Source organism: Gopherus flavomarginatus, chromosome 3 (genome assembly GCF_025201925.1).
Source record: "Gopherus flavomarginatus isolate rGopFla2 chromosome 3, rGopFla2.mat.asm, whole genome shotgun sequence".
NCBI lineage: Eukaryota > Metazoa > Chordata > Testudines > Testudinidae > Gopherus > Gopherus flavomarginatus.
In genome coordinates this window covers 72,193,225-72,769,940 of record NC_066619.1, presented here as the reverse complement: position 1 = coordinate 72,769,940, position 576,716 = coordinate 72,193,225, and the positions used below count along the sequence as shown (strand labels likewise).

Sequence of the window (576,716 nt, the reverse complement as noted above, 5' to 3'; positions counted from 1 at the left end):
CCTAGGCAGAGCAGGAGTACAGCCAGCGCTGCAGCCAGGGAGATGCAGCGCTGTATGTGCCTTGCAAGTGTGGACGGTGAGTAAGTTGCAGCACTGTAAACCCACCACCAGTGCTGCAACTCTCCAGTGTAGCCAAGCCCTCAGTTCATTAGCCCATGATGCCTCTCATTCTGTTGTGCTGCCCCTCCTACAGGCAGTGGTCACGCTCCCTGCTCAGCAGAGAAGCTGTCTCAGCCACACGTGAGAGAGAGCTTCTTGCAGCAACCCTAGTGCTGGCCTATGTGGACTGCCTCCTTCAACTTTGAACTTGAGCTGGCATCTCCCCAAAATTCCAATGACCCACATTATGTTTTTTCTGGACTTTAAAGCCCAATTCTTGGTGGCTGTGAGAGAATTCAGAAAACCTGTGTGATCTTTAGGAAAGAGATCAGTGACAAGCTTTCAGTCCCAGTAAACTGTTTGCATTTGATACATTTCCAAGGCTCTTTGCAAAATAAATAAAAGTGACTAGGAATTCCCTTTTTCTTTAAATGAAGCCCCATCAGATTAGGCCTGAATAAAGATTTGGAATGGTTGGGTCATTACAAAACCTAAACTTCATTTCCCCAATACTAATTTCTCCCTTCTGTTACTCACACCTTCTTGTCAACTGTCTGTAATGGGCCACTCTCATTACCACTTCAGAAGTTACTTTTCCTCTCTTGGTATCCTGCTGTTAATTGATTTATCTTGTTAGACTGACCTCACACTTGCTAAAGCAACCCCCATCCTTTCATGTATTTATACCTGCTCCTGTATTTTTCACTTCATGCATCTGATGAAGTGGGCTCTAGCCCACGAAAGCTTATGCCCATATAAATTTGTTAGTCTCTAAGGTGCCACAAGGACTCCTTGTTGTTTTTGCTGATACAGACTAACATGGTTACCACTCTGAAACCTTTAACTTCGTTGTTTTCCAAGTCAAGGAGGGAGCAATTGCTGGGTTTGTGGCATCACAGAGGTCAGCTCTGAGTTGAGCTGGGAATATCTTCTCCACACCACAGAGCAAAAGAGAAGCAATGGTGGCTTTCCTTATTCCCTCCGCCACCACCTAGCAAACATGCCACAGGTGGCAGCACCTCTCTGAAGAGCTGTCACCAAGATGATTAATTGCGGGGGAGGAGAGAAAGGGGGGAGAGAAAATTCTTGGCATTTATATGATTGTCAGATAAAGCTGAGAGTCTCCTAGTTGATCTGAGTAGGAAATTATACAGACGTTAGACTGTACCTTTCTAGTGCACTGGATGAGAGATAATTGACAGGGTTACCATCTCTTCAAGTATGCCTCTCCTCCTTCATTCTTAAAGGAGAGACCCAGACGTGAAGCAAAGCCATTTCTGTCAGCCTAAGGGCATGCAATGAAATGTTCTGAAAAGTCAGCTAAGGAAGCATTGCCACCTATAAGTTATATGCCATTTACAGATTTCAGATTAACAGAGGTTTTTTTAAAACAATCTAGTCATTTTTCAGTTATATGCTGCTCAGTTTAAAATGCTAGTGGCTGTGCTACTTCAGTACATTTTTATTTTAAATACAATTTGAGATATAGAAGAAAATAAAGCCAGAGTCCATGCATTTAATAGATGATCTCTTTCCCTAGTTGTTATTCACTAGGGCTCCTGACTGAAAGGAGGAGCTGATACAATTGTTCCTTCCCAGCCAACAATGCTACTTTTTAAAGTTACTTGGGACCAGGCTATTCCCCACCCCAGTAAGGATCTCTGCAAGGATCACCTCACTGTAATCCCTCTACATTCTGCCTGCTCCCAAACCTTGTGGATTCCCAATCATTTCAGACTAAGCTCTGTAGGGTTGGAGGGGAAATGATGTCAAATCCCCAGCACCACACACACTGGCCCTGACCTCACTCAGTTTCCATCCCTTTGCCTAGTGCCAACCCACCTTTTAAGCACAAAGGGGGAAAATCCATGTACACAAGAACCCCTCTGTGCAAATCCCAGGGTGGGAGAATCCAGGCCTGTGCCTACGTACTATAGTGAATGGCATGAACAGGAGAAAGTCAGTTTTCCCAGCAGTAGGATGATAGGATTCCCCCTCATATTAGACCATCCTCTGCTGCAGCTCTTCACATCAGTGAAAAGTCCCCCATGGGCTTACACTTTCATGGCATACTTGGAGTGAAGTTAAAAGGGATTAAAAGCTTAAAGTATCACATTTTCCCTATGTGCGTGTTGCATAACATGTCTAACATTTACAAAAACAAATTGGCCAGCACCTATGTGCTAAAGCACTCTTAAAAAAAAATAAGCTTCAATGCTGCATTTTTAATATGCAACTTGAAAAGAAGAAAAAAAAACACTCCTGTGCGCAAGAGATAGGGAGGATGTAGGCCCCCTACTTATGCTTTGAGATCTTCCATAGTCTTAAATGCAAATGCTTTTGTGCTCCCAATGATTGTAGTTGATCTAATTTATCTTCCTGAGTAAGATTTATAGCATTGTCACTCCACCCACATACAGAAATCATAGGGATCTATGGTAAGGTGGAAGGAGGAGATGAGTGGAACCTGGCAGCCGGGTGGCCTGGCAGCCATTGATGAGATTTCAGTGCAGAATATCAGTAAGAGTTCTTGTCAATCTGAAATCCAGCACCAAGCTTAACTTGATTGTAACCTTCTAGAATTCCTGCTGTCAACAAGCCTAACAAGTAGCACACAGCTGAAGCCCAACAAAGCAAGAAACGTAAGCCAGCAACAGGGAAGAAGTAATAGGAAGAGAATCAAAAGCCTTGAAAAAGCCTTGAGTTTGATACCTATCTGTCTGAATGCAAGGCTTCTATTAAGAACCCCCAGCTACAAAGAACTTCACCATTTGTCTTGAGACCATACAGGGCTGAGAAAGGATACATTGTTATTGTAGACTGAAGGAAGCTGGACTTTACTATTTGGAAATCTGATGTTATGGCATGTCTGAAAACCTCTTAGTATTAATTCAGTTCCTAGTAAACCTGCTTCTGCACCAAACAAGCTGCTGCAGGATTTCAGTCTGCAGCTTCCCATGTGCACAAATAGAAATATAATGGGGATTTGTTGACTACTATATGCTCACAAGGAAATTCCCATTTGCAATATATTGCATGTCTCCCATTTAGAATATTTATGATTGAGATAAGACACCAATTTGTTTTTAGAAAAATACTGAGCCTTCACCTATGGAAGCTGGGTTTGATCCTAGCCAGAAATATCTACCACATGCTGAACAGTTCTGGGCCCATACAGTATATGTATTAAATTACAGAGAGATTTTTAAAAATTATCAGAAACATAGGCCATCTTGTTAAAATGAAAGATCCACACCCCAACAATAAATTCATTAATTATTAAACATTTGAAAACATCTGACAGAGGCTAATGGAAGAGAGATGTGCATGCCAATTTTTGCATGTCGTCTGAACACTCAACACATAGCAGGCAACCTGATACAGATATATGCTGAAGCTGTGGCCTAACTGTTAGTACATTAGATTGTAAGATATTTGAAACAGAGACTATCTTGTGTTTGTAAAGCACCTTACACAATGGGGTCCTGATCTCTGACTGGAGCTCCTAAGCCAATGGTGGGCAACCTGTGGCCTACGGGCCGCATGCAGCCAGTCAGGGTAATCCACTGGTGGGCCACCAGACAGTTTGTTTACATTTTCACAGTTACCCGCAGCTCCCACTGGCCGCAGTTCGCCGTTCCCAGCCAATGGGAGCTGTGGGAAGTGGCATGGGCCGCAGGGACGTACTGGCCACCACTTCCTGCAGCTCCTATTGGCCGGGAACAGTGAACTTCAGCCACTAGCAGCTGCGGGCAGCCATGCAAATGTAAACAAACTGTCTAGTGGCCCACCAGCAGGTTACCCTGACAGGCCGTGTGCAGCCCCTGGGCTGCAGGTTGCCCACCACTGTCCTAGGCACAAATATTAATTTGGGTATATGTAATAGGACTGTCCTTTTAGGAACAGGATTAAGCAACAAAGTAGTATGTTAAATCATTCTGTTAAGTCTTGTTACGTGCAACACATCTATTTCATTGTTGGCTTAAAGTCATGAAAATTCTACAGAAAACATCAAATCTTGCCTTTGATTTCTAATGACTCGAGTGAGACTCCTCTATAATGGGTGCTAAGTAGAACTGATAAGTGTAATTTCCAATTCTGATAGGACATTTGTTTTTGACCTAAATTGGGATTTTAAAAAAAAATATTGAGACTTCATATAACAGAAATTTCAGTTCAGGGTCCGAGATGCACTGTGATTCAACAACATAAAGGCAGTTGTACATTATGGAAGTTATAATCCAGCCAAGGAGCTGGAGGAGAGCAAGCGACTGGGCGGGGGAAGAGATGAGTTAGGGTTAGGGGCAGGGGTGTTTGGGTTTGTGTGATTAGACAGTTGGCAAACCTAGATTAAACCCATTCTTGGCTGGGAAAATGTTTCACTTTTTCAGCAAACCCATATGCCAAATAAAGTTTTAAAAAAATATGTGAATATGTTAGCTAATATGTTTGCTAAAACACATTTAATATTCCTAATCCTAGACAGGGCCTCCAGAGAGATGACTATATCAATGTAAATTTTCCATAGAATTTCATTCAGATTGCAGAGGGGGATTGTTTCTCAGTCTGGCTTCTAGCTGTTTGTAATTTTAGTGGGCATTGGATGAGACCTAAAATCAATGGAAAATTTTCCACTGACATCAGTGGATACTGGATCAGGCACATATACAGCCCTAATCTCCTAGCAGAAGGGGCAGACAATCTCTTCCAAAATTGCAATGAAACTTCAGGATTAGCTACCAGGAGCGTTTCCCAGTAACCTGCCTTTCCCCTCCCCACCTTACAAACTGTTACTGGCCTGAGGAGTAAATATCCTGAAGTTTGTCTCAATGAGGTTTGATGCAATTCATAACACCACTTCTGTAACTAATTTGGGAAAAGCTAAATGACACGCTGCTTTTCTCAGGCAGCCCTCAACATCACTTCAAGGAAATTTTGCATTGTTTGTATTCCAAAACTTTGCATAAAGCTCACCCTTCCTCCCTCCCCCCTCATTTTCAAAAGTGTCATTGTAATTATAAAAAAAATCAATGATTTTTAAAAAGAGTTAAATTTTTTACCATTTATTCTTCCAGCTCTAACTTCACAGAATTCGATTTCCATTGAGGAACAACAAGATTTTAGTTGTAGAACAGAAAATATGATTTTCTAGGTATTCCATTGTTGGGGGAATAATTCCAGCCCTTTACAGCTATAAACTCTGATGCTTACTCAGGGCTGCATCACAAGAGTTGAGTACTAATCTGTGGCCAATATTTAAGCCAGAGGTTACATCCCCATGGAAAAAAAGAGGTAGTGATTCTCAGAGCCTGAATCAACAGACTCTGGCTTGTGGTACTCATGCTACCAGGCTAAAAATAGCAGTGTCAGTGTTCCCATCCAGGCTCTGAAGTCTGGAGAAAGGGTCACTCTCAGAGCCATGGCCCAAGCAGGAACATCTACACTGCCATCTTTTGCCCCATAGCTCAAGCCCAAGTCAGATGGCCTGGCTCTGAGTCTCACTGCTGCAAGGTCTCTAAAGTTACTGGCTATGACTGAAGACACATAGGAACAGATTTCTGGAGTAAAAAGATGCCGTATTCACATGGCCACTATTCAAAGCAGAACACCACTTTAAAGACTACAAACGTCTTTACTTTTAAAAATCAAATATTTTAGAAGCATATCAATCTCTCATCTGCCAAGTCCTGAATTCAAGTTTCAATACTTCTGCAACAGGTGAGATTGTATTTCTACACCCCACTTCACACACAATCTCCTATTTTTTTGGACCTTTAAAAGTGCACACTCTCATTCAGAGCTTGCAGGTGACAAAGGGATATTTGGAAGTTAAAAAACCAAACTTGAACCTGTAATCGGGTTTAAAGGTTACCTTATTTTTAAAGAAAATAAAGCTGACCCCTGCCATCAGGAATTTAATTAGGCTATTTCAAAGGTAATGACTATTTTCTGAAGCAGTCATCCATAAAATGGAGTCCTCTGTGAGCTTACCAAAGCATTTTTAATTGAGCCTTCAAAAGGAAACTGAAGGCCAACACAATGAGGAGTTAAACTCATCATATTATCCAATTTTTAGGGAAAAAAAATATTGGCATGTGAGAAGCATGGAGTTCTCTTGCTCGCCATAGCTGAATGTTTGATCCCAAGAGTTTTGGAATCAGTGAAGAAGAAATAAGGTTCTTCACACATTGTTTCTAGCAAAACTTGCTCTTCCCAGGCTATAATAAATAGCAGGGCTATTGCTACATAGTTTATTTACCAATCCTGTTTGAAGAGTCAGAGGATGAAATTCAAGTCCCACTGAAGTCACTGGTAAAACTCCCATTGAGTTTGGAGGTCATTCAGAATCTCTAGTGGGAGGACTGACTAATTTTAAGGACTTACGCGATCTGGAAAGCAATTAAGCACGTACTCTAGTTCCATTGACATAAATGGGCTTAAATACATGTTTAAAAGTTAAGTGCTGTCCTGAGTAGGGATAGTTTCCCAAATTGAGGCCTTTGGCATCAAATCAAACCCACATATGCCGACCTCTGCAACCCAACACTCTACAAAAGCCATAAAGATCATAGAAGTGTAGGACTGGAAAGGAGCTCAGTAGGTCATCTAGTCCAGTCCCCTGCACTCATTACATAGTCCTGCCTTAACTAGATCATTCCTGACAGGTGTGTGTCTAATCGATTCTTAAAAACCTCCTATGATAGAGATTCTATAACTTCCTTAGGCAATTTATTCCAGTGCTTCACCCCCTGATAGTTAGGAATTTTTCATTAATGTCCAACCTAAGCCTCCTTTGCTGCAATTTAAGCCCATTGCATCTTGTTCTATCCTGAGAAGTTAAGGAGAACAATTTATCACCATCTTCATTTTATGCACTTGAAAACGTAATGTCCCCTCTCAGTCTTCTGTTCTCCAGACTAAACAAACCCATTTTTTCCCCCAATCTTCCCTCATAGATCATGATTTTTAGACCTTTAATCATTTTTGTTGCTCTCCTCTGGACTTTCTCCAATTTGATCACATCTTTCCTGAAATGTGGCCCCCAGAACTGGACACAATACACCAGCTGAGGCCTTATCAGTACGGAGTAGAGCTCAAAAATTACTTCACATGTCTTGCTTACAAAATACATCCTAGAGTGATGTTCACTTTTTTTTCTTAACATTGTTACACTATTGATTCATAGTTAGCTTGTGATCCAATGTAACCCCCAGACTCCTTTCACAGAACACATTCCTAGGCAGTCATTTTCCATTCTGTATGTGTACATTGTTTGTTCCTTCTTAAGTAGAGTACTTTGCATTTGTCCTTATTGAATTTCATCTTATTTACTTCAGATCGTTTCCACAGATCATTTTGAATTTTAATCCTATCCTCCAAAGCACTTGCCAGCGCTCCCAGCTTGGTGGTATCTGCAAACTTCATAAGTTTACTCTCCAGGCTATTATCCTCTCATGTAGATCTGACTGTAGAGGCAGACAGTAGGTTAAGGTCTCTGATTACTAAAATACATTACAATTAGCATGGATTTGGTCATAATTATTTGAGAGATTTGGGAAAAAATTAAGTGTAAATGAACCCAGGGAAAATTGGTTCAAAATAAGTTTTACAGAGCTAGAGGACACTGGGATTTGCCTTTTGGCTCAGTGAAGTCACCAAGCCTGGTGTCAGAGCAGGGGGAAGTCAAATCTAAAGTTAAACCTACTGGATTTAGTTTTGCCTGTACTTATAGGACCAAACCATGCAGCACCCATGTTACTGAATTATAGTTTGGTGCTATTTACTTGGCCAAGTACAAACCAGGCTATAAAACTGTTGAGGAAACCATGTTATAAACTGTTATAAAATATCTCCTGACACAGTAGTTTAGCTAACATACTGTTGAGGGATGAAAAGAAAAAAGCCCCAGAGAGTGGAGAGTGACAAACGTTCCTGACAGCTGTTGACCTTTCTGCATAATTAATTAGTGACCTCATAACTGATAAAGACATACTCAGCAAATGCGTGCCTCTCCCAGGCAGGCAATCTTCTCCATTACTAACATTGCTGAAATTTTATTAGACTACTCATGGATAATTAATCATAACCATTTATGGATGCTAATAAGATAATGAGTTCTGCAGAAAACAAATTAGAAGAGGCTGTTACCCTAGCTATTGACAGGCTAAACTTAACAAAATGAGATAGTGAACACTGTATTTGAGATGCTTTCTATGTTGAAATCAGAAAAATACAAGGGGCAACTGTAGGGCAGCATAGCAGTCAGTATTTCCCTTTCAACTAATACTAAGGGAGCCTTAAGGAGAACTTAAAATGGGGAAATTCTGCCATATCTGATACTTCTCTATCTTGTCACAGTTCTAGCAACACACACACACACGAGACTGGGCAGGATGAAGTTTTTGGCTTAGAATGCCGCTGCATAAAGCCTCACATCAAAGGAATAGCTTCTGCCCTGTTGAACTGCAGAACAAGTAGTGAAGAAAGTCAGTTCTGAACACTCTAGCCATTGAGGAGTGTTTTCACTTTACATCTTGGAGTGCTTATTCTGAGCATGCCTGATTAAAGAGCCCACAGAACTCCTTAATACAAGTACAGAGGCACTTCTGACTTTAGTTGACTGGCCCATTGGAGGCTATAGGCCAACACTCAAGTTCTCAGAGGATGAGTTGCATTAACATGATCACTCTGCAGTGTGAATGCAGCATAGCACCACTCAAGTGCCACCAGTTCTCCAATGCCTTCCCACAATTTTCTCCATGTGGCCAGAAAGGGCAGACAAGTTCTCCTACAATTCATAGAACAGCTCATCTTAGTGCAGTGCAAACCACCTTGGTATATGTCCTCCCCAAAGCCTTAGTGCCATGCAAGTGAGTGCAGCACTCCTGTGGATACAACAGCTCAGATGTGATTTGTGTGTGGCCACTCTCACTCAATCTTCACTAACCCAAGAGGAGTAAAACCTGAGTTATCTACACTCAGGTAAACTTTGCAGTGAAGACATGGCCTCAGTCCTGTTGTCATTTTGGGTCTCATGAGTTACCTTACTTGTTACAAAACATTAGGTTAGATTCAAACCAGGCTAACATTGGCTTCAGCCCAAAGCAGTCCTTGAGGCAGAAAGTTCACCAGGGGGGAGGACTATGACACATTGCATCATTGGAAAGCAGCCACAACCTTCACTTCCCCCCTCAAGGAGTCCATTTGAGATAAGTGCAGCCCACAAGTTAGATGTACTGGCTGGGAGGGGAACATGGGTAGGGACTCTAAGGAGATGAATGGATTCATGTAATCACCTCAGCAGTCAGAGTGAGCTCCTATTCAGCCCCCAGTGAGGATTAAAGCTGGCCTCCCGCACTGGAGACTTGGGCAGGGAATAGTGGTGGCAATTATGTCCATCTTCCAGTATAAATGAATCTTCCTCCAGCCTTGGGCACAGGGAATTACCTGGGCCAGGAAGGTGTAAGCTATACACCCAAGATGGTACAGGGAGATTTCTGGCCTATTAACTGTAAGTCATGGAGAGAAGTTGGAGTAGTTAGAAGGGCTGTTATCTATTCAGTGAATTTCAAAGAGGTTTAAACATTTGGTAAGGGGTGGGGGAGAAAAAGGATCAAATATTTGTTCAGGCTTTGTAGCAAATCTGGGTCTGTCATATGCCTGTTCACTGGTTACATCTCAGCCAAAGAGCAGCCAGTTTTAACAGCCAAGAGTTATGATCTACTAGCTAATTTAATCAAAGCGTTTAAGAATTTTATTTTTCACTCTGCTTCTAGGGGCTTGCCTTCACTAGAGTGTTAGTTCGAGATAGAAATCAAGTGTTGCCCTTCACCCAACCCCCATCCTCACACAAGAGTTTCTAGCTCAAGATGAGTGGTGCTTAAACATAAATTAGCTGGCTGACAAGGTAGGGTTGCCAACCCTCCAATATTCTCCTGGAGTCGTCAGGAATTAAAGATTATTAATCTTTAATTAAAGATTGTTACATGATGAAACCTCAAGGAAAATGTCCAGCTAAAATTGGCCACCCTATGACCAGAGAATACGGGTTGAAGTTTGAGGGCTGCTTTAGCTAGTAATGCACTAGCGAGGCAGTTACTTTGAGCTGCTAATTCAAATATGGTGGAGGCTGTGTGTTTTGCTATCTGAGCATTCCCACTTGAGCACAGTTAACTTGACTGTAGGTAGCTCAAGCTAACATTGCACTGAAGACAGCCTTTGTATCTAGCAGTCACCTTGCTTTGTCATGCAGCTATGAGCCCTGCCTGGAACATGCTTCTGGTTTTGCTAACTCTAGCAGATAACTGCAAGACCAGTTTAAAAAAAGACAGCAGCAAGATGAAGCCAGGTAACTCTATATGGATATTTTCACCTTTAAGTCATCATTGTGAATCCAGTTCAAGTTCGTAGTTACTGTACTAACCATTAAAAGATGGGTATTATGCAGCAATAGTGTGATACCAGACTAATTTACTACCCTACGAAAGATGACATCACAATATTTTGGCAATCTGTCTGGTAACTGCTGGTACATGTTGACTTTGTAATAGCCTCCTCACTAAACAAAGTTGTTACCATCTTCTGAGTGCAACCAAGGAGTTTTGGGGCTCATCTTCCACCATTCATTGTACTGGACGAGAGAAGAACTGCTGTTTTCTGGATGAGCTACCTGCCATTTTCAAGACGCTGTAGGACATGACCTCAGTGCAGAGACTGGAGCTCTTCTTTAGTCACATGCAGAGTGAAGTGATCCTTGTCTCCTTGATGCAGAAGAATGCCATGCTAATAATAGTGTCCCAAAGCACCATTTGAATGTAACAGTAAAACAGGGAAGAGGTCAGAGTACAAACAAGGATTATGCACAATAAACTGCTGAAGTAACTTCCATTTCACTCATAACTTAATGTCTAACCCTGATGGTTTCTTTCAAGGGTTGGTTATCACTGATTTTGTCTCGCGTCCTTTTGAGCCCAACTCAATACAGCAGCACAAATGATCCAAACTCCTGGCCAAGCTAACTCCAAAATCCTCTACATAACAGGCAGTTCACAGACTATGCCCATGAGAGTCTGTGAATGAGGTAGGAAGGTGCTTCCATTCACCAAAGCAGCTGGCTGCTACTACAGCTCTGTGGCCAGTGGCGGCTCCAGACACGAGCGCACCAAGCGTGTGCCTGGGGCAGCAAGCCGCAGGGGATGGCCTGCCGGTCACCGTGAGGGTGGCAGTCAGGCTGCCTTAGCGGCATGCCTGCGGGAGGTCCGCTGGTCCACCAGTTTCAGTGGCAATTCAGCAGCGGCTACGCTGAAGGCACGGGACCGGCAGACCTTCCACAGGCATGCTGCCGAATCCGCGTTACCAGCAGCATCCCACAGGTAAGCCACCGAAAGCCGCCTGACTGCCATGCTTGGGGTGGCAAAATACATAGATCCACCCTGTGTGTCGCTGCTGCAGTAGTAGCACCCCCTACACAGAACCATGCTGTGTGTGCTCCCAGTTCTACAAGGGTAACAGCTAGTGCATGCAGAAGCAATCTACCGACCAATTCTGTCCGTCCCTTGCAGCACTCTGTGACCCTCCTGTGCAAGGTGAGGCAGAGCACCCCATGCAGATGGACTCCACAAAGTGTAGGCGATGCATGTCCACAGTATAGCCCTCCAAATGCCACACTGCCATCCACATGTGGTAGAACCACGGCATAGGAGGCTGAGTGCAGCCTGGGGCAAGAGTTGCCTAGAAGTGCTGCCTGGAGAGAATTGAAGTTTGGATGTGCAGTTTTATCCATCATTTCCTAGTTCTCCAACTCCACAAGCTTTGAGGAAGGAGACTTTTGACCACTTAGTTACCTCCCCTCTAGCAAATTATATAGTTTTGATGAGCTGGGTACAACCCTCTTCACTGCAGGGTTCTGGACAGTGTACAGTGGGAGAAGAGGGAGAGTAAATTGGACACTTGTGTGTTATTTTGTGAGTGTAACCCAAAGGAAATTCTGATTTTAACATTTTGTCCCAAATCAGGACAAAGCTGAAATATTAAGATTTCACAGAACTAAAAGTTCCCAAAATATTCTGCAATGTTGAAATAATGTTTCAACAAGCTGAAACAAAGATTGTTTGCTTGTCTATCTTGCTTCCTCCACCACCACTACCACTCACATTCAGTGGAACATTAACTGCATCCCCTGAAGCTGCTAGCATGCACCATGCCCCCATTCTTCTTTGGGACATAGGCGCCCAATCTGGAGTGCATCCCCCATGAAACATCATGGTCATGGACTCTCATAATGAAGTTCTGTAATTCCCTCTGGCTGAACTGTTGTATAACATGGGAGATGTAGTCCAACCAAGAAGCCTAGCCCATAGAGAATGGGGCATGAGGCATCAAAGCTATAAATCCCATGAGGTACTGCAGCAGTTCAGGTGGACATCGATTAATGTCAAACTGGCCTTAAATGAAACACTTCAAACTTAACATTTTAGTGTGAGTGGACTTCACCCACGCTGAAATACTTTGGCTTGTTGATTTTCCCACTGAAACCAAACTAAAAGTAGCCAAATTTCAGCCACTCACCCTCGAAGACACACCAATTAATATTTGCACTTCTAAGAAAAAGGTTCAGTCATTTAGAGATCTATTTCTGTCACAGAAAGGAAAAGAAGCAGTCTCCGACTGTCCAAAGTGAACCTTCCTCAGATCAGTATTGCACAGCAAGCAGAGACATTAACTCTACAGACAAGAATGATTGCATCATTCATCATGGATCACAAAGGCTTGAAATTTGCAAGGTTTCCATACTAAAAATACAATTTAATTAGGATTATATACTGTGCAATCTTCCACTGCCATCTTGCTATAAAAGTGTCTTGATTTTGGTTTGATAAATATCCATTCCACACCGAAATACCCTTGATGATCTGTCTCTGTGAAAGACTATAACACTAATCATCATTATACTTCCCATATAGTGACCATTAGATACAATGGGCTGAACTCTGCTCTTTAACAATGATGTAAGTTCAGAGTAATGCTACTGACAGAGTTTTACTCCAGATTTATACTGGGATACATACTGCTGTCAGTCTGAGACTTTTTCCTGCTCCCATCCTAAAAAGAGCACAAGTTTTTAAATGCTATTTGACATTTACTACCTACATGAGAACCACAGTGTTAGAAATAGTCATTGGCTGCTGCCATGACATTCCTGTAAGTGCTGCCTTCCACAGCTGGCACTTCCAGTGCATCTGTTCAACATACCCATAATAATGCAAATATTTTTAATCAAACATTTCTATAGAAACCTATAGAACTTTATGGGGAAAAAAGCAATAGGATTCTATGACAATTACTCTGAAAACCTGTGCAACTTAATAGAGAATGAGATCCTCTGGAAATATAGAAAAAAAATAAGAAGAATATCCCTGCCATCAAATATTATAAAATTCTATTGGACTTTTCCATCAGGATGAAATTTCCAGATGAAAATCCTCCTCCTAATCATTTGAGTCCATCCCCTGCAGAGTCAAGACAATCTCAGCGAACGTTTTGGAAATTCTATGGTTAAATGATATAGACTTGATCTTGGGGGATAAGCTACAGAAGGAATGTGGTGGAAAATCCCAGATCTGGGTATCCATAATTATAGACATTAATAAATTCAAACATTCAGGCTGAGTAAAGTAAGCAGTTGAGTTTAGAATGTATCTCCTGTCACATGGACAGATCTTTTTAGCAAATAACCAACATGGTAAGACAGCTATACTATAATATCTGCAGGAATTTTACCAAATCTGAATGGGAAAAGTTAGCAGTCAATAGTTTCAAAAAGCTTTGTTCAAAGAGGAAAAACATCTAAAAACTAGATTTTTTCCATTCGTAAACTCACAGTAAGTATTCTCTTTCAGCCACAAAATTAAGAATGCATGTTGTTCCTATGCTGGATCACTTATCTGCATAAACCAGGCTTCAAATCCATGCTACTTTACATTCTAATCTTTAATAGATTTCTTCTATGGGGCTGCTGTGTGTGAAGAGATAAAAATGTTATTAATGGTGTGAGCTGTTTCAGGACAAAGTATCACTATTTATACAAGCAAGTAGGGTGAAGAAATCTAACCTTCAGGCTTTTCAGGAAAGCACAGAATATAGCATGAATGAATAACTGATATAAATTTGTCTCACTCTGCTATCAACAAAAGACAATTAAACCTACTGCACAGACTACTATAAAGTAAACATGTTCAGAGCAAAAACATTTGCTTACTTGTTTATCAATACAATTACAATTACAGAGAAGTGGTTTGAAAACCCTGAAAGGTTGATGTTGTCTCTTTTGCAACAGAGAAGAAACAGGACTAAGAGCAGTAAACACAATAGAGATTATTTAGGCTGCAGAACACAGAGACCCTGCAACTCCCTGGATCTCTGGGAAGACTGCTTGTACGACAGCATTACCACAATACATCTGTCTAAATCAGGACTCAGATTAAGCAAGTACTAGTATAGATTCTCATCTACACTGCAGCATTCAACCAATACAGTACACTTTAAATAAACAGTCTCACTAACAGAATGAAGACTGCTTATTGTATAAATAGAATGCTATACCTAACAACACTAAGAGAATGATAGCTAGAAAACAATAAGGCGTGGCTGCTTTTCTAATACTGTTTGGAACAAAATCAAAACAGAAATTAGGATCTACCTGGTGAGCTTCAAGTTTAGGAGGGGAAGGCTGCTTCTTACACTTACTGTTGCAACAGGGAAGGTTTCACAACATGACTTTGGCACCTAGCACTGGATCAGTGCCTGGAATAGGAGGACTCCACAGGAGCAGGTGTGCAGGAGCAAGTAATGGGTTAGAGTCTGAAATGGTCAGTGACGCAAGCCAATATCTTTGCAGGTTTTTTAGGGGGGAAGGAAGGAGAGAAGATGAAGAGGACTGAATGTAAGATGGTAAACATTAGTACAACAGTTTACCAGATACTACTATACCAACACATCATCCCTCCAGGGTTTTGAAGACCTCCATTAACACTGTTGTTCTCTTTGACACATCCTCACTCACATCAACAGAACAGTTGCCAACTTTCATGCAGTAAATAAGCACCCCGATTTTCACAATAAGACAAAAAGCAAGCTAATCCCATTTCAAAACAAGGCCAAAACAAGCCAATCCCTAAGAACCCCAACACTCTATGTGACTAGATCCCCTCCCCATCTCCTTTCCCCCTTCCCCCGCTCTGGTTGTGCACCCAAATCTATCCTGCCTTTGCCCCTGCTTGCCAGGAGCCGATCAAAAAAAAAAAAGGCAACAAGCCACAAGCCAAAACTAGCCAATAAGCAATTCACAAGCCAATTAAGCCAAAACCAACCCCAATTTCTGTGGGTTTTTTTTTTTTTACAGGTTTGGCATGTCTGATCAACAGGGCAACCAGGACAACATTGGAGAGATTATGTATAAGGACAGAACTGAAAAATCTGATATCAGGAACTAGGTGGAATTTAAAAAAACACTGTCTTGACTAATGCAGTTCTGCCCATCAGTTAGCCATTAAAAGAAACACCACTACAGTAGTTTTAGGAAGCTGAGAACAGATTAGCTTTGCTTATTTATTTTCCAGCTCCATGAACAGCAGGTCATCTGGTCCAAAGGTGGACATTTTCCATGGACTATTCTATCCATCATGTAGTGATAACCTAGAGCCTGACTACCTCCTTTTTACTGTTTGCAGCTTTTTTGGCTCAGTATCATTAAGGAAGTTAGTACGTACAAGGATACTCAAAGGAGACACATTCAGCACGTATAATACATTATATGCATATTAATGCCTCTCTCAAGGGAATTTCTCTCTCTACTCAATTCCCTAAATAGCCTTGCAAAATTGGCATGAAAGTATTGTATACTAATCAAGGTAAGACATCTACTTGCTATATTCCTGGACCTCTCTCATTCCTTACAAGCCAGATGTAGCCAACAACACCCATCAATTGGCCAGGTCCTCAGGTACAGCTAAGTCACACAAGTCAAGGAGGAACGTGCAAAGGAAGCTCAAAGCTCTCCTTTGAGCTACAGTTCTCCCAGAACTGCTTTGTGCCTGCTATCCTCCCTGCACTTTTTTTAGAGCACCCATGGGGCTGCTGTATCTGTAGCCATTATAGACAACAAAGCAACCTAGTACTGGTATGGTATAGGGATTTAAATACGACCTTCAGTAAAGTGACTGTGGTCTTGATTCAACTTCTTCCTTAAAACAGACTTCTTCTAGCAAGCCTAGCAACATTACATTTTAACCCATCTAAACTGGAAACACATGCCCATTAAAGAATCTACAGTGCCCTGTGATAACTTCTCAAAGGCCTTCCAAGGCTATTTGTACCTCTAAATGTGTATATGTTCCATTTTGACTGATTATTTGCATCACAAGGCCACCAAGGACCCCTCCCTTAATCAAGTTAGGGATTCCATTGTGACAGGCACTCTACAAACAGAAAAAGGTAGGGCCCTTTCCAGAAGAGCTTGTGCTGTAATAGGGCAAGGTGAAATCCTGCCCCTTTTGGAGTCAATGGGACTTTTCCCATTAACTTCACTGTGGCCAGTATACCACTCCAGCGTTTTATTCACCCATGAGCATGTTACTTAAACATTAAGCACCAACAATCATAATAGTTACATTATTCATGTCTTCTATATAGCTCCCATTAAAATCAAAAGAAAGGCTCCCATTGACTTCCATAAGCATTACATACCAAGATAGTAGGTACCTTAAAATAACATGAATTAGTTTAGATTAAGACAGATAAAAATATCCACTCAGAGTACCAATTATCTAGATATTAACAGAATTATTTAATTCAGGATCATAGTTATAAGTGTTAGAGGATATGTACCATTCCACAAAGAGACAAAATTTGAGGTGACCTTTGACTGTAAGTTCATCAAGGCAAAAAAAAAATCCTTATGTCTGGACATCAGGCACTACAGAAATAAGTTCCAATAATATAGTATTGAATATATGATTTAAGTTTTATTAACCTATAGATAAAAATAAGCATAGTGAAGGTCTGAGGTCCACATAGCCAGCACTGTAAATTAATACTTAAGTCCTTTCTAAGAATTCATTTAGCAACATAATACTCATGAAATAGGATAAAAATCACACTACGCTTGTCTGAGTACATTTTGCTATCTGTATTATAATACTTGATAACAAAATGAGTAGACTATATATACACTGTAAACAGCAGTATACTTTCAAGTGGAACAAATGTATTGTTCAGAATACATTAATAAATATCTGAAATTTCTTGAAACGCACATAGATGCAACACATTTTTATAGGAATTCCTTTAGAATTTTGTATTTATTAAGGTCTAGCCCAACAACTAAATTACAGATACATCATGGAGTTCCAGTGCTATAATCAAAGGGTTTTGGTTATGACATGACCCAAACCTGTGTTTATAATTTTGCTCATGGTCTCTTGTTTTTTTACTTTACTGTTACCACTGACACTACATTTACAGATGAGCGGTTACTTTAAATTTTGAGCCTCAGTTGCCTGTCTTATAAAGTTCACCCCAAAATACTTGGAGACATGTTGGATTTAAGCTCTGATCCAGCAAACATGTTCTCACATATGTTAAGTTTTATGCATGTTAGTAGTACCATTGGCTTCGAGGCGTTCTATATATGCTTAATTTTACACAGGTGCATGTTTGCAGGAGCAAGGCCTTATACTGCAGTACTGAAAGAAAGATAGTGACAGGGTACCAGATGTGTGGCACAGAATTACATTTGGGTTCTTTGATTGGAGGGACAGGATGAGAGGAGGAGGAAGGGCAGCTGACAGGTACAGCAGAAGGAGGATGCTAAATAAAATTGTTAAAAATGCAATTTCTATTAATCTGTGAAGCTACTTTCTTCAGGGAGAGGGAACAGGAAGGTAAGCGTCCCAAACCCAGGCTGGTATTTATGTTTACATTATGATTTTGTAATTCTACTGGCCAGTGCACCAATTTTACTCCCAAATGGAGAAATTATTCTATTTATGCCTGTATTATCATACTGCAGTAAGCACCATCAGGCTCAGTCCCATTAGGATAAATAGAGTTAGATGAGCTGTATCGTTGTTTCTCAGATACCTATCTTCCAAGAAACATTAAGGACGTAGCATATGTTGCATCTAGCTACTTTTTCTTAAAAGACAGCACATTAGATAAGGAATGCATGGTTAGATGGGTTTCTAGCAGCATGGCATTTGATGAAATCGCATCCTTTTTCAGTATTGTTCTGGCAATTGCTGTGTGTCGTTTTGATCAGTGTATTGCCCAAAGCCAGCAGCTGAAAGAGGCTACTAACTATTTCAATTTTTGGCAATACTTTAAGTGTATCATTATTTGGGATTCTTATCTCTTTCTAGCCTAATAGCATAGGTCATAAGAATGAGTTCATTTTGCTTCCATCTGGACTGTGCTCTTCGCACTTCCACAGAAAATTCTAGTGGTGCCTTCTCCTGCTCCTATTGAGTGGAAGGCTTGCCATTGACTTGAACAGGAGCAAGAGCAAGCCTTTATAGTTCAACGTGTTGAGAGCCCATACGGACTATGCACTTTAAAAGGGACATTGTCAAGAGTGCAGTTAGAATTATTGTTAGGGTAAAGGTTGAGAGAGGCCCAAAACCATGGAGGTACTAGAGCTTAACAAGAACTTTTTTAAGCCCTCCTCCAGAACCTAAAGAAATACCAGAGCTCCCTAAATAAGAGTAATAGGATCACGGAAATCCCAGCTCCTCTACTGGGCAATGCAATGTCACAGCTATACAGGTGATCTGTGCCCTTTACGATGCCACCTGCAGAATTTATTAGTGCCAGCGGCTGAAATGCTCAGTTCAATGCATTTTCAAATCCTATCAGCACATCCTATGGTGTTTGTAAGCTGTATGAGCAGAGCCAATTCAGTGAGGCTACAAACCCCAAGAGGAGTGTTATTCAGGTCTATGCAGTAAAAGAGCATGTTTCATTCACTAAACTACATCATACAATTATATAAGGTTAGACTACTAAAAAGATATATTAAAAGTTACAATAAGTTCACATTTAAAAAAAGACCACAACATTTTCCAGATCACAAGATCTCATTAAGATACCGTTGTGATTATAGGTATACCAGCAAAATTGGTGACTTTGTCATCTGTAAAAGACTGACAGAAAATGCTTTGCCAATTTCCTTCAAATGATTTTTACTACACTGAAGTGTTGATTTTTCACAAAGATTTCAAGCAACTGGAAATAACTCACCAGAAAGCATTAGAAAGTTTGAAGAACCACTTCCACACAAATATTTGTACCAGGCAAAGGGATACCAAAAAAATAATCCCAATAAAAAGAACGAGGAGTACTTGTAGCACCTTAGAAACTAACAAATCTATTTGAGCATAAGTTTTCGTGGGCTAAAACCCACTTCATCAGATGCACGCAGTGGAAAATACAGTAGGAAGATTTTATATATATATATATATATATATATATATATATATATATATATATAGACACACACAGGAGATGAAAAAATGGGTGTTGCCATACTAACTATAACAAGAGTAATCAGTTAAGGTGGGCTATTATCAGCAGGAGAAAAAAAACTTTTGTAATGATAATCAGGATGGCCCATTCCCAACAGTTGACAAGAAGGTGTGAGTAACAGTAGGGGGGAAAATTATCATGGGAAATAGGTTTTATTTGTGTAATAACCCATCCACTTTCAGTATTTATTCAAGCCTAATTTAAGCCAGTTTGCAAATTAATTCCAATTCTGCAGTTTCTTGTTGGAGTCTGTTTTTGAAGTTTTTTTGTTGAAGTATAGTGACTTTGTCTGTAATCAAGTGACCAGAAGTGTTCTCCGACTGGTTTTTGAATGTTATCATTCTTGACATCTGATTTGTGTCCATTTATTCTTTTGCGTAGAGACTGTCCAGTTTGGCCAATGTACATGGCAAAGGGGCATTGCTGGCACATGATGACATGTATCACATTAGTAGATTTTTTTTTCCTCCTGCTGATAGTAGCCCACCTTAACCGATTACTCTCGTTAGTTAATATGGCAACACCCATTTTTTCATGTCCTCTGTGTATATATATCTTCCTACTGTATTTTATACTGCACGCATCCGATGAAGTGGAGTTTAGCCCATGACAGCTTAAGCTCAAATAAATGTTAGCCTCCAAGATGCCACATGTACTCCTCGTTCTTTTTGCTGATACAGACTAACACAGCTACCACTCTGAAACCAATCCAATAAAAACATTTAAGACACTAAACGTGTGTCATTCACAGAATACACAAGCATTTGGCTTCTGATAGCAGCACTTTATGTGTGTAAGCAGAGTCAGGATAAGCTCTACCCTGACATCTGGTGGAAAGAATGTCAGAGAGTGTATTTGCATAGGCACGTCTACCCTATCCCAGACTGCTGAGCGGTGGGACTGCTTGGTGACAAATGACTCACCCTCAGTTGGGTGGTACTTGCTAGACAAGGGACATGGGTTCCAAAACCCAGTGAACTGAGAGAGGCTGGGGACAGGTATCTGTGCCTGGTGGTGCAGTCGCCTTGTGGAGCCAGAAGCACCAGTTGCACCCCCTCCTCTCTCCACTGTGGAATGTCAGAGTTGAATTTTTTATTCCTTCAAGAATCTAAATACAGGTTACTGAGCTGAACGCACTTTGGGCTAATGGTGCACTAGCACTGGGGCTCCCCCACGAAGACCTGAAATCACTAAGAGTTGAAATCACTAAAGAGCTAAAATTACTGAGTTGAGAGCACTGAGTACTGTGCTAACTAGTGGGGGAGCCTGAGCTGGCAGAGTGGAGCAGTTGCGGGGATGGCTGGAGCGGATCACGGGACAGCTGGTGGCAGCAGAGCAGCTGGCAGAGCGGAGTAGCTGTGGGACGAGTGGAGCGGCCCACAGAGTGAGCGGAGCCAAGCAGTTTGCAGAAAGAACTGGAGCAGCTCATGGAGCAGAGCAGCTGGTGGAGCGGAGCACTTTCTGAGGACGGCTGGAGGAGCAGAGTGGAGCAGCTGGTAAAGCGGAGCAGTTCATGGAGAAGGCGGAAGCAGAACCCATGGAGAGGCAGGGCAGTTGGCCCCGGACCACGTAAGGTGCCCCTTTCTACCCAGGCTGGGGGGAGGGACATCTACAGATAAACTCTCGAACTCTGGGGTGGCATTGACCAGAGACTTTTGGGTTGTTGGACTTTGGGGTGATTGGACTTAAAACCCTAAGGGGAAAAAGGACAGTGCCAAACATACTTGGAGGTGGGTTTTTGTTTATGGTTTGTGTTATAACCCTGTTTGTGGTGTTTCTCCAATGGGATGCCGCATTGATTCCTTCCTTTATTAAAAAGATTTTGCTACACTCAGACTCCGTGCTTGCGAGAGGGGAAGTATTGCCTCCTAGAGGCGCCCAGGGGGGTGTGGTATGTGAGTGTCCCAGGTCACTGGGTGGGGGCTCGAGCCGGTTATGCATTGTGTTACTGAAACGGAACCCCTGGATACTGAGCCCGGCCCTTGTTGCTGCCAACTCAGAGGGGCAGAAGGGTTACATGTGAGATCTTAACACAGTGGAATATAAAGATTTATTTGGCACTCAGCTGGAGTCACCTGCATATCTCATTCAGCACTTCACTACTTGCGAGTAATGCAGCAATCCCAAACTTATGCTGATAAAAACTTTCATTCTACACCATACCACTCCCTATTAAAAGAGGCCCCAAACCTGCAAAAAGGAGCTCATGGGCAGACCTCTGTGGGGTCAAAAGCAATGGTGCTCTATACAGGCCCAGAAGCCCAACCCAGGCACAACCAGGGCTTAATATACCCACATTGTAGGACCCAATTCTGCTACCCTTATTTCCACTGATGAGACTACTTGTGAATTAGAGTGCTACATAACAGGAGTAAGGGTGACAGAGTTGGGCCCTATCAGGATGTAGATTTTATTGGGGGGAGGGGGTGGGAGGGAGAAGACAAGAAAAATATTTTGACTGACACACAGTAAAACCAACAACTCCTAGTAACTTAGGAGGAGATCCCATCCATCCATCCGGAGTACCCAAGATACCTTTACAATCCCCAAAGGGTTTAACCTTAAATATGAAAAAAAGAATGTGATTTTAAGTAGTAAAATGTAATTCAGGAAGATTAACAAAGCAGGGTACTTATACTACATGAACACACATCCTCACCTCTAGGGCATCCCCCTATGCCTGGGCACATCATTGCAGAGGAATTCACCTCTCACATCACCTCTGGCAGCCACTTTCTCAGCATCAGTAACCAGTCCAAGCTAGTCTCTTCCCCAGACTCCATCACCACATCATCTGTGGCTCAGCCTTCCTAGACAAGCCACACAATGATTCAATCCCCTTCCAGGGTTCAGCTCTAAACAGAAGGTCCTTTTCCCTTCTTGTGCTTGATTTCAGTTCCCTTGCCCTTGTAGGGCCATAACTCTGGGCTCTCCCACAGGAGCCCTCTGTAGTGCTGAGAATCTCAAAAAAAAAAAAAACATTAAGGCCAAAAGGGACCATTACAATCATCTACTGAAATCTGATCTGCTGCATATAACAGAACCTCACTCATCTATTCCTGCAGTAGGCCCACAACATTTGAGGAAGCTACTACAGCTCTCAAATCTTGATTGAAAGACTTCAAGTTACAGAGATCCCACCACTTGTTCTACTTCAAACCAACAAGTATCCCATGCCCTATGCTGTAGAGAGTAGAATCTCTTTACAACACACTTTTTTTTGGGGGGGGGTTGTGGGGGGGGGGAATGACACTTTCACCTATGATACTTTGCTGACATCCCAGTTCTATTTAAATAGTACCCTGATTCTTCCAACACATCTGGGGTCAGTCTTTCTAATTAAGCTCAATTATTCTCAACTGGGGCTCACTAATTAGCCCTTATGCTGTCAGTGAGGCTGAGGGATAGCTGCTAAGTCATAGTCAAGACTGAGTCCAGCTTGCCTCAGATGGCCAGCCAGCCCATGACACTACAGTAGAACTTTGCTCTATGTGAGGCCATTTATATGTCATGCACTTCATTTTAAACCTATTAGATGTGCAGGTTTCATTCAGCCTCTTTTTTAATTGCAAGGAAATTAAAAGAGGATTTGCTAACTTGCAATTAAAGCCCCTGGCAAGAATAAATTGAAATGAAAATAAATTAACATTTTATTTCTCTGCTAAATTTAATGTAAATTTTTAGGCTATATTAGTTCTACACTGTTCATTTGTTCCACAAATTTAAAGTAAGATCAGATTGGAGCAGTTATTACCAATTTGTTCTTCACTAGTCATTGTTTTCTCCTGATTCCATAAATCAGAAACCCAGGGAGCTTCATTCCAACTTGGGGCAGATGTTTCCAGCTTTATTTATTGACTTAGGGTCATATCAGCTACCCTATGATGCATGCTGTGCATTATGGAATTGCTTGAAGAAACATCTTCCAGTGCTGTAAGTTGTTATAATTGTGTATAAAATGCTTTGAGATCCTCAGATGGAAGGTACTAAGTATTATAGAAGTGGGTAGTAGAAATCAATATGGATAGGATAGGTGGTAATTTGATTTCCCCCACAACAAATCTTTATGTTTCTATTGGTGTACATACCCTAACGTATCTGAATATTCAAAAGAGAAGAATTCCTTCTTTCAACTACACAACTGTCTGAAGACATTTGTTTATTAGCAAGCACTCCTTAAATGTGAGCATTCAAGACTTTGAAGAAAAAATGCCTACAGCTAGAAAGCATATTTTGAAAAGCAGTGGTAAGGGATCCAGTGGTTTTTTAACACAAAGGAACACAGAGGGGAGAAATGAGCTTGGGAGGGATTTGTGCATCAAGCCTGATGATTCATCTTTCTAATTATTTAACAGCAGGGGCGGCTCTATGTTTTTTGCCGCCCCAAGCACAGCAGCCAGGTGGCCTTCGGCTGGTCAGGTGGATTCGGCAGTGCTTCTGCGGGTGATCTGCGAGTCCCGTACCTTCAGCACCCACCGCTGAGTTGCGGCCAAAGTCACGGGACCAGTGGGCCTCCCACAGGCAAGCCACCGAAGGCTGTCTGACTGCCAGCCTCACAGCAACTGTGGCTTGCCGCCCCAGGCATGTGCTTGCTGCGCTGGTGCCTGGAGCCACCCCTGGTTAATAGGACTAATGTGCTTCAGTCTGTCAACTGCATTGTTTCTCACTAGCTTTTCAATGCAAGACTTTAAGATCTCTCTCACTCTCTTTTTTAATTCTAGCATGTTACAGTTCACAAAACAGCAATCATGGCAACAGCCCCAGACAGTGCAGGGGAAATGAAGCATCTCATTAAGACACTATTGTAAATATTAGCATAGCCAAGCTATTGTGCCTATAAGCTCAGTTAAGCTCAATAACTTTCATATTATGAACAGAAGCCTGGTCTGTTTTCGGTTGATGGATGAACAGAAAAATTGCAAGCACCCTGAGCAGCAAGTGGCTCTGCAGGTATGTGGTTCTCTCACATATAACCAATGTCACCATCACAACCACAACAAAGGAGGAGATGTGGAGAGAGAAGAAATATGTAAATAAGGGTATGTCTACACTGCAATAAAACACCTGTGGCTGGCTCAGGCTGCCAGGCTATAAAATTGCAGTGTAGACATTCAGGCTGGGACTGGACAGCAGGCTCTGGGACACTCATGAGATGTGGAGGGTCCCAAAGGCTAGGCTCCAGCCTGAGCATCTGTACACAATTTTACAACCCCATAGCCTGAGTCAGATGACACAGGCCAGCCGGAGGTGTTTTACTGTAGTGTAGACATAGCCTAAGGGTCTGATACTGAACAGTGCTGAGCATTTTCAGGACCCGTTGACTTCAAGGGAGTTAGACACCCATTGACTCTTCAGGATTAGAGAACAGGAATTCAAGAGTGAAGATGATTAGAAGAAAAGAAGTGAGGGGAAAAGGTAACAAGTAGCAGATTCAGGAGAGAGAGATGATGGGAGAAGAAATGGGGGCAGAAAAGGAGTAAGGTGGGTAATATATGGGCTCCAGTATCTTGCTCCTAATCCCAGCTCTACTCGCAACAATTTCTGTAATGCTTGTGCCAATGCCAAAAAGTATTACCATTTCCCAGATGCAGCCGTTTGTCCCTTAATTCATTTCAGTAATTGCATGCAATTCTGTAATCAAGCTTACAGAAAGGTACATTGTATTTAAGAGTATACAGGCCTTAACTCCCTGTCTGATTCTGATTTTTTAAGGTGGATGGCAAGAGGTAGAGGAAAGTAGAAGAAAGAATTTCTCAGTTCTAAGGCACCAGCCCCCACATATATACACCATTCAGGGGCCAGATAATGGCTGTTGGCAAATATGCCAAAGAAAAGTTAGAGCACTCCATCCAAGGTGTGCCAGGGGGAATATAAAAATGGTCAGTGAGTGTTCCGGATTCAGCTATAGCATACAGTATATCTCAACTCACTGGACCATGAAGATAAAGATTCTGCAATATACACCTCTACCCCGATATAACGCCACCCGATATAACACGAATTTGGATATAGTGTGGTAAAGCAGTGTTCCAGGGGCACAGGGCTGCGCACTCCAGTGGATCAAAGCAAGTTCGATATAATGCGGTTTCACTTATAATGCAGTAAGATTTTTTGGCTCCCAAGGACAGCGTTATATCGACGTAGAGGTGTAGTTGTTTGCCCATTTGCCACCTGCAATTAGTGGTGTAACAAAGGCTGTGCTGATACGCCTTGATAACAAAATACTTCATTAATCAGACAACACTAATTAATTCCAACCATCAGATTTGGAAAGTAGTGGCAGCTGGTGAAGAGGGCTACACTTAAGAGAACAGTCCATTAGAAATTAAATGTGTCTACAATGTATACGTTAGACATAAATGAACTTGCCCTTCAAACTGTTAGGTTTTAAGGAGTCACATCATTCATTGTGAAGGAATCATCTGACAAATGTGATTCTTTTTGTGAATCATTTGTGAACTGCTCCCCAATTTCTAGAAATATCTTAACTATTTTGAAGAATCTGATTCACAATCTATGCCAACCAATTTCATCCTATGAGCTGTTTGTGAACTATACATTTTACAATTATTCATGGCAGAGGTTCCATGCTTTCTGCTTTTGATGGAGGTTATATAAATGGGACTAATGAGCAACAAATAGTGAATACTCTTCAGTGAGTTTCAACCAGGAGTACGCATACCCCTAGGGGCATGCAGAGGTGTTCCAGGGGGTACATCAACTCATCTAGCTGTATGCCTCGTTTTACAACAGGCTACATAAAAAGCACTAGCAAAGTCAGTACATACTACATTTTCACACAGATAATGACATGTTCCTACTGCTCTATATACTATACACTGAAATGTAAGTACAATATTTATATTCCAATTGGTTTATTTTATAATTATATGGCAAGAATGAGAACATAAGCAATTTTTCAGTAATACTGTAGTGTGCTGTGACATTTCCATATTTTTATGTCTGATTTTGTAAGCAAGTAATTTTTAAGTGAGGTGAAACGTGAAGTACGCAAGAAAAAGCAGACTCCTGAAAGGGGTACAATTGTCTAGAAAGGTTGCGAGTCACTGCTCTAAATTACACAATAATACACTTGCATAGGGGGAACTAAGGGTGAGGGGGTGCTGCAGCACCCCCAAGCTTTACAAGGGACTCCTGGCCCCAGACCCAGGGTCAATCATTTCTACTCCTTGAAGCTCAATAGTTGTCTGATCATCTGGCCAGTTTTATTATTCTCAGATAGTGCTTTCTGGAGTGACCTTTTCAGACCTAAGGTGGATCCACTACCTGCAGCCTGTGTTTGCTGGCTCCTGGTGCTTTTCATTGTGTTACTTCTGTTAGCACAGGAACATTTCAGTTTCCCGGAGGAAAGAGTGAGCTGTGTGTGTTTAGCTGTCTTTTATTCCTCATGCACAAATAAACTTTGACTTTGATGTAGATGACTGGCTAACTTTTACAATCAGCATGAACAAAAAGCCACTCAGGTAAATGTCCATTAACAGCAAAGAGAAAGAGGTGCAAACATTGTCAAACTGAGCAGCCATACTGAATCCAGAAACATTTGCAAATACTGTTTTGCAGTCTTCAGCCAGCTTCAGCATTCAGCAAGATGCTGCAATATTTGCACAGCAAGATATGACTGGTTAATGCTATACACAATCTGTATATTAGAAGCAGGCGAAGTCTTTTCCTATAGACTAAAGAATGTGTTAAAAAGAACACCATGTGAGAAACAATGTGATGGGAAAAGGGTTGTTTTTCTTTTATCTGTCATTATAATGGGACAGGAGACACTTGGACTGATGAAAGAAATCTATGTCAGTTGACCTACTTAAGGAGAGAAACACATGAAACAGAATTTCAACCAGTCAACCCTCTCCAATTCCACTGGTTTGTCACATCAAATGAAAAACTCCTTTCAGCAGGAAAGTCACTTTAAAAAGTACACATTTAAACTGAAGCTTTTTATAAAGCCATGGAGTGATTGCTCTTTCACACTCTGAAACAAAGTATTGAGCAATAGCAGACTACTCAAACATTTTAATGTCAAAAATTTGCAAGAAGCTGGCAGAAAATAGTTTTTCATAGTGGATGTACAAAATAATGCAACATAAAAAAGCACATACTTCACATATAAAGTATAGCATCCATGACTTTTGTTTACTGAATGCCCAAAAAAACGTCATTAACACAGAGTTCAGGTTGCCCAGGGATGCCTCATGCTCTTCCAGAATGTGGAGAGTAATGAAATTAAACCTCTGAAAACGAAGAAATGAAGGTGAAAGTACACCCATTCACTATGTATCAACTCTGCTATGCTTGAGCAATGTCCCAGCATGCCAAACACACACAGATGAGTTGTCAATCACTGACTATAACAAATACATTACTATAGCAATAATTGGGTGTTCTGGCATGGATCATGACAGTAGAAAGCAAAGTACAATAAATTAAAAGCAGTACACATGAAACAACACAAACTGCTATACCCCAGTTATGCTTAGTTTGTACAGCAATATACTATACAGAGAATGTGTGTTTTGCAACCTCCCTCTCTCTCTTTCTCCAATACTATTTTAAAGAGGAACCTGATTCCAAGTTACAGTGTTTTTCTAAGAAGCATGTCTCTGGAATCAAGAGGCAAAGTGATTGAGAAATTGCTCTTGAGAGTTATTCAATATGCCTGTCACAGTTCCACTCCAAGGATTTCAGAAGGGTTTTGACAAAGTTCCATTTTTCCTGACTCTTCAAGTGCCTCGGGAAGAAAATAATACTTCGGTTTTAATGCTGACTTTCGGTTATTCCTGTAAATTGCATTATACCATTGGTGACTCTAAATGTGACTCTACAATTTGCATCGGCTCTCAAGTGAATGTGAGGGGATTATGAGTGAATTAAATTAGTTTAAAAAGAATGATATGTATTTTTGGAATGGGGGAGTGCGGCGAGATGGAGAAGAAACGGGAATGGAAGAATCACAGGGGGAAGCAGGACCCCAGCATGCTGCATCCCCTCGGCACAGCTGGGGCTCCCCCATTAAGCAGGCCCATTGAACCCTTACCCTGACAAGCCCTACCCCCTACACCTGGATGCCTCTGATGAGCCCCCCACACCCAGACCCCCACCCCACTGATCCCTAACTAGCTGCACCTGGACCCCCACCCTATCAAAGCCCTACTCCCGCAGCACCCAGACTCCCACTACTGATCCCCAACTACCTTCACCTAGATCCCCTGCAGAGTTCCATTGCCCTGCACTCAGAACCCCCAATGGTCCCCTGTGCATCCAGATCTCCGATTGAGCCGCCTGCACCTAGATTGCCCCACACAGAAACCTCTCACCCCACACCTGGATCCCCCCACACTATGCCCCTCCACACTTGGATCCTGCTGGGCTGAGCCTGCTCACCCACACCTGGTGCAGAGGGGCAGGGCCCCAGGGTGTTTCTGGGGCAGGCCCAGCCCTTGCACTGTGTCAGGGTCAGATGCAGCCTCACTGCCGAGTCCCTGTACTAGGGGAGGTGGGGGCTTCAGGGTTATCTCCCCCCTCAATTTAGTCAGTGGCCTGTGCTCCCCACTGCCATGCTGGATCCACATTTATTTGACAATTAAAATTTGCAGAATTTTAAAATATTGTGAGCATAATTTTTTGGCACAGAATTCCCTCAGGAGTAGTATTCATTGAATACACCTATGGCTAAAAGTGACCACGCAACACTTCCCAATAGAAATGAGATTTGTCAGACCATTGTCATGGCGCTTGCATCTATAAATCAGGACACCAGATTATGGAATGCCAGCTTCAAAGAGATGTATGGAGAGCTTGTTAGGTAATGGGATTTTATAAACCAATGTCTTGACCACTTCCAGAGACCTGCTGCAATGATCCTTTCTGATTATTTTTAATAGTCAATAGCCAATTTTATCCTACTTTTATTTGTGGTTATTTTTTCCCTTCTTGTCTTTCCAGGTGGCTGTTTCAGCATGAAGAAAGAGACAGAAAGAGAGAGAAGAGCTGCCAACAGACATTTTTTTAAGGCAAAGGCCGGAAGCAAAGCCCTCTAAAGTAATTGAATAAGCAATGTCTCGGTATGTCCACACTTGAATTTCTTGAACATCTGTTTCTAGTTGTGCTTAACCCTAGGGAATAGTAATGTTAGATAGTTTAACCCTCGTGTTAAATGTGACTAGGAACAGATGTGTGTCCTGGAACAAATGTTTGTTTCCTGTCTATATTAGCATTTATAGTTGTGATTATTAAACAACATACGTTAAAAGATTACTAGAACTTCAAATGAAATGTATCCTCAGACTCTTACAAAAGAGCAGTACAGTTCATCAGCATATTATTTTGACTGTAATGTATTTAAATAAATAATGAATGAACACAAAAAATACAAAAATTAAAGAGGGATAACTGATATTTGTGTACATTGAAAACAAGAAAAAATTGTACTGAGATTTAAAGTTCAGAGTTAAACTTTCTAAGGCTTACCCTTTATCACAGCCTACTAAAGCTCTTAGGTGACCATTTCCTTTACCTGTAATACGGTTACCATAGATTCATAGATTCTAGGACTGGAAGGGACCTCGAGAGGTCATCGAGTCCAGTCCCCTGCCCTCATGGCAGGACCAAATACTGTCTGGACCATCCCTGATAGACATTTATCTAACCTACTCTTAAATATCTCCAGAGATGGAGATTCCACAGCCTCCCTAGGCAATTTATTCCAGTGTTTGACCACTCTGACAGTTGGGAATTTTTTCCTAATGTCCAACCTAAACCTTCCTTGCTGCAGCTTAAACCCATTTCTTCTTGTTCTATCCTTAGAGGCTAAGGTGAACAAGTTTTCTCCCTCCTCCTTATGACACCGTTTTAGATACCTGAAAACTGCTATCATGTCTCCTCTCAGTCTTCTCTTTTCCAAACTAAACAAACCCAATTCTTTCAGCTTTCCTTCATAGGTCACGTTTGCTTTTTTTGCAACAGCATCACACTGTTGACTCATATTTAGCATGTGGTCCACTATAACCCCTAGATCCCTTTCTGCCGTATTCCTTCCTAGACAGTCTCTTCCCATTCTGTATGTGTGAAACTGATTGTTCCTTCCTAAGTGGAGCACTTTGCATTTGTCTTGATTAAACTTCATCCTGTTTACCTCAGACCATTTCTCCAATTTGTCCAGATCATTTTGAATTATGACCCTATCCTCCAAAGCAGTTGCAATCCCTCCTACTTTGGTATCATCTGCAAACTTAATAAGCGTACTTTCTATGCCAATATCTAAGTCTTTGATGAAGATATTGAACAGAGCCGGTCCCAAAAGAGACTGCTGCAGAACCCCACTTGTTATACCAGCAGGATTGGGAACCATGAATAACTACTCTCTGAGTATGGTTATCCAGCCAGTTATGCACCCACCTTATAGTAGCCCCATCTAAGTTGTATTTGCCTAGTTTATTGATAAGAATATCATGCGAGACCGTATCAAATGCCTTACTAAAGTATAGGTATACCACATCCACCACTTCTCCCTTATCCACAAGTCTCTTTATCCTATCAAAGAAAGCTCTCAGATTCCATGGTTCTTTCTGTCCCCAGTCTGCCATTACAATAGTAATCACAGTGCAAAGGAAGTTGATTATGCCCTATGACTTGATACAGGTTTCTCTTAAAAACTTTCCATCTGTTTATCATACATCAGGGGTGCATTCAAACAGCAATAGTCTCCAATGTGCCTATTAAGGAGAAGGCAAGTTGGGGGTGTCATTTTTCTCCCTCCAAGTGACTGATAATTCTCCAATCCAGCCCCAAGAACCATCCCACCCTGGTGCCACCCATCCTGATCGTGCATGGAGAACTGTGCATCCCAACTGTGTTGTTGCCCCTTTTGTTGGTTTTGTTTTGAATACTTGCTAAATTGATTGAGGATAGTTCTGACAGGGAATGATGTCTGCAAGCTCTGCAAGGAGCTGGCCAGCCACAGGACAGAGCAGGAGGAGGAGGATGGAGTTGCTAGTGTATGTTTTCTACATACATATTAAGTTTCAGGGGTTCATGTGCCCCCAGAGAACCTTTCAATTGTGCCTCCCTTCCCCCACATCCACAGTTACATGTTGCCTGTGCACTTCCCTATGCCAGAGGATATGGGTATAGTGATGTAATAGTTCCTGCCAAAACTTTTCAGTCTCTTTCATGGAGAGTACTATAAAAAGACAGCCAGATATGGAACTAGACATAGCAAGAGAACTTCACCATCTGTGTAGGGTATAGGAGTGGGGATTGAGAGATGAGTCTCTTTCTTGTTCTGCTACAGAATTGCTTTCGGACCTTGGACACCACATTTAATCTGATCGTGCCCAGTTTACGTATCTGTAAAATAGGGATAGTTATAAGCACTTCACGGGTGTGTAGTCAGGCTAAATCATTTACTATTTGTAAAAGACTTTGAGCTGGTTAGCTGGAAGATGCTAGAGAAGTGCAAAGTCTGTATTATGTGAACAAGTGCAATAGTGCTCCAGTAATTCTCTCTTGCTAAAAGCAATTTCTGGGCTGGAGCAATGCTGCTAGCAATTTATGATTCTCCACACCATGATTTTTCTCTTTTTTGATACTGAGCTCTGCACTACATCATGGCCAAAGCCTGCTACAAAAACAAATTAACTGAACGTTATTACAACAAGTACATGTTAAAATCTTAGCAACCGGAATAATGGATATGTACAAAAAATAAGTTTTTAATAATTGCAGTATAAATTTCCTTTTACTGGAGAAGACAGAGTCACAAACTTGAATCTATATTAGTGCACAGCAACATAACTGGATTTGATAATCAGATGTAAGCATTTGTGTTCTGTGCAACTACACATTTCAAAATACATTGCACATGTGCTTCAGTTTTATCTGGTAGAATGCTCACCTGGGAAAGACAGAAATTTGGGTTCTGTTCCCAATATCCTCGGACAACTGGAAGGGAGTGACTTGGAGGAGAAATAGGGTCTTGAGGACAGAGATTACAGAGTTAGACACAGAAAGAGGGCAATATTTGATCACACAAATGTGAGAAAGTTACATTTTTCACAGTATTTCACACAGGTCCAGTCCTTTTCTAATGCAGAAACGTCGTTATTCACCATGTGTGGCCATTTTCCCCAATCAAAACATGTGAAAACTCAAAATTTCCCACATTGTCAACAAGATTTAATTTTCATCTTAAATTGAGAAATTCAATATTTTTTGGGTAGTGCATCAAATTAACATGGGTTTTGAGTCAAATGAATAATGTTTAAAATAATCTTATTTTTGAGCAAATACACAAGGCATTTGTTTCCATAAAATCATTTTCCAGAACTTTGAGTGTAATATGGCCACTTTGGATTTTCAAGTTGTTCTGATTTTGTTGCAAATTTTCACGTTTAATTCAGTTCTTTCAACAATCTAATAGTGTTTCTTCTTTTCCTGTGCTGCCTCAACTCTTTTTCTCCTCCAAGCCCAACCTGTCTCCCACCTAACCTTCATTTACAAATGAGATTTTCCCATGATGGCTACTAAACCCTCTTTTTTCTAATCAAAAGTTAAACAAACCCATCAGTTCCAATTCTCTGCTGTGCCTGAGGTGCATAAGGAAAGGCAGGGAGACACCTTTGAAGCCTCCAGTTCTGCATCTTCTGGGCACTGGACTACTCTGCCAGTCAACACCTCTGCAAACCAAACCTGGCAAACTGTGCACAGCTCCAATAAAAAAGTGATATCTAGCACATCGGCTTCTTTAACACTGAAACCTATAGGAAAGAAGTAGTCATGGCACTCAGACCCTGTTTCTCTTATTCTGAGCAGGGAAGGGGGCAGGACAGCCAAATCTGCTCTCTTTGCATAACCTGAGGGAAGGACCTCAAACAAACCTTTTTTATCCCAGCTGGATTCCATGTTAAAAAGAAAAGATCAAAATATTGATTTCTTTTTTCTAAGGAGATAGTGTCAAGAATGAACCTTTTGTTAAAAATACGAGCAGGAGGCCAGGGATCTCCCCAGCCAGCAGCACATGTCTTCCAGGCAAGAGGAAAACTCCCAGCAAGGCAGACAGGGAGTCTGACTTATTAAAGCTGAAGGAATAATCTACTCAGACTGATCAGAATGGAACTCTCCTGAGGATTGGTGGGGTTTTTCCACTGGCAGGCAGACTAAGTAATACGTGAGCTGCATTTAAAGCAGCTAGAGTCATATTTCCATACTGCTTTTTCAAGCAGAATTTTTAACACCTCAAGTATTTTTTTTTAACCTGCTCTTTGAAATTAGTAAAAATTAAATGAGAAAATACTATTAGCTCTTGCGAGAAATAAAGTATAATTTCCCCACCACCACCACCTCACTGTTACTAGGGGACACATTTTGAATTAAAAATAATTGCACCTAGAAATACACGATGCAGCAAAATGAAAATCTATGAGCATGGGTGTTTCCCAGGCAACCCCATTTCAATTGCTTGTTTCTAGGTGATGGAGGCTTTCTACCCTTTAATGTCTTGAGTGTACTTATCTGACAGCAAGCAAAAAAGAAAAAAGAGGAAGGGAAGAGGGATTCCCTTGTTATGAGCGTCATTCATTTGAATATATTATCTATAATTATTTTGATTCCTACATTTGATTTCTGAAAGGGCTGCTTAGAAAAACCTATTGTAAAGCAAGGAATTTACTTATAAAAAGGAATTCATTAGCATCATCTTAAATGAATCTATATTTTGCACCTCTCAGAAGATTTACCTTCAAGGAAAAATTTTCAAAAGGAGCAGCAGTTTCCAGGCATCCCCCAGACTATTTCTAACTGATTTTGTAATTCTGTAGTGTCATTCATATTTAGTCTGACTTTCACCTCCTGAGGCTTTGCTTGAGCAAATACCAATCATGCTGAGGACTCATATATAAATAATCACTTGAATTGAAAATCGCCATGAAAAGCTGTGCATTACAAAAACTATTGCTGACATACTGCAAACTCTCTCCCTGTATTAGTTGCTTTGTTTTTAACTTCTGCAGGAAATATAGGACAGAAAAATGCCCAGGGCAGGGCCCTCACATACCAGCATTTTGTACTGCTGTTAGATTGGACTGGAAACCCTCCAGGAATAGGAATTGCATGTTTTAGAAAAGTATTTATAGCTCATTGAATATTTCAATGCAACTTATTATATTAAAAGCCCAAATTTACTGAAAAACAAGGATTTTCAATATAAAAGAAATTGCATGTGACATGCTCTCTCTCACATCACGATCAAATTATCTACATTTTATAAGAAGAATTCTCCTGCCAATCTCTTGGGGCTCCGTTTCTTCCTCATGTTCCCTTCCCGTTTGATTCCCTTTTTCTTATATTTTCTCACTCCTTTCCTGTTCTCCATAGTCTGCTGATCTCTGTGCAGACTCCCCCATTGACTTCAGTGAGAGTTGGATCAGGCTCTAACAGAATCATTTGCAGAGTCCTTTTTGGGGGAGGGGAGATGGGCTATAATCAGATAGCAAGCAAAAATAAATTCAACAGTACATTTACAGAAAGAACATAGAGGATATTTCAGGAGCCATCCTGGAACTTCCTTCTCATTGTGTTACCCACTGTGTAGTGCAAAACGAGCATCCAATCAGAAGTGGCGTTACTGAAAACTGTAAATAAATCATGGGATACCCGACAGGGCAACTCCACTTAACGAGTTCAGCACAGCATCACCTCACTAGTAGGGGACTATTGGCACTCCTGCAGCTACAACAGTGAGGGGTTCAGAGATGGTGACAGGTTCACTTTTAATGAGAAACAAAATCAACGTTCTCCTACAAAAAGAATTAATTGTGTTGCTTTCTGTCTCTTCCTTTGAGTTCTGGTCCCTAGCTACTAACAGCAAGAAATCACACAAAGGTTCTGGGCACACTCTCCCAAAGAAACAGCTCTTTGATCTGGGTCTTTGTCTAGCACAGCAATCCCACATATAGTCTTCCATTTCAGACATACTAGCTCTTAGGCTCCTTCTAATGTAATTTAAGTGGTTGTTATATGAAAATGTACAGGCAAGAGCCTAGAAATAATCCGTAAATGGCAAAAAGGTGGAGAATGAAATGGATCCCAAAAAGAAACACAAACACTAGTCTCCTAGTGCATATGTTACATGGCTAAAAACATGCCAGAAGCTCCTTTCTGGACACATTCAAACCATTATTTTCCACATTTTCACCACAGCTGAAATGAATGTAATGCAGCAAGTTCAGAAAGCCAAAGTAGACAAAGGGAGCAAATCATCATCAGAGTTAGCAGGTCACTGAGACCCACAGTGACAGGTCAGCAACATACTGTAAACTGTTTCCAATTGATTTATTGAGACTTAATTTTCTAAAAGTATACACAAATAGTTACACAAAAGGATAGATTTTAATTTCACACTGATTAAACTTGGCTGTTTTATGTCAACCACACAATGTATCTTGGCCCAAATGTTTATTCTTTGCCAGATGTAATTCCAAATCAAAACACATCTGGATAATGGGAAGTCTCAAATTTTCAGGTTGAGTTGAAGCACAAGACAAAAAACTGCTAGGCCTTGTCTACCTGGGGGGAAATTAATGGGTATACTATTTCAGAATAACTATTCTGGTACAAGTTAGCTATGCCAGAGTGTCTCACTCACCTGGACACTGTATTCCAAAATAAAACTGAATAAAATTTAGAATAATTACTCTAATTTGGCAGCAGAGAAATTATTCCAGAATAAAGTCACTTTTGTTCCAAAATACAGTGTTCACATGGGAAGTTACTCCAAAACAGCTACTGCAGAATAATTTATTCCAGAATAGCTATTCCAGTTAATTTCCCTGCATAGACAAGGCCCTAAGATGTACAGTGAGCATTGTTTAATCACTAATTATCACAGTTTAATGCTAATTTATTATTGCATCAAAACTTTCTATCAAACATTACATTACTAGAGGCACCACTGACCAGAACTATTTTCAACAGCAAAAAATAGTCTGCTCTGGAGTAATTAACTGGCAAAAAAAAGTTCACCAAAATCAATGTGGTTATCAGAGAGTGGCACTGGCCCTTTAAGATGGAAGAGGCTAGTGTACCTGTGGCTCATCAGCTGCCTCCTAATTGGGTTTGAAAGAAAACACTTGGGCACTGAAGGGGAGCAAGAACTGGTGGTGAGTCGGAGCTGCTTGAAAGCACTTACTGAGGGCAGGTCTACACTTGAAGTGCTGCCTGGGTGCAGCCACAGTGCTGTAGTGCTTTAATGAAGATGCTCTAAGCCGACAGGAGAAATCTCACCTATCAGCACAGTTAATCCACCTCCCCAAGAGAGGGTCGCTAAGTTGACCGGAGAAGCTCTTCCACAGACATAGCTCTGTCTACACAGTAGGTTAGGTCAGTATAACTACATCACTCAGGGATGTGGATTTTTTCATACCCCTGAGCAATGTCGTTATACGGCTACATGTCTGTAGTGTAAACCAGACCTGAGAGAGATAGAAAAGGGCAAATAAGAGCTGCCTGATGTGGAAAGGAGAGGAGGGACCCAAGGAGACAGCAGCAGAAGAGCGCTGGTACAGAGTCTTTGGGAAGAATAAAAGGTTAATGATGAGGATTGGCTAGAGCTGGGGAATCTCTGCCAAATTAAAGAAGAGCTCAAGGAGAAGACCCTTATGAAGAAGGGGAGGAACCAGCCTCACTAGCAGAAGCTAAGCCCAAAATAAAGGGTTGAGGCTGAAAAGGGTGGGTCCCAGGAGCAGAGATAGGACTTGCAGACAGAGAGATCTGCGTGAATGAAACACTGTGTGGGAATCCTCCTTGAAGCAGGCCTGAGTAGAGAACTGCAGGAAGCTGAGTCCTGAACAACAAAGGGTTGGTGCTGGACAGACATTCCCTGAGCAGGGGTAGGACTGAGCAGGGAGACCTGGCTGAATGGAACACTGCAGGGATTTCTATTGCTGGACACCTGCTTTGGGGCTATGGAAGAAGACTCATGGGAGAGAAGCGCGTCTTGGAACTCTCAGGGAGAAGTTTTGAAGAGTGGAGCCCTGGAACAGGGGCTAACGAAACTAGGACAGAGTGGGTTATGAGTCTTGGATGGGTAACATAGGGATGGTGACCTTTGAATTGGATTGAAGAGCTGCTGAGTGATAATCTTGTTTTACTCTGGGGTTTTGAGAAGAACGGTTTTTATTATGAAGGGAGCATGGCACTTTATGTAAATAAAAGTCTGAATTTGAAGATGTGTGGTGATCCCTGGAGGCTGCCATCTTGTGTTCCAAAATTTAAGCTATATTAAACTGAAGTCTCTAGCCCTGCTAGTTGTGACACACTGTATCAAAGATTCAGGTGCAGAGGTTCCTCACACAATTTTTCAGAGACAGTTCCATCAGGATTTTAATGGTTTTTATTTAATCTCTCTGTCATTCTTATTGCTTACATTAAAGGGACTCCAAAGACAAACCCTAGAAGTACAGGAATGTTAGGAGTCTTAGAGAAATTAATCACACCAAAGAAGGACCAGGTTTCAATTAGAGGAGACAAGAACAGCTTGCCTTAGTCTCTGTATTCTTGGGTTCCGATAGAGGCTCTACTGGGTAAGCTATTAAAAATGGTATGTCAGGGAAAGAGAATGGATTTTTTTGTTTCTTTATGATATATAAACAAAGCCTGCTTATTTTCTGCATTAGAAATTCAAATCTTGCCCATCCCAAAGACTCTATACGTGGACAAATGGAAATTATGTGAAATTATGGCATAAAACAAAAGGGATTCTTAATTTCATTTCATTAACTGTTTAATTTCAACTTCCATGCCCAGTGAACGCCTTAGAGAAATTAGGCTTTTGTTAAGGAGTCAAGTCCTATGCTCTGTTAGTTAAGAAGTGAGAACACATATGAAATATCCTTAGACTCCAAGAAGTCACCAGAAAACTTGACATTCTTGATGTTTCCAAAGTTTAAAAACAGCAGAATGTTTTTAAACTTTCAAATCCTCTTTCAGTTAAAATAAGCCAAATAGAGCACAAACACACATTTAAAAATAATACTTTGTATGGTCACCTTATGTCAGAGACTCAGTCTTTTCTTTACCCACTACTGTAAATTGGCTCTGAGCACATTATTAAACATTAACTTTTCTTACCCAGTTTCTGATGTCATTGCTTCTACTGGTTCTACACACAATGACATTAAGCCTAAATTATGTTGGTGGGTATATTTATTCAAACACTCCAAAGTAAAACAATGCATGAAAGATAAGAATTACTCAGATCCAAATGAAATCCAAGAATAGAAAATTAACTTTTTCAAAATAATATACTCAGGATTGTCCGTCTGAAAAATTTCACATTTGTCTCATCAAACATTAAGGGGAAAGCTGCAGTACTTTAAAAACCATTTGTGCTTATATAATATAGGGCCCTACTTAAAATGTACTCATGATTCTATATTTCAGATGTTTTTCCTTGGCAGAATACCACCACCTACTGACAATGAGTGTTCATGGGAGTTTCCAGAAAAAGATTAGTAGACATGGAAAAGAAAGTGCTGACATGATTTTTGTTTTTGAATACCCTAAATGCTGTAATTTATTAAGTGCATGTGGGGAGGAGTATACTAAGACTAAGTTGCATTTTTAACAACTATGACTGAGAGGCAATATTAATTTTGTTAAGATAAGAAGCTCTCTCTATCTAAGATCAATTTAGGATAGTAACAATGGGAAATAATTAGAAACAATCCTAGATTTTTTTTTAAAGGAAATGTTCAATATGAGGAGAACCTTCCTGACAGTGACATCTGTTTGGCAGTGGAATAGTCACCAAGGGAAAGGGTTGGAACTACATTGCTTGTGAATATTTTAAAACTAGACCAGAAAATGCACCAGTCCTGTATCAACAAGAGGATAGACTTCTGTATATGATCCAATAGGTATTTTTCTTCTCTAATATCTATGATTCATTAAGATATTTAAGAATCAAGATAGAACTCAGGCTTAAAGGTAAGGATCTCCCAGAGAAAGTATTTATCATTATCAACATGGTCCACATCTGCTGGACCATATTGCTTCTCTAATTTCACTCTGTTGGCATCTAGTGCATCTCTGCAGAGCAAAATATGCATATATCTTTCCAAAGGCTGCCTTTAGGAAATCCTTTCAGAAAAAAGACATACATCACTGTGGTTGAATCTGATGGTAAAATGTCAGGTTATCTAGAGCAGTGGCTCTCAACATTTCCAAACTACTGTACCCCTTTCAGGAATCTGACTGGTCTTGTGTACCTCCAAGTTTCACCTCACTTAAACTACTTGCTTACAAAATCAGACAAATACAAAAGTGTCACAGAACACTGTTACTGAAAAATTGCTTACTTTCTCATTTTTACCATATAATTATAAAATAAATCAACTGGAATATACTTATTGTGCTTACATTTCAGTGTACAGTATGTAGAGCAGTCTTAACAAGTCATTGTCTGTTTGAAATTTTAGTTTGTACTGACTTTGCTAGTGTTTTTATGTAGCCTGTTGTAAAACTAGGCACATATCTAGATGAGCTGATGTACCCCCTGTAAGACCTGATGTATTCCCTGGTTGAGAATCACTAATCTAGAGACATGGCAAGATCAGAGATAAAGGTGACATGAGGCCCTTCTTTGAGAGTCAAATTCTAAGGCCCAAATACAATCCCACTGAAGTCATTAGAAGTTTTGCCATTAACCTCAATGAGAGCAAGGTAGAGTTCAGATTAGGATGCCTAGTTTTTCTTAGTTTAACACAGAGCAAATTAATTCAGTCAGGTGGTTTTTCTAATAGTCTTGTGACAAGGATACCAACTCATTGTGACCTTCACTGAGATCTCCAATCTATCTTGTATGCAAAACAGTGATCAAATTATAACTTTAAGACACTCACTGCCAACACTGGCTAGTTATGAACCTAGGTAAACAGAAGTGAAGGACTTTGTACCCAACATTTAATTTTTAAAAACATCCAATCCCCCAAATTAGCACTTTTTCATGATGGCTATTAACAATATTCTCAGAACTAATGGGGACCAAATCTTTAAATCATCATCTATATGAAGATTTTCCCCAGTGTTTATTATCTACATATCTGCCAAATTATAGTACTCAGGAAAGTAAATTGGAGTCAAAGGCTCTGTGCTAGTTTCTCCATAAAACCTAACGAACGCATTTCAATCTTGAACTGAAACATTACTGTTGTTCCAGTATTTGAGCGGACATTTGTGAGGACTGTCCATTTTGACTGAATTGTCAGGCAAGGGTCAGTCTGTTATTACTAAATTAGATTAGCATAATATTTAATATGTACCCTAATGCTACTATTAAAGCCAGGTTCCCAGAAGCTAAATAACCAGCAAATTTATCTAAGAGCAGTCTGAACTGTGTTTCTAAAAGCTATCCCTATTGACCAACAACTCACTTTAAATTAGCCTGTATCATTTCTCTGCCGTTGTTTTGTTCACCATCAGAATTTTCCTCCTATTTATGTCTAGTCTACAATAGGAAGTGAATCAATATAACCTGACTCCACTTTATGCTTTTAAAGTTAGTGGTGTTATTCTTTTGTTCTCTCTAGAAAAGTGATTCAGGTTTGACAAATGGAGCATGTTTCCTTAGCAGCAACTTTATTTTTATGCTTTGTGTGTTATTTTTAGAAACTCATTCAAGTAATGGAAGTCAGTTGAAAGACAGACGTGTCTTCTGACAAACTGGACCAAAGTAACAAATATTGACATAACCTGCTGTAGGAGTGCATGACACCATCACTCTCACTGAATTATGTCTCACTCCAAGTCAGTGGGACTAGGTGCTACCAAACTAGAAGTTTCAGAATCTGGTTCTCTGGTCATCTTGTGGTTTATAGCATTTTGTGCCTTGCGTTATAGATTTGGAGAATTTACATACCAGATATGTAAATTCCATTACATGTGTATGACCTTCTAAATGCTATGAATCATAAAAACTTCTTTACATTTGTAACCCTTCTACCCGTCTGAGTTGGCAGCAACAACGGCCGGGTTCTGTTTCAATAACATGATGCAAAACCAGCTCAAGCCCCCACCCAGTGACCTGGGACAATTACATATCATCCCCTGGGCACGTTTAAGAGGCAATACTTCCCCTCTCGCAAGCACGGAGTCTGAGTGTAGCAAAATCCTTCTAATAAAGGAGGGAAACAATGCAGCATGATGTTGGGGAAATACCACAAACAGGATTCATAACACAAACCATAAGCAAAAGGCCCACCTCCAAGTAAGTTTGGCAGTATCCTTTTTCTCTTAGGGTCTTAAGTCCAGGAACCCAAAAAAAATCACTGAAAGTCCCAAAAGTCCAACACCCCAAAAGTCTCTTGAGTCCAGCAACCCAAAAATCACCCAAAAGTCCAACAACCCAAAAATCTCTGTCCCTGGTCAGTGCAGCCCCAGAGTTCAAAAGTTATTTGCAGAATTTTACCTCCCAGTTTGGGGGTGGAGGTGCAGTGGTATTAAGGGGCACCTTACGTGGTCTGAGGCCAACTACCCCGCCTCTCCATGGGGTTCTGCTGCAGCCTTCACAACGAGCCACTCCACCAGCCGCTCCGCTCCACCAGCCATCCCGTGAGCCGCTCCAGCCATTCCACGAAGTGCTCTGCTCCGCCAGCCACTCCACTCCACCAGCTGTCCCACAAGCCACTCCAGTCATCCCGCAAACTGCTCTGCTCCACCAGCTGCTCAGCAACATATCTTCAGGGCCCCCCACAGCACTCAGTGATTTCAGCTTTTAGTAATTTTAGCTCTTTAATGATTTCAGCTTGTAGTAGGGGAGCTCAGTGCTGGTGCTTCATTGGCCCAAAGTGAATTCAGCTCATCAGCCTGTAACTAGACTTCTAATGGTATTAAAACGAGCTCTGAAATTCCACATTAGAGAGAGATGAGGAGGATTAATTGGTATTTTAGGCCTGCTAAATAAACCCATAACATCACGTACATATATCTGTCCCCGGCCACTCTCAGTTTGCTGGGTTTTGGAACCCATGTCCCCTGTCTAGCAAGTGCCACTTAGTTGATAGTGAGTCCCTCTGTCATAAAACAGTTCCACTGGCCTTGATTCACATAATCAGGGTAACAACACTTTATTCTTCCTGCCCCAATAATAGAGAAACTGGGGATCCCACAGCAGCCAAAGTGACCATTTGAGCTGCTGTGGGCTCATGCTAGGTGGGATGGGTGTGTCTATGCAAACAAGATCAGCCCCTGAAGTTCTTTTCCACAACTCGCCACAATTCACCACCAGACGTCAGGGTAGAGCTCATCCTGACTCTGCTTATACATTGTTAGAGGTCATCCTGTTTAACATGTCTATTTGCATGTGGAAACATCAAAGCACAAAGGCCTTCAGTCTATTCCATTCCATTATAGTCTAACAGATGGACCTCCAGGGACATTAGGCAGGGGGCTTTGCTAACATTTCTTCTTATACTTTACAAATGACAACAAAGTCCAAGAGTGAAATAAACATAACAAAGCTCAAAGAAGAAACTGAATTAACTATTAACTTTGGGATTGTCGGTCACATATAGACAGAGAGAACAGGGAAACAACTGTGCCACATTCTGTCCCTGCAAGGAGGCACAATGCATGGCTCCCACTGAGGGCCCTTAAAAATTAAAAATCCCCTAACATGTAATATCAATTATCCATGAATATCATAATGATGTAGGAAGGCCCCATTCTAAATATCATCTTGAAACACCTCACAGAAAATAGAAAAAAATCAGGAAAAACCTGCCAACATCAGAGAAGAAGAATTATAGCAGAGACTGAGATTTAAAGTGTGCACAGTTCCATGTTCAAATATCAGGATATTTGTCAATATAATTACAGAGCTTTCTCCTTATCTAAAGGTATACACAGATGGCAGACAATTTCCAAGTTAGCTCACAAAGAGATGTGCAGAAAGATATAACATATTATGATTTGTGTAGGCATCAGTCAGGATCCGGGCCCCACTATGCTAGATACTGTACAAACAAAAGACAATCAAGAGTTTACAATATAAATTAAGACAAGATGCAACAACTGAGTGAACAGATAGCTGGAGGAGATGGGAGAGGAAGAATGAGGGTAACAGTGACAGAAATAGTCACCTATACTAGCAATGTGACAATTAGCAGGTTCCAAGGCAAAATATATTTTTAATATAAATTAGTCATGGATAGTAATTATGGCTATCTGTCTATAATTTCATCAGCAGTATCAGATATTATGAGACACATCGTCTCATATATCCTAAGACAACTGAAATGTTAGTTCATACAGTACACCACTTCATAGTACAGAATGAATTCTGCTTCAATGTTAATGGCTAATATGGATTATAAAATGATTACTCACCTTTCATTGCATCTATACCTGTAAATGCCCTAAAATGCAGTTATCTAAACTACTAAATTAAAGGTGTTGTTTTTGATAATGCAGGCTAGCTAATGCATGTACTTAGAAAGAGCAACAAATGAATCTTTAATAATACATTCCTAAAGAGCGATAACTTAAGTCAGGAGAGTAATGTAAAGTGACAGAAGCAAGTGATGCATCATTTGCCATGGAGGACATCCTGCAATCTTAAACCACATCCACCTTTTCTTCCCCTTTTATCCACAAGGTCTCAAGTTGCAGCCTGTTTCAGAGCTGTCTGAATGATTATCCTATCAGTGGAGTATATCTTGCAGAAACATGCATGTGTCTTCCATGGTGTTCATGTTCATTAGATTGCATGTCACATTTTCTTTTTTCCACTGTGGTGATTGCTGTTCTGCATTACCTCCTGTCCAGTGCTAGTCAAATCTGAAAATTCACTGTGACTTTCATTATAGGAATATCACCGAAAAAGAGCAGATTGCATTTGCTGTACATCAACTGTACCCTGGAGAGTGAAACCACTAGTACTAAGTGTGCCTAGCTTTCCTTAGGGTATTTGTGGTAAAATGATAAGCAGCCATGTGTCAGCCTGTTCTACACACTGTTCTTGTACTAATATAGCTATCAGTTAGCGACATTACTTTTTAACAAAGAAGAGGTATACTAGTACAACCCCAGGAAACCTAACTGGAGATCACGCAAAAAATCCAAAACTACTAAAAGAACCTGATGACAACCATCCAGCACAATAACGAAAAGCAAAACCAACTACAACAATTCCACAACCCAGAACACAATCTCTGGGAGAAACCATGACATCAGGACCCACTACATGAAACCCCAACATCATCAATTTATAAGTACTATCCTTAACCAGAGCTGAATTCTCTGTACTACCCCAAGGGACTAAACTTCTGCCCCACCACAGACCGTGATACCATACTAACTAACCTGTGGAGAACTAAAAAGTTCTTCCACTGACTCCCCCTCAGAGAATTCCACACCAACAGTCATAAGAAAAAAGAATAATCACACTGGACACCCCACAGCATACAAAACCATACACTTGATCATTACATTGATTGCTTCAGGACAAAAACTCACTGTGAAATCTTTAATAAACATCACATCCACCACTCTCTCTCTTTCTTCACTGGTGAGAGGACATTTATACAGTCCCTGAAATCCAGCCACCAGATAGTGATCAAACCAGCAGGCAAAGGAGGAGCCATCGTAGTCCTCAACCATGACTACATTAATGAGGCCAATTCACAACTCTCCAACAGCACGTACTATAAAGAATTAAAAGACGACCCAAAGATCCTGCACCCAGGAATTTAAGGATATAATCAAAACATTCCCCAAACAGCTCCAAGAGAAACACGCTCTCTCTCTCTCACAAACCCACCCCAGGGACCTTCTACATGCTGCCCAAGATACACAGACAAGGGAACCAAGGCAGAACAATCTCATCTGACCAGGACAAAAACTGACTTCCTCCACAAACTCCCGCAACATTAACAGCCTCCTTCAGAACACCATCTTTGCTACCATAGATGTCATTTTCCTATATATTAACATCCTTCACAATGACAGCATAGCTGCCTGCCTCAAATATTTAGAAGATAATGGACAACTCTCAGATAGCCCCCCAAACACATCACCAAACTCATCCATTTAATCCTCACCCATAACAATTTTACATTCAACAAGCACACACTTTGTCCAAATTATGGGAACAGCCAGAGGTACTAGGATGGCTCCTCAGTATGTCAACTTCTTCAGGGCCACACTGAGGAAGAATTTCTGGATAAATGCATCATGAAGTCCAAGGTATACCTGAGATACTACGCTGGAATTAGGTCAATATTACTACTTCGTTCAGGGGTGTGGATTTTCTACACCGCTGAGCGACATAGTTATACCAACATAATTTTGTACTGTAGACCAAGCCTCAGTACTTTTCACAGACACAGAGCTCTTCTTCAAGTAAGCTCAAAAGCTTGTGTCTTTCACCAACAGAAGTTGGCCCAATAAAAAGATGTTACTTCACGCACCTTCTCTCTCTTCTACTGAGAGAAAGAGTCTCTGCTTAAAAATTATAGGACAATACCAGAAGCTAGTCACTTTGATGGCCTATATCAGAACTCCTAGGACACTAGTTTAGGTGAGGGAAAACACATGGTATATCAGTGGATATGCTAAAAAGGTTTGCACTTGACTGGGGTGGGATCAGAATGGGTCCCTCTTCTTAAGGACATAGTAAAATATGAACAGAGAGAGATGAGAAAGACAGACATGCACTCTAGACAGTCTGAGAAGCTGAAGGCAGAATAAATAGTCTGTCTGGGTAACAACTGGGCATTGCTAACCTCAGCTAGAATAAGACATCTGTTCGCTTGTTTTCTCTATGTTTTGTTTAAACTTCTAAATAAATAGCTTGTCTTAGAGCAAATTGTTGTGTGTCTGGAAATTCACACCAGTCAGTCTTCACAGGGACAGAGAGCATGCCTCAAAGGTACCCACAGCACACGGGGCCAGCAAGATAAGGAAGTCTGTGTACCTGTGCATTTATGCTTGTTTCAGACTAGAAAACCCAGGATCCGTGGAATTGACCACCAGGGAAGGGCAAAACGCAACATGGATCAGTTCAGATACCAAAGTGAAAATGGGTGCAAAAGAGCTTTAAACTTCCACAAGAACTATAGGTATATCTCTGCAAATAAACTACACCAAGAATATTTCCTACCTTTGGGAAACCAGCTTCTTGTCCAAATGCAAACCACCCTGCAAAGCCCCAAATGTTGGCAACATTTTCATTCAACATTTATATTGCAGTGGCACCTGCAGACCACAAGCAGCACCGGGGCCAGAGAGGAGGAGATAAAAGTCGCCAAGACATAGCCAAGGCATCAACAAGAGTTTTGGCAGTATTGGCAGATAGGAATGGTGAGATCTGTGCAGGAAGAAGGAGCACGACGTGGTATGGATGTCAGGGTCAAAGGAGGAGGAGTCAGGAGCAATCCAATCCGGAGATGACAAACACGAGATCACTGTAGCCAAAAGTTAAGTTGAGAAGAAGCATCAAAATCTCCTAGCTAGATGAAGAACGGTATTGTCACTACATGGTCATCCAAAATAAGTTAGGAGTGTCACAAGACCTCCAAGCTTCATACCACTTTGACCAATGGGGAAACGATGCTTTCAGCAAAAGGAGAGTCAACAGCCCTGGCTAGCTCTTCAAAGATATTTTCCATTTCTGAGCATTATAATTTCAATCTTATGCAGGCTGAGTTTGAGCCAGCTGTTCTTCATCCAGGTCCTGACCATCTGAAGGCATTGCAACATCTCATGATGGCATAGCCATCATCTGTAGAAAATGAAATGAACAGCTGAAGGATATCAATATATTGTTGGCAACAGAGCCCAGGGCACCTCAACACCTTTTTAAGATGATGGCTTGAATATTTCTTCTCAGCTTCATCACATGGGTGCATTGAGAGGATTTTGTTTCTGGGGTGAGGAGTGTTCTGCACTGGAGGACTATGACTCTACAGACAACCAGAGTTCTTAAATGTAAAGATGCAGTACACAGCAAACAATGGCATAACAGTTTCATGCCAGGAAGTGAAAATGCAGGAGAGTACTATGGAAGAATGGAATTTTATTGCTTTAGTAGCAAGCTGCCACTACAGTTGGATAGATCTATGGACAAGGAATTAGGGAATCATCTCAATAAAATGTATCCCATGGACTTAAGGGTAAGTCCTTTTCTGTTTACCTCAAACCCATCACAAAATTGCCACATAATTAGATATAACTGCCAGCCACTGCCTAGAGCTAGCCCAAGTAGAGCGCTGCAAGCCAGAACTCAAACACATCAAGAGAGCTGACAGAGGGAAGCCCCACCATCTGCGCCCCATGATTTCTTGTTTCCAGAGAGTAACAACAGGCTCTACCAGATAAATTCAGCATCAGCACTTTACAATCTTAGTCATAACTGGGATCGTTATTTTAATGATAATTTTCAAAGCTTAGTTTAAAAAAACCAACTAATTCCTACCTGCAAAATACTGAGATCCATACTGGAGATCTAAAAGGAAACAAAGCTCAGAGGAGAAGATTATTTGAACTATATTAAAAAAAGAAAGTTTGCAGCCCTCCTATTCTAGTGTAAAGTATTAAAGATAATTTTCTATTTCTGACATTTAAGCATGGGACAACCCATAGCACAGAAATTGTTTTCTGGCTGGTTTAATTAATAGAAACATCAGATAGAACGTTCAACGGGGCTCATTCTATATATTCTATTATTATTACAGACAGTCTTGTTTGCAAAATTGCTTCCTCTTTTATCCTTTCCATTTTTCTTCTCTCTCTTTGACTTTAGCAGGTCTCATCGCTCATGTACCTTACTCTGCTAGAGATGTATATCTTGGTGAGCTGTAAGCAGAAAGGTAGGTCCTTGCAACTGGGACCAAAACCACAAGAAATAATTGCTTCTAAAAGGCAATGAGGTTTTCTTCTCTCTTAAAAACTTTTTTTTTTTGGCTTACCTGCTCTGTTCATTATCTGAATTAGTTAGATAGTTTTATTTGCTGAAAGGTATTTTTAAGAGGGTCCTGAACTGTTAAGGTTATATTCTATGCAGTTTCTTAGCCTCTGATAAGAAAGTTGCATATATGATGCTCTTCAAAATAAACACAAAGTACTGTACATGGTTGTCAAAGGCACTGGATTGTCTGTCTCAAAACATTGACACAAATGGGACCATGCTTAATCAAAGGAAAGATAGAGACATCAGTTATGCTTAACACAGTAAAGCAGAAAGTGAACAGAGAAACCTTCTAGCTGTTTATGGCTTACATTTCATGCTGTGTGTGTTTTCTGCTGGCAGCAAGATACATTTAGGTGGATGGATGGGTGACTAGGAGCAATTTTCATGACAACTGTGACTTTGGGCCTGTAATATTCTTAGGCTCTCCAGTATTTGGAAGAAACCTACATCATGCCACTTAAAACGTACCAAAGCTTTACCAAGATTCGTAGATCTCTATAAAAACAGTGCTACAATATGTTAGAGCTCCTTCACTCCCTGCAGCAGAATCATGTGGCCAGCTTCCATCCTCTGCTTCCACTGCAGTTTCTGATGTACACAGGACCTCAGTTTAGATTGTATGTGGTGGGATCTAAGTAGGCCCCTGAGACTTCATCAGCAGATATATTGTGTTTCACCAGTTTTCCAATATACCAGGAACACAAAAATGGACAAAAACAGCTCTTCTCCCTCTTCCCCCAGGAAGGAGCTTCTCCACTTCACTGCAGCCAGACCCAGATAAAAAATTATATAGGAAAAATATTTAAAAACCAATTCTTAGATACTAACACCAAAAGGCCCTCATTCTCAGAAATAAATGAGGCAAACCTCAATACAAAATGCTTCTGTCTCCCCTCCTATTCCAGCCTAGGGAACAGGAGGGCTTCTGGGATGCCAGCTTGAAACAGCACTGCTGCTTTCCTTCAGTTATAGTATGTCTCATGGTTTCTCTTAATTACTATTCTGCAAATATCACTTTGTGGTATTCCCCAGTGGAAGCAATCACTATTCACTTTCTTTTAAAAGGACGCTGAACTTTTAGGACAGTCAGGAGGCTTCTGCCCTCTGAGAAGACAGGGAGACAGATGGTGGCATTTTGAATATTCATCAAAAGCCAAAAATGAGTTCATTTCTAGTGAAGCGGTATGGGAACAAGGAAAGACTGATAAAGGTCAAGACCTCTGAGCCTTCAGAAACAGCTGGGAAAGAGAGAGGTCAAAAGTCCCCAAATGAGACAATCAGTTATCATTTCCTTTATCATCATCATACAGTATCTTTTTGCTTCACCTGCATCACACAGAAAGCCTTTAATCCCAACAACTGTCCATTTTCTCTGAGCACAAAACAACCCAAAGCCGTTGTAGTTTCAGCAATAAGACAACAGGCAGTGCCTTTCTGAATGACTCTAGTACATCCAGGGGTGAAAGTAACTTAAAGAACTTACCGGTACGCCGGAGTCCTGAGCAGGGGCGTGGCCTCAACCAGAAGAGGCATGGCCTCAACTGGAAGAGGTGGGGCATTTCAAGATTTAAAGGCTCTGGGGCTCTGGCTGTGGCTGGGAGCCCCAGGGCCTTTAAATCACTCAGGAGCTATCAGCTGCAGAGGTGACTGGGAACCCCAGGGCTCAGTGGCAAATTAAAGAGCCCGGTGCTCTGGCCGCCATGGTGCTCTGGGACCTTTAAATCACTGTGGGAGCCCTGCCACTACTACCTCGCAGGGATTTAAAAGGTTACTATAAGATGGGCACGCAACTGGATGAAAGACCATACTCAAGGACTAGTTATTGACAGGTCACTGCCAAACTGGGAGGATGTATCTAAAGGGGTTCACAGGAGTCAGTCCTGGTCCAGTACTGTTCAATTATTTTAATTCATGACTTGGATGAAAGCACGGAGCTTTTATTAGGAAAAGCTTTCTAACTCATAGGGTAGTTATGCTGTGGAATAGGCTTCCAAGGAAGGCTGGAGAATACCCATCACTGGATGTTTTTAGGAACAGGTTAACCAAACACCTATCAGGGATGGTCTAGGAATACTTAGTCCTGCCTCAGCACAGGGGCTGGACTAGATGACTTCTCCTGTCCCTTCCAGCCCTACATTTCCATAAGAATAAGGCAGGAGATCAAGATGTGAAATAATCCCCTAGAGGTGCACACTGCCTGGAGTACCTTAGTACTACCATTAAACAGAATGTATATACAAAGCAGTAAAATTGGTTAGAGGCACACAGTTCCTGGGCATTTCTGCCACATGCATGACATCACTGAGAGTCAATAACAAAGGCTTACTTATGTGTAAAGTTTCAAAGCCATTTTATACAAAAGCTTGGGCACGGGGTTCAATTTATTTCCTTTCATAAAACCTACCTCACATTCCTTTTTTGCCTTCTCTTTCAATAAAAACTAACGACATTTCTGTATAATGAGCATTTAATGCTATTTTTTGCAGACAGTGTAATAGATCAAATATCCAACATAATCTGTTCTTTATGTTCTAGTTAGAAATGTACAAAGTGTTCATAGAACCAGGGCTGGCTATAGGCCCCATTGCTCGATGCGTGTGTTTGGGGCGGCACTTTCCAAGGGGCAGCACTCCGGCTCCTGTTTTTTTTTGCTTGGGGCGCAAAAATCTTGGAGCTGGCCCTGCATAGAACACATTTTCAACATCCTATTAAATGAACACACTATGTTGTTGTGTTCTGCTAGTTTTATTGATTATTGGCTCCTTCCCCTATTTCTACTTTCAATTTCTTAAATAAATAAATAAATCTTTCTCCAAGTAATTGACAGAAGATTGCCCCATTGAAATAGTCAGTTTTCCCACTGCTGATTTCAAGAGATAACTGTTGTTGTGAAGCCAAGGAGTCGCCTTTGACTTTCAGTCTATCTGCTGCCTCAGCTGAACTGTAAATCAGAGGTGAATTTGCAAAGCAGAGCTGCTTTACTGATAAGAGCCTATTTTTGTAAGAATTAAATCTTGATCGGTAGAGAAAAGCAGTAACATGCCAAGAGTTTTAATGCTTTCCAAATATTACCTGGTTTATTGGGAGCTATCTTTATCATGTGTGCCAAACAATTAAATAGGTTGCTAAACAGTCGCACACATGCTTTCCACTCCTAAAACTCCTCTCTTTTTTAAATGTGGTTTAGCAATTTTACTTTAAAAACCAATTTTTCCTCACTTGTGGCCTGATCCAACAAGCCTTCAAGACTTTGGGGGTCTTTCCACTGACTGCAACATGTATTGGATTGGACCCTTACTCTTTCACTGAATCATAAATTAACAAACTGCTTGGGATTTTATTTCATTTTTAAATTCTGCTGTACCAGATTAGACTGCTATTTAATAGACCTTGTTTATTTGTAAAGCCCCCAAATGAGACATCCAGTGACATTTATCTGTACCCTTTAGTCTTGGGTTTTAATTTTTAGCTATAACAAATAGTACTGAGTGCATTATTGTGTGCTCCAGAACAATTAAGAGGAGAGGGAGTCCCTTACTTTTAAGAACAGGACTTCTGAACTTCCTCTTTCTAATAGTAATAGAAAACTGATCAGTGAAAGAAATAGGAGGTATTTACTGAAAAATCTAGTCACCCAGCTCTGAAATCCAGTAAAACACACACTCTCTTTCTCTCTCACACATACACAGACATAACCCATTTTCCAAGGTTACAGACATGAGTGGAATCAGCAAAGACACTGTGAAACTTCTGTTGCTAGCTATTTAGGGCAACAGAAACAGTAAGTAAATGGAGAGCACATGTTTATTTGTATAAAGGAACCTACTGACCCTTCCTCTGACTGGCATAGGGCATATTCAGTGTGCTGACAGACTTGGAGCTGTATACGTATACAACTGTATACAGTAAATAAAATAAAATAACATGAACAGCACTTACACAGCATAGTTCATCTTCAAATCACTTTACAAACATTAACTATTCCTTACAAAAGGCCTGCTAGGCATTTAATTAGTACCCCCTTATTGCAGGGAGGGAAAGAGAGACAAATTATCCATGGTCATGGAGAGAGGCTGTGTCAGAGTTGAGATGAGAACTGATGATTTCCTGATTTCTAGCCTTGTGCTTTGACCTGGCTTCCCTCTCTCAGCCAGTATCATCTGGAATGATTAACACCAGCTTCTCAGAGCTTGCTGTTTCCTGCTGCTTCCCTGAACCCACTTGAGGAGAATAGGCAGTCAGCTGAAGTAGTAAGAGCCAGTTAGGCCCTTAAGATACTGATATCTACCATCACTCAGGCCCTGCTACCAGCCTGCTTATTTGTCCCTTCAATTGAGTGTTGAGAGCCACTATAACTGGCACAGAACAACAGTCTTGAGTGAAAGAAGAAAACACCCCTCTGGGGCAGCATTCAGAAAAAGAAAGCAAGCAAGGAAGCTTTTCTATCTAAGCAGTCTAATGTTCCAGTCACAATGGGTTTTACAGGAACAAAGGACTGGAAAAATCTGGCTAGAAATCTGGCATGCTATGAGAAGGCAGCAAATCACCAGAGAGCATTCCATAGGTGGAAAGAACTTGAGATGAGACCAAGATTAAAGGCCACCATAGATGATCAGCATCAAGAGAAGATTGTATTAGAGTCTCTTTACTGGCAAAATGTTCTGAAAAGGCTCAATGCCATTGTGAGAATGCTTGCTACCCAAAACCTAGCTCTGTGTGGCACTTCAGATCAGCTGTATGTGCCAAACAATGGAAACTTCCTTAAAATTGTGGAGCTGATGGCTGCATTTGATGCTGTACTCCAGGAGCTTCTAAGAAGAGCCACCACCCAAGAAATGTACACAAACCACTACCTTGGAAAAACAATTCAAAATGTGATCATACAGTTACTGGCAACAAAAATCAAAAACGGAAGATTGTTGGAGATCTGAAGTCAGCAAAATATTACTCTGTTATTCTGGACTGCACACCTGACATCAGCCATATGGAACAAATTACTTTAATAGTGCATTTTGTAACAACAGAACCTCCTGAAAATGTCCCTGCAATGGTGACTGTCAGAGAGCATTTTCTAGAATGTATTGATATTGATGATACTACAGGAGCTGGTATGACAAATGTGCTTCTTAAAAAGCTGGAAGATACGGGAATTGCGGTAGCTGACATGAGAGGTCAGGGCTACGATAATGACAACATGAGAGGAAAGAACAGAGGAGCACAGACACAGATCCGAGAGTTAAACCGTTGAGCTTTTTTTGTCCCATGCAATTCTGATTCATTGAACTTGGTGGTCAGTGATGCTACATCAGCTCCCAGTGAGGCTGCTGAATTTTTTAATGTAATTCAAAGCATCTATGTATTTTTCTCTACATCAATTCATCGATGGCAAATTTTGAAGTAACATCTGGGAACATCCTCTCTGACACTGAAACCACTGAGTGCCACACGATAGGGGAGGCGATAAAGCCTCAAACACCAAATTGGGAAGATAGATGATGCCATCATTGCCATTATGGAGGATAACACTATGACATCAACAGTTCGTGAGAGAACAGTGGCAGAGGGAAATGGAATCAGAAACATATATAACTTCAAATTTCTGTGTGGCTTAGTGTTGTGGCATGACATACTGTTTGAAATAAATGTTGCAAGCAAGAGACTCCAAGGTGTTGACTTTGATATATCTGGAGCAATGGAACAATTGGACAAAGCAAAGTCATACCTACAGTCTTACTGGTCAGATGAGGGATTTCAAAACGTTCTGAAGAGTGCACAGACGTTGACAGAGGAACTTCACACTGAAGCTATTTTCCCACCTATTCAAGAATACAAGAGTTCTGAAGACGACGACATTTTGATCACGAGGCACAGGATAATCCCATAAGAGACCCCAAACAATTCAAAGTTGAATTCTTTAACAAGGTGCTAGATTGTGCAATACAGTCAGCTGAAGAACATTTCATGTAGCTCAAGGAACACAGCAGTATATTTGGGATGTTATGTGATATTCCAAAACTCCTCACTATACCTGAAGAAGGCCTACACCAACAATGCAGGGCACTAGAGACAGTGTTGACGCATGAAGACATGTGCGATATTGATGCAAGTGATTTAGGTGATGAACTGAAAGCCCTTTCAAGATACATTTCAGCAGGATCAACTTGTCATAAACAGATAGTTAAGGGTTAATGTCTCTTTTACCTGTAAAGGGTTAACAAACAGGGAACCAAACACATGACCAGGGGACCAATCAGGAGACAAGATACTTTCAAATCTCGGTTGAGGGAAGCCTTTGTTTGTTTTTTTGGGGGGGTTTGCTTTGTTCTCTCTGGGTCCTGGAAGGAACTGGACGTGCAACCAGATTTCTTGCCAATCTCCCTGCTACAGTCTTTTACAGTGAGTAATTTAGTAAGAAAGGTGGTTATAGTCTTTTGATTGTTTCTGTATTTGCATATGTATAGTTTGCTGGAAGTATTTTAAATTGTATCTTGCTGGGGGGGAGGCGTCTTTCTAGTTTCTATAAGCTGACAGGCCCTGTAATATTCCATCTTGAATTTACAGTGATTTTCTTTATTCTTTTTCTTTTATTAAAAGTTTTGCTTTTAAGACCTGTCTGATTTTTCCCCTTGTTGAGGCTCAAAGGAATTGAGTCTGTACTTAACAGGGAAGGAGAGGGGAGGGGGAGAGAAAGGGGGGGGAACCCACCTGATTTCTCTGTGTTGTGATTCAAAAAGTTTGAATCACGGTGATCTCCTAGTGTACCCAGGGCGGGAAAGATCTGGGAGGAAGAAAGGAGAAGGGGGAATCCCTTTATTTATATTCATGGAGCTTGAATCTGTATATCTCTCCAGTAGCCCAGGGAGGGAACACCTGGAGGGGAGGAGGGGGAAGGGAAATGGTTTATTCCCCTTTGTTGTGAGACTCTAGGAATTTGGGTCTTGGGAGTCCTCAGGGGGTTTTGGGGGAGACCAGAGTTTATTAGGCACTCTACCCTAAGTCCTAATTGGTGGCAGCACTACAGGATCTAAGCTGGTACTTAAGCTTAGGGGAATTCATGCTAGCACCCATATTTTGGACGCTAAGGTTCAGAATTGGGAATTATACTATGACACAACGCCAAAGGCTGCTGTTGAATATATGTGCATAAATAACATGACTACCCTCTTTCCAAATGCTTTTGTTGCTCTGTGCATACTTCTAACACTTCCTGTAACAGTTACCAGTGGAGAACACAGCCACAGGCAGCAAGTTATATACTCACGTGGTGCCTAGGCACCAGCAATATTCAGAGCCCATGGGCCCAGCTCCACCAATGTTTGGGGCTGGGTCTCCCCCACGGCCCCACCTGCTGCCCCCCTGCGCCTCCTTTGAGTGTCCCCCGCCCCCACCCTTGCTGGCCCCATGCACCGAAAGGAGCAGGGCGTCCCTGCCTCTTCTGTGCAGCTCCATGCTGCCTCCCTGCAACAATTGCTGCTGCAGGGTCCTAGTGCCCCCCCCCCGCCCTTCGACTGCCAGGGCAGACTGACTCTGAGCCTGCCCTTCCTCCTCAGACCTCCTCAGTCCTTCCCTTTTCTGGTGGGACACTCCACCAGCACAGACCCCCCACCCCCAGTCACCGCTTCTGCCCCATGCTGGGCAAGGAAGCAGCCCCATCCTCCACCCCCAGTGAGGCTACAGTCAGGGGCAACAGCAGTGGAGGAGGCGCATGCAACACCCCCCGGCACCCACCACGGGGGAGGCAAGGGAGATTCCTGGACCTGAGAGGGGCCCTAGGAGCACACACAGGGATACGGGTGGGTATGCTGCTGGGGGGGGTGGGAAAGGGGGGCTTCTCCCCCAGAGCTTGCTGCTGCTGGCAGGGAAAGGGCTGGGGCGAGCCCTCCTCTCTGGGGCTGGGGCGAGCCCTCCTCTCTGGCCCCTATCCTAGAGCAGCCTGCCTGCACCCCAAACTCATCCCCAGCCTTGCCCCACCCCAGAGTCCCCAGCCAGAGCTTTCACACACACCCCCACACCCTAACCCTCTGTCCTAGCCCTGAGACCCTCCAACTCCCTAAACATCTTATCCCCAGTCCCGGCCAGAGCCCTCATCCCCCTGCATTCCAACCCTCCTGGAGCACCCCCAGAGTTAGTGCCTATGGCCAACATCCCTAGCCCGCCAGGCTAAGGAACCCAATGTTTTCGGAATCAAAGAGTGCTGTTCCCTTTCTTCCCTAAGTGATGGATAACTAAAATGACTCTTTGACCCCCTTACTATTACCCAAAGTCTATTGTCTCTATTGCAAGAACCAGAAAAGCTTCCTGGGGTGCAGATTCTGTCCCTCCATGTGATTGCTGAACAGTCCTCTCCCCCTCATCCTTTAGCTGGATGGCTTTGTTTAGCTTTAGCATATATGTAAATATACTTCTGTTGCCTCTGCCTGTTACCAAGCCAGTTAGACAGGTCTAGGGCAGGGTGGGTGCATGTTCTGTCCCCAAAAACCATATTTTCAGAATGTATTTCCAGTACACATTTGTAACACATTGTGCACAATCCACACAGTGATTTTTGGGACCAATGTATCACCAGTTTACAAATGATACTGCCCCAACACACTGTTGTCATAATATATAAAGGTGTCATGTAAGGTGAGTGTGTCAGGCTTAATCTGAGTTACAGTATGAGGGGGACCTTTGCCACTTGACATTGATGGGCACCTGGGGTCACAGTTTAGCTCTTTCTTTATTCAGAATGCTATTTATAGGGGGAACCAAACATGATAAACATATAAACCAAATATTTTGCATTTTAAAATTTATACAACTTTATATCTCTACTAGACACTGGAACTGTGCAAAGACTATAGTAAGATTTTTTGCAATACATCACTAAGCCTAATTTAATTAGAAGAGCACAATGAATGGAGCACCCTAATAGCACCATTTTAATTAAATGAAGATGGTGATGCACGTGGAAAGCAGTATTATGCATACAGTCACCTTCCCCTACCTCACACATCTACTGTACATCATCATCAACTTATATGTATGTGGAAGTTTCCATGAGCAAGCTGGTTCATGATATACACCTACTCAGTTTAACAATAAAGTTGACAAAAATGTCTTAGTTGACCACACATAAATATAAATTAAAAAAATAAATTAACCTCTTAAAGCAAGGATGTTTACAGCTAATGCATGTAATTTTATATATGAGGTTTTGAAGTTTAACCATGTGACTAAAATTCAGATAGATAGTCAATTTTAGCTCTGAAAAGTCAAAACGAAAAGATAGCGTGGTCAATCCAAACAAACAACTTACAGGCCTCAGTCCAGGTCCTACTTTATATAAGAACCATATTTCACTGTTACTGCTTTGTGATGCAATTCTGCTAGCTCTCAAACTGAGCTGGGTCAATCCCTGCATAGGAGGTCTGTAAGAGCCCTCGATATGCTGCAGAAAGTGGTGTTAGTGATTCAGCAGGTGTCAGTCTGCTTGTTAGTAAGTACCTTTATTTACCACTCAGATCAAAACCTCCTTTAGATTTGTCACAGTGTCCATAGTTTGTAGGGGTATTCAGTCCAGGGGTTTGGCTACACTGAAATTAAATTCTGCTTCTATGGATTTCCCTTTCAGTTTCAACATACCACCGTATTTTTCACGATCAGCTTAAGCTATTATGCAGTGCTACCATGCACTGTTAAAAGTCAGAACATTTCTGCCCAGAAGTGACCTTTATTTCAGGCTTTGAAAGAAGAGCGAACTGTTTGCAGTGCAACATACAGATTTTGTCTCCTCATTTGTAATTTTAGTTTTCTATACCAACCTCAAAATCCCAGCACAGGAGAACCATTTTTCTCTCACTGCAATTGGTTAAGGATTACCTGAAACAGCTTACTTTAACAAAAAACTGAAAGGAAAACACTAGCAGAGATTTTCACTCTCTACTTGAGACCTAACAATTTCACTTCCAAGATGACAATTTCAAGAATTAATCTCCAAAATTTGGAATTCAATAACCTTATCTTACAGCAAAATTGTATCTCAGGGCTATTTTCCAGGTCAAATTGTCAAGTTAATGAGCAAGTGCAATGGAAGGGAATTTTTACTTCCTTCTACTGTCAGCCTTCAACTGCATATCTTTTTGGGATTAACATCAGGCCCAAGGAGTAGAAGAAATTGTGCCAGGTCACATTCTTCCCTGGCCTCAGTGAGCACTGCCTTTTAATAGAGCTCTTCCCAAATAAATATATGAGCTTGCATTTTAATTGGCATGGATCTTATATCAGTCACAGGTATTTCTTATGAAAAGAATATTTCCTTTATAATATGTAAACTCTTCTCAGTTCCCATAGTTCAATTTCCCCAAACTGGACCATGAAGATTAGCTCACTAAGATTGTCTGGATTCAGCTAAATTCTCAGTGCAGGTCTTTCAAACACATAGTTTTTCTGGTAGTGTTCAAAAGACCCCCTATTAGATGGATGTCCCTTTGTGCAACCATAGTACAAGCTCATAGGCAGAAACTATGTCCTAAAGATTTCGCAATTTAAGATAACACAAGTGGAAAGAAGAAGGTAAAATAGGGGTGAAATAAGATTAACACAGGCTAATGTGTATATTTTATTGATTGACACTTTACAATTGTCTTAAAACATGAATTTCAAATTGAGATGACATTGACCTCCTTCGTGGCTACAAGATTTCAGTCTATTTCTTGTACAGTAGGTCTTACAGCCACTTCAAGCTGGTCAGCTATGCTGGAAAGAACCTCTACAGATTTTCAAGCCCATATATTCAGATAGAGTCCCTAAGGCTGTCAAGTATATGAAGGTCACAAGACACTAAGGACCAGCACACACTATACCAGTGTTATATTATACAGACTTCCAACTTGTATCATGCACTGGCCAGACAGACCAACCCTATCCCAAAGAACTGCTATTTGATAGTATTTGCATTATACTACTCCAGTGTCCATCAAAATTCAATGAGACCACGTGGTGCACAGAAGGGAGGGAAGGACAGTGATTTGAGATGGAAGGGGAGGAGTCAATGAAGCCAAAACAGTAGTCAGCAGGTAATGTGACCAGACAATAAGTGTGAAAAATCAGGACAGGGAGTGGGGGGTAGTGGGCATCTATATAAGCAGCCCCGAATATTAAGACTGTCCCTTTAAAATCAGGACATCTGGTCATCCTAGAAGCTGGTCCATTTGCCACTAATGAGGAGGGGAAACAGTGGAGGTGGTAGAGAGAACCAGGGATGGACACTTAAACATAAAGGCAGAACTGTATTTGCCTTTTTACAATCTGTAATGGTGGTAGCCATGCAAATCCAGAAGCAAGATCCCCACAGACCTCCTAGCTGGATCAAATCCCCCTAGCTGGCTCAAAAGGGCTACAATAAAAATAACTTGCTCACTGGATGAGGACCTCTGGTCTCAAACTCCACTGTCTCTGGCAAGGCCACCATATGCCCCTGGGTCTAAGTCTGCACCAGAACAGATCCTGGTCGACAGCCTCCAAACCAGGGTTCTGGCTACCACATGGGAAGAGGTTGGAGATAACTTCATCCTCAAGAAGAATTTCTCCTTCTCCCACCTCCAGTGGGCTAGACCCAAAGGGGACATAGACTTAATGTTGCAACACTTAATTTTTAGGTACTCTTCCACCAAGTGGAATCCTCAGCCCCAAGTTAGGCATGCAGGGTCCCTATATAATGCATGGGAAGAGTTAAGCACCCTAGATGCGATTCAAAGAAGCCAGCAAGCTGAGCAGGGGGCTGCCTAAGTTAGCCAATAAAGACTGCTGAGGAGAGGAGCAGGGCATAAACGCCATCACCAAAGGGAGTTAGATGCCTAACAGGAAGCACCCAGCTCTACTTCAGATTTACCATGAACCCTTCTGGAGTTGGGCACTAAGCCAGATCAGTCCTTTCTTGCAAAACACTGAGGTGGTGGTGCCCCTTTATATCCAATAGTTCAGTGGTTAATGCACTCACCCAGCATGAAGGGGACACAGGCTCAAATCCCCACACTGTCCATTGCAGAGAATGTTCTTGAACCCAGGTTTCCCTTCTCCCAGGCAAGTGTCCTAACCAGTCAGCTATAGGGTATTCTGGGGTGGGTCTCAATCTTTCTTGTTGAGGCTGTTTTACTCTGCATAAAATACTTAAATAAGCATTAGGCCAGAGAAAGAATGACTACAGACCAGCAGTTAGGACAATCTCCTAGGAGATCAAGGTTCCAGTCTCTACTTCAATTAATATTTAAATATTTTATACAAATTAGAACACCTGGGAGTAGGGAGACCTGGACTTAAGCCCCTGCTTCACATCAGTATCTGGAACAAGATGTGGTTCTTGCCCCACAAAGCAATTAAGATTACTTTGCATACCTTTCTGGATCTATTAAAAGGTTTAGTGATCAAAAACATCAGTACACAGGCTCTGAAAAGTAGAATGCTCCCCCAAAAAATGCCTCCAGTGCTCATGTTGGAGCCAGTAGGACCTGAGGTGGTGGTTGATATACAGCTGACATGACCCCAAAGTAGTGGAATATACAAAGACGACCAGACAGACCACTTCCTGCTACTGTCCCATGTTGCAGAAGATTGTTCGTAGCAATTCAGTTACCTTAGATGTGGGGATAAGTGAGGCAGGAATGTCCAGGCTGGCACTACATCAATGAACTCCCTAGGGTAACTTAAAATGGACAAATGTGCAGAGAACCATCAATAAGAGAATTTGGGTATAGGGTCATCGCACTTCCCACTAATAGGACAGTTCCACCAGTGGAACATTCTAATGTAGACAAGCCTTGAGATCCCAAAGTAAGTCTTATGGAGGAGTCCAAGCAAAGGCCGGGCTAAAATTCAGGCCCCTGGTCTAAACATCAAGAATTATTTGTGTGAATGTATTGGAAACTAATTTCCATTATGCAATTTAAGATCCTATATTTAGTGTGCTATCAAACTAGATTACTTTGACTTGAAAGAGTAGTTATCTAATTTAGGTGAGAAAATGATTGACAGTCAGGATTAATAAACCTTCCTCCTGTATTTTTATTCAGAAATACACAAATGCCTGCAAGTGACTTTGAACAGCAAAAGGAGAACACCACAAATCACAATGTTCAGTCTTCCAAACTTCCCTCTCTCAATAACTTAGCTTCTTCAGTGGTAAAGATTGAAGACACTTGGATCTAGTAGAGGACTCTGCTGGAAGTTTTTGCCTGTATCAACTTGTATTGTTATTTATTGAAGAGGTATTTACCATCCCCTCCACAGACCATACCACAATTACTTTTGCTGCATGTCAGGTTGAGCATTAACAAATCTCTAACTAATCACTATTACTTGATTTTCTATATCTCATGTTAAAGTGACCTTATAAACCACTGAGAAGCATTTTTATTATTATTACTGATATACTGTAACACTGACCTTACAGATGTATGAATAAGAAGTTTTAACTCCTTTGCATCCTCATGTCACAACAGCTATTGTAGAACCCATCAGGTTGCTTAAAACCCTCCCATACCTATTGTCATAAACAGATAGTTAAGGGTTAATGTCTCTTTTACCTGTAACGGGTTAAGAAGCTCAGTAAACCTGGCTGACACCTGACCAGAGGACCAATGGGGGGACAAGATACTTTCAAATCTTGGTGGAGGGAAGTCTTTTGTTTGTGCTCTTTGTTTTGGGGGTTGTTCGCTCTTGGGACTAAGAGGGACCAGATGTCAATCCAGGCTCTCCAAATCTTTCTGAATCAGTCTCTCATGTTTCAAACTTGTAAATAATAGCCAGGCAAGGCTTGTTAGTCTTATTTTTGTTTTCTCAACTTGTAAATGTTCCTTTTTTGCTGAGAGGATTTTACCTGTTTGCTGTAACTTTGAACCTAAGGCTAGAGGGGGTTCCTCTGGGCTATATGAATCTGATTACCCTGTAAAGTATTTTCCATCCTGATTTTACAGAGATGATTTTTACTTTTCTTTCTTTAATTAAAAGCTTTATTTTTAAGAACCTGATTGATTTTTCCTTGTTTTAAGATACAAGGGGATTGGATCTGGACTCACCAGGGATTGGTGGGGGGAAAGAAGGGGGGATGATTAATTTCTCCTTGTTTTAAGATCCAAGGGATTTGGATCTGTGTTCACCAGGGAATTGGTGAAGTCCCTCAAGGCAACCCAGGGAGGCGAAAGTTTTGGGGGGACAGAAAGTGCTCCAGACACTGGAATTCTAGATGGTGGCAGTGTACCAGATCTAAGCTAGTAATTAAGCTTAAAAAGTGTTCATGCAGGTCCTCACATCTGTACCCTAAAGTTCAGAGTGGGGAAGGAACCTTGACACCTATACTCATAGCTTCTTTATGGCACAACCCCTATTTACCTATGATCTTGGTACTCAAGCAATTACTCATTTTTTATTTTGTCCTGCCTGAGGCTGGAGTTCAGTTTTCCTTCTGAGACACAAACAGTGAATGCCCGGAACTAATATCCGTAAAGAGACAACAAGAAAGGAAGTGGTTTTGCTACTTCCATGGAAAAATGAAATTAAATAAATAAAATAAAATAAAATAAAATAAAATAAAATAAATCCAGAAAATAATAAAAGCAAGACCACTGGACCAGTAAATTGTCTTCTCATTAGAGGCAGAATTTCTAGAATTTCTTCTTCTCACAAGATAAATAGGATTTAGTTTCCAGTGTCCTCTCTCTATCAGCACTGAATTACTCTGGTTTTGTAGGGATTAGCAGAGATGGCATGCTAAAAACACAATGGAAAAACTCATCCTGATGTCCAGAGCTGGCTCTAAACTCCATTTGCAGCATTGTCCCATAAATTGAGATGAAAGATGTAGACAACTGCAGGAACTGTGGTCATTCTGGAAATTACTACTCATTCCTGATTCAAAATATTTTACACTGTGCTTTAAAACATCATAGTTCATAATTCACTTAACTTCTCCCACACCTAACTAAGAAAGATTCAATACATTTATTTAAATTAGTTTTACTTTCTATATAGTACACTGCATTATTAAAATGTGTTTTTCTACTCACTGTAGTATTTACATTTAATTTTGGTCATATATTATTTTTGCTAAGATCATCTACTCCATATACACAAGGGCTAATGATTTGAAGACATCACAAAGCTAAAACTGAAACAACTTTATTTCAGAAATTCCTTATTTCTAATTTCAAAACACTAAACAGTTAAATGCATAATATGAAACTAAAGTCATCATTAGGAAAATTTAACAAGGAAAAATGTAATTACAATGATGTACAGTAGAATCTAATTGCAGGTGATCTCAAACCAAGTGTGTCAAATGTACACACAAAAAATTTAAGTTAAAGAATAAAAATTCATGTAGAAGTCAGTAGGCCTCCAGAATATCTTAGTTGATGTAACGTATCAATGTTCCCACAGATAAAACACAAGGATTTTCTTATATTCTCTTTTCCCTGCTGTTAAAGCCACTCATGATTTTTTTCTCTCTTGTGAGTGTTTTAAAGTATAGAACTCCAGTCCTTTCCAAAGTTTTAAGATTACATATCTTCCCTAAACAATAATGAGTGTTAAAAGGAAAAGTATGCTATCTATTCTACTTAAAGTTCAGTGAAAGATATTGCTGAACTGCTAGCCTTCCATCTTCCCCATCAAAGCAGTGCAGAAACTTCATGTATATACTTAAAAGTCAAGTAACACAGTATGGGTCCCTATGTACATGTACAACAATACAAAAGCATATGTGCAGGTTGGAAAAGAGAGCAGTTGTAAGATTAGGTCTTCAGCAAAAGATGCTACTAGCTGGAACCCAAGGTTTTTGCCTTTGGCTTCAGCCTTTGAAAAAGTTTATTGACTTTTGCTTATTGCTGTACAGATGAGAAATAAGTAGCAATGAGGGAAGAATTCATTTTATGAAGAGGGAATTATGGGGTACACAGATTAAAAAGATAGTGGGGACTGGAAACTTACTCTGGAACAACCTTCAGGCAAGGGAGAACTTCCTTCTCTTTCCATTCATGCTGCAAATTTAAATGCAATTTGTATTTAGCTAGGAGGTGCACCGTCTGCCTTATCAGTTGTCAGCATATATCCTGCTCTACCCCAATAATAAAAGTAGCCTTGAGCACCTAAGTTGAGAAATCTTCAATAACTACATCTGGAAAATACTGTTCTCAAGAACTAAACAATAAAATGTGAAATTCTAAGACTAATTAATATTACACTAGTCGCTCCCAAACCTTCTGCTGCATTGGGCTGTTCTGAAAGGAAAGGGTCTATTTAATGCCTACTGTACTATTTAAAACCCACCAGCAACTTCAGCCTGCTCCATTGTTGTAAACTTAATATTTAAAGTTTCAAAATTGTTCAGACAGACATAAACTGCACACTGAACGCCACACAAATAAGACATACATCATTTTTCATTCAGTCAAAACCACAATAGCAAAATGCTGTTATCACACTCACTACTATTAGCTTACTGAAAACCTGCTCCGTTCTATTTTTATGATGCTAACTTTAGAGAAATGGTATCAATTCCAACAGCCCATTTCACTACATGGCTTTTCCCCTCTTCTATTTGTATAGGTGCTGAGCAGTGCTGGTTCTAGTGGTTATAAAACAGATGTGTCTCGGCGTGCAGAACTCTAAAATTAAAGGAGGAAAAAGATTATTTTAATTTTTTTAATCTATCCTTTCTCCAACAAAACTAAGCAGTAGCTTTTTTCCTCTGATAGTTACCATTAACTATGGTGAAAACACATAGTATAAAGACCAGGAAAAGTTTACTGATGATCTACCACAAGAAAAATATGACTTTGCATGTCAGTATAATACCTCTAGTGTGTTACTGTATATTGTCAATCAGTTGCGTTTTTCTCTCCTAAAGGAATACGATCCCAAAGCTGTAGCAACTGTTCTCCAACCTGTGGTTCCAATTCCTGCAGACCAGAAGAAAGCAAGCATTAAATGTGTCGCTTAAGTTAAGAGGCATGTTACAGGATGACCACAATACAAAAAAGCCAATTCCAGCAATGGAAGTAAAGACAAAATTAGCAGTGTTTGTTTTTTGTTTTGTTTGAAAGAGCGAATCCCATTTGCTATTAAGACATATTAAATATAATCAGGTACAGGTGTTCAACAAATATATTACAGAAATCATCACATTAGATACTCAAATACTATGGTGATAAGTGTGATATAAGAACCTTTATAGTACAATAGAAAAGTTGAGAATACAACCTAGCCTGGATCAGCCAAAAAAGCAAAGGTAAAATGGTAAAGTGTCCATGTGGCTATATTCTCAGAATTCTGAGATAAAACTGGATTCAGACTGTTTATATGTTTCATCCATGAATAGTGGTCAGGCTCTTTCCTGGTACACCTGATAGAGAACTCAGACTCATAGACTTTAAGGTCAGAAGGGACCATTATGATCATCTAGTCTGACCTCCTGCACAATGCAGGCCACAGAATCTCACCCACCCACTCCTGTAACAAACCCCTAACCTATGTCTGAGTTACTGAAGTCCTCAGATTGTGGTTTGGAGACCTCAAGCTGCAGAGAATCCTCCAGCAAGTGACCCGTGCCCCATGCTGAAGAGGAAGGCAAAAAACCTCCAGGGCCTCTACCAATCTGCCCTGGAGGAAAATTCCTTCCCGACCCCAAATATGGCGATCATTTAAACCCTGAGCATGTGGGCAAGACTCACCAGACAGCACCCAGGAAAGAATTCTCTGTAGTAACTCAGATCCCAACCCATCTAACATCCCATCACAGACCATTGGGCATACTTACCTGCTGATAATCAAAGATCAGTTGCCAAATTAATTGTCAAAATTAGGCTATCCCATCATACCATCCCCTCCATAAACTTATCAAGCTTAGTCTTAAAGCCAGATATGTCTTTTGCCCCCACTACTCCCCTTGGAAGGCTGTTCCAGAATTTCACTCCTCTAATGGTTAGATACCTTCGTCTAATTTCAAGTCTAAACTTCCTAGTGTCCAGTTTATATCCATTTGTTCTTGTGTCCACATTGGTACTAAGCTTAAATAATTCCTCTCCCTCCCTAATATTTATCCCTCTGATATACTTATGAAGAGCAATCCTAACACTCTCACACAGCATTAGTGTATACAAAAGAACATCCTAAGTACAACTAAAAAAAAGAACACAGATGTAAAGAGTTAGAGTCCGTATGCTCCACTCTGTTCAAGAACAGTTCAGATGAAGGGACAGTGAGGCATAAGGAACTGGTTACAGTTCATCAATTTGTGCTACCAAGCTCCAGTGCGACTCAGGGTTGCACGGAAGCAACCCTAACTTAGGACACTGGCATAAGGATTTGTAGAGGATTGGGCACAGTAGAGCTCCATTCTGCCACACTCCTTCCCCTCCCATCCCATCCTGTTGACATAATTCACCCTCAGAACTAGGGGACTGGGGGTAGCTGAGCACAGGAGGTAGCAAAGTTGCCTCCACAGGTTCTCTGTCATTGGCAAGTTTCCCTGCGCAGGGGGAATTCTCCACAAGTTATCTCAAGTCCATGTCGTACTTATGGACACAAAAACATCTTTGGGCTGAGACAAAGTTCAGGATCTCTCAAACTCGTGTACTGCCTGTATTGCTATGCAGACCCTAGAAGCATCCCATATGTGCTGTAAAAACCTGAGCATAAAGTGATTTGACTTCGCATCAAATGTGACAGACTTGCAAAGATCTGGCTTTCCTTCAATTGCTCATTATATTCAAAAGCAGCAATGCATGCTCTTTGGCCACATTGTCAGAATGGACAAAAACACTCCAGCACACTATGCTGTCAAATCCTCCATCAACTCATGAAAGGGTGCATGCCTTGATACTGCCCATGTGACCATCCGAGATATTCATGGATTCGCAGGATTGAGCCAGATCTGGGAACTTCACTATATGATGCCTGGGGCAACACCATCAACTATGGTCACTCTGGCTGGTGCAATGATCCCCAGCAAAGTACACATTTGATACCTCTAGTCGCTTGTGGCCTCAGTCTGGAGAATTGAGGCCAGAGAGAATCAAACCCCACCCACCAACTCTCTCTCAAGATAGTGATACAATCTCCAAAAACTATACAAAAAACTCAAGGTCTCAGCTTTGAATCTTCTTTGGGTGAGAGGGACTTTAACCATCATTGCTGACAAATCTGAGTATGCTGGAAATGCATCTCAAGTTGTGGCCCTCTTAAACACTGTGAAAAGCAAGTTAGTTTCCAATAAACTGAGGTTCTCTTGGACATGGGCAAACCGACTGTGTTGTTTTCAAATTAAACTAAAAGTTGGCTGGATTTTATGAGCCTATTTACTCTGTATAAAAACAAACAACCCCAATTCAGAACAAGCTTAAACCAAGCAGCACATAAAGGCAAGGCAAAACAGTGTAGGAGAAGGAGTAATTCCAGAGGATTTCTGACTAGCATCTTAGCAATATAATGTGTATGAGTAACACAAAACCATTCTCTCTTTAGGACAGATGAGTTGCTAGAGCACAAGGACCTATTTTTTTTTTTTTTTTTTTAAAGTAAATTGCCATGTAGATACATCAACTGGCACAAATTTACAGGCTTTCGGAGGACAGCATTAGATGACAATTTTAATGCACTATATAGCTGAATAAAATGACAGCTAGTCAATTTCTAACAAAATCAGATGTGCTAAAAATCCTCTCCAAGTCCATTCCCAAAATTCATGAAGTAATCAAACTACCTGCCATTTCCTTTTTGACATTATCATCGTTTAAAATATTACAGTCAAGCATGTAGCAGAAAATGTTCAAAAGACCTATATTTTATGATTTCCTTCCCTTTCATAAATACTCAGTAACAAGTACATTTATATTCCCATTTCATGCAAGAAGATACCCTGACTTGATTGGTTTAGAGACATTTCTTTTAACCAAAACACCAGAGGCTTTATAGCATGTATAATTCATTGTGAGATGGTGTTCTTTACGGTTTTTAAATACATGGGTTAAATACATTGGGAATGATAAATTAGTATTGCTTCTGCAATACCACGTCGTCTGCTCTATACTGAAGATTTCAAACTTCTTTTGAAGAGAGGCTCCTCCTTCTTACCTAGAAAACCTTACAGCAAAGCCTTTAGTAAGTTACTGGTAACACAGCCCAGTGTGCCAATAACCTGAACTGAAGTTCACCAGATAGGAAAGATAAATCATAAAAGAAAAAAAGACATGCATTATTATATAAAATAGAGTAATGAAACCACAAAAACCATCCCAGCAATATCCTTTTAAATACAGAATATATTCAACACTGAGCAGTGTAAACATATTTCAAATGAGAATAAATGCTACCTGGCCATCTCTGCTAATTTGTACTTTCTTATTATCATTCCAAGGGTTGAGCAAGTGGTGTGCAAACTGAAAGGGAAGACTTTCTTTCCGGATCCACTCCACCTTAAACACTCCTCCCAAGCCTGTAGAGCCCCAGTCCTGACTTTTCTCACGTCCTATCTCTGAAGACATTCTAGCAAAACCCTGTGGGAAAATATAAAATAAAAGGGAAACAACATATATTTAAACTGAAAGACGAAGCTAATCAGGTTGTATATAATCAAATAATAGCCTTCCATCTTGGAATAAAATATTCATTTGTATTTACATTGACATTCTTGGATTAAAGGTACAAAGTACTTCACTCAAACATCAATCCTTCACCTCACCCCCATGAGGCACACAAATATATTTTACTCCTTTTCCAGATGAGAAAAAAAGAGGTATAGAACAGTTAAATAGAGGAATCAATCACATTTTTCCATATGAAATTCATGTACCTTGGTGCATATGAGTGGGATTTTTTGATCAGAATCATTGATTTGTATACTGGGGTATTAGAATTTTCATATTTAATGAAGATGAACAACTCAACATACTTAAACACCTCATCCAGCACTATTTTTCTTTCCTTATTCAAAAGACAGAAATAATCAACAAGATGTATAGTTACACGGAAAGTATTTAATGATCTTCAAAAAAAAATGTAGTTACAAAAATCTGTTCCATGTACTGGAATGTAATTAGGCCAAACATGCAAAACAGCAAATTTAAGATTAGAAGGACTATCTGTTCAGCAGAAACTAGCTTTTGTAATCCAGCTCGACAATTTCAAATGGTGACAACTGAAACTAATTGCAACTTCGGGTCAGTTTTTTCACCTAAATGTAATATATTAAACAGGGAGTCTAACACTGATGCAGTATTTCCTCCCCACCAAGGTCTTGATAATTTAAACAAGAAAAATACTGACTACAATTATCTTGTATATTGAAATGCAAACAAAGTAAAAAGTACAGTAAAGCAATAAAGTACATGACAATAATATTTTAATTTTTCAGTCAATTTATATTTATATCTAGAACATCTGATCACTGAACTAAAAAAAATCACTTGTCAACGTGCAAGTGATCACGACCTAATTACACTTGTAATTTACAAACAAAACACAGTCTCGCCCAAGAAGCTCAATCTATATAGTTTATCCAAGAGAAGATTAAAATGTTACTTGATCATGGTCCACAAATACCTGCATGCAGAGATTTCTGACCACAAGAGGCTCTAATCTACCAAAGGCATAACAAGATCCAATTGCTAGAAGGTGAAGCTAGACAACTTCAGACTAGAAATAAGGCACAAGCTTTTAAGATCCATGTTAATTAATCACTGGAACAACTAGAGATGTGGTGGATTCGCCATCACGTGAAGTCTTTAAAACACGTTTGGATGTATTTTAGGAAGACAGGTTCTAGCTCAACCAGAAGTTGTGGGCTTCATGCAGAAGTTACTGGGTGAAATTATATGGCCTGTGTTATGTCGGACACCAGACTAGATGATCATAATGGTCCTATCTTTTGGCCTCAAGATCTATGTATCTAGGACAAATATTCGGTGGGAGCTGTCTGTGTATTGGCATCTCTCCCAGTCTAGGGAGCCCCATGACTGTTAGAGGAAGTTGCCACAAGAAGATCACAAACGTATATTATTACATATATTTTTAGCAGTCAGAGAAAGAAAAGAATGAGGATACCCTTAATTATTTCCCCCTCCCTTGTTTTTTAATTCAAGAGAACTCATGGAAGACACAAACATTATTCTAAGACTGAACTGCATCCAGAGCTAATCGGCTTTTCAATGACTTTCCTGTGTTAGTTAGGAGAGACCCCAGAGGGATATGAAATGCTCTTTCTCCATCACTACTTTTTAAAACAGTTGTAAAGATTTAAAATCGTAAGCAAAACTCCCATTCTATGCATGGTAATTTGTTGCACTGCTATGAGACCACCAGACTGACCTAATTTTAAATGTTAATGTAAGACTCACCTGAAAATGTCCTGATCCTTGAACTGAAAATACCAAGTAAACCATGCTGCTTTCCCAAAAGGCTCTATTTAGTTTTCTCTCATTACTTGGAGTTGTAGACCAGATACCTTTTTGTTGAGAAATATCAAGGTTTCTCAAGTTGCTGCTCTTCATAATGAAGTACCGAATTGGCATATTTGGTCTGGGTGAAGGAGACTTGGATCCCTGCAAAAATGAAGCAAATTGTGTTTCTAGTATTTGAACAAAGCAAAAATCCCTTGCTTAGTCATCTTTTCACTAAGTTATAGAAGAACTATTGCCTTGCAGAAAAAGGAATTTCTTACACCACCAGTGAAAATAGGATAGATTTGTTTCCCATCATGTAAAAATCAAGGAGGCCACCAAGCACGAGTAACACCTGTAACTCCTTCATCCACAGACTCTGCTCCAGTTGACAGCCTCCAAAGCAGAAATTTCAAGTGTTAATTCATTAACTTTCCTGTCACTTGCTTGTTAAAATTGAAACACCAACTGAAACTACCTATCTGACTAATGACAACTGAAGGACAGATGGTGGTTCAAGTCTGCAGACAGGCATTGCCATGTAAGAACTTCCCATTTTTGAGGATGAATTGTCACCAACACAGATTATGAGAAATGAGTAACATTATCCAAAACAACATGGAGAAGAAGAAAATGGTAATAGCTAAACATCCCATTTGAAATGAACAAATTAATTTTTGGTATATCTTCCAAACTGTCTGACAGGGAAAGTCACTGGTCAGTCAGTGAAAAGGAATGCTATGCCATTGTGTACGCCCTGGAAAAGCTACGCCCATATGTTTGGGGACGACGGTTCCAGCTACAAACTGACCATGCTGCGCTAAAGTGGCTTCACACTGCCAAGGGAAACAACAAGAAACTTCTTCGTTGGAGTTTAGCTCTCCAACATTTTGATTTTGAAATTCAGCACATTTCAGGAGCTTCTAACAAAGTAGCTCATGCTCTCTCACGTCAGAGTTTCCCAGAATCCAGTAGTTAAAAAGTGTTCTTAAAATGTAAAAGTCTGTTAGTTATATACTTAGTGGTATATGTAAAGGTGCATGTGTTGTATTAATCTATTTATTTTAAAGTTCTAGAAGGAAATCGCCGCCAGTGAGCTTCCCCACTGTCTGCAATTTGGGGGGCGTGTCATAAACAGATAGCTAAGGGTTAACGTTTCTTTCACCTGGAAAGAAGTAACCTGAAACACCTGACCAGAGGACCAATCAGGAAACAAAACTTTTTCAAATCTGGGTGGAGGGAAGTTTGTGTGTGAGTCCTTTGTTCTTGGTCTTCTGCCTGTCTCTCTCTCGGCTATGAGAGGATTTCTGTCTCTTGTTTTCTAATCTTCTGTTTCCCAGTTGTAAGTACAAAAGATCAGATAGTAATTTATATGGTTTTTTTTTGTATTTACATGTGTGTAGTTGCTGGAATGTTTTGAATTGTATTCTTTTTGAATAAGGCTGTTTATTCATATTTCTTTTAAGCAATTGCCCCTGTATTTGTCACTTTAATACAGAGAGACCATTTTTATGTATTTTCTTTCTTTTTATATAAAGCTCTCTTTTTAAGACCTGTTGGAGTTTTTCTTTAGTGGGGAACTCCAGGGAATTGAGTCTGTGCTCACCAGGGAATTGGTGGGAGGAAGATGTCAGGGGGAAATCTGGGTGTGTTAGATTTACTAGCCTGACTTTGCATTCCCTCTGGGTGAGGGGGGAAGAGAGATTAGCTCTTGGTAATTCTGTTTTCCAGGACTGGAAATAGAGAGGGTGGAATCCTTCTGTTTAGATTCACGGAGCTTGCTTCTGTGTATCTCTCCAGGAACACCTGGAGGGGGGGAAGGGAAAAGGTTTATTTCCCTTTGTTGTGAGACTCAAGGGATTTGGGTCTTGGGGTCCCCAGGGAAGGTTTTTGGGGGGACCAGAGTGCCCCAAAACACTCTAATTTTTTGGGTGGTGGCAGCTTTACCAGGTCCAAGCTGGTAACTAAGCTTGGAGGTTTTCATGCCAACCCCCATATTTTGGACACTAAGGTCCAAATCTGGGACTAGGTTATGACAGCTATTAACTTAGGGAACAACATAACTAGGAGAACAGTTCATAGAAAGATAGCTCTAAGCACTCTACAGCAATTAGAAGTTGACAGCCCTTTTGGTAAAGCAGATGATCAGACAGGCTACAGTCTATGATAAAATTAAAGGTAAATTATTAAAGTTCTTCTTACATCCAGGAAATGAAATTTTTTTCCCCCTCTGTATTTTAGGGTTAGAACAAAAAAAAAAAAAACCTCCTAGAAATCAAGAGTCAAAGAATTAAATAAGGAATCAATTAAACCTGTTAGAGACAAAAGAAGAAGTGTTGCGGGGTGGGTAGACAGATTGTTATAAAAAAGGAACAAACAGAGCAGATCCAGACAAAACAGCCTCCTGCACTAACCTTCTTACTGAAATGCAAGAAGCAGATGTTCACAGTATTTCCATAGATACTGATCCAAAGGGGAAGAGAGATGGTGATTGAAGGCATACTCCCTACGTATGTGAGGGGAACTGAACTCAACCAGTCCACTGAAATATTTCCTCTTGTGGAGTGCACATAACTATCACAATGAAGCTACAAGACATAATGCAAGTGCCACAAAATTCAAATGAGAATCAGAGTGTGGCCCTGATGCACACTATTAAAGGAAGTGGTGAGGAACAGACTCCCAAACAAAAGCCACAATAGCAGAAGTCCAGGTGCTAAATCTCAGTCTATTAAGAAATTGCACACCAACTTTATTGGCAATCATGGCAATCTGACACTTTTTCTAAAAATATAGAAAAGTTATGAAAAAATATTTTCTCCTGACAAATGAAAGGTTTGAGTGGACTTATGAAATAGTGACTAAATTCTGATTTAGGAAAATTTTTGTAGTTAAGAAGTTTGCATTTTTCAGATACACTAAACACATAACCAAAGAATACAGTGTAATTGTAGGTGGAAAGCCCTATCTCCTAGAATAAGACACAAAAAAGGGAGATGAATATGAAGGAAGACAAAATGGAAGAGACCCAAAGAAAAGGGAAGAATGAGTAAGAGGTATTCTATGTAGCAAAAGAAAATTTCCGTTAAGATGTACAGTTGTACAATTGCTGATCAATTTACAGTCCAAAAATGTTAATGCTCAGCTGTGAACTAGAATGCAAGATTATTCCTTATGAAAATGGTAGTTGAATTCTCCTAATGTATTATATGGCTTTCAGATTGTGGCAAGCACTGTATTAGTCTGGGGATATTATACCCATCACCCCAATTTGAGTGATTAGACACAGCTTTTTAGCTCCCTGCCCATCTATGTATGCTTGGTACCTAAATGTAATCTCAGAATCAGACAATTTACTACCAAGGCAGATTATGGATTCATGCTAGCATACCTCCATAGTAAAGCTGCACCAAAATTGTCCCAATAAAAGGGACCTTTTTACATTAGAGAGATGAAAAGTGGGGTTCCGCAGGGGTCTGTTTTGGGACCAGCTCTGTTCAATACAGGGCCGGCTTCAGGCCCCAGCGCGCCAAGCACGTGCTTGGAGCGGCACGCCATGGGGGGCGCTCTGCCGGTTGCCGGGAGAGCAGCAGGAGGCTCCGGTGGACCTCCTGCAGGCATGCTTGCGATGGGTCCGCTGGTCCCGCGGCTCCGGTGGACCTCCCGCAGGCGTCCCTGTGGAGGGTCCGCTGGTCCTGTGGCTCTGGTGGAGCATCCCTGCAGGCGTCCCTGCAGGAGGTCCACTGGAGCTGCGGGACCAGCAGACTCTCCTCCGTAGGGACACCTGCGGGAGGTCAACCGGAGCCGCGGGACCAGCGAGCGGCAGAGCGCCCCCCGCGGCGTGCCACCGTGCTTTTTGGGACAGCAAAATGGCTAGAGCTGGCCCTGGTTCAATATCTTTATCAATGACTTAGATATTGGCATAGAAAGTATGCTTATTAAGTTTGCAGATGATACCAAATGGGGAGGGATTACGACTGCTTTGGAGGACAGGGTCATAATTCAAAATGATCTGGACAAATTGGAGAAATGGTCTGAGGTAAACAGGATGAACTTGAACAAAGACAAATGCAAAGTGCTCCACTTAGGAAGGAAAAATCAGTTTCACACATACAAAATGGGCAGAGACTCTCTAGGAAGGAGTACGGCAGAAAGGGATCTAGAGGTTATAGGGGATCACAAGCTAAATATGAGTCAACAGTGTGATGCTGTTGCAAAAAAAAAAAGCAAACATGATTCTGGGATGCATTAACAGGTGTGTTGTGAGCAAGACACGAGAAGTCATTCTTCCACTCTACTCTGTGCTGGTTAGGCCTCAACTGGAGTAGTGTGTCCAGTTCTGGGCACCGCCTTTCAAGAAAGATGTGGAGAAATTGGAGAGGGTCCAGAGAAGAGCAACAAGAATGATTAAAAGGTCTTGAGAACATGACCTATGAAGGAAGTCTGAAAGAATTGGGTTTGTTTAGTTTGGAAAAGAGAAGACAGAGGGGACATGATAGCAGTTTTCAGGTAACTAAAAGGGTGTCATAAGGAGGTGAAAACTTGTTCACCTAAGCCTCTAAGGATAGAACAAGAAGAAATGGGCTTAAGCTGCAGCAACGGAGGTTTAGGTTGGACATTAGGAAAGAGTTCCTAACTGTCAGGGTGGTCAAACACTGGAATAAATTGCCTAGGGAGGCTGTGGAATCTCCATCTCTGGAGATATTTAAGAGTAGGTAAGATAAATGTCTATCAGGGATGGTCTAGACAGTATTTGATCCCGCCATGAGGGCAGGGGACTGGACTCGATGACCTCTCGAGGTCCCTTCCAGTTCTAGAATCTATGAAAAAGGCCTATCAGGTTATGCTACTAATTAATTTGATAATCTGATTGCTAAATAATTAAGCACATGGCATTTATTATTTTCGTACATTATTCTAAAACCATTAGGAGAAAGCAAAATGAATTTAATTCAGTAGTAATGTTTACATGTAAATAAGGAAGATGCATATTCTTGCACACAAATGTAGCAACATGCCCTGTACGCTGCATGCCAAAAGCTTTCCAATTTGCTCTAATTCATCACTCTATGAAGAATTCCTCTGATAATAAATTTTGTTCTTTCAAACGATAGTACTAACCGTATTATTGTAGAGTGAAAGCTCTTAGGGGCATGAACTCCTTTACATTTATATAGCACTTTATACATTGGGACCAGGATCCTTGATTAGAGTCCACAGGTACCCTTGTAATACAAATAGGCTGCTCCTTTTACCTCTGAAGAACTTCAGCAAGATTATGTCAGATATTCTATATTTAACACTTACGAATAAGATGATACTTTACCTTTCCAGATGATGGAGGAGAAGGACTGGCACATGGGCTGGGATAACTACTACTGTCTGTGGATTTCACAGATGACTGATCTGACCTGTCATCTGAACTTCGTTTAGAATGCAAGATACCTCTCTCTTTGTATTTCTGTGGTGGGTGAAATGCTGGAGATGTAGATTTCATTAGGACTCTGAGGGAGGATAGGTGAAGATATAAAACTATTCAACATAACAAATGGTTGGTACAAACAGCAATCATAGCAAAAAAATTTTTTTAAAGCTTCAGCTAAATCTCCAAGAATCTGCAGAATGACTACAGGCATTACATTACTTACACAGGTTAAACAATTTTCAGTTAACTTTAAATACCAGTTATTATTAGTTTTTGGAGGATGGGGCTTCTGCTCCTTCTTTTCAAAGACAAATTTGGTGGAGGGGGTGCACTGGCAGTAAGCTGTCCCCTCAGAGGTCAGACATATTTTGAAATATATTGTAGTCTGTCACTCACACCCACACTTCTTAGGACAGCAAGATCTTTCAGTTGATCTTCCGTCCTAATGATGTATGAGCCAGATCGCTCCCCTCCCTGCCTCTCAATCAATCTGGTTCTAAATTTAAGTGTAACGCTATTTTATGATTAAGAAATGATTTTGATGGATTTTTTTTTTTGTAAAGTTGGAACATTTTACTTTTGAAGGGACCTGACATTATGGACACATACAAGCATGGTGGGCGACCACTGTAAGAAGCAATTTTTAATGCCATCACAATATAACACATGTACAGCTCTGCTACGTGCCTAATGAAAACTGTTACATTTCTCTTAGTATTAGACTTGCATTTAATAGACACTAAACCTCAAACCAGCTATTTTTAAAAAGGCCTTTGAAAAGAAAAGTGCTTGTTTTTGCACAGACCTATGCCTAGCATCATGATCCATATACCATGCAAGGTTTAAACAACTGTATGACAAATTTGAAATTTACCCTGGTATAATTAAAAACATCTGTTTCTATTCATGTCTTTGTAGAATCCTTTATAGGACTGGAACCTACAGCAAAGCCACAAACCTACCAACACAACAATAAGAATTTATTTCACATCTAGTTCAGGAATGACTTTGATTTCAATCTGGTCACCTTTGTAGAATCTATTGTAAAAATAGTTATTCATCTATGTTCTCCACCTTGCCCCCTGAAATATAACCGGAAAGAATTCAAAGTACCTTGGAAACACAAATAAAATTAAGTAACATTTTATTCAAAGTATAAAAATGATTACGCTAGTAAATTTGATAACTTGCTCCTGTCTCAACAGGGCACGGCATTTCATAGTGCCATTTATGAATAGATACGGAGGAAAGAGATAAGTGAAAACAAAGTGGGGACTGAAGAATTAAAATGGAATAGCAAAAGTGTGAGGAGAGAAAGGTGAATAGGCACAGGTGGAATAAGAAAGGGAAACCCACAAAGAATGACCAATTTTCACTTTGTGAGTAGTCGCTTGTGAAAAGTGAAATTTTAATTGAGACTTATAGACTCATAGACTTTATTGCTTTCCATAGTTTGCCCCATTGAAAACTGTACTATTTCACACTGCTCCACAATCACAGTCATGATTTTGCCACAAGCAGAAATACAAGTAACTCTCTTCCACCTACAAAACTACCACTCATTGTCTCTGGAAGGTTTCTACCAACTTACTTTTCAGCATTGGAAGAGTCATCAGAGAATTCTGTATCTGCTGAGCTTTTCCTACTGCTATTTGATCTCCAAGAAGATGCTAAGGGAAGTTCTTCAGAAGACATAGGTCTTGGTCTTTGCCCAATTCCTGACGGTTGCTGTAAGCTTGCAGACTGCTCTTCAGTACTTAAAACAGCTATGATTGCTCGTATAGTTGCTTCATCAACTTGAGACCAAGGTTTAGAAGGAGCTCGCATGCGGCGCAGAAATAAACTATGCCATTTCTGTCTGAGTTGCAGCAGCAGACTGGCAGCCTGTAATGAATTTCACCTCAGTTAAAAAAGGACTGATTGCAGATAGAGGTCCCCCCGCCCCCTCAATATACTAAGCAGGTAATATGTAACATTCTACAGAGAAAAATGTCCAAAATGTGGCATACATCATTTCTGAGTAAAACTGAAAATCAGCTTGAAAACTACTATCCTATCACATAGTCTCGTTTTTTCCATATTCTTCTCCACCCTTTTTCTGAAATAATTTTAAAACCACTTTTACGTTGCTTCTCCATCTAATTTTTTCCCTGACTTTTTGCTTGTGAAATTCCATTTCCTGACTTTTATTTTTATTTTAAAAATGTTTATTGTTTTTATATAAAATATAAATACAACAAAACAGAATGTTTCCTGAGTTCTCCTTATTCATATTTCTCGGCAGTCTCTCTAATTTTTTATTTAGAACCTAGTTTTCATGTGTTCACCTGTTTTTCTTTTACCTTATGCCTTTTCTCTGTTAATTCTCTTTCCAAATACATGCACTCTTCTGTCACAGCTGGATTAAAAAAAAAGTCTTAACTGAATGCCTTCCCTTAAAATAGATTTCAGCTAAAATGGATGGTTTAAGTATGAGTTCAGTGTGGACATTACGTGAACTAGTCCAACCCTTCCAAGTTCACTTTAAAAAAGCATTCTGCAGATCTCTACATTTGTCTGTATTGGGTCTGACAGTCTTTTGCCTAGTAGCCCATGCTACTCATCCTATTTTAGGCTGAATACAATTTTAAGATGGTGCATTAAGCTAAAATGCCTGTCTCATTAGCGTATTTTCACCCGCTACTTAAACAATCTCTTCCCTTTTGCTTCCCCCAAACCCTGTATCTCACCATTTCCTATTTTTCCTTCCACCCATCTCCCTTTCCTTCTCCTGCCAACTCCAGATTGCACCCCAACATCTCCTTCTTACAGAGCTAGTGCCCAGTCAGATTCTTCTCCAACCCAGATTCACTCAAGATTGCCCACTTCCCAATTACTATCATTATCACTACCACTTACTCCCCACCTCCCTCCAGATTTGCAGTCTCTAGATTCACCCATGACAGTTCTCATATTTGGCTCTCTCCACTTGCCCTCTTCAACTTTAGAAGTGATCACTTTGCCCCCAGCTTGCTCTAGCCTCTGCCATGCCTTTCCTCAGGCTACCTAACCGGGTTCTGCTGTGCAGCACCACCTAAGGAAGCGGAAGCAGCATAGAATTGATGAGCGTCTGGTGCTCAACAGGATTCACTTAATGGCTGCGTGCAGTTAAAACAGGAAAATATGAAAGGCAGCTTCCCCTATGGAAATGTAGGAGCTGACAGAAGAAAACAGTTAAGACTTGCACATCTTGATAATGTTTGATGACCCCCACACACAGACACTGCATAAGGACAGACATTTATTTACTGAACAAGCTTAAGAGAATTCCTCAAATGGAAGACTCACTGACTTGTTCCTTATTTGGTCCCCAAGCATACTCTGATGTGTACATCTAACAGTGGCATTATTTTTGCAATGGTTTCTGGTATAAAGGACATTGTGAACAGATTTAGAAAAGTGACGCAAACTGGAAGCAAATATAACCCCTCCACCCCAAAATCCCAGATTTAAAAAAAAATAAATACTTTCCAGTGTTTCTGTATTCCATTTACAATATATTCTCCCTTACCATCTTACTTTTCAGTGATCTGTATAGTTATAAGCTAGTGTACAACATCAGGTTCTGATCCTATATTTGATAATGCACATCCCTGTACCTATTAGATTCCAAGAGATTTAGACTTCAATGGGACTCATATATACAGGTATCTGCATTAATGGATCTCAGTGCAGCATAAGGACATTAATTTGTTGCAATAGGAGCACTGGATAACATTACATTTATTACTTCAGTTCTTGATTTATTCAGGAGAAGGAAGGTTGTGAAAAAACCCTTCTGTCTTGTATAAATATCTCTGATAATTTGCAAAGACATTAAGAAAAGTTGTGGGCAAGTAAGCATATTTATGTCAATATATATGTTGTACCCAGGTCTTGACCACAGTCACTCTGAATTCTTTAAAAAAAACAAAAACACTTCGTTGTTTATTTAAACCAAGAGTTTCTATTTAGGTCTCCTAAGGGTGGGGTGCATGTTTGCGCAGGTTTTAAAGAAAGATGCACAATTATTTTCAACTTCTCAGTGAAATTCTGGAAGACCCAACTATTTTAAAAATCACAGTAAAGGGAAGAAATTCAGAAAGCAAACAGTATTTGCTCTTGAAAAGGGGTAGAATTATTCAGTTAATACATTACCTACCTCAGGATCCAGTTTGAAATGTAGCCATTCATCTAGCTTCAATATAGCAAGATTAGCAGTTGTTCTGTCTTCTATCTCGCTATCACTACTATCATTAGGAACACCATCCACTAAATTGACATAATTCAAAAAATAAAAGCTAAGTCAGCATTTTTATTAAACTGTGTACTTGTATTTTAAACATGAAAATTAAATTTCTTCCCCCACTAGTTTTGAACTTTTCTGTTTAACATTTTCTCTTTTTTCTCCTATACTTCTAATTAAGGTGAAAGTTAAAATCTAACTTTTCTGTTTAATTTATGACTATAGAACTCTCACAAGAGAGTTTGTTAATTTGGAGTATCTACTTCTATTTCAGTATCAGCGGAAAATACTGCTTTTATTCCTCAGGTCCAATGAGGGTCCTTATCCCTATGCACTGGACAAAAGGCATTCATTTTTTCTTCTATTTTCTGTTATTCCATTATTTACTTTTTAAATAGTATAGTATAGCGGTCCCCAACCTTTTCGTCTGGCAGATGCCAGATGAAGGACCACTGCGGCGGTGGAGCACCCGCCAAAATGCCGAATTTCAGCGGCATTTCGGGGAGGACGCCTCTCGATGACGTCACTTGTCGACGGCAAGCAGCGTCATCGAGAGGCATGCCCCCCGAAACGCTGCTGAAATTCGGTGGCATTTCAGCGGGTGCTCTCCCAGGGCCAGGACGTGGGCGCATTAAGATGGCCCCTGCGGGAGCCATGGCACCCACGAGCACCGCATTGGGGACCACTGGTATAGTTCACAAAAATTCCAGGATGTTTGTTATACCATTCCTGTATAAGCAGCACTGAGGTTCCAATATGTCAAAGTACTGTATATTATTTGAAAATTTTTAATTCCAAGTACACTGTACCTCTAAAGGATGAGGGCTCCTGTAAAGCATTACTTGGCAACCGAGCTGGACCACAGAAGAGGGACACAGTGACAGGCGTCACAGCTGAACAGCATCTGATGTTGGCTATCCTGTGTGCTCTAGTCATTTCATCATATATAAGCCAGTCTGTGGGAAGTGCTTGAATTGCTGCGGCTTGACCATTTGCTGGAGGAATCTGTTAGCAAAAACAAACAAGGCTCTTGTACCATTTATTTGTCAGATAATCAAAACATTCAGGAATGACTTAAAATAAAAGGTTAGGGTTGCAGGGTTGTCACAGTCATAAACGTGTCACTGATACTGTGATTTTTCAATTAGCCCATGACAATCTGGCACACAGGGTGACAGTACCACTCATCATGAGGGAAGAGTGGTCAGGCCAAACCTGAGCAGCACTGTGATGCCATACACCAGGTTGTAATGGCCACATCAGGGAGCCAGGCCCAACACTGTGGGATAATAGTTGCTCCTGCAGGTCTGCCCATTTCCCAGGGGCAGAACCCATTTCCCCCCTGCCCACAGCTCATCCACACACTCTTTAATGGTACTGCCATGATTTTACACACCATTTCCTCGCAAATCTGTGACTTTTACTAAATTTACTGTGAATGCACTGAGATTTTTTTTTATAAAAATGCCATAACAAATCTGCAGCCCAATAAACTGTATTACAATTCACAATTGATAAAGTACAGTAAAAACTAAAATCTATTATGCTTTACAGCCAATTTTCTTTAGTTAAACAAAAAAATCCGAAGAAAATCTAGGTTAATGCTTCAGGGCAGAAATCCTAGTTGTTATTGTCAATCCAAAGCGAGTCAATATGACATGTCAATAAATCTTCAAAACAACTCCATGATATTTTTGTTTGGTAATTGTGTCTCATTCCCCAAGGTAAGAGGATTCTGGTTCTGGTTCAGGTGAAGATGACTAAATATATACTGCTTTTAAAGCATAAGCTGACTCCAACCCATCCAGACAATTTACAAAAACATTTTCTTTATCTTCCCTATAGTGATTAATTTCATGCATCCACACACTCTTAAAAAGGAATGAGAACTAAGAGGAGACATTTTTATAACTTTTCACAAACAATGGAATCTGTTCTTGCGTGTGGGCTATTTGTTTAGAAATGTTACCTTTTTATACTGAGGCTGGCTAAGAACAGAGGTAGGATGAAATCGCACTCTCTTCTCCTTGGGGCCAGTCAATACAAGGTTCTCTCTATCCACATGCACTAGATTTGGATACATCCCAGCCACTAAAGCACCTTTCACTACAGCCCAATTTTCAGAATTGGTGTTAACATCTCGAATATCACCTCCACCTCTGGCTCTAACAAAACCTAAACGGAGGAAAAAAAGAAGATTACTGGATGTTTTAAAAATCATAAAAACAACAAGGAGTCCAGTAACACCTTAAAGACTAATAGATTTATTTGGGCATAAGCTTCTGTGGCTAAAAAAAACAACTCATTTCTTCAGATGCCCAACTAAATCTGTTAGTCTTTAAGGTGCCACTGGACTCCTTGCTGTTTTTGTGGATACAGACTAAAATGGCTACCCCCGATACTTAAAAATCATACCATTTTAAATTTCCATTTGAGTGAAAACAACGTATTTATGCTTTATTTTATGAACTCCCACACTGCTTCTCATAAGTTTCATACTAGCTAACATAATACATACTATTTCCATATTTAATGGAACAATTTGGTTGAGACCCTTCAAGTTAGTGGGCTTTGATATACTAAAATAAATTGACTCTTTATTGCATACAAAATACTGAGAATAAAGACCTTGTACATGTAAGTTATTTAATGGAATAGAAATCCTTATGAAACATTAGACCAGATCCTGGACCATTTTAGTCAAAATAATTTAGAACAGCCTTTAGGTCGCTCCAAGTTACACCACAGAAGCCATTTCAGCCCACCAGCTGGGCCCCAAGAGAGGAAAGCCATCTTAGAGCCATCTTCCCCTTTTTAAGACCTGCACCATTAAAAGCTCAACCGGACTTAAGAATCTGACTAACTCACTGTGTGTTAGCCTGTTTCAGGTTAAACACTTTGTGTGGCGATTATCAAACTTGGCCTTCTGAGTGCCTCTATTAATACGTACGACACAAATAAGAAGTTAAGACGGCCTTAAATTTCATTCTTGTTAAAATTTGAAAAATTAATTTCATAATAAATCTAGATTAAAAAAAATCCAGAAGACATTTTTGAACAAATTAGTTACCTGATGCTCTGAGCTGACCAAGCAACTGTGTTCTCATTCCTATAATGATTTCCATAGTAGCTTGAGAGAGAAAATTCTTCTCACAGAAGGCTCTCTCCCAGCCATCACTTCGTGCCTTCTGCCATGCCTGCAGGAAAATATTTTTTCAAATGCCTACAAATGTGTTTAAAATCAAAAACTTCCACGTGATTTTTGATTGTATTTTATTTGAGCATATTGCAATGCACTTCAATTGAAAAGAGAAAAAAAACCTAAAGGCATTAAGCCTTCTGGACTTTTTTTCTGTTATCATCAAGCAAAATTCTCTCTTTATATTTCCTCAAGTCAATATAATGCGTCTTGAAATTATTACGTTTTGGTAATATTTTACGTGTAATTTAAAACTAGAAATATATCATCAATGCAAACATTTAGAGTTGAATTAGATCAGCAAAATCATGCTTAATAGATTAAAAAATTTCCTCATATAAAATTACTAGTGGGACAATGCAGGAAGAGTCTACTAGGAAATACTGAAATCCTTTACAAAGGACTTACAGTCCACCTATAACTTTAAAGTATATCATTACTTTTATACGTAATCTAACTATTGCCATCAATACTCCTTCTGTAGATGAAATAATAATACCTGGAATGCCCTGAGAAGCGCCATATGGTCACTAAATGTTCCTGCAGTAAAACGTTTTCTACACAGCATGGCTGCACGTTTTTGTGAGGCCTGTGTAGGTAGGACAAAAGGGTCTCGATATGCAAGAGTGCAAGCAATGGTAAGAATAGGATCCAGGCACTTCAAAACAACAGCACACAACACCATTTTACCAAGGTGTGGCTCTACAGGTAAGTCAGCCAGATGATAACCAAGTTCCGTGAGATCTTCCCAGGTATCCATGGCATCTATTGTCTGATTTTAAAATAAAGAGGGAAAGAGAAGCAAGCAAGTTTAGCATAAAAGCAGGAAGAACACACCAGCCAAGTGACAAGATTAGTAAAATACCACATACTAGCAACATAATCAGACCAAGTTTGTAATGACTTCTTTATTCCTCCTCCTCCTTCCTTCAGCCAGGAAGGTCAAGAAGGATACCATCTCTAGGAGTAAGTAGTGGCAACACAGACCAAAATAAAAAGTGCCTGAGAACAAACAAATAAAAATAAAAATAAAAAAAGATGTTACAGCTGACTATTTGCTTATGTCCTTGCTTTCCTGTATAGTATAGATAAAAGCTTTGGATAAATGATGGTTAAGTTTGGTGAAGAGTAAATGAATCTCTTCCCCCTACCCAGGGTATAGTGTCAGCTCAGTCAGCACAAAGTGAAAGCCTGAAAACACTTAACAAGAAGACTTCCATTAAGCCACTACCCAAATGCCGGCTTTATCTGGGAACGGTGTGCTTCTTGAACGTAGGCCACCAAGAACAGAAGCAACAAACAAAATATTAACAGATAAATCTATTTCATTTACTCACCTTAAGCATCTGAACAGCATTTCTCACAATTAAGGCTGGTGGAGGATCTGGGGCTTTCATCAAAAAGTCAGCAATTGGACAGTTAATTGGTGCTAGCAGTTTTGTGTGCAAACAAAGTTCCTATAAATTAAAAATGGAAAACTATTTAAGAAAACCTCCAAAAATCAGTTTCTTATACTGAATATGGACTTTACGTGCAACTTTAAATATATGTTATAGGATACATCATTCAAATCTTCATGAGAAAAAATTTGTAATCAACAAAGCAAATGGTAAAATACTATATCTTTTCCTCCCACAACACACATCATTAGGCATGGAGTGAATGCAAACTGTGCAAGACAGCAACTCTGCATCAAAGATATTAATGTGGTATTCTACATAATACATAAGCACCTACATTGTGCAAGGAAAACAGGCAAAATTACACACTCAGTTTTGGCCTCTTTACAAGTTTGTTGACAATGGGGCTAGACCAAAAAATAAGAGAGATTTTCACAGCCACTAAAGAAATCTTTAGACTAAAAGATCATAGTACTGCATATGTCTGCATGTATGCATCAAAGATCGAACACTATGTAAACACTAATATAGAGAGGCAATGGATGAAGTGAACAATAAAAAACAAGTTTTATTTTTCCTTTTTAAATTAAAGAAAAAAATTAGCTTAAGTATCACACTTTTACAGATCATTTATCCATTACACTATCCATGACACAAATACTAAAATACTTATAAAAAGTGACTGGATATATAGCTACTTTTAAAACGAAGTGGGTATTCACCCATGAAAGCTTATGCTCCAATACATCTGTTAGTCTATAAGGTGCCACAGGACTCTTTGTTGCTTTTTAAAGATCCAGACTAACTCGGCTATCCCTCTGATACTTGACACATTTCAAAAAGTGTGCTTTTTAAATTGACAATATCCTTTAACAAATTACTACATCAGTTCTTTTAAATCAAAACTAGTCTAGCTTCAGAAGTAGAGCTGCTGTGTTTCTGTACACTATGATATATCAATTTAGTAAAATGAAAATGATAGTAAATTGATAAAATGGAACCTCAACTTCAAATTTTAACCATAGGCTGAGATCTTGCAATCTATTTTCTGTATTATCTCCCTGAAATTTGTATAGCTATATGAAATTAAAGGTCCCTGGGGAAAAAAAAAAATTTTTTTTTTTTTAACACTGACTGACTGAACTCTAGAACTATCCACCTAGAGCTTATCTTATTTTATTCTACACTTGTGCTTCTCCAGAGGCACTCCAACTGCCCATCTTGTTTTCTCCTCCCATCCTCCACTTCATACTTAGAAGTATGAATGACTCGCCTTCAACAGCTTCCCAATTCAGATACCAAGCACCCATCCATGGTTTTATGTTACTCCTCTGCCCCTATCTCTGCTCCCATAATGCCTCTACACTTTATTGGAACCTGACCAATTATCCCATATCATATTTTTACATCCTTATAATATACCCGAGGTTATTAGTATTCAAGATAGGGACTTTTTTTTCAGCATATGTTTTGTAAAGCAATGTGTAGACTTATGGTAAAACAGAAAAAATAATAGTTTTCAAGTGAAGATCCACCTGTAGTGGCATTCTTAGAAGTTCTGGAGTCTGAAATTCCAACATATTCTGAAACCGGAGCCTGCTGAAGAGTCGGAAACAGATTCCAGGCCGACAGCGTCCAGCCCTTAGAAACAAAATATTACTTAAAAGACAGCTGAGAATCAAACACAAAAAGTGTATTAAAAAAAATGCTCACAATGAAAACATGAAAGGAGATCTACAGTCAAGCACGTTTTACGTAAAAATAAAATATACTACTTTTTTTTTTAAAACACGCAGACTTAGATTTTCCAGGAAAATGATCTAATCTTCCCAAAACAAAAATATTTAATCACCAAACTGGACAATTATGACTCCGTTGCAGGATCAAAAGGGAGCAGGTGGAAACTCTTCAGGAAGAAACACCTGATTTAAATACAATTAGATTTGTCAATTATACTAAGATCAACTCTAATGACTCTGGCAGCAGCGTACGGTTGCTAGATAGTGGTAAGGGTCTGTGATATATAGAAGGTCAGATTAGATGATCTGGTGATTCCTTCTTGCCTTAAACTCTGTATGATTCTACGAGTGAAGAGAGGCTTTAAAGTAGAGAGTGAAAATTACATTTACACCTTCTACGGACCCTTTACACTCCCAGAGTAGCATGAAGTGATGCTTGTAGTATAAGTGAAAATAAGGCCCAAATGTTATCAAAAACCAGCAAACAGCAAGGCCTGGTCTACAACAAAAATTTAGATCAACCTAGCTACATCACTCAGAGATGTGAAAAATGCACACCCCTGAGAAAAAATAGTTAGGTCGACCTAAGACCTGGCACAGACAGTGCAAGGTCAACAGAAGAATTCTTCCATCTGTAGTGTGGACAAACCCTCAGAATTGTGAATAAAAGAGCAGATAAGTGAATTTCTATATCAGACTTGTATATTATAACGATTTTCCCAATTCAAAAGTCTGGTTAGGTGAAATCTTTTAAAGTTATTCAAGCCTGATTTGAGTCTCAATGTTTTCCCTATAGTAGTAACTCCAATATTATAAAAGAGACAAAGTTTTTAAATTATTTTAATTGTATTTGGATGAAAGGAATTCATTGATAGTTCACATCATAATACTTCCTATTATAAAGGCAAAGGTCTGCCTCCTTGCCACGTTTAACGTATACAAAGTTCAATGTCTGTGAAATAAGATTCAATGTGAAATGTACATTACCTGCCTTTTCTCTGGATGGCACTGGCTTTTGAAATCCACACCATTTTTAGCATGGTAACACAGTTCAGCGCATCAAAGGACTTCTACAATATTAAGGTAGAATTCATATCACAAGAGCAAGAGATAGATTTACTAGGGTACATTAAACAAAGCAACAAATAAATTACCTAAACTATCAAGACAAATTCTACTACAATAATTACAGTAATTGGACCGGGGCATGTTTAAAGCTTGTTAACTATAACCAAGTGTTTATTTAGAACCTACTTCTCTTCTTTTACAAATATATAGGCCTTTTTAAAATTAAAGTCAAATCCAAAATCTGTTCAAAGTAATTTTTCTGGCTATCAGGTTCTTTTCACTTATAATGCCTAGTATAGCACAGAAAGTGAGTTTTATTTCCCCTCGCTTTATTATAGGGCTAAGCATAAACATCTTGTTATTGTACATGATCAAATTTTATTTCTTCTTTGCCACATTTGTAAATTATTACCATATTTTCCTAAATTTCGTATTTGAGTGCAAAATACAATCATACTAAACATTTATAACATTATTTTAGTTGTCAAAAGATTTGCATTCAAGAATCCTCAAAAAGTTCAGTTACATGTGCCAGTAATAATCCTGCTAATAAAGTTTTCCTACTGGTACTGTTAACATCTTTACTTAAAATATGTACCACTTCACACTTCTCTGCACTATTTCTTTCAGCAATATTAACCCAAAGTTTACACAACTATACCTCTTTCATCTTGCCAGAGTCAATAACAAAGACAACATCATTGACTGTGATGCTGGTTTCTGCAATATTAGTAGAAAGAATCTGCAACAATAAAGTTATTTTATAGTAACTGTAGAACTGAAGACAGCATAAATCAAAGTGAACAGCTGAAAAAAGTAATTTGATACTTGCTATTTTGCGAATGCCCGGAGGTGGAGTTTTTAGCACCTTCTTCTGATCTGATGTTTGCATATTTGAATGCAGCATAAAAACTTGATATCTAATGGCAAAATAGAAGTGCAATTTAAATATATATTTTTGATGCTAAGAAGCATTAAAATCAGCAACAGAAACTAAAGAATTTACCTGTGAGCATTATCAGCAAATCTCTTGTCATCAAACAGAATGCGATCCCTTAAGCCAACTATCTCATCATATCCAGGAAGAAAAATTAAAACTGCTCCTTTAAAAAAAAAGAAAAAAAAAAAGTAGCATACAGACGTTACACAGGAAACTCATTTTAAATCACAGAAAAACATGCTCCAGTAACATGTGTTTGTAAATAGACAAAGGATTTACATGCAATACTTCAGTGCATGTAGTTAATACTATTCCACAAAGACAAGTGCGATCATTGATACATCTGAAACAAGCTGTATCCACAGTACAGTGAAGTCGCATCACAGACGCGTTTAACTTGCGCGATTTCAACTATACGCACTGGGCAAAACAAAACAAAAGAGAAAAATAACAATTTAAATACTGTACCTATGGTGTGGGCGATTCCACCCACCATTTCACTCAATGAATGTTTGACTATACGCGATTTTCACCTTACACGCTGACTACAGAACCTAACCCCTGCATAAGATGCGACTCCCCTGTAACTTACTAAACACACATTTTTAATACATGCTTACCAGCATCACAACTATGACAGATGTTGTAAAGTAGGTGCATTATCAGATCCAGATCCACTTTTTCATCATCAAAACTGTGATGATAAGCTTTCAATAGTTCTCTGTCTTCTGCACTAAGATCACCACCATTTGCCTGCACTAGAGAACTTTCATCCAGATTTCCAAACTCTAATGAAGCACTGAAATATATATACACACATACACACGCACAGAGAGTTACTAAGTGATTGGGTAACAAAATGGCAAATGAAATTTAATGTGGAGAAATTTAAAGTAATGCACATTGGAAAAATAACCCCAACTTCACATACAATATGACGGGGGATAATTCAGCTACAACCGATCAGGAAAAATATCTTGGGAGTCATTGCGTGGATGTCTTCAGAGGACTATCCACAGTGTGCAGCAGCAGTTAAAAAAGCAAACAGGATATTAGGAATCATAAAAAAGGGGATAGAGAATAAGACGGAAAATATCTTATTGCCCTTATATAAATCCATGGTACGCCCACATCTTGAATACTGCTTACAGATGTGGTCTCCTCATCTCAAAGAAGATATACTGCCATTAGAAAAGGTTCAGAGAAGGGCAACTAAAATGATTAGAGGTTTGGAACATGTCCCATATGAGGAGAAATTAAAGAGGCTAGGACTTTTCAGCTTGGAAAAGAGGAGACTGGGTGCGGGGGGAATATGATAGAGGTATATAAAATCATGAATGATGTGGAGAAAGTGAATAAGGAAAAGTAATTTAGTTGGTCCCATAATATAAGAACATGGGGCCACCAAATGAAATTAGTGGGTAGCAGGTTTAAAACAAATAAAAAAGAGTTCTTCTTCACACAGTGCACAGTCAACTTGTGGAACTCCTTGCCTGAGGAGGTTGTGAAGGCTAGGACCAGAACAGCGTTTAAAAGAGAACTGGACAAATTCATGGAGATTAAGTCCATTAATGGCTATTAGCCAGGATGGGTAAGGAATGGTGTCCCTAGCCTCTGTTTGTCAGAGGGTGGTGATGGATGGCAGGAGAGAGATCACTTGATCATTACCTGTTAGGTTCACTCCCTCTGGAACACCTGGCATTGGCCACTGTCAGTAGACAGGATACTGGCCTGGATGGACCTTTAGTCTGACCCAGTATGGCCGTTCTTATGTTCTTATGTTACATAAAATAAGCTTATGCCTCAAGAAACAAGGGTGGAAGTGTGCATCAGACAACTAGGCTTCCCTGTAGCCATGAATTCAAAATAAGATCAGAACTACCACGATATCTAGTTCTTATTTCATACTGAAATATTTGAGATAGTGTAGGTAATAACAGAATATTCACAACAGCAAATTACTATTCGCTGACTTCAGTGATTTAAGTGCCAGTGCCATTCAGTACTTAACATGCTTAATGAGCTGAAATGCTTTGTTTAATCAGGGCTCTAAATGGTTATACTTTCACTTGTTTTTAACGCCAGTCACCCAATTTACCTTTTAAAAGGAAAAAAGTAGCTGGAAAATGCATTTTTTCCCCACCAGCATGTAGCTCTACCCAGTTAAAGAAACACCCAGCTGCAGTTTTTTGAGTAGGTGGTAAATCAGTTTAACAGTTACGTTTTACCAGTAGTAAAATGATCTAAAACCAATAAGGCTTTTATCATAACCAGAGAGCTTCTATGATTCAAACTATTATTTTTGAATGTTCCAGTGTATATATTATATATGCATATATTGTCAATACATAATATCATGCTAAGACAGTACAGTGAAAACCACGTTTTGAATAAAATATTCCAAAAACAGAAATGTAGTTTACATTATGTTGCATGTTAGTTTCAAAATGGCTAAATCCCATTTCAACTAGAGGACTTTTACTCTGGAAGAGCTGAACTGATTTAACTTGGACTCTAAAGCCTCGTCCGCACATAAAAATTGTAGCATTTTAACTATACTTGTACAGTTAAAGCAAAACTACTTTAGTGTGAATATACTTGTATCAGTATAAAGGTGCCTTATACTGAGATAGCTATGCCCATAGAGAAGGAGAATAAGCTATAATGGCTCTTTTATATTGATATACGTGTGCCCACCCTAGGATTATACCAACTAAACAATTTTGACAGAAAAAAAAACACCCTTATAAAAAAACTATGAGGACAGAGCCTTAGAAATTTCCTCCTACTCTCCAGTCTGATATATTTATTTTTCTTTGATACCAAGGCTAAAGCACATTCAAACAAAAATATTTATAGAAAACATTTATGCATGAAAAAAACAACATACATAGTCAAATAGTCTCTGTAATAGAATATCTTGTGAAATTTAGGAATACTTTACATTTGTTCAACTTGGCTATGCCAGCAATGATATTTCCAAAGTGCAAGTGAAATGCACTGAATAGATATCTGTAAGTGTCTTTTCTCCCTTCATATTGCTCAAGTTGATTTGTTTTATAGCTCATCTAAGGGTATGTCTTCACTATCAGCTGGATTGGCAGGAAGCGATCGATCCAGCGGGGATCGATTTATCATGTCTAGTCTAGCTCCTAGCCAGTATGTCTCTCGGCCCGCGCCGCTTCCAACAGCTCTCATTGGCCTGGAGCCATGATTGGCCCAACCTGCGGACACGGCAGGTAAACAAACCGGCCCGGCCCGCCAGGGCTTTCCCTGCACAAGCGGCGGAACAAGTTTGGGAACCACTGCTATAATGTATTTGATATATATTTTTAAACCACCTAGTCTTATTACAGGAGGTTTACTTTTTAAAAAGCAAGAATATCTTCTGGATTTATTATACCTAATTTTGCAAATTGGCTTTTTTGTGCCAGATTTTAGAACCTAGAGAACGAAACATTGTTGTACCCATTAAAGTTATGTATGAATATTCATTTACATTTTTAATTCATTTACATGTTAAAAAACTGTTTCAGCAAAGCAGGAATACCTTACCTGTAAGATTCCAGAAGATCTACAATCTCAGTCTGTCCAAAATGTTTAGCCCAATCCAAAGCCATCCTGCAACAGTTACAAAGTGTTCTTTACTGTCTCATTCAGAATTACAAATTATTTATATCAGTCAACTACAGATTCTATGTACCCTTTTTTAAAACACTTGTGCACTTCTTGTGCTCTCATCACTGTAGTATCCACTAGATATTTTCACACTTGAAAGCACATGATATCCAAATAATACAGTATACAGAAATCCCCTCAAAGTAAGTTTGCCAGCTCTGTGCAAGAGCAAGTACAAGCAAGTTATAGTGAAAAATAATTTTTCTCTTCTTCTGTTGAAAAACATAAGCCTATGTGCGATACTGAGTCACACTTTGTATTTTTCCTTCACTACTGCCTATACTCCACAGGCAAGTTTTCTGAAATGGCACACCTAGTATTCTCTGAAGACTAAGAGATTCATATGCTCAAAGATTTGGTTTTTAAAATTAAAATTCCTGTTCATTATCTCCTTATAAAGCCAATTTTACCCTTCTCTCCCTAAATCAAATGTTTTGCATGTTTCTGGTATCAGAATCTGCCTGATATAAATCCAATGGTAGACCAATTCCTACTTCATTTTGTATTACAACGATCTACCGTGATCCTAAGTTATCTTTTCTAATAACTAGAACAACGAATTAATGGTTACAGATGTGTGAAAGTCAAGAGATATTATATTTACAGACAGTACCACAAGTCATTCCTGAAGAGAAAGAAGGTCCGAATAATACCATGTACTCTCTTTTCAGTCTTGCATATATAGCTCCCAATTAATACAAATGGCAAAGCATTTTGACCCTGGTCCACTGCCTATTGGAGTAAATGGAAAAACTCTTGTTTACTTCAGTGGATTCTGGATTAGGCCCATTGGAAGGGGAACCATATGCCAGTACACTTAAAAACAATTCCAAAGCAAAGATTTTACAGGTAAATATTTTGAAAACCTTTTGAAATTGAGAAATGACATTAGGCAGAAAGAGTAAAGAAAACGGTAGAATTTAAAAAAAATTAGTTTGTCAAGACTATACGTAACATTATCAAAATATGCAATTATTCCTGGTTGTAAACTGAAAACTTGCCTATTTAGAAAACAAACAAATCAGATTTTGAAAGAATTCAATTGGTTTTTACCAGCCATTGGATGATTTGCTGTGGACATTTGCTCCCATTCCAATCAGCTGTTCTACCTGACTTAAGAAACCTCTCCCTGAAGCAATCATTAGTGCAGTTGCACTGGTTTCACTGTGTCTGTAATCAACTAATGAGGAAAAATTGAAACATTAGTGTTTTGGGCAAAAAGGAAATTCTTCAAACAGTGTTACTGATTCCTCCAAACATTATATTTAGCAGCACTGCTAAATTCCACCCACCTACAGAAAGATTAGTTTCTGGATGTAGGACCAAAAGATTCATTTTTTCCCATTGTCAGTCCTCATTGTATTACCCAAAATGATTCTATAAAAATATGTACGCTTCAAGAATACTGTGGTAATAATCAATAATCAAGGACACAATCCATTAACCATACAAATCTTAAGTCAATTCTCAAAGAGATATTTTAATGTAAAATTAAACAAAAATTGAGAAACTAAAAGTGATGTAGAATTCATAGCACTTCTAACTCATTGCATTATTTTTTTATTTTGAAAAGTCTCTGGAGGAAGCTGCACAGCCCAGTAAGAAAAACAAGTTTACTTAGAGAAATAAGAGAAACCTACCACTGACATTTTCAGTTAAGATAAGGTGAAACACCTGAGCAAAGGCATCAACATCTTTATGCAACCATATATCGGAGAGACAAGAATCCATTTCTTTTATTAACCATGGTTCAAGGCAATTCACATCTTTTTCAGTCTGAAAAAAGATAACAGACTTGAAAAACAAAAAGTATTTGAATCTTCTCTAAAGCAGTTGCTAATTTAATGTTTTACATTCTTCACACACCCACTCTCACTCACCCTCCAACTCACCCACCCCTCACTATTTTAATAATGTGATACTATGCCAATCCTCTACACTATGACAGGAAAACAAGTTTCCAGCTTTCATAATGACTGGAATTGCGGCATACAAAAGTCACGTCCTCAAACTAAATTATTATTAAAAGGACAAGAATGGTAGGGCACTTTATCTAAATAAAGACAAAATAAGTTATTAAAATAGGATATGACCTAATGCTTTATAAGGATTTAACAAACAGTTAAGTGATTTTCACTTATCTGTAAAAGAGTGGAAGAAAATATTCTAAATAGCAACTGAAATAAAAACTTTTCATTTAAAAGCATTTGTGTCCCTCTAAAAAACCTCCATATCAACAATTTCACTATAAACCCATTTTCTACATTTATTAAACACAATACTGTAAACATCACTGTCTCTAAACATGCAGAACTATAAAATTTATAATCTTATATGTACACTTGTATTTGTAGCCTATGCTTGGTTCAGCCCTGTACTATATCAATTTTGTGACAAACACTTTCAAGGAGCTGAAAGTTTCTCAGATGAATACCCATATAATACTGGAGATCAGGACTCATTTTCACATCGTCACTCAAGACTGAGACACACACAACAGTTAAGAATAGACTACAAACAATGCCATCTAAATTAAACTAATTTGGAACTGCAAAGAGGATTGTAAAGAAAGAAGAAGTGACTTCAGGCAATTACTGCATGTGAACGTGTCATTTATTCCCTTCCTAATACTACTTACAAAGGAAGAGTCCCTTATTTGCAAATGTATACAAGTGTAAGACTTCTATAACATGGTTTAACGAATAAAATGCTATGATTAAAGGACATACTATTATAAGCAGTCCCATCTTTCTACATAACAAACACTATATGTTAAGCAAAGATGATAATTGGGTGGCAGGTACAAAGTTTTAATGAAAAATACCTTTAATCTGTACTTGAATACATTTGTCAGGATGGCCTTAAATCTGAACTTTTTATTGCATTTTTCCATCAAGTATATTCTGTCAGACATTTAGATAAATAGCCAATGTTATTTAAGAGTGTGATACATTAAAGATTAACTGTAAATGGTCCCTACAGATCCATTTATTGTCTCAATGACTTCCCTATTTACTTAGCTTAGTTTACAAACAAAAAAGATGATTTTTCCAGTACTGCCAGTTCAACTTGAACTCTGAAAGGGATGGGTCACTACACAAGTATACGCAATATAACTGTTTTGTCACTGAAGCAAGCAAATACGACTTAGAAGACACAAATGAGAGGCAGATGTGTTGAGTCAATAAGATTTTTACAGTCACTTTTGTGACCATAATAATATTTTAACATTAATTCATTGTTCTTAGCAATGCGATGTCTTCTGAGAGATATTCATTCACTCCTGCCACCAAGGGATTAAAAAAGTCTTCCATTTTAAATAATACTGTTAACATTTCAAGCAGAGCATACTGCTTTTTCTACAGGTGTATAGGATCTATCCATAATTCGTTTCTTAAAATTAAATTGCCTTATGTAACTGTTATAGCCACATATTATATGGGGGAGAAAGGATATAGATATAGCATATTTGAAAATTGAATTATAACAAAAAGAAAACCATACCAGTTGACTGAACACTGTGTCACCACCATCATCCAACAAGTCATACTCTTCAGACACACTTGGGACAGATCTCTGCCTTTGAGATTCTGGTTTGCTAGTGTTGTCTTGAGCAGAATACCATTCTGTAAGGGTGGTTTGCTGTTTCTCTTCTAAAATATTTATAATTTTAATAAAGCATTAATAAGCAAACATTTTATTATACACATTTTAATACCCACTTTTATTTATTAAAGATAATTAACTTTAAAATTGTATTGGAGACATTACCATGCATAAATACTTTCCAAAAAGCATACACAGTAAGAGTTTGTCTATGCAACCCTTTGGTTAGAATGCTGGCTCAAATCCAGGGGCAGTGTCTAGTAACTCGCAAAGATCTTCCAAAGTTTCATTACTGCAAACCTTTGCTTTAAGAGCAAGGAATAAAGCCATAATATACAGAAGACTCAATCCTCAAATGATCAGGACAAAGTACTATAGACTGTAACAGAAGAGGAGTTCCAAGTAAGGAATTATTACAGGAATGGACACAAAATTTCTTACTTCTCTGCAAGTAGAAAACTTTTGAAATGATCAAGCAAGAGGAATTAAATAGCTCCTAGACAAACAACATAATGGAGACCATAACTGGTCATTATACATATTCCTCAGAAATATAAAAAGCTTTACTAGGTCAACAGTGATTTATCATTTCTATATCAAAGTGAGCAACATGAATGATGTACACTATATAATTATGCCTCATGTTAAGTTTTAAAAGATATTTTGTTAATAGGTCATACATTGTATAAGTTGGGGTTGGGTTTTGTTGTTGTTGTTGTTTTTTAAATAGGGACATGTATGTCTATTTAGCCTCACCACAGTCTTCTTTAAACTGGTTAATATGTGAGTTTTTCTAGATTCTTCTTTTCTAAAATATCCACCAAGTGGAAAAACAAACAAAACCCCTATACATCAATAGTCACTGTTTCTGTGCACTGCAGACATTGTGTTGTGCCTATATAGTAGGTGAGCCTATATAGTATTTGTTGATATTATGATGCCTTCACACAGCTAAAAGTAAACAAGTGAATTATGCGGGATTCTGCTTCATTAGAAACAGTAAAAAAAAAAAATTAAAACAATGTTTACCAAGTGGAGAACAAAAAAATGTAAAAAAGAAAACAGCAGGAAATTAGGTGTTATTTCGAGTTTTTACAAAATGTACCACAAAAGAGTAAAACATTTAGGGCCAAAAACTGCTTGGGTTGATCCACTGAAGTTTACTATTCAATATTTTGAACAAAAATCTACTTCTGAACAAAAATGTTGGCCATGTTTTACTACTAGAAAACAGTTGCTACCAATGTCTCTTTTCCCCAGCTCGAAATACATATACTAACCTCGCTGTTTTTCTTTTTTGTATTTTACCATCTCTTTATTTGTATATCCTGTACTTCGTAAGGTATCTTCCAGAAACATCTCTTTAACTTCATATGGTCTTCCTTGAACTGAAAATAGAAATAATTAATATTTAGTATTTTTAGATTTTCCTTGCCACCGTTAGTTATCCTTATATGATGGAACCAATACATCTGCCTTGGTATGGAGAAGAAAAAGATTTCAACAAATTTCTAAGGGCTATTTTAAAGATTCAACAATAATAATTCTTTCAATAAAAAGTTATAACTTTGGTAGGGGTTCATTTTATTAATAATAGTGGAGTCAAGGCAGATGAGCATTTTACAAGAAGGTTGAAAATACCAGCCGGAATTACACGTTCTAAGTTATTAGCGCTTCTAATTTTCTCTGCATCAAGCTGAACTCATTCTCTTGTCTTTATACCCCACTTTATTCCTTTATCTCTAAAACACAAAATATATATATAAATACTCTATAAAAATAATGCACTAATCTGCAATGGTTACAGAAATGTTTCAAAATCCAGCAAGCTCAGGAGTGTGTGTCAGCACAAAATTTCAACTTTGATTTGCTTAATCATAGAAGATTAGGGTTGGAAGGGACCTCAGAAGGTCATCTAGTCCAACCCCTTGCTCAAAGCAGGATCAATCCACAGACAGATCTTTACCCCAGTTCCCTAAACAGCCCCCTCAAGGATTGAACTCACAACCCTGGGTTTAGCAGGCCAATGCTCAAACCACTGAGCTATCCCTCCCCCCGAAGTGTCATAGGTTTAACAAACACTTATTCAAATATTTTGTTACGCTTTAATGCGATAGATAAATTCTAGTCAGGAAAAAACTGATCTTGAAATTAGTCAGATTTAGTACTTGACTTACTGTGTATCACTGGGCAGCTTCCAAAATATCTGATAAAGAGATTTACATCCAGGGCAGCACTAGAAAGAATCAGTTTCAAAGTTGTCTGTTTTTGCAATATGTCTCTTAACTTTGTTAGCAAGAAGTCACTGAATCGATCCCTCTCATGTACTTCATCCTGTAACAAGAAAAAGGGCAAACATCCCAGATCCAGGATCAAAATATTTGAGAAAACTGTACCCTCTGCTAACCTGTATAGATGGCCAATAAATTACACAAGTATTTGTCAAAGGAAATACATCTCTATATCATGAAGTAAAAAACTGTAGAGGAGGGATTTTGCACAAGTATCACAGAGCAGAATTTGCCTGCTGAATCTTACTATTAAAGATGATGCATGATACACAAAACACTGCTAGATTTTTAGATCCTCAGTTGGGTTTTCAAACTGGCAGTTGCAAAACAATCTCCTTACTCGATAACTGAACAAATCTGATCTGGAAATCGCGGCGACAAAGCTGGATCCCCACAATTTAATTTTTATAAAATAACTTTTCAGATTAACATTTATCATAAGAGCAAAATCCTCCATGAAGTATAATTTAGTCACAGGTAGCTGACCAGAGATTATTTACATCTTGAACTTTTTCTAAAAAGTCAAAAAACTCAGAACCATTAAATTGTGAAGGTATCTTGCTCTATGTACCCATGTGTTCCTACGATTGTTACCTTTGTTATTCTTTCTGTTACAATTTAAAGCAACACACATTAAATTGGTGTAAGCTCTTTGGAGCAAGACCTCGCTGTATGTTTGTACAGTGCTTAACACAATAGGGTCATGATCCTGACTGTGGCCAGAGTGCTCAGCACTTTGCAGTACGGAATGCTTACAGAAGTGTTGCTTCAATGTAGACTGCAAACAGAAATGTGAGACACATGGAATTCTGATACATGCTCACCAGACTCCACAGTATCAACATGAGCTGTCCTAAGACTAACTGTATTTAGTTCCAAAGAATGTTGCAAACAATTCAGTACTCTATCCTCCCCTCAATATATCTATGTACTCTTATTAATTTCAAATATGCACTAAAAAACCTGAGCCCATTAAACTAGCAAACAGTATTTTTAATGCAGAAAAACAAACAAGCACATGAACTACTATATAGACCAGTCAAAGGCAGCAAATACAGAATTATGATTCATATTCTGCTCAGCTGACATAAATATTTGAGACTAAGTATACTATACAGCCAATTAATGAGAAAAAATAAAGCCTGATCTCACAGTTGTCAAGGGCTCTGGAATGTCACTCTACATGAACACGCAAGGGTTCTTACCACAATAACATGCGTCACGGTCGATAGTGTGCTGTCTCCTGCCATCAGCGTACGAAGTAATACACCGTTAGTGCAAAATGTTAGCAGAGTCTTTGGAGAAACTCTAATTAAACAGTTATAAAACAGACACATTCAGTTCTTTGCAATGTTATAAATTATATATAATTTAAAATATGCAATCTATCTTTTATATTATTAAAAATTAATGGTACTCAAAAAAAACAAAAAACCTGGTCACTAAGAAATGACTCCTTAATGTAAGATAAAACATGCTCTTGAACTTTCCAGCTTATACCACTGAAAAATATTTTCAACTGTCAGTGCTGGAAATCAGCCGGGTCACACCAGACTGACCTGCAAGCCAGTCTTTTTTAGGCTACAGCTACACTAAAGAGTTTACAGTGGTGGAACTACAGCGATGAAAGTGTGCTACTGTAAGTTCTCTAACGTGACTGCTCTGACGGGAGAGAGCTCTCGGGTCTGCTTAACTATCCAGCCCTGCCGACATCACTCTGAGGGGTGGCTTTTTCACACCCCTCAGCGCCATAAGTTATACTGCAGCAAATGCTAGTGTAGACATAGCCCTAGAGTCTTCCATCTTGTTCTCCAGAATCTCAGCTCTCATGTCAGTAGAGCCCAAGTGATTATATTTTGAATATCTACAAAATTGTATTGTGCTTGCATCTCATTTTGGTGCCTCCAATAGGCAACGCGAGGTGTGTGGGCATAGCTTGGGAGACTGCTACTACTTTCTCCCCACCAATTCAAGCCCCAACAAATGCTTGACTAACATCTGCCTCTAGCAAGGGTTTTTTTTCTTGCAGGCATCTAAAGCGTAGCCGAAAAGGGAGACACAAAGGATAACAGCTGGGAATCCATTAAGTCTCTCAAAATGAAGAAAACCAGCCTCAAGGTATCTTACCTCTCCATCCCTAACCTACCTCTGCTCAGATTGACATCTCTGACTGCCTCTCCAGCTTCTCTTCCTGGGTACCCCCCTGTCATCTAATGCTTAACAGGACTAAAAAAATTAACTACTTTCCCTCCCAAATGCTCCCTTCTTCTCCTCTTGTCAATTACTGTTGGAAATTCCACTATCCTCTCAGTCTCTCTTCTATTCCCCTCGCACATTCAAGCTCCTTCTAGAATCCTGTTAGTTCTTTTAGGAGATATTGCCTAGGAAAACACCTGCTCTTGTCCATCTCTGCCAACAAACCCTACAGAAACGACTTATTCCTATCCTCAGCTACTGCAACCTCTTCTTCTCTGGCCTGCCAGACAGACACTCATCTTGCCCCGTCCCTCTTCAGACTCTCAAAACACTCTTGCAAATCCATTTTACTGGACATTTTCATAATCTTTAGCCCCTCTTAATAACCCTTCACCAGCTTCCTGTGACTTTCTTCATCAAGCGTACGCCTCTGTATTCACCTTCAAGGCCACCTAGCTCCTTCATTTCTCTGCTTTTGTCACCTTCTGCACTCACTTTAGCACCTTCACTCCACTGAAGCTGCATAACTAGCCAAGATCTTAGTGTCCTCCTCTCACTTGTCCCCACACCACCTTCTGAATGGCACCATATGCCTGGAAACTCCCAACCCCTACGTCCTCTGTCCAACCAATCTTTCCCCCCCCACACTTTAAAAAACACAAGTCTCTCAACAGTCGTATAAACCTCCTGCTGAAAGGGTTAGCTAATGAACAAATTAAAATAAAAACAAACATTAACAAAAACAAAAAACAGGCAAGGGCTCAACTAATTTTTGTTTCCTCCTATTTTCTACACGTTTAAACACTATTTAGTGTGTATTACATTAAATTATTTAGGACAAGGCCCTGACTTACTAGCATATCTTCAGAGCTCCTAAGACTTTCAGAACTATACAAATAATGAATAAAAATAAACGTTTTTATTTTCACTAAAATGAATTGGGGTTTTGTGCTTGAGGAAAAACTTAGATCCACATTTCCTCAAATTATTATTTATTTCCAAATCAAACTAAAATTAAAGTTGTGTATCAGCAGAGATTTCTGGTTTTTGCACTTTCATAGACGTCTGATCAGATGGAACTTCATATTTTATACTTCACACTATGTAGCTATCTGTGTTTCTTTGATCATTTATTGTTCAGCATCACAGATAAGCATGTTGCTTAAATGACATGAGATGAACAGTACCTGCCCTGAGGAACTTAAAATCTAATTTTTCTTCAAAGAGTTAGATGCATTTACACAACTTTAAAAAAAAAAAAAAAGCATAATATTATTTATACCTGCTTTCTAATCGAATCTGATAGCCAATTGTCTGGCCAATCTTTTCTCTCCTTTCTGCAGCAACCCTCTCAGCCACAGCAATAGCTGCCAAACGTCTTGGCTGAGTGCAAAATATGCGACATGGAATTCCATTTTTGTAACAGTCATCAAGAAGGAATTGAGGAATCTAAAAGAAAGTGGGTTTGTTTTTTAGTTTGATAGTGTTGCAACCTTTCTACCTTAGCAAACAAAATATAACTGAGAAGCACCACTGAGTAAAGCAGTTTGCATTGGCTTATTTTATAAAGAAGAGATGGAGATTCAGTCTGTAAGAGCCCATTACAATTCTTTTTTCATTATTCATTTTAGGGTATTTTGGGTGTTTAATACTGGTACTCAGCATGAAGGAGGCAGATCACCATAAATCACTAAAGAAATAGACAAGAGGTGAGAGGTTTAGGAGCTCATGGCTGTCTGCTCATGCTCTTTCTGTCGTTTATTATTGAGAGGAAAGGTCAGAGCTTCTTATCCTAGATGCCAACCCCCATTACTGCAAGGCTTTGGGTGCTGAAGTGTTTGATCTTTCTTTTCTCTCCTCCTACATACTAGAATTTCTTAAGCGGCTCTGCTGAGACTACTACTCCTGTTGTTGCCAAATGAGAAACATACATGGATCCCTCTGGAATTCATAGCAGAGGGCACAGCTGGTTCCTGATACAGGAAGAAGGCATCCAAAGCCAAAAAGAATTTTTTCTAGGAGTTTTTAATAGACCAATAATGGGCTATTACTGACAAAGTCAGGGAAATAGAACAGGCATCTTTCAATCTGATTTTAGGTAGATGATGTTATTTTGGGCTCTAGCCTGTTTAAGAGAGAATTTGAAACATTTCAGATGCTGTTTTCTCAAGTTCCTTACCCAAAACAGTGAGATAAGGAGCACTGGTACACAGGATGACCCAACAAAATTTTAACGATGTTAAACTTCTAACCAAATATATAAAAGAACACTACAATTCTCTTAAAAGGGAAACAACATCATCACAATTTTGCCATGACAACTTTTAGGAAAAGTCTCATATAGTCATGGTAGAGTTTAAGAGAACTCTACAGTCATTATTTAGAATAAAAAAAAAATCAAATACAGAAAACAAATATTTACTGCCCTTTCTGCATCATGGCTGTCGATTACTAGATGAGCATGGTAAAATTAATTTATGCCATTGTAGGTTTTGTTTGTTTCTAATATATTTAAATAAATTATTTCTTATTGTCCCTAAACCTAATGACCACAGATTTTTCACTGATCCCTTTCTTACCACTTGTCTGCATTTCCTAACTGTAATTTGCAGTCATTTCTATCAACTGTTCTGTATGTGTGCATATGTCAACAATTTCTTAATTGCCACTTTCACTTCCCCTCTAAATCAGGATGGGTTGGGCCATAAAGCAAAAAAAATAAAACCAAGAATTGTTGACTTTTCTAGGATAAATCCTGCTCTCGTAACCTGGCATTGGAACTTCCCATGTGCAGTAAGTAAGCAGGATTTGACCCTGTGTTCTTAGGCCAGTTCTTTGTGTTAAAAACACAGTACATAATGCAGGGGCCATAAACTACAATAAAAAAAAGTATAGGGTTGGAACCTGCCTGGAGACCCCACCCAGGATAAAGTATACTTGAGACTATCTCTGACAGCTGTTTGTCTAACCTGTTCTTAAAAATCTTCAATGACGAGGATTCCACAGCCTTCCTTGAAAGCATATTCCAGACCTTAACTATCCTCAGGAAGCTTTTCCTGATATTTAACCTAAACCTCCCTTGCTGCAGAGTAAGCAGATTACTTCTTGTCCTACCTTCAGTAGACCTGAATAACAATTGATCACCATTCTCTTTATAACAGCCCTTAACATATTTGAAGACTTCTTAGCTCCCCCCTCAGTCTGCTTTTCTGAAGACTTAACATGTGTAGGTTTTTTTTTTTAAATCTTTCCTCATAGGTCAGGTTTTCTAAACCTTTGGTCATTTTGTTGACCCTCTGTGGACCCTCACCAGTATGTCCACACCTTTCCTAAAATGTGGCACCCAAACCTGGACACAAAGAAAAGCCAACAGAATAATACGAAGAGATCCCATTTAAATAAATAATGTTTTAGGACTTCATTCTGACACACAAATAAAACACATATGGTTAGTCCAACAGTATAAAGAACTAATTAATCCTTTTAATTTCATTAAGTGAAAAGCCATACCTGAGTAGTTTTTCCTGATCCAGTTTCTCCCACAATCAGAACAACTTTATTTTCTTTAATAATTCTGACAATTTCTTCCTGTTTTTCAAAAACTGGTAGAGATTGCCTGAAGGAATCAAATTCAGATTCCCCCCTTTTCACAGGAATCTGAGGGATGCCATTGTTAAGTCGCCCACTTGTCTTACTCATTTCTCTGTTCTCTAAGAAAAGACAGAATTAATGACATGGCATCAAAGGTGTCCCCCAAAATGTTATAACTCAATGCAAAAACTGAACATTGTTAATATAGAGGTTTCTAAAATAAATCAAAATACCACGTTTCCATGTTAGTGCAGTAAAATATTTTAAAGTGACAAACGAACACATTCCAGAACTCTGGTGGAAGTTATTCTGTTGTTTGACAAAGGTTTCTGAAAGAATAAAAAGATTAACCTTCCCAATATCTCACTGCCAAAGTGGGGAAAGGCTACAAGTGCTGTGAAAACATCAGACTCAGCCCACAGGGAAAGAGAACAAACCATTATATTTAAAAGCAACGCATCTAGGCATCTAAGGAGAGGCGGCAACTGATTTAAAGTAGCTGACCTGTGAGGCTACCATGCTGGCCTTAAGTCTCTCCTTCAGACCCATTTCTTCCACAGTTCCTAGAGAAGTTATCATATATTAAAATAATAAATGACTAATGATTTTTTAAACTACTCCACCATGATGAACACATGCCTTCTCTGAGTTAACGTATAATCATATTGTAACCCATGTGGTTCTTATCCCACTCTTTTCCTAATGATTTGTTGGTCACATTCGTTGTATCCATGTTTAAATTAGTCCCAAATCCTGCAGTGTAAGTCTACAGTACAATTATAAATTTGCAGTGGACCCTAGCCACATGACTTGGGTTCATGGTGTTAGGGCTGCAGTGCTGTTTAACTGCAGTGTAGACTTCCAGGTTCAGGCTGCAGCCCAGACTCTAGGACCCTGAGAGGTGGGAGGATCCCAGAGCTCAGGCTGCAGTCCCAGCTGGGAATCTACACTGCAGTTAAAGACCCCAGCAAGCCCAAGTCAGTAGGCATGTACCTGCTGTGGGGTCTAATTGCAGTGTAAATATATTCTTAGACGTGTCTAATTTGGAATACGGTAAACTGATTTTGCTGAGTCTATACTTCTAGATATACAGTGTACACTGCCACATATTTAACACTAGCACATACCATAGACATGCAAGGATCATAAAAATCTTTAGCATAAGAGGCTATTCTGCAAAAGTCTAATATTAAACTATCTAAAATTCAAACTATTGATGTTCATCACTATTAAATAAACTAAAAATAAATTCTAGGTAGGTTTTCATGCTTCTTGCAAAACATCAATTCAAGCAGTTTTAGTATAAGTTTCCTGAGAATGTCAAATCTATCAAGAAACACTTTCACTCTATGAAAACGTCAGAAGATGCAATTTCAGTACAAACTTGAGTCCTTTATATCTACGACTTCTTCACACAGGCTAACAGACTGAGCTGGACAGGAGCAAACAACTGGCTAAGCAGGCTGGAGAGGTAAATAGACTTACCATTTGTACATTGCTATATCAAATCATACACACCCTTCTTCATAAAGCACTGCCACACAGTTAACAAACAATGGTTCCCAAACACACAAAACTCTAGTCTTGTTCACCTTATTATAATACAACCTTAAGAACAAGAAGTGTGCAGTATTTAGAACCATCATAAAATCCGTAATGTCAAATGAAGTAGAGTTTTCTGTGCACCAGACCAAACCTCCTATACAGAAATACAATTAAGCCCTCATAGCTGAATACCTGTTCAAGTAATAAACCTGTTAAAAGGTCAGTTTATCAAATGTATATTTGAACTAGTTCTGTTGGTTAGCAGAGATTTAAGAAGTCTGAATTGTAAACTCTTTAGTTTACGGACCAGATCTACAACTGGAATTCAATTAATATAATACAAATATAAGCTTCCTTCTTATTTTAATAGGAAAAAGTCAATAATATAGCATGGCACGAGAAAATTAAAAGCAAGCTATTTTCTAACAGTATGAACTCACAAACTCTTATCAGATTATACTGCACATACCAGCTTCAACAGCAAACACATTTCCTCGTTCTGTTTTTGGTAGAAGTTCAGTGCGTTCTTTATTGGTCACAGGAAATCTCTGAATTAGGCTCCTAATGGCATGTTTTGTATTGGGGGTCAAACTACAGGCCATTACTGTATGCGCTAATTCTGACCCATCTTTCTTCTTTATGGTTAAATATCTATTTGCTCCTTTTCTGAAAAAAATAAAGAAATTTTTCATTTCACTAGATAGAACTATTTTACCTATACATACAAATCTTCTGACAATTAACTCCTAAATTATATTAAGGTGATCTACAAAAAAAAGTTAAGTCTAATAATATATCAAATACCACAAAAAACCACAAAGAGAAGCATCCAGCACATGATTAAGAGATCCAACAGGATGCCTAAGCAAAAGGTCAACCTGGTTTTAGAATTCTGACTCAAAGACCTGCTATTATCTCAGTGGCCATGATCAGGCTTTTGAACCTTGACAGTACCCGTTCAGAAATTATTTCAAGAATCATAGAAGAAAAAAATGTTTTGCTCAAACTCAGTCTCTTAGGATGCTTCCCCAGCTGATCTATCAGCAAGTCCAGATTTTTATGTCTTTTATATACACTGTGCTCTGTTTCCTCTTCTTCTGTGTGACCCTACCTACAACTTTTGGACTTTGATCATCTTCTGTTTATCTCAGCATGAAAGGGGCCCTCTGTATGAAGATTTCCCCTTTTCTACTTAGAAGGCTGAAATGCAGAGCGACTTGGGGAGTAAACCTATCCCCACAACACCATCCAACCCCTTTCCCCCATTACTCTGTACAGATGCTCTCACACATTTCTAGGAGTAGGGGAGGTGCTGCTCTCGATGATATGTCCCTTACTAAGCTCCCAGATTCCATGCAGAATCTTAGTCAGGAGGCAATACAGTTCAGAGTAGAATAACTCCTGGCTCTCTGTGTAAAGAGAGTTCTTTCTTTGTCAATTTCATAAATCCATAAGGTAGAGAGGGGGCAAGGCTTCCCAAACTGAACAGGCCCCAGATTCCTTCAACCAGAGAACTAGTGCTCAAAGAACCCTGCAACGAACCTCAGTATCTCTTCCCTACTAGACCCTCCTGAATGATCTGCCCTCGGTCAAACTACAAGAAATACTGGAAATATATATATATTGCCTTTTAAAGAGATATGTGGACTTTCATTTTTAGTAATTAACACAACCAAGCTCACATTAACTTACCCTTTACTTTTAGAAATCAGTCCAAGAGACTGACTCAGCCGGTGAATAAATGCTCTTTCAGTACTAGTCAAAGAAGAAGGAAATTCCATTTCTAAAAAATTAAAAAAATTAGAAGATATAACACAACATAATTAGCATGTTACTTCTTCCCTATTTCAAATAAAATGAGAAATATTTACTTATTTCCATGCCAAAACAAGCAATCTCACCAAGAACTAGTGAGCAGAGATCTCTAATCTCCAAATAAATTAGTCTCATCCAAGAGGGGAGGCCAATCTGTAGTTCTACTTTGTTAGTGGGAAGTATCTTCCTCCTCACACACATAAAACCCTTGCCATTACCTATTGTAGTGGTTCCTAGCTTTTTCAGCCAACTGCAGTCATATGCCAGGCCCAGTGTAAGAGCTCAGTGGTACAAGTGCCAGGGAGTCATGTCCACCATTCACCCTTGAATATTTTGGCCAATATGGCACTTGGGCAATTAGAGGACTGGGGTGGTATAGGAGCTCATTATGTTGGGTTAGAGCTCACATAACTGATAACGATCCAAGATCCAATAAGCATCCATGGAACCTCAAAAGAGGTTAGGGCGGCACACATGCATGAAGTACCAGCACTCGAGACATGTTCTAGCCATAAATATTATAGCTCAGACATGACATGCTGTCAGCCCCATCACCCTAAATTCACCTCAACAGCTATTCCTGTTAATACTAGAATGATTCTACCTGCTTCCCAAACCAAGAGCCCCACAGTGCCCTCAAAGAGCTTCAGCCACCAGAATGGGGCAGCAGTATAACCTTCCGCATCCCCATGTCCTGTCCTGCCCTCCCACACACAAACATCCCCTGCCCAGATCACCCCCCACAACCCAATCCAAGCCCTCCCCTACGCCCCCCCCCAATCTCTTTCCCAGGTCACTCCCCACCCACCCAAGCCCTGCCCTCCTCCCCCACATCCTCTGCCCTGGTCCCACCCCCAACCCAACCCAATCCCTACCTTCCCCCCCACAACCCCTGTCTAGGTGTGTCATAACTATAAAGGGAAGGGTAACAACTCTCCTGTATACAATTCTATAAAATCCCTCCTGGCCAGAGACATCAAAATCCTTTTACCAGTAAAGGGTTAAGAAATTAGGTAACCCAAAGGACCATTGTTTTGGTGGTTTTCGCTCCTGGGAGTAAGAGGGACCGGACATCAATCCATGTTCCCCAAATCTTTTTGCATAAGTCTCTCATATTTCAAACTTGTAAGTAACAGCCACTCAAGGCCTGTTAGTTTAATCTTTGTTTTCTCAACTTGTAAATGCTTCTCTGCTAGAGAGAGGTTGATCCCTGTTTTGCTGTAACTTTGAAACTAAGGCTAGAGGGAGTTCCTCTGGACTCTTTGAATCAGATTACCCTGTAAAGTTATTTCCATCCTGATTTTACAGAAATAAACTTTACCTTTTCTTTTAATAAAATCCTTCTTTTAAGAACCTGATTGATTTTTTCACTGTTTTAAGATCCAAAGGTTTTGAATCTGTATTCACCAGGACTAATTGGTGAGGGTATACTCTTAAGCCTACCCAGTGTGTAAGGACTTGGGGGGAGGATCTGCCCAGGAAAAGGGGGGTTAGGGACTTGAAAAATATTTGGGGGAAGGCAGAGTTCCAAGTGGCTGTCTCCTAAGATTTGGGGCATGCTTGGTGGTGGCAACTGACTGTTACCCTAAGCTGGTAAACAAGCTTGGGGGGTTTTCACGAGGGTCCCCACATCTGCACCCTAAAGGTCAGAGTGGGGAAGGGACCCTTACAAAGGGTACCCCCATCCTTTGCCCTTCCCCCCCACACCCTGTACAGATTACCCCCTCCCCAGACTGACAGATCTCCCTGCTCACCCAGAAGCCCCCTCGGCCCCCAGCCCCCACAGGGCCTCACGCACCGACTCCCTCCCGGGTGCCTCTACATCATCCCGGCCCGCGGTCACCTCTCTGGTCCCCGTAGCGGAACCGCTCCAGGGCGATGTTCACCGCGATCTTCACCTCCTCATCGATGCGGATGTCCTTTAGCCCCCTGGCCCGGCCGCTGCCCGAGCCGGAGGCTGCGGCCGGGCCCCCGCCAGACAGGGCGCTGGTGGGCGGCCGGGGGGACACGCTGCTGGGCCGCGACATCTCCCTAAGGGGACGAGATTGTCGCTTCCAGCCCGGCCCGCGGCTGCAGAGCTCCCTCTGGCGGCCGGGGCAGGCCGCGCGCGCACCTGCCGGCTCCGGGTCACTGAGCCCCAGACAAGCCGCCTGCCGGCAGCTCAGAGGGAAAGTGAAAGGGGCGTGACTAGCCGCGACGCAATGACATCCCCTCAGGCGGGGGCGGGGCGAAGAGGGACCCAGGAAATAGGACCGGGAGCCGCGCGGGACGCATGCGCTGGGGGTGGCCGTGTCAATCCAATCACAGCCGTAGGGGCAGCGCGCGGGCCTAGCTCCAGCTATGTGTGCAGCCCCCGCTGAGCCTGGTGCGCGCGAGCGGGACGCTCACCGCACCTGGCTGCTTCTAGTCCCCAGGAGCTGTGTGTGGGCTGGCGCCTCCCCACGTGGGTCAGGCAGAAGCGCCTGCTGCTATTGTCTGCCCCTGTTTCTGAGGCAGCGCTTCGTGCGGGTTTGTCCTCCCCCGCAAATTGGCCTAGTGCTACAATTTCCGAAGGGCCCCGCCTCTTTTTTAAGGTCGTACCCCCTGCGGCCCCTAAAGGGTAGTGGGATTTACCTTCCTAAATTGCTCGTCTCTCCCCTTCTATTCACTTCTGCTCGCTCTCTTTGATGTAAAAGTTATAGTTTTTACAAAACCGCCAAAAATAAAGCAATTAAAAGCTGAACAAAACAACACACAAAGAGAAAACAACTTTACTTGAAATAAATCCAGTGCATTAATTATTTTAACCCTTCAGAAATGCAGCAGCTGGAATTACTCCTAACTTTCTTCAAGAGATAGTTCCTATTAGCATCCAGCGGGGGTGGCTTCACCTGCCCACTTCTAAAGGGCCTCCCCCCAGCCTAAGGGGAGGACCCACAGGTCTGGGACACCAAGTAATTACGGGGGACAACTAATGAAAAAACAGGATCGGGAGTGAGGTCATAGGGCTAAACGAAGGGAACCCGATGGGGACACCGAGCAGAGAACCCCGGACAGCGCCCACTGCTCCTCGAAGGCGTCAAGGGAGCCAGTGGACGCCGCCCAGAGGAACTCTGCCCGGATACGTGAGCAGACAGAGGAATGGAAATAGGCCCTACAGTCGCAGGAAATCCCGTCGGCCAACCTCCTCTCCCTGGTGTTGTAGATGGTCAGTTTGGCCAGGGCCAAGAGGAGGTTGAGAAGGAGATCCCGCGACTTCGTGGGGCCACGGATGGGGAGCGTGTAGATAAAAAGGTGAGGGGAAAAGTGCAACCAAAAACGCAGGAAAATATTCAGGAGGAGCCGGAACAGGGGCTGCAACCTGGCGCACTCCAAATAAACGTGCGCCAAGGTTTCCTTCTCACCACAGAAAGGGCAGGTGCTAGGGACAGATGTGAACCGCGCCAAGTACACGCCCGTGCTCACGGCTCCATGAAGGAGCTGCCAACTGATATCCCCGGCGGGCCTCAGGACCAGGGCAGAGTACAAGCTGGCCCACCGGGGCTCCTCACCCTCGAGAGGCGGCAGGAGGTCCCGCCATTTGGTATCGGGGCGGGACGCGAGGGTGAGGTAGTGAAGGGTATGGAGCACGAGCGAGTACAGATGTTTCCGTGGCGCGGTCTGGAATAAAACCGGCTGCAGATCATGCAGCCGGCTGGCAGTGAAAGGGTGAGGGGACCGATTGGGTCCACGGGGCAGGGGCCCGATAAAAATGTCCACGGGGCCTGGGGTGGAGGGTGGGCGGGGCGTGCCTTCTCGCAGGACCCGGTCGAGGGAAGCCTGAGCAGCAGGCAGTAAAGCAGCCTTCACCTCCTGAAGTACGCGCTGGGGAGTACGAGGTCTGGAGAGCCCCATGCGCTGAGCGAGCGTCAGGGGATCCAGCCAGTCTCCCCGGTCGTAGTCCAGGAGGTCTCCGACCCTGGTGACTCCCGCCGAGACCAGCCTCTGGCACACCGTGGGGGACTCCGCCACCTGCACACGAAGCTGGGGATTGTGTAGCAGGGGCTCCGCGAGGAGGTCAACCCCCACGGTGGCCGCCACGGACCTGGTCGTTGAAAAGAGCTTCCAGGTCCGGAGGAGGTCTTGGTAGAAGACCGGCAGCCCGGAGAGGTCTCGCGGAAGACCTCTCGGATGGAGGTAAAAGAGCTGCCGGTCGTATCGAAGCCCTCGGAAGCGGCGGAGGAAGGCGTGCGCCAATACGCTCCACGCCGGACTACCCGCACCAAACAGGAGCCTCTGCAGGGCCTGGAGGCGGAAAACATGGACCTGAGCGCGTAAGCACTTCAGGCCCTGCCCCCCCTCCTCCAGGGGCAGGTGGAGGACCCCTGCCGAGACCCAGTGCGTCCCTGGCCAAAAGAACTCCAGAATCGCCGTCTGGAGGTTGGCCAGGAAACCCGGGGCTGGGACCAGGGTGTTGAGCCGGTACCAGAGCATGGACAGGACCAGTTGATTAAGCACCAGTGCCCTCCCCCGAAGGGAGAGGCACCGGAGTAGTCCTGTCCATTTCCGGAGCCGCTCCGTCACCCTGCCCTGCAAATCCTGCCAGTTCTCCGGCGGAGACGGATGCGTGGCAGAAAGGTAAACGCCGAGATAGAGCAGCGGACCCGCGCTCCACCGGATGGCCTGAAGCGCGGGTGGGAGGGAGCTCGCTTGCCACCCGTCCCCGACCACCAGGCCAGAGCTCTTGACCCAGCTGACCCGGGCGGAGGAGGCCGCCGAGTACACAGCCTGGCAAGCCTCCACCCGTTCAAGAGATAGTGGCCAAGCAGCAGAAATGCAGACTCTGCTGCTAATCCTAACCACTAACTAATATTTGAAACAGGGTCTTTCCTTATTTCCAGACTGCAGAGTTTTAAAATAAAGTTTAATGTAAGATAATTTAAAATGACTTAAATTACTAAAGTAACAACAAATTCGGCAAATATAGATGTTTATCAGTTTTAATAAAGTTAAATACAAAATGTTTAACCCTTTTATTTTTGTTTGCCTTATAAAAGACTTGGTCCCTATTACATTGTACACACATTAAATTAATCTATGGATTACAGTGGGTTACTCAAAATAAAAAAAATGTAAAACAAACAAAAAATGTATGATGATAACTAACTAGCTGTTTAAAATTCCATCCCACAAACCAAACACACCACAAAAACATCAAAAAATCAATATACAGAAAAAAAAACAAGCATAAAAAATTGAAGTGCTTGATTTTGACCAATCTTTTATTTATAAATCTGCCATATATAAACAATTAAGTTGGCACTCAGCTAAAAACCAGTGTCAGTTAATTTAAACTTAGCTACTATGTAAAAGCAACTGTATTATTGCTGTATTGTGTTGTATTATTGCTGTACATCGTTTAAATAACTGTTTACCCAATACACAAGTAGAAATCAACAAACAAATGGTAGCAAACAACATAAAGGCAAAAAACAACAACACAATAACTACAAATTGGATAAACAAATTCCACGTTAGCACCAGTCATAATTTGGGTAAGTGATACCACATCCTAAGTAAAACATGTTATTCAAAACAATCTTGTCCAGTGCCTACGTACCAATATTAAATCCTAACACAGCAATATTTAATAAATTAGTTACTGTCCATTCAGTAGGTTATCTGGAAAATAGCATCCATAAAAAAAACAAATAAATCTATGTCAACTACTGATGTATCACAAAGCAATGCAACCAATAAAACAAAAAAGCTAGCTGTTCCTGTTTCCTACCCAGCAAAGCTTAACAGCAAAGGTAACCTATAATATGAATGGACTGTATTGAGTAGTAACTAATTACAAAATATTTGTATATAAAGGCCTCCTTTGTAATCATCTCTGCTCCAAATTTCTGTTTTAATTCTCATATATGTAGCACTGTGGAACACACTATAATAATGCTTATTCCAGTATTTCAAAACACTCAGCCTTCTACCAATAATAATACAAATGGTAACTGTAATTGCCCTAATAAAAATATGTTGCTATCTACAGCACCAAAATAAAAAAGCCAAACTGTAACACCAAATTTGAAACAAAAGTTATATTTAAATATAAAGTGATGTCATATGTACACATACATACTATACATATATATACCCATTTACACTAAAAATAGATACAAGGTATCCATATTATTCATATGCATTAATTATTTGGGAGTGCCCCCAAGCCTCAATCATAAAACTACATTCCTTAATCAAAATCCCAAGCTTAACTTTCCCACGCCTACCATAAGGGACTAATAACAATTGGAAAATAAAATCTGTCCATCAGTCATACAAGGGAATGTGAAAACTAAGAAACAGATGGGGTGTAAATGGGAAAGTAAGGTGGCCACATAACAGTGTTTAGCCCATTGGACCATCGTCAGTCCATGCATAATGCTTTCCAGGTCAATGGGTAAACATCCTCCCCATAAAAACACAAAAAGTGGGGGAATATAGTAGGAAAAGACCCTGAGATATAAGACCTTGTGTGAGAGGACCTGCTCACAGAGTCTGGCAAGAACAGGGTTGATATTGCAGCAATACACATTCCTAAGAAGTGCTAGTCACAGAGTCCTCAGGCAAAGACATCCCAATAGCAAGTGGTACCAGAACATCCAAGGATGGTATAAAAACATTCCCAAAGGATAACAGAAACACACAAACCATTCCTAAAAGATAGGGTCAGGATGACAGTACATAATAGAGATGTTTTGATCAAACCAGCATGTACAAGGTGATGGGTGATAACTAACCACGTCAGGGGGCAGTAACTAACTATGTCAGAGAGGTAGCACTAACTTGTTTGTATCGGGGTATAAAGATGTATCTCAGAGGGAGTATCTTTGTCTGGACTAGGAATGAATGGAAAGCCCTGCCGTTCACTGAGCTGATCCATTGTTATGGGCATACATGTATTGGTGGTCCGATAGAGTCTACGGGATGCTAGTACCATGCTTCATTGACAATAAACCTGGCTGGGTACCTTCATCCCTTATCGGAACTTGTGGTCATTGGGTGCGTCATTTGAGGTCTGCAATGCTAGCTGTCTGCACGGAGCTGGGGCGACACACCAAGGGAACGCACACATATAATGAAACATCTATCAAAATCTAACCACAGCTGTTACTGTGTTAAACGTAATTAGCCACAAGGTGGTGGTAGTACAACAAATGTGTATTTTTACGAGCAAGATTCTGAATCCAAATCACAGTGAGCCAGGCCCTGAAATCCCCCTTCCAGCAAAACTAGTGATATTTGCTGGATTAAAGCAACTGCTGGATTAAAATGGCCACATTTAGTCCTGGTGCATAAATGCAGTGTTTTTGAGACAGACCTTCAGTTGTGACAGAAGATATACTTGATTTAGCTGGAGAGAGAAGCAAAGGTAGTTTTCCCAATTCTCCCATCCTGGGGCTACTCTGCATTTTGTTATGAAAGATCAGGGTCATTAATTTCAGTGGAGTTGCATCTGTTTACACCATGGCTGAATACGGCCTATCATGTTTCTTCCAGCAGGTAACCTATCAAGTGTCTATAAAGACTCATCAGTGACTAGAGAATATTGAATCACCAATTGTATGGACTTCTAACAGTTTTAATATCTGAATCCTAAGGCTTTTCTTAGTTTTTAGAGAAAAAAATATTACAAGGAATATTTTTAAAATATAGGTGTGAGTAGTCGATCATGTCTGTAAATTTACAGGAAATTGTTGTTCACTATTATGTTATTAGAACCAATCTAATGTGTATACTTTTAAAGCATCACACACCTCATGGTAAGTAACTAAAAGAGGCATTGACATTTGTCTGTCCATCGACTCTATCCCATAAATATAGGTGGGAATGTATCAAGAATACCAAGACTATTGGCCTGGTCACAGTGGCTCGTGTTGTCCCTGGCTGTAGGATGCATACACAAGGAGCATGTTGGCACAGATCTGCTCTGAACAGTGACGATAAATTGGCACTGCAGAGTTCCAGGTTTGCTATGTCCCAGAGGTGCTATTTAGAAATTTCTCCATTTACATATAATGTACTCGCTTTTTCTAATTCGCTCCCTTGCAAACTCTTCCTGAGATCTGAAAAATCAAACTAGAGTCTTTCCTTCCTATACATCTTCAATGGTATTTATTTGTAGACATTTCTATTGCACTCAGTACATATCTGAGTACCTCATAGCTATTAATTAAGTTTCATATCCTCAGAATGAGGGAGTATTTTTTCCATTTTACATGCAAGGAAACTAAGGCTTAGAGAGGGCAAGTGACTTGCAAAAGGTCTATGATCAAGAACCTAGATCTTCCATCTCTTCTGTCTTAACACTACCAGCTTTCCTTCCCAAATAAAGATTCTGCAGGCCAAATTCTGTCCTCAGTTATACCTTTGCAAACCATTGTATTTAGCTAGTTCTCTTCAGTGAGTTATAACTGTATAATTAAGAGCATAATTTGGCCCTACATTGCAACTGGATCCTATGTTACATCTATTGATGATACACAACCTTCTTTTTCCATTGTTGTGTTGACTCTCCAGTGATATTAGATGTGAAAGTTTAAAAAGTTACTTTCAATCGCTAAAGTTAGCAAATATGACTCATAATATACAAAGGCGGCAGATCTGTTGAGTAAGAAAGTATCATTTGTACATAATCCTTTGCCAGGGAAAAACAACTGAGGAGAGTTGGCAGTTTTTCAAAGGGACGCTATTAAGGGCCCAAAAGCAAGCTATTCCGATGGTTAGGAAAGATAGAAAATGTGGCAAAAGACCACCTTGGCTTAACCACGAGATCTTGCGTGACCTACAAAATAAAAAGGCATCATATAAAAAATGGAAACTAGGTCAGATTACAAAGGACAAATATAGGCAAATAACACAGGAATGCAGAGGCAAGATTAGAAAGGCAAAGGCACAAAATGAGCTCAAACTAGCTATGGGAATAAAGGGAAACAAGAAGACTTTTTATCAATACATTAGAAGCAAGAGGAAGACCAAGGACAGGGTAGGCCCACTGCTCAGTGAGGAGTGGGAAACAGTAACGGGAGACTTGGAAATGGCAGAGTTGCTTAATGACTTCTTTGTTTCGGTCTTCACTGAGAAGTCTGAAGGAATGTCTAATATAGTGAATGCTTACGGGAAGAGGGTAGGTTTAGAAGATAAAATAAAAAAGGAGCAAGTAAAAAATCACTTAGAAAAGTTAGATGCCTGCAAGTCACCAGGGCCTGATGAAATGCATCCTAGAATTCTCAAGGAGTTAATAGAGGAGGTATCTGAGCCTCTAGCTATTATCTTTGGGAAATCATGGGAGACGGGGGAGATTCCAGAAGACTGGAAGGGGGCAAATATAGTGCCCATCTATAAAAAGGGAAATAAAAACAACCCAGGAAACTACAGACCAGTTAGTTTAACTTCTGTGTCAGGAAAGAGAATGGAGCAGATAATTAAAGAAATCATCTGCAAACACTTGGAAGGTGGTAAGGTGATAGGGAATAGCCAGCATGGATTTGTAAAGAACAAATCGTGTCAAACTAATCTGATAGCATTCTTTGATAGGATAACGAGCCTTGTGGATAAGGGAGAAGCGGTGGATGTGATATACCTAGACTTTAGTAAGGTATTTGATACGGTCTCGCATGATATTCTTATAGATAAACTAGGAAAGAACAATTTAGATGGGGCTGCTATAAGGTGGGTGCATAACTGGCTGGATAACTGTACTCAGAGAGTAGTTATTAATGGCTCCCAATCCTGCTGGAAAGGTATAACAAGTGGGGTTCCGCAGGGGTCTGTTTTGGGACCGGCTCTGTTCAATATCTTCATCAACTATTTAGATGTTGGCATAGAAAGTACGCTTATTAAGTTTGCGGACGATACCAAACTGGGAGGGATTGCAACTGCTTTGGAGGACAGGGTCAAAATTCAAAACGATCTGGACAAATTGGAGAAATGGTCTGAGGTAAACAGGATGAAGTTCAATAAAGATAAATGCAAAGTGCTCCACTTAGGAAGGAACAATCAGTTTCACACATACAGAATGGGAGGAGACTGTCTAGGAAGGAGTATGGCAGAAAGAGATCTAGGGGTCATAGTGGACCACAAGCTTAATATGAGTCAACAGTGTGATACTGTTGCAAAAAAAGCAACTGTGATTCTGGGATGCATTAACTGGTGTGTTGTAAACAAGACACGAGAAGTCATTCTTCCGCTTTACTCTGCGCTGGTTAGGCCTCAACTGGAGTACTGTGTCCAGTTCTGGGCACCGCATTTCAAGAAAGATGTGGAGAAACTGGAGAGGGTCCAGAGAAGAGCAACGAGAATGATTAAAGGTCTTGAGAACATGACCTATGAAGGAAGGCTGAAGGAATTGGGTTTGTTTAGTTTGGAAAAGAGAAGACTGAGAGGGGACATGATAGCAGTTTTCAGGTATCTAAAAGGGTGTCATCAGGAGGAGGGAGAAAACTTGTTCACCTTAACCTCCAATGATAGAACAAGAAGCAATGGGCTTAAACTGCAGCAAGGGAGATTTAGGTTGGACATTAGGAAAAAGTTCCTAACTGTCAGGGTAGTTAAACACTGGAATAGATTGCCTAGGGAAGTTGTGGAATCTCCATCTCTGGAGATATTTAAGAGTAGGTTAGATAAATGTCTATTAGGGATGGTCTAGACAGTATTTGGTCCTGCCATGCGGGCAGGGGACTGGACTCGATGACCTCTCGAGGTCCCTTCCAGTCCTAGAGTCTATGAGTCTATGAGAGTCGAAATGCATTTTAAGGTTTGTGGACCAAATCCATCCCTAGTTTATCCTCATTGATACATTTATACCAGGGATTAATCCTTCTGGGAGTTTAAGACAGGAATTTATAAAATATCAATGAAAGAGTGAGAAGTTTGACTTGCTTGAAGGACAGTATTTAAATGTCACATTGTAAAGAAGAGACAGTGTTAGGGCACTGAACAGAAGTCACACCATAGATTTTAGACTTTTTATAGATATGCTTGAAAATAAACATCTTGCAGCTAATAAATCATTCCCAAATAAGACAGTGATCTGAAGTAGAGGAAACAGCTTTAAGATAACACAAAAGAGGTCTGCTCAGGCCAAATTTCTAATTTGGACACAAGCCCACCCAACCTGGCCCTTCCCAGCTGAAACTGAGCCAACAGTGCCGTCTGTACCTCCTACCCCTATGTTTGGTGCAGTGGTGGCTACCTGCTGCGCTGTGTGAACTGCAAAGTGGGGTGCTTCGACTCATCAGCACACAGTGCAGCAAGGTGGCAGTGGCTGGCAGGAGGCATCGGGGCATGTATCTGCTACTGCACCAACCCCATTGGCTGAAGAAGGAGAGCTGACCTCAGCAGATGGGATTGTTTTCCCACCCAGCCTGAATCCAATGCTTGTAGTCGGGTCCTGTCAGGTTTGGTAAGGTTGCAAGGCTCTAACACAAAAAGCCACTAAATGCAGTATAATTCTGTGCTGCAAACTGCAATAAAGCCTGAATTATGGTTTTCATATGAAACTGTACGAGCAGCAAAGAGTCCTGTGGCACCTTATAGACTAACAGATGTATTGGAGCGTGAGCTTTCGTGGGTGAATACCCACTTTGTCAGATGCATGTCATGCATGCATATGAAACTGGTTGCTTTTCCAGGTGGAGTGCAGTTAACTAGTTGGTTCAAATGTACAATGAAACTCTTCGAGATGGCAAAGTAACAATTCAACTCCAGTGCTAAGAACAGGGAACTTAGGGCTAGGGTTTGCAACCCTTTCTCATGTTTGTGAGAATTTACGCAAGTAGTCCCACTAAAGTCAGTAAGTGCTCACTAGCAGGAGGAATGGCATCTTATCCTCTGTCAGGTGAGAGGATATAGATTTTTATAGGGTTAGGCTAACCATTATGGCTGACTCAGCCACCCTGTCATTCTAATTTGTTCAAAACTAGAGATGGACACATTTATTTTGACTAATAATAAACCCACTGAAACATTGTAAGTTTAAAAATGTGTGTCTCAAACTCAAGGTTATTGATTATGCTTTCCTTTAGGAAGAGCAAATACATAAAAAGAACAGGGTGAAACAATCATTAAAAACACAAGTGAAAAATTAGCCAGTGAGCACCATGACAAAGAGAGACTATTAAAAAAAGGGGTGGGGGGAGGAGTTGAGAAAAACTCTAATCAGATTATATATAGACATACTATATATATGCCATCTGCTTGTTTCTGAGGGGTTGTTCTTTCTCAAATGTATAGATTAGGCCTCTCATCAGCTAGAAGAAGCTCATCTCCTCACAGGTATTTGCCGGGGGATGTCTAGGGGATATTTATATGAATGTAGGAAGTGCTATACAGCATTAGACCAATAGTCCATCCTTTCTGGCATTCTGTCTCCAATAGTGGCCAAAACCAGATGCTTAACAGGAAGGTATAAGAAATAGAACATCCTGGACAACTCATAGGCAACATATTTTCCTAACCCCAGAAATTAGTGTTTCTCTTATGCTCTGAAGCATGACGATTTATATCCCTCATACATTCTAATTCTGTCTCATAAATTTTCTCATTATTCCAAAGCCAGTGAGTGCCTGAGTCTCTTTTGAAAAAGGGACTTTTGAAATTACTACTTCCTTGTTTTAATTGCCAATCTGTAAAATTAATTAATGTTTGTGAGGTGCTTAGACATGAGCCGTTAAAGTTCATAGACAGTCTGCAGGTAAAGTGGTAAGTGGATCAATGAAAGCCACTCCTTTTCCCTTGCTGCTTGTTCCCTGTGAGTGGATAAATGGAAAGAAGACTTGGTGCTCTCTGAAGCAGGAATAGAAGAAAAGTCAGTAGAGAACATGTAAAAGAGAAAGAAAGCAGAGAATAGGCAGGGAAGATAAGTAAATGGACAGAACAAAGGAAAATCTATGCATACTGTGTCAAGACATGATGTGAGGAATCATGGGGGTAGGGGGCAACCACCAATACATCCCAAAGTGGGCTCCAACAACAGCAACAAGGTGAGAAGCACTGGTCTATAACCTTTTGTGCACTACAGCAACAGAAGCCCATTTTTCATCTGCTGTTAAACATCTCCCATGATAATTTCACATTATCCATATTCTCCTGAGAATGTCAAAGTATATATCTCACCTTAAGAGAATCGTTAATAAACTACTAACAACAATTCAGTTACAGGTTTGCTTTGATGCCTGAAATAAAAGTGGATAATGGCCCTGTGTCATGTCAGGTTTATAATCAAGCACCTCAGAAAATAGATGTTGTTTTTCTCTTGTAATTAGTTGATGATATAGGTCAATAGTCTGATCATCAAATCTTCTTATCATTATATTTCTAAAGAGACTAACATTGTGGAACTGCTCTGTCTCTGGATGGACAATTCCTGTAACTTTAACCAGAAAATCTTAAAATTAAAACCACCCTAAAAGGCTTTAAGAATTTGGCAATGAGCTCTGACATGATACAACTTACATTTGCAATAGCATTAGTTTTACTTTTCCAAGAATATTCTATTTTAAAAGGGGGACAGGGTTGGAAGTGGGGCAGTTTCTTACAACGAGACAATCTGTGGAATAGGATACTATTCGAGAGAAGTAAACAGGTCCAAAAGGGGGAGGGTGATGTATAAAATGCAAAAACTGACAAATAAGGTAGTGTGTTTCAGAAAAGGTAGAAATTTGAATATGCAATTGTTGGAACATCAACATGAAACAATGTTAGGAAGTAATGAGAGCTTTGCTTCTTCATACCAGTTCTTATAACGAAAACGCTGGGCATTCCAATATTATGAGGATGAGGATTGTGTAGGTACCTACTCAAAAGGGAACATTCAATAAAATTGAAAAGCAACAAATTTAAAAGTGATAAAGGGAAATAATTTGTTTGCAAAGCATATATTACTCTGTGGGACCCATTGCCACAATATGCCAAAGCCAAGCACTAAGTACAATTTTTAAAAAATATTAGATATCAGTGGGACTAGGCACCTAAATACCTTTAAAAATCTGTATCTAAGTCACTTCTGAACATGGTACTAAGGACTTATCAGTGTGAGTCAAATGAGGTGAATGTACAGTGCACTTGCCTGCCACTCACTAACTGGCAAGGACCAGTACATCAAATAGTAGTTTGTCAAAGCAGACTACAGAACTTCTAGTGCATGGTAGCATAATCCACAAGGCCAGTTAGTGAGTGGCAGGCTAGTGTGCTATAGACATATACCCCAGATTGCCATGTGCTAACTAATCATGTAGACAAGCCCTTTGGCTCCCTAAGTCACTTACGTTACTTTGAACATTTTATCCAGAGAGATTAAGGGCCAAATTTTTAAAGATATTGAAGGCACCATGGGAGTTAGGTGCCTGTGACAAAGTAACTCACCAGTTTAGGCACCCCCCTCACAGCTAAGTGTAGTGTTGCTGTGGTTTTTTCCAGTGTAGTTCTGCCAACTGGCTGTTTGTGATGTTGCACTTCATATGCTTTATGAAAATATGCTTATAAATGTGAATATGTTGTAACTGGAATATGCTTTATGCAAAAAGTCACTTGTAAGATGTCATTATGAAGCTTATAATCTACTCAGTGTGTTCATCTTATTTATTTGCATGTATTATTTCTATATCTGGAGTTAGGAGAATAAAACATATTAAGTGGAAGCCATTAAGGGTGCTTCAGAATCAATGACCTGTAAATGACTCTGTTTACTTGCAAACCTTCCTGTGTACATGGGCCAGCCCAAGAAGAATGGAGTCTGGGGTCTCACAGGAGATGTGACCATGTCACCTGGTACTGGAATCCATCTTAAACCTGGTACTTTTCCATTTAGAAGGAGGGGTGGGGACCCAGAGAGAAAACAGATTCCCATCTTGTGCCAAAAGCTGGTGGAGCAGGACCAAGGGGCAGCCAGTCATGAGAGAGCCCCTGCTTACCACCTGAGATGTCTGCTGGAACGAAGGACTGTACCAGGGAAAGGATTGGCACCAGACTAGAAAGTAGTCTAGTCTGTAAAAGAAGCTTATTGGAATATCTCTGAGGGTGAGATATTACCTGTAATCAGTTTCTTAATGTATTAGGCTTAGACTTGCATGTTTTTGCTTTATTTTGCTTGGTCACTTACTTTGTTCTGTCTGTTATTACTTGAAACCACTTAAATCCCACTTTTTATACTTAATAAAATCACTTTTGTTTATTAATAGACCCAGAGTAAATGATTAATACCTAGGGGAGCAAACAGCTCTGCGTATCTCTCTAGCAGTGATATAGAGGGTGGACAATTTATGAGTTTACCCTGTATAAGCTATATAGAGAGTAAAACGGATTTATTTGGGGTTTGGATCCCATTGGGAACTAGGTGTCTGAGTGCTGGAGAGGTAACTTGCTGAACTGTTTTTGGTTAAAGTCTGCAGCCTTGGGGGCATTGCCTGGACTCTAGGTCTGTGTTGCAGCAGGCTAGAGTGTCTGGCTCAACAAGACATGGTTCAGGAGTCCCAGGCTGGCAGGGAAAATGGGCTCAAAAGTAATTTCAGCACATAAGGTGACAGTCACAAGGGCATCTCTGTGACTGAACCCATCGCACTCTCCAGATCCACTCTTGATCCTCTTTGCCTTGTGTTTCACCCACTTTAAGGTAATTCAGAGTCCAGTCTAAAATACAGGAAAAACCTAAAGTTTAGTAGCCTGTGCCAGACCCTCAGCCTCTGTTCGGGGCATGTCATTTTTTACCTCTTTCAGTCTGGAACTCTGCCCTTCTCCTGTTGGTCTGGAGAAGAGTTAGGGGAATCCGGACCTGCAGTCTTCTCTGGGTTCCAGCCCACGGACCCTGTTTTAGATAGGTAAGGATTGTTCCTTCAATCGCATACTGCTTCTTTGTGCTGCTCTGATCTTTCCTTGCTTGTCAGCACCATCTCCGGATCTGAATACCATTATTCCCACTATGGATTTGTGGCTCCATGCAGCTTCTTTCCAGGTAGCTACTGAGAAGCCTCCTCAGCCAGTCCCAAACCTCTCCAGCAGTAGCTGACCTGGATTTCAAACAGTCCTGCTGGTCTTCCCAGTACTTTTCCTGGAACTAGACTTAGTGATAAATGGTCATATACATCAAAAATCACACAATGTTCAGGTTACTTCCAGTCCAAAGAGGCCAGTCACTTACCCCATATCAATTAGTACCCTAGATCTTACACCAAAGACAATGCCTGTAATACACTATATAAAGGTTTATTAACTAGGAAAAAGAAAGAAGAGAGTTATTTACAGGCTAAAGCAAGCAAACATATAAACACATATGAGTTATCTAAATCCTAAGAGTGAAAGAGTTGTAATGATCTGTCAATTCAAAGTGTCTTCAGACCAGAACCAGGGTAACCTCTGGGGATCTTTCCCTCAGTTTAGAGTCTCTGTCTCTGTCACAGTTTAAACAGCAAAGAGATGGAAAATTTTCCTGTAACTTCATTTTATTTCCTTCATTCAGCTTCCAAATCCACAGGAATACAGGTAGCACCACCCAGCCCCGCTCCAACCTCAGCCCATGGCATGGGCTCTGCTCCCGGCCCTGACCCCAGCCTTGGCCACATTACCCCTGTCCATGCCCCCCAACCCAGGAGATGCAACCCCGCTCCTGGCCTTGGCTCACGGGAGGAGTGGGGGAGACAGTGGTAAGGGGAGGCACTATCCTGAAAAGTTTGGGGACCACTGGTCTAAACACTAAATACATTCTTATAAGACTAATACCTATTTTGAGCAAAACTAAACATACAGGTGAACTGGTCTGGTCTCCAGCTATGAGTTTGCCAGTTCTTAGCAAATGCCTTCAGTCTGGGCAAGAGCTGGCATCTAGTGTGCTAGCATCACAGTTCAGGGAGTTTCTCATTCAGTCTCCTTAAGGCAGGAGTCCCTTAGCGCTCCTCTGTGGACCTGGACTTGTAACTTGGGTCAGCTGTAAGGCCTTAGTTCACTGCTCCTTCATCTGGCTCCTTTCCCCTCAATTGGTGCCAAATTCAGAGGGTTCAGTAGGCCATCCTTCCCTTACAGGTGTCTCTCTCCTAGTAGCTAGTCAAGACAGGTCCAGCCATCTTCCAGGACGGGTCCATTTGAACTGGGCTTCTCCTTTCTGAAGGCTCCTTCTCCAAGATTGGCATGCCTCGCGGGTGCAGAGAAATGAGACTGCTTGTATAAAATAAAGCTGTTGTTTAACCCCTTCTTACCTGGTTCAGGGTTTGTACACCTTGTCATTGTGCCTAAATACCTTTAAAAATCTGGCCCTAGGTGACTACTTTCCCATGGACATGTAGGAAGTCTGTCATGGAGTCAAAAACCGAAGACAGCTCTCCTCAGTCCCAATCCACTACCATAACCACAGGATCATGTAGCAGCAAATTTTAAGCGTGTGGGTTGTTGTTGCATATGGAGACCAACAGTTTTCTTCAATTACCTTAACCCTCTCTTCCATGCTATTCCTTCTAAGTTAGTCTGGTGCCTCAGTTTGGGAAATACGGGTTGTCATAAACAGATAGCTAAGGGTTAATGTCTCTTTCACCTGAAGCACCTGACCAGAGGACCAATCAGGAAACCGGATTTTTTCAACTTTGGGTGGAGGGATTTGAGTGTCTAAGGTCTTTGTTTCTGGCTGCCTGCTTGCTCTGAGCTTTGGAGAAGTAGTTCTACTTTCTAGTCTTCTGTTTCTAAGTGTAAGGACAAAGAGATCAGATAGTAAGTTCTATGGTTTCTTTTCTTTGGTATTTGCATGAATATAAGTGCTGGAGTGCTTTGATTTGTATTCTTTTTGAATAAGGCTGTTTATTCAATATTCTTTTAAGAAATTGCCCTGTATTGTGTCATCTTAATACAGAGAGACTATTTGTATTTTTTCTTTCTTTTTTATATAAAGCTTTCTTTTAAGACCTGTTGGAGTTTTTCTTTACTGCAGGGAAATTGAGTCTGTACTCACCAGGGAATTGGTGGGAGGAAGAAATCAGGGGAGATCTGTGTGTGTTGAAGTGGCTAGCCTGATTTTGCATTCCCTCTGGGTGAAGAGGAAAGTACTTTTTGTTTCCAGGATTGGGAACAGAGAGGGAGATTCACTCTGTTTGGATTCACAGAGCTTGTGTCTGTGTATCTCTCCAGGAGCACCTGGAGGGGGGAAGGGAAAAAGGATTATTTCCCTTTGTTGTGAGACTCAAGGGATTTGGGTCTTGGGGTCCCCAGGGAAGGTTTTTCAGAGGGACCAGAGTGCCCCAAAACACTCTAATTTTTTGGGTGGTGGCAGCAGGTACCAGGTCCAAGCTGGTAACTAAGCTTGGAGGTTTTCATGCTAACCCCCATATTTTGGACGCTAAGGTCCAAATCTGGGACTAAGGTTATTACACGGGTAGAAGTAGTAAATAGCCCCGCTAAAGTTATGTTGTGTTACTAGAAATATTGTATAGAAAAGTACTGAAAATGGGCCACATAATAAATAGGACAATAAATAATAATACACTGAAGTTCCTTGAGTCAGTCACTGTGCTGCCCCTCAATTCCCAGGCTATTAAAATTCTTCTGAGGATATGGTATAAACAATAGGGCATGTTCTACCCTCATACATGCACTTGGTGCTCATTAACATAAAAGTGACCTGCAAAGAAAACAAATTTGGGCTATGCTCTTTTAAATTATGTATAAAGAAGACTGGAAACTTTTTTTAAACTTTGCAACTTCAGATCTTGCCTAGGCTTGAAGATGCTGCAATGATAGAAGAACTAGTGCAATGAGATCACAAGAGCCAAAAGAATGAATAGTGAGCTATTAAGACAGGAAATAATTTTTAGGTAGACAGTTTAAAACTCATTGTTTTCTTGTAAAACCTCTTTAATTTCAATTAATAACATTTTGAAATGAGAAAGACTTTGTTAGACAATTTGCTTCTTCAATCAAAATAAGTGCTTGTAATAAACTCCTTTGTACATTCCACTGGACCACTAACAAAACCAGGTAAGACCATCTTCCTGATATTTCTAACACAATTCCAATACACTAAGGTGGTTGCTGCCTTCTGCTGTGATGAACCTGTTCCAAACTTGCCATTTTATGGTAAATACTCAGTGTAGTCTCAAGTACTAGTTAGTACTTAGTATCTTCCACTTTTTGCTATTGTTATATTTTTTGGTGGTGGCAAAACAGGCAAACATGAACAAATGTTCAACAGCTGGCAGAATTACAAGGTGATATTGTTACATAGATTTTACAACATAAAATCTGACTGGGGTCCCAAAACTTTCCCCAGATTTAATAATTTGTTTTGCATTGTGATACTTCGTCAATTCATTATTGTACTGTAAGCATATAATAAACTCCTTTGTACATTTTTCCATATTTGTGAGGTGATTCTCCAGTCTTCCTGTTGTAATGCTAACAGAGCAAGTTTCAAATCCAGTGAGATGCCATCAGTGGTTGTGTTTATCAGAATGTGTTTAGTGTTTGGATAGTCTCTCTCCTACAACTGATTTTTTGTTTACAGTTGCATATCCTCTGTATTATATCACTCTTCTCTATGTATTTCTAACAATTTCTTGTGTCTGTGCTATGTGTTGGGTTTAGCTTTTCAGTATATAGCACTTGTCTATGGCTTGCTACTTTTTGGGTTCGACGATCAGCAGGAATCTTGACCTTCAGACTAAACTAATAGAATCAGACAAGCAGCTAAGAATTTCAGGCTATTACAGAGATGTGCATGGAATAGCAGCAAACTATTGACTAAGGTGAAGATGCAAATCTATGAGACTTGTGTGCCATCATCTCTGCTTTATGGTTCAGAAACATGGTGGACTATATATGCTAGGCACATCAGGAGACTGAACATGAGATGTCTGTATAAGATTCTGAAAATAAAATGGGAAGACAAAATACCAAATGCAGTGATGCTGGAGTGCACAGAACTGACACACTTAGAAACCACTATCAAGAAGAAGAGTTTCCGATGACTTGGTCATGTCAGGGTAGAGACCATGTCCCCAAGAATATTTTGTACAGAGAGGTTTGGGATATCTCTAGGAAGCAGAGTCCCCCTTTATGGCAGTATGTGTGCAAAAATGATACAAAGTCATTCAACATTAATGTAGGGAGGAGCATACAAAATCCTGTCCAGTTTGGAGGGACTATCTGGCACTGAGTGCAGCTCAACATGAAGCAGCATTGATCCAGAGGATGGAAACAAAGTGAGAAAGCAGTGTGTTGTAATCTTGGATTCTAACTCAGACAACACGTGGATCTGTGAAATTTGTAACAACTGTGTAACTCTCAAATTGGGCTTGTCATCTATAAGCAGATTCATCAGAAATCTCATTAGACCTCTTACATGTATACCATGATCCAGGTTGGATAGTTGCCAATAACAAGGAGGAAATTGACTGGCATATCTACAATAACTCTCCATGTGGACACTTTTATTCCTAAACAAAAGTAAATTTATTCTAGAAAAAATAATGGATTTTGGAAGTGGAATAATTGTTCTGGAATAAAATCATTTTTATTTTGGATTAGAGAGTCCACACAGGGGAGTTACTACAGAATAGCTAAATTGTACTGGAATAGCTATAGCCAAATAGCTATGCTGGGAAATTTCCTAAGTAGACAAGCCCTATAATAAAGATTATGCAAAAAACAAAAGTGTATACTTTGTGTTTAGAATCATTACTCATCTCCTGATTGTCATGTTTTGATTTAACCGCTGGAAGTACTCAAAAGGCCTGATCTGGCAAAACTTTAACTCTACTCAGGTGACCTGTGACTTTGGATAGAAAAAAAGAAAATAAATACAAATTTAGAGTCAATAAGTTGTTGAATGCCCTACTTACCCTTGTTGTTTGGGCCATTCAGATTAAAACTGATGGATTTTGATATTTAAGTAGCTATCTCCTTACCCTGCATGTAGTAGCTGCAAGATCAAGGTACATATTCACTGGAAACCTTTACATTTGCTTTAAATTATATCAGAGAAGTAATAATTTGTGCCTACATACAGGGCATACATAGCACAGGAAAACTGTTGAATTCAATTATGATATGAAACTCATCTACAAGTGGATTTTGATCATAAGTTTGAGTATGCATGAGTTTAAAATATGTTTCAGATCTGCATAAATCCTACATGTTAAATAATTTAGTCTGAAACCTACTTTGAGAAGCAGGAAAAAGTAAAGGATATTACATATGGGAGGCTCTTTATTTTTTGGCACTTTCAGGTTAGATATGCCAAATAATTTGAAAACTGCATAGATACTAGTGTTGAGGACTCTACAAAAGGCTAATTTATAAATGTGCTGCATTAAAGACTCTCCAGGCAGCCACCTTCCTGGGCTGCTCAGTTCCCAGGGTACCTGCTTCCTTGGGTTATTGGGCAGCCTAGGAAGTCAGCAGGCTGCCATATAGTTGGGGAGCCCAACAGACCAGAAGGTGGACAGCCAGAGAGCTGGGCAGCTTGGGGAGCCTGGCTAGCAGGCTGCCTGGCTAGCAGGAAATCACACAGGGAGGCAGGCTGGTAACCTGCCTGTTTTCCATTGAAAATTTTGACAGAATTGACATGTTCTCATGGAACATTTCAGTTCCATTGATTCAGCGCTTTCCAAAACAACATTGTTTTTTCAGAACACTTTTGACCAGCTCTATACTTGAGTTGTAGATAGTTGCTTGACTACAGAACCATGTTTAAATATTGCAGCTCTCAGTAAACTGTAGAAAGGAGGCCTTCTAGGAGGGTCACATGACAGCCGCAGTTGGCAAAAGCACTCATTTATCTACAAAGATTAATTTAATTTTTTTTCAGCCAAAATAGCAGTTTTATAATAGAGATTTAGGTTCAGAGAATAGACTTGGATCAACAATACAGAAAAATGCAAAATATTTTGATGTATATACACAATAAAGAAATGCAGGAAACAAACATTCCATCTTGCATACAAGTCAAAGCTGCAGTAGCAAAATATACTTACAAGAAAAATTTCTTATGATATTGCTAGAAAACAATGGAACAGTTCTGTTCTCCTTTGCACCAGTGTACATCAGGAGTAACTCCACTGAAATCAATAGTATTAAATAGGTGTTAAATTGATGTGGCTTAAAGAAAAATGAGGTCTTAAGACATACCCAACAGGAGACCTTTCATATAATGCTATGGAGGTACTTGTATTCCTTGTATTTCTTTCCACAGAAAATGTTGATAAAAATGTGAAAAAGAACCGGATTCCGAACCACAAAGGCAGAATACATGGTGGTAGGTGGCTGCTTGCAGCAGGATCTCATTGCTCTGTTATGCAATGTTTACATTAAAAAATAATGTAATTGTTAATACAAGCTGCATGTGCCTTAACTATAAGAACATAAGCACCCTTGCACTCTGACTTGTTAGCTTCTGCAATGTCCCCTTGCAAACGTAGGCAGCTGGTGCAAGTTAAGGCAGCTCCTGAGGCTGCTTTCACCTGTGCTAGGAGCCAAAGAAACTACCAGCTGCTAATAGGATAAGTTGGCACAGAGAAGGCAAAAAGACACCTTCACCCTTCGAGGTTCTATGCCAAGTTCAACTTGGATGCAGTGATGAATTGAGTCCTGAAAGAAGCAAGAAGCTCAGCTGTGGGAGAATTGGCAGAGGGAGAAATAATTTGGGGGATAAGAGGAAGACAGAAGAAGGAAGAGGGGCAGTTCTTCAAGCAGAGTGGAGCACTGGTAATTTTGAAGTCTGTATGGTCCGTTGAGCACAGGGCATTCTCCTCCCTCCCTGAGTGGCAGATGTCCATGCAAAAGTTAATGCTGCTTCAAATAGCATGAACTTAGGGCTGGTCTACACTACGGGGGAAAATCGATCTCAGATACGCAACTTCAGCTACGTGAATAACGTAGCTGAAGTCGAAGTATCTAAGATCGAATTACTCACCGTCCTCACCGCACGGGATCGATGTCCGCGGCGCCCTATGTCGACTCTGCAACTCCGTTCGGGTTGGTGGAGTTCCGGAATCGATATAAGCGCATTTGGGGATCGATATATCACGTCTAGATGAGACACGATATATCGATCCCCAAGCAATCAATTGCTACCCGCCGATACAGCGGGTAGTGAAGACGTAGCCTTAGGCTCTGCATCCTCCTAAGAAAGTGAGTTATGTTTAGATGCAGAATGGCTTAACAATGACAGCATGGACAGAAACATTGCTCCGAGAGAAGGCTAAAGGAACAACACAGCGTGGCTGACACTCTGCGGGACCTGAAATCCCCTTTTTTGGATGCCCAGGATCTCACAGGGTTGGAATGCTGCACTCTGTGCTCAAAACCACTCCCACATGAGTGACAAATAGTTTAAGTCTCCATGAAGTCAACCTGCCCTTTCTCCCAGTGGTTTGGACCAAGGAAATTTGACACAAAAACTGCAACATATAGTTAACGTTTCACATGCATGAAGAGTGGAAATTAAAAGCTTCCAAAGCAACTGTAACTTGGCCACATTACACATCGTGATGTTGCTCAGTAGATATTCCATATTTAAGACAGCAGGTTTTTCATTCTGAGCATCCATTTAAGCCTAACATCCAATTGGTCAAGTTACAGTTGCTGCTGAAAATATAACTTTTTGAATTTTTGACTTAGTCTTTAAAAAGACAAGTCCAGAAAGATCCAGCGACGATGACTTTGTTTCTGTAGCATATAATTTGCATCTTCTTCTTGGGCTTTGTTCTTGTAAAATATGAAATTGCCAGGTATTTTAGTCCTTACAAAGCTCCCTGCTACTTGCCAATAGCCCACCCATTTGCAACCCCTTATCTCTCCATATAGGGATCAAGCAGTTCATAGGGAACTATCACCTATCTGTCACCAACACATCTAAAAGATTATGGAACTCCAAGTGAGTGTATGTAGTAAATGGGAATGATTAGACACAAGTGGGACATTTTGGAGAGTGAAAGTTCATAACACCTCCCGGAAGTGCTCCATCTCACTAATTTTCTCTCGTTTAAAAGGACAATGTTAATTTAGAACTCACACTTTCTTATTTTTGTGTATGACACCTCAGATTTCTATGAAAAACACAGAGGAAAAATGTTTCTATTTTCCCTCCTTTTGCTTACTTTGTGGATTGCTCTTTGTGTACAGTCACTTTATTTATTTCCCCTGTAAAATCAGTTGAAGCTATATTTTCAGGAGTGTTCACTAGTTTTTTGCTCACGTTTTTGGCAGTCTACCTTGAGACACTTGGGACGTGATTTTCAGAGGTTCTGAGTTCATGTAATTCCTAGAGCCTTGTGTCTTCTGCAAATGCAAATTAACACAAAACAAAATGAAAAACCACCAAAAAACAAAAACTGACCCCACAGCAGTGGCTCCTGTCCCATGGGGCTGGGCCTGGATCCCCACTCCAGATGTTGTAATTTGGCACGTGGGCTAGGAGTGCCACTCAGGTTGGCCCATGCATTCCTCACTCAAATTTTGCCTGCCTCTCTCTCTATCCCTGGTCACAACGGAAGTGTGGCTAGGCCAAACGTGAGTAGCACTGTGGCCCTGTGCCCCAAGTTGCAAAGCCTGGAGTGTGGAGCCAGGACCAGACCCGTAAGGATGGAGCCACCACTGCAGGATGAGTGCTAGGCAGGCTTCCATCTTTGGGGCAGGACTCTACCATGATAAAATGAATCACTCCCCCAAAACCTGCAAAAATTATAAAATAAAAATAAGAATTTCATGGGGCCCTACCAAATTGGTTGCACTAAGGCTCAGCACCTCTGAACATCAGGCCTATTGAGTGATCCAGATAAGAATGGCCATGTGGGGGAGGGGAGGTGTCAGACCAACAGTCCATCTAGCCCAGTGATTTTCAGACTGCAGGTTGTGACCCAATACTGAGTCGTGTTGTCATAAACAGATAGTAGGAGTTAATAGAACAGAAGTACTTTATATCTCTTTTGCCTGTAAAGGGTTAACAAGATCAGTGAGCCTGGCTGTCACCTGACCAGAGGACCAATCAGGGGACAGGATACTTTCAAATCTTCAGGGAGGGAAGGCTTTGTGTGTGCTGTTAGAATTTGGTGGTGGTTCTCTCTGGGTTCTGAGAGTGACCAGATGTGCAACCAGGTTTCTCTCCAATCTCTCTGATACAGTCTCTTATGTGCTCAGAATTGTAAGCACTAGGTAGATAAGGCGAGTTAGGCTTATGTTTGTTTTCTTTATTTTCAAATGTGTATTTGGCTGGAAGGAGTTCAAATGTGTATTTTGCTGAAAGGATTTTAATTTGTACTTGTATACTTAGGCTGCGAGGGTATTCCCAGTGTCTATAGCTGAAAGACCCTGTAACATATTCCATCTTAAATTTACAAAGAGAATTTTTACTGTTTTTCTTTCTTTAATTAAAAGCTTTTCTTGTTTAAGAACCTGATTGTTTTTTTATTTTGGTGAGACCCCAGGGGACTGGGTCTGGATTCACCAGGGAATTGGTGGGGGGGAGGAGGAAAGGGGGAGAGAGAGGTTAATTTTCTCTCTGTGTTAGGATTACTTTCTCAGGGAGAGTCTGGGAGGGGGAGAGAGAAGGAGGGGGGAAGGTGGATTTTCCTCTCTGTTTTCAGATTGAAAGAGTTTGAATCACAGTGATCTTCCAGGGTAGCCCAGGGAGGGGAAGCCTGGGAGAGGCAACGGGGGGGAAAGGGTTTACTTTCCTTGTGTTAAGATCCAGAGGGGCTGGTCTTAGGGGTCCCTGGGCAAGGTTGGACCAGAGTGTACCAGGCACTGGAATTCCTGGTTCGTGGCAGTGCTACAAGTACTAAGCTGGTAATTGAGCTTAGAGGAATTCATGCTGGTAACCCATCTTTTGGACGCTAAGGTTCAGAGTGGGGAATTATACCATGACACGTGTAATGTAAAGCACTAGGTTGTGGAGGCTCTGATCAGCACCACTGACTGGGCCGTTAAAGGTCCCATTGGCGGAGCTGCCTGGCTAAGGCAGGCTAGTCCTTACCTTTTCTGACACCACGCTGTGCCCCGGAAGCAGCCAGCAGCAGGTCTAGCTCCTAGGCAGGGGGACCATGGGGCTCCATGTGTTGCCCCTGTCCGCGAGCACTAGCTCCGTACTCCCACTGACCAGGAACCGACCAACAGGAGCTGAGGGGAGGGGGCAGTGCCTGCAGGTGAGAGCCAGGTGAAGCTACTTGTGTGCCTGGGCACAGCACAGTCTTTAGCACCAGAACAGGAAGGAAGCCTGCCTTCGCACCCCAGCTGCGCCACTGACCAGGAGCTGCCTGAGGTAAGCCCCTGCCCCAATCCCCTGCCAACCCACAGCCCCTTCCTGCACCCCAAATCCCTCATCCCTGGCCCCACCCGAGCCCCCTCCTACACCCAGAAAGCCTCACCCCAATCCTCTGCCTGAGCCCCTCCTACACCCCAAACACCTCATCCCCAGTTCCCTTGGGTCACTGAGCTAAAACATTTTCTTCAACTGAGTCACCAGAAACGAAGTTTGAAAACCACTGATCTAGCGCAGCCTCCAGTCTTCCAACAGCAGCCAGTACCAGCTGCTTCCCAGGGAGTGAACAGGATAGTTTATCCAGAGACCTCTTGTGCCTCCGTTCAGGACTTCTGGCAACCCCAGCCCAGGCCCCTGAAACACAGACACCCACCCACAGTGCAAGTGCTGGCCTGTGCGTGCAGCAGGCAAGGCTATACCGCCCCAAGCCTTGCCAGGGGAAGAAAGCCGGGTTGGTCCCTCCAGCGCGAGGGAAAGAGACGGGCTCAGGGCCCCAAGCTCCCTGGCGCCCGCACAGCTGCCGGGCACAGCGCCCGGCCGGCATCCAGGGCATGCGTGGGCAGGGGGCAGAGCGCCGGGCTCAGGGGTACGGCAGTCACTTCGCTCCCCCCCGAACCGTCCCGGGCTGGGTCCCGCGGCGGGCGCTTCCGACAGGGGCAGGCAGAGCCCCCGGGACAGCTCTGCACGACGGCCCCGAGCAGCAGCGGTCGCGGCTCCTGCGCATTCCTCTCCCTCGCGAACGCGCCTGAGCGCAGCGGCTGGAGAGTGCGAGCCCGCCCAGTGCGCGCTCCCCTGGCGCCTTCCAGGCTGGAACGTGAATCCGGGGCTCGGGAGGGGCCGCGCTCGTGCGCGAGGAGGCTGAGCGCCCGGGCTCGCCGCCGCCGCTCGCTAGCCGCGCGGTGCATACACTGCGGGGAGGGCTCTTGCGGACTGAGGGTCCCGGTCGCCGCGGGTTGCGCTGCCTGCTCCTCCTCCTGAGCAGAGCCGCATGATGGCGGCAGCTGCGGCCGTGGTGGTGGAGGTGAGCGTGAGCAGCACCGGGAGCAGCAGCAGCGACACGTCAAGCACCGGCGAGGAGGAGAGGATGAGGCGCCTCTTCCAGACCTGCGATGGCGATGGTGATGGCTACATCAGCAGGTAACAGCCGTAAGGGCAGGAAAGGGTTTCTGCAGCTGGGCGCGGGGATTCCCCTCTTCGCCCCCTTCCCTCTCCAAAGTGACAGCGCAAGTTCTCAAATAAGTTTCTCGGGGAGAGTTTGCAGTAGTTTGCAATCAGCAGCATTGTGCATGGGGGCTGTCTGTCCCTGTGCAACAGGGGCAGGCTTGACTGGACCATCCTTTCTCAGCTCAGTTTGCTGGACCTTCTTGGAGGCTAGTAGTTTGTTAGTCTTTCGTTTGGGTGGTTCTGGGCATCATGTTTAGTAATTACAAGAGTCCTTGGCTTAAGCGATGCTTCTGTCTTGCAATAACTGCCTGAGATGGTGGTAAGAAGAGATCGAGCCCTTTTTAGCATAGAAGTAGATCAGAGCCCCTTTAGTTTCTGCTGGGGCAAGAGTCTGCTCTGAGGGCAGGATGCTTGCACTGTCCTGCTACTGTGGGAGATGTACTACAAGTCTTGTAGGTCTCTAACTTCATCTCTAGTCCCATCCACTCAATCATTCTGCCAGTGCAGGGTTGTTCCTAAGTAACAGGGTACATGATGATGCTCCACTAGTATTCAAACTTCGCAGCACAACGTTTGGATAAATCATTTGCCTCAGATCTACAGCATGAGAATATCAGCTATGAAGGAATGGCAGGCATTCTCTTCTGAAATGTTGTGTCTGATTTGGTGTTCTGTTCCAGTTTTTTGTGTTGGGATAGTGAAATTGGTTCATGGTGTCTTGCTTCCTATGTGGATAACCATCCTTTCCATTAGAGTAGCAAGGATTAGCTGAAAGTTTAGTGCATCAGTGCTAACAAATGGATATTTAGGAATCAAGGTGGGTTTTGTACACACAGCATATAGTTGCTAATTGCCTGGGGCCAACATTTTTTTAATATTTACCAGATTTGATTTTTATTAATATTTCTATTAAATCAGACAAGGTAACTTCCACATGACCCACAAAGATTAAACCACATCAGTCAGATGTTTTCTTTACTCTAAGGACTCGGGTCTGGTGGCACCTTAAAGACTAACAGATTTATTTAGGTGGCCACCGGACTCCTCATTTTTGTGGATACAGACTAACACAGCTACCCCTCTGATTCTTTACTTTAACATGTTAAACAGGTGGTGTACAGTAAACTTACAAAATTGTTGTAAAATTTAAAATTTCTTTGCTCTTCCAGTGCATATAGTTTTGGCTGTGCCTTTCTTAAGACCCTTTTCTTGCAACTGTGTGTGCATGGGTGGACTCTTGTGCCCACACAAAATCAATTTCATGGCAATGATGGTGGGCTTTAACTGTGTTGTGTACAGCATTGAGCATGTTGTTGGAAATACATATCACGCTTCTAGATGTTCCTACATCGGTAGTTAGCAGCAGTCTGTTTTAAGCGGGAGAGGACTAGTGGCAGGGTGTTTTCTGTAAGGGGCCTTTAAATTTTTTTTATAAGCTTTCAGAATCAGGATAGGATTTTCAAAGGTGGTGGGGACCTGCAGCTCCAAATGAATTCAGTAGGAGCTGCAGGTGCTCTGCACTTCTGAAGAGCTGGGATGTGAGAGAAAGTTATTAATCTAGGCTAGGAGCTCCTCTGAAACCTAAGAACATGAGGCTGAACAGAGGCCAAGTGAGCTATAATTCTCAACAGAGTTTGAGATTAGACAGTTGTTGAGAATCTCAAATACTGTGCATCAGTAAATAATGGTACTTTGTTTAAAAAGAGTCATCTTACATTAATCACTTTGCCATTTTATTCTTATCTAATAGACATCCTGAGTATTTTTTCAACCAAGGGGCTGTTTTATCAGTGATTATTCTGAAATGAAAATACTGAAAATGTACACTTTTATATATACCAGTGTGTCAAGTCCAGTAAAGATGACATTTTCCTTTTCGTTTGTATGCCATAGTGATAGACATTATTTTGCTTGTCAGAAAATGTGAAACACTTGTTTATGACATATGTTCCCTGATTATAATATGCTATCTCATCTACACCCTTATTGCTTTTTTTTCTGACTATGTAAACTGAAGTGGGAGTTAATCAAATGCTGTAGTTAGTGTACATAAAACTTGCTAATGGAATGTTAATATATTGCTTTATGTGGACAATTAGGGGACACTAATGAGCCACCAAAACAGACGGCTGTATTTTAAATTAACTTTGCTCCTATTCATCACAAAAGCTGGGAAACAGTTTTAATTAAAGAGAAACAAAAATTACATCATGAAGCAATTGAAAGTAACTTGAAAGAGAGAACTATAAAAAAGATAAAACTTTTAATGCTGACATCTTTCCAGAAAAATAGTCACACTGAAGACAGAAACAGCTAAATGGAAATATTGAAAAGGAGACCAAATTGGTGTTCTGCACAGAACCTCTCTCCCCCTCTGAAGAGCTAGAAAATAGCTCTCTAAGTTTAGGGTCATCAGCCTTTCCAGATAATAGATGAAAAGGATGATAGCTTAATTTATAATTGACTTCAAAAATGATAAATGAAAGTGCATTTCTAGGCCATTCATGAGAGAATCAGTGAAACTGTATGCTACAGTCCTAGCTTGTTCTAAATCTCACCCAAGAGGTATGAGGGTTGTGTTTAAAATTCCAAGAACCGGAGTAGGTGGGGCACTGGAATACATCAGGAAACAAGTATACCACAAAAGAGAGTAGTTGAAAGCCAAAGAGGAGGTATCAGGACCATTATTGATGGTTAATAACCTACTCTGGGATGTACTTTCAAGTGAGCAGTGGTATGGTCTGGATCCAAAAACAATAACATAGATATCCATCTTCTTTTAAACTTCATATTTTTAGGAAGATGATCAAGGGATCTTTGGCAAGGGATCTTTGGCATCATCTGGAGTCACCTGATTTTCTTGACCCTTATCAATTAGGTTTCAGTCCTGGGGATGTGGCACAGATACTGCATTGATTTCCTTGGACACTGATCTTGGAAATGGAATGCACTCTCACTTGGCATTGCATACTTTCTAATTTTTTCCAGTAATCTACTTTATAGCAAATTGTGTATGCAGGAGTGGGTTTGCCTAGTGGTTCTCAGGCATTTTCATAGTGTGGGCCATCTGCAGAGAAGTTGTCTCTGAGACATTTCCTTCGCGCTCACAATAACACAACAACCCTGTGGCACTCTGTAGCAATTGTTTACATGGAAAAATAATAATAGGAAAGTGTTTGGTATTTTGTCTCCTTTTGATGTAATAAGTGATTTGTCCTTTTTGCAATGTTAATTGTACTGTCTGCTTTTGCTCTTAATTTAATCTTATCCTCCTATCTATGCTTTCCCTTTTGCTGCTGCTGCTTTCTTGTCCATCTAGTTCAGCCATGGTCCTCTTTTCCTCCTCCCCCCTGGATATGCTGCCTGGCTTCACATTCTCTCTTGCCCTACTTCCCTGGACTTTTCTTTGCTTCCTTTGCCCACTGGTGACTCTGGTTCCTGAGGGTAATTCCTGTTTCCTTGCCTTTTCTCCTGTAGCTCTAGTGGAGGCAGATCCCTCCTTGTTCATTGCTCCTTTTACAGGTCTGCGGTTCAGCTTTGTAATAAAGATCATGGACATCTGTTAGAAGCAGCTAGAAACAAAGAAGCAAAGACAGCACCCTGTCGTCCCCAGCCAGCTCTCTCTGGGCCACTGGTGGTCACGAAGTGCAATTTCAGAACTGTTGGACTTTTCCTCTTTTGAGCATCCATTTTTGAGAAATTTTGATTTATTTCAAATATAACAAAGATCTCCCCTCCCATTTTTCAGCTGTTGTTCAGTATAATTTATAACAATTGAAAATACGCACACAATAACTCAGGGGTAGGCAACCTATGGCACGCATGCTGAAGGCTGCACATGAGCTGATTTTCAGTGGCACTCACACTGCGAGGGTCCTGGCCACGGGTCTGGCGGGCCTCTGCATTTTAATTTCATTTTAAATGATGCTTCTTAAACATTTTACAAATTTTATTTGCTTTACATACAACAATAATTTAGTTATATATTATAGACTTAAAGAGAGAGACCTTCTAAAAACCTTAAAATGTATTACTGGCCCGCAAAACCTTAAATTAGAGTGAATAAATGAAGACTCGGCACACCACTTTTGAAAGGTTGCCGACCCCTGCAATAGCCATTCCACTGGCATCCCTGAAGTTTATTTAGTCTTTTTTGCTTGCTTACTAAATGCCTCCAGAAGAGCATTTGCAAGGTTGCTGCTTGGTTTTAGAACTCCCTCTGAAACTTCAGAGACCTTGTGGGAGAGAGAATCTTTATTCTTGCAGTACAGGCAGGCAGTTTTCCATTGTATGCATCTTTATTTAGTGTATCACATGGGGAGATGAGCTATTTGCATTTCTAATGAAGTTATATGGAGTCTCAGCTGTGGAAACTCTATCTTGTCGATTAAACCAAAAATCTCTCTAAATATTAGCAGGGAAGTAGAGGCACATGTGGAGATAAAGGGCACCTCCTGAGAGAACAGTTAATTGCAGTCTCTGAATAGTTAAGATGACATTTTAAAATGATTGATAAAGGCATAATTGCTAACTATGTGCCATTTGATTATTGATGACTGAGACTAGGAAGAAATCAAAAAATGAGGTGAAGAATTTTAGGTGCTCACCTGTGTACGTTGCGTTCTTTAGCAACTTAGACCCATTTTACTTCAGTCCAGCAATGTTTACAAACTAAAAAAAAGTATAAACAAAATGCTGCAGTTTTAACTTGGCCAGCATGTTCTTTTTACTTCTGTTGTGTTCATTTCAATGGAGGACAAGTACTTAGGACGCTTTTGGGAGTTTTGCAATAATAATGTTACTTTGTGAATGACATTTTTAGGACCCAGTCTTGCCTTTGTTAAAGTCAGTGGAAGCTTTTGTGATTCGCCTCATTGGGAGCTAGATTCAGGCCTTCAGGGTTGTTCATATAAAGCAGTGGTCCCCAACCTTTTCCGGATGGCAAGCGCCAGACTACGAGCCATCAAGAACCGTGGCTGGTGGACAAGCATCTGCCGAAATGTTGCCGAGAAGCGGCAACACCAAGAGGCATCGCTGCCGAAAATCAGCGTCATTTTGGCAGCGATGCCTCTTGGTGACGCTGCTTTTCAGCAGCATTTTGGCAGTTCCTTGTCTGCCGGCCAGTACATGGGCCACATAGATGTCTCAGTGGGCACCATGGTGCCCGTGGGCACTATGTTGGGGACCACTGATATAAAGACTCTATTTTTTACTTATTTCTACCCTGTTACTGAATTATATTTATTAATAAGGATCTCTTAGTTGAATAATATACAGCTGTAAGCATTTGTTTTGCTTTTGTTTTTGAGGCTTTAAAAACATTACAGATGTGAAACTGTAGTGAATTAAACATCTCTTCTGCATCACAGAGTCCGTTCATTGGTGAGGACACCTGTAGTCTGTTTGTTTCTTTTATAAGGTCAACATATGTGGCCCTTGTGACCCTCAATGAGGAAAGTGAGAACACTGTTCAGTTTTCACAGGTGGTGGAGTAATTGATGTTTCCTTTTGAAACTTGATGGCCATGTAGTTTTATTAGTGTTCTGTTTAGACTCCTAATGAGTTTCACACCTACTATAATATGTACCAAAATGCTACAGTCCTTAAATATCTTTGTTTCATGTAGTAAACACCAACAGATATGCTTATATATTAAAAGTGCAGTTATGGCAATTGTGCAGGTGATGGGACAAGAAGAAATGAATATGTCTAATCCTGTCATGAAACGTTCAACAGTTTTATATTTTTAATGTTTAATTTTTACAAGTGTTTAAATATTCTGTAGAATTATAAAAAGGAAAGGAAAAACAATGAACTCTGAATCCAAAGGAAAAACATACATATTTTTATCATGGCAGCCTGAATCTAGTTACCACTTGGAGAGGTAATTTAGAAATGAATTTACACTACATTATTTTATCTTCTTTACTCTGTGAATTGTTTACTGGATGAATGCAGTGATACTATTACACTGTATTTATAGAGTAGTTATCAGTGGTTCACAGTCAAGCTGGAAGGGCATATTGAGTGGGGTCCTGCAGGGATCAGTTCTGAGTCCAGTTCTGTGCAATATTTTCATCAGTGATTTAGATAATGGCATAGAAAGTACGCTTATAAAGTTTGCGCACAATACCAAGCTGGGAGGGGTTGCAAGCACTTGGGAGGATAGGGTTAAAATTGAAAATGATCTGGACAAACTGGAGAAAGTCTGAAGTAAATAGGATGAAATTCAATAAGGACAAATGCAAAGTACTCTACTTAGGAAGGAACAATCAGTTGTACACATACAAAATGGGAAATAACTGCCTAGAAAGGAGTACTGCAGAAAGAGATCTGGGGGTCATAGCAGACCACAAGCTAAATATGAGTCAGTAGTGTAATGCTGTTGCGAAGTGTAGATTGCCACGTACTTTTAGGGGCGAAAGAAAAATGCAGAGCTGTTATTTACCAGGCTGCACGTGGCAATAGACTGTATAGGTAAGGGATGCAAGGAGGGTCTGGGTCACGATGCAAACTGCTGGCACGCACACAACTAAAATTAATTAATTAAAAGTTTTATTGGGGATAGTTACAAGGGGTAGAGGAGCAGCGTATGATTAGCTAATAGTGTTAATGGAACTTAAAACATACAATGGCTAAAGTATTTACTATTAAACAATATTTATAAACAAAGATGCAGTAAACAATATTTATAAACACAGATGCAGCATTTAGTAATAACCAATACTTACGAATACAAACCAACTCATAACGACCGGCAAACGTAGAAACTCTGCTTAAAACACGTGAGCTGAGAGAGACTTTGAGGTGATCAGGCTCGGTTACGGGTGTGCACAAGGTATACAGGATTCGTTTTTTTCTCTTCTTCTGCCTGCACATGGCAGACCAGCCTAAAATACCCACTATGACATCATAGAAGTGTCATAGGGGACGGGGCCCAAAAACTGTGTGTTCGTTTCTGGTTGGTACAAGCAAAGTTTACACCAAGTAGGGGAGCAGATGCCTGAAAGTCTGGCTTTGCCCCCAAAAGGTGAGGAAATGCATATAGTGCAGAATGCCTTTAACACTGACTGACAAAGGAAGAGGCCAGGGCAATACCGGTATGGGCAAGTCTTTTAGGATGCAGACAGGAACTTATCTTAACGCAAAGAAAGTGAGCATCCTTCTGGGATGTATTAGCGGGAGTAACAAGAAGTAATTCTTCCACTCTACATGCTGATTAGGCCTCAGCTGGAGTATTGTGTCCAGTTCTGGACACAACACTTCAGGAAAGATGTGGACAAATAGGAGAAAGTCCAGAGTAGTGCAACAAAAATGATTAAATGTCTAGAAAACATGACCTCTGAGGGAAGATTGAAAAAATTGGGTTTGTTTAATCTGGAGAAGAGAAGAGGAGGAACATAACAGTTTTCAATACCTAAAAGGTTGTTACATGGAGGTGAGAGAAAATTGTTCTCCTTAGCTCTCCTGAAGATAAGACAAGAAGCAATGGGTTTAAATTGCAGCAAGGGACAAACTTCCTGTCAGGGTGGTTAAGCACTGGAATAAATTGCCCAGAGAAGTCGAATCTCCCTCATTGGAGATTTTTAAGATCAGGTTAGACAGACACGTCAGGGGTGGTCTAGTCATAGTTTCTCAAATGCGGCCACTGTGACCGAATACGGCTGCTAGCCGGTTTCTCTGTGGCGATGGCAGTTTCCTGGGCAATTTGTCGGGGGGAAGCATCAGCCTCTCCCCTTTGTCCCTGTTGCTTCTGCATGCTCCGCCTTTCTGGAGACACAAGTGGGACACACAGCGCTTAAGGAGAAAGGTGAGGCAGCGAGGAGGGGGTGAGAAAGCGACCAGCGAGGCAAGCAGCGTGCGTGGTGGGTGAGGAGGCAAGCAGCGAGATGAGCTGCAGGTGGGAAGGGCCTGATGGGGGAGTGAGGAGGCGGTGGGGGGGCTGTCTGCGAGCGTAGGAGTGAGGAGATGAGCAAGGGTGTGTGTGAGGAGAATGGTGAGGTGAGCAGTGGGGGGGAGGAAGCGATGAGTTGGGGGGGTGAGGAGGCAAGAGGTGAGTGGTGAGTGGGCCTGGCGGAGGAATAAGGAGGTGAACGGCGAGCCAGCAGGAGGGTGAAAAGTTGGGCAGAAGGGTCTGGCTGCTAGCGGAGGAGTGACGAGACAGGCAGGGTGGTCTGGCTGTGAACATGGGAGTGACGAGGCAGGCGGGGGGCTGAGGAGGTGAGCGGTGGGTGCATGGGCAGTAGGTGGAGCTCTCCTTTTTGGGGAGGCTAGCCCCCGACTCTACCCCTTCTGCCCACACTTCCTCCCCTTCCCCCCCCCGGCCTCTGGAGCCCCAAGACCCCCTGCACCTGGAGCCACAAGCCATGGCGGAGGAGCCCCAGGGTGGCCAAAGCCCTGAGACTGGTCCCGCCCCCACCCTTGCCCGGAGGAGCCCCAGGCTGGCTGAACCCTGGAGCGTCCCCACATGCCTGAAGGAGCCCTGGGCCAGCCACAGCTATGCATCCCCTCCACTCTGCTCCCATCCCCTCCCCAGACCCAAGCCCAGATAAGTTTTTCATTATTATTTAGACTTCTATATGTCAAAGCATTTTTAAATTTACTTCTGAATTGTTATACACTTTTACCAGAAAACCAAAAGAAACAATAATAAAAAAGACAAGAACATGCAAAGCACCTTATTTGTGTTTCTATTCTGTTAGGTCTAGTAAAGAATAGAGATAACTGTGCATGAGTTTTATTATTGAGTTTTCAAAAAAACCCCAAAACATTACATAAATAAATTTACAATGATTTGGAGATATATATTACTTTATTAGCTTTAGGAAAAATAAATAATTTTAGGAAAAAGTATCAGTGTCATTTGTTGCAAGAACCTCTGGTTTAGATAATACTCAGTCCTGCCTTGAATGCAGGAGACTGGATCAGATGACCTCTCGAGGTCCCTTTCAGTCCTACAATTCTATGAAAATTCATATTGAGGAATGGGTACAACACCTGGATGTCATTCCAAAAAGAATCTGCAGTACCAAACGCTTGAGGGTTCAGATTGCAGGCCACAGTCCCCCATTTCTTGCTGAGTGTTGTGTTGAAGGTTTTGAATGCTTTTTTGGTTCTTGTATTATGGGGTGGGAAGAACTTCCAGAAACAACTGGCTTTTCTCACCATATGTTTCTCCTTCAGCTTGTGTGCTCAGTTGAGCTGAGATTTTGGTTGTCAGGATCCGATAAATGCCTGTTGTTGGCAAACGTGTTGGCAGCAGTCGGAGAAAGGTCCAGTGTTTTTGGTGTGTCACACAGTGATTCTAAGTTTTCAACAATCAACATTACCTTGGTGAGCAGAATCTAGCAGTCATTTTGGTTATTTGCCAGTCTCTGCAGAGTTCTTGCTTTAGAACCAACAAACTCAGAATGATCTAGGAGACGCATTAGGACAATCAACATGTTATTTACATGACAGGCACTGAAATACAAGATCATCCACCGATGTGGCACAACAGGCGTAGTTTAATCGGCAACTGGCACTTTGTAAAACAAAGCCTTCGACTTGTTTGCATGAAAACGGCCCCGCATCCAGTGATGCAAGATTTCATGTCTTTCATTTCTTCTGTGGCAGTAAGTGCTGACAGTTCAACGTTAATCAAATGAGCAGGACAGGTAATATTTAGCAGCTCTGGTTTCTGATTGCATTTAATCCCCCGTGCAAATTTAGCCATGTAAGAAGCAGAATCTGTGTTAATTGTGGCCACATTTTCCCAAATTAGTTGATACATCTCAAGCATGTCAGTTATTGCTGCGTTGATAAAACAGCTGTCAGCAGAGGGGATGAAAGTTGCGTCAGCACAAAACAATGTGGGTTTATTAGCTTTGAAATAAAAAAATGAAAACAAAAGGCCCACAATTGAATGATCAAAGCTTCAGGAGACTTGTCAAAAATCAGACTAGACACCACGTTTCCATCAATTCATTCCATCAGTTTAGATACTAAAGCATCTTATGAGTGAGGTTGTGTGCATTAGGAAGGGTTTTTGCTGCTGGACAGTGTTGTGTCACAAAGTCACCAATAGGCCCTCTGTTAGGCAAAACAAAGAGTGCACACAAATTCATTGACACAATCCTGCTGTGTCCATTAAAGCTATGGTGAAAGCTCCTGATATTGACTGTTTATCCTGAAGCTTACTTTTTTCTTTAAGCTTCTTGGGTCACTTGCTTTCAACATTCTCCTTTATTCTGTCAGTTTGAGCACTGACATCAATGCTGCAGTACTTGTAGCTCCATGCATTCTCTTCATTCCCGTCTTTACTTTTCTTGTATATCTCTAAGCACTGATTTCCTTGTTGGTATTCAGCATAGGTTTGCCTTTTCTCCCCAAGTTTACCTTTTTATGTGATCTATCTGTAACCCCCAAGGAGCTTCTCTAGGTTCCTGGGGCTCTGTGGGCTGGTAGTTCAGGGAGCGGCACATTGTCCCTGTTTAGGAAAGGGGAACCAAGGGCAGACACAGAGTCTGCTAGGCAATCTGGAGCGGGAGAGGAGAGAGACTATATAGAACAACAGGGGCCCTTGCTGGTTGGGGAAGGATTGCAGGTGTGTCTGCTCAGAGGAGGAGGCATAGTAAAATGAGTGACAAGGGAAAGCCTGGGAAGAAGAGCTAGCCTGACCAGTAGGGAGTGAGATGCCCTGGATGAGGGAGAAGCCATTTTGGGGGTAGTCTGGAGTCAGCCACAGAAGGGGCAGGACTGGCTGTGTGGGAATCCAGAAGAAGCCAGGCCTGCCCATCCAAACCCTTAAGGAGATGGGCACTAAAGAGAGTAACCAGGTGAATAGAGGGCAATATATATCTTTATCTGTGGAGGACTGACTGTTGAAACTGAGTGCCATACTAAATAGATGCACAGAAATAGGCAGGCAGCATTTCCTTGTGAGCCAATCATAGCGCGATATTAACATTGTTTGATTTTTTTTTCAACCTCCACCATGTGTATGTTCTGTGTTTTACATTGTGGAACGGCTTCAATCTCAGAATTTGCAGGACACAAACATTGTATAAAGTTCTAGGGTTTAACAAAAATAAGTACCCAAAAACATACTGAGTGGATTGATAAATGGGTGTAAATCAGTAAAAACAGAACTCCTTTAATAAAAAAACATGGTAATTTATTAGTGAAAATGAGTAAAAACTGAAAATGCAGAAAACTAGTCATCCTGTAAGGTAGACAAACGCAGAGATTAAGAAACCTTCCTATCTGATACATAGTTGGTACATGTCATTAAAACACATGTTGAAAGAGTGCTTCCTTTGACAGTGATTCTCAGTAGGAACTCCTTAGGAAACTTGTCAGATTACATGAATGGAATTAATAGTTATATAGACCTGTGAATGCTCACTGGCTCTAGAATCAGAGTGACACTTCTGTGATTGGTTGGATCACGGCAGTCCCAAAGGGGGTTTCTACCTGATGTGCTGAGACTACCTCTAAGCCTGTTTTCCCTGGCAGCTTGGGACTTCAGAACCTGGCCTGGTTGTACCAGACATGCTAGCCTGCTACAAAAACACCTAGGTCTGAACTACATCCCTCAAAAGCTGCAGGCTTAACTGAAAACAGCCTGAGAAGTGCTCCTGTCTCCAGCATTCAGATGCCCAGCTCCCAGTGGGGGCCAAACCCCAAATAAATCCGTTTTACCCTGTATAAAGCTTATACAGGGTGAACTCATAAATTGTTTGCCCTCTATAACACTGATAGAGAGAGATGCACAGGTGTCTTTCTCTTCCCGCTCCCTCTCCCCTGGTATTAATACTTATTCTGGATTAATTAATAAGTAAAAAGTGATTTTATTAAATATAAAAAGTAGGATTTAAGTGGTTCTAAGTAATAACAGAACAAAGTGAATTACCAAGCAAAATAAAATAAAACACGCAAGTCTAAGTCTAGTACAGTAAGAAAACTGAATACAGGTAAAACCTCACCCTCAGATGTTTCAATAAGCTTCTGTCACAGACTGGACCCTTTTCTAGTCTGGGTACAATCCTTTCCCCTGGTACAGCCCTTGTTCCAGCTCAGGTGGTAGCTAGGAGATTTCTCATGATTGCAGCCCACTTTGTTCTGTTCCACCTCCTAATATATCTTTTGCACAAGGCAAGAATCCTTTGTCCCTCTCTGGGTTTCCACGCTTCCTTCTAAATGGAAAAGCAGCAGCTTAAAGATGGATTCCAGTTCAGGTGACATGATCACATGTCACTCAAGCCCTCATAACTCCCAGCCTGACTCACAGGAAGACCTGCCTGCAAATAGAGCCATCCACAGTCAATTGTCCTGGTCAGTGGGAGCCATCAAGATTCCAAACCACCATTAATGGCCCACACTTTGCATAACTAAAAGAGGACCTCAGAGTTATATTTCATATTTCTAGTTTCAAGTAGAAGAGTGATACATTTATACAAATCAGATGACCACACTCAGTAGATTATCAGCTTTGTAATGATACCTTACAAGAGACATTTTGCACAAAGCATATTCCAGTTACATTATATTCACACTTATTAGCATATTTGCATAAAGTCATATAGAGTGCAACGTCACAACTTCCATATTTAATGGGCTATAGTAGTCCTGCCTCTGCAGTTTGTCCTGTGCCTGTAAGCACTTGAGAGCTCTGCAAAGTCTGTGGTTGTGGACCACATGTACAGTTTAAAAATATCTCAGTTAAAGGGACATTGTGATCTTTGAAAAAAAGTTTTATCTTAACACACATTTCCTAGTTTTTCTGTGTCTAGGTGTTTTTTAACTTGTATATTAATTTTAATACATATTTACAATGTAGTTATAGCTTAATAACATTTTTATCATGGAATAAAGATTTAGGGTGAATCCTACCTGCCCTGAAGTCAGTGGGAGTTTGCCAATGACTTCACCCATAGTGTTCATTAGTTGTCATGTGTTTGAGGCAAGTAAACAGTATAGTCAGGCTTGAAAAAGTGCACCAGACAGCTACTGGCTGGAAGGCTAAACCTCCTTGCCTGAGAGAGAGAGATGAAATTTGAGGGTAGGTGGCTCCCACAAGTAATGTAATAAACCCAGTCTCTCTCTCACTCAGTGCAACTGGGAAGGTGAGGAGGGCTGGTATTTCTGCTAGGATGGTGACTCTATTTTTTTCTTAGGGGCTCCATCTCTCATAAGAGCCTCTTTGATACATTTAAAAATTATCTTTCTCTAGCTGCTGGAAGAAAGACAGAGTTCTCTCCTGTCCAGGGCCTCCTCTCTGTTGGCAAGGGGATGGTCTCCATTATGGTACTCCTAGGCCTCCAAAAGAGTGACAATTTTAACCTGCCTTCATTAGCAGGCAAATTATTTGTAACATTGGTTCAAGGAGATCTATTGCTGATAGTAGGTTTGGGGGTTTTTTTGGTTTTGTTTTCAAATAGATTTTCCTAGCCAACCATTTTTCTTTTTGTAACTGGTACTTCTCCATAGAGGCTTGCTCTTATGGTGTCATCTTGCATTCGGTCCTTGGCTTCTCTTCTGTCCATCTATATCAGTCTGGTTAGTCATCTTTTTAAATTTAGACATTAGTATAATTTCTGTGCAGATAATAGAATCCCAAAACTGTTACCTGTTCTGGCTCTCTCCTCACTTTTTGACTCTTTCAGTTTCATTAGATCATGTCTCTGCCATAACTTTACTCACTGTATACATAACTGATGTTCTAGTACAGAGGTGGGGAAACTGCAGCCTGTAGGCCACATCAAGCCCACGGGACCCCTCCTGCTCGGCCCCTGAGCTCCTGGCTCGGGAGGTTAGCCCCCGGCCTCTCCCCCACAGCCTCAGCACACTGTGCCACCGGCGCAAAGCTCTGGGCAACAGGGCAGCCCAGCTGCGGAGCCCGTCCTGACCCGGTGCTCTGTGCTGCGCTGTGGCGTGGCTGGCTCCAGCCAGACAGCATGGTAAGGGGGCAGGGAGTAGGGAAGGTTGGCAAGAGGGCAAGGGAGTTCGAGATGTAGATAGGGGTCGGTGTGGTCGGAGGGCAGGGAACAGGAGGGTTGAATGGGGGCAGGAGTCCCGGGGGCAGTCAGGAAGGAGTGGTGTTTGGATGGGGAGGTGGGGGGTCAGTCAGGGGCAGGGGCTCCAGAGGCAGTCAGGACACAGGGAGCAGGGGGGCGTTGGATAGAGGGCAGAGGAGTTCGGGGTGGTGATTGAGGGCGAGGGTGTGGATAAGGGTTGAGTCAGTCAGAGGGCGGGGAACGGGGGGGGGTGCAGGGATTCTAGGGGGCAGTCAGGAAGGAGGGGGGCTTTGATGGGGTGAGGGGGGCAGTCAGGGCTGGGTGTTCCAAAGGCGGTCAGGGGACAGGTAGCAGGGGGTGTGGCTGGGGCAGGGGTCATGAGGGGGCCATCAGGGAACGGGGCGGTGGATGGGGCAGGAGTCCGGGCTGGGGGGGCCATCCAGGGGCGAGAAATGTGGGAGGGGGCAGTGGGGGCCGGGCTGGGCCATGCCTGGCTGTTTGGGGAGCACAGCCTCCCCTAACCGGCCTGCCATACAATTTCTGAAACCCGATGCAGCCCTGAAGCCAAAAAGTTTGTCCACCCCTGTTCTAGTACTTTGTCTGCTTGGTTAGAACCCTTCAGTCAATATTCTGTCACCATCCTTTCTCTTCTACTCAAATTTTATATTCACTCTTATTGTCAGGAAGCCCTAAACTCTATTGCCCCTTGTATTTTGGAGTTCTGTAAATCTGCTTGTGTAATAGCCTTTTTTAAAAATACTGTCTGTGTAATACTCTTTCTTAACCCCTTTCTTAGCTGAAACCTTTATTTCTACATTCATCTCCCCTCATACTAACTGCAGTAGTTCCTTCTGTGCTTTCCAGGGCTGTCAAATGATTTTTTAAAATACTGCAATTATTGTTTTTAAAGTTGTGATTAATCACAGTTTAAATGCACTGTTAAACAATAATAGAATACAGTGTCCCATGCTCACTCTATATTATTGTTTTTATTACAAATATTTGCACTGTAAAAAAGATCAGATAGTATTTTTCAATTCATCTCATACAAGTACTGTAGTTAAATCTCTTTATTGTGAAAGTGCAACTCACAAATGTAGGGTTGTTTTTTTTATGTAATTGCATTCGAAATCAAAACAATGTAAAACTTTAGAGCCTATAAGTCGAAACATGAAGAGGCATACGAATGCTTACATATCTGGCATGTAAATACCTTGCAGTGTGGGCTACAACAGTGCCATGCGAACGTTTGCTCTCACTTTAGGTAACATAAATGAGAAGCATTCTGTAAATATAAACAAACTTGATTGTCTTAGCGATTGGCTGAACAAGAAGTAGGACTGAGTGGACTTGTATGAGGTGAATTGAAAAATACTAGTTTGGTTTTTTTTTTTACAGTGCAAATATTTGTAATAAAACTAATATAATGTGAGCACTGAACACTTTGTATTCTGTGTTGTAACTGAAATTAATATATTTGAAAATGTAGAAAAACATCCAAAAATATTTATAAATTCACATTGGTATTCTGTTGTTAACGGTGCTATTAAAACGGCAATTAATCAGGACTTTTTAAAATCTAGTTAGTTTCGTGTAATTGCATGCATTAACTTTGATTAATTGGCTACCCTAATGCTTTTTGTAAGCTCCAGTTCCCTGTACTTCTTTTGTCTAAATTTGGTGGTCCTTTCATTCCTACTGTTCTTAGGTGCTTTATATTTAGTTGAACACACAGATTAATACTGAACGTGAATCGTTCTTTTGTCAACTTGAACGATACAATGCAATTTTTTTAACATGGCTACTCTTGATAATATGCTTCAAATATTGTTGATGTTTAAGAGAAGAACAGAAATATCTGTTAAAAGCATGAAACCACAACTTTTAATAAAATGATTCAAATTGACCTGTGTAACTTCTTGTGGTTTGGGGACTTATTCCAGGGATAAATTTGGTCATTGAGTTGAAGCAATTTGAGGTACTTAAGATTCAGATTTGCGTTTTGTCTAGCATATCAATATAGCATGTCAAATTGACATCCAGTTACAGTTTTTGGAAGATAATTAAATGACTGTAATCCACTGGAAAAAAATTGAAAAAGTATTTATTACTTTAATTTGGGTTTCATGCTTTAATTTATGTAAATTCCTGTATTAATTAGATTGAACTTGATCTATTTACAGGACTGTTGATTTTATTAAGAATTTCTGTAGGTGGAAGAAGTATTGTCTTGTAACTTAAACCCCAAAATTGACCTCCCTAGAATGGTTTAAACAAACTGATTGATTGGAATTGTACTCCTGATTCTAATAACTGGTGAATATTTAAATAAAATAATCTTCCAAGGTGTGTGTGCATGTTTAGCCGTTCTTGTTGTGTAGAAGCTACAATATTTTATTATCTATTGCCAGCAGAGGAGCAAAGGCCTCAGCAGATTTGAGTAGAAATGTATACCCAGTTTGCAATGAAGAGCACTAGGTCAGAAGGCTCCTTCCTTAAATTCTCGTTTTATGTAATGTGCTCCTGTATGCCGGAATTAATAAAATAAAATAACTCTCCAGTGCCAGTGAGATCAGTCAAGTAGGCTGCATCTGTGCTTACAAAAATGGGGTCTGCAGTTCACCAGCTGTGTTTGTCAGTGTAGCTCCGTCAGTCGTAGGAAGAAGGGAAGCTGTAGAGTAGAGAAGATACATATGGGCTCTATTGTTTCTGTAACTTTATTCCCTTCCTCAGTTTTTGGCCATTATCCAGCAGCTTGGTATATTTAAGTGGATAGTTGTTCCTACTGCCACTTGATGGGTTGCTGCCAGGGGGATTCGCAGGAGAGAGACAGTTAGATCTCTTCCTTAAAAGACTTAATGATTCACCAGTGTAGCAATTGAAGACTCTGTTGTTCTTTGTGTATGAACACTGATTTCTTGTGTGTAAGCCTCTATAGAAAACTCTCTTCTCAGCTTTCTTTCTGTCTTTGAACCATCCTTTAGAATGTGGGAGTTTAGTTCAGGATCTTGAATGATACTTCTCGGACTGGCACACATTCCTGTAGTGTAATGTACAGCTGCATTTTTTTAAAGCTACTTTAGTCAAACTGCCATGACATGCTCTCAGTGCAGCATAGACCTTATAGTATATAAGGTGGATGAGGTAATATTTTTAATTGGACCACCTTCTGTTGGAAGGTACAAGCTTTTGAACTTCGCAGAGCTCTGGGGAAGGAAACCTGTTTCTGAGCTAAATACAAGTTAGCATTTATGCTTTACAATATGTCCCAACTTTAATTTAGCTCAGACACACTCATATATTGGGACCAACATGGGTTAGCACCACTGCCTACTACAATAATATGATTCAGTTATTGTTCTTTCATGGACTAGAAGGAGCAGAGGAAACCTATATTAAAGCAGCTCTACACTAGAAGGTTAAAATAGTGCTTCCCCTTGCAATAATCCCAAGAACACAAGCTTTGCAAATGGATCTAAGAGAGCTTGAAGGAGGAATCCTTCTCCCGGAAATCATCAGCTGGTTGCACAGCTACTATGCTTCTTCAATTGTAGCCTTTATTGATTCCTTTGAGACCACTGTGACCTGTTCGCAAGGCATCCACCTTCTGCACCAAGTTGCTATTTAGTCCAAAGCATGGGACACAATAATTAAAAGAATGATCATTTGGCTGCATTTTGCTGCAGCTGAGAGTTAGATACTGATGAAGCCTGAGGTAGGGGACATCTTAGGGGATCAAGACAAACATATATGTGAGCATGTTGTAGGTTGTGACTGAAGTCTGTCTTGTTTGTTGTTTGGGGCTTTGAAAAGCTGGAGGGTGTTGTGCTGGAACTTTCAGCAATAAAAGAAAATTCTGTCTCTGTCTGTAAACTTATTAATATAGATGTCAGATATAAAGGCAGTATTTCTGGGCCCTGCTGGTGGGGAGGGGGATTAAGGTGCAGAAAAAAGATCAGATTTATATCTTTGAAACTTTCATTGAATGTTCAGATGCCAAACATATCAGGGGATAGCCGCAAAGAACATTCACATAGTTTTAGTGCTTTTCATTCAACACAGTGATCTAGTGACTTCCAAAAAATAGTCCATCATGGCACTGTATGAATTGACAATCTGCAGGAGAGTGCCTTACCTCAGTGGCTGCCTCTGAAATTACAATAAAATATCAGATCCACAGCATGCACATGCATGTTTAACAAAGCTTTTAATTTTCAGGCTCTTCTGCCTTTCAGGATATACTGCAGTTGGTAGTAAAACATGGTTTTCCACAATAAATTTAATCATGACAATAGTTTATATTTAATCTTATAAACAGTGTAACACTCTTGAGATTTGATGCACGTATCAGTTTATGTCCCAACTGCAGATACTTTCTAACCCTTTCAGGCTATTCTGTATTGGCTGGAAGGGTGACCAGGAACAAAACCTGCGAGTGCACAGTCAGACTGAGTACTCAACAGCAGGCAGCAACAGTGAAAAACCAAGTGAGAACCAGACACAATGCAAAGAAGAGAATAATAATAAAAGACCGACTCTGTAATATTAATCTAAAATAGAAAAAGTAGAATGCAGGAAACTGCCTTTAGACAGGTTTCAGAGTGGTAGCCCTGTTAGTCTGTATCAGCAAAAACAAAGAGGAGTCCTTGTGGCACCTTAGAGACTAACAGATTTATTTGGGCATAAGGTTTTGTGGGCTAGAGCCCACTTCATCAGATGCATGAAGTGAAAAGTACAGGAGCAGGTATAAATACATGAAAGGATGGGGGTTGCTTCTCCAAGTGTGAGGTCAGTCAAGATTAAATCAATTAACAGCAGGATACCAAGGGAGGACAAATCTCTTTTGAAGTGGTAAGAGAATGGCCCATTACAGACACCTGTGTCACAACCTACAACATGCTCACATATATGTTTGTCTTGATCACCTAAAGATGCCCCCTACCTCGTTGTTTTAGCCTTTAGACAATTGAAGTAGCAACAACATTTCATTTTAATTTACTTCGGAGAATGAGGCCTCAACCTGAAAATTAGGACAACTACATTTTGTGAACAGTCAACCAAGTTTGGTCTGGTACTCTTGTAGCCACTGTTACTTGTCCTAGATTTCAAGAACAACATGGGTCCAGCAGTCAATGATAACAGTTCTGCCCCTAGAGTAGTACTGTACCCAATGAACTTCATCTTGAAGTAACTTGCAGACCTTGAAATAGATGGAGGACATGATCCATGCAGTAGGCTGATTTTGTTTTCTGGCCATCTTTGAAGTACTATTAGACCAAACTCACTCATCTCTCCTGGGCCACCTGAGAGTTTGGCAAATATCTTTCAAGAGCTCCAGCAGAAATGTATCTGTCTGAGCAAAAATCAAACTTGACCATTCATTCTCACTTCCATGTGTACCATATGCCACGGGAACAGCTGTAGTTCCCAAGGAGCTATGGTAGTTTGATCCTTTCTCTCTTAATCCTGTTGCCTCCTTAGAAGGCTTTTTGAAGTCTCCCACAATCTGCATATGGTTTTTCAGAAAGCCTTTCACTAGGTCCCGCACCAAATAAGCAGATGGGATAAGAGGGAAGGTCCTCTCATGTATCAGTAACTGATTAAAGGATAGGAAGCAAAAGGTAGGAGTACAGAGTCAATTTTCACAATGAAAAGTGGTAAATTGCAGGGTCCCCAAGGATCTGTATTGCGACCTGTGCAGTTCATCATATTCATAAATGATCTGGAAAAGGGAGTAAACGGAGGTGGCAAAGTTTACAGATAATTACTCAAGATTGCTAAGTCCAAAGCTGACTGCAAAGAGTTACAAAGTGATCTCATTCAGCAGGGTGACTGGGCGCACAATGGCAGATGAAATTCAGTGTTGATAAGTGCAAAGTAATGCACTTTGGAAAAGGTAATCCCAAATATACATACAAAATGTTGGGGTCTAAATTAGCTGATACTAGTCAAGAAAGAGATCTTGGAATTTTCATGGATAGCTCTTTGACTACATCTGCTCAGTGTGCCGCAGCAGTCAAAAAAGCTAGGAACCATGTTAGGAACCATTAGGAAAGGAATAGAAAATAAGACAGAAAATAACATAAATCCATGGTATGCCCACATCTTGAGTAGTGTGAGCAGTTCTGGTTGCTCCATCTCAAAGAAGATGTATTAGAATTGGAAAAGGTACAGAGAAAAGCAACAAAAATGACTAATGATGTGGAACAGCTTTCATATGAAGAGACATTAAAAAGACTGGGACTGTTCATCTTAGAAAAGAGATGACTAAGGGTGGAATATAATAGAGGTGTAGGGAAAGTGAATAGAGAACCTTTCACATAACACAAGAACCACGAGTCTTCCAATGAAATTAATAGGCATCAGGTTTAAAACAAACAAAAGGAAGTACTTCTTCACACAATGCACAGTCAGTCTGTGAAACGTTTTACCTGGGGATATTGTGAAGGCCAAAAATCTGACTAGGTTAAAAAAAGAATTAGATGATTTCTTGGAGGATAGATCCGTCAATGGCTGTCAGCCAAGATGGTCAGGGATGCAACCACATGCTCTGGGTATCCCTAAATTTCTGACTGCCAGAAGCTGGGACTGGACAACAGGGGATGGATCGCTCAATAATTGCTCTGTTCTGTTCAATCCCTCTGAAGCGGGTATTACTAGGCAGTATTGGAAGACAGGATACTGGGCTAGATGGACCATTTGCCTTACCCAGTATGGCCATTCTTATGTGCTTATGCATGATGGAGCAGTGATGAGAACTGTCGATAGGTATCTAAAGGGCAGTGCGATTGCAATATTAGTGTTTTTATATATGGGTGCATGGTAGAACTGTATGAAAAACAGAAGTTTAGTGGATGCAGTGCACAGTTATTTACATGAGCACAGTCCTGCTTGCACACCTGTCTCTCTTGGGATTTGCTTGAGTTAGCTGCACTACATCCAAGAGCTTTAAGAATAAAGGTGATATAATTCCACGTTTGTTATCTGCAGGTCATCTCATAGCATTTTAACCAGAAGAAGAAATAAGGGGAAGAGATGGAGAAAGCAGGCAAGCTAAAGAGAGCCATAAACTTGCTTTGGGATGGAAAAAATAATCTCTTTGTCAAATACTATGTCTAGCATTCATACCAGGAATTAATATTTATTAGAGGTTTTTTACATTTCAGAATCTGTGTTTGTCAGATTTAATACACAAGCATGGAGAGGATATTTGAATTGGCAGTTTCAGAATCTTTAATTATTAAAATCTAGCCATCTACCCAAGTTTTATGTAAACATCAGGATGATCTTTGAAAATGGCAGTACACCTCTACCCCGATATAACGCTGTCCTCTGGAGCCAAAAAAATCTTACTGTGTTATAGGTGAAACCGTGTTGTATTGAACTTGTTTTGATCCACCGGCGCATGCAGTTCCCCCCCTGCCCCCAGAGCGCTGCTTTACCGTGTTATATCAAATTTGTTTTATATCAGGTTGCGTTATATTGGGGTAGAGATGTATTTCATTTTAGTTGAAGTCATTCATATTTGAAAGTTAGTACATATCTATGTGTTTTACACAGCTTGTTCTATTCCTCTTTCTCCTGAGTGTTAGTAATATAAGAAGAAGTGACTTAAATGGAAGTCTTGAACTTGTTATCATAAGGTTTTTCACTCCTTTTGAGTGGCCTTAATATCCATACAGATTTTAATATGAAAAATTGAGCAAGTAACCTGTCATTTGGGAACACAATTGAAAATACATCTGTTGGAACTCATTTTCCTGGTGGAAATAACCATGCTGAAACAATCAGTGTTCTACTGCTGAAGCTATTTCTTGTCCTTTTAAATTTTTGTTGCATTACTTGTTCATAAGGCTGGAAGACAGTGCAATATCTTATGTTGTTGGTTTATTACAGTGAGGGAGCCAAACCTGTGTGGCCCTTAGGGGACTGTAACTATTCAAGAGAAGACAGAGGTGTTCAATTGAAAATTTTCTCTAATGATTCTAGAATAGTCCTTTACAAAACCAGAATAATTGTCAGAAGATGCTCACATTTGTGTACTTGGGTTATAACGTACAAACTGCTAGTTGTCATTTTAGCTGCATAAGTAAGACCTGATACTGCAGTTAACTTGGCATGTGGGCTCTGTGTGGGTAGGTGTGGAGTTTTGTCTGCTCAGAACCAAGTGCAAGACCAGGACTTAAGTAAATTACACCTCTACCTTGATATAACGCGACCCGATATAACATGGATTCGGCTATAACACGGTAAAGCAGTGCTCCAGGGGGGCAGAGCTGTGCACTAGGGTGGGTCAAAGCAAGTTCAATATAACGTGATTTCACCTATAACGCGGTAAGATTTTTTTGGCTCCCGAGGACAGTGTTCTATCGAGGTAGAAGTGTATATTGTTTAGCATAATTACTGGAGAAATACTTGCCTTTTATAGGGATTCAGATTTTTTTTTTTTTTAAATACTGCAATTAAAAATGAATGTGTGTATTGCCTGTACTGGGAGATTCTTGGTTGTGGGAAGAGTCTCACCGCTTGGGTGATTAATTCCTTGTATTACTATCTTCCTCCGTTACCTTGCTAGATTATGGTGGGCCACTAGATGGGTGAGAGGCAGATGGTTTTAAACAATTGAACTGGCCATTGTGGTTGGATCCAAGTCACATTCACTGTTTTAAAAATATGCATACAGGATGAAGTAACTCGTGTTTAAACTTGGTTCAGGAAGCAGTTCAGGGTCATTGTGGATCGGAGTTAGGTCTCCTGAGAGATAATGTTCTTACAGATGCCTTAGTTATCCCTCATGTTGACTTTCAGAAGCAGCAGCCTCACTGGAGTTTCTTTATCCCTGTCCAAATCATTGAGCACATCATAACACAGTGCCCCAGATATGGACTTAAAGGTGAATTGAATGATATTGATAACATTACAGAGGAAGCCTTGAAATGGATAATGCACTTACAACTGCATCTATAGAGTGTTGCTCTGCAGATCCATACACGGACAAGAAATCCCTATCTTGTTGGCTAGGTATGCCGTGTTGGTTTTAGAGTTTTAGGGCAGCCTACAGCAGGTAAAAACTCAGTTACCTCCCTAACCCTTCACTTTGGATTACGAATTGCCATCATCTTGCCTGCATATTTATACCTGCCTCTGGAAATTTCCATTACCTGCATCTGACGAAGTGGGTATTCACCCACAAAAGCTTATGCTCCAATACATCTGCTAGTCTTAAAGGTGCTACAGGACTCTCTGTTGCTTTTTACAGATCCAGACTAACACTACTACCCGTCTGATACTTCTGAATGTTGAATTTGTTAATGTAATTCCATGTCAGACTCTTTAGAGAGAGGAACACTGCTGAGAATCTGTATTGGGGTCAGCAACAAGAACAAAACTGTTTTAAATTATAGAAAATTGCACTAAAACATCTTATGTTTCAGTAAGTATGGGGTAGGGAATAGTAAAGTCAACGGGATGGGTTTGTGAGAGCGTTGTTTAGACAAGTCTGGAAATTGGTCTAATTTCCACCTAAGTATATGTGGCCTTTAAAATTTTCCTTCTATCTTTACTGAGAGTGGTCACATGCATCTGCTAGAATTAGCAGTGTAATTATGGAATATATTCACTGTTCAATGACTGTTCCCTAGCACTAGGGTGTTAATTAGCATTGGTATCTTTAATGAGCACATTTAACACATCATTCCCACTGAGAATTTTATGGGGAACTGAATTCTTAAATTTAATAATGCAAAATGTATTTGTACAAAGCCCATGCTACATCTGGAGTGTGAGAATTGAGCTCTTTGTGTTTCCTACCATGCAGTGAAATTGGTGGGCCATATCAAATATTCTATTTTCTTGTCTTTTTTTAATTAATTTACTATATTTTAAATAGCAAAGTTTAAAAGTAGCAGATTAAAACAAAGGGAAAGCGCAGAACATCAGGAAGTTTTATCGATAAACAGAGCTTTGTTTCCCCACAATAATTACAGTAGCAATAGTCATGTTACCTTACATAAGATGCAGTAGAGAAGACAGTGTAAGCTCTTTTTTTTTCCTTCTGCTAAGCAGTTTGTATTGCTAATTTGAGGCAAAGGGTCAGAATAATATTTGAAATGGACATTTAATTGCTTTATTTCTAGTAAATATATTATACAAATGTTGTTGTCTTTTGCTTATTGTCAAATAATTCATTTAACAGGCTGATAGTCTTTTCCTAAAACACCCTATTAATAGATACTGGTCCCGCTGGGAAAGGGTTAAGCTGTGGACCTACTGGGGCAGATGGCTTTCCTCTTCTCCAGAGGTGAGAATGGCTTTCTAGAGAGGGCTGGGCAATCCAGCAGTAGTGGGATCCTAGCAGTAGCCGAGCCTGGGCAGAAGGTGAGGAGGTGAATTTTTATGTTTACAATGTTCTTGTAGCAGTGTTGGTTCCAGGATATTAGAGAGAGAAGGCAGATGAGATAATCTCTTTTATTGGACCAGCTTCTGTTGGTGGAAGAGACAAGCTTTCAAGCTACACTAAGCTCTTCGGGTCTGGGAGGGCACTTAGTGTCACAGCTGAATAAGAAGCTTAAGTTATTGTTAGTTTCTTTCTTTATTAATAAAGCCAGCCCCCTGCAAGGGGATGAGTTTTTGACTGTAAGCAGTGTGTGGACTTAGGGCAGGTTGGCTGCTCATGTTTTCTTTTCTTTAGTATTATGCAGTGTAGTTTCTTCATATGCTGTATTTTTTTTGTGGGATGATGCCTTAGTCACATAGGCCCTGTTTCGTTTGCCTATATATGAGATTGCAATATGATGCTTTTTTGTAAGAATAGGGGTTTTCCTGCTATCGTTGATAAAAAAAAAAAATCTATTTCCACTGCTACTTTTTTGTCTCTTCCTCCAAGTGTCCAGGAAAGCCTCTTCTGCTTGCTTGCACCTCTCCTTCCAAGCTCTTAATGCTCCTCTTTCACCTCTTTTTTTAACCTTTGACAATGCGGGTGAGGTAATATCTTTTATTGTGCTAACTTCTGTCAGTGAGAGAGACATGCTTTTGAGCTTGCCTTCCCTCCTTCCTGTGACTCCAGAACAGCAGCTGCTACTTCCTTTTCCCCAGATCTTTGCCTACATTTGGGATAGGAAAAAAATGTGTTAACTCACTTTAACACAATTTTAAACAGGACTCTGCATCTAAAGTAGGGTGACCATATTTTCCAAAGGGAAAACAGGACACTGATTGGGCCTAGCCCAAGCTACTCGCCTGAATCCCCCTCCCTGCGCAAGGCTGGCATCGCTGCTCTCCCGAACCCTGCCTGCCCCCGCGCACAAGGCTGGCAATTTAGGGTATGATTTTTTTTCCACTCTTGATGGACTACAATGTATTTTAAATATTATAAATTGTTGTTTGATTGCCAATGAGATATCATAGATCGATGGAATCAAATTTGATATCGAAGTGAATAACAATGGGTATTGCACTGACTACATTATTTATTTTCATATTTAATTCATTCAAAAATCTATTTTTAAATTTAAATGAGTGTTTTGCATTAGAGTGATGCAGAATCCAGCATATTACAGCAATAGGTCGATTTTGTTACGGAATACATGGAGCCTTCCAAATGTATGTATAAGAGACAGTGTACAAACATCAATTTATCAATCTCTTTCTGATCAGTCAAAGTGACAGGAATGAATATATTGGTTTCAACTCAGATTAGAATGAGGACTTTTTCCTGAGCAACAGCTGCCAGTTGGATTTACTGCAGCAGACAATTTGTCATATTTTGCATTCTTTGTCCACTCTTCTGAGTTCCCACTTACAAGAAGAAAATTACCAGCAAGTCTCACTTGTCCAGGTGATGTTTTTATATAGTTTAAAATCATTACAGAAACTTTAGCATAGCTTCAGTATTGCTGTTTCACTTGTTTTAAAAGAGAAGATGAGGAAATGTAACTCTTTTCTCCTGAATGGCTGTTTTATGAAAGCATGTGAGGAGAATCTGAGGAGACATGAGATTATAACAGTTTGTATGTCACTAAGTCAGCAAGGTTAATGGGCAATGAGGGAAGAGGCAGTTAGGTGTGAAAACCATTAGTACATACTGCTAACCACACAAATACTGTCCTGGGAGCTTGAAAAGTCACCAATGCACCGCTGTAGCACATCTGGTGAAGACACCCTATCCTGCCAACATAGCGCTGTTCACACCGGAGCTTAGGTCGGTGTAACTTACCCATATGTTGCTCTGGGAGGTGGGTTACTCACACCCCTGAGCAACATAAGTTACACGCACTACCACTTATGTCAATATAAGCCCCAGTCTCCCTGACAATATTTGTTTGTGGTTTTGCAATCACTTTTTTTTTTTCATTTTTAGTGTTTCTATTCATTATTGCTGTGAGAAAGATACCAAAAAAAAAAAAAACCACAAACAAAAACCCAACCCCAAGACAAACTGACTAATAGAATCCTTGATTCTGTAATGGGGCTCAAAGAGGTAGACCCTGGTGCTTGCATGGATCCCTTGCAGGATTGACCGCTAGAGAGGATTTCCCTTGCCTAGTTAGAGAATCTGGGGACAGGTATGTGTACCTGGTAGTGTGGGCTCCCTCTGAGGGCCCTAAACGCCACTCTTACCCCCTCCTCTCTCCACTGTGTAGCAACAGAGCTAATTTTGACTCCATTAGTAATCTTCTGACATGCTACAGAGTTGAAGTTAGTGATTCCTGGGTGTAGCACTTGACCTACTTTGGGCTAGTGGTGTGCTAGCACTGAGGCTTTCCTACTACCAGATAAAAATCACTAAAATGCCGCCATATGCACAAAGTAAACTAACTGAAATAAAAAAAAAGTTTTCCTTCTAATCTCTTTCAGTTATAGTAATCTTAGGCATCATTTGTAATAATAGTAGGTAAAAATAATTCTGATTGTTTTTTTTTTTTAAGTTGAAATTGTCCCTGCTAAAAAACAAAAGCACACTTCCATCTTGTTGTTGTTGTCATCTTTAAAGGTACTTATGCGTAAATATTTTTGGGACTAGGGTCTAATTGATTATGCAAGGGAAGCTGTGAAACTGATTATACATGAAGTGCTATCAAATGCATTTAGTAAACACATTTCAAGAACTAAAGAATTTTAGCAAAATTAAAATATTTTTCCCTCAACTTTTTTTATTTTAGCTGTTACAAAATGTTCAGGCAGAATGGGATCTTTATATGTCTACAAATCGAGAAATACATCTTAATTATAGTTTAAATATCTGGGAATAGATGTTTATTCTAATTGCCTCTAGGAAACTCTTGGCACAGAAACTTTCTTATCAAGCAGAAAAATTAAAATTAAAGATGCATTAGGATGGAGATTGTGTAGACAGTGACTAAACAATTTCCTAGCAGAATAGCATTATTATTTGCAGCTGTTTAAAAATGTAAGTGGGTCAGAATTGCTGTTAATTTTATATAATCCAATAATTTACTGTTCATGATATAAATGACCAGTGTAAATGTGCAAATGCCTTAGAATAGATTCTTTTGCAGGTAGTTCTTTTCATTGACCAAAGCAATGGGCAGAAGAAAGTACAACTGAACGTTGCATTCTAAAAATGTAAATTGTAGGGGGAAAAATTTTATGTGGTTGATAAGTGCTGTTTGTGTCTCACTGTACCAAAATTTGTCAGAATGGATAAATTGAAGGTTTGGTAATCCTATTAATGAATACAAGCATTAATAAATGTATACATTTTCCCCAGTCATAATTTCTAAAATGAGCCTCTGATTTACCCACTCAGTTGTAAAATAGTGTTGTACCATGCAGTTGGTATACTTGCATACATTTTTATGTTTACTTTTTCTCAGTGAAGAGAAAAAGAACCTAAATGGTTCAAATTCCCTCTATATACCAACTATTAATTATTAAAATTAAAATCATTTTATAATTGTTCGTGTTTATATAAATCCTACACTTGCTAAACTGAATGGCTAAGATTTGGAAAGTTGAAAAGCTTAATGCTTTTCTTAGTATTGTTGTTCTAAGTAGAGAGGCCAAATAGGAACTGCTAAATCATTAAAAAAAAAACCTTGACAGAATAACAGCCTACATACTGGTATAATCCTGTTAAAAGAACTGTTCACCATTTCCTGTGTGTCAGCAGGGGCTCAATCTAGTTTCTTTAACTCTCTTATCAATTGTCCACAAGACTTGTGTTTAGGTATCTTGGCTCTGATTGCCACAGTATCATTAAAACCTATTATTTGGTACATTTAAGCAGTTATGGTGCATGAATTTAAAAGAGTCTATCTAGGCAGAAGCTTTTTTTTCTCTCAACTTTTGAACTCCTTAATAAACAAATTCTAAAATGAGTGTGTTACAGAGTGAAGATATAATTATGATACAGCAACATTTTTATGTAGAAAATACCTCTCCTGGTCTTGGAGGGAAAAAATGGCGAAGTGGTTTGTTACTAAACACAGTAAGAATGTGTGTGTGGGTTGTTTTTTTCTTTTTCTTTTTCTTTTTTTTTTTTTTTCTTTTTTTCTTTTTTAACAGGATCAGGCAAATCTTTTATCCCCTCAGGGTGTAATTTAGCAAGGCTGATATTCCCTTTGGGCCAAAGCCTAGTCATTGACATCAAAGCTGCTTGAAATGCTAAGAATGATTCATGTGGCCTTTATTTCTTTTGTATTCGTAAATAGTTATGGTTCCCTGTTCATTGTGCCTTGGTGTCCATATTGCCCTAAAAAGCTAAAGATTTTGAAAGAGTATTTTAAAAAGAGTAAAGATGATGGGCCTGATTGTGATCTCACACTAGTGTGAATCAGGAGTATCTGCAGTGAAGCCAGATGAGTTAACTGGGTGTAAAACCAGATTATAGGTAGTGAGAAGAGAGCTAGGCCCTTGAAGGATAAAGTATTATTTTTTTGTCAGACATGAGAAGATGAAAATGAATCCAACATTTTTCTGGCTCCTTTCTTTTAAGACTCACTCAGTCCACATCGCTGAGCAATGCAGTTATACCAGCTGAACTCCTGGTGGGACAACGCTATGTTGATGGGACAACAGCTCCTGTCAGTATAGTTACTGCCTGTTGGGGAGGTGGAGTACTTATGCTGATGGAAGAAGCTGTCCCATCGGCGTAGGTAGCATCTTTTTACTGATACAGACCAACATGGTTACCCTCTGAAACTTGTTACTGACTTGAGTATCGTAGCAGAATTGACATGATAGCATACCAATACGTCTGCTCTAAATAGTTTGTATGTAACTTGTTGGCACATATTTTTTGTATGGTTGTGTTACTGCTGGGATTTTCAAAGAGCCTGCAAGAGTTTAGACTCCCCACACTGTTGTGTCTCTTTGAAATACTAGCCTACGTATACATGAAATTAGATATGCATGGAGGGGATGATCATATGTAGGGCCCTACCAAATTCACAGCTGTGAAAAACACATCACGGAGTGTGAAATCTGATTTTCCCCCATGAAATCTGGTCTTTTGTGTAATTTTACTCTATTGTATACAGATTTCACAATTTCATGGGGGAGACCAGCGTTTCTCAAACTGGAGGTCCCTACCCAAAAGGGAGTTGCACAGGTGTTGCAAGGTTATCGTAGGGGAGTTGCAGTATTGCCAGCCTTTCTTCTGTGCTGCCTTCAGAGCTGGATGGCCAGAGAGCGGTGGCTGCTGGCCGGGCGCCCAGCTCTCAAGGCAGCAGTCCATCAGCAGCACCGAAGTAAGGGTGCAATACCATACCAAGCCACTCTTACTCATGCCCTGCTGCCTTCAGAGCTGGATAGCCAGAGAATGGTGGCTGCTGGCCGAGGGCGCAGCTCTGAAGGCAGTAGCATAGAACTAAGGGTGGTAATACCATGCTATGCCATTCTTACTTCTCTGCTACTGCTGGTGGCAGAGCTGCCTTCAGAGCTGGGTGACTGGAGACCAGAGCCTTCTGACTCAGAGTCCAGCTCTGAAGGCAGCACCGCTGCTAGCAGCAGTTGCACAGAAGTAAGGATGGCAATACTGCAACCTCCCTACAATAATCTTGTGACCTCCCCTACAACTCCATTTTGAGTCTGGACCCCTACAATTACAACACTGTGAAATTTCAGATTTAAATATCTGAAATCATGAAATTTATGATTTTTAGAATTCCATGACTGTGAAATTAACCAAAATGGACCCTGAACTTGATAGGGACCTAATCATATCCTCCAGCATGTAATTTTGTTGATCCCAGTGTGTTTCATCACAATAAAGGCCTGATCCAAACCTTGTTGAAGTCAAAGACTTCCATTGACTTCAGTCAGTTTTGGATTATGCTCAAGAGAGGAAAAATGATGATGGTAATACCTAGCTCTTAAAGAGGACTTTTGTTAAAAACCTAATGACATTTTCAGTCCAGTATTTGCACATCTCGGGCTCCAATTCAGCAAAGAATTTAAACACATTACAGTAACTCCCCACTTAAGTCCTCTCACTTAACGTTGTTTTGATCTTCCATCCCTGCTCAATTATAGATCATGCTCCATTTAAAGTTGTGCAGTGCTTTGCTATAACATTGTTTGGCTGCCTGCTTTGTTCACATCTGGCAGCCCCCACCATCAGCTCGCTTATGCCCTCTCACAGTGCCTCCCACCTGCCTTCTCCCTCCTCCCCCTGCCTCCTGCCCTTGGCAATCAGCTGGCTTACGGTGTTCAGGAGGGATGGGGGAGGAGCAAGGACTTGGCTCGCAGGCTCCCCCTCCCTCCTCTGCCTCCTGAATTCTGCAAACCAGCTGACTGTCACAGGCAGGGGAGGGAGGGGGGAGCCTGAACACCATGTCCTCGCTTCTCCCTCCTGAATGCTGCAAGCCAGCTAAGTGCTGTGGGCAAGAGGCAGGGGAGGGAGGGGGAGGAGCGAGGATGCAGCGTGCGGAGTAAAGAGGGAGGGTGGGGGCTTGGGCTTGGACGGGTGTGGGGGGGGGCATGGGCAGGCCGAGGGTTGTGCCCCTGCACCTGGTGCTTGCAGAGTAAGGGAAGCTGCTGCTGCACAATGTGCTTCTCCTAGACTGCAGCACCTTCAGCCTTCTTGCCTGTCTCATTGTCTCCAGTGCCAGTGGGCTGCGCCTGTGTGGGGTAAGGCGGGGGCACCTCCCAACTATAATACTGTACTGTATGTCAGAAAACTTTTTCCCTGGAACTTAACCCCCTCCCCATTTACATTCATTCTTATGGGGTAATTGGATTCGCTTAACATGGTTTCACTTAGTCGCATTTTTCAGGAACATAACTACAACGTTAAGTGAGGAGTTACTGTATTAACTTCAAGAATGTGAATAGATCTCTTGAAGTCATAGGACAACTACTGTTCGTAAAGTTAAGCATTTGCTTTACGTATTTATTTGCTGTATTCAAGCCTGAGAGCATGGGAAAATCTGAGTCATACTGACTATAAATCATAATAATTCAGCTAGTTCATATTTTTACGACTTCGTACTAATTGTATTACTAAGAATATTTTATGAATACAGGATTCTTTATTTCTTTAGTTAAGATGATCTTGCTACTTATTCCAGACCTGAAGCCATAAGTCTCTGATGTCACAGTTGGTAGCTGTGGAAATTGCAATTTTTAAATGGTTAATTTTGTGCCTCAGGGTATTTTTGAGTGGGAATAATCAGGAATTTAATGGAAGCGAAGTATGTATTCCTGTTAGATGTTAATCTCTATGTGCAGGTATTTACATGAACAAATTCCCATACATCTTCTAGATGATGTGTATGTGTCTTTTTAAGCAGATTCCTTAGAAAATATTTTTTGCAGTATTATTTTTAAAAAGGAAAAAAATGTTGTATTCTGATAATATGAGAATAGAGGGAAATGGATAAAGCTAATATCATTCCAGAATGGTTGACATGCTTAGATGTGAATTGGATCAATAATTTCACTAGCATTTGATATCTTCGGCTAATAGTATGAAAAAGTTTCTTATAGTTCATATTAACCCTACTCACTCACCTCCCACAAGTTTCTGACTTCATTTGGGAGAGAGTCTGCAGATTGCAATGTATTAAAAATCTCTGTATTTAGAGAGCAAGTAGAGAAATCACAAGGAGCATGTATAACAATAAAATCATCTCATGATTGCTTACTCTTTTAATCCTTGTCTTCCTGTAGGGACCTGCCCTGCCTCCCCCAGTTTATCATTTTGTTCTGTTATTTCTGTCTTAAGTCCCAATCCAGAAAACACACATGCACATGTTTAACTTTTAAGCACATGAGTAGGAATTCTCTTATTTATTTTAGGCACTTATACAATCCAATTCAGTAGTATCTAAGAACCCCACAATATTTAATGTATTTATCCACAGCTCCCCCTCCCCCATGTGAAGTAGAGAAATAGTATTATCCACATTTCACAGATGGGGAACTGAAACATATAGATGGTATAAAAATGGGAAAATACTGAAACAGTAAAGAGTCAGTCAGGAAAGAGGCAAGTGAGAGTTGCCTGAGGAGGGAAGGAGAGACTCAGGGAGAAACGGGAGCAGCAGAGAAGACCTGGAACAGAGAGCCATTGGGAAGAACAAAAGATGAGGAAAGTTGATGGTGAGGACCGTCTGGAGTTGCGGAACCCTGTCAAGTTACAGGAGAGCTCTTGCAGAGGCCACAGGAACAAGGTGAAGAACCGGCCTGGTTAGGAAAGCTAAGCCTGAAACAAGAGGTTTGATGCTGGATGGTGGGTCCCAGGAGCAGGGGTATGACTCACAGGCAGAGAAGCCTGGGTGTGTGAAACACTGTGGGAAGCCCCCTTGCAGCAGACCTGAGTGGAAGTCAGCAGGAACCGGAGCCCAGAACATGTCTGGTCCTGCGGGGTTGTTGCCTGAGTAGAGGTAGGACTCTCAAGAAAGGCCTGGCTGAGTGGAACACTGCGGGGAGCTTTGTCACAGGAGATCTGACTTGGGGCTACTGCGCAAGTGTGAATGGGAAACTAGTGAATCTGAGAACTCTGAGGTGGGGAGTCACCTGGAGAGTGGAGCCCTAGAACAAGGGCAAAAAGACTGGAGATGGACTTGCGGGAGGGGGAGCTGGAAATTTCACGGGAAACTGCCATGAACTTTGGGGTTTTGTGGAGAGCTGTTTTATCATGAGGGTTCTATGGATTCTCATGTTTACCTGAATAAATTATGTCCAAGGATGGCACTTTGAAGTGGACACTGGAAGACTTTATTCCTTTCTACTGACAAAAGAAGGTGAAACCAAGGCAGGCATATATGTTGTGCCATGGTCTGCTGCAAAAGGGTGCTCGAGAAAGGGCTACCATGTCACACTATGTAATATTAATGTACTACCTTTATATCAGATATTATTGATGTCAGTTTTTGTTCTCTTTAATAGAAAAAATAAAAAAATTCATGATACAATTTTAGGCATAATCAGTCATTTATAGTCAGCATGCATCATGCAATTTATATCTTCCATAATAAACTCATTCTTAAGCTAAGTGGGGAATTTTTTGGCTACAATACACTGTCATCAAGAAATGTGTTTTATTATTGTTTTTGTATTCTAGTTTCACCATAAAAGCCTGTGCCAGGAGGCCTGGTGGGGCAGCTGTTCTGGAATTACAGATTTGTAAAGCTCCAGGCAGTCTATAACTGTTTTTCTATAGAACAGATAGACATTGACTGTAATATCAAATGGCTGTAGTGTAACATACTCTGTCATTTATTTTATAAGAATTTCAGGTACTTATTCCATGCACACAAACTTCCTGCACAATATTCAGAATATTATTAGTTTGCTAAGTAGTATAAATTCAGAGTCTCGTATTTGCTCTATATGAGCAAGAAACTTAATTTTTTTCACAGAAACTAGACATTGATGGCATAGGTCCTTTGCCGGTTAGGGAGAGTTTCTCACTCATGAGTGGTAACTAAGCGAGTGAATTTTTTCAGCACTGCTCTAGGGCCCTGAGTCAGCAAAGCACGTATTTTAAGTATTTCACAGAACCGGAGCCTAGATCATTAATGGGAATATCAGATATTTGAACTGTGGGTTCCTGAGGTACATTCCTTCCTACTGTTCCTCAGGAGTCTCGTTGATTAGGACTATGGCCTGTTCCTTTTTAGGAACCAATTTTTAATCCATACAATGTTGTTTTTATCTGGTTAGTATTAAGCCATTTTTTACATTGTGTCTCATCCTCCCTGTCCGTTTCAACTGCTACCATTTATTCTTTTACAAATTTTGTTCTGTCTCCTTTTGGAGAAAACACAAAAGGAGGATCTCTGGATGGGAGACATGCAAGCATCTGTGGAAGGTTTCTTCCTCATCGCCCAATCATAGTCCAAGGGACACTCCAATAGCTCTTCCCTCCCTCAGACAAAACAAAGGATACCATCAGTCCCAGTGTCCTTGAATGGTTATTTTTGGCACAGTGTGTAGTTTGATTTACATGCATCAATCTTAATTACGTTTCATACAAAAAGATATGTACAGTTATACCTACCCTTAGAATTGATTTTGTTGCAACGTTCTTCTTGCTTTTTGAGATTTGGAGCAATGTGTGGATCTGAATTCAGAGTTCTTTGAGTGCTTGCTCATATCGATTCCAATTAGGTGTATGCGTGCCGCGTGCACATTCATCGGAAGACTTTTACCCTAGCAACACTTGGCGGTCGCCTGGGTCGCCCCCTGGAGTGGCGCCGTTATGGCGCTGGATATATACCCCTGCCGACCCAATGGCCCCTCAGTTCCTTCTTACTGCCTGTGACGGTCCTTGGAACTGTGGAGCACGGCTTTGCTGATCTCCACTTCCCTAGCTTACTCGTTGTTCTTCTGTTAATTGTGTTTACAGTTGTATTTAGTGTTAGTTGTGGGGTGTGTGTGTGTGTGTGTGTGTATATATATAATTAGTTGAAGGGGGGATCAGGGATTAGCCCCTTTCCTCCACCCCGGTGCCGGGCTCATGCCCAGGTCACCGGGATTCAAACCGTGCTCGGTGTGCCGAAAGCCGATGCCAATAGGGGATCTCCACGATTCCTGCCTCAAGCGCCTAGGGGAATCCCACCTTCCTGAGAAGTGCCACATCTGTAAGTCATTTAAACCGAGGACGAAGAAAGAGCGGGACTTTCCACTGAAACAGCTCCTCATGGAAGCGGCACTTAGCCCTACAACATCGGTACCGAGCGCTCAACAGCCTGCATCTGTGAGGAGCGCTCCTCTAGGCTCCGGACCGCTCCAGTACCGCTAAGGGGCCACGGCACCGACCCTCACCAGCACTGACGTCTGCTCAGCACCATTCCCTGTCCCTGCGGCCCAGGAAGCAACACAGCGCTCTGGCGGCTTCGGCACCACCCGCACCACAGAAGGAGCGCCTGTTGACAACAGATCGCCCGGCACCCTCATCAGCTGCAGCACTGCCGAGTGCGGCACCATCTATTCTGGTCCCGCAAGGGCCGTTGAGTCTGGTGCCCGAAAGCTCCCCGGGTCACGCCGTGGTTGAGCTCACTCTCCCATCCACGCCGGAGATCTTCTCCACGGCACGGGAGTTGATCACAATGATGGAGACCACGCTGCCTAAACCCCCGGCACCGCTGGTGCGGATCATCCAATCTATTGGCAAGCCTGCCCTGCTGAGGCCACCCTCCGTGGGAGCCGCCAAGAGGCATCATTCAAGATCTCGGTCCTGCTGACTATCTCGGTCACGACATCCCTCGCAGTCCCGGCACCGCTCTCCGTCGCGGTACCAGTCGCGCTCGCGGCACTGCTCGGCCTCCCGTTCGCCTGCCAGATACTCACAGTACTGATTCGACTCCCGGCACCGCGCGTCTCGCAGCCGTTCCAGGTGAAGGGACTCGAGATCCCGGTCGACCTCCTGGCACCGCTATGGTTGCAGGTCCCGGTCTCGCTCACAGTACCATTATAGCTCCCGGTACCACTCTCCGATACCGCCTTGGGAAAGAACAACCAGAACCGGGGCTGCCTCTCAGGGTCTGTCAGCACCGCCGTGGCCGTCAAGACACACATCAGTGTCATCACAGGCTGGTAGTGCCTCCTATCCACAGGAGCGCGACTTGGATGTCCCCACCCATATATTTCCCAAGAGCCAGAGCCATGAGCAAGGACCCCATCACTGGTCCCTCTGGACACCATGGGCATACCACCAAGCACAAGGTGCTCCTTCAGTGGTTCCACGATCGGCCCCATCATAACACCGGGAGCCAGAGGCGACAGTAAGCCGTCCCCCGCCATGGGCACGGATGAGGCTCCGATACTACCTGCAGATACCCAGGTCCCACCTGACGCAAATGATGATCCTCAAGAACAGGAGCCACCACAGGACCCTCTGGTCCCTGGCCTCTCCTCTTCCTCCTCACCAGATGAGGCGGTGGTGGGAACATCCTCCTCAGGCCCTCCGCCAGTTGATCTAAGGGCCCATCAGGACCTCTTAAGACAAGTGGCTCAAAATATGAACTTACAGGTGGAAGAGGTCCCTGAAATAGAGGACCCTGTAGTGGACATCCTTTCGGCTGACGCACCTACTAGAGTGGCTCTCCCATTTATCCACACCATACAGGCGAATGCGGACACCATTTGGCAATCCCCAGCCTCGATTACCCCCACAGCCAGGGGAGTAGAGAGAAAAAATACATGGTCCCCTCAAAGGGGTATGAATATCTCTACACTCACCCACCTCCTTGCTCTCTAGTAGTGCAATTGGTGAATGAAAGGGAGCATCATGGCCAGCAAGCCCCTGCTCCTAAGTTGAAGGAGGCTAGGCGCATGGACCTCCTAGGCTGCAAAATATGTTTGGCTGGGAGCCTTCAACTTAGGGTGGCAAACCAACAAGCCCTCCTAAGCAGGTATAACTTTTAACACGTGGACGTCCTTGGGAAAGTTTACGGAGCTTCTTCCCCAGGAGTCCCATCAAGAATTTACAGCCATACTTGAGGAGGGTAAAAAGGTGGCAAGAACCTCCCTCCAAGCCTCCCTGGATGCAGCGGACTCTGCAGCCAGAACTCTGGCATCAGGAGTGACGATGAGGCGTATCTCCTGGCTCCAGGTCTCAGGCCTTCCTCCTGAATTACAAGAAACTATTCAGGACTTGCCCTTCGAAGGCCAGGGCCTTTTCTCAGACAAGACTGACCCCAGATTGTAAAGTCTGAAGGACAGTCAAGTCATAATGCGTTCGCCGGGAATGCACACGCCAGTGACCCAACGCAGAACCTTCTGGCCCCAGCCACACCGCCCTTACGCCCCGCCTAGGCTGCATCAGGACTTTTAGCAGAAGGCATGGTAGAGGGAATCGTCGGAGGCAGTCTGGTCCCCCAGGGGGTCAAAATCAGGCCCCCTCTAAACCACCAGTGGGGCCTAAGCAGAACTTTTGATGGGACGCCTGAGGATGGCCTACTAGTTACTTTCCCAAATCCTTTTTCCTCCATTTGTCAACTGGCTCTCCCATTTCCTCCCTGCCTGGTCCCAGCTCACTTCCGATTGTTGGGTCCTGCACATGGTGGAATTGGGATACCACCTCCAGTTTGTTTCAACCCCACCTTCCCACCCTCCCTCCCCGTCCCTCTTCAGGGACCCCTCTCACGAGCAATTCCTCTTACAAGAGGTCCAGTCGCTCCTAGCCATGGGAGCCATAGAGGGGGTGCCAAAAGACATGACGGACAAGGGGTTTTATTCCCGCTACTTCCTAATCCCCAAGGCAAAGGGAGATCTACGACCGATCCTAGACCTGCGAGAACTCAACAAATTCATGATAAAGTTGAAGTTCTGCATGGTAACCCTGGGGACCGTTATCCTGTCCCTGGATCCGGGAGACTAGTATGCCGCCCTCGATATGAAGGACGCATATTTCCACATCACAATTTACCCATCACACAGACTGTACCTCCGTTTTGTGGTCAACCATCAACACTTTCAGTTCACTGTACTTTCGTTCGGCCTTTCTGCGGTCCTGCAAGTGTTCACGAAATGCATGGCCGTAGTCGCTGCCTCCCTCTGGCATCATCGGGTACACGTCTACCCGTATCTCGATGATTGGCTCATTCAAGGGACCTCCCAGTTACAAGTGTCACATCACCTGTGCATCATCCAAGACCTCTTCAGGAGCCTAGGCCTGCTGATCAACACGGAGAAGTCTACTCTGACACCCTCTCAGAGAATAGACTTCATCGAAGCGGTTCTGGACTCCAGTCTGGCCAGAGCCTGCCTCCCACAGTCGCATTTTCAAGCAATGGCTATAATTATTCAAGGACTTCAAACCTCCTTCGAGGACTTCAGACCTTCCCGACAACGTTGGTGCGCAACTGCCTCAGTCTAGTAGGTCACATGGCCTCCTGCACCTTCGTGACCAAACACGCCAGGCTACGTCTCCATCCCCTTCAAACATGGCTTGCTTCAGTATACCGGCCACGCAGGAACAGCCTGGATTTGGTGCTCACTATTCCCCAAAAGGTTCTGGGCTCTCTAACCTGGTGGCTAAACCCCACTCTAGTCTGTGCAGGGATGCCATTCCACCCGCCGCAACCCTCGATGGCCCTAACCACGGATGTATCATCTCTGGGTTGTGGTGCTCACTTCGAGGGCCTACGCACTCAAGGCCTCTGGTCAACTCAAGAGTTAGCCTTACACATCAATGTGTGGGAGTTGAGGGCGGTGCGTCTAGCATGCCAGGTGTTTTGAGAACATCTCCAAGGCCGTTGTGTATCAGTGTTCACGGACAACACAACGGCCATGTTTTACATAAACAAGCAGGGTGGAGCACGCTTCTCCCTCCTTTGTCAAGAAGCCTTCCATCTCTGGGACTTTTGCATAGCCCACTCAATCGATTTTGGTAGCGTCCTTTCTTCCAGGAGTCCAGAACACTCTGGTGGATCACCTCAGCAGATCCTTCCTGTCTCACGAGTGGTCAGTTCGTCCGGATGTCATCCATTCTGTTTTCCAGAATTGAGGGTTTCCCCACATAGACCTCTTTGCCTCCCGAGAGAACAGGAAATGCCAGGTGTTCTGCTCCTTCCAGGGACGCTCTCTGGGCTCCCTATCAGACGCTTTCCTCATCCCGTGGAAGAAGCACCTACCCTATGCCTTTCCACCGTTCCCGCTGGTCCACAGAGTCCTACTCAAGCTTCGCATGGACAGCGCCCACCTGATCCTGATTGCTCCAGCGTGACCGAGGCAGCACTGGTACACCATGTTGTTTATCTCTCAGTGGCAGACCCGATTCCCCCTGCCACTCTGGCCGGATCTCATAACACAGGACTTTGGCAGACTTCACCCTCCGGACTTGCAGTCTTTTCACCTCACAGCATGGTTGCTGCGTGGTTGAGCCAGTCTGAATTGTGTTGCTCTGCCTTGGTCTAACAGGTGCTCTTGGGCAGTAGGACGCCTTCCACTAAGATGACACATCTGGCCAGGTGGAAGCGTTTCTCCTGCTGGTGTGCTCAACGTAACTCAGTCCCCACACAGGTGTCAGTTCCTACTGTCCTGGGCTATCTCTAGTCCCTGAAAGAACAAGGCCTAGCGGTCTCTTCCATAAAGGTGCATCTGGCAGCCATCTCCGCCTTTACCGTCGGGAAAATGGCTGATGAGTCTTTTCTCACCCCATAGTTTCAAGGTTCCTCAAGGGATTGGAACATTTTTACCCACAAGTTAGACGCCCAACCCCTACCTGGGACCTCAACCTGGGCTAGCCAAGCTTATGGGTGCTCCTTTCGAACCACTAGCCACCTGCTTGCTGCTGTACCTTTCCTGGAAGACAGCCTTCCCTGTCGCTATTACTTCGGCAAGATGCATATCTGAGCTTCGGGCCCTGACAGCGGACCCCCCTATATGGTGTTCCATAAGGACAAGGTACAGCAGCGACCACACCCCTCCTTCCTCCCTAAGGTGATGTCCGCCTTTCATGTCAATCAAGACATCTTCCTTCCAATCTTTTTCCCGAAGCCACACCTATCTCATCGGGAACAGCTGCACACCCTAGACATTCACAGGGCTCTCGGCTTTTATATCGAGAGAACAAAACCCTTCCAAAGGTCGTCTCAGCTCTTTGTAGCTGTGGCAGACTGGATGAAAGGCCTACTGGTCTCATCCCAACAATTTCATCTTGGGTAACATCCTGCATCCGTACATGCTATGATTTGGCTCACGTTCTGGCTAGCCACCTCACCGCCCATTCTACTCGGGCTCAAGCGTCATCTGTCGCCTTCCTGGCCCATGTTCCCATCCAGGAAATATGTCGAGCAGCTACCTGGTCATTGATTCACACCTTTGCCTCACATTGCCTCACATTACGCATTGGTTCGACGGTCCAGAGATGATGCAGCATTTGGCTCTGCAGTTCTGCATTCTGCAACATCTCACTCTGACCCCACCGCCTAGGTAAGGCTTGGGAATCACCTAATTGGAATCGATAAGAGCAAGCACTCGAAGAAGAAAAGACGGTTACTCACCTTTGTAATTGTTGTTCTTTGAGATGTGTTTCTCATATCCATTCCAAACCCGCCCTCCTTCCCCTCTGTAGAAGTAGCTGGCAAGAAGGAACTGAGGGGCCATTGGGTCGGAGGGGTATATATCCGGCGCCATAACGGCGCCACTTCAGGGGGCGACCCAGCCGACCCACTGAGTGTTGCTAGGGTAAAAATCTTCCGACGAACGTGCATGCAGCGTCCACACACGTAATTGGAATGGATATGAGCAACACATCTTGAAGAACAACAGTTGCAAAGGTGAGTAACCGTCTTTTTTCCTTCCCTTTTGTCACTTTCAATTGAACAATTGGAACAACTGAGATTTTAAAAGGTAATCAGAAAGTCTGGGAACAGGTTTGAAACCAACTATTCAAAATAATATTTCTCTTTTTTTTTTTTCCCTCCCTCCTTGGGTTTTTAACTTATTGCTTTACCTCTCCTCAGTGAAATGGAAACAGGAGCACTCATCCATCTTCTGAGAGATTAGTTGTTTAAATATTATCTATTCCTAATACTTACCCCTTAGAACTACCTAACAGGATACTGTAATGCAGGGGTTCCCAAACTTTTTGCTTCCATGATTCCATTTTGAAACTTACTGCTTCCTGTGACTCCAGACAGTTTTTCAAGTTGAGTGTTCAGAGTTCAGGGTATTAATTTTTGACAGTGAACCAGAACTCTGGGAGAGAATGTTTGGGCATATATTCCTTGCAAGAATTGATTGCAGGAAATTTTGCTGAGTTGTTCAATTTCAGCTGCTGGCAGAGCCATGGCATCAGGCTTGTACTGAAAGGCTTGCACCCAAGGATACTTTGTCATGTCCACACTAGGGAAAAAGGATGCAAACTGTTCCTCTGTCTGAGATGCTCAGTCGTGAGTCACCTGTGTCTGTGAGGAACTTGCAGTGCAGAGACAGTGACTTAGAATGATTCTTTATCGAGTGCTAACAGGGTACTCTGGCTGGCATAAAAGAAAACATGGGCCTTGCCTTAAGGTGCTTACAAGCCAATGCAGATTCCTATCTCAGAAAAGTTAGCACAGGCTCCTACCAGCTCAAGCAGAGATAAGGCTGCTGCTCACCAGGAACTGGATTCGAGTCTTTCACTTGGATGCTTGCACAGCCAGATATACAAATAGCAAAATGGTGTCTGCACAGCCACCTCCTCACAGCCAACATGCTTGCACCTGTTCCACCAACGCCATGCCAAGAAGCTGCTTTTTCACACGCACTGTATGTGTGAGATCACGCTGTGTGGATGCCACCATTTTGTAGATTAAAATGGCAGCCTCCTGGCTTGGTGTTTGTGGAGCAAGCCTGGATATGTTTGGGACAGATGGCAGTGTCTCATGGGGCAAATCTGCCTCATTGGACCCATGACCCTGTTTGGGGTTGCAAACCACGATTAGGGGAGCAGTGGTGTAATGGTGCAAGGTTCAGTTCTCATTGGCTCTGTATATCTCTGGTAATAGAAATGTTAGTATCTGTTAAATTGGGGATTTATACAATAATATTGTTTAGTATTTTCCCCCTTTTCTGCTCTTTCTGTGGTGCATTTTGCTTCAGCGTAAATGAATAGAAGTCTAAATCTTTCTGGTAAATATGGTTAAAATCTGGACATACAACCTCATCGGGGTTGTCGCGTGCAGCTTTGCTGAGATGTAGTGGGAGTTCAGAACTTTACTTTGTTCAGGCATTATTTCTGTGCTTGAAATCTGCCGACCTCACAATTCCTTTATTGGATTCACAAAATTCACAGCTGCTGTATTAGATTTAAATGTCTGTGAATAAATGGATTTCCAGATTAGATAGAGTTAGCATTGTTTTATGAATTAAATTGCTTTTTTCTCCCCCTCTCCCCACTACAGAAATGACTTGCTGATGGTGTGCCGTCAGTTGAATATGGAGGAGTCTGTTGCTGAGATTATGCACCAACTAGGAGCAGATGAAAATGGGAAGATTTCCTTTCGGGATTTTACTCGGTGCCGCATGCAGCTTGTGCGAGAAATCAGGAAAGAGGAAGTGGAACTTTCCGTGAAATCAGATGACTCTTGTAAAAAGAAGTTGTTAAGGGACAGAATAGCCTCCTGGCCAACGAGCAGTGATAACAGTTTGGGTAGGTACAATTTCAAATGCTCCTCCAGGGATAAATAATGAAGGCTGAAATCCTGGCTCTGTTAAGGCAATGAGAATATTTATGTTAACTTTATGGGGGCCAAGATTTCACTCAAAGCGTTTTGCAAATATGCTTTGGCACAGGATCATCAGATAATAGATTTTTATCATTTAATAATGAATAAACTGCCCATCACCATAGTATCTGGTCAACTCATATTTATAAGAGGAAAAAGTATGGAACAACCTTTTTGTAAAAATTGTGGGCACATAGATTGTGACCGTGACTGCAGCAACAGGTTCGCTTCATGGAAAAGACCTGAGACAGATTGCTCAGCTGATGGTTAAAGTGCTAGGAAACTCTGGGACTATGTTGACTGGAAAGCCTGAACAAATATATAGGTAGAAATGTTAAAGACAAGAAGAACATAGTACTATCTAGTCCGTCTTCCTTATCAAGCAAGTCTTACCCTGTTTCTCAGCTGGTGTTCAATTCTGTTTTCCTTAGAATTTAGTATACTGCTGTAGTAACATGAGAGTTGCCAGCCTCGGTCAGAAAATCACTTCATCTAGCCCAGTATGTTATGATTGAAGAGAATACAAAATCCTCTCCTTCCATTCCCCCTCCCACCCCAAAATAAACCAAACCAAACCCCCCCCCCCCCCATAACACCTAACCAGATGAGCAGGTCTGTACATGAAGTTTATTTAATGCATTTTCCTAAGTGGATAATTGAATTAATATTATTTTTCTTATTGTTGATATATTTTCACAAATTTTAAGTATGTCAGTAAGATGGTAGAAGCAGTCTGAACATTTAAATTCCCTGCCCATGGTGGGTATTTTCCATTCCTTGCAGATAAAGCCTAGCTTTATGTCTGTCACTTCGCTTTAATTTTGGTTATATTTTACCTGTTGGAAACGTCATGATTTCTATATAGTTATCCTGCTTTGATTTTTCTCGTGCTTTGGAGAAGTTCAGTGATCATGCTGCTATTAAAAACACTTCACAGGGCACAAACATAATGTGACCTGGAGCATGCTAGTAGTCCTGACTAATGAGCTACAAGTTTTACTGCCTTTCAGCTCTTCAGGGTCACGTATCCTCTTTTTATTTAATCAGGACTTGGAGAGCTAGTGATGTTATTTGAACCTGCTCCCTATTGCTTTCTAAACATTGCTTAAGACAGGAGACATAAAAATGTGCTAATTAATACAAATAAACTTGATGGATGCTGATTTTTTTGAGGAGGGTGCACTGTTTTTAATAACCAGTGTCTTTGAAGACTGTTTATAGTCCTTTCCTCAAGATTTATTTCCATGTGATGTGTCAGCCAGTTATCCCTTGAAAGTTTCTATCCAGTGTCCATATGGAGTGCATAAATTACAGAAACTCCAAATTCATTTAGCTGCCACTGAGCAGCAGGGGTCCTGGTGACCTGCAACAAAGGTATCTGCCTTCTTTGAAGGGACTTGTACATTAAGGATTTTCTTTGGAGCTTGTACAAAGAGCATATAGTTCAGGCCTTGTGAAAAAGAAAGCCTTGCAGCTGTCTTCTTCACAAAGAGGTGCAAAAATATCTATGTACCTATTTAAAGTAAAGCTACAAACTTATATGTCCAATACTCCAGTTATTGCATCCCATTATATGCCAATGTAAAAGCAAGTGAAAAATAAAATTTCTTCATAATTATTATTCCGGTTTGTTGCAATTTGACTTGTGTAGATAATCTCGCTTTTCACTCATTGCAGTCATTGACCAGAGAATCTTCATAATATCCCTGCCAGTAAGTATTGTTAACCCCATTTTACAGATGGTGAAGCAGCTGAAGGTAGGGAGGTTAAGTGACTTTCTTCAGGCCAAAGAAAGGGCAATGTTAATCATGATTAGAACTCAGAAATCAAACTTCCCCGTCCCCCACATTCTGTGCTCAGTGCACTAGATCACAGTATTGGTCAGAGAATAATTAACCATTGGAACAGTTTACCAAGGGTCATGGTGGATTGTCCATCGCTGACCATTTTTAAATCAAGATTGAATGTTTTTCTAACAGATCTGCTCGGGAAATTGTTTTGGGAAAGTTCTCTGGCCTGTGTAATACAACAGGTCAGACTGGATTATGACAGTGGTCCTTTCTGGCCATAGAATCTATGAAACCTGTTTCAGAGTAGGACAGTTGACTGAACCTTCCATCTGAATACATGACAAAGCAGAACACTTTAAAAATCACTAGAATAACATCTTTCATTTCATTAATGCCATACTTCCAGGGTTCTGAAAATGCTTTTGTGTCCAATTCTATGCCATTAAAATCAGTGGGAGTTTTAACACTGACTTCAAAGTCAGTAGGGTCAAACTGTATACACAAGTGAATATTAAAGTAAGTTCTGTTGCTTAAATGTTATGGGTTATTTTAACACTGTAAAAGTAATAAAAGGTAAAATTAACTTTGAAAGTCTACTGTTGGGAGCTGCAATATCTGTGTCCAATCTAACTCATCAGAATGGATCTTCAGTAGGAAGTTATTTAGAGAATTTCAAGTGTCTCCAAGAGACCTGTTGGCACTACACAGTTACAGAGGCAATAAAGCCATGACAGGTACCTTAAAACCTGTCTTAAGTGACCACTCAAGAGACTGACAGAAATGGATTGCTTAACAAAAGGGACATTGTAATAATCAAGCAGAATAATAGTCTGTATGTTTGAGGTTACTTTTTTGTGATTTCTTAAAACAGAAAAATTGCCAAGTAAAGGTGGTGTCTCTGACAGGCAGTACTATATTTCTTAAAGTTTTGAAAGGTTATACATATTTTATGTAAAAAGTTACAATAAATGCAATTATGATATATTTATATCCATAGGCGTGCCTGGCATTTTACAGACAACTAGTACATTTACTGGATCTTCCTTGGTAAAGGAATCCAACTCCAAAAATACAACTTCTAGGCACACAGTAACTTTTGAGAGAACAGATATATGAAACTGTTTTATCAGTAAAATCTTAATTCAGTTGGACAGATGAGTGGTTTTGCTGCCCAACTGGGAGCGCTATGGCTACTGATATGATTCCACAGACCAGATGCTCAGATAAGAAAAAAACAGACCATAAGCAATTCTGAGCTGTTCTAGTTTAGCAGTTGATCATTAATTAATTTGTAACCAATTCCTCTTCTCTCCCTCTAAAAAAGAAAAGCCCCAAGCTTCTGCTATAATATGATTGGTATGTAATGTAAATAAATCATCGAGAAAAAAATTAAGGAATACCAGCATTTCAAACACAAATTAAGCTTATGGGTAAATCAGAGGCAGGTCATTTGGGGCTTAAAAATCATTGCTTTTGCTATGCATTCTTCCTGCATTTGATCTCCCTATAAATAAATTTGCGCTTAGAAGTTGATGCAGTGATAATTAAATTTATTTATCCTATATTTAATTAAAAGCTACAGAGTGATAGCTCAGATGTACCCCCAAGTAGTACAGATTGTTTCTCAGGCCTGGTCCACACTACGCTGTTAAATCGATTTAACGCTGTACCCGTCCACACTACACAGCTCTTTATATCGATTTAAAGGGCTCTTTAAATCGATTTCTGTATTCCTACAAAACAAGAGGAGTAATGCTAAAATCGATATTACTATATCGGATTAAGGTTAGTGTGGACGCAGATCGAAGTTATTGGCCTCATTATTTTACAGTAGCTACCCACAATGCACCGCTCTAGAAATCGACGCTAGCCTCGGACCATGGACGCACGCCACCGAATTAATGTGCCTAGTGTGGACGTGCACAATCGACTTTATAATATCTGTTTTATAAAATCGGTTTAAGCTAATTTGAATTTATCCTGCAGTGTAGACGTAGCTTCAGATTCACCCACAAATTTTCACCTATGATTTATTTGACTTGTACAGCTATTGTGATTGTCTGGCTTAATTTACATATACATTGAGGTAGATAAATGTATATTAACGTAATGGATTAGTTTGTTTGACTTTTAAATATTCTTTTGATGTAGTCACCTCTCTGTTGTACAGTAGCAGATGTCAGGTCATTGCAGGTCAGCTTTCTTTCAGAGAAAAAACCAGTGATATAGAGTCTGGGTATATTCTTATTGCAACTTATTTACACACACACTTGTCCTGGAACAGAGATGGTCACAAATGTCATGCAGGCTTTCCTCACTTTCAGGGGTTTTCAGCTCCAGCACTAATGCCCAGTTCCCAGAAAGCAAATCTGCCTCAAAAATTGACTCTAGCTAAGAAATTAAGGCAAAGAGCAAACTCCCTTGCTGCTTGTTGCCATAGGTCCTTCAAAGGATTTGCATAAAAAACAATACAGCGATTTTTTCCCAAGACTATAGTTGGTTGGCTTGCACACAACGAAAAAGAAATTGTAAGAAACTGTACGTGAAACAGTGCCATATGGTGATCCCTGTCATAATTCAGCATATTTGCATATCCATATGCTTTCCAAATGAAATGTGAGAACTATAACTCTTCACCGACACCATAAAGAAAAGCCATCCTGAGTAAGAGGTGGGCTCCCCTCAGAGAGTCACCATAGTCCTAGTAAACTGCTGCCTGTCTTCACAGTGGTTACCTCCTCCATTCTGCCCTACCTTTTGCTCAGTTTGGTCTAGCTTACAGAAAGCATCTTATGCACCACTTGGGCGCTGTTTTCCAGCTTGTCAGGTGAAAATTACCCTAAAGCTCTGATCCTGCAGGTTAACTGCTGCATAGAATGGATAGGGATAAGTAAAACATAAACATGCAAAACAAGTGCCTAACTCAGATTCAGTTCTCAAGGCACTTATGGACCTTAGGAGTTGGGCCCAGAGAAGGTTACTGAATACCTGGTCACAGAGCAGGAATCCACAAGCCCATAAAGGGATAAATAAAAGTCTGTTTCCTATGAGACTGGTTTATCTTTTTAGTAGAGAACTAAGTATATGACGAGAATCTCCTCGGTTTTTATTGTTGATGCAGTATGCTGCTTACTTGATTGGTTCTAAGTGCTGGATGAGATTTCTCCTCGTGTTCTCTTGACAGTGAGAAATATGTTTTCTGTACCATTGGGATACATTTCCTCATCTTCAGATAGGTGGAACGAAGCATTACTACTCCCTGTTATCCTGTGATCCATTGTAAAGTTAGTTTTGAAATCCTTGATAGAGACAAAGATTACCAGAGGAATGTGTTAGGCTACGTTAAGTGCAATTTTGTTAAATAAGTTCCAAGCGACATGTGCTCTGTGCAAAATAAACACGTAAGATCTATTAGCTTAGGTGCTTACTTGCTGAATAAGAGAGTACCGTATGTAGCAATTTCACTGTCCATCCAACTGCCTGCTTGTCTCCCTGTAGCAGCCTCTCCCTGTGTTCTGACCTCAGTGCTGAAATTTTACTTTTTGGGTTCATTTATTTTTGAACAGTATGATTATAACTTTGGATTACGCTACTGAGAATTGGGCATTAATCTCTACCTGAACGTTAAAGTGCAGGAGGGAAGTCATCACCCACCTCAGAAACAGCTTGATATTTATGGAGTGTCAGATTGGGTTATATTGATGCTAATCTAACTATCTCTGCCTCTCCTCAAAGATATAAGAAGTTTTTTCCATGCATTTCTTGCTGTTGGGAAAACTCAAACTATATTAAAAAAACAAACAATCAGGAGTTTCAATAACATGATAGTGGTGTTCTACATTGTCATGGGGTGACTGGTTCCTTTCAGGAGAAATGGAGCCAACTTCACCAGTGCCATAATTAACTGTCTGAGGGGGTGGGACTAATGGGATCAGATGTTATCAGGATGAACACCTGGGCCTCAAAAAACACTTGAATGAATTCAGTTGAGGAGAAGAGGCTGTGGCAGAGGCTGCAGAGCGGCAGTGGTTGCAGGCAGAAGGAACCACAGAGAGCAAATTAGGCCCCTCTGGAAGATCCTGAGGTAGGGTCTGTAAGAAGCTAAGAGTTCGAGTGCTTGCTCATGTCAATTCCAATTAGGTGTGCACACGGTGTGCACAGTAGCTGGAAGCTTTTTCCCCCAGTGGTACCGGTCAGGTCAGGTCAGGTGCCCCCTGGAGTTGCACCTCAGTGGTGCCATATATAGTGCTCTGCTGACCCGCCGCCACTTCAGTTCCTTCTTACCACCTGTGATGGTTAGCTGGAACGCTCGTTTTCTCTTGCTGTGGCAAGCCTTCTCCCTAGTGGTCATTGGCCTGCTCTCTGTAAATAGTTAAATTAGTTAGTAGTTGTAATTAGTTAGAATTCCAGTAAAGAGTTGTTCTGGGGGTTGTCTCCCCCTTCACACCCCCCCCCCAGGCACCAGGGCATGCCTTGGTCCCTGGGGTTTAAACTCTATGCACCTTGCAGCAAGCAAGCCAGGTGTGGGGAGACTAAAAGGGAGTTTCTTTCTTTACCCCATGCCTCTGCTATGAAAGGGGCAGCACTGTCACTGGGTGAGGAGGTGCTGCAGAGCCTGCTGGGGAACAACGGGATTGAGCACTCCCAGGTTAAGAAAGGGGCAGTAGTGGAAAGGAGCTCCGCATGTCCTGTATGTTAAGGAAGAGGGAAGAAGTCCTTCCATACATGGAATAGGTATAATAGGTTGCCTTTTCCTAAGAGGTGGGGGAAGCAGGGAATGAGTGCTAATCAAAGAGTTGTTTCTGATAGAATGGCAGATTTTCTCCTTTGACCTGTAGGAAGGTCTGAAGATATGTGGAGTTGGCAGTCCTAGGATTGGTAGATGAAGTTGTGCAATTTACTCCAGAGCTTGCAATCCATTTTGGTTTGTGCTTTCAACAAATGACAGCTGACAAAACAAGATGCCTCTGACTGCTCCAACCTTGATATGATTATTTGGAAGCACTTCTGCCCAGTCAGAGATGTAAAACCAACTTCATTCAAGGGATGGAATCGGGAGGAGGAGACTGGAGTAGGAAATGGAAGAGTTCTAATTTGCATATGCAGATTGACTTGTTTTTATTTATTTGGCTCACCTGAGAAGCTTATTGAAGGCCGCAGAGTTACAACCCCAAGGAGAGAGGTGCCTGGAATAGTGCAAGAACACACTTGGTTAACTGGTGCATAAGTATCGGAGGGGTAGCCGTGTTAGTCTGGATCTGTAAAAAGTGACATAGAGTCCTGTGGCACCTTATAGACTAACAGACGTATTGGAGCATAAGCTTTCATGGGTGCTTATGCTCCAATACGTCTGTTAGTCTTTAAGGTGCCACAGGACTCTTTTTGTTGCTTGGTGCATAAGTGTGCTTGAACATAACAAGCTATGGGAGGCTGGTGCCTTCTTGGTAATTGAAACTAATGAATAAAAGCAACATACCTCACTCAGTAAACAAAAAGCTTTTTCTATTGTTACTGCTGAGAATAGGTTTCTCTGTAATAAAACATCTTCTGGACACATGTTCCAGCTGCCATATGTTTGCATATCCCAAAGAAACTATAGGATCCTGATGCAAATCATTCACCATCCTTTATTGCTTCCATGTTATGTGGAGAACGTTATGTAGTCTGCTGTAAATATGTCTTTGAATAAATTTGGATTCACTGAGGTAGCATTGCTGCTGTAGTTTAGCACTTTAGATTATGTGCAGCATAATAACCATTGACAATGAAGTTCCATGAAGGCTATGGCCTTTGACTCCTGCACTAAAGCTGTTTCCTGATTTGCACAGAGACCATTTTGATTATCTGCTCATTGTAAGTAGGTTTTATTTTCATTACTAACACAATTTAGTCAGAAAACCTTTCAAGAACAACAAGAACATTTGTTCGTTCTTTCCCCCTCCTCACTGGATTTTTATAGCTCTTCTGGGAACAATATCCCAGACAGCAGGATGTGAGAGAGGTTGCATTCCATTTTGAAAAGACAATGGAAATAGAGTGCTCAGAAGCCCCAAACGTGACCATTGGGTTTTTACTGCCCGAGCCAAATTGGCAGCTTGCAAACTTGACCCCACTTGTTCCTTGCCTGCCTTTGGAACACACTTGACCTTCAGTGAGCTCTATTGTATGTGCTTTATACCTCCTTTAAACAATTGGAAGTCTAGTCAGCTTTTAAGTTTTTTTTTTTTAAGTGCTTTTGATCATAGCAATCTTTGCATAAGCAATCTTTGCATAACATAAGATAATGTTAGAATCATTCTTCTCCTTTCCTTTTTTCTTTGTTTTGAAATGTTTAGGCTTGTTCCTTGCTCATCTTGTGTAAATATGTACTATCTTATGGGTGGGAGGTGTCACCTCTTGTTTCATTTTGCAAGCCTTTTCCTTCATGCTGATAGTGCCTCTGTCACTAGCACTTTTTGTGTTAGTGGCAGAGCATGAGAAATGAGTACTATTATTTTAATGCATGCCATTGGGCTTGCTTTTGCAGTACCCAGGACTGAGAGTCACCTCCAATAACACCACCAGCCTTTCCAGCCGCTCAAGCACTTTCTTCTGGGTCAGCCCCCCCCCCGTCCCCCCCATCTTCATCTTGCAGGTTAACAGTGGGTGTAGCCCTGTCCCTAATCCCTTTGAATCGTCCCCTGTGCTACTGAGCTCCTGACACTAGCTGTTCTCAAAAATTCCAGATCCTCTGCCCCAAAATGTGCAGAGTGCCCCAGTTTACCAGTTTTACCTTAAATCCACCACTCCTGTAAACCACACAACACTTGTGAGCACTGACAATAAAACATAACTAGGTTTATTTAAGAAAGGGTAAAGATTTACGTAGAAATGAGAAAGTGATGGAAACGAATGGTTAAAATACAAAACAAAGTCATAAAATGCAATCCTGGGTCCCACTTATTAATAGTTACCATTCCTAGCTAGTTAAAGTAGGTTTCCCCCCAAATGCAGTCTATTACAAAGCTGGCTAGTTTCACAAGAACCAAGATCGAAACATTCATGAAAACATCCCACTCCTCAAGGGGTTTGAATGAATCCAGAGGCCCTCTCCCTCCTCTGTCTTTTGTTCCTGTTCACAGACAGGGCAAACCCCTGTCTTGTTGTAGTAATGTTTTGTTTTGTTTTTTTAACTTTTACATGGTTTTGATTGTTTGCAGTTGCCTCTGAGGGTTTTCCCTTGAAAGTTTTAGAGCACATCTACAGTGGCAAAGTTACAGTGCCACTCAGAGAGCACAGAAGGAAAACCACTGTTGTGTGTTCATGCTGAAAGCTGCCTGTGCAATAGCGTGTTCACACTTGCGACACTCGAAGCGCAATTTGGAGCAATGTATTCTGGGCAGCTATCCCACAGAGAGAGCACCTCTTTCTCTTTTGCCGCTAAGACTTGTGAGAAGGCAGAGGGGGTCATTGGGCATCCTGGGTCCAGTCCCAATGCCCCATGATGCATTGATTTGCATCCCAGCAATCCTTGTGCTTCCATCCGCATTTGGTGCCATCTTTCAACGGTTTGTGTACTTGTGGCTTTCACGGAGTGGAATGCCACTTTTGGGCTCGGGAAACAAGCACTGAGTGGTGGGATCACATTGTGATTCATGTCTGGGATGACGAGCAGTGGATGCAGAACTTTCGTATGAGGAAAGCCATGTTCATGGGACTGTGTGATGAGCTCATCCCAGCCCTGTGGCGCAAGGACATGAGAATGAGAGCTGCCCTGTCATTGGAGAAGCACATAGCGATTGCACTGTGGAAGTTGGCTACTCCAGACTGCTACTGCTAGCCAGTGGGAAAGTTGACCATAGGACTCGTGTTGATGGAAGTGTACAGGGCCATTAATCGCATCCTGCTCCAAAAGACTGTGATGCTGGTCAAGGTGCATGACGTGGATGGCTTTGCACAAATGGGCTTCCCTAACTGCTGAGGGGCAGTACATGGCATGCACATTCCAATTCTGGCACCAGACCGCCTAGCCACTGAGTACGTTAATCGTAAGGGGTATTTCTCAATGGTTCTCCAGGCGCTTGTGGATCACCGTGGATGTTTCACAGACATTAACGCAGGCTGGTATGGAAAGGTGCACATGCACGCATCTATTGGAACACTGGCCTGTTCAGGAAGCTGCAAGCAGGGACTTTTTTCCCAGACCAGAAGATCACCATAGGGGAAGTCGAAATGCCCATTGTGATCCTGGGAAACCCTGCCTACCCCTTAATGCTGTGGCATATGAAGCCGTACACAGGGCAACTTGACAACAGCAAAGAGCGGTACAGCAAAGAGCGGTTCAGCAACAGGCTGAGCAATTGAAAAATAACTCTTGAGCATGCATTTGGCCATTTAAAAGCCTGCTGGCGATGCCTGTGTGGGAAGCTGCACCTGGCCGATGACAATATTCCTATACTTTTAGCCACGTGTTGTATGCTCCATAATGATGATCGTCTATCCTTGTCGAAGACCTCAACAACTCATTCGTTCGATGACCGGGCTCTGTGCATCCGAAGATGACTGATCAGTCCGATTCAGGCGTGGAACATCCTGTCACACGGGCAGACGTGATGGCACTGTCGATGTGCGGGCAGCTCTGGACTTGCGCAGCTCATGCTTTCTTTCAGCCTCAGTAGTACGCCTCACCTCAGAGGTATTACTGCCTGTGTGAATGAGGCTGCGCCATGCTGGACAAATCAGTGCGAGGGTTTCCCATGTGGCAGTGTTGATCTTGAGGGACTTCAGAGAGATCTTCAGCGTGTCCTTGAACCGCTTCTTTTGTCCTTCATAGGAGTGCTTTCCCTGGGTGAGTTCTCCATAGAAGAGCTGTTTAGGATTGCGCTCTTCTGACATCCTCACGACATGTCCAGCCCATCTGGTGTGGGCTCTCATCAGCAGTGTGTGAACTGACGGCAGACTCGCTCTGGTAAGGACTTCAGAATCGGGCACTTTGTTTTGCCATCTGATTTTTAGAAGCTTTCGCAGACAGGAAATGTGGAAGTGATTGAGCCTTTGTGCATGACTCCGATAGACAGTCCACGTCTCGCAGGCGTACAGCAGAGTTGGAAGCACCACTGCTCGGTAGACCTTCAGCTTCGTTGGTAGGCTGATCCTTCGATGTCCCCGGACGTTGGAGCGCAATCGGCCAAATGCAGAGCTGGCTTTAGCAATTCTGCAGTTTACTTCATCATCGATTGACACTGCTCGGGAAAGGGTACTGCCCAGGTACGTGAAGTGGTCCACTGCCTGAAGTCTCTGTCCATTTACAGTGATGGACGGTTCTGAGTACGGAGCGTGGGGAGCTGGCTGGTGCATGACCTCAGTCATCTTGATGTTAATGGTGAGACCAAAGTTGTTGCATGCAGATGAAAACTTGTCCATACTGGCTTGCATTTCTGGCTCTGTACTAGCATTCAGAGCACAATCATCGGCAAAGAGAAAGTCTTGAAGTACAGTTTCCTTCACCTTGGTGATGGCATGCAGTCGCCTCAGATTGAATAGTTTCCCGTCAGTTCTGTACTTCAAGTCTACTCCTTCAGTGCAGTGTTGAAAGGCATCAGTCAAAGTGGCAGAGAATATCATGCTGAACAAAGTGGGTGCTAAAACACACCCTTCCTTGACGCCGTTGGTGACTGACTGGGAAGGCCTCAGATGTTTCACTGTCATCCAGGACACGAGCCATCATACCGTGATGAAATTGACGTACCATTCGTATAAATCTGTCTGGACAGCCAAAATTCGACATGATCCTCCACAGGCCCTGGCAATTGACAGAGCCAAACGCTTTCGTGAGGTCCACAAAAGTTTTGTGTAGAGTTCACGATTCTGCTGTAGCTGATGCGCAGCGAAGATCATGTCAATTGTCCCACGTCCCTTGCAGAAGCCACACTGTGATTCTGACAGTAAGCCCTGCTCCACGTGAGTGATCAATCGGTTCAACAGAACTCGTGCAAGAACTTTCCCTGCTGTAGAGAGCAGCGAGATTCCACAGTGATTGTTGCATACCTGGTGATTGCCCTTCCTCTTATAGAGGTGCACGATTGACGTGTCTCTAAATTCCTGTGGAATGGATCCCTGCTTCCAGAAGGACTGAAACAGCTCAGTGAGTTTCCGTAGCAGCACGGGTCCACCGACTTTTTGTACACCTCTGCTGGTATGGCATCTGACCCTGGGGCTTTGCCACTTGACAGTTGGTTGATGGCTTTCTTCACTTGGTCCTCTTTTGGTGAAGCATCCATGGAGTCATTGACTGCAACCTGGGGCATCTTGTCAATGGCCTCCTCATTGATGTCTGAGGGGCAGTTGAGAACTGCTTCAAAATGTTCAGCCCATCTCTGGAGAACCTGCGTCTTCTCTGTAAGGAGAAGTGCCATCAGAGTTCAGGAGGGGAAAGCTCCCAGAAGGCTGTGGACTATAGAGTGTGTTTAGGGCTTCATAGAACTGCTTATGGTCGTTTCTGTGTGCATACACCTGTATTTCATCTGCTTTGGCGCTCAGCCACAAGTCCCGCATTTTGCACAGTCGGTTCTGTACCATTCTGCAAGCGTTGATAAAGGCGGTCGTCTTTGCTGCTGAGGATGGGTCATTTTGATATGCACGATGCAGGCGGTACTTCTCAGCAAGTAAGGCCTGGATTTCTGCATCATTTTCGTCAAACCAGTCTTGCTGCCTGCGTGTGGAGGGCCCCAATACCTTCGATGCAGCTGTATGGACAGTGTTGCAAAATTGCTTCCAGTCTTTCTCAGCATCATTCTCAATACGAAGATCAGCAAGCTCATTCTCTAGGTCTTCCGCTAGATTTTCAGTGATGCGGCTGTTCTTCAGCTTTGACACGTTGATCCTTTTGAGAGCCTTACAGCCTTGTGGTCGTCTCTTCGGCATGATACAGAGCTTCATTTTGGATACTGTGAGCCTGTGATCCGTCCAACAGTCAGCGCTGCACATAGCTTTTGTAACCCTGACATCTTGTCTGTCCCTTCTCCTGATGATGACATAGCTGATCAGATGCAAGTGCTTGGAATGGGGATGCATCCACGAAGTCCTGTTATGGGTAGGGAGGCGGAAAACTGTATTAGTGATCAGAAGATCATGTGCTGCACGAGTTTTCAGCAGTAACAGGCCATTGCTGTTACACTTTCCCACTCCATTTTTCCCGATGACTCCTTCCCAGGCTGCGGCATTGTATGTTGCTTTGCAGTGCTCTTTTTGCTTTCACTTATTAGAATAAAGATTGCTTTCAAACCAGCCCAATTCTTTTATTAAAAGACGACAAAAATACATCAGCAGAGAGGTGGAGGAGGGAAGGGAAGGGAAGGTCTCCAGAGGAGGAGGGGTCCCAAGATGCCTACAGATGTGCGTATGTCCAGGGATCATACCCAACCTTCTCCTTTGGAGTACAATGCATCAGGTACTGTACTTCAGCAGGGCCAGACTTTAGAGGGACGGGTACTGAGTGCAGTGAGTAGTGGGAGTCCACACTGCTGGACTGTGAGAAGGGAGGAGTGGAATGCTGTGGGTAGAGTGTGCAGCCAGAAAGGTGGATAACAGGGTGGTGGTGGTGGTGGTTGTGTGTGTGGGGTTGCATGGGCAAATGTTTTGTGACAGCGGCTGCAGGGGAGGGCAGTTGCGGAGCTGCTCGGTTTGAAGAGCTAGTATCACCTGGAGCATGTCCACTTGGCGCTCCATAACGTTTAAGAGCTGCTCCGTGGCTTCTTTCTGGTGTGCCATGTTCTCCTGTCAGTCCCTCTTCTTGCTGTCCTAACACTCTTTCAATTCCTGTTTCTCAGTGGCTGAGTGCATCATAACCTCACAGAGAAAATCCTCCTTAGTTCTTCGTGGCCGCTTTCTAATTCTGCGCAGCCATTCTGTCGCCGATAAGGGAGGCTGACCTCCCAAAGTCATCTCCGTGAAGTTTAAATGCAATATTTTACAGAAGCAATATTGTTTGCAACACAGATAACACTAATGATTCAGTGCTTTAAAACACAGCCAGTACTCACACACTTGTCACTAACTGGCTGACCCCAGGCAAGCACACATGAGCCTCAAGACCCCCAAAATGGTGAATAGTTGCAGGAGCAGGGTGAATCACTCTTCCCAGACACTGCTGTTCACTGGGCACGTGGCTCTTGGGGAGAGCCAGCACTGTAGGGGCGGCTTGATAATCATTTCTGTCCCCACACTTTCCACAGGATGTGATCATTATGGAAGATATCTCGCTGCTGAGGGTGAGCAGAGAATCAAGGCAAGGTCTTCTCCAAGCCTGTGGCTTCCTCCTTGGCCCCTATGCAGCTCACCTATGTGCAGCAGTGGTTCCCCCACCCTTGTGATGGCACAGTGGCATGGGAAAGTTACCGTTAGTGAGGCAAGAAACAAAACAGTTCTGCCGAGGAACCTGCTGCAGCAGATTGCCCAGTATCTCACAAGAGTTTCCTGTAGATCTCTGAGGGAGATTCCCATGAAGTGAGGAAGTCTATTAACAGCCTGTTCCGCTGCTCAGAATAGGCATTAGGTGGGAGACAAGCCTGCTTTCTGCAACCCTCCTGCCCCCAACAAATCACTTCAGGAGTTCCCCAAATCAGATCCACTTACCAAGGGCCTCCTCTCTTGTTCGCGCTTTGCCAAGATCCAATTGCTGTGATTTGCTAGGCTCCTCTGGGGTAGAAAAGAGCTCCTGACTGCATGCATCTCTGGTCTCCGAGCCATCCTCTGCCTCTGGGTCCCCCTCCCCCTCTTTGTCCAAGATTTCATCCTCCTGGCTCTGTCCACTTTCGACTGGCACATGAGCCAACGAAGTATCTTATAGGGGCCTTCGCAGTGGAGATGGGTCATCACCGAGTATCGCGTCCAGCTCTTTGTAGAACCGGCAGCTCGTGGGTGCAGCACCAGAATGGCAGTTTGCTTCCCGTGCCTTGTGGTAGGCATTCCACAACTCCTTCACTTTGACCCTGCACTGCAGTGTGTCCCGGTTATCCCCCCTTTCTATCATGTATCGTGAAATCTGTCTGTAGGTGTCATAATTCCTACAGCTGGAGTGCAGATGGGACTGCACAGCTTCCTCTCCCCAAATGCCCATGAGGTCCAACAGCTCAGCATTGCTCCAAACGGGGGATTGTCTGGTGCATGGAGCAGGTTGGCCACCTGGAAAGATGTGCTGAGACCACTGCACACATCACTGAGCAAACAGGAAGGGGACTTTCAAATTTCCAAAGGAATGTACAGGGTGGGGATGACAGTTGGTCACCTGAGGGCAGGGCAGTAGAGTTCAGACCGATGACCACAGAGGTGAGAGCAGGCATTGTGGACACCTCTCGGAAGCCAATCGCAGTGCTGTAATCACCATGATGTCTACATTGGCACCACAGCACTGTAGCCCTGGTGCAGGAAGCTTTATGCCTCTCGTCGGGGTGTGTGGTTTTTTTGTTTTTTTTTTAAGTGCTACAACTGCGCAGTTTCTGTGCACTAAGTGACTTGGCAGTGCATACACCTCGGGAGTTACAGCGCAGAAAAACACTTTACTGCGCAGAAACTTGCCAGTCTACATGGGGCCTAAACAGTTGAGCCTTGCATTGCATCGCTGGCCCAAGAGGGTGGGCTCACAACTCCTTCCTAACTGAATGGGCAAACTCCAAGCCACATTATCTCCTGGTGACTAATTTCTACTCCAAGTATATAAATCATACTTACAATCTAAATATATTGTTCCTTAAATGTTACTGTGATGTTACACTCCATATTCTTTATGGAAATATGCTCAAGATATGGCTGTGACATAAGTGAGATGTACTGTATGCAAGATGGCTCATGTAGGATATAATTGGAAAGGTTATGATTTACTGAATGTGATTATCTAATTTGTATACCTGTATCATTTCTGTATCTGAAGTTAGGAATATGAACTATGTGACAGTTATAACTGGGTGTGTATTGGGAAGACACACACCAAAGGACAGGCCACTAAATTTGATGGGCCATTAGGAAGGAATAACAAGACTGTGAAGATACTAATCTCTCTCCCTCCTGGGAGGCTATGACAGAACTAGGTCAGGCGGTCTTGTCACCTATACAAGAAGTCCAAGATAATGTTTAGTAACTTTCCACTAAAAGGGAAGGGGGTTCAAGTTTGGAAACAAAGTATTCCTGCCTTAGGTAAACCTTTTTTAAGAGTAGCGAGGAAGGCAAACCAGGACTCCTCTCCATGGCCTGTCTGCCCAAGAAGAAAGACTGCTAAAGATACCTGAATGGAAGGCAAGGGGGGAGCTAAGGCTGAGACAGGGGTCCAGACTGAAAAGAAAAATAATTGAAACTCTATGCTACAGAAACTTTGCAACCTGCCTAAAACAACACTTAGGGTAAGAAATTACATTTCGTAACCTGTTTTTTAAGTATATTGAACTTAGCGTGCGTATTTTCTTTTATTTGCTCAGTAATCTGCTCTGTTCTGTTTATCTCTTTTATTCACTTAAAATTCACCTTTTGTAATTAATAAACTTATTTCTTGTTTATAATGTAACCCACTTTGTGCAATTCATAACTGAGTGGGAAGAGGCTGTGCGTACCTTCTTCTACATTGAGGGAGGAGGCGGATTTCATAATATACCTTTGGGTCTGCACTCCAAGGGAGGTGGACACCTGAGTGCTTGGGCAAGTCCTTTAAGCTGAGTCTTCCCAGAGTTGATCTCAGTGTCTGTGTCATTCCGCAGTTGGGTGTGGCCCTGCCTGTGTGTGTGCTGGAGGAGGCTTAATAGCCTGTCTTAGCAAGACAGATAAAAAGGGTGCCTAGGCTGGCATAAGAGGCGGGCTCAGTGGTATCTCAGCACATCAGGTGGCATCCTAAGGGGGGCAAACCATCACAATTATCTATAGATACATCCCACAATGATTATGAATCTCGACAAGTTATGAGCTTTCTGTAGATATCTCATGTTACTTTTTATGCATAAGTAACTTGTAAGATGTGTTTGGTGTAGTGAGTTTGTCAGGCCTGAGGTGCAAGTTGTCTGCAAAGAACAGAGGACCCTTTGCTAAGGAGTCTGTGTCACAGCCACCATTGTAATTTTGCTGCCCCCGAAGATTATTAAAAGATGATGTTAATTTTCAATAGTCATATCTTACCTATTGAATAAAGAATTGCCAAAGAGGAAATTGGTGTGCTGAAAATAGCCATTTTTACAGTCAGATTATCTGCTGGTGAGAGAAGTCTTCATGACTCAGTCTAAAACCTGGATAGTAAGGGACGTGGCAGCAGAGGTAAATAAAGGGCAGACTAGGTGGCTCAGGAGTTTCGTGGTAGGATTTGGAGCCTTTCACCTCTCAGCTGCCAGTCTGAACACTATTAAATCACTAATAACCTAACCTGACAGACTATGGCACAAGGAATTCTTGCATACCTATTATAGCCAAAAGGGAGATGCAAAAAGATACTTATTTGTATACGCTATTGACTGCAAAGCCATGACTGACTGAAATATTCCATATTGTGAACTCGTTTGACAAATGGGACTGCTTTTCCACATTCTCAGCCCCTTCACCTAATGCAGTGAGAAATTCTCTCCCTGCTATACAGAGTGCATTCCTCGGATCTGGGTTGCACTCTGGCTCCCAGAAATTGAGAGCTGTGTACTGTGTCCATTTTTTACCCAGAAGTTAGACTGTTTGTTGTAGCAGAAGTTCTCCAAAGTCCTTAGGGAAGTTCAAACACTACGTGTGACTGACACCTCATAAAAAGCAATGATGAGATCCCAGGTCCTCTGCTGGTTCAGTCAATAGCTCCTTCACTGAGGGGAGTCTACTGGGCTCCCTGGCACATGATGTAGTGGCTGGTTGGTGCTTTGAAAGCTATCAGTACCACAGTCTTGTCATTTGCTATCGTATCTACTATTCTTGAACAAGGTCATTGAAAAGCTGGTGCAGAGCTACCATCAATAACCTCAGACCTCTACTAGTGTCTTACTTGTGTCTTACAGTGAAGTTGCAGACCATGATATGGCTCTGAGACTGCTGCATTGGTTGCTCCGGTGGATGGTCTCTTTTCTGTAATGAAGGATGGATAGAAGCGTGTGCTCAAAGTGCTTTAGCTCTCAGCAGGGTCTGCCACAATTGACTGAGTTGCCTGACAGACCTGACAGTGTTGATGGGCTTAGGGCTTGTCTACACATAAGCGGTGCAGCTTCACTGATGTAGCTGTGCCGCTGCTGCGCACCTGGTAGATACTCTGTGCCAACGGGAGAGAGCTCTCTCATTGGCATAATAAAACTACCTCTGCCTGAGGTGTTAGCTGTGTCAGTGGGAGAAGCTCTCCAACCGACATAGCGCTGTCCACACCGGCACTTATGTGGATGTAACTTATGTTACATAAGTTGTGCTGACATAAGCTGTAGTGTAAACATAGCCTTAAATGGTTGTGAGAGGCATCTGCTCCTCTGCAATGCTCAGTCCAGTGCCTTGTCCTAGACAAATCAGTCAAAATCACTAGAAGAGAGTGAAATTCAGTTGACTTCTGGGACTCCTTCCCATCACGGCACCATTGCCCAGCACTTCAGTGATTGAGGGAGATTGGCAGCTGGTTGAAATAAGACACTAGGCTCAGTGCAGGCTGGCCAGGGCTAACCCTAACTTTATTACTTGCCTTGCTGGTAATCTTAACACTGAGAGTGAAACACTCCTGGGTGAATATTCCTGATGGCATTGCTTGTAGGTACTTGTTATGTTCCTCAAGGGTACCCAGGATTGCGAGGTGCTTCACCAACACCTGCCCTTAGCATGAGGAAGTCTTATTTCTGGCTGCTGTGGATCAGCTCTCTGAAACCAACAGCCACTGGCAGCAGAAACACTGCCTTCCAGGCTTCTTCAGGCCTTGTCGTACAGATAGTGATAGACTCACATCAATCCCCAAGTCCTTAGTGTTCCCTGCATTGCCCAGCCCTTTATCCACTGAACACACCCAGAATGACCAGACCTGCTGTTCCCAAAGGAACAGTACACGTCAGGTTGTAAGATTCAGTTCATGACCAGCACTTTTCTTAACCCCACGTCACTTAGATACATTTATATTGAAAACAAGAATAAGTTTATCATCAAAGATTAGAGATTCAAGTAATAGTGGATAAGAATATTGGCAAGAAATGGGTTACATGTAAAACAGAAGCAGTATGGGCCTTCTAGAGACTAAATTTAACTGACATATTATTCTCTCTTGTCTAAAGAAATTTATCTCACCCAAAGTTCTCTTTCAGTGTTTTCAGCCAAGCCTGGGTAAAGCATGAACACTGTCCTTTTACTCAATCAATGAAGGGTGCCAGGGTATCTTCTTTGTTTCCCAAATACCATGGACCAAACCTTTGAAGTGTACTTCCAGATAGGGTTGGAGTACTCTGTTCAGCTACATGGTTGAAATAAATACTGTACAAATAACATTTTATGTTGACTTGTGGCAATAATAGCATTAATTTACATGTGTGCTCACTATCTGGGAATCTCTATCTGAAGGCTTTTGTATACATATATTCCTATTACTGACATCAGTTTCCTACTATTTGCTGATTGCTATTGTAGAGGCTTACTTACATCCATATAGCAAACAGAACTGCTATGAGATTTATAAATTCTACTAATAATGATTCTCAGAGATCCAGGAACTGCTGAACTCTAATATCAGTTCTGCCATCGATTCTCTGTGTAGCCTTGTGCAAATCACTTGAGCTGTGTCTGTGTTCTGATATTTAAAATGGGGCTACTACTTATCAGGGGTGTTGTGAGGATTGTACATATTTTTGAAGATGTAAAGCTCTAGAAAAGAGGAAATTATTCACTCCTTGTAAAAAAATAAAATAAAATAAAATTAAAAAAACCCACATTACCCCCACCCACCCACAAATGCACTTCCTTCCTCCCTCCAACTCATCATATTTACCACTCTCTTCCCTCTGGCTATTACTATAAAGCACAGGATTTGGGTGTACTGATTATATGTATGTATGTGTGCAATACTAGTTGAGCAGTAAAATCTAAGTTTTTGCAACCTCATTATTTCCCTAGCAAGAAGCCAAGATATCAAAAATGCAGAATCTCTGAGGACAGTATTTGAAAATCAACATTTTGGTTTGTGGCAGGGTGGGGGAATTAGTCAAAGTAAAACCCAAATTAAATACTGTTATGGAAAAAGGCATTTTCATTTATATCTATGCTCGCACTTATTTATCTGTTTTAAATAAGGAGCACAGTGTTGTGCTTTTTAATTGTAAAATACACCTGTACCCTGATATAACACGACCCGATATAACACGAATTTGGCTATAATGCAGTAAAGTAGTGCTCCGGGGCGGCGGGGCTGCGCACTCCAGCCGATCAAAGCAAGTTTGATATAACACGGTTTCACCTATAATGCAGTAAGATTTTTTGGCTCCCGAGGACAGCATTATTATCAGAGTAGAGGTGTATCTTAAAATTGAATGGTAATTGTTGCCCTGCTCTCCTCCCCAAAATCAAGACAGCATAGTATCATGAATGAGACCTGTGAGATTGAAAATGTAATTGTGCCCCTGTAGAGCAGGGCTAGTCTGTATATAACCATGACAGATATGGGACTATTGAGCCAATAAATAAATGGGGGTGTATTAGTAATTAGTCTTTTTACAGAACAAAACAGTTTGAACAATAGTCTGAATTAATATACAGATACACTACAGAGGATAAGTCATTTTAGCTCCATACAAGCAAGAATGAATAATATACAGTCTACTCTGTTAACTCCATAGTCATGCACATGCCCAGATAATGGTCAGCTCATATGTTTAATACACGTGGATCGTGGGAGATGGATAGAACACAGCCTTTGGCCTCTGCTACTCAGCTACAGGAAAACCTTCTTTGGCAGTTAGGGGTTTTATTTTCTGTAGTCCAGCCACTGGAGGGCAGTGGTACCCACATCTACTACACTTCACATTACCTGAAGATATATTTTGGACTTACTCTGACAGAAACATTTAAGGGCTCATCTATTTTGGACAACTTGCGCTTATATTATTAAAGCTATTACACTGGTGCGAACTGTTACTATATATGCAGTTAAATCAGTTTAAAGCATTCTTAAACTGTATTCGTTTAAAGCAGTATCTAATCCTTTTGGTTACACCAGTACGTATTCTTCAGTATAGACCAGACCTCACGCCTCTCTTGTGATTTCTTGTTTTGTAGAGTACTATTTGTTTTGATGAGTTAGTTTCATTTAGTTCTATTTCCTTTTAAGATGAGATTATTATATATTAACTTTATGGTATATCCCCTTCTAGTGAGTTGAGGGGAATATATATATGTATATTTTCGAATCAGCTCACCATGGATTTTTGCTCCATGCAAACACCAATATAAAGCTTTTATTATACTTATGTTTTACCCATTTTGTATTAGCTCATTTATAAGCTCCTTGTTTTTTTCCTAGCTGATCATTATTTCATTTATTATGACTTACTGGCATTTTATTGAGTAATTAATGATATTGATTGATAGATATCTTCTTTTAATGTTAATGGATATTTTAGAGGGACACAGTCCATTAGAAAGCCTTTGAGTTAACCTAATAGTATTATTTATAATTGCTTATAGGCTGCTGTGGCCTAGTGGATTGAAAATAGTGTCCAAGAGTCAAGTAGATCTAGATTCTGGTGCCTACTTTGCCACTGTCTTACTGTGTGTGTGCTTGGGCAAGTCACTTAATCTCTTTGTCTTTGTTACCTCAGATGTAAAATGGGATAATGATACTCACCATTATGAAGTGTTTGGGGATCTAGGGATTAAAAGTGCTATGGAAGATGGATAGCTGTTTTTCAAGGCTTGAATGAAAGGCTGTTGCTTATGACTGGCATAGATTGGAAGGTCTCATTTTATAAAATGTGTCGATCAGGCACCACTGGAAGGCTTATGTCCTTACTGGTGGTAGCATCTGAGGCTTTTGCAAAGCAGTCAGTCTTGAAGATATTACAGGAAGATCCATTTGCTTCCTGGGAAATAACTTGATGCTAACGGGCCAGTCTTCAGTATTTCCAGGAGAGCTGAACTTGAGCAAACTGGTACCTTTCTGCTAATTGGAACTATTCAGGGATTAGGGTATGAGAGAATTCGGTGGACACAGTCTTTCATATGGTAAAACAGTGACTATTATTGGATGGCTTATTTAAAGTAGTTCATTGAGATCTTCCCAATAAATAGCTTTAATGGGTATGGACTAAATCCTGGGAAGTGCCTGAGATTGCCTGATACTCCCATTGGAATCAGTTTCTGTCTATGCACTCAGCAAGTGCTGAGCACCTGTGGGTGGAGATTTGGTCCTTTTCAAGAGTGATAGCTTTATCCAGTAACATTTGATTTCATACATAAGCAAAAAACTCTGAACTGTAGAATAAGACTGCGACTCTCTATTGCTTCCTGACTTTATGCCAGTTTATTCCTACATTAATCAGCTCACTTTCTCAGATGAATTACTTTTCAATCTGTGTTCACTGGAGAGTTCTCTAGTCTATCAGCATCATTTAACTGCAAAATTGTTATAGTAACAATGCTAATGGTTTTTAGACCATGATTTATTTCGAGACAGACCATGGTCTAGCTGATTATGGAATTCTAGTCAGAATTTAAATGTAGCGTGGAATGCTTCTACAAAAAGAGCAAAATAATCTAGTAAAAATATATTATCCAAAAGCTGCAATGTTCTATATACATCTATCTGGCTATCTTATTTGAATGAAAACTTGTGTCTGATGCGAAGTTATTTATTCTAGCATTCATAAAATTATTTCTGGTTTGTGTTTGAAAAGAAATAAGAGGTCAACGACCTTTATCCATACCAATTAACTGTTTCATCTACTATAGCAGTACCCACACTTTGCCTAACTGAAGGGCTACATTAGCAGCTTGCTAGGAGCCAGGTGGATGTACTTAATTTTTATTGAATGGAGCAGCTGCAGCCACCTTCAGTTTTAATAGAGAAGTGTGTACTATACACATTATAGGTTTTAGTATCATTACTCCACCTTGATTCAAGTTCAGGCCTGACTCACTGCTTTCAGACTTGATCAGCTATAGATCTATAAGACGTTTTACACATCTTCCTGCATGTGAGCATTCTAAATTAACTGAATCATTTAAGGGACAAGTCTTGGGAATCATTGCAGATACCTCAAGAAAACTTAGACTCAAGATGTAGCTATGGGCAGAACATAAGAATGGCCATACTGGGTCAGACCAAAGGCCCATCCAGCCCAGTATCCTGTCTACCGACAGTGGCCAATGCCCAGTGCCCTAGAGGGAGTGAACCTAACAGGTAATGATCAAGTGATCTCTCTCCTGCCATCTATCACCGCCCTCTGACAAACAAAGGATAGAGACACCATTCCTTACCCATCCTGGCTAATAGCCATTAATGGGCTTAACCTCCATGAATTTATCCAGTTCTCTTTTAAACCCTGTTATAGTCCTAGCCTTCACAATCTCCTCAGGCAAGGAGTTCCACAAGTTGACTGTGCGCTGTGTGAAGAAGAACTTCCTTTTATTTGTTTTAAACCTGCTACCCATTAATTTCATTTGGTGGCCCCATGTTCTTATATTATGGGAACAAGTAAATAATTTTTCCTTATTTACTTTCTCAACATCATGCATAATTTTATATTTCGCTATCATATCCCTCCCCTTAGTCTCCTCTTTTCCAAGCTGAAATGTCCTAGCCTCTTTAATTTCTCCTCATATAGGACCCATTCCAAATCCCTAATCATTTTAGTTGCCCTTCTCTGAACCTTTTCTAATGCCAGTATATCATTTTTGAGATGAGGGGACCACATCTGTACGCAATATTCAAGATGTGGGCATACCAGAGATTTATGTAAGGGCAATAAGATATTTTCCATCTTATTCTTTATCCCCTTTTTAATGATTCCTAACATCCTGTTTGCTTTCTTGACCACCGCTGCACACTGCGTGGACGTCTTCAGAGAACTATCCACAATGACTCCAAGATCTTTTTCCTGACTCGTTGTAGCTAAATTATCCCCAATCATATTGTATGTATAGTTGGGGTTACTTTTCCCAATGTGCATTACTTTACATTTATCCACATTAAATTTCATTTGCCATTTTGTTGCCCAATCACTTAATTTTGTGAGATCTTTTTGAAGTTCTTCACAATCTGCTTTGGTCTTAACTATCTTGAGCAGTTTAGTATCATCTGCAAACTTTGCCACCTCACTGTTTACCCCTTTCTCCAGATCATTTATGAATAAATTGAATAGATTGGTCCTAGGACTGACCCTTGGGGAACACCACTAGTTCTGAGAATTTACCATTAATTCCTACCCTTTGTTCCCTGTCTTTTAACCAGTTCTCAATCCATGAAAGGACCTTCCCTTTTATCCCATTACAACTTAATTTACGTAAGAGCCTTTGGTGAGGGACCTTGTCAAAGGCTTTCTGGAAATCTAAGTACACTATATCCACTGGATCCCCCTTGTCCACATGTTTGACCCCTTCAAAGAACTCTAATAAATTAGTAAGACATGATTTCCCTTTACAGAAACCATGTTGACTATTGCTCAACAGTTTGTTTTTCTATGTGTCTGGCAATTTTATTCTTAACTATTGTTTAACTATTTAATTTTTTTTAACATTGGCAAAACAATGTATTTTTCTGTAATCATCAGAAATGGCTAAACTGTTTCATCTGTAATTTTACAAAAAATATTCAGTCTGAGACAGATACCCATTGCGGAAAAGATTAAGCCCAAACAGTTAAAGAACATAAGAATGGCCATATTGTGTCAGACCAAAAATCTATCTAGCCCAGTATCCTGTCTTCTGACATTGGCCAATGCCAGGTGATTTAGAGGGAATGAACAGAACAGGTAATCATCAAGTAATCCATCCCCTGTTGCCCATTCCCACCTTCTTGCAAAGTTATAAGCCACCGAAAGCAGGGTTTTATAATGGAAGTTGTTAGGCAACTTTAACTATATGTGTTGCAACCAATTCTGCCTATATTACAGAAGATAGATCAGGAATTTCTGTTTGGTCCTTCTTGTCACACAAGAAGAAGAGGGCATTCAATTAAATTAAAAGGTGGAGAATTCAAAACCAATAGAAGGAAATACTTTTTCAACACATAATTAAACCATGGAACTTGATGCCACAGGAAGTCATTGAGACTAAAAACGTAACAAGATTCAAAGGGGTTTGGATATTTATCTAGATGACAAGAATACCCAGAGTTGTTATAATTAATGCTAACAAATTATGGAAGAAGTTTTGGGGTTTAAGCTAGTTTTGGGGTTTAAACTAGTCTCTAACTATAAGGGATTAGGAGGACACCCTGTGTGGATGGCTGATTAGTCAGAAGTAGGAGAATGCAAGGGTTCGTACACTTTCCTCTGAAGCAGCTGGTGCTGGGCACTGGTTGAACACAGGATACTAGGAAACTTGGGCCATCTGTCTGATCCAATATGGTGATTCTTATGTTGGTTTTCAAAAGCCACAGGGGGTTGGAATGTTAAAATAAATTCTAGGAGATAGCTAGGGGAGGGAATACTGTCATAGATGTATGATAAATTGCACAGGTGTGTGATAAACTTATCACTGGATTGTCTGTCTCTCTCTCTCTCTCTGTTTTTATGATGATGTGCACTTGGGTTTATTTCTGCCATCATACTATTAAATAGTATTTTCCCTGTTATTTACAAATGTAGGTAATATTTCTAAATATTGTATGAAAAACTGCTTTTATCTTTGACTCCTGTATCTTGAAAATCAATACTGAGTCCCATAAACACTCTGATTTCTGCAACACTAGATATTTTTAGGGGGCGGAGGGTATATTAGCCCCTGTAAATTTGCTATGGGATTACAGTTGTATCTCTTTTCTGTTTCTACATTTCAGGTGCCTTATCAGGTGCTAGAGAAAGCTGGGAATATGATTCTGGTGCAAGAGACCTTCAGAGTCCTGACCTGCAGAGCCATTCTACCCTACAGAAGCTCTTGGAGTATGGAGGCAGCAGTATGAGTCGTCAAGCTGCTCTGCAGAAACTGCTAACGCAGGCCTCCAATCTTAGCAACTCAGTTGGAGGAAGCTATTTAGAGCTTGCCAACACTGTAAGTACACTTTATCTTCACTGTAAAGCTCCTCAGGGTTCCCCCCCCCCCAGCTTGAATATAGTAAACTTTTGAGTCATGGTCCACGAGGGAACTATCAGGCTGCTATAATTTTCATTTACCACACTGTCATTAAATTTTCAGGTTGGCAAATAATGAGAAGTATTCAGAAATTACTCATATAATTGAGGACTTGCTTTCAGCAGAAAGGATTTGGTGTACTCCGTTAGGCATTCAGCTGAAGTTTTTAACTTATACAGATTTAATTATAAAACATAGCTATCTTGTGAAAACTCAGCTGACCCTGGGACCCACACAGGGACCTAGAGCCTGGGCTCCAGCCTTAGCTTGAATGTCTATTCCAACACCCCATAGCTCGAGCCCTGCAAACTCAAGGCAGCTGGCACGGGCCAGCTACAGGTTTTTAATTGCAGTATAGACATACTCTAGGTAACTTTAGGTGTGCTTATGGAAAATAAATTGGTAGCACAGTGGCAGACTGTGCAAGTAAACATCTTTCTGCTTATTAAGTCAGTTAGTGTCATGCAGGAAAACACTTCCCCTTACATTTCAGGATTTTCCACTTTATTTGCTAAGATTTCTGTTTTGGAACTCTTTGTGTAGCACTGTGTTTTACTGTTCTCATAGGCAAGCCTCATAGTAAAAGTATTTTCAGATAAACATACCACATTATTGTCTGCAGTAAAAATCTGATGTGCTTGTTAAGTGAGTGGTTTTTTCCAATTACGCATTGAATTCAGGTTTTTAAGGGTATGTCTCCACTGCAGTTAGACACCAGCGACTGGCCTGTGTCAGCTGACCCTGGGACCCACACAGGGACCTAGAGCCTGGGCTCCAGCCTGAGCTTGAATGTCTATACCAACACCCCATAGCTCGAGCCCTGCAAACTCAAGGCAGCTGGCACGGGCCAGCTACAGGTTTTTAATTGCAGTATAGACATACTCGAGGTAACTTTAGGTGTGCTATAAATTTATAGCCATTTTGTAGCTCATTTTTGGTGGTCAACGGTTGATGCTGCTAAACTGAAAAGAGGGAGCAAGGACTCAGGCTTTTAGTTGGAGAACAAAAAGGCCCAAACTAAAGGCATTGGAGAAAAGTTGAGGAACCCATTTTAGAATGGCTGCTTGTGACAGTAACTAGCTTTGTACTGGTGAAACAGATCCTGTTAGTTAATGCTTACTAGGTGTTGAGGGGTGGGCACTCAGAAGAAAATGGAAATTTATTCAACTGATATGGGTAAAATCAACACAACACTGTAATGGGTTCCCTGGGGTTCAACCTGGAATTTGGGTACCGCTGTGCCCTCTGTCTTACCAACTTGAGCTCCCTCTCTCACTGTAAAAGCAGCAAAGAATCCTGTGGCACCTTATAGAGTAACAGACGTTTTGGACCATGCTCCAAAACGTCTGTTAGTCTATAAGGTGCCACAGGATTCTTTGCTGCTTTTACAGATCCAGACTAACACGGCTACCCTCTGATACTCTCTCACTGTGATAATGTAACAAGCTGCAAACCCCTTCAGGTCCTGCAGTCTCACAAATATTCACAGGCAGGGACATATCCAGCTCTGTTACATGAATGCTTTTGCCAGCCACTCATGAACCAACAATAGAGAAACTCCAGCCAACTCCCCCCGGCCTAAGACCCCAGAGCTATACCATCTTGCCCCAGTCAGAAGCCTGAGCAGCATAAATTATTTGCCCAGTCCAGCCCTCCCTCAATGTGGAGAGGACAATGCACCAGACCTGGTCTCTGAGAAGATTTCCCTTTACACTTCAAACAAAACTCCTTTCCAATCTGGGACCACCTCCCCAGTTTAAGTCTTTGTTCCTGAGGTGTTTCCAGGTGTTGAGTTGTGGGGGGAGTGAGGCTAAGGGATGATGTCACTTCCCCCTTTTATAGCTTCTGGCATGTGGAGGGAACTTCATTGTCCCAAACAAAGCCCCCAGCACAGTTAGCGGAAAAGTACAGGCCTGTGTGCCTGAGGATTTGAAGGAACACGTGTTGCCCCAGAATATAAAATGGTAGCACTCTTGCCCTGTCTTGACAAATAGAAAACTAGCTACACACAACCCCAAAATCCCAATAACTGAAATAAGACTCGAATAAAATGAAAAATCCCTAGATACCATCGTACTCTTAAAAAAGACATATATATAATATGCAACTGGTTCCTGTTTGTGTGTTCACATTCATGTTAAATTTCTCTATTTTTATTGGTATGGAAGCCATCTGATCTGTTTAATGTATATCATGTTATGCTTCTGCTTCTAAATGTTTTTTCCCTTGCACTTCAAACAATAGCATAATAAACAGTCTCTCATTTATATGGAGATGAAGACAATAATGCCTCCATTTTGGCTTCTGCTGAACATTATCACTATGTTGTATGAAAAATTGTACTTAAATTTTGTTAAAATCAAGAAAGATGAGAATCGCTGCTTTTTGTGTGTGGTGTTTTTATTTCTGCCCCTTTATACTAGTCTGAATACTGTCAAGAAAGCTGAAGTGATGGGTCTAGTGCAGTCTAAACTCTAAGGACTTGTCTGAACAAACACTTAATGCCTGACAAGCTAGGTTGTAAATCTACCTCACACTACCTTGCAAGGCACTAAGAGCTTGACTATATTAAAAATGCTAAAGTGTCTACACTGAAGTGCTACAGCCACTACCTACAGTGGCAGGAGGAGTTAACCCATCAATGTAGGTAATCCATTTCCCTGAGAGGCGGTAGCTAGGTTGACAGAAGATTTCTGACTAAGGCCAGCTTAACTACACTGCTTATGGCTGTGGATTTTTCCCATCCCTGAGCGATGTAGTTATGCCGACCGAATTTTTAGTGTAGACCACAACTTAGGTTTCTCATGGACCCTGCTGTTGCACATTAAAAGTTCTGTAGTATGTTTTCACCTACCCATATTTGAAACTGGAGTAGGTCAGTGTATGCTAAGGAACTTTTAATGCACAACAGCAGGATGCACGTGGACAATTAGTGTGTGGCAGGCTGTTGCAGTGTAAATTCACACCCCAGTTTGCTGTTTAGACAAGCCCTAACTGTATAGAGACAGAAGTAGCTTCTTGTGATTGATTCCTTACGTGCACTCCCACTTCCCACACACAAACAGTCTCTCTCCAGAAATTTGTTTTACATCATTGCGTTTGTAATGGTTGTGCAGGGCTAGTTTCACTTCTGTCCCGTCTCTGGGTCTCTCTGAGTGTACCGACATAGGTGACAAGCCTCAAGTTTTCACCTCTCTCAGTGTAAAATCATACAATTCTCCTACTCTTAGATAAGGACCTGGATTACAGACCCTTGTCTGCCAACTGTGATTACTTAAGCAGGGCCAGCTTAGGTTCAGAACCTGCAGTTCTGTCCTTTGGGAACTGTGACCTATGGTATATACAGAGTGACAGTATGGCCTTTTCAAAACAATATATTGTTTATTCTTAACAGTAAGAACACTGCATACATCAAAGAGAACAAGGACTTTTGAAAAAATCAATCTGTGTGCAGGCATATCTACCTAGAAACCCCCCTGATGTTAGCCAGGTAGGCTCAGCTTCTAAGTTGAGACTGCTTCTGAAGAGGCTCTCTGTGTCAGCCTGTTCCCCTATATATCGCCTCACTATTGCCCCTCCCCTCCTCTCAGTGACTTTTTAACTGTTTAGTGTTTTTTTAATCTTAGGTTCCCAGCCTTGGCAAGACAAGTCTTGTAATTTTGCTGGAGCCAAGACAGGTAGGCTCTTCCAACTTAATAGCCCAGTCATTGTTCTCTTTAAAGACTTTGAAGTGTTTTCCCACGTGGGAGTCTTTTCTTTAGTCATTATTTTATATCCTGTTTATTTTTCCTAACAGTGCCTTTTGAATAAATTCCTGACAGAAAATGTCCCTTCTGGCTATTGGACACTCATATGGCATACGTAGCATTCCTAAATTAATGCAGAGCAACCCCATGTCCTTCACAACATTGAAACAAAGATTTTCAGTGATGTAAAAGCTAAACGGGCAGCAGTCCTTTGCCCAAATTATAACTCTTTCTACAAAGTAGAAAAATCCATATACATTTTAAAAACCATGTGAATGTACAACTTTGCAGAGCTTTGTGGAGATATGCTTGTGCAGCACCCTGTCTCTTATTTATCTCTTACTTTTGTCCCTGGGTACAGTGTGAATTGATTTATCCCAGTGTGTACAAGTATCTCAGCAAACAACTTGAACCTATTGTTAGAGAGAGAGAGTTTTAATTTCTTTAAAGAATGCATAATTTTTTCTAAGTGGAAATTGTCTGTATGTAAGATGAGGATGGTCCTTTAGTTAGAGGCAGATTATTCTAGTCACTCATAGGGAATGATTTGATTAATAAATATCTTCACAGTCTTATATCCAACAACAGTTACTGACTACTCGCCCCAGAATGTGTGTCTTTATCTATCTGTTTTGCCTTGATTTATTAACACCTTCATATTTAGCTCTTTGTTTCAAGGGACACTTCTGCAATTTTATAGGGACAAATCTTGTGGCATTTTCCCCCTGTTCCATCACTAGGTCTAATATTGAAAGCACATTTTTTCCTTGACCCTCTTCACCTGGTTGCTAAAATTTATGTCTAACATATTGATCTTTTGGTTGACACCATCACCCTTTACTGTTGATGTACAAGCTAGTGCCAATGGGTTAAATACTGCTATAAATGTTGTATACAGATGCCATTATATATGTCCTAAATCTAATAATTGGCAAGTTTTTTTGTAACTATACTTGGGTGTAAAGAATATACATTTCCTCTTTGCAGATAGCAAAAGATTCCAACTTTGTCAGGAATTTGGTGTATATATTTCATTGCATTTTAAGCATTAGAGTCAGACCACAGTTACGTGTGTGCGTATTCATACTTAACTAGTGAAAAAGCTAATTGATTTATGTGCTGCCACCTGTGCTCCCTCTTCAGGAAGCTATTTATGGGGATCCAAACAGTCTTGGTTCTCCTTTAGTTTCTCTTTCCTAGTACAACTAACAGAGGTGCTAGGAGTTGTGTCCCTGCCTCTTCTTCTGCAAACCACACATGGCAACAGATATGATATGCAGCCTTTTCACTGGAATTCTAGAGCTTGAGATGAAGCAATGGGATTTGGATCGATGTGATCCTCTTAACATATTTCCCTCCACAAATGAATACTATGGAATAAAACTAAATGATGCATTATTTTAAGTAAATTTCATGTGTTTCTATATAGGGCCGTATTTTTAAAGCTAGTGTCTTGGTATGCACATATATGCACTTTTTGGCCACAAACACCTATGTACTCACTTTTTTCACCTCTCTCATCTTATGCATAATCGATAAGACTGTAGAAGAGCACATTTATGAGAAGAATGATAGAATTTACACACACAAAACTCATTTGGATAATACTCTATTTCTGTATTCTATCATGTGCACACAAATGTCAATGTTCAAAAAGCACATACACACACATACTCTCTACATTTTGAAAATTTGGCCTATAAATATTTTTTTAAACTGTCCGCTTTCTAAGCTGGTGATGACCAGTGACCCTTTTACTGTCACAGGTAAATGGACACTACCTAAAGTCGTGATCTATTTTACATAGCGTTTTCCCTTCCAAAGGCTCTTCAGATGTATTACAAACTGACACAAAAGCTTTCAACTTAGGTGCACTCCAGCTGCCACTAAAATACATCCACCTCTGTGGTGAAATTGCAACTGTTTAGCAAGAACACTAACAACAGATGAGGAGAGGAAATTAAAAATTTATTTTTCTATTAAACATCTGATGGAGAAATTTAGGTAGCTAGGATGCAGTTACTTGAGTTAGAGGTTAACACGGGCACCAGAGCTTCATACTGATCATTGCAAAAAGCACACTGGTATATTTCATGACCACTTGCAATCAGGACGCTGTGTTTACATCTGATCTCAAAGACAACTCCAACATACAGTATTGCCTGACTCCATACAGGGGTATTAGTTCTTTATTACCTCAGAGAGGAGTGTACTATCTATTTAATAACCAGCGTCACTTTATACAGCATTCTTTGGAGGTCTCCCAGGCAGGGCAATCCCTGAACTCTACAGAGAAAAGTTGGGTTTTACAGTTCAGTCTATAGAAGCCAACAGATAAGAACTTTGTTTGCTTTTTGACTGGTAAAATAGTAACTTCTTAGGAAGTATTATAGCACACACCCTTTCTAAAAGATGCACTTTGTGTGATATTCTCCTTTTAGACCCACACAATAGAGCTTCACTTTCCTAATTTATTCTCCATTAAGTGCATAGAACTGCAAGGACAGAACACCTGATTTCAGAATGGGAAGAAGTTTAATTTTTTTAGTTGAAATAGCTTATACTGGTGACAGAAATGCTGGTTGCTAGATAACTTAGGGTATGTCTACACTACGAAATTAGGTTGATTTAATAGAAGTTGATTTTCTAGAAATCAATTTGATACAGTGGATTGCGTGTGTCCCCACTAAGTTGGCGGTGTGTGTCCACAGTACCGAGGCTAGCGTCGACTTTCAGAGTGTTGCACTGTGGTAGCTACCCCACAGTTCCCACAGTCTCCACCGCCCATTGCAATTTTGCATTGAGCTTCCAGTGCCTGATAGGGCAAAAACATTGTCGCAGATGGTTCTGGGTACATGTCGTCAGGCCCCCCCTCATGAAAGCAATGGGAAAAAATAATTTCTCGCCTTTTTTTCCTGGGTTACCCATGCAGATGACATACCATGGCAAGCATGGAGCCCACTCAGCTCACTGTCACTTTGTCTCCTGGGTGCTGCTGGCAGACACGGTACTGCACTGCTACACAGCAGCATCCCCTTGCCTTGCCTTGCCGTACCTTGCCTTGTGGGCGGCAGATGGTGCAATACGACTGCTAACTATCGTCATCGTCCTGTGGGTGCTCCTGGCTGACCTCGGTTAGGTTGGTTGGGAGTGCCTGGGCAGACAGAGGTGCTCCTGGCCAGCCTCGGTGAGGTCGGTTGGGGGTGCCTGGACAAGAATAGGAATGACTCCAGGTCATTCTCTTCTTTAAGTTTCGTCTAATGGAGATTCAGTCCTGTCTGGAATATCTTGCCAGCTGGAGGCTTCTGCCTCAGGCTGCTCTCCCAGTTGGCAGCACCGCACAGTTGCACCTACCTCAACCTGCCCCTTGCTCCCATGGCTCATGAAGCTGGACAGTAGTAAGGAGCAGTTCAGCTGTAAGCTGAACAAGTGCATAGTGGTGGTAGAATGTGCCTTTGGATGTTAAAAGCTCGCTAGCGCAGTTCACTGATTCGGTTAGACCTCAGCGAAACTGAGGCGGTTAGAAGAGCGCAGCAGGGTGCGCTGTGCATCGGAGAAGCTTTGAAAACCAGTTTCATGACTGTTTCTCCTGTTTGTTTCTCCTTGATGAAAACCCGCCCCCTTGGTTCACTCTACTTCCCTGTAAGCCAACCGCCGTACCCTCTCCCCTTTGATGTCCGCTTGCAGAGGCAATAAAGTCATTGTTGTTTCAAATTCATGTATTCTTTATTAATTCATCACATAAATGGGGCGGATAACTGCCAAGGTAGCCTGTGATGGGTGGAGGAGGAGGGAAGCACAGGGGTGAGGTAGTTGTAGGGGCACCCCCTAGAATGGCATGCAGCTCATCATAGAAGTGGCATGTCAGGGGCTCTGACCTGGAGTGGCCATTTGCCTCTCTGATTCTTTGGTAGGCTTGCCTGAGCTCCTTAAGTTTCACGCAGCACTGCTGCGGGTCCCTGTTATAACCTCTGTCCTTCGTGCCCTTGGAGATTTTTTTCAAATATTTCGGCATTTCGTCTTGTGGAATGGAGTTTGGATAGCACAGATTCGTCACCCCATACAGCGATCAGATCCAGTACCTCCCATTCGGTCCATACTGGAGCTCTTTGTGATTCTGGGACTCCATGCTCACCTGTGCTGATCAGCTCGCCATGGGCATCTGTGCTGATCAGCTCGCCATGCTGGCCAAACAGGAAATGAAGTTCAAAAGTTCGCAGGGCTTTTCCTGTCTAACTGGCCAGTGCATCAGAGTTGAGAGTGCTGTCCAGAGCGGTCACAATGGAGCACTCTGGGATAGCTCACGGAGGCTAATACCATCGAATTGTGTCCACACTACCCCAAATTTGACCCAGCAAGGTCAATTTCAGCGCTAATCCTCTCATTGGGGAGGAGTACCAAAATTGATTTTAAGAGCCCTTTAAGTCGACAAAGATGGCTTTGTTGTGTGGACGGGTGCAGGGTTAAATCGATCTAATGCTGCTAAATTTGACCTAAACTCATAGTGTAAGTGGATTTTTCCTTTCCCACCTGAAAACGTGCCCCTTAATCAGTCAAATCCAAATTGTAATTGCTCATTGTAGTGTGTTCCACTTATATACATAGATTATCTACATAATAACAAATTCAAGATTATCACTGAGGATTTAATTTATTTTAGACTGCAATGCAATGGATTCTGGATGGCTGCCGAAAACAGCATTAATGGGCTCTTTACACTGAATAATGGGTAACCATTTGTCTACTATGGCATATATATAATAGCTATAAATTAAGTAATGAATGGTCAACACTTACAGTGAGTATTGCTTTTAATTTAGCAAACGGGGCTGTAGTATAAAATCAGCAAGAGCTTAATACTGCAGAACTTCTTTATTACTTTAAAACAGTGCGCTGCAGGCCTTCTCAGTCTTGGGTTTTTACTCACACATCATAATGCTATATTGGAAGTACAGTGCTGGATATGATCCATCTGTTTTTCCCTTTGCCCCATGAGAGCCTACCATACTCAAAAATGTACCGTTTCTCTGCCTACTTCTCATCTCCCTTTTCCCTATCGTTGTAAGGCACCCAGCATATATGCCTGATGTAGTTCTCCAAATGACTGGTAGGGGGCATGCTTCTATAATTTATTATAATAGTCTTTCCTGCCTCTCCATATCTAATCAATGAACAATTGAACGCCATAGTCTGTCCTTGAAACTGGGCCCCCAAAAGAGCACTTCGGATGGTTACTGTATCATCACCCATCACTGTAGTATTCAAACATTTAAGTAAGGAAGATAATGCTGATTTGTTCCCTATAAAATTACAGAAGAATGTCTCTGGAAACTAATATATATTTGATGTAAGTAGCTTTACAAATTGACTCCTAAAAATACAGAACACTATAGCCTGTTGTCCAAGAGGGAAGTGTAATTATCTGGGAAAAATGTGTTTTGTAGTGACTAAAGACTGTTAGTCCTGTAGCATGTGGCTTTACTTGTGAATAACACACAATGCCAAATTCAGGGCTGCTGTGAGCAGATGCCAATGCCATTGACTTCAGTGAACTCGTACTCTCTTACAGAAGCTATACATTTGACGCATTGTTTCTTTTTTATTTTTTGGTGGTTAACAATATTAAATTAAAGCTGCTGTTTGCTTTATGTATAACTTGGAATATGCTTAATTCATTTTTTCCCTGAACACGAGAGAAAAAGTATTAAGAAAGTCTGAGGGACGAATTTTTAATGTTATGGGTAAGTGTGTGGCTGGTTTAACACCAAAAAGCTACCTGCAGTAATAGTGAAATAGACTACTTGCATATTATGCCACCTCTGAAATCTTTACTTCAGTTTTCATGTTTTTATGACTATAATGCTTTCATTCCTGTATTTTATCTACAAACAAAGCATTTTAGTTTTGAACAACTTTATAATACACCATTGCAAAAACCATGTTTTCCAATGTGGAATTTTGTCCATAGTATGTTAACTGATACTTCTCATCCTTAGAATAGTGTTGTATTTTATTAATGACTAAATAAATCATTTGTTCAGAAATAGAAATATTGGCAATGAGTAAAGCTTGTTGGGTCCATCAAGATTCTCAATTTTTAGTACTTCCATTTTTCCTCAAGATGGCATCTAACTTGTTTCTTGGATAACTCTTTTGCTTTTGTCTCAGAAATCTTGCTTCATGGACTCATCAGTGTGGAAAAATTGCTTCTTGATTCTTGTTCTGAATTTATTTTTCTTTAAGTGGCACATAGGATTCCTTGCCCTGTTGTTTATAGCTGCAGATAGTAAACCGTATGTATGGTGGGCCAGGCTTTCAAACATGGCTTCTAATTTTGTCTGTGCAGGTCTCTGTGTACGATCTGAGTATCCAGACAGCATTTGCACACAAATTGGGGTACAAGGCTTGGAGCACCTTTAAAAAAAATTTGACCCCATATATTTTGTGTGTGTGTGTGTGTGTGTTTTGTCTAATGGATTAAATGTTCTAAAAGCCAAGATTCCTTTATTTATTTGAAGGTGGAAAAAATTGTGCTTGCCAGATTTGTGAGCACAAAAATGTGGGAGCAAATCTTGTGGCTTCTGTACACCTATCAAAGGGGAGAAGCCCAGCAGATAACCAGTTGTAAAATCTCTGGGTATTATAGAAGGAGCTGGTAGCAACTCCTGTAGTTAGATTGTCTAACGCTTGGCATTGTAAACGATTCTTGCAGCCTTTTTTAGAGAATACATAACAACTCAGTTCTATGCAGCAGGTGTAAGACCAGGACCAGAGAATTTTCTCTTCTTTCTCTAATGAAATTCTGTTCGGGTTTTTGCTGAGAGATTTTGAAAACTGCGGTTTCTGTGCTGAGTTGCACTGTCAGCGAAATTTCGGTAACATTCCAAAATAATAACTGAACATGAACACTGTAATGTAAAAATTCGTTTGTAACACAGGGACAATGATACTGATCTTTGTAAAGTGCTCTGAGAGCATTATAAAATAGCTACTGTACGCATGTGATTCATCCACCAGTCACCCCATGCTGGTTGGGCATGGCATAGTGGCTCTCCTTGTCCTTTGGTGTGTCCTGCTCTGGCCCTGCAGTGGTCTGCCTCTTCCTAAGACTTAACCCTCCATCCAGGTCACTTTTAGTCCTGTCCCTTCCAGGGAAACCCCTAGTCCAACATGCCACTGGTCTGACAGCATCATGCTGGAAGTTCAGCCCAATTTAAGGCTTTTGGGCCTGCTAGCCCTTGGCTCTGGTGTCTTCATATCCCCACCCTCTGTGGCTGGTAGGGGAAGCCAGGCCCAGCCTTTCCTCTGGGTTCCAGCCCAGAGACCCTGTATGAAAAAGATGAGATTTGTTCATTCAGAGCCTCTGCCGTATGCCTGGGCTGCTTCCAATATGGTCTACAACTAGGCCTTCCTCACAGTCTCTTCTCTCAGTGACTCTTCTTCAGGACCCAACACAGAGGGGATCCAGACTAGTTGAGGAACTAAAGGGTTTGCACCAGGTCTGCCTGCCACAAGGAGGCTCTGATCTGTAGGAGTCTCTAGTTAGGTTCCAGCCTTAGCTGATCCTTCCTGCCAGACAGCTTCAAGATAGTCTCTAATTAAGCCCTGGCTCCAGCTGCCTTCCTTCATAGGGCTAGCTCAAGAAGTCTGCTCCTTCTCCAAGTCAGCCACCCATGAGCTGTCCTTTTCCTCTTTTTGCCTCCCTCCTACCAGCCATGACAGGTGTAGCGGGACAAGGCTGATTGTATCTATAAGCTCATTAGTCCCTTCAGGCCCATCACACTTGGTGGTATTATTATTATTAAACAAACAATGTAAGGCTGGGCCTACACCACTGTTACTGCAGCAGCAGACTGCGCTAAGAATCCCAAGATCAGGCAGCCTCTTCAGGAGTGAGTGAGAGCTGGGCTTGGCTTTCCCTTGATACCCTCAGCATCCAGCACATGGCCCATCCCCCTTCCTCTAGGGCAGGCCTGCACAACTCGTAAAGCGCGAGGGCCACATTACTCCAAAGAAAACAGCTGAGGGCCGAAACCCCCTGGCCCAGCGGAAACACTCCGCCCCAGCACCACCCAGCCCTGCAGAAACAAACCCTCCTTTCCCAGTGCCACCCCACCAAAACAGCTGTGGGCCAAAAAGGAAGGTTGGGGGTGGGGAGGTGATACTTGATTTTAAATCAACCAGGGGCTCCCAGCTGAAGAGTTGGCTGGGAGCCCTCAGGGTCAAATTAAAGGGCCCGGGGCTCCGGCGGCTGCGGGAACCCGGAGCTTTGTGGGGCTGGGGCAGGGATTTAAAGGGCCCAGAGCTCCTGCTGTTGAGGGGAGCCCGAGCCCTTTAAATCCCAGCCCCAGCGCATCCGCTGGAGCTGCCGCTGGGATTCAAAGGGCTCTGGGCTGCCCGTGGCGGCGGGGAGCCCTGAGCCCTTTAAATCTCAGCCGCGGCCGAGAATCTCTGCGGGCAGCTGCGGGGAGCCCGGAGCCCTTTGAATCCCGGCCACGGCTGAGATTTAAAGGGCTCTGGGCTCCCCATGGCTGTGGGCAGCCCAGAGCCTTTGAATCTCGTCCGCAGCTGGCAGGGCCGGCTTTTGGAAGTGCAGGGCCCAATTCGAACATTTTCGGCAGGGCCCCGGCAGAGATGACTGAAAAAAAAAAAAAACCACATGTAAAAAAAAAAAGCTTTTCATTTCTTAGCAACTAGTTCCCTATAAAAAGTTCTGCCACAGTATGTATTTTTTGTACCAGTAGGGTTACCATACGTCCGTATTTTCCTCCTGGATGGCGATTTAAGATCCAAGAAGCCTGACATGTCCAGGAAAGTACAGATGTATGTTAACCCTACCTAAAGTTCTTTTTTAAAAAGATGTGTCTGAACTAGAAATGAGCTCCGCCACTCCCTGAGGGTGTGCTAGGGTGCACGTGTGGGTCCCAGCTGCTCCCTGCCCACCTCATTGAAGCAGGTGTGCAGGGTTACTTCCCTGGGAACTACAGGGCACCAGTGCACATGAGGCTGACTGCAGGTGGGGGGGAGGTAGGGGCTGGAGGTAGGGTCTTGCTGCAGGCTGGGCAAGGGATGTGGGGCAGGCTGGAGACAGCATGTGGGGTGGGATGGGTTGGCTGGCTTCAGGCAGGGCCACGGGGGGGTGCGGCATGGGTTGGCAGGGCTGGAGACAAAGGAGTGCAGGACTAGCTGGCTTCAGGCAGGGGGGTGTGGCAGGGGTTGGCTGGAGACAGGGAAGGGGGTACAGGGCTGGCTGGAGACGGGCTGGCTGTGGGCAGCGGGTGCAGGGCTGGCTGCATACAGGAACTGGTGCAGGCAGGGCAGGAGGTGCGGCAGGGGTTGGCTGCGGGCAACTGGTGCAGGTACAGGGGGTACAGCCCATTCTGTATGGTGAGTGCCCCCTCCTCCTGCCTCCCCCACCAGGGTAGCAGTAGCAGCCCTTGGCTCAGGAGCTATTTAAAGGGCCTGGGGCTCCCCTGCTTCCACTGCCCCAGCCCTGTAAATAGCTGCAGGAGCCCTGGGGAAGTGGTGGGTCTCCAGGGGCTATTTAAAGGACCAGGGCAGCAAAGGCATCTGGAGACACCCCCCCCCCCGCTACCCCAGGGCTCTGGGAGGCTATTTAAAGAGCCTGCGGCTCCCCTGCTTCTACTGCCCCAGCCCTGTAAATAGCCGAGGGAGCCCTGGGGAAGCGGTGTGGCTTCAGCGGCTATTTAAGGACCGGGGCGGCAGAGGCAGCTGGAGCCCCGGCCCTTTAAATAGCCCCTAGAGCCCCCCGCTACCCTAGGGCTCTGTGGGTATTTAAAGGGTCCAGAGCTCCCCTTCTTCTACTGCCCCAGACCTTTAAATAGCCACGGGAACGCTGGGGAAGTGGTGGGGCTCCGGTGGCTATTTAAAGGGCCAGGGCGGTAGAAGCGACAGGAACCCTGGACTTTTTAAATAGCCCCCAGAGCCCCACAGCCCTACCCCAGGGCTCCAGCAGTGGTGCTCTGGTGGCAATTTAAAGGGCCTGGGAGCCACAGGCCTTTTAAATTGCCCCCTGGGGAAGCCGGTACACCGTACTGGGGCTTGGGCATGTGACCCTCTTAGGGGCGGGCTGATTCAGGGGAATTGGATGAATTGGCCTAAAGCCGGCCCTGGCGGCTGAGATTTAAAGGGCTCTGGGCTCTCTGTGGCTGCGGGCAGCCCAGAGCCCTTTGAATCCGAGCCGGGGCTGAGATTTAAAGAGGTCTGAGCTCCCTGCCACTGGCGGGCAGCCCAGAGCCCTATGAATCCCGGCTGTGGCTGAGATTTAAATGGCTCTGGGCTCCCCATCGCTGGGGGCAGCTCAGAGCCTTTTGAATCCTGGCCGCGGCTGGGATTTAAAGAGCTCTGGGCTCTCCGCCACTGCGGGCGGCTCAGAGCCTATTGAAACCCTGCCGCGGCTGAGATTTAAAGAGGTCTGAGCTCCCCGCCACTGTGAGCAGCCCAGAGTCTTTTGAATCCTGGCCGCGGCTGGGATTTAAAGAGCTCTGAGCTGCCCGAAGCGGCGGGGAGCTCAGAGCCTTTTGAATCCCGGCCACGGCTGCGATTTAAAGAGCTCTGGGCTTCTCGCCACTGCGTGCAGCTCAGAGCCTTTTGAATCCCGGCCGCGGCTGAGATTTAAACAGCTCTGAGCTCCCCGCCACTGTGAGCAGCCCAGAGTCTTTTGAATCCTGGCCGCGGCTGGGATTTAAAGAGCTCTGAGCTGCCCGCAGCGGCGGGGAGCTCAGAGCCTATTGAAACCCTGCCGCGGCTGAGATTTAAAGAGGTCTGAGCTCCCCGCCACTGTGAGCAGCTCAGAGCCTTTTGAATCCCGCCACGGGCTGCACAGTGAGCCTCTGCGGGCCGCATGTTGTGCAGGCCTGCTCTAGGGGCATTAGAGGGATGAGACACATTTTGCAAGTGGTTTTCACAGCTATTTGGTAGACAGCTGAGGAATGTTGGGACTAAGGAATACAGGATTCTGGTCCTAGTCCTGGAATGGCATGTGCTCTAGCATTTACAGATCCTTCTGCCACCAGTTTTCCACCCACTAGTCTGTCGTCTTCTGTCTCATATGCATACAATCCCAATGTCCATTTTATGCTGTTACAGGCTAGTTTTCAAAAAATGCAGCTTAAAGATTTCTGCCAGTGAAATCCATCTAAATAGGGCAACTTACTGCTGAAGAAGAACCTAGCAGTCTGGACAATGAAGCCTGCTTCTATAAAATACCTCAGCTTGAGATGACACTCATTTGCTCTTTGACTTCCATCATTTCCATTCTATCAGGCTTAAATTAGAAAATGATTCTATTGAAATGGAAATTGATTATAGGAATATAGATTTAGCAAGCTTGGCTTGTCTGAAAGTGGCTGAAAGTTGTTTTGTTTGACAGACGTTTGCATATCTGTTTGGGGATGGGGGAAGCCGTTTGGTTTTGCAGTCTTTGATTCCAAGCCAGCATATGTAATGGAGTTTATTTGTTCAGAGCTGGGCATCAGGTGTAATAGGATTATGCATTGTGTTTTGTATGAACCTGGCTTTTATATCCCTCTAGCACTGCTCAGTCATTCATTTTTCTCATATAAATTAAAAGTGGAGATGGTAGATTAGATGTGCCAGGACTCATCTGTGTTATGTGAAATGTAGTGTTTCTGTCTCTTGAACTTACTGGATCATGACAGAAATATAGATGAGCAAGAGGAAAATATTAAACTCTTATGAAAGCTTGCTTCTCTAGCAGATTGATGCCATTTTTGCTTCAATAGTAGATTACTACATCAAAGCCTCTTTTTACAATTTTTGATACTGTATTTGTGTTATATTTAAAAGGTCACCCCAGCACTCTTTCCCTCTGTGGTAGATCAGAGCCCCAAGTGGCAAGCTTCGAGCACAGTACAAGGCACGTTTGTTCAGGCAGCCTTTTAATAAATGCTCTTACTGGAGGCTTTTAATTGGATCTTTTATGTGGCAATGAGATGATTTCCCTTATAGGCAAGTCATGTAGCCTCCATGCAGCAAAATGGTGGGTTTTGACCATCCTTTGCAGATGGTGACAATTATATTGAAAATGGTATAGGGGGCCAGGTGCTACAGCCATGTGTGCTGTGCCCAAACGTGTGTGTAAATAAAAATAGATTTGAAACTGTGTCCCAAAATTTCACAGCCTTCTAATTTAATTAAAAAGGGTTCCTCCCCCCACCCTCATGACCTGTGCTGTTTAGAAACAATGTTTTACGCATCTTTTTGTCCTAGTTAGAGTGCTGGCTCATACCCAGACTTTTAGATCTATTTTTTACACACACAAACCCTTTTTTTCCCCCAGTCAACTAAAATCAAGGGCAATTGGCTTCGTAGACTAAGCCAACCCAGACAGTTAAATAGAATTTTGTATTGATGTTGTGCATAATACAGTGGTGGTAAGCTGAGCCTGAGGCCCAGGACAAGGACCTTGTAGCAGTGTTAAACTGCTGGTTTCCAGCGTGCCAAAAAAAGATTACAGAACAGCTGTAGTAGCAGGGGCTTCCATGAGCACAGTTTGATATTTTTCTACTCCTGAGGGAATTCTGCACAAAAAAATTAATTTTTTTGCACACAATATTTTAAAATTCTGCACATTTTATTTGTCAATAAATGTGGAGGCTCCTGCATGGCAGTGGGGAGCACAGGCCACTGCTGCATGGAGACAGGAAATTACCCTGCTGTCTCCCCTTTTGCCCCCTGGGACAAGGACTTGGTGGTGAGGCTGCACCCAACCCTGACACAGCAGAAGGAAAGGGCTGGGCCTGCCTCAGAAACACCTGGAGTCCTGCCCCTCAGGTGCACCAAGTATGGGCAGGCAGGCTCAGCCTGGCCAAGATCCAAGTATGGCGGGATCCATCTGTGGGGTGAGAGGGTTCTGAGTGGGGAAAACTGGCTGTGGACAGCTCAGTGGGGGGTCTGGTGCAGGGAGGATGAGGATGTGCAGAGGCTGGTTGGGTGGGTTCTGGGTGCAGGGGCAATAGGTCTTTGCATAGGGTTCAGGTGAAGGTGGTTGAAGCTCAGAAGGGGGGGTATGAGTGTGGGGGAATGGGGCTTGGCAAGGGGGTCCAGGTGCTGGGGGGCTCATCAAGAGGGTCTGGGTCCAGGGAGGGTAGGATTCATCAAGGTGGAGGTTCGAGTGGGGGGGCTCAGTGTGGATGGTCTGTGTACAGGAGTGGAGGTCTGGACATACGTGGGAGGGGCTCAGCATGGGTCCAGATGCGGGGGGTCTAGGTGTGGAGGGGTTGGGCTCGGCGGATACAGTTGCAGTGGTGAGACTTGGCGGGATGGGGGTTTGGCTGCGGGGGACTTGGTGAGGAGATTCTGTGTGCAGGGGGGTGAGGCTTGATGGGGGGGTCTGGGCATGGGGGTGTGTGGATGCGCGGGGGTTGGGCGGACGAGGGAGAAGGAAATGGGGGGTGGGGGAAAGTGTGGAGCTTCCTGCAGCTGGGGGAGGTTTCTGGCCCCAGCCTTGCAGAGGAAGAGGAAGTCCCGTTCACCCCAGCCTAGGCGGGACTAGCAAATGAGCCTAGTGTAGGAGCCACTGTCCAGGGTGTCCCCAGCATCTCCCTCCCCCACCACAATGATTTACCTTTCAGCCAGCTGCTCCAGGTGCCCAAAACAACATGTCCACGCTGCTGGGGAGGTGTATGTGATACTCTTGCAGTTTGCCTTTGCTTCTCTGTCAGTCATTCTTCTGTGGAGAAGCAAAGAAATCTGGGGGGGACATTTAATTCTGTGCATGTGCAGTGGTGCAGAATTCCACCAGGAGTAACTGCCCCCTAGATATTTGAAGCAGCCCCTGTTTACAAAGCTAGAGTCTTCTATTTGATCTCAGAGGACAAACTGCTTGCCTCAACACATTTGCAGTTGCTAATGTTTAGCCTAGGTAAACCCTAATGCACTTAAATAAATTAATAAAGCTACATGCGGTGGCTGCCCTGGGTATGGGTATTCCAGGAATAAAATGAAAAGCTTGATGTTCTCATGAGAAGCTAAACTCTTAGAATGCTTTTTCAATGCTTTCAATAGCTCCATCATAATGGAACAGCCACCCTTGGTGCCCCTTCAAGTCCCCAGTTTTGTGCCTACCATCATCCTTCTGGTCCAAGAGCACTGAACAGGGCTTCCATAGGAGCACATCCGTGTCACAGCTAAATTGGCCAGAGGGCTTCTGCTGTCCAGGGGCTGAGACTTCTGCTTCTCATGCCATCAGCCCTGAGGAATCAACTCCAAGGATTGCAGAATGCTTCCACTAGGCCCTGTGCCAGCCCCATACTTATTTTTGATTATGTGTAGTTGTTAATGAATGGCTGGTTGGCAACACTGCTGATTTTAGGAATAGTTTTGATGTTAGGGCAGAATAAATGTTCTCTGGGGAGATGAGTGGTTCTGCACACTTTTTTCTTTTTTTCTCCATTTTGTGGAGAAACACTTCAGTTTGTTTGCTTCATTTCAAAGTACAAATTCACATTACGATTTCCTCAGCAAGGAGACTGATTATGATGATAACCATATTGCAATGTATTGGTAAATGCCACTTTTCATCTTTGTAGGAAGCAAGCAAAACAAACTATTTGAATTTCAGAAAGGGCAATTTCTGTTCTATGTAGAGGTCATAATGTAATAAGAACCCTACCGATGTGCCAGAGTGAGGGCTGTGCCCTTAGGCTAAAAGCCCAGCTCCAATTTCCTGTCCTTCGCATTTTCTATTACTTTACTCTGCCTACTTGAAGCTATAATCTTAGGGAAGTGAGTGGGGGCTAATGGACATTGAATCTCTCTGCTTCATGCATTTCTAAAGAGATGTTAAGTGCTTTTTATTAGTTGAATCTGATTTTCACATGAAGTGTGTGTGTGATTGAAAGAGTGAGAGAAAAAAATGTATGTGTTTTAACAGCACCCATATGTGTCTTAGGTGCTTTCTGATACAGGTAAAAGGTCTTTGCCCCAGGAACCTAGAAACTTATCTTGGACGCAACTCAACAGAAGGGGGAAACCAGATAGTAGGGAGGGGTAGAGGAGCAGCACTTATATTAAGCAGTTACTCTGTGAGGCTACTATACAGCAAGATAGAGCAAAACAAATATTTTTAAAACATTTTTTTTGGATGAGAGAAGTGAAACAAATGAATAAGCAGTAGATTTATCCAGCAAGATTCTTGTAGGCCTTGTGGAAGAAATTGTTCGGGGAAGGGGGGCTTAAAAAGAGAAGATAGTATCTTTGCAGTCAAGCTCAAGAAAGGCATTCCATGCTTAAGGAGTATCATAAAAATAAGTGCAGATAAGGTTGTAGGAGAAGTGGATAAACATGATATCAAAGATGGCATCATTGGTGCTGCAGAATAGGCTGTGAAAGGGATGAATGTAGAATGAAACTGTCAGGTAAGTAGTGTGGGATAGAGTTAACTGGACCTTGAAGATGATAATAGGCTTGAACTTAATGCACTAGAGAAGGGTGAGCCAGTGGAGAAATTCAAAGAGGGGGAAGGTAATGTTGTTAGATTAGTGGTCAAGGAAGATCTGCTGCATTTTGTATTGACTGAAGGGTTATGTGGGTCTCGGTCAGTGTGTGTACACAGCAGTTAAACACCCGCAGCTGGCCCATGTCAGCTGACTCAGACTCATGGAGTTTGTGCTGTGGGGCTGTAAAATTACTATGTAGGCTTTTGGGCTCAGCCTGAGCTCTGGGACCCTGCAAGGGGAAAGGGACCCAGAGCCTGGGCTCCAGCCTGAATATCTACACAGCAATTTTTAACTCTGCAGCCCAAGCCCTGCGAGCCCAAGTCACTTGACTAGGCCAGGTGTGGCCATGCTGCATGTCTTTTATTCCAATGTAGACCTACCAGTGAGCCCAGAGGGAACGTTACATTAATCAGAATGGGTTACAGTAATGTCCTGGATGCTCACTGGAGCCAGAAAGAGAGGGAAAAAAAGAATAGATCTCAGAGATGTGTAGGAATTGTGTAAATGTGCAGGGAGATGGGGTGGAAATAAAAAATTATCCTTCATTTACAGGTCTGGGTGAATAACTAGTGGTGTGTACACCAGGGAAAGAGAATGGAAGAGTGAAGAGGGTTTCAGGAGGAAGATTAGAAGATCACTTACAGTCATTTGAAATTAGTGAAATGCTCGGAAGAGGTGATATTGCAGAGAGGCTGAAATACGTTGATTGGATGGAGGAGTGATTGTTCAGGAGTCAAAGAGATAAATTTGTGAGTTGTTGGCATAGCGATTGTAGTTGAAGCTGTGTAAGCAGATAAGATTATTCACTGAGAAGGGGAGGGAGAGGAGGAGAGGACTAGGACAGAGCCCTGAGAGATCCATAAGGAAAGTGGAAATGGTGAGGGGGCTTGTCAAAAAGGACACTGGAGGAATGGCAAAACGAGGAGGAGACCCAGAACAGAACAATGTTGTAAAAGCCATGGAAGGGCAAGATGTCAAGCAGGATCAGCAGCCCTGAAAGCAGGGGAGAGGTCCCAGGAGGGTTCTGTTCTGTTCAGATTAACATACCATGCCTACCACTAAGCACCTAAGTACAAGGGTGAAGGAGGTGATATTAATATTGTTGAGGAGAAGTTGATTCAATATACTGGAGATGATGGAAATCATCAGAGTGGAGTTAAAAGAGAGGAACTTCAGGAAATGATTGCAGCTTCCTTGCTTGATGAGTTTGGAGCTGAAGGGAAGAAGAGAAATGGGGTGGCAATTGAAGAAACCCCAGTATCGGTGACAGGAAGAAAAAGGAGTGTGTGTTGGGGTGGGGGAAGATGGCTATCATGGCAAATCTCATAGCGCTATTCTTCGAAGAAGTTGGTACGATATTGTGCAAAGAGAGGAAGATGCAAATGGAAAGGGCTTCGGAGGGAATTGAAGGTTGTAAATAAGTGTTGTAGACATGGGATTCTAGTTAGGTGGGAAAGTAGAGATGTTTGGCAAGGTATTTAGCAGAAATGGAGGAGAGGACCAAATTTTAGTCCTGCGGTCATACACACTTATTCAGCTATCTCCAGAGCATGGGAACTGGTGCAGTGATATTTGAGATTGGAAGCTAATAATTGGGGGCTACTTTGAACTGAGAAAAAAGGGTGAAAGAGCAAGTGGGGGGAGGAATTGACAACTCAGCTAAGGAGAGAGTGGAGAGAGTAGGGAAGAGCAGCAGAAAAGTAATGGATGTGAAGGATTGTAGTCCACAGAATGGCCAAGTTTATGGGTAGAGGCAAGAGGTAAGTAGCTGATGAGGGAGATGAGGTGGTTGTGAGAGAAAGGGAACTTAAAAATTGCTACCATCTCTCTCTGCTGTCCTCAGACAAGTCCGTAACTGAGTAACAGGCCTCTGGGGGAGTTTCCTGGTGCCTTGTTTGTCAGTTTGCCTGTTTCTGCGGTACTGTGGGGTCAGGTGGAATCACTGTGAATGTACGATAGTGGAGGATGAAAAGACAGACAACTAGGGCTGCTGTTTTTGACATATTAGTGAGTGGCTTGGTGACATGAAATGTTCTAGGATAATTAAAGGGATCAAATGTAAACTGCAAAGAAGATTGGTCTGGTCAAGGACATGACATCTTAAGTGGATTTAGTATTTGGAGAGGGGTGAAGGGGTGAGTGACTGTGATTGAAGTGCTGTTTGGAAATCCCATTACTCTAGATATACTATCTGTTTTAGATTTCAGAGTAGCAGCCATGTTAGTCTGTATCCACAAAATAACAGGAGTACTTGTGGCACCATAGAGACTAACAAATTTATTTCAGATTAATCAAGATAGTGAAGTTGACTCATGTTTTTCAAATTGAGTACTTCACTTTTTCGGGGCAGGGTTACTTTTAATTGTTACAGCTGAGCTGGACATTCTTCTCTTGATACAAGTGGGTAACCTTCAGTATTACTGATGGGAATCATTTCCATCAAGAAGAGCAGACTATCCTTTCTCACCACCACCTTTAAATCAGAGTGTATTAGTGCTATTGAATAAGGAACTGTCTGGAAACTTTATCCAAGTATTGTATTGAATTACCACTTCCAAACTCCATGTTAACCTTCAGAATACTAGTATTCTGTCCCAGGAAATACAAACCACTGGTACTAGGATACCTATATATTTTGTGCTGAAATGAAAACAGGAATCTGCCCTTATCATATTGCATAGTGTTCAGGATGAATTAAAGCTTACAATAAATTAAAGAGGTATTCCATTTGTGCTTGTGACTATGAAGGGTGCAGCCTTAATTGCAGTAATTATGTGATAATTACCATGATAAGATATTTAGGAAATATCATAGTGACATTTAGGAAGTTAACTAGAGAGAACAAACCAAAAAAGCTTCATTTCACGCATGTTGAAGTTGTGATGGGTGAATCATTCATGTTCCATGCAGAGTGGAATCACGTGCCTAACGTCCCTTTTTTGACTTGTATACTTTATGTAATGATGTTTGTGTGTCTGTGTATATTTACATTTTAAGAAATAGCTGCTTTTTGCACAGCAATTTTCATTCTGCAGATAATAAAACAAGAATGATGGAAAAGCTCTGTATGTGGTAGCTGGGTCATGCTCTCTCCAGTAATGGTTAGAAAGTGGAAGACTGTGTTCCCTGGGGGATATTGTGAGTGGGAGGCCTCGTAAAATCACTATAGCACTAAAATTTTCCATATTTTACAGCAATTTCAAAAGTAAAAAGGTAATATGTGAGGAAGTTGTATCCCATCCAAAGAGAATGGTATTACCCAAACTGACATAATGGATCTGACTCTCCACAGACAACAAAAAGGTAGCATCTGCAGTAACTTTGTGTGACTGGATTAAGGGATACCATAATATCTGGATAGCTCTCAATTTTTCTTTCCTGTAGGTAAGTAAATATATTGTCTTTTTAAATCTGTAAATAAATGGGGTAGAGTGGCCACCAGATTATTAAATTCAGAGTGAGCAGAGCTCAGCTAACAATGGTTACTAGATAATACACTACCCTACTAGTTTTGAAATTATCACAGGAAGACTGTCAGTGAAACTACACTTGTCTAAAAGCAGTATGCAACCTCAGTAGTTGGTAAAAAGCACTCATTGATGGGAATGCATTATGTACGTGGAGTAGCTCACCCTGGTGTCTTTAATTTGGTAGAATGTATTTTTCATTGTCTGTTTCCTTTCTCCATCAGCTTCTATGACAGCGAATCATGTCCAGTTTATTATTATTTATTTGTATTATGGTAGTAACTACAGGCCTCAACTGAGATAAGGGCCCCACTGAGCGAGGTAATGTACAAAAACATATTAAGATTGTTTACACTAGGAGCTGGGCTATAATTCCCAGCTCTCATTAGACTTGCTTGCCTTAGACATACTCACACTAACTTTCCTTGAGCTAGCGTGCTAAAAATAGTAACATTGCCATGCTAGCATGGGCAGCAGTGACCGGTGTAACAATCTGGTTGTGCCGAGTACCTACCCAAAGGGTTTGGGTGGGTTTGTACTCAGCACAGCTAGCCTGTGCCACCACTCATTGCTGCCTGTGCCACTGTTACCATGGCTACACTACTATTTTTAGTATGCTAGTGCTCTCCAAGCTAGTGAAGGTATGTCTAACATGAAGAATCACCCCTAGCTCTGATGTAGACATATACCTTAAGAGAAAGTCCCTACCCCAAAGAACTTATTATCTAAATAGAGAAGACAGACAAGGGCTGAGAGAAGGGAAGCATTATTATCCCTGGTTTACAGATGAGGAACAGAGACGGTAAGTGAATGGCCTGTGGTCATGCAGGAAGACTGTGGCAGAGCCAGAAATTGAACCCTGATGTGTAAGTCCCACTGCAGTTCTTTAAAATCTTTCAGAAAAAGTCTTGTGGTTACTGTTCTTGCCCTTGAAAGCTGCCTGTGGCACAAGACATTGTAAAAATGCACCTAATCTATCAACTAGCATTTATAAGGTTCTTACCACCATGGTACTTTACCTGACCACTATATATGGATTTATAAAGGTGAGGCTGCCTGGAGATATTCAGTTAGATCTGTCTAGGTTTTGAATTTTGTGATGTAATATGATTTCATTAGTCTGACAGCCCCAAGAAATGGTTGACTCTTCATAAAAAATTAAAATAGCCATTTTAAAGTCTTTAAAAAAAGTTCTTAATTTATTCAAAAATTTCAGAACATGTTCTAGTTGTCAATTAGACTTAGCTTTAAAAATTTAATATGATGATGATTTTATTTTTGCAAAAGAGAACAAAACTAACCGTAGTTATGATGAAAAGACTGTCACTTCTACTAAGCAAAATACTTCAGACCTGGGACTAGAACCCTGGTTTTACAGCTGCAACAACAAAGGCCTCTAGCCCCCTGAGCTGAAAGGAGAGGCCTGTTATCCGCTTATGTAGATAGAATGATCCTTTGTTTTCTCTGAACTGTAACTAGCCAGTAGAGGGCAACATGCTTACAGAAACATATAGTACCAAATGAAAGTCTATGACAAAAATAAATCCCATTGACGTTGGTTAGCAAGCAGTGGATTTGGCCCATAACCCCCATTGACATCAAGGAAAGCTGTATTGGGCACCAAGCTATCCACAAGAAAAATCCAGGAATATATATGCTTAGTTACATCTTATTCGTTATATCTTCCAATTTACCAGTGCATAGGTCTCCAAGGATGTTTAGCCATATGTAAAGTTGGAAGGGGAAGTAACAAGTTGATTTTTAATTCAGGGTACTTTTAATGCATTATAACTCAAAAACATTTTGAAACAACTTCTTCACACTTTGCAGAAACAGTCTCCTTTGCCATGAGAATAAATCTAATAATTTTCAAATGAAAACAATTTTCCATAGAGACCAGACTAGAGTTTTTATAACTCAAGCTGATGGTAACAGAAGACCCCAATCCTTCAAGTTAAATGGATGTAAAGTGAAACTGTAAACACTGAGGAAAAGTTTTATATTTACATTAATCTCAGATGACTCTCACTACTAATGCTGGAACACTGTAAATGGGTGATATAGGGTTACATAAACTATGAACTAAAACAGGGAAGCCTGAACAGAGACTAAGTGCTGACACTGCACACTCACTTTGAAAGGCATTTTGCATTTTTAAAGGGTTTTTCATTAAGCATATTACGAGGAGCAGCTTAGTTTAGCCCCAATCCTGCAAAGATTAATGCACCTGCTTTGCTTTATACACTGTGAGTAGTCCTATGTTTATCAAAACATTTTATAGTAAATCACCATCAGGTGTGTCTGCTTTCACAGGAGAAAACATGGGTAGTCTCATTATAGTGTGCAGGAAATTAATGTGTGTAACTACTCTGCATATGAAGATAAGAGCATATATTCCTCAGCACTGGGACTACCAACCTGTTAGGCACATCAGACTTTACAGAGAGGTGGGGCACGCCCATCTCTCTGGCCACTTCTGGAGAGCTGCTGAGCCACTGCCACTGGGCATGTACTCTGGTCCTGTTTTCTTAGGCAGCCTACTCAATGCTGTTCCGGCGCTCTTCATAGCAGCTTTCTACCAGCAGAGAGCAGCACAGTACATTGCCAGCAGCTGGGCGAAGGTGAATAAGAACATGCTTTGGGGACAAAGGAGATAAACAGGCAAGAATATAAGAGAACACTGAGGGAGGTGAAGGTGAGAAAGGGAAACAAAAATAAGAGAATTGGGTGCAGAAAACTGAGTGAAAAGTAGAGGGGATGTATGTTGGACAGGGAAGAAACTAGGTAAAGAAAACAAACAGGTGACGTTAGAAAGCAAAATCAGGAAGAAAAAGAAATGATGGAAAATGTATCCAGGGTGGGGAGGGAGATAGAGAATGTACTTAACAGTGAGACTGCAGCACCCACACCTGCTAGGGCTTGGCATGAAGGGGAAATGAGGAGGGACCCTCAGATCCTGATCCATTAAAGCAGAATGTGCTCCCTCCCAAAAGGTTTAGTTGCTATTATTTTAATATTCTCTTTTCTTCTATGGTCTTAATAGACTTTATTGTGATTCAGAAAAATTATTATTGTATCTGATTATGATGATTATTGATCCCATAATTAATATAGGTGAGGAAAACATACTATTCAGAGGATCTTTTTCAGAATGCTACTCTTGGCAAGCATTGTTCCCTGTGTAAATGGATTTGCCAAGTGTGAAGTGGTGCCCTATTTGTCCTGATTTTATTTTTGATCTTTTTATAAAAATCAGCTCTTCCCAGGATTTAATAGTTTAGACATACTTTGTATTAATTAAACAAAGTGATCAGATATACTTCAGTCACAGGATAAGGGACTCTGAGGGCTTGGCTACACTCACACTTTACAGCGCTGCAACTGGGGTGTGAAAAAACACCCCCCTGAGCGCTGCAAGATACAGCGCTGTAAAGCGTCAGTGTAATCAGGGCAGCAGCTCTGGGAGCGCGGCTCCCAGCGCTGCACGCTACACCCGTAAGGGATGTGGTTTACATGCAGCGCTGGGAGAGCTCTCTCCCAGCGCTGCCGTTCTGACTACACTCACACTTCAAAGCGCTGCCTCGGCAGCGCTTTGAAATTCCAAATGTAGCCATACCCTTAGCTTCTAACTTCACCAATAGCAATGCAAAGCAGTATAAATTTTGGGTGAGTGGAGTACCTATAACAGGCAAGGACTGAGGGGAAAAGGTTGTCGCTAAATCTTCTGTTGTATGTTGTTGGTTGTTTTAAATCAGCACATTCTTTATAAGAACTTATATTCCTAGGAATTTCCTGGGCTACCAGTTAGATGCTGAATTCAAATGATTTATTTTTTTATTAATCTAGTTATATCTGCCCTAATTTTTTTTAAATTTTAATGTACCATGTAAAATCCCTGGCTTTCAAATATAGCTTCAGGTTCACTTCAATTTTTTGAAATCATAAAGAAACTCATTTAATTGCATATGGAAATAGGGGAAAATAAGAATTTAGCTACATGGCTATGCTGGTAACTTTTACTGTTTGTATGCTTACCTTGTAGTTTTGGTTGCAGTAATTAGTGTACAGAAAGCTGGAAAAATGCCTGCAATTCCAAAATGAACTCGGTACAGCTCTCTCCTTCCCCTCCCTTTCTCCTTTAGCACCTCCCCTTTAGCTAGAAGCAAGACAGCTGTGTTTGATCATAAACCACTTACAACTCCAGGCTAGTGGATGGGGAAACTTTAGCGTGAAGTACAGCATCAGTTTGTCTCGGGGTTTTTCCCCCCTTCTAAAACCTTAACAGTACTTTGATTGTGTTCTGGCTGTGAATTCATCTGAAACTTACCAGATAGTTGCCAGGATATTAAACTTCTATGGGAGATGCCCTCAAACCTAGCTGGGGAAAGGGCAGTATAAAACTAGAGGCAGAGCTGAAATGCAGGTTTCACATGGACTTGGACAGTTTTAGTATCCAGGAGATCATTAGTGACTGTCTGCATTCTCTGTGACCCTGCACTCTGCAGCTTTAATAAGTCTCTTGCAGAAATGGATTGTTTGTGAAATGAAAACCAATTTGGCTCCTTTAGAAGACCTTGCATCATTAATTTAGGTTCTATAAATGTTAAGTGAAAATGGCTGTCTAGAGCAAAATGTGCAAGACAGAAAAATCTTGGAGAAGAAGGGAGTGTTGAATCTATTGAGCAAAGCTTGGAAGCATTAAAATCTGTAGAAATAGCCAAGCCCTGAAAAGTCTAATCATGAATTCTGGAGTTGCTATGAAATATGGAAATGACTCCTCTGTGGAGCTGAGTGAGGTAAGCAGTTTCAGTATCCTTGGGTTTTTTTGTTTTTTAATGCTTTTGTTTTTTAAATATAGTATTAGTCTCTTTTTGGCTTTCAGTCTTCAGGCACTTCAATTAAAGATTAATAGAATGTATTCTTGTTCTAACTTGCAGTGCTAGTCAGGAAATGACCTGAACTTGCTTCAGTCAGAAATAAGTGGTAAAAGGCAAATGGTTGTAACTCTGCAGAGACCTTTTTTTATGTCGTCCTGCAGCAAGGATTCCCCCACCTTCCCGAGTGCTGCATTTATATACACAGCATTCCTCTTTGCAGTGGGTAAAATACACAGTGATCCCAATTGAGATTAAGCAGATGGTTACTAATTTGGAGAGGATGGTGGAAAACAAACAGCGTTATTAAGCCAACAACTTTGATAGAATCGCATGATGTATTAGATTATGTTCAGCCAAGGTAATGCTGTTTTTTCAGATTAGATTAATATTATTTTAGTTGGGGGAAGGGAGAGGAAATAAGCCACTGGGACTTTTACTTCTTGCAGCACAGTGTGAAAAACTGCTATATTTATTACTTACTGTTGTAGGTGTGTCTGTTTCTTTTATGCTCTGACAGCATTATGTTTTTTAAGCAGATTTGAAATTAAAGCCTCCTCAAGTATTATGCAAATATTTAAACAGTTGTTCTAAGCTGCATATTTTACAGTTATTGAAATGCCTTGGGCATATCATTCAAGTAGCTTTGATTGGACTGAAAATTTCTGATATTGGTCACAACATACAGCCCAGAGCGTCTTATTGGGGTTAAAACATGGTTTTAATATTCCACAGAATACATTGTCTTGCTTTAAAAAAATCCTTTTTCCTCTTTTGACATACATTTAATATGCCATGCAGTTTATTTCTTTTATACTGTGTCTTATGAAAAGCATCATATAATGTTTCACAGAAGGAAGGAGACAAAAGAGTAAATGGTTTAGAGAGTTAGCTGTATGACAGTGATCATACCTAGGAAAAAAAACTATATACCAAGATAAAGAGTGGAAATATAAAATGAATAAGGAAACAAACAGGCATTCTAGCAGACCAGTGAGAGTGAGGGTCAATGGAACACTGTGGAAAGGGCACAAGTGAGGAGTGAGGGTCCATGTCAGTGTAGAATTATGCAGTTCAGGATAGGAACCAGTACAGTTTAAATTTTTATTTAAATTTTCTTCCATGATAAAAGTGCTGTGCGTATATTTTATTAGTCTTTTAAATTATAGAAGTTCCATTTCATTAACTCTGTGTGGATCTTGCAAAAGGGAACTTAAGAATGAAGGTCTTGTCAACTCAGCATAAACACTAAAGATCCCTGGATGCTTTTTGTAGAGTGGGAGGCTGCCCTGATGTCCTTGGCCAATACTAACCCCCTTCTTCTAGCTTTTAGGCAGTACTATATGCTTGCTGGTTGATGGAGTCCATCCCAGGATAGTGGGGCGTGGGGTAATTTATTTTTATATGTTATATAGCTTTGGGATGAAAGGTATTATAAGCTTGATTGCTTTTTTAAATGAGAGCCTGTTCTTTTTACATTACCTGTGTTAGTGCAACAGCCGTTTGATTAGCACTCTGACCATTCTACTTTTAAATAGGATTGTGCACTTCTGAAAGCTAGTCATATTCCCACTGAAGTCAAGGTGGCTGTTGCCATTGACATCAGTGGGAGCAAGATTATGTCCTTCTTGTTTGTTTGCTTTTCAAGCTAGTTCAGCAAAACCTCAAATGTCTCCCAATTTTTGTGTATGTTTTGGTTTTATACCTGTTTCAAAAGTAAAAGTTTCAAATCAGTGCAGTGTCTTGGCAGGGTGATGCTAGAACGGTCATCCAGAGCAGACAATATTTAACTATAGCAATTTCATTGTGTTGTATTGCTTTGGAATGTTGTTACAGGTTAGGAGTTCATTTTATTCAGTTACTGGGTGGGACTTTAAGTCATATTAAGATAGTTCTTCCAGTCTTGTATTCAATGATTTCACCTGGAATTTTGACACAGGCAGCCCTCCCACTCCGAGTATCTGCGATGGGAGGAAATATCTAGGGAATTCTGTGATCTTTCACTCTGGGAATTTTTTTAAAATTTAGCTGTCCCCTATGCTTTGATGGAATTGATTACATTTGTGTTCTAGAGCTACTGAGACAGTTTGTTTGCTCACCTCTAAATTTAAGTGACACACACAGCTCTTTTCTTCCCAGTAGGTGTGATATGAACAATAGGGCCTCCAAGGCTATCTTTTTCTTTTGGCTTCCTCTTACCAGTTCTCCTCGCCATCTGTGAAATATTAATTTTTTTTGCAGTACTTGAAAGATGTAAAGTGTTGTGTAAGTGCTGTTTGTATCTTTGGTTTGTGTCCATGTTTTGTACCTATTCTTTTGGTCTTGCTTTCTCTCCTGGCTTTCCTTCCTGCTTATGGCTTTTGTTTTTGCCCATTGAGAGAGAGAGAGTAGCATCACAGTCATTTAGAGAAAATGGCTGCACTGGGAATTTTCCTAGGATCATACAGTCTTCGTGAGTTTTTCGCTCTGTGGCCATCTCCCTACTTGCACTATCTAGTGCATCTGGTTTGGTGAAAAATATGGCAGTAATGCACATAATTATGTAGGGAAGTTATATCCTCACTTCAATTATTAGAACTAGTGGATAATGTAGAAATCTCTGAACATATACTGTGTGTGTGTGTGTGTAAAATTAATGCACACATACCTTTCTGTGTGTCAATTGCACAAAACAGAAGGTAAAAATTAATCATTATCCATACAGTTTGCAACGAATGTTTTTTTTTTTTTCCCTGAGATTTCTGCCAGTATTAGGAAAAACTGACAAAAATCTGCCCCTTCCCCCACCATGGATGCAAAAGTGTGTGTGTTTTGCTTTTGCTTTGCAAATAGCATGCTGATCTAATCTCTGATTTTTATTGTAAAGGTAAACAAAATCTTGATATCTAGTTGATATGTCCTTTTCCTTTGTTTGCCTTTTTCCCCCAATGAAGTTCACACATACAGCAAGGAAAACTGATTTCCATGGTAAGCCAGTCATGTTCCCATCAGAGCAGTATGATTTCAGTGATTGCTGATCTCCAGAGTTGAGGTTGTCAATATTGGTGCATATATCAGCAGCTTCTCTGGTTGACCCTCTTCCTCTACCCTCTCAAAAAAGAAATTTGGGGTTGGGCGGGGAAAGAGACATTAGGAGAGGCTGGTCTGAAAAATCTGTGCTGCCACTCGTCAGAATGTAGGATAGGCTTTGTTAACGTTGTAAATAATTCATAAGGTCCAACAAGGCCTGGTTGTAGTATTGTGAAACAGGCTAGCTGCTGCCAGTGCTGTGGTGTGAAGCATTATTTGGAGAGATTTCACTTTGAGGTTTGATCAGTCGGGAGATAGGACATCCAGAATTAAATAATCACTATTCAGATCCATGTGTTTAGGCCAATGGTACCATTAACTACTGAGTGTAATACACAATGTGTTCTTAAAAGCTGACATCATGAATACCGCTTAAGCAGTTTGTTACAGACAACCAATTAAGTGCAGAAAAATTATTTGCAGTTACAAAGGTAACTGACCCACCCTCCCCCTCGGGTTTTCACAATGTTCGAAGTGGGGCTGTACTTCAGAATGTTCCCACTTTTTTGCAGAATACCTGGATGAATGTGCACAGTGAGATTTTATTCTTACATAGTCTATTTCCATATATATATGAAGATGGTGGTTGTTTATGCATGTGCTTAATTTTACTTCCCACTGAGTAGTCTACAGTGAGATTACTTGCTGTAGTAAAGTTAAGCACGCACATAAGTGTTTGCAGGATTTGGGCCTTATCAAGTATATATTTAAGGCCCAATTCTGTCCTTGGTTATATGCAAATGATTCCCGTCAAAGTCAATGGAAACTGTGCGCATCTGCCAAAGGCAGAATGGGGCCCCAAGAGAGGTTTCTGCAGGTATCTCATTTTTACAAAACATTCGTTTTTTAAAATGTGGTTTGTTTGTTTTATGTGGCCATTTCCTTTTGCCATTTGCTCTGTAAACTGTGATAGGGACATCATTTCTCTAATGGGTATGTTCTTTCTAAAGCACCAAATTTTAAAAAAATCCCTTCTCAGGTACATAATTTCTTCCCTTTGCTTTTCATTACCTCTGCTTAGATTTCTGCAGTTCAGAAAATTAAGGTTGCTGCTTGCATTCTTGGATACAAGTGTCCGTTCTTTAATCACTTACAATGCTAGGGACAAACTATTTAATCTATGCACTCCTTTTAAAGGAGAGGGAGAGAGAAATTTCACCAAAGTGGTGTTTGAATACTATCTCCCCCCCCCAGGGATTTTTTTTTTTTTTTTACTATTATTATTTTTGGTGAGAGGAGGTAGAGGAGTGAGGTCTCTGGAGGAGAACAGCACATGGGAAGAAGGATGACAAAATTCTATACATAGTACAAGATATGAAGAATGAAAGGGACAGTACCAGGTTTGATGGAGTGAAACAAGAACCCATGACATAGGGATGTCCTTCAGAATTTCACATTTGTATGTCTACCTCACCACCACTACCCTAATTACTCCTGCTTCAAGAAAATAATAGAGTAACAAAAATGCAAAGGATGAGGCTGCTCGAGTCATAAATGCAACCCAATACAAAGACATTGCTGTGTTGGGCCAGAGAGTGGAGCAGATACAAATGAGGGAGCCTGACATGGGTACAAGCCCCATTGGCAAATACAGCATTGACAATTCCCACCCTGCTGTATTTTCTGTAAGTTTTCACTTCTTTTTAGGATATGATTCTGCTTGCGTTAGTGCTGTAATGTACATGTGGGGAACTGGTAACAGGTTTGTACGTACTTCAGGTTGGAAATAAATCTTCTGGCCTTATTTTTGCCTTCTGAGATTTGAAATCTTGTGTTTGGCAGTCTTGCTATTGGACAATCAGAAAGCAGTCTGAATCCTCATTGGTCAGGCTGTAATGGGGTGGTTGCAGTGACATAGTACTCCTTTACAGGCATAGTGACTTCATCTCACATTGGTTTCCCCCTCTCACCCCACTATCTAGCCTGACCTCTGGTAAAGAAAAACAGTATTAAAGGTGTACAGAGATTGTATTAAAAGGCAGCATATACTGCATATTGGTATGTAGGAGAGATTAGTTTCCCACTGTACTTAGAAGATAAGTGTTCTAGTACTCGTTGATAAATTGGTGATACTTGTATTTACATAAGTTGAAAAGACCTTAATTTTTTGTTGTTTACAAATGACATTCCACTGTTGGGCAGACCTGACCCTTTCTGAGAACACTTTAAACACTGAAGAATAGATGCATAACTGACCCTTAAGGTAATAATAAACAGCTCATATGTTTCATATCTATCAAAGCTAAATGCACTGGTTTATTGACTGTTAGAATGACATTACATTGCATGTCATGTAAAAATGACTTTCAAACAGCAGAAAGTACCCACCAAATTTTAAAGCATCATTTCTGTGGGTCTGGTCTGTGTACCTTTTGGTTCTCATTGATCTACAATATATGCCAGGAGTTATCAAACTTTTGTACTGGTGACCCTTTCACACAGCAAGCCTCTGAGTGCGACCCCCCCGCCCATAAATTAAAAACACTTTTTTATATATTTAACACCATTATAAATGCTGGAGGCAAAGCGGGGTTTGGGGTGGAGGCTGACAGCTCGTGACACCCCCCCCCATAATAACCTTGTGACCCCCTGAGGGGTCCCAACCCCCAGTTTGAGAACCCCTGGTTTGCACTAACATGGGGCTACGGATTTTATTCAGATAATCGGGAGCTCAGATAATCAGGGCAGGAGCAGCAGTGCAGGAAGCCTTCTGCAGCCCTGCTGTTGCAGCCCTCCTCCCTTCCTCCTGTGACAGCAAGCTGTAGAGGGCTCCCTGCACTGCTGCTCCTGCTCTCTAGATTATTGCAGGCGCCAAGGGTGGAGTTGGGGAGGTTACAGTCCTGAGAGGGCAGGGCAGAGCAGAGACCTGGGGCCAGGACTCTGCTCTGTTGTGCCAAGACTGCAGTCTTACCTGCACCTAAATCCTGCAGGATTGGGTGTCACCGGCCCTGCGGCAGTGCAGGGAGCACATAGGGTATGTCTACACATGGATAAAAGACCCATGGCTGGTCTGGGTCAGCTGACTCAGGCTGCAGTGCTAAAAATTGGTCTGTAGATGGTCTCACTCAGGCTGCAGCCTCGCATGGTCTCGCACCTCGGGCTCCAAACTGAGCTTGAACAGCAATTTTTCAGTCCTGAAGTCCTGAGAGTCCGAGTCAGCTGACCCAGGCAAGCCACAAGTGGTGTTTGGTTTTGTTTTTTTTTTGGTTTTGCTTTTTTTTATCCCGGTGTAGATGTATCCTCAGTCCCATGACAGCAGCGCTGTAAATGGCTCCATGCACCACCATAGGAGCCATTCAGCAACAGAGTGGCCTCTCTGTGGCTGGGAGTTTCTTTGTTATTCAGACCTCTGCATTATCCAAATCCCTTCTTTGTTGTCCCCCAGCATGGAGAATGAGGCAGGGATTCGGATAATGTGGATGATCAGGTAATAGAGTTTTGGAAAATCGGGCGTATACTGTATTAAGAAGTGCTCAGCATCTCAAAGTATTGGGTCTGTAATTTGCGTTTTATATGTTAACTGCATAGAAATTTCTTTTCCTGTTTATCCTTTCTTCCTTCAAAATGTCTTTTTAATTTTTCTCTCCTTCGGTTATACACGTTAGGCAAGCTTCTGCCCTCCTATGTGAATGTTGAACTCTTAGGGGCCACTAATGACTGACATTAGTGAGCGAACTTCTCATCTAAGGGTCACATTTGGCTCTTTGCATTTCATGGGTAGTTTATCTTAGCCTGGAACTGAATATCCTGTACGTTAAATCAGATTAAACAAATGGACCTGATTCATTGCATGATGGAACTTGCACATTGAATCACGGTATCGTATCATATATAGAAGGCCAGAAGGGACCATCAGACCATGTAGTTTGACCTCCTGTATGTCATAGGCCACCAAAAGCACCCAGCCCATCTGCACGCAAAGCCCGACAACTCCAATTAGACCAAAGTATTAGAACCGTGAGGAGGCTACGGCTACGTGTACACTATAAGCTAGTGCCTGTGTTCACATACTTGCACTAGCACCATGAGTATAAATAGCAGTGTAGCACTGGTGGTGGCAGCGCAGGCATGGCTGAGCTGTGCCAAATATTTTCCCATCAGTTTCAGATAGGGTTGTATTCCCCATGGCTCCACCGTGCCGCTACCGTGGCTACGCTGCTGTTTGTACTCCTGCTATTGAGAGCGAGCACAAGTATGCATACACGAACAGCGGAATTACACCCCAAGCTTGTAGTGTACTTGTAGCCTAAGCTACTGTGTGCCAAAGGAAGAGAACAGATGCACCAAGGCCCTGCAGTGGCAGAGGATTGATACCCAGTTAATTCTGGAAGATGACCCATGTCCCATGCTTCAGAGGAGGTGTGGCGGGGGGGGGGGGAAGCGAGGTCACTGCCTATCTGACCTGGGGAAATGCCTTTCTGACCTAAGGTAGGGGCCATCAGTTACACGTAGAGCACGTGAGCAAGAAGCAGCCAGCCAAGCATCTGAAAGACAGAATGTTCTGTGTCACCTTAGAGCACTGGTTCAGCTTCCCTAGAGACAGTGAGATGCAATTTGCACCCTCTGTGCCTTTATGGGTAAGGTAAGCCCCATATCTTTTCTATTTGCTCCACTATGTATTGAATGGTAGGATTTTATTCAAGGTTAAACCTTATAAAGGATTCAGTGTTAAACCCTTTCAAGATTGTTGTCCTAATGAATGCTTAGACAGCAGAGAGTCAGTATAACCACATCACCTAAAGAGTTATGGTAGATCTCACATTGTTGCAGATATCCAGTTTAAGGAGGGGATTCAAGCAGAGAATCTTAATGGTAGAGCTCAGGGATGGTAGCCAGGAAGTCTGGATGTAACTTGCAGATCAGATAAACTTTAATCCTGGTTATTCATAACTTTGCTAAATCTAATTTATTTTTATGCTTTATTGTGATCACTTATGATGCATTGCATAGATGAAAGTAAGTATCCTTTTAAAAGAGGGGGAGATGAGACATTCCTGTGATGCCTGTGTACACACAGTTTATTAACAAATTGTCTTAGTCAGGCTCGCTTGATGGTATGTTATCAGGGTGCTGTGCTGCCAATTTAGAAATCTGGGTTAGAACATGAGCTCAGATTCTTTATCTGTCTGAGGGGTTGCATTTTTGGCATGACCTGTGCATGTCATTTCCCGTGTGACTGATGCATAGTATTTCCGGTGTAAAAACCATACAAACTTCAAAGAACATTTACTTTCTGGATTTGTGTGAGCTGCTTATCAGGCACACAGCGTTTCAGGCTTGGATGTTATTAAATTGAAGTACTATAAAAAGATTACTCAAATGCCCAGACGCTGTCAGTGCTGATAATGCTATTCTCCAGACTCCTAATGAAAAAATGGCAAAGATTATGTAACTTATCTGCCTGATATTAAAATATTTCCAGCTATTAAGACAGAAAATTTGAAAAAATGCCCCTGGCCTGGAGATTTAATAAGGACAAATGCATATTGGGAGAGTAACATTCACAACATACTAGATTCCCTAAATGTTTTTAGCAAGGTTTAATGTTTTTATCCCTAGATCTATAGTGCCAGAAACTCATTACTTGGGAAAGGTTCATTTTAGCTAAAGATTAAGAGGTCCCCTCAACCTTTTGAGGGAAGAGAAAATCATGGTTTTAAGTGATCAGCCCTGGAGCTATCAAGGCCCAAACCAAAGCTGGAGGATGGTGTCTGTGGTTCAGAATTTGTTTGTTTGTTTGTTTGCTCTGAGCTGGATGTGGATTGCAGAGTTACCAGTTTGCAGAAATAAAATTGTGGATGAGAAGAGGAAGGATTTGGATATGAAATTGGATGATTATTGTAAGGGTATAGTGAGATGTTGATTCTACTGTGGTACAGTAGACTGATGTAATATTAAGACACAGAATGTGTTCTTGTTGATATGTCACTGCTGTTGTTTTCAGTCGGTTAAGAAATGTTATTCATGATGTGACACTGTGTATCAGTTAAATTTCCAGTTTGTACTTGTGTGCTGGGAACTGTTGATTTCTAAACAGAATAGGAAAACCTGTTGGAGCTCCCCTTTAACATACAGTAATATGTTAGTGCAAACACACTCTGTGGGGAGGTATAGTGATCTCTGAATTTGAGGATTCTGTGTGAAAGAGGGAGGTAGATTTGGATAGTGTTGGTGACTTAATTTCTGAGACATGTGGAGGCACAGTGCAGTAATCCGATGTCAAGGTTTGCCATATAAATGAGTCTTCTGTCTGCATCTCTGGAGATATTTAAGAGTAGGTTAGATAAATGTCTATTAGGGATGGTCTAGACAGTATTTGGTCCTGCCGTGAGGGCAGGGGACTGGACTCGATGACCTCTCGAGGTCCCTTCCAGTCCTAGAGTCTATAAGTCTATGCATGTATTATTTAGATATTCTTTTTAAAAAAACCGAATAACTTTAGAAGTGTTCAGTAAGATCACATGGTGGAGATCAACTCTGTTGTGGACTTCTAGGATTAAAATTTTGTAGTTAAATATTGATTGGATTTATTTTTTATGATTGAAGTAAATTTTCTAGTTCAATCATGCCAAATTAAAAAACATTGAGCAAATATATTCTATACATACATTCTGTACATACACTGAATTTTATCTTTATAGATATAGTTGTGTACATAGATGCAATAAATTATGTATTTATTGTAAAGTTGAATAAATTATACTTTTAAAATTATTACTATTGCTGTTGTTACAAATAACTGCTACTAGAAAGATGTAGTTTTTTTAACCTAAGAATTGTAAGAATGTTAAATTAATCCCTGTTCTATTTTCTCTGGGGTTGAGGTCTTGACTAGAGGGAGGCAGCATGGTGTGGTAGATAGGGCACTGAATTGGGACTCAGCAAACCTGGATACTATTTTCTGCTCTCCACTCGTTTATTTGTGTGACTATGGGCAAGTCTTTTCCCTTCTCTCTGCCTCTGATTCCTTCTCATCACTCTTTCTCTGTTTATATTTTAAATTCTTCTGGGATAGTCCTGCCCAGAGATGCTCTCTCTTTAGGTGTTTGTACAATGCCTAGCACAGTGAGGCCTGCAGGCATTATGGGAATAAAAATAATAATATTTCTGCTCATTGAAGGATCCCATGGTGATCAGATTCTAAATCTGGCAGTATAATTACCCCTGCAACTTAAGCTGTAAACAATGGGGCAGATCCTCAGTGGGTATAAATTTTCATAGCTATGAAAATTCAATGACACTGTGATAGTTTACATCACTGGTAGATCTGCCCCAGTATACTTTTTCATTTCATGTTCTGAAATGTTGTACAGTGTTGCTTTGTGCTGTTGAATTGCATTCAAGTTCCATGCCTTAATGTTTATGTTAAAAAAAATCTTTATAGTACATTGCAAATGTTTGCTGTACAGAATATTTTAAAACTACATATGTAAGTATTTGGATGTAGCATGTGGACGTTATTTTGAGGTTGAAAAAGGAGTGATTGTTTTGTTGATATTTGTGTTTTGTTTTTTTTTTAAACTAAATTTTGTACCTTAATTTTGCTATGCATCTACAGTGGCCAAATATGTCTTCAGTTTAGGATGGAATAATTCTAACCCAGATATATGGGTAGTTGGTGTTATGTGATAATTCAAGAATAACTGTCTGTATTACTTGATACTTACCAATCTTGTGTATTGATGACTTTTTCTAATACAATATTTATTTTGAAAACATATTTATATGGGTACATATTTCTATTGCTCAGTTGTCAGTAGTAAATAAAAAAATACAAATTAGTTGGTGAGAAAGTAACATTATTGTAAAGAACAATTAATGTTTCCATCGCAGTACAGACAATGGAGAAAAAAAGAAAATGGAACCAGCTTATACCTATTAGAGTATCAGCTTTGTCCTGGCGTATTAAATATTTATAAACATTAATACAGTTTCCCAAGTTTTTGACATAATATTTAACCTTAATGCTAAAGTTTTTTTTAAATCTAAAATAAATAAGCAGACTTGTGTGTGTATATATAGACTGCCATTATTCATTCGCTGTCATTGGCATGATAAAAATATATAATTCTTATTGTATTATAGGTGGGGCTGGAAGCACCGGCTCTTATTAAGATTGTCCAGCGTTTCCCATTATAAAGATACTGGTTTCAGTTGCTTATAACTTTTCCAAACTTTAACCATCTAGGTTGAAATTTTTCAAGCCAAATGTCTGTCTGAGGCCAGAATTGAAAAATTACAGCCAGAAACGGCTCTGATTCCAAGAATAAGACTAGTGAAAAATATCTTGTTTGACAGAATTTAACATGGGCAAATCTTTTCTTTGGAAATATCTATCACCTCAAAGCTTTGGAGAAGGGACTTGAAATTTTTCAGGAGTGTGGCCTTCGTGTCAGCGATATTTCTTTTGCCATACCAGTGATAATCTGCCCAGATTTGCCTAAAGTTATAAACTTTTGAAAAATCGCAGTTCACACATGGTCACTAGAGATTTGCAAGAGCTTAATAGTTCTTAAGAGTTCTGAAGAGTCCATCTGCACCTAGCATGCTCCAGCTCGTGATTTAGCAGGAGTTACTTGCAGTTGCAGATCTGGGCTGCTCAGAGTCAGGCTGGGGCCAGGTACTGGAACTGAGAGCGAGGAGTCTGTGCTCTCCTTCCTGGACCCAAGCGATGTGGAGGGAGAAACTGCCTGATTCACTTACAGATGGGCCCAGAGATGGACCTGGAGTAGGAAGGAGTCCATCTTCGACAGGGTTTCTCAAACAAGGGTCTCCGCTTGTGTAGGAAAAGCCTCTGGTGGGCTGGGCTGGTTTGTTTACCTGCCCCATCTGCAGGTCTGGCTGATCGCGGTTCCCAGCGACTGCGGATCGCTGCTCTGGGCCAATGGGAGCCGCTGGAAGTGGCATGGGCTAAGGGACTTACTGGCCGTCGCTTTCAGCAGCTCCCACTGGCCTGGAGCAGCGATCGGCCAGACCTGCGGATGGCGCAGATAGACACACTGGCCTGGTCCACCAGGGGCTTTCCCTACACAAGCGTCGACCCCTGTTTGAGAAACCCTGATCTATGACTAGAGGCTGGTAGTACAGCAGGTGGGGAAAGGAAATTGAGAATTTGTGGGAATGGAGGACATTATTTGCTGGGCAAGGAGCTGGCAGAGGGAGACAGAGAAGAACAAGTAGCTGGCTGTAGAGAGGGAGACGGAAACTAGTGGAGCGAGTGGAAGGAAGCAGTGGCGGCTCCAGGCACCAGCACCCCAAGCACGTGCCTGGGACGGCAAGCCGGTGGTAAGCCTATGGGAGGTCCACTGGTCCCATGGATTTGGTAGCAATTTGGCGACGGGTGTGCCGAAGCCGCGGGACTGGCAGACCTCCCGCAGGCACGCCGCTGAAGGCTGCCTGACTGCCAAGCTTGAGGCAGCAAAAAAGCTAGAACCTCCCCTGGAAGGAAGACCTCCAATGAGAAGTTAAAGTGCGGAGGACTGGCTGGGCAAAGAGCTGGTGGGAGACAAGGGGAGATTAGATGAGGAACCCAGGGAAGGGAGATGAGGACTGGGAGCCAGCAGGAACACGGAATGTAAGCAGGGGGTCCTGTGGAAACAATAGTATGTGATCATGTGATTAAAGACCGTCTCATACTCCATATGCACAATGAATTATTCCAACCTTAACACTGGCATTTTCTAACTTTTGAATGTTCTCAAGCCCACCTGACCCCCTGGACTTGAGAGCCTGAGCTTCAGCCCAAGCTGCAAAGTCTATACTGCTGGTTTTAGCATGGTAGCTCAAGCCCTGCTAGCACAAGTTTGTCTGGCTGAGCTGGAAGGCGCACTCCCAATACCTAGTAAATACCTAGTAATGCAGAATCCTCTGCATTTTCTTGCCACCATGCTAACCTGTACGCACTGCTTGGTAATAGAATATAGTCTGTTGTCAGTGTCAACCTAAAGTCTTTATGTAGAACTTCTTGTTGCTGCCTCTCTAAATATTGGCTGTGCTGTATCGCAGCTAGCAAAGGTTATGCCAATTAGTGATGCTGCTGTTGTGATGTACAGATTTATTTCACTTTTGTTGTTCAAACAAACTTATATTGGTCCATCTTTTTGAATCAAGCAGTTCTTTATAAATATAACCTTTCCCTTCTCCCAGTATATGTCTAATATTCTGGTTCCTGCAAGAGCAGATAATTTACTTTTAGAGATCCAAATTATGTTTGAAATTGCTAGTGCTGAAGATATAATAGTCATGTAGCTCAGCATTTTCCCTATAAAGCTTCATGCATGTGGCCTGGTCTACACTATGCGTTTAAACCAATTTAATGCTATACCCATCCACACAAAGAGGCCTTTTATATTGATATTAAGGGCTCTTTAAATCGGTTTCTGTACTCCTCCCCAATGAGAGGAGTAGCGCTAAAATCAGTATTACCATATCAGATTAGGGTTAGTGCGGCCGCAAATCGACGGTATTGGCCTCCGGGCGCTATCCCACGGTGCTCCACTATGACCACTCTGGACAGCAATCTGAACTTGAATGCACTGGCCAGGTAAACAGGAAAAGCCCCGTGAACTTTTGAATTTCATTTCCTGTTTGTCAGCTTGGAGCTCTGATCAGCACAGGTGGTGATGCAGTCCCAAATCCAAAAGGAGCTCCAGCATGGTCTGTACGGGAGATACTGGATCTCATTGCTGTATGGGGAGACAAATCTGTTCTATCAGAGCTCTGTTACAGAAGACGAAATGCCAAAGCATTTGACAAAAATCTCCAGGCTATGATACAGAGTCCACAGCACAGTGCTGCATGACATGCATAACAGAAAGCCAAAGAATCAAATGGATGCTCATGGAGGGAGGGAGGGGGTACCGAGGACTCCAGCTATCCCACAGTCCCCGCAGTCTCCGAAAATCATTTGCATTCTTGGCTGAACTCCTAATGCCTGTAGGGTCAAACACATTGTCCGGGGTGGTTCAGGGTCTATCTCATCAATTTACCACCCCTCCCCCTCCATGATAGAAAAGGGGGAAAAATCGTTTCTTGACTTTTTTATATGTCACCCTATATATACTGCATGCTGCTGGTAGACACGGTGCTGCAGCAGTAAACAATAGCATCCTCTCTTCTCCTCTCCCCAGTGGCAGACAGTACAGTACAGTAGGACTGATAGCCGTCCTGGTCATGAGCCCATGAGTGCTCCTGGCTGGCCTCAGGGGAGGCCGGCCGGGGGCGCCTGGGTAAAAATAGGAATGATTCCCGGTCATTCCCAGTAGATGGTACAGAATGACTGGTAACTGTCCTCATCATAGCAACTGGGGGCTGAGCTCCATCAGCCCCCTCCCTTTCATGTGTAAAGAAAAGATTCTGTACTGCCTGGACTATCATAGCAGCTGGAGGCTGCCTCCCCCTCATTTTATCTTAGTGACAAGTCAGTGTTTCTTATTCCTGCATTCTTTATTACTTCATCACACAAATGGGGTGGACACTGCCACGGTAGCCCAGGAAGGTTTGGGGAGGAGGGAAGCAACGGGTGGGGTTGTTGCAGGGGCACCCTCTAGAATGGCATGCAGCTCATCATTTCTGCAGGATCTGACACGGAGCGGCTGTGCTTTCTGATACACTGCTTCTCTAGTACACTTGCCCCATATTCTAGGCAGGACTGACTCTATTTTTAGATACCATAAAGGAGGGATTGACTCGGGGAGTCATTCCCATTTTTGTCTTTGCACCCCTGGCCGACCTCAGCCAGGGGCACCCATGACAGCAGCAGGTGGTACAGAATGACAGATAACCATCATCTCATTGCCAATTTACAATGGCAGCAGACGGTACAGAACGACTGATAACCATCTCTGCTGTCATGCAAAGGCAAATGAATGCTGCTGTGTAGTGCTGCAGTATCGCCTCTGTCAGTGGCGTCCAGTAGACATACGGTGGCAGTAAAAAAATGCTGAACGGCTCCATGGTTGCCGTGCTATGGCGTCTGCCAGGGCAATTCAGGGAAAAAGGGCGCAAAATGATTCTCTGCCGTTGCTTTCGTAGAGGAAGGAATGAGTGATGACATTTACCCATAACCACCCGTGACAACGATTTTTACCCCATCAGGCACTGGGATCTCAACCCATAATTCCAAGGGGTGGGGGAGACTGCGGGAACTATGGGATAGCTACAGAATAGCTACCCACAGTGCAACGCTCCAGAAATCGACACTAGCCTCGGACCATGGAGACACACCACCGAATTAATATGCTTAGTGTGGCCGCGTGCACTCAACTTTATACAATCTGTTTTACAAAACCGGTTTATGTAGTATCAGAATAATCCCGTAGTGTAGACATACCCTGTGCAGTTGTTCTGCCTGATCTGACTAACGCCATTCCTTCCAGTAGACCAGTAAAGATGTTCAAAGAAAGGCTCTAGCCCTTGTTCAATAAATCATGCTGTTGCTTTCAATATAAATGAGATGATTAGGTCATTTGACTTGCACCAGTAAATAATACTTCCGATATGTATATGTTGATCATATCCAGTGATGTTAATGATCTGTTTAAATATTATTTTAGCCATGGAGTAAATTAGATGGCTGCTGTACATGAGAGAAGTAATTTCCTATTGGCTTCTGTCTTGTTAAAGTCATGTTTAAAATGTGGATGGAGTCTCTTCATTTCTTCCACAAGACAATTTACACATGGAAGTTTACATACCAAAGCCTCAATGCTGATGTTCAGCCTGACTTCACAGAGACCTGACCTTTCCTGAAAGCACACCCCTCCACACAGAGACTGCCTCCCACATCCCCCAGGCATAGCTTCCTGGTTTTGTGAATATCGGTAATTGTTTGTTTAAGAACTAGGAAAATCCATGCAATTGAGTTTCAGTACTTATTCCTTTTGAAAGTGAAAGAATTATTATAATAACTCTTCATGGATGAGTTATTCTCTTAATCCTGTGGAAATTGCTTTAAAATCGTATATTTCTATATTATTGGTATGTTTCGTGCTAAATACATTTTCTTGTGTATCATAGTCAGTATAAAAGTTAAAAATTGATTCTGATCAGGAATGGGTAACAATCATGCTGCATTTAGAATGTTACATAGTAATACTCCCGAGTAATAAGATTTCAGTTTTCATCAGAGTGATTGGCTAGCATGTCTTTAGACGCTTGAACTACTGTCCCTACATGGAATGAGCATAATAGTACCATTGTGCATATTAGTCCAAACAAGTGATACCGTTTCTGTGAAGAAATAGTCTCAAAAGAGTTTACTAGTAAGAAGGTTAATTCTGTCAAAAATTTTCAGTCTCATAGGGGTGTTGTCATATATGAGACTGAAATTAAAAATGACATTTTTAATCAGTTTGAATATTTCCTTTCAACCTAAAGAAGGGTACCGTCAGAATCTCAAGTGGTTTGCCCATGACTTTTTAAACTAAATCTAACTGCAGTGTAGCATGACATTTATTGTAAAATTTTTTTCCTCCTATTGATCTTAATTTTCAGAATAAAGCATAGTGGTTTTATGAAATTACTCTTCCTGCAGAGATATCAGATGGAAATTTAAAAAGTTTTTGTTATTACCGGATGTTGAAATCATGCGTATTGTGTCCTTTGGACTGCTGTCGTCTTAATTTTTTTGTTAAAAAATGACCTTGCAGGTATCACAATAATATTGTTGAATCCAGAATTTAATTTCTTATTTTATTATTAATATATGTTTACACTGTTGACAGTTGCATGTATGCAGTGAACCAAGGAATTCCCTAATGGGAGTAGTATATTCCTATAATAACAAATTCGTGAGTTTATTTATATTTGTCATCTCAAAAGGAACCTAAGCACTTTACAGACTACTCTTTGTGTGTACATGTATATACACACGTGGCAACCTCTGCACTTCACTCCATTTATCCATTTCTCCCAGGTTCTCTGAGAGATCCTAACCCTCCTAGCAGGAGTTCCAGTCTAACAGACTCACTCAAGACTGTCAGACCAGAACTCCACAGTGATGAAAGAAAACAATAGGTTTTCTAGAGGGAGAACATGTCTCAAGACCAGAGTTTCCAGCTTTTCTGTAGAGTCAGCTGCTCTTTCTGACAAATCTTTTCTGGGTGACTAGTCTGCACTAAAACCTGCTTCACTAGTTTCTGGTTTTTTTTAAAGACACTCAGCGTTTAACAAACATCAGCCAGCATCTCCAAACAAAGAGTGGTGGTAGAAGAGGGATGAGATAGGGTTGAGCATTCCTGGTATTTGCTAGCTCTGTTCTGTGGCTTCTGTGCTTGTTGTGGCCACGGAAGTGCAGTAAGCCAGGAATTTCTAGTTACCGTGATTTTATTGCTAATCCATTGTCCAGGAAATTAAACATCCCAGGAGACATTTCAGCAGTAAATCCAGTCCAAGGATAATCCATACAATTCCTGATGTGGTTAGGAGAGCTCCTTACAATTTAACATCATCTGGTACAGTGTGCCCGATGTGTGAGAAATTGCTGCCTTGACTCTATCTGTTGTAAATATGGGGTGCTGCAAGGGCTCTGAAAAATGGGAATCAGTCACGTTATCACATGGGGCAATTTTCTTGGTCAAAGAATTTACCTAACTCTTCCATTTCTAAAATGTAGAACGTGACTTTTGACATCAAAACAATGTTTATATTAGCAAAATAGATACCTCTCTGTTCTAAAACTATAATGTGGAAATAAATGTCTTGGAGAAGCACATACTTCAATTTGAATTCACCACTTTGTTGAAGCTGAATGTAACAAAAATTAAGGTCTAACTGGAAAAAATCTTCCCTAAGCCTCTGAAATGCTATTTAACCCTAAAGAATTGGACTTCCAGTAAGCTACTAGTGTTATGGTAACCTGTTGGGCTCCTTTTTGGTCCTATCATCTTCTTCTCTACCTGGGTTTATGAATGAGCCTATGGGAAAATTTAATTATCAAATAATATACTCAAAGCAAGTCCCCCAGCACCAGATTTTACTGAATGAGTGACAGGCTATGGTTTTCGTATTAGTGGGAGTTCACTCAGCCATCTTTTGGTACTGTATAGTTTAACTCCGGTAAAGGAACTATAAAAACTGGCATTATAGGGTGTCCATGTTACATCCTGGTCATTACTAAATCAGATATGCTCGTTTTACAAATCTAACAATGTGGATTTATTTTCTACTTGCCAAACATGCAAACTTAATCTATACTCTGAGAATCAAAATGGGCTCTTTCCTTCTCATGTATCATCACCTGAACTCCATTTTATTTGTAAACTAATCAAATTTAAATGGTCTCAGAGATGTAATAAGCATGGGCAATTACTGTAAAAATGACAGTATGACATTTTAGAATAGAACGGCATTTGAAATGTCCCTACATGCAAGTAATTGAAATAATACACAGGAATCCTGGGATTTTAAAATTTTCTTAAAAAAAAAAAACAAAAAAAAAACAAGGTTTTGGGCCATTTTTCTTCTCACAAATTATGAATGCAAATTATTGAGTACAAAATTGCATTCCTCATTATTTACACTCACAATTCATAGGTAAGCAAAGGAGGCCTGGAGCTGAAAATCAGATCCTGTGTGTGTCACTCACATGCATATACTGAACTAAATGAGCTTCTGATCAAGTGTGACAGAAAGACATTGTGAAAAGGGGAATCTGTCTGGCTGATGAAAGCTCCAGTTGTGTATGTATTCAGCACAATTTTACGGACCAAGATTCAGTGCTTTTTCATTTGAGGATCTGAAATTAAGTTGAAAACCTAAGTTGTGTCTCAGTATATTTGAGATAGATTGGTAGTAATATCTCCATTTTACAGATAGTGTAACTGAGGTACAGCGAGATTAAGTGATTTACACAGTCATACAAAATCTGTGTGAGAGGCAGGAAGAGAACCTACGTTACCTGATTCTTAATCCCATGCTTTAAAATTAGCAGAAGCACAGATTGTAATCTTTTTCCGTGCACTGTCCCTGCCAGTTTTAATCATTTTCCCTTCCCCCATAGCCAGAAGTCAGCTGGCAGATTGTGATACCACAAACATTGGACTGTAATATCAAAAGAACTGGGAAATAGGAGACTAGAAAAGCAATATGACTCTGAAAAGCAAATTAATACCCTGTAATTCATGCAGTGGAGTGTTTTGTTGAAATTCTATTATAATATAAAAAATATTTATATAGTTAAAAGACGAGGCTCATAAATTCCAAGTTGTTAATTATATTTTATTACAGTCACTGCCAGAAATCATATTAGCCAATCTGATAACTCAATTCCTGTTCCCTGGCTTGGCATTGCAAAGGAGAGTGCATTCTATCTGGGCATAAATATCTAAACAATTAGAAGTTATGGAGATGGAAATTACATTGAAATACAGTTAAAAGAATTTTACAAAATCCATTAAATGGAGGATTGAATTTGGACCTTCTTACATCTTAAAAATAAATTATATTGTTGTAAATTCTAACCAGATTTGATGATATCAAGTGGCAAGGTTGGAAACATTCTGGTTTAGTAATTTTGAAACAAAGATAAAATAATGCTTGATTTGCAGGATTTACAGATAAAAGTGTACAGTGGCTCCTACTTGTATGTTTAAGGAAGAAAACTCATCTGCCTTTGAAGTAAAAAGCGATAGAATAAACGGCATTGCACCAGTGTGGACGTTTCTTTCACTTCTAAACAACTATAACCCTATTTTTAAATGAACAAAACCAATATTTATTAATTCCTGAGGCATCTGCTCCCCAATTCCTCCCCTTTCCTCTAAATCTTAGGCTACAGAGGAAGATCAGCAGCAAGTGAAGGGCAGAGAAATTCCCTCTATGGGAGCTAGGGCAGATCATCATCAGTATTCAGAACCCCTAGGGCCTAGGCTCAAGTGACATCAGCATTCTTTTGTTTCCTGGTTTCAGAGTAGCAGCCGTGTTAGTCTGTATCCGCAAAAAAAACCAGGAGTACTTGTGGCATCTGAGGGTATGTCTACATCTACAATTTCGCAGCGCTGGTTGTTACAGCTGTATTAGTACAGCTGTATAGGGCCAGCGCTGCAGAGTGGCCACACTTACAGCAACCAGCGCTGCAAGTGGTGTTAGATGTGGCCACACTGCAGCGCCGTTGGGCGGCTTCAAGGGGGGTTCGGGGAACGCGAGAGCAAACCGGGGAAGGAGACCAGCTTCCCCGCGGTTTGCTCTCGCGTTCCCCAAACCCCCGAGCAAGCAGGTCTCCTTCCCTGCGGTTTGCAGGGGGGTTCGGGGAACGCGAGAGCAAACCGGGGAAGGAGACCAGCTTCGCCGCGGTTTGCTCTCGCGTTCCCGGAACCACCCAGCAAACCGCAGGGAAGGAGACCTGCTTGCTCGGGGGTTCGGGGAACGCGAGAGCAAACCGGGGAAGGAGACCAGCTTCGCCGCGGTTTGCTCTCGCGTTCCCCGAACCCCCCTGCAAACCGCAGGGAAGGAGACCTGCTTGCACGGGGGTTCGGGGAACGCGAGAGCAAACCGGGGAAGGAGACCAGCTTGATTACCAGAGGCTTCCTCAGGTATGCTGGGATACCTGCTTATTCCACGGAGGTCAAGAAAAGCGCTGGTAAGTGTCTACACTTGATTACCAGCGCTGGATCCTCTACACCCGAGACAAAACGGGAGTACGGCCAGCGCTGCAAACAGGGAGTTGCAGCGCTGGTGATGCCCTGCAGATGTGTACACCTCCTAAGTTGCAGCGCTGTAACCCCCTCACCAGCGCTGCAACTTTGTGATGTAGACAAGCCCTTAGAGACTAACAAATTTATTTGAGCTACAGCCCACTTCTTCAGATGCATGGAATGGAACATATATTGAGGAGATTATATATACACATACAGAGAGCATGAAAAGGTGGGAGTAGCTCTATCAACTCTGAGGCCAGTTGGTAACTCCGACCTTTTCATGCTGTGTGTGTGTGTGTGTATATATCCTCAATATATGTTCCATTTCATGCATCTGAAGAAGTGGGCTGTAGCCCACGAAAGCTTATGCTCAAATAAATTTTAGTCTCTAAGGTGCCACAAGTACTCCTGTTTTTTGTTTCCTGTTTATTGGTGCTCCCAGCCTGTTCGCTTCAGTCTCTCTCAGCGCCTTTACCACCAACTACACTCTACATGGCTCAGTGTTCTTAATTCTCCCGTGCCCCTCACTGCCCCTTCTACCCTGTCAGTGTCCCCATCTGTTCCTCTTCCTACTGCTTTGAACCTATTAACTTATTCCTCCTGCTCTCCCCTTACCTGGTTTCTTGTAATATAGTTCAAAAACCCCAGTGTGCAGCTTACACAGTGTTTGGCAACCATTGTTGATCACTTGGCTTGCATGTATGTGCAGTTCTCATACCTTTGTCTGCCTTTTCTAATTAGGCCTTAATCATGTAAAATGCTGTGTGTCTTCAATATGGGCTTAAATTAAAAAAAAAAAAAAAGAAAACTAAAAAAAAACTTGCAGAACAGGAGTGCTTGGCATCCCCGTGCTGGATCAAGCTATAGTTTTCTCCCAATCTGTTTGTACAGTGCCTACCACAATGGAACACCTGCAATTTAAAAAATAGTTACATGTACTTTTGTATAAAATGAATAGTCAAAAAATAAATGAATGTTGTAAATAAATTAGTATGGAGGTAATACTCAACTTAATAGACCTTGTTTATGTGGAACAAAAATGCATGATGTTTTGCATCTGTGCTAGCCAAATTGTTTAATCAATCCTTTTTATTCTTAATCAGTTAAATGTAATGCAAATAAGCAAGACTTTTTTACAATTGAGTCTTGATGCCTGAGGATTTTATTGGAGGACTTTGAATGCATATTAACTGGGAGAAGAGATCACTGTTAAATCTCTTCTGACACAGTTACACTTTTCACTTCAGTTTATTGGTTTTCTCTGCATTATAACATGCAGCATGTGGTCATGGGTGGGGCCCAGATCTGCTGGGGGAAGAGTGATGTCAGAGATCCACTGCTGCAGGGATCTTCTCATCCTCTTTAACTCCCTATTGGGGGGATTTTCTAAGGTCCATTCCTTTCTCCAGCTGTTAAGTGGAAGTTGCTTCCTCAGAGCAGCTATGCAGCTGCTTCTTGGCCTTAGGAGAAGGATTCTTTTCCCCTCCCACTGTACACCTCCATAGCATCCAGGCTAGCTACTTGGACTGGGTAATGGGAAGTGAATTACTTCTAACTGAGCTAAAATATTAGAATGAAGGGGTTGCATGGAGAAGTGGAAAGTGAAAATTCCTTATTCATGTAGTGGCGACTTCACAGTTGCTAGATCTCTCACAGTCACCAGGCTGTTGCGGTTTTTAAGATACCTTCTGCACTATTCCCCAACAGGAGCATCAGTCTCTTGATTTGGAGAGTTGCAGACTGGTGGCAGAGGTGCTCTAGGCCAGTGGTTTTCAAACCTTTTTTCAGGCAACCCGGTTGAAGAAAATTGTTGATGCCTGTGACCCAGCGGAGGTGGGAATGAGAGGTTTGGGGTGCAGGAAGGGGCTCTGGGCTTGGGGGGGAAGGGCAGGGCTGTGGCAGGGGATTGGGGCCTGAGCTTACCTTGGGTGGCTCCCGGTCAGAGATGCAGCAGGGTGGTAAGGCAGGCATCTTGCCTTTCCTGGCACCGTGGACTGCACTGCACCCTGGAAGCGGTGGCAGGGGGGCCACAGCGCTCTGTGCACTGCCCCCAGCCCGGGCACCGGCTCCGCACTCCCATCGGCCAGTTCCCGCCTAGGAATCAGACTTGCTGCTGGTCACTTCCAGAGTGCAGCGCGGTGTCAGAACAGGGAGAGACTAGCCTGCTTTAGCCAGGTAGCTCTGCCGACGGGATTTTTAATAGCCCAATCGGCAGTGCTGACCAGAGCTGCCGTGACCCAGTGCCTCACATTCCGCGACCCAGTACTGGGTCACGACCTGCAGTTTGAAAACTGCTCCTTTAGGCCACATGTCTAGTGCTTGGGTTAGAGCTGGTTGGAAAGTAGAGGGTCTTCAACCTCCCACCCTATCCCGAAAATGTGGACAAAAGCAATTTTATTTTTTGTTAAAATTTTCTGCTGCAAATGTTGACTTTTTGGCTAAATATTGAAAACCAAACTTTTTAGATTTTTGGACATTCAGTTTTTCAACAAAATATCAAAATTTCCCATGGAAAGCAGAAACATTTGAGAAAAATGTTGTTTAGTCAAAACCCCAAATTCAGTGGAAGATATAAATGGAAAATGTTTGACTAGCCCTAGCTAGGGGCCACTCTAGGTAGCGCTTCTGTGATCAAAATTATCCAGATCAATTATGCCAGACCACAATCCCTCAATGTGGAAATACAAGCAGATCTGGGCAATGTGATGCTGTTTTAGGCCACGTCTACACTACAGCATAAAATCGAAATTATTAAAACCGGTATTATAAAACTGGTTTTATAAAATCGATTTTACGCGTCCACACTAGGGCACATTAATTCGGTGATGTGCGTCCATGGTCTTAGGCTACCATCGATTTCCGGACCGGTGCACTCTGGGTAGCTCAGTAAAAGAATGAGACCAATAACTTCGATTTCCGTCCACACTAACCCTAAATCGATATAGTAATATCGATTTTAGGGTTACTCCTCTCGTTGGGGAGGAGTACAGAAATCGCTTTTAAGAGCCCTTAAAATCGATTTAAAGTGCCTTGTAGTGTGGACGGGTACAGCGTTAAATCGATTTAACGCTGCTTAAATCGATTTAACGCTGTAGTGTGGACCAGGCCTTAGTCATATCACTGTGCCCATGGATTGGTTGGAAATGATGCTCTAGGTGTAGTGGCTGTGGTGTCGGGACTCTAATTCCAGACATGGCCAGAGAGCACCTCCCACACACAGTGACTGGAGAAATGCTGACTTGCAGTGGGACCTGTATAGCAAGGGAGGGCATTCTGAAAAGACAGAAACTGCCAGCAGGCTGACAGCATGGCGGAAGTGCTTTCCTCAGATGGCTCAGAGTGTTAAAGGTGCTGGATCCAATTGCATTTTGTTAACATTGTCACATTCCATTGTTTTTCAGTTTGAGGTATTTTCAAATTAGATTTTGAGTCATTCTTCTGAACAATAGAGAGAAAACGTTGGGTTGGAAGCCCTCTTATCAAGATCTCACTTCTATCCTCGGTAAAGAAGTCTGACCACTTTTAGAAAATACTGCAAGATCTTCCTTTTTGGTAAACCTTTCTCACCGTAACTGGAGTTTGGAAACTGTCAAATAATAATGAATTTTGGTCACTGTTGACCTGGATTGGATTTCAAGAAGTGACCTGAAAGTATCCTGTGACTGGCAAATCCCAGGGCTGCTCAGAGGTTTGAGGGGGCCTTGGGCAAAGCGATTTCGGGGGCCCCTTCCATAAAAAAAAGTTCAAATACTATAAAATACTATATTCTTGTGGGGGGCCCTGTGGGGCCTGGGGCAATTTGCTCCACTTGCTCCCCCCTCCCCCAGCAGCCCTGCCAAATCCATCCCTCCTCCCACATGCAGCCATCCAGTCTTATGTAAATTTTAAGTTGGCGGGGGAATAAATTAGAGCACACTGAAGACATTTTATCTAAATTAAAGAAAAATTGTTAACAAAATTAACCACATTGTATTATAAGACTAAACATGATACGTAATGTAATGCAGTTTAGTCCAGTCCAGTAGTCTGCTAATTTGTGCTTTGACATTTTAGTAAAAATTACGAAAAGCAGTTGAACTGGATAAACGGAGACCTTTATGATCAGAGAAAATTACTCACATTTTGGCAGTGCTAAACTCATTAACAATATTAACCAAGGCTATTGCTTTCAGCAGTGCTGCATTTTGTGCATAAAATTGTATACACGAAAAGATAAAGACCTTGAAGCTCCTAATTACCAAATGTAATAAACGGTACATAGTTTATGGATGTACATCAAAAACATTAATTACAAAGTCACTGCAATTTAATAACTTAATTTGTCAATATCAATCAAAAAAAACTGGCTAGTGAGAAGACAGGACATTTTTACAAGGCTAAAAAAAATATATTGTTTCTCATTTTGTGCTGCAATAAAATGGATGCCAAAATAAAAGGACAATGTAAAGGAAAATTAAATACAGATTTTGGTATGGCCAGATTCCAAGCAATTTATTTTGTAACCTGACCATATGTGAGAAATAATGTTCAAAATATGTTTATTTACAGTAAATAGGACATAGAATCATAGAATATCAGGGTTGGAAGGGACCTCAGGAGGTCATCTAGTCCAACCCCCTGCTCAAAGCAGGACCAATCCCCAACTAAATCACAGAACCTGCAATATTTTTTTCTCTCTCTGTTTTTGTCAAAGTGCTTTTTAAAATATAAAATACAAACCTAAAACAACCGACAGCTACTATTTCTACTGCACTGTTAAGGTGGCTATATTTGTATGTTACATACTTTTAATGAGAGAGTCAAGGTAGGTGAGGTAATATGGGACCAACTTTTATTGGTGGAAGGTACAAGCTTTCAAGCTACTGCAGAGTTCTTTTTCAGGTCTGGGGAAGGAAGCAAACGGTGGGGTCTGAGCTAAATATAATTTGGGACAGATTGTGCAGCAGGAGGGGTAAGGCATGTTGGAGCCAGTCACTTGAAATGATATGGGCAATTGGGGGTTAGATTGTTATGCATGAAGGGTTTGAAGTGGGCAATTTAAGGGTAAGAGTCAGTGTGGCATGTTACAAATCGTTGTAATGAGCCATAAAACCAGTATTCTTGTTAAGTCCACAGTTTTTAGTGTCTAGCAGAGTTATGAATTTAAGTTCCCAGGCTCCCATTTTGAAGGCGAAGAGAAGAGTGAGGGGGGATTTGATAGCAGCCTTCAACTACCTGAAGGAGAGTTCCGAAGAGGATGGAGCTAGGCTGTTCTCAGTGGTGGTAGATGACAGAACAAGAAGCAATGCTCTCAAGTTGCAGTGGGGGAGGTCTAGGCTGGATATTGGGAAACACTATTTCACTAGGAGGGTGGTGAAACACTGGAATTGGGTTACCTAGGGAGGTGGTGGAATCTCCTTCCTTAGAGGTTTTTAAGGCCCGGCTTGACAAAGCTTTGGCTGGGATGATTTACTTGGTGTTGGTCCTGCTTTGAGCAGGGGATTGGACTAGATGACCTCCTGAGATCTCTTCCAACCCTAATATTCTATGATTCTAAGGTGTTGTGCAGGTTACCTTTTAATGGTCAAGCACAATTGTTTAGCTGAGGTGATACCTCATGACTAAAATAGTTTAGCAGTCGTGTTATTTGGTCAATAGTTGTAGGCAACAACTACTATTGATTAGCTTAGTGATAAGCTAAATAAGATCACATGATTTTATCAGTCAACTGGATTGTGTTTTGCATTCTTTCCTCTTAGACAACTTACGCTCTTCCCCTTGTGCCTCTTTATTTTATTTTTTTATGTTTTTATTAAATAAGGCCTAACGTGTTCCCATCTGGCCTTGCATACTTTTATATTACAACTGGAACAATTTCCTGTTTACGTCTGTCTTAGTCCCTATAACTATACGATACCTACACATGTTCACATCAGGATAGTCAGTAGGTGGCCCAGAGGCCAAATCTAGACCATCAGACACTTTTGAATGGACCCAAAAATATTTTACCTTTTTTATCATAATTACTGCTATTTTTAATTGTCTCTGGAGTCTGGACCTTGATTATACCTAGATCAAAGAATTTGGACCTGGACCAAAAAAAAAAGCCTACCCCGGTATACATGAAGGTACTAGCTCTTTTTAAATGGCTCTGTGTGATTTTCTTTGTGTACGCCACCATACTCCCCATAGCAATAGGCAGTAACTTCCAGTTGGCTAGGCAGTAGCTTTCCAGCATCTACAGCACACAGGCAGCCAGATGCAAAAGGAAACTGGCAGGAGAGGGTGCAGAGATGCCTAGGCCTGCAGTTCCCAGCTTCTACTTTCTGTCCCTTACCACAGTGTATGGGAGGGGAAGAAGATACCCTTAGTTCCTACTACTGAGATGTCTACACAGCCACCATTAAACTACTGCTGTGGCAGCGCTTTAACATGTCTTTGTAGTCGCGGCTCTAGCGCTGGGAGAGAGCTTTTAATAAAACCACCTCCGTAAGGGGAATAGCTACCAGTGCTATCTACACTGCCACTTTACAGCGCTGAAACTTGTCACTCGAGTGTTTTTTCACACCCCTGAGCGAAGAACGTTTCAATGCTGTAGACAAGGCTTTATATTACAACTCAATAACTGACATATCCATAAAGTGTGTGATGTCACTATTTCATTACCACTGACAGCAAAGGGGTGTGTCCAGAAGGCAAACTTCAAAGAGGAATAAAAGATGATGTGACAAGATTTTTAAAAAAATATGTTAGGAAGACTGTAAACACACATGTTAACATCTGAGGATTGTAAGAAAACTGTAAAAAGAGCATTGCAATCTTTATAATTGGCCTACACATGTGCAAGATTTTTTGCATGTTGCTATACAAATTTTCAAAATAACTGCTTTTGCATTTCTATTAAAAATGTCACTACGTATTTCAAAATGTGCTATGACTAGCTAACAATTAGATTGACACAAAGTGTCGTGATTCTGTTGGTGGTTGAAACTTTTATCTGAGGGAGAGGGAAAAGAGAAGTCTGAATTAAAAAACAAAAGCAGTGATAATTAGTCCCATTTCTTGAACCTGCTTACTCAAGCCACAGATTTTGTTTTAATTCTATTATATATATTTAATTCTGTTACAAAAACAGGACCATTTTCTTTTTGATTCAAATACATTATTCCATGAATTGTCCTGGGATTTATACACACTTAGGGAAGGATATTCCTTCTAATTTTTTAGGTACGTTTTAAAATGGGCAAATTTGTTTTACCAAGCTGAAACAAATTCAAAAGATACACCTTCCCAAACTCAATATTTTTTTTAAACAGGCATCCCAATTGACAGTGTAGATGATCTATTACATAGTTATATGATAGGGCAGCTGCAGATCATGAACAAGAAAGTAATGGGAATTGCATGTTCTCCAGCCATCTAAATTTGTAGTCCTGTCAACTATTATCCCAAGCAAATAGCTTTCAAGAATTATAATGTTTTTTGGAGCTTTTTAATATGTGGAGGAGTCTTGGCATGAATTTCAGTTTAGGTGGAGCAAAAATCCATCAGCGCAGCATAGATTCCAAAGGCTAATTGTTTTAAAAAGTAGAATATTTCTGTCTGAAGGGAGGTGAGGTAGGTCTGGGAGGGGGACACTTTACTGATTCCCTCCCTTCTTACATTTTTCTGATCTGCCTGTTTACCTACCTCATACCTACCTGATAATTAATTTAGTTAATATTTGCACTGTGCTTTGAAAATACAACAGTTAGCATTTCATATTATTATTAGCCTCTTAAATATTGCTGTGTATAAATTACATTTGTAAAAGATCAGAGGGGTAGCCATGTTAGTCTGGATTTGTAAAAGCAGCAAAGAGTCCTGTGGCACCTTTGAGACTAACAGACGTATTGGAGCATGAGCTTTTGTGGGTGAATACCTGCTGCATCCCACGAAGTGAGTATTCACCCACGAAAGCTCATGCTCCAATATGTCTGTTAGTCTGTAAGGTGCCACAGGACTCTTTGCTGCATTTGTAAAAGAAATATTATTTAATATTCTGGAAAAGACGTTGCTGAAAGCAAGAACCGCTGCATGGCTTTTTTGCCAAGACTGAAGTGCTTGCAGTCACACTTTTGAAAGTGAGCATTGTGCTGTATGCTTGATCAGTGTTTTTCCCATTGCTCTTGTACTATTCATTTTAACCTTTAGGAGTCTGATCATTTGTGTCTCATAAGCAGTTGGTCAGTAGTGCTCCAGCTCTGCATTTGTCTTCAGGCAGCTTTAATGGACTTCTGTACAACCTCCTTGGCTCATGGAAGGTTTTAGTTCAGGACTTCATTGGCCTCTCTGAATCCTCTTTTTATTGTGACTCTAATACATTTAGCTGGGTTGCAGAAATATCATGCTATTCTTCTCTCTGTATGTTTTTTTCAGTCAGTGAATGGTGGGATGTAGAAGACCTTTTCTTCCAATTATTTGCTGTTTTCTCCTGCTTTGCACCATCGTTAGTATGCAGGTTTCCAGGGTAGAGGGTTTCACTTGTCACCAGTTTTTAAAATGCTAGTCTTAGGGTCCTAGAGTTTTTAAATCAAAATATTCTAGTTAGACAAATGTTATGCAGAGTATTTTAAAGGGGTTTAAATACTGCAATGGTGTGTGAGGTATACAAAGTTGAATGAAAATGATTAATTAAAAAACCCACAACTGTACATGCTCATTCTGATTAGGTTTTAGTTCTTTTGAAGAATGATCATTTCACCAGTTAAACAAAGTTGCTGTTTTAAAGTTATAGACACTTATCTGGCAGTTTTGTGAAAGCTTTTGGTATTTTCAAAACCATGTTTTCTGTGAATCATAAAGCTGACTTTGCTATTACTGAAAATCTAGACTGAACAGTGTTTCAAAGAAATGTCCCCTCTGACATCAACTGAATAGTCTGTAGTTATTAGACAGGACAAGAAAGATGGTAATAATTAGTCTTGATTCCTTAACTATTTTGTGGAAGGTATGTAACAATGGAGGCCACTTATATGTGTAATCGGTGGAAAGTAAATGTATATCTGTTAACACGTTCATTCACGTATTGGGTCTACTTTTGAGAGGATGCCAATGTGTAAGACTATTGACATCACTTATTAGAGTTGATTTACTTTTAACGTTTTTTTAATTCTTCAATAAATAAAATATTTATTATTTTAAATATAATTGAATGGTCATTGACTTCATTGTCTTTGGATCAAGCCCTAATAGGGGACCTCCATTACTAGATCAGTCACTCTAGCACCTTTCTGTACAATTACATTCACTTAAATATAGAAAGGAATAATGACACAAAATAAAATTAATTTAAGAGGTTATTTTCAGGGTGAATAAAAATCAGCGATTTTTAAAAAAAATTTAAATCATTCTTTAAATTGGATTTTTAATTTAAATGGAAATTTTAATTTTGTTTTTTTCTTTTTAAAGTAAACCTGTTTAAAATAAAATATGAATTTAATACAAAATATTAAGCCTTATACTTTCTCTTAAAACATTTAAATAAAAATAAATGCAGAATTCATGTCTCCATCAAAACTTTGAGCTAGAGGCTGCTTTTCTATATAAAGAATGATGTTTTCCCCTAGATTATAACTTTTGAGGTCATGCTTTATAAATATGGCACAAAATGTACTGCATTAAAGAATTGTTTTTGTTTTAATGAACATAAATTGCATATGCTGCTCTGATTGTTTAATTAAATTCCAGTTACAATCATAATGCATCTTAACACAAATCACAAGCAAAAAGTTAGTTATCTAGTAAATAAGCAATATATCATTCATCATTTTCTAACATACTGAAAATGTACAATTAAGGTATATAAGTGCTTAAATGAATTTATATAATTATAGTGTACCTTCCTAGTTAGCAAAAAGGTGTACCAAATCTATTGTAAAGGATCTATTCAGTTGTAAATGTTTTAATGATCATATTAACCAATGAGAATATATCTTTATTTATGCTGAAGTACAAGTGGAAAAGTTTATTACAATTGATTATTTAAAATGAGGCTTGCCACTTGGTGGTTTAAATTTCCTTGATTTAAAACAATTCACCCTGTTTATTTTATGTTGGATTTTCAGTTTTGTCCATGCCACAGTCACGGTTTCATCTTAAAAGTCTTTTCATGATTTTATTTGGTTAGGGAGAGTTTATGATGTAATTCTGTCAAGTCATAAACCTGCACCTTGGCAGGTCCAGGGTCTTTGCATATTGAAGGGTTAAGTGGACTTCACTTTCTTAACTATTTGTCTCGTAAAGAATAAGAGAGGAAGATTTGACATAGGAAGAAATCATTGTTTTACAGGGAAGGGGCAGTTTCAGTGGAGATGAACCCTGTGGAAAAGGGAAGACAAAAATGCCAAATTAATTTAATAGAAACTGTCCTGAACTAGTCTTTGTTAATCACTTGGGTGCATTGTCAGGGTCTGTTTAGATTTAGAAGGACTCAGAAGTCTCAATAAACAATGTTGTTGTTGTTTTTTTTTGTTCTGTGTCTAATTCATTGTAATTGGTCTCTATAATTCTTTAAAGGCTTTTGTTATGAAATGTCATTAATCATTAAAGGCTTAAATGGACTTTCATGTTTAGGTTTATTGTATCCGAAGAGTAAACATTTTAAAAATTCCTAACTTTTTTTGGATTATTTGCTGTGGCAATACATATACAAATTACTGTCCACTTGAAATCTAGTAATTAAAAAAAAAAATAGTTTCAGGGACTACCCAGAACCGCTGCCAATTTTTGTGCCTTTACAGCCACACTTTCCTCTTTTTAAAAGTATTTTTTCCTCTCCTAACAGAGAGCAAATTTAAAAAAAAAAAAAAATTTCTGTAATTAGTTTGTTACTGTAATCTTCCTCAGATTTTACTTTTTTTAAAAAAGTGATTTTTAAACTAATGATGTCTCTTTTAAAGTGAATTTGGTAATCGGACTTTCCGGAAAATCCTGTTTTCTCCAGAAATAATATATTATTAATACTTGTTCTGGTGTAGCTCTGTGGATATAGTCATATAGTTTCCTTTGTTTTACTTATAAGTATTCACATACATTGTAAGTTCTTTGAGACAGATTCTGTGCCTTTGCTTATTCGGTGATATGCCTACCATGTGCTATAGTGCTCCAGGAAAATAAATACTAATAACAAATTGTGTTGTCTCAAGACTGCATCCTGTAGTGTTCTTCCATCTTTTGTTTAAAATAGTCCAGCCAAAAATAAGATTAAAAATAGCCATATTTGGAAACATAAACTGAATTTTGGGACAGAAAATATAATCTGTCTCTTTTTTTTAAAACAAAACTGATCAAATATTACTTCACATCAGAACAGACTCTCAGTTCAAAAATACCCTGAAAAATACCACATGCTATTTTGGAAAAGGAATCTCTTAAGTTTTTTTCAGATTGAAGAATCCTGCTTTCCTGAATGAGCAACCAGTAGTCTCTGCCCCTCCAATGGGCCTGCCTTTTTCATAACGGGGAGAAGAGGGCTGTTGTCACAGCATAGCACCTTTATAGCAGGGAGTGGTTCTCTGTACCATCCCTTGAATGTCACTGTTGCAGCCAATCTTGATGTCAGAGGCATGTGTAGCCTCAACAAATAGTTCTGGTAGCATAACATTCATTTGGTAATGTATTTGACTTTTGTGATATGTAAAAAAAAAAAAATTTAAACTAAAGATATCTTTATATATATTTCTTCATTTGCCCAGTTTATCCAGGAGGGGTATAACAGCCAGGTGTGGCTCTGTGGTACCCTATCTCAGTTTCCTTTTCTTTAGGGCTCTGAATAAACTCCATACACATGGTCAGTGCTGAGTTGTGGCTTGGCCCTGTGGGCAAATCAGGAACAAATTTAACCCTTTCCAGGGGTAACTAAAGTCCAACTAAAGAGTCCCAACAAACAAAAGGTTCTTATGTCCTTCAGGGGCTTTTCTTCAGTCTGTCCTCGAGGCTCTGGTCCCAGCCCATTTCTCGGCTTCCTTTGAGTCTTCGCCCTGCTCTGGTATAGAGCACTCGGCCCCCAGGCAGTAGAGTACCATTCTACTGTAGAGTAGAGTTTGGATCAGGGCCTTTTGCAGGAGCCAGCCTGCCTGCTCTCTCCCTGTGGTTCCACTCCCAGACTGATTCAGTCTGGGAAGCCACAGGGAGTGAGCTGATCTCTTTGGCTTTATAAAAGACCCAGGAGTCCGTTAAAGCATCAGCTGACTCCCTTAGCACTGCCCTCCCAGCTGGGAAGCAGCTAATTAATTGTGGCACAGATGGGGCTGACTCCATCTCCCTTAAAATGGCCAGTCACCCTGTGACACAGGGAACTAATTCATGAATATATGTTGTTATATTTGCAAGAAGTTTCAGAGGGGATGTTCACAAATGGGTTATTTCAATCATTTGCTCACTGTGTTAGTCGCCAGCCCTGCAGCCAGGTCTATATGTGGATGCCTCCATTTGCGTGCATTGCCCAGTATCTTCAGTGCTTCTTGCAGCAGGCGCCATAGTTCTAGGAATTGTCTGATGTTCTAGTTCCCTGCCTGTGAACTTGCATCTTAAAAAGCTTCCATCCTGTGACCATGCAAAGTTCCTATTTGAGCTATTTTATTGCTTTTTTGTAACGGTCAATACTATGATGTTGATACAGTTTGACAATGAAGGGTTAGGAAACTGAACATTTTCTCTGAGTTTAGAGCATGGGTAGGCAACCTATGGCACATGTGCCGAAGGCAGCATGCAAACTGATTTTCAGTGGCACTCACACTGCCTGGGTCCTGGCCTGGGTCTGGGGGGCTCTGCATTTTAATTTAATTTTAAATGAAACTTCTTAAATATTTTAAAAACCTTATTTACTTTACATACAACAATAATTTAGTTATATATTCTAGAATTATAGAAAAAGACCTTCTAAAAACATTAAAATGTATTACTAGCACGCAAAACCTTAAATTAGAGTAAATAAGTGAAGACACGGCACACCACTTCTGAAAGGTTGCTGACCCCTGGTTTAGAGGAACCTTTTAGCCTGTTGAGAGGTTAGCCGCCTTTTTCCTTTATAGGTCACAGTAAGTATTGCTTCAAGGCTCTATGAGATGTTTTACAGACTCTTCCACCCAGGCACAAATAAAGTATTTTGTTTTGTGTTGCTTAGAGTTGGTTGTTCTTCACAGATAAATTTGTATTGCTTTAGTGCTGGGGTTGTCAATCTTTTTCTTTCTGAGCCCCACCCCCCCCCAACATGCTATAAAAACTCCAAGGCCCAGTGGGGAGGCAGGTATTGGGGCTCTGGGGTAGGGGGCTCAAGCATAGGTGTAGTTTGACTTCTCTTTTGGGAGGGCAGGGGCCAGTGGCGCTCGAGCCAGCTCCGCATGGCGGGGTCTGGGGAGGGAGCACCTCCTGCACCCCCAATTCATCTCAGCAAAAATTATAATCAAAAATTATAACCCAAGGGTGGGGGGCTCAGCTCAAAAAGTTTGCAAACCTCTCAGGGTGCAGGCAGGGAGGTAGCTAGGGGCTGTGTGCGGGTAGGGAGAGGGGTAGCTAGAGGCTGTGTGCAGGCACAGGGGTAGCTCAGAGTGCAAGGAGGGGGGTAGCTCAGAGTTCAGGGGGGTAGCTAGGGCTGTGTGCAGGCAGGGGGTAGCTAGGGGCTGTGTATAGGTAGGGAGAGTAGCTCAGGGTGCAGGGAGGGCTTCCCTGCAGTCCCTCTTTCCGGAGTGCTCTGCTAGGGTCCCCTGCCAGGCGGCTCTTACCAGCTGTGTGAGCAAAGGGAGCTGGGAACTGAGGAGCAGCTTCAACCCCCTGCAGCAGCAGGAGATGAGGGAACGCCACAGCTGCCTGCTCCATGGCAGCAGCTGTCCCACACTGCGGGTCTGAGGAGGGAAGGAGATGGAGGAGTGTGTGTAGCTGCCCAGGGACTGCCCTGCTCTTGCATTGTAGTTTCGGGGGGGACATCCTCATGTCCCCCCAGCTCTGCCCATGGCTCAGAGCTTCTGCCCTGTGGGGAGCACCAGGGCTCAGGGGTCTGGAATTCAGCCCTGCTGCTCCAGGCTTCAGCCCCGAGGGTAGCACCAGGAATCAGGGCTTCAACCTGGGGGCTCCTGGCTTCAGCCCTGCCAGGGGTGTCTCTATGTTTTTTGCCGACCCAAGCACGGTAGTCAGAAGCCTTAGGCGGCATTTCTGTGGAAGGTCCGCCGGTCACGCGGATTTGGCTGCGGTTCTGCGGCTGATCTGCTGGTCCCACGCCTTCGACGTATCGGCTGCTGAATTGTTGCCGAAACCGCGGGACCGTCGGACCTCCCGCAGAAACGCGCTGAAGGCTCCCTGATTGCCACCCTCATGACGACTGGCATGCCGCCGCCCCCGGCTTGCCACCCCAGGCAAGCGCTTGCGGTGCTGGTGCCTGGAGCTGCCCCTGAGCCCTGTGGGAGGTGCTGTGGCTCAGGATCTGGGCCTCCCTGAAAGGGTTTGCAGACCGCCAGGGGGCTGCAGACCCCCTGTTGAGAACTGCTGCTTTAGTGGAATACGTTTGAGGTTGCAGTAGGTGATCATAAACTGAAACCAAGGTCTCTGTCCTTCCTGTTAGTTGTTCAAAACAGACCAAGATGAGATTTTAGGGTCCAGTTCTATGCTGAGCGCCCTCAACTCCTATTGAGTTCAAGGTCCCTTTTGAAACTTGGTACTGTGCAGGACTGGGACCTTAATTACCAGCACTTAACTTGATTTTACATGTCCTGTAGTCAGTCATAGGATCAAATGCTGTCCTAAGTTACAGCCCTTGTATTCGTACAATCTGCCCGGTGTGTAACACAGAGCAGAATATGAGGCCTGATCCAAAGCCCACTGAAATCAGTGGGAATCTTTCCATTAATTTCAGTGGACTCTGTATCAGGCCCATGGTTCAGAAAATGTTATTCCTAGGGTGACCAGAGAGCAAGTGTGAAAAATTGGGACAGGGGCTGGGGGGTAATAGGAGCCTATATAAGAAAAAGACCCAAAAATCAGAACTGGCCATGTAAAATTGGGACATCTAGTCACCCTAGTTATTACCAGTTTAAAACCCAGGTCCTGCAGAGATCCATTTATACAGAACCTCATGCCCATGTGGCGTTTCATGGACTTCAGTGGGTCTCATGTGGGTTCACACAAGATCAGAGCCTTAAGTTCCTAATTTTTCTTTTAATAATTGTGTTAGGGAATAGTAAGAATTATACAGTACAACAAACAACACTCCTAAAGTACATACAGTAAAATTTAAAATTTTCAGTTACATTGTCTCTTGTTTGATACGTGACTCTTTCTATTATGTATTGCTTCCACACATATCACTCTTTGGTTTCAAACAGATTTTAACATTTTTACATCTGGGTATCTCTAATTTATCTCTGAATTTTTAAATAAAGAAATTAAGTATACAGTTTATCACTGCAGATGTTAAAGGAGAGCTATCTGCACAAATACAGATGTATTGTAGGTGTCCGAGTTAAAGTACATACCGCTACTTTATTTAACTAAGATAGGAATGGTCACCACATGCTGTACAATCAGATTGTTTGGTAGAACCCTTCGTAATTGTAAATGCCTAACTTTGTGTAGTTGCATGCTCTGCTCTTGGGTGTACTGTAGGGGTGGTCCAGTGGTTATCAACACAAGTGAAGTGCTCTGTATATAGAGTTTTCTTGCTGTTATCTGCCTAAGCTCCCTAATGTTTGTGTTGGGGTGTTCTGTTTAGCTGGTAATGGGGTCTTTATTCAGGCAAAATTTCCATTCACTTACATGGGAACTGTGTTTGAGGAGGGACTGCAAGTTGTGGCTCAAAATGTTGTAACTAACTTTGACAGTGCTGCATCAGAAAAACAGTTCAGATCCACAGATAACAGATGGAGAACCTCATCCAAGTGGGATCAGTCAGCTTCTGAAACAAATTCACTGTGGCTTTTCCCATTTAAATTACACCAGGTTTCCTACATATGCTTTCATGGAGATTGGATCTGCTGTGAAGGCCTTAGTCTCTGCCAAATCAAGATCTCTTTTTTGATCTTTGAAGGTGTATGTTTACAGTACCTTTCAGCACCTGGGAAATTGTGAAGAAAGCGTGATCATAGGTGTTTGAGGAGAGTGATTGCAAACAGACTGCTAGATACTGCAGAGGTTTAATCAATCTCTCATCTTCTCTCACCCACACGTTCTCACACATGCTACATTAAAAATTGTTTCTGTCCTAACATTAAAAGATAAGAAGTTCACACTTTATGGAGCTTTATACAAAATGCATTACAAATACAGACTGAGTGTGCTTTTAAAAAAGCAGTTCAGGTGGCACCCTAAAGTTCCCCTCTGTGTTGAGTGCCAGAGGTGGGTTTCAGCTCAGTGAACAGAATTTTCCTGATGGCCCTAAAATGTGGCAACCCTATGATATTTTCACTCTCTGAAAGCCTCTTGTCATTCATTTTGGAATTAACTTTAGAACACTTAAGACAATACATGTGTGTAGAATATCTGAATCTTTCTCTGGGTGTAGGCATCCCTTCAAATATCACAAGTTACATGAGCCCGGATTTTTATTTATTTGTATTTATTTTGTGTGTTGTTTTCCTTACCTAATCCTTTTGGGAGCATCTGAGACAAAGGAAAGGGGAGTTTCCTTCTCTCTCATTCTTTCCTTGGCTTGATGGACTCCTATCTTGGCACTAGAGAGCAACAGATATACTCTTCCAATTTATTCATCACAACAGGAGTGTATAGCCAATATGAAGGCTATCTCTCAAACCAGAAGAACTTCTTTAGCCAGTCATGCATTTGACAAAGTCTCAAAAGAGAGATGCCATGAAGGACACTATAAACTGATTAGATAGTATTCTACAATTCTAGCTCTGGTTTATATTATTTTAAGTCCAGAAAGTAAATCCAGAGTAAATTTTATTCTTTCTCTGGCGCTAAAGAATTGAGAGTGGGCAAAAAGGGTTGTCCTTTAAAGATTTAGAGAAACTTGATGACATTCTGAAGTAAGTCTATTTCCAAATGGAAAGCCTGAGATTGTTTTACAAAGCCTTTCATCCTCAGATTTGTTTTGCCTCTGTTTATTGATGCATCTTTTCATGTCGTTTCACCGATGCCAAGAGAAAATGATCAGATTTTCATCATATCATTGTGTTATTTAAACAAAGGTGGCTGCAGTTTATCTTACACTACAGCAGTTGTACTTAAGCTATACAGTGCAGATGTTTCCTTCAAAAGCGTTGTAGCATTTAGGAAAATATAATGATCTTCTTGACTCTGACTGACTTGGCTCAGTCTACTGTGATGTGGTTACAACATCTGCCATTCAGAAACTGAGTAGTTTACTTCATTGAACTTCCCTGTGTGGAGGAGATTGCTGAGGTTTAGAAGTTAAAGGAATGAGTAACTTTATTCTTTTCTGTGCAGGTTGGGCAGTACTGTTCCAGTGAAGTACTGTTGTCCAAATAGTCTGGATTCCAACTCAGCCTATTACAATATTGATCTGTTGTTTGTTCTTTTGGAAGCAAATTGTGATTTAAGCTATTTCTTGGGGGGGGGGAGAGCAATACTTGTAAGTATTTTGTTATTGTTATCTAATAGTGTAAACATATTCTCAAGGTTTCTACTCAACCGTGAAAACAGGAAGTAGATAGTGTAATGTTATACACTTTTGGTATTCTGCCCAAGAATTAAGTTACATAAGACTCCAAGTTTTGGATACTTCTCTGTTACATTGAGTAATTTCAGTCTTCATTAAGTGTACTGTCATAACACTTCCATTCATTACGGAGCAGTATGCTAAATATATTTACTATTAGATACCAGCTTCCATCAGATAGGCTTTAGGATTCAGTAAATGTACCCTAAGTGATAGGGCCAATTTAAATTATCATGACTTGGTGTGTAAGTTAATAAGATCCTTCTTAGATTGTGAATTTCTCAGGATAGGAAATGTATCTTTGTCTATGCATTTATTAACTGAAAAGGCAAAACAACCCTAAAATAGTGCTATTAATCCGTTTTCAAAATGATAAAGAAAGTGAATATTAAGTATTACTTGTTTAGCTTGGACATATTTTAATTGTGTAAAATTACACCTCAGGATTGACCTAGTCGCGCCCCCCCCCCCCGCCCCAGTACTAATCTTAACTCTTCCACTGACTCATTAAGTGATCATAGTCAAGTCGCTTAACCTCTGTGCCTGAACTCCCTCTTTTTTCGTGGAGGACATGGAACATGACTTAACACATACACCTTTTACACGTAAATACATTGTTTGACCTGTTACACCCAACTAATCAAGAAGTACAAGAATCTGGCTTTGATTCTTAAAGCTATTGATTTAAAAAACCTTGCACTTCTTAAAAATAACAACAATAAAATGTACAATTAATTTTGAAAAGTGGTCTCTCATTAAATACAAGGACACTTAAAAGAAGTTCTGTCTTTAAAAGTACGGATTTTAGTAATTTTCTAGTTTTTTTCAGTGTTTAACTGCTGTACAGTTTAGGGAGTTGTGAAAAACTGCACTTTTAGCTCCCAGCAACAGCTGCTGAAACTTACTAGAGTTCTAATGATTCTTCTCTCACTGTCACTTTTTTTTTTTCTGTCCCCACTGGAAACACGTGAAATTGGTGAAAATGGGATCAAGTGCTTTAAAATAATCCTCTCTGTCACATACCAATCCAGTCCAAGGATGCTATAAAAGCAATGTAGGTGTACCCCTCTTACTTGTTATCTTCGGATTAGAACAGTATGGCCTCAAACTGCTGAGTAACAACTAATCTTGGACTCAGAGGAGGATGCAAAGCAGACCAATGTGCTGTTGACATGCAACCAGTTAACTGAGATTTTTAAGATGTCATCTTACTGATTTTTATGCTTATCAGTATAACATGTAAGCAGGTGAAGTTTATAGCATAATAGACCCTGTAGTTGCAAAGGGAGAGTAGATAAAAATAAAGAAGAGTAAATTAGTGGGTAGATTGCAATATTCTAGCCGCCTGGCTTAATTTTACACACAAGAATGTGCTTCGGTCTTCAGTAGATAGAGTGAAGGACGGATAGCAGAGAAGTTTATGGATCATAATAAGACATCTCAGAGGTCAGCTTCTTTTCCTGCACTTTGAGATTTATAGCCTGCAGTGATAACTGCACAATTATGCTAAATGAGGAAAAACTTAAACTTTGTAACATGTGTGAGAAGGAGAATCCCCAACTTCATCATTGAAATTTCCACTGTCCTAATCACAGCAAGAAGGGGGACTCTCTCTTTTAACATAATACATAAAGGAAAAATCTAGTGTATGCTAGCAAAAATATACATTACCGTAACTCCACGCTTAATGTTGTGGTTATGTTCTTGAAAAATGCGACTTTAAGCGAAACAATATTAAGCAAACCCAATTTCCCCATAAGAATTAATATAAATGGGGGTGGGGGCAGAAGTGTTAGGTTCCAGGGAAATTTTTTTTGACCACTCAAAAGATATTATGTACAGATACAGTATAAGTTTTAAACAATGTAATACAGGTATAAATTTTAAACAATTTAATACTGTACTCAGCAATTATGATTGTGAAGGTTGGTTGAGGTGATGGTGTATATAGATCAGCAATGTAACAATGAAATAATGTTAACCAGAATGATAAGTGAGGAGTTGCTGTACGTTATAGTATTATTGCAATAGCTTTCATAATATTGTAGTCACTGTGCTCAATTACATTACTTCAGAGAGAATACTTGCACCTTCTTATTCACAAGGTAGAATCACGGAAGGACAATATACGTACCGTTTTTTCTGTAAAGTTAGAAATCAGACCCATCAAAGACCTGATCTTCATGCCTCTTCATCTTCATCCCCCAACTACTCCATTATAGTCCTTGAACTTCACTGTTATCCAATTGTGTATTACTGTATTTCCCTCATCAGAAGATTTGAAAGCTAGGTGGATGTAGATGTTTTACATTAATTGATTATTTCAGGGGAACACCACAAGGTATATCCTAAATATGATAATGATAGTCACCTATAGAGGAAGCAGAGCCCTTCATTCAGGTGGCTTTGTGTATCTTGCTTTAGACCTGCACTGAAATAATTGGTGTGTTTTTTCTTTTATGGAATCTAGCTGGGATTTTTCAAAAGAGCCATTCAAATCAATGTGGCATCTAAGTGCCTTAGCCTTCTTTTGAAAATCCCAGCCTATATTTCTGCAAGCAGATTCGTGTGTGTGATCTAAACCCGCGATCTTGATAGTCATTACTCCAAACCAGCAAATCTAGTCAACTTTGCCTCTCACCCAGTTAAACTGATTTGCTGGGGAGCATCTTCTCCTTGACTCAGCTCTCAGGCTGGGAGATGTTTGTGTTGGTTTCTTTGTTCTTTCAGTTTGCCTTTCTAGATTGTTCATGCACAGAGTACTGCAGCTTTTTTAACCTACTAACAGCTCATCCACTTGTACTATTGCTGCCTATGTAATGTTTCAGCATTTTAGTTATTTCCTTCAAAAGGGCCAATTCTAGAGATTGTAGAGTTTTGTAAATTTTACTTTGGCAAAAATTATTTACTCCATGAATCTCATATGCTCCTTTGCACAATAAATAGTGTGCAAGATTCATGTGTTTTGGCAGCAGAGTGTCTTTATAATTAAATAAAACTTTAAAATTAAAATCCAGTGAACTTCAGACATGTTGGCCTCAGTTGTCTGATCAGTCTCTACTCATTTAAAGAACTACCACTGCATAGCTGCTTTTCCTAAATCAGATTTGCACTTGCCTGTCTAGTAGTCTAATAAGTTGCTAGAGATATGTAAGGGATTAGAGTTAATGTCTGGACTTTGATTTAGTGCCTCTGGGGTGGTGGAGGCTGGGAATGCTTCAGCAGCAGCCTCAGCTCTGTGCAGAGCCAAGTAGCTTTCTCTAACAAACCCTCCAAAAGACTCAGGTGAGCAGCATCAGTAATATTGCCAGACAAAGGCACATCTTGCCTTTAGCCAAAGGGAGAATTGCCACACTGTGCAGCCACTGAAGATAGGGAAATTTTAAAAAGGTTGAAGGTAGCAGCACTGACTGAATAATGTTGGAGAGACCCGAAGTTCATGTTAGGTAAATAATAATGAATATTCAGTATTTTACATTTTCAGAGTCTTGTAACTGATGATCACTCTTACTGTGTAGAAAAGTAGAAGTATTCCCATACTATAGATGTAAAAACTGAGACAGAAGTTAAATCACTGGCCAAAGGCCACATAGTGAGGATGTGTCTAGATCTGACATTTTTCCAGCTGTATCAATATAACTGCACCAATATACTTAATCCACTATACAGAACCATTCTTACCCATATGCAAAGTATGCAGCTGCGTAGGACACCAGGAAATTTGGGGCACCATATTTCCTGGTGCCCTGCACAGCTGCATGCTGCTCCAGCCTCTTCCCCATGGCCTCCCCCTCTTCCCGTCCGTGCTCCAACCCGGGCCCACCCCTACTCCCTTGAGGACTGCAGCAGGGCTGGGCCTGCACTCATCGACAGCGGGGAGTGCAACGACCCGGCCCCAGCCACGCCACCACCGCAGAGGGGCTGCATAGGGACCCAGAATAGCTAGGGATGGCCCTGCCACTACAGTTTTAATATGAGGCTCATGGGACTTGAACCTGAGGCTGCAGGCAGCAGGAACTTCCATGTTGCCATCAGAGTCTCAGTCAACACCTGGTCTCCTGGGAGACCAGTCACTGTGAGTAGTGTTGCCTACTGTAGAGATGACTGGCAGGCCGTCCTGTGACCTCTGATTGGCCCAGCCCTACCATTTAAACTTGGAGGGAATCCAGGAAGTTACCTGTACAACAAGCCTGACATGCTGCTGAGACAGACCCCACCTTGTTCCTGGTTTCTGCTTCCTTACCTTGTTCCTGATTTTTGCCTCCTTGTCCAGCCCTCCGGTCCCTGGTTATTGACTCTGGCCTGACCCTGGGCACTGGTTTCTAACTGCTGATGCCAGCTTGACCCTAGACTGTGGTTCCCCAGTCACTGACCTTGACGTGACCCTTGGATCCAGAGCTCAGCTATTGACTCTGGCTGAACCCCACAGACCTGACCAACCATGCCCCAGTTCCTGACAATACTAGTATAATTCCCTATGTAAACAGCCTTATTTTGGAAGGTGCAGGGCTGGGGGTTGGGGTGTGGGCTCCCGGTGGGCTGCACTTACCTTGGGTGGCTCCCAGGTGGCACCGAAGCGGGGCTAAGGCAGGCTCCCTGCCTGGCCTGGCCCCACGCCACTCTCAAAAGGGGCCAACATGCCCATGTGGCCTCTGGGGAAGGGGCATATGTCTCTGTGCACTGCCCCCCTCTGCAGGCACTGCCCCAGGAGCAACGTGCAAAGGGAGACCCCTGCTCCTCCCCCTCTCCCCCCACTGGGGCTGCGGGGGCATGCTGGTAGCTTCCGAGAGTGGCGTGGGACCTGGGCAGGCAGGAAGCAAACTTGCCTTAGTGGTGGTCATGCTGCGCCATTGGACTTTTAGCGGCCCGAGATTGCAGCTGGGAGGGTCTCCAGGATCGACCAGTCAATCGCCATCTACCAGTTGGTGACCACTGAGGTTTAAATTCACACTTTACTGGTATAACTTCCCCATATTGACAAGCCCTGAGTCAGTGGCATAGCTGGAATTAGAACTGTGAGGGCCAGATTCTCCTCTGCATTACAATTATATTAAATATAGAGTGTTTATCATTTGTATTACCATAATGCCTAGGACCCAGCTCTGCTGATATTAGCAGAGATCCAAACTGTTCAAATTGAGAACCAAGTTGTCCAGCTCCTAGCTTAGGGTCAGCCCATGAGACCACACAGAGACCTAGATAATGATAAAGTTTGTTTCAGAGTGGTAGCCGTGTCAGTCTGTATCAGCAAAAAGAACGAGGAGTACTTGTGGCATTTTAGAGACTAACACATTTATTTGTGCATGAGCTTTCGTGGGCTAAAACTCACTTCATTGGATGCATGCAGTGGAAAATACAGTAAGAAGATTACACACACACACACACACACACACACACACACACACACACACACACACCCCCATGAAAAAATGGGTGTTGCCATACCAACTGTAAGGAGAGTAATCAATGAAGGTGGCCTATTATCAGCAGGAGGAAAAAAAACTTTTTTAGTGATTATCAGGATGGCCCGTTTCCAACAGTTAACAAGAACATGTGAGTAACAGTAGGGGGAAAAAAAGCATGTGGAAATAGTTTTTATTTTGTGTAATAACCCATCCACTTCCAGTCTTTATTCAAGCCTAATTTAATTGTGTCCAGTTTGCAAATTAATTCCAATTCAGCAGTTTCTTATTGGAGTCTGTTTTTGAAGTTTTTTGGTTGGAGTATTGTGATTTCGAGGTCTGTAATTGAGTGACCAGAGAGGTTGAAGTGTTCTCCGACCGGTATTTGAATGTTATCATTCTTGACATCTGATTTGTGTCCATTTATTCTTTTGCGTAGAGACTGTCCGGTTTGGCCAATGTACTGTCAAAGTTAGAATCAGGACTCACAATTTGTCAGACCATAATTTTTTATTAGCGCAGCGCTCCGCCAATAACACCCAGATAATATGAGTGGCCATGCAAGACCCAAACAGTTTTATTTATACAGATAAAAGAGCGAGAATTAGACAAAGGGACAAAGAAAGCAAAACAGTAAAATTCACCAGGGGCATAGCATGCATATTCTATTTTCTTGCTAACTCTTATCGATCTAAGGCTAATACTTTACCAATTGCCCTTAAATGGTGCAGTTGTTCTATGTGAATGTCTGTATTCCTGACACCCGGATTGCAGCATTTCAACAGTTTTGCTTAAAGGTACAGACACCATTTCTTTAATCCTTTCTGTTTTCACAATATAATTTATTCTACTTTCACGGTACATGGCAGAGGGACATTGCTGGCACACGATGGCATATATCACATTGGTAGATGTGCAGGTGAACGAGCCTCTGATAGTGTGGCTGATGTGATTAGGTCCTATGATGGTATCCCCTGAATAGATATGTGGACAGAGTTGGCGACGGGCTTTGTTGCAAGAATGGGTTCCTGGGTTAGTGTTCTTGTTGTGTGGTGAGTGTTTCTGGTGAGTATTTGCTTCAGGTTTTGAGGCTGTCTGTAAGCAAGGACTGGCATTGCATGCATCCAGTGAAGTGGGTTTTAGCCCACGAAAGCTTATGGTCAAATAAATGTGTTAGCCTCTAAGGTGCCACAAGTACTCCTCCTTTCTTTTTTATAAAGTTTGTCATGAGCAAGCTGCTCTTTGTTGACATAATAGTCCTGAAGCCAGTGAGTAAAAAAGAGGATATTAACTGAAATACATTTTTTCTATATATAAGATTTTTTTAAAGCGTGTTTCTTTATTCTTTTGAAGATAGAGCTGAGTGAAATCACTTCCTCTAGTAGTAGAGTTTGCAGTTTGGCATTTCCTTTTAGTTTCCATCCTGGTTGAGATGGACAAATAATTCTTCAAAGCTTCAAGGTTTCTTCATGATATAGAAAATATATTCAGCTATAGAACAGTACACATTAGGGGTGGAGAAGACCTGTTAAATCGTCTCTTTTTCTGCAAAGACTATTTTGTGTTGTACATTTTGTTGTATGTTATCCAGTCTAGTTTTAAACATTTCCAGCCCTTGGGGAAACTATGCCCCAGTCCCCATGCATTTTTTGTCAGGAATGTTTTATGGTTCTTCATTCTAAATATTATTTTCCTTAATTTCATCCTACTATCCTTATTTATATGTTCTTGTGACACGTGACACTCTAGCTATATTTAATGATCTAATATTTTTATTTTTTTCAGAGACTTTCATTTAAAATAAAATTGATAAAATATTGTTGTGTGTGCATGTACAGGTGTGTTTTAGATGAGACACAATACCAAAGTTCCTGACCTTGCACTCTTTATACCAGTAGGGATTTTAGTCTCAGTGTGTTGGCCAAATTTCAATTCAGTTAATTACTTTCAGCCAACAGGAAATTCCTCTTAGATGATCATATTCATTTTCCATCTTAAACTGTTGCTCCTTTGCTCGCTGCATTTCTCCCCAGATACAGTTGAATTTCAGTGGTGCACTCAGAGGGTATGTCTACATCTACAATTTTGCAGCGCTGGTTGTTACAGCTGTATTAGTACAGCTGTATAGGGCCAGCGCTGCAGAGTGGCCACACTTATAGCAACCAGCGCTGCAAGTGGTGTTAGATGTGGCCACACTGCAGCGCTGTCGGGCGGCTTCAAGGGGGGTTCGGGGAACGCGAGAGCAAACCGGGGAAGGAGACCAGCTTCGCCGCGGTTTGCTCTCGCGTTCCCCGAACCACCCTGCAAACCGCAGGGAAGGAGACCTGCTTGCTCGGGGGTTCGGGGAACGCGAGAGCAAACCGGGAAAGGAGACCAGCTTCGCCGCGGTTTGCTCTCGCGTTCCCCGAACCACCCTGCAAACCGCAGGGAAGGAGACCTGCTTGCTCGGGGGTTCGGGGAACGCGAGAGCAAACCGGGGAAGGAGACCAGCTTGATTACCAGAGGCTTCCTCAGGTATGCTGGGATACCTGCTTATTCCACGGAGGTCAAGAAAAGCGCTGGTAAGTGTCTACACTTGATTACCAGCGCTGGATCACCAGCGCTGGATCCTCTACACCCGAGACAAAACGGGAGTACGGCCAGCGCTGCAAACAGGGAGTTGCAGCGCTGGTGGTGCCCTGCAGATGTGTACACCTCCTAAGTTGCAGCGCTGTAACCCCCTCACCAGCGCTGCAACTTTGTGATGTAGACAAGCCCAGAGATACTACGTCGCAGAACAGGACAGCAGTGAATTAGGACATAACAAAACTTGACTTAGTGAAGAGATGTTTCGTTGTATTTCAGTGCAAATTCATTCTTTTTATAGTTAAGGAAAATGATGCTGGAGGTGACGTTTAACTTAATCTGCAAGCAGGTTCCCCGGGTAAGTGTGGTACTGAAAGGGAATTAGCACCACCCTCTAGACCAATGGTCTCTAACCTTTTTTATGCACAAGATCACTTTTTGAATTTAAGTTCAACCCAAGATCTACCCCATCCGTTCCCCGAGGCCATGCCATGGTCACTCCATCCCTCTCCCCTACTGTCAATCACTTTCACCGTGCTGGGGCAGGGGTTTGGGCATTGGGCTGTGGCTGAGGGGTTAGTGGGAGCGGCTTCTGCGCAGAGCCTGATCACCAAAGTGGGGGACGGATGCAAGCTCTGGGAGGGAGTTTGGGTACAGGAGGGGGCTCCAAGCTGTGGCAGAGTGTTGGGATACAGGAGGGGGTACATGGTGCTGGCTGTGGAAGGGGGCTCAGGGCTGGGGCTTGGAGTGCAGGAGGGGGTTTGTGATGCGGGAGGTGGTATGGGTGCTAGCTCTGGGAGGGGGGCTCAGGGCGGGAGTGTGGAGTATGGGAGGGGGGTGCGGGTTCTGGTCAGGTGGCTCCTGGGTGGCAGCGTAGCAAAGCTAAGGCAGGCTCCCTGCCTGCCCCAGCCCCATATCACTCTCAGAAGCAGCCAGCATGCCCCTGCGGGGGGGACGGGACATGTGGGTCCACATGCTGCTCCTACCTGCAAACACTGTCCCCACAGCTCCCATTGGCTGCAGTTTCCTCTTCCCAGCCAATGGGAGCTGCAGTGGTGGTGCTTGCAGTATTAGCACACGGAGACCCCTGCCCTCCCTGGTGGCTGGGGGTGGGAATGCGGTGCATGAGGGCATAGGGATGTGCTGGCTGCTTCTGGGAGCGGTGTGGGGCCAGGGTAGGCAGAGAGCCTGCCTTAGCCCCACTATGCTGCCGGACTTTTAGCGGACGGAGATTGCAATCAGCTGTCAGAGGCTCCAGGATCAAGTAGTCGATCATTTTCTACTGGTTGGTGACCACTGCTCTAGACCTTGACCGCATTGGTAAGAGGGTGAAAGTACGCCTCAAAAGCACAAAAAGTGAAAGGACATCCTTCTGAGATTTCTTCAGCCTATATGTAGAGGAACTGTGCAGAAAGTGCCCCCCCTCCAGAAGTTGTGGGGATAGGAGCAGGGTCCCGAGGATCCTATACCTGCCAAGTCTTTGAACCACAGTGAACATTTTTCTTTTGCGCACAAGTAACCATACAGCTTTTCTATCTGTGTGTTTTTATGTCTGTATAACAGTCTGTGAAGACCTTTTGAGATTCTTCCTATTGCAATGTAAATTGCTAAAACAGGGCAGTTGAGCATGACTTAAATTCTTATTCCATTCACTTCTCCCAGCCCCTAAATATAGGAACCTCAGGCTCTCTAAATGAAACTCAGCTGCTTGAAAATCATTAGCAAGAGAGAGAAACCTTGTATTAAATGTTTTGCACCAAATATTTAATTGTGTGTACTGGAATAGAGGCAACACTGGAGACCAGAATATAAAGAAATCCCAATGGGAAAATTATTACTCCAGAGCAGGGGTTATGGGAGTTCTAATGGTCTTCCTTATTTTGGTCCTTTTATATCTGTTCTCAGAAGTTTTAGTTTCCTGTGTTAGTGGGGTAATTTAAATGATTATCCTACCCAGGAAAAGAAGAAAAGTAGGGGTGTGTGTGTGTGTGTGTGTAATATATATACAATTTTTAGATTATTATAAGTAGAGCCCTGTGTGGATACAAAATTTGTATCTGCACCCAATCCGCAATCATGGTCCATGGATGTAAAGTGGATATCAGCAGATCTGTAGGGCTCTAATTATAAGTTACCACTATTTTAAATGTGTTTCTTGTCATTTTGAATATGACATTTTTACTTCTATCCTGTTAGCAGACATTGATTGAAAAACATGCGGAGCGGGAGGAAATCTGCTTGTTAGCTTTGGGCTGATATGAGCCAAGGTTCTTGTTTAAAGAAAACAGTAAAATAAAAATTGTTTTAGCACACATCACTCAGTTTGTTAGTAGTTCACCCGTTTCCTGGCTTGAGCAGTCAGCTCCCAAGGTCAAAGAAGTCTCTGATCTAAGGTTGAAAAATAGTTTGTTTGCTTGGCCATTTCAAGAAAGTAACAGTACAAGATAATGTGCTTCAGAATGAATGAAACATTTTATTCTGGGATAGTTATATAACTAAAGGGAAGTGGGGGGGAAAGAGCTACAAGTACAGGTTTCATTTAAAGCTGGGATGTTTAACCGTTGTCCATCAGAGAATCAAATTAGCAACATACCAGGACCACTCCTAAGTTTGCATGAACTGGAGCAGTTTGGAGGTCCTCTCATTTTGATACAGAGACTTGGCTACAGAATCTAGGGAGCCATCTTAATCCATGTGGATCAGAATTCCATATTAAAGGTGAGGGCAGCTACAGGTTGCTTTGTATAACTCTGCTCTGCAGTTGGCTGGGGGGTCGGCTAGCTCTGATGTACTGTAACCCCAAGTTTCTGTAAATATAATTGCCCCCTTTAATTTAAAAAACCTGTTTAATGTATAGTATTAGTTTGAAGAATGTTGTTTTGTTAAGACTAAGTCTTAGGAACATCTGTTCATGGGCTGACAACTGATGTATTAACTTTGTGAATTAAACTGCCTGCTCTTCATTCTTCTGCTGAAGCTAGAGGGCTGGAGGAAAAAAGCCTACAATTTGTGTAAACTATCTGAAGGGGATAATTGTCAGAAGACGTCTTTAATGAATCTATTTGATTAAAATTTGTTTTACACTTTTAGCATTCAAATATATAGCATTATGTTATAAAATAGGGTTTATTAGAAGAGATGAGAAAGTATTAAACTGGTTGTGAACATTTAAAATACTTACAAACTGATTTGGCCCCAGTCAGGCAAACACTTTATTCACATGCCTAACTTTGCTACCATGAGTAGTTCTGCTGAAGCCATTGGGGTTATTCATATGCTTAAAGTTAAGTGATTACATAAGCGCTTGCAGGATTGGGGTCCAGTGTTCCTAATGTACTGTTTTGTTTTTTGTTTCATTGTGCTCTTAGGGCTAAATTCTGCTCTTAGATACAGGAGTGTGGGGATCTTGTTACCGCTGGGAACTGCTTGCATGTACCCAAAGGCAGGGTTCGGTCCTTACCTTTACAGTGTTTTCTTGACTAATTCTTTTTTTTAAATTAATTTATTTATTTATACAAAACCATTGTAAACCTAGAAATGAAGAAATCCTTTTACAGTGGAAGCTTTCTTGAGTGAGAGAGAGCAGAAAGAACAACAACAAAACCACCTATATCCAACTCGCTGGCCCAGTGTCTTCCAAACTACATCTGTGTTTTAAATCTAATAGGTGATGTGATTTGCTGCTACAAGCAACAGATTGTCTCCATTAGGTTAAGTTTGAAATGTTCTGCAAAAAGGAAAAATAACCTCGATCATTGTTAAAATGCAAAATATTGGGCATTGGAGTAGAGTATAATGTAATTTTATATGCAGAAACTATTTTTTGCTTCTGTTACTTCAGGGCACGTACTTATGTTGCTTTAACTAATGGTGATTCCGTGCAGTGCGTTTTGAACCTAACTTTCCTTTCTTGATGCCTGATACTAATCTAGCAGCCAGAAATATTTTATCTGTGATTACACTGGAAGGGGAAAAGGACAGGAAATACTGGGAAATACATTTATTTTCCAAATCCAATTGACTTGTTGTTGCTGAAGGATGTAATTCAGATAATGATATTGGTGGCACAAGACTACTGCAGTAGTATTTCCACTTCACTTATCTAAGAATATTTCAGTCTTCTCTTCAGCCTCTGCATCAATATGGCACACACATAAAGTGCTGTTTCACTCTGTCCACACAGATCTACAGCATTTAAACGTACCCAGATCAGTCAAGAAACATTTCATGTATAAAGATTGATCAGTGAGATAAAACTATTGGTTTCTCAAATTGAATTGTTATTGTTCATGGAATATATGTATATGGCATCCTGTATATATACAGGAGGGGTGAGCAAACCTTTTGGCCCGAGGACCACCTCTAGATGGGGAAATTGCATGCAGGTCCATGGGACAGGGAGGGGGTTGGGGTGTGGGAAGGAGTGCAGTGTGCAGGAGGGGGTGTGGTGTGCAGGAAGGGGCTCAGGGCAAGGGGATGGGATGCAGGAGGGAGCTCAGGGCAAGGGGGTGGGGTGCAGGAGGGGATGTGGAATGTACGAGGGAGCTCAGGGCAGGAGGTTGGGGTGCAGGAGGGTGCATGGTGCAGCAGGGGGCTCAGGGCAGGGGGTTGGGGTGCTGGGTGCAGGAGGGTTCTGGGTGTGGGCTTTGGCCTGGAGCCACTTACCTGGAGCAGCTCTGGGGTGGCAGTGATGCGCAACGGGGCTAAGGCAGGCTCCCTGCCTGCCTGCCCTGGCCCTGCACCACTCCTGGAAGTGGCCGGTACCATGTCCCTGTGGCCTATGGGTACCTCCCCTGAAGTGCCCATTAGCCACGGTTCCTCAGTTCTGGCCAGCGAGAGCTGCAGGGCGCAGTGCCTGCAAGTGAGGACAGTGCATGGAGCCCTCTGCCCTCCTCCCCCCCCCCGGGTCCACAGGGATGTGGTGCAAATCCCTGATGGGCTGGATTCGGCCCATGGGCTGTAGTTTGCCCACCCCGATATACAGTGTATGATTATTTTACTTTGTTGTTGTTTGGTGTCAATGTCAGAGTTGAACCTACATCATTTTATCCTGCCACTGGTTCCTATTTTGAGATAATACCGTTCAGTAATATAACACTAAAGCTGATATATGTACAGCAACCAGAACCTTAGAAGCCTACTGTGTTCTTGATATTTCAGTGGAGTGTTGGATAAATTAAGGACCAGATGGTATAGACAAAGGGCACAGATTCTCCTCCCCTCTTTTTTTATCCACTGTGAATTAAGAGAAACGTAGAGAAATCGTAAGGTAACATCTCTCAATAGACACGTCTTGTCTACTATTTTTCAAACGGTTCGCAATGGGAACAACGCTATCTAGAATAGGGGTGGGCAAACTACGGCCCACGGGCCACATCCAGCCAATGGGACCGTCCTGCTTGGCCCCTGAGCTCCTGGCCCGAGAAGGAAGCTATTGCTGCCCTGTTCCAAGCTCCAGCAGCCAGCGAGGGGGATTGTGTCCTAGTTCAGAGCAATCAAGAAACAGGACAGTGTCACTTCTGTTGCCTTCTGTCTGCTATAAAGAAAAGGGCTGAGGGGGAAATAACACATCTAGGAGTATTGCTGAGGAGCTCACATCACGCTTGCGCATAGCCGCATGAGCACACCAGAATAGCCAGACAGACAGGGTTTGCAGAAATTATGGAATGGGGTGTGTTGAACTTGGGGGGAGGAAGAAAAGTTCAGGGACAGCAGGGCTTTAAAGGGGCAGTCCAGAGCTAATTTAATCACTTCTGATTCATATGGTGCCTTCTAAAATTATTGCCCCTGCATTAGTATAAAAGGGCACAGTGAAAAGTGCTTTTGATGTTTAAAAGAAAAAAAAGAGAGAGAGAGAAAGAGAAGCCCAGGCAAGCCAAAGGAGCATTATAAAATAAATGAAATAAATTCTGAGCATATTTTCAGTTTATTTAAAATGATTAGCTGCTTCTCAATTAATTTATGTAGCTCATATGGCTGATTGAACTTTCAGATTTTTTTTTTTTTAAATTATAAGCTATTAAATTTTCACTCCAGGAAAAAAACGTAAATTAGCTTTAAAAATACAAAGATGTGAAGCATAAAGAATTAAATAAAAGGATTGGAAAATCTTGTCAGTTCATTAAACAGGATGCCTCTAGTTAGCCTGATACTAACTGTTGAGTATCCTTTCAGTGTAGTTATTTCTTTACAAAAGAAATGCTGCAGGGAGTTTGTTTTTTAAGTATTTTGAACAGTCATGCCTTGTCATTTAAAAACATACACTTCTACCCTGATATAATGCGACCCGATATAACATGAATTCGGATACAACACGGTAAAGCAGCGCTCCGGGGGGTGTGGCTGCCCACTCTGATGGATCAAAGCAAGTTCAATATAATGCGGTTTAACCTATAACACGGTCAGACTTTTTTGGCTCCCATGGACAGCGTTATGTTGAGGTAGAGGTGTACTATTGAAATACGTTCTTGAAATTGATCTGAATCCAAATTTTTCTATGTCCTACTAAATAAAGTGTGATTTATTAGATTATAGGAGCTCGTATCAGTAAATGTGTTCTTTTGGTGGCAAGACCCAATTTGTTTTAACTGAATAAAATAACTTTAAAGGAACACTGTCAAGGTAAAAATCAAGTAGATGAAATTCACTTCACCCCGATAAGATCTGAGTTGTCAGGCTTTATATGGAAGAATGGGGACAAAAAAATCAACTCCTTAACCCGAGGTCAGAGCATGGGATTACAATGAATCCTTCCCCCATCACTCGTCCTGTGAACTGGAACAGCACACGCACTTCTTGCACAGGACTTTAGGGCCACTGGATCTGTGTTGCTGTGAAACCAATCCAGTAGTTCCTCCCTGGATCATTCTTAATGTAACTCTTTGTGCCAGTTGGGGTGCAGCATGCAGAAGATGCAGAACATCTGGCTCTGCATGACTCCTCTATACCAGGGTGAATTCTACCCATATTGCATTTTACCTATATTTCATTTTTAAAAGTTTGTTCTTCATTTACGTCAGATTTCTCGGGGAGCTGTTAGTTAAATTGGAAAAGCTGGGAGTGAATATGAAAGTTGTAAGGTGGATAAGGAACTGGTTAAAGGGGAGACTCCAGAGGGTCGTATTGAAAGGTGAACTGTCGGACTGGAAGGAGGTCACCAGTGGAGTCCCTCAAGGATCGGTTTTGGGACCGATCTTATTTAACCTTTTTATTACTGACCTTGGCACAAAGAGCGGGAATGTGCTAATAAAGTTCGCGGATGACACGAAGCTGGGGGGTATTGCTAACACGGAGAAGGACAGGGATACTATTCAGGAAGATCTGAACCACCTTGTAAACTGGAGTAATAGAAATAGGATGAAATACAATAGTGAAAAGTGCAAGGTCATGCATTTAGGAATTAATAATAAGAATTTTGGATATACGTTGGGGGCGCATCAGTTGGAAGCGACGGAGGAAGAGAAGGACCTTGGGGTACTGGTTGATAGCAGGATGACTATGAGTCGCCAATGTGATACGGCTGTTAAAAAAGCAAATGCGATTTTGGGATGCATCAGGCGGGGTATTTCCTGCAAGGATAAGGAGGTGTTAGTACCGTTGTATACGGCGTTGGTGAGACCCCATCTGGAATACTGTGTGCAGTTCTGGTGTCCCATGTTCAAGAAGGATGAATTCAAACTGGAACAGGTTCAGAGACGGGCTACGAGGATGATCCGAGGAATGGAAAAACTGCCTTATGAAAGGAGACTCAAAGAGCTTGGCTTGTTTAGCCTGGCCAAAAGAAGGCTGAGGGGGGATATGCTCGCCCTATATAAATATATCAAGGGGGTTAACGTTAGGGAGGGAGAGGAATTATTTAAGTTTAGTACTAATGTAGCCACGAGGACGAATGGGTATAAACTGGATATTAGGAAGTTTAGACTTGAAATTAGACGAAGGTTTCTGACCATTAGGGGAGTGAAGTTCTGGAACAGCCTTCCGAGGGAAGTAGTAGGGGCAAAAGACTTTCCTGGCTTTAAGACAAAGCTTGATAAGTATATGGAGGGGATGTTATGATAGGATCGTTAATTTGGGCAATTGATCTTGAATTACCACCAGACACGTCTGCTCAATGGTCTGCGGGGAGATGTTGCATGCGATGGGTACTGAGTTGCTGCGGAGAACTCCTTCTTGGGTGCTGGCTGGTGACTCTTGCCCACATGCTCAGGGTTTAGCTGATCGCCATATTTGGGGTCGGGAAGGAATTTTCCTCCAGGGCGGATTGGCAGGTGCCCTGGAGGTTTTTCGCCTTCCCCTGCAGCGTGGGGCACGGGTCGCTTGCTGGTGGTGTCTCTGCAGCTTGAGGTCTTCAAACCATTTTTGAGGATTTCTATAACTCGGTCCTGGGATAGGGGTTGTATAAAATTGGATGGGAGGGGTTCTGGGGCCTGCCTTGTGCAGGAGGTCAGACTAGATGATCAGATTGGTCCCTTCTGACCTATGAGTCTATAAGTCTATTTAAAGAGGAACAGTCTTAACATTTTTAGGGATATATTTGCCATTTTTCCACTTTGTTCCTCCAAAAAGCGCTTGTAGTCTTAACATATTTCAAGTGAAGTTAAAAGTTGTATCCCTGTTTTTTCCACCCAAATATCCTTATTTCCAGCTTTCCAGTGCCAGTAAGTCTCTTTCCTTTACATGTTCTTTCCAATCAGACTGTACATTATTGAAATGGAAAGAATTTTTAAAAATTTAAATTGCTTTTCACGATCTTTGTTTTCTGTTTCATTGTACCTTTTATTCAACTTGTGTGGTGAACCAAGACTGGCCAGTTTCACTTTCTCGTTCTCATGACTAGCATAATGCTGTTGTGTTCATGTTTCCAGCATTCCTTTGCAATGCGCCTATGTTTTCATTGGTGAAGAAATGTTTTAATGTCTTGAAAACATCATCATCTGTATACTAGACACATAGCCTTATAAAACATTTTTCTTTATGAAAGCTTAATTCTGAGCCTCCAGTAGTTGGTGGCATTTCTTTGAAGAAGTATTGGTTGGTTTGGTTTCTTTGAAAGGTTACGTTATATCAATGGTTATCTCAAACTGTGGTTGGTGGAACCCTTCATTGCATTCCAAGGAACGGAACATTTTGAGAATTAAACTGGAGCAGGGAGAGGGTGTTTTTAAAAAAAAAAAAAAAAAAAAAAAAAAAAAAAGTCCACAAAAGGAACTTTCTCTTACAAAGTGGTCCACAGAATAAAGCCATTAGAAAATTCATCCTGCACATTTTCTTAAAATTTCACTTATCAGTTTTTTACTAAGAAATACTTATTACATTTTCACTGTTTTATTATGTCAGTAGTGATATGACTTGCATTTTAGCGCATTTCATCAAGAAGGAACAGGGAACCCCAAGTGCTGTACAGACTGACTTATAAAACTAAACATATAGGAATGCTACACTCTTCCAATAAAATACAGCCACTTTAGGGTGCAATACTGCAGCACTGCAGTATGTGCAGTAAACCACATACAATAAATTTGGAGAAAAGTTAATACCTTATTCAATTTGAAAAGACAGAATGAATATTACATAATAAGAATATAATCATCCAAACTGGAATTTTGTTGGGATACCTGGTTTAATTCTTTTAACAAGGTATTTAAATGACCAATAATGAATTGAGGCCTCCAGTTTTACATCTCAGTAAAAACTGGGTCAGAGCCTGAGCTGGTTTAAATTGTCATATTTATATTGACTTCTATGAAGCTATGCTGATTAAATCACCTGAAGATGTGGCCCATTGCCTCAAGTAGTCTTGGGGACACTTGCTACTGAGTGATGACACTTGATTGGATACTTTGGTAAAGAAGGTTCTATATGTACATAAGCAGAGTAATACTTTACTGTTATCAGTGGTCTCAGTGATTTCATTGCACATGGAACATTTGCTGTTGGCAGAGTCAGCTTCTGTTTTGTTTTCAGCCAGCATCCAGTATATAGGAGGTAATATACTATTATGTAGGAGGCTGGGTGGGGATGTCCTGAGTTTCCTTCAGGAAGTGGGCTGGAAGATGAGTTGAGTATTAACTCCAAATGCTTTCTATATATATCTATACCAGAGAAGCGTTGTTTAGTTTCTGCCTTCCTTGTCTGAAGTGGGAATTCAAGAAGATTAGAAAGACTAACAAATTAGAGAAAAAGTAACTCTGATGGAGAGTGCAATGTTTCTGTAGAAATGTCTTCTATCAATAGTAAAATATCAAACTCTACAGTTTGTTGCTTTATTTTAGTCTGCTGCAAAGTGCTCTTTCAAGGGCACATTTCAGAAGTCGGAGGACTGGTAAGCTTTTAAGGATAATTAATTCTTAAGAAATGCTGCTGGAAATCTTTCTCCTTAACAAGGTGCTACATTTATTAATTGAACCTTAACAAAAATGTTTGTTGCTTTACTTTTTCTTTTGGATAAAATATTTCTCTTCTGTATATAAACCAGTGTGCATATAAGATTTCTAGGAAAGAGACATGCATGCTTGGCACAGAAGGAGGAAATCCCTTGTTCGGCTAGTGCATTGAAGAAATAGTTCAAGAACAGTTTATTTTTATTTTGGGATTACTTCTGCAGTGCCAATAAGATCAGTTGGTTAATGATCAATCACATAAGTGTTGATTGTGCAAGTTTATGTTGTATACTTGTGGGGGGGGGGGCTGTTTGTTTTGCTGTGAGGAAATTATTAAAGTTTTTTGCTTCTATGGATGATTTAATTTAGGATAAAACTTCCTTCCCCATCTCCTTTATTGCCTACCCCTTTTGGAATTTCTCCTCCTCTCCTTTCCTCTACCTACCGATCTTCTAATGAGAATGCACTGGACCTATGTTCTTTTATGCAGGAAGTGATTTATACTTGTGAACTGCAATTTTGTGTAAATTCCACAATGTGTTGAGTTCCACTTACAAAGAAAACTCTCATTTATTTTTCATTATTGATTAACTTTGTCTTATATATAGTCCCTGGTATCATTATTATTTCTCACATTGTCTTTTTTAGTGTAGCATTAATGTGTTGTTGCAGCTAACCACCTTGGGTATACAGGTTTAAGGTGGCTCACTATGTGGTCCCGGACAAGTCTCTTATGGTGGTTCTCCTTCAATTTGTCCACCTGTGTAAACAGAGTGGTGAAAATTAATTAGCTAATATTTGTACAATACTTTCATAATGGAAAGCACTCTGTAAATTCTTAGTGTGATTACAGTGTGGTGGGTAGTAATAATAGTAATCTTCTGCTGGAAATGGGGTGATGAGGAAAGGTTTAAATTCCAAGCATTTCCAGAATAAAGAGCGCAACAGAGTTTTATACTTAGGTCATATCCTACCTTTCTTTGAGTCTTCAGTAAATCCCACTCTGGATTGACTGTGATTAGGTACATTAATAACCCTGTGACTCCCATTCCTTCCCTATCCTTCCTTTGACTAGTTGAAAGTGGCTCTTGATGCCTATTTCCACTTCCTTGGCCAGGATGGACACTGTGGCCAGGTCTGCACTACACAGCTGTGTTAAGAAGAGGTGTGACTCCTGACAAATGGCTGTGCTGGCAAAAGGCCCTAGTATATATGCAGTTATGCCACCAAAACAGCTTTTGTTGGTATATCTTATTTTTTCTCAGGGGGCTGGTGTTAGCAGAAGTGCAGTATTGCTAGCGTAAGCTGTATCCATGCTAGGAGTGCTTTTCCAGTATAGTGCTATACTAGCAAAGCACTCCCAGTATAGACCTGGCATGGGGGCCGTATCATCGTTACCCTAGTCTTGTGAGTATTTCAACTGATGTCAATGGAATTCATTCTGTGAGTAAGACAAATGGTATTTGTCCCCGAATATAGAACTATGTTTGGTTAATTTAATATGATTATAAGACATGTTGATATTTTACTTGTCAGGTGAAATGTAGATCAGGGTTAGTGTTTTAGTGTGTTTACGTGACACAGTAGACACAAAAATTACTATTTAAAAAATAAAAAAATCAAGAACTTTAATGTAACCATTGTCTTACGTTTCTTCTGATTGCTTTGTCAGTGTGCCATCTTCATCATATCTACTTGTCATGAGAAACTGTGTTCAGCATAGTCAGGACATCTAACCAGCCAGTCTCAGTGCAGAAACTTCAGTGCATTTATTGCAGTGGAACACACTTCTCTATATACAGTGTTAACCGTTTGTGATGTTGATGACAAAAAATTTTTTTATTAGAATTTCCATTCAGACATTATTCCTGTACAAGCTATATCATGTTTGCCATCTAGAAAGACTGCTATACCTGTCTCACAGCTCATGTATCACCATCTCTATTTACTTATTCACAGGTAATATTCCTCGCATAACAGCCTTTTACCCCCAGGGCCTTCTGTGAATATGTCAGCATCTTGAGGACCCTGCCATCATGCCCACTTTTACAATTCCACCTTTGGTTTAGCTGTAGAACTTTATCAGCCATCTGTCTGAATTGGATTTATAAGTACCATTTTCATCTACTGGAGGGGAGTCCCTGTTGAGCAGAGTAAGGCAATTATTTCCCTGCCAGGGGGTTTACATTTTTCCTCCACCAACCCACAAGGGCAAGAGAGAGTGGCCCAGGAATTAAACCTAGGATTATGCAGATCACTGCCACTAGACTGCCGAGCTGATCTTTCAATGTAAGAAAAAAAAAAACAAACAAACCCTTTAATGTATCCTCAGATAACAGAATGTACAGTTTGAACTGAAAAAAAACATTCTTGACTGTAGAAACTGGCCCACTAAAAGATATAAAAACTGATTTCTCCGCTAGCTTGTTTCCCCCCCTTTTGATTGGGTAGGAGAGGAAGATTCTAAATTAGCTATTAGATAACTTTTAGTAAATGTAAGCAATAGCTTCTTTTCCATACATTTCTCCACTCAGTATATTGATGTTAATAATGTCAGAAGTTCTGTTTCAAGATTACAATATTCAAGTCATCCTTATATTTCTGGATAAATATGGATGAGGTTTTGATTACTGTTTTGTTATTGTAGTTGTATTGCATTAGATACTTAACTCTGGTTAGGCTAAAAAACACTTTACGTCCTTTCTGGTTACAAAAAGTACACCTGAAGGAAAAATATGAATGAAAAGTTACAGTTGTCATTATACACCTCAGAATCCACTTGACTCAACTTGAAATTAATCTGCAAATCTTCTGTGACCTACACACATATATATACGTATATATCCTAAAATTAGCAGGTTGGTCTTCCTAGCCCCTAATTGTGGTGGAACTTTGGTCAAATTGTGCATCTTCAGTATTTCGTGAATTTGTAGTAAAATAAACTTCCTGTTAGACAACTTCAGTCTAAGAGTTCTGTTGGACCTACTGCAGAGAAAAGTCCTGCACTTGCCAGGAAGGGGATTGGATGTTTTACCATAGTAAATCTTTTCCATTCTAACTACAGTGATTGTAATACAGCAGAGGCCTGTTCAGAAGTTAACAAGAACAACAACAAGCCCACTGAAGTCAACAAGAAAGCACTCCTATTGATTTCAGTGCACACTGGCTTAGGTAGATTCAGAGGTAGAGATGTAGTCTGCACCTCTGAACAGAGAAGTACATATTAACACCTGAGGAGGCAGATTGAATTTTTTTTTTGTCAGTTGGTCTAACAAGTACAAATCTTAGATACATGTTCATTTAAAAACAAAGAGGAGTACTTGTGGCACCTTAGAGACTAACACATTTGTTTGAGCATAAGCTTTTGTGGGCTAAAACCCACTTCATCGGATACGTGCAGTGGAAAATACAGTAGGAAGATATATAAACACAGAGGACATGAAAAAATGGGTGTTACCATTCTAATTATAATGAGATTAATCAGTTAAAGTGAGCTATTATCAGCAGGAGAAAAAAAAAACTTTTTGTAGTGATAATCAGGATGGCCCATTTTCAACAGTTGATAAGAAGGTGTGAGTAACAGTAGGGGCAAAAATTATTGTGGGAAAATAGATTTTACTTTGTGTAATGACCTATCCACTCCAAGTCTTTATTCAAGCCTAGTTTAGTGGTGTCAAGTTTGCAAATTAATTCCAGTTCTACAGTTTCTCATTGGAGTCTGTTTTTGAAGTTTGTTTGTTGGAATTTTGTGACTTGGAGGTCTGTAATTGAGTGATCAGAAGGGTTGAGGTGTTCTCAGATTGGTTTTTGAATGTTATTCTTGACATCTGATTTGTGTCCGTTTATGCTTTTGTGTAGAGACAGTCTGGTTTGGCCAGTATATGGCAGAGGAGAATTGTTGGGCACATAATATGGAATCATAGAATATTAGGGTTGAAAGGGGCCTCAGGAGGTCATCTAGTCCAACCCCCTCCTCAAAGCAGGACTAATCCCCAGGCAGATTTTTTGCCCCAGTTCCCCCAAATGGCTCCCTCAAGGATTGAACTCACAACCCTGGGTTTAGCAGGCCAATGCTCAAACCACTGAGCTATCCCTCCCCCCCCGTCACATTGGTAGATGTGCAGGTGAACGAGCCTCTGACTGTGGCTGATGTGATTAGGTCCTATTATGGTGTCCTCTGAATAGATATGTGGACAGAGTTGGCAACAGGCTTTGTTGCAAGGATAGGTTCCTGGGTTAGTTTTTTTTGGTGTGTGGTTGCTGGTGAGTATTTGCTTCAGGTTGTGGGGCTGTCTGTAAGCGAGAACTGGCCTGTCTCCCAAGATCTGAGAGAATGAGGGATCGTCCTTCAGGATAGGTTGTAGATCCTTGATAATGCGCTGGAGAGGTTTTAGTTGGGGGCTGAAGGTGACGGCTAGTAGCATTCTGTTACTTTCTTTGTTGGGCCTGTCCTGTAGTAGGTGACTTCTGAGTACTCTTCTATCTCCGTCTGTCTGTTTCTTCACTTCAGCAGATGAGTATTGTAGTTGTAAGAGTGCTCGATAGAGATCCTGTAGGTGCTTGTCTGCTTCTGAGGGGTTGGAGCAAATGCGATTGTATCTTAGAGCTTGGGTGTAGACAATAGATCGTGTGGTGTGGTCTGGATGAAAGCTGGAGGCATGTAGGTAAGTATTACTTAGTTACCTACATGCCTCCAGCTTTCATCCAAACACCTGCAAGATCTTTATCAATCATTCTTACAACTACAGTACCCACCTGCTGAAGTGAAGAAACAGATTGACACCGGGCCACAAGTACTTTTAGTGCTTTTTGCTGATACAGACTAACACGGCTACCACTCTGAAAAACGTTCATTTAAAAATCCCTGAGATAAATTATGGGTGTTCCTACAAATACATTAACTATCAATAGAGTTATCAGAATACTACTTTTTTTTTCCTCTCTTCAAAACCTAACTACTTGTCACTACCAGGTGGTAGAATTTTGATAGTACGGAGGGTCTGCTTAAGAGTTATATGAAACGAACTCCTTGGGGTTGGGGTGGAAACCTTAATAGCATTGGAATTCTGCTTAGATTAAATTCAGCTGAGTTTTGGGACTGGTTTTGGAAGTACTATAAATATCCTGGGTGTGCCTTTCACTTCTATTTGAACATAGTATCTTTATTTTACATTTATAAAAATAGAGAGCTCTTGGTTCATGTGAATTAACAGTCATATTTAAACAGAAGCGTTTGGGAGATAAACTTGTTAGGTAAACTGGCAAACGTGCCTTGATTCTGCAGTGTGGTGTGCACTGATGTCAGGGGGCTCTACATGGGTGCAAGGAGTCTGTCTGTAAGCTGCAAAATCAGCACCTGGGCATGTGGCTTCAGTATGGACATACGAGAGTTCAGTATTGCAGCATAAAGGGTCAGGCAAAAAGCTATTACAGCACAGCATTTATTAGGGTAGTTGAATAATTGGATATATTTGGATAATTTAAATAATTGGATGTTAAAATTTAACCAGGGCTTTTCATGTCTGGATTCCTTCTAAAGATTTTTCATTTTTACAAGACTTCTAAACCTATTTTGTGGGTGACCTAAGTGTTTTTGTTTTTGCATGTCCTTGAAGGTGTGCAATTCTTAAAATAACATACAGCTCCTGGTAGTTGATCTGAAAATAGAATGCCTGGATAATTGTATTTCATAGTTTATTGAACCACTCTACAATGAATATAAAGAGTCAGGCTTTTAAAATTTAAAGTTGTACAAGCTCTGCAGAAATTAGTGCCAGTTAATAAATTGTTTCATGTAATAAAACCTGAGAGTAATATGGATAAATAGTTGATGTGCCTTATATGCACACTCTATTTATGTTTAGCTCAGACACTGCTTCCTTCCCCAGACATGAAGAACAGCTCTGTGTAGCTCCAAAGCTTGTACCTTGCACCAACAGAAGTTGATCCAATAAAACATATTACCTCACCTGCCTTGTCTCTCTCTTATCCTGGGACCAACACAGCTACAACAACACTGTAAACAATCATGACTGGGACATTTATAACATATGTTAACTGTGTTAAATAACCTTGAAGCAAATGTGGAATAGCACATACTCTAACTTCCCGCTCATCTTTCAATAAGTACATGACTTCTCAAGTCATTCCTTTCAGAGTGACTGACAAATGGGCAACAGTGAACACATCAGCTGCTCTGCTATGTTTTTAAGTTTCACAGCTGTCAGAAAAATTTGTCAGAACATGGAGGAGGATTTCCTTTAAAGAAGATTAGCAATGAATTAGCAGATATGTATGGATAATGTTTCATAACTTATTTGACTGCATGAAAGGAATGTGTCAGGTAAAAGAGCATATCCTATAAATGAAGCTGTCAGTTAAAGCTTGTTACTAATTTGAAAATTGTGATAAAATGTGCCATGTGACAGCATCTGGGATCCACAGAAGATTTCAGTGGATGAACTGAATTCTTTAGGCTCTGCATTATTTAGAAATCTTAGACTACGGTAATGAGACATGGGAACCTTCACCTCTAATACAGTGAGGACACATGAAATTGCAGTGAGAGCACCAGAGTGGGAGATGGGAAATCTGATTTGACTCTGCCACAGACTTTTCTGTACCTTACCTAACTCACATGCATGTTTTGAGACTTTTTAATACATTAATATCTGTAAGGCTTTAAAATCCATTAATAGAAGGTGCTGTATAGATGTCCAGAGTACTCTCATCTGTTACGGTGATTCAAATCCAGCCCCGGGCAGTAGTGAACAGAAGTTGTTACGATCCAGTGCCTGTTCAGGGGGCATATGGATGTTGTGTTTTTTAGGTCAGGTCTTAGAGGACATGTATGAACATCACAAAACCCACCATCACAACTGGCATTACTTTTATAAGAACAGCTACAAGGTCAAATAGGCACAAAGATTGAATCTGTCCTTTCACTCCTGGAAATGGTCCTCTCCAGATCATGCTTGGGAAGGCTTTATAGGGAAGTTTGCTTTGTGGCTTCCCATGCTGTAGATGCTCAGTAAAAAGAGAAGTCCTCCGTTTACCGTTCTCTTTTAATCTTTATTTATAAAACATTAGATTTAACTTCAGCATTGTGTATTTTGTTCCTGTGATTTTTCTATTTTGATTTCCACCAAACCCCCAAAATAAGGAGGGGAAAACAAACAAAAAAAATCATCAAAAGGGAATGGGAAGGGAGGGGAATGAGAGAGGGAAAAGAAGAGTGATGCTTTTGTTTCCGTCTGCAAGAATTAATCTAAGATTTCTAAAAAATCAGACCAAATCTTTTCAAATTTGTCTGGGGTCCTCCTTCTCCGAAATGTTACACACTTGTTAGCAGGCAGGTCAGCCTAGTTGCTGTGCCAGGCTTCTATCCCTGGAGGCAATCTGCTCTTCCATCTAAACAATGAGTAGTTAGGCTACAAGCCCTGCATTAGAGAACCAAGCTTTCTGTGAATTGGAGAGTTTCCAAGATGATGGGATACATCCCAAAACATAAGTTCTCGGATGTAATTTTTAAGGAGGTATTTATCATATTAATCTTCCTGCTTACTGCTCGCCAAAAGGATTAGGCCTTCTGATAGTCCCAAACTACGTGAGCCAGTGTGGCTCTGGGAGACCAGCATCTCCAGTGCAGTCTGTTTTGACAAGATCCATGCATTGTAATCTATGTGGGGACCTGTGACAAAGTGCTAGGAGCCTAAAGCTGACCTGGCATTCTGGTCCCCTAAGGTACTAGCTGTTCTCCCTGGAATGGATTTAATTGGGGGAGGGGAGATGAGTTCTCAATGGCTTTATTAGGCAGGAGGCTGATGAGCTAATGAGAAGAATCATCTTGTCATCTGGGGACAGTTAAAGGAGAAGAAGGAAGTGCAAAGGGGGAAGCTGGCCAGGCCCAGGATCTCGAGATACTGCCCTCTCCCTTCTTGCAGAGTGCATTAAGCGGGGGGAGTTTACTTCCAATTGTATCATAGATTATCAGGGTTGGAAGGGACCTCAGGAGGTCATCTAGTCCAACCCCCTGCTCAAAGCAGGACCAATCCCAGACAGATTTTTGCCCCCAATCCCTAAATGGCCCCCTTGAGGATTGAACTCACAACTCTGAGTTTAGCAGACCAGTGCTCAAACCACTGAGCTATCCCTCCCCCCAAGCATTGTATGTTGCTGCACAAGGCTTTACTAGTGAAGGGAACCCAGTCAAAAATCCACTGGTTCTTATAAATTTAGAAACATCCAGTCTGGTTTGAGGTGATGGAAAGGGAAAGAAATGAGCCTGTTACAGGACTACAGTGTGAACGAAGTATAATTTTCTGCAAAATCATCCTTAACTGTAGATCAATAGAAGAGTTTTTATAGTTTTGCAAGTCACTTCCCCATTGGCTAAGGTTCAAGTATATATATAAATCTTTGTTCCGGGCCTGGTACAGACAATCTAAATTAGGGAGGGTCTTTGGGGCCAGAAAATTGTAACAAGCTACAGCTGGTTGGGTGAACCTGTGGAGCTCTCTGCACATCGTCAATAAGTGCAGCACTGGTTTAAAAATAATATGGAAGAGAAAAATCTCAAATATTGTTTAATGAATATGATTTAGCTGTTGATCCTTTAAGCAAGTGATTTTTCCTCCCTTGTTTTTGAGACAAAAGAAGAGCGGCTTCATGCTCTCCTTAACAACGAGACTGAGAAGTTCCCTTTTAATGTTAAGTCTGTTACATTGCAGTTTTATAAGGTGAAATACTGTACCAGTGTAATGTTGCATTTTATCAAACATTTTCATGTGCTGAATTTAAACTAAAAAGACTCAAGTATACATGTATAGTGTGTATGTGCGCCAGAGCTATAGTAGAACACTGTGGAATGCAATTCTCTACATCTGATGTCATTTCTGATAAATGACACTGACACCTGGAAAAGGCCAACCTTCTTGGAAGTCAGAACTGCAGTCTTACATGAGAGCAGACAGTTGGGTCTCCTAAAATCTCTCTTGAGAAGCAGAGCCAGACAACCCATTATCTCCACAGGAGGAGGAGCACACAGGCTGGTGTGACCTGTGATAGTAAAAAGAATAGTTAGGGTGGGAGCTCCTCTGGGATGGAACATGTTGGGGAAGCTGGCTGGCTAGTGTAGTTTTTAAGCACTGAAGTCTGTGTGGCCATAAAAACGTCACTACATAAAAATCGAAGTGATAATAAAACAGATAATGATGGTCTCCAGGGCCAGCAGTGACTTATAGAGAAAAAAAATTGCTTTGGGGTAAAAATAATGGAAATATTTTTCCCTATGAGGCAGTCAATATTTGTATAATTGTGTGTATATTACTTTTGTAGCCATAAATACATCTGTTCTTACTTGGCTCTTAATTGAAGATTAACAATTTATTTGAAATGGAGTAGCACTTTAAAATTGTTTTTTATGTGCATGTTGTCTCCGTCCATGTGAATAGTGTTTCAAATCACATTTCACAGATTTATATTTCAAGAATGGGCAATGCTGGATTTTCTTCAGAAAAAGGTCCTTTCATAACAGGACTCCTTTTTAATGATGATACTAAAAAAGAAAATATATGCACTCTTTCTTAAAGGGCATGATCCTGAAAACTCTTCCTCAAGGAATAGTGCTCATGGTGGTTACATTCTTCCAAAATCCATCCACATAATAGGTTCTGTCCATGTGAATTGTCAGAATGAGATGCCTCTCACAATAGATAATGCACATATTGACAATATGAGCATGCATGCCACTGACCCCCACTGGCCTCCTTGATCTTGACTCCCCTCAGTGAGGCTTGAATATACTGCTTGGCCTCTCCTTTAATGAGAGTAAAAAATATGTGGTCATATTTCCAAAATGCTCTCTGCTTTATGGCACCAAGGTAAGCTGTCACTCGCACTATGTTGCAAATCAGTTTCCTTTCTTGTGAGGAATGAAATAGTTAACAATCTTCATATTTCAATTATCATGACTGACCATTTGCGTTAACCCCTTACTGAGATGAATGGGGCAATACACATCTCGCAGAGCTGTTGTTCCAGTCTCTCTGTAGACTACTCATCTCTACATCAGTTGACCTCAAAAATGTGAATTGAGTACTTCTCTGCAACAGTTACAGCTGGGGATGTACTTTTTAAAACAATGAAAGCTGTGATTCTGGAGAACAAGCAAGTAGCTTGAGAGTGGTGCTAGTATGGCGTATGGGCTCATACCACCTGTTTCTGAGCTCTGGTGCTCACTCTCATGAGTACTCTGTTGAAATAAGTATTGTCCTCTCTGTACAATATACTGCCTCTGGTGACTGTAGGATCAAGCCATTAAAGAGCTTTTCTAAGCCTCCCCGGTCACCTCTAACTCATATAAAAATGCATAAAATACAATGTACAAGTTACCGGTAATTTAATTTAATTTAATTGGAAGTAGTAGTACTGGACAAACTAAAGCATGCCATTTCAGAGAATCAGTAAAGTCTGGTTGCAGCATCTTTTTAGTTCTATCTGAAATGAGCATTCCACAACTCTTTTCAGCAGCAAGTTAAATATAGAGATTTTGGGAATAAGAGAGAGAGGATCTGAAGACTTGAATTAAAATGCAACTAGCTGAAGAAAGCGAAGCGGAGAACAATATTCCATTGCTGGAGAAATGTAGTATGAAATGCTTTTAATACTATTTAGGTCAGGCAGATTCTGAACAGTTTTTCTGCAACCCGGGAAAAATGGACTTATATTCAGAAGGGAAACAATTGCAGATTGCACACTACAGTTTGCTGCAGCTACCCAAAAAGCTATGGATCTGGGGTGGCTGGGTGGGTGTGGATGTATGACCTATTAATATCAAGGTGAGTTACATACACATTTGCACAGTAAAATAGACCTCTAATGAGGGTTTTTTAGATTTTTGGGCCTAGCAGAGGAACAGTAGCCTGCGGGTTGGCATTTCACTTATTGAATGCCATTAAAATGATGACAGTAACTACATCCTCCCCAGGTTCAGTTGGAACATTTTTTTTTCTCTGATAGTTTTTCTTCTCATGCATTATGCCCACCAACCTATTAAAAAAAAAATCTAAACTGGATTTGTACAAATGGCACTACTCAAGTATGTGCAGTACAGTTTACACACTTGAGCTGTTCTCTTCATGTAACTCAAAGCATCCCTTGATGCAGCATGAATCTATTGTAGTTTTGTGGGTGAAAATTGGGCATCTGGCTTCCACTTTCTGCTCCTTCCCCAGTTGAATGTGCTTGTAAGGAACCTTTCAATAAAGACGACATATTTTCTGGGGTCACGGCTTTGGTAAACTCTGATGGAAATGTTTAACCAAGGGTGACTTCTGCTGATATTGAGGATGCAGTGTAATAACTAGAGCATTTGCATTTGGTTACTGAATACATTATTCTCTCTTTCTAACTCTTAGCCTTCTGTAGTATAAGAATTGTTGGTAACTGTCTGTGCTGTTCAGGCATGTATTGTTTTTATTTGAAAGCAGCAGACAAGGGTCTTTGTTGATTCACTTACTACTGTAAATGTTCGAGCTACCTTTCCTCTCCTAATTTACCACTCCCAGTCCTTCTCCAACAAATGGTGGACAGGCGAAGTGGCGCTCTCAGCCAAACCAGAGTGATTCTATTAACTTTAGCCCAGTGTCTGTTGACAACCAATTCAGATATTTTTACTTGTTCAGTGTTTTTTATGGAATTTCTAGGTACTCTCTCAGTAAGTAGATTTTTTTTTTTAAATAAAAATAGAAATCTAACAGGGCCTACAGGTGCAAGACTCCTGCCCTTAGGAAAATTCTTTTCTCTTTCAAAGTGCTTATTGTAGTAGAGAGCACAATGTTCTCACTCCTTCCCTCTGCAGCATTTCTTACTTCACATATCACTATAAATAAGATTCCCCTGAAAGAAAGGAAAGGAGGAATAGTTATGAAGACGGTACCATATCAGATTTTTCAGTTAAAAACAAGAGTCTGGGAAAGTCTGTCTCTCTCATTAAATGTAGAATGGCCAATATTTGGAGTGAGTACGAGAGTGGAACAAATATACTATTATCCCTTGTGACCCAAGGGGCTAGTCTAAATTTGGGGCTATGAGATTGTACCAGTTGGAAGTAAAAATTGATGGAGCCTCGTGTTTTCTTTGACGCAATCTTATTTTTTTATAAGGCATGTACAAAGTCCTGTTACTCTAAATGCAGAAGGAAACAAAAACAAAAGGAGCAGTGTCTTAACTTACTGCCCCCCCCTCCTCCCCCCGCGCAAACTTCCTTAGCCAACACCAGTCATAAAAGCTCTCTCTAGTTTATTCCAAGGTCACACTGTGCTTACAGGCTACTGTCCTGCTTGGCTTTTTTTGCCTCTTTTACCCTGCCTCTCTGTTCTTGTCCGACACCTCAGTATCTCTGTTCTTCCGCACATACCTGCTGAAAAGTTCCTGGGCTGGATTCACGCACCCCTTTTATCTTGGGGCTTATGTTTCCACTTACGTTAAGTGTGAACTCACACTTTAGTTATCAACCTCAATGGCATTTTATCCAAACCCATAACAAGGTTTCATCCAGCTCATTATACTTTGCTCATTGCTGCATCCCATTCAGTATAAAATCATTCGCCATTATATATTCCTGTTTCTTCAAGAAGTGATTTCACTTTCAAATGTTGAGGTTTGCTAGCTGAAGGCTGCATAGTTACAGGTTCAAAATATTTTAAGAATGCATGACAAATGATACATGAATGCCCGTTGTTTAGCATTCAAGAAAATACCTTCCGCTAACTTTGATGCTGTCCTGTTTTTTTTTCTTCCCCTCACGTTCTCTCCACTGTAGATGCAAAATACTAATGTATTGAGCAAATTTTGCAAAAGCTGAATTTCTAATAGGTTGTTTCTCCAAGTAGATTTAGGTATATGATAGTGTATTTAACCTGAGTGACTAAAAATGGTCACAGATCTTTTAGCAATGTCAGTTAAGGGCTTACTGATGGAATAAACCTGAAAAGTTTTAGGTGTTTTTAAAGTTATAAAAATAGATTCCAAGCATTAGCCAGAGTTCGAGTAGCTGGATTCAGTAGTGAAATAAGAGTAGAAATCACACTATTTATGGTCTAATTAACTGATGCCAGGTTGTCTCCTCCTTACCTAGAACTCTGATATATGCATGGGTGTGAATGAAAGAGTGTGTGTTTTGAAAATGCAGATGACTCCAAAATGTTGTACCTTGTTTTGTCCAAAACACTGATGCCAGTTTGCCCAGGCTAATTCACTGCACCGAACATGGGACTAAGTGCCAGGAACGTCTGACTTCTAAACCCAGTTCTACCACTTAATACCCTAAAAGGGAAATAAGTAGTGTTACCTTACTGAGGCATTGTGGGTAATAATGTTGTGTAGTATTATACAGTGCCATGCTAAGTATTAATCTATTGAAAGTGGCAAGAACAACATTCTGGTGAACATGAGCAGACTGTGTCATGTTTATTACTCTGATGCCGCCTGTTGCTGCCCATTCATTAAAGGCTCCTTTCCCCTCTTCTATCCTCAGTTTATTTTGTCTTTTAACATTAGCATCATATTCCAGCTGCCCATAGGTGGCACCTTTTTCAGTGACGCACTGCTCTTATATCTTTGGCTTACTCTCTTGCTAAGGGGTGCTTGTAGTGTCTGTACACGTTGTAAGAAAATCTTGACACCAGATTTTTTTGTAAACATAAATTGCATTGGCTGGTCAATTTAACAGAGTTGTGATTGACTTTCAGTTGGTCCATTTTCTGTTGAATTTTGACAGAAGTAAAACTTCCCAAGTAGGTGTCTGTTTCACTGATGAATGCACAGTACTATTATGTACCAGTCCGATCTTTCCACCATCCTCTGTGCCAATCATATCTTATACTACTATTGTAAGCCTCTGTTTCAGTAGTACCAGGGTCACCACCATCTTCCTTGGGGGACTTCTTAGAGTGAGAACCCTTAGTAGATTCTACTTAGCAATAGTAGTGTTCTCAGGGGGTCAGTTTTCTCTTAACTGGAAGTATAGGTGATTTGGAAGAAGTGTTAAACTATCACTCCACTCTTTTTTTTGCATACTTTATTCCTGTGTCTGTGCTGTTGAGCTGTTTTGGATACAGTTCCACAACTATGCTGACTTTTATGAAAAGTTAGTTCTTTCTTCAATTAACTCTGTTCTCTTTGGTCTAGATCTTCCCTTGCACCTTGGCTGCTTTGTGTTGCTCTGGCAATGGAAAGCAGCCATAAAATGTGATTGATGGATCCTCCCTTTGTAAATACATAGTATTCTGGTGGGCCGCTGACACCCAGGTGATACCCAGCTATTGGAATGGTTCCATTAAAGCTGTAGTGTCTGCCATCATCAAAGTCTTCCAAACCACCAACTAACAATATGAAAGAGGCCCTCTTCTATTATTCTCTTAGAGCTGTCTGCTTTAATTTGGTACTGCAGTTTCAGCTACTGCGTCTATGCTAATAGCACTAAAATCTATTTCTCTTCTCCTCTCTCCAGCCTCTCTAATATCTCCAACTGTCTCTCCAATATCACCTCTTAAACATCCTAGCAGCATCTCAAACTGAAAAATGTCCAAAACTGAACTCAAATCTTTCCTTCACAGGCCCCATTTGTGTTAGATGATATACAAACATACATAGTGATGTGGTCCCTACTTCAAGAATTTTACAGTCCTAAAGGCTTGTGTATACAAGCATCCATTTTTCCAAACCTTCCCATACCTAAATCACAGACCCAGGACTTGTCTTGTCTGCGTTACATTTCAGTTGTCTATTTTATATTTGGTAAGCAAAGAGCTCTGTGTTTGGTTCTATAAATGACACAGATTAAAGCACCTTTTTCTCCACCTTTTACACCACCATGTCTTACCCTGTTTTCTAAAGCACAACATACATCTGCTCAAAGATAACATCAGAGATAGACACCAGAGGTTTTTGCAAGTGCTTTCATAACTATCTTCATTTTTAAAAATATATAAAGATTAAAGAAGTGAAAAATCACCCACCAAACCATCTGCTGCAGTTTATGCTGTTGGCACTGAATCTCAGTTACTAAAGTTCCCACCAGAAACCATCTAACTATATTTGAGCTTTCAAGTTCAGTTTTTTGTATTATACTTTGATTTGTGGTAACCTGTGGTGATACTTACAAAGATAGGACTTGACAAAATTATAGCTTTTTATTTTCCAGGTAATTGGAGATTGTGCTATTTTCACCCTTAATTTTATCCCCCCCCAACTTTTAAAATTATAATTTTTGTGACAAAAGGTTATTTTGGATGCACAGTGAATTGTGAAGCTAGCATATATTAATAATAAGGATTATGCCAGACACAGTTGGGAATGGTATAATTGAGAACTGCTTAGTGATGCAGGATAAAAGCAGTAGGGATTAATTATGCAGAAGAACTTTTTTTTTTTTATTTAAACTATTTACTAAATAGAAGCGGTAAGATTGTTAACCAGGATGAACAATAGCCATATCCTTCCTCTTGAGAGTACTCCCAATAAGAACAATGCGACTGCTGAAGTGAGGAAGGATTTGCAGAATACATATCAAAGTGGGTGCACACAAATATGAGATCTTACTTTTTAAAAAAATGTTCTGAAATAAACAGTGCATCAAGGATTAACTGTTTGTGTGGTGCCAACAAGGAATGAACTCTGAACTGAGATTATTTGTAATAGAAAATATTTTGGAATGGCAATTTTGATGGGATACATTAAAAGAAATTGTATAGACGTTTTGTCTTCATTTAGGTTCCAATTTAGTGTAAAATCCTGCTCCTCGCAGTTGTCTGAGTAGTAGGGGTCTGCGCCTGTGAATAAGGCACAGGATCTGGTCATTACTTGTAAAATATTTGAATTACCAAGGAATATAATTGAGTTTCAACCAGAAAAATGCAAATACTGGATTTCTAATTTGTTACATTTATATTTTATTACCTTTATAGTTATTGATGTTGTAATGATTTCCCAATGAGCATATGTATATGTATTTATGGAACAGCTATATATCTATATCCATAATGGCACATAAACTCTTCTGAGGAGAACCCAAGGCATGGAAAGTGATTTATTTAGACTCCCTTCCTGTCCTTTCTTGTATGGTAGATGGTATGTAATGAAAAAGGCTATATTTTCATTTCAAAAAGAGGTGTGTTGTTCTATCCCAGTGTAAAATCCTAGTAGAGACAAGGCACTCTAGTTTTTCTGTCAGTGTAGCTAATCAAGGTCAACCCTAGCGCCCCACTTGGCATTGACCTCTCTCTACTAGCTACACTGAATTAAAAACTACAGTGCCTTCTTCCCACTATGACAGAGTTGTATTTGTGTGGATATTTCAACAGTGAGCTTTGGTTTGTTTTTTGTTTGTCTTTTTCCTATTTTAAAGTTTTAAAACTTGAAAATCATGTTCCTGTCTGTTGTTTACTCTTGTTAACCCAGAAGATTACTATAACTGGAAGGGAACAATTACAACAACAAAAAAAGGTCTCTCTCTTTTCAGTTGTTTACTCGGTGCATTTCACAGTACTTTTTGTAGTACACCAGTTTCTCTGTTTCATTAATGGGGAGCTCCTTTGCAAAGAGGTGTTTTAAACAGCAGTGGCGAAGCAGAAACTAAAATTGAAAAGGTAGCTGGCAAATGTGTGCGCAGAAAGAAAGGGGAGGCTTGGGGGTTGAAGCCTTGAGTTAGATGAGTGTTGCTCAAAAGACCCTTAATATCTAGAGAAGCAGAAAAACCCTTTAATATTTTTAAAGAAATAAAAAAAAAAGTCAAGACCTTACACCACTACTGTAATTCAAAATATATATTTAACTGTGATCCGAAAGCCATGCTGTTGTCTTTCCATCTCTGACACTTTCACTTTTATTGCAGTAACAATTTTGCAGTTAGAACATGATTGACAATTTTTTGGTGCTGCCTGGGGCAGAATAGAATCCAGCTCAATTTTTTTTAAGTGTATTAGCTCTAGTAACAAGAGGAAAAGGGGGAAAAAAATACCACACAGAACCTCGCTTTTATCAGTATTGTAAGCAGCTATGACCTAAGGAGACAGAAGGAGCAAGCATATAGAGTAAAATGGTGCCCCATTATTGCAGTCTTTTTTCTAACTATAGTCACTCTCCAACTGTTTTGCTTTTGCATTCTAAACAATTTGTATTGCCACAACTATTTAGTTTCAATTGTTCCAAATGGTTGGGAAAGTATTTACAGTATATGAAAGCTATATGTCTAATGTCTGATCTCCTTAACCATTATTTTCACTTAGGAGGGATGGAATCATTAACTTGTAGATTTCTCAGACAGGCCACTTTTCCGTTATCCTTCTTTTCCTTCCGCTTGTGAAGATAAGTGAGAAGCAGAGAACAGCTAGAATGTGTACATGCCACAGTCAAATTACTGAATGTATTACTCTGGAAAGGAAGAGTTTTCTATATCTTCTGCCAAAGGCCTGAATGTGTATTGATGTTTTCCCATTCAGGATTTAAAAAATTTTTTTAGATACTGTAGATTTGTAAAAGATGAAGACTAAGGACCAAATTGGTTCCTCTGAAAACTCTGTTCCAAAACCAACAAGAAATCTAAATCCACTTTCATGTAAGTTGTTGTGTGTTCAGATTGCTAAGCAAAATGTTTAAAATACTAGGATAAGTCACTGGGATGTGCAAGATGTGCTTCTATGTCCAAAATATGCCTCTGACATAAAGAACATCAAAAATTGAAACTGAAATTATGGGTATCAGTACATTGACATTATTTATTCAGCTGTGTTATTAAATGTTTATTGAAATTAATCTAAAAATAAATGTAAATGGTTGAATTAAATGAATATTTTACTTATGCTATGTTCTGTCTGATGCCCTGTGTATCCCATATTAAAAGGCTTTGCAATCAGCCATTGACTGGAACACCTTGAGCTTGCGACATGTCTAACAACTTGCATCCGCCCAGAACAGCTGTCCTGGTTGTTCTATGAGTATTGGTTGTACCAATTGGTTGCAACAACTGGGATAAATACCTTAAACTTAAATGTGAATAAAACAGTGCAGTCTACAGTTGTTTCTTTCCACTGTGGGTAGGGAGCCACTACCCCATAATGCAATCCTTTGAGTTTAGATAATACACTGAACTCCCTACTCCCAGCAACAATACTGAGCTCTGTGTGATGAGAATGGTTCAGGAGATCCAGGATGTACTGATACAGCCAAGATTGTAAGGCGTGTATGTGCGCGCACACATGTTCGTTCCAAAACGGTTATATCAAAATCAATGTTGCTTAATTGCTTGTCACAAGGGTGAGTAATTGCTGGGTAAGCCTAGATCAGCCAAGATTATTATAGTGGTTCCTTCTGGCCTTAATTCTATTAATTTGGTGCAACCAAACATTCCATGAAATCTATATCCATTCAGTGATTTTTTTGCTCATCATTGACACACTGTTCGAAACCACTTTGGCCCACATGTGGCTCACAGTATTGTAGACAGAAATCTAGTTTCTTGTGGTTGAAGGGAGCTAACGTTGGCTAGTGTAGTAAGCAAAATAGAACTTTGAATAGCTGTTAAAGTGAAATGAAGATTTCTTTAAATGACTCTAAAAAGGAAGACCGTCTACCTGAAAGTTTTAACTAGGAGCTCAGGTAATCTTTACCAGTTTAAGCTAAAGGAATATAAAACATTTAAAAATCAATTAAAGAGAATCTGCCCAGGCAGCAGTTTAACTGAATTGCTTAAAAAATATACCCAAAGTTAAACCAGTTTAAATTTGTGTGCTTGTCTGCTTTCCTACCCCTTTCCTTGATTGCACCAGAGTGCCTGAACTGAGAGTGGGCTCCCCCATGACTTCATAACCCCACCCCAGTTGCGCACACACCCCTGCACCTGCTGCCAGATTCCGCCTCCTCCCGATTGCATCCGAGATCAGTCCCTTTGCCAACTAATGCAGAATGTGTAATGAGAATGTGTCAGTCAGAGTTATGTTCTTCTGTGTGTATGTTAGAGCAGAATTTTGTCTGCTCTAACAGACACGAACACGAAGAAATATTTTCAGGCGGTAGAAGTAAATTTCCTGCTATAACTCCTTAGTGCTGCTTCTTTCATTAATTAGCTCCTTATTACTGAAATAAATATTAAATTTAATTCATACAAACTGGTACTTTGAGTATAATTTTGCTTAAAAACTAAAATTTGTTTTGTGTACATGGCTACAGTAAAAAAATAATTCATTGTGTTTTGTTGGGGTAGAAGGTGATAAAACTGGCATGCTATAAAACTTGAATTTTCCTCTCCACCTATAATTCGGTGGGAGAGGGAAACTTATATACTGTTAACAAAATTAAGTCCCTTCATAGCAAAGATTTTCTTGCAAAACAGATTTCTGTGAGAAACAACTTGTGAAATAGAATTCTATTAACAATAGATACATTTTTTAATTAGAAAGTTTACCAACACAATTCTGTTGCTTATCAAATCTACATGTATTAAGTGAAAGAATAAACTGTACAGGGAAATGTTTCTGTCATTTAGTCCTTTTGTTGAGTTGATAATTCAGGGTGAGTCGCCACAGTAGTATGTTTTCAATCAGTGTTCCAACACCACAGGGGAGAGATGCAACAACAGCCTTGATAGATATGAACGGACTGTGCTCGTGTTTGGAGTGTACAATATTTATTTCTGTTTGGGGTATTCTGGAGTTTGAGCTGCTGCTGCTGGACACAGTGTTAGCAACTGATGCTTCCATTCTTCACACAGATGTTTTTCACATACATGAGGCAGAGGTGACATTGATGCATTGTTGAGCTATGTGAACTAGATGAAAACAAAAAAAACCCCACCTAGGTCAAACTTGCAATTCAAGTCTGTCTTGCAGCCACACGGATGAGGTAATGCAAAATTAAGGCTGAAATCATAGTTCAGTGCAGGAAACCACTTTTCTAGCAGAGAGTTGTTACATTTTACTGGCTATGCTCCTTGGGGGCTCAAGTCATCCCAGCATACAGGGAGTTTAGGGGATGAGTCAGGAGTTGGCCAAGGGACTGTTGCTCAGAGATTTAAGTCACTGGGAGCTGTGGTTGCTCTACTCCTCTGAAAACCAGGCCATGTTGTTGTTTATTTGTATTCTGGTACAGCCTAATGACTCCATAATATTAGGTGCTGTACAAACACGGAACAAAAAGACAATACCTGCCTCAAAGAACTTACAGTTGAAGTTTTCTCTGTATGTATGTGTGTAAATAACATCACACATTGTTTGCCACCACTGCAAAATCTATTCCCGGTTGGTTGATTTTAAGCTTTAATTGTGAGTTTTCAGTTTTTATTGTTTAAAGTCAGAGGCAGGATGTTACTTCAGTGTCAGGAATTTGGGCTTGCAGCTGAGCTTGGGACCAGCTGGCCCCACTTCTTTAGTGAGCAACAGAGGACTTGCAGCTGAATCAGGTTTGGCTTGCAGCAGAATCACCTGATTGGCCAGATTGGCCAGTTGGTTGGAAAAATCAGCATTCCAGCTCTTAAACCCAGCCCCAGGAGCAGTTCAGCGTCTGCTCAGTGCTAACACCCATAGCTATGTTCACTCCTGTGCTGGCCTTGCCCCCCCACCCCCGTCTTGTTCAAGCTTCCCTCTTGCCTTGTTCATGTCCTGCTCTAGCCCTGCTCCTTGCCTGGTTCCTGACTCTGGCTCTGCCCCTTGGCTTGACCTCTGGTTCTTGAATCTGTCTCCAACCACTAGGCCTGACTGCTGCTGCTCTGACCCCTAGGCCTGTCACCATGCCCTGGCGGCTGGTTTTTAGTATAGTTCCTTCCTGGTGTTTCATTACTTTAATTGTTTTTGTTGTACAAATAATTGGTTTTTTTAAAATAAATGAAACAGAAAAGACATCTTTAGTGAAAGTGATGAAGAACTAACACAGTAGAATAGCCCTTCTGTAAATGTGCATCCAAATTATATTTAAAATATTATTAGCGTTGCAAAAACATAATCATAGTCCCATGTTACCAGAGAGTAGGGGATGAAGAACTCCCTTCCCACCATACATAATTGTTCTGCATCTTGCCTTGAAGAAAATTGAGCCTGCCATATACTTGGGGTAGAGGGGCTCCTTGCCAGCTCTGCAAGAAGCCAGTCCAGAGCTGCTTGAGGGTTTATGCAATTGAAATTCCTCCTATCACCACCACGTTTCCTAGGATCTGTCCATAGATGTTACCTTTCCCATTCTGTTTTTAATAGCACCATGTAAGTTACTACAGCCCCAAGTCTGTAGTAACTCCCATGTAGCGTAAGTAAGGACTCTTCCAATAGGAAGGAAGAGGAAGTTTGGGTTGTTGCAAAAAGGAAAGGAACTCACCATCAGTTTCTGCAGAATCCTGTGTTCAGATGTGCAAATGCACCTGAGAACTGATACTGCATATGTGTGTTTTTGTATGCAGCTGTGAAATTTATATTTGCAACTTTTGTGAGCACAATTTAGCTTGTATCTTTGAAAATCTGGCCCTTTTAGGGCACTTTATTGTGCACATATATATTGTACACATAAACCCATGCCTACTTTTTTGTTCGTAGCAGATATGTGCATGATAACTGTGTGCACAATTTTAGGTAAAATGTAAGAGTCTAAATAAAGAAAATTTGGCTCAGTTTACTTGAACACCAGTTAAGATCATGTTTCTGTTCTGGAAACCCTGTGAGCGGAGGTATGAGTCAATTTCTACATTTTACCCATGAGAGTTTTTAAATTTTCCGCAGTTTACCAAAGGTGAGTGCATTTTGGGTAGCCCCCCAAAGTAGGTTTGGTTAGAGTATTGAAAGCAGAATTGTGGTTGTGGTCTGTTTTGAAACATCAGGCTGTGCATGTCAATTGAATAATAGCCACAACAATATGGAATGTCCTCGTTACAATGTAGCTAAGTATCAGGTATTCACTTAGTCACACTGCCAGTAATGGAAATTGATATGAAAGAGCTATACCAGGAGATTAGAGACTAGGGTTTAAACTGAAGTTCACATGTGCAGAATATATATTATCTATTATTTATCTGTGTATGTAAATTGTAAGAAATTACGTGTACTAGTGAAAGAAACTAGTGGATTTGTTTATTAAGATACCTGTATAAGTATGTTAATTTTTAAAAACCAGAGACTGCAGTCTTTTAGTCACTGTTGCCTTCACCACATATACCTCTTCTTCCCCCATGAGCAGTTAACGTTACTCCAACGCCGTCTGCTGGCTTTCTGAGATACAATGCTCCTCTCCCCTTCTTGAGTCCATTGCATCTGAGAAAGCAGTTCCTTTGCCTGGTGTACTGATCTTCTGGAAGAAAAAAGGTTTGATTCTTGAGTGAGGAGAGGATTGGGAAACATATAGCACTGTTCATATTTTAATAAGGGTTGAGTCACTACCACTGTAAATCTGCTGCCCTGCCTTAATTTATCCTTGTGTTAATTTTGAGCTTTCTGCAGAGTGATCCAAATGAGATCATAGAAGCAGATAGAGTTACAGTAGTTACAAGCATAAGAAATTACATAATGAGTGTTTTGTAATAATAATCGGTCTGTTGACGACTGTTCTCTAGACTTCTCTCTTCCATCTATTGCAAGTATCTCGTCTAGGTTGACAAGTCTGTAGGGCTTTTCCTTCACTAAAATGAATATTTCAGATTAGACGGTATATAAACTTATGCTGTCCAATGGCCTTTCAGTGTCATTTGCTCGCTTACTTTTCATATCTCGATTGAACCCACTTCTGCCTTTGGTTGATATGCTCCAACCAATTTTTTATGTCATGTAGACAGATGGTCTAGCATAGCTCTTCAGTGGAATCAGCCATGTCCATAAATAGGCCAGCTGGAGTTGCTAACAGTGCTTTAATGTATGAAAGCAGAAGCAACACCACTTCCTCAAGAGCACTGGGTAAGGCACAGGCTTTCAGTAAAACAACACATCCTTCTTATTATTGTCTCAGGAAAAGGACAGAACAATTCCTAAGGGACTTGTTTGTGCAGAGTCATTATTTTTACTGTATTATATCTCAGATGCTCAAAAAAAAATTCAGGGGGGAGGAAATATAGTTGATTTATTTTCTCTCTCTAAAGAAGTACAGCTTTTACAGAATTAAAGAGCATTTTCTCTCCTTACTAATCCGTTATCTGACCCTGAAAAGTTTCTTCCACTGGAAGGTCAAGAAAGGGATTTTGTTGCTGAAACTGAAGGATAAGATCTGCTGCAGAAGCCATTTTTTAGTTTGCCAGTTGTGCAGGAATCACTATGGTTGTGATGTTTTGTTTTATTTTTTTTTAGCAATAGGCAGTTATGTTTTGGGCTCTTTTTTATAACTACTCGCAGCTTTTAAGGTTGCCATTATTGGCTGGCAAGCTGCTTGCCTAGATTTCACATTGCATAGCATCTGGTTGCGAGTGCTCCAGCAGTAGCACCACAGTGGACACCAGTTTGATGCTCTGATCAGCAGCTCTAATCCTTTCACAGTTCTGGCAGCCAGTTGTGGGTTTGTTTCATTTACTCTCAATAGTTTCTGGAGATACTGAAAAGCCCAGGCCGCTATCTTAAACCACAAGAAGAAACAGCCAGCCTGTCTGCTACTTTAAATGTTGTAAGCAGGGTAGTTGTAGCCGTGTCAGACACAGGATATTAGAGAGACAAGGTGGTCAAGCTAATATCTTTTATTGGACCAAATTCTGTTGGTGGGAGACAAGCTTTCAAACCACACACAGCTGATGCTTTAAAGTTAGTTTTGTTAAACAGCTTTGGTGCTGTTATTTAGCAGAGCAGAACCCTGTGTGTTCTTTGGATCTTTTTTTAGTATGATACTAGCAGAGAGAGTTATCATCATAAAGTGCATTTTGGCCAGTTTATATCACTTTATTGATTTGAGACACTTCTGTTTGTTTGAAATAGCAAAGAAAGAGGCTTCTGAGCATGCAAGTTTCTAAAGAAATTTTTAGAATATCTTGAAGAACTTGTACATTATTTAACTCTCCTTTAAAATTTTAGCAAGAGTCTTGGCAAAGTAACTCCATTAGGCTACTGAGGATTGACAACACCAACTGTGGAGATAATAAGAGCAAATGGATTGGTGTCTATAATTTTATTTGCCATCACCAGTGTAGAATGGAACAGTTTTGCATATAAACAACCTGAAGAGTAGTACTAGAGGGTCAAGAGGACCCTTCTGAAACACATTTATAGGAGAACAAGTGAAATGATTAATACTTACTTATGAGGAAAGAATAAAAGAGCTAAGAATTAAGTAGGGAACATTTTATTTATTAAAAAAATATAACAATCTACAAGTATTTGAAGGCTGAGTAATGAGTTAGATGAATCTAGACTGAATAATTAGCCTGTAGAACAACACTATTACTTGAGATGTTTAAAACTATTGTTGATAAAACAATGAAAAATATATCATGGGAGCCTATTCCTGCATTGCGTGGGAACGTGACTGGATGACCTTATGTCTGTTCTCCGTCTCTAACTTTTATGCTTCTGTGCATGGGGAAAAAAATCTGTTAATGTAATAATGTCAAGAGTGGTATGGCCCTAAGATAGCAGGCAAAGAAGAAAAATTACGTTTATTTCTACAAGAGAATCATATTTAATGAGCAAAATTGTTTGTTTTCAGTGCAAACTCTAAGTTCATTCACTGCATTTATGTAGGGTTTTTGCAGGAACTGATGACTAACGACGTGTTTAGGCATTGTTTAATTACATGTAGATAGTAGTGGTATTCAGTGTTGAGTTAAACATCTCAAAGCCAAAAATTGGAGTCCGTGTAAGAACTGAACCTTGTGAATGCTGTATTGTCAAGTAAGATTGCATGGCTTACTTCTGGTCCTGACCTGCTGTTTGCATTTTCAGTTCTCGTGTGTTTTGACCCAAAGTTGTCGTCTGGTTTGGAAAAGTAGAATAGGTTAATTTAAAAAAAAAAAAGTGAAAATCTTCGCTAAATTTGATTCACAACATGGTGCTATTTGACTTTTGAATAACGTGTTGTACTTATTTCGGAAATATAAGGAAAAAATGTTGCAGGATAAATAAATAAAATCTCCTCATACTCCTGCATGGCTAGAGATGTTTGGCAGGACAAAGTTCGTTTTGTGTTGCATCACAACTTGACATAGGAGGTCTAATTTTTTTTTTTTTAATAGCGGCCCACTTATACCTACAAAATGCTGCAGTTACATATGCAGAAAACCATTTAAGATGTCTAAATAACCACTGACGTGTGCAAGCATAGGCTTGTGTGAGTATGCAAGATTTGCAGTTGTGGGCTCATTTTTTTTGTGTGGACCTTTAGGTCGCCTTCCCTTCCCCCTTCTCCCTCCAAAAAATAATAATTAAAAAAAAAAGGTTGGAAGAAGTTGGTCCTTGATATCTTAGGCCCAGATCCACAAAGCTACTTACGCACCTATCCCCCACATTTAGGGGCTAAGTCATGCTTTTGGGCACCACTGCAATCCACAGAACTCACGCTTGGCTGCTGCCTAATTCTGTAGGTGCCTGAACTCTCTCAGAACCTAAGTTTTTGCAGTAGACGTTCACATGGTTGCCTGCGTTTCTACGGCTAAGCACGCACACTGCTTTGTCACTCTAGGCCAGTGGTTCTCTACATAGGGCACGCAGCGGTCTTCCGGGGGGGTATATCAACTTATCTAGATATTTGCCTAGTTTTACAATGGACTACATAAAAAGCACTAGTGAAGTTAGTACAAACTAAAATTTCATACAGATGGTTATTTGTTTATACTACTCTGTATACTACACACTGAAATGTAAGTACAATATTTATATTCCAATTGATTTATTTTATAATTATATGATAAAAATAAGAAAGTAAAAATTTTTCAGTAATAGCATGCTGTGACACTTGTTTTTTTATGTCTGATTTTGTAAGCAAGTAATTTTTAAGTGAGGTGAAACTTGGGGGTGCACAAGACAGATCAGACTCCTGAAAGGGGTACAGTAGTCTGGAAAGGTTGAGAGCCACTGCTCTAGGCATCCAGGCTTCTAGCTCTTGCCTAAGTCCCAGAGTGTTCCATAAATGGCAGAAAAAATAGGGTGTGGGGCCCGAACAGGGAGGGCATGCTTAGAGGGTGACTAACTTCACACAAAACAGTTAGGGGGTGGAAGGGAGGAGAGAAGGACTTAATAGGCTTTAGACCTGTGGTTATGGGACTCATCTGGGATCTGGTAGATACCATAGTTCAAGTCTCCTCTCTTCCTAATGAGGAGAAGGGATTTGAACAAGGTTCTGCCACCACTCAGGTGAGGGCTCTAACCATGGGGCTATGGAATAGTCATATGTGGGGCTCCTCAATCTCTCCCATTGAATTTGTTCCACTGTAATTAAATAACTGAAAATTAATTTGGGCAGAAAGAGTAAGAATCACTCTGTAGCAGTGGTCCCCAAACCATGGGGCCACACACCCCCGGGAGGGTGTAGAGGAACATTCTGGGGGGATGGACGGGACAGCAGGGCACGGGCCATCCCCCATGGGCTCACTTTTGTGGTTCCCATTTGTAGGCAACTATCTCTCCTATTTCATTGTATAGGGAGCATAGGCACATAATTCAAGCTTTGTGGATTGCAGGGTTGTTTCTTGTTGTTCTAGGTGCCTACAGTTTAGACATTACAATGTTCACCCTCCACAATGACTAACTTTGTGGATCCGGGCCTTAATGTCCTTTGATAATAATTGTATGCAGATCCTTAAAGTGTATATTGATCTTAATCTGTAAATTCCTCAAGGAAGTGCCTATGTCACTTCTTCGTTCTGTGCAGTGCCAAACAATAATTAATAACAATAATAATCATTGCTGATGTTTATACTATTGATTGAACTACCTTCATCCATCCTCAGAACTTATCAAAAGAATGTTTTCTCACTACCATTCTGTGGAGGATTTAATGGCACATTAGTTTCTCTTTGAGTATGCTTTAGTCTGTATATTTAATATGTTCGCCTTGTCTCTTGTTTTCTTAGCAAAGGTGTGTGTGTGAGACAGGTATTCTTCTGTCACTGCGTGACTCTTTTACGGGTGGGTTCCTTCCATAGCAAAGTGCTTTATAATGTGTATGTAGCGAAAGGGAGAGAGACAGAAATATCAGTTTGTGCCAGCAATTATTTACCTTTTTAGTAGGGTTTGAAAGCAAAAGTGTCAACTGACATCTGTGTCTCTGGACAGACAGTGTTGCGTACACATGTCGGCATACTGTAAGAGCCTGTACTGTGATGCACTGCTCAATACTGGTGTGCTTTGGGGGCATGGAACTCAGAACTATGTTTGAGATTCTGCAAAGTGTCATCTGAATGGACTACAGGGAGGTGACAGTTGACTTTTGTCAGCAGGGTGTTGTTAATGTGTTTATGGCATATCATTGCTTTTGTATTTATGACATAGCTACACCACAAAACAGGTTGATATAACGATATTGCTCAGGGGTGTGAAAAATCCATACCCCTGAACAACGCAGTTAAACCAACCTAATCCCCGGTGTAGACAGCACTATGTGGACGGGAGAATTCTCCCATTGATCTAGCTACTGTCTCTCGGGGAGGTGGGTTATCTACGCTGATGGGGAAAGCCCTCCTGTCTGCATAGCTTGTGTCTTCACTGAAGTGCTACAGTGGCACAGCTGCCATAGTGCAGCTGCACCACTACAGCATTTAAGTGTAGACCAGTCCTTAATCTCTCTTGTGCTGTCATTAGAGGCAATTGGCTCTCTTTAGGTTGCAAGTTTTTGGGGGGGTAAGGAATGTGCCTTTACTGTATATTTGCACTGTGCCTAGCATGTTTTAGGTGCTACTGTAATTCATATATTAAGTAACATTCAGTCCTTATTAAACAGAACATGGAGGTTGCTAGGGGTCACACTTTGGAGATATACCTAAATTATTGTTTGTAAAAATATTATCATGTGCAGTAGTAGCCTATTTAAATGTATATGGTTGCCTTGTGAAGCCTTTCCTTAAGTCTGAAATCTTGGTTTGTTTTTGTTTTTTTCCAAGTAACTTTTAATTCTGTGTCAGGCTTCAGATTCCTTAGTCCTTCATTGTAGAGCGTGCAAATTTCATATTGCAGATTGGTTACTATGCAGATTTACTACAGTCTGGGCTACCTGAATGGAAATCTCCTGTGCTGTCTAGAAATGAGAAATACAAAGGGAAATGCTCTTCAGCCTCCTGATAAGGTCAACAAGGTGGTGGTGAGACTTAAAGTAATCGCTGGTATGGATCAGACTGAAAGCTCTAATTGATAAGAGATTAGTCTTGATGGATATGTCGTACTGTCACATGTGATGGAAAGCAGTGAAACCCACTCATAGTGAATTGTGTTGGAGGGAGAGAAGACTGAAGCTGAGTTACTTTCAGTTCATTAAAAGGCATTGTAGAGACTGAGGGTGCAAAGGGATCTAATGAACTGAACAGTTGTAGGATTTGTTACACAAAAATCGCTCTGTTCGCCACTTATGGGAGGAAGAAGCCATTAATTAAGGTAAGGGCATTGTCCTTCAGAAGTAGATATTGGAGGCCTGATTTATTACAAGAATATTTTAAAAGTGCACATTGCTGTTGTGCTGCAGAAAAACTGTCTGCTTTGTAGCTGGGCATTATCTGAGAAACAACTGGAATGCAAAAATGCCTTTGAACTCAGGACTGATTTGTTTTTGCTTTGCGGGCACTCAGCATCAATGTTTTTGAACGAAAGGGAGGAGTCCGATTACCAGAAGGTTTCCTGATCATGTGGATAAGAAGCTCTTAAAGAGAAAACGGAAAACAGAAATTCTCAGTAATAATTAGCGGTCTGCTGCATTTTGTGACATTATGTACAAATTGTAAAAGAAGCAGAATTAAATATCTGCAGTATGCAGCAGGCTGGTTAGGATGTATAGCAGCACTACCATGGGAAAAACATTGACTGGAATACTGAAATATGCAAAATGCCTTTCTTTTATTGGACTTGCGTGCTTAAAAGTAGTTAGCATGGAACATATTAACAACCTGACAACTTGCATGCTGGCCCATTATGGAATATATATATATATAAGCCTTAGCTGTGGGAGGAGGAGGATGTGGATTATTTACCAACAATCAGAAATCCCCTGAGTTTAACATTCTGCATTTCTTTTTCCTGTTTAAAGAATGCATCTTTATTCCTGTTCTGGGGAAGAAGCAGGGCGCAGCTTCAGACTGGATTTAAAGCACTAGTCTCTTCTCTTAAGGACCCCTCCCCCTCAAACAGACACACATACTTTCACATACACACGCACACATGCGAAGGGCTTGTACTAAGGAAGCAGCTGTGAACACAGGCAGATCATACAACTCATAGCTGTGGCTAGAATCTGACTTGAAAGGATTAAAAAAGGAAGAAGGAAAAAGATCTAGAAGACAGACACATGATACTAAAAGGGTAGCTTTGATGGTTAGTAGGTTAGTAGATTATTACTTGCTTCCCCCGAGACTTGACTCGTCATTCATCTCTGCCTCAGCATGTGTGTGTAGGGGACGGGACTAGAAAATCTGCAACCAGAAGTACATATCTGGGTCAAGAACAAACTGTCTGTACTAGGTGAGTTTATTGATTTTTTTTTTTCTGGAAATAGCATGGAACAGTCATTATTTCCTGTTATGTCTCTGTATGCGCCCGTGTAGAATACTAAAGCTTCTTCATTTTTAATCATTCACTCCCTATCCACTCCTTTATTTTGTTTAAGCTGAATACTACAGTCAGATAATCATGACTTGCCACATTCTTCATGACTGTTGCTGCCTTGCGTTCGTATTATTGAAAGTTTGGCAAGACTGCTAAGGGGGCGGGGAGGAGAGTGAGGCAGCCAACAAGGTGGGGGCAGGGAGGGACAGCCTAGCAGAGGAAAGCCTTTAGTATTTACATTTTCTGGCTGCAGTTGGAGGTTCTGAAAGGAGTCATGTGCTGCGATAGACAGTGACTGTAGAAGTGGTAGATGTTGGCTAGATTACTGAGGATGCAAGATCCAGGTAGGAGAGCAGTGAGATGGCAAGTAATAGCTAGCTCCATGTGTTATGCCCTTTCTTTATTTTGCATCTTTTCTGTGGCCAAGACCAGGTTTACGCTTGAGAGCTTACAGCAGCAGATCTGTACTGATGCAGCTGTGCTGGTGTAAGATTTCCCGTGTAGCCGCTCTAAGCCACCAGGAGAGAGCTCTCCTTTCGACATACTTAAATCACCCCCAGTGAGCACTCCTGCCGACATAGCGCTATCCATACCAGTGCTTCTATTGGTGTAACTTATGTCTGTCAGAGGTGCGTGTTTTCACACCCGCTGAGCGACATAAGTTATACTGGCAAAAGTGCTATTGTAAACTTAGCCTAACGTTTAGTTCCCATCTCTGCTATGTAATGGACTGTGCCCAGAATTTTTTTTACAGATGTTTCAGACAAGTGCCAACTTGTGTGGACAAGGCATCACTTTTTTTAAAGAAAGGTTGTTGAAAACTACTCTTGGACTTAGGTGGATGATACATTTTCCCCTCCTGTTTTTCGTGGCTCTGTATGATATATAATATTACTGGAAAGAGTAGCAAGTCAATTTGCTGTCCTGATTTTTCATTGACATTGTAATTACTCTATTTTATAGATACTGAGGTAGCATGGTTAAGTGACTTGTTCAAGGCCACAAAATAGGCAGGGTTAGTGCCAAGTTTATAACTCATGAGTTCTTGGTTCCCAATCCTGTGACCAGACCACTAGATTGTATCTCAGGGTTGATTGTGGTCGAAAATAATAGGTTTTAGGGCTGTTTGAAATAACTCCTTGGCTTGGAGGGAAGGAGTTGGGACAGGGAGAAGCACAAGTAAATCCTAACTTTAGAGGTTCTCAGCAAAGAAACTGAAATAAGGATAATGTCAAAGGTATAGGTAAGGGAGCAGGACACGTAAATATGAGTTCAGAAAGTACATAATATGTAATTGTAGTAGTAGGTAACATATGGACAACTCAGCTGAGTAGTTGTTAGCACTGCTGTTGGATCTTTAATTTCTGCATTTCCTTAGCCTAAGTGTAAGCTCTTTGAGGTAGGGACTGTGTTTGTACCGTGTCCAGCACAGTGAGTTCCTGCACCTTGTGTAGGTGCTACTGCAATACAAATAATGGTTCTGAAACCCTTAGTGATTCTTTTTTTCATGTTGCAGTAGTCATTTCCCCCTTTTATGATCCCACACATCCTGTAGCAGCTGCTCTTACAGCCTTTAACCTGCATCCAAGGCTTGTCTACACTAGGCTCTTTTTACCTAAAATTTCCCACCGCTCAGAAGGCATGCTACTGTTGACAACAGCTAGCAGTCATTGATGCTTTAACCACTATGGCGCATATGCCTACTTTCAATAGGAATAAGTTTCAGCTCCATTAGCCTCTCGGAACCTTGTCTAAACAAGAGCTCCTACCAGAGTCATGGAGCTGATGAGAAATTAGCAAAACATTCTATATTGTAGACATGGCTCAAGAAGGCAGAAGTACCTACCCCTATGCAGATTCTTCCAAGACCAGACACTAGAGGATGGGAGTATGCAATTCACACACTCCCCTTCCTCTAGCCATGTATTGAAAGCAATGAAATCCTGTGATACTTCCGAGGTTGGCTCTAACCTCAGTACTTTGCATGGGCCAGCTCATCTGAGGCATCTTGAAAATACAGACTGTATTCTCCTACTATCTAGTTCCTACTTGTTTTGGCAGGCTGTGGGTCATCAGGGATTTCTGTGTGATGCCTGTACATATCCGTGGCCCTGTAGCTTAGCAACCTTCTTGAAGACAAGGAGGTTTGACATGACTCCTTTCCAAGCCGACTAGTGAACCTCAGAGCATTGTTAATTAACAAATTCCCTGTATTTATAAAAACAAGATAAAGAAAAAATTCTCCTTTGAAAAAGTCATTGAGATCTAGTCTGCAGGGCAAACGGCTTTGTTAACAGTAATGAGCGGGGGGAAGAGTTTTTTTAAAACAATTTTTTCTTTGCCGTCTTTTAAAGTAACATTACAGGCAGTTCCTACTTATTTGTGTTCTGTTTTTTGTATTTGTTTTATTGTTGTAATCCATTCAAGCCCTCTGTATTTCCCCTTTCCCTGTCATGCTGTATGAATCTGAATAGGCCAAAACTTCATGCCCAGGGCAGTAGCCGCCATCTGTCATTTTTGTTACTTTTCCTTTTTCTTGCAGAGAGAGGCTCCTACTATCATTTCCTAACTTTAAATAACAGTAAGGGGCAGTAGGAGGAAGAAATAGATGGATACAGAGGCTTTCAGTTCCCTGGACTTCGAGATGTCAATTTCCCCATAAATCATACTACTGTTAAGACAGGTCTCCTACCTGTCTAGTTGCATCTGCTGTGTATTTTGCTGCTTTTTTGTAAGGCACTTGTAGTGATGCATTTCACCCTTTATTAAGGTTGTATCTGCACTAGCAGAAATAGGACCACCACCACCATGAGAGCAACAGTGATAGCAGTAGTGTAGACATGGCTCCGGTGTTTTTTAACCATCATGTACACAGCTAAGAGTAGAGTTATAAGGCTGTGTTAAAATCACCTCAGCCTGATTTCTCTGTGGAGTTAGGAAGGAATTTATCCCTCATATAGGGTATATAAGGAGAGGAATTATTTAAGCTTAGTACCAATATGGACACAAGAACAAATGGATATAAACTGGCCATCAGGAGGTTTAGACTTAAAATTAGATGAAGGTTTCTAACCATCAGAGGAGTGAGGTTGTGGAACAGCCTTCCAAGGGAAGCAGTAGGGGTTAGAGACATACCTGGCTTCAAGACTAAGCTTGATGAGTTTATGGAGGGGATGGTATGATGGGATAGCCTAATTTTGGCAATTAATTTATCTTTGAGCATTAATGGTAGATATGCCCAATGGCCTGTGATGGGATGTTAGATGCGGTGGGATCTGAGTTACTACAGAGAATTATTTCCTGGGTGTCTGGCTGGTGAGTCTTTCCCACGTGCTCGGGGTTTCGCTGATCGTCATATCTGAGGTCAGGAAGGAATTTTCCTCCAGGACAGATTGGCAGAGCCCCTGGGGTTATTTGGCCTTCCTCTGCAGCGTGGGGCACGGTCACTTGCTGGAGGATTCTCTGCACCTTGAAGTCTTTAAACCATGATTTGAGGACTTCAGTGGCTCAGACATAAGTTAGGGGTTTGTTGCATGAGTGGGTGGGTGAGATTCTTCAGGCTGTGTTGTGCAGGAGGTCAGACTAAATGATCATATGGTCCCTTCTGACCTTAAAGTCAATTTCTCTATCACTCTATCGCATTGGCTATGCACATCTGTTTTGGTTTTTTCCTCTGAAACATCAGATATTGCTCACTGCCAGAGACAACATTCTGGACCTGACAGACTACTATCCTGATCCACTGTGGCAAATCTGATGTTCCCAGTCAGCACACACAATTATAGTTATTTTTAAAGACCTCCTCTTCAGCTCCTCAGTCATTCTGTAATGAATTCACAGTGTGAAGTGGCCCACATTTTGTTTGTCTGTGTCCACTGGTCTTGTCCTTGTGGCAATAACTCTCTTTTTCATTTGTACTCATAGCATATTCCACATCTGTTGCCTGGGCATCTTTCCTCTGGCTAGGGAAGCAGATACAAGCATGTTCACACTTTATCTTCTTTTTTTAAAAAAAAAACTGTCTTTTGTTCACACATGCACTCTCATAGAGAAGATGTATTTCTCCTTCCCCACACCTCCCTGTGGACTGGATGCTGGAGGTCCCCAAAAACATTCAGAAGGTGTGAGTGTGAGATAGCAAGTGTGTTTCTGGGCTGCTAGCATTCTGCTAGGCTGCTGACCTCCTTTTCAGAATGTTGATGCTCCAGTTTGTTTTACCACATTAATTTTCAAGATCAAATTCAGAAAATTTACAAACCTGTCAGTGTGATAGATTCTTCCCAGTCATTAGCAACCTAGGCATGGCTTTTGCAATGCAATAGAGACAAAAATATCCAATAAATCATTGTTAGTAGAGCTCCGTAAGTATGCGCAGCGCTAAACAAAACACAGAAACACGAGGTCCCTGCCCTGAGGAGCTTATAAATTAACGTTGGCAAAAACAATACATGAGACAAACTTCAAATACAAAAAGAGACCTCACTGAGAAGGTCACTGTAGAAAACTTCTCAAAGGAAGTGAGATTTGGAGGAGAAAAGAATGAGAGAAAACACACTTTACTCAAAAAATAGGAGACAGTTCCAAGCAAACAGAGGTCTACAAAAAGAAGATATAAAAACAAGAGTGGGGGAAGGAGACATAGGAGGCTGTTAAAAGAGCTGAGCGTAATCCAGGAAGAAGAGAGGGATGGGAAAGAGAGGGATGGTCTTGGCAGGGTGAGGAGGAAAGAGAGATGTAGGCATGTTCAGTGTTGTACAGAGCCTTGATGGTCAGGACAAGGAGCCTATACTTAATGCAGAAGGAAAAATTAAGCCAGTGAAGATATATTTGAGAAGAGGTGACATGGCTGTAGCGTCAGGAAAAGATCATTTTAGCCTTTGTGTTTTGGATATACTGAGAGGGAGATGAGGGAGAGCAGGGAGGTTGCAACAATCAAGATGACCAAGGCGTGGACCTGGTATATAGCAACCAGAGAGGAAGAAGTGATAGAGTTCAACAAGAGCCTGATTGTGGGACAAGCTCTACTCAACGATGGTTAGACCTCAGCTGGAGTACCGTGTCCATTTTTGGCCACCAGTGTATAGAAAGGATATAGAGAAACTGGAAAGGATCCAGAGGCAAGTGACAAAGATGATCAAATGGATGGAATGCAACCCATATGAGCAAAGGCTGAAGGAACTGGGTATGTTTAGTGTGGAAAAGAGGAGATGGGGGCAGGAAATGATAATGGTCTTCAAATACTTGAAAGACTGCCGTGGAAAGAGAAATATTGTTCTCTCTTGCCCCAGACGGCAGGACAAGAGGCAATGGATTCAAACTACAGCACAGCAGCTTTAGATTAAATCTCAGGAAAAACTTCTTAACTGTAAGAACAGCAGGACAATGAAACAGACTGCCTGGGGAAATCATGGAAATTCCGTCACTGGAGGTTTTCAGAAAAAAGGCTGGATAGCCTCTGTCTTGAATGGTTTAGATACAACAAATCTTACATCTTGGAAGTGGGTTAGTGTGGATGACTCTTGTGGTCCCATCTAACCTCTATGGTTCTATGATTCTAAGCAGGGAGAGCACAGAGTCATAATTAGTATCAAGGTTGTAAGACTTGGTGACATTAGATGGTGAACTTGTCATAGACTTGAAGCATGGGGGTAAATGTTGGCAGCTTGAGGGAGAAGAGCTGGCAGAAGAATATGATCCAGGGGAGGAAGATGCACCAGGGCATCTGAAGTGAGAGAGTATGTCTTGCCTGCCCTAAGGAGACACTGCAAATTTGCAGAAGGCTTCCCGTTGCTGGTGGCAGTACTTGCCCACTTCACTCCAACTCCAGAACTGCTTACAGAAACAAATTTGAATAAAAGCGTGTGTGGTGGTGGTGGTGGTGTTGCTGCTGTTAGTGAGACTAGGGAGCTTGCCCCATGCAACTCCCTAGGGCAGATCAAAGATACTAACTCCATCTTCTCTGCAGAGGTTTGGGTTTATTGTACTGCTCTCCTTGTGTGTAGAGCAGCAGCAACAATGGCCTTCACACTCCTGTCACGAGTCTGTTTGAATTTGTGCATTCTGCACAGGCTAGGCAGATAGCCTGCTATCCTCCAAAGCCAGTGAGACTTTTCCAACGTAGGCGCACACACCTTTTCTAGAGGAAGGCAGGACAAGAGGGAGTTTTCTTTCCCTAGAAGTGTTTGGCAACTGTGAGCTTCCTTGTCAACAGCAGGTACCTGTGTGCAGCTGCTGCTTTGTCCTTATTTATGGCTAATGGCAAGGGAGGGCCTGTTGTCAGTCAGAAAATAAGATGAGGTTTGTTTTTAAAAAGAATCTAGAACTAAAATATTTTTGTTTTTATATTTAAAAGCCAAAAATCTATTTGTATTAGTTTTAAAAGGACAGGTTTGAGGGTGGGGTCACGAAAGCTACACTTTAAACTGCAGACACCACCACGATGTTGTATCTTGTGTTTTGTTTTGTTTTTTAAGGAAATTTGTTAGGGTTGGGTTTTTGGTGACTTGCTGGAACCCGTTTGGCAATTTTCAGTTGTCTTCAAAGAGGTTCCATGTTGTCAAAGTACTGGAGACACTAACTGACCTAGTGAGAAGTGCTCCAGCAGGGAATTCCTGACTGAGCGGTTTCTCAGCTTGGGGCAGGGGGGTCTGAATAACTCCTTGGAATTTCTGTGTTGTCCCAGGCCCTCCCTATGGATTCAATTTCACTGTAGCTTCTAACAGTTAAAAATGCCTTTCTAATTGTTGTTACTATTAACCTCTGATGATAAATGATTTAAGAACTTGATTTAACTCATTCTCATCCTACATTTGTAGTTGTGTCTGGGTACCGAGGCTTATATTCACAGAACTGCTTGGTTTTGCTTCCTAAACAGAGTTAACTTGACTTCTTCCCCTGTGATTCAACAGCTAGCTCTGCCATTTTTCTCGTCCAAATCACCCTTCCCTTGGTATTTTTATAAGGTACAAACGTTTTGTCTTCCTGAAGCTGGAAGAGATTTTATAGTAGTGGCCGTTCTGTCAGTTTCTGCTCCAGTGGGAGGAACCTTTTGGCTATACTAAAACTGATTCCAGATGAATTCTGAAAGGCCACAATACATGTGGCCCCCTGTGTAGTTATGCCTATAAGTCATAAGTATTCAGTCTGTAGCAGTTTCATATGCAGAATAGAGAGCAGCTTAATATGTGATGATTTTCCAAGTTCCTTCTTTCTGAACTTAGTTGCATACCCAGATTTGCACACAGTCCAGACGGAACAGGGTGGATCCACTCTCACTCACTAGGAGAGAGGCCAGCCTGAGAGCAACGAAATCATATATCATTTGAAGGCAGATTCCCTCATTTTTACGTTTATTTTTAGACAGTTTTTAGTCTCTTCCTCTAGCATTGCAGGATTTTACTGTATGTTTCAATGAGATATAGAATCATAGAAATGTAGGGCTGGAAAGGACCTTGAGAAGTGATCAAGTCCAGCCCCCTGCACTATGGCAGGACCAGCTACACCTAGCTGACAAATGTATGTCCAGCCTGTTTTTTCCACAACCTCCTGGAAGCCTATTACAAAGCTTAACTTTCCTTATAGTTAAAAAGTTTTTCCTAATATGTAAACTAAATCTCTCTGGCTGCAAATTAAGCCCATACTTCTTGCCCTGCCTTGAGTGGATGTAGAGAACAATTGATCACCATCCTCTTAACATATGAGAAAACTGCTATCAGGTCACGTCTCAGTCATATTTTCTCAAGACTAAACATGCCTGTTTGTTTTTGTTTTTTTTAATCTTTCATCATAGGTCAGGTTATCTAAACCTTTTCTCATGTTTGTAGCTCTCCTCTGAACTCTTTACAGTTTGTTCCCATTTTTCCTAAAATGTGGCATCTAGAATTGGACACAGTACTCCAGCTGAGACATCACTAGCGTCGAGATGGGCAGGATGGTTACCTTCCATGTCTTACATACAACACTCGTGTTAATACACCCTAGACTGATTAGCCTTTTTTTTTTTTTGGGCAAGTGCATTGTCATGACCTACAGCCCTCAAACCCAGGTTCACAGGAGCAGCCATTCTCCAGCCCTCCACTTGGCAGCTTGCTGACAACTACTTATTCAGAACCCATGAAGCCCAGCCCCAGCCTGAGGCTCTGCCCCTGAAGTCCTATTGGCAATCCCAGAGCAGCCGATTGGCCCACTGGCCCTACTTAAGGTAGGAACAGGAAGCTGTCCGAACAAAAGGGATCCATTCTGCTCTGAACTGTCCTGGTTCCCCGGCTTGACTTCCTGGCATGCCAGCCTGGCTTAACTCCAGGCATCTGACTTGAGGTTATGATCTCCATTTTGTCTCTTGCCTCTGACCCCGTTAACCATTGTCAGGCCAGGTTAGGGTATAAACTTGTGGTTTTTATCTCAAGTTTGTCTCCTGCTTCTGACGTCCCCGTATCCTGACCCAGCTGACTCTCTCGACTCCTCTCATGACTGTAGACTCTGTCTGGATCTGCATCATATTGTTCTCTCATATACAATTAGTGATCCACTATAACCCGCAAATCCTTTTCAGCAGTTATCAACCAGGCAGTTATTCCCTGTTTTGTATTTGTACATTTGATTTTTCCTTCCTCAGTGAAGTAATTTGCACTTGTCTTCATTGCATTTCATCTTGTTGAAATCAGACCCATTCTCCAATTTGTCAAGGTCATTTTGAATTCTAATTCTGTCCTCCAAAGTGTTTGCAACCCCTCCAAACTTGTTGTCATCCAAAGATTTTATAAGCATATGCTCTACTCCATTATTCATGTCATTAATGAAAATATTGAATGGTACTGGACATAGGACTGATCCCTGCAGGATCCCACTACATGTGCTCTCCCAGTTTGTCAGCAAACCAGTAATAACTGCTTTCAGTGCAGCCTTTCAACCAGTTATGCGCTCGCCATATAGTATTTTCATCTAGACCACATTTCCCTAGTTTGCTTATAAGAATGTCATGTGAGACTGTGTCAAAAGCCTTACTAAAATCAGAATATGTCACTTCTACTTCTTCCCCCCCTGTCCACTAGGCCAGTAACCCTGTCAATGAAGGAAATCAGGTTGGTTTGGCATGATTTGTTGTTGACAAATCCATGCTGACTCTTCCTTATAACTCTATTATCATCTAGTTTGCTGTCAAAAGACTGGGCTAAATGGACCATTGATCTGACCCAGTTTCGCCATTCTTATGGCCTTATGTAAATACTTAAAAATTGATTGTTTAATAATTTATTCCTATATCTTTACAAGTATTGAAGTGAGGCTGACCAGTCTATAATTCTCCAGGTCCTCCATCATTATTCCTTTTTTTAAAGATAGGTACTTTGTTTGCTCTTCCCCAGTATTCTGGGATCTCATCTGTCCTCTGGGATTTCTTATAGATAATTGCTAATGGTTTTGAGATTTCTTAGGTAGTTCCTTAAGTACTCTAAGATGGATTTAATCAGGCTCTGCGAACTTGAATATATCTAATCTATCTAAATATTCTTTAAACCTGTGTTTTCTCTATTTTGGCTTGCATTCATTCCTTACATTCCTTCCCTTGTTAATATTAATTCTGTTTAGAATCTAGGTAACATTAAACTTTTTTAGTAAATACTGAAGCAAAATTGGTATTAAGCACCACAGCTTTTTAGATATCATTAACTATTAGCTCTCCTTTCTTGCTGAGTAGATGACATGCACTTTCCTTCATCTTTCTCTTGTTCCTAATGTATTTCCTCCTTTGGTGCTACTCTAGTCATCTGTGGTTGGCCAGCATTCTCCACCCCACTGTCAGTGAAGTCCCGGTACTCAGATGCTACGCAAATGCCACCTCCTGTGCCTAGCTTACCTGCTTCCTGAGGGACTCCACCAACAGACACCTCTCTCACGTGGTGGGTCCCTTTGCCTGGCTTTTGTTGGCACGAATATGCAGGCTGCATTCCCAACAAGTCAAGACCCCCTCTGGACGGATACCTGTCTGTCGGGGTCCCCCACAGGTGCAGGCAGAGGAAGAGCTAGCAGTGGTGTTGGCAACACACCATTTTCCTCCCATGGGAGGTTCTTCCTTGTAGAATACTTGAAAGTTAAGGAAACAACAAACAATCCTGCCTCCTTCCACTGACAGACTCAGCTGGTTAGCTCCCTTAGGATTTGTTTACACTACAATTAAAAACTGTGACCCATGCCAGCTGACATGGGCTCATGGAGCTCAGGCCCAGAGACTGTTTAATTCCAGTGTAGATGTTTGGGCTGAGGCTGCAGACTCAGCTCTGGGACCCTCCCATCTCGCAGGGTCCTAGAGCCCAGGCTACAGCTCAAGGATCTACACAACAATTAAACAGCCCCTTAGCCTGAGCCCTGTGAGCCCGAAACAGCTGGCATGGACCAGCCATGGGTTTTTAATTGCTGTGTAGCTGTACCCTTGGTCTCCCAGCTTCCTTTGTCTCACCAGCCATGTGTCGTTCTTTTTCAAAATCTTTAACATTGCCCCAATTTAACAAACTGGAGTAAAGCAGCTTTTTTGTATTTGGTACAGGCCAGGATTTGTTAGCTTTGCTATTCCCCCCCACATTCTCATTTGGTTTGTTGTTGTGCAAGTCCTGATGTATTCGTTGTAAACAAAAATAATTGATTCTTAAAAGTGTGTTTGAGAAGAGCTGTAGTCAGCACTCTGCAAAGTAAAGTGGTATCCCTTACCAAGAAAGACATCAGCTATTGGAATTGCTGAGTGCTGTAGGGGATTATGGTGGAGCCCTCTCTGACAGGCAAGAAGTAATATGAACCAAAGGATAGATCAGAACTAGACCAAGCTACCCAGTTAATGATTTTTAGATGCTTTCCTGAAGTATAATCACTCAGTGCTATAACTGTATGGCTGTTGTAAGAAATCCAAAACGCTCCTTATGCTACTATAGAGAGGAGCATTTTAAAAAAGCTAGGAGCCTGTGTGTGAGAGGTGGGGTTATAACATAGTCCTTTGGTACAAGTGCAGTTATGCTGGCTTAATTGACAGTTCCAAAGGCAAGTTAACATTTTGCAGAACTTTAGAGAAGACTATTTGTATTATGTTCTCATTTTCTCTTGAATTTTTGCTTTTTTGTTTTCATTCCCATTTCCCATTTTCCAAAGAGGGGGGATTAAGAGTATTAAACCCAGAGAGAGATTCTAAATGAATCATTCAAGATTAGCTATGGAAAAGACCTCTAGGTTTTCTAGCCCCCACCCCTTCTAGTGCTTTATCCAGCCTTCTAAAATTCTCAAGTAATGGGGTTTCCACGACCTCCTGTTGGAGACTGTTCTCAGTTGAATAGATCTCTGTCAGGAAACTTTCTTGGTATTCAGCCTAATTTTTCCATGTCTTAATACCACCCATTACTCCTAGTTATATTACTGTGCACCAGGTAAGTCCTATTCCTCACTGGGTTCTACATCCTTCAAAACTTAGGCTGTTGTTCTGCCTCTTTTTATCCTGTTGCTTAGCCAAATTATATATCTTGCGTGTTAACTTCACAGGTGCTCAGTTGTGCTGTGATGGGCATGACATTCAAACCTATGTAAACAAATAAATAAATTAATCACTTCCATGCCTTAAATATTTTTGTTGTTCTCTGCTGAATTTCCTCCATTGCATCAGTATCTTCCTGGTATTGAATTTCGCAGAACTGAATAAATTATTGCAGAAGGCTTCTTACAAGAGCCACACAGACAAGAATGGTCACCTCCCTGCTCCATAATGTGATTCCTCTGCATATATGCAGCCTCAATGTCTGCCAGCCCTTTTTGCTGCCATTTAATTTTCCCCTACACCTGTCTCATCTTTAATGCTTTCCAGGATTCTTCCTCCCATAGACTCTCTGATGATTTTTCCCCAGCTATGTTAGCTGGCATTTTTCCAAGTTCGCTCTAATTTCCAAACCCTCAGAGTCCCTTTGTATTGTTTCTGTTTTCACTGGCATTTGCTGCAGTTCCCAGTTCGGTATCATTTGCAGATGTTATTGCCCAGATATTAAATGAGATGGAGGACTATCAGTAAATGCTTCTGCACAGTTCCAGTGCATTGCCTGTAATCGTTCCTGTTAATATACTTCACCGGGACACTAGTCCCATATAAGACCTTGTTAATTAAATTTGAGATCAAAATTTCATGAGACTCTATTGAATGTTTTACTTTAATTCAAATATATCACGTTAACATATTCACAGCACCCACTGGTTTTATAATTTTTTTAAAAGTCAGTTAGCTGTGACCTCCAATCAGTTCTCATTTTTCCTTGAGTGAGTGCAGTTTGCATTCCAGATGCCTGCATGACATGTGATTTCCCCCACTAACCCCCCCCCCCTCGGCTGTGCATTATTGGTGATGTTCTTAAGCTAATAAAGGAAACTCAGGCCTGGTCTACACTACGCGTTTAAACCGATTTTAGTGTTAAACCGATTTAACGCCGCACCCGTCCACACTACGAGGCCCTTTATATTGATATAAAGGGCTCTTTAAATCGGTTTCTGTACTCCTCCCCAACGAGAGGAGCAGCGCTATAATCGGTATTACCATATCGGATTAGGGTTAGTGTGGCCGCAAATTGACGGTATTGGCCTCCGGTCGGTATCCCACAGTGCACCACTGTGACCACTCTGGACAGCTATCCGAACTTGGATGCACTGGCCAGGTAAACAGGAAAAGCCCCACGAACTTTTGAATTGCATTTCCTGTTTGCCCAGCGTGGAGCGCTGATCAGCATGGGTAGTGATGCAGTCCCAAATCCAAAAAGAGCTCCAGCATGGACCGTACGGGAGATACTGCATCTGATCGCTGTATGGGAAGACGAATCTGTCCTATCAAAGCTCCGTTACAGAAGACGAAATGCCAAAGCATTTGAAAAAAATCTACAGGCTACACAGTGCTGCGTGACAAGCATAACAGAAAGCCAAAGAATCAAATGGACGCTCATGGAGGGAGAGAGGGGGTACTGAGGACTCCAGCTATCCCACAGTCCATAGCAGTCTCCGAAAAGTATTTGCATTCTTGGCTGAGCTCCCAATGCCTGTAGGTTCAAACACATTGTCCAGCGTGGTTCAGGGTATAGCTCGTCAATTTACTGCCTCCCTCCCCCACATGTGAAAGAAAAGGGAAAAAAATTGTTTCTTGACTTTTTTTAATGTTACCCTATGTGTACTGAATGCTGCTGGTAGACGCGATGCTGCGGCAGTAAAGAGCAGTATCTGCTCCTCTTCTCTCCCCGGTGGCAGATGGTACAATATGCTTGATTGCTGCAGTACCATCATCTGCCTGTGAGTGCTCCTGGCTGGCCTCAGGTGAGGCCAGCCGGGGGTGGGGGGGTGCCTGGGTAAAAATAGGAATGACTCCCGGTCATTCCCAATAGATGGTACAGAACGGCTGGTAACCATCCTCATCATAGCAACTTTCATGTGTAAAGAAAAGATTCTGTACTGCCTGGACTATCATAGCAGCGGGAGGCTAGGCTCCTCTCCCCTGCCACCATTTAATATCCTGCCTGGACTATCATAGCAACTGGAGGCTGCCTCCCCTTCATTTTATCTCACTAACAAGTCACTGTTTCTTATTCCTGCATTCTTTATATCTTCATGACACAAATGCAGGGGACACTGCCACGGTAGCCCAGGAAGGTTGGGGAGGAGGGAAGCAACGGGTGGGGTTGTTGCAGGGGCATTCCCCATGAATGGCATGCAGCTCATCATTTCTGCAGGATCTGACATGGAGCGGCTGTGCTCTCTGGTTCTCTAGTACACTTGCCCCATATTCTAGGCAGGACTGACTCTATTTTTAGAAACCATAAAGGAGGGATTGACTTGGGGAGTCATTCCCAGTTTTGCCTTTGCGCCCCCGGCGACCTCAGCCAGGGGCACCCATGATAGCAGCAGACGGTACAGAATGACAGATAACCATCATCTCGTTGCCAATTTACAATGGCAGCAGATGGTACAGAACGACTGATAATCGTCTCTGCTATCATGCAAAAGCAAATGAATGCTGCTGTGTAGCGCTGCAGTATCGCCTCTGTCAGCGGCATCCAGTACACATAAGGTGACTGTAAAAAAAAAAAATGCTGAACGGGCTCCATGGTTGCCGTGCTATGACGTCTGCCAGGGAAAAAGGCCGCGAAATGATTGTCTGCCATTGCTTTCCCAGAGGAAAGAATGAGTGACGACACTTACCCAGAACCCCCCGTGACAATGATTTTTGCCCCATCAGCCACTGGGATCTCAACCCAGAATTCCAAGGGGCGGGGGAGACTGCGGGAACTATGGGATAGCTATGGAATAGCTACCTACAGTGCAACGCTCCGGAAATTGATGCTAGCCTCGGACCATGGATGCACACCTCCAAATTAATGTGCTTAGTGTGGCCGCGTGCACTCGACTTTATACAATCTGTTTTACAAAACCGGTTTATGTAAAATCGGAATAATCCTGTAGTGTAGACGTACCCTCATAATGCTTTAAATCTATTGTGCCTTTTGATAACCCTGTTTATCTAACAGTGATTTTTTTCAAACCGTGAAGTCCCCAATATTTGCCTCCTTGTTGAAATAAACAGAAGTATAGATTGGTGCAGTTTTATAACAGACTTGCAATATCCAAATATTCCTTGTTTCTGGACAGAACGAGTCTCTCTCTGTTGGTACCTACTCTGTGAAGAACTAATTTGCGTTTGTTTTAAAATGATGGAAAGTCTTCTCAGCTGGCTCTGTGTTTTCATGGTGTCTGACAACAGACCCCACTGCTATGATTAATTTATAATAGGAAACAGGGCGTTCCGGTACGAGCACTGCGCTTGCGTCAAATGGGAACAAGCTGGAACTAACATAAGATGTATCTTTTACTTCAATTCCCATCTGATGTGCCTGCCTTCTTAACTATAAATAATGTACAGCCCTTTTTACATCCAATGTTGTATGTTCTGAACCTTGGAACTCAGCATGGCTCATTTATATCTCGTTTTAATCTGGGTCCCTTTCTCATGTCCCCAGATAATAGGATCTAGCTCAAGCCTGGCTGCAAGTCTGATTTATTTATTTATTTTTATTTATTTATCATCCCTTTCTTTAGATTTTGGCTGCTCTATTACAGTAATTTAAGGTACAGAATGAGCTGTAAGAGCTCAACCTTCTGCTACAGCGTGCATTAACTCTTGACTGACTTTGTGTCTCCACGGTTAGCACAGAGACTGGAACATCTTAATTTCTTAATTATAGTATGAAGTACAAAATAACCATAATAGGGGGCCTGTAATTTTGATATCTGTAGTGGAAAATCTCTAATTTCCATATTCATAGCATTGTAGCAATAAGTGTTCTCTCTTTTTCTATTGACAGTTATAATTGTATTAATCACTGGCACACGTGTGGTTTTACATGAATGAAATGTCTTTTTTTCAATTAATACCACAGGAGAACCTTGTTAATTCTCGTATTCATAAACCCCAAATATATTAATTGTCACCAAAAGCATGGTGGTGTCACACCACTTCTCATCAATGATTTAATAGTAGAATACCAAAGTGAGTTCTCCATATATTTGTAAGATTTTCATGGAATATCAGGATTGGAAGAGACCTCAGGAGGTCATCTAGTCCAACCCCTTGCTCAAAGCAGGACCAGTCCCCAAACAGATTTTTGCCCCAGATCCCTAAATGACCCCCTTAAGGATTGAACTCACAACCCTGGGTTTAGCATTGCTTTCATATCAATAAAATACTACAGAACACTTGCACAATACCCTAGGAAAGGGTTTCTCAACCTGTGGGTCGGGACCCAAAATTGGATTGCCAGAATGTTTCAAAGGGTCACGTGCGTCCTGTGGCTCCCGTCCCCTGGGGCTGGCTGGGCTCTCCTCCCTGCTTCAGGCACTGCAGCCTCTGGTGTCCCAGCACCACTCAGGTTTGGCCCAGCCGTCATGATGACAGGAATCTGGGTGAGTGGCACTCCAATCCCATGAGCCAGGTCACAATTCCACTCTCACAAATTTGGTCCAGTCAGTGGGGTGCGACCAAACCTGAGTGGCACTGCAACCCTGGAGGTTGCAATGCCCAAAGTGGAGATCCAAGCCTGGCTAGGCCCACAGCACAGGAGCTGTCACTATGGGGTTAGTGCCAGGCAAAACCCAACCAAAACCACCACAGAGCCACCACCCTCAAATTATTTAGTGGGTCGCAACAGGCCATAAACATTTACAAATGGGTCCTGGGCCCAAAAAGGTTGAGAACCACTGCACTAAGGATACTACATAATTCTTGCAACCACTCTACACTTGTCAAAATAAATGAATGAAGTACATTGGGAGACAGGGTGGCCTTCTTAGGTTAGAGAACTGGACTGAGAAACAAGACACTTTACTTTTATTTGGGTCTCTCTGTGCAAGCTTGGCAAAAAAAAAAACCCTCAAAATTACCCTCTCTATAATGCACACGTTTGTAAAGCATTTATACAGCACCTCTCATCCAAAGACCTCAATTACCATTTTTAAATATAGGAAGTTGTCGGAATCTGCAATCACATTTTGTATTTGCAAGTTCTCTAATTCACAGAATTTAGTTGTCTGTAATGAATCTCCCAACTGTTAGTACAAATTTGATGCCAGAATTACTATGTGCACTTTTCTGGCCAGTATTTTACAGGAGGTCAGTTTAGATGATCATAATGGTCCTTTCTGGACTTAAAACTTAGAAATTATCACTGTTCTGTTATACTTTGTCTTGTCATATAGCACAGAAACTGCCTGAGTTAAATGCCACAAACATGTTTTGTTTTGCCAAGCTTAGAAGGTTGAGTGAAGGGCAGCTGAGTAAACTGTGTTTTATGTCTCCATTCTTTTAGAACACAGTATAATTTCATTATGACCAAAACACACGTACTGGTCCCCTCAGCACTTTGTTCCAGTTTGAGTGGTGGAGTGTAGAGGAAGTAGGATGAAATGGATAGTAAGTGGGTGTTTGGGGTGGGGTGTGTGGAGTGACTTCATCTCATGTTCAGGATTAGTCTGACTAGATCAGTTCAAATAGCAATGAAGCCTCCACATCCTCTGCCTGTTGGGACTGCAGAAAAATGGAGTGTTCCTTTCTATTTTCATGCTGCTTCTGGCTGTGGGTTGGGATGTTGATTTCTTTTTATTACCTGGGTTTGTGATTTTCACAAAAGCTATAAAGTTCCCATTTTACTTTCATATGTCTCCTCATTGATAGTCATCCAGCTGAACATATAAAACAAAACTTGATTTCCAATTAGCTGATGCTGGTGCACTTGCATCTAATGCAATATGCAATCACAAATCTAAGGCATGGGCTAAGATTGAAATTATGGGATCCCTTACAGTAACTTCTGTGAGGAGAGTCAGAAAAAAGTGCACAGGTTGCACAGACAGGTATTTGTTTAAATGTCCCATTCTGACACAGTCAGCTGGTCTGCACTGTCCCTGAAGTCTTCTCCAAATCTTTATTAATTTCTGATTTTTTGAGTGTGATAGAATGTTTGTTATTAATTAAAACAAACAGATTTTTAGTTTCAGAGTAGCAGTCATGTTAGTCTGTATCCGCAAAAAGAACAGGAGTACTTGTGGCACCTTAGAGATTAACAAATTTATTTCAGCATAAGCTTTCGTGGGCTACAGCTCACTTCTTCGGATGCATAGAATGGAACACAGAGACAGGAGATATTTATACATACAGAGAACATGAAAAGGTGGAAGTATATATACCAACTGGAAGAGTCCAATCAATTGAGATGAGCTGTCATCAGCACGAGAAAAAAAACCTTTGAAGTGATAATTGAGATGACCCATAGAAGGTGTGAGGAGAACTTAACAGGGAAATAAATTCAATTAGTGTAATGAACCAACCATTCCCAGTCTCTGTTTAAAACTAAGTTAATTGTATCTAATTTGCGTATTAATTCAAGTTCAGCAGTCTCTCTTTGGAGTCTGTTTTTGAAGTTTTATGTTGCAAAATTGCCACCTTCAGGTCTGTCACTGAGTGGTTACAGAGGTTGAAGTGTTCTCCCACTGGTTTTTGAACGTGATGATTCCTGATTTCTTAGTTGTTTTCTGAAGTAAAATTAAAACTGCAGGAAATTCAAAGTGAACCCATTAATTCAGGGGAATCTTTACCTGTCTTGTGAATGTTAAAATGTTTTTTCCAGTGTCCCTTAGCAGCAACCCAAACAAGTGAGTTTGGTTCTATTAATAGATGCAGATGTGGGGAAATAAAGCTCCGTTGTCGCAACCGCTGCACTATATGGGCTTGGTCCTCAGAAGTGTTAAACACCTAAGGGTACGTCTACACTACGGGATAATTCCGATTTTACAAAACAGATTGTATAAAGTCAAGTGCACGCGGCCACACTAAGTACATTAATTCAGCGGTGCGCGTCCATGGTCTGAGGCTAGCGTCGATTTCCGGAGCGTTGCACTGTGGGTAGCTATCCCATAGTTCCTGCAGTCTCCCCCGCCCCTTAGAATTCTGGGTTGAGAGCCCGTGGCTGATGGGGCAAAAATCATTGTCACGGGGGGTTCTGGGTAAATGTCGTCAGTCATTCCTTCCTCCGGGAAAGCAACGGCAGACAATCATTTCGCGCCCTTTTTCCCTGGATTGCCCTGGCAGATGCCATATCACGGCAACCATGGAGCCCATTCAGCTTTTTTTTTTCTTCTACAGTCACCGTATGTGTACTGGATGCTGCTGACAGAGGCGATACTCCAGCGCTACACAGCAGCATTCATTTGCTTTTGCATGATAGCATGATAGCAGAGACGGTTACCAGTCGTTCTGTACCGTCTACTGCCAGTGTAAATTGGCAATGAGATGACGGTTATCTGTCCTTTTGTGCTGTCTGCTGCTATCATGGGTGCCCCTGGCTGAGATCGGCCGGGGGCGCAAAAGCAAAACTGGGAATGACTCCCCGAGTCAATCCCTCCTTTATGGTTTCTAAAAATAGAGTCAGTCCTGCCTAGAATATGGGGCAAGTGTACTAGAGAACCAGTGTATCAGAGAGCACAGCTGCTCCGTGTCAGATCCCGCAGAAATAATGAGCTACATGCCATTCACAGGGGGTGCCCCTGCAACAACCCCACCCGTTGCTTCCCTCCTCCCCCAACCTTCCTGGGCTGCCGTGGCAGTGTCCCCCCTATTTGTGTCATGAAGTTATAAAGAATGCAGGAATAAGAAACAGTGACTTGTTAGTGAGATAAAATGAAGGGGAGGCAGCCTCCAGTTGCTATGACAGTCCAGACAGGATATTTAGCAGTGCAGAGGAGAGGAGCCCAGCCTCCCGCTGCTATGATAGTCCAGGCAGTACAGAATCTTTTCTTTACACAGGAAAGGGAGGGGGCTGATGGAGCTCAGCCCCCAGTTGCTATGATGAGGATGGTTACCAGCCGTTCTGTCCCATCTACTGGGAATGACCAGGAATCATTCCTATTTTTACACAGGCGCCCCTGAGGCCAGCCAGGGGTATTCAGCAGTTATCAAGCACGGGCTGATGGTGACGACGGATAGCAGACATATTGTACTGTCTGTCACCGGGGAGGGGAGAAGAGCGGATACTGCTCTTCCCTGCTGCAGCATCGCGTCTACCACCAGCATTCAGTAGACACAGGGTGACATTGAAAAAAGTCAAGAAACCATTTCTTTCCCTTTTCTTTCACGTGGTGGGGGGAGGGAGTAAATTGACGAGCTATACCCTGAACCACGCTGGACAGTGTGTTTGAACCTACAGGCACTGGGAGCTCAGCCAAGAATGCAAATACCTTTCGGAGACTGCTGTGGACTGTGGGATAGCTGGAGTCCTCAGTACCCTCTTCCTCCCTCCATGAGCGTCCATTTGAGTCTTTGGCTTCCCATTGCTCTTGTCACGCAGCACTGTGTAACCTGTAGATTTTTTTTCAAACGCTTTGGCATTTCGTCTTCTGTAACGGAGCTCTGATAGAACAGATTTGTTTCCCCATACAGCGATCAGATGCAGTATCTCCCGTACGGTCCATGCTTGAGCTCTTTTTGGATTTGGGACTGCATCGCCACCCGTGCTGATCAGAGCTCCATGCTGGGCAAACAGGAAGTGAAAATAAAAATTTCACGGGGCTTTTCCTGTTTACCTGGCCAGTGCATCCGAGTTGAGATTGCTGTCCAGAGCGGTCACAGTGGTGCACTGTGGGATACCGCCCAGAGGCCAATACCCTCAATTTGCGGCCACACTAACCCTAATCCGATATGATAATAACAATTTTAGCGCTACTCCTCTCGTCGGGGAGGAGTACAGGAACCGATTTAAAGAGCCCTATCAACTGTAAGAGGCCAGTCAGCTGAGATGAGCTAGCAGCAGCAGGAGAAGAAAAACTTTTGAAGTGATAATCATCTCAACTAATTGGCCTCTCACAGTTGGTATGGCTACTTCCACCTTTTCATGTTCTCTGTATGTATAAATATCTTCTGGCTGTATGTTCTAGTCTATGCATCCGATGAAGTGGGCTCTAGCCCACGAAAGCTTAAGCGTAAATAAACGTGTTAGTCTCTTAAGGTGCCACAAGTACTCCTGTTCTTCCTAGAATGAATCACAGTAGAAGACAGTATGATATTTTCAACATGCTCATTCAAGAAGAATGAAATGACTGATACTTGTAAATGGTAGGGCCCTTTTCCAGCAATGAAACATCTCTGAAAGCAGTTTCTCAAAAAGATGAAAAAAGTGGATTTTTTTTTTGAGTAAAATTTTTTATAAATCACTCATTACCAAAGTCTTTGCAGATGGTCCATCTGTCTTCCAAGGAACAAGATCAGTGTGTCCTCATGAATAGCAAGTGCTCAATAATAAAGAGTTCAGCAGCATGGCCTTGTGACTAAGCATGGAGCCAGAGACTCCTGCTGAGAGCCAGCACTGTTGGCTGTGTGGCCTTAGGCAAGTCAGAGACAAATGTTTAAAAATGTGCTTTGCTTTTTGGTTATGTCAATACTGGATGTGTGGCTTGAGACACCTTTTGACTGATCTCTAGAGAAACTGAGTATGCACAGCTCCTGTTGACTTCAGCTGGACTTGTGGGTGCTCAGCAACTCTGAAAATGAGAGTAGGCTGCATGCCCAAAAACAGGCACCACAAATTAGAACCCATCATGGCAGATGTAGGATTTAATGTCTTTATGTCAATTTCCTCATGAGTGAGTAGGAATGATACCTGCATATCATCTTCCCAGAACTGTTTGTTTAATCTATGTTGATTAATAAAGCTTAGCATTAATTAGATAATGTATATGAAGTGCTGCAGTTTCTCAAAGTATAAATGAAAGGAAGAGCCCAGGTGTTTGGGTATAAATCTGCAAGCCATAGGACACGTAGCCAAAGGTATATTAGCATATGAATTGCTAGCAATATCTTTGGATAATTTTATCACCTACGTGTTACAATATGGCATTTCTCACCTGAGGAAATCAGGCAGTCAGTTCCTGTGTTGAGAGTTGCAAATGAAATAGCTTTAGCTTTGGGAATACCAAGCATGCTACTCCCATATAGCAGTTCAGGAGAGAATAAAAAAAAAAAGGGATCGAGAGTCATGCGGTAAAATGGATTAATGTGGTGTTGATCCCTTTCTGTCAGGACAATTAACATGAGTCAAATAGTTGCCTACTTAAAGCAGATAAGGAGGTACTGTATTGTGCCCCTCTTGTTAAGATTAATGTTCCTATATTGGCAGCAGAGAGCACAAGATTTATTTCCTGAACATTATGTGGATTTACAGCTATGTCAATTACTGCTGAAAGCACAGGACCATGTTCATAAAGGGTCTTTTTAGTGTGATGGGAGAGGTTGTAAGAAGAATGCAGACATTTTGAAGTGTTAAGAGAAGTGTGTGTGACATGCGCAACACCTTCAATTTCTAAGTAGTGACTTATACTGACTCTGGTGTGTATTGGTTATTGGTGGGTTTTTGTAATACTACATTGAATGCTTAAGGAGCAACGTTAACACTGCTGTCTTTGGCTTCTTAGAAGATTTGTATTATTGCTGCATGATTATTTGATGATAGAAATGTGATGATTGAAAGCAGAGAAATTACTCTAAAGTAGAAAAACCACAAGCCACTGAGGTATAGTCTTTACTCTTAAATTTCAGGGCCAAATACCTGCCTTATTTGTACCCTGCATCCTACTGGCTTTAATGGGGTAGAATGGAGAGTAGAAGAATTTGGCTCTCAGAGGCCAATGTAAGAATTGATTCTGCCTTAGCAGGGAAGGGTGGGAACATGGTAACGAAAATTTTTGGAGTAAATTGTCAGACTATTGGAGAAGCTTTGTTATTACTTCTTCTGTAACTGGAAAGTGTTAATCTTCAGCTAAGTTTTGTAACTTAATAAGTTTATCTATACTTTTAAGATGTGTGTGCACCACTCACAGTGAAGGTTTATTGTTCATTAAACACTCTAAAACATTTTGATTGTGAGTGATTCGTTTGACCAAAAAAATGGAGGTACAATATGCAATACAGAGAGTCCCTATTAAAATGTTTAGCAGCTTGCAGAGATTAGAGATGACTTTGAATCGGTGAGTAAATTCTTTTCTCAGTCCAATAGAGCTTGCACTAGTTGTTGTTTTCTAATATTGTGGGCGTACCCAAAGACTGCTGTTGGGATCAGAACTACATTGTAGTAGGTGGTCTACGAAAAAGGAAGATGCAGCCTCCACACTCAACAATCTTATAATCTAAAATGGCAAAAACAGATTGAAGGTGGGAGAAAGGGATGCTGATGCAACATACAAGCAAAGGGCTCAACCCTGCATCAGGATCTGCCATCCAAACCCCAGCTTCAAGTTTGCTTTTTAATTAATTAATTGTACCTTCATGTGACCTCTTGCTTGTTTGCTATATTTACCAAGTCCTGCCGTCGGTCAATTGGAATGCTGTCAGGGGACTTTGCCATAGAAATTAGGTCCAGAATTCTGAATAGTACACAGGATTTGCTTTTAGGCTTGGAGAAGCACCCAGAAAAAGTGGCAAGGATAAATATCAGCTGTCTTCACGAAGGCTATGTCTACACTACAATCTAGGGGTGTGATTCCCAGCTTGCATACACATACTCACTCTCATTTGATGAAATCTAGTGTGGGTATAAATAGGAGTGTAGCTCTGGCAACGTGGGCAGTGGCAGCATGATTTAGCCATGCTGAGTACGTATTCACCGGTTTCAGCCTCCATTGCTGCTGCCTATACTGCTACAGCTACCTTGCTAGGAATACTCATGCTAACTTGATGAGTGCTAGCTTGAGTATACATATGTGAGTTTGGAATCGCATCCCTAGCTCCAATGTGGACATAACCTAAAAGATTATCCTGCCATTTGTTACTGTGTTCCGCATTGGAGGTATTGTGTTGGATCCCTGCTTCTGGCTCCAAAGAGACTGAAGTGTGCCTGCCATTGGTTCTGTGTAAACTTGCCCACATCAACCCAACAGATTTTAAAGCTGCTTGTCATTTGTGCTGGTAAGAAGACTGACTTTTCAGTGGGGTCTGGACCTCGTCACAGTTATCCATGTGTTTGTAACCTCAGAATTGTATTGCTCTTTCTGCTGTGACATAGTGTTATCCTGGAAGAAAGGAAAACATCTGAGGATTGCAGCAAGTGCAGCACTAAGTGTTGTTTCACATAGATGGCACATTGCCCTTGTGATCTGCACAGGCTGCCAATTGATGTCTACATGAATTTTGAAGGTATTGGTTTTGATCTTTAACGCTCTAAATGGTTTGGATCCTGGCTATCTTACAGATATATTCTCTCTCTCTCTCTCCCCTATATAGCTGGGAATGCCAGAGGTGCTCAAGCTAATAGCTCCTTGGTTTTAATAAGAAGGGGCAGGGTGATAAGGGCATTTTCAATGAGAGGCCCTGAGACTCTACAACTCATTTGCTGTCTTTGGTCTGATACAGCCCAACTTAATGACTCATGAAACAATGTAAGGCTCAATTTATTCTTCCAAATTTTCTTGGGAAGGAAAGGGGCTTTGAATGGAGTCATTAAATGAAGAAATGCAGAAATGTATTTGGACAGGGTTATGCAATGGGGTGGAGAAGCTTATTTGACTAGGATTATGGACTGGGATAAGTAGGGAGGAAGTTTATTTGGGTAGGTCTTGGGAATTTTCTTTGAGATGATGATTGTACTGTTTTTGGCTATATTTTTAAGTTCAGTGCCTAGAGCTGAGGATAGGTATATATCTAACTATAACAAATAAATAAATACTTTTTACTGACACAAAACCTGTTCAAGGATGACTTTGTGCTTCCTTATGTTGTAAACAAGTATTCAAAATAATTCCAGTTGTTTCCGCTTTGGCACTCCTCTTTCTGAAATACTTACCTTTAATGCTGAATCACGATCATGTCTGCCCATGTTAGACAATTATCTTTGTTACACACTGTACCTGATTCATTAAAATGCATAATGCACCAATATCCTCCAGTTAATAGAAATATAAATTCATCAGGAAAGAGCACTAGTCTGCCACTGTTCTTCCTCCTAAATGTAAGTTATTAAGTGGTTAGGGAAAACCGACCAGTCCCTCCTTTGCGCATTATCTCTTTACATGAGAAAAAGGGGCTCAGCAATATAAATAAACCAAATTAAATGTAATCCTTTTTCCAACTGAGGCACAGTCATCCAGTGGATTTTGCTGTAGTAAGTGGTGAGATTGTCAAATCCTTTATCTGTAATTAAGAAACAGTTGGTTAATGTTATGACTATTTATAATTGTTGTTTTGGAAGCTAAGATTTGGTAATAAGTAAGGAATAGGGGCATTACTCAACCCCTGTAAGACTCAGGAGACTGTTTCCCCATACAACTTTGCATGGTTGCCCAGCTACATGATAGGGTTGATTTTGTTTTTTTCCAGTTTTGTCTGAGGCATCAGATTCTGCCAAAAGTAGGATGCTGGATTGATGGGCCACTGGTTTAACCTGGCATGACAAGCCCTATGCTTTTAAATATACAGTGTCAGCAGATCATACGGATCATTCTAAAAGACAATGAACCTTAATGGCACAGTTAGTGCAGTTTTGTTAATAAATCCCCAGTTGTGCCTTTGGAAGTAGGAATTAATTTTGTTTCTGAGAGATCTTGACAAGAGCAGGAGAACTTTTATAGACACATAGACTATAGGGTCAGAAGGGACCAATATGATCATCTAGTCTGACCTCTTGCACAAAGCAGACCACAGAATCCTACCCATCCACTTCTATAACAAACCCCTAACCTATGTCTGAGTTACTGAACTTTTGAATCCATTATCATCAGTAGTAGTAACAGTAATATTTAATTTGGATTTCACAAGTGACTCTTGTATCTACAGCCTGCTTCTTTTGGAAGATCTACTGTATTTTCCAGCAGAATGGTAAGGGTGAGTGAAGAACCTAGTTTGCTGCAGAAGTGGTTTGCAAACAATGTACTAAGCTTCATATGTGGTCATGAGTATTATGAAACAAATCGATGTGCTCTAGCACAGAACACAAGCCTACTAATTATCTGTGCCTGATGGTTGCTCTTCCCACTTTGGCACTCAAGCAGAGCAAAGAGTACCAAACACAACACTACTCATCCCAGGGCCCCATCGATTGAAGGACATACTTGGAATTTGTCCTCAGCTCCCTCTCCCTAGGTTTAGATAAAGGAGTGGAGTGCCCGTCACAGAAGTGTTGCCAGAAAGCTGAGACAATGGAGAAAATGGCCTTGACATGGGAATTGTCAGGTACAAAAAGTTTCATGGAACATCATCCTATGTTCTTCCTTCCATCCTCCTTGGCTACAGCTTCCTGGGGCAGATGGGTGGGGGAGGAAGGGGAGAGGCAGGAAGAAAGGAGATGCTTACTTCTCCTTCTACAAATACCAAGTGGGGACTAGAAAGAGGAAATTTGGCCTCCTTCCTCTCATAGGTTATATTGAAATGGCCTTCCCTGAAAGTAACTAGGAGGGAGATGTGGATGTTAAAATGGTTCATAAGCTGCAGATTTAGGGCTATACACAGCCCCTGATCTGCGGGAGACTTCCACTGATGTGAGTTGCACATACAGGCTGAGGACAGTCTATTGCTCAAAGGTTTGTTTCTATTCTCGCTCCCATTTGTTTCTTCTCAGAGAGGAAAAAAAAATAGAGGGAATGTTGGACATAGATTTTAGGAAGGAAATGGCATCTATCGTCTTTGCTCTTAGAGCCATTTACATCTTTCTGTTGAAGAAAGGAGTTAGTTATATTAGTATTTATTTAACATTTATATTGTGGTGGCATTGAGGGTATATCTATGCAGCATTTTGGAGTGAGGAGGAAGAAGCCTCCGAGCTCAGGTTGACAGACTTGGGTTAGCTGTGCTTGTGCTAGTGCTCTAAAAATAGCTGTATAGAAAGCGCTCTGAAGTTATCTCAAGCTGGATCTCAGATTCTGAAGCCTAGGGCAGAGGGAGCTTATATCACACACTTCTGTCTCATAGTGTCTGTTTGCAGTACACAAACAGAGATACAGATATAGACATAAATCACATTTTAAAACTACATTGTTGTTGTTTAAGTTGCAAAATGAAGCACTTGAAAGTTAGGAAATACCAGCATTAAGGCTGCCTGTGCAACTTAATTTCACCTCCTTGTGTGTGTTATGATATACAGTACTATTTTTCCATAGGACCCCGACTCATTAAGTACACTGTGATCAGTGCTTACTGAATGGGTAGCCATTCAATATTTTTTTTATTTTTGTCATTTAATGTGTAGCCCCATGCCTTGTTTACTACACCTCAGCCAAATCCTGTCCTGAATGCAGAATTATTAATTTCTTTATGATCGTCTCTAGTGTGCTCATCACTGTAGTCTAGGGGTAGTCAATAGGTGGGCTGTGAGCCAAATCTAGACTCCCAGATGCTTTTGAATAGACCCCAAAATCTTTTTATTTATTTATTATTGTTATTGGTTTGGTTTTTTAAATTTTCTTCTCTGGTGTTTGGACCTTGGAAAAAAAAATAATTGCCTACCCCTGCCATAGTCTCTGAGTGCTTCACAGACTTAGTGAATTTATCTCCATGTCTTCCCAATGAGTGAGAGTTTCACTCTTCCCATTTTACAGATGGGGAAAACTGAGACAGCAACCTGCCTTATGACAGTAAATGGCGGAGACAGGTTAAGATTGAGGACTTGCTGATTCCCAACCCTATGCTTATAGCCTTAAGACCTTGCTGCCTTCCTGCTACAGTTGCTGAGCATCCATCACTGCAGGAGGAGGAAGCTGGAAGTTTGTGGCAGAGCTGGGAATTTAACTCAAATCTTCTTTGAGTCCCAAGCTAGAGCCTAACCACAGGACAATTCTTCCTCACTTCCAGTTGCTTTCGGGGGGGGTGAGTTTCCAGTACTCTACCCCTCCAAAGAGCCTTCTGCTGAGGGTCACTAGAGAAGAAGTCTGTACTCTCCCTCCTGTCCTTTATTTTTTGGGCTCTTCATCCCATAAATAAGTCCATATATGCTTTTGCTGCTGAACCTAACTTTCTGAAGCAGCAATGTGAAATGGATGTGATTCTTGACTGTTTTTCACAGTTGCTCAAAGTGTTCTTAATAGCAGGGCTGGCTTTAGGCCGATTTGCCCAACTCCCCGGAATCGGGCCCTGTGCCTTAGGCGCCATTTTTATTTTATTTTATTTTAATTTACCCGGAGGTGGTTCAGGGCTTCGGCGGCATTTTGGCAGTGGGAGGTCCTTCGGTGCTGCGGAAGACTCAGAGCGGACCCCCCCGCCATTGAAGCCCCAGACCGCCGCCGGGTATTCAAATCAAGCCCCGCAATTAATAAAGCCGGCCCTGCTTAATAGCAGCAGTAAAACTGAACAAAGTCTTGTTAATTGGCGTGGCACACCTGTAAATATTTTAGTCATTAGGGCAGGGGTAGGCAACCTTTTCAGTGGCACTCACACTGCCAGGGCCCTGGCCACTGGTCTGGGAGGCTCTGCATTTTAATTTAATTTTAAATGAAGCTTCTTAAACATTTTAAAAACCTTATTTATTTTACATACAACAATAGTTTAGTTATATATTATAGACTTATAGAAAGAGACCTTCTAAAAACGTTAAAATGTACTACCGGCACGCGAAACCTTAAATTAGAGTGAATAAATGAAGACTCGGCACACCATTCTGAAAGGTTGCCGATCCCTGCATTAGGGTAATAACTGTCCTGTGATATGCATTTTGTGAAAGTAATGACATTTTAACAACATGTGATCTCACAACAAAGTTCTCATATCAAATCTTTGCTGAGAATTGGGAAGAAGACTCCATTTTGTGAGTGCAATTAATGGGTATGGAGACCAGGGTTGAATTCAGACAATCTACATACCATGCATCTGAAGAAGTGAGGTTTTTATCCACAAAAGCTTATGCCCAAATAAATCTGTTAGTCTTGAAGGTGCCACCGGACGACTCATTGTTTTTGTGGATAAAGACTAACATGGTTACCCCTCTGATACATACTATAAGACCCCTTATAGCTCCACCCCTGTACTGTGACCTCACCCCCTACTTGAAATGGAGCTACACCTCACCCCCCACCCCAATTTCCAGCCAGGCAGTCAGAGTTGGCCCAAAGCAATTAACCCAGCAGCCAGGGGGTGTGTGCATGACTGGGTGGCCAGGCATACAGTGGATCTTGGTGTAAACACCCTGTTGAAATTCATGGGGGCAATTAGTAATTATCAGAGCTAATTGTTTCAGGCTGTCTGAAAACTCAGACAGATATCACTGTATTGGTTATGCTTGGGTCACATTTTCAACCTTTTCTTCACAACCATGAGGGATAAAACCTTTTATTTGTATCATTAAAGCTGAGATTCTTATGTAATCTTATAGTCACAGGCCTATAGTGCCTATAACTTAATCTGGCTCTGGTGCAGATTAGTAAACTATACATTAGCTATTTTCCATTTTACTCCATTTGTCCTATGCAAGTTATAAATATAAATGTTAAAAAGGAGATATTTCCCCTCCCTGTATAGTGTGTGTGTGTGTTTTATATTATTCTGAGCCTGACCCTACTCCCAATAGAATCAGTGGATGCAGCGCTGACTGTATGTTGATCAGTATTACAATGCCTTGTGGATTTTGCCGTGTGCAGCATTTTTACCCATATTTACCCACTGTGACTAGGTCAGCAAGAGTAGTTTGGAATTATTTCAAAGAATGGTTAGGAAGATTCACAGGTATATTAAATGTACTAGGAAATGTTAATATCCGGGAAAAAAATAAGTGAATATTTTTTCTAAAATATTACTTTAAAAGAACCATAAGCAGATTCATTTGATTTGAAAAATCTGCAAAAGATGTTTTCAAAGACCAAGAATCCATAATAAATACTTTTGTTTTGCTAAAATTTGGATGGCTCCATCCTGGCTTGTTTTGGCATGCCATTTGTTTAACATTGAAAAAACATATGAAATGACTATGGAATGCTTAATATGACCTCGTTACTTCAACAGGAAAGTCACAAGCTGTGTGTTTCATATGTCATTTGATATACTGGTAGTTTTTGTTCTTTTTGGGGACTCATACAGAAAAATTGTTTCATGAATGTCGATTCTCTGGGTGTTTTTCTAGAAACCTGCAACAATACAATGGAAGCATTTTTGAGTGATTTTGGCTTTTCCTTAGATAATTACTGAAAAGGGCAGTTGGCTATTGTATTTCAGGTTTATGCCCTAGGGATTATACAAGTTGAGATTGTTTTAGGGAATATTGAGCTGTCCTCTCACTAATTCTAGAAGGTGATTGTTTTTGTTGGATTTTCCATTTCAGCCTTGTCAGTGCACTCTCTGAAATGGACTTTGATTACATTCATTTCACCACTTGAGCCATAAAAATGCATCTTTGTAGTGTATCATGTAGAAAAAGAGCTATAAAAAATAAGTGGAAGAGAGTAAAAACAGTTGAGAGAGCTATTCATTTGCATGTCAATCTCTTTAAATGAGTGTTGATGGCAAGTAGTTCTGTAGCCTTTTGTAGTGCTGATGAAATGTAAATTATACTGCAAACAGCATGTCTGTAAAAGTCAACAAATGTCTACTCACAAACTGCAGATCATAAATTCCTTTGTGTTTAAAAATTCCTTACTTTTATGTTGGAATATTTTTGTTTTCAAATCTTTTTCTTCAGATGTGACCAAATTGTATGTATCCTGGCTGTAATTTCTCTTAAATTCTTGCTGTGTACTTTATTGTCCTATTCAGCTGTATATTAACGTTGAAGGCCATCATGAGAGTAGACTAGTGCCATCCCATCTCTTGTCCATATTCTCCCTTCACATACATGCACAGTGGTATGGTAGTTGGGCCAGGGCAGGGGGAATGTACTATCCTGTTTTATCTGCATTTTCTAGTGAAATGCACAAATGACAAAATCCTGATAATTTCAAAATCCTAAACACTAAAATCCCTAAACTCACGGTCAGATTCCTTCATTGGTATTTTAAATGTGCTTTTCATTATCCCAGTGACATGTCACGCATAACTTCCCGTAGAAGTTCACATTGCAGACTGCTTTTTCCTTAGGTGAGTATGATATTTAGCCATTTTTGCCCGGCAGTTTGTTCCATTTTTTAAGGGGAGCAGGAAATGCTACACAAATGTTTTAACCGCCATTTATTGTCCTCTTGCTGCTGCTTCAGTTCCTAGATGGCATTCCAACTACATTTTGCATTTTCCAGTATCGAACACCATCTTCAGTGCCTTGCCTGAGAATCTTCCTGGGATTTCAAATTTGTGCTGTAGAAATTTAAGATGAACATTTGGTGGGGTTTTGGAGTGGAGATGTATTTTTATTTGGACATTTGATCAGATCAGAGGGAATGTGTGTTAGTTATTTTTAGTGCCTATAATAAGCTAAGTACTGTAAAAACAGAAAGGAAAGCTCAGTGCCTCCCCTGAAGAGCTTACATTTTAAGAAAGACAAAGCAGATCAAGAGATGGAAGCAGGGGAAAGGGAGCAATAAACAATTTAAGGTGATCAGGTGGTAATTGGCTATGTCCAGATAATGCGAAGTGTTAATGAAACAGTGGAGTATTTTTTTTAACTATATGAAGATACAGTCTGTGCATTTCCCATCTAGATCCTGATGCTTCTGTGGTTCTTTTGAGATATCACTGGTTTTAAAATTGTATCAAATACTGTAGCTGAGGTGAATGGGAGACAAAAGGGTGGGTAGAGAAAAAGAATTTTTAGCTCTTTCCATACCTCAAATAGAGAGGGAAGTACATAGGCTCTCTTTTTAGTTTGGTACAGTGAAGACAGGCTTTGCACTATTGAAAATAAGGGTACATCTTTGCTACCCGCCATATCGGCGGGTAGCAATCGATTGTTCGGGGATCCATATATCACGTCTCATCTAGATGCGATATATCGATCCCCGAACGCGCTTATATCAATTCCGTAACTCCACCAACCCGAACGGAGTTGCGGAATTAACAGGGGGAGCTGCGGACATCGATCCCGTGCCGTGAGGACGGTGAGTAATTCGATCTTAGATACTTCGACTTAAGTTGCGTATCTAAGATCGATTTTCCCCCATAGTGTAGACCAGCCCTAACAAAATTAAGTCATTAGCAGAGCTATTCTTCTACAGGAGTTTGAGTTAAGGTGATTCCAGTTTGGGGAAAAGACACGAGTAGATCCGTGGTTAAGTGATAAAGGATAAACAATTATTTTAGAATATGTAAAATGGCAGATTATACTATTGCATAGGTGGGTAGGTTTCTGTTAGGCATTCTTGTGTGTTTTTATGTTTCCTATAGTTCATGGTCTTCATTTTGCCACTAAAAGTCTACTGAAGTCAATAGAAGTCTGTCTTTACGTGACTTCATCGGACTTTGGATCATGCTTTTAAACTGCTGTGGTCATTAAATTATTTGCTAAAATTCAGCCCAGGACCTACCAGGTATCAGCACTCATCCAACCTACTTATCACAGGCACAATGGTGACTTCCTGTTTCCAAGCTCAGTGGCTCCATCCAGATTGACATGCCATCTGTCCTTGTGTGATTTTCAGTAATCCTTCAATATATTTAAACTTGCCTATCTGCAGATCTAATAATGTTAATAATACTTTCAGAGAGCAGTTCACAAAGCACAATGCAAACAATGTGTTTAGAGCACTGTGCAAATAATAAGTCATTAACTAATGTTAATCTCACCTCTTTGTGACAGGGAAGCAGATATCCTCTATTCACATTTTTACTAATGGGGGAGTTGAGGCAGAGGCATGAAATAATTTACTCCAGGTCACAAAGGAGTCAGGATTAGAACTCCATAGTTGGTCTCTCCCAAGTTTGTTCTTATTGTTTTAGATCAATGGTTCTCAAACTTACTTTGTCGCTTCCCCCATTCCTTGTATCTGTAATAGTTTCTGCCCCCCCCATACAAGTAGATATACTGATTAAAAAAATCAACATGAAACTTTCACTAAATATTAAAAACAGTGAAGTATTGATTCAAACACAGCCAATGATCCATTGTAATAAGAGTAAAAGTAAAACTATGATTGTGGTCGATGCTTACAGTTAAATTCATAGCAAATGGATTAATTTACAGATGACCAGCTTTGTATAATGCTATGCAAGTTTAACAGAAATCTGTCAAAATGCACAGCGCCAACTAAAGTCAAATGTACAGCACCATCTGAGCACCTGATATGTCTGGAGGAGTCAGCTATGCTAGTTATTGATTGTGATGGGCAAAATGTATGCAGTACTTTTTTTTTCTAAAGCTTCTCACACCTCTCCAGAACACACACTGTGCCCCCCAGTTTGGGAACCTCTTTTCTAGATCACATGATCTCTCGAAGTTATGCTGTGCAGTGGTCACCATTAAAAAGTTTATATCTGCCTCAGTAATCTAAGAGTGGTAACTAACCTGCTGCCTTTTTCCCCCTATACTGGGGTACCAGTGTACTGCATTTGCAATAATCTCCTTTTCGGTGGTGAACACTGCCATTTAAACACATTCAGTCCAGACTTGGCACACAGTTAGATTTACGTGGAGCCAGCAGATGCCATGCACATATGCAACAAAATTATGTTACTCTTAAAAAAAATATATATATATATATATATACATGCAGTAGAGTCATCCTGTAGCTAACTCTAGGAGCTTGTAGAGAGGATAGTGGATCTTAAATTATGGTAGATCTCCCAGCTTTGTGGCTCCTTTTACTAAGCTTTCTTGCTCCAGTCTTGTGAGCTAGTGGCATATTGAAACTTACAAGAACCCTGTGCTTATCATTACCCTTCCAACAGGCAAGAGCAGAGCTGGTTGGAAGAATAAAAGGGTATTGTGTGTGGCTTCTGTAGGCTTGAGTCACATGCTTGTGCCTATGTAATCAAATTTAAAAGAAACCATGGCTTCTGAACTAAGATATCCTAAGTGATCCTCTGACACTAATTCTTTTACAGAAAGAACTCTGCTTTCCTTGGGTCCCTGGTTGAGAAAAAGTGAGGGGACTATTCTGAGCCATTTCAGTTATTATAGTAAAATATGTTGGCCTTGCCTACTCTGTTGGATTGATGGGGTGCTTTACCATTAAATGCACTTGTTTCTGTTGAATGGGAGAATTCAGTACCTACTAAATTAGATCAATATAAAAATTTATGAACAATGCAGGCCTTGTCAGAGAACTCTTAGTTGTGCTCATGTAATTCTCCCTGGGAGTTACAGCCTCAGGGCTCAAATCAGTATTTAGTGCGCACTAAAAGATTCATGATGTCTGATTATACAGACGTAATTGTCATAAACTGCTGGGTCTTTAATATGTTTTCTAATTTTGTGTCATTAAAATGCAGCCCACCTTGAGCTTTAAGTGTCTGATTTCAGTCTGTGTCAGTAACGCTGCCTTATCTGTCATTGTTCACCAAGGAGAAAGCAGTATATCCCACTTGACTGCCTCCATTCTCTTCCCACAGCCTCCCCAGGTTTCATATCCTGTAACTACTATGTACCACAAAATTACAACTATAACTTCCTTTGCAAATAAATTGTTTTTTATTTATTGACAATCGGTTTCTCTTAAAGGGACTCTGTAAAAATTAAAATAACTATCTTCTTATCACTAATAACTTGGATTATTTAAACTGAAAATTCTAAAAATTAAATGTTCTTTTCACCATTTATCCTTTTGTTCATTTTAGCTTATCACTCAGCTGCTTGTTGTTAATTTGAATTACAGTAGCTTCTAGAGACCCCAACTCCACTCTGCCAGGTGCTATACAAGCAGAACATGAAAGACAGTCTCTGCCCAAAAGATACGGTTGCCAGGTGTCTGGTTTTCGACCAGAACGTCTGGTCGAAAGGGACTCTAGCAGCTCCAATGAGCAGTGCTGACAGGGCTGTTAAAAGTCCAGTCAGCAGCACACCTGGACTAAGGAAGCTCCCTGCCTGCCCTGGCTCCGCGCAGCTCCTGGAAGCAGCTGGCATGTCCCTGCAACCCCTAGGCACAGGGGCGATCAGGGAAGCTCCACGCACTGCCCCCACCCCGAGCGCCAGCTCTGCAGCTCATCTTGTGTTTGCAGAACTGCCAATAAGCTGGGAGATGACACCCTAATTTTTGATGGGAGCAAAATAGAGGTTAGCAGGATTTTTCATCAAAATCATGAGTGTTTCAGCTTCCTCTTTCCACATCTCTTGCTTCCAGTACAGCAGTTTTTTAAGATGTAAATCAGTTGTGGAGATCAAGAGGAAAGTTGATTCCTGCCATAGACTATGACAGATACAGAGGGTCCTCAGGTTACTCAAGACCCGACTTATGCAAATTCGCACTTATGGAAAAAGTTCCATAAGCCAGAAATAGGATTTTTGAGTTGCGGAAATTGTTGTGCAATTTATGGGTACGTTTCCGACTTACGCAGAATTTGAGTTACGCAAGGTTTTCCGGAACTGAATGATTGCATAAGTCGGGGACGTCCATAGAAGCTGCTTGTTTTCAGTGACCATACTTACAAATTAGTTGGAAAATTGTAAATTGTTAGGCCACTACCGGTGTAGTACAGTAAAAGGAAACAATGTGAGGTAAATGCAGACTCAGATTATGAATATGTATGTAAGCCCTAGTGGCTGTTTAACCTTGTGCTAGTCTTGTTTGGCTGGATAATGTCACATTGTCTGGCATGGCACTTGAGTATTTTGAGATTTTTTCCTTCCTTTTTGTATACCATTGGCTTTGTACAATATTGAGTACTAATAAAGCTAAATTTTATAAGGAAATGGGATTTCTTTGGTTAAAGAAAGTCCAAAATCTAAGTTTTATAAACATAATAATAAACATAATGTTTTACAAAATAATATATAATAAGCATAAGGTTTTACAAAACCTAGTATTAATAGAAATGTTTTTTCAGTGATCATAAAATTGCAGCATCGTGATAAAGAAAAATTGACTAAGAAATAAACATGAAACTATTTTTATTGTCCACAATGAATTACATGAAAAAAATAAATAGCATAAATGATTAAATATGTAATATGCTTTCAGTATTGATACTCTTAGATGATGTTAACACAGGTAAGAGAGCCTGGGGAGTTTAAATGTGATTTTTAAATGAACAGTGTTCTTTTATACTGCTGCTCAGCATGTGAGCATTGTTGGCTTGTTATTTAATTAGGACCACAGCTGGTAGTCATTGAAGAATATTGTACAAAGGGGAGAGGTGTTTACATGACTGTGTGATGCTGGTTTTATACAACTTAGAGAATTATAGCTATTATTGACATGTGGAGAGAAGGCAGTGTTTTGGAGGAGAGTGTGTGTTAAATGGTTCTGTGAAACAGATGCACTTGATTGTACTCTATAGTAGAGCTGGTCAAAAAACTGAAAAGACTTTTTTTTTTCAAAAAACAAACAAACAAGCACCACTTTTTTGTGAAGTGTGTGTGGTGTTAATTTGTGTATTACTTGAGAGCTAATTATAAGAGCCAGTAACCTAATATTAAGGAGAACAAAGATAAGAAATTTATGACCATTGCTAATAGGAAGAATGTCTAGTGTGCATAATGTAGAAAATATAACCTAATGCTTGAAAAATCAACTTTCCTATGTCCCACTGGGAAGTAAGAAGCTTTCCATGGTGCATGAAGGGGCACAATTTCTACAGCATAATTAGGCTTTCGTGTGTGTGTGTGTGTGTGTGTGTGTGTGTGTGTGTGTGTGTGTGTGTGTGTGTGTGTGAGAGAGAGAGAGAGAGAGAGAATATACTCACACATACATTATTAAGGTTGCAAAGTATTGGGATTCCCTCTGAGCCTTTTTCCACTTGTCTTATCCAGAACATCTTGCCCAGTTCTGGGAGAATACTTTATCCCAGTGGTCCCTAGCGTGGTGCCCGTGGTCGCCATGGCACCCGCCGGGGCATCTATGTGTGCTCACTTACTGGCTGGCGCATGAGCATCTGCCGAAATGCCGCCGACAAGCAGCGTCATCCAGAGGTGTTGCCACTGAAATCAGCAGCATTTTGGCTGCAACGCCTCTGGATGACACTGCTTCTCAGTGGCATTTCAGCAGATGCTTGTCCGCCAGCCACGATGGCTCATCATCTGGTGCCCACCAGAAGGTTGGGGACCACTGCTTTATCCAGTTCTCTGGAATCCAAGAGATCAGTTCAACTGGACTCTTTACTGAGTTTTCTTTATTGGCATACAATCAAACTACACTTGAGTTGATCAGGCTCAAGTGTAGGGGGTGGGTTCAGAGTACACATCCAACCTACGTAATCATGAGTCAGCTTATATACATACTTATACTTAATACTATTGGTTAATGACTTTTATGGTAAGTCTACTAATTTTTTAAACCAATCCCTGTACAGATCATGAACTGTCCATAAGCTGCAAAGTGTCCTAGTAAACAAAACTGCAGTTGCAAGCTTATCACACGTTATTCTTACTATTTCGTTATCGACTAATGACATGTTATTTACAAGTCCACTTGTGAATTTATGTCTTGTCCATTGTTAATCTCTGTTTCCTTACTGCTGTTTTCTTTCATTTTTCATGCAAGGCCTACACAAAGTCAAACATTCAAAGTTAGGAAATGGCAGTATTTAGGTTGTATTTGCAACCTTATTTTAACACCGTAGTGCATATGCATTATGTGCATTGTTTAATTACATGATCACATACCAGAGTAACTGATAGCAATAGTAGGCTGTCATCCTCTATGGGGACCAGCATTAGAGGTTGGTGGGATACTCTGCCAGTGGATACTACAGATATTTTCTGACAGCAGAGGAATGGTAAGACTAAGGAATCTTAGATTCTGTTCTAGGCTCTGGAACAGAATGTACTCTAGTTGAGACAGACTCTTCTTCCCATTCCCCACAAGCATGACTCCTTTCTGCCCCATCCCCTTTCAGTTGTCTAAGTCTTGTCTCTTCCCCACCACGGGTTTCTTGTCCCCGTCCCATTCTCCTCACCTCACTAGGCTCAGTGTGTACTCCTCAGGCTTCTGATCCCAGTTCTAATCTCCTTGTCCATCAATTCCTTGTCTCACTTCTCCAGACTTCCAGTCGTCTTGTCCAACCTTTTCCAGTCCCACCCCACCCCCCAGCTACTTGCCGCCAGTCTCATTGCCCAGCCAGTCCCATTCTGCCCCCCCCTCGCCTCCTCGCCCACGCACAGACCTGCAGCTCCTCCACAGATCTATCTCACTGGCATAAATATGTGGGTAAAGATATATTTTCAGTTTTATTATTTTGAAGTAAAAATTGATTGCCCATTTTATCGCAATTTTCCTGGCTGATCATAAATTTGCATATGCCATCAGCTAAGTATGAGGTATGTCTTATGTTCCATCTCTCATCTAGCTTTTGGTTCAGTTTCTGTTGTTTTTTCCCATTCTGGATGGCTTTCTCCATTCTTCGGTTTAGTTGTTAGTAGCATGTTCTCTGATATCTGGGTGTACTGCATTTTAATTTCCAATATTTTTAATTGAGGAATTACGTATTTACACAAAGGGGGGGGAATACAAAGAACCTTTAACACTAATACACAGCAGTCATACCGTGAAGATTGAAAAGCATCTAAAGAGTATTGGAATTGACATTTTGAAATTGTAAAATATCTCTGGGACCCACCAGGCTGTACGGACTGTAAGGACAGGATTTTGCCTTTAGCATGATTGCTTAACCCAGATAAATGATCTAGGAAAGAAATGCAGATCTGGTTCTTCCATTACAACCTCAGTAAATCTTTGTTGTTTAAACTCACTAGCATGAGACCCGGGAAAAAATTGTCTCAATCAACTGCAAAATGGTAATGTGGAATTTGTATTAGTCTCAAAGTAACATTTTGTACCCTTGCATGCCATATTCCTGTTGTTCTCTGTAGGAAGGTTACACAGGCTTTTATATCTGAGAGCATTCAAATGATTAAAGGACACTGCACCTTCTTTTATAGCACAAGTCTCCGAGCTAGTATCCATTGGGATAGTGTTAAAAAGCTAACGGATTCAGGCTTCCAACTAAATTACACTGCATTATTTTTACCCTTGTTATATGTGTTCTCTCTCTTAATACAATATATGCTCCTGCTCAGGAGTGTTCCAGGAAAAGCATTCAGCTGCATGTGGATTATTTTATCCCATCTTGTGATTTAAAAGTTCTCAAGTGTGAAATTCACACTAATTGTGAACACTGATGCCTCCTAGTAGTTTACAGTAGGGTACATTTGGTAGACAAGTTTAACCTGGATACATTTTGATTGTCTTACAGCTCCATTTAGCAGCCCTGGCATCACTAAAGGGAGATATAGTGGAGCTTAATAAACGTCTGCAGCAAACAGAAAGGGAGCGGGACCTGCTGGAAAAAAAATTGGCAAAGGCGCAGGTGAGTGATGGTTCAAGATCCTGGAAATGGTCTCGATTGTTTTCTTCAAACAGAGGAAGAAAGATTAAAGATAACATACACTGTAACACTGACATCAGTGGGGGAAAAGTTTTAAGAAAGCATAACAAATATTTTTGCCAAAGATGTTAAATTTTTACGTTTTGATGGTAAGTGTTTAAAAAAAGTCAAGAAATAATTTCATTAAATTGGTTTGGTTTGAAGCCAGAATAAACAACCAGTTGTAATAGGGAACATTTTAAAATATATTGTTTCAGGAAATATAAATTACCGAAAGGCCAAGTTGGCTTAGATGATTGAATATAAAGTCTTTAACTTTTAGATCAGGTTCAAATCTAGTTCAGATTGGTAGTGCTCAGAAGTCATTGCTACTTGATAGCTGCTCAGGGGTCTGTGAGAAATTATATGGTGATCTCAGTCCAGTTTCTAGTGGGCAGGTGTCTATATAACTACAATCAACGTCACAACTGATGTTCAGCAGAGAAGCTAAGGACTGAATCAGGATGCCCTCTGACACTTAGAAATGGTCCTTTCATGTCAGAATAAAACAGTCAGGAAGGCAGATGTGGAAAACTTGTACTGTTTTCTATATTGTAGTCTTCTTTAGACACAGAACCTTTCTTTTCAAATGCAGTCACTCTGGCACCTTTCACATGCCTTACATTTCTAAACTGACTCAAAATATAAAAATATGGTCATGTATTCATAGATCTTAAGGCCGGAAGGGACCATTAAATCATCTGACCAGACTGATACATCAGAAGTAATTTAAGTTTCAGCCATTTCCCCTCTATACTGAGTCTGTTTGGCTAAACCATATCTTCCAGAAAAGCATCCAGTCTTGATCCAAAGGCATCAAGAGAATGAGAATGCACCACTTTCCTTAGTAATTTGTTGCAATGGTCAGTGACCCTACTATTAAAAATGTGTGCCAATTTCTAACTTAAATTTGTCTGACTTCAACTCAAAGCCATTGATACTTGTTATGCCTTTCTCTTCTAGAATTACACAGTATTTTCCCCCTGTGAAGGTACTAAACACTGCAATCAAGTTACTTCTCTATCTTCTTTTTGAAAAACGAAATTGGTTGAGCTCTTAAGTCTCTCACTGTAAGGCATTTTCTCTAGCCCTCAAATCACTTGTGTGGCTCTTTCCTTCTCCAGTTTTTCAGCATCCTTTTAAAAATATGGATACCAGAATTGTACACAGTATTCCAGTATCTGTCTCACCCATGTCATAGATAGAGGTAAAATCACCTGCCTACTCCCCTGTTTATGTTTCCCAAGATTGCATTAGCCTTCTTTTGCCACAGCATCGCATTGGGAGTTCATATTGAGTTGTTGGTCTACTATACCCTGTGACAGACCCAGACCAGTAGGGTACAGGAATCTGGTAGAGGGGAAATATACTGGTTACTGGATGAGTAGTTTTCTGTTCCCTGAGTGACCAGAGCAGGGGCTGCACTAAAGTAATCAGGAACCTGCTAGAAACAATTAAGGCAGACAGGCTGATTAGATCACCTGCAGCCAGTCAAGGCAGGCTAATCAGGGCACCTGCGTTTAAAAAGGAGCTCACTCCAGTCAGGCAAGGAGGAGCCAGAGGAGAGGAAGTGCGTGTGAGTAGCTGGGAGCAAGAGGCCCAAAAAGCTGAGAGTGAGAGGGTGTGCTGCTGGAGGAGTAAGAAGTACAAGCGTTATCAGACACCAGGAGGAAGGTCCTGTGGTGAGGATAAAGAAGGTGTTTGGAGGAGGCCATGGGGAAGTAGCCCAGGAAGTTGTAGCTGTCATGCAGCTGTTACAGGAGGCACTGTAGACAGCTACAATCCACAGGGCCCTGGGCTGGAACCCGGAGTAGAGTGCGGGCCCGGGTTCCCCCCAAACCTCCCAACTCCTGATCAGACACAGGAGTAGTTGATCCAGACTGTGGGGAAGATCACTGAGGTGAGCAAATCTGCCAATAAGCACAGGACCCACCAAGGTAGAGGAGGAACTTTGTCACAACCCCTAAATCCATTTCAGAGTCATTGCTTTACAAGGTGCAGTCACCTATTCTGTAGATATGGCATACATTCCTTGTTCTTAGGTATGTAACTTTACATGTGGCTGTATTAAAATACATTTTGTTTGAATGGGTCCTGCTTACCAAATGATCCAGATTACTCTGAATGATTGCCTGTTGTCCTCATTGTTTATCAGTCTGCCAATCTTTGAGTCATTCACTAATCCTTCAAAAACATTTGCTTATTTTTTTAAAATGTTTACGATGACAACTCTGGACATTCTTGTTATCCAGATAAATGTTTACATCTTCTTTTTAAATCCTGCTAAGCTCTTGGACTCAGTGGTATTTTGTGGTTATGAGTTCTGCAGGCTAATTATGTGTTTTGTGTTTCCAAATCTCCATTGCTCCTAGAAAAAGTAAGATTGAGGTCAGGAATTAGCTGCACAACATGAGACAATTCTGGGTGAGACTAACTTCCATGGCCCTTTTACTCAGTAAAACACTGACAGGCAATTTATTGCCCTTCTTGCTCAGATGATAAGCTTCAGGATGAGGTATTACTGACAGATAGTACTAAGTCACATGCTTTTCTCCACAAAAGCTGTCCCGGAACTATTCCAGCAAATGTGCAGTGTTCCTTGAGCAGCCCTGGGAGCAGGACAGTTCCTCACAACACACATGCTAATCAGAGGTCTAACACTGACTTACAAGTGTCAAGAGCACTCCATAGGTCTGCTTTAGGAAAGCAAACTTTGAATGGGTCAGCAGTACAATGTGGCAACTATACTCTCCCTGTAGTCTTCAGGAAATCACATTGAATCTGCATGGTTGCACAAGCTGAAGAAGGTGATAGCTGAGTGGCTTCACAGCTCATATCCTTACCTTGGTTCATACTGTCAGACATTGGGACCAGTGTGGTATGGTACACATTGTGTATGTTGGCATTTTTGTTCAGTCCCGTTTTCCACTCTGAACACATTTTGCCACAGTTCTTGAAAAGTATTGAGAACACGGACAGGATGATGATAGTGGTGTATGAACATTTTGGTCACAATAGCATGTACATGCACATCATCTTCTGAAAACACTGCATGTGCAGAATACTTCTTGTCCAGAGTGTTCTGCATTATACAGAGTTGTCTTGACACAGAACATATCTGTTTACTTATATTTTGACTTTACTTCAGTTATGCAAAGCTGGAAAGGGGTGGCCATCAGAAACAGATTGGAAAGACAGAGAGCTCAGCTCCCTGGCATATTTGTCAGCTATATTAGTGGCTATAATGCCACTAATGTTTGTTTGCTCTTTCCCTCTCCAGTTTTTCCTCCACTTGTTACCGTACTTATTTTGTTTTTTTACTCTGGCACTGTAAGTCATTATACTCTAAAATACCTGAGAGTTTGGGACCTGGCTATATTCTCTCTATCTGCGTGCTAATGCTGCTTCCACCAATACTAGTTTTAATTACTTTCTCATTACCATTTGATCTGACTGACTGTGTACAGTAGATCCTTAAATGGAGGCATACGTAAATTCTCATCTCCTGTAGTTTTTTAAAAAGTATTATTTACATAATCAAGTGGTGATCCACAGAGAGACTAGAGGATACACTTGCTAGCAGCTGCTGCATATTCCTTTTTCACCATCAGTGATTTGATTTCTTGTGTATATTATTGCTTTGTATATAACTGTAGGAAATTGGGGCACCAGTGCTGGGCATGCCCACTGAAATCACCACACACTAGTAGGGGACTCTGGAGTTCCAGTGGTTGCACACTGGTTAGAGCCAGTTGCCTAAAATGCACCTCCCTGTGTCTTAAATCTATGGATCCTGTTGAGATTAACCTACACTTTCTCACCACTCTGGGGTTAGCAAAAGTCCTTTGGTCAGTGTACAATGTATAGTTCTTCCCCAAGTCCTCCCACTCTAAAAACCAGCTCACCTTTGTGCCATAGTGGAAACAGCCGCAGCTAGTGCCAGACATATTTTTATGCTTTGGTTTCAGGAGAGACGATAGGATCAGGCCTTTCACCCACTATATACTCCTGTTGGCATCTCCTCTGACATATCACTCTGAATAACTTCCTGCAAATCTGAAAACTGCTGCAAGAACAAACTAAAATTAAAACCACTCTCCTCCCATATCTATAAAATGACTTCCTGTCTCCCTCAAGCGCAACCCACTATGTGTCATTCAAAGATGTATGAAGGTCCACTTCTGGTTTTGATATAAACCAAACTATGATCCATAGACAGTGTATGGCGCTTAAGTAAAACACGGTGTGAGAAGATAGTTGTCTCATTGGGATTCAAATTAATTTGAAACTTTAAGCAAAGGTAAAAGAGGATAAAAAGCCACACAGGTCAGAACTGAAGAAGAAGTTTGTTGGGACCAGTGCAAACAGGAACAGCCAATATTCATGAAGCTCTACTTTCGTTTTAACTTCTGGATCAAGCAAAAACTGAAGGTGGGGAAACACAGTAAAATACAGACCATGTACAGTTGTTTTTTGTATAAATGTTTCTTTTCCCAAAGTTTGTTCAAGGTGGTCCTCCTCCTGAGTAAGACTATTCAGGGAATACATTCCTAAAAGACTACATTCCCAAGATGCATCATACTACTCAGAATTTGTCAATGTTGTTACTCTTTCTTTAAAACAAACAAACAAAAACAGTGGACTTAATGCTAAAATGACCTTGGAAACGAGGGATTTTGTAATTAAGGATTTTATCCTAAATTAGTTACTGCTGCTTCCTTTCCCATTCCTTTTGGAATACTACAGCAGTATGTCTGTTCTGCGTACAAAAATTACACTTTTCCATCAGGACTACAGTGTTCATTTCTCTGATCTGCAGTGATGCAGAGTGGAAGACTAAAGGACTGAACTAGATAAGAGGCAATTCCGAAAGCCATACTGTATGTTCTGATTAGAAGATTCAACTTTGCCATTCCTTTTGTGCTCTTCTGGTTTGCTGGATGACATGAAATCAAGATCAGTAGTTGAGCTAAACAAATAATTAGAAATAGTACTTAGAGTTTAAATGGATAGCAGGTAGATGTGGTTTACCTATACTCTCATTCAGCCTCAAGCATTACACAGGCTCAACCCCCAAACAATGAATTCTTTTCCATGTGAGGTGTTAGATGGGGCTCAGGCCACCAGAAAGTTGCTTATATATAAGAGACAAGAATTAACTGATGGCATCATAAAAGCTTCCACTTGTCATAAATTAAAATACAATATTGTTTAAGCAAAGGTTTTGTCTCCTAAGAACTTGTTAGACAAGTTTATTGTTGTAGCTGATTCAGGTGATGACTTGTACTCTTCCTGAAATATTGTGTTACTGGGATTACTTCCACCTCAGGCAAGTGCCTGAGGCTCTGGGGATTTTGTTACTTCAGCACTGAGATTATGATTTGGTATTATCCTCTAGCTGAGTACAATAAGTATAATGCAAATGATGATACTGTTAGTGTTTCTTGTACTGCAGGTTGCTGCACATTATAGGCAGTTAAACCTACTTGTGCCAACATCTTGAGGTTGAAGTATTTTCTCTTATCTTCTCTCTCATTTCACAGTTTTTGTTGATCTGATGATTTTTCCCAGCACCTCTCTTTCATCCAGAAGATCAGATTTTAAAGTGCCAATGGTGTTCCCAAGTATGGTAACTTGGTTCTGTAATGAAGTAACTTCTGCAGCCTGTCCCAGAAACCCTGGGTCACTTAGGCTGAAAACTTTACTGGAAACACTTTTTTTCTTCCTGGCAACTGCTCTTGATGTGCACCCTCCTCCAGGAATCCATGGCTTGTTCTTGTGTCTTCCTTCTCTGCTAAGTGGTACCTTTAATCATTGCAGTGAGAAACTTAGATATGAGACCAAAACAAGGCTGAGGAGAAAGAGAGGGTCTGAGGCATTTATCTCATAACTGGAAATACTTGACATGAGAATAGATTAAAAGGACTAAATATGTACCTCTTGGATAAGAAACAACTATGAGGTGCATGAGATAAATCTGATATTTGAGGAATATGAAAAACAAGGAGAGAGGAATTTAACATAATGAAATGGAGTATAAATAATAATGTGGTGCAATTAATAAAGAAAAAATTTTAGATTGAATATTGGGGGGGAAAAATGTATCAAAAAGTACTAGTGGCATGTTTAAACCTAGGGACAAAAATTGGCCAATAGAGGTACAGTCTTGTGTTGACAGATGGTCTGCTCTAGATGGTTCTTTCTATCGCTGGATTCTCCATTGCATAATAGGCTGTATTGTCTCCTGTCGCATACTCTTACCCTTCTCAGGTGGGAATCACTATTGCCTGACAGAGCTCACCAGCAGGAACACCACATAATCATCCTCCAGGTTGTACAAGGTTTCCTTCAGATCATTCACGCTAAAACCAGCTCATAGTGTCTCCCAAGGCAAAGCGTGGTGGGTCCCCACCTTCTGTCCTGCCTTTTTCCCCGTTTTCTGTTGCCCCAGGGAAGCAAAAGACCCTTTTAAACAAAAACTTAAAGCTGCTTCAGGGGTGTACACTTTCCTTGTTTCACATTGTTTCCTCTTTGTCACTCACCATATGTCTGTCACCAAGTAAAGATTATTGTGAATAATTGTGGCTGTGCAATGACTTGAGAGAGTGAGGGAGAGAAAGCAAGCCTGGTGCTGTAGTTGAAGTCCATTAGCGAGAGTCAGTATATCTTCAGCCAAGATAAATAATACTCAACTTTTCCATGCCCAGCTTAGAGAGATGAAATCTGGCATGGTAGGCTTTTTATTTATTGTCAGAAAATAATTGTTACACACGCCATCTGAAATATCCTTTCAGTTTTAAAAAAACCACATTGAGCAGATAACTCACTGGGCTGGAGAATACTGGGATAATGTTTGTGAGTATCAAAGTGTGTCATATGAAATTTGGTTTAGAAATGTGCAGGAAGCCGCTTTTTCTTTCCATTTTCTCTGCACTTAATCTGTGTCTGGCATTTTTGTTAAACTGTTGTTTAACATTTTTATCTGATACTTCCGCCACTTGTATTTTTATACTCTGAAGGAAGGAGTAGTTATTTGTTGAAGTAACAGGGAGTAGAGGAGGGGAGGGAACAGAGAAATAAAGCCTTTCATGATAGCATATGAGAAGTAAGAAGATATGGTGATGTCTGTATGTAATAACTATGTCAAGTAGCCAATGTGTGGCCTTAAGCCTGAATGTGGCCCTCAGCTGCCCTCATCTTTAGTATGGAGATACATCCACAGGGACACACTCTTCATTCAAGAGGAATTCCACTCTGTGAAAATTGGAGCCTTACATCTAAGAACAAGATGAATGTCATGGCATAATGGGACCTATATTGTCAGCATCCTGTACCTCTTCATTAAAGATGAAGGCAGCTCCAGTTTGTGCAGATTATATGTGGCCGTCATACTTCTGGCAAGAAGCTAGTCTTCTTTTGAACAGAGAACACTGTAGAAAACATTCCTGCACAGGGTGTGGACTAGATGGTTTCACCTATTTTCCAGCCATCATTTCTATTATTCTATGATGATAAATTTGTATTTACATTTTAAAATAATTATTATATACTCGGCCCTTATTATATGTATATATCTTTGTTCTTCCCCTTTCTTTCCAAAAATAATACATAAAAACATAATGTATCCATAGTACAGTTTATCACTATGGCCTGTCAATTAAATTCTAACATAGATTATCTTGTTAGAAGGTAGATATAGTGTGAAAGTCATTGCATATTTCACAGCAGTTAGAATGAAAAACAACACAACTACTCTGCACTGTGTGTGTACTCCTGGAATTTAAAAATATTGAAATGAATTTCTTAAAAAAAAAAATGTGGGTAATAAAATTTCTGTCAAGCTTAGCATTATGTTTCAGTTTGGAGGAAGTTTATTTTCATATAAGTTATGATCCGAAGTCATAAGTTATGAACCTAAGAAAATAGGGGGATATTCCAAAAATATTGTCAGACCCTCAACTGTAGATAGGAATTTTATATGTATTGTGTATTGCGTCACTTTACTGTATTTTACTTCCATATAGAGTGATATTCAGGCAAGTTACTTTCAATAAAATAAAAATGCAGGGGTATTCATGCAGTAGTTACTTCTGATTTAGCATTTAGAATCGGTTTTATTAAAAAGGCATTGAATATGTTCAGTTGATGTACCAATGCTTTGATCACCGAAAGTTTGAGATTTCATTTAATAGGAGCAGTCTCCATTGTGTGCAGGACCGGCGCTAGTGTTTTTAGCGCCCTAGGTGCACTGCCATTTCGCTGCTCCGCGCGCTGGTCCCGCAGCTCCGGTGGAGCTGCCACAGGCATTCCTGCGGAGAGGGTCCGCGGCTCCGGTGGAGCTGCCGCAGCTGTGCCTGCGGGAGGTCCACTAGAGCCGCTGGAGCAGCGGACCGTCCGCAGGAATGCAGCGGGACCAGGGGACCCTCCGCAGGCACGACTGCGGCGGGTCCACCGGAGCTGCCTGCCCCCCCCCCCACCGGCAGAATGCCGCCCCCCAATAATCCTGGCGCCCTAGGCGATTGCCTAGGCCGCCTAAATGGAAGCACCGGCCCTGATTGTGTGACTGCAGGAGAGGCAGGGGCCTGCCTGATTTCTATATAGGGTCAGAAGCAGCTTAGAAGTCTTGCCCTCTCCAGTCTTCTGCCAAACCTAATTAATGTATACCATGGCTAGTGCTGTAATTGCAATGCATGTGGCTTCTGGCATCTGGAACCATGACGAGACTGAATTGAAATGCTGTTGGAGGGAAAGTTAGTCAAGGTTGTGTGGGCATACAGTAGTACAAGCAATAGGTCTGTTGTTTCATCACTCAAGTGACAAGCTTTTTATTGTGTTATAAATGAGTAAATTATGCAAAGTACCTTCTTAGACCAAAAAAAGAGAAAAGAAATCCTGATAGGAAGGAAAAGGACTTACAAACAGATTTTCTAGGCTTTGTCAATTTTAAACATGTTTACCACACTGCATCCTTTCAACCAGAATGGTGGAGGAAAAGTGGGGGAGACATTTTTGTTATCTTATGCCAAAGTCTCTTCTTGATCTATCATGAAACCCTTGGATGTGCCTGAAATGTTTGGGAGGCCTAAGATGTATGTCTGAGTGTTACAATACACTGCTTGTGTCTAGAATTGGCACCTCTTGTAGCTCTGTCTGATGGAACAGATTTGACAGTCACAACTTCATGGCAGGATATCTAGCACATCACCACAGAATGTCTTGTGGTTTAGGTTTTTGGGAGGATTTTTTTTTGTGGGGGAGGCATACGGTTATTGCATTCTATCATAAAATCCAGTGCTACAACAGAACATCATAGTGTGATGACACCATGCAGGCCCCCAATATAATATCTTCTTGTGGGATATGGGAAGGCATGACAACCCTGGGAAAAGCCCAGACAATCCTGCCTGGGTGACCATCTTCACAGAGACTATAGATCCCAGCTTGTGATATTCTAGGCTAATCTGAGCAGTGGGTGACACTATATTCAAGATGAGAGCAGCTGAAATATGGTTTATTTTATTGAATTTAGATGAAATCCTTGGGTCCTTGGCATGTTGCTGTAAAGCCCTGGGTTGTACTAAATTAGAAGGCTTCTAAAGACTATTTTCGTCTCCTTATTGAAAAATGGTGTCAGGATTGGTGGGTAGAGGAGCCATTAATGCACATAAAACTTTGCCTTACATCTAATCTCAGTATGGTTAATCTTAAAACCCATTTCCTTCCTTTGTACTTTGGTTTTTCTGCTTTAGTGTGAACAGTCTCATCTAATGAGAGAGCATGAAGATGTACAGGAGCGAACAACACTACGCTATGAAGAACGAATCACAGAGCTTCACAGCATTATCGCTGAATTAAATAAGAAGATTGACCGACTACAAGGAACAACAATAAGGTATAGCAACTCCCATAGAAGTCTGGGCAAAATTCAGAAGTGGTATACATGGTGGTGTACAATATACATTGGGTGTGAATTAATCAAAAAAAGTAGTGTAGCTAGACTTGCTATGATTGAGGTTCAGTGAGTATGCAAAATTAGTGTAACATGCACACAAGGAGGTTGGAAACTGGGCAATTGTAGCAGGAAAAGCAACTTATAGGAGGGTGTAAGGCAAAATAATCCACTCCTCATTCCAATTTTTATCTTTCTCCTGTGCTATCCACAACACAACCAAGACTAAATTAAACCCATTATAGAGGTACAACTGAAATTGGCTTCAAGAGCTGTGCCTACTTTCACCAGCAGTTCCCACAAAATACAGAATTGGTGCAAATCAAACTAGTGTTGCATACTCACTGAATGTAAAAATTTGAGCACTCCTTTTTTAAGACATTACTCAGTAAGTTCCAGCTATTTCTTCATGTAAGTTCTAGATTTCACCAAAGAGGAACATTCTTTTCATTCATCTGTCCATATAAGCTGCTTTTAGCTTACTGCGAGGCCAAGGCCTTTTGCCGTTACTTCGTGAAGGAGTTTGCTGAGACCTCACAATACTTTTCAGTTGTCAAGCTTATTGGGACATGAACTCCTCAATCCTTGGTCAGTTAGGGATTTTAAACCAAAATGTCCACTTTGAAAGTACAGAGTTCACATCTCTATAGGTCAAGGGTAGGCAACCTATGGCATGCATGCCAAAGGCAGCATGCAAGCTGTTTTTCAGTGGCATGCACGCTTCCTGGGTCCCGGCCGCCAGTCCGGGGGGGGCTCTGCATTTTAATTTAATTTTAAGTGAAGCTTCTTAAACATTTTAAAAACCTTATTTACTTTACATACAACAATAGTTTAGTTGTATATTATAGACTTATAGAAAGAGACCTTCTAAAAAGGTTAAAATGTATTACTGGCACGTGAAACCTTAAATTAGAGTGAATGAATGAAGACTCGGCACACCACTTCTGAAAGATTGCCGACCTCTGCTATGGGTTATACTTACTTAAAATTCTACCCATGTAGCACTGTGTGGGTTTTCTGGCTTATTTTCCTGCCTGTTTTTCAGTAATGGCTGTTTCGTTTCTTTATCTCACTAAAGTCTATATGGCCATCAAGCCAGGAGCTCTTTTGTTTAAAATATATGCCCTGGAAAAGGTATCTTAAATTACAGAAGATAATATTCATGTATTGTAATTACAGCATATACATATAATTGCATTGCATTAATATTATATGAATAGGTAAATAGTGCAAGTTCTGCTGTAGGTAAAGATGCTAGGCTGTGCATGCCCCTGAAGGCCAAAGTGCCTTCAGGGACATGCACAGTTCTGCTACAGTGATAGCGCACCTAGGCACAACCTCTCCCCACCCACGGCAGCTTTGGCATTCCACATTAGAGTCCTTTGTGCTCAGATCCCTAGACCACACTTCTGTCCACTTATATTTGAGTTCATTCTGCTGTGATGATGATGATGATAAATATTTACAAGTGAGTAATGAATTCTTATTTTGCTTTCCTTTAATGGTCATTGTAGCTAGCTTTTTCTCACAGACCAATACATTTAAAAAAAACAAACTGTGAACAAGGTGAGCTTGGAGAGCTTCTGTTCAGCTTCTGAACACAGTGAAAAGAAAGAAAATTAATTCTTCGTTGCTGTCATTTCCATACTTTCATGTAACAACATGTCAGGCTTCTGCTCTTGCCCCACTATGTTAGCAGGTGTTGGAACCCTGTAGAAATGTCAGTTAATTACCTCTGGCTTCATTGGGACAGGTGTGGACTCCAGCCTGAATATAAGGGATGTTGGTGTGGGTTGGGACAAAAAGATTCTAAAAGAGAGATCCTAGGAGCAACTAAGGCAAAGTCGACCTATGCTACGCAACTCCAGCTACATGAATAACGTAGTTGGAGTCCACGTACCTTAGGTCGAGTTACTGTGGGGTCTACAGTGTGGGGGGGGGGGTCGCTCCCGTCGACTTAGCTTACTCTTCTCATCAGAAGTAGAGTACAGGGGTCGACTGGAGAGCGATCTGCTGTTGATTTAGCAAGTCTTCACTAGACCCGCTAAATTGACCACTGGTGGATTGATCTCAGAGTGTCGATCCCGGCTGTAGTGTAGATGTACCCTGAGTCTGGGGAAAAGACTTAGGCCTTGTCTGCTTTACACAGTTTTGTCTGCAAAGGCTGCCTTTTGCTGACAAAACAGTTGAGGCACCACAAGACTAGTTTTGGTGGCAAAACTCTGCTGTTTTGCTGACAAAACCAAACCAACTCAACGTGAGGCATAGAGAACTTTTTGCGGCAAAGTTCAAGTGACAAAGCGTCAGTGTAGACACTACCATTTGTTACGTCAACTTAACTGGCCTCCCCTAGTATCCCATAATGCCTTCCATGACCACTCTGCTCATTGTTTTGAACTCGGCTGCCCTGCATTTAGCTATACAGGCATGTGCCCCTCCCCTTTCAAAGCTCTGGGAAACTTTGACATTCCTCAGCCTGGACTGCTCACAAAGCCGCTGAGGATGCTGCTCCCTGTAACTGAGGAGGCTGTGGGAGAAATCAGAGGGAATTGGAACCATTAATGTGGAATGTTCTCCCTTTGGGTTATAGATAGGGTGACCAGATGTCCCGATTTTAGGGTCTTTTTCTTGTATAGGCTCCTATTACCCTCCACTCCCTGTCCTGATTTTTCACATTTGCTGTCTGGTCACTCTAGTTATAGATTTTTTCTAAGAATTACTGACATAGGTTTAGCCTCCAGATCCATACAGAGTACAACCCTGGCGCTTCAGCGCATAAACAACATCCATGGAATTCAGTCTTCTGCTTTGCATGTTTGATGTAAGTTAAAAGCATCTCGGATCACATTCTCCAAAAATATCTTTAGCGTTCCCCGAGTCTTCTCATAAATGAGATCTGAAATGCGCTTCAGACCCCCACGACGAGTCAAACGACGAATAGCTGGCTTTGGCTTCATAATACCCTGGATATTGTCCCTCAGTACCTTTCTTTGGCACTTAGCACCTCTTTTTCTGATACCCTTACCATGACCAGACATGTTCGCTAGGTTTACAGACAGAGCGGCCTGCTGCTGGGGGGGTGTGGGGTGTGGAGAGACTGCTCAAGTTACTGTCTGAACTTAGAGACAGCATGCCCAGACACTTACTCTCCCCCAAAACACACACACACACACACACACACACACACACACACACACACACACACCCCATCTCTTTCACATATACACTACCCCACCCCCAGTCTCTCTCATACTTCCCCAAGTAGATTAATGCTTTGGTGGTGGAATCTCCTTCCTCAGAGGTTTTTAAGGTCAGGCTTGACAAAGCCCTGGCTGGGATGATTTAGTTGGGAATTGGTCCTGCTTTGAGCAGGGGGTTGGACTAGATGACCTCCTGAGGTCCCTTCCAACCTTGATATTCTATGATTCTAACACACACAGTGTTTCTCTCTCTCCACAACGCACACACTCTTCCCTACTCCACCCCACACTTCAGTTGAACAGCAGCTAGCAAGCTAGTAGGATGCCCATGGAACGATGCGATTGAGAAACCCGCATCATGTGACACTGTACATGCTTCATGAAGCATTGCAAACCCTTCTGAAAGCACCCTACGGCCAGTTGCACAGCAGGATAGCTACCCACAGTGCACTGCTCTCTGTCGATGTAAGAGCTGCTAGTGTGGATGCACTCTGTCCGCACAAGGAGCACAGTGTGGACATGCAACAGTGGTTTAATTTAAGTGGCATAACTTTTGTCGGCAAAGCTCTGTAGTGTAGACATAATCTTAGTTTAGGGCTTCATGTAGTTCTATTTTGCTATTACTTTTCTGTTAAGAAAAAAAACTCAGGAGTGGAGATTTTTTTTTACCATGAGTGTGTCTCTTACGCTTCCAAATGTGCATGGAAAGATGAAACATTACTTGTGAAATCGCAAGATTGTCAGGCCATCATTTGGAAAGTGATTTAAATCTGCTGAATCACAGGGCAAAGAAATGCATCTCCCTGGTGCTGCCATGAAAAAGTTGTACAGCATCTGTACCTTACAGCTGACGTAGTGTAGAAAGGCTTGATTTACTGTTGCTTTATGCCATTCTTAATGCTTCCTTTTAAATAAACCATACTATTATGTAGATGGTCAAGACAAACCAAAGTTATACAGTAAATTTGATAGTCTAGTTTAGAATCTTTAAATTGTTCCCTTGTTTTGAGGTGAGCAATGCATGAGCAGAACAAGGTTTTCAGTCTAAACAAACAATTGCAACCAATTTAAGAGAGCTTGACAGATTGCATAAGCTAATTTATATTTTCCATTTAGAAAAGATTGCTTTTTTCCCCAAACACTTTGGAAGGTGAAGGCAAATGGTTCAGGAAGTTGCAGAGTAATGGCTCATGCATTGTTCAGCAAACCCAACTGCAGAGATGTCAGATCAAGTGCCATGGCTGCACCTCTTCTCAGACATACACAAAGAGTTGTTCTCAGTAGTAATAATATATGAAATATTTTTAGATGTTTTCAGTAAACTTCTGGATTTGACAAGGCCTTTATAGGGTACAGCAAGTTCCAGATGCATGGCCACATGAAGCTAGCTCTTGCATTATGTTCTGCCAACACTCCTGATGCAAATGAAGTCACAGCAGTTATGGGATCAAGCCAACAATCATTCCTAATTGTCTCGTCTCACTGATGTTGCTGCAGTTGAGACAGTTCAGCTGGCTTGGGAATCCACCCAAAAAAAGAGGAAACTGTGAAATACAGCTGCAACCAATTTGGTATTTGGTCTGGAAGAGAGCTGCCTGAACTCTTATACTGTTGAGCCCTGCTTAGTTGCTGAAAGGGGGCTGATATATCATTTACCCAATAGTTTGTAATTTGAGGGAAGCAGAGCAGTTAAGAAGGTAGCTTGCTGAGAGAGACAATACATTTCTTTCTTATATAGTCAAGAATAGAAATGTTGGCTCTGTTTGCATTATCTAAGAGTTTCTCAAACAGTGAAGCTTTAGTGGAGTCTCTAAGAAATCCAAGGCTCAGATGGGAGATTACCCTGTTTAAAACTTTGCTAAGAACACAAGAGCAGTGTTTCAAACTCTAATCTTTCTTATAATGTGATTGTAGTTTGGTCAAATTTGCAAAACCAGAGTAACAGGTTTAAGTCAAATTCAGAGTATATGTGTGCAGGAAAGATGCAGAATATGCTTTTCATACTCTTCAGTGTGAATTTACTTCACTGCAGCATCATAGCTCTGAGCCCCTTTTACTTGTCATTTGGAAGTAGGCAGGTAAAATTATCACCAGCCTCTATTCCTTCCATTAACAGAAGACTTTGATACATTCATTAGCACTCTTTCTTGAACTGCTCCCCATCCACTGATTTGCACAAGTAACAAAAAGGCAAAGCCAGTCAAATGGGTAGGTCCATATGAAGCAACAGTATCAGTGTGTTAAAAACACATACATATTAAGGTGTGTCAGTTACACCCCAACAGGATTAACCTCTCAAGAACAAAGAAGGTCCCAAACTAAATGATAAAACATTAGATAATACTGTATCTATTTTGAAAGTGAATGTTACTGACCAGGAAAAGTTTATCCTAACACAAGTTTTTATTTATTTTTTAATCATGGCTTCATCAAGGAAATGAATTTGTCATGCAATGATACAAAAATAAACCTTGCCGCATGATTGAGAACAGAATCAGCTATGTACTGTCTTTCCAGTTTGTCTGTGAGTTCAGCAAAAAAATGGGAGAGAGGAGAGAGTGAGTGAGTTGTCTTTCATCTCAATGCTGAAATAGGTCTGTGCAGCTTTTGGACTTTCTTGCCTGCTGGTGTCTGCTTAGGATTCTTAGCAGCTGTCAAAAGACATACAATCTAACCAGTCAACCATTTGTAATTAATGCTGTGCAGCCATGAATTCTATGGCATTACCCAACAGAAAATTCATATGGAAATATGGGTCACCTAGAAACCCAGGAGGAAAAAGGGGAGACAGAATAGGTGGTGTAGTGGACAATATCATCAAAATTAATAATGGTTGGCACTCATAGAGTGCCTTTTATCTGAGGATCTCTGTGTTTTACAAAACGTTCATTAAAATATAATGAAAGTAGTAAAACAGCCAACACCTACTGTGGTGAAACCATTCTCTGTTTGAAGCTATGAGAGAATCTCAGTGTACACACCTTGAGAACACTCCATCAGAATTCCTAAATGGGGAGGAGGAAGTGCTGAGAGTTTGCCATTTTGATTGTTACTAAGCAGGCTTTAAAACAGTTTTGCACCACTGGAGCGACACACAGCTACTTCATTGCACAGGAGAATCTGGCCTAGTACCTTTTTGTTACTTTTCAGTCCATTTTTAAGCATTCTGTTTTAGTGTGCAGCTATTACACTTCTGAGTCCTAAATATAAGCATATATAAAAGATGGTGCACTGATTGGTGCTCTTCAAAAATGTAGGTTAGAAAAGGTAAATTGCACATGTAAAATATACTATGATGTGTACAAAGTGGGTAATTTACTATTTGTGTTTATAGTTACCTATTTTGAATGTGCAGTTACTTGTTTGTAAAGAGGCATGTTTTGCATGCATGTTTCAAGACAAATTTTGGAATATTTGGCTCAAACAACTAAAGATAAATTTGTCAATTTTAGCCATTTTCCTTTAAAGAAGAAAACTAGTCTAAGTCTGAAAGTGGAGCAAGTCAGAGCTGATTAGCATGTGTATACAAGCCATTGGTTTTATGAACAGGTCAGCCTGCCATCCATTCATGGAGGAGATTCATATTTTAAAATGAATCACTAATTGCAAAGCAGGTTGATGTATAAATGAACAAACAAATTACCCTTTTGACCAAAAGAAAAAGCAACTCTTTGAGCACTTAGTAATTGTTTTTTGTCTAAAGCTAATTATCATTGTCTTGTGTTGTGCCTAATAATTAACTTATCCATAGAACATTAACCCACATTTATGTGTCTTCAGTAGCCTGTATTTTAATTCATGCTATTTCTTAGAATCATAGATTATTGGGGTTGGAAGGGACCTCAGGAGATCATCCAGTCCAACCACCTGCTCAAAGCAGGACCAATCCCCAAATGGCCCCCTCAAGGATTGAACTCATAACCCTGGGTTTAGCAGGCCAATGCTCAAACCACTGAGCTGTGGTTTGGATCTCATACTTGCTTTAAATATGTATTGCCCATCACCTAAAATACCTTGCTTTGATCTAAAACTTAATTTTAACCTTATAATCTTAATTTTTGTATAATAGATGCTAAGTGCTTGTGATTAAAAATTTAGCTTTCTGTAGTGAGCTGAGTTGCCTTTCAGGGTTAGAAAAGTATTATCATTCCTATTAAAACTACAGTGGGTAAACTAAGGAAACCCTGCTTGGCAAACCAGCTGGAATTTTTCTTATGAGTTGACCTGTTTCACAGACAACAGCCTTTCCTTCAGTCAGTGTAGTGATACGTATGGATCATCTTCCTTTCAGCTATTTTGCCCGACAGACATTGTCAAACTTTAGGGCTAATTCCTGCAAGGTACTCAGAGCTTTCAACTCCCACTGACCCAATGGAAGTGGAAAGTGCTCATTACTCTGCAGAACTACCCTGCTTAGACAACAGGCTCTCCCCCCCCACCCCCAGCTGGAGATGCCCTCACAGTTCTCTGCTCTCTCTCCCTCACCGAAGAACTCCATTCCTGCTCCATGCTTCCTCCCCACCCTAAAATCATCCACCTCTCTGCTGAAATAGCAGCAAAATAAACCTCTGCAAAATACTTAGCTTAATGAGTAGCCAAATAGGGGTACAGTAAATTCACTCATCAAAGGGTTTTGGTTTTTTGTTTCTGTGCCTATGCTACTAATGTTTTTCCTGCTGGTTAAAATGTACGTATCTGAAAGTGACAATTTATAAAAAACTGAAGCTGATTAATAAAATCAGGTCTTCCTGAATGTCATTTTTTGAGTTAGATTAGCAAATGGATTAAAAAAGAAAAGAAACATTTTAAAGTGCTTCATTGGGCATCGTGAACTCAAATTCCACTGCTGTCCTTATCTGCTTCTCTCCATTCCTTGAACTTTACATGTGAACTAAGGGAGAAGAGACTCCTTTTGTAAATCTCACTACTTCAGGTAATGCCCAATAGCGCTCAAACATTTTTGAAGGAACCCACTTGACAAATAATAGTGAAAGTATGTAATATGCAAGGGTTTGGTTTTCCAGTAACTGCAGCAATTCTCTGCCATTCTAATTAATCTGTACATTATCTTCCAATAGATTTCAAATGAAAACCCACTTGGCAACAGGGGAATTTAGAGAGAGAGAGACACACACTCTTAATCTGGCAATACATTTTCTTATAGTGAACGTTAGTCTGGAATGATCACAAGAACTTCGGTGAAACTTCAAAATATGGAAATGTGAGCCAGATCCTACTTGCCACATAACTGGCAGTTGAGAGTACAGTGCAGAAAGTCAGTTTCTTTTATGGGAAGCATACCCTGGTCTATTTGATGATCTTGTTGAGCTGGAGAATGTTTCTTGTCCAGTATGTACCCTACTTATTGTGACTACAGGACTGAAAGGCTGTAGAGTTACTTATTCCTTCAGTAATAATTTTTTCTTGTGCCTCTACCCCAGGGAGGAAGATGAATATTCTGAACTACGATCAGAGCTCAGCCAGAGCCAGCATGAGGCTAACGAAGATTCACGCAGCATGGACCAGGATCAGACTTCTGTTTCAGTACCAGAGAACCAGTCCACTATGGTCACTGCTGACATGGGTTAGTGACTTTCTGAATAGACAGGATGTCTCCTACTAGTGGAAAGCCGTTGTAGCCTTTAAAATACTGATCAGAATGCTCAGAGGGGAAAGAAAATAAATCATCCAGGCCTTGTTAATCAAGCCAAAGGTGTTGAGGAATTCTCTAGGAGAATAAACAGTAGCATTTAAAGTAATCTGAGAACCTAGCTTCCAGGCCTTCAGAGCTAGAATAGCTGCAGAGGAAGAACAGAAAATGAGCTTGTCAGGAAGAACTGAAGTGCCTAAATGAGTGCCCTTTGGGGAAGGGGAAAATGGAGGGAACACACACACTTACCCCCTCTAGAACAGTATACATGTTATGACTTGACCATGTAATTGGAGATTAATTGGATGGATTTTTTTTAAAATCCTGTTCCTGTTTTGTTATTTTACCAAATAGCAAAAACATTTCATTTATAAGTAACTGAAGATTGTTTTAAATGCTGCTAGTTTATTTAACTATAAAAGGTTGATGGTTGGAAATTGCAGAGGTGAAATAAAGAGAGGCATCTAGAGACATTAATAAATGGCAGAGCAATGTGCTGTTTTTAAACTTCTCTCTTCCGGCCATGATTTTTAAGACTTATTGCTTTCTGAGAGCCATTAATTTATGTACAGGTAGCAAGTTTCTAAATGACACTTACCTGTGCTGTGGAATGTTAAGGAAGGTTCTTTATGGCAAAGAGTGCAGTCATAATATTGTTTTTCAGATGTGCTCAGACAGGGGATTTCAAAGCTGAAATTAAAGGGTAGTTAGTACTAGTGATCCAGTTCTCAGGCTCCAGCAATAAAGATGTTCAGTATTGGGGTACGTAGACACACTGCTTTTCGCAGTCTTGGGAGCATCATTGATACCCAAATTAAGGGGGAAAAGTTTGTCTGACTGGATCAGATTCTGTTCTCATTCACATCAGTGTGAATCAGGGATATATCCTTGGCTGTAGTGTAGTTCCCCCTTCCTTCTGTCAGATATTTATTAGATGCTGATTACCACAATGCCTAGACACCAGCGTGCTTTGGAAAAGTCATAATGCACTGGATCTTGATGAAAAAGTTGCACTAAATCCAAAATCCAGCGTGACTGATCCAAGAAGAGACAAAGATCAAAATATCACAGAGATGTTTTCTAAGTACTTTTATTACAGTCATACAGAGAGTCAAATTCTATCCTCGGATAAATCTGTCTCACTCTGAAGTCAGTAAAAATTCATTTTTAATGGCAATTGTGCCTCTCTGAAGGCAGTGTTCGTGTCCCAGTGAAGACTCAATTAACAATATATTTGTGTTTCACTCTTTTTTCTTTTGCAGTAGTTTAGCAGACACCAGTTGTGCCCTGATCTCTCTTTCAAGAGAGGCAAACTCCTTCCTCTTCCCCATTATAACTTTAAGCTTTATCTCAGATGGAAGGGGAGTCTTCTTTGCCATCCCCAAAAAGAACGAGGATCCATCTTAGACACAGAAGGACTCTGTGACACATCACCTATTATACACTGGATGAGTTGTTGTCGGTATCTGAATTCCTGTGACTAATCCACCACTGAGAAAATATGCAGATTTACTGAGTAAAGGGGGTGGTAGTTTGTTCAAGTCTTCTAAATCTTCCTGCAAAGGAAGGCTTAATTTAGGGAGTCTGTGACCCACTCTTGCTAATAATGGACAGGAGGGGATTAATTTCGGTGGAGGTACACCAGGGATGAATTTGACCCAAATAGTTGAGACTCAATACATGGTTTTTTCCCCAAGACAAGTTTGTAGTTGCTGACTGAAAATGAGGGCAAAAAGAACATGTGGCTTTTCTTGAGAAAGAGACTCTGTTTTTGTTACTGTTTTGTGGTTGAGTTTTTTTATTTTCAATAATTCATGTGCTAAACTGATGAATGTACATTTTTGGATATGTGCCTGAATGTCACAGTAGAATTTATTCTTAATTGAAAAAATAAATAAGACAAGAGGCTTAGTCTTTTAAACTTGGTATTTTGGTGAAACACATGAGGTCAGATAGTTTAACTTGACACCAAGAACTAGAGTCAGGACTGACTTACACAACCGTATTCACTTCAGAAGGATTTTATGGAGTGTAAACGAACACTGAATCTGGTCTTGAGCATTGAAACATTTAGTTTCTTTTATTGTGGGATTCTTATTCTGTTTAGAGTGTGTTTTTTCTCTCTTACTTACTCAGTGAGAGCAGAAATTATGTCCTATATGTACATCAGTACTCTAGTGTAGGTTGGCTACCGTTTCAGCCAATCAGAACTATAGATTAGAAGAATGGTATTATCAGGGTTGTAATGGGTTCAGTCACAGAGACCCCCTGGGGACTGTCATCTGATGTGCTGAAATTACCTCTAAGCCTGTTTTTCCTGATGGCTTGGTACTCCAGAACCCTGCCTTGTTGAGCCAGGCATGCTAGTCCACTGCAACACAGACCCAGGTCTGAACCATGCCCCCAAAGCTGCAGGCTTTAACTGAAAACCACTCAGCAGGTTACCTATCTTCAGCACACAAGACACCCAGTTCCCAATGGGATTCAAACCCCAAATGAATCCATTTTACTCTGTATAAAGCTTATACAGGGTAAACTCATAAATTGTCCGCCCTCTATAACACAGGTATTAATCACTTAATAAACAAAAGTGATTTTATTAAATATAAAAATTAGGTTTCAAGTGTTTTCAAGTAATAACAGACAGAACAAATAAGTTACCAAGCAAAATAAAACAAAACACGCAAGTCTAAGCATAATACATTTAAGAAACTGAATACAGGTAAATCTCGCCCTCTGAGATGTTCCAGTAAGCTTCTTTCACAGACTAGACTCCTTCTTAGTCTGGGCCCAATCCTTTCCCCGGTACAATTCTTGTTAGTTCTAGCTCAGGTGGTAACTGGGGGATTTCTCATGACTGGCAGGCCCCTTTGTTCTGTTCCACCCCCTTTTATATCTTTGGCACAAGGACTGAATCCTTTGTCTCTCCCTGGGTTCCCTCCCTTCCTTCTAAATGGAAAAGCACCAGGTTTAAGATGGATTCCAGTACCATGTGACATGGTCACATGTCCTCTGAGACCCGAAGCCTTCATTCTTTCTGGCCTGACTCACAGGAACAAAGGAAGGCTTACAAGTAAATGGAACCGTTTACAACCAATTGTCCTAGTCAATGGGAGCCATCAAGATTTTAAACCACCATTAATGGCCCACGCTTTGCATAATTACAATAGGACTTTAGAATAATACTTTATATTTCTAGCGTCAGATACAAGAATGATACATTCATACAACTAGGATGAACACACTGAGTAGATTATAAGCTTTGTAATGATACCTTACAAGAGACCTTCTGCATGAAGCATATTCCGGTTACATCATATTCACACTTATATATGTATTTCCATAAAACACATGGAGTGCAACATCACAAGGGTCAACCTTATCATGATTTCTTTTCCAAATGATCTCTTTTAAAAGAGTATTTCTCTTGCGTTTCGCCTCATCGCTGAAACTCAAATATATTGTATATTAAATAAATACATAGCACTTTCTCCCTTCCCTCTGCCATTTGTCTATTAAGTAAATTGCATGTGTGTGTGAACGAGATGTACCATACATAAGCATCATTATAGGAAATCATTAAAACAGCAATCTTTTAATTCTTATTGCTACATTTGCAAGCCTGAAACTCTCCATGAGCTTGTGACCGTTGTTAGTCAATGTGCAGTATTTGCTTCTGTACATGTGGTAAACTATTTTAAAAAAATGTTTTTAGGGTACCAGGCATATGCATTTCATTAGTAAGAATGTTTCCAGACAAATACCTTAGAGCAGAATCGCACTGTGAGTAATCTGATCTTTGGGCATAGTAATCACTGTCTTGAGTTTGAATTTAATAACATAGAAAATACTTGGCTTCTGTAAACAGCCTTAAGGAATAAACAGGTTGTTGTATGTCATTTTATATCTCAAGCTTAATTAATTACTCTAGCTTCAGAAATAAGGTAGCTGATCACAAATACAAGAGTGACTATATAACAGCCTCACATTTCAACTACCAATAGAAGGAATACTGTCACAGTAGTATTAATAGTAATAACAATGTAATTCATGTGAAGTATCTCTTATCCAAGGGTTTCAAAGTACTGTAAAATCTTTAATAATTCTGTGAAGTAAAGACATATTAGTAGAAGAATTCAGTATTTTAAAAACAATAGGCAAACTTTTCAAATTTGGGCACCTAATGTTTAAATATGGATTTAGTTGCCTACGTTTAATTGCCCAAATTTGAAAAGTTTGGCCTATATTCTTTACCTATGTTACTAATAATACTTTAGATTAATCAGATTGAAAGAATTTTTACAATCCAATTTGCTTTTCAATATTAGTTATTTCCTTACTTTTACCACTTCATTGATCCTGGACTGTGATCTGTTTTTTATACCTTAATGCAAGGATGAGACATTTACATTTCCAGCACAGCAGGCAAATGTAGAAATACAAAATATTGCTACACAAAACTACTAACTTTCATAGTAAGCTTATAAGGTATTCCTCCTACTCCCCAACACAAGCATCCTTCTGTCCTTTGTTTATTTTAGTTTTAATATGTCTTTAAAAATAAACCCTTGCGTTAGTTATGCACATCAGGCTAAATCACCATGACCTAATAACAGGGCACTGCATACTGTATTAATTCAGCAAGCTTATTGACATGCTAACTACATCAATGTGTCATGATACACTAATGCTTTTAGATATGCTGCTCTTCTGCTGTAGGCAACAAAAACATCAAGAGATAAAATTTATTAATTTCTCTGCTGTATCTTGTAAATCCTGTGAGTGGATTTATGCTAGCTTCCCTTTGAAATATGAGTCTCTGACATTGTTATATATGGGAGAAACATTCCTTCAGGGGTAGAATTTTGCATATAAGGTCTTGCCTTGTGAAGGAAATGTTTTGTAAAATGAGACAAAATGTATATACAGGCATTATTGAGTTTCAGGAGCGCAAGCAAAACAAGTAAATTTTATAATTAAACATTCTTGATGATGCATCTGTGACCCAGGGATGAATTTTATTAATAAATAAACTTATTTGGCAGATTATTAATGCTAAAGCATATTAATTGTTTTGGTGGTGAGTTGAGTTTGTGGGAAGTTCATACACATACAACTTCAGTAGGAGTTTTACATGCACGCAGGTTGCAGGATCAGACCCTGCTTTGGCCATCCATATTTGTCATTACGTTGATATGTTGATAGGTTTGATTTTAACATGAATTCCCTTTTGCCTGCACTAATTTCACATTCACTCCAGGGCTGCGTTTTTTTGCAATCCTACTCCTACACAAAGAGAATTTTTGAACACTTTTGTTTTTCTCCCTGTGCAAAGCTGAAAATACTGCATAAAGGCAAGGGTCCATGATTGCTGCCACTGTCATTTAAACACAAAGGAACAAATGCTACCTTTGGATTTTGAGATAACAACAGTATTGAGTCTGTGTCTTGAATTCTATTCTGTTCTATGTGGGTTCTTATATTGTGCTCATCATCGATACAGACAAGCTTCACCCATATGTTAGAGTTCCATTGCGCCAGAGGAGCATAGTTGTCGACCATGGTGTTCTCCCAGGGCTTTAGGTGGTCATTTAAATAGTCTGGGCCTAGGCCATGGAGCCACCTTGAAGATAAGAACTGAGACCTTGAACTTGATTTGAAATTCTATATGAAGCCTGTGTAACTGAATGAGAACATCACTAGCACATTGGAGGACATAAGTATTTTGGTTTTAAGGTTGCTTTTATTTCTCCGTAAACGTTAATTGGCCCATTTTTTTTAAATGACTGCCTAAATTACAGCCACAAAATTTGTACATTGCAAGCCTTGCATTGCATACAGTTATCTGGTTTTTGTTCATATCTGTGGATGTAACTTAGGTGATCAAGTTTGTCAATTTGTCTGGTGTTAATCAAAGAGGTAGATGAGTTTTTGGTTATGAACTTAAGGTTATTTATTTCATAATCCATAGGTGCCGACTTTCCAAAGTGCCGGGGGTGCTTGACCCCTGGCTTTGTCCCAGGCCCTGCCCCCACTCCACTCCTTCCCCCAAACCCCCACCCACACCCTGTCTCTTTCTACCCCCTCTCTGCCCCGCCTCTTCCCTCCCAGTTCCACCCCCTTCCCCGAGCACACTGCTTACTTGCTCCTCCCTCCCCGCCTCCTGCACGCTGCAAAACAGCTGTTCGTGGCAGGCGGGAGGCATGGGGAGGGAGGGGAAGGTGCTGATCCTTGGGGCCCGCCGGCGGGCAGGAGGCATTGAGGGAATGGGCGGGGAGCTGTTGGGTGGCTTCCGGTGTGTGCTCAGCATGCACCGTTTTTCCCCCATGGGTGCTCCAGCCCCCAGAGCATCCATGGAGTCAACACCTATGTCATAGTCCCCTGTTCCCTCACATCTCACTTTCATAATCAATCTCTGTGATCCTTCATTTTAAATTCAGGTTTTCAAAGTGAACTAAGGGAGTTAGGTGCCCAACTCCCACTGAATTTCAGTGGGACTTGAATGCCTGTCTCCCTTAGGCTTCTTTGAAAACACCAGCCATGTGTTTTATATCTGATTGGAAGGTCTGACTGCAATGCGGTCCTAGGTTTAGCAGTGTTGTTCCTATTGTATTGTTCCACCTAGGACCTGAATGGATGTCACGTCTTTTAGTATTTGTAATCCTGTGAAAGTAGTGCATTGTCATGAAATATATAAATCCATTGTGTGTTGTACAATGCAATAGCTGATTATTGCATGATGCTTTGGTAATTAATGGCCCATAAGTGAATAGAGCCAAGAGGCATCAGAACCCAAGAATGAGTTCAACCATATGATGCACGTCAGGGACTACTGCTGATATTTATCACTGAATGTAAGTTGGAGGTGATGCAATTAATTTGTAAAGTTAATTCACTAGATAACAGGGATCATTTGGTTGTCACAAAATTGGGGAGTGAGTGGGTGACACCCCATAACCCAGTGCTGTCAGACTGCTGGGGGGGAAGGGTCCTCTGGCCCTTGTCTTGTGAGAATGATGATGATGTTTTCATCCTGAAGCACTTTGTGAATGTGATCACGATATGGAGCCTCACAAGAACAAGGGTTGTTACTGGGGACCCACGAGTATTTCCAGTCTTCTCTTGAGTTGCATGCATAGAAGAAACAGCTGTGAAAATGAACTTTTAGCTCCGTAAAATAATCTCTGGGGGGTTTGTGTAAGCTTGTGGACACTGGGCATTAGTTTGAGCACAAATCCCCAAAGTCTTTCCCTTTAGAGGATATTGGATTATATCATCAGTGAGTGAACTGCGCAGAAGAGCATTTTGATTCTGAGGAAAAAGTCTTCTTGCTGAGCACAAAGATCAGGAGAAGCTGCAGTAATGGGAAAGAGTAACAAAAAACAAATCAGGACAGTGACGTGGGAGTGTGCTAAAACACGATGTCTTTAAAATACGGAGAAAGTTTATCAAACAAGAACGAACACTCCAGATAAGTGGACGAGGTGATTATTTGTGTGATTGTGAGTAATTTGAGAGTTTAGGCTGATGGCATTCAACCCTAGAGATTTGTAAGGAGAAATCAATAACTTGTGCAAATAGGCTGCTGGTATTCAGGACTGGAGATTTGTGAAGAGCAGTGTCAGACTGTAAGAATATACCATTTTACAGGAGTGGAGCCTGTCTTGCTGAAGGTAAGTATTCAATGATGGTAGTTTTTTAGCTTGCAACACCCAGTGCATGTCTAACATGATCTTTCTGTTTCACAGATAACTGCAGTGATTTGAACTCCGAACTGCAGAGAGTGCTGACAGGGCTGGAGAATGTAGTCTGCGGGAGGAAGAAGAGCAGTTGCAGTTTGTCTGTAGCAGAAGTGGACAGACACATTGAACAACTCACCACTGCCAGCGAACATTGTGATCTAGCTATTAAGGTGCAACAACATTAACTAGTCACTAAATGCATTGTGTGCATACTGGGATACATGATAATACCTTGCATTTATAGCGCCTATGATCTGAGAATCTCAGAGCACTTCACAAAGATTTACTGTGCCTCACAACTTCTTGTGAGGTAGGTACAGTAGTATATCTGTATTTGCATATGGGTGCACTATGGGTCACACAGAGATTACCTATAGATCTCGTATAGAGCTTTTCATCTATAGATCTCAAAGCACTTTACAAAGCCTTATCCTTATTTTACAGATGCGCAAAGTAAGGTACAGAGGTATTCCCTGACTAGCTTTGCAGTTATAAACCTGTCATTTATTTAAAGTACCTTACACAGAATAGGCTGACTAATGTTCAAGGTATTTAGAAGAGTAAATAATAACTATCAGAGGAAGCAATGGCTATTTAAAAATTACAAACTGAAGATGAAAGAGCTGTAAATATTTCTGCACATTAGCTCCTTACCTCACCCCTATAAAGTAGAGAAAAGAGGAAACTGCAGCAGAGAATTTATGATGTGATGGATGCCACAGGAGCTATTAGAGTTCCTGGTATCCAGGTTTGTGCTTAGAACATTAGATCACATGACTAATTACAGTGTGTGAGGCTAGTTTCCAGATTTATCCTTGATGCATCAGCATGCATTATCAAACTGAACTGTAACACTGTATAATCAGGAATGAAGAAAAACTCAATAATTCATTAGTTCCCTCAGAGATATAGTTCCTTATATGTAACAATTACATTATTGCAATGAAGAAGAGACTAGAAGGCATGTACTAGTTAACAAACCAGAGCTGAAGCAAAGCATGCCACATCCAGAGAACTGCAGACACGTTAGTTAGCAAATGGATGTTGGTCACATCAGCTTGTGAGAGCATAAGGGCAGAATGATACTGTACATGGTGGTTTTGTACATGGTGGTTATCAACGTGCCTGTCAGAGCAATGAGGTGAGTGGGTGCATTTAACGTATTATGCGGCTTTTCCAAAAGGAAGCACTGGAAAAGGGGGCTGGTATCTTTTCATTTTTTCTCTTCCCCTTTCTTTACTTGCAGTGCTAGTTACCATATTCTGTAAGCTGCATTAAAAGAGATTAGCAGTGCTGACAAAGACTGAATACTAGGTGGAAGTTTTCATTGTATCTGAAATAATTGTTAAGTAGATTTAATTATAAAATACAAAACTTCTTATTTCAAATATGACATTTGATTCCTTGAGTAGCTTGCTGTATATTGTCTCCAAGAGAACATCCAGCAATATCCTGTTTTTCTTTTTGCCGTCTCTAACAAATTTTATTTCTTCGTCTTCACATTTCAAGAATGCAGGTCATTCATCCAATGAGAAAGTTAAATGCTCCTTGAAGCAGTATGTGATCTTGAAATAACCTGTCTTGTTTTCTGAATCTGATTATTGGAGACCTGTAGATTCAGGTGGAGGGTTCATTCTTTACGAAGCACAGCAGCTTGTTTTTTACTGCCTGGGTTTTACAAGGAATTGCTAATCAGAAAAAGAGGATAGGAACCTCCTCTTGAGTGGTGTGTATTTGGCATTCACTCTTGAGCCTAACTGTATGAATTGTTACATTTACAACTGTAAACCAACTATAAATGAGATGGAGGAGAAATATGATCCAATGTTTGCAGGAGGAAATTGATAGTCAGAACATGCAGTTTCTGTTCCTATTTCTTCCATAGACTTGCTGCATAACCTTGGATAGGTCAATTAACCTCTTTGTGCACAGGCCTGTGTTAGTATGGCTCTGCACCACCTTGCAGAGCAGAAGCTCTGGAAGGGATTGTGCATCAGAGAATCCTTGTTCTTCGCTGAGGTCGCAGGTATACAGAAGAAATGTATAGGCTGCACCGTCCTAAGGCATAATGTACCCCATCCCCCCCCTACACACACACACACAGTGTGCCTGGCCATGTCTGCCTCCCCTCCCCATATATCCTTGTGCCCTTGAGGGAAACGCATGTCCCTGGGGTCCCATGGAAAGAACCATCCTTGTGCTCCCCCAAATGTGGGACTGCACTTGCCCCTGTCAGGCTAGTATGTGAAGAAGGATTCCTTGAACCCTCCCCAGCCCTACACACCCATTCAAGAGCCAGGCACAACCTGGCACTGTGAGTACATCTACACTTCAGCCGGGAGGGTGCTTTCCAACACAAGTAGACAGACAAGCTCTGCTTGAACAAATGTGCTCAAAATGGCAGTGTAGCACAGATGGCGAGTCAGGCTAGGTGCCTGAGTACAAACCTGCCTGGACCCACTAGGCACATATTCAGGTGGCTAGCATGAGCTATCCCTCTACGCTGGCTCAAACTCTCATGTCTGTCTGCCTGTGTTGAGGGGACACAATCCCAGCGGCAGTGCAGATATACCCTGTGTGTCTCAGTTAAGTCATCTGCGAAAGAGGCACAACACTTACTCATAGTGAGGCATAGTGAATGTGCTATACTTTGAGGCCGTCTGAGGAAAGGTGCTGTATAAATGCCAACTGCATGCTGTTGTTTGTGTATATCTCAGTGAGGTGAACTTTTATTTGTAAAGCACCCATTGTCTGCCCAGGTACTCATGGTGCTGAAGAGTAGAAAGGTTACAAACTATAATAATGAAAGCAGCCTTCATTAAACTTCAAACAAAAGATGTACATTGTGTGTGCACGTGTGCGTTGCTTGTATGCATGTGTGTAATGGTATAGCTCCCCTTACATCCTTATTTGGTGGCAGTGCAGTATTATTGGCCCTTTTTAATATTCTCCCCTCCTGCTCCTTTCTTTCTGTGTTTTTGCAGACAGTGGAGGAGATTGAGGGTGTGCTGGGACGGGATCTGTATCCAAACCTGTCTGAAGAGAGATCTCGGTGGGAAAAGGAGCTGGCTGGTCTGAGGGAAGAAAATGAGAGCCTCACTGCTATGCTGTGCAGCAAAGAAGAGGAGCTGAACAGAACCAAGGCCACCATGAACGCTATCCGGGAAGAAAGAGACAGATTACGCAGAAGGGTAAGACTGCCAGCTCTCTACAAAGTACATAGAAGAGCCTTTCTAGTAACAGGGATCTTTTCAGTTCATTTCAGGCCACATAAGTTTGTAACTGGGGAGAGCTGGCACCCTGCACTTACTTTCTTGCACCATTTTTTGGAAGTGAAGCAATGTAAGTTGTAAAGAGCTTAGAGTGAATGGAAAGAAATTGCAAGGAGCTTCTATATGATGGACAGTCAAAATATACAGAAGCCTCATATCAGAAAATGTGTTAACTGAAAGGCTGGTATTCACTGGCAGGAAAGCTTGTTTAAGTTGTTTATAGATAAAGCAGATGTTCATTTAGTGGATTTTCCTGTGAACAACAAATAGATCTTTGTCTTTGATGAGAATTGAATTTGTGATTAAGAGAAAGTAAAAGAGCAGGACACCTGTCACTGGGAAATAATGCTCTGTGAAATGAACTTTGAGTAGTCCCAGCCGTGCCCTCTATCCCTGTCTCCATTTTCCAGCTGTTTGCTATGTCAGACAAAACTGTTGTTCTTTATGTAGACATTGAATTAAGACAAGAGGAAATCAAGTTACAGAAAAGATGAAAGCTTAAAGAGTCCATGGTCAGTCTCTGGTATTCTTTTAAATTGTTTACTGCCTCTCCTTAATAGACAAGTTAGGAAATTTAGCAGTGTTCCATGAAACATCTGCATGTGAAATAATAATTTTGTTTTTGAAGAATGCGTATGATTTTTCTTCCAAGCCTTGTGCTGTATGTGGGTAAAAATTTAGAGACCTTTGTATTCTTTGTAAAATGTTGTTTTTTACCTAGTGGCAGCAGAGCAACCTCTTCCTTGAATACTACATATTTAAGAGATCAGTACTCTTCAGCATGGTATAAGACTATATCGTTTGCCATTTCCAGTCTTTGGATATCCAGCCATAGATCATCTCACTCAACAAAGCTTCCTATCCATTGTAACATAATGAGTTTATTTGCTGCTAAGGCCAATTACACCTATAATCTGTCGTGGTGCTTACTAGATCTTTGTCTCATGCTCTGTTTAAAATTGCACATGTGTGTATGTCTGAATTTGTGTTTGAACTAGCGCTCTCGATTAATCGCAGTTAACTCACATTATTAACTCAAAAAAATCAATAGTAATTTAAAAAATTTATTCCGATTAATCATTGTTTTAATGGCACTGTTAAACAATAGAATACCAGTAGAAATTTATTAAATATTTTGGATGTTTTTCTACATTTTCAAATATATTGATTTCAGTCACAACACATAATATAAAGTGTAAATACTTTATATTTTTTTATTACAAATGTTTGCACTGTAAAAACGATAAAAGAAATAGTATTTTTCAGTTCACCTCATACAAGTACCATAGAGCAATCTCATTATCATGAAAGTGCAATTTACAAATGTAGATTTTTTTTTGTTACATAACTGCACTCAAAAACAAAGCCATGTAAAACTTTAGAGCCTACAAGTCTGTTAAGTTCTATTTCATGTTGAGCCAATCACTAAGAGAAACAAGTTTCTTTACATTTACTGGAGATAATGCTGCTTGCTTCTTATTACCTGAGAGTGAAAACAGGCGTTCGCATGGCACTTTTGTAGCTGATATTACAAGATATTGTGCCAGATATGCTAAACATTCGTATACCCCTTCATACTTTGGCCACTATTCCAGAGGGCATGCTTCCATGCTGATTCCTCTTGTTAAAAAAAATAAAATGTGTTAATTAAATTTGTGACAGAACTCCTTGGGAGAGAATTGTATGTCTCCTGCTCTGTGTTTTACCCACATTCTGCCATATATTTCATGTTATTAGCAATCTTGGATGATCACCCAGCATGTTGTTCGTTTTAAGAATATTTTCACTGCAGATTTGACAAAACGCAAAAAAGGTATCAATGTGAGCTTTCTAAAGATAGCTACAGCACTTGACCCAAGGTTTAAGAATCTGAAGTGCCTTCCAAAATCTGAGAGGTACATGATGTGGAGCGTGTTTTCAGAAGTCTGAAAAGAGCAACCATCTGATGCAGAAATTACAGAACCCAAACCACAAAAAAAGAAAATCCAACCTTCTGCTGGTGGCATCTGACTCAGATGATGAAGATGAACATGTGTCAGTCCACACTGCTTTGGATCATTATCAAGCAGAACCCCTCATCAGCATGGACGCATGTCCTCTGGAATGGTGGTTGGAGCGTGAAGGGACATATGAATCTTTAGCACGATTGGCTGAACAAGGAGTAGGACTGAGTGGACTTGTAGGCTCTCAAGTTTTACATTGTTTTATTTTTGAATGCAGTTATTTTTTCTACATACCTCTATGTTTGTAAGTTCAACTTTCATGATAAAGAGATTGCACTACAGCACTTGTATTACGTGAATTGAAAAATTCTATTTTATTTTTACAGTGCAAATATTTATAATAAAAAATAAATATAAAGTGAGCACTGTAAGCTTTGTATTCTGTGTTGTAATTGAAATTAATATATTTGAAAATGTGGAAAACATCCAAAAATATTTATAGAAATGGTATTCTATTTTTGTTTAACAGCACAATGGATAGCGATTAATTTTTGTAATTGCTTGACAGCCCTTGTTTGAGCATTTGTTTTCTCTTGCAAAATGTTTGTCTCCCATGTAACCATGTACCATGCAGTGTAAATAGTTCTCAGCCCTGTTCACACTGAGTACTTGACACAGTATTTTCACTTTAACTAGGACCATTGCCACATCTTGAGTTACAGACAAAGTTCAAAAACCTGTTTGCTGGTTTCTCAGTATAATGAAGATTTTATGTATTTTCTGTTTTCCTTCAGCTGTGCAAATCTACCACGGCTATAGACAGCATGAGGGTGGTATTGTATAAAATTTATTTGGAGGATGTTCTTAGTCAGGATGTCTGTTTGCTATGTCAGCCTTTGGGAGGTTTCGGAAAGTACAGTCCTCCTGGCCATATGCAATAACTAATTGCAGATTAGCTATTTTATTACCAGATCTACATTTTCTGGTAATAAAACTTAAGAGCTATAAGAGGTTGAGGTGTTTAAAGAAGAGGCACTAGAACAAACTGATAAATTAAAGGGCAGTGAAGACTAGATGGTAAGCATCCAAATGTGTTAAGGAATTTAAGAATGGATTGGCTGAACAGCTCACAATAGGCAACTTCTAATTAAAATCACAGTAGAGGGTTGGAGGATAGCAAATGTTGCATCTCTTTTTTAAAGGTCTGGGGAATTACAGGTCAGTAAGGCTCTGCCTACACTAGAGACCTTACAGCGGCACAGCTGTACTAATGCAGCTGCACCATTGTAAGATCTCTTGTATAGCCTCTCTGTGCTAACGGAAGAGAGCTCTTCCATCAACATAATTAAACCAGGGGCAGTAACTATGTCAGGGGCACACCCCAAAGTGACAAGTTTTGCCGTCCTACATGGTAGTGTAGACATGGCCCAAGTATTACTTTCTTACCTGATAAATTAATGTAAATGACCATTTAAAAATAGAAGGAATAGAACTTAAATTATTCTAATATAATAGGGTCTAACCAGCATAGTTCTGCAAAGGAAAATTATACCTAAAAAATCCATTAAAATTCTTTAACATATCAGCACAATAATGGATAAAAAAAACACCTGACCTAATTTATTTGACATTTCAAAAAGATTTCTAGAAGTGCCTTACAAAACATTATTAAGGAATCTCAGAAGTCATGGAGTGAAAGGATCAGAAAATAGATAAGTGACAGAAAACAAAAAAAATAGGACTAAATGGTCAATTTTCATCATGGCAAAAATGCCATGAAAGTGCCTTGTGAACAAGGACCATATATATTGTGTTTAATATACTTCCTAATTATCTGCAAAAGCAGGAGCAGTGGGATGGCAAAACTTGCAGACAATATGTAATTATTTAGGTCAGTCAGCACTGAAAAAGTCTTCTGACTGGCTAAGGAGAAACATTTGGGAAGGGGAGAGAGATTTGGGATGGGCAAGAGGAAAGGGAGTAGGGATTGAGAAGTGGGGGAGAACTTGTCTCGGTCCAGAGCACAGAAATTTAAGGGGAAGAGAGAGAGGCAGGCAGGTAAGAGGGAAAAAATGAAATCATAAAAAAGAAAGCAAGCAAAAGTATAGAAAATTCAGAAGCCGAACCCAAAAGGAAGTCAGAATTTTCAGACACAGTGGAGAAGGGCCTGGGATGAGACCTGTGGGAACAATATAGAAATATTTATTTAATTAATTAATTTAGGAAAAAAGGCAAATTATATTTTCACAGTATGAATTTAGTGCTTGTGAAAGGACAAGTACATCGAAGGCCAGACCGCATCTCAACCCTCACCTGAAAGGATTGCATCTAGGATGCTGTGTGTGCAAGAGAAAATTTCCCACTGTTGCTGGCACTGGTTCAGCTCCAGAAGGGTCAGCAACACTGGTAGCTGTCATAAACATACAGCTATGGGTAGCATAAAATCCCTCCATTACCTGTAAAGAGTTAAGAAGCTCAAATAACCTGGTAGGCACCTGACAAAAAGGACCAATAAGGGGAGAAGGTTTTTGTTTTGTGTTCTCTTTGTGTTCTCTCTGGGACAGCGAGGAACCACTCAGAGAAAATGCGTCTCCTAAAGACATACCTGAACTAAGCATCTAAGATTACAAATTGTAAGTAATAGGAAGGAAATGCATTAGATTATCTTTTGGTTTATCTTGTGAATTTTCCCTATGCTAAGGAGGTTTATTCCTGTTTTTTGGTAACTTTAAAGTTTTGCTTAGAGGGAAATCCTCTGTTTTTTAAATCTTATTGCCCTGTAAAATTACCTTCCATCCTGATTTTACAGAGGTGCTGCTTTTACTTTTTTCTTTATTATAAAGTTCTGTTTTTAAGAATCTGGGTTTTTAGTGTCCTAGAAACCCAAGGGTCAGGTCTGTGCTCACCTTGTTTGCTCTCAAGCCTCCCCAGGAAAGGGGATAAAGGGGCTTGAGGGGATATTTGGGGGAAACAGGAACTCCAAACGGTCCTTTTCTTAAATCTTTGTCTAACTCACTTGGTGGTGGCAGTGATACCGTTCCAAGGACAAGGAAGGATTTGTGCCTCGGGGAAGTTTTTAACCTAAGCTGGTAGAGATAAGCTTAAGGGGTCTTTCATGCAGATCCCCACATCTATACTCTAGAGTTCAGAGTAGGGAGGGAACCCTGACAGCAGCCCTAGTGTAGATTGCAGCTAGTGTTTTTAATGCCATGTTTGTAACCTTACTCAACGCAGGCCTAATCATTTTGGAGTTGAACATGACTGTGGTGGCCAGTCTGCACTAGGACCTCTAACATCCTGAACACCTGTGGAACTGAACTTGTTTAGACAAAGAGTAAGGAGTGAGAGCATAGTTCAGCCATTCTGTCAACTCAGTCATGGGCATCTCTGCTGGGACTTCTAACAAAGGTGCTGCATACAGTGGTCATTTTTTGTTTTTTGTATGAATGTGGAAGCCTCTCTGGTAGGAACTGAGACCATTCACTCATTTCACATAAGCCATCATAAAAGCTAATGAGTGGTGACAATATTAAGTTATTTATTGACCTGAATTGGATTAAAATCAGTGACTCTACAGACGAAAAGCCCTGAATCTTTCTCTCTGAAGCCTACAACTCACTCCACAAAACAAGTCATCTTAGTTTTTTAGTAAATGCGAAGAAAACTCTTCTCAATATAAATTTAATAGATGTATCTCCTGTTAGCTCCCAAATGCAGCTAAGTCACTAACTAACCTTTGGGTTAGGACACAACATAAGAAAATCAAAGACAGACTCTAGATTACACACACAACTAAAATAATTTTCTACCTATTTCATTAATTCAAGTTTATTAAATGTTTGTTAAAATATGTTTTTGAATACCACACTTAATATGCAAAACAATTAGTTTAATTCCCCTTGGAGGAGTCTATTTATTATACGTGACCGTGTCAGGAACACTATGTAATTGTTGCACTAGAAAGCATGTTTGCATTTATAATGTAACCTATGTCCATAGCTGCCGCACAAAAAGTGTTTTCTTTGACCTGTTAAATATTTTATATATGCAACCCTGAACCCAGAGTCACTTCAGATTATTTCCCCAAGGAAGTTGAGGGGGAGGGGACCCTGCCAAAACTTAGTTTTTGTTCTGCACAAATTAAATTGGATAGAGAAAATAGCTGAAGCTGATCAGATCAATAGGTCTGTTACTTTAGCCCAATGTCTGTAATCAAACAAAGTGCTCTCAATAGGTTTTCCGAGGCTTGTTAGAGTTTTAATTAAATTAGGTATTTAATGCATTCAGTTAATAGATTGTGCCACTTTGCAGAGCAGTAGTTAAGAAATGACATGCATACGGACTTTTGTTTCTCACAGGTCATTAGCAAATGAGGCAATTACTTATTTCTGTAGGATGTCCATAATGTAGTTGCTAATTTCACAATGCAGAGGTCTACGCTACCACTGAGTTATATAGCCATCCTAAAGTAAACTGTTTAAAGTCTAGAGGCAGCTATTGCCAGTAGAAAGTGTTTTTTACACACACATACTCACTCCACTATTGCCAGTAGAAAGTGTTTTTTACACTCTCTCTCTCTTTGAATAACTTTATACCCATCCCTCCCCCCCCCATCAAGTTCATTGGTCATATCCCTAGTCAATGAGCACAACAGACGGGGCAACCAGGTTCAACCCCTAAGAACAGAGGCTCGATCTCTGAGAGTGGCCAATCATCAGGCCCTACTTGGCTGTTATGATTATAACATTTGGCAGTTTATGACCAACTTTGTGGACTCGCTGCCAGAGGAGCCTAGGAGAGAGTTCTTGGCTATTCTTCATGAGGGCAAGACAGTGGTGAGGTCTGCTCTCCAAGCAGCCTTGGACACAGCAGACTTCACAGCCAGGACCATGACTTCGGCTGTATCCATGAGGAGACCATCATGGCTGCAATCATCTGGGCTGTTGGTGGAGATTCAGATTTGATCCAGGACTTCCCCTTTGATGGTCTGGTGCTGTTTTCAGAGCAAACAGACCGCAGGTTACGTGGCCTGAAAGACTCTAGGGCTACTTTGCACTCCCTGGACCTTTACATGCTGGTGCCCAAAAGAAAGTGGTTCAAACCACAGAAGACCCACAGATTCAGTAGTCAGTCCTGATCAGAGCCCATCCACAAGAAGGGCAAGGGCTATAAATGTCAACAGTGCCAACCACCAGCCACCTTGGCTCACTCAAGCTGTACCTGCCACCAGCCGGGTAACAAACAGCCATTTTGAGGGTACACTCAAGGGCAACCTCCCAGCCTGCATCCTAAATCCAACACCCTTTTTTATTTTCCAACCATTTATTGCCCTACCACCCTGCTTGGGCTTCTATAACATGAGACCAGTGGGTGCTCAACACTGTTGCAGAGGGGTATACCCTCCAATTCAAACAACACGGCCTCCATGTTCTATGTCAACAGACAGGAGGAGCTCGATCATTGGCCCTTTGTCAGGACTTCTGTATCCAGCATCCCTTCCACCTGGAAGCCTCGCATTCCCCAGCGTCCAGATGCGCTGCAGATTGCCTTAGCAGGTCCTTCTTCTCTCACCACAAGTGATCCCTCCACTTGAAGGTCACCAGGATGCTCTTCCAGAAGTAGGGAGCTCTCTGAGTGGACCTATTCACCACCAGACAGAACAGAAAATATCACTGGTTCTGCTCTCAGCAAGGTCTCGACAGCAGCTCGCTATCCGATGCCTTCCTCCTGTCGTGGTCAGGCGACCTGATGTAGGCCTTGCTGCCTGCCCCACTGATTGGCAAGGTCCTCTTGAAAAGCAAGAGGGATCTCTAGTCATTGTGATTGCCCTGGCTTGGCTGCGGCAGCATTGGTTCGGCACGCTGATGGACTTAGGGGTGGCAGCCCAGGGACACTTCCCAGCCACCCAGACCTGCCCTGTCAGGATCCTGGATGATTCCTGCACCTGAACCTCTCCGCTCTCCACCACACAGTGTGGTTGCTGCGTGGTTAAATCCCGAGGCGCAAGCGTGCTCTACTCAAGTACGGCCAGTCATCTTGGAAAGCAGAAACCACTCTACCAGGATGATGTACCTGGTAAAGTGGAAGAGCTTCTCCTGCTGGACGTTGGAGCGGAATTTCTCTCTGATCCATTTATTTCTACAATCATCCTAGATTGCCTGCTTCACTTAAAGCATTAAAGCCTTGTTTATTCATCGATCAAGGTACACTTATAGACATATCAGCGTCCAGGGTAGATCGATATTCTCCTATGGGATGACTATCAGATTCCTGAAGGGCTTTGAGAGGCTTTTCCTGGCAGTTCAGGACCCAACTCCCCAGAGTGGGATCTCTGCCTAGTCCTCTCCAGACTCACTGGCCCTGTCTTCGAGCCTCTGGCTTTCTGCTCCCTTTCACACCTGTCATAGAAGGTGGCATTCCTTGTAGCTATTAGCTTGGTGAGGCGAGTCTCCGAGATTGGAGCCCCCGTACATTGTGCTCTACAAGGACGAGGTCCAACAGCATCCTCATCCGGCCTTCCTGCCAAAGGTGGTGTTGCACTTCCATGTCAACCAGGATATCGTCATCCCAGTGTTCTGTCCAAAGTCCCATGTGTCTAACAGGGAGAGGCGGCTGCACAACGCAGATCTACTCAGCTCTTCATTGCAGTAGCTGACAGGATGAAGGGCCTCCCAATGTCTTCTCAGAGGATTTTGTCCTGAATCACCACCTGCATCCATACTTGCTACAAGATAGCACAGTCTGTGCCTCCTATGATAGTGAAGGAAAGTGAAGAAGGAAAGATGGTTATTTACCTTTTGTGAGTTCTTCGGTTGTTCTTCGAGATGTGTTGCTCATGTCCTTTCCATGACCCATTCCCCTTTCCCCTCTGTCGGAGTTCCAGCAAGAAAGGGATGAGGGAGCTGGTGGCATCCCTTCATACACATGTCATTTCAGAGGGCACCAGAGCCAGTCCCCTATAGATACCACTGAGGGAAAATTTTCTGGCACTGGTGAGCACATACACCTACAATGAAATGGGCATGAACAACACATCTTGAAGAACAACAGTTATGAAAGGTGAGTAACTGTCTTTTATGCAGTGCAGCATTGTACAGTTAAAGGGTACTGCAACTTTGCCATGAACCTGCAGGATACACACAATTTGCATTTTGCATAAAATAGAGCATTCTGCTGCTGGTCTTATCTTCATTATCTTCCTTCAGTTAGGGAGAGACAGGACCCAACACTCGTCTGCAAGGATCAGTGCAAAGCATTGCATGCTGGGACTTATAATCTTGTATCAAAGATTACAAGAACTGCAGAATGCTTTGTAGAAAGCTGTAGGTTACGTACTCACTTTGGCCTCCCTTCGTTTACAGTCAGTATGTACAGTTTTGTATGTATATTTATTTTCTGAAACATTTGAGAGAATATTTTGGCACCTTCGTTAAGTAACACAGATGGTTCTTTTCTATTTTTCATCGTGTGAATTTCTGATTCATACATCCAGTCCATGCTCAGACTAGTGCTCCTTCCCCATCCTATTGAAAATAACTGTGTCTGGGTGTGGCTGAAAAGTCATAAAGACCCAGAGACTGGAAAAGGCACTGGCCACTCAAGACACATTTAATTGTCAGAAGACTGAGTTTTACACTAGTGTTGCATTCTTCCATCCTGCATTCCAAAAGAGGCGACTAAGAGGGGGATATGATAGAGGTCTATAAAATCATGAGTGGTATAGAGAAAGTAAATAAGGAAGTGTTATTTACTCCTTCTCATAATACAAGAACAAGCGGCCACCAAATGAAATTAATAGGTAGCAGGTTTAAAACAAAACACAAGAAAGTATTTTTTCACACAACACACTGTCAACCTCTGGAACTCCTTGCCAGAGGGTGTTGTGAAGACCAATACTATAATGGGGCTCAAAAGGGAGCTAGATAGATTCATAGAAGATAGGTCCATCAATGGCTATTAGCTAGGATGGGTAGGAATGGTGTCCCTAGCCTCTGTTTACCAGAAGCTAGGACTGGGTGACAGGGCATTGATCACTTGATGATAACCTGTCTGTTCATTCCCTTTGTGGCACCTGCCATTGGCTACTGTCAGAGGACAGGATACCGGGCTTGATGGACCTTTGGTCTGACCCAGTATGATTGTTCTTATGTTCTTTTCCTACGCATGTACAAGGCTTGCATTCTGCATGAATAAATCAGAAGGCGGGGAAATGGTATGCAATATTTTGTTGCATATTTTGCAATATTTTGTTACGCTTAGTACTGCTTATAGCAGAAAAATAATATACCTCTACCCCGATATAATGTGACCCAATATAACACGAATTTGAATATAACGTGGTAAAGCAGTGCTCTGGGGCGGTGGGGTTGTGCACTCTGGCAGATCAAAAAGTTGGATATAACGTGGTTTCACCTATAATGCACTAAGATTTTTTTGACTCCCGAGGACAGCGTTATATTGAGGTAGAGATGTAATTGGAAAATATTAAAATTGTAAAAGAGACTTCCATTTCTTAAGGAAATATTGAATGATTAAATAATCAGGTCACTGGTCAAGGAGGAGGGATAAATGGTGTTGCAGCTGACACCTCTTTTATTTAAAGTTGGATTAGGAACGAATGCACTAATTATCTCTTAATCAAAATAATATGAAGTTAAACCAATTGAGAGTTCTTGGTCATGCTTTATATTGAGGGCAAATTTATAAATAGTTTATAAAGGTTTAAATGATGTTTGACTATATGGGTAGTCAGTCGTTATAGAACCCAACAAGTCAATATGTTGCTTATAACCACTAGAACAGGGATAGGCACGTGAGCTGATTTTCAGTGGCTCTCATCCTGCTCAGGTCCTGGCCACTGATCCAGGGGTCTCTGCATTTTAATTTAATTTTATATGAAGCTTCTTAAACATTTTAAAAACTTTATTTACCTTATATACAACAACAGTTTAGTTATATATTATAGAAAAAGACCTTCTAAAAATGTTAAAATGGATTACTGGCACGCGAAACCTTAAATTAGAGTGAATAAATGAAGACTCGGCACACCACTTCTGAAAGGTTGTCAGCCCCTGCACTAGAACATACTCTACTGATATGCTTGTAATTATCTGTAACACATACTACTCATGTCTCCAACATACTTATATACATCTATTAATCATTTATGAATGCTTTATAAATGCAATCTTAATATAAAGTATGACAGGGTTTTCTGTCTCCCACCTTGTTTTCATTTTTTTTCATTCGGTGGTTCTTAATTGTGTTTTTTCCCCTTCTAATCCAATCCTCTGCATTCTAAGGAAACAATATTAGAGATACAATTATACAGTTGTTGCTTTAATTTTTACTTGTGTTACTAAGCATTATTTAATATTAATAAACCTAATTAGAAATTACTTAAATTTGTACTCCAATTAGTATAGTAATGACAGTATTTACTAGCAGGGAACATACATATATATAAAATAAGTTTCTCTGTAAATGAATTTAGTATTCTTAATACATACACCAATCTTGAGTTTCACAATTGGGTTGCCCTGTCTACTAGATATCATGGATGCAGTTAATGTTTTCTTAGTGTGAAAACTTCCCCCATAATTTGTGCTATCTGCACAATCCTTCCCCAGTTTACTGCTTCCATCAGTGAATGTTCTGACAGTGCTCCCCGCTCAAATCACTGCTTTACTAAACCTATCTCATGCCTGATTTCTCCTTGAAGAACAATCTACAAGACTCTTAAAGCAAATGAAGAACTAAAAACTGATCTCCTCCACAGACAACAGTACAGCCTTTCATAAGCCACCATCCCTGCTGAGAGGACACTCAATAGACGTCTGAAATCAAAGAATGCAACCTCATGCTGTCTGAGAGCATACTCACTACATCTCAGAGGTCAGAGGCCTTTCCTAAGCTGTTACTTGCTATCTAAGAGGATGCTTAGTAGGGGCCCAGCTGCTGCTGGTATTGTATACCTAAGTTAGTAACATGAAGGAAGCTCTAAATGAAGAAATTCCAGAGGTCATAAACCAGCTTTTGAACAGGAAAACGGTTTCTGCATTACTGGGTCCTTGCCTCTGCCAGGAGGAAGATGGATTCCTGCATCACAGTGGAATCAGTCATGTGAGACTTGTTGCTTGCAGCATTAGATTTTAGACAACACAGGCAAGTACTGCTTCATCTAACTCAGCCCTTAGAAGTTGCTTGAACACACAAGACAGTTGGCTCAGCTGTTAGACACTTTCCTTCAAGATGACAGAAGATACACCAGGATACAATGTATTTCAGCAGTACTGACATGTGGCTACGTGGTATAGCATCATATGTCATACCTTTCAGGGGTGCTGGAACAATTTGTATAGTTGGGGTCCTGAGAGCCACTGAACCAAACTCTGCACCCTGTGTATAATGGAATCCACTTCAAGCCAGGTGGTGCCGCAGCACTCCCCATATCCCTAGTTCCAGCATCTATGGGACCTTTTATATGACCACTCTTGCGTAACACAGCGATATCGTCAATATATTAACCTAGACAAAAGGAGCTCATGGCATGTTTTATGGGTATCTTTTCATTCCCATAGTGAGGTTCCACTGTACACCTTATCTCTTCTCCTGATTACCAGATGAGCTGGGGAAATAAATGGGATAATATTAAATTATCCAAGAGCAAATGAACTGGCTTCACCACCGCTGAATTGCAAACCACTGGAAGTGTCAGAGTGTGTGAGCCTTTGATTTTCCAATTCACAGTTCTTTTACCTTGGAACCCAGTATTACTTCAAAACCTGACCACATGGAATTTGACTGCACTTTGTGAATATTCATCCATTGACGCGCAAACCACTCAGAGATACTACTAGCATCTTGGTTTGGTTAGCCCATGAGTCTGGGAAATAATTTCAGAATTGGGATACCAGCTGCTCTGCTTATTGAACCAGAAGTATTTGACTTTCTGTGAGACCTCTTCCACAGGGCTTCACAACTTTAAGGTCGTGCACCTCATGAGCTCTTGTAATTTCTCTGGAAGCCAAGAGAATCTAGCCATCTAACCTTCTTTTAGCTAGTTTCTGAGATCAGTAACGAAATGTCATCCTCTTAAATGGAATTACATTTATTTCTTTGAGCTCTCAGGCAACTTTCCTTTGAGCTCATAGCAGACAAGTGACTATATTTCTTTTTCCTATGTTCCCTGTTAGGTGAGTAAATGATCTGAGAGACCAATATACTCAACAACCCTTTCTGCAAGCTTTTGTTTCCCAGAGAAGTCTAATTTTTATCGTAGGTTCTTAATTTATATATCGCAGGTACTCTCACCATCTCTTTGTCCTAGGCCTAATCATTTTAGAAGTCTTGGAGCTACACAAGTCTAAACTGTGCAGACTCAGGTTCTGTTCCTGTAGAACAGAAAACTTGTTAGACTGTTAGATTTGGTCCTTCTCACAGTTACAAAGATGTAAATCAGGATTATCTTTGTGGAAGTCAGTGGATTTACACTGGTGTGCGTAGAGTTGTCTGTAAACTTGATCACACCTTGCCACCCAAAAATATGCTTTTAATCGAATCTAAGGTATAGAGGGATTAATTAGGTGTGCTGGTCATCAGATTTATACACATGTGCAAATAAAATCCCACCAAGCAGCACGTTCACTCTGAACTCTCTATTGGAGAGAGAAGATCTTGCAAGAAATCTGCAGGACAGCTACTGGAACATCTCCATTTTCATTCCTAAACCAGGCTCGCTTTTTGTGTGCAAGTGGGGTTCTGCAAGTGTAAGTTGTGTTGTTTGCACGAGTGAAAGTGCACATATAGGTGATTGTCTGCATATATTTGACCATTCATGAAAAGAGGTAATATTTTGGAGATTTGAAAGTCGTAGTGGATTTCTGAGCCTCAGTGGATGCTGTGTGTGTTGCTCAATAGATGCTGCTTTACCATCTTTCACCTTAAATCTTTCACCTCCCTCCACACCTCACCCCAGTGTTCTGCTTCTCTCCCCTCCCGCTCTTAACTTCATGCTTTCTTTCATATTGCTCTCAAACCTTGCCATAATATTCCTCTTCCATCTCATCAAAAATCCTCAATTTCTTTCTTTAAATCCTTCTTCAGAACTCATTTTTTTTTCACCTGGCTTTCCACCACTGACCTCCAATACTGTACTATCTACACCATCCCCTGGTGCTACCTCAATATCAGTCTAGAAAATATCTGAGCTTGTAAGATGTAGTCTCAACATAAAGTCACTCAAATTATTTATTTTAATCCTCTTTCCTAGCTCTTCTTTTGTCATCTTCATTTTCCATTTAGGTAAGGCACAAAAATTTCATGGAAAGTTCTGGTGCTATATAAATGATATTTTTCTTCTGACATTGTAAGCTCTTTAGGGCAGGGACAGTATCTCTAGACGTATCTTGTACACCACTGAACACTCAGTCAGAAGGCAGATGTATAGATGTAAGAGGCTTGGACAATTTTAACCTTGTCTGTAAATTAGTCTTCTCATAATTCATACATCCACCAATCCAGAGAAACCTCCTCTTATAACATTTTTCTCTCTCGATCCCTCTTCTCTGGTCTGCCTTTATTTTTTTTCTCTAGAATTACCATTACCTGTAGCTTGGAAAGTTATTTTCTGAGGAGATGGTGCATTCAGCTCTATCAAAAGAAGGTTTTGGTGACCAGAAATAGTTAGCTGAGCTGTCTCTGGGCTCTCCAGTGGGTAGGGCAACCCAGTTATGAGATTTTGAATTGGTAAATGTATACATTATGAGATCACCTATTTACAGGTAAGACGAATTTGTTCTATTTAACTACTCAACATTACTTTTGAGTACTCAACATTACTATAAATTCAATGCAAAATGGACACATTCTTAATTTCATTTACAAATTTTAATGATTAATTCAGCCTGTAAAATCTACTTAGCTAACACTCTGGATTTGTATGTAAAAGAGAGACCACACAGTTCAGGGTTGTTAGTGCTCTCTCTTTTTTTCACCTTCTTGTTTCTGAAACAGAATATTGAAGCAGCGAATAGTGTACATTGATGGTTAGACTGTGCTCTTGAGTTTTTGACCATGTGCTTTCCTAAGTAAACTGTTTTCCTGGCTGTGGTCTAAATTTGGTTAATTTTTCTTTCTATTACAAATAGCGTTTTACAAATCCTTTAGAGCAGCTCACTCTGTAATTGAGATAGATCAGTAATCACTGCTCAATAATAAAGTGTAGGCCAAAGGAAACATCTCTGTGTCAGTGTTTGATTGCATTGTGAGGAGCTTTATGGAACATTGTCCATGTAAGGTGGCTTAAAAAATGTATGTACGAGACTGTGTACACAGCATCATGGGAACAGTAAATGACCACTGTGGTTAAGATTTCAGACACTTTTCACTTTAACCCTCTGTTTTTAGTTGCCTATAACTTTGCAAAACTTTCAGTTTGGAATCGAAATCTTCCAAGTTTGGTCTCTGGCCAAAGGTGATTTTTTTTTTTAAGTTTGAACGAAAACGGTACAGAATATTTTGAGTACAAGGAGAAGGGGCGGAAATACTTTTCTCATAGATATATTCTTCAATAATAAAGTGTAGGCCAAAGGAAACATCTCTGTGTCAGTGTTTGATTGCATTGTGAGGAGCTTTATGGAACATTGTCCATGTAAGGTGGCTTAAAAAATGTATGTACGAGACTGTGTACACAGCATCATGGGAACAGTAATGACCACTGTGGTTAAGATTTCAGACACTTTTCACTTTAACCCTCTGTTTTTAGTTGCCTATAACTTTGCAAAACTTTCAGTTTGGAATCGAAATCTTCCAAGTTTGGTCTCTGGCCAAAGGTGATTTTTTTTTTTAAGTTTGAACGAAAACGGTACAGAATATTTTGAGTACAAGGAGAAGGGGCGGAAATACTTTTCTCATAGATATATTCTTTAAAAAAAAATTTCACACAGCTTTGCAGCCTAAATAACTGGGGAATGAAAATCAGAGTGTGGCGTGGAGATAGCCTTGTTAACAGAAATGCTCTTGTGTATGTTAGTAAAATTTGTGGATTTGACTGAGGTCTTGTCTACACTGGTGGTTTGGTTTGGTTTTTTGAATCAGTGTGGCTGCACTAGTATAAATAGTGATATGCAAGAGCATGACCTCAGTGCAATTCACCAGTTTCTATACCAGTTCAGCACTCCTACCCTAGAGGGTTGCAGTAGTGCTGTTTTATTGGTGTTAACTGTGTATGTAAACCCAGCCTGAGTTACCAACTGAAAATTGTTTGCCATGGGTGGGTGTTTTACATGTCTGTGCCCAGCTCATTTAACTGTGTAATGAAAATGTATTGAAGAGGTGCGTGTTTGACTCCGTTTTTCTGGACCTTGCACGATATAAAGGGGTTGAACTATTGGATGCACTTTGTGTAAGGTAGTTAGCATCCCATTCTGGATGAGCCACCAAGTTATGCCCACAGTTAACCTTTGTAACCAAAGTTCTTATTACTGCTACCTTCATCCTTCCCTCTCTTCTTTTCCCTTGTATTGTTTGTTACACTCAATATTTTGTCTTAAATGAGATTGAAAGCTCTTTGGGGCAGGGCCCTTGTCTTCTCATGTGTCTGTACAGTGGACATAATGAGGCCCCCACTCTTGATAACAATGCTAAAAATTAATAACAATAATAATGTACCTTAAGAGCTCTGGAGCTGGGAATGCCCAAAACCTTAATGCAACAGCCTTAAGTTTGACTGAGGGCATATGCTTGAAATATTAACCTATGTTTGGTGCTAATATATATTTATGTATAAAATCATACTTGTACAATGGTATATGCAATTCAAACATTACTGCATTTTTTAGAATTTTTGGCAAAATATCATCAGTTGTACATTGGCTGTTCATTGTTTTAACAGAATCCACACATAAGTTAAATAAGTAAAAATAAACTATTTTTCATTCAGAGAATTTTCCCCTTCAAACTGGGGAGGGCTTTTTTTCCTCCCTTTCCCTTTGATGCGAGGATGCTAGTTCTGCAGAAAAATGAGCTCTGTTACTCTCCCCTGTGGTATAATTGCTGTGCCAAGCCAACCATTTATTCTTTGTTTGTCAAGTATTATTCTGAGGTAAACCCTATAATCTCTTATCCAGCAATACCATTTGGCTTCTTCAAGCCTTTTTTTTCTTAGCTGTAAAACTCTTTTGAAGTCAGTTCTGTATTTCTTTGGCATGTAATGAGGACAGTGCAGCTTTTTACAAAATGTGTGGTTATTGAGAGCTTCAGCAAACTGTTGGTTGGGTGCTTTTTCTAGAAGTTCCTGTTCTTGACATTACTCACTCCATGGTGCTCTATTTAATTGTAGTTTTCAAAGTATTAATAAATTATTTACATTTCAATTACTTTGGCCTTTTAATGCAGTGAAGTCATCCTGGGATATTTATGCATGAGAACTATTTCATCAGTTTTAGAGCCTCTCTCTTCAGCCATTGAAGACTCTAGCAGTAGGATCTTTGTTTACTTACCAGGTTCTTTACAGTTCCTAATTTTAGTCCAAAGCATTATTTTAACTTCATTCCAAAGAAGGAGATTCTTATACACAGGGCTGGCTCCAGGCACCAGCATTCCAAGTTGGTGCTTGGGGCGGCAATCTGCAAGAGGCGGCAGTCCCTGTTGTTTTGCCCCCAAGCAGCGTGCCAAATTGCCACCACGGACAGCGGGTGCAGTCCGTGTGCCCTTAGGGCTGCACGCGCATTTCCGCGGCGGCGGCAATTTGGCAGCAGCTTCTATGTTTAGCTGTCCGCGGCTGCTTCAGCTAAATGTAGAAGCTGCCGCCAAATTGCCGCCGAGGAAACGCGCCTGCCGCCCTAAGGGCACACGGACTGCTCCCGCCGCCCATGGCTGCAATTCGGTGTGCTGCTTGGGGCGATAAAGACTGTAGAGCCGGCCCTGCTTATACATATAACGTTGTTGCATTCAAGGGATTATATAAAACAAGCTGGAACAAAGAATTGTTCTGTGTCAGCAGATTTGTGTATTTCCACACTGAACAAGTTAGAAGGGGCTGGCACTAGGGGAGAGTTCTGAATCAATGCCCACCCCCCTGCCACAGTGAAAGCCTTAACAATAATCAGATGACCTTGTCAGTCAGTAATCATCAGTTGGATGCCAGAATAGGGGGAAAGAGCTAGCTAATTATCTAAACAATAAAAATAAAAGAAGAATGTTACATTTGATTTTAGGTTCGGGAACTGCAAACACGTTTACAGAGCATCCAGGCAACAGGCCCATCCAGTCCAGGTCGTCTCACTTCCGCAAATCGACCCGTGAACCCCAGTACTGGAGAGCTGAGCACAAGCAGTAGCAGCAATGACATTCCCATTGCCAAGGTGAGCTGTTGTGTGCTGCAGTGATGCCTCTTATTATCTGGAAGAGGCAGACTTCATTGTGCACAGCTGCTGTGCAGGCATGCGATTAACTGGGAAGTATCATCTAGAATCCCAGGGGTGTTTTCAAGGGCCCTAAGCGGGCCCATGAACTCAAGCTGCAGGAAGAGATAAAGTGCTAATAATTTTAAGTCTCTCTTAGTCACAACACAGATGCCAGCTTTCATTTATCAACTTAATGTGGGATTTCCAAGCATGGTGAATGTGTGAATGATGATGCATTTTGCATAGTTGTGGAGAAAATGGGGCGTGGGATGCCTGTCTGTAACTTGTGTAGCTTTGTGGCTTTTAGATTGCTGAACGAGTGAAGCTCTCAAAGACAAGGTCAGAGTCTTCATCGTCTGACCGACCTGTCCTAGGATCAGAAATCAGCAGCATAGGGGTGAGTGCTAATAATAAAACAAAATAATAAACTGCACACACAACTCATCCTAACATGAGTATTGCAGGAAAGAGCCGGAGTGTCTGTTATGTTGTTAAAAACAAAAACAGTATCTTACTATTTCAAAGCTAATTTTATGGAAAATATTTAACAGGAGAGAGAGAATAAATGAATGCGCTTGTGTAATCCCCAGTTTTACATAATGTAGTCCATGCAGTTGCCATAAATTGATGGCCAAGGACCTAATCCTTGAAACTCTTGCTCATCTGAGTAATCATATTAACTTCAAGGGGACAATAAATACGAGTGAGGATTACTCACATAAATAAGGGTTATGCAGCTGCACCCCAAGTTAGACATCTCTACAAGAGTAGTATATCAAATTCTGTTCTGATAACACCAATGTCAATCTAGCAGAACACCATTGCTACTCCTGATTTACACTTGTGTAACTGAGAGCAGTATTTGGCCCTTTTGCACAGATTTCCTGAAAGTATAGATGTTCTCCAGGGGGCCTGAGTAGTGCTTTTAAATCTACAGTATTTTTAAAAACTAGCCGTCCGCTCACAGCAGATTTATTAACAACCCTGTGCAGGTGTCTAGCAGTGTGGCTGAGCATTTAGCCCATTCTCTCCAAGACTGCTCCAACATCCAGGAAATCTTTCAGACACTCTATTCACATGGATCTGCTATCTCTGAAAGCAAAATCCGAGAGTTTGAAGTGGAAACAGAGAGGTTAAATAGGTAAGATGGAAAGTTAGACGCACTTGTAGTATTTTGCCTACTATTTGTGTTGTTAAATTGATTTTATTTTCATATCTCATATGTTCGTGCTTGGCTCCCAGTTCGTCTCTGGCAGCTCCAAATAAATGTGAAACTTGGATAATGAAGAGGTGATCTTAACATATATTAACAGTTTTTCTACCAATATGATAATTTGAACATGTATGCTAAGGCCTTTAATGGATTTGAATCTCTCTCTGTCCTATGTAGTAAGTAGATCATTTATTTCTCATGTCTCTTCCATGTCCAGAATTCTAAACTGTGGTGTGTTCACCATATCCCTGAAGCATGCAGCAAACCAGTAGATCTTGCATTTTTTTCTAAAACATACAAACGTTATTACTTAGGATTTGCATGACTACTACACCCTTCTAGAAACAGGGTATTTTGTTTTCTGCTGGGGTACCTGAATAATAGTGTTCAGAATCAAATTGTCTCAGTAAATGTGCTCATTTTAGATGAGATGGAGAATGGATGTATTGGTTGATCATAGGATGAGTTGTCAGTGTGGTGTGACCATGAAAAAGACTAATGCAGTCCTGTGATGCATCAGGCCAGGTATTTCCAGTAGAGACGGGGGAAGTGTTAGTACCATTATACAAGGCACTGGTGAAACCTTATCTGGAATATTGTGTGCAATTCTGGTCTCCTGTGTTTAAGACAGATGAATTCAAACTGGAACAGGTGCAGAGAAGGGCTACTAGGAGGAGGTGAGGAAAGGAAAACCTACCTTATGAGAGGAGACTCAAAGAGCTGGGCATGTTTAGCCTAACCAGACAAAGGCTGAGGGGAGATATGATTGCTCTGTGTACATAAATCAGAGGGATAAATACCAGGGAGGGAGAGGAATTATTTAAGTTAAGTGCCAATGTGGGCACAAGAACAAATGGATATAAAATGGCCAGCAACAAGTTTAGGCTCGAAATTAGGCAAAGGTTTCTAACCATCAGAGGAGTGAAGTTCTCTAGCAACCTTCCAAGGGGAGTAGTGGAGGCAAAAAAAACAGACTGACTTCAAGACTGAGCTTGATAAGTTTGTGGAGGGGATGGTAGTGTGGGACTGCCTGCGATGGCATGTGGCTCATAGGCAACTGCCAGTAGCAAAAATCCCCAATGGCTGGTGATGAGACACTAGATGTGGAGAGCTCTGAGTTACTATAGAGAATTCTTTCCCAGGTATCTGCCTGGTGGGTCTTGCCCACATGCTCAGGGTTTAACTGATCATCATATTTGGGTCGGGAAGGAATTTTCCCCTGAGTCAGATTGGCAGAGACCTTGGGGTCTTCCATCTTCTGCAGCATGTGGCACAGGTCACTTGCAGGTTTAAACTAATGTAAATGGTGACTTCTCTGTAACTTGAAGTCTTTAAACCATAATTGGAGGACTTCAGTAACTTGCCAGAGGTTAGGGGTCTATTACAGGAGCAGGTGAATGACATCTGTGGCCTGCAGTGTGCAGGGAGGTCAGACTAGATGATCTTGATGGTCCCTTCTGACCTTAAAGTCTATGAGTCTAACAGTATTGCTGGTATCACTGGACCTTGTACTGTATTAGCTCTTCCATAGTCAAGGCACCATGTCTTATTAATTACATGAGCTCAAAATTGTAAATAAAAAATCCCAGAATTATGTGGCACTGCACTCCTCCTTACTGCTTTTCCCAGTTCTAGTCCAGTCTAGTATGCTTTTTATTTGACTATTTTGATATGAATTAATTTTATGAAAATGCTCCCCCTTCTTTTCAGTGAGCTACAGAATTTTGTATTGACAACACAAACACTGGAGAAGTTGTCAAGAGAACTGGATCTTTTGACAGCTGGGAAGGGAACTGCTGGGACTTTGGGCAACCTGAAAAGCTCAGGGGTTTATTCTGGCTATCGAAGAAGGGATGTGCTAACTTTTTTCCTACCCCATTTACAGGTGATGAGGGGGTGACTTCAGATTTTTGAGAGGCGTGAATGGTGTTGATTTCCTTATTCCATACCTAAGTAAACCTTTACAGCATTTAACTGTACCCTGCTACTACATTCAGCGATGATGGATAAGTACGCAGCTTGATGTCTCTGCAAAAACGATAAGCAGTGAGGTAGTCAACAATGTTGACGTTTAAGTATCAGGGCTTGTTTATGTGAACATATACTTGGCAGCAAGCCGTAATGGAAATCTACTTCACACTAGTCTGCCCTGCACTAACTGTCCATGTGGATCTTGTTGGTGCACACTAGAAGTTCCATAGTACACTTTGAAGCAGGGTATATCAATGCACACTATGGAACTTTTGTTCTTCTTCAAGTGCTTGCTCAAGTCCCTTCCACATTAGGCGTGCACCATTGCCAGAGATTTTCCCCTCAATAGTATGTGTCGGGCTGGCTGTAGCCCTCTGGTGCCGTGTTCTTATGCGCCAGTGTAAGGGGTGAGGCCAGCCACACACCCTCTCAGTTCCTTCTTACTGCCTATGACGGTTGGTGAAAGTCTCCTCTTGCTTTGGCAAGGTGCCTGTGAGTGCTTTTTTCTTCTCTGTATCATAGTTTATTCTATAGTTTAGTTATAGTGTATATATTATAAATAGGGTTAGTGTAAATAGGACCAACCTCCCCTTATTGTTAAGGGGATTCCTTTGCCACCGTGGCTGGGCAGCTCACTACCACAAAATGACTTTTGGCCTCATTGAAGGCTCTTAAAGCGGACAGCAGCTAACCTGGGGCTAGAGATTGAGGAGCTTCAGGAATCATCCCACAGTCTCATTGGTGTTCTGGCAGCAGCAGTTCCATCTAAAGTGGCCTTCCCCATTAATGAGGTGGTAATGGGTCTGGTCAAAGGCCTGTGGCAGACCCCATCTTCTCTGCCCCCCTCTTTGAAAAGAGCAGAGAGTGAGCCTTATTGGGGAGATATGACTACAATTTGTGAGACTCCTTCGTCAAATTTAAGGACTCTAGGCAGGAATTCTCAGCCCTCTTAGAAGAGGGGAAGAATGTTGCCAGAGCCTCTCTCCAGGCGGCATTAGATGCCTCAGACATGGCAGTGAAGACAATGGCTTCTGCTGTCACCTTGAGGTGATACAGTTGGCTTCAGTCCTTGGGATTCCCTCACTATTTTTGGAGCAGATGAACACAAGACTGCACACCCTGAAGGACTCAAGGGCACTACTCAGGTCCCTGGGCCACAATACTCTGTTTGCTTCTAGGAAGTGCTTCTGGCCCCAGCAGCCACCATGCTTCTCAGCTCAGCCTCCAAGACAAGAACCCTATAAAAGAAAAGAGAGAGGTTACTAGCACCATCAACTACTTCCATCCACCTCAGCCTCCCAGCTGGGGTCTCATAGGTACTCCGGTGGACCGAAGCAGGACTTTCAACGGTGCACCCCAGGGAGCTATACAAGTTCCTGCTTCAGATCCTGTCTCTCGTTTATTTTTGGACCGACTGTCCCACTTCAGCCCAGGGTGATCCTGTATAATGTTGGACTGTGGGTGCTAAATACAGTGGCAGTTGGCTATACCCTGGAGTTTTATGCATTGCTCATGCCCCCAAAGAACTTACAAGCTGATTTAAGACAAAGTGCAAGTGTGACTGAAAGGTAGGAAGGCAAGATAGAGGGAGGATAAGGATAGTAGTAATAAGACCACACTGTTACATAGGCTTGCTGCAGTGATAAAGCAACAGGGAATTCAAAAAGGGATGTTTTATTCTTTGGTTGGTTCTTTGGTTGTTTTTTTAGTGGTGGGGGTTTGTCCCAGATCTAAGTAAACATCCTCCTATGTTCTTGTCACAGTACATGGAGTCGATGGATTTAGCTGTAGTACTTGAAAATACTGCCAGCCAAATGTTCTTTGACATTCTAAACTGGGATCATTTTGGTGTTTTCAAGACAAATAGACTTCTGTCTCTGCTTGAAGGTTAAACATTATTTCCTTCTCTACAGCCGTATTGAGCACTTAAAATCCCAGAATGACTTGTTGACAATAACGCTGGAGGAGTGCAAGAGCAATGCTGAGAGGATGAGCATGCTGGTTGGGAAATATGAGTCCAATGCCACGGCACTCAGACTTGCACTGCAGTACAGGTATGTAAATACGTGGCCTGGGAATTTGAGCCTGAAAAGTGAGGTGACAAGACTTGCTGCAGAACTTCAGGAGATAAAGCTGTTGTTCTGCAACAGAACATCCTGTTTCTGTTCCATTCTGCTGTGAGTAAAGATGCACTGGCTAGATATGTTCATGAGGCAGCTACATTTAGTTATTGTCTGATACGTAACTCAACTATAGTCAGAGGCGTTTCATCAGGGATGAATTTAGCTCTGTCACACTAAATAGCTTTACCTCTTCTTTTTGGTAATACAGAATGAAGATTAGAATTAGGGAAGATTTGTTTAGTTTTTCTCCTTCCTTCTTATATGTGAATGAAACAACCTTTGCAGGTTTTACTGAAGAAAATAAAAAAAGAAAAAAGTGGTGGTGGTGATGATGATGATAATAAGCAACTCGTGATGTTAATATGATAGATGTTGCTGGGAATATTTTTTCAATATTTCTTTAGCGAGAAGAAATGAATCGGTGTCTGAGAAATGTTAAATCTGTATCTTGCTCTATTTGAAGTGTGTTGGGTGCTCATAGTCCAGTGTCCTCATCACATAGGCAGCCATGATCATTAGCCATCCCAACAAGAGGTTAAGGATTCAGTAGGTAAAATGACTGAACTCCCCTCTCACACTCTAGCACAGGGGTCGGCAACGTTTCAGAAGTGGTGTGCCGAGTCTTCATTCGTTCACTCTAATTTAAGGTTTTGTGTGCCGGTAATACATTTTAACGTTCTTAGAAGGTTTCTTTCTATAAGTCTGTAATATATAACTAAACTATTGTTGTATGTAAAGTAAATAAGGTTTTTAAAATGTTTAAGAAGCTTCATTTAAAATTAAATAAAATGCAGAGCCCCCCAGACCAGTGGCCAGGACCCAGGCAGTGTGAGTGCCACTGAAAATCAGTTCGCGTGCCGCCTTCGGCACCCATGCCATAGGTTGCCTATCCCTGATCTAGCAGCTCTTCTTCGAGTGATTGCTCATATCCATTCCAGTTAGATGTGCGCGCTGCGCGTGCACATCTGCCGGAAACTTTTTACCCTAGCAACTCCAATGGGCCTGCAGGTCGCCCCCTAGAGTGGCGCCGCCATCGCGCCTGATATATACCCCTGCCGGCCCGCCCACTCCTCAGGTCCTTCTTACCGCCATGTCGGTTGCTGGAACTGTGGAGTGCGGCTTGCTGTCCTCCACGTCCCTAGCTCTCCTTCGTTACTGTCAATAGTTGTAGTTGTAAATAGTTTTAAAAAACAGTTTAGAGTTGTATAGTAATTAGTAGTCATTGTATATAGTTTATAGAACTTATTTGCGGGTTGGGCCGTTGCCCTCCCCGGCATCGGGCCCATGCCTGGTTCGCCGGGCTTCAAGCAGTGTTCGGCCTGCAAGAAGCCGATGCCAACTAGCAATCCCCATGACGCGTGCCTGAAGTGCCTCGGGGAATCGCATATCGCCGATAAGTGTCGCATCTGCAAGGCCTTTAAGCCTCGAACAAAGAAAGAGAGAGATCAAAGACTGCGGACTCTCCTGATGGAAGCGGCACTGAATCCGGTACCGTCAGCGCAGCCGGCCACCTCTACACCGGCACCGGTCCACCCCGGCACCGGAAAGACACTACGGCACCGCCCATCCCCGGCACCGGGATCCAATCAAAGACCCTCGACATCTGCGACATCATCTCGGCAGGCTCGAGTGGAGCGCCCGGCACCTACCTCTGCCGCGGCACCGCCTGCAGGGTTGCCGTCGACTCCGTGCCCGGAAAGTCCGTCGAGTCCAGCCCCTCCTAGCTCCCCCTTAAGATCTGGGGTCGAGCTATTAGTCCCGTCCACGCCGGAGACCTTCGCTTCGGCGTGGGACTTGATAGCTCTGTCTGAGCCATCCCAGCCTCAACCCCCGGTGCCCCCAATGCGGGTCATCTCCGGAGGCAAGCCAACGTTGAGAGCGCCATCTCCGGAATCCAGGCATTGATCGCCTTCGAGGCCCCGACGACGTGGACACTCGCGCTCTCGGCGCCGCTCGCAGTCCCGGCACCGCTCTCCTAGGTGGTACCGGTCACACTCGCGGCGCAGGTCAACGTCGGTACGGTCCCAGTCTGGCTCTTCTCAATACCGGCACCGGGACTCTAGGAGCCGTTCGCATCGGCAATCAACTCCCAGGTCGACCTCCCGGCACCGAGCCGGTGGCAGGTCCCGGTCCCGGTCGACCTCCTGGCACCGCGTCGGTGGCAGGTCCCGGTCCCCAGCACCATCCCGGCACCGCATCGGACGTAGATCGCGATCCCGGCACTGAGCTGGAGGCAGGTCCCGGTCCGGATCCCGGCACCGAGTACCAGACCGATCCCGGTCCCGGTCCCGGCACTGGTATGGCTCCCGGTACCGATCGTCGGCACCGAGAGGATCGTCGGCGTCGGGACTGAGAGATGCCTATCAGCCAAGTTCGGCACCTCCATGGCCTTCGAGGCAGCCATCGGTCTCCTCTCAGGCGGACAGCGTTTATACGCTGGGCCCGGACAGACACGCGGCCCTCTTTCCGGACCCTTCGCCTCAAGACCAAGGGCCACAGCAGTGGGGGTTTTGGACTCCCTGGGCGTACCATCAAGCCCAGGGTCCGCAACATACTTCTCCCCGGCCTGCGGCGGACCGAAGACCACCAGAGTCAATGCTGTCTCGCCCCCCTCCCTCTCCGGAAGGCGAGGACAGGTCCAGCCACCAGGACCCAGAGCTTCCTCCGGAGCCAGAGGGCCGGGCCCAGATGGAACCCCTTGTGGACGCTCTGCTGCCAGGGGTCTCCTTGTCATCTTCCCCTAACGAGGCAGGCACCTCATCCTCCAGCCCTCCCCCTCTTGACCTCACGGCACATCAGGACCTCCTCAGGCACGTGGCGCAAAACTTGAATTTACAAGCGGAGGAGGTGGCTGAGATCGAGGATCTGGTGGTCAGCATCCTCTCCGCAGATGCTCCCACCAGGGTTGCCCTGCCTTTCATTAGGACCATTCAGGCCAACGCCACCACTCTCTGGCAGTCACCGGCCTCCATCCCTGCTACCGCACGAGGCGTGGAGAGAAAGTACATGGCCCCCTCCAAGGGCTATGAATTCCTACACGTCCACCTGACACCGTGCTCCCTCGTGGTACAGTCGGTGAACGAGAGGGAGCGCCATGGACAAGAGGCCCTGGCGCCCAAATCTAAGGAGGCGAGGCGGATGGACCTCCTAGGCCGTAAAGTCTATTCGGCGGGAGCGCTACAGCTCAGGGTCTCCAACCAACAGGCCCTCCTTAGCCGCTACTCTTTTAACTCCTGGGTAGCGGCGGACAAGTTTAAGGAGCTGTTGCCGCAGGAGGCACGTCAAGAATTTGCGGCTATTCTTGACGAGGGCAAGAAAGTCGCAAGGACCTCGCTGCAGGCCTCATTGGACGCTGCAGACTCGGCCGCTCGGACCCTTGCCTCAGGGCTTATGATGTGCCGCATATCCTGGCTTCAGGTCTCTGGCCTTCCACCGGAGCTCCAGTATACCATCCAGGACCTCCCCTTCGAAGGCCAGGGCCTGTTTTCAGACAAGACAGACCCTAGGCTAAAGAGCCTTAAAGACAATTGGGTCATCATGCGCTCTTTGGGGATGCACGCGCCCGTGACTCAGCGCAGACCCTTCCGGCCGCAGAAACAGCAGCAACAACGCCGGCCGTATCCCCAGTTCCGCCCACGGCAGGACCTTAATAGGCGCCGGGCAGGAACAGTAGGCGCAGACAGTCGGGTGGCCAAGGGGGGCAGAACCAGGGCTCCTCCAAGGCCCCACCCTGACCGAAGCCTTCATTTTGAAGGTGCGCCCGAGGGCGCAGTACCAGTTTCCCCTTCGGATCCTTCCCCACAGTTTTCCAACCGTCTTTCGTTTTTCCTCCAGGCATGGACCCGAATAACATCAGACAGTTGGGTCTTACGCACTGTACAGGCCAGTTACCGCCTGCAGTTTTCATCGGCCCCCTCCCAACCCCCACCCTCGTCCCTCTTCAGGGACCCCTCTCGAGCAATTCCTCCGTCAGGAGGTACAGACGCTCCTCGGCAAGGGAGCCATAGAAGAGGTTCCAGAGAGCGAGAAGGGCAAGGGGTTTTATTCCCGGTACTTTCTGATCCCCAAGGCCAACAACAAACATATGGTGAAGTTGAAGTTTTGCATGGTATCCCTGGGACCATCATCCCATCGCTGGATCCTGGAGACTGGTACGCCGCCGTCGACATGCAGGACGCTTACTTTCATATCACCATATTTCCACAGCACAGGCGTTTCCTTCGCTTTGTGGTCGACCGCCAGCATTATCAATTTGCGGTCCTTCCATTTGGCCTTTCTACGGCCCCGAGGGTATTCATGAAATGCATGGCAGTCGTCGTCGCACATCTTCGGCGCAGCCGCATTCACGTGTTCCCCTACCTCGACGACTGGTTGGTCCGAGGCACATCAGAGCTGCAGGTCCGCGACCATGTCCACAGGATCAGCAACCTCTTTGCTGCCCTAGGCCTCATTGTCAACGTGGACAAGTCCACTCTGCTCCCCACGCAGAGGATAGAGTTCATCGGGGCCGTTCTGGATTCCACCTTGGCCAGGGCCTTGCTACCATTGCCCAGGTTCCAGTCGCTATCGGCCATCATTCTGCGCTTGCAGGCAGCCCCCCTGACCTCCATAAGAACATGTCTGACCCTCCTGGGCCATATGGCGGCCTGTACGTTCATGACAGCGTATGCTCGACTCCGCATGAGGCCCCTCCAATCTTGGCTCATCGCGCAGTACCGGCCGGCCAGACATTCGTTAGACACAGTTGTCACCATCCCCCAGGGGATACTGGACTCCCTCCGGTGGTGGCTAGACCAGTCCGTCGTGTGTGCAGGGCTCCCGTTCCATCCGCCCCAACCCTCGGCATCCCTGACGACGGACGCCTCAGATCTGGGCTGGGGGTGCACAGCGGAACCCTGAGGACTCAGGGCCTGTGGTCCCCCCAGGAACTGGACCTCCACATCAACATACGGGAGTAGAGAGCAGTCCGTCTTACTTGTCAAGCGTTCGTCCATCACCTTCAAGGTCGCTGTGTCGTGGTGTTCACCGACAACACGACGACCATGTACTATATCAACAAGCAGGGCGGCACCAGATCCTCTCCCATATGTCAGGAGGCGACGCGGCTCTGGGAATTTTGTATAGCCCATGCCATTCACCTCACGGCCTCCTACCTCCCTGGAGTACGAAACACACTGGCAGATCGCCTGAGCAGATCCTTCCGCTCACACGAGTGGTCCCTTCGCTCGGACGTCGCTCTCTCACTCTTCCAGAGGTGGGGTCGTCCCCGGATGGATCTCTTCGCGTCCAGGGGCAACAGGAAATGCCAGGCATTCTGCTCCTTTCAGGGTCGGGAGCCGGGTCATTAGTGGACGCCTTCCTTATCCCATGGGCGACCCATCTGTTTTATGCGTTCCCTCCATTTCCGCTGGTCCACAAGGTCCTCCTCAAGGTGCGCAGGGATAGAGCTCGCGTGATTCTGAGAGCCCCAGCGTGGCCCAGGCAGCATTGGTACCCCATGTTGCTAGACCTCTCAATAACCAACCCAGTTCCCCTGCCCCTTCACCTGGATCTGATCACCCAGGACCACGGCAGACTCTGTCACCCGGACCTTCGGTCTCTGCATCTCACGGCGTGGCTCCTGCGTGGCTGACCAGCTCTGAGTTACGCTGCTCTACCCCGGTTCGGGAGGTTCTCCTGGGCAGTAGGAAGCCTTCCACTAGAGCTACTTATTCAGCCAAGTGGAAGCGTTTTTCCTGTTGGTGCTCGGAGAAGGGTTTTCTCCCTATGGAGGTTTCCATCGCCAATATTCTGGACTACATCTGGTCCCTCAAGGACTAGGGTCTGGCAATATCGTCCCTTCGGGTTCACCTAGCGGCCATCTCCACCTTTCATCCGGGAGGAGATGGCTGTTCTGTCTTCTCCCACCCTGTGGTGGCGAGATTCCTGAAGGGGCTGGAACGTCTCTACCCACAGGTCCGTCCCCCTGCCCCTTCATGGGATCTCAACCTCATTCTGTCTCGGCTCATGGGCCCTCCATTTGAGCCGTTAGCAACTTGCTCCCTGCTCTACCTCTCCTAGAAGACCGCCTTTCTAGTGGCCATCACCTCAGCTAGGCGGGTGTCGGAACTCCAGGCTCTCACAGTCTTCCATAAGGACAAAGTGCAGCTGAGACCGCACCCTGCCTTTCTCTCCAAGGTGGTCTATGCCTTTCACATTAACCAGGAGATCTTCCTTCCCGTCTTTTTCTCAAAGCCCCATTCGTCCCGCAGGGAGCAACAACTCCACTTGCTGGATGTCCGTCGGACACTAGCGTTTTATGTGGAGAGGACCAAACCGTTCCGCAAGTCCCCCCAGCTCTTCATGACGATAGCGGGCCGTGTCAAGGGCCTTCCTATTTCCTCGCAGAGGATATCCTCATGGGTAACGTCCTGTATCAGGACCTGTTATGACTTGGCTCACATCCCTACGGGCCGTGTGACTGCGCACTCTACCAGGGCGCAGGCGTCATCGCTGGCTTTCCTTGCCCGAGTGCCGATCCAAGAGATCTGTAGGGTGGCGACCTGGTCATCGGTCCACACTTTCGCTTCCCATTACGCCCTGGTCCAGCAGTCCAGAGATGACGCGGCCTTCGGCTCAGCAGTGCTCCATGCCACGACTTCTCACTCCGACCTCACTGCCTAGGTAAGGCTTGGGATTCACCTAACTGGAATGGATATGAGCAATCACTCGAAGAAGAAAAGACGGTTACTCACCTTTGTAACTGTTGTTCTTCGAGATGTGTTTCTCATATCCATTCCACACCCGCCCTCCTTCCCCACTGTCAGAGTAGCCGGCAAGAAGGAACTGAGGAGCGGGCAGGCCGGCAGGGGTATATATCAGGCGCCATGGCGGCGCCACTCTAGGGGGCGACCTGCCGGCCCACTGGAGTTGCTAGGGTAAAAAGTTTCCGGCAGACGTGCATGCCCGGCGCGCACATCTAACTGGAATGGATATGAGCAACACATCTCAAAGAACAACAGTTACAAAGGTGAGTAACCGTCTTTTATCCCTCCAGATGAAGGTTGGGGCACTCTGGGGAAGCACTGTGAAGAAGCTTATGCTGGAGTTGTCTGTGCTTTAGCTGTCTGTTATATAAATATGAGACTTCAGTTTCTCCTACTATCAGTCTAGCATCTTTCACAAGCTTGATGGTATAAAGAAAGAACCCACAACTCCCACTGACTTGTGTGATTTCAGTTGACTTCTGTAGGAACTGTGAGGTACACCTCTCAGGATTTGGTCCCCAATAACTATATTTGCTTTAAAATATTTGTTAAAAATGGTGTCTAGAACATTCTTTCGACCATGACTAATTTGGAGCAAACACTTGTGGCATTAGGGCAAATCCTGTTCATTTTGAAGGAATGGACCTTGAATAAATTTTGTATATTACATATTAAATAAAACAGAAAGGAGAGATTCTCAGGTGCGTTCTGTAGTGATCTCCTTGCAGTGGGGAAAATGAGTTTAAGGAAAGTCTTGGACGGGGGATTATTTTTTAACATAGGATCAGAAAAACATCATTATTTTGGTAAGGTTTTTGAATAACATGGAAAATTGGAAAGGCAACTTCACAAGAAATAGCCTCCACCGTCGGTCAGATTACTGTCTTGTATCAGCCACACTTTTGAAGAAAGATAAGCTCAACTCTCAATTGGTCATTCCACCTCTCTCATTTCCTATTCAGTGAGTTAGGGCCAGCCTGGGGACAACATTCACAGGCTGCATATCTGAGGGGAGGCTTGTTGACCATTGGTGGGAGAAACCACATTATCTGGGATGTGGAAGACCCAAATTCAAATCTCCTCTCTGGACCAGTGATTTGACCCCAGGGCTTCCCTCTTGGAGCACTTGAACTTGGGCCTTCCCCCGCTCAAGTGAGTGCTGTAACCATTGGGTTATAGGGCATTCTGGGGTGGATCTCTTTCTGTTTCTCCTGTTGACACTGATCCATTTTGTGTAAAATACTTAGTCAGTGAGTCATTGGCCTGGTGGCGAACCGCGGCCAGTGAGAGCCGCGATCGACTGAACCTGTGAACATGGCAGGTAAACAAACCGGCCCAGCCCACCAGGGTGCTTACCCTAAACAAGTGGTGACCCTAGTTTGAGAACCGCTGTCCTAGTTCTTCCACCACCGCTTATCCAGTGTTGATCTCTGATATTGATTATCCTGTCTAAGTTGCAGATATTGTGTTTGTTTTATTTCAGTGAACAGTGCATAGAAGCATACGAGCTGCTGCTGGCTTTGGCAGAAAGTGAACAGAGTCTCATTCTTGGTCAATTTAGAGCTGCAGGCATTGGGTCTGTTGGTAAGATCTCAATGAGTCCCTCTCTAAACCCCATTCTGCACTTCAGTTAACATTTATCAGTTTACAAGGGCTGGTTGCACCAGTGAATCATCTCCTGACAGTTTGTTACCCACCAAGTATGTGCTTATTTTCATGTTTTCAACTGAATAAATAAAATGTTTGACACACACATAAAAATTAGGACTGGAACCGAAACAAAATATTATAAGCTAGTTAAAATAAACCATATATGGTGTTACAGGAGATGCATCTTCTGGACTTGTGGGATTACTTTTGTTGGGCAATAACCATATACCAAGCACAGTGATTAAATGATATCTCCAAGTATGCACTTCACATACTCAATGCAGTGGTTTGGGTTACATAATTTGCACTTGCAATTACCACAGTTGTGTACATAGCCACAATATTTGCCCACAAAAATTGTTTCATAAAAATCTGGTCTTAAATCAGTACACTCAAATATACCATAATGCAGATAAAATACCACGTGCAGTCTTTATCTCCAAGCTTCCATGGTACTCTTGTGTTTTTACATTTCCTTCTCATGTTTTACTGCATGGACTGAGGTTTCGGCCTTTATTTTCTCTGTTGTTCTGTTTCATTTTGTTACTCAGCAGCACACACTGACACTAGTTAACGCTGCTATTGAAAGTGTTCTTTGAGGGATGGTGCTTTCCTAATAACAGAGTTAGCCCATTTATTAATCCATTTTCAACATGGTGCATGTGAGTTCTATGCATACACAAGTCACATTTTCTATCAAAAGATAAATCTTTTCACTGTGAAACTAACTCTTAGTTTTACAGAGGCTCATCCCTCTTACTGATGAGAGGGAGTGGTAGTAGTAATCTTGGACCTTGCTTTGGGGGAAGGGTAGGGAGAAGGTATCTGAAATCTTCAGAGACAGAAAGTAGCTTTCCATACTGTGCTGAGAGCTAGACACTGCCATCAGACGCTAATTTATAGCGCCAGCTTCTCAAGAACCACTGAAATGTAAACTGAAAGCTTTTAAGGACCAAACGACCAGCTGGTTTCAGAGCCGCAAGACGGATGAGTTCAACCTCTTTTTTCTGCAGGCTTGATGCAATGATCCACAGTTTCCAGGCAGTTTACTTTGCATCTCTCCTTGTGGTTTGTGAAAGTCTTTGTGTAGGTGTGCTTGTCCTTGCAGAGTATGTCATGCAGGAAAGGTCATAGCAGATTTTTTTTTTTTTTTTTTTTTTTTTTTTTCCCCCCTCTAGATTCTAGCCCTTCCTTTTTGTAGTCTGGTATTGAATTTGTACTGCGGTTTCTTTATGAAAGGGCATTAGGAGCAAGTGTGTATTAGGCCTTAGATTTTGCTAGTCAAGAAGTAAATCCAGAAAGGAAAGTATTAGTTTTCTTCTCCATGTTCATGTTATAAAAGAGAGGTGTAACCCACATTAATATAGGTGTCTGCTACCAACTTTTTTTTTTAATAGCAGCATTATCACTCACAGCCTTTAGTGGAGACTGTGCCAGCATTTCCATCATAAATCTTGTTTTTAGGAGGTTATAGCTTGGCTGTGAAACTTTATTTCACTGAGAAATTTAGTCAAAAGAGTCTTGGCCTGACACAAATTATTGTTTTGCATTAGTTTAAAGTAAAAATTAGTTTTGTTTATCTTTAAAGTTAAACACAGAACAACCCTTCCCTGCGATCCTAAGAGCCATCTCATTATATTGGAGAAATACATATTTTCCAGATTTACACAAATCCCAGAATGTCTTTTTTAATGATTTGTCTAGCACCACAAATCTGGTTGTGATGGTTTGTTAGTTAAAATAATAAATTTGGAGCCAAATCCTAATGCCTTACTCAGTCCCTTGCAGGTAAACTACCATTGGCTTCAGTGGGAAACTTGCCTGAAAACTGACCAAATAAAGTCTGAGTAAGCACCTCAGGATTTGGCCTGTGAACAGAAATGTAGAACAAGACACTGAAGTCGTATTTACCCAGTTCTGGATTTTCTCTACATCCTGGTATTTGAGAGAATGATCATGACAGTCTCTGGTGTCAACCATCAGAAAACCCAGAAGATGAAAGGGTTGGGATAATATTATGTTGCTTAAGTTTTGTATGTGATTATTTTATTGAATGTGTGTATAGTGTTAAAATTTTGATAGATGGGGAGAAAAGCCAGGAAGTACAGTGTGAAATTGTGCATTACTCTTCCTGCAACTTCCATAACCAGTAGATTGATTGAATGGAGGATGTTGCACAACTCACCACTTTGAATTTCCTGGCATTTTCTGCTTTTTTCTTTTTATTATTTATTTTTTGATGTTACGTTAGTACCAAGACCCCAACTCAGAATGAGGCCCTGTTAGTGCTAGACACTGTACAAACACATAGTAAGAGACAGGTCCTGCCTTGAAGACCTTACAGTTTAAATAGACAGGAGAGACAAAAAGGGTGGAAGGGGAAGCTGAGGCATAGAGAGTTCAAGCAACTTGCCTAAAGTCCCCCAGCACGTCTGTGATAGAGTTGGGAATGGAATATGGACCGCCCAGCTCCCAGTCCACTGCTCTTTCCACTAGAAAATGCTGCCTCTCACTGCCCCTCCCGCTGCCTTATTGTTGGTAATAGATAATTTTCCTCTCTGGGGCTATGAAGATCAGTGGAGATTTACAACACACCTACATGGAAAATACAAGGGAGTTGTTGCTGCATCTTCTCAAGGAGATGAGCCCAACCAGCCCACTCCTGTGGGCTTGTACTCTTGTTTCCACAATTTTAATACTATCTTAAGGGCAACGCTTCTGGAGGGTTAATATTCAAGGGCATGTGGCTTATTTAGCAAGCATAAAATGTGGATGTACAATGCTTGGCTCAAATGAGGATAAAGCACAGTTTTGCACAGAGCAAACTGTCTCTGACTTGTCCTGTCTGATGGCAGTATTGTATGTGTTTACCTCTAGATAAATACAAGTCATAGCTCTGTCCTTTTTCTCTGTATTAGTCTCACTTAGATCACAAACTGCTAGCTAAGTGTTAATGTCACAGCATTAAGTGAAAATAGCTTTAAGAGGCTTTATTCTAGTATTAATAATTGTTATGCTCTTCGAAGCTCTGACACTGATTGCTTGCAAACTAGGGGACCAAACAGGTGATGAGAACATTACCCAAATGCTCAAGAGAGCTCACGACTGCAGGAAGACAGCTGAGAATGCAGCAAAAGCCCTGCTGATGAAGTTAGACGGCAGCTGCGGGGGAGCCTATGCAATCACTGGCTGTAGCGTACAGCCCTGGGAGAGCCTGTCATCCAACAGCCACACCAGGTAACTGCAACTCATTGAACCTATTAATCCCAAGGCCTTTGGTTTCAGACTTAAACAGATTTATGTTGTATTCCATTTATTCAACTATCCATCCTCACGTCAGTCTGCTGTGTTTTTTGTTTTTATTTTTTTAAGTAATCACCATGCTTCAGTGAGCATATTCTCAGACTTTGAGCAAGCTCCATCCAAGAAGGGTTTTGTATAGATTTGTTGCAAGCGGGTGATTCTGATCTTTGATCTCGCTCATAAAGGGCAAAACCATAACATTATTTTTACTTCAGTGATTCTGTTTCTCTCTCTTCCACTCCTTCCCATTTCATTGAAACGTGAAGCATATACTTCTTGTTCACTGCTATTATATGAGGGCACCACACATTTCCAGGGAACTGGAAACCAAAAAATGCTTCCATCAAGGAAGGTTTCCATAAGCTTTTGGAGTGCTCAAGAATTGTTGTTTTAAATGTCACAGTTATAACCATTTCAGTTTTCACAGAAACAGAATAACTTTCTGTCATCAGTTATAATGATTTTTCATAACAACCCCACTATACCGAAAAACTTCCCTTTAGCAATTGACGCTGTGGACAACTATTGACTGGTGGACAAACTTTTTGCAGGTTAGAGTGAATTTTTCCAGAAGGAAAAATCAGGATATTGAGGTTTGTTTATTTTTTTAGACCTTTAAAATAAAACTTAAATGAACTATTATTTACAAAAATTATCTAGTTCAAATATTTCTGGGGAGCAGCTACTTCTTTGGTACCTCTATATACAGTTTATATACTTTGTGTGTGTTTGTACATAAAGATGTTGACTGGAGTTCAGGTTTACAGTGGCAAGAAATTGTCTTATGTTGGAAAAAGACTTCGGAATATAATAGCTGAAATCTCTGGCTGAGACAGCTATTTTCCCATCAATTGAAAAATTCTAGTCTATGTGTTTTCTGTTACACTTTCTAAAATATCTTGTTGCTCTAAAATACATAAGATTTAGTTATCCTCTGCTGAAACTTTTATCTCACAGGATCATGTCAATTAGATCTGTTAGTGGCTTTGAGGACAAATTTGTTGCATTACGATGCCCTGATGCAACATTATGTTCCATCACATCACAGCCTCATGCTGTTGCGCTGGCCTGAAATAATTTTTGGGTCACTGCCAACCTAAATTAGAGGAGACAGGATAGTTTTTTGATAATCTGAATGAGTGGAAGACTTGCAATAATAATGGTAACCATCTTATATAAATATAGGTGAACATTTTTCTTGATTATTTTTCAGTTTCTGTCCCTCAGATTCACTTTAAATTGTTTACTCAGTTTCTTAAGCAAATTTCTCCTTTTTTACGTTTTTATACAAAGTTGGTTAGCAGATTATCATTTTCCCCACAATTCCTATTTATTACATTGTGGCTGACAAGCCTAAAAAGCAACAAAAGACTAAGAAATGTGGTCAAATTCTGCATCAAACATCAGAATAAATTTAAATATCTAAAACTAAAGGGTCATTCCGCTTGAAAAATATGCTGCAGTATGAGAGTTACCCTGTGCAGAGGAGATGTGTTTGAGTTCATACATTCATGTAACGCAGTGTTAATTGCTAGCAAATCAATAGCTTTTGATGCCGAAAATATTGACCTGCTTAGGAGTGCAGTATACAAAACTATTTCAGGTCACTTGACCCTGTCTGTCTTAGTCTGGGTGCAAAAATACTGGTTGTATACATTTTGTGTGTGTTTTTTTCCTGAGTATATGACATAGCAACACACAGCTGAGGTTGCTTAAGTATTTATATTCTACAGGGTCATTTTTGGTTGGTTATAATATTCTCAAAGTTTTATCTTTTTGTGGATATTTGGTTGCTCAGTCAGGGAAGGATTTTTTTTACTGAAAGTTTCACTGAAAACAGTTGAATTGATTTCCAGGATGGAAGGAGAGAAAAATGTAGGTTTTTTGCAGTCTTGCTTTGATATTGGAAACTTGACATTTGACAGGGATGTATATAGTCCCTAGATGTCTCCCTAGTTTCATTGGTCTGGTGAAAATCAGATTTCATTTGGCTGAGTGATAGAGCTGAAAAAAATCATTCTACATACATGCCCTCTGCTTTTGTGGCGCAATGAAACTAATGATCTCTGTATTCCACTGGCTGTGTGCATGTGTGTGTAAAATTTGTTTTGGTTGACTAGACAATGTCTCAGCATGTACACGTGCTTAGAATAGAGTGGAATTTCAGGTTTAACAGGTAGAAAATTATAGAATAAGATCTGTGAAGGTGCAGATGAAAAGAATTTATAGATCTGTATCTATATATTTCATGTATATATGTAAATTTGTGTGTGAGACCTATTAGCTTGAGTCTGTTCCTCTATCATTACATGATAACTTTCTCTGATATTGAGAACATACCTGATATTGAACTGATATTACAGTTGAATGGTTACACACACAGAGGACAAGAGAGTATGATTGAATGAATGTTGTTCTTAGAGTGTCAAGTATCAGAGGGGTAGCCGTGTTAGTCTGGATCTGTAAAAGCAGCAAAGAATCCTGTGGCACCTTATAGACTAACAGACGTTTTGGAGCATGAGCTTTCGTGGGTGAATACTTCTTCAGATGCATGTGGTGGAAATATCCAGGGGTTCTTAGAGTGCTTGCTCATGTCCATTCCATTGTAGGTGTGTGTGCTCGTCACATGCACCGGTGCTGGAAGTTTTTACCTCAATGGTATCTGTAGGGGACCAGCTCTGGCACCCTCTGGAGCGACGCGCGTATGCACCAGTATAAGGAGTGCCGTCTGCTCCCCCCTCCCTCAGTTCTTTCTGACCACCAATGACAGTGCTGGAACATTTCCTTGCCTCGGCAAGCTTTCCTATCTCAACTGTGCATAGCAGCGAATTCGTTGTCTATAGTTGTTAAAGTTGTATAGTTAATCGTTCCCTTAGTGTTCAGTTAGAATTAGTTAGTTAGTCCCGTACAGGACTTAGCCTAGGGACAAGGCATTCTCTGGTCCCCGGGCGTCAAGCCCTGTGACTGCTACAAAACACCTATGCCCGTTAGTGATCCCCACAGAAGCTGCCTCAAGTGTTTAGGGGAAACCTATGTGAGCAACAAGAGTCGCATTTGCAAGAGCTTCAGGCCACGGACAAAAAGGAGAGGGACAATCATGTCCGAGCACTCCTTATGGAGTCTGCCCTGGCACCAGCCTCGGAGCCAACGAGATTGGACCCTGCTCCAAGCACTGCAGCCTTGGTGCGGAGCATGCTGCCGGCACCTACCTCCAACTGGCGCCAATCCCCATCCCCAGTTCCAGCTAAAAAGCAAAGAAACGCCGGGAGAGGGCGTTCTCCTACATCCTGTAAAGGAGAGGAGAGCAAAGATCCACGTGGGGCAGCTCTTCCTCTTCAGACATTGACCTAGCTCCAGTTCCCATTGAGCGGGCAAGCCCACTTTCAGACCCGTCTGCCACCCAGGAAGCAGCAGAGGCACTCGATACCTGGTGGTGCAGTCCACACCAGAGGCTTTTAAGCCACTAAGGATATACTGTCCTTTCTGGTGCTGCGCACACTTGCCAGTGAGGTGCCCCGTTCGAGGGGTAAACCTGCCTTGTGACCCTTCCAGAGGTCTCCATCAGTGTGGCACCACTCCCCACCGCTGGAGGGTGCCGTGTTAGCATTCACTGGAACAGCGCCACCAGCCGAGTGCAGGTTGACTTCCCTGCCAGAGTTCCTGGCATTAGTTCCCGGACTCTAGGCAGCGTTCCTCGGAGTCCCGGCATTGATCGCCGGCAGTCTGGCGCAGACCTGCAGAGGCACATCATCAGTCCCCAGAGCCCCAGTGCTGGGAGTGCCTGAGTCAGTCTCCCGGTCTTCAGCACCACTCCGGAGGGTCGAGATACCTGTCCCTGGAGCCCCATCTCCGGATCACTGGTACGGATCACTGCAAGCACTTCGACGGTCTCAGAGACATTGATCCTCTTGCTCCAGGTCTCTGGAGTGGCACCATTCTCAAAGCGTGAGGCGTCGATCTCCAGGATACTGTTGCCGATCCTCCAAAGGCCGCCACCGGTCATTGGAGTCGTGGCATCGAGAGCCATTATCCTGGTACAATTCCCCATTGTAGGTCTGTGGAGAGAGCCAATGGGAACAGGGTAAACAGGAGGCCTCAGTACCATCCTGATCCCCCAGATAAGACTCTCCCTCCTCGGGCTCTGACAGCAAGGAGGAAGTATATAGAGTGCAAGGAGGAAGATCTGCCTGCAGGCCAAGATCACCCACTGGGGACATCAGCATTCCCCTCTGGGCCACCAGTGGCTGCATGGCGCAGGGCCAGTGGCCAGCCCCTTGGCAACTATGGAACCCCTCCTGGGGGTTTCCCCATCTGTCAGAGGGGCATCGGTTGGTCTCGGGGGCATCCAAAAGATGGTTGGCGACAGTCTCCCGCCTGCCACCTGACTCAGATGTGGAGTCAGAGCAAGCTACCCAGGGACAGCCAGCCTCGGCCATGGGTTGCGGCAAACCTGGCAGAAGCAGTGGAGTTGACAGAACCACCTGTACCTGCCTCATCATCATCTTTGCCCGATGAAGCAGCCGCGGGGCTTTCTCACACAGTCCCCCAGGACGATGCAAGGGCCCAGCAGGAGCTTTTGAAGAGGGTGATGTCGAATTTGTGGCTGGAAGCTGAGTAGCTGGCAGAGCCCTTAAACTCTCTGTTCAATGTATTAAATGCAGCAGCCCCCTCCAAGGTGGCACTGTCAGTGCATGAGGGAGTGGTGAAACTAATCAAGGCTATGTGGCAGACACTCTCCTCCCTTTCCCCCATCTGCAAGCAGGTGGAAAGAAAATACTATGTCCCCGCTAAGGGTTTTGAATATCTACGTACCCACCCTGCCCCAAGCTCACTGGTTATGTCGGCAGCAAATGAGAGCGATAGATAGGGCCAACCGGGATCGATGCCTAAGAATAAGGAGGCAAAGAGGCTCAGTCGCTTTGGGAGAAAAAATGTCCAGCCTCCAGCTGAGAGTAGCCAACCATCAGGCCTTGCTCAGCCGCTATGATTTTAATATTTGGCAGTCCGTGGCCAAGTTTGTGGACTTGCTGCCAGAAGAGCCCAGGAAGGAATTCCTGGTGACCCTCAATGAGGGCATGGCTGTGGCCAGGGAAGCCCTTTAAGCGGCCTCAAATGTGGCAGGTTCAGTGGCCTGGACCATGACTTTGGCTCTTTCTCTGAGGCGTGCGTTCTGGTTGCAGTTGTTGTGGCTCTCGGTTGAGGTTCAGCAGTCCATCCAGGATCTCCCATTCGATGGCCTGGCGCTGTTCCCAGAACAGACAGTAAATTGCATGGCCTAAAAGACTCTTGGTTTCGCAGGACCTTTACATGCCAGGGCCTATGAGGAAGCGGTTTAAAACACAACGATCCCACGGGTTTGGGACCAAACCTCGATCAGAGCCCTTCCACAAAAAGGGCAAGGGCTATAAGCTCTGACAGGGGCCATCAGCCGGCCCCTCAGCCCACTTGAGTTCTATCCGCAACCAACCGGGTAATAAGCAGGCATTTTGATGGGCACTTGAGGGTGACCTTCCAGACAGTGTCTGGATCCAGCCCACCTGCTCTTTTCCAACAGTTTGTCCCCCTTCCTTCCTGCCTGGGCCACTATAACATCGGACCAGTGAGTCCTCAGCATGATAGGAGGGGGATATACTCTCCAGTTTATTTCTAACCTTCCCCTCTCCGTCCCTCTTCAGGAGGTGCAGGGCCTTCTGCAGATGGGAGCAGTGGAAGAAGTCCCTCTGCACTTGAGGGGGAAGGGCTTTTACTCCTGCTATTTTTTTTTTAATCCGAAAGGCCAAGGGGGTCTATGCCCCATCCTTGACCTTCAGAGCTTCAACAAGTATCTCAAGAAGTTGAAGTTCCGCATAGTCTCTCTGGCCTCCATCATTCCTTCCCTGGATCTGGGAGACTGGTACGCCACCCTCAACCTGAAAGACACTCACTCTCACATACCAATATTTCACGGACACCAAGAGTTCCTACATTTCATTGTTGGGACCATGCACTACCAATCTGCAGTGCTCCTTTTTGGCTTAGCAATGGTGCCAGTGGTGTTTACAAAGTGCATGTCAGTGGTGGCGGCCTACCTCAGACATCAAGGTATCCAGATATACCCATACGTCGACGAATGGCTCATCAAGGGCTGTTCCAGGTCCAGCACAGCGTTGAGATATTGCGAGCCACTTGTCAAGCTCTGGGCCTCTTGATAAACTAACAAAAACCAGTGTTGATCCCAGTCCAATGGATAGAGTTTATCGGAGTGGTACTCTGCTCTACCCAAGGCAAAGCATTCCTGCCAGAGGCCAGTTTCAGGACAATGTCAGATCTGATTCCCAGTGTCACTGCCCATCTGCTCACCACTGCATGGGTCTGTCTCAGACTTTTGGGGCACATGGCAGCATCATGCACATATGTTGTCTGACATGTGAGACTCAGGCTGCGTCCCCTCTAGAAAAGGCTGGCGTCAGCCTACCTCCTGGCCAGACATCACCTAGAAAAAGTCATCACGATCCTGCAGCGGGTACTTACCTCCGTGCAGTAGTGATCTGACCCGATTCTAGTGTTGGAAGCTGTGCTGTTTGCAAGCCCGCAACCCATGGTCTCTCTTATTTCAGATGCATCCAACCTCAGTTGGGGAACACACCTCAATACTCTGCAGAGTCAGGAGTTATGGTCTCAAGAAGAGTTTGTGTTACATATAAATGCCAGGGAGCTCAGAGCCATCTGTCTGACTTGTGGTATCTTCCTTCCCCAACTACCTAGTCGCATGGTGCAGGTGTTGACGAACAACAGCCTTTGTGTTCTATGTCAACAGACGGGGCGGCTCGTTCCTTGCCTTGGTGCCCTCTGTCTGTGGAACTTCTGCATTCATCATGCAATCCATCTGGAAGTCTCGTACTTCCCCAGCAGATCGTCTTAATAGGTCCTTCTCTCACCGCAGGCACTTGGAGGTCGTCAGAATGTTGTTCCAGAAGTGGGGAGCTCCCGAGTGGACCTGTTCGCCACCAGACAGAACAGAAAGTGTCATCAATTCTGTTCTCTGCAAGGCCTCAGAGGAGGCTCATTTTCCAATGCCTTTCTCCTGTGGTGGTTACGAGACCTGATGTACACCTTCCCACCAATTCCATTCATCAACAAAGTCCTCTTAAAAAATCAAGAGAGACAAAGCACAGGTCATTCTGATCGCCCTGGCCTGGCTTCGCCAGTACTGGTTCGGCATGCTCCTGGATATGGCTGTAGCAGCCCCATGGCCACTGCCCAGGCATGGTAGGGTGTTGCCACCCATACTTCTGTGCTGCTGATGGCGGGCGTTGCCTTCATAGCTGAGCGCCCGGCCAACAGCTGCTGCTCTCCAGTTGCCCAGCTCTGGAGGCATAGAAGAAAGGGTCACAATACCAACACCCCCCAGCAACTCCCTTTTGGGTCAGGACCCCCAATTTGAGAAATGCTGGTTTCCCCCCTGAAATCTGTATAGTATATGGTAAAACCACACAAAAGACGAGATTTCACCAAGGGAGACCAGATTTCATGGTCCATGACGTGCTTTTCATGGCCGTGAATTTGGTAGGGCCCTAAACATGAGCAATCACTCGAAGAAACAATGGTTACTAACCTTTCGTAACTCTGGTTCTTTGAGATGTGTTGCTCATGTCCATTCCATGACCTGCTCTCCTTCCCCTCAGACAGAGTTCCAGCAAGAAGGAACTGAGGGAAAGGGGAGCCTACGTCACCTCTTATACCAGTGCATACCTGCGCTACTCCAGAGGGCACCAGAGCCAGTCCCCTATTGATACCACTGAGGGAAAACTTCCAGCACCGGTGCATGTGGCGAGCACACATATCTACAATGGAATGGACATAAGCAACACATCTCGAAGAACAACAGTTACAAAAGGTAACCATCTTTTGTAGCTGTGATGTCATATACATTCAATGTAGGTGGACTTAATCCTTGCTATTTCCTTACAAAGAAGGTAACTAAATATTATTCCCTTTTTATAGACAGACTCTGAAACAAACAGAAGTTACTGTCAGTGGCCCAAGGGCAGCAAGTCAGGAGCAGTGAGAATAGGGCTTAGAAAACTCAGGACATTTTGACTCCATATTCCACCACCCCATTCTGCATTTCCTTTTTTAAATCCACATATCAAATACTTTTGAAATTTCAAGGGGGTACATGCAACATTTTCCCAGCTAAGCACAAAATCTCCTCTTTTTCCCATTGTTTTCATCCAGAGGACAAAGGCAATCAGATGATGTAACTCAGACTTCTCCATAGTGTGGCCCACATCTCAATAGAGAGACACTCTCCTGAGCACCCCCAGCTGTTCACAATCACATAACATCCTTGTGGCAACTACAGTGTTTGCTTAGACAGTGATGTTAGTAAAATAGGTTTGTATTTGTAACTGTCTTTAATTCAGTATGCATTTTGTCCTTTATGAAGAAAAACAGACGCTCAGTCTCCTTTTGGTCTTCATTTCATTACATGCATACCTGTCCATTCTCATCCTTTCTCTTTCCTGCTGCTTCTCTGCATATGCTTCTGTGCTCCCTTTTTCATCTCACTTTGCACATGCTACCTGCTCCTCCTCTCTAATTTCACACGCCTCCCTGCAATTGGCTCCCTTCTTTTGTCTGCATCTTTCCATGCTACCCTGGACTTGGTACCTTTCTGTACTCTATGGTTCTTTCATGCTGGAGGCTAGCAGAGGCCTGGCCCCACCCACTGGTGGTTGCCATCACTGAAGGTGGATTCCGTCTCCTCACAGTTGTGACAGTAATCACTAGCAGAGGCAGCAAGTCTGACTCCTTAGTTCCAGCTGCTTCTGTAGGCTTTTTCGTTGTCATGGAAGAACCTGAGGGCCGTAGAAGCAAGTGGAAACAAGGAGGGGAGCCAGTTCCATAAGACCAGCAAGTGCCAGAGTTTGGAAACCATTCATATTAATGGACAAATTCCTCACTTGATTGCACTTAGCCTCTGAAATGCAAACATTTTAATATTATATATGACTAGAAGATAGTCTTAATACACAAGCCTGATACTTGCAAACAAAAGTAGTAATAATGAAGATCCTCTAACTCAGACTGCCAGGTACATTTTTTTTCTTTAAAACTTTGTAAAGGAGGAAGGTTAAAACCCCCTCTTTTTGGCCAGGACTTTGTGATAAAGTGAATAATTCTCACTGCAGTTTGAAACCCCACAAAACGGGTTTATAATGGAAGTGCTGACCCAGCCTTAACTTTGGCATCACGAATGACATGCTGAATGTCAATTCACTGAGCACGTTGCCGAGAACCCAAGCACAGGCAACTGCTGGTGACAAGGGGGGTTAAAGATTGTAAAAGGGAGCATCTGAGATTAAATGAAAAACCAGCATAGAGGTTGTTACCAGCGAAGTGAATAAAATAATAGCTAGTGTCTCAATTTATTTGGTTGGCAGCAATCCAACTATATTACCAATTCATTTTTGAAAATAAAAATAGCTTTGTGGAAGTTGTAATTGTTTTAATGGACAGAGGAGCATTCATTTCCAAGATCCAACTGATTGCACCTGTAAAAAGAATGAAATGAGAGAGCGAGAGATGGAGATTGCTGCTGTTACAATGGCTAAGAGTGCTGTTTTGTATTCATTGCACTATTAGTAACCCCAACCTTCCATTGAGATGCAGTAGGGACAGTCTGTCCCATCACGTGCAAAGGAAATACATTTCTACAACATATTTTACCACTCCCATCTGAACTTATCCAAACCTAGGGCTAAATCCTCCTCTCAGAACCACCTCATGGATTTCAGATAAGTAGCTGAAATAAAGGATTATGTTGGCTGAAATGTGGAAATGTTGATATGGAAACATGTTAATGCTTCCAAATCCCGAAGCATGCGGTATGCTCTCAGTACCAGACTTCATCATTGGAGCAAATAGGTTTCCAAAGAAGGGAGTAGTTTTGCCAAAGTATTGAGATTATAGCCCAATATACTGTTGTTTCAAATTCTACTGGTCCGAGTGAAGGCCAGTTTATCTGAAAGGTTATCCCTGCCTTCCGGTTGTGTGCTTTCTCTGATATGGAGCCACTCTGACCTGGAAGGTGAGTGGACAGATGCACACGACCTAACAAATATTCCTTAAAGTAAAAGTTCAAATGCAGACATTACCATTCAAGAGCGTTACATGGATTTAGGACATTCCACATTATTTTAATTCTATAAACCCTTAACCCAACATTATTACAGATAGAAATTCATACTGTATCCTTTTCATCCAGACAGAGTTTCTTGAATGAAAAGAGAAGATGTACTCAACAGCATCAGTAAACAGAAAAATATTTTATATATGCAGTGCGTGTGCTTGTATATATGCACATGTAATATATGTATGTTTTGTACACGTGTGTGCAGATGTACATGTGCACCTCTTAATAGTAAACCACGCTATCTAGTATGCTCTGTATAGAAAATATAGATACAAATTAATTGGGCATCATTTAGGAATCTTGCAGATGTCAGTGATGAACCGAGCAGGTAGAATGTTTTTCAGCTCTTTAAGTCTGCCAAATTGAGCCTGAGGATTTTTGGGAGAGCAATCAAAGTGAGTTTTGAAGGAGTCCCATGTGACATCACAACCCAGGATCACATATGCATCATGGCATTGTTTTAGTGCTTAGTCATGCAGCCTTGCAGGCTGAATTTCTTCTCCACAATTCAGGAAATGGTGGTGGGGATTAGGGGGCTGTCTCTGCTTCTTGAGTAGGGAAAGAGGCTATATACCCCTTTCTTCTGCTGGCCATGTTGCCGCCTATCTTTTCTCACACTGGATGGGGGGATTCTGGCACCAAGGTTAGGGGTAGGGTGACCAGATGTCCCAATTTTATAGGGACAGTCTTGATATTTGGGGCTTTTTCTTATATAGGCTCCTATTACCACCACCCTCACCCTCTGTCCCAATTTTTCACACTTGCTGTCTGGTCACCCTAGTTAGGGGACAAGGGGCAGTTCTCCTTTTCTTCTGTCCTCTTTGTACTGGCTGCCTGTAATTGAGACAGCTCCTCCATTAATTCCTCACCTTGTAACCAGAGGCCTCACTAGCACTTCAGCAGAGGAGCCAGCTCAGCTGCAGGCAGGCGGCCAGCTAGGACTGAGCTAAAGACAGCCCTAGCATCACTGGCAGCAGCCCAAGTTGGAGACCTGTAGCTGTGGCCCTGAAAGGTCAGTCCTGTGCAGCTGTTGCTGGTACTGTGAATACCTGGGGAGCTTTAGGAATAGTCTTCATAGCAGATATACAGGCCAATCCTCAGTTTTCATTCTGAGAGCTGTCTTTCCAGCAAAGAGGGCAAGGACCATATTTTCGTTTGTAAATGGAAGCTAAGGTTAGCATTGACTAAAACTCTGAGGATGTGCAGGCTGTGTGGGCCCTAAATACTGTCTCTGAGTGTTAGTCTCTGAGTGTGTGTAGTCCAGGAAGGCTGGGGAACTTTTTATTTTGGAACCTAAAGAGATCAACAACACCACTTGAATACAGAATTGAATAGTAATTTGTTGTATTGCCTGATTTTCACATCATATCTACCTCACCGAGGACCTAGTGAGACTAGTTAAATAAGGTTTATTAAGAGCTTTGAGATCCTCTGATGAAAAGCTAAGTATTATGGAGAACTCATTAAAATCTGAATGTATTTTTAGCCAGTATAGGCTAGCTGGATTCTGATTTACTGCAGATGGGAATTAGTGGGGAAAAAAGTGGTTTTCACTTCTAGTAAACACGGCGCCTGTTATCCCTAAGAGAGAGAAGAAATCATTTAAAATTAGCAGAAAGCTGTAGTAAAGCCATGTAATGTGATATTTCATGGGAGTGGGGGGAATCTTACGGAAGTCTTTGTAGCCCTGCCAATTCTCTGTTTCCTCTCAGGCTGCCCTGGGCTTGGAATTCTCTGAAAGATCCACTGGCAGTTATCTGATGCAACTTTAAAATCAACACCGCTTGAGCACAAGCACAATTGAGAGGAAGGAGAAAAAGCAACCTGTTTTTCCCTCTTCTTCTTTCTGCAGTGCATAAATGTGTAAGCAAAGTGTATTTCCATTACACATTAGCCTGGCTCCAGCAGGAGTCCACAGGGTGGGTTTTTTTCCTCCTCAGAAAAATGCTGAAAAATAATGCAACCCAATACAGAACGTGATTTATTCCCCTGCTGATAACTGAGATCATCCAGCATTCCAGAAAGGCACAGTTAATGGATGACTTAACCCTCACCCAGCAGCTGATTACAGGTCCTCAGGAGACAGCAGGCCGCTTTGTCTGTGTAGGGTTGTAGAAAATGCAGTGCTGTTTCTTTTCCTTTCAATGTTATTGCAAGTATATTCAGCAGTGGAATGTTAAGGAACTAAAGCAGCATTGCAATTAACCTCCATAAATCTCTTCTCCCTAGAACACTAGAATGCACGTAGACAGAGATGGGGCATTGAGGCGCCTTGTGCTTATCTAGAAATTGTTTTCTCTTTGTAAAAGCTCTTCATTACGTGACATGTGTGGAGCAAGCTAAAGTTGTCTGGCAGTTTTTCTTTTGAAACTACCTTTGGAAAAGGAATGTGACAATAAAGTCAGATGATGGCGTTCTAATAGAAGTCCTGTAAAACATGACGTCGATACCTCCAAGTTGAGGGATTTGGCTGTCTTGTGGAAGTTAGCACTAGGGTAGCTGGTCACTGTTTCAAATCCAGCCCCAGGTTAATAGTGATTGAAAGACAATGCCATGACAGCAGCTGGACATTCTGAAGCAATGTCAGGCTGTTGCTTACAGGTGACCATCAAAATCACCATAAGAATTGGCACTGGCATCAGCAGAGGGGGCAAGGAATCTGAACTAACTTTTCAAACCCAGAAATTGTTATTCCCATTCAAGGCATGATGCAGCACGCAGAAGTTTTCTGCGCTGCTGCCTGTGCTGTATCAGCTCTGTAGATAAAGGATTTTAGTTTTTGTTGCTGTCAGCATGGCATATTTAACAAGCACTTAATTGTTTATTTAGTAAAAAAAAAAAGTTTTGTGTCAAAAGCAGTTATGCCAGCAAAACTAATTACCTGTCTTTGCAGTGAAGAAATAATTGACTCAGTATTGTAACATTTTTTATTCTCTGTTTGAAGAACTATGTATTTTTTCTTTTCTGTATTTTAAAGTTGCAGGGTGTGTGTGTGTGTGTGTGTGTGTGTGTGTGTGTGTGTGTGTGTGTGTCTTTTGCATATTGCTGCACTTGGTCCAGGCTAAATTGAAAACTGGGATGTTTGATATGTGTTCCCAAGTTAATATTTTCTATAGTGCTACAGTAGTTCTGTAACAGTATTAATACACACTGGATCCTGCTGGCCATTTGTGCCCTCCTTCAGTTGCTCCTTATATTGGAAAGCATGGCAAGCTCTTCAGCCATGTCACCAGAGGGACAAACACACCAGCACACCATGCTCTCAAGCTCTCCATCAACATGCAAGGGGGTGCATGCCCCAGCCCTGCCTGGCGCCCCCTGCAAAGCCATTCATGGATTCGTAGGATTGAGCCAGATGTGGTAACTTGATTATACCAATGCCATCAACCAAGGTTAAGGCTAAGATTATGTCATGGAAGTCATGGATTCCGTGACTTCCAGAGACCTTTGTGACATTTTCTGCTTGAGACCCAGAGCAGGAGGGCTGGAGCTGTCAGCTGGCTGGGGTCCTGGAACTCTGAGCCACCACAGGCTTCGGGGTGCAGGAGCAGAGCTGTCAGCCATTGCAGCGGTGAGTGCTGGATCCCCTCTTACTCTTCCACAGCAGGGCTTGGGCTCTCATCCCTCCATCAGCCCCATTTTGTCATGGTTATTTATAGTAAAAGTCACGTGCAGGTCACGGGCAATAAACAAAAATTCATGGAAGCCCGTTTTGGGGTTTTTTTTGTTGTTGTTTTTTTTGGGGGAGGGAGGATGATTTCGGGGTTTTTTTATTGCCCATGGCCTGTCTGTGACTTTTACTAAAAATAACCGTGACAAAATCTTAACCTTAATCATTGTCGTTCAGGCTGATGCAACGGTCCTCAGTAGACTGTGCACGTTTGATGATGATGATCCTGATAAAATTATACTCTGTAGCAACCGTGAGTGTAAATATGCATGGGTGAATCACGTGTGTGGTGTTAATTAAACAAATTTCAAATAGAGGCTGGGGACAGGGGGAGAGGCTAGAGACCTGAATCCTCCTCCCAATGAGTGATGCTGTTTTTGGTCTTCGAAGCACTACCAGCTCAACTGCAAGTAGCTGTGATACGGAGTTCACAAAGGAGGATGAGCAGAGGTTGAAGGATTACATCCAGCAGCTGAAGAATGACAGGGCAGCAGTCAAGCTGACCATGTTGGAGCTGGAGAGCATCCATATTGATCCCCTTAGTTATGATGTCAAACCTCGTGGAGACAGCCAGAGGCTAGATCTGGAAAATGCAGTACTGATGCAGGAACTCATGGCAATGAAGGTATTTTATAACCCACTGTCTTTGCCCCTGATTGCTTCATGGTATTAGAGAGAGGTAACTAACAGTGATGCTCCGGACCACTATGAGACCTGAACATCCCAAAGGACATTGTGACAATAGCAAAGGTGTGCACAATTTACCCCTCTCTATCAGATTATGGCATAACCTAACCCTGTCACGTGCGCTGTGCTATAGCTGAAAGGTTGTAGCGTACCCGCAGCCCTGTATCCTGTCCTGTCCATTAGACCTAAACTATTCAATAGGGACCTTAGTATTATGCAACACTGTAACCTCATTGCTTGCCCCCACCACATCCAATGCAATCAATATAGTGTTCTTTGTGCTTGTTTATTTTTATATTAAATTGTTGTGCTGCCCCCATATTTTCCTCTGCTGCAGGTATTTGAATTGCAGTGCATAACTGCATTGTGAAAGTTGGTAGTGATGCGCTGGTAAACAGTGACAGTGGGAGATGCACTTTTGCACCTAGGAGATGGGTTGAGAATTTCTCATTCCCTCTTTCCCACCCAACTCCTCAAGCCACTCTTGATAGCGACTAACTGTCCCACTGCACTCCACCTAATATCTGGTACTATATCCAAGAGCAACAAGCAGGCATATTCATTTGACATTTCTGCTAAAAGATAAGAAATGAAATAATTAAAGTTGACATTTTAATTTGCCATCAGACTTTCCTGTTAGCACCCCTTGGCCATGAATGGGAACCGTTCACTCCGCAATCAAAGCTGTAGTATCAGCATGCTTGCAGACTCAGGCATCCATCACTGCACCTCTTCATATTTTGATGCAACCTAGATAGGGGAAGACACTTACTTTTTTTTTCTCTTTTAAAGAACGCTTTGATTCTGGAACATAATTAGCTGTACAGCAACTTGACAATGATTTGTAATTGCATTATACATGGAGCCCTGGCATACTCACTACCCTCATTGTAAGGGCATAGCATGCCTAGTCCCCTTTCTCTCTGAAAGTGTGTTTGGTAGAATCACAGACCTGGGTGGCATCTAGCTGGGTTGGAGGTCACGTTCCACAAGCCCAAGTAGTGAGAGAGGGCATTAGCAATGACCAAGTCTGTGTGCGTTAAGCAAGGACTTCAATCCAGGGTTCTAAACTTATGACACAACAATCAAGAAGCCACATGCTTGCAGTACGGAACTATGACAGCAGAGGTGCTCGAGGGAGACCAAAAGCATGAGACAGTACTGCTAGTGTAAGGTTTCATTACCTCACTCACAAGCTTGTGCGTGTACCACTCTGAGAGAACACTTGAAGCTCTATGTGCTGAGGCAGAACAAAGCCACCTCCATTTCATATTGCCTCAGGAAAAAAGAAGGACTTGTTAAAAGCTATCATCCTGAAGGCTCTTAAGTGGTCACCAGTTCAGAGCAATATCTTGACACTGTGCTGCAACACAGAGTCTGGGTGGGAGTAGAGGAGATTTTCAGTGGTGGGGTTAGTTAGGATTAAACTGTGACCTCTGAGGCCTGATCTACGTCCATAGTTATACTGATATAACTAATATATGATTTTGTACCAATTTAGTTAAACTGGTACAGCATTGTGTGTGGATCTTCTTATATTGGTTTAGCCTGGGCTTGTAACCAGGTTAAACCAATATAACCAGGCTTAAACCATTGTAAGCATGTCCTCAGTGTTGCATCAGATTAACAAAATCATTTTAGATTAAACCAGTGCAATTTCTGTGTGTAGGCAAGTCCTAAACATACATATCAATATCCTCAATTGTGCATTTGCTTTCCTTCCTCTCCTTCCTCTGAGAATAATTTTTAGGGGGTAGGGAGGTGAGCTTTTTAGAACATTGAGAGACAACCACTCCTATTTCCTTCTGCTTTGTCCTCACGCTCTGATGCTCTACTTCACAGCCACCATCCCCCTGATCTAGGAAAATTGATGGGAGAGACTCTCTTTGGAGTCCATGGGCACCGCCTCTCACTCAGCAATAGGCATCGATTCACAGATTTTAAAGCCAGAAGGGACCATTATGCTCATCTAGTCTGACCTCCTGCATAACATAGGCCTAAGAACCTCATCCTGTCATTTCTATATCAAGACCATTATTTCAGTTTGAGCTATAGCGTATTTTTTTAGAAAGATATCTAGTCTTAATATAATGATTTCACGTGAGGACATGATGGCAGGGGACTGGACTCGATGACCTCTCGAGGTCCCTTCCAGTCCTAGAGTCTATGAGTCTATGAGGAAGAATCCACCACATCCCTCGGCAAGTTGTTCCCGTGGTTAATTATTACCCTCATTGTTAAAAATTTGTACCTTATTACAAGTCTGAATTTATCTAGCATCAGCTTCCAACTATTAGATCTCATTATGCTTTTTTCTGCTAGCGTAAAGGGAGCAGAAATCTCTTCCTTGTGTAGGCCCTTACCAAGTCACCTTTTAACCTTTGCTGGTATAAACTAAATAGATTGAGCTTTTAAAGTCTCTCATTATTAGGCCAGTCCTTGAGTCATTCTTGTAACTCTCTTTTCTGATCCCTTTCTAATTTTCTAACATCCTGTTTGAAGTGGGGACACCGTTTTCCAGTTAATAGTCACAATAGTACTTTATACAGAGGTAACACAACCTCCCTACTCCTCCTTGGTATTGCCACCTTTACGTATCTGGGAATTGTGTTCATGCTCCTAGCTACACCATTGCACTAGAAGCTCCTTTTCAGGTGGTTGTCCACTCTGACTCCTAAGTCCTTTTCATTGTCACTGCTTTCCAGGATACAGTTCCCCATCCTATAAGTGTGACCTACATTGTTTATTCCTAGATATATGACCTTGCATTTGGCCGTATTAGAACACATTGTTCAAATGATACTAGATGCTCCAGGTCTGCCTGTATAACTGACCTCTACTTGTCATCATTTACCACTCCACTAATTTTTATGTCACCTACAAATTTTAGCAATGACTTTATATTTTCTTCCGGATGATTGATAAAGATATTGAATGGCACTAGGCCAAGAACAGATCTCTGTGGGACCCCACTAGAAATACTCCTGTTGGGTGATGATTCCCCATTCACAGTGTTACTTTTTGCAATCTGTCAGTTAACCAGTCTGTCAGTTTTTACTCCATTTAATATTGGCTACATTAACAAAATATTCACTATACTAAATTATCGAAATGTCATGCAGGACTAAGTCAGATGCCTTACAGAAGTCTAAGTATAATATGTCAGCAAGTTACCTTGATCAACCAGACTTGTGATCTCATCAAAAAATAACAAGTTTGTCTGACAAGATCTGTTCCCATATGACTGTGTTGATTGGCATTAATTGTGCTATCACTCTTTAATTCTTTACTGATTGTATCCCAATCAGCCTTCCCGCAATTTGTCCTGGAATTGATGTTAAGATAACTGGCCTATGGTTAGACCAGCACTGCTGAATGATGATATAAGGCTTTCCTCTGTCAGAGCTACTTCTGCTGCCTCCTCTCCCAGTCTGAGCACTGTGTTTTTGGGCAGAGAGAGTATTGCCTTTCTCCTCCCCCTACAAGAATGTTAATCTAACTAAATAAGCACTGGAATGTTTTGATATCTTCTTCACTGATCGTGGACTTTCATGGGAAAGTAAGATTCTTTGGATTAATATGACACCCCTTCCAGATTTTTTGGCCTCAGAATATGATTTCAGGTAAAAACTGTGACCACGTTTCTGGAGTAAACCATATAGACAGGAATTGCTGTACTTTTAGATATGTTCAGATGGTGTATGAGAGCAGATCTGATTTGTGGGCATGGGGAATGGACACACTGACATTATAACATACATACATACAAGGGTTTCCTATGAGAAAGTTTCCAACAATATTGTAACCATCTTGTTGCAGGCACAGAGGGTGCCCGAAGCAAGCAACAGTGGTTCGTGCCTGGAGTGCTTAGCGCCAATAAACACACCAGGGTGGAGAAGCAAGCAAAGTTTATCTGAGATCTCAAAGCGGTGCTGGGAGACTTGACATGCCTCAGATCCAGCACCCCTACACAAACGGCTTTTCCCTTTTTATAAGTTTTTTTTTTCTCTTTCTTCTTTCTTCCTCCCCCCCCCCTCCTCCTCCTCCTTCCTCCCCCTGTAGCAATTATGTAAGGACAGGTGCATTAAGTAATCTTGGCTGCGGCAGCTCGTTAGTAAGTTTTCCTTCTGCAAGTTATCTTATCCTTCTGCTAAAGATGCACAGGCCTCATTATTTCTGCTTTAGACCAGTTAGAACTGTTGCAACTGATAACGGCTGTTACATCTGACCTTTTAGGTCGATTAAAGTTCAAACATGGAGGGACTCTTGAATGCTGAGGCCTAAAACCAGGAAGGCTCCATACCCTTGTGGCCTTCCACCCTCCCAAGTTACTTAGGGTTATGCTTAGTGACACCAACAATCTGACTTGCAGGAGAATTATTTGTGGAAACAAGCTTTTAAAATTAAGCTTCCTTGTAAAGTATCAGTATCTTTCTTCTGTGTGTCAGATTCAGAGAGGAGGCAAAACTAGTGTAATGTTAACCTTTTTCAGAACCTCTCAACAGTTAGGATAAGTTACACTGACAGACTGTCTTAGGTCTTCACACCTGCTTTCAGCATATCACTTGCTCCTTTATCATCACCTCTGAATTTGGTCCTGGGAGTCTGAGTTAGGGTGACCAGATGTCCCAATTTTGTAGGGACAGTCCCGATTTTGGAGTCTTTTTTTCTTATATAGGCTCCTGTTACCCCCCACCCCCTGTCCTGATTTTTCATACTTGTTATCTGGTCACCCTAGTCTGAGTGCTTGATGGTATGACTAAAAAGAAATATATATTACACGAGTTCAGACTTCTCTCTGAGTAGGACCTCTTATGGCTCAAGGGGATAGCTCTCAACATTTGTGGTTATTTTTACTTATAAATATAATACATAATTATATTCAATACCAATAATATATTTACACCAGAAAATTCTCTACTGCTGCCTGTGTCTGTAAATGTTCTTTGTTTAGATAGTACATTTGAATTGTATGAGCGATTCCTAAATTAAAAATTCATTGAAAATTAAATTTAAGCCCCATTTTGGCAAGCAGCGCAAACATGATTTCATTCACTGTAACACTCTGTCTCCCTTTTGTGTACAGTTCTATGAAGTGGTATCTTGATATGATTGTCTGTGTGTCTCCAACAGGAGGAGATGGCAGAGCTTAAGGCACAACTGTACCTGCTAGAGAAAGAGAAGAAAGCACTGGAGTTGAAACTCAGCACTCGAGAGGCTCAAGAACAGGCCTATCTAGTTCACATTGAGCACCTGAAGTCTGAAGTAGAAGAGCAAAAAGAACAGAAAATAAGATCTCTCAGCTCCACCAGTAGTGGCAGCAAAGACAAATTGGGCAAGGTCAGGAATTAATGCAAGTCTCCAGAATCAGAGTAAACATAACTAAAGACACTTCATCTCCCTGTCATTACTAGTTTTAAGCATGTTAATCATCCCTGCTTTCTCCCTTCCATCCACACACACACATCTTTCTCCATCTTCCAGTTGACATGTATTATATGTCAGGTTAAGATTTCGTCATGGTTACTTTTAGTAAACTTCACAGATAGGTCACAGGCAATAAACAAAAATTCAGAGAAGCTCGTGACCCATCCGTGACTTATTAAAAATAACTGTGACAAAATCAGGGGTTAGGGGGCACGGATCCAGCACCCACTGCTGCTGCAGTCCCGGGTCCCCCAGGCGCCTGTGGTGGCTCGGAGATCCAGGGTCCCCACCATCTGTGGTGGCTGTGAGTGCCAGAGTCCCCACTGCTGCCCACGGTGACTTGGAGCTGTGGAAGCTGCCCACAACCAGAGCTCTGAGGTTCCCCTGCCACCAGTGGCTGAGAGCTCCAGCCCTACCGTGCCTGGGTTGAAGCAGAAAATGTCATGGAGGTCTATGGAAGTCACAGATTCTGTGACCTCTGTGACATAATCTTACCCTTAATTATATGGCACCTTCCATCCTGGGATCTCAGACACTGCAAAGTTAAGCCCATGTCCCCTGAGCAAAATGTAGTTATAAATTCTGAGATGACGACAATCATTCGATACTAGCTACTACTGCCAACTTTATTGTCATCTGACTGTTGTATCGCCTTGAAAGTCAATAGTGATGGGGTCCATGCATCCAGAAATAAACTGAGATACATTAGTGCTCATTTCACTAGGAAGTGGCTGGAGATTTAATTATAAAACTCCCTTGCTATGCAGGTAGGTACCAATGGTTGGGGGGGGAAATAATTTCTCCTTAAATTAACAAAATCTGTGTAAGTTTATAATTTTTCTAAGGAAATAGGGACACCCTAGATAGGGTGACCAGACAGCAAATGTGAAAAGTCAAGACAAGGAATGGGAAGTAATAGGAATCTATATAAGAGAGAGACCCTCAAATCGGGACTGTCCCTATAAAAGCAGGACATCTGGTCACCCTAACCCTAGAAATTCTATAATCCCATGCCTACGCTGCTGTATCCCTTTGTTCCTCTGTCCCTGCAAAGCCTCAGCAGCAAAAAAAAATTACAGAAGTGTCCCTCTGTATTTTTGACTACACATCATTTGAATTTCTGCTTGCCCACTGTGCTTTTTCCCTTCAAACCTGGTGTCAAAAGTGAAATAAGACACCAGAGAATGTATGCTCTATAGCAGAGTTCTGCAAATTATTTATTATTGTGGGATGGTTTGCAAAACATTGGGTGAGTCTGTGGAATATAATGCATTGACCCATCTCTAGGTGCAGTGACGTTTTTACCTGACTCTTGTGTTGTTTATACTGATTTAATTTTAGCTCAGTTTTAAAAACAGTTGTAAGATTAAAAGTGCTCATAGTCGTTCCACCCCCCCCCCCCCATTAAGGTGATGAGTAACTCTTAGTAAGGGGTCTTGCTCATTTCTCAGGAATGCACAGATGGGACCACAACACCATTAACCCTAGCTGAGCTGAGACCATACAACGACAGTGAACTGGCTGCAGAACTGACAAATGCACTCAGACGGTAAGCACCCTCTTCCACTTCCTGGAGACATTACTTATTCCACAGTCCTAGGGTAAGATTTCATTCTGGGTTGTATCTTTTAATCTGGCACGTTTTGTAGGGATCGTCAGAGGTTTGCCCATGAGGAGGAACCAGGACTAAATTTTTCTAACAGTTTGTTCTCTGCTTGTTGTGGTTTACTTGTTTTTTTTTTTAATTTATAAATTGCTCTGTGGTGCTCATTTCCATGGTCCCTAAACTTTTCAGAAATGTGAATGAATTTTAGCCTCACAAAACCTTTGAGAGGTAGGGAAATACTGTTATTCCCATTTTACCCATGAGGAACATGAGGCATGAACAGGTTAAGTGATTCGCTCAAGGTCACCAGGAAATCTATTGTAATGCTGAGATTAGAATCCAGAGCTACAGCTAAGAAGGTTTGGCCCCAGGTCAGTAGTTGGATGGGAGACCACTGAAGAACCCCTAGGTGCTGCAAGGAGAAGTTTTGTTGATTCAAAAGCAGCATTCACTCTGAGTGAGTACCAAACTAGTGCCATGGCATGGTGATAAGGTTGCTGTTTTGGCTTTCAGATGAGATACAAAACGGATGTCTTGAAAACTTTTTTTCGTTAATAGGTAAACTTTTAAGCTGAAGTCCATATGCAGTTGCACACCTACTACATATTCCCATATGTAATGGCTGTAATTGTGCACTGTATGTGGTGACTTAAAGTGAAAAGTTATTTAGATGCCTAAATGTCATTTATATGCACGTTCTGCCAGCCTCCAATTTTTTTTGCAAGAGACCAGCTGCCCAGTTCCTGCTATGATAATTGCATTCTACCTACCTAAAATTACAGTAACCGTTTCAGTTTGAAAAATATATACATCTGCATTTCTGGCCTAAAAGCTGTATATAGTGTTGATGTGGCCTATCAGACAGTTGCTATGTTTCACTCCAGAGGCAACTTCATTTCAGTCTTTAAGTATGTAATGTACACAGAGAGATCCCTGAGGATGAAAGGCATTATATAAATTTAAGGTCATTACTACTGTAAAATCAATACAGCTAATATTATTTGCTTCCTAGTCTCAAAGTTGCAGTTGCTGAATATTTAGCTTGGCTGGTGCAGTAAACAAAAAATGTTGTGGTTAAAAAATTGGAATTTGTTTGTGAGGGTGTGTTCCGTTGGGTAAAACCTGGCTGGGTAAGTGAGTTGAATAATAATTCTCCAAGAGCCTTTTGCCCAGCCCAATGAAGAACAGTCCTGGCACTGAGAGTTGGGTCAGCATTGTATGTCTTCTTTCCAGCTGTAGCTTTTGAATTTTATTGCCTTTTGCTCCCAGGTTTCAAGATGGGACCTCTGGCCTTACCTAGCAGAGATTGAGTAGAGTCCCAAGTGTGGTTTGCTGACTAAACACAGAAAAACTTCAGTTTATCAACTGTGCCATAAGTCAGTTAGCATGGATTTCCAGTTAAGGGCCTAGTAAACAGATAGTGAGTGCAGCCAATTGGGTAGGAGGGGAAAGAAAAAATAATCAGATTAAACTGCTCATAAAGTTAGGAGCTTACACTCTTTGTATAATGGAAATCGGACTGAGTTAGTTACAGCCATGTTACGTGTGATTGTTGCTGCCAGCTGGGCTCCAGCACGATTTCCATGATCAGTGGGGACAGGAATTTGTACTGAGAACTGTGCCAGCCGAATCAGGCAATAGGCTAATCGCCTTATGTAGTCTGTTGATTTTTAAGAGAGTTTTCAGAGAAAAAGTCCTATCCCCAGAGCCAAGGGAAACTATGCTAAACCCTGATTGGCAGCAGCTGTGTTTAAAAAAAATCTATATCATTGTACTTAACTTGGTTTTGATCTCAGCGTAGATGGGGGCCTGAAAGATCTAAATAAGGTTTATGTAACTCTGAATCCACAAAAGGACCTTTTCATCATTAAAGCAACTATAATGATGTTTATGTGTGCACAACAACACTAACAGCCACTATGAGCTGAGTTTTGACATTGAGGGGGTAGAGTTGGGGGGGACGGGACTGATGCCCTGAGAGCTGGTGTGCAGTTTTCTCTGTCCCGCTCCCACTTGCATCTCAGGAGGATGTATTATCAGTGCCTCCTGTACTCCCTGAGAAATTTGTGAAGACACAACTCCCTGAATAAGCATTGCTAAAGCAATAAGTGATTGCTTAAGCTCTTGCTGCTTCCAGACAGGGTTGACCCTTGAATTAGCTTCTGAAGTCCACGTAGCTGATCCAGGTCTCCCTAAAATGTCAGTGTAGTGCTCATAGATGAATAAGCACCGTGCATCAGAATGTCACCACTCATACAATAAAAAGATGTGCTCTGCTCTTAGGTTTGCCAAGATAACCCTCCAAATGTAAGCTGCAAGTGAAATGAAGAAGTGTTCTCTTCCTGAGTCTGTGAACAACCTTGGAGGAAAAAGCTCTTGGAAGTTATCTCTGGAACCTAATAGTGACATTGCTGAGTGCTACTCATTAGCAGAAACATCCAGCCATTGTGCTTATCATCCATGGTTGTTGGACACAATGGTGAATACTGAGGCACTGAGGTAGCTGGTGCCTAAGAGGGGAAAAGAAGGTCACATTCCCCCAAAATGCAGTCACCTCCAAACCTGCCCACAAATGAGAGGGAAAGAAGAGGTGCTTTTCTTCCCGGTGGCCAAAAGCCTCAAACACCTTCAGAATGTTATAGGTCCAAACCGCCTCCCACACCTTCCTGGTTGCCAAAAGCACCAACTGTTTCCTATTGGCTGTCAAAGCCTATAGCTTCCTCCCAAATGATCTTTCTTATGCAGCTGCTGCAGAACATATGGGGCCTTCTCTGTTGAAGTAATGCTAATTATATTTTAAAATAGTGTATTGCTGTGAAAAAGCAGAGGAAGATTGTCTTGTGCAGGAAAAAAAAGACATTGACATAATGATTTGGAAGCATTTAGTTTTTCATGGCCTGTAGCTAGTTTTGCAGCAACATCACTACCAAATATACTCAGTGCTGCAGTGCTTGCTTAACCTCTTTCTGTGTCCAGACAGTGTTGACCCTTGAATTAGCTTCTGAAGGCCTAGGAGTTCCCTAAAATGTCAGTGTAGTGCTCATGAATTATTTTGGGAGATCCAACAAAAGGATCATATTCTTTTGATCTTGTTGGTTTGGTGCATATTTGTATTTGTACCCATAGGTGCCGACTTCCACTGTTCCTGGTGGGTGCTCGGCCTCGCCCCGCCCCCATTCCACCCCCTTCCTCCAAGTCCCTGCCCCTGCTCCGCCTCCTCCCCTGAGCGTGCTGCATCCCCACTCCTCCCCGTCCCTCCTGGAAAGTCCTAAGCACCACTAAACAGCTGTTTGGTGGCAGGAAGCGCTGGGAGGTAGGCAGAAGAGCGGGGACGCGGCACACGGGATAGGGAGGAGGGAAGCTTGGCTGCCAATGGGTGCAGAGCACCCACTAACTGTACCCTGTGGGTGCTTCAGCCCCGGAGCACCCACGGAGTCGGCACCTATGTTTGTACCAGTTTTACAGGTTCCCTTGTCACAGTTGCTTTGGAACCAACTTGACAGTTTCTCCTGACTGTGTACACTGTGAAACTCCATCTAATGTGCTTTCACTGTAGACCTCTTACCTCTTCTCTTCTATAAACAAGCCACATGCAAAGTAGTAGTTATCTGCAAGTTGCATGCTATAAAGTCACATTTGGGCTACCAGGTTTCCACTATTATAGGCTGAGGTGGGCGGGCAGGCTGGCTGTCTTGCTTTGTTTGTTCATGCCAAGTTCTGGCTGAATGTAAATCTGCCCCATTCCCCAAAATATATATTTAGCACTGCTTTGTTTCTCTTTTTATGGTCTAATAGAATGCTTTAACGGATGTCCAAAGTGAAGACATTTGACAGTCTCAAGACAATGAGTAATGGTGCCGCACAGATTGTTGGCAGGAAATATCTTGTGTTCAGAATGGAGTGAAAAAATATTCCCAGCAGCCTGATGGCATCGCATTATGTTGTGTCATGCCAGAAACCAGGGCTGTAAGAGAGGATTTGTTGGAATTCCCAACTGCCAGGAATAGCGGAGGCTCAGCATGGCAGTGGATGCTGACACAGTCTCTGAGGGGACCCATAAGTAGTACATTCCTTGCTGCTGTGCTCTCCTCTCCAGCTGTGGGAGGGAGGACCATAGCTTTGTCCATTTCACGTCATACTTATTAAATTTATTATCAGGCCATGAATGCTTATGGCAGCTATTCTGCAGGGAGGAGGAAATGAGAAAAATGTCCTGTAGGGAACGAACTTGCCTACAGGGAGATTGATATGATGTACCTGGGTCTTATTTAGTCTCTGATTCCTAAAACTTCTGTGAAAAATGGATGAGAATCTCTGCATCCCCTTAGGCCAATACAGCAATATTCTGATGTGTTAGGCCCTCTCACATTCTTTAACCATCCACAACAAAACTAGAGTTATAATAGCTTTGGTGTCTGTGTGGATTTTTTGTAGTTCTTTATATTTATTAAAATGCTTGGCCAGGAGGACTGATGGCTTCAAGGATTGGTAATGGGATACAAAGCCCTTCACCAGTCACCAGTTCAAATCCAGACCAGATCAATATTGGCCAAAAGTCATTACATCTGATGGCTGTTCAGAGTCAGTGATCTCAGTCCAGTGAATTGATGTCCACATCACAAAAGCCACCATTCCACTTGACACCCCTGTTGTGACAGCCTCAGCAGAGAGGCCAAAGGTCAACTGGGCATGGAGACTAGCCTAGCAGAGGAAAGTTGAGGCCGTACAGTGAAGCGGGCAGTTCCACTGCACGTGCTATGCTAGTTCGGTGCATAAGGAGGCTATGGTCTGCGGGCTGTCAAACACTGGCCCCTCCTCCAGTACTAAACACACCAACACACATGTTCTGCGCAGAGATTACTCCTCATTGCTCAGTATTTATCATTATTCCACCTGCCTCCAGAGCAACGGACGCTTCCATTAGTGTGTTGAAAAGCTGCCTCGTTTCACTATAGCTTCTAGAATTTCCTAGGTGTACTCTAGTGAGAGACAGTCACATTCTTATAGACTCCCCAAAAAGATCCCCATGCTTGTTGTAGTAGCAGCGCCCTGGTATTTGGAGATCAGCAATGTCACAGAAAGCTGTGCTGAATCATGATGGTGGCCATTTCTTCACATAATGCCAGTTACCTTTGGACCAAACTGCAAAGTTTGAATTCAATCTTCTGCGCTGCTTACGGCTGTTTGGATCTGAGGCAGGGCCGCCCAGAGGATTCAGGGGGCCTGGAGCAAAGCAATTTTGGGGGCCCCTTCCATAAAAAAAAGTTGCAATACTACAGAATACTATATTCTTGTGGGGGTCCCTGCAGGGTCTGGGGCAAATTGCCCCACTTATGCCCCCCTCCCCCCCCCCAGCAGCCCTGATCTGAGGTTTGGGTTCAGCTCTTGATGGCAGTGATATCCAGCCATGTAGTTGGGATCCTGACTTGGATAAGTGTCTCCAAAATTCAGGTGTGTTTTGAACACATATTGGGCCTGCTCTTGCAGACCAAAAGAGGAAAGCGAAACTACAATGTATTGTAATGATCCAAAGGAACAGTGACAATTAAAAAGTGCCACAATGAAGTGTCCCTTTCTGCCATGCTGCAGCTCAAACCGTACCTGCAGATGTCAATAAAGCTTTTATGTATTAAAAAGCAACCTGTCAATTTTCACACAGCATTTTGTCTGCTCCTTTTTGGCAGAGTTATTTCACATTTACCTCTTTCCTTGACCTAATTATTGTGTGCATTAAATGGGGTCAAGGGGCTTGGAACTTAATAGCATTTCAGAACCAAATTTTGTGACAGGCTGCAGCGAAGTCACAATGACATAGCCATTTGCAAAATTCAAGGATCCCTGCCTTTTTATGCCTCGACCATTATCCAGAGATTTGGGAAGTGCAGCACAGGGTCTTGGAAATGTCTGTATCAGTGGTGGGCAACCTGTGGCCCGCGGCTTGCATGCAGCCCATCAGGGTAATCTGACTGTGCGCCGCGAGATATTTTGCTGAGGCTGATGGTCCACAGGCACTGCCTCTCGCAGTTCCCAGTGGCCAGGAACAGCAAACCTCAGCCACTGGGAGCTGCAGTGCCTGCAGACAGTCAACGTCAGCAAAATGTCTCACGGCATGCAATCAGATTACCTTGATGGGCTGCAGGTTGCCCACCACTGGTCTATATGCTGTATAATATAATAAATCACTGCCAAGAGATAAACCCCAAGAGAAAGTGTGTAGTGGCATGCTGGGACAGACTCCTCAAGAACACAGAGGGAGGGAGCTAGCTATTTTGACATTTTTCACCAATAACCAGTATCCTTTGTTTTTTAAGTAAAATTAATAGCGCTGATCACCACAGGATAGTCACCCAAATCACTAAGCAACTATACAACTTGACAGAATTGTCCGTCTGTACTCGGCCCAGAACTGGAAAAGCTCCAGGTCAGGACAACGCTGTGCAGGGAAGCTTGACCGGGGAGCGCCTCCACTGTGCCCCTCTAATTATAGTGAAGAGTCCCTCGCATCCATAAGCACCACTGGTTTGATTTTAGAAGTGCCAAACCTCCACAGCTCCCTTGGATTTCTGAGTGACTTCTGAACCTCTGATCATCAGGCCACACACAGAATAGTGCAGTGCTCCAGCCCACAACAGCAAGACAAACTTTAAAGCATTTAACACCTTTCCTCCTTTTCTTTCAAAGAGTCAAACCGGTGGCAGGAAACAACACTGCAGGTATCTGTGATCCAAACACACTCGTGAGTTGGACAAATGTCATATCTGAAAAAAGTGGCAAGGAGTCTTGTGGCACCTTCTAGACTAACAGAAGTATTGGAACATAAGCTTTCGTGGGTGAATTCCCACTTCGTCAGATGCATGTGGTGGAAATTTCCAGAGGCAGGAATAAATATGCAGGCAAGAATCAGTCTATAGATAAGGAGGTCCTATATAAGGAGCCAGGCACTCAGGCAGCGGCACAGTCAGCTGCAGCGGCACAGGAGGCGGCGAACAGAGCGGCTAACGGGAGTTTTAGTGGGAGTTTCCAGGGGGAGGTTGCAGGGGAGACCAAGGCAGAGGAACCGGCAAGGCAGACCAGGGAAGAGGCAGCCCTGCGCCTGTCGGTGGCCTGTGGTGCGGTGTGAGCTGTGGATTGCCAGGCACAGAGTTGCAGCGCTACGATGGAGGCAGAGGCAGCAGGTGCAGACACACTGAGGATGACTGGGTGCGGCAGCTGCGGCATGTACATGGTCCTAGAGGGAGCACCTGAAAGGAGTTTCATCTGCATGAAGTGTCGTCTGATAGAGCTGCTGGAGGAAAAGGTAAGGGGACTGGAGATGCAAGTGGAAACTCTGGCTGAGTTTAGAAGGGGATTTGAGCAGATGATGGAACACAGACATGATGAGGCACAGGGGACAAGCTCAGGCGAGCGGACAAAAGCAGGACCTAAGGACTCTGAGGAGGGACTGCTGGGTGAGGAAAGTGGACGGTGGAAGCATGTCACTAGGAGAACCAGACAGAGGATAAGACGGGCCAGCGATGGACAAATAGAACTCAGGAATAGGTTTGCTGAGTTGGGCAATGAAGATGGAACACAGCAGGCTGCTGAAGGAGTAACGGCAAGGAAGAAGAGGCAAGCAGCTAGTCCTGCAGATGGAGGGGAGCAGTCAGTGGAGGCAACATCAAGTACGAGCCCTAGGAGGATTGTGAGGGCAAATACAAATCGGGAGGAATCAGAGCCAGCTGCTGTGGGGGATAGACCGGAGAATCGCATTGTCACCAGGAAAAGGCAAGTCTACGTGATTGGAGACTCTCTACTGAGAAGAGTAGACAGGCCTGTAACTAGACCTGATCGGGAGAACAGAAGTGTGCTGTCTGCCGGGGGCTAAGATACAGGATGTGGACTTGAGCCTGAATACGATCTTAGCGGGAGCGGGAAAAAATCCGTTGATTATCCTTCATGTGGGAACGAACGACACAGCTAGTTACTCACTGGACTGTATCAAGGAGGACTATGTCAAACTGGGGAAGAGGCTTAAAGACATCGAGGCTCAGGTGATCTTCAGTGGGATTCTGCCGGTTCCTAGAGCGGGGCGACGAAGGAGTGACAAGATTATAGCGATCAACAGATGGCTCAGGGAGTGGTGTTATAAGGAGGGCTTTGGGATGTACGGTCACTGGGACGCATTTACGGATAGACGACTGTTTGCTCAGGATGGACTTCATCTCAGCAAGGAGGGAAATAGAATTCTAGGATGGAGGCTCGCCGACCTCATCAAGAGGGCTTTAAACTAGAAAGTTGGGGGAGATGGTTGGGAAATGTTCGGGAGATCTCCACGCCAGAACATAACCTGGAGAGGGAAGTAAACAAAGTGAGCGGGGATACCCTTGCGGCCCCAAGATTTGATCCAAGGAGGAATAGTGGAGTAGAAACCAGAGTAACGGGTGATGCTGGTAGTAGAAAGTTTGTGCACGACGGGGGAAAGAATGTCACTGACGCCAAACGCCGAAAATTAAAAGGTTTGTACACTAATGTGAGGAGCCTAGGTAACAAGATGGAGGAACTGGAGTTACTCGTGCAGGAAGTGAAGCCGGATATTATAGGGATTACCGAAACCTGGTGGAATAGTACTCATGACTGGAGCACGGGTATTGAAGGCTATGTGCTGTTCAGAAAAGACAGGAAGAAAGGCAAAGGTGGTGGAGTAGCCTTGTACATCAATGATGAAATTAAATGTAGCGAAATAAGATGCGATGGAATGGATAAGACAGAGTCCGTCTGGGCAAAAATCACGCTGGGTAAAAAAGCAACTAGAGCTTCCCCTGAGATAGTGCTTGGGGTGTGCTACAGACCGCCGGGATCGGATTGGGATATGGATAGAGACCTCTTTAATGTCTTTAATGAAGTAAACACAAAGGGGAAATGTGTGATTATGGGGGACTTCAACTTCCCGGATATAGACTGGAGGACGAGTACTTGCACGAATAATAGGGGTCAGATCTTTCTGGATGTGATAGCGGATGGATTTCTTCATCAAGTAGTTGAAGCACCTACAAGAGGGGATGCCATTTTAGACTTGGTGTTGGTGAGCAGTGAGGACCTCGTAGAAGAAATGGTGGTAGGGGACAACCTTGGTTCGAGTGATCATGAGCTGATTCAGTTCAAACTAGACGGAAGGATAAACAAATGTAGATCTGCGATTAGGGTTTTTGACTTCTCAAGGGCTAATTTTAAAGAGTTAAGGAAATTAGTTAGGGAAGTGGACTGGACGGAGGAATTAGTGGATTTAAATGTGGAGGAGGCCTGGAATTACTTTGTCACAGCTGCGGAGACTGTCGGAAGCCTGCATCCCGAGAAAGGGGAAAAGAACCATGGGCAGGAGTTGTAGGCCAAACTGGATGAGCAAGCAACTCAGAGAGGGGATTAGACAAAAGCAGAAAGCTTACAGGGAGTGGAAGGAAGGCAGGATCAGTAAAGAAAGCTACCTTGCTGAGGTCAGAACATGTAGGGATAAAGTGAGGAAGGCTAAAAGCCACATTGAACTGGAACTTGCAAAGGGAATCAAAACCAATAGTAAAAGGTTCTACAGCCACATAAATAAGAAGAAAACAAAGAAAGAAGAAGTGGGGCCGCTATACACTGAGGATGGAATGGAGGTTAAGGATAACCTAGGCATGGCCCAACATCTAAACAAGTACTTTGCCTCAGTTTTTAATAGGACTAGTGAGGAACCTTGCGGTGATGGAGGGATGATAAACGGGAATGTGGATATGGAAGTGGATATTACTGCAACTGAGGTAGAGGCCGTACTTGAACAGCTCGATGGGACGAAGTCGGAGGGCCCGGACAATCTCCACCCGAGGATATTAAAGGAACTGGCGCGTGAAATTGCGAGCCCGTTAGCGAGAATTTTTAAGCGATCGATAAACTCGGGGGTTGTGCCGTATGACTGGAGGATTGCTAATGTAGTTCCTATTTTTAAGAAAGGGAATAAGAGTGATCCGGGTAATTATAGGCCTGTTAGCTTGACGTCTGTAGTATGTAAGGTCTTGGAAAAAATTTTAAGGGAGAAAGTACTTAAGGACATTGAGGTCAATGGTAATTGTGACGAATTGCAACACAGATTTACTAAAGGTAGATCGTGCCAAACCAATCTGATCTCCTTCTTTGAGAAGGTGACGGATTACTTAGATAAAGGAAATGCGGTAGATATAATTTACCTAGATTTCAGTAAGGCGTTCGACACGGTTCCGCACGCGGAGCTGTTAGTTAAATTGGAAAAGATGGGAGTGAATATGAAAGTTGTAAGGTGGATAAGGAACTGGTTAAAGGGGAGACTCCAGAGGGTCGTATTGAAAGGTGAACTGTCGGACTGGAAGGAGGTCACCAGTGGAGTCCCTCAAGGATCAGTTTTGGGACCGATCTTATTTAACCTTTTTATTACTGACCTTGGCACAAAGAGCGGGAATGTGCTAATAAAGTTTGCGGATGACACGAAGCTGGGGGGTATTGCTAACACGGAGAAGGACAGGGATGCTATTCAGGAAGATCTGAACCACCTTGTAAACTGGAGTAATAGAAATAGGATAAAATACAATAGTGAAAAGTGCAAGGTCATGCATTTAGGAATTAATAATAAGAATTTTGGATATACGTTGGGGGCGCATCAGTTGGAAGCGACGGAGGAAGAGAAGGACCTTGGGGTACTGGTTGATAGCAGGATGACTATGAGTCGCCAATGTGATACGGCTGTTAAAAAAGCAAATGCGATTTTGGGATGCATCAGGCGGGGTATTTCCTGCAAGGATAAGGATGTGTTAGTACCGTTGTATACGGCGTTGGTGAGACCCCATCTGGAATACTGTGTGCAGTTCTGGTGTCCCATGTTCAAGAAGGATGAATTCAAACTGGAACAGGTTCAGAGACGGGCTACGAGGATGATCCGAGGAATGGAAAAACTGCCTTATGAAAGGAGACTCAAAGAGCTTGGCTTGTTTAGCCTGGCCAAAAGAAGGCTGAGGGGGGATATGCTCGCCCTATATAAATATATCAAGGGGGTTAACGTTAGGGAGGGAGAGGAATTATTTAAGTTTAGTACTAATGTAGCCACGAGGACGAATGGGTATAAACTGGATATTAGGAAGTTTAGACTTGAAATTAGACGAAGGTTTCTGACCATTAGGGGAGTGAAGTTCTGGAATAGCCTTCCGAGGAAAGTAGTAGGGGCAAAAGACTTTCCTGGCTTTAAGACAAAGCTTGATAAGTATATGGAGGGGATGTTATGATAGGATCGTTAATTTGGGCAATTGATCTTGAATTACCACCAGACAGGTCTGCTCAGTGGTCTGCGGGGAGATGTTGCATGCGATGGGTACTGAGTTGCTGCGGAGAATTCCTTCTTGGGTGCTGGCTGGTGACTCTTGCCCACATGCTCAGGGTTTAGCTGATCGCCATATTTGGGGTCGGGAAGGAATTTTCCTCCAGGGCGGATTGGCAGGTGCCCTGGAGGTTTTTCGCCTTCCCCTGCAGCGTGGGGCACGGGTCGCTTGCTGGTGGTGTCTCTGCAGCTTGAGGTCTTCAAACCATTTTTGAGGATTTCAATAACTCGGTCCTGGGATAGGGGTTGTTATAAAATTGGATGGGTGGGGTTCTGTGGCCTGCCTTGTGCAGGAGGTCAGACTAGATGATCAGATTGGTCCCTTCTGACCTATGAGTCTATGAGGTTAGTTCAATCAGGGAGGATGAGGCCCTCTTCTATCTGAAAAGGCTTTTTCCCCCTCTAGCTTTTTAGGGGTATTTTGTTACTGTTGCTATTAAGGAAACAAATATTTCTGTGTGGTCCTCTGTCATAAACAGATAGTTAAGGGTTAATGTCTCTTTTACCTGTAAAGGGTTAACAAACAGGGAACCAAACACCCCACGAGGGGACCAATCAGGAGACAAGATACTTTCAAATCTCGGTGGAGGGAAGCCTTTGTATGTGTTTTTTGGGTTTTGCTTTGTTCTCTCTGGGCTCTGAGAGTGACCACACGTACCTACAGGCTCTCTAATCTTCTATTCCAATTTTGTGAGTACAAAGGTAGAAAGGCGGTATAGTCTTTTTATTTGTTTTCCTTTATTTGCAAATGTGTAGTTTGCTGGAAGTATTTTCAATTGTATTTTGCTGGGGGGGAGGCTTCTTTCTAGTTTCTATAAGCTGACAGACCCTGTAACTTTTTACCATCTAAATTGCAGAGATAAACTTTTACCTTTTGTCTTTCTTTTTATTAAAAGCTTTGCTTTAAGACCTGTCTGATTTTTTTCTCCTAGTTAAGGCTCAAAGGTACTGAGTCTGTGCACACCAGGGAATTGGTGGGGAGAAGGGAAAGAGAGCAGGGGGGAGAAGGGAAAAGTGAATTTCCTCTTTGTTTTAAATTCACGGAGTTTGAATCTGGATTGCCTTTGGGTGAAGGGAAAAGAGGAGGGGGGAAGGTATCATTCCTCTCTGTGTGGTGATTCAAGGAGTTTGAATCACAGTGATCTCCTAGTGTACCCAGGGCGGAAAGGAGCTGGGAGGAAGAAAGGAGGGGGAAGGGGGAAGGGAAATGGTTTGTTCCCCTTTTTTGTGTTCCATATTACCTGTCCCACCTTGAGTGAACGATGTAGCCTTGCTGTTTAATTGGTTTAGGGATGCTACATGCAGTGTTGAGATTGGTGGTTAGTTTTAAGCTGCTAATGGGAAGAGGATTGAGCTGCAATGGTTTTAAACATATTGTCTGTGGTCGCTTGAGAAGAGGGAAGTTGAGCTTCATCTGGAATGGCTGGTGGCAGAATCAGAAACTACAAGTGTGTGTCATCCTGTCTTACAGGAGTAGGACAATGCATTGCATGTCCTCATAAGCAGTCACAGTGAGTAGGGTAAGACATCCTGGGCCAAACCTGCAGCAAGTACGGGGAGACCAAATTGACAGAAAACTTCAAAAAGTTTGCTCTGTCTTATGTGGGACCAGGGTTTGGGATTCTCTGTCCAAACTGGATTCAGAGCATTTGATGTGGCTAGATGTCTGAAAGTAGAGAAACATTGTTAACTAGCCTTTCCACTGAAACCGTTCTATAAGCTTGAGCCAAAGCTCTTTAAAGCAACTCAGCAGTTGTCCACTTTAATTCCACTCAGCAATTGTTTTGGTCTTAAATGTAAACCAAGATTCTCCATTACTACCATGTCAGTAATTTCAATGAATAAGTGGTACTGTTTTTCAGAGGCTGCTGCTGTGCATTAGGCCTGTGAGCTACACATACTCGGAAAGTAGTTTTTCCCTTCAGAACATTGCAGGCAGAGATTTTCCCAAATGACTTGTTTAGTTCCCTGCTGACTGTTCACTGCAGCAGGGAGTTATTAACTAATTGAAACAGAACCATAGTCTCCTGTGTGATTTGCTTGCAGGCATATCTCTGATCACAGGCTCATTTCCTGTCCGTGCACACATGCACCAGTTTTCTCTGCATGCATCTCACACAAGATGTGATGTGCTGCTGCTATGTTTTCTCTACTCTCTGTTGCTGCAGGATCAATTGGAAAAGGAAGGTGTGGGAGGTGAGAGCAAAGGTGATGATCTTCAGAATGCTAAACAAAAACAAGTTGTAAGGTTGAAACAGCTACTGAATTTAGGGTGTGTAGACATTTGAGTGTTCCTTTTAAAATAGTTAATTCTCTCTCTCATTTAAATGTAAACATTCAGACACCGTCATAGATTCATTCTGAAAGGATGCTGTGTTATAAATAGCACAATTATTTTAACGTGTTCTGTTTTATTAAACCTGCATTTGCTGATTCTTCTTATTCTGCTGATTTATAATAGCAATCAGGAAAGTGAAGCCCTGCTCAGAATTCCATAAATGCATATAGCCTTTTAGTGCATTAATGAAATACAAAGTGCACCTCCCAAGTTCCTTATCACTCAGATACAAAATACAGAACAAATGACTGGAAGGGCACAAATGTTAGGAGGATTTTCACATGCCAAAATGGGATCTCTTAGCTAATTGGGGAACAGTAGATACTAAGGAAGTTCTGAATGCACAGAGAATATTTTCACAAGATCTTACAAAGGGATAGAGAGACTGCTGATATACCAGCATTTGCAGCTGTGATGAAGTCTCTGGCATACTGGTAAAAATGGAAAATACAACATCTTGGAGGAGAGAACTTGAATTCATGTGTTTTGGGTGTTCAGCCAGTCTGCAAACAAATCTCAGTTTCACTAATTCCAAAACAAATTAGTAGATGTTGGATGAATATCTCTTTGCTTTTGCTGCCGATTCAGTGTCCATATGTCTGAGTAGCACTTTTCTGTAGAAAGCTCATTGAAATCAATGTAATGTAATAAGAAGTATATAGCAGGTACTCAGAATTCAGAAGTGTTGGATCCCTGTGGATTGGTTTGTAGGGGTTCATGAAATTTCATTCCATCAAATTGCTGCAGTGTCTTTCATTAGAATTCCTGCAAAGGGCAGATGGTTTGATGCTCTTTTCAGCGAACTGCACTCTCTCAGGAAAACAACTGCCTGAATCCTGCCACTGCAAATTAGGAGATTTGTTTCACTTCATAGCCACATTGCAGGCTGCTAGTGGCAGTAAGTGTGGAAGGAGTAGGGGGTGCAGATACACACTGTGAAAGCTCCCGCATGCCCAGGAGGCTCAGGGCTGGCACCTGAAAAGAATCTGACCAATCTAGGAGGTACTGAGGACAGGTCAGGCAGGAGATGTGCAGTTTCAGTTCCTCTCCCAGGCAGCCTCCCTGTAACAACCCAGAAAAGGGGGGAAATGGGGAAGGAAAGGTAGAGGTACAGATTTAGGCCTGGGCTACACTAGCGGGAGGGGTTCAAACTAAGATACGCAACTTCAGCTATGCTATTCGCGTAGCTGAAGTCGAAGTATTTTAGTTCGACTTACCTGGCCATCCTCACGGCGGTGAGTCGACTGGTGCGGCTCCCCTGTCGACTCCGCTTAATCCTCCTGCAGAGGTGGAGTACGGGCGTTGATCAGCGGATCGATATATCACGTCCAGACGAGACACGATAAATCGACCCCGGATGCATCGAACGCTGCCCGCTGATCCGGCGGGTAGTATAGATGTACCTCTAGTCGATAGAGTGTATGGGTTTAGAACTTCCTTCATTGACAAAACTATGTAATAACAGAAGCAAGTCAGTTGCTTGTTTGCTCACAGTGCAAGAAGAGCTCCTAGAAATCTTTTTTTAAAAACCTGCTTTTCATCATTTCTTCCCTAAGGCCTTTGTCACAGGTTGACAACCTTAAAATGAATTGCTGCCTTGCAGGATTCCTTACTATGCAAGTTGCTGCAGTGTGGTCTTTGTTTCAGTGCAGTATTTTCTGGCTGATTCTTGATTTTAAATGGGCCTGCATTTTTTTTTCCTTTCTCCTTTTACTTTCTATATATGTTCGTTGTAGCTCACCTACTACTCATGCTGTGTCACAGGCCAGCTTAAATATATCACACCCCCACCCCACCCCCCCCAAAGTCCCCAACCACTCACCTCTCCAATGCAGGCAGGCACTCAATCTCTGCACTACTCTGTTCAGGTTCTTAAATGGCTCTTAACATTGTAGTATCAGAGCACCTGTCAAAAGTGCATTAAAGCAATGTGACTAATTTCTGTAATGTCTGGTTCGTTCATCTCTGATTCGCTCCACAAGGTGAAATGGGGGGACGTTGTTTTGCTTAAGTAAGGTAAACTATTATCTGTACACTGCTGTGTGTTTCTATTAGCTAAAGCAAGGGCAATGAAATGCACCTTGCATTTGGGAGCTGAAAGTGGTGAGATTTGTGATAGTCCTTAGGCCCCTGCCTGACCCCTTCCTCAAAAAAAAACAAAAACAAAAAAAGGCCCACCGCCCTAGAAACTTAAGAATATGCATGAGTCTGTACAGCAAAGCATTTTTAAGACTTTTCTTAACAAAGATTCTTCCCACCCTCTCATTCTAACCTAACCAGTATATCCTTGACAATACATTGGCATAAGCAGCTACCATTCAGTTTCTCCCTGACTTGTTTCGGCAAAAGCCTTCTGTTGCTGAAGATGGATTTTAAATTTCTTAAACTAACAAGTTAAACGGCTCTTCCTGTGGTTATAAAATGCTGCCACTTTCAGGCCAACACTGGAACTGTGGTCTGGTTAAGAGGCAATTACAGAAAATCTCAGCATAGTCTCAGAGGAATTCAAAAGGTTTCACACACTGTAGTGTGAGAAGTTGGTGTCAAATGGTCTTTAAGGTGCATCATCCCTCAACTCTATTAAAGTGCAGATCTAGACTGGACAGGGTCTCTAGAGAAATGCTATTCTTTGACAATTCTCAGTGATTATGTATCAAAGTGTTCAGTTTACAATTAAAAATATGCTTGTTTCCTAACTGTGAGCCTTGCAAACCCCAGGCTAGGCTCAGAAAGTCAAGCTGGGTACTTCTCAGCAGTTCTGCTGGCCAAATCATGCCTTCACGCCTGTTTTAGTGACCACTGTCTACAAGTTAAGCACCTGTGCAACCTCATTACAGTGAGATTCTGCCATAAGTGACACCTGTACAACCCCTGTAGTGCTCAGTAGATTTGTACATGTGTTACTGATTAGCTTTCTAATTGAAATTTAGTAAACAGATTTGTTAATGATGGACAAGATGAACTAGAATCCAGTTCTCTCACACTTTGTTGTGTTGGCTCCTATGCATTTATTTTAGGCACTGTAATAGGGATATGTTACTCAGTATACACAAGGCGTAGATCTGTTGAGTAAAGTGATATTTTACAGTGACCTTCAGCGAACTGTACTTTGATATTACTGCAGGGTTAGAATTCAAGCTCTTCTGTATTTTACAGCTGTGTAAGAGAAACTGAGAAAGTGCCATTGTAGGAGGTCGAGTGTACATTTGGTATGGTGGATACACTATTACAACTACAGGGACTTACATCATTTGTCCAATGGGGTAAAAGCACACAGAGCGTTAATTTGTTTGTATGTTTCCTATATACACAAATTATGGAATATTTTCTTTGGCTAACACAGTAAACAAAAAATTCTCTGGTTTAAAATCAGAATTACCTTGTGTGGGGAGCCCTACCAAACAACCTTGAGAGTTGAATAACCACTGCCCAATGACCACATTCGGACAGGTGGAGCTTGGATCAGTACTTTGTCTTGTTTTCAGCCATAACTTATGGATTTCCCTTGTGGCTTCAGAAGTTAGAAACTGCATATCATGATGCCTCTAGCATAAACAGCAGACACTTGTCATGAAGAACTGGGGTTTGTTGATTAAACCAATAAATTAAGGTTATCAGTGGTGCCATAAATTGGACACCATGGATTTCCAGTTAAGGACCTAGAACGGGGTGCCAATGGGGGGGGCAAGGGGGAGCAGGGGAAGGCGGGAGCCCCTCCCTGAGTTTCATACAGGAGGTATGCAAGCTCCCAGGTGGAGCTCTTAACTACAGCACAGTATTAGTGTGAAATGTAAGTTCTGTAGAGGAGATGTGCCCCTGGGGCAGGGAGTTATTTTGTTTACAAACAGAGGCAGGGTGATTAAGATAAGAAAGAGCTGGTGATTAAATTAAGGGTATGGAAGTTTAGCCTGTAAAAGAGGAATCCCTCAGTGGCGGGGAGAAAAGGTTGAGGGGTTGTTTCAGAGAGAACAGGGGATTCAGAAAAAATACAGCAAAGGACTGAGCCTAGGTTACATTCAGAAAAGCGAGAGATTTGAGGGCGTAGGTGAAAAGAAGGGATCAAACCTAGGCAAGGGCTACCCATGTATAGAGAAGTTCCCAGTCTACCTGTGGTACTTATGTAGTCTCATCACCTGAGGCTCACAAATCTAACCTATTTCTCCTTCCAGCCCTTCGGTGAGGTAGAGCAGGTAGTTGAGGGGATAACAGCATTGAAGGGGGTTCCAAAGAGGATGGAGCTCAGCTGTTCTCCATGGTGGCAGATGGCAGAACAAGAAGCAGTGGTCTCAAGTTGCAGTGGGGGAGGTCTAAGTTGGATATTAGGAAATACTATTTCACTAGGAGGGTGGTGAAGCGCTGGAATGAATTACCTAGGGAGGTGGTGGAATCTCCATCCATGGAGGTTTTTAAGGCCTGGCTTGACAAAACCCTGGCTGGGATGGGACTAGATGACCTCCTGAGGTCTTTTCCAACTCTAATCTTCTGTGATTGTACAGATGGGGCACTAAGGCACACACAGACTAAAGGCTAGATTTTCAAAGGTATTTAGGCACCTAGTGAGATTTTCAAATGGACTTGGAAGGTTTGGTGTTCTGGAAACCCCATTAGATATCTAGCTACATCTTTGGGTGCCTAAAAACCTTTGAAATTCTGTCCTTAAAGCACTGGCCTTGGGTGAGACAGGAAATCCATGGGTGTAAAATCCAGGTGTCTCAGGGCTAGCTCCCTATCCAGCAGACCAGCCTCTCTCTCTGCTGCATGCTGCAAAGAAGAGGACACTGACAGATGGGAGCAAAACCAAGGCAGCCCGTTCTCTGAGACTCCAGCAAATGGTCCCAGGATGGATGTCACGGTTGACAGCATGAAAAGCAGCACAGAGGTTAATAAGGATGGAGAATGAGAGTCAGATGAGAAGAGGCCAATTAACTTCCAAGGGGTTGCAGGTTCTGCCCCATGCTGGGTTGTACAAAAATGGCTGCAGTGCAATTTTACATTTTAACTGAAAACCATTTTGTTCAGTCATTTTTTGTTCTGAGTTTGAGAAAAAGGAGGAATGAAAGTGTCATATAAGTATCAGATGTGATAATGCCTCAAATTCTTAGGGTTTCAACTGTATTCAGGCAAATTCCAGAATGAAGAACAAAAACTGTATCCACAGCGTCCTTATAAAGTCAATGATTATTGTCATTATTCACTGGGCACCATCTGTTTGCTCAGCATTGTTCAGAATATGCCAGAAAATCCAGTCCCTGAGCCAATGCATATAAGATGTGTAACTCTGGATAAGATGGCTCAGATATTTAAGTATATCATAGAATATCAGGGTTGGAAGGGACCTCAGGAGGTCATCTAGTCCAACCCCCTGCTCAAAGCAGGACCAATCCCCAACTCAGTCCCTAAATCCTTAAATGACCCCCTCAAGGCTTGAACTCACAACCCTGGGTTTAGCAGGCCAATGCTCCAAACCGCTGAGCTATCCCTCCCCCCCTCGAGTGTGTAGTTATTGACCGCACATGTTATCACATGTTCACTGTGATATTTATATCTGTGAGTGGAGGTACTGATGGCAATAGAAGTTTTACTTGGTTAAAGACTAGAAGATTTGACCCTCCAACTTTCTTTCTAAAGGAAGAGCTGTCCAGAGCTCCTCTGCCTGTTTCTTTTTCTTTCCTGCCTGCAGTGGTCCTGATATAGCTCAGAAGTCTGTTTTTTTTCTTAACTTTAAAATATGGAATTTTCTTGGTGTTTGGTTTTAAATATCCTCCTGTGAGAACTGCAACTCAATCACTGTAGTGTTGTGCTTAAGAACCTTCTGGAAAGTAACTAGCCTTTAAACAGAAGTAAAAGCAGTGTTGCCAAGTCTCATGATTTTTTGTCATGAGTCTCATGATGATTGTTTTCCTTAAAGCCCCAGATCCTGGAGTTGAGTGGATATGTGATGAATTCAGCCTTCATTCTTAAAGAAAAATGAAGTTTCTAGTCCTTGTGGCTGTGCAGAAAGCTTCAAAATGTGATCCAAGTACACCCTAAAGGCTCAAAAAGCAGAAGGCAAATTAAAAGAACCCCAAAACAGTTATTTGTACATAATATCATGATTTTAAAGCCAAATCTCATGATTTTTGCTGAGTCTGATTCATGATTTTTGAACATTTGGGATTGGCAGTACTGTAAAAGTGACTTGAAAGTGTCAGTTTCACTCCAGTTTAAGATTAGTTTCTAGTCTGTTTGTAGTGAGGTAACACACCTCAAGAGTCCCAGGCAGGTGCAGTATAAACTCATAGGGCGTTGCCCTAGTAGAACGTTTCCAAAGTTAAATGATCTAGTCCAAGTTTGAAGAACTGCAAAAAAGTGATAAAAGTAATCTAGATTTTTCTATAATTGTTTCAATTGTTGTATTCAAGAGTTAGTAACAAAGAATATACATTAACATTTTAAACCTAACCAGTGTTCCTTAAGTGACCTGACATAAGATGTGAGAATATGTTAGTATTACAGCTGAGTGGGTCTAATTTATTAAATCCTCTTTTTTTTACATAGGAATTAAATATAGTGCTCCTATTAGCTAATTTCTAAGTTATCTGCAAAAAAAACCCTAGAGTTTTCAGGTGACTAAGTAGCCCTTGGAATCACGGTTAAAGTTGCACACACACACACCAGCCACCAAATTCTGAAATGGCGCCCCTGACCTAGGAACTATGTACCAGTACCAGTAGAGGGGAAATGGGAGAAGTGTAAATCAAATAAAATAGATGTGTAAATAAAGTTTAGTAACTGAAAGAACCTAAGTAGGGTGAAGTTAATGGAATTCACAATAAAGCTCAAAATGTCAGTGCAATTAAAAAAAATACAGTTGATCAGTTTGGACTGAAAAAGGGACATTTACAGCAAATGGAGACTATTTTAGCGGATTTCATGGTAGGAGGTAGGCAGGCCCACAGTCAAAAGTTTTAACAAGGGATTTAATTTTACACATTCACTACAGTGTCTTTACCAGATGGCATACCTAATCTCTAGCCTTGGGTGGGTTGTCTAATATGCCTTTGAGTATTTGTGCACTGTATGAATTCAGGGTTCCAGCACCTTGCGTCTAGAAATTAAAGATGCCCTTGGCAGCAAAGAACCTAAATGCAATCCTGAAGCTGCTCCAAACAGCTCTTGATACTTTATGCTGAAAAATACCCATGCTCCCTCTATAAGTCACTGCAGTGGATAATTGTATAGTCTCATTGGTAGCATGATAGCTTTGTGTGTGTAATAAACATATGTTAAAAGAACATTATTAAGTTTGCAAAGGACTCAAACGTTAAGAAATGCTAGAACTATGCAGTCTCTAATTACATGACCACATACTATTTTTTCCACAGGACCCTGCTGCATTCAGTGCACAGAATGAATGTAATGAGCACCTATTCACTATCTTGTTTTGTCCTCATTGTTCGATGTGTAGCGCTGGGTCTTATTTATTGAATGCTATTCAAACGCTGTTCTGAAGACACAGTTATTCATTTCCTTGTGGGTTTTTCAGTGGCAGTCATCACAATAGTATCTGAGTGCTTCAAAACCATGGCTTTATCTTCACAACACCCCTGTGTGGTAAGTTGATGATATTGCCAATGGAGAGAGAGTGCTTAAGGTCAGAAGTTTCCAGTAATTTTGGGTGCCCAACTTGAGGCACCTAGCACTTGATTTTTAAGAGTACTTTCCATTCAATAGCACTTTATATGTTCAAAGCACAGCTCCCACTTCATTTGCAGCTGTGGGTATGTCTACACTACAGGATTATTACTATTTTACATAAACCGGTTTTGTAAAACAGATTGTATAAAGTCAAGTGCACGTGGCCACACTAAGCACATTAATTCGATGGTGTGCGTCCATGTACCGAGGCTAGCGTCGATTTCTGGAGCATTGCACTGTGGGTAGCTATTCCATAATTCCCACAGTCTCCCCCGCCCATTGGAATTCTGGGTTGAGATCCCAATGCATGATAGTGGAAAAACAGTGTCGCGCGTAATTCTGGGTAAATGTCGTGACTCAATCCTTCCTCCGTGAAAGCAACGGCAGACAATCATTTCGCGCCCTTCTTCCCCTGGATTGCCCTGGCAGATGTCATAGCATGGCAACCATGGAGCCCGTTTTGCCTTGTCACTGTCACCGTATGTGTACTGGATGCTGCTGACAGAGGCGGTACTGCGGTGCTACACAGCAGCATTCATTTGCCTTTGCAAGGTAGCAGAGATGGTAACCATCCCTATTGCACTGTCTGCAATTGTAAATTGGCGATGAGATGATGGTTATCAGTCATTTTACATTGTTTGCAACTGGAAATTGGCGATGGCGGTTATCAATCATTTTGTACCGTTTGCAATTGGAAATTGGCGATGGCGGTTATCAATCATTTTGTACCGTCTGCTGCTGTCATGGGTGCTCCTGACTGGTCTCGCTGAGATCGGCCAGGGGCGCGTGGACAAAAATGGGAATGACTCCCCGGGTCATTCCCTTCTTTATGTTTTGTCTAAAAATAGAGTCAGTCCTGCCTAGAATATGGGGCAAGTCTACTAGAGAGCCAGAGAGCACAGCCGCTCCGAGTCAGAGCCGCAGAGATCCCACAGAAATGATGAGTGCATGCCATTCTAGGGAGTGCCCCTGCAACAACCCCACCAGTTGCTTCCCTCCTCCCACACCCCTCCTGGGCTGCCGTGGCAGTGTCCCCCCATTTGTGTGATGAAGTAATAAAGAATGCAGGAATAAAAAACACTGACTTTTTAGTGAGATAAAAAGAGGGGGAGGCAGCCTCCAGCTGCTATGATAGTCCAGGCAGGACAGTAAAGGATGAGGGGGAGAGGAGCGCAGCCTCCCACTGCTATGATAGTCCAGGGAGTGCAGATCTTTTCTTTAGACACGAAATGGTGGGGGGCTGATGGAGCTCAGGCTCCAGCTGCTATGATGAGGACAGTTACCAAGTATTTTGTACCGTCTGCCAGGAATGACAGGGAGTCATTCCCATTTTTACCCAAGCGCCCCCGGCCGACCTCACCAAGGCCAGCCAGGAGCACTCACGGGATGATGATGGTTTTCCACCATTTTGTACCATCTGCCATCAGGAAAGGAAGGGGAGGGGATGCTGCTGTTCAGCGCCGCAGCACCATGTCTACCAGCAGCATGCAGTAGACATATGGTGGCACTGAAAAATGGCAAGAAACTATTTTTTTCCCTTTTCTTTCACGGGGAGTGGCGGGGTAAATTGACAAGCTATATCCTGAACCACCCCAGACAATGTTTTTGACCCTACAGGCACTGGGAGCTCAGGCAAGAATGCGAATGCTTTTCGGAGACTGCGGGGACTGTGGGATAGCTGGAGTCCTCAGTCCCCCCTCCCTCCCTCCATGAGCGTCCATTTGATTCTTTGGCTTTCCGTCATGCTTGTCATGCAGCACTGTGTTGAGTCCCTGCTGTGCCCTCCGTCTATCATAGCCTGGAGATTTTTTCAAATGCTTTGGCATTTCGTCTTCTGTAACGGAGCTCTGATAGAACAGATTTGTCTCCCCATACAGCGATCAGATCCAGTATTTCCCATACGGTCCACGCTGGAGCTCTTTTTGGATTTGGGACTGCATGGCCACCCGTGCTGATCAGAGCTCCACACTGGGCAAACAGGAAATGAAATTCAAAAGTTCGCAAGGCTTTTCCTGTTTACCTGGCCAGTGCATCCGAGTTCAGATTGCTTTCCAGAGCGGTCACAATGGTGCACTGTGGGATACCACCCGGAGGCCAATACCGTTGATTTGCGGCCACACTAACTCTAATCTGACATGGTAATACCAATTTCAGCGCTGCTCCTCTCGTCGTGGAGGAGTACAGAAACCGGTTTAAAGGGCCTGTGTGTGGACGGGTGCAGGGTTAAATCGGTTTAACGCTGCTAAATTCGGTTTAAATGCGTAGTGTAGACCAGGCCTGAGATTGCTCATCACCTCTATAAATCAGATTCTGGCAATCAAGTTGAGCACCTAGAAAATGACAAACACACAACTACTGACCACTTATGAATCGTTTGGTTTCAGTGACTTGCCCAGCATCACATAGGAACATAGGCAGAGGTGAAGGCTGGAATTCAGTACTCTATGGCAGCATTTAATTTCCGTAACAATGAGACCCTCCTTTCTTTCCCTGCAGTATGTGACTCTGGTTGTTATTTTGGATGCTAGTGAGGTCTCCCTCTTTTATGTACTGAGTCTTCCTGCAGTTTTTTCTAATAAAGAGAATTTTTAAATAAAAACAAATAATGTTTAATTAGCAAATTACCTAGTTATCCTGGGTCTGCCATGTATTTAATTTTTTATATATATTAACTTTAGGTTTTAACTTATCTTTATATTGTTTACTGAGTTGCCATCTTAAAAAGGGCTGGCTATAAGCCGATTCCCCGGAATCGGGCCCTGCGCTTTTGTATTTATTTTTTTTACTCACCCGGCGGTGGGTGGGGGTCCACTCTGAGGCTTTGGCGGCGGGGAGTCTTTCTGTGCTGCAGAAGACCTGGAGCAGATCCCCCACTGCCGAAGTGCCACCAAAGCCGCGGACCGCTGTCTGATATTCAGATCGGGCCCCACCGTTCATAAAACCGGCCCTGATCTTAAATATATAGAACATTCTTCCATGCATCTCTTTTCCTAACTATGGATATTGCACATTCTGCGCTTATGTGAGAGAGATGTAGTGTGGACAAGACCATCCCCAGTGACGATTTAATGTTTGTCCATATTTCTTTTTATCCTACATTTCTAATATGCGAATTGTTACTGTTTTATTTAAAAAAAAATCAATTTAACAAAAGTTTAACCTCATAAAACTAAATCCTGCACTATCAAAGTAGTATAAAAAAAGTTTTCCTCCTTTAAATCTAACAGAAGGAACTTTGTTGAATGCATTCTATACTCTTGCAAGTCCAATTTATATGGATAACTGATTTCCCCACTCCTTGTGTCCTGGTGCAGAGAGAAGAAACTGAAAGGGAGAGTGCAAGAGTTAGTGAGTGCCTTAGAGAGACTCACGAAGAGCAGCGAAATCAGACATCAGCAGTCTGCAGAGTTTGTTAATGACCTGAAAAGGGCAAACAGGTAAAAGATCTTCTAGTGAATGGATGCACACATTGACTTCTGCATTCTAGTAGTGCACTGTAATCCTCTTCTTTCCCTAATGAGTAGTTCCTACATCCTCAGCTGCTTGCAGTAGAGTCTTGAAGAATACAAGATTAGAGTTGGGGAAAGAGACTAATCCTTGTCACTGAGTGCTCCATAACCGGTGGGCGGGGGGGGGGGGGGGGCGGGCGATTCTATTGTGGTTAAAAATAGCATCCATTATAAAACAGTTCTCAGTTTAATGTTTGTGAATAATTGCTGTTTTCATTCACCTCCTCCCTGGCCGGGCTCATGCATCTCTTCTTATCCTTTCAGATTCTCTTATTATCAAGTTTCCTTCCATAGTCCCACTCAGTACTTTAAAGTGTAGCACTGACAGTGATACAGACTGTGCTCCCATCAATAGGCTTTGATGGACTGAGGGGTTACAATTGTTGTTGGTCAACCATTCACCATGTAATTTGTCACTCATGAGCCATACTTTGTGTGTTAGAGAAAGTCTTGGCCATTGAGGTGGTGGTTAAGACTTGATCTTCAACCAGCACCCGTTTGGTGTCTCCTACTGAGTGAAAGGGGAGGTTGAAGAGAGGGCATTTGGCAACTAAATGTAATACATTGTTGGACTTCAAAGGGACACTCTCATGCTCTATCTAGGTACTTGTATGGCCCTCATCATTATAATACCTGATCACCTCACACTCATCAGTGCATTACCTTACAGGGAAATATTATTTATCCTCATTTTATAGGTGCAGAACTGAAGCACAGAGATTAAATGAATTGCCCAGGTTCATGCCTGTGGTAGGATTTGAACAGTGGTTTCATAAGTCCCTGTCCCGTTCCCTATCCACCAGACCTTCCTCCCTGCTCCAGAACTCACCTTCCTTCTCATAAATAATGTGGCATTAAACATATAGTATACTTTCATTCCTTTTTGTACTTCATTCACTGTGGAGAGACTAGACATGTCAGTGTCAGTGTCAACTTCTAGTTCTTCGAGTGATTGCTCATATCCATTCCAGTTAGGTGTGTGCGCCGTGCGTGCACATTCGTCGGAAAACTTTTACCCTAGCAACTCAGTGGGCCGGCAGGTCGCCCCCTAGAGTGGCGCCGTCATGGTGCTCGATATATACCCCTGCCGGCCCACCCGCTCCTCAGTTCCTTCTTACCGCCCGTGTCGGTCGTTGGAACAGTGGAGCGCGGCTTAGCTGACCTCCACTTCCCTAGCTACTCGTAGTTCTCGTATATAGTTATGCAGTTATAATCCTTTTATATATATATTTGTATAGTTATACGTTTTTTCTTTGCTAACATAGTTAGTTTAGTAATAGTTAGCGGGGTTCAGGAAGTAGCCCCTTCCCTGCACCCGGTGCCGGAGCCCATGCACGGCTTACCGGGTTTTAAAATGGGCTCGGCCTGCCAGAAGCCAATGCAGAAGGGAGATCCACACAACTCCTGTTTGAAGTGCCTCAGGGAATCACACTTGACAGCTAAGTGCCCCATTTGCAAGGCTTTTAAGCCGAGAACAAAAAGGAGCGGGACTTTCACTTACCCCTCCACCTTTGGCACCGAGCGATGATCAAGCGGCTGGCAGAAGCGCCTCCTCGGCACCGGACCCCGCCGGTACTGCCAAGGCCTTTCGGCACCGGCCGTCGCCGGCACCGAAGTCGACTCGGCACCGCTCCCTTCCTCCGAGATCGAGAGAGCCTACAATTCCTGCTGGTGCCTGACGGCTCCCCGGCACGCGCCGTGGTTGAGCCCCCTGCTCCTGCTGCTTCCATGCCACCTGCATCGCAGCCAGAGAGCTCGTCTAAGTCGGATTGCCCGGCACCGACACCTGCAGAGGCACCGATGACATCGGCACCGTCGATTCCAGTCCCCCAGGGCCATTGAATCCAGTGCCTGACAGCTCCCCGGCACGCGCCGTGGTAGAGCTTACTGCTCCCGCTGCTTCTGTGCCAACGGCACCACAGCCGGAGAGCTCGTCTAAGTTGGATCGCCCGGCACCGACACCTGCTGAGGCACCGACGACGTCGGCACTGTCGATCCCGGTCCCACAAGGGCTGTCGAATCCGGTGCCTGATGGCTCCCCGGCACGCATCGTGGTTGAGCTTACTGCTCCTGCTGCTTCCGTGCCAACTGCACCGCAGCCAGAGAGCTCGTCTAAGTCGGATCGCCCGGCACCGAAACCTGCTGAGGCACCGACGACGTTGGTACCGTCGATCCCGGTCCCACAAGGGCTGTCGAATCCGGTGCCTGACAGCTCCCCAGTATGCACTGTGGTTAAGCCTGCTGTTCCCTCCACGCCGGAGACATTACCAACGGCGAGGGATCTCATTGCCATGACAGAGTCGATGCTGCCTGACCCCGGCACCGCCGGTGCGGGTAATACAGTCTCTTGCCAAGCCTCCCTTCATATGACCGTCCTCTGTCGGCACAGCAGAGCGGCACCGTTCATGATCACGGTCCCGCAGACGCTCCAGGTCCCGTTGGCACACCCAACACCACTTGCAGTCCCGGTGCTGTTTTCCTCATCGGTACTGGTCGCACTCACCGCACCGGTCAGTATCCCGTTCGCCGACCCGCTACTATCGGCACCGTTCCGACTCCCGGCACCGCGACAGGTACCGTGACTCCCGTAACCTCTCCCCGAGCCTCGAGATCTCGGTCGACCTCCCGGCACCGTTCTGCTTGCAGGTCTGGATCTCGTTCCAGGTACCGGTACGCCTCCCGGTGCTGGTCCCCGGTGCTGAGTTGGGCAAGGTCCGATGGAGTCAGAGACTCTGCCCATGCCTTTTTTTTTAGTACCTCCATGGCCATCCAGACACGCATCCGTGTCATCCCACATGAGCAGATCTTATGCTCAGGACCACGATTCTGATACGCACCCCGACAACCTGAGGTGGAGGAGGTCCCAGAGGTAGAGGACCCGGTATGGTGCCCTCTAAGGGGTACGACTACTCGTCTGTCCGCTCTTCTCTCTGCTCACTAGTCTTTCAGTCTGTTAAGGAGAGGTATTGGCATGGCCAGCGGGCACCAGCCCCGAAACCGAAGGAGGCTTGGCGAATGAACCTACTTGGCCGCCAGGTGTACTCTGCAGAGGCCCTGCAGCTCTGGGTAGCAAAGCAACAAGCCTTGCTTAGCTGCTATAATTATAGCACCTGGGTGAAGGTAATTTAGTTTATGGAGTTTCTCCCTCAAAACTCCCGCCAAGAGTTTGCTGCCGTCTTGGAGGACGGGGGAAAAAGGTACCCAGAGCGTCCCTCCAGGCCTCGTTGGACGCAGCAGACTCAGCAGCCAGGACTCTGGCCTTTGGTGTCGCCATGAGGTGCATCTCATGGCTTCAGGTTTCAAACCTCCGCCGGAGCTGCAGTATGCCATTCAGGACTTACCCTTTGTTGGTAAAGGCCTCTTCGCGGCAAAGACAGCCCCAGGCTGCAAAGCCTGATGGACAATAGGGTCCTAATGCGCTCTCTCAGCATGCATATGCCAGAGACCAAACGCAGGCCTTTCTGTCCCCAGACGCCATACTCTGTGCCTAGCCAGAGACAGGACTTTGGCAAACGGCGAGGCCACGGTGGTCGCAGACAAACGTCAGGACCCCTAAAGAGCCAAGGTCAAGGTCCCTCGCAATTACCACTGGGACCAAAGACGAACCTTCCAAGGTGCGCCTGAGGGCGGTGTACCAGTCACAGGCCGGGATCCCAATCCCGCTTTCTCCTGGCATGGCCCCAGTTAATTTCAGATCGCTGGGTCCTGCGCACGGTGGAGCATGGGTACCACCTCTAATTTGTTCCAACCCTGTCCCCCTTCAGGGACCCCTCTCACGAGCAATTCCTCGTACAAGAGGTGCAGACGCCGACGGACGAAAGGGGCAAGGGAGTTTACTCCTGTTATGTCCTAGTCCCCCACTCGAACGGAGGTCTCAGACCTTCCTAGTCCTGCGCGGACTCAACCAGTTTAGGATAAGGTTGAAGTTCCGCATGGTATCCCTGGGAACCATTATCCCCATCCTTGCCTCCTGGGGACTGCTATGCCGCCCTCTATATGAAGGACGCGTACTTTCACAACGCCATCTTCCCTCCGCACAGGAGATACCTCCGCTTTCTAGCCAACCGTCAGTACTTCTGGTTTACGGTCCTGTTTGGCCTTTCTGCAGCCCCACAGGTATTGACCAAGTATATGGCCATAGTCGCCGCCTACCTTCGCTGATGTCGGATATGCGTTTTTCCATATCTGGACGATTCGCTTATCCGAGGAGACTCCGAGACACAAACCACTCAGCACGTGGGCATCGTCACGGTCTTATTCACAGGTCTAGGCCTGATGATTACTATAGAGCAATCCACTCTGGTTCCCACGCAGAGGTTGGACTTCCTAGGGGCTATCCTGGTCTCCGACCTAGCCGGAGCCTGCTTATCACAGCTGCGGTTTTAGGCGATGGCAACAATCATCTGAGGTCTGCAGACTTTCCCAACGACCTCGGCTCGCACTTGTCTCAGTCTCCTGGGTCCATGGCTGCCCGCAAGTTTGTAACCAAACACGCCAAGCTCCGCCTCCGTCCTCTCCAAGTCCGGCTCACCTCGGCATACCGCCCGGACAGGGAGCCAATGGTCATGGTAGTCACCATTCCCTCGAGCACCTTAGGCTCCCTAGAGTGGTGGCTAACTCCCTCCCTGGTGTGGGCAGGGATGCGGTTCCATCCGCCCCAGCCCTCACTGCCCCTGACGACGGACGCATCATCTCTCTGCTCGAGTGCTCATGGTCACCTCCGAGCTTAAGGCCTTTGGTCTTCTCGGGAGCTGGCATTCCACATCAATGCCCCAAAAATGAGAGTAGTCCGCCTGGCGTGCCAGGGGTTCCAGCGGCAGCTGCGAGGCCGTGGTATCTCGGTGTTTACAGCCAACACAACGGCCATATGCTTCATAAATAACCAGGGAGGGACATGGTCCTCCCCCCTTTTGTCAGGAGGCCATCCATTTCTGGGACTTTTGCATGGCCCACTCGATGGAGCTGGTGACGTCCTTTCTCCCAGGCGTTCGGAACGCCTTGGCGCTTTGACTCAGCAGGTCTTTCCTGTCTTACGAGTGGTCACTCTGCCCCATGTGAGGCGTTCTGCTTTCCAGAAGTGGAGATTTTTCCTCACATAGACCTGTTCGCTCATTGCTGTTCTGCGAGAGCAGAAAATGCCAGATGTTCTGCTCCTTCCAAGGTCTATCCTCGGGATCGATCTTGGACGCATTCCTGATGCCGTGGAAAGGCCAACTCCTTTATGCCTTCCCACTGTTCCCACTGGTTCATTAGGTCCTACTCAAACTCCGCAGGGGCAGAGCGCGCATCATCATGATCACTCCAGCGTGGTCCAGGCGGCGCTGATATACCACGTTGCTCGGCCTGTCAATAACCAACCCAATTACCCTGCCACCCGACCCAGACCTCATCACTCAGGGCCACGACAGGCTTCGTCACCCGGACCTGCAGCCTCTTCACCTCACGGTGTGGCTGCTGCGTAACTGAGCTGGGGTGGCACGAAGCCTTCCACCTGGTCAACGTACCTGGCCGAGTGGAAGCATTTCTTCTACAGGTGCAATATGCTCGATCTTGCTTCTACTGAGGTCTCGATCCCCTCTATTTGGCCTGCCTCTGGCCTTCAGCAGCAGGACCTGGCGGTATCATCGCTGAGGGTACACTTGGCAGCCATCTCTACCTTCCAGCCAGGCTAAGGTGGACGTTCCGTGTTCTCACACTGTATGGTTTCGAGGTCCCTCAAGGGCTTGGAGCGCTTGCACCCTCGGGTGCGCCGCCCAGCCCCAACCTGGGACCTCAACCTAGTTTTAACCAGACTTATGTCTCCCCCATTCGAGCCGTTCACGACTGGCCCTCTGCTATACCTGTCTTGGACGACAACTTTCCTCGTAGCTGTTACATCGGCCAGACGAGTCTCCGAGCTCAGAGCTCTTACGGTGGTTCCGCCGTACACTAGGTTTCACAAAGACAAGGTGCAGTTATGACCACACCCGGCTTTCCTCCCTAAGGTGGTTTCGGCCTTTCATGTTACCCACAGCTCAACGCAATGGGCGCAACAATTGCACTCCCTGGACATCTGTAGAGTGCTCGCATTTATATTGCGCTGACAGAACCATTTCGTAAGGTGCCCCATCTCTGTCACGGTAGCAGACCAAAGGGAAGGCTTGCTTGTTTTCCTCTCAGAGGATCTCATCTTGGGTGATGGCGTACATCCGCACTTGTTATGATTTGGCTTATATTTCCCCAAGCCACATCACCGTGCATTCTACCAGGGCTCAGGCTTCATCTGCCGCCTTGCTGGCTCGTGTTCCTACCCACGAGATCTGTCGCGCAGCTCCATTGGTCCTCGGTCCATACCTTTGCTTCGCAGTATGCCCTGGTTCAACAGTCAAGAGATGCTGTAGCCTCTGGCTCAGCAGTTTTCATTCTGCCACATTTCACTCCGACCCCACCGCCTACGTAAGGCTTGGGATTCACCTAACTGGAATGGATATGAGCAATCACTCGAAGAAGAAAAGACGGTTACTCACCTTTGTAACTGTTGTTCTTCGAGATGTGTTGCTCATATCCATTCCACACCCGCCCTCCTTCCCCACTGTCGGAGTAGCCGGCAAGAAGGAACTGAGGAGCGGGTGGGCCGGCAGGGGTATATATCGAGCACCATGACGGTGCCACTCTAGGGGGCGACCTGCCGGCCCACTGAGTTGCTAGGGTAAAAGTTTTCCGACGAATGTGCACGCGTGGCGCACACACCTAACTGGAATGGATATGAGCAACACATCTCGAAGAACAACAGTTCCAAAGGTGAGTAACCGTCTTTTCTGAGGCACTAACATACCTTTGTTGATTCCCCACACTTTTGGGAAAGGCTTGGCAGGGGACAAAAACAGTAAAAAACCTCATCCATTGAACTATTTGTGATTATTATTATTTAATTAAAACATTAATGTTCCATACATCTTTTTCTTTTATTTACAATATCTAAATTTTGATCATAAACCTACCTGACAGTGTCCCCTTAACAAAACACTTTGTGATACACACCGAGGGTCCAGGCCTAGGTGATATGCTGAGCAGCCTCTACTCATACTCACACCAAGGAGATGCGGGTGCTCAGCACCTCAAACAATTGGGCCCGCAATCCTCAGACATCATATCATAACCTGGAACTGCATAGCGCACTAGTGCAGCAAGCACATAGTGATGCATCACGATTAGATACGTTGCTTTAATGCCACAGGCATTAATAAAACACCAACAGTTATTCTGACGTAGATATTTTCATTCACTAATTAGACCCTGTTCTCCCTGATTTGTCATTTGTGCCTCTCGGGCTTCCATTTGATATTTTTTTATTTCCTGGGAGGAACATTAGTTCTCCTATGGCTGAGAGTTTTTATAAACAAGGTCTTGGCTTGTGAGAGAATCATTTTGTAAACCTTGAAAAAACATGTTCAAAGTTTTATATTAAATTTACAGGGTGGAATCCCTTTGTCAAATTTTCAAAAGTGGCCACTGGTTTTCAGTGTCTGTTACTAGGTGCTTAACTTGAGCTAGCTTTGTTGAATGATCTTGTATTGCTGTCTGTTTCTAACAGTAACCTTGTGGCAGCTTATGAAAAAGCAAAGAAGAAGCATCAAAACAAACTGAAGAAACTGGAGTCTCAAATGATGGCCATGGTTGAGAGACATGAGACTCAAGTGAGGATGCTCAAACAAAGAATAGCATTGCTGGAGGAGGAGAACTCAAGACCTCACACCAATGAAACTTCGCTTTAAAATAAATGATGACAATTAGTGCCATTAAAAACCAGTTTTTTTTTCCTTTACTGATTTTAGGTAGTGAACACTATTAAGGATTTGAAACATAACAGGCATAGATCAGTCTTGTGGCTTTGTCAAGTCAAGCCAGGAGGAATGGGGAGACTATTTTGGCAAAGGATTGTTTATTGATCACTGCTTGAAACGGACAGTGTCTGAAGGTAAAGTTTCTGGTCATACCAAGGTTACATTCACAGTATATGTGATTGTCTATATGCACACACATGCAGGATTATCGCCCATCCTCAAATCCTAGTGGGTGGCAGTCCCTCCACACTTTTTTCATTTTAATCTTGATGCATTCCCTTGCTTTTAATTTACTACTAAAACAATGCCAAAATAGCACTTATTCAGATGCTTTTGTATGTTTGTTTGGACACAGACTAAGCCAGTTTGATAATCTCCCAGCCCCCATGTTCTCTTTGTCCTGAAATCTTGCAGTAAGATTTGCTGTTACATCTATTGTATGTACATGTTTGGTGAGGGGAGGTGTGCAAGATGACAGCCTGGTTTGACCTCTGCACCAAACTTGCAGTTCTCGACACACAATCCAGCAGATGTAGGATAACTCCTGCTAATTCAGAGGCATTTTACCCAGGCAGCATTCCTGAACACAGCAACTAGAAAGCTCTTGCTGCAAGTCTACAATGCTGTTTTATTTCTTATGCCCTTACAGGCTGTATGTGGCCACATGCTTTCTGTTTACAGTGCAGGGGTCAAGATTGGGTAGGAAGTTACAAGGAAGTTTTTGTCCTTCATGTTATATGGTAGTGCTGACAGTCAATTTAGAAAAAGTTGGATTTATTTTTCTAAAATACATTATAGACAAGGTTTTCCTCAAAGCAGCCTCTGTCAGGTGCAGAGTAATATTAGACCAGCATAATGTTCCATTACACCTGCATGTGACCAAGAGGCAGAAACCCTCTCTGCACTTATTTATATAAATAAGTTCCTTTTTGGTCAATACATTGTAAGGAATGTACCTATTCAAAATTAAAATAAATGCACATGAATGTGCATATACATATAGACACACACACAAAATGAGTGAGCAAATGGCTGGCTCGCTCTTAGTACAGTGAGTAGAAGTTATATGAACACAGCCTTCTGATGGCTGTTGTAAAATTACATTTATAGGCTATTTTTTAGTAAGTTACTGTTATACTGTGTGGACTCTGTTCAAGCCAGTCTGTTTCTTATGTCATACTAGCTAGCACATGGTAAGACTGAATGGGTCTGGTGTTTTTAGTAGAGGCTGAGTGAATCAGAGAGATCAGGTTGCCACCTCTAGGAAGCAGAAGGTGTAGTCTCAGGCATGGCACTCATCCCAGCTCTCTTGGGCCTTGTTCACAGGACTTTTGTTTTCTCACTGTCTCTGAGATTGTCTGAGCACTTAAAATAAAACAACCCACCCTCATCAGTTTAATAGTGTATCAACCTGGAGTCAGTTAACTTTGTTATTACTACAGTGCTGATATGTTTAGTATTGGTCAAGACTGAGGTGCTTTCCTTGGCAAATGGATTTTCAAAAGTCTGCTGTCATTCCCATCTGTCACACAGGAATTTGTTGGTTTTTTTCTGTTTTGTCTTGAGTTTCCTAGACATGTTTAAAGTGATGTGAATTTCTCTCTAAAGGCTTCTTTAGCTTTTAAAGTATTTCCAAAGAGCTGTGACTATGGTTCTCTATGCTGAGTAACGCTTGCCTAGACTAAGCCTTTGGCCTTCCTAGTTGGTATCATGCTTTGCTGCTTCTAGATGTTAAGCAGGCATAATGAGGGGATTTGCTTTCAGGTTTTTAGGGAGCAAGTTAAAAACAGCCTTAGGTGAGATATAAACTTCAATGGTTCTTAATGTTGGTTTCCAATGCTTTCCTTTGGCAACTGCTGTTCTCTTTCCTTAAAAGCAGTGAAGGTTGAGTAGCAAATCTGAGACAACATAAGCTGCAACCATGCCAAACCTAGCCTCCTGGCTACACCAGCATAAATGAGAGAGACAGCATTACTTGCAAATGAAGGGCCACCTAGTAGAGCCCTGCTACCTGACTTGCAACCACAGGGACCCAACTACATGTGTTGGGTCTGGGTCAGGTGGGAAAGCAAGCAGACCCTTAGGGAGTTAGGTTGGGAGTGGCTTTGTGCTCACAGTACACACAGCGCAGCAGCGAGGAGCAGATGTTAAGATCAGTGCATGAAGCCCTCCCTGAACAAACCCCAAGGCAAGAGGAGAGCTCGGCAGGGGTGCTGGGTCAAGTCAGAAAACAGCTCGATCCTTTCAGGGTGGATCTGTGTCAGGCTTAAACATTAGGCCCAAACCAACCACTAGCACCTTTTAGTTTGGGTGGGGCCAATCCTCTTTACCCACAGAACTGTATAATCTCCCACTCTGAACTGCAAATGAAGATTTTTGCAAACCCCATTATCCAAGCAATATTCATATTGATTTTCCAGTGTCTAAGTGCAGCTTTGTCCATAGAATTATTTTGCTAAGCTAGAACTGTCCTTCACTGCAGTGGAAAGCTAACTGTAGTTTGAAGATAAACATTTTTTTAACATTGACCCTGCAAAAAAAAAAAAAAAAATATATATATATATATATATATATATATATATTTTGCCCACAAGTGTCCCCAACTGTGGAATTTTTTTCCTGTGTTCCATTTCCCATGATGGCTGGCTGAAAAGAGCTTGAAAGGAGGAACCCTTCTTAAACACAGCTTTTTCTGCCTTGTTTTAAAGTAGTTTCTGTATTTTGGGTCCAGTACCACACTCACTAAAATAAGTGAGTTTTGTCATGGGACTTTAGTGGAAGTAGGATCAAAGGATATGCCTGTTTATCATTGGGAAATCTTTGCTGGTGCTGAAAGAATGTGTGCAACCCTATTTAGTGTGAGAGATGCACTAAGCCAGTTCCCACAGGTTCAAGGACTCTCAAACCATCAACTTCGTTACCTGCTTGAGATCAGCCCTACATTAGGTAGCAGTGTTCAAGTCCTTAGGGTTAAGTCTAGATTAAGTGGCTAGATAATAGGTCCAAAAAATTTAGTCCCCTTACTCAGGCAAAGCTTTAGCAGGCGTTTTGGATAAGTAAAGGCTGCAGCTGCTTGCTTATACTAAAATGTCCCAATCATTTGCTTAACCCATTTAAAATATGCAGCCAAAGCTTTTGTCTGGAGCAGTTTGGATTAACTACATATCACCAGTTAGCCTCCTTGTTTATGGTTCATTAACAAAATTCTGTGTAAGCTAAAGTAATCTCCATGCTGGAAAAACGTATTGGTGCGGGAGGCAGCCACTGCTAGGGCCTGACACAAGCACCGAGGGCTGAAGTGCTTAGCTGACTTACTTATATGTTTTGAAATTAAAACAAACCTATAGGCATATGGTTCAGGGGCTACAAAAGGGACACAATGGCATGGTTCACATTTCCTGGTTCCTTTGTAATTTGTGAGAGGGAAGAAAGCATGTCACTTTTCTTTTTATTCCTGCTACAGGGGTTCAGTGTTTGATCCCTCTTATTCTGCACATTCTTATACTGACCTCCTCACCATGGTATCTTCCATTAAGCAAAGTTACTAAGATCTGTCACTGGTAGCTAGTTCTCTCATCCTCTCCCAATGGAGTGTTTTAAGTTCTTTAAATGAAAATGCTGCCCTGTTTATAGATTAGAAAAGGCAAGGGTGAGAGGTGCTTTGCATTTGTGATGTGCTAAACTTCTGCAGGAATTTGTTGCAGAGTTGGGCAGGCTCCCTAGAAACCATGGCTCTGGCTTTAGCTCCTGAAGCCAAGTTGTTGACCACAATCTTTAGCCATATGGAGCCCTGGTGAACAAAGGACAGATCCTGATGCAGTATTCTGTAGGAAGCCATGCTGGAGACTCAGTAATGATGAATCAAGACAGCTGAAATTCTTCCACATGTAAGTTTGGCTACCCCAGATAGCAGGACTGTTTTTGTGATGGTTTTTCCTAGTATCAGTTTTAGGAGGCCTGCTCACAGCTGTACAGCATTTGACACCTGAGCTACCAACTAGTAAGACATTTGCAGCAATTGTTATAATTAAGTTGAAGTGCAAGGGATTTTAAACTTCTCCAAGGAGAAAATGAAAGGGGTTCTGTTCAGTAGAGGGTTTATTGTTTTAAATTAGGTAGAAGTTTTTATATAACCAGGCTTGCCTTGTCATTCTCCAAAATAGGGCTAAGCTGAGTAGAACCTGTCCTGTGTATAGACAATTTCATTAGGCAAGAATATTGAGCCTGAACCTTACTCAGATTTCAAAAGGGATGAGGAATGCTGTACAAGTTTTCCAACTCATAAGGATTACATATTATTTTGTGATAGTGCCAATTTTAACCTGCCTTTTGAGTTTGTTTTTAGCAGATTTGTTTTATTTCAAATACATTTAAAGAATGCTATAAAGATTACAGCAAATAATCATATCAAAAGCAGCAAAGAATCCTGTGGCACCTTATAGACTAAAAGAGGTTTTGGAGCATGAGCTTTCGTAGGTGAATACCTACTTCGTCAGATGCATGCCCATGCATCTGACGAAGTAGGTATTCACCTACGAAAGCTCATGCTCCAAAACCTCTTTTAGTCTATAAGGTGCCACAGGATTCTTTGCTGCTTTTACAGATCCAGACTAACACAGCTACCCCTCTGATACTTGACAATCATATCAAAGTGATTAAAGGTAACCTACTCAACATTTCTTCCATGACGCTGATGAGCAAGACAGTATTTGCTTTGTCACAACCTCTGCCATGGAATCTTCAACAGTTAAAAGGGAGATGTGGGTACCTACAAGGTATTGCTTCATTTGTTAGTATATTAGAAAAGGGAGTGGGGATAGGACTAATAGGAAATGATTTGGTGTTAAATGGCTTAGTGCTTCTTGTAACTGATTAAAAGTAGCAGTAGCCCTAGTGCACTAGTTACAAAAATGACCACTTTAAAACAGTAAATTCCAAAAGCTAATTTAATTATGCAACTGTTTACATAATACTTCAAGCAGGTGTTTCAGTCTTTATTTAAACTGACAAGTGTGCATTCTATCTTCTTCAGAAGTAACTTGCATCACCTGTAGCCACTGCAACCCAACTCCCACAATTTAAAAAAAAACCTCATTTGAGTTCAATAGCTAAGAGTTAGGTTCTATTTATAAGAACCTATTCAATTCTCCTTCAGTCTCTTAACAGACAAGTGCAACAATGTATTATTTGTATCTTGTTCTAATGACTTTTTAAAAATTGTCTGTGTGCATGAAATTTTATATTTCATATTCTGAAAAAGTACTTTTCTAATTAAAAGGTATAAAAAACCTTTACATCAGCTTGAATGTATTGTTAGTTATTAGAAAGCACATGTGACAGTCTGCATTAATGTCAATATTCCACTGTTTATACTGGAAGTTTTTCATTAAAAAATTTCACTTAACATTGTACTATAGGTGTAATTTTAGAGACTTTTCACCTAATTGATTTGCCTTAAATGTGTTCTGCTTTTTAGTTCCTTAGCTGCTGTAAAATAGTTTGTTTTATTTGATATAGAATTGTAAAAACTGCATTTATTTATACAGAGACATTTATAATACTTTTTATTTTACAAATGTTCTTATATTCTGAATAAATATTTCTAATGCTAATGTATGGGTTTCATTTGTTAGAGTGTATGTAACTAGTTACAGGACTGAAACTAAAACTTGACACACATGTATTGAAGGCTTGATAGATAGCTCAGGTGGTCAGACTAAGATCAGATATAATTTTTTCACATATGTCCTTAATTTGAGGACTGCTCTGTCCACCCCATGCATCAACTTGGTATTGCAGTGTCTCCAGGACCAGTGCATCTCCTTGGAGGTGGGGAGATCTCTGTGGTTTGAGCATGGGCCTGCTAAACCCAGTGCTGAGTTCAATCCTTGAGGGGGCCACGGGGCAAAAAGCTGTCTAGGGGTTGGACTAGATAGAATATCAGGTTGGAAGGGACCTCAGGAGGCTATGATTTTCATTTTGACAATACTCTGGAAAAAAAATCTTAAATTATGTCAATTCCAGCATTAATATAGATGCCTTAAGGACATGTTTTTCCTACTAGAAAAACAGAAGTTTTACCACATTCCCCTATACTTTTCTTCCCCCACCCCCACCCCCCAATAAAGTGGAGACAGCTTTCCAGGACTGTATTAAAAACTTAAAAGTAGGTCTGCAGCTACCTCGTTCTCCTTGTACAACTCCTCTGTAAATTTAATATGAAACAGGCCCTCCAATTATATGTACCCTTCCAATGTATAGGCATTTGATTCTTTTAATGACAAATCACTCCATTTCACAAATACTTCAGAAAGCAACGATAGAGGTCTGACAGTAAATCCTCTCATCCAATGTTCCAAACATTGGAGCTGGACATAAGGGGATTCTTTTGACAGTCAGTTTTAACTTTAGCAATGCTTGCTATAACTGGCACATGTAGACTCAGTGCTACTACTAATAGGCATTTAAGGCAATATAAGTCAAAACATTCTACAGTGTAAGAGCGTTAGCTGCCCCAAGCAGCACAGACATGAAATTTCAAACCACCAACAGTGATGTTCATACTCATACTTCATTATTACAGTAGCAATTTTATCCAGCAATTCATACTTTAAAGCATTTTTTACTGTCAGAATTACAAAGGAACAGTCAATGACTAAATGTTAATGGTCTAACAAACAATGTGCTTCAATGTCTAGATCAGTGAATGTACACAATGCTTCAAAAATACATGTAATCTGTTTCAGTACGGTTACAGATCTTACCTAAATTTGAAGAGTTGAATGGTGCTCTTCAGGACTAGCTCATAGAAACTGAATAAAACCTGTAACTTTGTAGTATTACGCTACTTAAACATGAAAATACGTTTTATTTAAGCCAGTATGAGCATTTAAACACCCACCACCAGTAAAGATGGACCTCATTCTTAAAGTTCCACTGATACCTGGCCTATACAATAGAATACTTCCTCATCCCAGAACTAATCCTTGTCATTGCTTATGTTTCTGCAAGACAATCATAAAATTTAGACTTTTTGTACAGCATGGGGGAATTATTTCTCTCTGGATATTGTATGCGGTTGTCTGCTAAAAGGCTGAGAAATATTTGCTCTCTAGAAATCAAGTAGCTCTTAGGATTTATTAGCGTTTCATCTAATAGTTTTCTTACATAACAGGATTGTTCCAAACTGGTAAGAATAAAAGGAGATCCCCTCCAACTAATAACTCTATCTGAATGTCGTCAAGAGAGCTTACAAGATTCAATCATGTTGTCACAATCAGCAAAGCAAATTAAGTTTTAATTATAGCATTTTATGTACATCAACATCTCACCGAAAAATTTGTTGCATTTCTCATCACAAAAATTGTGGCACTTTCAACATTTAGAACATGATTTCTATATCTTATTACTATGAAGTTTAGATTACATATCTTTTAATATTAGAGACTTGCAAGTTAAGTTAGTTTTCACCTCTTTGTACAATTTACCTTTTGAGCAAATAATTCATACAGAATGAATGTTTCAAACAATTTCATGGTACAGTTTTGTTAAATTAAATATGAACAAGTTATTTCTACACACAATTTTTTCATGCAGAATTACCAAATGGTATGTTTCTTCTTCCTATCCACCCAGAAATAATTTGAATAAAACTCCTTAAATCCCATCCTGCTCCTTCCCCAAATATCCTGTATGTGTTAGCTGGCAAACTATCAGGAGCATAGGCCTTTCTGTAATACAGAACGTGCCATCATTTTGGTTCATGTTTCCTACAGATTGTCCTAAAATTGGAGTCACATTAGAAACCATGAAAATCAGTGTTTGCTTTTTTATTTAATCTAATCTAAAGTCACTGTAAAATTAAACCTAAGCATTAGGTCAGCAGAAGAACATTTAAAATTGAGGCATTTGTTCTTGCATGACCCTGAATGTGACCATGAAGGAAGGAATTGCTACATATGCAGTGTCACACCCTCACAGTAAGGCTTATAACTTACTTGGAATAGTAGTGAAATGCACACTTGGAGAAGAAGCACACTGCATTTCTTACCAGTGCTTACATACCGTATAAAAAACAGTGCAAATACTAGCTTTTAGCCCATTCTCTTGCTCCTTCCATTGTTGAATAAGAACATTGCTACAAATATATAAACATTAAAGGGGCAAAAAAGCATGACCAGAGCTTAACTTTCTACCCCTCGTTTACTGTAATAGTGCACTCTCTTACAGGTGAATTAATTTCATGTATTAACTCCACATCTTAAATATTTTGGTTGCTTCAACACTAAAATGCTGAAGTGGACTCAAATTCAGTCCAGGGTAGTGGTTTTCAACCTGTTTGCCTGCAGCCCCCTGGGCATCCATAGACTGTGTCTAAGATTTCCAAAGGGGCCCGCACCTCCATTTGAAATTTTTTAGGGTCCAAAAAATGTTGGAAAAAAAAATCATTGGTCTAGTGTAATTCCAAAAGCCATTTGAAATCTATATCAACAAAGCTAAAACAACAAAGTCTTGTGCCTATATTTAAACTGCAAATTACTTAAGGCTATAAAAAAGGTTTACACTATTCCACAAGCTCACTTATCCAAAAGTTTTGGCTTCCCAACATAGATTAGAATAAATTCCAGTAAATTTAGTTTTACAAGATTAGTGCACCTTGAGGTTGGCCCAGAGAAAAGACACTGGACTAACTCAAGACATTCTAGCTCCTAGACTGAAGTAGTCAGTATGATTTATTAATTCAGGATTTGAACCAGGTAGCTAAAAATGAAAAGCTCACTGAGCTAACACTATACAGTTGGGCCATATGGCCAGTTTTAACACCTCAAGTTCCAACACAGAGATAGAGCTTGATTCAGCCAGCCAGGGTTTAGGGAGAGGAGAGCTGGGGGAAATCACACTGGAAAAAAAAAACCACTTAAAATCAGTGATCCCAAAAGAAAATGCACTTTTCATATTAAAATGACAATCTGATTGGAAACATGTTAGGAATAACCAGAGTGCACAGTTTGCCTTAACATTAAAATGCAGTTGTTATACATGCAGCATTTTAAACAGTCAAAGAGTGAACAGTGAACATTGTTTTTGTAGATCTCCAAAATAAACTGCGATCAGAGCACAGTATGTAAACCTGTAGTTTTGTCAGAGAGACTTACTATAAACTAAAACATACAGAAAGGAAAGCTTTCAATTGTGAAATAAAAAAATATTTTTTTCCCCTTCCATACCTCTATCTCCAGAGCTCAAACTCTGTGCAGGATTCAGTAGCACGCATGTGTACTGAAAAATGGAAATTTTTAAAGACAACCAAATTACAAAACATGCTAAGTTAGTCTGTAGCCACAAAATCCTCAAATTAAAAACCAAAATCCCACACGCTGCATAAAGTGAATTGGGGGAAAATGCATACAACTGCACTAAAAAAAACTAAAATAAATTACTGTTTATGTAGTACTAGAGACTGCTATGTGAACTAATTCCAGAATTTCCAGTACCTGCATTAAGCTTTTTGTCCATTAAACATTCTTCCTCATAATTTCATAAGTCTTAACTTCAAGGACACAAATGGGTGAGCCACAATTTGATTAGCAACTGTAGGTGAGTTGTTTTATTCCAAGCACAGTAGACTGACATGCTTACTTTTCAAGCATCTTCACACCAACAAGCGCTTAGGTCTCTGAAGTCCATTCACAATCCATTTGACTAGATAATCTTGTCTCTCCAAATGTCCACCCACTCTCAAAACCAAAAAATCCACTGAATGAAACTCAATCATCCATTTGCTGTTTCTTCACTCTTTTACAAACATTCCTGTAATGTGTACTCCTACACGTTGGAATACAAGTCTAAAATGATTCATTTAACATTTTGAACATAAAACACATAAAAAGGACATACAAGAACTATTAAGAGTAAACAATCTGAAATGTTCACAGTGCAGGGCACCCTGAAACCCAAAGGCAGGTCACATACAAACACATTTAATAAGCTGTTTGAGGCCTCGAGAAAGGAGGAAACTGTCAATACATATTTCTGAAACAGTACCTTGTACACAGACATAGAAATTATTGCATATTTATCAAATTTATTTTCAACTCTCACATTTATGCTAGATTTCATAAAATCAGGCCTGTTTTCTGCAGCCTTTGTTCAGGATTCCTCAGTGAGGAAGCCAGGTATTTTTGTCATTAATGAAAACTTTTGCCTTTTAAAAAACAAAAAACCCATACTTAGTGATCCAGTATCCCATTTATGCACATTCTGCAGTTACTTCACTTTAGAGCCTTCCTCTCATATTGCTATGAGCCAGTTCACATCCCAAACCTGTCATCAAGTGAAAGTTTCAAGTTAAAAATTCACACAGCTCTATCAATCTTCCCCTTATTAATTCATGGTGCATTAAGTGAAGAGGCATAAAAGGAACAGATTTGAAAAGTCAACCTACCTATCAGAAATAAACTTGTCCAAAGCTTGATTTTTAATCATGCGTTAAGAGAGTCTCATTAAACTCACTGGCATGAGCAGCCTGGAGGTCTGAGTGCTAACTTCTGATTCCTTATGAGCTAAACACTTATTTCTGGGAAATCAACCAGGGTTTTGGAGCAGAGCCCAGAGCTGGAGCGCTGAGCAGTGGAGCTGCAGGTTTTTGCCTGGAGCTGGAGCACAGCTCCGAACCCCTGAAATCAACTGCTTACTCAGAGTACTGAACAAAGCTGTGTTTTCATTTGGATCTGAATAGGTAAATTGACACATTCATCCCTCCCCAACTTTACTATCCAGCCCTCTCAATTAAATAACAGGACATACGCATTTAGGCACAGGTCTTCAAAAGGTATTAGGTACTTAACTCCCACAAACATTACTGGAAGTTAGGCAACCTGAATAACTTTGAAGATCTGGGCCTTACTGATTTAAGCAACCTCTGCACATTATTTCTGGCTGTCAACTCGCCGCCACCACACCAAGGTGAACCAAAAGAGTCACTTCAACAACTATTCTAAAAGTAAACTGACTTGTTGTAAGACTTTCTTATCCAAATGGAAAAACTGGAGTACATTTCTCCTGTTAACTGATACAGGAGTCCAGCTTTCCTGGCTAATGGGAAATGTTTTAACAACTGAAAATTCCTAGATTCCGTGGCCCAAAGGGATGAAAAGATTGGAAGATAAAAATAAGCTAACAAGCTATTTTGTGAGGGCAAATATAAGATCATAGATATTATAAGGTGTTCGCAAGAAGACACGGATTGTGTTTTGTGGATACCACACCAAAAAGATATAAAAGGCTGTCTGTGGGTGAACATACATTCTCTGACCACAGAAGATACGCAGCTTGGAACAGCCATTGAGAGAAGGCAATTTAGTCATTCAGTCCTCCAAAATTACACATCATACCCACCTAGCTTAATTTCAGAGAACCATCCACTTTTTTTTAATAAAAAGAGGGGAAAAACATAGGCACTGGCTGCCGAGACAAGTGAGGAGTTTCATTTGCCTCCCCCAATAAAATACTTCTGAAATGTATATTCAAAACTCTCTCAAGTGAATCATGACTAATTTTTTTTCTTTACTTAATATCATTTGCATTCCTACTGCTAATTTTTTCACATCTTTGATATACTTATTAAAAGGCTGTAGCCTCATTCATTTTCATTACAGTTTTCAGATACTGAGATGCAACTGCAATATCAAATTCAATACTATTGGATATATAGCAAGAGAACACACACTAGACACCTCCAAAGACAACAGTATAGAACACAATAATGGACACTTAGAACAGTTATTGCAAACTTGATTAAACCATTAGGTGGCACATGATGTTCTCTAGTCGTCCACGTATCTGCCTCAGATACCAGAGAGAAGAAGAGAACTGCAAAGATGAGGTCAAACTGTAGACTTGAAATTCGTAATTTTTTAAAGCACAGAAGCTCCAAGACTTCAACATTGCTGGAATACAGAAGATGGATGTTCTGAAAATTACTTTAATTGCTATACTACAGCAAAGTACTAGAAAATAAAGACTGAGTGTTCCAACAACTTTACATCAGAGCAGGTTCAAAGTTTAGTGTGTTAGTATAAAGCCAACACTAAAATATTTCAAAGTTAAAAAAAAAAAAAAAAGAAAAAATGCCCCCTAATGCAACAGCAGGAACTAGTGAAACAAACACTGGAAAGGTACTTTCGTGGATAAAGGCGGAACTGCATTTAAAGTGCAACACTTCACTATGCCACTTCCATACTGCAAAGAGAATGAACTCTTCCAAATCACCTTTCAGTCCCTGCATTGCTTTAAAAATAAACACACCTGAGAACGAGTAAGGCTGGATTAGAAACCCACTCAATTGTAAAACGTCAGTCTTTGATTTTTGTTCATCCATAATAGGTGTGCTGTCAGAGGTCAAAACTTTTCATTATGGCATCATGGTCAAACTTGAAGCTTAAGAAAGCTCTTGATGAGAAAGTGATTTTGTAATGACCATTACATGCCACAGAGTGTGCCTCTGTATGTTCCAGCAGGTCTTCAATGGAGAAACACATATCATACGCTGCTGCATCTGCTTAAAAAAAAAAAAAAAAAAAGAGACAGAAAAAAAAATATGTTCTACAGTTGAAAGTTAAGTGGTATTGATCAATGAAGAGGTCATTAAAATATGCTACTATTTAGGTTTAAAAAGCTGTACATGTTCAATTAGCATTTACTTACACTGGCAATTTTATCAATTTGGACATTTCAAACAAAAAGTGTAGCAAGGAATTCCTTATCTTTATTGGCCACCTAGTGGTCAAAACAAGTTTTGTAGGAGTTACACTAACAACCATTTGGGTAAAAACTGTTAACTCTCTTCTGTAAAGCACAGGTTAGGGCAATAATTTTTTGGTCAAGGTATAGTCAAGGTCCAGACTCCAGAGAAAACAACCAGTAAATAAAAAGTCTGCAGTCCAATCAAAGGCATCTGGTGGTCTGGATTTGGCCCACCGTCTGCCTATAGAGTTAGGGTGACAAACTGCTTGGACACAGTCCCATTCCAAAGTGGAGACTGGACAAGGGGCTGGAGAGCCCCTCAGGGACCTTAAGTCAGGTGGTGGCAATTTCAGAACAGCCCTTGCACCATCAGCAGCATCAGATGCTCCAGCTCCTATACTACCATGAGAAGCCTTTTCAGTGACCTATTCAAATGGTTACCACCATGGCATGCCTCCCTGAGGCCCAGCCCAGATATACAGTGCTTTACTTTCTGCATCAGTGGTGATCTACAAGCAATTGTATATTCCACCATCCTACAGATTTCACAACTACAGTAAGGGATCTTAAACCTTCATTTAATAAAAGGTTTCCCTCTTTGGCATGTACTGTAATAAGTTGACGCAGTCTCAAAAATTGTTTCAAGTGAAAAATTAGTATATTCACATACAAATGAAAGTTAATATACTTGCCTGTTTCAAAGTTATCCTGAAGTCTTCTTGGATTAAGTTTTTTTTCACATTTCTGATTAAGAAAGTGAGCATACATTATACTCTTCAAAATACAGGTCTTAATTTTAACAGCATTCAAGGAAATAAAATGCAATTGCTAATTAATACCAGACTGGTAGATTAAGTTCACTCTGCAGTGACAATCATTCTTTAATTAGGCATTAAATATTTGTTTTAAATCAAAGCAGCTAGTTTATTATCAATCTATCTTTAAAAAGTGAATTCTGTGATATTGCTATGAAGAATTATCTAGCAAGAGTACTCCTATAAATCTTCTGAAAGTGTGAAATAGGCAGTTTACATATGCCAACTCTCTCTTTTAAAGGTTTTTAAAAGCAATCTAAAAAGTTTCTTTTCCTGTAAGTATTTGCTATTGCAGCCTGCTGAGAGCTGAAGACAAGCTATTTACTTACTCTTAGAGTGTAGGTATCGCACCAACATCTGAGATGTGGAAACTTTATTCATGGAAATGCTTATTTGCTTAAAGAAAAAGGGGCAGATTGAGGTGCATTAAGCACATATTGTGAGACGTGCATGCTCCAAGAATACGTGCTAACTGCAATTAGATCTGCACTGTACCCCTGTATTGAACGAGACCCCAGATTCCATGGAAATTGATGCAAAAATCAACCCTTGACTCATAACTGTTTCAGAATCTCAGTTTTCATTTTAAAAAAAAAGTTTTTCTAGCCTAATGTTTGTAAGGACAACATTTAAAACCTGAACCAAGCATAAACTGATGCGTTAATACCTGCCCAAGTCTGCCCCCTGCCTGTAACAATAGCTACAAGGTGTAAACTGCCTCATTCATCAAGGTCCCATGTCCTCTGTGCTTCCAAGGTTGTGGAATATGGCGTTTTCCCCAGAGTTTGCAGAAGTCAACATTTCTTCTGTCACCAACCTCCTGACATTTCGTTGTCACCCCCTGCCTTACCAGGACCCAGCCCACAGCTCCCTGTTGCTCCCGTTTTCTCCACAGTGCATGCTCCCTACACTGTTACATGGAAGCCGACAGCAGGGAATTGGGAAGTCAGAGCTGAAGTCAGATTTTCAGCCCAGGAGCAGGGAGAACCAAACGTGTAGGCTGGCAAGATGAACTGCCTGGAGAACAGTGCAGCAAATGAGGCCTAGGAAGTCAAGATAAGGAGCCACTGAAGCTGACTACAAATCCCTTCTAGTCTCTGGCCCACTGGGGGTGGGGGAGATGGTGCAGTTTTTTGAGCTTGGCCAAATGGACAATACTGCAAAAGCCAAGACACAGGGTGTAGAACTGGGCCACCTGGAGAGCATGGTGAAAAACCCATCCTCAAAACATACCACTGTCAAAAATAGTCAGATAAATTTTGTTAACAAGATTTTCCCTGACCAATGATCCAGCTGAGGGTGTTTGTGTGTAAGGAGATGGGAATTAATGTTATTTTATGGTGGCTGAATAAGTTAATGTCATGGGATTTAGGGTTTGTTGAGGCAGAACTTGATCCCATTGTGCCATGGATATAGGTTTGAAGCCTACACCTCAAACTGTAGTCAGGCAGAAAGCAGGGGAGTGACTAGGCATATACTTTACATTTTCAAACACTGTGGTTTTGCCATACCACAGTAAAATATTTATACACTCATTTTTGAGCAGCAGATATTTTGCCATTGCAATGTACAACACTAAACCATTCTCTGTCAAATACCTGGAATATTGCAGGAAGGATCACTTTAATATGCATTAGAATTCAATTACAAAATGCTAACTGGATAAATTATATTAGTCAATGCTCTGCAAGTGTACATGTATATGGGATGAGAAACGTCAACTGCAGTGCGTACATTGAACACTATTGTTAAGATCTGCATGCAATGTGACATTCCATCACCAAAACCTTAGTTTGCACACACAGTTACATGTCACCAAAATTTGTTAATGCAAGAACTATTGCTGTCAATCTTACCAATGTATGGTTCTGTTTTGTTGGCTGACTGTGGACCCCATTTGTCCTCTTCTTTTGGTTAGAAGTGTCTTGGTATTGCTTTCTACCATTACCCCTCATGTTCTGAGTCAGCCACACCCAAAAAAGGTAATACAAATAAAAGTTAAGTGCTTGTGTCATATCCCACTACATTATGATACCACTTATATAGCAACTGTCATCCAAGTACCTCAAATCATTTTAAGGTTTAGAAACTGAGGCACAAGGAAGTTATAGCTACTGTTCAAGGTTATTCTGCAAGCCAGTGGCAGAGGTAGGAAAAGACTCTCAGTCTGTTGATACCCAGTTCCCTGGTCTAATCACTAGACAATGCTATTTCCATGATATAATGAAGTCCCATCATTTAAAGGAATAAACCCAAGAGTCTATCCCCCTACAAATGATAATAAATAATAATTAAGTGAGTCTGAACAAAGCACCACCATTGTTTTAAGGGGTCCAAACAAATCTAATGAATTTGGAAATCAAACCTACCTTTATTTTTAGAGCTTCAGACATGTCAGAATGATTGTTATATGGCTTCTGTTGCTGTGGTTGTCTGTACTTTGTCCACTGGTCTCCTGGAGAGCCATCTGTAAACACCTGCTGACTATAACGAAGTTTGGATCTATCTCATTTAAAAAAAAAAAAAAAATCTGAAAAAGAACTTGGATTCAAGACTATTATGATCAGAACAGAAGTACACATTGTTCTGCTTCTCCAGACAATCTTACAAGCTAAGCTAAAGCAGAGAAACATTGGATCTTAAGTTAATATTCTCTCCACTCACTAAACTGTTTTTTCTTATTGGAGGAGAGTTATGCACAAAGGGGAAAAAAATATGATGTCATAAAGCAACAGTAGGTAACAAGTTTGTTCCGCAAACAGAGCTTTACCGTCAAACGGGAGGTCCTGCAGGGAGGTCTGCACCTCGCTGGACAGCCCAGATAGAAAGAGCCATGACACCCTTTTCATGGATACGGCTGAGGCCATGGACCGTGCAGCTGTGTCCACTGCATCCGAAGCAGCCTGCAGGGTTGCCCTGACAGCCACAGTACCCTCCTCCACCAGCGTTTTGAACTCCTTCCTGTCACGCTCCTAGAAGGAGTCCTTGAACTTGGGCAGGGAGCCCCACAAATTGAACTCATACGGCCCAGGAGAGCCTGGTAGTTTGCCACCCGTGACTGGAAGCTCAAGGACGTATAAATTTTTCTTTCAAAAAAGAGTCCAGCCTCCTTTAATCTTTATTTTTCAGGGTAGGGGCTGGCTGGCCCTGCTGCTCCCTGTGGTTGACCGACTAGACCACCAAGGAGTTAGGAACAGGGTGGGTGTAAAAGTATTCATGCCCCTTGGTGGGTACAAAATACATGCATTCCGCTCTCTTGGCGATGAGGGCCAATGAGGCCGGCGTTTACCAAAGGGCATTTGAAATGTTTGCCACCCCTCATGGAGAGGTAAGGCCACATTAAACAGGGAGTCCGAGAGAGCTCCTCCATCTCCTCTGCTTGGAGGTGGAGGCTTGACGCCACCCTTTTTAAGAGTTCTTGGCAGGCCCTAAAGTCCTCCTGCAGAACGGAGGGAGGCAGGGCCGTAATCGCCGCATCTGGGGAGGGCGAGGAGGGTGGCACAATACTTTGGACATTAACTTGCACCAGAGGGTCCATCACCTGGTCAGTCTCCGGGCATGGTGCCAAGGATGTACATCCCACCAACTCCTTCCTCGGAGGTCTGGAGAGGGAAGCCAATGGTCCTTCTGAGGCTCCAGCCACCAAGCAAGCCCCCCACCAGGGGCTACGTTGGAGGCCACGGTGCCCACTGGTACCATTGGGCCGGCCACAGGGCCCTGTGCCACTGCACCTGCTGAGGCACCAGCGGGGCAGGCTGTTCAGCCTCACTGCCCTGGCCCATCGATGGACGACTACAAAGGGAGGATGGGCTGATGTATGACCAGCAGCTGTCCCCGGCCTGGGAGAAGCGGCAGCGCTGGGAGCGGTGCAAACCACGGGACCATGGTCCCAACATAGATAACCGGACGGTCGGTAACAGCTACTCCACAATCAGCTCAGCGGGCGGACCCGCGAAGGTGCTGCTGTGATGAGGTCCTAGAGAGGGACATGGAAGGGAACAACATCGATGTCCGGGCTGTGACCAGCTACGATAACCCCTCTGATGACATCAGCCTTGGTCCCGTTGGTGTTCGCTCCTCGAGGCGAAGCAGTACCAAGACTCTCAGTCAGACAGCCTGGTGGGTGTTGAAGGCGATCCACGTGGACTTTGCCCTGAACAATCGCTGGCTGGCAAACGGCATCAGGAACATTCCCTTGACTGAGACCAGTACCAAGCTGGGGGCAACTGCGGAGAGTCCAGCAGCAGCTTGCCTATGGAGCACAGGGCTGATATCAGCGGTGCTCCTGGTGCCAGCATGGACGTAACATCCCAGACCACCTGCAGGGTCTCTGGCGTGGAGGGCGTCCGGACATCCGGGGAGGCCTGCCCCAAATAAGCCAGGCTCCTGCGTACGACTTGAGTCGGAGGTATATTGGCTGGTGGAAATCGAGGACTGCCCAACATGGGTCTAGCCTCTGTCCCGAGTTTACTCTGGTGTCACAGCAAAGAAGGCCTCTTTCTAGCCTTCTTGGCGTTCCCTGGGGACAGGGAGCGGTGCCAACTAGTCGATGGCACCAAAGGGTGCCACCCCTTCATGGAGAGGTAAGGGCACATTAAACAGGGTGCCTGGTGCCGACTCGGAGCGGCACGCTGGAGCCGGGGTCAGCGCCAACTCCATCAGAATAGCCCGGAGCCTAATGTCCCTTTCTCTCTTAATCCTAGGTTTAAACGACTTGCAAATCTTGGAGCCATCGCTGAGATGGGTTCCCCCAAACAGCGCAGACAGTCTGCATGTGGATCACTCAGTGTCACAGATCACCTACAAAAGTGTCACACAACTTAAAACCCGGGGCACTGGGCATGCCCCGGCCCAGGAGCTCTAGCTAAACTAAACTAAAAACTATCCAACTACAGGCACTAAACCAATAAGCAGTTATGGGGATGAGCTACAGCAAAGCTGGAGTAGAGCAGTTCCGAAGCACCTTCACTGGCAGCAAGAAGGAAATGAGGGTAGGGGGAGCACGAAGTGCCCATTATATTGCACCATGGAGATGCCACTCCAGGGGTTGCTGGGGCGCTCCCCTACAGGTACTGCTAGGGGAAAAACTTCCAGCACCAGTGCACATGGCGAGCACACACACCTATTGTGGAATACACATGAGCAATCACTCGAAGAAAGAAAGAATTTTTCTTATTCTAGAATCCTGTCACCTGTAGTGTTGGGTGGATACCAAGTGGGTACACCTTGATACTTTATTGATGACACCAGTGCTGAACTGACCCAGATTGCTGATGGGGAACCTCCCTTTGTCAACCTGAACTGGTTTGAGAATTTGCTCAGTCACATAACTGCTAGGAAACCCTACAACAAAATTGCCCATTTTAATCTAAAACTTCCCTGTGATTTAACCTGTTACAAGATCATTTTTTCAATCGCCCCTAAATCACCATGACAACATTGGTTTTATCCAACTTTCTTTGAAATTGACATTACTTTGAAATTACCTTTAAGTACATGGCTATCAGTGATTCTTCCTGACTTAGTCCCATCATTTTTGGCACCTCTCCCTCCTTTCAGCACTACACTGATTATCTTAGAAAGCATATCTACCTGTTCTACCTTCTGATAAAGAATTTCAATTTTACAAAAAGTTTCTCTTTCACTTGCTTTTCATATTCCTGTATAGGAACTCAGGACATTCTCTCAGTTTTGCCATATTCTAAAATTTTCCATACAGTAGTTTCAAGCACATCAGGGCACCAATTAACCTCTTCATACTACTACTACATACTACTAACAGTCCTATAGATCTCTCTATAATCTATTATATTAACCCATTCTGAAAAAAAGAATGGACATTCTTCATCTTTGTGTAGCCAATGATTTATAAAAATGTTGACAACGGACATGTCAAAATTATCTAGCTTCTTACCTTGTTTTCTCCATGTTGAGCTTGGATGGTGTGCTCCCAGCGGATGAAAATCCATTGTCACTATCAGAGGAGTCCCCATATCTTCGAGAAAGCCAGTCTCTCAAAGGTCTGTGAACAAGTTAGAGTTTTGTCAACACACTATAACACAAGTTAGTGTTTTGTCCAGCGTCCTGAAAACAAAAGGCTAGACTTTGGCTTATCCTGAACATACCTGATGAAGGGAATGGCCATGAAAAACTTGTTAGGTGCCAAACCTAGCTTGGACTTTGGAGTCATGTCATTTCTATGGCATGGTAATTTGTCAATTGAGAACCATTCAATGTTCTGAAACACACAAAAAAGTAAATTACTTTAGTGAAGTCATCAAGGGACTTAAGCAAATACACATCATCCACAATGATTTTCTTTAAAAAGAAAAGACTACAGCAAGAGTCTGAATTAATGAACCATGACAGAGCTGCTGGCCAATACAGGTTATTTAAAATAATGTTAGGATCACTTTTCTGGCCACAACCACAATGTAACAGACATTACAATGCAAGTTTGAAGTGTTATTGTAGCTGTGTTAGTCCCAGAATGAGAGAGGGACCTGAAGAAGTGCTGTGTGTAACTCGAAAGCCTGTCTCTTACACCAACAAAGGTGGTCCATTAAAAGATATTATACCATCTTGTGTCTCTGTTACAATACATAAACACTGTCGGAGGACAGAACCTCTAAAATGTGGAATGCAGTACACAATACCTCAGGTATTGAAAGTAAAGTTCATTTAAAATAAAGTCTGCAACAACAACAGTAGTTCTTGAGTATGCACTGAATGTCCTAGAGAGAACAATGGTAATTAGAGGATACAAATAACTTTCAAAGCTTGTCTCTGCCCCCCCCCGCCACCTCACATGATATGCACTCAGGGGAGAGCATGCAACATGCTGAAGGGCCTTTACCCAGAACACAAAAATGGAAATCAAGGTTTTAACTAGACCAGCAGTTCTTAAACTGTGGGTTGGGATCCCAAAGTGGGTCACGACTCCACTTGAATGGGGTCACCAGGGCTAGCATTAGACTTGCTGGGGCCCTGGGCGGTGGGGCTCAGGCTTCGGCTACAGTCCTGGATGGCAGGGCTAAGGTTACAGGCCCCCTGCCTAGGACTGAAGCCCTTCCCCCCACGTGGGGCCCTGAGCTTCAGCTTCAGTCCCAGGTGGCAGGGCTGAAGCCTTTGGGCTTCAGCTTTGCCCTCCTTCCCCCTCCCCCTCACCCGGAGCTTGGGCCAGCTCAGGCTGCAGTCTCCGCTCCTGGGGTTGTGTAGTAATTTTTGTTCTCAGAAGGGGGTCGCGTGAAGTTTGAGAACCCCTGAAAGGGGTTTGAGAACCAAGTCAAGAGGGTCCTTAGATGAAGAGCTAGTAATTTACAACTCTGGGGAACCAACCTAAGGGGAGAAGAGGAATGTTTAATAAGGTCCTGTTGTCCCTATCACACTTAGTGTTCAAAAGATATAAAGTTGGCATTAATTCTAGTCTTAAAACAAAATTACTGTTAAAGTTAAAATGTTATCTGCACGATGAGAGAAATTCAAGTTTCAGAAGTTAATGAATGTCGCAGGCAGTGACAAGCATTTCTCAGCACATTAAGCACTTTAACTTCTTCTCCATCCCAACAGCTTTCTAGAAGTCCGTTCAGCTCACCCACACAATGGTTGGCTCCCACTGTGTCCCACAGCCAAGTCTACTCTCTGCTACCCATCATACACTAGATCTGCATTGTACAGAATGTTTATAGAAATAAGGCAAGCCCCATTTTCCTCCTCCAATGCGTAGATTAATGTACAGTATCCTTAAATATTTATATCCTTACAGAAAAATATGTATAAGAGATTAAAAAAAGGTTAACTACAAAAAATATTTATGAGAAGACAAAGTGGGATGTGCTTTATTGTTAGTCAGCCTGTACTCCAGTGCCAATTTATGATGGAGACAGGTGCCACAATGAGCAGCTGGCCAGCAATCAGTCTGCACATATGACCTGCAGAAAGTTGACAAAACCTAAAGTAAAGACATGCTGCTTTTATTCCATTTGGGGCACTCACTAGCTTTTGTTTAATATTTAGTTTTAAATCAACCTTTGCTGAGGTAGTGGCAACCTGAAAAATCTTTAGAAATAAACATAAGTATGTGTACCCGAATTTCTCTTCTGGTTTTGGGATTGAATTTTGTGTCCTTTGGAACTCCTGGAATGATGTACAAGCGTGCTAGCTGATCATTGATTCGTAGTTCAATGTAGTCATCTTTGCAGATGTAATCTTTGATATCAAAACCAGTTTCTTCAAACACCTGAGAAGCACACAGATCAATTTAGAATTGTTCAAGTCATACCTTCAAACAGATTTTTGAATATATAATATACATTTACTAACATACAGATTAAGCTACTAAATTCAAACTGGGCATGCAAGCACATAATGGAGATACAGAACTCAGAATTACTCAGTCTGCTGACATACTGTTACAACCTGTTACTCAGAAGGAATTGACGCGCTAAGCCTGTCATAGGATCACTATACACACTGAAAAAAAAAGTATATTATGGATCAACATTTTACTGGAGTATTTCACATTTCACCATTGGATGGGGGGAAGATCCTACCTCTTAGATATGGACACAAACTAAGATTAGATGTAGATTTAATTTAAAAAAAAATGATTTCATCCACTTCATATTATAAACAAAACATTTATACGCCTACCAGGTACCACTATTGAGACAAGCCAAACATGCAGTTATAAGATAATAATAATATTGGCATTTAAGTCTATTTTTTGCAAAGTAATGTATGGGGTGAGGGGACTCCAGTTTCTCCCCTTCTCACCACACACACCATTTTAGAAACTGAAAAACTAGCATTTATGGAAGCTTTTGATCAGTGCCCTGGACTGAAAATGTTGCAGATGCCTTACAAAAATGCAGCCCTGAGGAATCTTAATGAAGGCATGTACATCTGTGAACCAGCACATACAACAAACTGGTTTGAAAAGAAGTCTGTTCAGCATATGACAAATTTCATTGAGATCTGTGCCCACCTCTATATAAACTGGGTCTTCTTGATTAAACAGGTTTTCACAGTCTAGCTTGTCCATATGGAGTCAGCATTGTTCTCTGGATTATTCATTTTGCCAAATACATAAGAAAAATAATTTGTAAAAATCTGTAAATTAAGTCTCTATGTAGTTATGGGCAGACTTTTGGGAGTACAGATTTTCTAGAAGCAACAACCCTTCCACTGCTTCATATACATTGAGAAATTTTTGAAGATTAATGAAAAGGGAGCAAATTAAAATGCAACTGATGTCTATCAGTTCCTCCTATGTGGCAAGACCATATTTATAAAACATGGGAAGCTGTTTCATAGTGAGGAGTTAGGTTTAAGGGTCTGACATAAAAGCTTTTAAATAGGAAAAATTATTATATGCCCTAATAATCTTTAATACAGTGGTTCTCAAAGTTTTGTTTTGGTGACCCCTTTCACATAGCAAATCTCTGAGTGCGACCCCCTTTAAATATTAAAAACAAACATTTTTTTATATATTTAACACCATTACAAATACTGGAGGCAAAGTGAGGTTTGGGGTAGAGGCTGACAGCTCGCGACTCCCCATGTAATAACCTCACGACTTCCTAAGGGGTTCCGACCCACAGTTTGAGATCCTCTACTTTAATATTTAATACGTGAAATGGATGACAGCTCTAGGAGATTAACACAAAATCTGAGTTTATTTCAGCGCCAAAAGAAAGTCAATTTGTTTTACCGTCTCTGGGGACAAACGCAAGAGCTTTTAAAAGACAGTTCACCTAATGCTATTAACTTCGGACTAGTCTCCTATGCAAAAGGAAACTGCTGGGTTAGAATAGAAGCTAAGGGAAAAAAATATGCAAGTTTTGGTGAATGATGTTCTAAACCAGAGGTGGGCAAACTACAGCATGCGGGCCATATCCGACCCACGGGACCGTCCTGCCCAGCCTTTGAGCTCCTGGCCAGGCAGGCTAGCCCCGGCCCCTCCCCTGCTGTCCCCCGTCCTCTCACAGCCTTAGCTCGCCGCACCACCAGCACTCTGGCCTGCAGCTCCTACCAGGCGGCGCAGCTGGCTCCAGCCTGGCAGCGGGGCTGCGAGCTCCTGCTGCGCTGAGCAGCATGGTAATGGAGCGGAGATCAGGGTTGGATAAGGGGCAGAGGGTCCCAGAGAGCGGTCAGGGGACAAGAAGCAGGGCAGTTGGATAAGGGGCAGAGGGTCGGGGGGGGGCAGTTAGGGGACAAGGAGCAGGGGGTTGGATGGGTCAGGGGTTTTGAGGGGGGCAGTCAGGGGTCAGGAAGGGACAGATAGAGGGTGAGGACCAGGCTGTTTGAGGAGGCACAGCCTTCCCTACCCAGCCTGCCACAGTTTTGCAACCCCGATGTGGTCCTTGGGCCAAAAGGTTTGCCCACCCCTGTTCTAAATTGATGGTTTGTAAAAGCAATTCTACCCACAACACAAATGAAAACCAAAGTTTTTGTCGGATCAAGCCTATTCTCTCAACACAGCTCCACGCAAAGGAACAAACAAGATTAAGCGGCAAAAAAATTTGTTAACCCAGAGTCAAGGTTGCCTTGTTGTAGTTTGTGCCCCTCCAGAATATCAAGTTCCACAATACCCCAATTTGTGAAAACCAGGAAAAACAGAGTTAAGATACATTCCTACATAACTTTAACTCTGCACCCTCTGCAGCGGTCAATAGCCACTGAGAATTATCTGCATGCACTCCAGCTGTATTCACTGTTAGCTGTATTGAACAGTGAAGGAATAACTCGAGCAGCTGTGAACTCATCATTGGGATATAAGAAGATCTGGTGGGCTGTGGCCTCACAGGGTGCAGGCCCATCAAAGGAAAGAGGTGTATTTGCACCTTGGGAGTGTGCCTTATTTCAGTTGCATTGTGTAGGCTGCATTAGTACGGGGGCACAGGACTCTTCTTGCCATGGAGATTGTTAGTAGTTAGGTGAGCGTGGTCAGTTAGTTAATGAAAGGTAAGTGTTTGAAAGTATTGTCCCTGAAGAATCCCATTTGAACTAGTATTTGCACATGTCTGGGGGGAGGGGGAGCGCTTTTCTGGAGGTGTTACAACCTGAGTAAGTTTGCCCAGTCAGTCCCTGCTGTTCTTCTATTTACCCTTCCCATGGAAATACTTACAATCACACAGAAACATATACACAACTTCATTTTCAATACAATGAACTCCAAAGATTTTTAAACTAATTCAATAAGGTATATGTCAACTCAAAGTTCACTGAGCATATTGCAGGCAATTGTCAGTCTGCCATAATGTCTTGTCAAATATTGTATAGCAGTGCACAATCTGGTCACCTGGTGGCAGTAGCTTTTAAAATACAGAATTCATTGAGATAAATGAATTCATTTTGTACAACAGCCTTCTTTAGTATATACTCCTGGTAGAATTCTGTACCAAAAAAATTAAAAATTCTGCATATAATATTTTTAAATTCTACATATTTTGTCAAAAACAACAATATAATCATGCCAGTTTCAATTATTATGGCAATTTATTTCAAAATATCTGTCAGAAAGTATATCTAACAATATAGACAACAAAAAAAGATTCAGGCTATGTTTTTTGACAAATGGATTCCTTACTAGGCATATTTATACAGAACTTTGAGTAATAATTCATTTACACCATAATACAGAAACATATTTCCAGCGCTGCAAAGGCTTGGGGGAATCAGAGATAATAGAGGAGCAGAGGGAGAGGGAAATAATTGCTGGGAACGAGCCTGGGAGTGAACCTGAAGGGTTGCTGGGTATGGGTGGGAGAAGTATGCAACAGGTGTTTGGTTTTGCCGGAGGGTGGGGTGGGGGGGAGAAATGTTGTTAGGGAGTTGGAGAGCCTATCCCATACAGATCCTGGCTGACCCCTAGCCTCTCCCATTCAGTCAGGCGCATCTGCCACCCTGTCCCTATATTCCCCCTCCCAGTCAGCCAATGGCTCAATCCTGTCACCCTACTAGCTCCTCTGCCCCCACTCATCTGTCCCCCAGTCTATGTGACACCACCACCACCTCAGCAGCCCAGGTGTTCCGCTCTGTCTGTGCCCCCTCATTGGCCCCAAGGGCAATGCACTGTGCAGCCACTGGCCCCTCCAACCTTGAGCTCACGGTCCTCTCTTCTGGTGCCACAGCAACCTCCCACCCCCACCCCAGGCGGGGGAAGAGAACGTGACAAGTGTAACTGCAGCACCTCCCCAGCAGAATCTATTTTCTGCAGGGGATCGGTGACAAAATCTGCAGGGGACATGAATTCTGCATGTGTGCAGAATTCCTACAGGAGTAAACACCTTTAGGGTACATCTACACGACAGATACTACACCAGCTTAGTGATGCTGGCCTAACTCTGTAGTGTAAATGCAGCCTATGCCTATAGAAGGGATTTTCCATTGGTGTAAAAGCACCAGCTTCCTGAACCACAGCTACATTGACAGAAGCATTTTCCCATCAACATAGCTATGCCTACACTGGGGATTAGGTAGGTCTAGATACATCAGTCAGGAGTGTTGTTTTTCACACCCCAATAGATGTAGTTATTAAAAGTTCAGTTGACAAAGCTACAGTATGGTCTATGCTTATTAGTTGGCTTGACCCTTTCTTAATTTTGTAAGTTAGAACTCATTTTAATTTTTTCTTGCATGGGAATTGACTTAATAGTATAATATGTCCCATCTTCATATTTTTGGCACTGTAACCAGTACCTGAGTTCTGAGCAATGTAATTTATAGTTCAAAGAAAACCACCACGTTACAGATTTTGCACCATCTTTATGGCACCTGATATAGTGTAGCTGGGGGGGTCTTGCAGCTTATCTAAATTTGTTTTCTGTATCTCATACTTGATTTACAACATTAATGTACATTAATGATGCTCAAAATGATTCTCCTTATCTTTATATCTATGAGCACAATTGTCTTTTATCCTCTCCCTGTACATTATTTTAGATTAGAGTCTGTCTAGATGACATTACAGTGGACCACTAGGCCTACTATAGTAAAGATCAAGACCAGCTTTCTGTTTAAAACTCAACTCTTTCAAGTACTGTAAAATCCGTTACTTGGCGTGCCTCATGGGAGCGTTGGCCAGGGCTAATGATCCAAATTTGGGATTTTTTTTACCAAGGAGTTCCTGAGATAGAGTTACCCCCCAAAACAGCCTTTTCCTCAAGGATGACACATTCTACTAGCTTATTTTTTGCCCAGACCTGGAGCTCAAACTATGGCTCTGATCCTGGAACAAGAGTCTCACTCACTTGTGGGTTACTCCTCATAAGCGTATGGCACCATCTAGCCCTTCAGGGGAACAAAATTCAGAATCGTACTAGCCAAAGAATTTGCTTCTTCAGTTAGGGGTGTGCCCAGTGCTCTTGAACTAAATGGATTATACTGGGCATGTGCAGACAGAGGACACAAGAGAATTTGTAGGTGGATAGTTTCCACTGCAGATGTATAAGCAGTAAGTCTTTCATTTTAAATCCACCCACCTAGTGTCATCTCAAGTCTCATGTGAGGCAGAAATCTGGAAGAAGTCAGAAGGCATACTGCTAAAATCCGTACGTCGGGGGGAGAGGCGGAAGAGGGCGGTGGTGACGGCTTAGGAATCTAATCGCAATATTGTTAGACAAAAAAAAGACATGCACATAGTTGCTGAGATGGGATTGGGGGTGAGGGAATAGGGGAAGAGATTAGGGAGGACTCAGGTGAAGCAGAGTAAGGACATTCAGAGAGGAAACATGGAGGTGAGTTGCAGGGGAACTAGGGGAGAACAGGGGCAGTGGTTCCTGTCAGCCCCTTCCTGCGTGCACACACTGGGACCTTGTGGGCCCCTGAGCACCTCTCACTGGTCCTTCATGTGAGCTGGGATATATGGGGATCTTGCCCTTCTGGGGATGTCCAAAGCTGGAGGGGGCCTCTGCCTCTTTATTGTAGTCTGTTCCCCTCATTTCTTCTCATGAGCCAGTTTTGGGGGAATCTCCACCCTCTGGGGGTGTTTGTGCCCATCTCCCTACCGCCCGCATGTGAGGTGGGATTCAAGGGGCTTATCTGAGCCCTTCTTCCTGCCCCCCATTATAAGCGAGCATCCAGGGAAGCTCTGCCCCTCTGCATGTGAAGCTGATAACAGGCATACTGGAAGCATGCATCAAGCATCAGCCACCGACACTGGGGTAAGAAGTTAAGACTGGGCACGCTTGATGAAACTCACAAGCTGCTCAATACGGGGGAAGGAAGATAGGAACACCCACTGACATGAATGGTCCACTTTATATCTCTCAGAGATTCCTGTGCTTTCACGGTTATCCTGTGCTGGGGATCTGCATGCAGCAAAGCAGTTAATATAACAGAGGAGTGCCAGCTATGCTAACACTGAGATTGAGACAACTTTTTTGTAGTTAGAAATTAAGCTCTTCAGAGACCGTGTATTTTAAATATTGGTGACACTTATTGCTATATGAATAATGCTCTACACTCAAGCACCATGTGCAAGTCGGACAATCCCTTTATGTAGTCTGATCTTATTTTCCTCCTTATACGAAGCTTCAGGTCTCCTCTAAAATAGCCTGAGTAAGACGGTAGACACACTCCAGAAATTAGAAATGAAAAGGCTATGATTCACCCATTCTTTCAACAGGTGTACCTAGAAAAGCTATGATTCCTTAGATACTCATTTAATCCAGACAGGAAACCTCTAATTCTCTTAGTTTTTACAACCTTCCTTTGGTAATCTAATTCCATCTCCCAATAACTCGAGTGCAGCATGAGACTTTATTAGCCCTACCTTTACATAACTACAGCAAGTCTTATCATACGCGGGGGTTCTGTTCTGCGGTTATCGTGTAAAACGAAAAGTGCGTATACTGAAAATGATATCCCTGAGCCCTTTAAATCCCACCCGCAGCTCCGGCGGCTGGGCCGGGGTGGCATTTAAAGGGCTCCTCTGGGCTCCCGCCACTGTGGGGAGCCCAGAGGAGCCCTTTAAATGCCGCCCTGGCCCAGCCCCGGAGCTGCGGGCGGGATTTAAAGGGCTCCACCGGGCTTCTCGCCGTTGCATGGAGCCTGGAGGAGCCCTTTAAATCCCGCCTGCAGCTTTGGCAGCTGGGCTAGGGCTGGCATTTAATGGGCCTGGAGCTCCACGGTGGCTGGAGCCTTGAGCCCTTTAGTTTGCCCCAGGGGCTACCAGCCACCTTTGCAGCTGGGAGCCCACTGGGTGATTTAAAGGCCCTGGGATGCCCAGCCACAGCTGGTGCCCTAGGACCTTTACATCTTGAGGCCACCCCTCTTCCACTTGAGGCCACGCCCCCTCCCCCCCCCCAGACTTCGGGTCGTTCAGGGTAAAGCTGAAATCACACATGTTAAATGTGCCTAAGTTGCAACAGACCTGTACAAATATTATTAGTCATAAAATTAATACAACCTCTTTTTACATGCAGCTGCAGTCTGTTCCTAGCTTTCCTCAATAGTAAATTCCATAATGCCTATAAACCCCCAATCTGAAGTATTGTCTTAATCTTTTCCTGACAGTACCCCTTTGTTCCAGTATTACAGAACAACTTAAGTGGCAGCAGTGAAGTTGGAAGTTTATTAACATAGTGTCTTAGCAACAGGACACTGTGCATAGTACAATAAATACAAGTTTTAAATGGACAGAACTCCAAAACAAAAAAACTGAAAACACAAGAGTAACCATCCTCTAAAGTCTGTTTCAGCTTTAAAATCAGCATACCTAAAACAGTACATGAAAATTAGATAAAATATTAAGAGTACATTATTTCATTTGGGTCAAAACGAGATGGATAAAAATCAATTTTAAAATTAAAAAAAAAAAAAAAGATTTTTATTTTCAGTTAAATACCGGGTTTTATTTAAATGAACCTATTTAAAATAAAATTTGACATGACAACCACCTATGTTAAGGTCTAAACTTACTATAATCTATTAAAATAATTTAAATTAAATGCAGAAAATATTAAAATCGGTACATATTTGCTGCCAAGTTTTAACAAAAGTCAGTCTCCTGAACTGGTGGAAGTTATTGGTTAAGCATCTGGAACCAGAGTCTATTAAAGCCCTAAACTCGCTTTTTACAGCGGTAGCCTCTTCTGCCGGTGGAAAAAAAAAAGTATTTTCTTCATTTCAGTTTATTCAACAAGTTCAGTTCAACGATTAATTCACTGAAAGTTAAGAAAACAACTGGGGGTTGAAATAGCACAAAAGCTTGTTTTCTTCTTCTAAGCTATGAATATATGTAAGAGTTCTAAAATCTTGAAGGACAGGGTGACCAAAAACAATCAGTTCAATTAATTAAATAGAGATCATATTTTCTTTGTTTAATAGATCAGTTATAAATACAAAATATTTTGATAAACTTTTTCCTTATGAATCCAGCCCTTAAAAGGTAATTTAATACAAGTAAAAATGCTGTTTGTGAATACTAAACTGAATTTGAATGTCCATCCAAATCACAAAAATAAAATCTAGTAATTAAGAAATGCATCTTTCATCATTTTCTAAAATAAAAAAAAATGTAAAAATTAAGAATCCAAAAAAGGTAAAGTAAGCTAATTACTTTAAAGTATATTTTTGCTAACCAGGATACACATATGTATACACATTTCTTTAAAAGTAAGTCAAGGCTATGCTTATCTGCTTTAATAGTTACCAATTAATTAATATCAACCTCTAGTTAAGAACATAATAAAAAGTACAAATGCAAAACAATCAAAATTGATTATTGAATTCAATGTTTCATACTTTGCTGATTTAAATCAATCCATCATAGGTCAAACGTGGCCTCTTTCACATACATTTTTCTTATTTAGGGGACCAAATGCTACAGCAGTAGATGTCAACAAGAGTACATAATTTAATAGGAGCTTTCTGTAGAAAGACATCACCAGATTGCTAGGATTTCTTTTTGGTGTGCATGAAAATCCTACTCTAAACATGGGTGAAGGGAATGTGTGTTAAACTACTTTGTCTTAAAGAAAAAGGATTTAAATGTCTGGGTAAGGAATTTTTAAACATTCAGTCAATGGAACTCACCTCTCTAGCTGCACAGTCATGTGGAGCCTCTTCTTTATTTACTTTCCCTTTTGGAAATCCCCAGCCAGACTTTGCTAAATATCCTTGAACGAGCAGTACCTGCAGAATCCAAGCAATGCAATAGTGAAATTCCCATTAATCTCACAGATTTGACTTAATTCCCAAAGTGATACTTTTGGTTGGAGGAAGAGACCTTTTGCCTGGCATTAGCCTATGTTCATTAGCATTATAGCTTACCAGACTTTGCAATAGTTACAAATTTTAGTATAGGGTTATATTAAAAATATATATAAAATTAAGTTTGGTGTAAAGACAAGGAAAATGTGCAGTTGCCTTTGGTACAATGGTAATAAAAGATATACCCAGCAAACCAGCTTTGTACAGAAACTCAATAAAAATGTGAAAAGGCCACGTTTATGATCTTCGGCCCGAAAACGTTTTTTAAAAAAATTGCTGGGATTGTTAAAAAGCTAGTTAACATCCTTTCCGCCCAACCCTCACCATCTTGTATAAATGTTCACAGATTAGTTTTACACTTACATTTTCAAGTGTCTCATCAAGAATAATTGCACCATAGGTTGGTACTCCCATTTTATACTCCTTCCACTCATCCAAAACCCTTTGCACATCTTCACCTTGAGGCAGTAAAAAAGGGCAATGGCTAAAGAGTATAGAAACATGTCAAGGACACTAACTGCACACCTAGACTCATCCAAGACCAATATTTACAAGTACTACTTTCTATAAGGAATAGGGTTTTATTTGGAACCAGAAATTAAGGTAATAGGAATAATCCAATACTGAGTCATATTCTGCAGATTCAGGGAGCAAACAGTGATTTACCAACTCCAATACAAGCCATTTATACAATGGCTCCTAAAGTTAGAGATGCCTCCCTTTGTTCAAAGGAACGTACCCCAATAGTGGGATTTTTTTTTTTAAATGGAGCCAAGTTCTTACCATGAGAAAATTTTTAAAACAGCAGAAGTAAAATTAAAGAAGTGTACCCTATTCTGATAAGCTATTTTTGTAAACCAAATATTCTGATTGTTTTAGTGAAGCATGGGTCCTCAAATGGCAGCTGGAGCAAAGATATTTAAGCATTATAAAAGCTGGAATACTGCATACTATATTGGTTCCCACAGCTGACAGCCAAACTGTGGCATAAAAACCATCCTTAAGAAGTTATGATTAAGGCTATGATTTTGTCATGGATATTTTTAGTAAAAATCAGGGAGAGGTCATGGGCAATAAAGTCCATGACCTCTCCCTGACTTTTACTAAAAATATCCATGATAAAATGGGAAGGGACTGGGCAACTGTGGGGTAGCTGGGAGCCTCAGCTTGGGGGCCCGCTGCCTCAGCTCCCAGCCACAAGGACAGAAGTCATGGATTCCATGACTTCCACCACCTCAGTGACAAAACCGTATCTTATGATCTAATCAGATTTAAAATAAATGTTGCTTAAGCCATGTGCTCAGCTTTAAGACCCCTCATGATTAAAACCCACCATAAAAAAAGATGCAAATAATTTGAATTATTACACAAACATCTTGAAAAAGCCACACTGCAAATGGAATAACCCCTCATAGTTGCACACCATCCCCAGAGAATTTATACTACTTCTACCAGAATTAACACCCATTTCAGTTTCGCTATGGAAATCCATGAAGTTAGGAGAGGGAATATGTCACAAAGAGAACATTATATTAAGACCCTCCTGGCCCTGACCATGCTGAATACAGAAGGAAGTCTTAACGGTTAACTCTCAGTTACAGGATGAAGTCATAAAAGGCCTCAAAGCAGGCAATAAGCTGTTGAATTCTCAGGGCTCTTGGGAAGCTGGGAAAAAGATAAGTGTGGTGTTTTTTTTTTAAATGCTGTAATATTATGGCAGCTGTGAACATTAAAACACTTTCTAATGAAGCCAGTTTTATGTCACTCAAACAAAGGGACTGTTGTGCAAGCAGTTACTCAGGAAAAAAGATTTCACTACTATACTTCAGTATATCGTTTATCCACAAGCATTCAAAAAACAGTAACTGTACCAATAAAAAGGATATCAGCTTTAGCAAAGTCTCTTATCCCACACTGAGGTAATCCTGGTGTGTTCTGCATGTAGAAATCCAAGTAAAACCAATGGGCAAGTTCAATCTGAAAACACACTCTGATTGCATTGTCTCTTTCCTCACTCGGAATGTGCAAAATAAATCGACTGCCAGAGGGAAAGAAAAAACAAAGGTTGGGGGAGGTGGGAGAAGAGAGCTAGATTAACAGATAGAATTTGCAGATTGATATCATTTTGAAAACTTTAACACTGAAAATGCATTACAGCATTATCGTTTCAAACGATAATGTACGGACCCCAGTAGTAGTCTGCACAATTAAAGGTTTTGAAATTCACAAAGCAAGGGCTTTTAGTATTGGGAGGGAAAGCAGATAACGAGATGCTCTCTCTTACAAAGTTGCGTTCAGAATGAACAATGGAGAACCCCTGGGTCACAACAACAAAACTAGAATCAAATCAATCTAAAATAAGATGTTGTGCGGACAAGGGTAGGGACAACCCATCCAATCAACTGGTACACATTAAAAAAAAAAAAAAAAGAATTTTAAACTCTCAGTAAAGATGTTAAATAAACTCAGATTAGGAGTGCTAAAATACACTCATCATGGACGCTGTCAGGTTTAAGATATATGAAAAATATATATGTTTCCTCATCTGGTAATAACACCATTATGAGTTATTAAAAATACTGCAACATACAAGCTAATCTATTTTCCCCACCATTTATCTTCATTTTTAGTGCACAGTTCTCAGTTGACGCTAGCAATGGACAGGTTAAGCAGAACTGATCAGTTTCCCTGTACATTGTTACCTCCTCATGCACTAACACAGGGGTTGGCAACGTGTGGCACATGTGCCAAAGGCGGCACACAAGCCGATTTTTACTGGCATGCTGCTGTCAGCCAGGGTTCCAGCCACCGGCCCCGCTCAGCCCGTTGCCTGTCTGGGTGAACGGAACCCTAGGTTGGAAGTGGGCTGAGCGGGGCCAGTGGCCATGACCCCAGCTGGCAGGAGCCAGTGGACAGAACCCCAGACCAGCACTGGGCTGAGCAGGGTGGCAGACAGAACCCCAGACCAGCAATGGTTCACCTGCTGCTGGTCTGGGGTTCCACCGGCTCCTGCCAGCCAGGGTCTTGGCCACCGGCCCCGCTCAGCCCACTGCCAGCCAAGGGTTCAGTTCACCACTGAACTTTTGAACTGAACTTTTAAGATATGCAAGATAAGTCCCATAGGAGATCATGGGATGCTGATGCGACAACTAAGAGTCAGAAGGATTATTAATTTTGTTAAATTTAAATTATATTGAATAATCTCATATAAAAAAAGTAAATTTTGCCAGGCCTGCTGCATGATGGTTCTCTTCTACTGAAATAGCTGTATGCTTTAACAGACGACATTTTCAAGATTTATTACTCTAAGCACAGGATGTAGCATTGTTGCAAGTTAGAGAAAAATGTATTTTCCTATTTAGTAAGTTTGTTTACTTTGTGAATTTTACTGTTTGATGGTACATGCCCTTCCCAATGACAGCAGCATAAACATGAACACCACATTCAAGTAGTAACAAGCAGGAGAGCATCCAGAGAGACATCGAGAAAGGACCAGAGCACGGTCTGCTCTCAGGCCCAACCACAAGAACACCAACAGGAAAACACAAATTCTCCCCCGCCCCCCCTTTTTTTTTTTTTTAAGTTAATGTAGAACATACTCATGCACACAGTATCCAGTAAATCAGCAACACAGTTCAACGCTAAGGTAAACTGCAATTTTTAAAAAGAGCAGAAATTATCTGCCAACTGCAGTGAAGAAGCCATACAACTTCCCAGCAAACGCTGCTGGATATACGCTTGTAATTTATTACTGTTACAACATCAAGTTGATGAGCCTTTACATAAACCAGACTGACAATTTTGCTTAACAGTGGCATTATCCTTTTAAACAATTTCAACTTCGCAGTTCATTGGAACAAAAAAGAAAAGGCTGGGGAAAGCAAAGGAAATAATTATAAAAATCAAAAAGCAACTTTAGGATATCTTCATTGATGGCTATAGAGCAGAAACGTGTTTCAACCATGTTCACCACAGACAGAATACACCGTTAGAGACTACAATTAATATTAAAATAACAGAAGCGACATGATATGGAAGATTTTATTTTAGAACTTACATTACCATTTGAACAGAGATCAGATTCCTTGAATGATGTAGTCTTTGGTCCTTTGTTCGAGCATTATCTGTCCTCATCTGGATTGAATTTAACTCTAGCGTTATGTTGCATATAGTTACACTCTGATCACATAATAACCTACACAATAAATTTCATATTAAGGTAACAAAGTGATTTTTAAAAATGCCTTCTTCAGACTGCACAGATTCAAGCACACTGCTAGTGGTAAAAAGTATTATAAAATACCAGAGTGCCACAAGTGCACAATTCTCTGCAAAAAAAGTGAACATATTTCCTGTCTCACAGAGCTCATGAAAAGTGCTTAGGTACTATGGTGATGAAACTTAAGACAGATAAGAAGATCTGGAGTTGCCTTGAGAGGTAGGTTTTAATGAAGAATGCTTGGCAGAAAAGGACAGGGAGAGTATATCTCTACCCCGATATAACGTTGTCCTCAGGAGCCAAAAAAATCTTACCGTTATAGGTGAAACCATGTTATATCGAACTTGCTTTGATCTGCCGGAGTGCGTAGCCCCGCTCCCCCTTCCCCCAGCACTGCTTTACCACATTATATCCGAATTCGTGTTATATCGGGTTGCGTTATATCGAGTAGAGGTGTATTTCTGATGTAGACATGGATGTTCTAGAAGGCTCAAAGAAAGTGGTGGAGAAAGAAAATGAATGCATTAGTACCACAAGTGAACTCGGAGGCGGGGCAGCAACTGGAGGACACAAGAAACAGTGAAATGAAAGAACAAAAGTGTAGATGGGAATGAGATACAATAAATCTGAATTGGGTCCAACAGAAAATTAAAAGCTAGAAAATAATTTAAGTTACAGCATTTTAGACAAACTGGGTTTGTCCAAAGAGGAGTGACAAGCAAGGAGGCTACAGTTTAAAAAAAAATAAAATAAATAAAAAAATGATGAGATGTCATGGTATAACCCCCACTCCGAACCTTAGCGTCCAAAAGACGGGGTACCAGCATGAATTCCTCTAAGCTTAATTACCAGCTTAGATCTTGTAGTGCTGCCACCAACCAGGACTTGCAGTGCCTGGTACACTCTGGTCCCCCCAAAACCTTCTCTGGGGACCCCAAGACCCCCAAACTCCTTGGGTCTCACAACAAAAGGAAATAAACCATTCCCCCTCCCTTCCTTTCTTCCTCCCAGATCTTCCCCTCACTGGGTACACTAGGAGATCACTGTGATTCAAACTCCTATCTAAAAATAGAGAGGAATGTCATCTTCCCCCCTCCTCTTTTCCCCTCACCAAGAGGTAATACAGATTCAAGGTCTGTGAATCTAAAACACAGAGGAATTCCACCTTCCCCCCTCCTTTCCCTGCTTTCTCCCATCAATTCCTTGGTGAGTACAGACTCAATTACCTTGAGCCTTAATCAGGTCTTTTAAAAAAAAGAAAAGCTTTTAATAAAAGAAAGAAAAAATAAAAATTGTCTCTGTAAAATCAAGTTGGAAAATGTTACAGGGTCTTTCAGCTTATGGACACTAGAGAGAAGCCTCCCCTCAGCACAAATACAAATTAAAATCCTTCCAGCAAAATACACATTTGCAAAGAAAGAAAACAATCAAAAGACTAAAACCGCCTTATCTACCTAGTACTTACTATTCTGAACATATAAGAGACTGTATCAGAGAGACTGGAAAGAAACCTAGTTGCATGTCTGGTCACTCTCAGAATCCAGAGAGAACAAAGCAAAACCCAAAAAAAACAAAGGCTTCCCTCCACCTTTATTTGAAAGTATTTTGTCTCCTGATTGGTCCTCTGGTCAAGTGTTCCAGGTTCACTGTTTGTTAACCCTTTACAGGTGAAAGAGACATTAACCCTTAACTATCTGTTTATGACATGAGAGAACTAGGATTTGAACAGAGAAGATAGTGAAAAAAACAGCAGACTTATGAGTAAGGCTACGTATTAGTCATAGGTATTTTTTTTAAAAGTCATGGACAGGTCATGGGCAGTAAACAAAAATTCATGGCCCATGGTCTATGACTCATCCTATACCCCTGACTAAATCTTGGGAGTGCCATGAGTGCTCGGGAGGCTGGGGTTGGCAAGACTGGCAGCCTCTCTACCGGGCTTCCCAGAAGCAGCAACATGCCCCTCCCCTAAGTTCCTAGCTCCGCATGCTGCCAGTCCCGCAGCTCTGTGGGGGCAGTGCCTGCAGGCAGAGGCAGCGTGCAGCGCTAGGAGCTGAGAGGGCGGGACATATTGCCACTTCTGGGGAGCTCCCAAAGGCAAGGACCACCCAGAGCCCTCACCTCCTCCTGCGCCCCAATCTCCAGCCCTGAGCCCCCTCCCACCTCCAAAGTCCTCCCGCTGCTGGGGCGGTGGGCGCAGTGGTCTGAGTCTTCCCCAGCCCTAGCCACAGTGGCCACTGCAGAAGTCACGGAGGTCATGGAAATTCATGGAATCTGTGACTTCTGTGACAAACTCACAGCCTTACTTATGAGACATTAGGGAGAAAAAGCAACAGGATTTCAGAGATTGGCTCTTTTCTCCCTCTCCCGTATCCCTGAAGATTGCACCAAAGTTGCAAACCTGGAAAACAGGAAAGCAGGGGAGTTATAAATGCTGAAAGAGGACACAGTTTCAAGCTTGTTAGAACTGAATGTTGGACACCTAAGAGGAGATATCAGAGAGGCAGCTAGAAATCCAGACTGGTCGGAGGTAGATTTAAGGTATGTCTACACTGCCCACATTACAACGCAGCCAGAGCTGTGCTGTGATGTGGGCAGTGTAGTCATGCTTTAATCACTGGGGGAGAGCTCTCCCAGCGATAAAAAATAACCACCCTCAATGAGGGGTGGTAGCTTTATTGCTGGGATAAAGCACAGTCTATACAGGCGCTTTTCAGCACTAAAACTTCTGTTGCTCAGGGAGAGGGGTGTTTTTTTCACACCCCTGAATGACTAAAGTTTTAGCACTGAACGTGGCAGTGTAGACACAGCCTTAGGTAAAATATAGAAGTGATAGTACTACCTCCTGTCACTGCAATGAATGATCAAGTGCTGTTTACAATATTGTTGAATGTACACTGTGAATTAATATCTGATTTAACAGATAGCTAGTTGATTAATCCAGGACTAAGTATATTGATTAGTATACGCAAAAGTAGTCAGTAAACCTGGGTAATCTAAAGAGTGATTTTGTGACTGTATTAGTGGAAACAGATCAAAAGAGGTCAACAAGTTCATACCATGAGAATGGAAGATCTTCCTGAGATGTTCAATATAGTTGATAGCCATTTTACTCTTAGTTAAAACTACTTACATCATGGACAGATTGAGTAACCAACAAAAAAGTACTGGCGATTATTAGAACTCAGAAAACTCTAATCAGAGATCTTATAAAAAAATATGTTTTACATGCAGGACACACTTTAAGAAGTTCAGTGCGCAACGTATGTTTATGGACATGAGAAGGGAAAATTGATGGCAGAACACGAGGAAGAAAGAACAAAAAGGATCTCGGATGGACAATGTGGTATTCTGGGTGCCTCAACAAGATTACACATCCATAAAAAGATTAGCAGAGCATCATACAGAATGGGCTACCAGCTGCAAACCTCCAACAATGGAGATGACTCTGAATAAGAAAGAAACTACTTAAAAGGTAAACCACTTGAAAATACAACACACAAACAATTCTGCTGGCGTGCCCACAGAAAGTGATTATATATTTACAAGTTCTTCCTATACTCAAGTTACTTAGCTCACAAAAGTTGAACTGCAAAATGTATGATAAATCCTTTGTGACTTTACAAGTTACCAAAACAAAGAACAAACCTCAATTCTCACCAGGAATTGTGTATACTCATGAAAGATTTTCTCAAAACCAACATTTCTCAAAAGAACTGCAATCAGATCTTTCAACTCCCTCATCACAGGCCAGGTCACATAACATACTGCAGTCCCAAACTTACCTCCCCCCACACCTACAGTGCAGGAGCACTAAAAAACGTGAACCCCAACATTCCAAGCTCTCTACTGACCCAAATTTTAGGTATTTTAGCTTAAAGCCACTCACACAGGGACCTAGCCTTACAGCAAAGGTGGAGGGGGGGCAGTTATCCTTCTTAGCATGTCACAGTAACAGTAATTTCTAACGCTCCTTCCAATAACGACACCATATCTTAATTATCAAATTCACTTTACCCCACTTGTACTTTTTATTAACTTGCTATTGACTATCGCAACGGGCACCACTGGAATAGCGAGCAAATTTCGTTTCTGTTTTTCCAAGCAGTTTCACTTTCAACTATTCTATCATTAGCACATCGGTGCAATATTGGGCTCCAAACGCAAAGCTAGAGGGCGGCGGCAGGGGCCCGGCTCAAGGCGCCCCGCGGGGGAGCGAGGAGGACGACGGCGGGGAGCAGGGACCCGGCTCAAAATGCCCCGCGGCCGAGGGGTCAGGGGCCCGTCTCAAGCCATGTGGGGGCGGCTCAAGGCGCCCCGAGGCGGCGGGGGGAAGGAAAGGACGACGAGGGGGGAGGGGGGCAGGGGCCCGGCTCAAGCACTGGGGAGGCAGGGGGGCCCGGCACAAGGCGCCCCGCGGCAGAGAGCGAGGGAGACGGGGGGGCAAGGACTCGGCTCAAAATGCCCCGCAGCCGAGGGGGCAGGGACCCAGTTCAAGCCGTGGGGCGGACAGGGGCCCACCTCGAACCGTGGGGCGGACAGGGGGGCGGCTCAAGGCGCCCCGCGGCGGGGGGGGCGTGGCTCAAGGGACCCTGAGGCCAGGAGGGGCAGGGGCCCGGCTCGAGCCGTGGGGCGGACGGGGGGCGGCTCGGGGGCGCAGGGGCCCGGCTCGAGCCGTGGGGCGGCTCGGGGGCGCAAGGGGCGGACAGGGGGGCGGCTCAAGGCGCCCCGCGGCGGGGGGGGGGGGCTGGCTCAAGGGACCCTGAGGCCAGGAGGGGCAGGGGCCCGGCTCGAGCCGTGGGGCGGCTTGGGGGCGCAGGGGGCGGACAGGGGGGCGAGGAGAGAGGCACCTGGCTCAAGGGGCCCTGCGGGGGGGGGGGCAGGGGCTCGGCTCGAGCGGTGGGGCGGCGAGGGCGGCAGGGGCCCGGATCGAGCAGGGGGGGCGGCTCAAGGCGCCGCGCGGCCGAGGGGGCGGCGAGGGGGGCAGGGACCCGGCTCCAGGGGCCCCGCGGCAGGGGAGAGGAGCCCGGCTAGACCCGTGGGGAGGGGGAGGGCAGGATCTCCGTTACCTGCACAGATCGTCCAGGACGCTGCTGGGAATCTCGACCCGTTTGGTCTCCATGGGGAAGCGCGGCTCATCCCGACGCCACAGGGCCCGCAGGAACAGTGCAGGGGGGCGGGGAGACCTCACACAACACGAACCCCCGACGGAGCAAGGGGCGGGGCCAATCGCTTCTGTCCCACTCTCGCTGGTGTTGGGCGCAGGCCCTCTCGTGGGACAGACACCCTGCTCCACCAACCACCACTGCTCGCCCGTGAGCGACGCGAGACCGTTCAAACGTCATCTTATTGTCAAACCAATCATCGGGAGAGTTAGTGTGGCGGAATTGACCAATCCCCGGTGAGACACGGTAGACAGACACTGTGGTAGGTTCTCTGGGCATGCGCAGTTTCTCTTTTAAAGTGAGCGTGAGCGGGTTTGTGTGGCTCCCGTTTGCCGCGGAGAGGGGAGGGGCCGCTTGCTCCGTTCCCGCGGCTCTTCCTCACAGCGCTCAGCCCCGCGAACGGGGAAGCTCGTAGCGTTCCCGCTCCGGCCAATCCTGGGGGCTGGGCTCCCTCAACGCAGGGCGCCGCTCCGCTAGCAGCCTGGAGGGGCGGTCATAGCAGGGCTCAGCTGAGAGGTCACCTGCAAGCACCGGGGTGGGGGTGGGTATTTGAACATGCCCTGGCCGCACCCCACTGTGCCTCCTCACACCGCATCCTGGCCTTACTTGACTCCGTGCCCCCAACCCCACTTACCTAGAACTAAGAGACCCCAAAGAAATAAAACTCCCATAAAACATCGCACCGAGGCCCCCTCACCCGGCAGTGACACTCCGCTGAGACACGGAGAGCGAGCGAGCAACAAGGCAACGCAGCATGGAGGATTTATTCCTTACAGCACCTGCAATGTCCTCTCGCATCAAGTATTTCCTTAAAGGAGAGGCCTGGGGTCCTGCACATTGTCATACTAGAATACCCCCACCAGGAACTCTTTGTCAGGGTTGAGAGCATTATGAATACCAGAATCTGCTTACCTGTTGTGCTCCCTTAAAACCTCTCAGCGTTTGCTATACACTGAAACGGAACACCAACATGCTTACAAAACAAATTTTTTTTAATCACTTACTTAGGCCCCATCAACACTGGAAAGCTTCTGCAGAGTAAAGCAGCTTTGAGCACTGTAACTCCCAAGGCATACACACTGCCAAACCACTTAGTGCAAGGAAACTGTGTAGATGCAGCGCTCTAAAAATACCACCCGACTGAGAGGCTAGAGCTTTCTGCACCGGGACTACATAGAATGTTTTTTCCATTGTGAATTCTGATACATCATTTGCTGTCTTTAAAGAGAGAATATAAAACCTCTAATAACTCATTTTTGTTATTTCATTTTCTTTGCCATAAATATTTTGAAGCTTAAGTTCTGTGTTGGTCTGATGCTGCAGATTCAATACATGTTTAAAATGTATTACCGACACACAAAACCTTAAATTAGAGTGAATAAATGAAGACTCAGCACACCACATCTGAAAGGTTGCTGACCCCTGATCTAAATTCACATAAAACAATTTCTTGTAGAACTACAGCCACCAAAGGCCGTCCACTGCTCTTTTTTACTATTTAGATGACACTGCAAAGAAGGGGCATGCTTCAGCTGACTTCAGCTACAGCAGGAGGGGCCAGTAATTGCAATTCCCTGGCATTTAGAGTAAAAGCCTATAACTTACAGCCTGCTTCTCAGAATTCCTTTTTTGACATTCCCATGAACCCTAGCTCCTCTGTCTGTGACTCTGCTTTGGTTAGGTACCCACACTCACATATAGCTTAGCCTGTTCCTCACTAATGTTTGCCTGATCTCCCTCAGAGTTCCCACATGTCCAAAGCTTATCTGAAGAGTTCTAAGATTTCTGGCTCTAGAAAACACTGCAGCTGTGCTGCTGTAGTGCTTCAGTAAAGACACTACCTACACAGACGGGGGGCAGAGATACTCTACATCCCCGAGAGGCAGTAGCTAGGTTGATAGGAGACTCCTCTCATCATCCTAGCACCTTCTAGGCGGGGGTTAGGTAAATTTAACTGCATGGCTCAAGGGTGTGGATATTTCACATCTCTGAGCAACATAGTTATACTGACCTAATTTCCTTCTGAAGACTAGGCCTAAGATATTTGAAGAGTTGCTTTTTAGATTAAGCTAGAGTGCATTTACAATGACTCCTGTAGCAGTGATGTGATGGGGACAGTTAAATTGGGCTAACATCTCAACTTATTTCAGAGAACCCCCTCAATAGCCTTCAGATGATCATAATCTTCACTGACTGCTAAAATAAGCTGAGCTGTCAGTTAAAATAAGATAACACCCAGATCAGTTCTGCACAGCCTCACATACAAGTCCATTCCCAAGCTCATACCAGTGTTTTCTCAATGCAGGTTTCACAGTCTCAGGGCTTTTCAAGTGCCTTTCACCAGATGATCTATTCAGACCTTCGCTTGAGAGGGGTGGGGTTCGAGCAAGCTGTGGTAGAAGTCATTTCCCTTCAAACTGCAGTTGGTTGTCCTCTCCCAGCTTGTATATTACAATTTAAAAAGCTGGGTTCTTAGGGATAAGTATGCCTGCACTTCATGGGGAGGAGCAGAGATAAAGAGGACCCACTATCTTTTCAGAGGGGATGAGGGGAGATAGAAAAGCAGCTTTTATAATCTCTACCCTGTGTGAAGGGGGCAAAGTGGGCTGTAGCCCACGAAAACTTATGATGAAATAAATTTGTTAGTTTCTAAGGTGCCACAAGTACTCCTGTTCCTTTTTTTTTTAAAGAGAAAAGTAGTGGGAGACAGATATATTAGCCCCAGGCTAAACAAATCCCTGTTTCCAGGATAAGTAAATGGCAGCTGCTCCAGTTCAGTTAAGACACCTGGGGCCAATTAAGATCTTTCCAAAAGGCAAGGAAGATATCTAGGTTGATTGGGACACCTGAAGCCAATTAGGGGTTGTCTGAAACTAGTTAAAAGCCTCCCCCAGTTAATCAGTTGGGCATGTGTGTCAGGAGCTGTAGGAGAAATGAAACAGTACAAACCATATCAGGTGCAAGGTGGGAAACCCTGAGGTAATGGTGAAGTAGATATTAAGGAAGTGGGGGCTGCTGTGGGGAAGTGGTCCAGGGAATTGTACATGTCCTATTTCCAAAATGTCAGCTACCATAACTGCTATTATTAGGGTCCCTGGGATGGAGCCTGGAGTAGAGGGTGGACCTAAGCTTCCCCCTGATTAATCACTAAGACTGTCAGATGCATGTAGTGGAAATTTCCAGAGACAAAGTGGGTAATCACCTACGAAAGCTTATGCTCCAATACATTTATTAGTCTATAAAGGTACCATAGGATTGTCGCTTTTTATGAAGAATCTTCTTCACCCACAGCTATCTCTGTACCTTCCCCTGAGGAAAACCTTCATTAGGGGATTACTTTAAAGCATATCAAGAATCTTTGAAAAAAGATTGGCTAACTCTGTAGAGGTTCCTCTGGAACTTATTCAAGACAAACTATATGACATTTTGCAACCCACCACTCAAGGCAGAACACTCCAACCTATTAATAAGGGAATTCTTGAGCCTGCCAAGGAATTACAAACTACTTCAGAGAGCTGGATGGAAGTAACAAATTCCACCTAAAGAATATGAATATTTTTATTTGCACCTACCACCACAGAATATCAGGATTGGAAGGGACCTCAGGAGATCATCTAGTCCAACCCCTTCTCAAGGCAGGACCAATCCCCAACTAAATCATCCCAGCCAGGGTTTTGTCAAGCCTGACCTTAAAAACCTTTAAGGAAGGAGATTCCACCACCTCCCTAGGTAACCCATTCCAGTGCTTCACTGCCCTCCTAGTGAAAGTTTTTCCTAATATCCAACCTAAACCTCCACCACTGCAACTTGAGACTATTACTCCTTGTTCTGTCACCTGCTACCACTGAGAACAGTCTAAATCCATCCTCTTTGAAACTCCCTTTCAGGTAGCTGAAAGTAGCTATCAAATCCCCCTCTTATTCTTCTCTTCTGCAGACTAAACAATCCCAGTTCCCTCAGCTTCTCCTCATAAATCATGTGCTCCAGCCTCCTAATCATTTTTGCTCTCCTCCACTGGACTGTTTCTAATTTTTCCACATCTTTCTTGTAATGTGGGGACCAAAACTGGACACAGTACTCCAGATGAGGCCTCAGCAACATTGAAAAGAGGAGAATGATCACGTCCCTCAATCTGCTGGCAATGCCCTTACTTATACAGCACAAAATGCCATTAGCCTTCTTGGCAACAAGGGCACACTGACTCCTATCCAGCTTCTCTTGCACTGTAACTTCTAGGTCCTTCTCTGCAGAACTGCTGCCGAGCCATTTGGTCCCTAGTCTGTAGCAGGGCATGAGATTCCTGCGCTTAGGACAGAAGACTCTGCACTTGTCCTTGTTGAACCTTATCAGGTTTCTTTTGGCCCAATCCTCTAATTTGTCTAGGGCCCTCTGTATCCTATCTCTTCACTCCAATGTATCTACCACTCCTCCAATTTAGTGCCCTCTGCAAACTTGCTGAGGGTGCAGTCCACATCATCCTGCAGATCAGGGATTGGCAAACTTTGGCATGTGGCCCGCCAGGGTAAGCCCCCTGATGGGACGGGCCAATTTGTTTACCTGCCATATCCGCAGGTTCGGCCGATCATGGCTCCCACTGGCTGCGGTTTGCTGCTCCAGGCTAATGGGGGCAGTGGGAAGTGGCACGGGCTGAGGGATGTGCTGGCTGCTATTTCCCACTGCCCCCATTGGCCTGGAGTGGTGAACTGCAGCCAGTGGGAGCCGCAATCAGCCGAACCTGCGAATGTGGAAGGTAAACAAACTGGCCCGACCCGCCAGAGACTTACCCTGGCAGGCTGCCTGCCAAAGGTTGCCGATCTCTGCTCAAGATCATTAGTGAAGATATTGAACAACACTGGCCCCAGGACCAACCCTCAGGGCACTCCACTTGATATCAGATGCCAACTAGACATGGAGCCATTGACCACTACCTGTTGAGCCTGACAATCTAGCCAGCTTTTGATCCATCCTTATAGTCCCTTCATCCAGCCCATACTACTTTAACTTGCTGGCAAGAATACCGTGGGAGACCATATCAAAAGCTTTGCTAAAGTCAAGGAATAACAACTGCTTTCCCCTCATCCACAGAGCCAGTTATCTTGTCATAGAAGGCAAACAGGTTAGTCAGGCATGACTTGCCCTTGGTGAATCCATGCTGGCTGTTCCTGATCACTTTCCTCTCCTCGAAGTGCTTCAAAATTGATTCCTTGAGAACCTGCTCTGTGATTTTTCCAGGGACTGAGGAGAGGCTGACTGGCCTGTAGTTCCCCAGATCCTTCTCCTTCCCTTTTTAAAAGATGGGTACTATGTTAGCCTTTTTCCAGTCATCCAGGACATCCCCAGATCACCATGAGTTTTCAAAGACAACAGCTAATGGTTCTGCAATCACATCAGCCAACTTCTTTAGCACCCTTGGATGCAGTGCATCCGGCCCAATGGACTTGTACTGATCCACCTTTTCTAAATAGTCCTGAACCATTTTTTTCTCTCCACAGAGGGCTGGTCACTTCCTCCCCATGCTGTGCTGCGCAGTGCAGCAGTTTGGGAGCTGACCTTGTTTGTGAAGACAGGGGCAAAAAAAGCATTGAGTACATTAGCTTTTTCCATATCCTGTCACTAGGTTGCCTCCCTCATTCAGTGAGGGGTCCACACTTTCCTTGACTTCTTCTTGTTGCTAACATACCTGAAGAAACCCTTCTGTTACTCTTAGCGTCTCCTGCTAGCTGCAACTCCAAGTGTTATTTGGCCTTCCTGATTTCACTCCTGCATGCCTGAGCAATATTTTTATAGTCCTCCCTGGTCATTTGTCCAATCTTCTGCTTCTTGTAAGCTTCTTTTTTGTGTTTAAGATCAGCAAGGATTTCACTGTTAAGCGAAGCTGGTTGCCTGCCATATTTACTATTCTTTCTACACATTGGAATGGTTTGTTCTTGCAACCTCAATAAGGATTCTTTAAAATACAGCTAGCTCTCCTGAACTCTTTTCCCCCTCGTGTTATTCATCCAGGGGATCCTGCTCATCAGTTCCCTGAGGGAGTCAGTCTCCTTTTCTGAAGTCCAGGGTCTGTATTTTGCTGCTCTCTTTTCTTCCTTGTGTCAGGATCCTGAACTTGACCATTTCATGGTCACTGCCTCCCAGGTTCCCATTCACTTTTGCTTCTCTGTTTGTGAGCAGCAGGTCAAGAAGAGCTCTGCCCCTAGTTGGTTCTTCCAGCACTTGCACCAGGAAGTTGTCCCCCTACATTTTCCAAAAACTTCCTGGATTTTCTGTGCACTGCTGTATTGCTCTCCCAGCAGATATCAGAGTGATTGATGTCTCCCATGAGAACCAGGGCCTGTGATCTAGTAACTTCTGTTAGTTGCCAGAAGAAAGCCTCGTCCACCTTATTTCCCTGGTCAGGTGGTCTATAGCAGACTCCCACCATGACATCACCCTTGTTGCTCATACTTCTAATCTTAATCCAGAGACTCTTAGGTTTTTCTGCAGTTTCAAACCAGAGCTCTGAGCAGTCATACTGCTCTCTTACATACAGTCCAACTCCCTCATCTTTTCTGCCCTGCCTGTCCTTCCTGAACAGTTTAGATCCATCCATGACAGTACTCCAGTCATGTGAGTTATCCCACCAAATCTCTGTTATTCCAATTGCATCATAATTCCTTGACTGTGCAGGACTTCCAGTTCTCCCTGCCTGTTTCCCAGGCTTCTAGTGGTCACTGCAGTGCATGAAAGGTCTAAGCAGGCTTATATTTATCACCCCACAAGGTAAAATGAGCCAAGGATATTGGATCTGTTTGGCCATAAGGTTTATTCAGTGGCATCTCTTCAGGTCAGGATTGCAAACTACTTGTGTATAATTACATTTGGCTCGCATAGCCAATGGAACAAAGTTGCAGACTTTTCGAACAAGTTACCTCCAGATCTGAAGGATGAATTTAAATTGATTTGCTCAGGTCAATTTTTTTTTTTTTTTTTGCAAAAACTTCTGTGGACACAGAATGGCCATGGGAATTTCCATGATAAAGGTCTCATGGTTATCTGCACCTGGTCTACCTAAGGAAGTTAAAAATGTAGTGTAAGTCTTATCCTTTGAGGAAAGGGATCTATTCAGTCTGTGGGTGGAGGGGGGAACCCAGATGAAACAATGCATTCTGTGAAGGATTCTAGGACTACACTCTGATCATTAGGCCTCTCCACCTCAAGTTTGAAGAGAAAGCAATATAAGGCACAGTTCTCTTCAAGGCAGAGATCTCAACCATACAGTTGGTCTTACCATTATCAGAAGCAACAAAATCAGTTTTAGAAAGTGAGATTCTAAAAGAAAGACAGCCTCTACTCAACCAGCTCATTCTCAGAGGCAACAAATTTGATGCTTTGATCAAAAATGTACTACACTAGGCTGTGTGAATCTGTACCCTTCCCTCTTTTGGTACCCATTTTTCCTTTTACAAGGGTACATGGACTTCAATACCTTTGGACTGTTGAATCTTACAGGTCATCCAGGATAATTTCATACCATACCCTCCCCACCCCAGTTCATCTTTAGGGAGCAATCTCACATGAATCTCATGTGTCAAGAAATACTATTCCTATTGGTGTTAGATAGCTTGGACAAAAAGCAGTATTTGCGATATTATCAATTGAACAAATACTCAGCTAACTCACTACCTCATCTAATTTGTTTGGGAATCAATTCTCTTCTTTGGGCTTGATCTTGTGAGGTGCTTAGCACCTCCTGAGAGATGCTGAGCAGCCTCAACTTCCACTGACTTTTAGATAGATGCTCACCACTGTGCAAAAGTAGGTCCAGTGCTTTCATCAACCTGAGCATCTTTTTTCTGAAACTGATTCTATTTGGAAGTTCCATAGACCCAACATTATGTTTTGTGTGTGCTATCAGCAGCTCCAGGAAGTCAACTGTTCAGTTTAAAGCTTGATTTAGTACTGTTCCAGTAGTATAAACTGACTTACTGACAGTCATTTACATTACAAGGCTAGAATAGATACAATCATCAGTATATATTTTTGTAAGGGTGGTCATCAAGGAGGTCTGCATATAAAAACCTAAGAATGGTTATTCCGAGTCAGACCAGTGTCCATCTATCCCTGTATCCTGTCTTTTGACAATGATTAGTGCCAGATGTTTCAGAAGGAATGAACAAATCAGGGCAACTGAGTGTCATCCAGTGCCAGCTTCTGGTAGTCAGAGGTTTAGGGACACACAGAGCACGCATGGGGTTCAGTCCCTGACCATCTTGGCTAATAAGCATTGATTGACCTACCTATCCACCAGGAACTTAAAAAAAAATAAAAATTTTTAAAAAGCACAGTTATACTTTGGTATTCACAACATCCCTGGCAACGACTTCCACAGGTTGACGGGTGGGAGCTCAGTGGTTTGAGCATTGGCCTGCTAAACCAGGGTTGTGAGATCAATCCTTGAGGGGGCCATTTAGAGATCTGGGGCAAAAAAAATATAGTTGGGGATTGGTCCTGCCTTGAGCACGGGGATGGACTAGATGACCTCCTGAGGTCCCTTCCAACCCTGATATTCTATGTTTCTTTAAACCTGCTGCTTTCATTAGGTGACCCCTGGTTCTCATGTTATGTGAAGGAGTAAATAATGCTTCCCTATTCACTTTTTGTACTTTCTTCATGATTTTCTAGACCTCTCTCATGTTCCCCCTTGAGTAGTCTCATAACTAGAACAGCAGATGTTATTTCAGTTTCTTTATATTGTTTGTCCATTTTATAGTATTATGCAAACAAACATAAGAAAAGCAAACTAAAAAACATTCAGGATAATAGTAGTAACAAGAATTAGATGCTCCAACCATCTACCCAAGTAGAAGAATGCATAGTTATAAAATTAGATGAGAATTGTAATAAGTATTTCCACAGATCTTTGCAACCTTGAAACTCTTAGATTAATCAATAAATGTTTACAGCATGTGATGCTGTATGGAATCTGGGGGATACTTGAGGATATTAGGATTATCAATACTGTAAAATTACAATGAGTTGTGCCAGATATGCCTTGTAAGCTATTTGTTAGATATGATAATCCATTTGTGTTTGTATCACCTTTGTATTATGAGTTATAGGTATGTATGTCTATATTTCAAATCTGTGCTGTGCTATGCATCTGAGTGACACCTCCAGACAGTTTGGCAGCAGCACTGCCTAGCCTGCTTGATCACTCCTCAAGGACAATCAACTATACAACTGACCCACTGAGAGAAGGCAGAGGATACACCTTATGACTCAGCAAGGCATACAGGGACATGCCTATGGACAGAAAAGGCTTCCAAGCCATGTGCCAGGCAGTTTGTGTTTGAAACAAAGGAAGCACAAGCTGCATGGCAAAAGAATATAAAAGGCAGCTGCATCATCTCTATTTTGTCTTCAATCCTGCTTCTCACCTCTGGAGGAACTTTGCTACAAACTGAAACTCTGAACAAAGGACTGAATGACCCATCCAAGCTGTGGATGTGTTCCAGAGGGACTTTCAAGCCAGCAAACTCACCAATACTGCTAGGAACCTAATATATGGACTTTGAAGTCTTTGTATGTATGTGACTGTTTTACGACTTAACATCTCTCCTTGTTTTTTCTTTATAAATTTTTAGTTTTAGACACTAAAGGATTGGCTGGCAGCGTGGTACTTTGGGTAAGAGCCAAACCTAAACTGACCTGGTAATGGAGCCGACCTTTTCGGGTCAGAAGAACTATTTGCATATGTGAGCAGAGTTATTTTAAGTAATTTCTCATTTTACTGGTCCTAGGTGCTGATGGGGAGTGAGAGACCTGGAATGCTATAAGGGGCTGCGTGATTGCTTTTTCTTGCTTCTTGATAACCAGTGTGGGGGATCAGAAGCACAGTTTGTGACTGGTTGGGGAATTTAACTTTGGTGTTACTCCCGAGACTGGAGACTATCTGCGCTCCCTTTTTCAGCCTGCCCTGACCTTGGCATTTCCAGTGAAGGCTGCCCCAGGCAGCATGGGTCACACTATGCACCAGGTAGTTGCTCTCCATTTTACAGACTTGGGGGGTAGCAGGGAGAGGAGGCAGAGACAGATACTTGTACAAGAGCTCAGAGGGAAAACAGTGCCAGAGCCAAGATAAAGTAATACATTTTTTAAATAGCTGAGGTATGATCCTTATTTCCTTTCACAGGCAAAACTTCCACTGAACTCAATGGAAGTTTGTCCTGCCGTAGGACTGCATATTTGCTATGCAAATATATAGATAAGCCTTGCCTCATCTATCTGCCTTAAGCACTCAGCAGTGAATGTGTCAGCTGGAGCAACTACAGACTTTATGTAGTAAGGATTAAGTGATTAATTCCATTTTCCATGAGTTCTCATTTGAATGATAAATTACACTACATTTTCCCACAGGAGTCCCTGCCTCATTTAATGCACAAGATGGATGAGTCTGAGAAAGTCAATCTGGCTTGTGTGAAGTCAGCTACTGTCTGTAGGTTCCTTGCCTCATCTGTTGCAGAAGATAGAAGGTGGTGTAGTGAATGAGGCCGGGAACTGCAAAAAGAGAAACTTTTTATATAGCATACAACCTAAGAGCTAGTCCTCACAGGATAAAGACCACAAGGAACTCCTAGAAAAATGAAAAAATGGTTCAAGATGCTTAAGGACATGGAGGTGGTTGATGTCAGCTTTGAAAATGCACTTGATAGGAATGCTTGGTGACAAAGATCAACCCCACCACTCCCAATTGATGGGTCAAAGTGAAGGCACAAAAGAATAGTAAATCCTCCAGGAAGTGTAGAGATACCATCCATCCTGTACACTCTAGATGCAGTCTTTGGTTTACCACAACAGACTTCCTTCCTGCTGGAACAGAGAGAAGGACAGGACAGTCACAGGCTGCAGCTACACTGAATTATAGGATGTCTTGTTACATCGTTTCTTTACTCTCTTGACTAAGGCACAGAAGCCCTAGATCAGGCCTGCACAACTCGTAAAGCAGCAAGGGCTATATTACTCCAAAGAAAACAGTTGAGGGCTGAATCCCCCAGCTGGCCCCCCCAAAACACATCCCTGTCCCATCCCGAAACATATCCCCTGCCCCAGTACCACTTGGCCCTGTGGAAACACCCCCAAAGTATAAAGCCTCGCCATCCCTGCCTGCTCAGCTCCTCGTTCCCCCCATGAAATAAGGGGAGGGGAAAAGGGATTTTCTGGGGCTATAACCTAAGGGGAGGGGAAAGGGGGGCAGGGTGAAGGGATTGGATGTGACTGTCCAACACACAAACACAGGGGCCATAGGGAGCCCAGGGGGGAAGGGGCAGTGTGGTAGGGGCCAGGGAGGGGGAAGGTCCCTGGACCAAGGAAGGGGGCAGCAGTGGGGGAAGGGCAGGTGCAATAACAGACACGTCTCCCCCAGGGATTTCCTGGCTGCCCACAGACAGTTCAACACATCCCCATCCCACCCCCCAATCACTACGGAGGCTGCCCTGGGAGCAACCAGCGCAGTAGCCGCCCTGACCCCAACCAAAGGGAGGGGCTGGGGGGGGTCTCGGCCTAGTCCTCCCACGCCCCCGAGCTGCGGCTCAAGCCCAGGCTGCGTACCCCTCCCCTCGCTCGGCACTTACTGGCTCTGCCTCGTGCCCAGCACTTCCCGCCTCAGCAGGCCCCGGAAGTGACACACCCGCTGTACACCAGGCGGGGTGTGGGGGGGATAGGAGACGGAGACGTGTGGTTCTGGCCGTTAGGGCGCTTGAAGCGTGGCGCATGCATGCAGGGCTGTGAGGCATGCCCCTACTGGCAGGGAGCAAACCCAGCAACCCCACCCCGCCACTTGCTCGCAAGCCGCACAGTGAGCCTACGTGGGCCACATGTGACCCAAGGGCCGCATGTTGTGCGGGTCTGCCCTAGATGTATGCTATGCATTCCGTACAGCTTATGGGGGAAAAAGCATGTTAGAGGATCATTGTGTACCCCTGCCAAAAATCTTACTTATGAGAGATAGACAGGACAAGAATACAGAATGAAGGGGAAACAATAGATGAGTTTGGGGTCACGTAATTAAAACTAAAGTCAGTCCTCTGAATATAGAATATTAAAAGACTCAGACTAGATTGTACTGGGGTGTAAATAGTAAGAATCCAGGAATGGTTAATAAGGGAGATGGATGAGACATAGAAAGGTCAATATGTATATGCCCAGCAGCAGGACAGACAAAAACAAAAAGCCCAGAGAAGGGCACAGAGCATATGACTGAGAGTAGTGTAGCTAAGCCAGCAAGGAAAAAGTTCATAGAAATTGAATTGGCCATAGAGAGGAACAGGGAATGTGGCAACTATTTTGCGTATAGGAAATATCCAGCATTCAGGCAGATATGCAGAAACTGTAGTAAGCCCAACCATTATGCAAAGATGTGCAGAGAAAGCAGGACAATGCATGTATTAAGGGCAAAAATGGCTTCCTCAAATTAAAAGGAAGAGCTGTTCATAAGCACAATAAGGAGGAAAATGACAACTCGAAAATTATCCAGTTAAAATGTGCACTATAACAGCGTCAGTCACCACTGAGGCACCTCTTCCTGGCAGCTCTGGGGATTAGGTCCTTCCAGATCTGACTCCCCTGCCTGTTGCTTGTCTGCATGCCTGGCAGTTTCCCCCTCTATCTGTGACTCAGGCCGCTCTTTGTGGCTGCTCTTTCTGGGATATCAAAGACCTTCAAGACAAACTATTCCAGGTAGTCTTCAAATCCACTACTCTAACTGTGCCACTTCCCCAGTGGGTGGTATGGGAATCCAGTCCCATCCTCTACTATGGGTTCCAACTGAGGGACTCTCTAATCACCAGCCAAGATCTGCAACATCCCATCTATTCCTTTTCAGTTAGACTTCATCATCAATCCAGGGTTATTTATCCACCTAATTCCCCTCATATGTTACCTACCTGGTTAATTGGTCCCTTCTCAACCTCATTAACCCTTTCATGCTAGTATCAGGTGAACACCCCATGACATGCAGAAATGGCATTTGTGTGACACACAAGTTAGATACTGGGGCACACGTAAATGTAATAACAGAAACTGAAATAGAGAGATGTAAGAGGCAGCTGAAAGTTGATTAGTTTAAAGCAGGGGTCAGCAACCTTTCAGAAGTGGTGTACTGAGTCTTAATTTATTCACTCTAATTTAAGGTTTCATGTACCATTAATATATTTTAATGTTTTTAGAAGGGCTCTTTCTATAAGTCTATAATATATAACTAAACTATTGTTGTATATAAAGTAAATAAGGTTGTTAAAATGTTTAGGAAGCTTCATTTAAAATTAAATTAAAATGCAGAGTCCCCCAGACTGGTGCCTGGGACCCAGGCAGTATGAGTGCCACTGAAAATCAGCTCGTGTGCCACCTTTGGCACGCGTGTCACAGGCTGTCTACCCCTGTTCTAAAGAATCTGTGAAAGATTACAATGCAGGAACAATTCCAGTACTGGGAGACTGCATACTTGTATTACAAAGGGAAAATGATGAAAATAAGAGAATGCAGTGGTACACGGAGACAAGCAACCATCTACACCCATACGAGGTGTTTGGTCTTGTTAAGAGGATGTATGCTATAGAGCAGTGGTTCTCAGCCTTTCCAGACTACTGTACCCCTTTCAGGAGTCTGATTTGTCTTGCATACCCTCAAGTTTCCCCTCACTTAAAAACTAATTGCTTACACAATCAGACATATAAATACAAAAGTGTCTCAGCCCAATATTACTGAAAAATTGATTACTTTCTTATTTTGTTTGTATGAAATTTTTAGTTTGTACTGACTTTGCTAGTGTTTTTATGTAGCCTGTTGTAAAACTAGGCAAATATCTGATGAGTTGATGTACCCCCTGGAAGACCTCTGTGTACCCACACACACCTCATTGAAAACTACTGCTATTGAGAGACAGAAAGACAATACAGAACCAGCTATGTAAGTATTAACAGTATCATATGACAATGTATTTGAAAAACACAGGTGCTTTCCAGTACCATACAAGATATGATGATCAAGAGAAGCTACAGAACCTGTAGTACATGCCACACAAAATGTTCTACAAGCCTTGAGAAAGAGGCTATCTGAGCTCCAAAACACAGCAGCAAATGGTATCATTCAGAAAAGATACAACAGTTTGGGTTCACTACTTAATAACTGTGGAGGAAAAAAAAGGAGGGGAACTATAGATTTCTTCCTACACTGGCCTTCCTTCAGGCCCATTCCCACAGCCCTTCCCTAGGGCTATTATAGATCTACCTCTCTCTAGACATTTAACAACCAGACAGAAACTACAGCATTCTTCCTCTTTAACTCCTCATCTGGGCTTCCTCCCCTTATGCTCAGCTACCATCTGGGCCTGGCCTAGCCTTCAGGTGCAACCTTAATCAAATTCTCTAACTCCAGTTAACCCTTTTAGTACCAGTATGGGCTATGTACCTCAGTAACATATTTAAAATATTTTGTTCCCTAGGGTTTACTTTGAATAGTTAGTACATAAAATTACAACTGCCTTGTTGGACTAAAAAGTAACAAAGAGTTCCGTGGCACTTTAAAGACTAACAGATGTATTGGAGCATAAGCTTTCATGGGTGAATACCCACTTCGTCAGACGTCATGACATCTGTTAGTCTTTAAGGTGCCACAGGACTCTTTGTTGCTTTTTACAGATCCAGACTAACATGGCTACCCCTCTGATACTTGTTTAGACTAGGATTTTAACAAAGTAATCATATTACTAACATATAATAATACATTTTTCCTAGTGTATATGTGGTCTGTATGTTCCCATCTCTGACTCTCTCTTCTTTCTTTCTTTTTGCCTCCTGCCTCCTCTGGCTGATCAAGAGTTTATATGCTGATGATCCTGCCTTTTAAAATCCATTTAGATCTTGTTAGTGTGTACAGTTGTCTGAATTTAACTTAAGGTATGACTTGAAACCATTTAGCTAAACCAAGACACTCTTAATTTAGTTTAGCTGAATCGATTACACACAGACTAAAGGTAAACTGAAGTAAGGACTTCTTACACCAAAATAAAAGTGGTCACACAAGGTTTGCACCAGTTTAACTAAACTAGTTTAATTATATTGGTATAAGTTTGAATATACACAATGCCTCAGAACCTGATTGTGTTGACTTGGTGTAACCCCTATATATGGACACTTCTTGCAGTTCAAGAATACATTGTAATGATTTCGCTTAAGTGATTATCAACTGAAATTTGTCATGCAGAAGGTCAAGGTGGCTGAGGTAATATCTTTTATTGGACCAACTTCTGTTAGTGAGAGAGACACACTTTGGATCTTACATGGACTCTTTTGAACTCTTCTTTGGGTCAGCTCAGGGTAAACTCAAAAGCTTGTCTCTCTCACCAAGAGATAATACCTCACCCACCTTCTCTCTCTAATATCATGGGAATGACATGGTTACAACAGCACTGCATATGTCACACAGCAAGCATCAGAGCAGGTAGTTTGTGTAATTCTGTGGTCAATGTTGTTCCTATTCTCGGATGGCAAGTGGAGACAGAACAGGATTTGATCACTAAAGAGAGAAGATAAAGTTGGAGAAAGAGAGTGAAAAGATTTAAAAAATTTATTAAAGTAAATGTTTGAAATGAAATATACACAGGTTGAGAGGGAAAGTACTGTACATCTGGGGTCAGGCTTGGGTTATGGGGGGTTACAGATACCATTTGCAAGGATGAAGAGATACATACATATTGCATAACTGGCATAGACCCAGATTGGGGTGCAAGGGTTTTTACAGTGTCAGTGAATAAGTGGGCTCGGGTTCGCCACCCATGAAATGAATAAGGAGTCAGAGATCCTGCGAGATGTGGCCCAAATCGACTCCTCCCTGCTTGCCCCCAGCAAAAGATCAATGCCCTCAACACCTTCCTGATCCCCCGTATCTCCTTTGTCCTCAGGGGATTGGCCGTGGCCAAGGTGCCCCTGAACAAGGCCGACAGCACCATCAGGACGCTGGTGAAGAAATGGTTCCACTTTCCCCAGACGGCGTACATGGACATCATCTACATTTCCCACAGACAGGGCGATGCCAGCATACCTCGGATGGGTGACCTGTGCGACGTGGCGGTGATGACCCATGCCTTCTGACTCCTGATGAGCCCGGACCCAACAGTGAGGCGCATCGCACAGGAATCCGTAAGGGGTGTGGTCAGGAAACGCATCACCAGGGCCCCCTCCGAGTGGGACATTGCCACTTACCTCAGCGGCTCCCTGGAGGCTGAGTTTGGGAGAGAGGGGGGAGACCTATCCTCTCTCTGGTCCCACACCCGCAACGCCTCAAGCTGCCTGGGTAAGAGGATCGGCTGCTGCTGGAAGTGGTGCGAGGAACGCCGGGAGCTGGGAATACTGGAGCCACGCATAAAGACCCCGGACCACACCATCGTCACCCCGACCGCCAGAGCCATGCTAGAAAGGTCCCTGAAAGATGCCATCCGCTACCACTATGCCGAGAACCTCAAGCAGAAGCCAGACCAGGGCAAGGTGTTTGAGGTGTCCAGCAAGTGGAACGCCAGTATCCACTTCCTGCCCGTAGGCAGCTTCACCAGGGTCGCTGACTGGCGGTTAATCCACAGGGCCTGACTCAACTGCGTTCCCCTCAACGGAGCCATCTGCCACGGCAGCCGGGACAAGCGCTGCAGGAAGCGCTACGTGAATGAGACCCTGCCGCACGTCCTGTGTGGATGCAAGCAGCACTCCGGAGCCTGGCAGCACCGCCACAACGCCATCCAGAACTGTCTAGTGAAAGCCATCCCACCGTCCCTGGGGAAGATCACCATCGACTCTGCCATCCTCGGGACAGACAGCCAACTGCAACCCAACATCGTCATGACGGACGCAGAAAAGAAGAAGGTCCTCCTGGTAGACGTCACGGTGCCTTTCGAAAACCGATCCCCTGTCTTCCACGAAGCCTGAGCACGGAAGGAAAGAAAGAGGTGGAAATACAAGGGACTCATGAAAGAAGTTTTGCAGTGCTAGGTATATTGTCTGAGTCCTTTGCAAGAGGCACTTCTCCATAGACTACAAGAATTGTGCACTTGAGGTGAACAGATAGCAAGTGTGAAAAGTTATACCTTTGAAGGGAGGTAGTGGTACTTACATTTGAAACATTCCCAGGTATGGATAATAAGAAGCAAAGCCTCCTGAGAAAGCTGTCGTCATTTGGCCATCATGGCCAATTCATCTTTTTCTGAATGTTTATGGCTTACAGAGATTTGAGGGAGGTCTGAAATCCTTTAAGTCAGAAGTTATAAAGCTGAGTCACATGAGTAAATGATATCAAGGAGCTTCTAGTAAGGGACCAGGGCTAAAACAAAGGGGTTTAGTAGTCAGCAGGCCAACAAAGCTTCCAAGATTGCATCATACTTTGTAAATTACATATTGTTAGCAGAGCCGCTGTTTCCATTTAGGTGACCTAGGAGGTCACCTAGGGCACTAGGATTTGAGAGGGCGCATTTTGCCACCCGCGGTGGCAATTCGGCCGTGGGTCCTTCACTCGCTCCAGGACCCGCCGCCAAAGTGCCCCGAAGACCGGGAGCCGTGGAAGGACCCCCCTGCCGCAGAATTGCTGCCAACGACCAGGAGTGCGGAAGGACACCTGCCTAGGGGGCCAAAAACCCTGACGCTGCTCCTGATTGTTAGCAGAGAAAATGTTCTAAACCTGTGGGAGACCTGACTTCCAGGTCATGCATGCTTCCCAGTAAAAGCACAGTCATTTTAACACAAACTTTGTTCTTCCTCACCTCATCCCTTCCCTAGTTTGTTACCCTGACTCATTGCTTCAAATTTATAATTAGATTGTCAGCACAGACTGTGATATCTGTATACAATTTTGGGTACTGTAAGCCCTGTCAAAAGTAAACAAATATAAAATAAGAATGGATTCCAACCAAGAATGATGACCCAGGCCTATTTGCACAAAATAGCACTAAAGTTCCAAAAAATTCAGTACCTTCCCAGTGACAGGTTTTCTTGACCTTCCAGCTAAGCACCCAATTAGTATCAGTCTACTGATTTGGTATCACACATGCAGGGACACTGTTAGAGGGCCAGAGCTGCGTTTGGGAGAGGGGGATGAGAACTGGGGAATCTAAAAAACACACTCTTCCAGATCGCTGCCGCCACGCAGCGCATACCCAAATCCCACTGAGTGCGCTAGGCTGTGTTTACTGAAGGTTTGACGTCCCAGGAAAATCTGTCCCTCGCCCTGCTGCCCACAGCCTGGTCCATTTGCCTGTGTTTTATCATCTTCCAGCACCACCCCCCATCTTGCCATAGCAACCGCAAAGGCTCCTGCAGACCCGCCCCTGCTGCGGCAGCTGCCGGGCTGGGTGTGGTGTTTGCAGTGCGGCCGGGGCGGGGGAGGGCAGCTGGGCAGGGCTGACGCTCAGCTCACGTGTCCCATGATGCTGTCGCGTGCCCACCTCCTCCTCCTCTCCGCGGCCAGGGTTTTCCAGGCAGCACAGCAGCCGCCGCCGCAGCCCTTGCTTCGCAGTGCCAAGGCTGGGCGAAAGGATCTGGGCGTTGCGTGCTCTCCAGCCAGCGGGGAGCCCAGCGGTCTCGCCATGACGGCGTCCATGAGGCAGCGGTTTGATAAGTTTCTCCACGAGAAGAACTGCATGACCAGCCTGCTGGAGAAAATCGAGACCAAGACGGGGGTGAACCGATCCTACATCGCCATCGGTGAGTGAATGCCCCGCTCCCCGCCGCTGCTGGCCCCCGGGCACGCCTGGCCTGTGGGCAGGAGCTGGGTCAGTGCCCCCCAGCGTGGGCAGCGGCTCTGCCGCGGACACGCTGCCGAGGAGTGGCCTCCCGGCTCCCTGCTCTGGGTTATGTAACTGGGTTTTGGTGAGGAGGAGGTGGAGGTGTGGGAAAGCCTCCGGCCGACCAGAGGGGCAGTGGAGGAGGAGGAGGAGGAGGTACTGTATGTCTGGGATTGGGTGTCTGCAGCAGCTGAGACAGAGGAGCGACAGCGGCAATGTTGTGCTCTCCGGTTACGCCAGCTCAGCTTCCCCCCCCCCCCCCCCCTTATTGCTTCCCCGGCCCTGCCTTCTCCTTGGGGCGATTTCTGCTGCATGGAAGCTCCTGAGCCATATTGTCAATTTTCCCCCTCCTCCCCTAAAAAAAAGCGCGCACCGAAAGAAACCCTCTCTCCAGGGATAAACCCTTCCTAGGCGATGGCATCTGGCCCAGCGTATTTACATAGAACGGGGAGGAGGGGAAAGGGCGAGTTACTCCCAAGAGGTGGAAATTGACTAGCCAGCGCGGCGGACGTGTCTGCGCCTGGACACTGCTTCCTGCCCCGGTCCAGCATGATGTACCCCTTTAGTGTCACAGGTTAGGGGCTGCTCCCCGGGCTGGCTTGTCGGGGGCTGGCAATAGGCGACTGGGGCTCCAAGCGGCAGCGGGAGAGCGAGTGGCTGACTGGATAGCTTGGTTTCTTTCCCTCAGGTCCAGAGCCATTAAGAAAACAGCCCCGTCTATATATAACTAGTTGCTTCCCCCTGTCTAATGCTCTATCTGCTTTCTCCCTGTGTAGCTATCATTGGCGTGCTGGCCGTGTACCTGGTGATCGGCTATGGAGCATCTCTGCTGTGCAACCTGATCGGATTTGCTTATCCTGCCTACATCTCGTAAGTGCCTCAAACGCACCCTCCTGCACAGTGGTGTCCCGGAAACAAGCCATCTGAAAGGGGAGGAGAGGAGGGAGCACCTTTCTTGAGAGAGAACTGTTCCATTGCTCTGTGGGGATAATTTTTTAGGCAATGTTTGTAGCATTTCAAGTTTGTGGTGATTTTATCCTGTTCATTTTTTTCTCCTCTTGCATTCAAATTGTCTGAGTTTGAGACAATCTGGTGGATGAATGTGCTAGTGAAATGTGAAGATGGTGAAACTTCCCCAGGGCCTTATGTTCACAGCTTGCGAAAACATTGCCTGTAGCTTTTAAAAAAGACAATGCTTCTATGGATTTCTGACTGTGCGAATAAGGTTCCTTACTACAAGGTGAAACGTTAGTCATTGGGTGCTTATTTCTGTAAAATTCTGTTAAGGCTGGCCCTTGGTATAGATTATAGCTGCTATAGATTATGACTTTCAAGTTTTAATTTTTCTTAAATTAAAGACTTGCCACTTTGGAACCAGGGTGGGCAGATGTTACAAAACAACTGAACAATGTTGAGTAAGACCAATGTGTACTGCAAAGTTGAGACTCTGCCCAGAAAGCTAATAAAGGGTTGGAATTTCGGATACATACATGAGATCAAATATCAGTTGGATGGGGAGGCAGTGCCTGTGACTTAAAAAATATTTCCATGGCTTTTGCCCTTTCTATTTAGCTAGTTTATTTTATTTTTTTGAAACTTTGTATTAATGCAAAGTTACAATAAAACATGAACATACAATAAAAAATCATACATTTCTTATTCAGGATCCGCATAATATTCAAATAACTTGGCTAAAGATTCTAGCTTGCTGGCTAAGAGACTTTCCTCCTTTGAGTATGCTAGAAAGGGTGGCCAGATTTCTAAATACCTATCCTTTTTTTGGTGCTTTTCTTGTAGTGGAAAAGTTCACACAACAAATATGTACAGAAGAACAGTCTCTTTTACTGTGCCTCGATTTCAGAGGAGGAAGGGGTCGCATTTTTCCAATTTTAGTGGGTATTTTTCTAAAGATTTTTTTTAATTACCATTGCAAAATCACAGTCATCTCACTTAAGCTCTTTATAGTGCCTGTGGCATCGAAGTGCCATATTCTGGAATTTTAACACTCCTTTGAACATTTTTAGTTTATGCTAGTATGTGTAGTCGGCAATGGGAAAACTCACTTGTCTTGGTTAAAGTGGAAACATGAAAATCTGTCATTTTCCCTCCCAATACCCCACCAAGATTTTTTTTCTCTTGCGTGTGCTAGATGGTAAGGTATCATGTTAGGCAATCTTTATGCTTAAAAACCTGTTCTTCTTATTTCCAACTTTTGGTTTTGAAGTGTGATGTCTTAATGAAATGTTGAATCCTATGTTGCATTTGCTTCTAGTGATGAGACATCCAATATTGTAACAATAGTAACTATTTCTAAGACTGATATGGATATTTTAGTTCAGAGTACACTTCGAGATACTCACTAGGACAGTGATCTAGTGTAAGCATATAACCTTGGCCATGATAAAACAAACGTCATTGTATAAAGGATCTGAGAATTAGATCCATATTTAAGGAGGCCTCCTTGCTCCAAAATGACTTTGCTGTTCAAGAGGCTAGAAGTGACATGTGGGAGCAGCATTTGACAGTAAACAAGAGAGAGGATTAAAAATCCATAAGACAATATGGGGAAGCAGTCTGAACTTGTTCCGTAGCAAGGGCAGTCAATCTGGTACCTCTCACAAGTACTACATTAACTGTAAAAATGGAAAAAATAAAACCTGTTTCCTGTAAGGACAGAATACAACATTGTAAAAGGTCTTGGAAATGTATTCAAAAACTTCTATTTAACTAAATCTGTTCATAAAATGGAACTTTTTTTAACTGTACTAGTGCTTTCAAAATCTGTTTGCCTTTCACACAATAGTGCTTTTGTTTTAAGTATAGTCAGCAGCATTTGTAAGCACACAATCCATGGCCAGCATATGGCCAGCCCCTTTCTGGTTTGCAAGAGAAAATGCAAACTATATTGCAGTGTTTGTTCTTCCTCTTGCTTATTCTAACATCTTGAAGGTTGGATCAGCTTCCAGCTGTGATTGGTTTAATGCTACCTTCTTTTAACAACCTATGATCATTGGTTATGGAAAAGTCTAACTGTATTAAACATAATTAGATAAGTTCATAGGTCACTCAATGGCGATTAAGCTAAGATGGTCAGGGACACAACCCCAATCTCTGGGTGTCCTTAAACCTCTGATGGTACAGCCCCTGCCATGCCAGCTGACTTGAGCTTGTGAGGCTTGGGCTAAAGGGCTGTTTGGACTCAAAGAGCTCTGGAGCCTTCCCACCTCGCAGGGTCCTGGACCTGTGGCTCCAGTCCAAACCCAAACACCTACAACTCAATTAAACATCCCTTTAGCCCAGGGGTTCTCAAACGGGGGGTTGGGACCCCTCAGGTGGTTGCAAGCTGTCAGCCTCCAGCATTTGTAATGGTGTTAAATACATAGTGTTTTTAATTTATAAGGGGGAGGGTGTTTTCTTTATTTTTTTTTCTTGTTGGCCTCAGTTCATAAAAAATCCACATGGCAGTTGTGATTATGGAACATTTTCTGTGGCTAGTTGAGTCCCATTGTATACTTCAACATCAAGTAATTATATAACATGTGGATGGGATTTCTTTTTACTGACTTTTTTTTTTAACAGCACTCATCACAGTACAGTAACTCCTCACTTAACATCCTCCCGCTTAACGTTGTTTCGAAGTTACGTTGCTGCTCCATTAGGGAACATACTCATTTAAAGTTGTGCAATGCTCCCTTATAAATAGTTTGGCTGACTTTACAAGGGAGCATTGCATAAGTTCCTCTTCTCTGCCTCCTCTACCCCTCCTCCCCGGGCAGGCAGGACCGCCTGGAATGCAGGGGCTTTAGGGGCTGCAGGCCCCTGGGGCAAGGGGGCCCTGGGGCCCTGGCCTGCACCTCTAAAGCCCCTTTCGGAATGTGGCCCTGTAAGCATGGGCCGGAGGACTCAGGAGTGGGGCAGCCATGCAGCCAGTGGCCGGAGAGAAGTGGTGCTTTCCCTTTCAAAGCCGGCCGGAGAGAAGCAGTGCTTCTCTCTGGCTGCCCCTGCTCCTCCTGAGTCCTCAGGCCTGTGGAGGAGCAGGGGCAGCAGTGCAGCCAGAGGCCAGAAAGAAGCGGCGCTTTCCCCTTCAAAGACGGCCAAAGAGAAGCAGCACTTCTCTCTGGCTGCGCGCCTGCCCCTGCTCCTCTGAGTCCTCAGGCCTGTGCTCACAGGGCTGCATTCCGAAAGGGGCTTAGAGCTGCAGGCTAGGGCCCTGGGGCCCCCTTAGGCCAGGACCCTGCAGCTCCTAAAGCCCCTGTGTTCCTGGAGGCTGTGCCTGCCGGTGGGGAGCTCCCAGAATCGCGGCCATAGGGGTGGTGCCACGCTGTGCAGAACCACCTGCACACACCCCTGCACCAAACAGGAGCTGCCCCAGGTAAGTGCTCTGCACCTCCTGCCTGCCCTAGCCCTGAGCCGCCTCTTGCGCCCCCACCCTGAGTGCCCTCATGCACCCTAACTCCCTCCCAGACCCCGTACCCCCGTCCGTGAGCCCCAGGGGTAAGCCAGTGCAGCTCCCCACCATAGTACAGTACTGTGCAGTGTACAATGCCTTTTGTCTGCCTCCAAAAAATTTCCTTGGAACCTAACTCCCCGCATTTACATTAAATCTTACGGGAAAATTGGATTTGTTTTAACAGCATTTCACTTAAAGCTGCATTCTTCAGGAACATAACTACAATGTTAAGTGAGGAGTTACTGTAGAATCTAAGTATTTGCATGTATCTTTTGGTATGTAAATATTCTGATATGAGTGCGTGGAGAATGAATACATGTTGGCATCCAAAAACTGATGCTGAGCTTTGTTCAGTGAATCAGAAGAAAGACCTCTTTTTCACATTCTTGCAGAGGCAAAATGGTGGCAAATCAGATATGGTCAGTGGCTTTGCATTTTACAATTTGTTTCCTTCTTTTCTGAATTTAGTTAACTTTTCCCCTCATACTTTGTTTTCTTCTATGTAAAGTGAACACACGTCTGGTGCGGGAGTGGGAGGAGTACACACATTCCCATTTCATGTCTGGTAAGGGTCCCTTGGTAGAGGCAGATGCTTTGAAAAGTATTTTATGGCTAACCTGTCCCCCATCTTGTGTTATAAGTAAACTTTGTATTGAAAAGTGCTGTGTGTGTGTACACAAACATCACTGATCAGGGCTACATGCCAAAGCTTAAGTTTTTAAAAACTAATTATCCATGAATGTATATATTGCAATATGATACTTGCCCAGTTCACATTTTCACCTTAGGTTTTATTTCTTTTTATATTTATAAAAAGATGTTCTGGGGAAAATACTTCATAATATTAGGCTAAATACAGGGGAAAACTTACATTGTGTGTTACAAACACATTTTAACATGTGCCTTTTAAGTTTAGATATTGTTTCATGTTGAATGAGTACTTAGAATTCCATACTACAGGGTCTTTTCACTCATCAAAACTTGCTGTAAGGATAAACTGCTCCTTACTAATTTAATAATGCTATCTGATTAATTTTAGTGCATAACTTATTGGATCTTCTTGAGAGCTATGCACATATTTGAGTATGCTGAATTGTATAACAATATTAGTGAAATCTGCCTTAAAGGTGTCGGCTAGGAAAGTCCTGTTCACTAATAACACACTCTTGGGACACTTGCTGTAGATAAAACTGAAAGCTGTAGCTTATGTTGGAGGTGGGAGAATAAAGTGAGCTAAATTCAGCATATTGTCACAGGGTCTTAATGTGACTGTTACCAAAGCAGTTCGCTGCATCGTTGTTAAAATGATTCAGATCTCAGAAGGTGAAGGGGGGGAAAACAGAATTTTCCCTTGTTTGTTTGTTTTAAGAAAGTGGATCCAAGTTCCATTTTCACGGTATGTCTAGTAACTTGTCTCATTTAAAATTACATTTAACAAAGTACTAAAGCACACTGCCACAAAAACATGCTTTCCTTGGCTACTTGTTCATGGGATGGGCATGTCGCTCACTTGTATTGCTAGCCATGTGGGCTAGAGACCATATCAAGTCCCCATCTCCCCTAACTCAGTCCACACCAAGCAGACTGGGAACACACTTAATTGTTAGTGTCTATTTCTAACTTCTGTGATACTAGGATTTTAATATTGGGTTGCTTCCTGTGGCAACCACACTCCTTCCTCTTTTTTTTTTTTAAACTAACACAGGCATGCACAAAGGGACCAACTTAGAATTTAGTCAGTTTCAAAATGGGAGTTTGAAAGTAGCTGTGCATTGTTTCACAAGTTCCCCTACTAATTTGTATGGTTTTACAATTAACTGTATTTTCCTATTAAGTTTTGTCTTCCTTGTTTTTGTGAGTCTTTCACGCAATAGGAGAAATAAGCTATAGAGTGAAAATGAATATAAAGTGTTATCAAATGCACAAAGTAAACCGGGGGGAATCTATTTTTTCCAGTTAATCTAAACTCACTATAATGGAAAATTATTTGTAATAATAGCAGGTAACAATTTTCTGTCTGATTTTTATTCTGTTTTTAAGTTGGTGATGTTCCTATATGTGTGTTTTGTGTAAGCTAAGTTGCCATCAGTGGCCGATTCTCTTTTTTGCTGCCTGAGGAAGATTCTTGTTTTAATGTTTAACCTTATTCCTCTTATGTGATATGATCAAGGACCCAATCCTGCTGTCCTTTGCCACAGAACGTAGAAGCAAACTTTTTATTTCCAGCCAGCTTTAACTCTGAAGAAGGGAATATCCAGACTACTAAAGGAAGGAGGAGGTGAATATTAGAAAACATTGTTGGCAGTGCTTAAATAATGCTGTCAATACTTTTTCCGCTCTCCTATGCATTCCAGAGCATTAGTCTGTTAAATGTAGCCCCACTCATAACCAGTGGTGGTGAACTACCTAAGGAAAAAAAAGCTATATATAAAAAATAGCTAGCTGTGTGTGTGTGTGTGTGTGTGTGTGTGTGTGTGTAAGTAAAATATGCATACACTTAAAAAAATGGAACAGGAAATGTCTTTGGTGATGACTAAGTGATGAGGATCATCTGAAACTTTCTTTTAATGTGTGTGTTTTTTTTGTGTTTTTTTGTTTTTTTTGGGTAATTGCTAAAACTGAGGTCACTTGAAGCAGTAAAACTACCTAACTGCTAGTGCTAATGTCAAAAAGCAGAAAAACATTTGAGTTTAATTAAACTCTGCTGCTTTGGCTTAATTTATGCTATTAATATTTTGATTAAGCTACATTTTTTGCTACATAGGAAGAAAACTAACACACACCCATGTAATGAGCTGCAGCATAGTCTAGTGGATTGAGATGAGGAGTTGAGAACCAGAAACTTGAGTTCTAATTCCAGCATTGTCACTGAAGCCTTGAGCAAATCACTTTAGCCCTTTTGTGTCCATTTTCTCCATCTCCAAATGCATATATTTTTCCTATACCCAGTGGTATTGTGGCAACTGTTCAGTATTTTGAAAATGTAAAGCATTTATATAAGTGCTAAGAATTAGAGCAATGAGTTTCTTCAACCTCTCTTTTCTCTCTCTTTCCAAATCTGGTGGGGAACACTATTTACTTTTTTCCATATAACTTTTCTCATAAATCTCCAAATGAAGAATGACCCATTGTGTCTCCATTGCTGATTATGAGATGAGAAAATGTGCTTGAGGAATTTGATTCCGAATTTAAATGTGAAAGGAAAGCTGCCAAATCTTGTTTTCAGAAATGTTTTCATTTCTACCATTTTCTCCAACCTACACTCTAGGTTTTTAATGAGGGTTAAACATTGAACAGTATATATCAGCTTGATGACTGATCTTCAGAGTCAGGTCCTCTCAATCTATTTGCCATTTGAATTTCTGAGTCTTTTATGTCTTAACGACTTGTTCATTTTTTGTTTTTGAACAAATCACTGTATCTGGTGGTTAGATAAGTCACAGGCTTTCTTTTAAAGTTAAGTATATTCTAAGCTTGCAGTAATGGTAGGAAAATTAGAATCGCTCTTTATCTTCATATTTCAAGTGGCTCCTTATCCTTTCACAGGGAAACTGAAGAGAGCCTCTCTTCAATCAGCTTATAACTGACACAGATATATATTATGGATTGTTGATCAGTTTGGGACATATGTCAAATCTGGTTTCTATTTTTCTCTTCCTGTTTTCACTATATATATAAATGTGCGTGTCTCATTATGTAGCGCTTTTCTTATACCAAGTGGGCTAGATACTCAGCTACTGTAAACTGGCCTGTAGCTCCACTGATGCTGGTAGAATTACCTTGATTTACAGCAGCTGACGTTCTGGCTCAGTATATTCCTAAAGTATATTCCTTTGATCCTTAATGATCTCAGAGTGCTTCACAAGCCACATATGCAGCATTGCCAACCCCAAACATTCGAAAATTATGAGTTTGGCACCAAAAATCAGGAGACTTAGAAACAAACAAAAAAACCCCTGGGGGTTGACTTCTGTTTTTTGAGATTTTTAGGTACAGTTTAGTTACATCTTCAGGCTCTTCTCCATAGCTGAGAGCTAAAACCTTACTTTATCTATTTGTGTCCAGCAGTTTTGGCTTCAAGTACAATATATCGAATATCGTGAGACTCACAATAAAAATATGAGAGTTGGCAATGCTGCACCAGCCCAATGGAAATGCAGCCTTCCTCTGGGTTGAGAGCACCAATGAGTGTGTGCTAATATCAGGAGGAAAAATTTTGGCTGAGGACTGTAGGGCAGTCTCCTACTCTTAAGAAAATAAAAACGTCAGGGAATCTTTGTCACTGTCCAAAGCTGCAGCTAAAACTTTTTTTTTTAAAGTTTTCCATGAAAGACTATTACTTAGTCGAGTAGCTTGCAGATTACTATCTAACTTCAGACAGATGAAGGGCTGAGTAGGCCATGCAGGGATTTGAATCCAGGAGTCTATTAGGTCTTCTAAATCTGAAGATTTAGACACTAACCATCCCTCTGATTGATTGAATCTGGTATTTCTGTGATTATTAGAACGTAAGAATGGCCAAACTGGGTCAACGGTCCAACTAGTCCAGTGGTCTCCAACCTTTTTATGCCCAAGAGAACTTTTTGAATTTAAAGGCAACCCAAGATTTACCCCACCCTGCTCACTCCATTCCCCTTTCCCCCACCCCCCGCCCATTGCTTGCTCTCCCTCGCTCTCCCTCACTTTCACCGGGCTAGGGTAGGGGATTGAGGTTCCGGAGGGGATGCAGGTTCTGGGCTGGGGCCAAGGGGTTTGCAGTGTGGGAGAGGGCTCTGGGCTGAGCCTGGGGCAGGGGGTTGGGGTGCAGGAGGGGGCTCTGTGCTGGGGCAGAGTGTTGGGGGGCAAGAGGGGGTTTGGGGTGCTGGCTCCAGGAGGGGGCTTAGGGCTGTGGGGTGTGGCTTCCTGCGCTGCTCCTCTTTGCAAGCACTGCCCCCGTAACTCCCATTGGTCACAGCTCCCCATTTCTGGCTAATGGGAGCTGCATGCAGAGGGAAACCCCTGTCCACAGGGCCACGTTGGCCACTTCCAGGAGCCATGTGGGGCCAGGACAGGCAGGGAGCAACCTTAGCAGCAACTCCGCTGCACCACCGGAGATCACAATGGACCTGGAGATCCTCTAGGATCGACCAGTTGGTGGCCACTGAACTAGTCCAATATCCTCTCTTCCGACAGTGGCTCATGCCAGATGCTTCAGAGGGAATGAGCAGAACAGGCAATTTATCAAGTGATCCATCCCCTGTTGTCCCATCCCAGCTTTTGGCAGTCAGAGGTTTAGGGACACCCAGAACATGGGGTTACATCCCTGACCATTGATGGACCTAGCCTCTGTGAATTTATCTAATTCTTTTTTGAACCCAGTTAGACTTTTGGCCTTGACAACATCCCCTGGCAATGAGTTCCACAGGTTGATTATGCGTTGTGTGAAGAAATACTTACGCTGGTTTTAAACCTATTGCCTATTAATTTCCTAGGATGAAAGGGTAAATAACACTTATTTTCCTCACACCATTCATGATTTTATAGACCTCTGTCACATCCCCTCCCCCCCCCCCCCCGCTTTTAGTAGCTCTCATTTCTAAGCTGAACAGTCCCACTCTTTTTAAACTCTCATATGGAAGCAGTTACATAACCCTAAACATTTTTGTTGCTCTTTTCTGTGGTTTTTTTGAATTGTAGTTTCTCCTTTGAAATGGGGTGACCAGAACTGCATGCAGTATCCAAGATGTGGGCGTATTATAGATTTATATAGTGGCATTATGCTATTCTGTCTTATTATCTATCTCTTTCCTAATGGTTCCTGACATTATTTAATTGCAAAAGGTGTATTTTAAACTTTCTGGTCAAGAATGATTACACCAATTAATGATAACCTCAAGGTATTACATTTTGTCACGATTAGTTAAGAAGGTGCAAATGCTTTGCCAAGAACTATATCTGAAAACTTCGTAGGCCAACTGCCCCTTTTGGAAAATGACTTAAACTAAACCTTTTCATTTACATAAATATGTTCATACTTAGCAATTAACAGTAATTCTTCTGCTGAATCACAATAAATCCAACTGTTAAATATGTTGATATTGGTGTCATTGTTTTGCCTCTATTATGTTTTGTAGCCATAATATGGCACAAGCTGATGAGAAAATGTGTAACCTTTTTCTTTCCTATATTTGTTAGTTTTCATTTGATTGCAAGGGGAAGAGAAGTGTGTGTGTTTGTGTTTTTTTTGTTTTTTTTTTTAATTATGGTTGCACAAATTAAGCCTGATTCTTTGGGGGAAGGTGGCAGAGCATGGACTAGAGCCCTCCCCAAAATAGGAGGGGGCCAGAGGCTCCTGTTCCACTCGGAGCCGTAGCCCAGCCAGGATAAGAGCCGCGCAGGCAGCTGTGGGGAGCTGCAGTGGTCACTTTACCTGCCCACAGTGCGGGAGACCTGAGCAATTCCCAACGCATGTCCCAGGCCCCTTGTTCCATTAAGTTAATGATAGCTTTAGCACTGAGATCAATGACACAGGACTGGCCCATTTTAGAATCTAAGGAACATCTGTGGTGGAAATGAAGTTTCTGAATAAAAACAAACACACACTCTTTTGTTTGTGAATAAAATAAGCCTTTGCAGGCAGAGAGGAAGTCTGAAACATTGGGTTTCAGATGGTTAGCAAGTGGTTTCTCATGCAGTGCTTCTCTATTGGAAGGATGAAACACTTGATTTTTGGCCCCATAGCAAAACAAGTGTTCTCACGGCATTCCTGACTCAACATACCTACCAACATCTTGAGGCAAAACAAAGTACTTTAAATAAACTGAATTGAGCCTTGCCAAAATAGAGATCTACTCTAGTAACTGCTTTTGCATTAATGTAGCTTATGCTGGGGTTTCAAGGAAGGGTAGACTCCACCGGTGCAAGTGGTGTCTTTGCCTGCCAATGCTTAAGGTTGCACCAGGACAGCTAAGTCACTGGCTGGAGTTAGGGCAAATCACCATTCTAGACAAGGCCTTTGGCTGCTGATGGAGCAGGAGCCCACAGTGGAAGGGAGAGGAGCTGCCATGTACACCTGCATTATTGTAACGAGAAGCTGAAAACCTCTGCATCGTCAAGCCTCCCAGTTAGTTAATATCTGCCTCTCCAAATACTTCTGTCCCCTTTCTCCATTAATTATATGCTGCTCTCCCCCACCAGGGGTGAAAGTAACTTAAAGGACTTACCAGTATGCCAGAGCCCCGAGCAGAGGCGTGGCCTCAGCCAGAAGGGCGGGGCCTTTCAATATTTAAAGGCCCTGGGGCTGTGGCTGGGAGCCCCAGAGCCTTTAAATCACCCCAGAGCTACCAGCTGCAGAGGCAGCTGGGAATCCCAGGGCTTAGGGATGATTTAAAGGGCCCGGGGCTCCAGCCTCCACAGAGCTCCGGACCCTTTAAATCACCGCAGGAGCCCTGCCGCTGCTACCCCGGGGTGGCAGGGCTCGGACTAGGGCTAGGATAATGGCAGCAGGGCTCGGGCGTGATTTAAAGGGCCTGGGGCTCTGCTGCTGAGGGGAGCCCTGGGCCCTTTAAAGCACTGCCGGAGCCCTGCTGCCGCTGGCGTTCTGTTATTTTCTTTGTTGGGCCTCTCCTGTAGTAGGTGACTTCTGAGTACTCTTCTGGCTCTGTCAATCTGTGTTTTCACTTCAGCAGGGGGGTATTCTAGTTTTAAGAATGCTTTTTGATGGAGATCTTGTAGGTGCTCGCCTCTGTCTGATACAAATGTGGTTGTATCTTAGAGTGTGGTTGTAGACAATGGATCATGTGGAAGCTTCCATCCAGGACACACCACACCATAGTAACTCTAGCTCAGGAACCAATCCATGCAACAAACCTCGATGCCAACTCTGCCCACATATCTACACCAGTGACACCATCACAGGACCTAACCAGATCAGCCACACCATCACCGGTTCATTCACCTGCACCTCCACCAGTGTAATATACGCCATCATATGCCAGCAATGCCCCTCTGCTATGTACATCGGCCAAACTGGACAATCCCTACTGTGAAAGTAGAATTAATTATATTGTGAAAATAGAAAGGATTAAAGAAATGCTGTCTGTACCTTTAAGTAAAACTGTTGGAATGCTGCAATCCAGGTGTCAGGAATACAGACATTCACATAGAACAATTGCACCATTTAAGGGCAATTGGTGAAGTATTAGCCTTAGATGGATAAGCGTTAGTAAGGAAATAGGATATGCATGTTATGCCCCTGGTGAATTTTACTGTTTTGCTTTCTTTGGGTATGGCTACATTTGGAATTTCAAAGCGCTGCCCCGGCAGCGCTGCGGGAGCGCTGCCAGGGCAGCGCTTTGAAGTGTGAGTGTAGTCGGAGTGGCAGCGCTGGGAGAGAGCTCTCCCAGCGCTGCATGTAAACCACATCCTCTACGGGTGTAGCGTGCAGCGCTGGGAGCCGTGCTCCCAGCGCTGCTGCCCTGATTACACTGACGCTTTACAGCGCTGTATCTTGCAGCGCTCGGAGGGGTGTTTTTTCACACCCCTGAGTGCAAAAGTTGCAGCGCTGTAAAGTGTGAGTGTAGCCATGGCCTTTGTCCCTTTGTCTAATTCCTGCTCTTTTATCTGTATAAATAAGACTGTTTGGGACTTGCATGGGCACTCACATTATCTGGGTGTTATTGGCGGAGCGCTGCGCTAATAAAACAGAGTGGTCTGACAAATTGTGAGTCCTGATTCTAACTTTGACACTACGTAAAAGGATAAATGGACACAAGTCAGATATTAGGAATGGCAATATACAAAAACCTGTAGGAGAACACTTCAACCTCCCTGGCCACACAATAGCAGATTTAACGGTAGCCATCCTGCAGCAAAAAAACTTCAGGACCAGATCCCATAGAGAAACTGTTGAACTTGAGTTAATTTGCAAATTTGACACCATCATCTCAGGATTAAACAAAGACTGTGAATGGCTAGCCAACTACCAAAAGCAGTTTTTCCTCCCTTGGTGTTCACACCTCAACTGCTAGAAGAGGGCCTCATCCTTCCTGATTGAACTAACCTTGTTATCTCTAGACTGATTCTTGCCTGCATATTTATATCTGCCTCTGGAAATTTCTACCACATGCGTTTGACAAAGTGGATATTCACCCATGAAAGCTTATGCTCCAATACATCTGTTAGTCTATTGCCGTATAAATGCTGACGTTCAGTAAAGATATGTTCAGAAATAAATATTGAAGAAAAAGTGGAGATTGATTATTTTAATTATATTAATGATTATAGAAATACTTTGTTTCAGTACAAAGTACCCAAACTACTCTAGCTGCAATAAAGTTATTAGTTCTTGGTTCATCACTATTACAATCTGATTTTTCAGTGAACAGATTATGTGGGCATTAGCCACTTGTGAACATCTCATTTGTTCCATGTGCATTTTCATACTTGGCATATTATTCATCCTTCAGTACACATCTTTCATTTTAGTAGTACACCTCTACCTCGATATAACACTGTCCTCGGGAGCCAAAAATACTTACTGCGTTATAGGTGAAACGGCATTATATTGAACTTGCTTTGATACGCCGGAGCACGTAGTCCTGCCCCCCCCGCCCCCCGGGGCGCTGCTTTACCGTGTTATATCCGAATTCATGTTGTATCGGGTGATGTTATAATGGGGTGAGGTGTATATTTTTTGGGTTGAATCTACAAAGCAAATCTAGACTCCCTTGCTTGTACTGCTGTTGATAACCAGATAAAAATTTAATTTCACTTGTTACGGATGCAAAACAAGTCTACACTCTCATAAACCACACAGGAATATTAGTATTAGCACATTATTTCCAAATTTCTGAAACTTCATCATTAATAATGCTCTGTAGAGTCACATTAACTGAAGTTTGGTTGTTTTTAAACAAACAGAAAAATCACACATGCCTATGACTGAAGGGCTAGAAATGTATTGAAGGTTCCATAAACAACTTAATTCTGATCCTCTGTCTCGGCCCAGGGGTTTGCTGTAGGTCAGAGCCACATTAAGGCAAATAAATAAATATATAAAATTTGTGGTGTGAAAATTTTCACTTTTTCCAAAGAATTTTTTTTTTTTGACAAATTCGTTCAGAAACTCTGCGCCAGCTCTAGTGTCCATATAATACATATACATATACTTTTTGAATGAAACCAGAAAGCAATGTGTTTTGGGTTTTTTTTTTGTCCCTCCCCCTTTCAGGTAAAATGGAAAAACTGTTTTGACACTGGAGCTCAGCCTGAGTTCCAGTCTCTGGGGCTGTATGTGATAGATGATATGTGTTCTGTAGACTTTGTTTCTGGCGTGTGAGCTTGTGGCCAGTACTGGAAGTGTGGATGAAGCATTTTAGTTTTGGTATAAGGGGGCTGTGGCTGAACAGGTAGAAGTGTAAATAATCCTCAGTTCCACTATCTAGTGCTATTATATCTTATTACCTGATCACCAACAATCAACTTGAAAAACTGTTTTCCACCTTTCTTCATGTGTGAGAAGCGGGGGGGGGGGGGGGGAGTGCAGGGGGAGGGAGGTGCTGGGGGAACTGTGACTGGGAGGGAGGCAGCGGAGCAGAAGGGCCAGGGGATAGCCTCCACCCCACTCGCCATGCGGCCGGGAGTTGTGCTGGCTCCTCTGCAAGCCTGTCCTGACTCTGCTTCCTGGCAGGAGCTTGGGGGCCAGAGGAAAGGGTCCTGCAGGCCAGATGTGGCCTACAGGCCGTAGTTTGCCCCCCTCTGCTCTAATGGCAAAGCCTTTCCCATGTTTAATGCCAATAGGGACCTAAATTCCATGGCAAAGTTTTTGCATCGCTCTGGTGCTGCAGACTGGAAACTCTTCAGTAGTTGCATTTACATTAAAAATGGACATTTGGAATTGTCGGCAACAATTTAGCTGGATATTTGCAGTAAGCGATCAGCTGTTAAATAGTTAACAATATTGATGCATGGTTCAGGCTCTCTAGACTCAGGAAGAAACCACTGTATTGGTTGAGACTGCTCACATTTCCAAGGCTCTCTTCACAAACAGGGACACATCATCCTTTTTTTGTTCTGTTTTGTTTTGTTTTTTGGTGTGTGTGTTTTTGTTTTGTTTAGATGAATTCTACAATTTCGCAGTAAGGGGCAGTTCCCCGGGCTTCATGGAATACATGGGGCTGTATTTGTGTTAGCCAATATGAGCTGGGATAGAGAATCCTCTGTGAGCCAATAGGGGCTAAGAGCTCTGTTGAAACAAGGGTGTGTGAGGAGGAAGTGCTTTAGTCTCTGGTAGTTTGCTGTGGCCAGCTGAAGGAGCTGCTGTTCACCTAATTAGCTCAGAGAGAGGGGGCTGCATCCATGTGGGCCCTGGGGAAGAAAGGCGCACAGAAAGATCAAGGGATAGAAGAGAACAGAAGTGTGAAGTCCAAGTAGTGAGGGAGACTGCTCCCCACCCCCCCAAAATAAAAGGAAGTGAATAACAGCTGACAGAGGTGGTGTTGTATTTGGATTAGCTCGTCTCTATTTTGGCCCAACAGCAAGAGTTAAATAGAAGGGCTGCAGAGTGCCATTTAAAGTGGGGGAGGGCACACAGAGGCGGGTGGAAGAATGAATCTGCCCCACGCTCACCCCACAGGGCAGTGCAGTTGGAGCAGGGAGCAGGAGGAGTTTGAGGGGGGGCAAGGAGCAGGGGGGCTTGCAAGGGGGTGGCCAAGGGGCCTGGGCCTAGCTGCCAGGGACAGAGCAAGCCAGGGCCCCCTTCCACCTCCAGCATGCTTGGCCCCTGTCCCCAGCAGCCAAGCCCAAACAGGGAGCGAGCCCTACCTGACTGCCAGAGAGAGCAGCCAAACAAGCAAGGGAAACCCACAAGGAAAGGACTGAGCTCCCCTCTTTCCCCCACCACACAGGTAATGTGGGGCAGGGAGAGCAGGGAGGGTTTGATAGAGTGTGAATGGGGTGGTCAGGGGGTATTGGATAGGATGCAGGAGTCCTGGGGGGAAGTCAGGGTTGGATGGGGGTGGAGGTTCCAGGGGGCTGGATAGGGGCCAGGCCATGCTTCACTGTTTGGGGAGGCATAGCCTTCCCCAGCCCTCCCTACCCAGCCCTTCATACAATTTCTGTACCCAATGTGGCCATAGGGCCAAAAAGCTTGCCCACCCCTGCGTTAGACCATCAGTGCAGTTCTTTTTTCCTTCCTCTCCTGTCTGTCACTGCTCCAAAATCCCTCCCAGCCAGTGGTGAAATCATAGTGCTGTGTTAGTGGGAACAGCAGTGGAGTGGAAATGCAGTCCTTTACAACACTCCTTGAAAAGCCTGTTCTTCCACTTGCTGTGCCAGCAAAGTGGCTTGAGCACCACAGGTTAACTGTGCTGGATGGGTCATGGCAGGTTCTGTTAATATGCCGCTGTGGGATCTCGGGAAAAGTTGAGGATGTTTACTCTGTCCAGATAACGAGTAAGTTAAATCAATATCTTTGTGCCATATTGTGCTTCAGGATAATTTGGTCAAACAGAGCTATGCCAACTGGAGTGTTTTTTCCAGTGTTTTATCTAAAACATAAAATCAATAGTGTGACAAAGGTTGTGTTTTTTTTTTTTAACCTGTAGAACCAGGATCTGAAGCACTATAAGCACTTCATAAAACAGAGGTTGTATTCACAGGCAGAACTGTCAGTAGCCATGAATCACAGGGTTCAATAAGCATTATTACAGACTTTCAAAAAATCTTGTGCAACTGATGGTCTCCCCCCAGACTTAACAAAGGACAATATTAAAGGAATAATACAAGAAAATTACAAACCAAATTGGGTAAGTATACACGCTTTATCCTATTACTATAGAATTACCCAAAAGAACATTCTTTCTAGTACTTCCACATTCACAAATTGTACATCTGTTAACCTGGGTCATCTAATAACTACTCAATCCTTGGAATTTTCCTCAAACTTATTCAAAGTGGTAACATTTCACTGGAGTTCTCTAGGACTTACAGGATTCCTTGATCTCCACTCTTTCTTCAGTAGCTCACTCTCTAATGTGAAGACACACACTCCAGTTTACTCTGGTTCAGGTCAAACTCCATCCAGCCTCTCAAGCACTGTGTACTAGCTACTTGCCCCCACTCTAGAACCTCATTCCAAATATTACAGAAACTCGGGCAACTCTAGATTGCCCTCTCTAGAAAGCCCAGTGGCTACTGATGCAATATTTACAACACTTAGGTACATGCTCAGATCCAATTTAAAATAAGGGCTACCACCTTTCTTCTGTCCCACAAAATAACAAGAATGATGATCAGGCTCTGGTAAGACTTTCTTGAATCAACACTAGTTTTCTAATGAGAGCTTGTTTGTTTAAACTTTTTTAGATTGCATTGCACAGGTAAATGGTGTTTTGATATGACATGCAGGTTGACACAGGTCAGCCACATAGTTTTATGTTTTTGCCTTTGCTTGTATGAAATTTGGGGTTTTGCTCAAGCAGAATCATTGTGTATGAGTGCTAAAATAATCATTGCACTTTAAAAACTGTTAGTCGAGAGTTCAGCTTTTGTCTAGGGAGCTATAGTATAATCACATCAGTATCTTGCACAGATGTGCATTTCAGTTCTACAGTTTAGATTCTAATAGTATGCAGAAGCACCAGGTGCATTCCAATTATTGAGGGGGATAGTGTCTGTGCTGTTTCTTATGGAACCTGTGAGTAACTTGCGTTCTTGCTGGTCACTAAAGAAACGGCAAATGAACTTTCTGTGAGCCCTATCTTCTTGTCTCCAGTGAACTGGAACATTTTATTGTCTTAGAATGTGAACAGAGACCATGTGGTTCATTAAGGTGGAACACCTTCGGTTTAATGGAGGACTCTCCACATTATTCTTGCTAATGTTACCTAACCTTTTCTTAACTGTCTACTGGAATGGAAGGCCACAAATAATTTGATGTCTGTGTTTGATGTCTATGTATGTATGTTTTATCATCAAAAAGTCACAAGTAGGAGACATACAAATATATTTGAGTTTCTCGGTGCCTTTCATATATAGAAAGGTTTTAGTGTTCAAAGATCTGGGGCAAATCCTCTGTATGAAAGGAATGTTTCAGCCCATCTTCCCACATACATATGCACAGGCAAATCAAAGTGATCGGTCTCTCCACTATATCATAACAGATTTGGGACAAATCCATGTATTTTGTAAATGAGGTGGCATTACTGAACTGCTCACCTGTTATGCTTTCCTTTTCAGAATCAAGGCTATTGAAAGCCCCAACAAAGATGATGACACACAGTGGCTGACCTACTGGGTTGTGTATGGCATCTTCAGCATAGCAGAATTTTTCTCGGATATCTTTCTGTCCTGGTTCCCTTTCTACTACATGCTGAAGGTTTGTTGGTTCATCCTTTTCCCCTTAAAATAAGACACTCAATATATCAAATGTAGAATCTACTAAAGTAGTAAATGGCAGTAAGATTCCCCAATACTGGGTCCTAGTTAACTTTTAAACTTATTATCATATAAATTGTCACTTTTTGGCACAATAAGAGTGAACTCTTGAGGTTACGGGGAGAATGAAGAGAATGGCAATAGTTGCAGGGAGGAGGTGCACAGCATGTACAACATAGGGAAGTTGATTCCCTAGCCAAACTCTTTAGCTAGGCTCAGACGAGGTGACTGTGTGTGCCCATGCAGTGAAGAGATGCAAGGCATTTGCCTCTACTTTATGGGATTAGAAGTAACTCCAGAGACCGCAATAAAAAGTATAAATCCTGTGTATTTGGGGTGGGGTGGGGTGAATCAGAGGGTGAAGATATAGATTTGGATCATATGGGCTTCAGATATCCTTTAACGTGCCCTTGTCTTTCTGAAAGAGCAGAGCTGGAGTTACAGTACCTTGTCACTAAACTGTTTGCAGCACCATAAACATTTTCAGCAGGCTGTAAATAATCAGCTACACTTTAACTACAAACTACAACTTGCCTAACATGCGGCAAGCTGTCTGCCAACCAAGATGTGATATTACCAGACTTTCAAACATTACATTGTTTGTGTTCATTTCAATAGGCTATTTTTAAATACACTTCTGGGTGGAGGAAGATCCAGGTAACTGAGTAGCTTTTTAACTGAGTAATTAACTTATGTACTTTCTGGGTGGGCTGCTTTTCTCCCTTGCTTCTCTCTCCCCATATCTCTGCGCTTTGCTATTTTTGTCACAACTGTTTGCAAAGAATGCTGAATTCTTAGTGGGTGTTTAGTCCATCAGGGTTCTTGCAATACAGATGTGCTGTTAAAATGGTATGATTGTAATATGATACAAGGTTTGATGTTCTCTCCCAGGAAACACCTTATGTTAAAGCCAAGATTCTACTCAAAGCCCTTAACTGAACTGTTCAGTTGATCCTGATTAAAGATTCAGAAGGAAACTATTGTCCCTCTCTCGAGAGGGCCATGATCCTTTCTAGCAAGGGTTCAGTTCATTAATGACTTTTTATTCATTGCAGAAAAGTGTGTGTGGTGTGTGTGTGTTTTTTTTTTTTTTTTAATGCATCAACTTAACTATCTTGATGTAAAATCCTAGTGGAAAATAAGACATGGTAGTTTTTACCTCTGTGTTTCTAGTTGAAATAAACCCCACGTGTGAAGTGTAGAGTGAATCTTGGGGTGTGGTGGTGGTAGTGGTTGGATTTTTTTTTTGCACAGTCAGCTCTCAGCCCAGGACTCAAAAGATTAGCTTGCTCATTAGACTGGAATCTGGAGAGCTTTGAAATTCAATACTATAATTTTTTTTACCTGAATAAAAAAGTGAAGAAAATTATTAAATTTGCCTTCAACTCCTTTGATACTTTATTTTTATTTAATTGAATAGAAATATGCCACTGTGACAACTTGATTATGAAAACTACAACAGAGGATTTACTCCCTCAAAAGAATTGAAAATCAGTTAAAACTTACTTGATTTCCTCTCCTTGTAATGCTCCAACTGTCTTAGACACTATCATGCAGAGAGCCATGTAATGACCCAAATGATGATTAGACGTTTTTCCCTGAAGGCCATTTCTTCACCTACCTCAGGAAAGAATAGCTGTAACAACATGATCTATTGAATTTCCCAGTAGGAAATCTGAAGTATAGCAAAGAAAATGGAGAAGTAGCAAAATCCTTTTCTGAAAGGACAACATGCTTGCATAGTTAACTTTAAGCAATGCTTCAGCAATGCATTAGGATTTTGATATGGCTAGAGACCTCCTTTAATGTTTTTAAATAAATCTGCTGAGGATTCTCTGATTATGGGAGACTTTAACTTCCCAAATATAGATTGGAGGACGAGTGCTATAATAATAGTAGGGCCCATGTTTTTCTGGATAGGATAGTTAACAGATTTCTTCACCAAATTGCTGAACCAACAAGAGATGATGCTGTTTTAGATTTGGTGTCGGTGAGTAGTGAGGATCTTGGAGAAGAACTGGTTGTAGAGGAAAATCTTGGTTAGAGTGATCATGAGCTAATTCCGTTTAAACTAAATAGAAGGATAAACAAAAATAGATCTGCAGTTAGGGTCCTGGATTTCAAAAGAGCTAATTTTAAAAAAAAAAGGAGGGGGGGCGGAACTTAGTAAGGGAAGTGGACTGGACTGAAATTCAATGATCTGAATGTGGAGGAGGCTTGGAATTACTTTAAGTCAAAGTTACAGACACTATCTGAAGCCTGCATTCCAAGTAACTGGGAAAAATTCATAGGGAAGGGTTGCAAGGTGGATGAAGATGAGCAAGCATCTCAAACCAGGTGACTAAGAGAAAGCAGAACGCCTACAAGGAATGGAAGATGGGAGGTCAGAAAGTGTAGAGAGAAAGTGAGAACTGCCGAAAGCCAAGCAGAGTGAGGGTATGGCTACATTTGGAATTTCAAAGCGCTGCCCCGGCAGCGCTGCGGGAGCGCTGCTGCAGCAGCGCTTTGAAGTGTGAGTGTAGTCAGAGCGGCAGCGCTGGGAGAGAGCTCTCCCAGCGCTGCATGTAAACCACATCCCTTATGGGTGTAGCGTGCAGCGCTGGGAGCCGCGCTCCCAGCGCTGCTGCCCTGATTACACTGATGCTTTACAGCGCTGTATCTTGCAGCGCTCAGGGGTGTGTTTTTTCACACCCCAGTTGCAGCGCTGTAAAGTGTGAGTGTAGCCAAGGCCTTAGATGTTGCAAAGGGAATTAAAATCAGTAGTAAAATTTGCAGTTTTAAATTAGTGTAGAGGGCAAATTCTTTGTAACTTGAAGTCTTAAAATTATGATTTGAGGACTTCAGTAACTCAGCCAGAGGCTATGGGTCTATTACAGGAGCAGGTGGGTGAGGTTCTGTGGCCTGCAATGTGCAGGAGGTCAGAGAAGATGATTATCATGGTCCCTTCTGACCTTAAAGTCTGAGTACGCTGAAAATCTGTTCATGAATAGTTAAATAGGATGACAGATTCCTCTTCCTCAGGATTTTTCTAAAGCTTACCAGGCTCCAAAGGCGCTGATATAAAAATACCTGTATTTACTCCAATTTCTGAATTCTAATCCCTTGACAGCACAGCTTCTATATTTGAGGCAGGGTTGTTCCAACTTAATAAGATTGCCTGACACTTCTCATTATAAAGCCCTGCTTTTAGTTGCTTATAACTTTTGCCAAACTTCAACTGTAGAGGCTGAAATTTCCCAAGCTGTGTGTCTGCATCAGGCTGAAATAAATGTGTTTTGTGTGGCTTTTTTTTATTGTTCAGAGTTTCAACCAAAACTGTTGAGTCATTCTCGAGAATATGGTTAGTGAAAAGTGTCTCGCCCATGTAAATTCTTAATACAGTTTCTCTCAGATGCTCTATTGCCTGCATGCTTTGGAGCAGGGTCTTGAAATTTGGCAGTAAAGGTGACCTCTTTGGTTACTGTGAAAACCTTGGCCAAGTTACAAGCCTGTGAAAAATTGCCATTCGCATACGTTCAGTAGATATGAAAGTTTAGCCTCTTAAAATTTTCCAAAAATCTTTGTGCACTGAACATGCTCCATCCCCTACATGGGACCTCATTCAATATACGCCACTTCCCCACCCCTGTGTGGCTGAGCATGCTTCAGCCAACAGCTGCAGGGGTGAAGCAGGACTTTCCCTGTGACAGCTGTTCTCAGCTAGAGAGAGGCCCTAGAACTGAGCTCGCAATGACCCCCTGCTGGTGCTCAGACAGCATGGAGAAGGAAGCTGCCTGATAGGGGACAAAAAGTCAGAGGAGGGGAGGAAGTGGAATAGATTGGAACAAGGAATTTGAGACTGGGACCAGTGGGGAAGGGAAGAGAGAGAAACTGACTGGGAGTTCAGGATGAATGGGAGACTGGGACTGGCTGGGAAAGGAAATTGGGACTGAGAGCTCTAGGCAGGCAGTGGTTGGACAGGGAGACTGTGAAGACAAGGGTGCTGATTGAGCCAATAGGACTGGGAAGAGAAGCTGGGGTGGCAAAGCAGAAGAGAACAGGGACAGTTGGAGGGTACCGGGTAAAAGGGGCCAAACTTGTAGGGAGGGAGAGGGAAATTGAATTCCTAAGCATCCTTATTCCTCTGCTGTGAGCATATCTGTGAAATCCACTGGTAAAATATGTCTTGTCCACATAGAGGATGACAACCTAATATTGCTGTCAGTTACTCCATTACCTCACATGGCAGAGGCCTGTATTATGAATCTAAAGGTTCCAGTCCTGCCAATGACTGATATGGCTGTCAACATAATTATACATGATGGGATGTTTTTTCAGTTTGCTTTTTTTTTTTTTAAACTTAGGAAATTTCACCAAAAATCTACACTAAAAGAACATTCAGGTTGCAAAATCAAGCACTTAAATTAAGAAATACCAAGATTAAGGTGCAACCTTATTTCAGCCTATTTGTGTGTGGGGGTTATCGTACAGCCCCTCCCACACCTTACCTCATTCAGTGTATAAGATGGATGGGGTTCACTTAAATGAGCACCTATTCAATATTTTGTTTTCTCCTTGTTCAATATGTGGCTTAGGTCTGCCTTAGTGTTTGACCAATGTTAGTTAATTATCTTCACAGCACCTCTGTGCGGTGAGTGGAGTGGTGGTTATCCCCATTTTACAAATGGGGAACTGAGATGCAGATAGTAAACTCAAAAGGATCTGCTATTTAGGGTGCCCAGTCTGAGACACGTAAAACTGGATTTTTCACAGTACTTAGCATTTTAAGCTCCCATTGATTTCCATTGCAGCTGAGAGTGCTCAGCACTTCTGTAAATCAGACCCCAGGTCTCAAGTTGAGCACCCAGACAATGAAGAGAGATCTTTGAATACATCTGAAACTTGGTTTCAGTGATTGGCCCAGCATCACATAGGAATTCTGTAGCAAAGACAGGGTGGCATCAAATTCTCCAAGGCAGCAGTCAACTGCTTAGCCATCAGATAGGGGACCACAGAAAGAGAAAAGATGCTGCACCTGCCAACTCCTCAACAAATGAGGTAGGTGTCCTTCAGAAAATAGCCTTCATTACGCAACCCTGATTCAACCTCAGAGCAGGTCCTTTCACACTATAATATGTACAAAGAGTCTTAATTTAGGTTGCACAGGTGCTGACTTTGACTAATTCTGATGTTGACTAAATGTTCTTTTTGTGTGTCTGTACTGGGATGGTTGCTATAGAAATGTCTATAGTACCAATTCCAGTAGTATATAAGCCTCTCATATACTAAAAGATCTATCTTCCAAACACTCTTGTGAGATGGTATCCTAATGTTACAGACAGGGAATTGAGGTACAGACACTAATACTTGATTGAAACAACAAAACCATACCCTGACCCAGTTCTACAGTACAACCCTCTACTATGGATGCAGTTTTACTGGTATAAACAAGCCTTAAACAAGTATAGCTTATTTCTCTCCTTATCATATGAAAATAAGCAATACCAGTATAACTGAGTCCATGCTGGAGGGGGGGTTGTGCATGTCACTTTACAGATAGGTTAACTAAACCGGTACAACTTTTGTGTGTAGAAAAAGCGAAAGTGACCTTGGTAAGTCACTGAGTCTGTGGGCAGAGTTAGAGACAGAACCCAGATCTCGTGAATCTCATCCTTCCTCTCTCAGCGCCAATATTGATTTTGTGTTTTCTGTGCAGTGTGGCTTTCTCCTGTGGTGCATGGCTCCAAGCCCTTCCAATGGAGCAGAGCTTCTCTACCACCGAATTATCCGCCCTTTGTTCTTGAAGCATGAGGCTCAGTTGGACAGTGTTGTGAAGGATCTGAAAGACAAAGCTGCAGAGACTGCAGATGTCATTACTAAAGAAGGTGAGACCAAGAATGTAAACTTGCCTCAAGGAGTGGGAATTTACCTTTATGATTTCAGGGCTGATGCCTTTAAAATGATTATTTTTTGGCCTTAAAAGATGCTGCTTTTGCAGATATCTGGCTGGGGCTGTGTTACCTTTGAAGCAAAGTAAAGGAGAGAGAGGATTATGGAGAGCATAGATGAAGCAAGTAGCATTTCTTTAGCGTATGTCTACGTTAAGCAACAAATCTCTTGAAGGACACTGCTTGCATGAAATGGTCCAGTTATTTTGCTTGTCCCTATAATAGCTTAGCATGTCCATAAAGTAGTGTTATTAGTGAGAGAATCTATTCAGCTCATCACACAGGCAATCCATACAACTTTGGGTATTCAATACATTCTGGGTCACCTGAAGTACTTAGAATTCGGTGCTGTGGAATAACTGCCAAATGTTTTATATGGCAAGTTGTTAATATTACTTGTAATGTTTCACCTTGTGTTGAATTCCTATCTATTAAGTGTCTGTATTTTTCCCCTCCTAGAAAGCAAAATGTCTCAATCCCACTTTTTTTTTTTCTTTTTAAAAGAAAAAACACCAAACAAATAAAAAAACCCAGTGATTTAGGTCTCAGGAGAAAAGTGAAATCTCCATAGTGATTCCTATATGCACAATTGCTGGAGCTCAAGCAGCATGCTGAAATGGTTCAGAGGGGCTCACACGGAAGGAAGAAGGCTGGAGGCTTTTCAGCCCTTATTTAGCTCCCAAGGAAGCCAGGCGGGAAACTTGCACTGTAAATGCCTCGTAAAATATGGATGAAGGAAGGAGATGTAGCTGAACTTTCTGGAGTGTTTGAATCTAAATCTGAAGGGAGACAGAACCTTTCAAATTTTTTAGGCGTTTTCTTTGATTTCCCCATTATATTCTCTCAACTCTGTTTTCCTACTTGAATGTAAGTGACTCATTCTTTCCTGTTTTTCCTATGCTCCTGATGCATGACCTTTACTGAGACAAACATCTGTTTTGTAGACAGTTTAAAGCACAATAACTTTTCTTCACAACTGTTCTTGTTCTCCTAGTTATTGCCTGTGTTCTCTGCACTTGTCTCTTTTTGTGTTCCTCTTCCTTGAGTCTTGTCCTCGTGTTCTCTTTTCTTCTCTCCCCCCACCCCCGAAACACCCTCAGCAGGGCCAGCTTCAGGCACCAGCCCAGCAAGCAGCTGCTTGGGGTGCCCAGCGGTGAGAGGTGGCACGTCCAGGTCTTCGGCAATTCGGCGGCGGGTCTCTCAGTCCATCTTGGAGTGAAGGACCTGCCGCTGAAGACTGAAGCAGTGGCAGTAGAGCTGATCGCGATCGTGGCTTTTTTTTTTTTTTTTTTTTATTTTTTCCCTTTTTGCTGCTTGGGGTGGCAAAAACCCTGGAGCCAGCCCTGACCCTCAGACACTAAGGTTTGCATATACCTGCTCAATCAGTGTGTTACTACAGCCCACTCCATCTGACTGATGGGCTGATTCATTCTCTGGACCTGTTACAGTGAAACTTTCAAAATATATACAGACCTTCAGGTACTACAGCTAGACCTGGTATATCCCATATTAAATAGTGTTCTTTTCTTAAGCTGGGCTGTGATCTTCATTGTGGTGCTGTCAACCTATGGTTGGTTTGCTATAATAAAGACTTTCACAGAATCTGTTTCTACAAAACTTCACAGCTGTGATCCACTCCATTGTCAATTTTATTTGCTTATTTTAAAATGCTGATTTTCCCTCAGCATTTGGAGGTAAAATGTAGATTTTTATCTCACAACTGCAGTCAATAGTGATTTACATAGGCCTCTTATATGTAGCAGGATAGAAATTTAACACTTTGTTTTTTCTCCTCCTCTAGCCAAGAAAGCTACAGTGAACTTACTGGGTGATGAGAAGAAGGGCATTTAAACTGTTACCAGGATGAAGAAAGTTCCCCTGCCCTCCTCTCCCCCCACCTCCTTTATACAGCTCGATGTTACTGGGGACTGTGGTATAATAATTTTAATAATAATGTTGCCTTGGAAACATTTTTGATATATTAAAGGAACGTGTTGTAAGTTTGCTTACTTTTATGTTGTCTATATAGAAAGTAAGCACTTCTATTTAAATGCAGTGCAATGGGCAGCATCTAAAGCTTATTGAAAACTTATCTTATTCATCTCCATGCAGAGGAAAGACCTTTCAGTAGTGTCTCACCCTGCCGTGAACACAAACTCAAATAAAATTATATCTGTATCCCACAGGCTCTGCACCTCAGTTTGTTTCTTTGTGCATGCATTCTCTGTATTTACAGTTAACATTTGACTGGTTCTTCCTGTAACGTAGCATTTTTGTATGCAAAAGTAATGCGTTCTTCTTGGATTTTCATGCATATGTTTGCATATACAGGAAATAATGTATCAGAGGGAAGTGGCTTAATACATATATTCCCCACGAGTGAAGCCAACTGCACTATGCACTTGGTCATGGAGATTCTATATTGTTGCATGTACCACTTGTAACCTGCAGTATTCAGTACAAAGTGTGTGTGTTCAATATTAAATGGGTAGTTCTTAAACATAGAAAAGAGCAGGTTAGTGCGAATGATCAGGGTTATACTGGTGTGAAGTTATTTGCCAGAAACGGATGCATTGAACGGCTGGTGCAAACTGACTAAAGCATAACCCCTGACTTGTTTGTTAAATGTAATTGGCATGTGAAATGATTCAGGAATGGAGTGCCTTACAAATTACACTCAGAGAAGCAGAAAGCAACTGTAAAAAAAATCAGATCTACTGCAGTGATTTGTAGAAATACCTGCTGAAGTCAGTTACAATTTACACTGTAATCATGGGGCTTGCCTTTTATCTTGTTTGTTCCCTTCAACCCCTTCCTCCATGAGCTTTTTCTGCATATGCAAAAGGTGGTGTCTGCTCTGGCTACATAAGGATATGTGGGTCTTCCCCCTATTACCCACTACATTAGAGCCTATGAGATGCATGGGCATCAAAAAACCTCTGACGGGGAAGAAGTAAAACATATAGGTTACTTAATTGGACAGGACGAGAGCAACACAAATGTGACCAAAGCCTTAAAAATAATTCCTACAAGTCAAAACACTCTGGCCCTTTACAATCTGTGTTTGCATTTACTGTTACTATTTTATTTGAATTTTGAGATGTATTCACACTGTACACAATTCTGTAGTTTTACATCATGTTCTTTTCCTTGGCATTATGCCCTGTGAGGTTTCCTTAGAGTTTGCTGGCTTTGCATCATTTTTTAAATTATTTTTCCATATTTATAATTGTGGTCCAGCCCATGTACCTTAAGGAAAATGCATTCCAATTCATGTAGAGAAGCAAATAAAATCAGTGAAGGTTTCTAGTTTCCCACAAAAACACACTGAATTCTCCAACTTGAGAATGAGACAGCCAGGGTTAACCCATCAGGAATCTCTCAATGCACGAAACAATACAAAAATGTAATATAGCAGCTTCAGGGTTATATCTGAAATAGGTTTTTAAATCAAAGTTAGACTAATGAAGAGGTATCACATATGCCTTGGAGCATAATCTGTAATCAAGAGAGCAATTTAAATAAAATGGGAGGTAGTGAAAACTTGGTAATTAGGGATGGGGATGACTTAGGTATATTTCCTCCCCTCGTCCAAAGGCCAGGTTTGCATGCTGAACGGAGAACTTGAAATAGCACAGCTTGCAAACAAGTATATATTGTGTATGTTTGGCTAATAAAACTCCCCCTTGCTTTGTGACCACTTTTTGGTACAAGCTGGCCTAATGCATAGAACAACAGATATTTAAGCTAACTTTGAAACTGAGCAAGGGGAGCAGTGCCACAAGCAGATATCCTCACTAACTGTGACCTACCCTTAAATACCTGTTGGGTGCTGTTGTGGCATTCTCTATCTCCTTAGGCCTCTAGAATTTGAATGGGAAGGGATATTGGAACTTTCAGTTCAAACTGAGTTTCTTATCCTACTTTTAGGGATGCCTCAGAGCAAAGGTTCAAGGTAGAAGAGCTCAAGGGGTGGGTGAAGGGTACTTAACTATTCAAAGTGCTGTGATCTTTCCAACTCTTCCCATGCAAACAGGAAGTTTTCCCTTTGTCTCTAAGAGCCATTGTGGACAAAGGAGGGGTACAGTGTGACTGCAGGTCACCTAAAGTTGGGAAGGTTGCCACTAATTCCCACAAACTATTTTAGATGATGAGGAAGGAGTCAAAACAGCCATAAGCATTGGATAGCTATGACACTGGTTAACTTACAGCACCCCTGCAGCTAACAAAAGTGTGAACAGCACAGTATAAACTGAGCCAAAACAGGAATGGAAGTGCAATAGTAACCTAAAAAACCTAGTAGTCATCCTCTGGGTTTCACTTCTGCTAAGAATTGCAATGTAAAGGTAGTCTGAGGAAAAGCTTTAGCATTGTCCTCAGTGCTACATTTTAGTGAAGGTCCTATTAAAATGGAGTTAGTGGAATTTTGGGGGGCCATAACCCATTTTAATTTATTTTATGCACTTTAAATCAGCGCTGCATAAGCCTGTCAGCTTGTGGCACTAACATTACTGCCAGTTTCCTTTTTAGAAGGATGTTAAACCTAAAAATTCTCAAAGTGTTTTAACAGGAGCAATACCCATGAAGCACGGTATTCAGTAACTAAAAAGAACTAAGTCCTGTATAAGTAAACAAATGACTCCTTATAGGGCCATTAAATACTGTCCCTATTTTAAAGAGGTGGGAAACGAGAGGTTAGAGACTTTCCAAGGTCAGCCAGCCATCCCTCTAGGGACACAACATAACTTCCTGATTGTCAACCCAGTTAATTTTTATTCTGAAGAATCTCATCTTTTAAACTTCACCTCAGAGGTGCAATGCCCTTTTAGAGAGGTGTAAGGGGAAGTTTACTCTAGCATTCTCAAATAAGGTTCAGAACTGAATAGTTAAATGTTTTCTGTGTTTACAACAAAGCCCTCTTGATCAGACAGCTGTTAACACTATGTTTAGTGCAACACAGCCCTCAAGGTTGGTTGCTTTTTTTTTTAAAAAATAATTCTTTGTTCCAACTGATTTACAGTTAGACAAAGTGGCTTGGTGCTGCTTGTCAAGCTGTGTGCATTACTGCTAATAAGTTGCTGTATGGGAAATTCAAACTGTACAAACTTAACATTCTCTTAAAATTGCTTTCGGGCTTGATATATTTAATCTTTAGGTGAGTGGGAAGATTTTTTCAAAGGTATGCAGATTAAGAGGACCTTTTCACTCATGTAGTCTTGGAAGGGAAGGATTCCTGCAGCAACATATTCTGTATTTGCAAATAACTCCTGTGGGCACTGGCCACTCAGTTCAGTGCCATTCTGTAAGTCTTCTCACAGCAGCTGTTTGAAAAATTAGTATATCTTAGCCAATTTGTCTGTGCTGAAGATGTAATGTACTGAACAGAAAGATATAAATAAAGAGCAGTCTCTTACAGTACTGGAGTAATGCTTTTCATTATGTCTTAAATAAGTACCATCTGCTCAACCTATGGAAAACTACTGGGTTAAAAGGGCAAGACATCTTTTCATCCTTTCCCCCATTCCAGCAGGAGCTTGCAGAGGTACCAAATACTTCATTGCTGGAGCTCTTAGTTTGTGTGCCTGTGTGTTACAGAGGTCTGCTCCTCCAAACAGCTGGTAGTGGACAACTATAGTATAGGGCAGGGTAGTCAATAGGCAGACCCCCAAATCTATTTGTTTTATTTTATTATTTCCTTCTCTGAAGTCTGGACCGTGACTAGACCTTGACAAAAAGTAATTGACTATCCCACAGAGCATCCACAAGCATATGGCAATGTCAGCCTGGATTTCCTGACTTTCAGTGACCTCAGCTCCCCAGTGACCTTCAAGCCTTGGGTGATAAAAGGGCTATGCAGAGAAGAAACACTGGATATAAGCTACAGGGAATTCAGATAGCCTTTTCCTCTCTTGTAGGTTTGCCAGCCTCTGGGAAGCATATAGGCCCAAGTGACATTATGCAATAATGCAGGGGTGCTCAAATGGTAGATCGGAACAATCATACCCTCCTTTCTGCTAGCACATACATATTCCATCAATTTTAACTCATCCCATGCAACTGCAAAACGCAATATAGCAATAGCTTCAAGAAGGAAATGTAACAATGCTGTAACCACTAAAGAAATTTTTCACACTAACAAATTAAACTGTGATAATTCACTGATGAAAGCAAAACAACGGCTATATCAAGAATCCTTATTCTTTTCTATTTCTTACCAAATATCAATTCTTAGAATGAAAGCTGTAACAAATGCTGGGTTCTCAAAAACCCAACTTTTTTCAATTTGATACTCATCAGTTTCTTAAGTTTGCATTCCAGTCTGTCAGTGAGTACCTTTGTGCAACCTGTTAATTAACTCTTCTGCAAATTCAAGAGAAAATGTGCAGGGGTTTTTAATTTTGCAGCACCTATGTCTCTGATAATCAGTCCCCTGAGCAAAGAGGAAGTACACAGTCAGAAGACCTCCTTTTATATAATGCACAGATGTCAATACTCAATTACACACACACCAATAAGAACATAAGGTTGCAAAATCAAGCACTCAAAAAGCACTCATTTTGTCCCTTTTGGTATGTATTATAATTAGGGCTGTGAAGCAATTAAAAAAATTAATGATTAATTGCACTTTTAAACAATAATGGAATACTATTTAGTTCAATATTTTTGGATGCTTTCTACATTTTCAAATATAGTGATTTCAATTAACACAGAATACAAAGTGTACAGTACTTTTTATATTTATTTTTGATTAAAAGTATTTGCACTGTAAAAAAACAAAAGAAATAGTATTTTTCAATTCACCTAGTACAAGTACTGCAGTGCAATCTCCTTATCATGAAAGTTGAATTTATAAATGTAGAATTATGTACCAAAAAACCTGCATTCAAAAATAAAACAATGTAAAATTTTAGAGCCTGCAAGTCCACACAGGCCTACTTCTTGTTCAGCCAATCACTCAGACAAACAAATTTAGTTACAATTTGCAAGAGATAATGCTGCCCACTTCTTATTTACAATGTCACCTGAAAGTGAGAACAGGCATTCACATGGCACTATTGTAGCCGGTGCCGCAAGATCAGGGGTAGGCAACCTGCGGCATGCAAGCTGATTTTCAGTGGCACTCACGCTTCCCAGGTCCTGGCCACTGGTCCGGGGGCTCTGCATTTTAATTTAATTTTAAATGAAGCTTCTTAAACATTTTAAAAATCTTATTTACTTTACATACAACAATAGTTTAGTTGTATATTATAGACTTATAGAAAGAGACCTTCTAAAAACGTTAAAATGTATTACTGGCACACAAAACCTTAAATTAGAGTGAATAAATGAAGATTCGGCACACTACTTCTGAAAGATTGCCGACCCCTGTTATAGATTCATATGTCCCTTCATGCTTCAACCACCATTCCAGAAGACATGTCCATGCTGATGATGGGTTCTGCTCGATAATGATCCAAAGCAGAACAGACCAACGCATGTTCATTTTCATCATCTGAGTCAGATGCCACCAGCAGAAGGTTGATTTTCTTTTTTTGGTTGTTTGGGTTCTGTAGTTTCTGTATCTGAATGTTGCTCTTTTAAGGCTTCTGAAAGCATGCTCCACACCTCGCCCCTCTCAGATTTTGGACAGTATTTCAGATTCTTAATCCTTGGGTTGAATGCTTTAGCTATTTTTAGAAATCTCACATTGGTACCTTCTTTGCATTTTGTCAAATCTGCTGTGAAAGGGTTCCTAAAACGAACATCATTTGAGACTGCTATGACATGAAATATATGACAGAATGCAGGTAGAACAGAACAGGAGGCATACAATTCTCCCCCAAGGAGTTCAGTCACAAATGTAATTAACGTATTTTTTTTCAATGAGCATCATCAGCATAGAAGCATGTCCTGTGGAATGGTGGCTGAAGAATGAAGGGGCATATGCCTGTTTAGCATATCTGACCTGTAAATACCTTGCGCTGGCTACAAAAGTGCCATGAAAATGCCTGGTCTCACTTTCAGGTGACAGTGTAAACAAGAAGCACTGCAAATTCTAACCAAACTTGTTTGAGCGATTGGCTGAAGTAGGGTTGAGTGGACTTGTAGGCTCTAAAGTTTTATATTGTTTTGTTTTGAATGCAGTGTTTTTTTGTACATTTCTACATTTGTAAGTTCAACTTTCATGATAAAGAGATTGCACTACAATACTTGTATTAGGTGAATTGAAAAATACTATTTTTGTTTTTTACAGTGCAAATATTTATAATAAAAAAGTGAGCATTGTACACTTTGTATTATGTGTTGTTTTCTTAAAGTTTGTCCTCTGTGACAAGCTCATTGTGGATAAGGATGGAAAATTACATATAGTAATTTTTAAATGCCATTCCCCAAATCAAACATACATTTTAAAATAAAATACTTGAAACTCACTTACTTACTTTCTTTACATCAAGAGCTGAGTGCAATGGTCTGCATTTCCACTGTAGCAGATTCTGTCCTCAAATACCTGAAAAGGTAAATAAAGTGCCTATTTATAATCTCACTGCTGAATTCTTTCATTTTTAAGAAGTCTTTTCTTTCATTGTGTGACTTCATTTTTCAAAGCAGTCTTTGCTCTGTGCCTAATATCAATCTTCTTATCTGCAGATTTACAGAAAGTGTTACCAGGACACTGTCAGCTTTGAAAAAAAAAATTGCTCTTCTGTCAGAAACTTTCATACCCACTCTAGTTTAAAGTAACACAAAACATTATTAAGAAACAAGTTACACACCCTGCAATCCCCCACATTTTTTTTTTAAAGTTTGCTGTATATTTTTGTGTAGTCATGTTTCTTTCCAGCCAAAGAGATTCTGACGTTGACAGGGGAGCTGACATGCTATTTAAAGAGCACAACAGAAAAACTGCAGTATTAAAAATCTGTTATTTTAAAAAAATAATCAAGTTGATAGTATTCCTAAAACATGGTGGAAACATTTTATTAGCGCACAAAGTTTTTTTTTTTTCTAGGTAGATTTCTTTCACTACTAATAAAATTTCTATTACTTTACATATAGTAAAATAGATTATAGTATTTATCATGTATATTTTATGTATAAAATGTTGCTTAATATTATTAGGAACTGGATATAACAGCTTAGTGTTACATTGTCAAATACAGAAAAGAAAAGATCTTTGAGACTTCTAAAGCAGAATAAAGATGACTCGTTAAGAGTCACGTTATGAAAAACAGAAAATATTTTAAATGGTACGACTTGTAATTTCAAATATATATATACAAAAAATTAAGGCATATTGTTTTGCTATGGCAGCAGAAGCTAAGTACAGATATCAGACTCCCAAAGGAAGTGTTTTGAATGAACATACAATTACCTATTTAAAATTCCCAAAGTAAAATATGTTAGAGAAACTAATTGAACTGATTTTCTATCATTAAACAAACCAATTCAGTAGCTGATTTCAGTGGGAGTTGAAGATGCTCAGTGCTTATGGAAAATTAGGCATCTTATTTAGATGCCTAAATATGGATTTAGGAACCTAACTTAAAGCACCTGCTTTTAACAATCTTGGCTATTATTTTTAAGAGAAACATTACCTTTAAGATATTCCACACTTACGTGGGACAAAGCCTTTTAATTCCCGGAATGGATTTGTGCCTTTGCCAATACTGCCACTTGGAGGACAAAGACAGTTAGTTACCTTTTCCATAACTGGTGTTCTTCGACATGTGTTGCTCATGTCCATTCCATATTAGGTGTGTGTGCTCGCCACATCTGATGCCGCCTGGAGGGCCACCCTGGCTGTGGTCGTGCTCTCGTTGAGGGTCACTCAGAACTCCTTCTTGGAAGCCTCGGAGAGCGACCCTTTGAACTTGGCCATGGCTTGCCACATATTAAAGTCATACCGGACAAGGAGGGCTTGGTGGTTGGACACTCTCAGCTGAAGGCTGGAAGACCACTAAATCTTATGGTCAAAGAGATCCAGCCTCCTTGAGTCTTTATTTTTGGGGGTGGCCCCGGTTGCCCTTGCCTCTCTTTGTAGTTAGCCACCTCTACCACAACAGAATTAGAGGCTGTAGGAGTATAAGTACTCATGCCCCTTGGTTGGCACAAAGTACTTGCTTTTGGACCTCAGAGATATGGGCCAAGGAAGAGGGGGTCTGCTACAGGGCATTAATGATTTTGGAAACCTCTTCATGAAGGGGTAGGACCACCCTGGCAGGAGCAGAGGACATCAAACAGAGAGTCCGAGGGCTCTTCCAGTTTCTCTGCCTGAAGCCTCAGGTTGAAAGCGACCCTCTTCAAAAGTTCCTGGTTCGCTTTGGTGTCATCTTGAGGAACTGGGTGAGGGGACCCTCTGATAGCCTTATCTGGCGATGATGAGGATGATGCTGATGCCACGGGAATTTCCATGTCCACTGGTGGTCCAGCAGCTTCTCCCCTGGGTCCTCCTAGACCTGTGAGGTCCTTCTTGAAGCCTCGAGCACTGGAGGGGGATGGGATACCGAGGCCACTGGCCTCTCCGAGGCTCCCAAGACTGATCGGGGAGCTTGGGATGGTTGGGTGAACCCCCAAGTGTTCCACAGGTACTATGGCACCAGCCGCTGTCCTTGGGGCTATGGAACAGGTTTTGGTGCCATTGAGGAGGGCTTGTCTCCCAACCAGGGAACATCGCTCTGTGCTGGAGCTGGGGCTTGTCCCCCAGTCAGGGAACATCGCTCTGTGCTGGAGCTGTAAGCAGAGTGGTCACTACCATGCACCCAGGAACGGGTGGAGTGGTGGCTCTTGTCTGACCAGTGCTGGTCGCTGAGACCCGAAGCCAACTTGTCCAAGAGAGTCAGGCATCTTGGTTGGGGTTTTGGAGAGTGACGGTGTTTGGTGGACCCAGAAATCTACACCTCATGCTGCCCGACCGGGACCAGCAGCCACTTCAGGCCAACTGTCGGGAGGTACTTCCTGAAAATGGCAATCTCCTAGGAGACGGGTGATGACGACTGGGCAATTGGTGGTCTCTGCTCCCCGATCAGTCTCGTGATAAGTACCAGGCCGTTGGAGATGGTCGGGGCCAGTCCCTGAGATCTTGCCAGGTGGCATGTGCCCCAGAGGGTCTGTGCTAATCCACCAGCGAGGAATGCCTCGAATACCTCGATCGGTGTCCCCAGTGCAGGGACTGAAGCTTGCCTCTCTAGTCCTGGGGCATGACAGCTTTCCACGGGTGAGCAATGGCGGGGACACATGCATAAGTCCCAAAGTGGGTTTTCCCTGAGATCGGGATACTGCTGGAGCCAGTGTGGGTGGTACTGGGAGCATCAGGATCTCCTCAGCTGCTTGAAGGGCTCTGGGCGTCGACGGCACCTGAAGGTGGTCGTGGCCTGCTCTGCTGTGTGGAGTTACAGGCGAAGTACAGGATGGGCTGCACCGCTCGACTTGAGCTGGGGCCTGACTTCCTGAAGGGGGTGTTGAGCTGCCCAGCACCAGTCATGGTTCACCCCCAGCCCTCCCCTTTGCCTTGCGGGAGGTAGGAGATCATCCCTTCACGATCTTCTTTGGCTTCATGACCGGAGCCATAGAGGGGGAACGGTGCTGGCTCATGGGCGGTGCCAGCAGAGCAGTGCACATGGAGGCCCCGGTGCTTGGTGTGGAGTTAGACCACTGCTTCAGTGCTGGCGTGAGTGTCAGTTCCATTAGGAGTGCCCTTAGATGAGTTTCATGCACCTTCTTCGTCCTAGGTTTAAAGGACTTGCAGATACGGCACTGCCTAAGCACCTTAGGCAGCTGGTATGTGGATCGCTGACAGGCATAGGCCGTTTACAGCAATTGCAGGGCTTAAAGCCTGTGGACTGGGGCATGCCCTGTCCCCTGGCTGAGTCCCATTCAGGACTAACGAATTGTTGAAAACTACTACTAAGGGTTTAACTAAGAAACTAATAACTATAACTATTTTACAGGTTTTCGAAGTTTGCAGGAACAGAGAATGAAACACTAGCCAAAGCAGATGTTCCAGCGCTGTCACTGGTAGCAAGAAGGAACTGAGGGTGGGAGGAGCCGGCAACGCTCCTTATACTGTGCCATGGGGGCACCACTCTAGAAGGCGCCACAGCCCATCTCCTACTGATACTGCTAAGGGGAAAACTTCCGGCACCGGTGCATGTGGCGATCACACACACCTAATATGGAATGGAGATGAGCAAGCACTTGAAGGAGAACTCATTTTTCTTAGCTCCAAGCAGCAAATTTTGAGGATCTGAGTGAGTTTTTACTGTCCTCATGCCAGTAAACTCTCATTAGCCAAAGTGTAAGCTACGCTAAGAACTACTATGGATGCCAGATCCTGAATTCCTTAAAAAGTCATCTCTTATCACCCAGGTTTTCAAACAAAGCAGGTTTACTTCCTGACTTGTTGGTCTCAACACTTCCAATAGGATTTTCATATGGCACTTAGAATATCTGCTTCCTCTCTTTTTAAAATAAATAGAGGATCCATGACTGGGTTACATGAAACTCACACAAGGGAATGGTTCAATTTTTCACAATTGAGAGGAAAATATCTGGAGAAGTTCTTCCCTCTCCCTCCCAAACCCTCCCAGCCAGCTATAACAACTTGAGGAGTAAATTTTGTAGACATCTATTATGCTATAGAACCAAACAACTGCACTATGTCCTTACCTATAAAGTAAAAAGCTATATTCGCTATGAATACAGTGCAACCTGTCTTAATTGACAAATTGGTTGTTTAAATAGGGGTGGCCATCTAATAAAAAGACAGAACAGAATCATACTTGGTCAGCTTAGATTCACCCCTACAGACAAAGCTGTCCCTAAGAAGGGATGGACTTACATGGAACATCTTTCAGAGGTGGTGTTCGCCCACTGGGGGCCCTAAGCAGCAATATTTTTGGCATAAGACCCCCCATAATAACCAAATAGGGGGCCCTTCAGGAGCTGCTCAGGGTCCTAAGCAATTGTTGAGTCTGCTTATGCCTAGTGCTGGCTCTGCCCCAAAACAGGCTTCCTAAATAAGTATTTCTTTGGTGACCCCAGGCAATAGACAAAGGCAGTTACCCTAAAGGCACACTACATAGCACAATAAGGGGTAAAGCAGCATTATTAGATCAAAAGTATAGAAGCCCTGGAAAAATGAGCTAGGTTAGAGATGATTGGTGCCATTTAACTGCTGCCTCATGTACACGATGTTGTGGAAAGGATGATGAAAACATTTAAATTGGGCCACGCTCTTAAAAAAGAGGTGTTTCACTAAGTGTGGTTTCTTGTCCAAGTTTCACTATTTTTTTGTAGTGACTGACATTTTATTCCAAATATTTATTAAGAGAAGTTGTTGTTGAAAGCTGGGAGAGTCTGAGATTCCATTACATACAATGAGTGTAGCATGTTTATTGAAATTTCCATTCTGCCTGAGAAGGATGTCATGGGAAAGAAGAAAAAACAAACACAAAGACCAGCAGGTTTTAGGATCAGTATCCCCTAACAGTCCGATGCCTTCGCTGTCTTTTACAGCTCTTAGCATTTGAAAAGTTGTTTAAAACTGAAGCCTAGAGACCAGAAAATTGCAGGCTAATCTGTTTCAACTCACAGAAAGAAGGGTCAAAGTTTAACTTTAAGATGCTCCTGAAACAATTTATGGTGGTTGGATCACTCCTGTTAAACTTGTCTTCACACACAGCAGCTGCTCTTAAGCCACTCTGTACATAACACTTTCCTGAACTTATTTGTGAGTGAAGAATAGCCTAAAGCCTAAAACACTGTCAGCTGTTTAATTCTCTAAAAACCAGCTGTCAGGTACAAGGTGTAGCCAAAACAACAAGCAGAGTTGTGGCACCTTAGAGATGAACAAATTTATTTGGACATAAGCTTTGGTGGGCTATGACCCACTTCATCAGATGCATGGAGTGGAAAATACAATACTCAGGTACCCAGCCACTCCCAGTCTTTATTCAGGCCTAATTTGATGGTGTCAAGTTTACAAATTAATTCCAGTTCTGCAATTTCTTGTTAGCACTACAAAAAGTAATTTTCCCTCTGTTGATATTGACCCCTTCTTGTCAACTGTTGGAAATGAGCTACATCCACCCTAAATGAATTGGCCTCATTAGCACTGACCACCCACCCAGTAAGGCAACTCCCATCTTTTTATCTGCTGTATATTTATACCTGCCTACTGTATTTTCCACTCCATGCATCTGATGAAGTGGTTTATAGCCCATGAAAGCTTATGCCCAAATAAATTTTTTAGGCTCTAAGGTGCCACAAGGACTCCTCGTTGTTTTTGCTGATACAGACTAACACAGCTACCCCTCTGAAAGGTGCAGCCAGTTTTGTACCTAGCAACTTTGAACAATGTTTTGGTAGTTTCATTTAATCAAATCAGTTTAGGGGGTTATGAGGTCAGTCACCTCTGTGAAAGCATTACAGTACGGTCATTGCAAAGTATCCATCTCAACATGGATTAATTTTGTTTTACAACATATTTACTGCATTTAATAACCAAGGTGGCAATGTAATTAAAATGCTTTTATTTATCCTGACAGTATACCAAAATAGAGATTGAATTGTAATCTTGGCCACTATGACCAGCAGATCCACACCCGATCAGTATTTAACCTCATACATTTTTAAAAATATCAATTGCCTAAATTTGAACATTCAAGTTTTGTTCATAAGGATAAGAATTAGGTAGGAACCTCACTTAGCCTTTACTTATCAAAACCCTGGTGCCAGATTATCTTTTTCCTCTTAGAAAGTTACGTGCAGGAGGGACAATGTTCCTGGGGCTTTCATTTTGCAGAAAACCAAAAGTCAATCCCTCAACAGTGGACAGGAGCTACCAGGAGAGGGGGAGAAGGTATAGCACAGTGTTGAGCCCCAGTATTTGGGGCACAAATGCCATGTCTCCCCTCTTCCTTTCTAGCATGCCGTGTAATTATACTGCCATTCACTCCCCCACTGCAACTGCATAACCTCACCCTTTCTAAAGACGTATAAAGTACAGAATGGAAGTTAACGGTGACTAAATAATCCCTGCCACATTTGCCACTGCCTAGGAGAGCATGCCACTGACTGCACCCCATGTTTACCATCATCCTGCTCAGCCAGACATACACCTACAGTGTCCTAACTACATAGCATTGACATGGTAAGGCTTCCATCAGTTCAAGAAGTTCAAGCATTCAGTACAGATGCAGCTTCTTTCTTTAGCTGTTACTTTTGGAAATCTCAGTGTATGTTTACAAACAGATTATCCAAGAATAATTCACAGTAGATTATGCATGCAAGGCTCACACAAAGAGCCTCTATAACTCAAAGTTTTAAAATAACCACATAATGCCCCCCCCCCCCCAAAAAAAAAAAAAAAGTGATTTCCTTCTGTGGCCTTCAGGCCCGTTTACTGCAGCTAGCCTTGTGAGTTATTGCCCTGTTACCCTGGATGAACTCCATAGCACCTTTGGCTATCCAACTCTAGTTTTGTCATGAATTTTTGAAATTTGCTCAGCTGCAACAAGGATGAAACAGTGTAATTAGTGTGTAAGTATGTATTGTGTAATTAGTAAGTGAAAATTCTTACCCTTTGCAGTTGTGCAAAATCTAACAGTAGTCATGACAGATTTCAACTGTTACAGAAAAATAATTATGTTCCCAATTAGAAGACTATATAGGAAATTCAGTATTATCAGTCCAGATTGTCCCAAGTAACAGCCACTCCACTAGCACTGATTCCAAAAAGTGTCAGTAATTTCCCATGCCACCTGCACGTAAGATATCCAAAGAGCTATCAAGACACTGAATTACAGAGCAGAAGAAATAGGTCATATAAAAACTAAAATCTGCATGGAGACTCTAAGTAAGATACTATAGCTATATCTTCACGACAGAGAATGGCCTAGCATACATTTTACCCCCATAGAGAAAATACTAATCAGCTGTCACACTAAAATACCTAGTTGTATTTCAACTGCTTACAACAGAAAAAGCAATGACTGTATAGCAAGTGCATAATATAGCATCTACTTTCCCAAATTTTCCAAACCAAGTGTCAAAACCTACCACAAAACAACTGTCATATCACCTTTCAGGGCCAGTGCTTTATGTATTTTTTGTGAGCAGCTTTAAAAAAAAAAAAAAAAGAAAAACCTCAATACTACATTAATGAGTCAAATTGGAGACACTCGCATTGTTTTGCCTGGTATTTCATACATTAGCTATGTTTTAATAAAAGTTGAAGATCACCCTCAGAAATTCCTGTGGGGCTTGTCTTTATGCTATCCGGAATTAAAACTCCCCCACAACCAGGCTTTTTGATTCCTCACACTGGTACACACACGTTAGTAACCCCTGGCTGAGATGGACTGCAAGGTCAGTGAGGTAGGAACTGAAATTAAGTGAGCATATCCTTGTGATTTTATAATCCATCACAGTCAAATCTAACACTCCATATATTTTAACACTGCTTAAACAGCTACCACATAAAATACGCATGTCAGGGAAAACATGCAGGAGGGAAGAGAAGAATATCATCCTAAATATCACAATTTATGTACAGGTATATAAATAAAACTGATCAGTTTCCAGTGCCTGTAAACACATTAACCAGAACTATATTCACATTTACAGAGTTCTCCTGAACAGAGAGAGAATGATTATTTAATAAACATGGAGGTTCACTCAACATGTAAGTGGAGGAAAAAGACCTACATGAGATCCCTTATCGAACAGGCTCTGCTCTTTCCTCTCCAATCTCTCCCCCTTCGTGCTC

The 576,716-nt window shown here is 42.1% G+C and overlaps 4 protein-coding genes across 15 annotated transcripts; 2 read left to right on the top strand and 2 right to left on the bottom strand.

The window, feature by feature from the left end:
• Nucleotides 1-63,801: 63,801 nt before the first annotated feature.
• YTHDC2 (YTH N6-methyladenosine RNA binding protein C2) lies at nucleotides 63,802-109,889 on the bottom strand. Of its 4 annotated transcripts, none has more exons than XM_050945578.1 (30): nucleotides 109,674-109,888; nucleotides 107,708-107,798; nucleotides 106,485-106,681; nucleotides 104,390-104,589; nucleotides 102,162-102,328; nucleotides 99,889-99,991; nucleotides 98,570-98,726; nucleotides 97,673-97,780; nucleotides 96,291-96,439; nucleotides 94,427-94,562; nucleotides 93,840-93,966; nucleotides 92,664-92,729; nucleotides 89,729-89,907; nucleotides 89,175-89,271; nucleotides 89,001-89,088; nucleotides 88,830-88,910; nucleotides 88,088-88,170; nucleotides 86,897-87,002; nucleotides 85,299-85,418; nucleotides 84,461-84,733; nucleotides 83,833-83,959; nucleotides 82,732-82,937; nucleotides 81,572-81,767; nucleotides 80,679-80,788; nucleotides 78,090-78,382; nucleotides 76,400-76,577; nucleotides 71,032-71,235; nucleotides 69,010-69,192; nucleotides 65,495-65,598; nucleotides 63,802-65,304 (listed from the first exon to the last, which is right to left on the bottom strand). In XM_050945578.1, the coding sequence occupies exons 1-29, from the start codon at nucleotides 109,855-109,857 to the stop codon at nucleotides 65,518-65,520; spliced, it is 4,290 nt and encodes a 1,429-aa protein (XP_050801535.1). In that variant the 5' UTR covers nucleotides 109,858-109,888; the 3' UTR covers nucleotides 63,802-65,304; nucleotides 65,495-65,517. The 4 variants fall into 4 exon arrangements, with proteins under 4 accessions (XP_050801535.1, XP_050801538.1, XP_050801537.1 ...); XM_050945581.1 differs by having other exon boundaries at nucleotides 109,629-109,717; XM_050945580.1 differs by lacking the exon at nucleotides 109,674-109,888 and adding an exon at nucleotides 109,585-109,669.
• Nucleotides 109,890-135,001: 25,112 nt separating this feature from the next.
• Nucleotides 135,002-476,463, top strand: MCC (MCC regulator of WNT signaling pathway). Of its 4 annotated transcripts, XM_050945631.1 has the most exons (20): nucleotides 135,002-135,215; nucleotides 177,541-177,788; nucleotides 203,590-203,801; nucleotides 207,509-207,559; nucleotides 356,616-356,729; nucleotides 366,536-366,678; nucleotides 375,377-375,519; nucleotides 383,334-383,497; nucleotides 386,312-386,518; nucleotides 404,760-404,906; nucleotides 405,256-405,345; nucleotides 405,941-406,089; nucleotides 410,046-410,186; nucleotides 418,485-418,585; nucleotides 421,705-421,888; nucleotides 436,192-436,426; nucleotides 441,622-441,828; nucleotides 443,367-443,464; nucleotides 468,204-468,326; nucleotides 475,972-476,463. In XM_050945631.1, exons 1-20 carry the CDS (start codon nucleotides 135,067-135,069, stop codon nucleotides 476,150-476,152), a joined length of 3,087 nt encoding a protein of 1,028 aa, XP_050801588.1. In that variant the 5' UTR covers nucleotides 135,002-135,066; the 3' UTR covers nucleotides 476,153-476,463. The 4 variants fall into 4 exon arrangements, with proteins under 4 accessions (XP_050801588.1, XP_050801589.1, XP_050801591.1 ...); XM_050945632.1 differs by lacking the exon at nucleotides 207,509-207,559; XM_050945634.1 differs by lacking the exons at nucleotides 135,002-135,215; nucleotides 177,541-177,788; nucleotides 203,590-203,801; nucleotides 207,509-207,559 and adding an exon at nucleotides 230,787-231,373.
• Nucleotides 476,464-483,488: 7,025 nt separating this feature from the next.
• On the bottom strand, nucleotides 483,489-516,463 carry DCP2 (decapping mRNA 2). 5 transcript variants are annotated; one of them, XM_050945906.1, is made up of 12 exons: nucleotides 516,286-516,463; nucleotides 511,055-511,131; nucleotides 508,884-509,035; nucleotides 507,361-507,488; nucleotides 506,821-506,919; nucleotides 497,867-498,019; nucleotides 495,906-496,018; nucleotides 495,695-495,802; nucleotides 492,150-492,282; nucleotides 491,637-491,738; nucleotides 489,658-489,709; nucleotides 483,489-486,046 (listed from the first exon to the last, which is right to left on the bottom strand). In XM_050945906.1, the coding sequence occupies exons 2-12, from the start codon at nucleotides 511,129-511,131 to the stop codon at nucleotides 486,012-486,014; spliced, it is 1,152 nt and encodes a 383-aa protein (XP_050801863.1). In that variant the 5' UTR covers nucleotides 516,286-516,463; the 3' UTR covers nucleotides 483,489-486,011. The 5 variants fall into 5 exon arrangements, with proteins under 5 accessions (XP_050801863.1, XP_050801866.1, XP_050801864.1 ...); XM_050945909.1 differs by lacking the exon at nucleotides 511,055-511,131 and having other exon boundaries at nucleotides 483,489-488,777; nucleotides 516,286-516,462; XM_050945907.1 differs by lacking the exon at nucleotides 511,055-511,131 and having other exon boundaries at nucleotides 516,286-516,461.
• An 18,307-nt stretch (nucleotides 516,464-534,770) lies between these two features.
• On the top strand, nucleotides 534,771-562,152 carry REEP5 (receptor accessory protein 5). 2 transcript variants are annotated; one of them, XM_050945971.1, is made up of 5 exons: nucleotides 534,771-535,097; nucleotides 535,954-536,047; nucleotides 553,845-553,983; nucleotides 554,661-554,699; nucleotides 558,833-559,715. In XM_050945971.1, exons 1-5 carry the CDS (start codon nucleotides 534,818-534,820, stop codon nucleotides 558,908-558,910), a joined length of 630 nt encoding a protein of 209 aa, XP_050801928.1. In that variant the 5' UTR covers nucleotides 534,771-534,817; the 3' UTR covers nucleotides 558,911-559,715. The 2 variants fall into 2 exon arrangements, with proteins under 2 accessions (XP_050801928.1, XP_050801927.1); XM_050945970.1 differs by lacking the exons at nucleotides 554,661-554,699; nucleotides 558,833-559,715 and adding exons at nucleotides 559,738-559,906; nucleotides 561,771-562,152 and having other exon boundaries at nucleotides 534,789-535,097.
• Nucleotides 562,153-576,716: the final 14,564 nt, after the last annotated feature.

Excerpts from the sequence above, each read along its gene's own strand:
- MCC (XM_050945631.1), top strand. The coding sequence starts at position 135,067 with ATGATGGCGGCAGCTGCGGCCGTGGTGGTGGAGGTGAGCGTGAGCAGC. Across the intron at positions 410,187-418,484 it reads AGACTTGCACTGCAGTACAG|TGAACAGTGCATAGAAGCAT; the intron begins GTATGTAAATAC and ends GTTTTATTTCAG. Across the intron at positions 418,586-421,704 it reads TGCAGGCATTGGGTCTGTTG|GGGACCAAACAGGTGATGAG; the intron begins GTAAGATCTCAA and ends CTTGCAAACTAG.
- DCP2 (XM_050945909.1), bottom strand. The coding sequence starts at position 516,338 with ATGGAGACCAAACGGGTCGAGATTCCCAGCAGCGTCCTGGACGATCTG. Across the intron at positions 507,489-508,883 it reads AAGAGACTTTGCTAAAGCTG|TCTTTAGCCATTGCCCTTTT; the intron begins ATATCCTTTTTA and ends ATGTTTCTATAC. Across the intron at positions 492,283-495,694 it reads CTCAACATGGAGAAAACAAG|ATCCAAACTTCGTTATAGTC; the intron begins GTAAGAAGCTAG and ends TAAATGAGATAG.
- REEP5 (XM_050945970.1), top strand. The coding sequence starts at position 534,818 with ATGATGCTGTCGCGTGCCCACCTCCTCCTCCTCTCCGCGGCCAGGGTT. Across the intron at positions 535,098-535,953 it reads CCGATCCTACATCGCCATCG|CTATCATTGGCGTGCTGGCC; the intron begins GTGAGTGAATGC and ends CTCCCTGTGTAG. Across the intron at positions 553,984-559,737 it reads CTTTCTACTACATGCTGAAG|TGTGGCTTTCTCCTGTGGTG; the intron begins GTTTGTTGGTTC and ends TTTTCTGTGCAG.
- YTHDC2 (XM_050945578.1), bottom strand. The coding sequence starts at position 109,857 with ATGTCGCGGCCCAGCAGCGTGTCCCCCCGGCCGCCCACCAGCGCCCTG. Across the intron at positions 107,799-109,673 it reads CCGCTACGGGGACCAGAGAG|AAATGGAATTTCCTTCTTCT; the intron begins GTGACCGCGGGC and ends TTAATTTTTTAG. Across the intron at positions 102,329-104,389 it reads GATCAGGAAAAACTACTCAG|ATTCCTCAATTCCTTCTTGA; the intron begins GTATGGCTTTTC and ends ACTTTCTTTTAG.